Genomic DNA, 471,864 nt, shown 5'->3' with positions numbered 1-471,864 from the left:
AGCTGATCGATCTGCTGATCTCATTACATGAGCTGCTGCTCAGTGCAACATTGGTAAAAACGTCAGTAAAGGGTTAATAGAGGAGCCGTGTTGTGATAATTTCCTGAAGGCGGAGTTTCAGAAAGAGCAGGAGCTTCTTAAAGAGACAGAGGCCCCATTTCAAGGCGTTAAATTACAAAGCCAAATTTGTTTTAAGTCATATTTGATTTAGCATTTTTATAACAATTGAAGTTAACAGTTACTTTATTGTTAAAATAAAATAATGTGGGTCCTTGAGGGCCGGCATCCTGCATGTTTTAGTTCTCTCCCTGGTTTAACGCACCTGGATCCAATGATGGCTCGTCAGAAGGCCTAAGAAGAACACTGACCTGCTGAGAAGGTTGTTGGTGCTAACTAAAAGAACTAAAAGGTGCAGGATGCCGGTCCTCCAGGACCCACAATGGGGACCCCTGCTTTTTTTTTGTTATAAAATGGCAATATATGAATGGAAAACACAAAATGCTGCCCCTTTAAAATCCTTTTCTTAGTCGATCTTTTGTGATGTCATTTTCTGGGAATCTTAGATTTGACCTACAATAAGTATTTTACAGATGCGAGTTTTACTTTTGAAACAAATTCCTGAACCAAATTCACTTTTCAACGATTTTCCGATTTATTGCAATGCACCTGCAAAATAACTTATGGTTGTGACCTCTGCAATATAAAGTAACTGTGTGTGTGTGCCTACGTCATTGTTTTGATCCGTTTGTCTTTTGTAGAAGACGCTGATTTTATTACCTAGATGGTAGAGTAGACGTGTCAACGATGCACTTATGGTTCGTTTGTTTTTTTATTATTATTTTTTTACTAGCCTAAAGTTGTCAAACTTATGGGACACGTCCGCAAAATGTTGCAAATTCGTGGAAAAGACGCGCGCTAGTCGCGTAGCTAGTCTGAAACCTGGCCTGCCTCTCAGACCAACCGATGTCTCACAGAAGAACCTAATGACGGACTAAACTTTATAGCATCTTTTAGAAACGCCACATGCTCACCTTTTACTGCAGCTGACAAGCCTGATGACGATTGTGAATTATGCACATTTGTTTTCAAAAAACATTCAGTGTTGAAAAGAAGAAGAAGAAAAAAACCCTGTTGAGTGATAAAATGTCACAGATGTTTATTGTGTAAGTGCGTGTCAAGTATTCATCACCTCAAAGTGTCTTTTTATTTCGACGAAGAGATTCTTCTATCTGTACTTGGTACGCGACATAAAGGCATGACTGATTGTCTGTATAGTATTACTTCCCTTTCTTCCTCCCCTCTTGTTGTTAAACCATTAACCTGATATTCTGTGTCTACATGTGAACCTAACCCTTATTTTCAACATTAGAAGCTTAACGAGCGGAAATTAAGAAGAAGAAGAAATAAAGTTCGCCGGTGTACATCAAAGTGTCGCGTAACTCCGGTTACGCGGAGCTTCGCCTCTACGGTACGATGCGCCTCTGTACTCTGCGCATCGTACCGTGTGTGTTTGATGGGAATCTGATTACAAAGACTCTGCGAGCAGGACTGGGCCGAAACGTTTCCTCCCCGCTTGTTTTTTTTTTATTTTTCCGAGCTTTGTTGCTGAAAGGTACTTTCCTACCAGACCGCTCGTTCGCCGCAAACAGAACCCAACAATTTTCTCCTCGTGTTTATATTCCGGCTTGTAAATGTTGTTAGGAGTGTCCGATGCAAAACGGTTGTGTAATGTCTTGTAATACTAATATATTGTGTTTATCATAAATGAATATATTTAATGACACATGAGATAATGTGACTTTTCGTCTGTTTATTTATTACCTAAGCATTTGTTTGTTTTTTTTGATCATTTCTGCGCTGGATTTTATGGAGTAAAAACGAAAGGTTTTAAGTGTTTGGCGAAGTGACTCAATTTAAGCTGTTTTGATTCCCGCCACAAATGCAAAGTCCTTAAATCTTCATTTAATGCAGTTCATTTATTTAGAAGCAAACCAGAGCAACAGTTGTCCCCCCCCAAAACAAAACAAACACAATTGATTTATGTACATAAATACTTAGTTAACTGAATCTAATCACATTTCAAGTCAATTACGTAAATTCCAATTTGATCCAAGTTATAAAACAGTTCAGTCACTTTCAGTTTATTAATCAGATTGGAAAACTAAACCTTAACAGAAAGACACCTTCAACAAAACCATCTGCCTCGACGCAGAAAGGCTACATGGGAGAGTAGCAGGAGAAAGTGGCAGAGGAAGAGCCGTCAGTATGTTAGCTAAATCTAACCTGCAGCTGGTGGTAACCTGAGATACACTAGAAGTTAAAGTTTATAAACCTGGAAAGTTTCATAAAGTTTTAGTCTTAAAGGTAGACCTGGTGTCAGCCCCACGGACTAAAACGAGCTAAAAGATCTTCCTCACACTTTTAGAAACCAGCAGTAAACCTACAATCTGAAAGCAAACAGTCCAGCCCTGAAGTATCAAATACATGGACTAGAGTTTCTCCATCAGTCTTGGACAGGATACTTCACATTTTGGCAATCATCCAGAGGTGAAAGACGGAAATCCCACAAACCCGTTTAATACGGGATTTACTTTTTTATATGTCCCCCGTCGGTGCTAAACGTCTGCAGGTCACCGCGTAAATCAATAACCGCTCTCGGCAAACATTTCCTCTGGAAGTCACGTCCTGTGATCGTCCACAGCGGCTGCGTCTTTTTATTCAGTCCGAGTCGAATCGAAATAACATCCGTCTGCTGCTGCTGTCTGATTGTAAACGAGTGTTTTAACTTCACTGCTAACGTGGTTTAGTCAAATCACGCGTCGAGTCATTGGGTGAGGCCATAACAATTCAAACACGGACCGTACTGAAAAAACGACAGGAGCTTTAAATATACTGCTAATTGGTCACATTAACGGTAAGTAAAGTTTGACAAACCATTGACTGTGGGTTGAGTATCTTTTTGACCAATTCACACCTCTTTTTTTTTTTTAAAAGTTGGAGCTACATTCTCTTTTTTTTCAGTGTTCAGAAGCCAAAATGAGACTTTCAGCTGTTTCCATTCACAGGAGTTGTATTTCTCACATTAGAGCACAAATTACAACCTATATGTTCTCAGTTTCATTTACTTTAGTTTTTTTTTTAATTTGCATTTTGAGCTAAGAGGTCGTTTGCCACCGTGGGAACCGACAGGTAAACCAGGTCTGACACTTCATTACTTTTACATCCCGACGTTGTGCGCCAGCATGTCAGGTGTCCAAAACGCTGCTCTCAACATTTCCTTGTAATTTCTCTAAATCGTTCTTGGGTGGCCATTGTGTTGTACTTCGCTCCCCAAGATTGATGTTCGACACATAGCCAGAGGTTGGAAGAGTGTCCAATAATTGTGCTCATGTTAGAGCAGCAGGAGTTCAACATATTTTTACTCAAAAGTAAGAAGTAGGAAATTACTCCAGTATGAATTAAAAAAAAGTATTTGGTACTCAAGTACCGAGTAACTGATCAAAACCATCATTTAATGTTTATATATTACACCAGATGGATCGGAATATAAAGCAATGTGAAAATGTTAGCACTTTAAGCACCATAATGAGAACAATTCATATAACGTCACCTTAAAAATAATGGCCTAAGACATTCTTTTCTTTTCCTTTTGCATTAAGCTGTCATAAATTGTGAGTTTGTAAGTGGACCAAAATGCAGACTGGAGCTTGGAGCTTGGGTCATGTTGACGGATTTAATAATAATAATAAAAAAACTACAACTAAAAACCCTGGCGACAGGGAATGAGGAAGGAACAAGGAAATAAAGAAACTACAGGGAGATACAGGAGGAACCAGCAAGGAGGAACTGAGAATGAGTTCCATGTTTACTGGGGAGGTTGATTAGTGAACAAGAAAGTGTGAGGGGAGAGAGAGAGAGAGAAAGTGGCACCGGGGGCGAGCTAGAATAGGAAATAAATCTAGCGAATAACCAGGCCTAAGAGACATAATTAAAATAGAGTAACAAATAATTGGACACAACAACAACAAGAAAACATGATTAACTAGGATCATTGAGAAGGACGGAAATAAAATAAAACAGAAATAAGACTAATCAAAGAAAGAGACAAAGGAACACAAAATAATCAAATCTCAAAAACAATTCAGGGTCCGAACTAAAACATCTTTTTGTTTTTTGGCTGCCAAGTACAGAGTAACTCGGCAGCCAAAGTTGCTTCTAATCAAACATCTATCCATTTCTTTTGGATAAAAATGACTTGGGCCGATATTGGAGGAAGGTGATGATAAATAACATAATTACAAAATAACAAAATCAGGCAAAAAATAAAAAGAAAACATACTGTATATATACTGTATATATGTATATATTGTATATACAATTTTTTTTTCAAATCAGTTTCTTTCAATATAAAACCTTTAACAAAAACTGCAGATGTGCCCGGGGAGTTTTTGGTAAACAATTACGAGAGAAAAGTGTTCTTCATTCGGTGAAATTACTCAGTGGTTGGAGTATCTAAAGATTTAACTCAAACAAGAGCAGTCATAAAAAATTACTCAAGTAAAATAAAGATAAAAATACCGCATTGTAAAAAAATACTCAAAGGTAATTTTTTTTTTTTTTTTTCAAAAAAGTTACTCGGGTAAATGTAACTAGTTTCTTTGCACACAATTTTATGACTCTTCAGCAACTTTTGTTGTCTTGAAATTCCTTTTGCGTTGACTCTTATCTTTTAAACGTCACTCTTCTGAGCTTCAAACCTATAAGCACAGCTAAAAAACATAAGATCAGATTTATGCCTTCTGACAAGATTGTGGAACAACTAAACTCTCCAGCATGACAGCAAAACAAACAAAAAAAAAAACTCTTCTTCTTCTAATCAAACATTATTTATCTAGAACGTCGACATTTACGTAAGTGGAGGATTTTGAGGGACTTTTCAGAATCGCTGAACCGAAGTTGCCAGAAAATACGAAGCAAATAAAAACATCAGGAGCAAATGAATTAGAGCATACAGCTGCTGCCAGAGAACTGGTCCTGCAGCGCTGATCGTCATTTGTGTTGGATCGTGCGCCTGCATAAGCTTCACAGACAATAAGGACTGGCTGTAAAACTGCTACAACACAGGCATATTGGTGAAGAGATGATATCACCGACGTGTCTAATCCAAACCACAGATGTTTTTGTTGAAGCCGGGAGGCTTTGGAATCCGTGGAAACCCCTTAGCTTATTCCTATCGGGACGGGGGGCAGAAGGGGTTGACACACAAACATGCGGTTCTGAACCCGCCACAAACGAGAGTCCGTCCTTTTTCGGATTGCGCGTCGGGTTACGGATACGCTCTCGGAAACGCCTGGCCGAGCAATTGTGCATTCAGCGCTGAAAGCTTACGCGGTTTTATAACACAAATCTATTAGGATCACCCACAAGTCTGCTGGTGAAAAGGAATCAGAAGGGTTTTTAGCTGTTAAGCGTTTGAATTTCCTGTTTAAGGCTCCCTAGTCGTCTTTGACAGTAAAGTTGGGAGGTTATTGTCAAACGGAACAAAGTCTGAGCATTGCACAACGTTTCGGTTGGACTTCGGTCGCTCCAACGATGTGGAGGCGGGAGGGAATGGGAGCGTTGAAAAGGGGGTCTGGGTGTGCTCGAACTTTTTCCTCTCGACGTGCGCAAGGATGGAGCTGGAACAAGAACTACAACATGATACAATCGCAGCTTTGGCCCTTCGTTTCCCGTAAGGCGACCTTCGTTTGGGCGTTCGGTTTCCAGCTGCACCACCCCGTTGGAACTTTCCACAGAGATTGGCGCTCCCAGATGTAGTAGGACAATTGTCCTTGTTGGGGGGGGGATAGCGCTGTAGGCAGTGTGACATGCTGAGGGTGTCGTTGTTTGATGACAGGGTTGCCCTCTGACCTTGGCCTTCAGCGGTGCACCTCGCTTGGAAATGGAAACCGGCTGGACAAACGGCCCCAAACTCCTGTGACCTCCCCTCCATGGTGGCGTCAGGATGGAAAACCTCCTGATTTCTTTATCAGATTCGGCCTGTGAAAACATTCAGGGGGATTTAGATTTACTGCCTTTTCCTTATTGTTCTTTACCCTCTTGTTTTGCCCTTGAAGGTAACCGGTGAGTGTTACGAGGCCTCTGCGGCTCTCTGCAGTCCTCAACAGCATTACATTGTGAGTTATGAGACTTCCACGCATGTGGCTGAGTTTTATATTTCTGTGGAGGCCCTACGCAGCCTCCAAGGTACTACAGTACCGTGCAAAAGTATTCGTACCGCTAGAGCTTTTACAAATTTCGACACTTTACAACCAAAACCTTAACAAGAAACGCATTTCGCACACTCATTTTTCACCTGCTTTACACGAACACACCAATGCAAGATTTGGTGCGGCCAACTGCTTTAGGCAGGTGCGCTTATTACCTGTGTGTAATTTAATGTCAGTATAAATTCAGTGTTAGACATTTGCTAGAGAACAAACAGCATCATGAAAGCCAAGGAACACAGCAGACCTGACAGGCTGAAGTGTAAAGAAGTTTAAAGCAGGGTTGGGTTACAAAATAATATCCTAGTCTATGAGTATCTCAAGGAGCACTGTTCAAGTCATCATCTGGAAATGGAAAGAGTTTTCTACTCAACCATCTAAACAGGCAGGGCGGGTAAGGAAGGTATTATGCAGAGAAGCAACAAAAAAGATCCATAGTAAATCTTGAGGAGCTGGAAGACGGTCACAGTTCAGGTGGTAGACATGAGTCTTGAAAAAGTGGAGAAGGTAAAGCTAATGTCCAGAGACCCAAAACGTTCTGTTTGAACTTATGGTGGAAAACTGTCAGGTAATGCGGGAGACAATGAGGAGGCATCACAGTGAAGACCCAGTGAAGTGAAAAAGAAGTAATTTAATGTTGTCAAAGAGCCTCTAGTAACATACAGGTAAGATAACTCATTACTGCATAAAGTGGTCTGACATCAGTAACACGTTACTGATGTCACTGTTTATAATAAAGTAGTTTGGTGGTGGTAGTTTGGTGGTGGTAGTTTTGTCGATAGTTAACTTGCAGCATGAGCGCTAACGTTTATATAATTCCACCTATAACACTGGAATAATTAATGACTTTGACTTAGACAGACTTCATTTTCATTCAGTTGTACATTTGAAATGTATATATTGATAAAAATTCTACTGCAGGGCTCCAATAATAACAAAAATAAATATGTAATAATAAAACGTATCCTTGTAAATATATAGAGTAATAAAATCTAAGCTCAGAGCTGGAGTTAAAATGTTAAAAATTGTGTTTTTACATCAATTAGGAATTTTGTTCCTTTAATGACGAAAAGAAAGAAAAAATATGTGTGTTTACGATAAACCAAATGTGTGTCTAAACACACACACGTTGTCCTACACATGCAAAACTGCATGAAAATGACTTGACAGGGTCTTTATGTCGACACCTTCATTGCCGCCCACTTTCTTTAACTTTCCATCTCACCAAAGCGGGCTCTGCTTCTTCCAGGTCCACCGGTTCAAAAGCTGTATTTCTGGCTTACTACACCAGAGCACAAAGGTCTTTCTTATACGTCAGGAGAAAGTCTCATTGGAGAGAGGCCTCCATCCCATCCCAGTGTTGGGCCCGGGACAGAAGCACACACACAGACGGACTTGATCCTTTTGATTCTCTTTACCATTCCCACACAGGGTTAAGCCACTTGGCTTTTGGACGGTATGTGCTGTATATTTCCCAACGCCTCGCCCCTCCCTCTCGTCCTCGGGGTTCCAAGTTAAATGATCAGAAAGACAATCGGGTCATAAACCGGCTCTTTTTAACGCCTCTTCACTCATACTGCCTGGGACCTAAAGATGCCAGAGTGGAGAGAGTGTGTGTGGGGGTGGGTGGGTGTGTGTGTGTGCGAGCGCTGAGAGGAGAGTCCTTCAGTTTGCCTCACAGCAGACTATACACTATAAACCAAACGTAAGAAATTCTCCCAACGTAGAACCATCTTAGGTTACTTCCACCTTATTGTGTTTTTGTTTTGTTTTTTTAATTCACAATTTATGTTTGGCTTTGTTGACGCAATTTTTTAACTTCATTTTCTTGATTTGATTTTTCTTCATGTTTTTTTGTACGCCAAAGTAGAAACCCCTATGTTCTTTAAGTGCTCTCTTGCCATTTACTCCAAATCGAAATGCATTTCTCTGGACAAACCACCACTTTTATCTAATTGTTTTTTCTGTTAAATCCCCTTCAGTTGAATTCAGTTTAATTCAAAAAATACTTTACTGATCCCAAAGAGAAATTAAATGACGCTGTCGTAACTCGCATGGAAAATTCTTCAGCGCTATTGTAGATGGTGGTGGCTGCGGGCAGGAAAGATCTCCCGTAGGAGTCTGTATTACAGCGAGTTTGAAGAAGCCTCCGACTGAAGACGCTCAGCTTTATGAAGATTTGTTTTGGGGGGGGGGGAATTTAATGTCAAATTCTTCTTTGCATCATTATCTGTGATATTTATGTGACATAAACTGCAAACAACCTAAAAGTGTCCTGCATGCGCAGTGCAGGGCGCAATAACGTCACACGTAGCGAGCCTCTGTGTTTCGGGAAGTAAACATGGATGGTAACGGTGGAGCGTCTCTTGCTCCTCCACCACCAACAACTTAATCCTCATTACCGTCCGCTGTGGTTGGAGATTTTCTTACTGCGTCTGCGTACCAGGACGCAGAACAGTGACGCCTGTCGAGACTCAATGACGCTCAGACTCGGGTCACATTTGAAAAGATCAGACATGTGTCGGATTTAGGGCCACACATCCAAGTGGCCAGGATCACATTTGTTAAAAATCTGTTCCGACAGGTTAAGAAAAAAAAAAAAACTGATTTGGGTCAGTTTTTTGACCCAAATCACTGTAACTGTAACAATGTTACAGTGTCCTGTAACGTTGCATAAACGTTACAGGACACTGGCCCCAGTGGACTGGAGTTTAAGAGCACTGCTGTATGGCGTGCCTTAAATGCCACAACAGAAACCCCACCCCCCCCCAAAAAAGCAGTACCTGCCGACGCCTCGGGTAAAGGTTCAAGTACACAATGGTATAAGTATGCATGTTTGGACTTGTTCAAGCATCGAAACAAACAAATCAAAATATTCTGCTAAACTGCTAAGCACTTTAAAAAAAAACCTCACTGCATATCAAAACTAACTTCTTTGCTGCAGCTGAGAGAAATTGCTGAGATAATCAATATTTCAGCAGCACTAGTAGCAATAAGTTGAACATGTGATGGTGAAATATTACAATTTTTGATTTCTGTTAAGTCCTTACCGAGGGAGAATGCTAGAGCTAAGAAGTAATTGTTTAAATTGTGAAAATACATTAATATTTGCTATTTTTTAAGAGAACTGACTTGAACAACCCTCAAAAATCTGCACTGATAAATTTGCCACAGATTGTGGGCTTTTGTATTCCCCCCCCCAAAAAAAGAAGAGATACTTTTACCAATGAAGTGGTCAATTAAGAAGCTAACTTTCTGAATATTTATTACTTATGGTTTGGAATGCTGTTAGTAATGATCTAAAAATATCATAATGCATAATATATTTTTACAGCATCTTTTAAGCGACATGAGCGGAGCACAAGACAAAGGGCTGATTTATTTGCAATTTTAAAAAAAAGTTTTACTTGTATTTTCCTTTTTAAAATTGACCTCTAGTGTGAAGGCATAAACAGATCGGCAGTATTTTGTGTATAAAAACAACAAAATTGCTTTGGATGGATTTTTTTAAAATTATTTTTAACTCCGTCATCTTCCTTTCCTGCTTCCCTACATTCATACGTGAAAGTGTTGTCTCGCAACAACAACAACAACAAAAAAAAGAAAAGAAAAAACTCTTGGAAAGTGCAGAGCGACTTCGGGGTCTGGGATCTTCAAATAAACCCAGCCTGGGTGTCATGGGGACCAGGAAGTGGAATTAACCGCTATATTAGCTGACCTTCATCTCGTTGTTTGTCCCAACCTGGCTGGCTGGGCCCACGGCCGGCCGGTAACCACGGCCTCCGGCTCCAACAATGCCGGCATTTCCATCGGTAAGAAAGAAAAACAGTGGCTTTAGGGGGTTTACTGAGCAAACACGACGAGCGGTGCCAAACACTCCTCGCTCCCACATTTCACAATCGCTTTCTATATTGCCTTTTTTTTTTTTTTTTTTCTTCTCGCCCCTCTCTTGTCGCCCGCTGGAGCTCTGGGAAGCCACCAGACGGTTCTGGGTCGAGTGTGGGACAGAAACGTAGGAAAGCAGCACTGACCTGTGTGTAGAAGCGCTCTTGTTGACGAGTTGCGCAAAAATAACACGACAAAATATGGACATGGCGGTTTTGATTCCGAGTGCGGCTAAAAGGTAAAACATGTCTACGTGTCCGCGGAGAGCTTCGTTTTTTTTTTTTTTTAGATTGGGTTGTGTTATACCGCTCCACGCCATTAGGTGGAGCCGCTGACAAGAGGAACATGAGAAACGGTAGGAAGAGGAAGAGTCACGTTTCATGTTGAAGGGTTTGAGTGCGTAGTGTGTCCCACCATAGACATAATATAAGGGTAGACGCCGCATTGGCCGCTCCGGCGCAGGAAATACGGCGGCCATCTTAGAGCGGTATACCCTCGTACTTTGCTGAACCAAAACAACAGAAGATGCCTCAGTTCTGCTCGGCTTATTCGTGTTTAAATCTACGAACTGTTGATGTCAGGGACCGGGGGATAACTTTTCACAAGTAAGAATGACATATTATTGTTAGTATGTTGTGAATGTAATATTACTGTACTGTATTTATGCCCACCAGCGAAATGACAGCAAATGTTAGCTATCGGTCTTCAGCCGGAGATTTGATGACAGGAATATGTTTCAAACAGGCCTACTCACAATTTCAGTAGCTTTGTTTAATTATCATTATCAACAAATTTTAATCAAATTTGGAGTTTTATGTTCTTTAAAATATGAAGATCAAAAATAGTGAGTGTAACGTTTTTCTGAATGCTCAGCTTAAGCAGGCAACAAGGCTCCTTAGTTTCAACCGTTGCAAATAACATGGACCTCATTCGGACAATGTTTTTGTGTACACACTCCCAGATATCACGTTTTTGTTTTAAAGGTTTCCAAAAGATAAAGAGAGGAGGAAGAGGTGGGAAATAGCTTTGAGGAGGGATGGATTCACTGCAAGTGATTCATCTGTACTATGCAGTGAGCATTTCAAAACGGAGGATTTTGACAAAACAGGTCAGATTGTCAGACTGAGAGCTGATGTGATACCATCAATTTTCAGCTTCCCAGTTCACCTTCAAAGAGTAGGTGCATTATTAAAAGTTCATTAGCATTCATAAATGTGCATAATGTTAGCCTTAAGGGATATATGTGTGTTTATGTACAGGTAGTATATACTGTGAAGTCCATATTCATAAGGTTTTTACATTTAAGGTTGAAAACTACAGAACTACAATAACCTCCACAAAAGCCCAAAGTAGTGAGTATGTGGCCTCTCAAGATGACCCAGAAACTTGTAGTTCAGACCTGCAACCTCAGTCTAATGATGTGAGTATTTTTTCTATTGTAAATATCATATCATAATGGTCAAGATCATATTAAAATCTAAATTATTTTCTAACCCTCATGTTGAATGTTCTCACAAATAAAACAAATAAAACCAACATAGTTGAAGACACACACAGTGCTGCTGTCGTCTGAAAGAAAGTGTGCCATAGTGATGTCTAAGTGATGGGTGATGTCCATCTCTCTGTCTTTAGGATCATTGCTATGCTTTGCCAGCTTCTCTTACCGCTGTCACTGCAAAACATAAGAGAGCGTTGGCAAGAGTGGAATATCTGGAGCGGGACAAGAAAAACACCATGGCCAGAGAGAAGAGGGCAAAGACCACAGCAAAGTCACTTTTTATATATATATATATATATATATATATGTGTGTGTATGTATAAGGCTATTAGATTGTGTAAAAATGTAATGAATATGTAAATACTGTCACAACAGATAAGTATGCATGTGTGTATGTGTGTATATATGAGATTATCGGAATATATACATAATGTGTGTGAATAAATTGCATCTTTGGTTGTATCTTGCAAAACATGTCATACTTTAAAACATTGTATTCCACCAAAATTATTTAAATATGCTAAACTATACGTTCCTATACATGCAATTTTAATAGCTGTATGCCTAAAATTTAATTATGTGACAATGTGATTACTATTCAGCGTGTTATGATCTATTAAATGCGCTGATCCTTTATTGTGCCTGCCAAATATATAAGGCTGAGTGGAGTGGTATACCGCTCCAAGATGGCCGCCCTAAATCTCGTCAGCTCCAATAGGCGAGAGCGGCCCATGAGGCGTCTATCCATATATTATGTCTATGTGTCCCACATTCTCCACATCCGCCTCGGCGAAGTGTATTACCCACAATTCATTGCTGCATGCGGTATTTTGAGTTAACAGGCAGATTTCTAGCAATGTTTTGTTGTTTTTTCCCAGCCTTTGCAGAAAAGTCAAACAAAATAGCATGACAAGGCACACGTTAGTAATAAAAAAAGTTGATATGATAGAAAAAAAGAAGCAAAAAGAATAGTCACAAACTAAACTGTGTGGAAAGTAAAACATGTCACAAATGCAAGACAAATTCCAAATCTTAAATTAAGATATGAACATATTGGGATAGAGAGTGGGCTTTTGTGATGTTGCAACGTTTAAGCTCTCTCTTAAATAAAATTATTTCACTTTAAAAATGGAGAAGATTTTTAGAAAGCAGTATTTGTGAATAAAGCCAGTGGATTAAATACATGATGGTATATATATATAAATATATAATAATTTAACTCTTCGTCCCCTTCATCAGGAGGGTCGCTGCTGCATTTGGGACATGTTGGGCGAGAGGCGGGGTTCACCCTGGACAGGTCGCCAGTCCATCGCAGACATTTTAGGTCCATTAGTCTTCTTATTTTTCAAATGTAGCATCAGGCTTTTTTTATTATTATTTTTTTTTATATATGTCGTATGTTTGTCCTTAACTTGATCTTTATTAGCACATTAGCTCCACTTTATACCGAACTAACTTTTAGCTGCATAAATATGAATAAAAAAATAAATAAATCACGTCTCTAATTAGTCAAATCACAGACTGTTTAATTGATTATTAGTACATTTTAATGTGTATTTTTTTTGCCACCTTGGAAATATGCAACGCTCATTGAGCAAAGCTGTCGCGAAAAAAAGAGAAAAAAATCAGTTTTCAAAAGTATTGAAATAATTTTTGTTTCACTCTACTGAACATGTGTAATTACATAGAAAAACAAGTCAAATATCTCCAACAATAGCTTAGGAAAGCAAAAAACATCTTTACTGTACATTTAAAATAATTTGTTTTCTTGTAGTTGTACTTTTAGCAGCACAAAATGCCTAAACGGTGGCCAGTCAGTGACATTTTGGATGTCGAAGTTACGAACAGGGGCGTACTGTCCCAATTCTCACATTTTTGCACGCTTGTACACCTGCGCACTCGAACCCTCATGTGCCCTTGACTGAATCCACACTTCACACAGGGGCGTAGGTTGCACACCGAGCTTCGGGACTGGGCCTATGACGGCGCTGTCCTCGTTCGGTTAGTTCGTACTTGCTGTGGCACATTAAATAAATGCACCGATTTATCCAAGAATGTGTCTTGTTTTCCACACCGTCATGGACCACCTGTAGATTTCATCAAACCCATCAAATATGTTATTAAAAAGCAAATACACAAAGCAGCGACAGTCAAAAACACAATCCAGGGATTTGTTGCGGTGCGTCAACAAAGTTTCCGTGTTCTATTGCTCCCGTTACAACTGCTAAGTAGAAGCAAAATCATGGATATTGTCACCATCCTAAAATAATGGACCTAGTCATCTTTTTTTGCCAAAAGTGATTTTTGAGTCCTCAAATAAATCACCGTCTTTTCGTTACCAAAAGATGATTTAAGCAAAAAACCAGGGATCATTTGTGGCAAAAAAAAAGACTTAAGGTATTATTTTAGGGAGGTGGTGATATGAAATCAGGCTTCTTCGGTCTGAATAAAATTCATTCATTCATTTTGGGTTACATCCATCTGGCCTCCAAGTACCTTTGGTTTAGTAATTCTACTAACAATATCACATTTATCCTTATAGTGCAAAGACACAAAAACAACAACAAAAAAATAGCAATAAAATCATTAAAAATAATGTTAAAGACATAAAGATAAGAACAAAAATCAAAACTGATCAGGGCAAAAATCAAAAGTAATAAAATTAATGATAAATTAAGCACGAATAAGACACAAGTGTTGATAATTGAAAGCATATATACTAAACTAGTGAAGGATTTTAATATTTTAGCCAATGTGGCAGAAGGTTAGGACACAAATACATGCCAGCATTATTAAGAAGTGATTGGCTGCACACGCAGAAAAACACAGTAAAAAATAGATCACGAGTTTTGTATTCATGTCCATTTCTTTCCACGTTTCTTCAGAAAACCGAACCGTATTTGAGAGGATGTCTTTGCGAAATCCCAGAATGATCAAATCTCGCCACAGTCCCTTCTGTTTTAAAGCTCTGCGGTCTGTTTTTACCATCATTTCGAATGTTGCTCCTTCCAGCCGCAGCCGAGCACAGAAGCAGAGTAAAAGTAAAGGCGCTCTCTTTTGCTGCTTGTAAATCAGCTTCCCTGCTTGCTCCGATTAACGTGGGGAGACATCAAACGGTCAGGAAGCAGAACCGTTGCATAAAGAAACTTTTTACTGCGCGGTTCTGTCTCTTCTGTGTTTCTGTTAGAAAAATGTATAAATCTGTGCGGTTGAAAATGGTAAAAAATAAAAAGAGTAGTAAAATATCCCAGAGTTTTGGGCTTTCTGGCCCAAAATCTTTATCGCTGGGGGTTAAATGTCAGCTGCAAAATGTCGACAATATGACCAATGGGATCAAAGAAAAGAAGGAAATTTAAGCTCCTGTTCTGATTTAAGGGATGACGGTGCTCCTAAGGTCGAACTTGAGCGTGTGTGTGTGTGTGTTTGTGAACGGCAGCCAGCGTGTGTGTCTCAGTATGTGGTGGGATTCAGTCGAATTGAAGTGGGCGTTCGAAGCCAGGGATCAGACACGTTTCAGCCTCAGTAATCATCCGCAGGGTCAAAGGAGGACGGCCGGGGTCACGCTGGCAGCCAGGAGGGAATCTATTATCTCACGTTTAACAACCAAACACACACACACACACATTCACCTTCAGCATTGTAACCTTGGGTTTGCTACTGTGGTGATATCATACAGACGGTTATTATTCCGAGCGAATGAAGGAAGAAGGATAAGTATTCCCTTACACGATAAAAAGTGATGGAACAGTGTGTTTTTATCCGCTCCGTTGGATAAATATGATTTCTCCTTTTGATTCGGGCGGGAAGTTCGAACCGACTGCGGCTCAGACTCAACGTATCGCTGAGATGAAAACGAAGTGGCTTTCTAGCAGTCTGGGAACAATTATCCAGACGTTTCAGCATCCAGATTGTATTTTGTTTTATTTTTTCTCCTCAGAGTCCAGCTACCACCCTTAGGTTCTGGTCTCACTTTAATTAAAGGGGCGCAAAAGTTACATAACATCGAGGGGGGGAGGCAGTAAATTATTTTTTTTTATTCGGCATGCAACATGGCCGTATACCACAGGGCAACAAAATGGAGTTTTGACAGACACCACCACTCTTGAATGGGGTTTTATGGTTACCGTGGAAACAACAATAATGCTACGTACTTCGATTTCTGTCGTTTTAAAAACAGAAATGCCCTCCAAACAGAAGTTGGAGAGAGACGAGGTAAAGGTAACCAACGAACAGAACGATTTAAATACATTTATGATTCTGATAGTTACAGACTAGAAAGGAACACCAATGAATTAATTACATAATAAATATGATCCATTGACCAATATCTTTTCCGAAAGTGTTACTCTTGTGACCACAGTCTAATAGTAGAGAAAAGATTGAGAAAAAACAGTATTATTGCACTGAACAACAAAAGAATAAAATAAAACAGTACCATTAAACACAATGATCCCCAACCATCCAGTCGTCTGATTTACTCCCCTTACGCAGTAAAGGAAGGAAGCGTGTTTATATTTAGCTAAGTTCCCTTTCACTTTAGATTTATTCTGATTTGTTCTTCAGGATCTCTTGCACTGCTTGAACACCAAACAGCACTCTGGGAGGACTGATGGCGATCAGAAGGAATCGTGCACAAAAGATCTAAAAACACAAATCGCTGTAGTTTAAGGCTTTGAACACTCAGGCTGGTTTTCAAGAATTATTTTTTTTTAAATTGTAAAACTTTCTGGTGGACAACTCGGTTTGTCCATCTAAATTCTGTAGTCCCAGTGGAAATGAAGGGCGTTACAGTTTATTACCACCAGAGTGCGCTGTTCTCCCCTAGCGACCCCAGAAGTCTGTAGGAAGTTAAACGAAACCGGAACAACGCTACTTAAACACGCACGGCCTGTTCTAGGTAGGAGGGATATTTCTCCAAATTTACCGACTCTTAAAGCTTAGAGACGGTAAATATCTAATTGTCACTATCTTTTACCAAAAACAAGCAACTGAAATAATGACTTTAATCACACAGAGACAGGAAACGAGCTGTTTGCGGACTTTGAGAGCCTACAGTGTTTCAGAGTTGAATTTTTTTTCAAGTTAACAGGAATTTTGAAAGTATCACTAGGTAATTATGTGTTATTGCAAGACATTATTAGCAATACCTAAAGATTATCTATAAAGTCTTAAAGAAGGCAAACATAAGAAAATGTACAATTTGTGACATTCTAGATTAAATGTGAGTGCATGGTGTAAGAGGGTTTAAAAAATAATAATTTTACAGAAGTTTGTGTGTTTTGAACGTGGTACAAATGTTTCTTACTGTAACATTTTACTACATCAGTGGGCAGTTGGTTTTACCGGTCATTTCTGCGCTAACTGAGGCTGTGTTTGTATTTTCCACCATGTTGAAACAAATAATTTGTATCAAGAAGTGAATGTCTCATGTAGGTTTAACCATGCAGGTAAGGGTTAGGGATAGGGTTAGGGTTAATGTATGTATTTGCAGACAGAGACCACTGCAGTTGTTTATGCTCATGTTCTTTTGGTTCCATACTTTATCCCAGAGGTGGGGATGCGAGTCACATGACTTGGACTCGAGTCATTAAAATCAAGACTTGAGACTTGACTTGACAAAATGCTCCAAGACTCGGACTTGACTTTGACTTTCATACCATTGACTTGGGACTTGACTTGAAGCTGTTTACTTGAAAAGACTTGATATTTTCAAAGTCTTAAAATTCAAAACACATTATTTATAAAGTGGCCCCATTAATTCATTTCACTCATTCCGTATTTACAGGCGCAGACCGTCCATCTGTTTTTTCACACTCCGTATCTCTGCGTGCGTAAGCTGCAGCACAACCAATCAAATTAACAGGATTTAAAAATAACAATGGGGGAGAAAAAACGCTCAAAGCAGATCTGCTCCTGTGATTAATTTCTTTGGGGTACATCAATCATGAAATATCCAACTAAAAACGGAGTGAAACATGAAAAACCTGCAAGACCAGGATCTCAGATGGAGATACAACAACTTCCAACTCTTTGGCATTTGAAGTTGCACAAAGAACGGTAAGTGGTACTTTTCTTTTACTATGAGACAACTGACCAGCTAACGTCGTGTTAGCTGGTCAGTTACCTAGGTGATACCGCTCATCTTTCACTTGTCTGCTGTATAAATCCGGTGATTCAAACGTATCCACATTAATGTGCACCATGTTAGCTCAGGAAGCCGGTGGATAGTGAGCGAGGCTCCGGATCAGAAAGCAGGTTCTAGACCTGAACTCAGGGAAGAGAGTTTCTCTCTGTTCCATCATAATGATGAACCGGGTCCAGTTCCATCACAGGATGGATGGTGTATTCATAAGGAAAACTATGGTTTCTTACATCCCTTTCCCTCCCTGCTCCCTATTAGTATTTTCCCATAAATGTCCCCTCTTCCCCCCACTGTTAGTTTTACTCCCCCCTCCTCTGACAGTAGCACCAGACAGAGACATTTCCCATATTCTCAAATCCAAAATTTGACAGGTATGGATGTATTTGAAGACATCTATGTTGGGAAATTATATTGACAATAAATAGATCGTTTACTGCATTTCGTGCATTAAGTCTACTGTTTTTTCAGTTATAACTCTTCAAATGGCAGCGTGATGGTCGTTGAAATACCATCTCCAAGTGGTATAATTTTGCTAGAAAACAAATCAAAATCCAGTAATTTTGCTATCCTTCAGAAATTGTTCTGAGTGTTTCTGGATGGTAATGCTGCACGTTATTTTGTGTCTTGGTTCGTGATTCTGGCAAGTTTGATTCAGGCAACATGTTTTTATCACTGAGATGTGAAATTAGCTGTAGATTTAACCCCACTTGGACTGACAGATATTTATTTTACCATCACATCCAAAGTCAAAACCACTGGGCTTTATTTGCAATGAGTGCATTGTGTGTTTGATTTTTAAAAGAACACATGGTCTATTATTTACATTTATCATAACTGGAACATTGTTTAAAAAAACCAAAAAACGACTCGAATGGAATTGAAATTCCAAGCTCCCGACTTGAGACTTGACTCTGACTTGAGGACAAAGACTTGAGACGTACTTGAGACTTGCAAAACAGTGACTTGGTCCCACCTCTGCTTCATCCTATGCACTACATTTTTTTTATTTAATGTTGTTTCAGAATGTCAAGTAGTCTGGGAATAAAGACACCAAAACACATTTTGTGTCTGGTTTCAGCCTAATTCCACCTGCTCACATTTGCATTTAAGATTCAGCCCAAAAAGTTAACAATTTTCCACATGCACATTTTGGAGGAGTGTGCGCTTCCCTCTCCTAGGGAGCCAAACAGATAAGCTCACTATGTGGGCATGAATGTGGGCCGGCCACGCGAAGGCAGGAGCTAGGGTTGACTCGGTGATGATATCATTTTGCGAGTGTACCGTTGGTTGTTTCTCCAAAATCTCTTTGTATATTTTTTCGTTGTGGATTGCCCTGTCCAGTTGAAGCTTTATGTGCTCCTTCGTCACCTTTGAACCTTAAGGTTTGTCTGTGGAATTATCAATTTGCAGCTCTCCATCTCACCAACCACCGTGGTCTCATCATGGATTGGTTGAGATGTAGTTGTTTGAGGAGGAATCTACGAGTTGATTGACGAATGCAATTTGCGTGCGTTATACCTGGCTAGGTCAGGCTTGTACCAACCCTCACGTGGTTCCAAAAAACGCAGAGGAACTGTGACGAATCTGGTCGGGGCTAACTGGGGAAGAACCGGGTAAAGCTAGGCCCTTAGAGAAGGACTTTACTGATCTCAGTCTCCATTGAGCATGGTAGATTTATTTTACGTTGTTGTGTTTGCGTTGAGGGCGTGAAGCATTTATTGGTTGATTTAACCTGTATTTTCTAGAGAAGAGCTGTCATTCCACGGAGTTAAGTTGGTTGTACCTTTGGTTTGTGACCAGGATCACCAGTCAAATCCTTCAAATGACCACGCCTTGTGGCAGACCACATGTTATGGATCAGTTACCATGGACCTTTGAGGCCCAGTTTCCACCGATCACATCATGTCAGAATTTCAGCCATCGTAAAATGCCATTTATTTTATGATCACGCAGTGCAAGTAGTTAATCCATACGGGAAGCTCAGATCTCCCAACAAATTTACGGAGATTACAAGTTACAAGAGCTCTGGGCAACCACGGCTAATGAGAGACTCATATGTATGACCACAAAGTAACAAACCGTGGCTGCAGCCCAACAGGTCCTAAAATTGTTGTGCGAGAGAACACAAACACTCCTCTGTGAAACTAATTTAACGGCTGAGCTTTGTTCATGTTGCTGGGAGAGACGTTGATAGAACGAGCACTTCTAATGACACGGACCCGTTACCAGAGTGTGCCAGCGCATCTCAATGCTTGGCCATCACTCAGGAGGAGATGGGAATCAGTCAGCACTCTGACAACAAGTGTCCAGATGCCTTTCCTGCAAAATACGTGCACTTAATAAATTCTCACTAAATGGAATTAGAGAGAATGTTATTCTATTTTGATGAATAGAAGAATATAGTTTGCACAGGGTGAAGTTTATTTATTCAAGTCTCACCGACGCGTTTATTTAGCTTTCATTGGAGGTTTTGATTTTTAAAGGAATCTAAGCTCCAGTCAAGATCTTATTTTTACATTTGTACTCTTTCTTTTAAAATTGAGAGCAGTTATTGGGAACCTGTAATTAGTAATCTATCCGTTTCTTCACGGCATAAATATGGTGTGACACAGAGGATCATTTCTCTTAGGGCCTATCCCAATACATCCTACGCCCCTCTATAGCACATAAGCACATAAGGCAACTTTGCAAGTTGCAAGTGTAGAAAAATTGTAGAATTGGGAGAGTACGGGTTATGCCATCGACTTGGACCTCTGCGACATCCTAAATGGCTTCACCGGTTACTGTTTTGGCATCTGTACTGCTGAAAAGTACAACTACAACAAGCAATTGATTTTAAATGAACAGAAAAGGTACTTTTGCATTCTGAAGTCATTCCAGGAGATATTTGGCTGCTTAAATGTGTTTTTTAATGTCTTATTGAACGCAGAGCAAAATTAAATAGTATTCACACATGCACAGTAGAGTGAATAAAAAAATAATTTCAATATTTTACATTTGAAAGTTAATGACTGTAGCTGTGTTTCCATTGACTTTGTAATTGCACCAGTTGGAATTATGAAAATACATTTACTTCATGGAAACATGCCAACTTACAAAAAAAGGTTTTGATTAAAAAGTTTTGAAGCTAAGATGAGAGGTTTTTTTTCGATATATCGAAATTAGTGTCTTTTTCAAAACTACAATAGAAACACTGTTTCACGTTTCTACTGGCGGAAACAACAAAGACGACAACGGGAAGTGGTAGGAGGATGATGTCGCGGCATGTTTTTTAATGACTTTATCGCATAAACACACTCATTCAATTGGGATTTTTAATTGCCTTATTTATTTAATGGAATAAATAAGGCAATTGCAAAATTTTGTTTTTTCGACACTACCGAAATATTGACAGAGTTTAGCGCATATTTGTTGTGGAATCTCAGCAAGCGTGTAAAAGTCCCTCATATGAATTATCATTCCAAACGTCTCACTTCAAACAGCAAATGAAATGCAGCCAAAGAAGTCATAAACACTTGTTCTCTGTTGTCCACTTCTGTTCTTGGGAACTTGATATTTTCTCCCTGGTTTCCTCTGTTTTCAAGTTCAGCTCGATATGCTCATTTATATTGGCAGTTTGGGCTTATTTGCTCTAAATTAAAACCACTGAAGTGAGCCCAAGGACCACAGTTATAGAAGACTAAGTACTGCCACTATTGGCAAAAGTTAGTTTGCGCATAGTATTAGCAGCAGGGGCACTGATAATTATGGGAGCAATGATTTAAGTGAAATTTTTCTAAATTTCTCAGTGAGATCAGGTTGCTGCAATCATAAAAAACAACAAAAACATTTCCTTCCAGGATTTTCTTGGATGAGACTATCCTCCCTGACGACGAGGCGGCCATCAACGCTCCCTCTCTGGGGTTTACTGAGGATGTGTGAGATCCGTCTCTGCTCGATGTTGCGGCGGAGAAAGGAAGAGGGCGTTGCCGACTCGTCCGCGCTCTCTGGACTGCGGCCGTCTTCCGGCTTGGAGGGGACGAGTGACGAACTCGTTCCCGTTTCTCACAGCTTCGCAATGCGTCTAGTGTGTCAGACTGCGGTTCAAACCTCCCACTCCAGAGCCCGGCACGACATCTTACTGTCGCCGAGTTTGATACAGAGCTTTTCCCACGTCTGTCTACGTGAAAAGTGAAATAGTGGTTGACACTGAAATATCAATACCTCCAATTCTCGATCTTTATTCTCTAAGATAAAGAGAATGAAGATTCTCTTTATCTTAGACAATCTTTAAGCTCCATTCTCAAATCAAATAGTAACACTTTTGATGCTTCAGTTATTTGAAGGAATGCATACCATTAAAGAAAATGCAGAAAAGATGAACAAAACTATTGAGATGTTGTCTAAATTCTTTTAATTGGTAGGGAACTACTTTTCCTTCCACCTAGAGTGGAGTGCTATTAGAAATGCCCCTTTATTATCCACTTTTTAAAACTCATCTTACGGCACAGTTTTATTCTTTGTCTTTTACCATGTTGAGACATTTCTCTTTTATTATGTTCTGTTGTTCCCATTGTTCTTCTGGACAACACTTTCTCGCAGCTACTGTTGTTCTAAAGGGCTTTATAAGTAAATTTATTTATTTCGGTAAAGGAAATGTTCTCTCAGTTTCAGTTCTCGTTATTTCTTCCATATTAGTTAACTGTACCAGCCCTGCATTTAAGGGCTGTATTCATAAACCCTTTGAATGAGGCATCAGATCAGAGGTCAGAACTGCATCAGGTATTATGGTGAACTGGGAGGCCGCGTTCTGTACGTGACTTTTACTGGAGAAGGCAGATCATATGGAATAGATAGACGTGAGCCCTGAATCCTTTTTACTGCGCCGCTTCACCTTGCGTGAGGCATCAGCAGGAGGAAGAGTGGAAACAGCCTCGGCGTAGACTCAACAGCTAGAGATGTCTCTCTGTGTGTGTGTGTGTGTGTGTGTCAGCATGAGAATGAGATGTGTATCTGATCGCAGTGATTTCTACGGTCCAACATGCGTGTGAAACCTTGACCGCCCCCCCCACCACCTTCCTCTCTCCAGGGGAGGTGCCGTGAAACGCTCAATGGACGTCTCTCTTCCCAGCATCTGGCTCTTAGAAGTGTCTGCGAACACATGGGCTCATTAGTTCCACCTCCGGGTGGACTCCTGCCCGATCGGCGCTGATGTGATCTCACAGGGGCCCGGGCCAGGCCTCCTGAGGGACCCATAACCACCCAGGCACCAGAGCAAATAGCTCAGAGCTTACGCACACTTCTTTATGGCAGGTGATTCTTTGCCCTCTTTCCAAAGCACGCAAGAAACTTCAAAGTCCCACGCTTGGAGCGCTGCTCTCATCCTTGGCTTCCTTGCGTCTTCGGAGCCGAAATCTTGGCCATGACCAGAGTTAGGCAACGGCAGGTGAGGTCACCGAGGGTGTTTTGATAAGCAAAACAGGGGATTTGGAGTCGTCCCAACTGTGTCTGTATCTGAAGGAAAGTACAAAAGCATGTTGATTTTCCAATCGATTTGACCATATTTGGACCAGAAATAGTTGCTGGAAGCCTAGTTAATCATTTTGTTTCCATTACAGCTGCAAGTTTTGAGGGCGTGTCGCCAACTTTACACTGATTTCTCTTTATAAAACAGCTTTAGCAATTGAAATTAGGTCTAGGTAAAATATAGTTTGATCTCAAATAGGGGTGGGCATTAATCGTATCATTTATTGTGATTTTTCCTTATCATGATCAAATTTTGATTTATTGTTGTCAGGCAAAACTCCAATTGATGATGATTCAATGAGAGCTGGGCATTTATTTGATAATTTATCGTGATACATTTCTTACCATAAAATTTTGATTTACCATTGTCATGATAAATTCCAAATAGTGATGCTCAAATCCCTCTAAAACTCTTCGTATAGCTGGGGTTGTTTTACTATTTCCTCCACTTTTTGTCCAATGAAAGCATCAACAAATACCAATGCATTCAAAAATCTGATTAAATGTGGCTACTTTGAACAGCAGCTTAATGACACAAATCACACTGAAGTGCATTTCAAATGGGAATGTTTTTCAAGAGCGGTGTTTTTAGTGGTACGATTGTTGTGACATGAAGCCATAGGAAAAGAAAAAAGAGCATAATATTCTCCGATTTCAGATCCAAAATAAATAAATTATAGTTTTTCAATGGGAGAACTAAAATGTGTCATTCTGGTAAATAATCAGTGAAAGCCCCAACAGACAATGCTGACAAATCTGAGGGAATCAAAAAATTCCCCTGCTGACCTATAAACGAGGAATCGAGTTAAAAACATAACATTTTAAACACTGTATTGTACATACATGGGTTTCTTTGAGACTGTTTTACTTGGATTGAAGCCCAGTCAGTAACTTTGTGTCATACTGAAAGATGGCCTGATAGACGGGACAGGCGAGGAAATGACTGGCAGCAGGAAAGATGCGGGAGGCGAGGAGGTTATCCACCAGCTGAGGAAAAACAATGGCTGGCAGCTCGGAGTGCTTGGTGATGAAAATCAGCTCTTGAGCCAATATAAACACTTGTATTGAAACATTCACACAGGAAAAAAAGAGAAATAGTCCTCCATGACGGGAAATGAGCATCCTCTTTAGTCGCTAAGACACGGCAAAGCAGACATTCTTCACAACACACAGGTAGATGAACGTACTTCTGTCACTATGGAGATTGAGAACGTTTTGAAACATTAAACCTCGTTTGCTTTGGTCCAAATCAGTTGATGGGTTTAAGTTGTAACTTTTTACGGTGCTTAATTTGTTTTCCAAACCTGACACTAGAAACCCGGTATGATTGTTCGAGACGGGACAACAAAATGTAGACACAGACACAGTGTTCTGCGTTTGTAGAAAACATGGAAAATTTAAAAAATGTAAACCTCTTACTAGTTGTCTTCTGGGTGTTATGTACACAGAATATGTGGAAGTTGCACATAAAGCTAATTGTTCACTCTACCGCATCCCACAATGCAACACAAACCTTGCGAGCAGGAGCCGATCACGAAGTTGGATCACGTTCCCAAGCTTCTCTAGAGTTGGTTGGAATCTGTATCGAGACAGGTTTCTTCAAGCGGTTTTGGTAAAGTTACTTAGATCAGCAGCCGAGATCGCTTGCTGTGTTCACATCTACACAAATGACTCGCATCGAATGGGGGAAACGAACCAGAGTTTGTTTTTGGACTGACTAAACACCTCAAATGTGAAAACACCCAAAATTTCAATTTTAGCTTGTATTATGATACAATGCTTACTGAAATGTTCCTTCTGTACTTTTTACTGTACTTGTTTAACTCTTCATTAAGTCTGAGGACTCAAAAGCACTAGATACTTCAGTCTTTCACCACTTCACTTCCTGATGGTATTAAGCTACATTGTAGCCGCAGCTGCCCTGAGGCAGACTTACGAGGCTGTCACTGAATGGGCACCAATGTCCGACCACCATATAGCAGCTTTATCTCTAAAAACTAATTTTAAAAAAGCTATTTTTACTGTTGTTTTCTTAATATATCAGCGGCTGCGTTTCCATTGACCATAAAATTGTGCAAGTTGAAATTAAGAAAATACATTTTCTTAACGGAAACACGGCAATTAAAAAAAAAACTGCATCTGCTGAGCGCATTTTACGAGCTACTTCTCAGTGCATTGCTGGTAAAAAAAAATATTGTTAAAGGGTTAATAGAGGAGCCATGTTGTGATGACTTCCTGAAGGCAGAGCTTCAGTAAGAGCAGGAGCTTCTTAAAGAGCCAGAGGCCCAATTTTAAGGCCTTAAACATTGAAGTAAAACTTCTTGTAAGTCATATTTGATACATACATCATGTTTATAACAACTGAAGTTCACATAGTTAACTTGAATATGCTATAAAATAGCACTACGTGCCTGGAAAATACATAATACTGCCCCTTCAAGTCTTGAGTGTATGCCGACTCTCCTCGAATCAGTCTTAAAAATGTCAGTTTGGGGCGTGCTGTGGTGGCGCAGTGGGTTAGCACGCCCTACGTTTGGAGGCCTTAGTCCTCGACGCGGACGTCGCGGGTTCGACTCCCGGTCCCGACGACCTTTACCGCATGTCTTCCCCCCTCTCCTCACCCTCCTTCCTGTCTGCCTACTGTAGAAAAAAAATACGAGTCACTAGCGCCGCAAAAACTCTTCGGAGAAAAAAAAAAAAGCCAGTTTATGGAAGATGGTAAATCCTTTTTTTCATGTTCTTTATCTCTTCGTCAAACTTTGGCGTGAGCATATGGTTTTATAAAATAAACACTGGGGTTTCATCTCTACGTACGCTCCGTTTGGTCCTCAAACCAGAGCTTTCAATGCTCCTTCTCCACTTTTTGCACACTGACAAAAAGAGAATGGAACACCAACTTAAAAAATATTTGTCAATTTTATTACAAGTAATTGAATGAAGTTTGTCAAAATTACTTTATCTACTTTTAGCATGTGAACTTAATAAAATGAATATATTTGCTTAGATAAAGTTGGTTTACTTGTAACCAGTTTTCGTTTTTTCAGTGTGTAGCTATGTGTTTGGCCGTCTCATTCCACAGCTACAGAAGTGTTGCCACTTTAAAGCTACGAGCTTTAGCAGTTTGACCCACGGCTAAGCTCAACAGCTCCTCTTAGCTAACTCCACACCTTTTCCAAATATGTACACAAGAGCCCGGAGGAGATCGCAGCGGCGCTCCACGCTGCATGCACAGATCGTAAATTAAAATATTCCGACGCGGTGTCGATTCGGCCCACGGATGCAATCTGCTCGCAAAGGAACACAAGCTCTGCGTAACTCAGAGTAGGGCTGGAAATGTTGCCGGAACAAGCCCGTTAACGGCCTCGGTCGCTGCTCAGGCCAAACCATTTCCTCATGGCGGCTTCTTTGTGCGTGCTGTTTAGATAGAAAACCGCTGGCTCCCAGCGGGGGAGCCGCAGCCGCGGCGGTTCCCACCAGCACCTGCGGGTCTGAGGAAAGAGCCAGCGAGCTTCACGCTGAGGCGGGCTCCTCCCTGGCTGAAGGCCTTGCTGCACATCAAGGGTTCTCCCTGGTCTTAGAGCAGTCCATTTCCTCCCCGGGCCTCAGGTTTAATATTGTGCAAAGTTTCATAAAATATTAATACAGGCGTCAGGCTGCAAGGTGGAAAAATCGTTACAACGATTTTCCACAAAAAGCTGATTTGCAGCTCTTTATAAAAGTATTCGCACACTTTTTGTCAACTTGCAACCACAAACTTCAAGCTGCAGTACTTAACGTTTATTAAAAATGTTTAAAACCGTCACCATCAATACCCACCATATTCTTGTTGTGTTGCTGTTGCCATGTGAAGAACTGCACCGCTAGCAATGAAAAGCAACCAATCGGAGCCAGGAGGAGGGTCCTAGCGCCGCCTATCAACCTCATGAACACGCTGCGACATGTGCTATTTGCAGAGAAACGATGCACCGTCACAGGAAAACCGTTACGGCTGCCATGGTAACTAGCCTTCGCCTTCACGACAGGCTCTGCTGATGTGGAGAAGCTATAGCACATGATTGACAGCACTAAGACTCACCTCCTGGCTCTGATTGGTTGTTTCTAGTTAGTGCTGGGAGAGCTCAATCTTCTTTCACATTTTATCTGTCTCATATTATACTGTCACAACAAAGTGAAATGTTTATAAAGGTTCTCAAACTTTTATAACCTCTAGTAAATACTAAGTTTTCCTAGTAGCGCCATAGACATTAGGGCAACACAACCAAGAATGTTTGTGATTATAGTAGTGTGTAATGAACGATATGTTACCCACTGATAGTGTGATTAGATGAAAGATGCAGTTTAGTATGCCTTTCAGTCAAAGTTCCAGGTTGAACATTTTGAAGGATTCTTATAATCCTTGGCATCAAAATACACTATTTCTACATTTAATGTCTAATAAAAACATTAATTGCACTTTAACCTTTATTAGCTTATCTTATAATTCTCTCACTCCGTTAGCAAGCAGTTAGGTTGGGTTTGATGTAATTAACAGATACAAGTTTCAACTATGCAGTACTTTGTGTTGTGCATAACATCCCAGTGAAATACATTCAAGTTCATGTTTTCAACATAGTATATTACAATGAGGCCTGAATACTACACCATATAGAACGTATATTTGAAAATGGCCAAGAGCAAATCACAGCGCAGTGTCTCTTTGAGCAAATATTAGCGATACGTCATTATCGCTCTGCGCTTTCTGACACAAAGTGCTAAACTGTCTAGCAATGAGCGTCTGTGAACAGACCGCTGTTTGTTCGCAAACTCTTACGACCGCAGCTCAGATCGAGACGCTTTCGCTGCGGTAGGTGTTGTTGTGTTTAAAGGCGCTGAGGAACAATCCAGCCTCCCCTCCTTCTCTCCCCGCAAGCGGCTGCATCTGTCATCACAGCGCCATTCACGAGGCCAAGGCGAACCGGAGAAACACTAATCATGTCATCGCTGCTCTGGACTGGAGCAAGACCCCTCTGGTTTAGCAAGATAGCAGCTTGTTGTTGCTCTGTCCTCTGGGGGAGCTGTGGCGCTGTGGTGGGCCCGGATATCGCCAAGAAACATTGTAGGTCGACCGATTACCTGGAACTTGCGTCTTGAATTCTTTTGTGATGATTTCTACGTTGAACTGCTGACAGTGTCTATTAAAGGGGCCGTATTGTGTGTTTTCCAGGCACATACTGTCAATTTACAGCGCAATTAAGTAAATATGTCACCTTCAGTTGCTGAATATATCAAATATGACTTCAAAGAAATTTGACTTTGATATTTAGCACCTTGAAATTTTGCCTCTGTCGCTTTAAAGACTCCTGCTGTTTCTGAATCTCTGCCTTCAGGAAGTCGTCACAACATGGCTCTTTTATTAACCCTTTAACAACGTTTTTATCAAAGTTTCACTGAGAAGCAGCTCCTATAATGAGCTCAGTTCCATCAGGTGTTTGCTAATTGCTGCTGGCTAGTCTGAAGGAGCTGAGTGGGGAATATGGAGCTCAGAAGCTTGGAAATTGCAGCTCTGAGGAGGAGCTTCATCCCTGAAGGCGGAGCTACGTCCACCCAGGCGTTTTGCACAGCTGAATGGTTGCCGGGGGAGATTAAATGATTTCTTAAGCATGCATGAAAGAATCAAGACAACACTCCAGGTGTGTTTTTGAGGAGAATAACATAACATGATGTAAAGCTCAAAAAGGTTTCTTTTCGAGCCCCTTTAATCTGTTCAGAAAAAGCTCTTCATACAGTGTTCTAATGGACGAATCCAAACATTTATTCTTTGCATTACATCACAAAAGCTCTGGACCAGAACCAAGTCTTTACCATCATGCCTTTGTGAATTTGGGGCCTTATTCAGTTATCATTTTGCATGGACGGTGACCAGAGAAGCTAAAGTAAAGAATAAAGTAGAGCACCAACACATTTTAGCTCTAGTGCAGCTCTTAGAAAGATATTGTCATTGTCAATCCCCATTATACAATAGTTTTTATGTTTTTACTATTGGGGTAAAATCAGATCTAGTTGACATAATTTTAAGACAGTTTATAATATAACCATATTGGTGAAAGTCCAGTAGGACAACAACGAAAAAATTAACATTGTAAAGTACGCATTTGAAATGGTAATTGATAAGAAATAAATGACATTGGTCTAGAAATGTCAAAATATATTTCGTACGTAATTTCTTAATTATGTAAAAACAATCAAAACAATTTAATGTACTAGTTTAAAATCATACATAATTGTTTTGGTATTTATCAGGCCCTTATCCAACCAGCCACTCAACTGCAGACGAATAATGACGTTTTTGTACTAATTGAAGAGTTCAGATAAATTAATGATTTGGTGTAACTCAAGACTCTAAAACAATAAGTAACTACTCAAAGAAATCTAGATAATTTTTTGAGTACAAATGTAATCCTTTTTAGAAATTACTTTTCTATTCGTATTTAAACATCACACTTTTTAAAATAAATGAGCTGCATATACCTCCAAGCATATGTAAATTATGACATACACAAAAATGTAGTAAGTAACTTTTTTGTTTATTGAATTGCGACACTGTTGAGCTTCCATATTAAGTAATCAATGAACAATTAACAAGAATCAGGTGGTTTTACAGCTGATGACTGACATTCTCCTCTGGCTTTGTTCTGTATGATAGGATTGAAATGCATGGATTCAACACATCCACATGATGCTTAATATTTATTATTAAGTATTAAGCATTTCTAAATTCCTCTTAATGAGTGACAGCTTATAAGATGTGCAATATCCAACATAAAAATAAACAGATCTGAAGTCGGTATGAATATTCAGAGCAGGAGAAGGAGCATGTAATGATAGCTAAACGGGTCATAAGCCCAATTCTGGTTGTGGATCACATGTATGGGGTTTTTACTGCATAAATGAAGCTGTGTCTTCTCTGGAAATGTTGGTAATTGTTTATGTGACTATAAACCCAACCCAACAAAGAGACCTTAAGGAAATGTTCTTTGGTGGTTTTGGAAAAGCATGCATTTGAGGTGCCATAAACCCAAGGTTCCCAACGTTCAGCTCCTTCTGTGTTCCAAAACGCAAAAAAAACGTCTTTGTTCTCCAATTACACCACGAAGACGAGCAGCCCAAAAAACATCCCGGCTGAACCTGAGTAGACGGTAACGCCGGAAAATGTGAACGTTTTAATGAAGGAATTGCACTGAGAAGTCAGATGGAACAGATCAGTTTTCAGCTTGATTAGCTGTGATTGGAGACCAGGTGGTAGAAGACACAGAAACCCAACAGTTTCTTCTGGTCTGTGAACGCATCAAACGTAATCTCTACCACGTCAAGCTGACGACAGCAACCCTTGGTGTGGAGGTTGTCCCTGCTAATACTGAAGAGTCAGTGTTTGTTCAGCAATAGTGAGATAATTAAAACAAATAAAATATTTAATATATCAAGTGGTTTGTTCAGACTGCTGGAGAGTGAAATTGCTCTGTGTTCAAACTATGTCATAAACCAGGCCGGTTTGAAATGTTGGCAGTCAGGCTGAATCAAATGATTGGATTATCTCGTCAGCCATTGAGTTTGGCAAAGGCCTGGTAAAGAGTCAATTGATTCAGGTGTGTTGGAACAGGATTTCAACACACCTGAAGGACAGTAGATCTCAGGACTACGTTTGGAAACCCCTAGTCTAGATTATAAACTTGGAGATTGCTTTACTCGTACTGCCAACCAACCAAATTGGTAACGTAAAAGCATCAACTCCACAAGTGTTATGTTTGTTTCAAGTTATTGTCAAAACTGGTTGACAGAAGCTGTGTTTCTAGTTCCATGTAATTGTGCAATTTGATATATATATATACGTATATCCATCCATCCATTTTCTGTTCACCCTTTGTCCCTAGAGGGGTCGGGAGGGTTGCTGGTGTCTATCTCCAGCTAATGTTCTGGCTTCACCCTGGACAGGTCGCCAGTCTGTCGCAGGGCAACACAGAAACATACAGGACACACAACCATGCACACACACACACACACACACACACACACCTAGGGGGAATTTTAGAGAGACCAATTTACCTAACAGTCATGTTTTTGGACTGTGGGAGGAAGCCGGAGAACCCGGAGAGAACCCACCATGCACAGGGAGAACATGCAAACTTCGTTCAGAAAGACCCCGGGCCAGGAATCGAACCCAGGGCCTTCTTGCTGCAAGGCAACAGTGCTGCCAACTGCTCCACTGTGCAGCACTAATGGAATCATTATAATTGAAAATATTTTCAGTTCAAACTTAAATGCCCTTATAGTTCTTAAAAAATAAATATAAAACTTCTAAAAATCGGAAAATTGAAGGTCGGAAAACAACTGCAAGCTTTCCATTTGTTCATTGCTAATTATACAGATTAAGGCAAACAATGATTTTACCTACATACCGCTCCCAGGATCCTGATCGTTTATCCAATTTCACTTTGCACTAAGACCCAGCTAAGCCAGTCAGACACATCTAGGGGCTCCGATCGCACAGAGGTCCGGCCAGGATGCGACAAAAATCAGCACGAACACAGAAAAGAGTAAATGCTGAACATCAAAAATATGCCAACTAACTCCAACACATTCCTCTCCGTTCAATGACTCTTACAGCAAAAAGCTTTTCTTTTTTTTTTTTTTAGAAAGACCACAAACTGATCTATTATCTTTAGATCCAAACAAAAAAAAAAAAGAATGCTTACACGTAAAAAGCTTAGACCTAAATGCTTCGACCAAACTAAGTTGCTCTCGTCTCAGTCTGATTTGGAATTAGGGCTGCCATTAAAAACCATAATGCCAAGAAATCATATAAAACATCCAACTTTAAAGGCAACATATAGCAATAACTAATTTAAAGTCAGGCAGATTTAATCACTCGCTCCTTCCAGCTGAGAAGATGTCCAGCTAAACACTGCCCTCTTCTGGAAAAAATGAGTCACAAGTGAACGGGAACAAACACACTTTTGACTTTCGGTGAATAAAGGCCGACAGTGTTTTTCAGTTCATGCTGTCTACTTAAAGACTAAAGTCACATACATGACGCCTGTGTGCCTTTCATGTTTTGTATAACTCAAACTTGTCACCCATAAGGTCAGATGAAGAGAGAGGACTGAAGGCTCTTTTTTTTAATTGAAGTCGTAGAAGGACATTATGTCTAAAAGAGAATTATGGCTATTTCTTCTTCTTCTTCTTTTTCTTGTTCTTCTTCTTCTTCTTTTTGCCTCCCATGGTACCTCGCCCTGAAACCGTCTCCACCCACACAGCTGGGTGGTCCGCTATTCTGAACGTGACCCCAATAAAGACCTTTGTGCTGAACGACACCCACTCTACCATGAACCTCACTTTTTGTTGGACTGTCAAGGGACAATGATTTACAATGCATTTGCAAAGCATAAAGGAACAAGAAAAGGCTGTTTGCTATTGAAATCACTCTACAATGGCACTCACTACTTAGAGTGATATCATATAAATTGGCAACGTTTTTTTTTGTCAAAGAAATAAAGCAGACGGCTTATTATTTTTGCTGAGTTTATGAGTTCATTTTAAATCGACGTGTGTCTAAATCAGACTCCAGTCCAAATAATTACAAACTGTGGAGCCATAAAATGTGGACCCAACTTTTATTTGCAATATGTTGAGTTGCAATTCTGTTCCTTCTTGGCAACGAAGCGCAACATGCGGTTCGAGTTCTTTATTTCAGTGAAACTGTGCCTAAATTGGCGCTACGCCAGCAGCTGCGTGTCCATTGACCAAATCATTGCGCAAATTGGAATTACAAAAATTTATTTGGCTTGTTGGAAACACGGCAATTTTGAAAAAGCTGAAGTTGTTTTGATTAGTTTTGGTGCTAGGATGAGGCGGTTTGTATATTTCGCAAAACTGCAATGGAAAACCTTTTTCCCATCACAGGAGTCACATGATCAACAACCAGATGTTACTACTGACGAAAACGCAAAGAAGGCGACAGGAAGTGATGGGAGGATCATGGCGCAGCATGTTTTTTTAATGACTTTGTCACGTGAACAAACCTATTCATGTGTGGTTTTAATCGCATTTCTGATTTAATGAGAACACCGCAACTGCGAAATTGACATTAGCGTAATATCGACAAAGCTTTGCGCACATTTGTAATGGAAACGCACCTACTGTCCCCTCCGAAAGGCTTAGATTTAAAATAAAGTGTCTTCATCTTTAACCTGTGGTTTTCCTCCACTCCCTCAGTTCACGCCTCCCCTTAACTCCAGATCACTCACTTTATAAACCGTCCTGCATGTAGATCTGAGATTTCTAACGTTCCTTTACGTGTCAGTCCAAGTGTGATGGTAGGGTTATGTGTTTTAACCTAGGGTTTTTTTGGAGGAGTTAAACGTTCAGATTTCTTCAGGAAACCCAATTTTCCTACGTTGTGTTTTATGTTTCAGACTCCTGAATCTCTTCTTGACAACCTCAGAATGAAAAGACCTTGTTGGGCAGAAGCAAAACAATCAAATGTTTAAGCTGGTTCTTCATTGATAGACATTCTGCAATCTATTTGGGCTGTTTTCACCATCTACTTGTGGGGCAATACCAAGGTGCTTGTGGTTTTTGCTGTTGCTGAATATGTGACGTCTCCTCAGGATGATGTGGATGATGCTGCACTACAAATGGATTATTCTTTATGTGAAACACTCTACAGCATAACGACCAGGCGACCTTGCTCAATGGACCTTCTCCTTCTACTGTAACGTCCCAAACCAATCCCTCTTTGGCAAATATTTCAGACTTTCAGTCAGTAAGATCAGATTGTGCAGAGGACAGGGTGGAGAACAGCACCTTACGGCTTTATGTTGTTAGTGAGAAAATGTCATGAGAGTTTCGAAGTGAATCTTGTGGCAATGTAGCTTTTACTGCTGTTTTCAAATTGAAGACCTGTATTGCCTAATGGTGTTGTAACCCCTGGTAACCGCACTCCACCTCATCCACCTGCAAATTTCCCCCTCGAGCTAAATTCAAAAGGTGTTTTTGTTATGTCAGCAGAACACGCTAATAATGTTGACAATGGTTCAGAACGTCAGCTCCAGTTATAATTTTAAGAAAAATTGGAGAAATTGACAAAACCTGCCAAGGTTTGATGAAGTGGCATAAAAATTTTATTTTTGTAAGCCCACCAACAATAAAAAAACAAACAAAATAAAAGTGTTGATGCTCTTATAAGTTAATTTATATCCCATAATCTGCAATGTCTGGCGACCGACGTTTTTGCCCCAGATTGATTTATGTTGTTTTACTCATAAGAAGCAACAAGAGATGAAGGTTCTGTTTATTGAAATTGTGTTTTGGTCAGTAATTTATCTAAAATCACGATTATGTACGCAAATAAATTCTACTTTTGCCGAATCATGCAAAGACTGTCGAATTATTTATAACATGTACAATTAATGTAAATTAAGGTGTGGCGAAAATTGTTGGCAGTCGTTGTAAATGAATATATAACAATAATTTAACCAAATCTGCTGCCTTAATACTGCTGAGTTTGACCTGGTCCAGTAGGTGGCGGGCAAAAGGCCCGTTACCTGACATTGGGGTTTGGCGACGTAATTGATGTAATACGGGAAATTTACGGGAAAATACTAATACGGCGGGAGACGGGTGAGGTACGGTGATTTCCCGGCCAAAACGGGAGACTTGACTGGTGTGGTGTAGGGTTAGACATGTCAGTTTAACATATTTCTGTCAGGATTTGAGTTTTCTGTGTATTTATTTTGAGTTTCTGTGTCGCTGAGTCTCCGTGTTGTCGGGTCTTCCCCAGGATTGATCCCAGGTGTGTCTCCTCGTTTCCGTGATTACACTTTGTGTATTTAACCCCACCTGTGTTCTTTGTTCCTGGTCGGGTCCTAGTCGTATGTAGCGTCTATTCTGTCTAGTAGTTCGTACCTTGTCCATTGTTTGCTCCAGTTGCTACCGACGTTGAGCCCTGGCTTCCGCTCAGCCGTGCTGCCTGGCTGTGGACTAGTTTTGATTGTTTGGACTGTTTATTTGGACCATTTTCATCATTAAAATCATCATTTTTTTTCTCACACTTACCTGGGTCTACAGCGTCTGCCTCACCACCTACTCCACACCTCATGACAATTTCATAATGCACTTTTCCACAGGACTCAATAAAAAGTAAGATTTTTATATATTCATTTCTATTTTAATTTGAATCCCAAATTATAAGAGTAAATTTCCACCAAAAAACTCTGAAATTTTTAGATTAATCCAGTTTTCTGAGGAAAAAAATTTGAGTGGAAAATTGAGTTTCAGAAGTGGAAAAAATGTTCAACTTTTAGGGAGTTTTTTGGTGGAAATGTACTCCTCCTTTTTTCCTATCTACTCCGGTAGGATTCAGTTCCCTGTACTGGTACCCCCTGAATACCGTGGCCCATTCTTCTTTGAAAACTGTTGTGTGCAACCTTTAGCTAACCAGCAGAGGGCGCTACATCCCAATTGATGGAGAGTTGTATTTCCATAGCGAAGTATTTTATCCACCCAGAGCACAAGACAGCGCTTTCTCCATTCTCTTTAATTATTGAAGGAAAAGAGTTAAAACCTGTTATTGTCCTCCTGTGTCTTTGGGCGGAGATTTACTTTAGCCTGGTGCTGCTGGCTCTTCTGTTCTGTAACGTTCTGCAAACAGAAGCCTGGTTATCAGCAGAATGAGGATGAGTCTTCCGTATTTGACTCAACCTACATCTACCCTGCTCTCTCAAGCTGACGGTCAAAAATCCTCCACCAAAACAGATTTCCATCCAAACTAATATCTGGACATCCAGCGTCTTTTTGTTCTCAGCCAAGAATAATTGGGAACTTTCCATGTTTACAGCCACGAAGGGTCAAAGGTGACTTAATCGGCAATGAGTTTGTCTTCCAAAGAACATTTGCAATACTCAGGAGTGCAGACTTGTGTAAAATCAGATGGGCTAACTTCCTGCGGAGGTGTTAAAACGAGCAGCTTTGGGTCTTTGCTGCCTTTGCGTGTCCCGGCTGTAACTGATCGCGGATCAGATAGAGTGAAAATAGGACTGGTGGAGGATGAAATAGGGCATGAATAGAAATAGCTCGGTAGCCTAGCTCCACAGTCTCTGGAGGGATTGCTGTGTCAGTTGCCTGGTGTGTGCTGTAAAGCTGTCTATTCCTTGTCCAGGTGCGTGTGTGTATGCGTGTGTGTTGGTGTGTGTGTTCCTGCCTGGAACTCACAAGCTCCTGGAAACCTTGAGGAAGCAGAAGGCCCCTGTCGAAGGCATTAGTATTATAGGCACTGACAAGGAAGGTGTTATTGCCAAGTCAGATGGGGCCCACATAATCTGGGACCTGGTGGAAGCCAGCAGTCGCCCACTCAACACCCATATTTCTCTTTTTTCGACGTGTCTTTTTTTAATTATTATTTTTGCTGGACTGAATTCCTTCTACTAAATTGTTTCCTACTGATGGAGGTAATTGCCTTGTTAAACCTTGAAGAACTTTTGTGGAACGTTGTATTTAGTCAGCACTGTAAAAATACATTAAGAAGTATTGATTTCCTCCCGGGGCGTGCTGTTTCATCGCTCTGGCTGTGTCTGCATTTTGTGAGGACTCAGGTGGTTCTGAATAACAGTCATCAGCACCGACCGCTTTACCCCCGAGATGAAATGTCGCAAATTATAGCAAAGTAACAAAGGGCGTCAAGTTTTTGGCCTTTGTATAGACTTTTTTTTTTTTATGTTGTCGTTTTGTCACACTTAAATGATTCAGGTCACCAAACTAATCGTAGTATAAGACAATAACAAACAAAAAAAAAAGGTTAAAAAAAAAGTGCACATTTTTCTTTTGGTGATGTAATTTTCTTACAGGACAGAGCTAAATAAATTACATTTCTTTAAATTGAATTTATTACATTTAAATGTAACAATTCTATCTGTTTGTGAGCTTCTTAACTTCCAAGCTAACTGTTGTTAGTATCAATTTCTATCCATTTGTTAGCTCCAAGTTAACTACTGTTCCAAGCTAACCTGAAATGACATTTTTGATAAAATGTATATAGTTATCTGGAACCAAGCTAACTATGGCGGTGTGCTGACTCTAGCTTGTTTCTCTCTTGGTCCAAACATAATAACTTCAGCGTTGTTTCTTTTTAGAAGGTGTGAACCCAAATTAAATTTGCCATGAACATCAAACCACGATGCAGGTGGGTGTGTGATTATTGGCGGCTGCTTTGTTGCTTCAGGACTGGGACGACTTGCCATAATTATAAATGTTGCTATGTGATCATCTTAAAAAGCTCGTTCACGCTCCAAAACCCTCCATTGTGCCTAAATTATAATAATTCTGAAAAGAGGACGAGTGGGATGTAAAAAAAGCGTCACCAGTCATTGCAGTCACAAGATGATCGTCCTGGTGACCAGTTGTGACAAACCACTTTAAGTTTAATGGACATTTTTCACAACGTTACCCCTTTTTTTTTACCTTAATAAATTAAGTTTGTAGCATTTTATCAGGCTAATTTTTTTATTTCAAAATTTGTCGAGTGATCTGAAACATTCAAGTGTGCCAAAAACAGAAGGAATCTCTTGCTTTGACAGAAACATTTCAGTGTTCGCTAAATAAACAATGATCAGTCGTTCCCTGTACGCTCAACAGTTCTGTATAATCTATATGCTCCTGTAGACATGCAATGTATTCTGGGAAATTTCAAAGTGTCTGTGATTAAAGTTGCAGTAATATTAACCATCTGGAATAAACTGCCCGGTTCTCCATCTTAAATTAAATAGGCTGCCGCTGTTGATTAATTTTGGGGGCTTTTCCTTTTCGCTGTGGCTTTTCTGTTCTGTTTTTTTTATGTAGCGCTTTGCACTGAGCTCCACAGCGCGGAACAAGAACAAGAAGAGACTTGAGAGAGTCATCTCTCTCCTTCAAGCTTCACTTTAAATATCTGTCCAGGGGAGGAACTTTGGGCGTTTTTACGCATCCAATAGTTAACATTTCCAGGAATTAAAACCTTGCAGGAAGTTAGCAAGTTAGCTAGCATTAGCGTTGGTAAATTAGTGTTGGAATGTGGTTCCAAGTACAGATTACTTGCAGATTTTAATTTTTCCGTACCTCATTTCGGTAGCCATTTGAAGTTGATGTCCTTCAAAGATTGATTTTAGGTTTTTTATTTCTCTTTTGCAAAACTACCACCAACATATCCGCCATCATTTTCTAACTTGTAATGTTCTCGTTTGTAAATGTGTGTGTTATGCTGATCTTTTAAATATTTTAAGGATTATTCCAAAGGGTTTACTCTATAAATGACTCTTAAATCTGTGCTCACTGTTTTCACATTTTATGAAACTGCTATGAAATATAATCAGCAAAACACATGTGGCTAATGTCGTCATAGCCAACTTTTCTGCGGCGTTATTTGGCGTCCTTGTAGTTAGTGTACATAAAACACACAAAAGCAACAGACTGATGTTTTATTTAACTATAAAATATGTTGTCATGCTAATTGATCTGTCCTCATTTTCTGTAGTCACTCGTGATTTCTCTTCATGGAGGGTGTTCTTTCAGAAAAGCCTCGCTGAACTTTTGATTAGCCACTTAGCACTTTCAAATGATCCCTTTATGAAGACTATCTTAACTTTTTACACTAGGTAATCCTTATTTTTCCAGTAATTATATCATCTCTATTTGTGCCATGAGTGCCAGTGATTCATTTGTAGCAGTTTACACAATTTTATTAAACAGCAGACTTACTTTTTCTTCTTTTTTAAAAAAAGTCATAGTAAAACTGCTTTTCTGCTGTTGATTTGACAGCGCCGACGCTCTACTGTACATCAGTTAAAACAGAAAACTACTCGGTGAGTTACGGATATTTAAGGATAAACAACTTATTGTGCATGTCTCCAGTCTGATCTCCAAATTTTCTTTGCGCACTGTATAAAACACGGCCGCGGCCGTCCAGCGTTAGCGGCGTTGGGGCCATTGTTCTGTTGATGAACAGGGTGTTTGTTCACCGAGCAGGCGGGGTATGACTCAGGCTACCAGATGGTCTCTGATGCCTACTTTATCTTTTCGGATGACGCCTTATTTGCAGAGAGGAGCAAAATGCCATTAGGGTTTCCATTTATAGATAAAACACTTCTAAACTTTTAGGCCACGGAGGAGAAATCGAGCTGTAATCATGCAGATTGTGTGTGCAGCAGAAATCGCCCCTCTTTGCTGTGCTTTGCTAATGTAGTCGCGGCCTTTTAACTCGTCCACCTTTTGACTCGTTGAAGCCACAAAAGAAGCTCGTGGGTTTTGATGCGATGGAACCAGCAAGCGGAAAAATCTAATTCTGCAGAAGACAAATTGTGTGTTTGGGGTTCAGCCACTTTTCACTCTGTTCCCACTAAATAAAATCCAGTTCAATCAGACGGATTTTTTTCAGTTGGCAGATCTAAGATGAATAACAGAAAACATCCTGGCTCTACCTCTAAATTAAAAATGTGCAAAAATGGGATTGATGTAGAATAACCATTGGAAATGTAATCTTATTTTTGGTTTCATAAAGCCTAATTTGTGTTTTTTTTTAATCACTTTATTCTGTTATAAACTACTTTTTCAATGAAATGGCCCTGCTGTGGGCTCTACAAAGTCTCATCTTCAAATATGTCGCCATCCTTTGAATCTTTTGCTTTTATAACTTTTAGTTCTCGATCGCCTTCCCAACATGCAGACCCGCTCCTTTTCCAAAATCGTTTGTCAGATCCTGTTGCAATAGGCTCCATGTTTTCAGACTTTTCATCTTGATATATTATATCTGCTTTTGTCACGTCCTTGCTTTTCTCCTGCCTGCATTTTGTGTCCCATGTTTGTTATTGTTATTTTTAATGTAACTTTTATTTTACCAGTTAAGTTGATTGAAAACAAATGCTCACGTTTAACTACAACCTGTTCAGGAAACATGAGAACATGCAGCAGAATATTGTTTATCAGTTATGGTGAAAAACTTCTTATCGTGATAAGAATGTCGTCGTCGTCGCAACAAATTTCAAATAACGACGTTACAGGAAAAAACAAAACTGACAGTATTATGTAAAATGTTATCCTTACCATTTTCTCCACTGCATTAATAAAGTGCAAAGTATTATTGTGTGCAGTTTGGTGATATAAATTACAATTTAAAAAAAAAAAAAAAGTTGGTGTCCTGAAGATGCCTGGTTGAAACGTCTTTCAAGCATAGTATTTGTGGTGCTATGCGAGCAGCCATACAGTTACCTAAAAAAATAAACAGTAGTAAAAAGTTGGGATTTTTAATAATAATTTTGTATTGTCACTACAGTACAACAAATTATAGCGGTAAAATTTGCATCGCTCGCCCCTAATCACAACTCAAATGGGTTGAATAAACAGAAGTGGTGCTACAAACTCAAAATCAACCTTCTTCAGCCTACGTTCTACAGAAAATGTATGATTTTATTTTTATTTAAGGTGGCCCAACAAGAGGAGAGCATTGTGCAAAGAGGGACGCTCCAAGCTTCAGTAAAGGTCGTCCTGTTGGGACACCAATGTTTGAGCAGTGATTTTATTTTATTTTTTAAAAGATTATATATATATATATATATATATATATATATATATATATATATATATATATATATATATATATGGATATATTTTAACCTTTTTACACATCTTTACTGAACAAAAGCAGATGTTTTAATAACTGTTATGGAAATCTCCATGACTTGATGTCGGCTACACTTGTTCATCCCCTACTGGAGCATTTAATAGATATTGTCTTTTCCCTGATTACAGTTTGGCTGCATGAACAGGTGGCGTGGCGGCTCGGTAAATCATACGTAAGAGAGATGATAGTTGTTTTTCCTTTTGGGAGGTAAACGCCGGCTCTGCTTGCTACACAAACCATCAACTTTTCCTCAGGCATTACTCCGAGTGCCTTTCGTCGGCTCTCTCCTCTATCGCCATCAGACGAGTTTCTTTCTCTTTGAAACCCAGCCTCCTGGTTAGGATTGGTTTCCCACTCCGCAAACAACCGTGTGCATTATCATCAGCTCTAAACGAGGCTTTATCTAAAAACAAAAGAAAACGGGCCCTGTCTCGCTGCAGCAGGAAGCGAGAGAATCAGCTTTATTGCTTTTGCTCACCGCTGCCATAAATCCAGAGTTTTTAATATTATAATATGTGACAACCCGTGTGTTATTAGACGTATCTATACGCCGAGCGCAGAGATAAGCTCTCTTTAAAAGCATGGCCCCGGTAATGAGAGTAATAATCCAGAACATTGTAACCTGTGATAAATCTCTTCCGAGGCTTAGCTAATGAAATTTCTCTGAAGCTGCAGCTGCTGTCACTCACACACACACACACACCCACACGCACACAAACACACACACACACCCACACACACCCACACACACACCCCTTCACACGAGATGGTTTATCTTCTAGACATTTTGTTCCTTCTTTCACAATTGGAAGAAATCCTAACCTAAGGCTACAAAATTCAGTGGCTGCTGATTGTCTGTCTATAAAGACTGAGAAAACGAGAGATGATTGTTTTTTCTTTCTTTTTGTCGTTTAGTCGGGACGAAGAGTGTCAGCAAGGAGCTACTTATAACCATTTTAGACAATATTAGTGCAGTGATATAAGGAACATCTAAAAAAAATTAGACTGTCGTAAAAAAAAAAAAAAAGTTCAATATTTTTTATCTTTCACTCCAGGAGGAGAAACTCGTATTATATTGATTCATTGCACATGGAGAGAAATATTTCAGGTCTTTATTTCTTACAAATATTTTGAAACTGAATCTCTCAGAAAATGTAAATATTACATAAGATCAATAAGAACAAGCATGTTTTAAACAGAATTGTTTCTGGATTTCAGTTATGACTTTCCTAACAATGGTCATGTTTTGCGTTTTTCTGCGGTGATGGCGAACAAACTGGGATGCTCAGAAATCCCAGTTACTGAGCATGACTTCAGTAAAACGCTACTGAGGTCATGCTCAAAAGGTCCTATCTCGGCAATGTTCCCTATCAAAGCAGAGAACATGATGCAATAATGTTTGTCCAAAAAATAAGCCATTGATTCCAGCCGCTAAAATGTGGCACTTTTTTTTGTTTCATCGAAAGGCTAAAACTACTCTTTGAAACACATCTTGGTAAAAAAGATTTGTACTTTTTTCATGTTTGACTGATAAGTACGTGACCGGCCAGCAGGTGGCATCAGTGTTCAAATGCCTGTTCATGCCAGTAGAAGAAGTAGCTTACATAGACCAGGTTAACTCGTAGTCGTGTTTACGGTTGACAGAGGAGATGAGGAGATGTAAAGGTTGGACCTCAAGGTCTGACCATGAAATTATCTATTTGCTCTTTCCGCTCTGGTCAACTACTATGGTCTCGTCGCGGACTCCACGGCTCAATCAGTGTTTGCAGTTTGCTGCCAATTAAATCGCTCGTGCTCAATACCACGCACGTGGAGACGGGGCTTAAAAGTTGGAGGACCTTTGACGCGTCTGCTACACTTTCAGTACGAAGATAAATGGCGCCGCACAGCCTCCTAGAGGTTGTCTTTAGGTACTGCCACTCCCTCTCACATTCCAAAAACACAGTAGGTGTGTGTGCGTGTGTGTGCTGTTGTTTGTCCTGTGTGTTACCTCTGATGACAGCTGTTAAATTCGTCTTTTAAATATTTTTTCTTCCTGTTCAACATTATAAAAACAAAGAAAAGACTATTTGTCTTAAAGATTCCTAAACAGGCGAACACTATATCTTGTGACTGTAGGAGGCGCTGTTTGACACCTCAAAGATGTTGTCCCGTGTATTTCGTTTTCTCCAGGAGACGCGTGAAGAGGAACAACGATGCATAAAATAACCCGTGTTAACATTTTTATGAGTTTGGACAGACTTTTTTTTTTCTTTTCTTTTTTTTATTTTTAGCTAAATCATTGAGTCAAACACTCACCTTAACCATATATTAGTAATGAAGGATGACGAACTTGTATTGGAAACTTTTCATCTGCGTCTGATTTTGATTTTAAATATCAAAAAATCTACTTGAATTTAAATGGAACCCTTTGTATTTTAAAGTTTTATTACTATTATTATTTATTTATTTCTCATTTATTACAAGAAATCCCAGTTGCCAAAACATGCACGGATCCTGGATCCGTGCAGAGAAATAAAACAGGAATTGACTAGGGTTTCTGGATCTTTTATCTCCGCTGTTGTTTTAAAGTGGGAGGAGACAGCCGCCCCACGCAATCACAGCCCCAGCGTGTGTGTGTGTGTGTGGGGGGGGTATTTTCCTGCAGAAGTTGGCGCTGCAGCTGCACTGCCTGTGACAGCGCCGCCAGAGTCGGAATGAACGCGCCGAGTAAGTGTCAGGATGGATGAGGGAGGTTTTGGGTCAGTGGGCTGTGGAATAACGCCGCGCCGCGCTGCCGCGTCCGGATTCCGAGATGGTGGCGCGTCCGCGCACCGGGACACCGGCAGAAAAATGACACCCCGGCGTCTGCATTCGCACGACCATCATCGGCGTCAGGACGGACCGACGGCGGAGTAGAGAGAGAGAGAGAGGGGAGGTCGCTGTCATGGAGAAACAAAGCAGAGTCAAGGAGGACACGAAGGAGGAGAAGCGCAAAGAGAGGAAAACCAAATCCGGGAAGCTTTTCCGAAAGAAATCGCTCAAGTCCGTGGGAAGCTTCGTGAACAGAATCATGAAAACTTTGGGCACTTTCACCCACTTCGGGGACGGGGACGCGGAGGACGACGACGGCGGGTTCGGAGACGGCGCACCTTGCACCCTCACCGCCAGCTCGGGGATGATCAGGGAGGACACACCGCCGGCGGCGGCGGTTTGGGACCGGGCGGCGAAGCACCCGCAGAGCACGTCTTCGTCTCTGTGCGCCGGCAGAGAGAAGCTGCTGTACCAGTATGGAGACAAAGTCCCGGGCGTGCTGGGGCTGAAGAACCACGGGAACACCTGCTTCCTGAACGCGGTGGTCCAGTGTCTGAGCAACACCGACCTGCTGGCGGAGTATCTGGGACTGGAGCGCTACAAGATGGACCTGAGGAAGGGCAGAGGCACCGGGCCGGGGGCTGAGGAGAGGCGGCCGGTGAAGGGAGAAGTTACGGAGCAGCTGGCGGGTCTGGTGAGGGCTCTGTGGACTCTGGAGTACACCCCGCTGCTCTCGGTGAACTTCAAGGTATCCAAACCTAAACACCACTGAAACACAGAGTTATACATGGCTCCTCCTAAACCTTAAAGTAAACCTTAAAGTTTACTTTAAACTTTGTTAAACTTTAAAGTAATGTCCAAAAAAAAAAAATTACCTTTATTACCTTTTACCGCTGTTCAGTCTGCATGTCTATGGGTCTCCACCAGGTTTTCATGTACAGACTGTCTTTTCTTGCCTATTGTTCTTAAATAGCCTAAGCTATTTAAGAACAACGAATAGCTAAATCTAGCTCAGTTAGATTTAAACCAGGGGTCTACAACCTGAGGCTCCGGAGCCGCAAGTGGCTCTTTAGATCTTCCACAATGGGTCTGACAAAAACTGATAAAGATTCAAGTGATGTTTTTAAATCTAGTTATAATAACAAATGCAGGTTCCAGCAGTTTCGCTGTGTTTTCATGGAGTAACTGAATGAAATTCCCACAGCAAAATGACACCAAAAAATACCTGTCGTGTTGCTTTAGATTCATTTTATTTCTTGTATTTGAGTTGCAAAGCTGTCCACCATTTTCCACATATGAAAATGTATGTGTAATCTTTTGGACTAAAGTTTTGTTTTCTTTTTTTTTGTTTTGGTTTAAAACTCAAAAATGGAAATAAAATGCTGTTTCATTTTAAGAAAGGCATCAGATATCCTACAGCAGACGCTCATCAGGGGCCATGTAACATTAATTGCTCTAAATGAGTTTTATTTAGCTGGACGGAGGGGGAGATGGCTGTTTGGATTGGAAACGTTCTAGACAGCTGATCTAAACCCTTACATCATAGCTCTATCTGTGGGGTTGTTTTCCTGCTGGAATTCAAATCTTTAGATTAAACCTACCTTGTCCGCAACCTGCAACTCTACAAAATCTGGAGCGCTTAATAACAATGGCCAAAAACGATAGAAAACTGAGCAGTAGGTGATTTTTAGTTTAAACCTGTCACGGTCTTAGCGTGTCGCTCAGGAGGAGAGCAGCAGATGTCACGGTCATACATCAGGGAGGCAGTGGCAGCGATGTCCCATCTAGGCACGTGCAGAGGGGGGGATGAGGGGGGCTTGAGCCCCTGCCCTTTTTATCCTTGATGCCCCTAGTGCCCTTTTAAGATTTTTATTTATTTATTTTTTTCAAAAAAAATTATTTTTATTTTTTAATCTGTATGTCAGACGGCCTGTTTGTGCCCCTCAACAATAATATTTAGCTAAATATAATAATTTAGTAAAAATAAACTAGTCTGGCTGCCCTCAGTCTAACAATGACTCTCAGAGCCTCCATGTTGTCCAGACATCGGGTCCATGATGAGGAGGAGGAGGAGGATCTGTGCCCTCTAACTCAAATTATGGGCAAGAATATTTTTTCATACACTGGTTTGTAGGTTTGATGTTGACGTTAGAAAAACTGTTTCTATTTATATTTTTATAATCGTCCTTGCAATAGCAGGACAAAACCCGCCTTTTGTTTATTTCATAACTTCATAACCTTTGACCTTCTCTCCTCTGGTCTGTTTAACAGCTACAGTCTCAGATCAGCTCAGATCTCCAGGACTGTCAGCAGCAGAAACAGAAACTTTATACCTGTTGGGGAAAATATAGATTATATTTGCTTTGCATTGTTCCCACATGATGGCAATGATATAATAGGATCCAATTAGATTCTGGATTAATATGGGTTGTTGCTATGTTGTTGTACGAAGTTTTTGTTCAATGTGCCCCTTTTTTAAATTTGAGCCCCTGCCCCTCCATAGGTCTCTGCACGGCCCTGGTCCCATCAGACAATCAGTTCCCGAAATCACACACAAAAAAAAACTCATAAAAGTCAGTCCAACCCCGCCTGGGCTGCGCACAGGATGAAAAACATGCGGGGTTGAATGGACCCCGTCTCTTAAAACCGCAGGATGATTGAAAAGCTTTTTGAAAAGGCAGATTTCAGCAGTTTTCATGTTTATTTGATACTCTATCTCAGTAAAATGTCCATAGCAGAACAGGGCAGAAACAATTAATCATGATGAATAGATTATTAAAAATAGTCGTAAACTAATTTAATAATTGACCAATTGTGAGCTACAGTGAACAGACTTGAAGGAAGTCATTTTTTGAAAGAAAAACTTATTATGAGCAATAATTAAGCCAAAAACTACAAAAAAGTTTTACATTTTGTAATTAAGATGAAAAATAAAAAACCCAATTTGTTTGTAAGAAAGTTCTACCAGGAATGGCATAGTTTCAAATTCTTTATAATCAGTTATCAAGTAATTGTGAACTACGGTACACACTCTGAAAAAAAATTGCCTGGAAGAACAGCTTTTCCCCCACGTATAATAAGTTGCCGTACAATTCCTGTGAGTGCAACTTTTTAAACTTGATGTCATGAAGATTTTGAATTCAGTTAGCAGGAGAAAGGGAGCCAAAACGGACCTGTTGAAAGACTGCTCTTGAGAGTTTCACAAAACATCTGTTTTTATAACTTCAATTAAATTAAACACCGGATCTTATTTCGAGATGCCAAAACAAAGGGGCAGCTCCGGGAAAAGTGTTCATGGCGGGCAGAGACTGGTCGTGGAAGGTTCTGGGGAGGTGATAATTATCTGGTAATGAAACACTGAGGAGAGTCTCAATGGCCGTCATTAACCAAACACCTGCTATAGGATGAATGGCTCCACTCTACCTCTAAGTACAGCTGCTCTCTGCTCAGTCAGACATAATCACACCTTATTAAGGCAGGATGCTGCCCGGCGGGGGGCCGCTGACTTATTCCATTGTCATGAGGCGTTCCGGATAATAGCATAGCACCTATTAGCCTGCCACAGTGCGCTGGACTTGAGAGTCCCCCGTCCCCCCGCCAGGTGATAATGAGGCTGCTGCTCAGCGTCGCAGTAGTCTGGGGCCACCAGTTCAGCGGGTCGCAGATTCGCACGTCAGAACCCGACCTTAAACTTTAGCCACATGCGGAAAGTTCCACTCCACGAGCGAATCGAGTATTTTGATAACTTTGTGTCCCAACGTAGATCATTCTTTGCCTCCTCAAGCCGGGGAGCTGGATGCATCCGCCTGCAGTCACTTAGTTTTTTTGTTTTTTTTTGCTCTGGATTTACTCGGAGCTCCAGTTCAAGGCAAGAAGTAGATAATGTGGGGCGAACAAAGAAATGAACAATGGATTTATTCTTGGAAATGCTAATTACCCCGTAAGAATAGGCGCCGGGAGTGATTTGACCGTTTGTGCCGAGCTTTCTCTCTCGTACTTTCCCCGGTTACGCAAGAATTATTACATCACATTTCACCTAATGGGGCAACCGAAAGTGTGTGAGGGCATCAAAGGCAGAATCAATTTTAATTGATACGGTTTTCCCTCTAAAAGTTGCTCTTTTGCTGTCTCCAGTTTACCAATCTGACCTCCTGCTGCCAGATGAATCTTCTCCTTCTTCTTTTCTTGCACAATCCACTTCAGCGCTGCAATCAAAAGGGAACTGTACCAAGATGAACAAATAGGTTCAAATAAAAACACTGAGCTTTTCTCTTCATAAGATTTGTCCTGCAGTAATGCACACACACACACACCCCCACACACACACCCACACACAACACACACACTGTTGTTCTCCTTGGCAGTGTTGAGAGGCCCCAGTTAGTGCAGCCTGAGTCCTCAGAAATTGCCTGTTGAGTAATACCACAGCTGCCTGCAGGAAGGATTATAAAATGATCAGATAGCTCCGAGGCTTGAGTTTGAGAGGCTAAATTAGCTCCCAGTTGCAGAAACTTAAACCGGCACGGAGCTTTTAAATTGCTCTGCAAATAGGAGATCGGCGTGTGTTTCAATTAGTCTATTAATTTGTTGACTCCGTTAGGACGACTGTGAGTCGCGCCGACCTCCGGGAGTCATGCGTTTCGTCCTTCAGAGGTTGGGAAAGGCTCAGCTAATGCAGCCGGATTAACTCACTAAGGATCTAGTTCGACCTGGAAGCGTGGGAAAAAGAAAAAAAAGAAAAAGGCGCTGGATGTTTTTCCGTTTCTCTTAATTCAAGTTTTTTTCCCTCGCTCTCTCTCTTTGTTTAGGATTTCACTGACTTGACTGTATGTATGTAAAGTGTAGAATCGCCTCGCTTTCGTCTGTAGTTCCTCAAACGGGCCTCCTCCAAAGTTGTGCCTCCTGCTGAGGAAAAATAAAAATCTTTATTATCCTCACCGCATTCCAGAACCTCGAGGCATTAAGGAAAACACAGGTGGAAGGCGGGAGGCGGCTTCAATAAGTGTCCAGTCCCGCAGCGTTACTAAAGACTCACACGCCTCAAAGCTTTTCACATGTTCTCACAAGAATGGCAAACTTTTACGTCTTTTGCGGGAAAGACGAACACAAGAAGTTGCTTCAAGAAGAAAGCCCAACATAAATAATTTTTTTTATTTCAGGCGTTCAGATGAAGTTGGTCAGCGTGGGGCGAAGCACTGCTCACCCAGAGCAACTGAAAAGTATTCGTCCTGTCAAATTCAAAAATATGTTGTCTATCCCAAAGCAAAATCAAATACAAGTCGTCTTGGCGTTATTTTCTTTCCACCCGTATCTTCAGCTTCTCTTTTGAGTGAGCCGGTTTTAAACCAGTTATCTATTATTATTTTAAAACACAATCCTTCGGTGAGCTAACCGTACACTCTGAGCTCACAAGACGGCAAATAAAAGTTGTTCACACGCAGGATGAGCGACTGATCTAGTGGCATAACAAAGTATTGCAACAGCAAACACTTTGCTTTCAGGACAGAAAAAAGGTCAAATAACAGGAAAAATGATCCCTGTAGAAACTTTGGAAATGTGTCCGAATGAATGTTTTTTCACGTTCCTTTCGGTTCTGTGGTATTTGTGCCTTGCCGTGGATACGTTGAACAGAAGGAGCTTCAGTCAAATGAAACCGAAACCAAACACTTGAACCTGCAGGAAAAACACAACACAAGTGGGGGGGGGGGGGGGGGGGGGGGGGGGGAAACAGCTTGCTAATTTCATTTCAGGTCAAATTTTAATTAAAAACATATTTATCCCAAAGGGGGAAATTGAACATCGAAGATACTTGGATGATAAGAGTACCGACAGAGTTGTTGTGGATGGTACTGCTGTGAAGGGAAAGATTTCTGTTCGTAGTCAGTCTTCCAACAAACATGAAGAGGCTTCGGTATGAAGACACGTTTGCCGTGTGGCGGCTTCATCACATGCTAACAGCTCATCATCCAGGCAGCGGAGACAGTAACATGTCATGAATGAAACCATCAGTTGTTAGCAAGCACTGCTAATCCACCTCCTTTGCTTTTTCGGCTCCTCTTTCAATCTGTCTGTCTCTTCATTCAATCTGAATGAGCTTGAGCTATTTTGCAAAAAGGAATGGGTAAATGTTTCTAGACGTCATGCTTGACTCGCAGCTGTGACGAAAGGGTCGGCCATCTTCTCGCTGATGTTAAGAAATCTTAAAGGGGTGGTGTCATGTGTTTTTAAAGACACGCAGTACCATTTCATAGCACCGTCAAGTAACTGTTGCCTTCAAATATGACTAATAGTCATAATTTAACGCCTTGAAATTGGGCCGCTTTGCCTTTAAAAACTGCTGCTCTTTCTGAAACTCCGCCTTCAGAGAGTCGTCGCAACATGGCTCCTCTATTAATTAACCCTTTAACAACGTTTTTACCAACGTCTCACTGAGAAGTGACTCGTTTGATGAGCTCTGCTGATTCTCAGCTCCACCAGGTGTTTGCTAATTGCTGCTGGCTAGTCTGCAGGAGCAGACGGCGGAGATAAACGGATTTCTCAAACATTGCACGAAAGAATCAAAGCAACGCTCCTTGTGTGTTTTTCATTATAAGCTAAATTTTTTTTTTGATTTTTACATGATGCTGCCTCTTTAAAATAAAAATGAATTGAATTTCTTTAATTTTTGTTTTGCACATGCTAAATTTCATGACTTTGAGTACTTGGCATCTAGTTAGCAAGTGAATTGAAAATAAATGACTACTGATGACTAAACAAAATGTTACTATACTATTTAAGCAGGTGGCTGAGCATAAAAGCAAAGCTGACAGCTTTTGCACTCATCCAGTTGCTGGTAGCTGATTTAAATACTTAATGCTTATATATATGTATATATATATATAAAAAAGCCTCTTTTCTTCCCTGACTTGTGCTAAATGGTTGCAGGCATTACAGAGTGACCGTTCTGCCTCAGACGGTAATAAAATACTCATTGGCTTTTCCACCGCCGTAATTATATCGCTCAGACAATCGCCACCTTCCAGGAGCTGATGGTAATCACTGTTATTGCTCTGCTGTAATGACTGGCTGCAGAGCTGCTGCAGGTGAGCTCAGATCCCGGCCTGCAGGCGCCATCACAACAAGGCTGAGTGTGTCACGGCTTTAACCAGAGGCTGGCTCAGAGTGTTTGTCAGGGTAAAGCATTTGTGCTTACACCCAAAATGTAAAAGTTAGATGAGATTATAAGATGTCTTTGTTCAATTATAGTATCAAAACAGCAATTTAAGTCTGTTTAAAAAAAAAGAGAAAAACTATCAGCTAAAAGTAATTTGTAAATTTGAATCACAATAAGATTTTGAAACAGTGACCATGTCCTCAAACTGTTGGATTCCTGCCTTTCCACAGACTTTTCTGTGCAACAGATTATTTGCGGAAAATTCACCTATTGACAGATTTTTTTTATTTCATAGAGCATATCTAAAATACTGGAAGAAAATTCAACTTGAGTAGCAGAAATGCCCAGACTCGATTACTGCGCGATGCGCCAGTGGCCCCGCGGTTGCTAAGCAACCAATTCAGAAACGGAATTTGGGTTTTGTTTGACGCTAGTCGGCCGTACCTCCAAGAAGTCTGCAGATTTTATTGTAAGTCAAGTTTATTTGTAAGCACATTTCAGCAACAAGGAAGTTCAAAGTACAGTAACCAAATATGAAACGATCAATAAACATCATCAAACAACTGTACATTAAATATATTGATCAATGGCCCACTTATGAATTTTTTCTTATAATTTTTTTATAAATGTTACATACTCTAACTTTACGACATCATACACAGGTGATTCACGTTCCAAGTAGGAGGTGGGGGAACCAAAAGCCTCTCTGTGAAACACATGATTGGAGAAATGCTTCCCTTTCCTCTGCATCGAATTAAAAATAAATGTAAACCACAGGAATCCTAAAGGGGTGGGAGGATTTTCTAATATTGTAAAACGATGACTTTAAAAACGGCGGTACGCCTCTAAAGCAGAAAACAGCCCAGGTCTGTCAGAGTTGTGATAACAGAAGTGGTTTTATCTCCGCAGAGCCATGACTAACAGCTCTGTATATCACCTTTTCATATTTTCCGACTGACGTATCTCGGAAACATTGTCCAGATTGACGGTACGACGACGGCGTTTTCACCTCCACGAGTCGTGTCAAGCGAGGGAAGCTCGCCTTTTAAGTCGGGATCAGACGATGCGTGTGAGTGATAAGAACACCTTATCGCTCCTGCTGGAGTTTATCTGCATCTTCCTCTTGTCCGCGTCTTGGCAAACGCTTCAAAGATGGCGTTCAGGCTTCGCTTTCAATTAGATATGAACGCGACTGAATTTTTTATCTCTCTTTTGAGTCGGTCAGCGCGGCTGAAGCCTCCTCTGTTTTCAGCGCCGTGCTTCCGCTGTTTGCTTAAGTCGGCATCTTGAACCAAACGTTCAATTGACAATCTATCAGACGCCGTCCACCGTACGTGATGTCGCACATTAGTGAATTCTGTCCGCTGTTCTGTCAAACATAATCTCTCTGCTTCACTAAGCTGTCATCTGAGGTTGGCTAATTCCTTTGCCTAATTAAGTTGGGTGCTGTTTACATTTAAAGTCACGTTACACTGCGAGAGCTTAAGTAGTCCTCAATCTGCTGTTTGGTGTATTATTATTATTAAATGTTCTAGTTATATAAATGGAAATCATTCCATTTAGTTATATGAATACGTTCATTCCATTTTAGCTCTACTTACTGTATATGTTCAGGGTCATCGCTCTGAACCTTTTCTCCCGTCTTTGTCACGATCATGTTTCTCTCTAGGGAAGGTGTACTTAGGATGATGCGCAGCAGTCGTTTCCCGCCATGCATTGCAGCGCGCTGTGTCTAGGTCAGGTTTACTCAATTACGTTAGAAATTTCTCGTTGTCTGTACAAGATGAAAGGCGAGCTAAAGCTAATCACCGCCACCTGGTCATCGGACATTGAGCACAGCGGTTTAAAATTTGGATGTAATGTTAAAATAAATAAGTACTTGTCACTCCGAGAAGGAGTTAAACCGAAAGTTCTCGTCGACCATTTTTTACATACTAATGTCGGTAAAGACAGGTCAACATGTCGGTAAAAAAAAAAAAAGAAAAGGTCATTTGTTCCAGTAACTCGATTCAGAAAGTGACGCTTGTGTAAAGTATGGAGTACGGTGCGTCGCATTTGAGTTCTGGGAAGTCAGAACTTCCCATTTAAGAAAATCAACCGAAACACAAGTCTGATTTCCTCCTGGGAAAGTGGGAGCAACTTCTACTGTCTACTTGAAAGGCCAACTTTGCGTTTCAATATGGCCGCTCCCTACATGAACAGAAACCTGTTTGTTTTAGAAGACACACATGTAAGAGTGCGTCTAAAATTAACGTTACATGATGTAACACCTTACAACCAAACCAAACCAAATTAAAAATGGTGTTTGCTTATGAAAGTAAAGCTTAAAGCAACGTTCGTAAGAGGTGCTGCGAACATCGACTACGGGCGCCGCCGTGTTGAAATCCCAACTTTTCCGACAGCGATAACTGAAACGCTCTTAACTCACTTGTGGTGGCAAACCCAACTCCGAGTTCTGACTTCGTCACCAAACACACGATCCTTCCTACAATACGAGGGATCATGTGTTCACGATCCTTCCTACTGTAGGAATTTATATTTTTGTAGGAATTTCTGAAGGTCAGCAAAAAAATCTGTTTGTTTTGTTGTTTTTCTAGTAAAACTTTGGTCTGGGCCTCTTGGAAATGAGTTCAAGCTGCCATTTGAGGAGCCAGGGCATGAGCCATCATGATGCATTTTGGTATCATCAGATCAAAGTGTCTTTTCCCGGGGCGTGCTGTGGTGGCGCAGTGGGTTAGCACGCCCCACGTTTGGAGGCCTTAGTCCTCGACGCGGACGTCGCGGGTTCGACTCCCGGTCCCGACAACCATTGCCGCATGTCTTCCCCCCTCTCCTCACCCTCCTTCCTGTCTGCCTATGGTGGAAAAAATACGAGCCACTAGTGCCGCAAAAACTCTTCGGAGAAAAAAAAAAAAAATAGTGTCTTTTCCCGTCGGTTTGTTGTTTCCTCTGGCTTGTTGTTGTAATGGGACATATAGCAGTGTTTAAACAATGGCTTTCTTCTTGCCACTCTTCAAAGACAAGATTTATTGGGCGTCTGGTTAATTGAGCTGTTCATCTCTGCAGCTCCTCCAGAGTTAAACTTGAGGTTTATATTTACTTTAAAAAGGTAATTTATTTGAGCATTTTTGCCTTGTGTAGGTATAACCCTAAAGCTGAGGAAAAATAAATTCAGCAAGGAGCTGCCACACCGTCACAGTCGTACTGCAGCTCATGAGATTTACACAAAGTTTTCGGCATCCTCACGCCTCACTTTCTCCCCTCAGACGGTCGTGTCCAAGTACGGATCCCAGTTTCGTGGCAACTCCCAGCACGACGCCCTGGAATTCCTCCTGTGGCTGTTGGACCGCGTCCACGAAGACGTCATACTGGCGTCACACAACAACAACAACAAGACCAAAACTCCTGAGAAGGTAAGACTCCAGCAGACTGTGCGGGGGCCACACAGTGCCGGTAGCCATGGGAACGCGTCACATTGGGGAAACGCACATGCAAACAAGCTCTCATGCCTTAGCCAACCATTAAACTAATTAGGAACATTGAGGACAACTAATGACTGATTGTTCATGAGATATTGTTTCATTACATAATAGATGACAAACTCCGGTTTGTTTCAGACATTGCATCAATCAGTCTCGTGTTGAGTGTCGGTTCATGTTTAAAAAGGGAAGGCCTTCAAAGACGTCATTGCTTTTAACGTTCAGTGAATGTTTTTTTTAGGTGAATAAAAAAATTCCCTCGTCTTTGACCTTCTAGACAGCGATATGCATCAGCATTCATCGGCATTGAGCTGGTTCGCATTCTGTCACGTTATAGCGGGCTACGCGCCGATCCGATATCGATATCTGTTTCGGTCCCGATATTGGAAAACAAAATCTCGATCAGGTATTGGTGACTGTGCCTGAGCCAGAAGAGCAGATCTACTCAGTCTAATTCTATGCTTTGTTCTCATCATTCTTCATGATTTATTTTACATCATAATTAGAATTCTTGATTTGACTTTGTTGCAGTTTGTTTTCACATGTTTGACCAAGACGGCCAGCCTATTGTTTTTGTCAGTTTATTTATTTATTTTACATGAACTGTTTTTACATGTTTGGTTGTTGAAGTAACACCAGGGAAGCTTGTAAAGCTGTTGGTGTATTTAAATGTGCTGTACTGGTTCAGAGTTATCAAATACATTTGTAATTCAGTACATTTCCGTCTGCATTTAAAAAAAACACACAAAAAAGAAAACATTTTTGTCAATTCAGCACCTATTGGATCGGTTATCGGCCAATACTAAAACATCGGCGTGGGAAGTGAAAAAACGTGGATCGGTGTGTCCCAAGTCAGAACCAATTTCAATATGTTTTATGTGACAGACCAACACAAAGTAATGCATAAGTGAGAAGCGAAAGGACAAATGGTACTTGCTTGTTCAATTTTCCAAAAACAAACATTTGAAAAGTCGTTGATCAACGCTCTAGATCCACCTTCTGTTGCCGTTGCAGCTGCACGTTTTTCGCGGTATCACTCTACCAGCTTAGTAGAAAATGAGCTTTTTGTGTTGGAATATCATATAAAATTCCAATAAATTACATTGAAGGTGACAAGAAAGAAGTAATTGGGGGGTATAAATGGTTTTGCTACGGACTGCTTTGTTTGATGCGCGTTCAGAAATGTTTGAAAGACTCACCAGACGTCATTTCCTCGGTTATCTTTGCAAGATTAGCTCCGCGGGCCAGTTTTCATGCCGTCGAATAAACCGTGGCAACGTTTGTGCAGCGCAAACAGACTCCGTGTCTAATGCGCCGCCCACAAACAGGGAGAAGGCTGACAGACGCAGGAGATTTGGTGTTTAGATTTCCTCTCAGCGTGGCTCCTTCTGGCGGTACGCCTGCAGGCACACTGCAGACCGACTCTTCTCCACTGGAACTTTCAGACGGCTCCGGTGCGAGTCGTTTGGGCAGAATATTCATGTTTTATTGAAAGCAAATGTTCAGAAAGAGAAATCCCTCTTCTTACGCCGTCGGGCTGGAGCGAAGGTCGATTTATTGGACTCGCCGCACTTGCTGCGGGTGACTTCCGGGCCAATAAAATGTACGAGTATAACTCAATGAGTCGAAATATCATCTGAAAAGAAAAGAAAAAGGTCATTTGTTCCAGTAACTCGATTCAGAAAGTGACGCTTGTGTAAAGTATGGAGTCATTACACACATGTTAATCATTTATTCCTCCTGGTTTAGATGGATGTAGCTTGCAGAGAACACGAACGCAAAATTCTGTTTCTGAAGCAACGCTGAGTATCCCAGAAGACGGGGGGGGGGAAACCACATATTTAACAGAGAAATGCAGCCGTCTGATTGGGAAGATTTCAATTAAAGTTTGTATCAAACAATGCTACATACTAAAAACAAAACGTACATAGGTTTTCTAGCTTATGTGCAAACCCAAGCAACGGTCTTCATAGTTATGTACAGTAATCCATAATATAACATTTCATTTAAAAAAAAAAAATCATTTTGTTTTTGGTTTTATATGACATTCCTATTGAATTTTCCATTAGCTACAAACCAATTGTTATCAAAGTTATCAGGATCTAATATTTTTGAAAAGAATTACTGTAGAACTACTGCGGCTCTTTGGTAGCGTAGTCGTCTTGGAAGGTTGTAGGTTTGATTCCAGCTTCCTCCTGCCACATGTTGATGTGCCTCTGGGCAAGGCACTTAACCCCAAATTGCCTTTCGATCTGTGTGTGTGTTTGTGAGTGCGACTGGCTGAATGTGACTCTAGTGTAAAGCGCTTTGAGTGGTCAAAATGACTGGAAAAGCACCATATAAGTTCAGTCCATTTACCATTTATTTACCATAAAACATGAATATTTAGAGAATACTCTTATTTATTGAGAGATAATTGTAGATAAAACTCTGTCGTTGTTCTGAATGAATTGAATTATTTTGCTGCGTCATTTTCTCTAAAGGTCTTTTCCTTAAAATCGGTGTGAACGCTGCCGGGTTCAGAACAAAAGCCGCAGTGTGCTCAGCAACATTATTTTTGGAAACTTCTCGTATCATCAGAGGAAGGTCGTGTTGCTGTTTTTAGGCTACGGTGAAAATAAAACCCTGCGAGTCTCAGGCAACTCTGTTTGGTTTCTTATAAATCCTCTGCTCAAACAGCCGTGTGACGTAACAAAGCTGACCTTGTACCTCCTTTTTTTTTTAAATGTGGGAACGCTGCCCGTCAAAGGAACCAAGGACAGGATTTGGACGTCTATAGCCTCCATGTACGGCTCGCCCGCTCTAACCGCTGTGTTTTTTAACGTGAAATTTACCGCTGAGCTCACCAGTCTGACTCCACCGACTCATATTTTCACTCAAGTTTGCAGCTCTGCGTTCCTGACCGCAGTAGAAGACCGTGTAACGCACTGCTTCGAGCCGGACAGAGCATCAGACTACGTCAATGACATTTATGATTAAATTAAATCCAAAATACTTTTGATTAAGTATAGTTCACCAAAGTCATAGCAGATCTAATGTTATATTGTTGTTGTGTCTTTTCTTGTTTGGTTTTGTTCTTTCCTGTACAGGATTTGGTAATCCAGCCTAGATAAGCATCAACTCGGTTTCTTAATCGGTGAAAATCAAAACATCTCAGAAACAAAAAAAAGTAATGACTCACTCTGTCTGCGCTGCGCTTCATTTGCTTGCAAGGCCCTCATTCGTAATGAGATTTAACCAGAGGTAAGCTTACAGAGACATGTAGTTTTTGTTAACAAGCCAACAGACACCAGGAAGACAACAGAGGCAGCTGCATTAGCATCTCTGCAAAGTCTCTAATTAATCTGTCCTCTTGACATTTGTGTTTCCTTTTCTCTCTCCCTTTGCCTTACGAGACTAAAACAACTCTTAATTATTTGGGGAACATTTTGAAGGAGAGCCGCAGTAAGACTTCTCTCCCGATCAGAACATCTCTGGTCTGGTGATCTTTCTGCCTCTCTGCTGGTGTTTGTTCTCTTTGCAACACATCTTTTGTTTGTTGTGGATTCCACTCGCTGGGTAGATGGATCCTCTCCTTACTCCGGTAAATCTCCCTCCCGTGAATCATGGTTCACTCCTCGCTTTTATCATCTCCTTTGTCCTTCATGACTTTGACGGGCCGTACCTCCGGAATGCTTTTTTGGTATGCAGGGTTGATGGCTCTCAACCCTGCCCCGATATGAACTCAGAGGGGGTAGGGACTCGCTACCAGGGAGGAATAAGAATCCCTCTCGCTGGATGACTTCAAAAGTTATTTTATTTCCACTTTCCCTTTCGGCCAGTCGGCGTATCTGGGCGGTAATCTCTTCCTTAGTCGGCCTGCGGGAGCGTTTGCATCCCGGGCTCCAGCCGGTTTGCCAGTCTCTTCACGTTCTCAGTCAAGGAGTCGGAAAAACTCCAGTGTCTCTTTGCCGCTGACCCAGAAGCAAGCGGGGGCCCCGCGCTGCCGCTTTGTTCACTAAAGCTCGTGTTCCTCGTGACGTAAAGGCGCAAACACAAACCCCGACCTCACCTCTCAGACCAATGGCAACGTCAGACCAGTTTGTACTTTTTGCATTTGTAACGGGTGACGACACACACCACACGGCGTTCACCGTTAAACCCCCCCCCGGGGCTTTGACTCACACAGAGCCCATTCTGCTCTCGGTTTGTTGATTCGTCTCTGCTTAGAAAAAACAGAGCAAGTGTGATCATCTCGTCTTCTGAGTGTTTGTCTCTTTCTGTGTGTGTGTTTTTCTTTCTCTCTCTGCCTCGCTCTGCTCTGTCTGTCTTGGCTTAATGAATGCACCTCTTTGTAAGCGGCTGGAAGAAAGGGACACTTGTTGCCCACTCTGAGACCAGACGCAAGTTTGTAGCCGACTGAGAAGCCTGGGTGAAAATCAGACGTATTAAATAATGTTTTTTAGACCTCTTTCAGATAGTTATTGTGTGTGGTACTGAAAAACTAAAACTCTTCTTAAGACATTTGGGTATTATCAACCAAACACCAGAGGTAGAACAATTCATACAGTTCATGAGACGATAATAAGGATCACACGAATTAGCCAGGAAGGGTTTTTGGCAGTATTTCGGGGGAAACCAAGGACCCTTGATTTTTCACAAATGGAGTCAAATTAGAACTGATGTGTCAGGATCTTGTATTGTTTGAGTTTCTTCTTTTTCTAAACTATTTCTATGTTTTAGTTTCATATTTTTTTTATTAGCTCAGTCTTGTTTCTGATTTTACTTTAGTTCAGTCCTTTCTTAGCGATTCTAGTTTATGTTCTTGTGTCTAGTTGTTCTAAGTTACTCTAGTTTTTTATATCTACACATTCTTTAGTGTTAGATCATTTCCTAATCCCCAACATTCACTCTCCTCGTACTTACAAACTTCTGCTTCTCTTAGTTCTCCTGTGAAATCCCGTACGATCCAGTTCTCCCGGTCTTGCTCTTTGTGTTTTTATTTGTTTCTGATGTTTTTTGTCCTCCTCTGGCTCCCATGTGTTTTTTTTTTGGAGGGGGGGTTTGTTCTTATTTTTCCATTAAATCTTCAAATCTACTTACCGCCGCAGCCTCTCTGAATTTGGGTCCTCTTCACTAACACATGACAATTCATTTGAATATTTTTTGTATTATTTGATGGTACAGGTTTGATTTGATTAGACTGGTACAAATTAAGTGGGATTTTCAAAATGATTTCTGTTTGCTTAAAACCTGAGTAATAGGAGAGTTTGTTGCGAAAAAGTTTCATGACCTTCTTCAAATTCAGAAGTTGGGTAAAGTAGTTTGGCACCAAACAGGATTTCATGACTTTTAACTTTCTGGTAGGTTGACTGTCAACATTTAAGAGTAACTTGGGCAATCCCGTGGGTGTATTTTAAGATAACACCTCAAACAAACTATCAAAAGAACATATTGTCTGAATTATTCAGAACAACAAAAATAAGATGCAACATTGTCTTAAGTGCTGGAGCTCAGCTGTGGTCCAGTTTAACCACTAACACTGGTGGGTGTGTGGTGGTGGTGCTCCTAGCCTGGGTGGCGCCCTGGGCGAACCACCGTACCAGGAAGTCTGGTCAGTCGTTGAGTTCAACTCCTTGATTCCTGAAGATGCCATGCCCCTCTCTTCATATAATCATTTGCAAGTGAAATGTTGCAAGTGTGGCGAGTTTTTCGACGAATTATCTCACGAACAAACTAATTCACGTGTGATTTTTTTCTAGTCGTGTTTTTTATTTAATGGAAACGCCACACTTGCAACATTGGGTTTTTTAACATTAGCGGTATATAGTCAAAGTTTTGCGCACGTTTGTAATGGAAACAGCTCGTCATCGGCTTGCGGGAGGAAACCCAAAACATCCGACCCGAGTCGTACACGTACCGCCCTGCCAGAGGCCGAGCAAATATATGAAAACCTCTGCCTGCGTCTTTAAAACTCCCAGTCAGAGTCACAATCGCTCATTTTAACCTCCTGACGTGGGTCGGTCGGCGGTGCCAGCCGGTGGTGAGTTATGGCGGCGGCACCTGGCCCAGGCCTGTGATAAAGATAACGACCTGCTCGTAAGGTGGGTGAGGAGATGCCGGCAAAGCGGGACATGCGGCGCCTACAGCCACGGCTGAATTTTCAGCAAAGCTGAAATAAAGCGTGCCCAGTAGTTGTAAAAGGAAAATTTTTCACCGTGCAGAATTTGTCTCCCGGAGGGTGATATAAAACCAAGTCACAATGACGAGTTACTTTTTAAGTCCGGGGAGATTCAGGAGCCTGACCTTTTAGCGCTTTTCTCCCCGTAATGAGTGTGCAACAGTGAACAGTACGGGGGAAGCGTTTCTTTTTCTTTTTCCCTCACTGCTAAATTACTTTTTATGGTTTTAATCCACAGTGACCACCTACTTCTATTAAAGTACTTATAACTACAATAAATTATTGTGTCAGGCTAAGATCTGTGTAAAACAGCTACTTTTTGTGGTGACAAACCACAAAAAGTAGCTGTCGAAATGCATTTTTGCGCCTTAGAAACGGAAAATATTTCATTGTTTAAGTCTTAGACGGTGATTTAAATATAATTTGTGAGGAACAAAAAAATTTATTCTTAATTTTCTCAAAAATATGGTGGAGTTGTGGGTTACAGTTTCAGAACAGGGGACACTAAAGGAGGAGATCACCCAGGAAACCAGTTGTAGTTCTAACAAAATGTCCCTATTTTGCATTATTGCAGTGAGGAAAGTAATGTCCTCTTAAAACAAAAAACATATTCATCAACATTTGGAATAGTAAAGAAAATCCAACAGTTGTGATTAGAAAAAAGCCTTTTCTGCTTACAAACGTACCATCTTTGCCTCAGTGCTGGACCTCATCCACGCTGTCTGGTCCAAACAGTGAAACAGATGGAAATAAATGGAAAGTGGCGGCTCTGCAGCTTTGATCTCTGAGCTCAGACGTAAAAAAATTAAGACGTAAAATCCACGTCGGTTTGTTCAAATAATCCCTCCTGACATCATTAATGAAAGCTTGTGTTTTCTACAGCATGTATTTAATCCTGAAAGGAAGAAAGAAAAATGATAAGTTTTTCTGCTGAAGAACTCCCGATTTGTCTTTCGTATTAAGATTAGCATCTATTTGGTTTTCCCTCTCTAAGGCTTCGTTAACGCAGCAGACAAAAATCCGACCCAAATCCCCGTTGTTTTTTTTTTTCCATCTATTTGCGACCCATATCCGACTTTTTCATGGCATTCTGAACGGCCCAACTCCGATCTTTTTAACCCAGATTTAACTTTTTCATACTGTTCTTGTTTCACAAACGTTGCATCTCACTCATCAACAAAGGTTATTATTATTATTCAAAGTGCTTCACGTCATATAAACATCATAGTTACTCATTTTGCTTGTGGTCCACGTCGGTTTGTTCAAATAATCCCTCCTGACGTCATTAATGAAAGCTTGTGTCATTAATGCAATTTTTTTTTTATATATATATTCCAGGATTTTTGTAAATTTAAAGTTTTTTTTTAAAAAAAAGTTAAATACAAAGCTTTATTGAGAATGTTATTCCTAATCAACAACAAGTTAAGCATGAAATATCTTAATTAAACAAATGAAATGGTCAGAATCATTCCTAGTTCACATTTTCTGTATTGAAAGAAAGGCAACCACTTTACTCATTTAATTTGGACTCAACTGAAGAAAACTGAAAAAAGATTCATTCTATTCTCAGCAACAACAACAAAAAGACATGATTTAGGTCATTCTTTATTTGAAAAAGTTGTAATAGTTTTGCCGTAATTGAACGGCAAAACTATTTAAATTATTTTAAAGATAATTTTAAAATAATTTAAAATAATTTAAATGTCAAATAATTTAAAATTTAAATTATTTAAAATAATTTACATTTTATTTAAATTTTAAATAACATTTAAAAAAAACAAAAAAGTTCATCTATAGTCCTACCCATCAGTGTTCTGTAATTTGCATGAGTAAAAGATATTTATTTATTTTCCGGGGGGGCGGATAGGGCACCAAAACTGGCTACAGCCCAGGACCCTTTATTCTTCAAATACAGCCCTGGTCACATCCTAGATTTTGTATTTTGTAAACACAAAGTGATGCATTAAAGTGAACTAGAGTACACTTTTACATACGTTTGTAGTAACTTCTACTACTCTTATTTCAATCAAATTTCACAAAACTTAAAAGCTCATTTAATCTTGAGCGAGTAATTTAGGAGTTAGCGGTTGCTAACGTGACAAGATACAGAACTATTTTTTTGTTTTGTTTTGTTTTTTGGGGGGGGGCTGGGGTTGCTAATTACTGTAAGTAGGAGATTTAAAAACCAGCGAAATAAGGAGAAGAAGCCTGTGCCAGCCGGTGATTCTCGCAAAGAGAAATAGATAAATGTTTTTCTGCGGGCGCTTCTGACGGCAGAAACGATGATTTTAGCTGTGCAGCTACCGTGTGTGAGCCGCGCCAGCCAGCCGCTGTGCCGCAGTGTCTCTTCTTCTCCTCTGCCTACGCAGAGGTAGGCAGGAGCGGCTGTTTGGTTTGTAAAGTAACGGTGACCGAATCTGTGCACATATCCGGATCCGAGTCACTCAGAAAGCTCAGGTTTAAATTTCCATGCTTTAATTTCTCACGTTAGAAGCGACGCAGAGTAGCACTGATTACTTTTTATTACTCGAAGCGAGCAGCGTCAGGTAGCCTTTCGCTTACCTGGCGCCGCCGCCTGGCACGCGCTTATTTCGTGCGTGACGACAGGAAGAGAAAACAAAAGAAAGCGAGAGGGGAAAAAAAAAAAGATAGGCTGCTTCCCATTTACTGCAGCACCAGAGCAAAGCACAGCCTCAAAGTGCGTTACAACTCGGTTGTGTTTTTACGAGGCAAATTGAGGGCGAGGAGCAGGAAGGAGGAAGAGGAAGAGGAGGAGGAGGATTTAAGGAGTTCAGCCGACAGATGGGACGCCATACGTCCCGGACAGGTGAAGCAGAGGAGGCTGTGGCGTAGATACGACACCAGGTTAACACGGTTTGTCACGTCTGAAAAGTAGCAGGAGTTACAGATGAAACCAGAAAGCCACATACAAAAACTAAAAAGCCACATTTTTTCCCCTCTCGCTCTCTGAAGTGAACTTGTTTTAGCTGGAATTGCCAAAATTATTCCTGTTTGCTAAATGCCACAATAGAGAAAATGTCATATTTGTTTAGTCTACAAAATGATTACTGTCTCTTTAAACGATGAGGAAAAGATTCTTTCTGCCATTATTGTGGAATTAAAAAAATAGAAATAACTTTGGTATTTCTAATTAACGTAAAGCGGTAGAAGTTTGGTCTGATTTAACTTGAGACAATGATGAAAAAAAATCTCCATGTTCTTTTTTTATTTTTGTATATATTTAACCTTAAGATTTCAACTGTAGGTTCAAACCCTGAGATATGAGCTGTTAAGTTTGAGAAACACCACAGATTTTAGTGGCCATGATGGGTGAAAGCTGCTTTGACACAAATTGGTGCATTTCATTCTAAGAGGTAAAAATCTAAATTCAGATACGTAAAACATTATGTTCCTTATAGACACTTTGCATGGACTTTGCAATTTCGTGCATGCGCACAACAGAGGAGGGCAAAAATGCGATTCTTTTACATGTCATCGATAGTTGCGCTGCTGTAGAACAATTCTGTTAGCAAAATGAAACCTGGAGATTTAGGTATTATTAATTTAGTGCAGAGCTCCACAGCAAATGTAAAATAACACAGAAAAAACTTTAAAAACAACTCAACACAGACCTGTTGCCACAGCAACTGGCTGACTACAGCTCTACTAGTGTTTAAGGATTCGACACCAAAAAACATGAAAACATTTCCCACACAAAGAACAAAACATTACAGTATTATGTTTTCACGCTTGATGTATATTTTGCAAATATTAATAAATGATTGTCTGAAAACGGCACTGGTTGATTAGCTAATTTAAACACTTGCTACTGATGATCTGTCAGAGTTGGTGTGAGGATCGCCTTTTTTGTTTTTAACTGAACCGAAGCACACCAAATTCCACAGCACATCTACATGTTAATCAAGTCATAGTCAAGCTAGCATAACTGACCTACTTCCTACTCCCTCACCATTTTTCTATTACTTAAAACTCATTTCTGACCTTATCTATTTATCGTAGTGTGGACAGCTAGTAGCAAAGCACTGCGTCCCTTTTTCTTTTATATGTCACGTGTACATTTTAGATTAGACCGCATTATCTTGAAAGCTAAAACCGATGGTAGTCTCTGCAGTCACCACATCCTATGGGTTAGCTGGGTTAGCTCTGTCTTTCTTTCTTGCAGCTTTTTCATGTCAAGCTGTCTATTGACTTCCATTCATGAATAAAACTTCCCAAATACGACTTTGTTATATATTAAAATAGAATATTTGTGAAAATGTTTGAAGCCACTTATGTTTTTTTTCTTTTTTTGCTTTATGTAACTGTAGTGTACAATAAAGTTTTCTGAAGGTTCAGAGGACCTATAAAGCAATCAAGATCTCACCCCAGATCAACAGAGCTCCTCTTCCTGCGTTCTCTGCGATCCAGATTGTGTTGTGTGTGGATAGTTAGTTTCACAACGAAATAAGAAACAAGTCCAGACAGTGACCCAGACGTTGCACCAAAGATTCTAACTTGGATTCTCATCAGTTATTCTAGCAGTGCGTATCGGCAGAGCAGCTCCTCCTCGCTGCTCCCTGTTCCCGTCGAGGATGTGAACGACGGTTCAGTTCTGTTGAGCTTTTTTTTTTTTACCGTGCTTGTTTTTTTCTTCTCTCTGCTTCTTTTTTGACACCTCTTTCCTCCCACGTCGAAGCAGCTTCCCGCGGCTCAGACCCACCTTGTTGGAAAAGGATTTTTTTTGTTTGTTTTTTTTTTTAGACTCGGTTTTGAACGTGACCGCTCTGCGTTTGAGGTGCTCGCCGACCTTTAACCCAGATTAGCATCGACTTGCTTAAACCTAAAGCCCTCACCGGAGGGGTGGCGGAATGATGTGAGCTGTGATAACACAGTTCACATCTAGTAATTGCTTCTAAAATCCCTTTATAGTGTTAAAAAAAAAAAACTTTCACACAAATAATCCCTCAATGGGTTTAAAAGCCTGCTGTGCTACTTCACTGACGACAGCAAAAATAATGAGGGAAATGCTCTTGATTTATTGTAGAATTGATATATCTCTTTTGGGAAAGGAAGTTCATGGTTTTCCCTTGTGATGATTCAGCTTCTACGCTCCGCTAATCTGGAACTGACATCCAGAAAACTGCAAAATTGCCGAAACACTGACAGACTTCGAATCAAGGCTGAAAACTCACCTGTTTAGAGTCGCCTTTGATGAGTAGAAAATGGGACATTGATCGACATATTTGACGTGTGTTGGTGATTTTGATGATTGTATTTGACGAGATGTGACGTTTGTTGCTTGTTTTACAGTCGGTGACTTTACGATGTGAAGCGCTTTGAACTGCCTCGCTTCTGAAATGTGCTGAACAAATAAACTCAACTCGACCCATATGTGATTTTTCACATTGTGTGTGTAAAGTCAATTCCAGAGGCCGATCTGTAAACCTGGGACTTTCAGACTGCGACACGGACACAACGAGGCTTTAAACCGAGCAAACCCGTTCACACACACACACACAACGCTTCTGTGGTGGTTTATGGATTAAATTAAAGTTCAAGGACAATCAGCCACAGCAACAATTGTGGACAGCCCTTAAATAAGAATAAAAGGAAGCGTGCTTCTTGTTTGCTTTTTTTGAAACGGGGTCTGCTTCTCTCCAATTACCCTGCTGATTTAAATCAGCAGCTCAAATTAGCTTCAAAGGTCACCGTCTAAAAAAAAAAAAAGCTCATAGATTTTTCTTCAAACTTGCTTCGCTCTTGAAGAACAACATACGTCACCTTATTTGGTGCAGCCATTACGGTAAATGAGCAAACTAATTTCTTTTGTTTTCTTTTTGATTCCACAGAAAATCTCCTCCATCCTCACTCAGGAATAACCCACAACCCCGCCGGGTTTGATTGGCAGAAAGCGCCGATGCCGAGTGTTTAAATGATTCGGATTTGCTGAGTGGAGGCTTTTCCAGAGAGCGTGTCAATTAAATCGGCTGAAACCGGGGCGGACTGGAGTGATTTAAGCAGCTGTTGATTGAAATGATTTGAGCGGCGAGTCCAGTTTTTAATGTGCCGTCTTGAATTAAATTCAATCGCACTCCGAAGTTGTAATTATCAATCCTGCCGCTCGATCCAAAGCCAATTTAGAAAAGCAGCCTTTCATCAAAAGACAAAAAAAAAAAAAAATTATATAGCTGGCATTTAATAACTTACTGGCGTGGCGATAAATCCCATCAGATCAGGAGCTTTGGAGATGCAGATTGGCTCTTTCCGAGCAGATTAATGGCTGCATGAGGAGACGAGAAGTCCTACCTCAGCGCAGGGAGCCGTAGTTAAAAAAGAAAAAAACGTGTTCATGGCCAAAATATGTCACTCAAAGGCGCAATAATACTCAAAGTTATTTAGAGCATCCTGTCCATTTCCTGGTGAGAACCAGAGAAAACCCAGCGGCGCTTTAAAAGTCGGGCGGAGAAAAGCTGCAGCAGGTAATAAACACCGGGTCATTCTTGCCTTGACCGACTGGCAGCCGAGACAAACGACCTCAGAGCTCAGTAAAAAAAAAAAACTTTACGAGGAAAATGTGGAAAATCCCACAGTCACCATTTGTCATTTTAATTGAATTTATTTCTTGCTGCTTTGGTTAGCATCCTTTATCTGTGAGACCTTCTCTGCTCTCTTGCTCAGCATGTGGGCTGTTCAGTTTACTTGTCTGATCAGAGTTTGGGAAAGTAAAGCTTCCTGTGTTTTCTACATATTTTTTGTCTCTAATCTGGTAGAGACATTCACCAACAAAAACTGTTACGCTGTCAGGATAAATACAGATGCATGGCACGAGTTTTACATTTTTACTTTTGCACCAAACAGTTGAAAACCTGCCATTTTCCTTTCACCTCACAGTTATGCTGCAACTTTGTGTTGGTCTGTCATAAAAACGTCCCGATGAATATATTGAAGATTTTTCTGCTCTGCTCATGATGGTCAGAATTAAGAGTTAGTCTCTAGGCCTGTCTTCATAAGCAATAAGTCAATCAATTGAACATTTTTCCAACTTTCTTGTGTCGCTGATCATCCGATGGGATGCTAGCTTTCCTAGCTTGGGGTAAAAACAAATACTACCACCAATGGGCGGTTTCCATCTTAGTGATGGTTCACAACAACTGAGGCGTTTAATCGGCGAACAAAATACAAAAAGGCCAGAGCAAAACTAAGATAGATAGATGCTGCCCTTTAATACCATTGAAAAGCCAGCATTTAAAAACTATAACACAGTAGGAGGTATATATATATATATATATGTGTGTGTGTGTTTTTATATATATATATATATATATATATATATATATATATAAGTCCTAACTGGCAGTATTTCCTGTCTTCCCTGCCTGAGCCTAATGATGAATATATTTTGAAGGGCAGCTTCATTTACAGAGTCTTTATAATCCATTTGATTTGTTTTTGATCTATTTGGGATATTCAACATGTCCTCCAATCAACCAGGTTTACTTGTATAGCACATTTCAGCGATACAAAGTGCTTCACATTGTGAAAACATAAAAACCATCATAAACACATCCTATAGTCCTATAGTCAACAGTTGTGAAAACCAGTAACAGGATGTGACGTTTTGTTCCAGTTCCAGAGTTAAAAATGTTCTCTAATAATTAGTTTACTGACCTTTGAGAGGACATACTTGAATGTTTCTGCCATTTTTATGCTATCGGTTAACAACGGCCCACTGTGCGCTGAGGTCAGTTTGAGTTTTTTGCGCCGACCTGTGTTCTTTCTGCATGTTGCCCCTCAACAATGTGGCCAATAATGGGCCGAAAGAAAAGCTTCGAGCTTCACTATTATTTATGGACTATTTATAGAGAGGAAACCCGCATGAAAGCATGCTGCGCTGAGGGAGACCGTCCATTATTTATCAACACTCTGTATGTCAGCTGAATACACCACTTACTCAATAGCTCTCTTGGCTCCATCTGTCAATAAACACACACACACACACACACGTGTGCTGATGCTGTGTCTAACCGGATGCTGCCCATCGTTCTCGGACCCTCTTATAACAGTCGCCACGGGGACCGAGGTGCTGTTGTTTGCATGTTCTCAATCACTCCTCCATAGTGATTTTTTTTTGTCCTGCATCTGTGCATTTCTACAGCTCGCCTGAATTATTCACATCTTCTATTTTTCTTTTTTTTTAAAGGTTTGCTTCCTGTTATGTCCCCCAAAAACCCATCAGGATGAGGAGGGTGGTCTCTTACGATGGGAGGTCTGCGTTTTCTCTGAGAGGTTGTGGAATCACTCCACTCAAAAATGTTTGGGGGTGAATTATTGAAAGCCTTCACAAAGCGAACAAACAGTCTGGTAATCTTACCGTCGCTGGCTTAAAACTCGTAATTCATCTCCTGGTGATTAACAGCCATTGATTGAGTTAATATAAAGTGGATTGATCTTATCGATCGTCTAATGACTAATTGAAAAGCAGCCACTTTCTGAAAAATTGGAATTTTCTCGTGTCAAGAGCTTCGAGCGTCTTTCCATTAGGTGAAGGGCTAAAGTTTTGACAACACTGGATTTAAAAAAGCATAATTACATTTTAACATTATTTTGTGTCAGCTCTACTGACTCAATAAACAGAAAATTGTTGGTTTTCTCACATTATTAAACTTGGACATATTCATAAAACACACATAACAAAACAAGAACCACATAGGTTGCTGAATAGAAAAATGAAAAGATATGTGAAACACTTTATTACCCGTGGCGCAATATTTTAATTCAATTATCTTGCCGGTTTTTTTGCGTTATACTAACCACCGCTTTTCTGTCATGTTGCTTTTACCTTCGTAGCAAATCAGTCATTTTTGCATGGATCGCTGTAGAGGGACAAAAAATGAGGAGTAAATTTCTGCAAAAAATTTCGGAAATTTTCTAGACAAAAAAAAGGAAATTTGAAAGGAGTTTGAAAGGTTGACTCCAATTTTGAGATGAATTTTCTGAAAAGAAATCATTTGGAAATTTGCAAGGCTCAAAAGTCAAGATTATCCTTTTGCAGGAAATTCACTCCTTTTTTAAAAATCTACAATGACTCTAATACGCATTCGTAAAACCCGTCATGGAGCTTGACAGAATGACATTAAGGTAAAATTTAAGGAGCTTGCATTTTGCAAAAAAAAAAAAAGTTCATTTTGCATTCCACACCAGACTCTGTTTGCCCCCCTTTTTTTCCTTCCCGTTCTGGTATGGCCCCACCATCTTTATTTCTGTATCAACTGGCTCCAATACAAGGTGACCAACAGCACCGTGTGCTGGATGGCGCCAAACTACAGAACTAAAAGAAGAACTAAAGCGGACGGTATTAGCTACTCAATTGGAACTAACTTTAATCGAACAAACTATTAAGTGTGTTGGGCTGGGTTTTTCTTTACAGGCAGAATCTGTTCCTCCACCAGGCAGCTTTGAGCTGCAAAACAGTCGGCCCCACCACCATTCATCACAGCCTTCTGTCTCTTCCTCTTTGTTTTGACTCCTAATGTCAGTCCTCGTGAACTCTGGCCTCCTGCTGACAGTGCTGAGCCAGCACCCAGGTTCTAAGCTGCTGCTCAGCTGCTCTCTGTATCGTTGTCATTTATCTAAATCCTAGAAATCAATTACCTCGCTCCAAGGTGCCAGGGTGACTTTTTTTAATTTTCTCCCAGGCTCCTCCTGGCCTGGCGCAGGCAACTGTCCTGGCACTAAGCCTTACAGATTAGGCACCGGTAGACAGTTCTCAGGCTTTGCTTGTGTTAAAGATTAGCTGCTGTGCAGGTTTGTGCCCCGGTAGAATAGCCTCTGTTAAATATGCTAAATATGTCACTATGTTTTTATTGTTTTGCTTTCTTATTTCACACCACTTAAAGTTTTTCACAATTTCTGATGTTACAGCCCAAAACGTCAATGTACAACACCGAGATCTTAAGTGACAGACCTACACAAAGTACTGCATAATTGTGAATGCTGCTGCGTCTGATGCCCCTAAATGAAATCCAGTGTAACTAAACTATTTAAAGGCCCATAATATTCCCCCTCAAAAATAAATAAAATAAAATAGATGAAATATAGACGCATGTTCCCTCAGTGGAGACAGCAACTAGCAGTCGTCTTGCATCTTTCAGGTGATTAGAAGTTCAGAAAGGGCATGAAAATGAGGAAGTAAAGAGATTTAAGTGGATGTTGGTGTTTTATTCTGTTTTGTCTGGTATTTGGCTTTTACCGAGGACACTGAATCTGGAAACGTTGGCAGTCCTTCGATAATGATCTACGACCTTAAAAAATAAATGCAGTCAGTTGTTTTAGTAATGTCATCCATGCAAGCTGCATAAATTCTACTAATCCTTAAAGTAAGACGCCAGAGGCGGTTAAAATGTGAACTCTGTGATTATTTTCTTTATTTTAAAATGAGCGTTATCTTCAATATATTAATTACTAATATTTATTTAACCCTCAAAGAATTTTAAGGCAATTAAACACTTTTTTTTAAATGCTAAGCCGGAACCTTTGTGTTGTGTTTCTGGTACTCCTGTAAATCTGACGCACGAGTGACATCCGCTAACAACAGCAACGGGCGACAAAGCGGCTTCTTTTGGGCCAGTAGGTGTTAAATTTTGTTTAAAAATAAACAATCTACTCTCGTGTGTCTACTCTCGCTACAGGCCATTTTAAACGGCGCCTCTCTGCTAGAAACTCTTCTAGGTTTTTACCAGTTTTGTTGACCCACAACAACTGTGATGTTTCAGTGAAGGAAGTTTCTTTTAAAAACTTTTTTTTACCATTTTTACTCAAAAACACATCAGTTTTCAATTATCCCAGAACATAAATGGAAGAACAACAAACAAGTACAAAGCTCTTTCAAGGCCGATTTAGTCTGAAGTCACTTTGTCTGCCAGTGTGGGAAGCAACCATGTAATGATCAAACTTCCAATTTAGCCAAACTGCTTTTTTTTTTTTTTTTCCCCCCCCAACATGCTCCCACTTGTCACAAATCACCACCAACTTAGCAGTGAGGCAAGCTGTGACATGTGCTGCTGAAAGGAGAATTAAGATGATGCCTTTTTTTTAATATATTAATAAAATAAAGACACGGCAGAGGTGTGGGAAAGGTGTCAGGATCCACACATCGTTGCTAAAGAATGTACATCCGACTGTGAAAGTGTGAGAGCTCCGTTTTCAGAATAAATACTGGGAGGCCCAGCATGTGTAAAATAAGAAAACAGAAAGAGATTTCAGACCCTGTGCGTCTCCTTTTCTCCTCCTTTCCTTCAAGCATTTCATCCTTTCTCTAAAAATAACTCCTTTTGATATTTTTTTCCCTTTTCTCTCTCCTCCTCTGTTGCCTGCCAGTTTGGTTGCATTTTTATCAGGCATATTTTTTTTGACAGGCAATTTTAAAGATTGCATCTCCATTTTGGAGCGACCCGTGCCGTCTCCCGAGACGGACGCCCGGCCCGGCCCAACCCCGCCTCGCTCCGCCCGATCCTGCCCTGCTCTGCCAGGGTCATTTTTACAACCTATGAAGCAATTTCTGGGACCAGCAGCGCTAACTAGCTTTGCTAGGCGAGCTGGTATCTGAACATGATCTTTTAGATGGCTGAAGTCTAATCTGCACCACATGACAGTGAACCTTTGAGCTGTCCCTCTTTCTCTCTCTCTCTGTCTCTCTCTCATTCATTGGGTCTCACTGTTCCTGTACTCCTAACACACAGCTGACACCTTGCAATCTATTGACATGGCCAGACTGGGCTTGAATATCTGAGAGGTGATAAGTCCAACTGGGTCTTCACTCTGCGGCCTCCGTTTTGTTATCTCTGTGGAAAGATAGCCGTGGAATCCACTAGCAGGTTAGTGGAAGAAAAACATGCAAGTGGAAAGCTTCGCTGCTCTGTATTAAATATCCAGATGTATTTAGTGTTGCGATTTTGTCTCACTGATTTAATTTTTTTACATTATCTTGAAGGGATAGTTGATATTTTTCAGGTTTGGTTGTATGGCGTTTTCATCGCCTGCATAATTTTTTAATCAAACGTTTTTGTGTTAGTTTGAGGAAACACTTTTTCCGTGTGACAATAGTCACGTGATCAACAACCGAATGTTGCTACTGTTAGAAACCACGAAGAAGAAGATGACAGGAAGTGGTAGGATGATGTCTTTTGATGACTTACCGCATCAACAGACTAATTTACGTGTGAGTTTTAATTACTTTTCTTTTTTAACGGAAATGAAGCAATTGCGAAATTTTCTATTTCCGACATTAGTGAAATATCGACAAAGCTTCACACACTGGAAATGGAAACGCGGCTAGCATCTGAACTTTAGCATGCAGCAGTCTGAGACAAAATAAGATTAGCTCTGACCGGAGAGTTTGTCACGACGAAGACAGTTCCAATATTATAAGAAGCTAGATCTAAAAAATCTTTTTTTTTAATGTTAAAGTCATAGTTGTTTGTCAACCCTTAAAATTCTAATGTTACACTGAGCAGCTCCAATGTTAGTTGTTGTTTATAGAAAAGAAAATCAACTTCTTCTTCCCAAGTCTGGGCTTGACATTTGCTGCCAATATAAAAGTAAGTTGCAGATTATCTTCTAGTAGAATATACATGGAACAGGAGATAAGGAAGGAACACGACCAAAATTAGCTCAGCTCTTCAGTAGCAACCAACCTCTGCTCTCGGTTGCAGCTAATATACGGAGCTACCAATTACTCCATCAAAGCCCATGTAAAAAAAACAAAACAAAAAAAACACAAACTGTCTCTTTAAGAAGATCAGCTGTGCTGAGCTGTTCCAGTTTGGTCCCCCTACAAAGGAGGAGGAAAATATAACGAAACAAGTAAAAAAAAACCCTGACCCTCATAGGAAGAAGAAAGGAGAATTGTATATGCCTGATGAAGCAGATGCAGAAGGGAGGTCAGGTTTCAGTCTCAAGCATAATCTTAAACAGGCTTAGTTTATATGTGAAACGCAAGGCATCTTGTTTTGTATGCGCTTCACGCACATCATGGACAAACACAGACCGTCCACTCCACCTCCCGCCCCCTTCTTTCAGCTTGGTTTGAGAGTGGAGGTAATGGTGGAGGAGCCAGGCGGGCAACGGTGGCAGCCAGTGTGGTACCAGGAGTTCAGAGGAATTGTTAACAGAGCAAAACAGAGAGAAGCTCGCAGAGGACAAATCTTTCAGCCAGGTCAGGTCGGCTCTTTGTCCGTTGTGAAGCAGCCGATGTTTATTCCGACCCAATCAGGGGTGAATTTTAAGCTACTTTTAAGGGGGCAGCATTATTTCTTCGAGGCATTTTGTAGCACAATCAAGTAACTATGTTAACCTAATAAAGTTATAAAAATGCTACATATATCAAATATGACTGGAAATAAACTTGATTTCATAATTTTGCGCCTTGAAATTGGGCCTCTGTCTCTAAAAACTCCCGATTTTTCTGAAGCTCTGCCTTCAGGAAGTCATTACAACATGGCTCCTCATTTAACCCTTTGGCAACAGTTTTGACCCGCGTTGCTCTGAGGAGTAGGTTGTATGATACTAAGTGTTGCTGGCTAGTCTGAAGGAGCCGAGTGGGGGAAGGCTGGTTTGTAAGGCGGGAGCTCAGAAGCTTGAAGCTGCAGCTCCGAGGAGGAGCTTCACCTCAAGGGCGGAGCTAGGTCCAACCAGGCGGTTTGGAGAGCTGAATGGTTGCCATGGAGATTTAAGATTGCTCAAACATGCATGAAAGAGTCAAGACGACACTCCAGGTGTGTTTTGATGAGGGAATAACATTATAGCATGATGTAAAGCTCAAAAAAGGCAATTTTACATAATACTGCCCCTTTGAAGAGACAGTAATTATTCTGTATGATCCTGAAGACATGAGTAAATCAGTGATTGACATTCTTTCTCTCATTATTGTGGCATTTAGTAAATAGCAATAATTTTTATAATTGTAACTGACCTGAAACAAGACAAGTTTGGTCCAGTTAACTTCAAATAGTGAGGGAAGAAAATGTGTCTTTTTATCCGGGGTATGTAAACTTCTGGTTTGAGATGTGCTGTTTCTGTTTCGTGTTGCCTCGCTCCAGCCTTGATTGCACTTGTGCAACTCAAGCCTACAATTATCCAAATCCCTGTCAAAAGAAAACTGAATTCAACTCCCACCATATTCTCAAGCTAATTAAAGTTCATTACTTTGTTTTCTTCTTTCTGGAACTGGTCCCAGCATTGTGCTTTTCTGTAGAAGAGCAGAAAATAGCAAATCCATCCAGGAAGTGTTCAGTGTTTTAACCTTTGTCAGGTCTAAATACCTATTAGAGACAATTTAAACAAATACAGGAAAGACAAGAGAGTTAGATTCTGTTATACTCGCGAGGAGAGCAGACAGAGAGATGTTTCCAGTTACAAATCTCCAAGTACTCTGGAAACACATCTGTCTGTTCCTCTCTTTTATTGATCTTTAGGAAACCCTGCCACACGGGGCGCTGCAACTCTAAAAGGGTGGAGTCAAAGCATTCATCACATGGTTGCAGCGCTAAATAACATTCACTTCTAGACACATGTTATCTATACTCTAAATCTTTCTTTCTCCAGGCACAGCGTTGAATAAGACCCGTTGCTTTGAGGCTTTGTATCACAAAGAAGCACAGAGCAGAGTTTATTGTCAGGCATGTAAAACTCTGCTGGGAGCAATTAACACCTCTGTCTTGTAGGAAGTCCTGCAGGGCAACATCTGCTGAGAGTAGCTGTCACCCCTATTTCCCAAGGAAGTCTCAGGATAGAATCAAAGTTATTTAACACACAGAAACATTATCTAAATGTAACTACAAGGCTACATGATACAACAAATATTTGATAATTACTAATACAATTTACCTAACAACCTTATATATATATCAGCTTGAGAAAAGTATTTTTTTTAACTACAAATCCTTGCAAAAACTGTTCATAGTTAAATTTTTGTTGTTTGTTGAGGTTACAACCAGAAAGTTTCAGGTATTTTATTGAAATGTGGTGTGGCAGAACAACACACAGTACCATTTTTTATATGTAAAAATGGTTATAAATATTTTCACAATTGGTCACAAATAATCCCAAGGACATTGGGTCTGCTTCTCTTCGGAGCAGACCCAAATCATGCGCAGGGTACCCCAAGGTTTGATTCTGGACCCCTTCCCATTTAACATCCACAGGCACACGCCCCCTCTAGCTCAAGTTATAATAAGTAATAAGGTTATCCAGATGATATACAGCTCTACATTACAGGTGACTCTGAACCCATCAAAGCCCTGAATAAATGCTAAGAGAGATAAATGTGTGGATGTGGCATAACTTAATCTAGCTGAACAGAAACAAAACTGAAGTTATTATCTTTGGACGTAAAGAGGAACAATCTAGAGTCGATGCACAGCTTCAGTTATTACAGAGGAAAAACCAGCGATCAGGCCCAAAACCTGGATGTAGTGATGGACTCAGACTAGAACCTTCAGAGACACATAAAGACAGTCACAAAGTCGGCCTTCTGTCACCTGAAGAACATTTCTGGGATTAGAGGACTAAAGTATCAACAAGATCTAGAGAAACTCATCCATGCATTTATCTTTAGAACCATCGATTACTGCAACGGCGTCTTCACAGGTCTGTCCAACAAATCAATCCTCCAGCTGCAGCTGATCCAGAATGCTGCTGCTGGAGTTCTGACTAAAACCAGGAGGATAGAGCACATAACACCAGTTTTAAAGTCCCTACACTGGCTCCCTGGAGTTCAAACAATAGACTCTAAATCACTGCATGGCTTAGCACCAAAAAATAAATAAAAAAATACATTAAAGATCTGCTGATGTTGTATCAACCTTCCAGAACCTCTCAGGTCTTCTGGTTCTGCTCTGCATCCCCAGAACCAGAACCAAACATGGAGAAGCAGCATTCAGCTTCTATGCACCACGAATCTGGAACAAGCTGTCGAGGATAAACCCCGACTTTAGGAGCTGCCCTTGACTCGTAATCACTGGAACATTGATCAATATATTTTATTTTCTTGACCATTTTGATGATGATATTTGACAAAATGTGATGTTTTTTTACTGTGTTGAGTGTTTATGGTGCAAAGCACTTTGAAATGCCTCGCTGCTTTACAAATAAACTTGATATGAATGAGATTTTGTTGTTGTAAAGTGGCAAATACTTTTGCGAGATTCTATAGAAACTTTACTCTTAGTATGGTTATGAGGAAAACCTTGTAATCACTGGACTATTGTCTGTCCCTCTCTGTGTACAGTACCCTTTCCCACACTCGTTTGGTGACCTTGCAAGTCTTTCAGTAATCAGTCTGCTTTTTTCTACTCTTCTTTTATCTCCATCTAAGGCCAGCCTCTCTGTTGTAGTTGTACAGATAAAAGACAACAGACAGGAGGAGGGTTTGTGGGGGTTAAGGTTGTGTGAGGTCAGTCCTCTCTGTCTCCTCTGAACGTGAATTTATTGCTAAAATAAAAGCTTCCCGACCTCAAACTGCTTCTCACACATCAGGATAACGCTTCTCTAACTTATCGGGTGACATTATTTTAAGAGCTACGTCGCAATACTTTGAGAGGACACGCACACGCCGCTGTGTTCACGGTGACCTCCCCTTGTGCCGCAGGGTCCCGGTGGAGCTGACGAGGTGCCGTGTACCGACCCGATCCCGTCCCAGCAGCCCAGGGCCCAGCACAGCTTCGTCCAGGAGCACTTCCAGGCTCAGTACAAGTGAGTTTTGTCCTCCACTCCACAATCACATCTGCTTCGAATAAATCCTGCGACACAGCAACAAAGAAACAGCGGGGCTCTTATGGCTACCCGGTGATTTCCCCCATGATGAGTGTGGTGGTGTGAGGCACTTGTTGATGATTTTTTTTTTTTAATTGCCCAAGAGTGGCTCGGTTGTTTTGTACATCATGTGTTTGATTTTCTCGTAGAAGATTTGTGTGCTCTGCATTTAACCAGCTCAGAGAGAGGCATCTTTTATTGTGCCCGAACCAAAATGTCAGCGAAGTCCCCGACTCCCCCAACATACTAACCTATTATTTGCATTGAGAGTTATGTTTTTAATATTTGGTGCTGTTGTGTTTTTCAGATTGTCTAAATGTCAACTCAAAAGTCATATCTTATAAAGCTACTGTACACAGGCAAGGTTCACACTGAGGTTTAAAATACTAAGTGTGGTTAGTATTTTATACTTTTTGTTTAAGTCATTAGCTTAGATAAAGACAATTTCTGGTGATTCATTATGTTTCTAAACATAGTGAGATTTTGTTCGGTGATGCTCGAACACACATCAGAATCTATGTAGCAGTAATAATATTACTCAAGTAAAATAAAAAGGTAGAGTGCAGTAAAACTACTCATATACAGTAAGTACCTTTTATCCAAAAAAGTTACTAAAGTGAATTTAACAAGTACTACCCACTTTTGAACATAAACAACATCAGTAGCCTATAGGCTACTTGTTAACAAGCTTAAGGTGCTGTATTGGTATTAGCTTGTCATCATTTAGCTAACATTACCTGCATCCAACATCATTACTCAACTCAGTTAGTTTGGAGGAAAAATTGTGCAAAGTTCTTTGCATTTTGCTGGTTTGCTGCCATGATTCTAACACAAACCTGAGCAGCTCTGCGCAGCAGCAGCAGGTCTCCTTTGCTGCCGTACAGGTGTAAACCCGGCGCCAGCGTCGTAGCGCTCATGTTGCGTTTAAAGGCGGCTCGGAAAAACAGGTTATTACGTGTTAACAACGGATTAAACAGTTTTAACTGCTGAAAAAAGTGACAGAAGCCCCTACTGTATCAAATTGATATAGGAATAACAGAGAGTTGGCCATTCTAAGGTAAGAAACAACAAACAGCTTCCAGTCCAGGGGGGGCACGGCTGACTCTGTGGGCGGGCAATGCCCCTCAATGCCGCCAGGCCTGGATTGCAGCAAACAGGAGCCACAGACACATTCATGGCGTCCGCCATCTTGCTCCTAGGCTTTTCTTCCGGGTTGTGTAACGCCCCCTGTTGATGGCACATGGTTGGTTACCAAAATGGATGGAAACACGCATCATCTCTCTACGAAATAAGAATCAATGGTTGTCAAAGAGGATAAGAAACGCCCCCCGGGTCAGTACCTGACACACAGTAGATTCTAGCATCCAACTCCACTCCAAACAGCTACGTCCGATTTATCTGCGTATTAAAATGACCCAAACTACAAAACTACAAGGTGACAAAGTGGAGTAATGTGAGTCATGTGACTCCTAGGCGAGAAGAATTGTATTCATGCCAGAAACTCTCTAGAGTGCCTTTACTTGTGCTGAAATAATTAGCATACTTAACAGTGCCAGTGGCCAAGTTTTCTTTTTTTTTAAGTTTTTATAATAGTCTGTTAATGCCACTGTAATTCATTTCATAGGGAGATTTTCTGTAATCAGCTCTCGTAATCACAAATGCATTTAGCTGTAAACCAGTAAGGTTATCAGCACACAGCTGGAGGTCCTGATGGCTTCCATTAGTCAGAGACCTGGGAGATAAAAATAAAGCAGTTATTATTAGACACTGTGTGCATCTGTTGGATGGGGATTTTTGAGCTTTTGTCTGAATGTTTGTTCTGGAACATTCACTTTCTTTTCAGTTTTATTATTGGGTCACATGCAAACGTCTACACACCCCATGCATAGAAAAACATCAAGGTCCAAGTTTCATATGGCATATATTCTGTACAATTTCACTGGTAAACAAATAAAAATAAGAAAAATCCAAGTTGCACAGCATTAAACTCGTACTTAGATGAAACACCTTCTATTTAATTTCAGCGTTTATTCTTCACTAGGAGTTTATTGGCTTTCCACATCTTTACTTGGCCAGATTTTACCCACTCTGCCTGGTAAAAGATTCGTTGTTAAGAGATTTTTGTGCAGAGAAGGGTTCAGACATTTCACACGTTTGGTTGAGCTGCGTACCCTTCAAGTTCATCATGTAAAAAACATTTATTATCGCCACATCACTGACCACACAATATGCATAGTGGTGGGTGCTGCTAGATAAACAGTTAGCTGTGCTAACCTTAACGCACTAAACACAAACATTAGTTCTGCTAACAAGCTACACCAACACGGTATTTAATGGAAGCTAATACTAAACTGCTACTGACCATGTGTCAATGTCTCAACACTTCCTGCAATGCAATACAATTTTCAGTTTTTCAACTTTTCAAGGATTTATTCACTCTTTACAAATAAAACATTTTGTGTACCAAAAAAAATTTTTTTTTTTCAATATTACAAATAACACAAAGGCAAATATATACATATATATTTTCCCTTTACATCAACACATTTATCATTTGCAAATGTATGAAAGATGGCTGTTTTTTCCATATTAATATTTTGTCTTTGTCTTTTTTGCCCAAAACGTGTGAAAATATAATCTTTAACTAAAGCAACAACACTTTTTCTTACTATTATTTCATCAACTTTTAAATACCCTATTTTTCGGACGGCACACATAAAATCCCTATATTTGCAAAAAAAAATCGGCAACACGCCTTATGTATGAACAATGTACCGTATGTTTTATTACGACTTTGGTAAGCGACGAAGCCACTCCCCTTGATTGTCGAAGCATAATTGCTGCTGGTCAGAAACCTCGTGGAGTCAGCTTTCTATTCTGTCTAGACAGTCTTGTTTTGGGGTGGTGAACCACTTCTCAGCTCTCGTCCAAGCTTTCACGAAGGCCGGAATCATCAATGAACAGCCAAGCAACAGCAATGAGACTGAATCGGATGGTGAAGAGAGGGAACCGGGCTTGCTTGATGCAGCTATCGCCCAACTGTTAAATTCCGACACCGAAGACGAGGAATTTGATGGATTCGTAGAAGATGAATGATTGAAAAAGTGAGTGTACTTTTTTGTGTAATATTGACAGTTATTGTTAATGATTTGAATAAAGTCTGACCTATCCGACTACCGTATTTTGTTTCGCTTTATGCGCCTTATAATCCGGTGCGTCTCATATATGAAAATAGATCCGTTCACTGATACTGCGTCTTATAAACCGGTGCGCCTTGTAGTCCGAAAAATACGGTACTAAAATGTTTCTTGCTCTCCAAATAACATCTTTTATGCAATTAATGACTTATCCACCAGAGGAAGTCATTTTTCTCCCAGTCATCTTTCATTAGTCCATAAGCAATCAATCCATAGGATAAATACTCCTTTCGCAAATCCTGTAGCCAAGGCAACATTAAAGTCCATACCTTTTGTGCAAATGAGAATCCCCAGAACAAATGTCTGGTTGTTTCCTCGTCCTCACATTGGGGCCTCGGGCATTGGGGCCTCGGGCATTGGGGGCTCCTTGTACAATTCCTCCTGTATAGGAAGGTTCTTATAGGAAGACACTGATTAACCATTTGGCAAGCCAAGTCCTTATGTACATTCAACTAGTGTATGTTATTAACATTTTTCCATGTTATCTTTACCAAATCTTTGCACAGCTTATCTACCAGTGTCAATCTGTTACAGAGGGACAATTTTTCTTCTATTTTAGTTCATTTAATATTTTCTGGTATAATCTATTTTAAGTCGTAGTTCAGTGACTGAATTACTGTCTTGAAAATAGAGGGATATTTGTCTGAAAAAGGTATCGGCAAAGGCACACCTTAAGCACACGCCCTCCCAGCCAGAATCTTACAAAGGGAACCCAAATGGGTTCAGGCCCAAGCAAGCTCTGAGAGAACAGACCCTTCACTCATGGTTTTAGTTTTATAGTTGTTGAGCTAATTTAACTAAACGACGATGGTAAACTAGCGCTTTAGAATTTATGCGGAAACATTACTTTAGGGAAAGCTAAGCTACATGTTTTCCAAGTTAGCTGAAGCGCTAAATGAAAAATCAGCTACGCTATTAGCAGATTAACCCATGTGTGTATACCACCTTATGTGGACAATGCTTTTTTTTACACTCATCTCCTGACTGACACTTTTGTACAGTGATATTATTGTACAACAACTTGTTGTCATTTCCATAATTCTTTGTCTATTTTTGTTATTTCTGTTTTCTTGTTATCATGACGTGTGCTGACGCCTTTCTTGGTCACACTTGTGAAAGAGATCTTGATCTCAACTGGGTTTTTATCATTAGGGTTTTAATAAAATCAAAAATGTTGAACAGTCCAATGAAGACAGCTGAACTTCACTTCAACTTCATTAGATTCTCCATAAACTACAACTGTTATGTACCCAGAAACACGTTATGCTGAAGTCGAATCAAAATTTGCTTCAGAAAATTATGTGTTTCAGGGTGATGTGCACACTTACGCAACCAGGTTATTTCAGATGCGTTTTTGTTTTTCAGTTGCATGCTAGATATGCCAAATAAAAAAGTAGAAAATGTTCTAAGCAGTCACTTTTTTTTTTACACCTCAAAAACCTCACACAGCCCTTTGAGAGGTGCTGTAGGTGACATCTTTCTTAGATTCACCTTCTATTGCTGACAACTCATCCCGCTGAACAGTTTATCCAATAAACCGTTCAAGAAGCTGACCAATTGCGACAATGTTGGATCTGATCTGACAAAGGTTTGCAGCCCTTCTACGCAGAGCAGCTAATATCCCTGCTTGTCTGTGCCGCCTTCCATCTGCTAATTCCTCGGGAAATTGACAGCTCCGTGTGACTACCAGTAATACATCTGTTGGAGCGCGGCTCTTAATTGCCAACCCCGCTGTCAAATGTTTCAGCGCTGACACGTCGGGGTGTGTCTTACACAGCAACGAGCACAATTAGCAGGCTTGCAGGCACAATCTGCGCCTCCCTGCTCCCACTCAAACGCTGTCCCAGCCAAGGAGAGTGGGTGAGGTGGAGCAGAGAGAGTCAGAGTCTGTTTTAAGAGTACAACAGCAAAACAAAAAAAACCTGTAGACAACATGTATCGAGCTGGGTGAAAATAAATACCAGTCATCGCCAGGAATCGACTTGGATCAAACACTTCTTGACTTGTGTCCCCCTTCCCTCCGCTTGTGTAACGCTTCTCCATGCAGTGTCCAGCGTGAGGCAATGTCTGGAGTTGACGGACTGGAGATTTATTCCTGTAATAGCCCAGTTTGTCCAGTGTAGAGTCATCGCAGCCATTAAACATGCCCAAGCATGTCAAATCACAGCCAAAGCTAGAGGAGCCAAGCGGTATTTCATCTTAATTTGTTTTATGCCGTCATAATATGGACCAGGTCGTATGGGATTTTTACATTTTTCTTTAGATTTACGATTCATTTAGTGAAATGTGTTGATTTTTCTGTTATAAAATGTAAATACTTTCTGTCAACACTTATGTATTTATACCCCTTGATCTAGTATGGGGCACAGTGAACATGTGGAGTGCTCTGGGCAAATTAGACCAAATTAACCTATTAGGCCAACATGAAATAGACTTATGCTACAATGGACGATTCAGACCTAAGCATATCCATGTGTTTGAATGACATAGTCAAAGTACTGGCCTAAACTCGGGTTGTTTTCACGCCTGGTAGTCCAGTAGACTCGGTTTGATTGAGAACCAAAATTGCGACATTTGCAACATTTTTAGCTGGTGAAATTCGCTTTCACTGGACTGTGTGAAACGATCCAAACCTTTGAAACCTGTTCCCCTCCTCACCTGTGGTGTCGCTGCACCAAGAACCACTGAAAGAAACAACACGGAAACCTCTGAAGAAGACATGAAATCACCTTAGTTTTTTGTAAAATGTAAACAAAAGTGGAGTAGCGTCAGATTCTAGCGGCTGTAGGATTTCTCTGTCGTCGTTGGCAAGAGAAGACAAGGCATTTCTCCCACGTTTTCTGCTTGTATTTACCCAGAATGCCCTGCTCTATTGTCTGTTTCTGGTCTCCGGTCCGCTTGACATTCACATAAGCCTTTCGAGCCACTGCAACCGAACTGAGAATAGGTTTGTAGATGGACCGGAGTGCTAACGAAACAAGTCAGCATCAGGCCGGGGGGCGTGGCTAATGACCGGGCCCTTTATACCCAAATAATACCCAAATACCCAAATAATATCATAAAGCTCATGATAATTTAACTTTACAACATAGACATGCCCACAACAGCGGAGCTTACAAGTTTCACCACCACAGAGATGTGGTGTCATTCTGAAATCCATCTGACATGAAGTACAACAAACCAAGAGAACAACAGAAACATCAGGCTGCTGGTCACTAATGATGAAACAACACAAATTCAAATCAGTTCAGAACCACGGATGGGTTCGGATCATTTTGCATTTTGACACTTAATCAATTTCAACTTAGAGCCTGAAGCCTGGTTGACTCGTTGAACCAGCGTACCGCAGCAGGGCTTCAACGCGCCCTGCTGCGGTACGCCGCAGAGGTACGCGCCGCATGCGCAGCGTGTCGCAGCACCTCGTGCACCTCTGGATCTTTGTAACTCGGCGCGCGCCGCCGTTCACACAAACTGGACGATCTGGAAGATGCTTTTCCGGGTGGATCCAATGTAAACCTTAACTATAAACGCCATACTGCTCTCTTGGCTCAAAAACGCGCTCAACCCGAACTGTTGAGCGTGACTACAACTCAGCGTTCAGTCCCTGACATCACCGCTGTACAACCGACAAAGAGAAAAGAGGATGTAAGCTCGGCGGCTGGACTGATACAGTTTACAATCAGTCTACAGTTAACTCACACTTTGTGAATAATGTCAGAGTTGCTACCTGTAACTAGTCCGGCTCCTTCGCTGGGCTGGCAGTTTTGGCGGGTCTGAATCGCTGCCAACAAAAATGTCCGGTTCATCTCCAAGACAAGGAACAAAACATGCGTCCAGTTTTTGGCTTTTTTCCATCCTTTTCACTTTGCCGCTCCATGGCGCTCCACTCATGTTAACTTAATCCATAAAAATGCTCAAGCTAGTTTGCCATCTGTTGCCAAGTGACTGATGATGGTGGACGGCTGGTGACAAGCTTTACCCAGAATACACTTGGAGACAATATGGACGATCCACTTGCAATTTTACGTGTCATAAAGTTGAATGTAAGAGTGAAAATAAAGCCGGTCATGTAGCACAACATTTTATTCAATATTGTACACCCACTATGTCACTAAAATCAGTCGGTCTTGTAAAGTTTTTAGCAACCATGAGTCAACAATGACTGGGGCACCGTACTATATAACCTACTGGGGCACCGTTCTGTATAATCCTACATACTCCGTACTCAACAGGAGAGGGCCCGACTTCTCTCATCAGCCCGGGCCAGGGGCCCGCCGCCCCCCCTGACGCTCCGCCCCTGGACCAGAATACGCTTTTTTGGTCTGCATCAGAGTTCGATTGCGCATTCACACCTCCCCAAGCCAACCAGACTTTCTCGGCAAACAAACTACATTTCAATTAAAGTGGACTAAACAGTGCTGGTGTGAATGCATCCTAACACTCCACATCACCCTGAATGCAGCAACCCCATGGTGAAACATGGTGGTGAAACATTTCAGGGGCTATGTGATTACTTTCACAAGGCACTCTACATGTAATCTTCTTTACCCTTTTAATGGTGAATCTTAAGACATGTTTAAAGATGGAAATCTTTCATTTAGCTGGTCGACTCAACATATTTGAGCTTTGTAAAATGTACACAGTCATATGAAAGTGTCAGTCAAGCGGTGCTCACTGCGCTGAAGCCAGGCGATGGGCAGCCAAGTGTTTCAGATTACAGACACGCCGCGGCTTTAGTGCATCTCGTCTTACTCTGGTGGCACATTTCCCTGAAACGCCCTCCGCCGTTTTCTTCAAATCAGTCAAATATTGTTGTGCTTCTCACAAATAGGTTGTATTTATTCACCTCGTTTGTAGGCCGTGAGTATTTTTCTTCAGTTTACGTCTTGAGCACAAATTACCGAAGCAAATAAAGACCTTTTTTTTTCACTCCCGTTGATGAAATAAGTGAATGAATATGTGTAAACGGAGCGTTGTGCCGCCGAGTTCAAATCTGTGCCACTGCAAAGCGTCGAGCCCGCAGTTTCTTCAGCATGGCTGCGTCTCAGACGGGGGGCCGCGAACCTCTCAACCTTGGCACGCTTACTCCATTAAAGCATCGCTGGAATATCACCTCATCCGTCGGCGCTTTTCTTTTTTCGTTTTTTTGTCTTCTCCTCTCTCTTTTGGTGTTTTAGAGCTGGACAGGGCACATCTATGTTTCAGTGGAGTCTGAGTGAGATTTGTATGCATGGAGGGCCGTTACCCTAACTGTTTCCTGGCGAAAATAAGACATCCGTGGGGCAGCCGTACTACTCTGCCAAGAGGGTTAGATCCACTCAGAGCCCTTGTCAGCTGGGTTTGCTTGAATAGAGCTTTATTTACCTCCTCCCAATCTGCTCCCACAGTACATCTGTCAGAAGGAGAAAAACATTTGATCAAGTTATTTACGTTGTGTAAAGATCCACAAAGGCATGAAGCTCTCTTTGCTATTGCAAAATAAGACGAGGGATAGACTGTTGAATTATTTAATAAACTATCTGATTCTGTAGATTTTTACTATAAATGTACACTCAACAAAAAACACATCTGAGAAAGATGCCAAGATTTTCGAAAGCTCTCTAAAAACCACAAATCTGTTAATTCTTCTTTATGAGTATTTTGGTTGATGACACCACAAGAGGCAAAGGATTTGCTGGAGCAGCTGCCATTTTGTAAACACCACGGCAGGCTAGCAAATTTTCCAAAGTCAAACCTTACTTGTTCTAAGTAGTTTGTGTCCGGCGACACCGAGGTAACAACAAACGGAGCTGTGGACGACGAACTGGATGTAAACGTGACGATGATCGTCCTTACGTTAACTGGTACGTATGGCTTTAAAGTCGTGTATAGTGAAGATATTATACATTAAACTGCATTTTGGATTGTAAACCAATCAGTCTTACAATGACAAATCAGTCTCATGACCTCTAAATCAGTATAAAAGATGAATTTTTGACATTAACAATGGCATATTAGCGCCACATGTTTAAAACAGAATTTTTACACATTTTTGAGGATAAGGACTTATTTTGGAGGTAATTATGCTTCAGTTTGAAGGAAAACCAGGATCCTTTTAATCACTCATGGTAGAAGATGTTCACCTGACTCAACCTGTGGGTGCAACAAGCAGCAAAATGGAGCTAAAATATGCTAAACAAAAAGCGAAATAGGGCTGCTTACTCAAATGATAGTCTTTAAAAACAATAACAGTAAATTACACAATGTCTATGGCCTCGATCCAAGTCAGATTTTTTTTACGTCTGATCTAAACTAAGTGGAGCCGTTTAACTACATTGTTCATATGTAACTGTGGGAGATACAGTCAGTTTTTATTTTTTACTCATTTTTTCTGTCACTGCGGAGAAAAAGTTTGATTCTCTGCTCATCCTGTTGAATATTAATTAAACCACATAAAAAGTAAATGCGACCGAATAGCCCGTGTCAACATCGTTTACAAATCGCCGGGTAAAACTATTACATGACTTTTTCTTTTTTCTTTTTTGACACCGTCAGTCACAATGACGGACAAAAAAAAAGTCCAGTGCGACCTGTTGCTGAAGAAACAAGCAAATCTGAAGAACGATGCTAATGCTAATGCTATGCTACAATGTTCCAATATAGGCTGGAAACATAAGTTTGGGTGAACAGATGACTGAGCAATGAAAATATTATGACATTGATTGAAAATCTAACATTTTCTAAGTGTTTATGGGTCTTTCAGAAGTTTTAATACTTTTTTAACACCTTTAGTCCCAGAACTGCGATAGAAAAAGAGCGCCTAAATTGGATTAGACAGTTTCACAGAGTTAACTTTACGTTCATTTTTTTTGATACCAGTAATTAAATGCGACCACAATCAGACGTCAGTGTGAGCGGTTGATGACCCCAAAGCGACCCGCATGCGCAGAAGAAAGACGTGAAGACGCTGTCGAAGCACTGTTTATGGAAGCAATAGCGGAGGACGCCGTCTAAGAAGAAAGTTTCTTTAAATAGTTAAAAACAAAATTCGAATGATGAGCTGGAACATTGAAAGTACTGAAAAAATCCGTTCCGGAAGCCGGCGCCAGTTTTCTGAAGGATGCTTTTGTCTGGACGTACAGGAGGAAGTCCTCACAGGCAATCGAGTATTTCACTGCTTGTCCAGCAATTAAAAACCTCACAGATGACTGGAAATAGAGCCGACTCTTTTCCTCACTTGAAAGAAATTCTTTTGAGAGCTGCAAGGCTCTCTTCAGAGCTAAAAGTTGGAGCATAAAAGGACAATGGCTCTCTTTGAGCAGCTTTTTAGAAGTTAGAAGAAGTTGCTCGACTGGATAGAGAGCATGTTTCTATATATATATATATATATAACAGTTGCATGAAAATGTTGCAAACCTACTGTATTTTTTTTTATAACAAATGTCCTGCAAAGAAACTTCTACCAGTTGTGCTCTCTAAACAAAATGATTTCCTGTCTTTCACTGTGATGTCACAAACATTTTTATCGTAGTCTCAATTCTCCCAACGTACATTAATTGCACTCTGTGTTTTATTGCTGCCGGGTCATTCCACACCTGTCCTCACTTTATGTACAGCATGGTGGGTCGTGCATCACATCACCCCACAGCTCCAGATTTATACCACCCATGATCCTAGTCTAGGAAGTGAAATGCAGGAGCAGAGGAAATGCATCACTCCCTTGTTGATTCCATTGATATATCACTTCCCAAACGGGTGACTGGGGCTCCTGCTTTCAGTCCGACCATAGAGGCGAAATATATGGAGTCGGACCGTGTGAGCGGACGTCCCAGTCCCACAGTCGTTCCACTTTCAGTCATATTGTAGCCCTGAGGAGTCACAAACTTCTTTTTACAATTAAACAAACAAGTAGAAGAACAAATACGGAGAAAGTAATAGAAATATCCCTTATTGTCCCACTTTGGGGAAATTCAAGTGTAACAGCAACAAAGAAACAAGAAAATCTAAAGAATTATGCTAATGCTATGCTATAATGAAAGGAATATATACTGTATATATATATATTCCTCATGGTTATTACACCAAATATTGATTTCTGAACTCTTCTCAAATGAAAACATTAGTGTTGTTGTTTCTAAATGAATATGAACTTGTTTTCTTTGCATTATTTGAGGTCTGAACGCTCTGCATCTTTTCCATTATTTTGTCCATTTCTCATTTTCTGCAAATAAATACTAAATCTTTGCTTGGAATTTCGGAGACATGTTGTCAGAAGTTCATAGAATAAAGAACAATGTTCATTTTACTCAAACATGTGCCTATGAAAGGTCAAAGGAGAGAAATTGATCAGTTTAAGTGGTCTCTTCATTTTTCCAGAGCCGTATTATATATCAAAATATCTAAAAAAAAAAAAAAGTTAGGAATAATAATATGCTGTGGAGTAAAGGCAAAATTATAGCATAATCTAAAATATTATACTTCAGTCCAAGGAATGTGCAACTGAGTAGGATATTTTTTTAAATGGACATGTATTGGTGTATTACAACAAAAGACTATTTACAATATGTGAAAAATAAGAAACGGAGAAATGCAAATAGCACCAGGAGTGTTTTTAAAAATGAGTAAACACTATGCAAATACCAGCAGGATTCTAAACACTTATTGATTTTGTTGGGATCAGTGATGGTGATAGAGTCGAACAGCTGGGAGGAAGGATCTCCTATCACGCTCCTTTGTGCACCTAGGACGCAGCAGCTGTACGGCTCAGCAACAGCTTCATATATGGGGGTTCTGATTAAATATGGTGCCTCGTAAAAGTGGTCAAAACCCTTAAATATTTTCACGTTGTGTTTTGTTACAAAGTTCAAAGTATTTATTGGGGTTTGGAGGTACATTTTCCAACGACTCAAACATGAAGACAACCCTTAATTTCACCTTAAATATGTGTAAAGCTGGTGGTGACAGACTGTAAAAGTTGCTTCTACAATGTGCTGACCCAGGACTCTAACACTGCATGACTTTGCGTTAGGCCAACAATTCATGACAATGATTGTCGCCCATGTTGATATTTTCTGTTATAAAAATGAAAAGTCAATTTTGTCTTTTTTTTTGTTTGCATAAAGGTAGACTGTGTTCACGTCCCTTTAAGACGCTGCGCTAGGTCTCCATTCGTTTTAGGCCACTTAGTTTGTGTTAATCTGTTACATAAAATCCAGATTAAAAAAAAACAAAAGAACATTGAATGTTTGTGGTTGTAACATAACAAAATGTGGAAACAATGTGCTTTCTTTATTTCATGTCCAAAAAGTCTTAACACTTTTTCGTACGGCTTGAAATTACTACCCGACTGTCATAAATCATTTAACAGGTTATTTCTGGCGCTTTCATTCATTTCTGTGCGTTCAGATGTAAAGAGGGAAAGTTGCCTTCACTTCTCACAGAAAGTGATGCAACAAGATGGAAACCTTTTCTGGTACCCCCCCCTACCCCTCTTCTTCACCCCCCAGGGGGGCAGCTTGTACTAATTCCTACCCCCTCCACCCACCACCACCCCCTCCGTTCACATCCATTGCCTCTGTGATTCATCACCAGTTGCATCACTCATCGTTTTCCTTTCTCACAATCAGATCAAGGCGTCGCGGCGGAACAACGGCTTCATTTTCACCGCGTTCACGGTTCAACTCCTAAACCAGTAGAAGTTTCTTTGTGTGTGTCGGTTCAGAAATCGAATAAAGTTGTGTTTTTGTTTTTGTTTTTGTCATTGCTGTTCTTTCTTTTCCTCAGATCTTCCCTGACGTGTCCCCACTGCCTGAAACAGAGCAACACCTTTGACCCTTTCCTCTGCATCTCGTTACCCATCCCTCTCCGCCAGACGAGGTGAGCCGACTCTCTTTAGGCTGGCATCTACGTGCCTGCTCGAAAATGCAACCAGCGTTAGGTGAAGGTCTCTAACGGGTTGAAAGGAACTGAAACTATCAGTTGTTTAAGGAATTACCCGAGTGTTTTCATAGTGGTGGATATTTTGCGAGGAGGGAAAAGTTTGACTAAAGGTGGGAATAGAAAATTCTATAAGGTTTAGGAAAACATAAACACAAGCTGAAGAGTGACTGGGCAACTTGGTGCTTTGGTTGTGCGGTCCTCACTGATGCCGGGGCTGGCACAGGAAAGGAAAAGCCTCACAATAAGATGGAACAATGTTTCATTCAACCTCACTTCGCTACACCCACGTTATCCTCCGTGGCAGGTTGGGAGCGCTCGCCCTGCTCAGGAAATCCTGGCTTTTTTAAACGCTCCATTCAAACTCTCCTTTTGTATTTATGCGTCCGTTTAAGCATTTACACACACATGCGCACGGGAAAAAATAATCTAGGTGTAAAAGTGTAATGGCATACAGTGAGTTCTTTGCACATTTATTCAGTCCTTTCTCTCTTTTTTTTTTTTCTCCAGATTTCTACATGTTAGAACTTCAAATTTCAATTTATTTCAGTGGGTTTTTGTGTGGAAGGTCAACATAAATCAGCATAATCTGGAAGTAGAACATAAAAATCTAAATCTGAAAATAATATTTTACTCCGATACCCCTAAATTAAATCCAGTGCAGCCACTGAGGAAAATGTCCACACATCCACCACCTCTGTCAGTGAAATGGCAGCATCATGCTTCCTTTCATCAACAACAGCAAAGCCGGTTAGAGTTGATGGGAAAATGGAGCTAAATACAGCCTGTAAAAAATCAATAAAATAATCAACATTTCCACCATAGGAATGTTAGCAACTCTGGCTTCAAATGATGAAGAATTAACTAATGTTTTAAATATGAATTTAATAACAAATTCTGTTTGTTTGCGGGGGCTTTTTATGTGTATTAAATTGATTTTTCACCACAGTATAACATTAAAAATACTAGTGATATTATTAGATCTTTTTTGTGATTAAGTTGGAAATTATGTGCTTTTTTTTCTTGTTAATTTTCCATAAAGTTCAACACCAATCATAACATGTCTTATTTAGCTAAACCTAGGATTGCAAAGGCTGCAGACCCCTGGCTCAGATCAAACCAGATCCAGATCAGATCGCTGATCTGGGTCTTGATTTAAGACCCAAGACTTTGGGTCTTAAATCAAGACCCAAAGTCTTGATCGCTGGCTTAAATCAAGACTTAAATCAAGACCCAAAGTCTTGATTTAAAATTAAACTTGAAATCTGTGGCAAGACTTAAAAGTTTCATACTTTCCATCAACTCTAACTGAGCGTAAACTATTTTTGCTAAGGCAGATGGACAAATATTTCAGTCTAAATGTGCAGCACCGGTTGACTTGCAGCTGCAAATGCAGCGGCAGCTGTTTGTACAGGACATTGATAACAACACGTACTCATCTTCTTCTTCTACTGCACAATGCCGAACAGCTGTGTGTTGATCTGACATGTGAAATAATTGAGCACATTGAAGTTCGAGGCCTTAAAATGACATGACTAGTTTTGTAAGGTACTGGATGAAGTCCAGTTTTTTTTTTTTACCTTAACCCACCCAATGTATCAACACTAATAAACAAATATTTTCCTGCGTTTTGCTCTGTTCCTCATCTCGTCCTGTGGGGCTGAGCTGCTGAGGCGTACAGAAGCACCTGCTGGGGCAGCTGTTATGAATCATAATGAGCCGCCCTCACTGGCCTTCATCGACACACGTAGCATCCTTTTCACTAGAGCCAAAAGGGAAATTATTAGTTAAAGTGTTCAAAAACGTTAATGGATTCTTTACTTTTTAGAATATTTTAACCCTTCTACTCCTGCTTCACACATGGTGATTTATTTTTTCTGCCAATTTGCCATTCCCCTCTGGGATTCTACTCTTTTTATTCAGGTGTAAGACTTAAACTAACATCCCTGTTTATTCTGAGACACTTTTGAGAGTTTCATCTTTTTTCTTCAATGTATGGCAGCCAAGGTGAGACCAAGGGTTTAAACAGATTGTCTTCTAAAGCGTATTTTGAAGCAGAACAGTTCAGCTCACGTACATCGAGGCCAAAAACACACACTCTTTGTTCCTCGCCCAACATTCACCGCGGTTAGGAGTTCAAACTGTTGGCTCTGTCCTCTGAGAGCTTCATGCTATTTTTAATTCAGATCATTTGGCTTGCATCGCACGCCAGGATTCTTTCTGTTTCTGTTTAAGTTTGTGTTCACACCTGATAGCGAACTGTGACACCTTTTGTAAAACCTGTTCCGCTCCTCGCCTGTGGTGGCGCTGCACCAAGACCCGCTGAAACAAAAACCTGTAAAGAAGACTCTGAACTCTTTCTTCACGAAATGTAAACAAAAACAGAGTGGCGGGAGATTTTAGCGGTTGCTGGATTCCTCTTTCCATAAAGAGGAATCTTTTGTCGTTGGCAAAAGACGACAAGCCATTTCTCCTGCTGGCGCTGTTTTGGTTGTATTTACCCAGAATGCCATGTGCTGTAGTACCGGAAGCTATGAGAGCAGTTTCCAGTACTCTTTGCAATCAAATTGCATCAGAGTTCACTTTAACTGAACCAAAATGAAGGTTTCTAGGCTGACCAGAGTTCACTTTCTTGGTCTGCATCAGAGTTCAATCTTTAAACAAACTCGAATTAGATTAAAGCAGAATAAACAGGAAGCTAACGGCTAAAAGGGGCTGGGCTCATCGAACTTTGCTTCCTCACGAAGTTGAGGTAAAGTTAAGGTAGGAGACTTTAGACCGCCAATGATTCCGCTAACTAAAAAGTAGGTTGAGCTAACCCTGAAGTGCTAATCCTAATCATTAGGTCCGCTAACGCTAACGGTTCCATCTTTCTACACTGCAGCCTGGGCCTCTCTGGCTTTACAGCCATTCACACCTTTAGACATATGACCAAAATAATTCACTAGGTTGGCATCATTAGGAGTCTGTTTATTTAGCACAACCCATACATGAAATAGAATGGGGTTCACTGCCTTTAGTTTATGAGACCCAGACTTATTATTGAGATTATTTTGGTTATTCACAAATCTGATGCTTCTAACATGTTTAGAACTGAATGAACCTGTTAAATTGTACGTGAATCCTCTTCAATAATCAAAAGAGCAAATCCAATATGGCATTTTTGAGATTGGAGCTCATTTGAAGATGCAGAAGTCCAAGTTCCTCTTGGACTAGCCATTAGTCTCAGTCTCCAGGAACAACTAATCTGGGTTTTTACTAAATGAAGAGAGTTACCTGCTGCAAGACACTAGCTCCTTATAACCTTTAGACATAACCCCAAAATTAAGGACTCTTTAATGTTTTGCTTGACTATCTTATATCAAAGTTTTGTCATGCCTTTGATGGACTCTCCCTTTTGTAAATACTCGCACTCTCACCCGGTGAAACTCGAACAAATACAGAAAATGGAAGAAAACGAGTGACAAAAATGAGCCCGACAGCACACGGCTCCAGGCAAAGCGACGCCAGCATCTCATCAAGGGATCTACAAGTAACTCCCACAGCCGCACACGTCGAAGCGTAGACGTCTCCGATCAGAAAGAGGGTTCATCTGTTGGACCTTCCTTACACGCGAGCGCGGGAGAAAAAGAACGTCGCTGTCAGAGAGTAGGAGTAAGAGTAAAAACCTACAGCTCTCGGGCAATTCCACCAAGTATTGACTCAAAGAGGAAAACTTCACAGGGTTATTGAACGACACCGTCAGATCGGATCCCGTTGAGTTTTTGTGGGAGGATTTTTAAACCGGCAGTTCGCGGCAAGTCGTAACTTCCTCAAAGATACGGAGCTGAAAAATGTTTCAGTACAGAAATGAATCCAAACTGATTATCAATCCACCAAACGTTCATTTTTGAGGAGTTTGACCTTGTGACTCAAATGTATGAACTCACAGTGACCCAATAGGTGATAGACAATATTTATTACAAACTAACTAAGCTAAGTTCTGATGTTTTAGAGTAGGCTTGGTAGGTAGTCAACCTATTGTTTTTTTCGGTTTCTTTTTTTTATTTCTACATTGGCTGTTATGTTGCGCTGAGTTTTACATGTTTGACCAAGCTCGTGAAGCTATTGGTGTATTTAAGTGCTGTACTGGTGCTGAGTTCTAAAATAAATTTACAATTCAGTACATTTATGTTTGCGTTTGGAAAAAAAATAAAGTTTTTAGTCAATTGAGCTCTGTTTTTCTGTATCGGATCGTTATCGGCCGATACTAAACCTCAGATATCGTTATTGTTATCGGAAGTGAAAAAGGGGATCGGTACATCCCTAGTAATGAACCGAGTATTAATAAGTGATCGGACCAATAAGGAATTTCTAAACCAGGAAGTGATAACTATAGAAGTTATAGAAGCGAGAGCTGAAATCGAGGTACTGAATCTGGAAGACGAAACGGAGGAGGACTGGATTACTGCAACCAAATCTGGCAACTCAGGAGAGGCTTGCTGTCCTCCTGTTGTGCAGCTTGTTGAGCCGAGGTTTTACAGCTGGTAAGGCGTCAGACCGTCAACCGCAGAGTCCTCGAGGAAATGAGCAACACAGGAAGGAGGAAACGGAGGGAAAATAATGACCAGGAGAACAAATAACAGCACGGGAAAATATAAACGTATGTGTCTGTTTTAAATCTAGAAAAATAAATCAGTCTATATTCTTTTTGGGAAATCTGGATGCATAATGTAGCATTTTCGCCAATAGTTTTCAACTGAGAAAGACGTGCAGAATGTAATTATTAAGCCTCTTTTGTAGTGGAAGTGAGATGGGGGTTTTTTCTCTCTCTCTCTCGTTGGACCGGGTAAAAGTTAAAGTGACCTTGGCGCAAAAAATTACTTTTATAATCGAAATTCATGTCGTTCACGTCCTCATTGAATTTTTAACAACTCTATAGACTTTGTACTTCTTAACCTTTATTAACCTCCCGCCGCTGGAATACAAGCAGATTCTACACTAGGACACAGCCTGCCTTACATTCAGCTCTAAGAGCATTTTTTTATGAAACATAGCGGCCTTACTTTCCCCACACGTTGCACATGTGCAATGAATGCTTCGTGAATTTTTTTATTTATTTTTTTACCTAAACATGCTTTGTTCCCAGTGCTTCCAAATATCAACAACATAGATCAGCTAAGCCGCTTTTCCGGGGAAGTAGCAATTCTGCAGGAATGGTTTGTGGTGCTGATATTATTTATAAGCCCTTCTGTCTTTATTTGAATTTGTGTGGTTTATAAATAAAGTTTTTATGAACAGAGACCCTTTTCTTATACAAAAACTCAGCTCATAATCCATGTTTTTTTTTTTTTATCTAAGTGTAAATAATTTTGTAATTGATTTCTCATGGTGATTAAACAAAATCAAATTTACATTGATGCATATAATCATACTCATACTTTAAAAGGGCCAAAAAAAAGGATAATACTCTCTGCTTATCTCATTCTGTACAATTGCTGTGTTTTTATTTTTTGGCTGGTTGGTTTTGTCTAAGGAATAATCTGTTCCTGACACTGCAGACTTTTCGTCCACCGGAGAGGTCAGATCCAAGCGCTGCCTACTTTAAAAATATGCAACAGAGATCTCCCATTATTTCACACTCATAAGGCTGAGTCCTAATTATTTATTATTTATGCTAAAAAGCATTGCTTTATTTATGGATGCCTTCTTCTGTCCCTTCATGGCAAGGGAGGATCCAAACAAAGAAAGAAAGGGGGGGGGGAAAAGAACAGAAATCAAAATGGAAGACGCTTTACGTCTCGTTTTCTCTCGACTTCTGTCTTCGTCAGGCTGCTGTGCGTCACTCTGGTGTTCAGCACCAAAGGCCAGCGGTACCTGCGGGTCGGCATGGCCGTGCCTCTGTTCGGCTCCGTGGCCTGCCTCAGGAGGATGGTGGCGGACGAGGGCAAGCTCTCCCCAGACCAGGTAACTCTTGAAAACAACAGAACGAGGAAGAGCGTGGTTAGAGGAACCTGAAAGCAAACCGTCTTCCGCCGGCGTGTTCGCCGGTGTCATCCTCCAGGTGATCCTCACAGAGGTGTACTCCACCGGGTTCCACCGCTCCTTCTTTGACGAGGACGACCTGACGTGCATCGCCGAGAACGACGTCATCTACGCCTTTCAGGCGCCCCCGCTCTACATCAGAGGGGGCTCTGCGCGCATCTCAGGTAGCTGTGGGAACTGAGCTCGACTGTTTTTTACCTTAAAAGTTGTTTGTCACAAAAAAAAAGCGGCGGCAACGCACGCAGACAGCTGTCAGTCTGAGCTCTGCCTCACAAAGAGTATTTATTACAATCCTGGGAGTTTGTCATGTTTTGTCAGGTGACAAGTCACAAACTTTAGGGAGAGAGTTTAAATAATAGACCAACACAAAGCGGTGCATGGTCGCGAAGCAGAAGGAAAAACTTAGTTTTCAAAAGTTGTGCAAATGGAAATCTGAAAAGTGTGACCTCATGTGATCTCCTTATAATGGATTATATTGTTCAGAGAGAAACAGACACATTATGTTTAGAGTAACTAATTGCATTTTCTGAAATAATTGAAAGAAGGTTGGCTACATTTTATTTGTTTATGTTTTACATCAAGGTAGTCTATCTGTTATTTTTGTCAGTTTCTGGATTATTTCTTTGTTATTGTGGCTTTAAGGATCCCCATAAGATTTTACGCTCACTTATAGTTCCAGAAAGTAAAGTAATTCACCATAAAAACACCCCATAAACTTTAACACATTTTTGGGGATTTTAATACCCTACAAAGTTAATTTTTACAGTGCTTTACATAAGGCTTGTAAAACAAATCTGTAGTTGAAGATTATTCTGAATAAGATCAAGATTGCTTCTGTGTACAAACTTTGCAACTCAGCTTTTTACATTCAGTTGCAGAAATTGTAATAGACGAAAACAATGCATATGTGCAAAGCCTGATTGAAACGTGTGAAGCATTTCGAATGCTTTTCCTTCTATCTAAGTAGATGGTCTTGCTGGGTTTTAGAAGAGAAAAACTGATGACAATGCCTCCCTAACGCTGGCATTTCTAACATAACATCAGGAAGTGTCCATTATTCATGAAAAGCGGGCCAAGCAGATTTCTCCATCCAAAGCAGAGTGTGGACTTATGCAAAAGAAATCCCTCACAGTCATAAATAATGTCTCATTAGAACTGTGTGGTGGTTTCCCAGCATAGCCTCTGGCCACTCTGCCGTTATTGTGTTCGTTTATTATTATTATCTTTGCCACAAAAGGAGGGTCCAAGTTTTTTGTTGTTTTTCTTTTTGGGAATTTGTTGTGAAAAATGTACAGCTTATGTCTTATGGGGTTGAAAAATCATTGCTCTTTATACAATTTAATTACTTTTGCCAATTAATAGATGAAATAATCAGAAAATAGGTTGAACTGCCCTCCTGTTGGAGCCACTTTAAGCATTCAGCATGCTGAAGTGAGTAAATGTTCATCAATGCACAAAATAAATCATCTGAATGCAGATGCAGGATTGATTTGTGCATAAATCATTGCCTTTTTATTAATTAACTTATTCATTTCATACTTATTGAATTCAATGTTATTGACTGGACTGCCTACAGCACTGTAAATGTGGTTTAAATTTTAACAATATGATCCATAAAAAGCCATGAATTGGTTTTTGATTAAATCCTATTGATGATCCTATTAAACAATAAATGTAGACATTTTTATATGCAGTTAGCATTTTGTGAAAATATTATAAGCATGGACCCTATTGTAGAACCATGCAAATGTATCATCCGTTTTATCTTGTGTGCAAGTGAAGGAGTAGAAAGTGTCATGATCCTTGGACTGAGTCGAGGAGAAACGAGTAACTAAGATCTTTCCACTTGTATTCACTCTCTTGCATCATCCTCTTCCCTCTACATATATTGTATAATGTGGTCTAATTCAGAATGTCTCCTGTTGTTTCATAGTCAGTGATGGCAGGGCAGAACCCAAAAACAGTTTGAGAACAGAATTCAAAAAGTTTGTGAAAGACAAGAATCGCAGGAATGACAAGGTTCCTATCCCGTGCATTTCTAACTTACAAAACTTACAAGGGAAATATTGCTGCTACAACAGATTTCCCTTTCCATTCATCTACTCCCGTTTGTAGGAAGGCCCCGACATGCTTCACGCAAAGTGCCGAAATCGGCTCTCATTGACGTAGACGGGTGACGAAAATTGCGACATTTTGTTTGCCTTCAGAACTCAACACCAGGCCCTTACCGAGCTATTTCCACTATTTGATTGTGTTATAAAAAGGCACTGTGCCTGGAAAATACTTAATACTGCCCCTTCAAAATGTGTTCTTACCGTACCATATCACTGAGAAAATTATAAAACCCTTGCTAACATCAATCCGACTAAGCCACAGGGGCTGTGCTGTTATGTAGATTTAATTAAAAATATCAAAAGTGGCTGTGAAGCAATTCAGGAGACATAATTACACACGAATATTTGTTCTGCTATACATGTGGCAAAAGCAACAGACACAAATTTTACCCAACCTCTGTTTCTGTTCCCTACATGGCAAAGTGAACGCCGTTGCTGCGATGTGAAGGTGTTTAATTACGAGCTTAATGACTGTACTTAGAGTAGCTCAACCGGCATCTGTCTGACATTAAAATAAGTTTGGGGGAACACAGAGGTCACGACGAGTTCACAAGCTTCCTGTAGGTACCAAGAGTCAGTCCTCTGCCTTTTTAGAAAACAGGATTAGCATCAACGAGTTTGATGGCCAAACACAACCTAGTGAATTATGTCATACACACTTTATTTATCAGGAAAAATGCCAGAGTAATGAAGTCAGCATCTCCTTAGAGCTTGTCAGCAAAAGAACATTTACTGGTGGATTGTCGCGTTGATTGACAAAACACAGTGGACTAATACCGGCAGATAACATGCTACCCCAAATAGCTATGGAAACCTTAACATTAACCTGAAGCTGCTTGGACTCTGTGTCTCTCCAGTCTTTGTCCAGATTTAGGGATGATTTTTCAAATGGAATGCATCATGTGCGTTAATCTGAAAAGAGACATTAGAGCAACAATTCTCTATCGCCCACTTAAGACACTTCTGTTGTTGTCTCTGGTTCAGGCTTAACACAAAGAATGTGATGGTCATAGCCCATATTCTGGACACGTCTGTGTTTGGTGACTGACTTCAGCCAAAGTCCACACAGCTTGTGAGTCTCCCTCAAACTATTGAATAGGTGATGATTCACAAACCTCTCCAGGTTTTGGTATCCCCGCTGGTGGTGCATCTCTTTCAACAACACTTTGTCTTTCCAGTCATACGGCACTCTGTGAACACTCTGTCATCGTCTTTAGGCGTGTCATTTTATGACTTACCGTCTTTATGGATGGATTCAGTGAGTCAGGTGAGCAGTCTTCCAATTGACAAGGACTTTCTGTGGTTCACAGGGTAGGGTTTGTGAAGCAAGTGACTGAAATCTCCTTAGAGCTTGTCAGCAAAAGAACATTTACTGGTGGATTGTCGCGTTGATTGACAAAACGCAGTGGACTAACACCGGCAGATAACATGCTACCCCAAATGAAGCAAGTGACTGAAATAATCTAAGTTTTTAAGGATATTCTACGATAATGAGATGCACTTTAATAGTCTCTCCAAATTCCTTCCCAGTGGACCGAAAATCTCCAAATGGTAAAGCCTAGGAGACATCCTACTCCACCCTTTCCTCTACGAGGGTGAAGTTCCACATCCCTAGAGTAGGACCATCACGAAGTGGTCACCCACCCACCTCCCTATTGTTTGCCATTACTTTTGAGCAACTTTTTCTTCACAGATTCCCTGGAGTTGAGGTGTAACCTTCAGGTATCACCCAGGAACAATCTCTTCACCCAGAGATTCACCCAGAGATTGTTCCTGCGGAGTCTTCTCAAACCTGAATTAGGTTTCCACGTTTGTGGTTTTCTGCAATTAAGTTCCTTGAAGTTGTCTCAAAGTAATCGCCTGTTTGTGATGACAAGAGAGGCCAAAACCTCGGACAACAGAGCATTCAGCCTCACAGCAGTTCTCACACCGCTCTGCCACTTTCACTGTCATAGATTTAACAGAATGTCCTCATGCTTTCCTGGCTATTCTTAATGAGGCAGGACTAAAGGTCATTGTTGTGTCTTTACGTTTCACTGAACGGAACTGGTGATTTGTTCTTGTTGCAGAGTTTGCTGCTAAAGTAAATGGACGCACCTGATTAGGCAAATTTTCTCGCTCACTTCATTAGAGAGACATTAAAAAGTGAAAGACTGCATAATAATCATTACACTCTATCTCGTGGGCAAAACGCTGCATGCTCGAACAGAAGCTTGGTTGTTTGTGAGATCCTCTGCCATGGCATTTGCTTTGTCAGTGATGAATCGGGAATCATTGGCGTTTGTAATAAAAATGTTGTGGTTTTAGGAAGGGACAGCTGTTGTGGTCGATCGATACCTCGCTTCAGTGTCTACAAGTTTAATTTATCTCCTCGAACTTCTCTCGAGCTGACACTCAAATTCACCTGCTTTTTGTGATGACAAAGAAAGGTTGTCCTCTTTGACGTCACATCTCCAAGGGATCTTATCATTTCAGCTTTCCTTCTCAGTCAGACACACTCCTTTGCGCTGGAAGAGACACGAGGGGAGCAGCGTTGCTGCCTGGCACCCCACCAGGACAGGATGTGCAGCAGAAGCAGCATCAGATACGGCCTCCTGCTGATAGAGCAAGCCGCCATTGGTCCATCTGCTCCCCCCAACTGAATCACCGTTCTTCAAATAGAAACTGCTGTCTTGCCAATTTGTGTATCTTCGTAATCTGTCTCAATCTCTCGTTTGAGGTGTTAACTGAGGTTCAACGGTCATTGCTTCTGAGCTTACAAAAGCACTTGAGCTGTGAGCTTATCTATGCAAGCAATGTGAACAGGAGAAAAATGAAGGGTTCTCCAAACACTGTTTCCTGTTTCTCCTATCTCTTTACTCAGGGTATCATCACAGCCTGCCATCATCTCCTTACTCCTCCGGGCCTGAGGGTCAAAGGTTACCTTCATCTGGAGCCTTATCGTCAGAGTTCCTCAACCACGGTGTCCCAGTCAAGATCCTGCTGCTGGTGTGCAATGGTGCTGGAACAGGCCAGCAGACTGTAAGGTAAATATACTAAACCATTTATTCAGTAAGAGGTCAGAAACCACATCAAGGCAATGAAGACATGTCAAGTTTGGGTTTAAAGTCAGATGTAAAACCTCCTAAAAAAGTGCATCTGTTCAAGTTGCTAGCATTAGATTTTCAGACCATACTTGTCGGTAATCTTCAGGTTTCAAAATTCACTTTATCAACTTACCGATTAAGAAAAAGTTAAAGAAAACACCTAAAAATAAAAGCATGTTAAAGTCCAAAGACAGACTCTAAAAGTCGTAGATTCCTGTAGAAAGAAGACGACAAAGTAGAGAGAGACAGAGGGTCATTAGTGCAACCCATTTACTCAATTACACTGTTTAACTCATGAATGGATTTTTCTTACAAATGTGATAACCATTTAATGGGAAATAAGCACATTATCTAACACTAGACAATAGATTTTTTTGGGGGGGGATGATCACCAAAGTACAAATTCTCTTTTCTTCAAGTTTGCTTTTGTTTTCTGCACAATTTGATTTCAAAGGTTTTAGCGCTGTCAATCACTCTCGTGCTCACCCCCTTCCGTTTGCTCCTTTCTGAGCTACAGCTGGTTCACCACAACATAGCCTGCCTCAAATGCCACGAATGATGGCGGATAACTGTTTTTCCTGTAACGGTGAGATGTTTTTCCACCATTAGCACATTGAGCAGCGTACACGAGATTGATGGACAGCACTAAGACACTCCTCCTGGCTCTAGTTGGCTGTTTTTGGTCGGGAGCGGTGCGTTTTTGGCAGACCATTGGAGTAGCTCAGGAAGGAGGCGAAGGACATTGTTTGTTTTTTTTCCACAGACTTGCTGTCTCATTTCAAACTGTCACTGCATGGTGACAAAACATATATTTGTAAAGGTTTCATACTGCACCTTTAATTACCCGATCAGCTTAAATCCAGTGCCCATCATATGTTCCTCCTCTCAGAAGATCGGAAAGCATTTCTTCTTCTCCATTATAAAATAAGCTCAAATGAATTTGGATCTCAGTGAGGTTAGCTCCAAATCAAACGACAGCTCTAACATCCGGCACCACAAGGAGCGCCGTCATGTCGTCCCACTGTCACGGTCCAAAGAGGTCAGTACAGGTGAGATGACCAACACCGCAGTGGAAAAGTTAGCTCCCATCTACGAGGGCTGTTGTCTCTTTTTCTCCTTCAGATGCCTTTCTGTCATTGCTCAATCCACCCACACGTCTCCCCTCACCAGATGACAGCTGGAGAGCCCAGCCGAGCCAAGAACATGACATTGGAGTCGCACACACTCGGTTTTTTTTCTCAGGTCTTTCTAGAATAACATCACAGGTACATTACCAAAAAAAAAAAGAAAAAAAAAAAACGGCGCAAAACTCTCCACTTGCTTCATATCTCTAAACTGTGAAATCGTGTTTTTAACGTGGAAAAATTCCAAACGTTCTTATCGCCGCTTTTCCAAAGTTGGGGTGGAATCTGTGATGTTTCACTTCGGTCACACTTTTGTGCTCGTTCTCTGCGTGGAGGCAGGTGAAGACATAAAACACACACACACACACACATTCCTGAATTCCTGGGCTGTAAGGAGAGACTTTATTGCCTTATCTGCACTATTTCTCTGATGGGTGGGTGAAATGCACAAAGCATGTCCTGCGGCTGCTATCGGAGCTTCAAGAGCCGCCAGACACGGCACGTTTTTGGGACGACTAAATGCAGCCTTGCATTAAGGCGCTAGGACATTGTGCATGTCTTGTCTGGGCGAAGCAGACAAAAGTCTGGACTGTTTCTGTTAAAGCACACAAAGCTTCCCAAGCACCTCAACAGATTCAGGATTGAACGTGTGTGCTGTAAACAGAAACATGCCTTTTCAGTAGGCTGACATTTCTGGATAACAAAATCCTTTTTTGACCTCATCAGCCATCACCTATATCAGCTCTTTGTTATCAAAATGAACAGAAATAAAGACTAAAATTTAATTCTGTGTGCAGTTAATCCACATATTATACCATATTTACCTTTTTTTTTTAATATAATTATCATTTTTAGCTTAAAGTAGAGTTTAATTCTACTTTAAGCTAAAAGCAGAATAACTTTTAGCTCAAAGTAAAGCTGAAAGCTTTTCATTATAAAAAAAATTTCAACCCTCCCCACCCCAAGAGGGCTCCCAAGAGCATCATTTGATTTTATTTTGTAGTGCACATTTTTAGTGACAGATTTTAAAAGTAATAGACATTAAACTTGCTAACTTGTTTACTGTAAAATTCAGTGTTTCTCTGCAGATGTTATTAAATTACCATCCCACACTCTCCATTTAAAGATGCAAATTAATTAGAGCATATTTTCTTGTCTGCTGTTCCTGTAAGGTTAAAACAGTTACACCAGTAAGATCTGAGTTAATTACAAATTACGCTAATATTAGAAGGTATGTTACACACATAGTGTAGCCGAGGAACAATTAAGTGTCTGGTGTTGACATGTTAATGTAGGGCAGCCCGAATTAAAATCTGCTTTAAAAAGGCTGAATAAAAAATCTGAATTAAAAAGACTTTCACCGGCCCTGCTGGATGGCATAAATAAAACAAAAGAGAAACCCAAATTAACTTAAAAACAAAGTAAAAATCAATTCATTAATCAAGAAAGAAAACAACCAAAAGACTCAAATTCCTTCCGTATGTCAGGATTCTCATATTCTGATCTGTACATAAGGAGACTGGGGGGGAAAATACCTAAACAAAACACAGTCAAACCTTTAAAATAACTAACAAACTGTGAAAAACGTTTTACTGAATTTGTCCTGCTAATCACACGTTGTACCTTATGTTTTCCAGCTCTAACCCCAGCGTCACGTTATTAAACTGTTGATCATATTCACTCCAGTTTCCCATTTTTTGGTTACATTAAAGAAATAAATGAACTTTTCATTGGTATTTGTCTGTTTTTTTGTCTGTCATGTTACATGCCGCCCTTGCCATCTTTTCGTTCAATCACATCTTCACCCCAGCTTCTGTTGTAGCATCTCAATGAGAAAACAAAACAACAGCGATACGTTATTAGCGTAATGCAAAAATATTGCCGTAAAACAAATTAACTTTGCGTCGTTATGCACATCTCTCCCTTTCTGCCCGGCTACTGAACGGTTCTGGATGCTCATATTGTTTCATCATAATAAATCTCCCCGAACGCCGGGGACGGGTGCCCTCAATTAGACGTGTGTTATAATAGGAATGTCATGTGATCCGTCATCTCGGAGAAATGTTTTTCCTCCTTATCGACCTTCTTTGCCCTTCCGTGGACGTTTTGCGATGAGAACTGTGTGCCAGTGCGGCGCATGACTAATAAAAAATAAATAAATAAATAACTTGAGCATCATTATGACTGAGCACAGCTAATGTGGGTTTGGTTGTTCCATTTTGTTTTCATCAATTACCTTTTATGTTTGTTTGAAGGTTTGGGCCGCCATTCCTAATGAGGGAGGACCGGTCTATTTCCTGGGACCAGCTCCAGCAGAGCATCCTCAGCAAGCTGTACTACCTGATGATCAACGGCGCTCACGCCCAGGTAGTCGGTTTACACCAGTATTCATGTGACGGTGAACGTGAAGACGTTTTGTTTTGCTTCCGCTACTGTATTTTTCTGCCCAAAATGGGTGGTAGGCATCTATTTAAAGGGGAAAATGTCACATCTTTCACATTTTGATGCTTCCGTTTGGGTCTCGGCTTCTTCTAGAAGTGCTTACCCACTCGATGTTTGGCAAAAACCTTACAATTTCTGAGTCCAATTAACATCAGCGTAATTTGTACAGTGTGTAGAGTTATGCTAATCTGTTCAAGGAAGCATAATAGGTCACCATTAAGGAGCAAAAATCTTACAATATTGTCACTTAAAGCAAAGTAGGCAGCAAATGAGGTAAAAAAATAAAATAAAATCACAAAGTAGCAATAAAATTATGTGACAGTAATTTAATCAGGATATTAAAAAAGGGAGTAAAATGATGATCCGTCTATGAAATTTATAGAACCTATATCGAGAGTCCATGTGTGAGTGTGGGTGTGCTGTGAGCGCCGGCTGAACCGGGACACGGTTTCCGTCTGGCACATCGGCTGGCGCACCTGTTCCTGAGCGGGTTTATTGGCTCAAGAGAGAGAGAGAGGACAGCGCGGCCGCTCGACGGCGCCGGGTAAACCCGGTGGGAAGGGAAGCGCCAGCCGGAGACGGAGAGAGCCGCTGCCGAACGTCTCGCGGCTCCCAACGGCGCGGCTGAGTAGCCTCAGGTGATCTGTTCCCTGGCCAAGTCAATGTCCACCGCAGAAACACAGAGACTGGAGCAGAGAATCATGTATTGAGAGCTTTTTTCAATTAATATAATGGTAATTGATAGGTATTTTTCCTTTCGAACCTATATAAAATAAAGAACCACAGACAACGTATTATGAATTTTATAGCCAAGCTTTTGCAAAAGGAGAAAACACAGCGAACTGCTCCTCTGACCAGTTCACCATGTGTTCTGAAACTCTGCAGTAGAGCTTGTCTTTTTATTAACACAAAACAAAAGCAAAGGGGGCTGGTGCTGATAAGATTAGGAGCCCCCTAAACGAACACAATCAAACACAGTTTTACGACTAAGGAATTTCTACCTAGGGGACAGTCAGGAAAAACAACAAAGGTCGTAAAACTTCTGATACAATCAACTAGCAACCCAGTTCCTAGGTGTGATAACTAATCAAAGGTCTGAGAAACACATTGTTAACTGTTTCACATGAAGATAAACAGACAGTAGTGACTTCCAGGTCAGTTCATACACACATAAGGAAGAGAATCACTTTAAAAGAAAATCACAATGTTCTTTAGACTGAATGTAATCTAAAGGAATAATAAAATGATAATACCAAAAAATCTCTAACAGTAATGGCATAATATTGCAAGATAGTATTCTCACAGATAAAAAAAAAAAACACAGCAACTTTAAATTCTGATGGACATTTAACACTGGAACTGGAAGACATTTTAACTATCCAATTAAACAAAACAACAGAAACAACAAAATAAAATGAATTATAAAGTCTCTGTAGACAAAATTGTCCTTCAAAAGTAGGGCTAGTTGAGACGAAAGCTCCAGACTGAAGACTTTTATCATCCCGTTTTTGGTAGAAAAAGAAACAAAAAACAACAAATCGTGCAAATAGAAATTATTGACCTTGTTTTATTTATCATGTGATTAATTGATTTATTGCTTATTGTGACACGCCTGGAGTTTCCTGCTCAACCGGGACCGCTTTTATGTAGAGGTATTATTGCAACTCTACATTTCAGCTCCCTTTTTCATCAAAGGGAGCTGATAATAAATGCACGCCACTCTTTCCATGCTTTCATTCATAAAACGTTTTTCAAACCATACATACATTTTTTCGTTGGTCTTACAGGTATTGCATCCAAAACAAATGTGTGTAATTTTTTGTCTATATTCCACTAATGATGAAAAAAACAACAGCACAATTTCGCAATTGTGTTGTTTACATGAGAGGAAATGAAATTAAAATCACACAAAAAGACAGTAAAAATCATGGCAGCGATGGATGTAAACAGTTACTTGACATATATTCATAATTCAGCCGTCAGAGGAGACGTCTGCGTCTTATTCAGATGTTGAGATGAAAAGATCTTTATACTTGGGAGCGGCGATGTACGTGGGGAAATTGTAGTCAGTGATTTCACAGAAGAGCTTTGGATTCAACACGTTGGAATGATGCGCAACTTTTTATGCAACGCTGTGAGAGCTCTGGTGGAGCCAGCTGGACATGAACAAAAACAAACCATCATCCTCCTACCACTTCCTGTTGTCTTCTTTGTTGTTCCTGCCAGTAGTAACATCCGGCAGTTAATCACGTGATTCCTGTGATGCAAACAAAAGTGTTTCCATTGCAGTTTTGCGTAATACATCGAATTCGATAAAGGTGAAAAAACACCTCATCCAGCACAAAAAATATTTATCGAAAAAAAAAGTTTTTTGTTTTTTCAAAATTGCCGTGTTTTCATTAAGCAAATTGATTTCCATAATTTCAATTTGTGCGATGCTATGGTTAATGGAAATGCAGTTTTTGAAATGCTGTCATGATCTGACAAAAAAAAAAGTGAAACACTTTAGGTGTGAATACTTTTTTTTTTCTTATTTTTAAATGTAAATTTTCATTACTTTTCTGAAGAAATCTAAATTTTTTGTTGTTGGCTGACATATTAAAGAAAAATTTGGTCGTTATTACTTCCAAAGGTGGATCAACAAATTATTAATACTTAAAATAATTAAAAAGCTATGAATACTTGTGTGCATCCCTTTTTAAAAAAATTAAATTTCAAAACATTCCACCTTATCATAATAGGGTAGAACTTTGAGGAAAGACATTAATTTAACCCATCCATCCTCTAACACCCTTGTCCCTAGTGGGGACACTGGCCACTAGGGACAAGCTAACGGGCAAGAGGCGGGGTCACCCTGGACAGGTCGCCAGTCTGTCGCAGGGCAACACAGAGACAGACAGGACACACAACCAGGCACACACACACTCACAATTCACTAGGGAGAATTTAGAGAAACCAATTAACCTGACAGTCATGTTTTTGGACTGTGGCAGGAAGCCGGAGAACCCGAACCGAACCCAGGACCTTCTTGCTGCAAGGCAACAGCTCTACCCACTGCGCCACTGTGAGGATTTGTTGTTTTTAAAATTTAACCCAATTTAGAATAATAATGAAACATAACAGAATGTTGAAGAAGTGGAGCACCGTGAGTGCAGGTGGCATCCTCCACGTTGGATTTCTCCCGTATTTATTTCACAATATTTATAAAATCACTCTGCATGCATTGTTTTTGGATGTCACACACCGGTGGCCAATTATTTGAGCCAGTCACCAAATATTTCTGATCACACCATTGATCTCTCTTGCATATTTCTCGACGTTGTTAGCTACAGAGTAGAATGTTGCTTTTGTTCCCAACGGAGTGAAATTTAATTAAGCTTTCTGTCAATCCAAACAACAGGTTGTATTGTTTCCACTTCTGCTGTCAAGATTGTAAAACCAGAGAGATAATAATGCAAATTCAAACCGAGGCGGCCATGCTGTTCATGTGGTCAAATCAATTATTTACTTCCTGGGAAATGAGTGGTCCTTGCTTGACGGTTGTGTGTTTTACCGCAAGTGTCTTGGTTTTTGGTGGTGTAGCCAAACGGAATTGTAATCGCGCGTGAGGCCAGGTGACGATATGTGCTGTGCTCTCCAAGTCGGAGGAAGAAAAGTAGACACAGATGCAGTGTGTTCGTGAACGCCTTCAGAGATCGTCTTTGTGCCCCTCGCCGTCAGCCGTTTAATTAAAGCCGAGCTCATAAAGCATAATCAGTTCGCTGGCGCACACCTTTGCCAGCGAGGGAGCGATGCTCAGAGCAGATGTTTGCTCCAAACCTTTCACATCTACAGGATCTGTGGCTTTTTATAAATGTTTTTCTTTGTAACACCAAATTATTCTCCCAAGTGGATTTTTAACTTATTTTAGTTTCAGCAATGGTGCAGTTCCCAAAGCATAAATGTGACAGTTTGGTCTGAATTTACAAGTTTTTTATTTATTTATTTTTTCCCCAAATTTAACCCCATACATTTTTTTTTTTATCTTAATGTCTCTCCCTGAAGTCGGCATTTCATTCACTGGAGAAAAGTTGCAAATACTCCACAGACGCTAGAAGCTGAGAGTACGCTAATCCAACCGGGGGAAATGTTGAAGAAAAGTGCCTGAACTGTCCAGCTCTATTAAGCAAACTGCCTTCTTGGAAACAAAGGGGGGGAAATATGGACAAATCTGTAGCTTTTTAATCAAAAGCAGCTTATTGAAAGTGTTTTATTGGAGAGAGGGCAGCTCAAACTCGTAAACCACCGAAACAACCAGAATGGGCCGCTTCCCACCATGTTCCTCTAGCTTCCAGGCCGTCACACGCATTGGAAAAAAAAGAAACCAGCTCTTCTTAGCTTGACATCTTTCATCTGGAACCACAAGGTAAAGTCTCAAATTCACCAGAATACATGAACTCATTGGAAATAGAATCTTCCTTGGATTCCCGCGTATTCCCTGCAAGTTTACACCCTCCAAACGTCCTTCACCGAAACTTCAAAATCAATTTTTCCAGGTTCAGAAGTCAAAAACCGAGGATTTTCTCACGCTCTGTCATTCCTCTTGACTGGAGGCATGAGAGGAATTTCACCCGGACACTGTCTATTCTGCAACGCCCCAATAGGGGTTTTTGCATTGCAAAACACAGAAAATCTTGGACGCAACTTAACAACATACTTAACATATTGACAAGATAAACCGATACAATAGAAATCTAAATAGATGTATGCATTTGCCCCTAAATAATCAATATCGTTTGAAAGCAAATCAAAATTGTTTTTAAGTAGAGTTAGAAACTGCAGCACAAAAATAAAATGACCTTCTAAGAGAGAATCTGAAACTAAATTTTTGATCTCAACATGCAAGTACAAATCGAATGCTGATACCAACTTGATCCAGAACAGAGAGAGATGTGTGTATCAAAGCCAAGAGACATTGTGAAGAGTCTGTATGAAGCTGGTAAACGACTAACAAGGCTCACAAACCCATAGGGCTCCATTCCACCCAGAGTGGAGAAAGGCATTTCTCCAAAAGCTGCATGAAAAGCCAGATTACAGTTTGCAAATACACTTATGTAGAAAGATCTTAAAGGGAGGTATTATTTGTTTTCCAGGCACATGGTGCCATTTTATTGCACAATCAACAAACTATGTTAACTGGAGTTGTTATAAAAGATGGTATAGAAATCAAATAATTTAAAAATATTTTCCTTACTAGTTTAACACCTTAAAATTGGGCCTCTGTCTCTTTAAAAACTCCTCCTCTTTCTGAAACTGCGCCTCCAGGAAGTCATGGCAACATCATTCCTCTGTTAATCCTTGAACAATGTCTTTGCACTGAGAAGTAGCTCATATAACGAGCTCAGCAGATCCACAGTCTGCAGCTCCCAGTTGTTTGCTAATTGCTGCTGGCTAGTCTGAAGGAGCTGAGTGGGGCCGTCGCGGGGGGAGGGCTGCTCTTTCAGGTGGACGCTAGGAAACTGTGGCTCCAAGGAGGAGCTAGATGCACCCAAGCATTTTGCTCAGCTGAAAAACGCTTGGATGGTTGCCATGGGAGGTGAGAGGATTTCTCAAACACGCACGAAAGAATCGAGGCAACACTCCAGATATGTTGTTGAGGGAATAACATTATAACATGATGTGAAGCTACAAAATAAAGTTGATTTTACATAACACTGCCCCTTCAATATTTTGCCGTTTGAGATCGACCAGCAAACTATTGTCACAACTGAGTTTTCCGTTCAATGAAATTTAGAATATACGTATTTATATGCCTGACGTGCTTCGGTACAACCCAAGTGATGTTCAAGCAGTTTATGTTTGATGATGTTTAACAATTATCATTTAATTTTCCCTTAAGGGTTGCATAGTCCATTGGGTATCAATATTTTCCAGGAATGGAGGAACGATCCCAGCTGGCAGATACACAGCAGAACTGAGAAGAACAAGAGGAAATCAATTTCATTTTTTTCCAAAGCATGCCTTTATCCCTACATCGCACGCAGATCCCAGCGTAATATCTCTGTGCCTCAGAGGGGGAGGAGAGACATTATCACCTTATTTGTGTTTTCATTTTCTATCCAGCTCGCGTTTTTCAATCAAACTGAAGAGATTTCGAGAGAGCAGGCTGATTGTCTGGAGGTATATTAATATTTTTGTTGGCAAAACTCTGCCCGCCGGAGGACAAAAATAAAACTCCACGACGAAACTTTTTCTCTAACTTCTAAGATCTCAAAATGTCGGCGGCAGGAAGCTGTCGCTGCTTTTAACACTCCTAACCCCGTTTTGATGCGTTTCATTAGTTTCAACCTTCGCACACGGCAAACGTGTCCACCTTAAGTACATCCCAGAGTTTAAAAATGTTAGATTTGATGAAAAAAATAAATACATTTCTGCATTAAGTGGCTGCTAAGTCTGCCTGCGTATGTTTGTTGTGTTCTTTCAGAATATCAGAGTGCTCTTCAACATCCGCGTGGTGGGAGGATCCACGTTTCACAACTACCTGTCGCCTCAGGATGGCAGACCGCTGCACCACCCCGCCGTCGACAGGTGAGAGTTTGAAACCGCACGACGCGCCGCGATTGTCGAGCTGGAGAGAGCAGACGTCCGGACATGCTCCTGCGTTTTTGTCCAGCGTGTTGACTTGAGTTTTCCGTTGTCTGCCAGAGCGGATCTGAGCGACATGGAAATTATCGGCTGTGAGTCGCTGGGTGTTGATGAGGCTTCCTGCTGAATCCGTGCTGCGGCGTGTTCTCAATCCCCTCATGGGATTTTTTTTTTTTTTTTTTAACAATTTTCCATAAAACATAAATGATTGTGGTGTAGTCTTGTAATATTCTCTTTCCTTAAAGTTTTTATTCACTGCGTAACATGCAAAAGATGCTTAATATTAAAACGATATATGTGATTTGTTTGCTTATAAGAAATCAAACATTTTATTTGCATATGAAATGCTAGGCATTGTTCAACTGTTCACCGGAATACTCAGTAAATTTTCTCACATTTACTGAGTTTTCGCTCCAATCTGAAAGAAGTATAGTGTTTTAAACGACTGCTACTCTTCCTGTGCTTGTTCAGTCAAAACCAAGACTAAGGTGAAAGGTCAGAGGGAAAAAATCCGATCAGAATTCAGCACTGCAATGACTTGGCCAAACATTTTTTTAATCCAACTGATTATATTACATGTAATACATTCAGTCTAAGGTGAAATTAGAATATCTTATCTAATTTGACAAAGTCACTCTTTACATTTACCAACCCCCCACTCTGACTTTTCGCATCTCTGCTGCGATTGTGAAATCAGCTGCAGCGTCGCGTCGTTTCCTCACAAGTGCAAATTCAACAGCTCACGGTGGCAGAAAGGGAGCTGCTGATTTTTGCCATCATCTTGAAAGAACTCCCATTTGTGCGGCTTAAGAAGAGTTCATTCACCCGCTGAATGGCGCTGATGGGACCAGAAGCTCTCAGGGTCTTTTGAAATGCAAATGCGTCGCACGTGGTATCCTAGAAACTCGTGGGATGACGGCGCCGGAGCCCGAGACGCTGTCCCCGTGTAAACCCAAATAATGAGAACGGAGAAAATCTCTGGTGATGTTTTAGTCTACTTTGGTCTTTTTCTGCAGCGTTACCTGCTGTAAAATGTGAATGTTGGAGATGTAGTTTATCCTATGTTACTCATGCCAGGGAGTCACTATTGCTACAACTCACCACTAGAGGTGTAAAAGTTTGATCCTGAAACTAGAAAGAGTATGGCTGAAATGCAATCTCCCCCAGTTCAAAATTCAAAAATAATATTATTGTGAATTCTTTCTCTTTTGCACGTTAAACATAATATTCTACTGTTCAGTTATTTGTACTTTTTAGGCTAATTACTTTCTATTTTGTTGGTTTATGACATGTTTTTTGGTGTATTTCAATCAATAAGAATGAGAATTAACTTTTCATTTGCTGCATTTAGCAAAGTGTATTGGATGTGTGTGACCAAATCTGTTTTGTTTTTTTTTAGTAAAACGTGGCTGGAATGTTTGTCACAATACAAGCGGAAAAGAAAAAAGAAAAAAAGGCTAATATAACAAAAGTGCTTTTTATGTTTATGAAAATTAAAATTTTCCAGGGAAAATCTCACCTTAAAAATAATTACTATTCAAAGGGCCACAAATGAAACTGGCAAAAACAATAGGTTGGCCAACTTGGTCAAAAATAAACTGCAACAAAACTTCTTTGAAATGGTTCAGAAAGTGAGATTCAGAATTGTAAAAATAACGGAAAATAAATAATAAATTATGACGTCGCTCAGAGCTCAGAGCATAGAATTAGACTGAATAGATCTGCCCTTATGGATCAGGCACATTGCCACTGATACCCAATCTGGAATTGTTTTCCCATACTGGGACCGATACAGCTATTGATGTCGTATCGGAGCATCTCTAGTTTCCGCTGGTGTCAGATGAACATCCAAGTTCCATCACTTCCTAGTTCTATCTGGAGTCCCAAGAGGTTTGCTAAGTTTACTGAAACATTAATGAAGAGAAAAACAACAACTGCTATGAGTTTCCCAAGTCTTACGCAGAGCTTAGTTGGTGACGTGTGCTGCTTATCTCAGTGTCACGTTTTCTTTAAAGGATGATTTGAGGTTTTCCATCCGGAGATGGACCGATGTTTGTCCACTCTATTCAGATTGTCGCCTCCACTGACCAGCCGTGGCAGCTGCATATTTCAGTGCTTCCAGACTCTTGTCTCGCGCCATTATTAAACATCCGTTGCATCACATAACACCATGGTGTCTTCGCTCTGAATGTAGAGTGCCTTCATGGATTATTTACGATTTCCTGCTATGGCATTCCGGTTTTCTTAATCTGAATGATGTTTTCTGAAAAACAAGCAGTGAGTTTGTAACCACAAAAAAAAAAAAAAAAAAAAATGGTCCTAACTATTTGAGTTTTTAGAATATTTTCAAACTGAATTGCAACACAGAGTTTCTGGTTTCAAAAATAACATAAACTGTTCAAAGAAGCAATGATGTACGCAGGTGGAATATTGTATTTAAGATGCTGGTTGTGTCACTGGAAAAGATATATGTGTGAGCGTTATGTATAGAAGGGAATTTAAATCCAATCAAGGTTTATTTCTGAAGCACTTTAAAGGACCAACACATTGTATATTAACAATAGACATTAAAAAATGAAAGAAAGGGCGTGCCATGGTGGCGTAGCGGTTAGCGCGACCCGTATTTGGAGGCCTTGAGTCCTCGACGCGGCCGTCGCGGGTTCGACTCCCGGACCCGACGACATTTGCCGCATGTCTTCCCCCCTCTCCTTCCCCGTTTCCTGTCAGCCTACTATCATATAAGGGACACTAGAGCCCACAAAAGACTCCTGGAGGGGTAAAAAAAATGAAAGGAAATAAAACCCTAAAATTATCCTGGGGTTATAAACTACAGAGTCATTGCATTAACTTCTCGTCTGTCTGTTTGTTTCTATGTTTTTCAGTGCATGTTAATTGTTTTTAGTAACTCATTGTGCCTTTAAATTGGCCCTCGAGGACAAAAAGTTTGTGTTGAATACAAATGTGAACATCAGACGGATAAAACAGGTGTAGAAGGAGCCATGCAACAAAAACATTAACGTGGAAGGAAAGGTCAGAGCGGATAGATGAGTTTCAAAGCTGCAGTATATATAAAAAAAAGAGTTTTATTTGTTCAAATTCTCATTATGTTATGGCAGCATTGTATAAGACAGATAAATAATCTGTGGGAAAAAAGTCAAGCTCCTCTGCCTTGTCCCTGTACTAAATGCAGAAATTCACCACTCAGTCAGAAACAACCAGTCAGAGCCAGGAGGCGGGTCTCCGTGCTGTATTTCTGTCAAATTATTTGTTATTATTATTGTTATTCTTGGCTAAATATGTATTATTTACATTGAGGTGACGGATCTCTCTTGGTTCTAACTGAATACATTTTTCAAATTCTCTCCTTGTTTTTATATCAACGTATTCTGGTCCAGAATACAGAGCTGTAACATTACTGACACCTAGTGGTTAGAAAGCTTTAGTACGTTACAGAGCCTGTCACCAATTTACAATAAGATCTCGGAAGTTTCAGGCTCCTAATAATTTATTCAAACGGGGGTTTTTACCCCTCCAGGATGGAATAATGATTAAATAAACAATTCAGTACATTTTGGAAACATGAACTGAGTGGACAGGTGTGAATTTATTGTGTCTTTTTTTTTTCTAATACACAAATATAAACATACATTTCCACTAATAATAAGTTAAACGTCATAAGCAAGTTAGACTTCAACCTAATACCTTTTATAGTATGAAAGAGTAATTTTTATTTATTTATTTTCAATTTGAGAATAAAGTATAGCATTGCAAGAATAAAGTTGGTCTGGGATACTGAATCTCGGACCAACCTGTGTTTTCCTGGAACAAAAGCCAAAATTTGTTAATCACGATTGATTAGTAGAAGCAACAAAAAGGGAAAAAAAAAACTCTTCATCTGTTTCCTTTGTCCATTAGGGCCCTGAAGCTGTGCGGCTCTGGAGGGCCTCCTCACGTGAAGCTCATCATCGAGTGGGAGCACAGAGTCAAAGACTGGTCAGTGTGTTCCTCTGTCCCTCCGTGACGCCTCGTTGCATCGGTTTGCACGTTTTCTCTGACGTTTTTGTTGGTTTTTTTTCTTGTTGTTGTTGTTGTGGTTGTTGCCGGGGGGGGGCCAGCCTGTTCGGTAACATCCACGAAGAAGTGGTGAAGGACGGCGACAGCGTACGAAACCTGCAGCAGCAGCACGTCCAGCAGTTCAGCTGCACCTTGGACGAGTGCTTCCAGCTCTACACCAAAGAGGAACAGGTGGAAGTGGACTTAAAAGACACTCCGCTGCAAAAACACTACATCTTACCTAAGTTTTTTTTTGTTCCGTCCAGTTCCTAGCGTAAATATTGTAGTTCACTGTAAATAAGACACAACTGGCATCAAAGTAACTTTTCAGCAAGGTGTAGGAGCTTGTTTTAAGTCAACAATTCCTTAATGTTGATGAAAAAGTGTAAAAATTAATAATGTGTACATTGCATATACATATAAAGCCTAATGTGACCTATATTTTACTCTCTTGAAAAAAATCTTTTTTCCAGCGCAATGTTAGTACACTTGAAATAATAATACTATTAATACTAACGTACAAGGAACTTTTCAGATTGTTTTAGGTCAGTAATTCCTTAATATTGATTTTAAATATTTACTAGTTCCACTGGCAATTTCTTTACTTATAAATGGGGGAAAAATGTCTGTCATAATTGAAAAACATTGCTTGTGGAGCTAGTTCTTTACTTTTTTTAATCAATATTTAGGAATTATTGAACAAAAACAAGTCTATATTTTACTGAGAAGTTATGTGTAAGTTAGTTTTGTTTCATTTAAGATGTAGTAAGATATTTCCTCTAGACTTGGTAAGATTTCGTGTTTTGTGTTTTCCTTCCGCTTTACAATTACACACTGCACTGTCTTTCTTGGTCTGTCTCCTGAAATAAACATTACATTTTGTGACTGTGACTTGACGAAATGTGAACGCGTTCAATTGGAATGAGCAGTTCTGCCAAGCACTGGCCTCTTGTGGATTTACTCCGTCCAACTTTGTGATTTTGTCCTCTCCCTTCGTCTTTCCGTGCCTTTCCTTCGATCAGCTCGCCCCAGATGACGCCTGGAAGTGCCCGTACTGCAAGCAGCTCCAGCAGGGCATGGTGAAGATGAGTCTGTGGACCCTGCCGGACATCCTCATCCTCCACCTGAAGCGGTTCAGGCAGGTGGGCGAGCAGCGGAACAAGCTCACCACCTTCGTGCATTTCCCCCTAGCGGGACTGGACATGACCCCCCACATGGTGAGCCGCAACAACGGCCCCCACCACGGCCCCCTTCAGCCGGGCTGGAAGCACTGCAGGCGGCCTGACCTGGCTCCTCCAGACTTCCTGTACAATCTCTACGCCGTCTGTAACCACCATGGAGGGATGCACGGCGGTCACTACACAGGTCTGGATTCCTTCTAGGGCTGAAACGATTAATCATGATTAATCACATGAATCAGGATTACTTGCCTTTTTTGAGTTTGTATACTGCAGTTGACAATTGATTACTAAATTAGTTTACAATTATTTCAACAGTTAATCATGATTAATCTAATTAACCCTGATAAATCTGATTAATCATGATCATTGGTATTAATCGTGATTAATTGGATTATGATTTTCTGCCATTTTTGAGTTTGTTACTCCAGTTGATGATTAATTGATTACTAAATTAGTTTACGATTATTTCAACAGTTAATCGTATTAATAATGATTAATGGCATTAATTCTGATAAATCTGGGTGATCAAGATGCTGGTATTAATCACAATTAATGGTATTAATCGTGACTAATTGGATTATCATGATTTTCTGCCTTTTTTGAGTGTGTTACTCCAGTTGCTGATTAATCGATTACTAAATTGGTTTACAATTATTTCAAGAATTAGTCGTATTAATCATGATTAATGGCATTAATCGTATTACTCATGATTAATCATATTAATCATGATAAATCCAGTTAATTATTATTAATCATTGAAATAATCGTCAACTAATTTAGTAATCCATCAATTGTCAAACTCAAAAACGGAGAATATATGCATTTATTATATGCATTTAAGATGAAAAACCTTTGTCTGTAAATATGTTTTACCCAGATCTCGTCAAGTGTCATAGTTTTAGCTTCATGCTTTTCAAGTTGCATTTGAGGCAATGAAATGTTTTTATATTATTTCTTTAAAAGAGGGATTCACTTATTTGTTTATTTTCATCTTCAAATTTAAATCTAGTCTATAAAAGAAGCTTAAGTGGTAAAGTGAAAATTCTGCTGAATTTTAGCCATGTTCTTCAAATTAATCGATTCATCGTCCGAATAATTGACTACCTAAAATAATCGTCATCTACATCCTACTTTCTTTTTTTTTCTCACCGACATAAACCCTGATTTTTCATTTGACCTGTAAGTTGCATATCTCTCTTTCCCGTTGCTTTAATTGCAGCCTTTTGTCGAAACTCGGTCGACGGTCAGTGGTACAGTTACGACGACAGCACCGTTGAGCCTGTCCCGGAGGCCGAGGTCTGCACACGAGGAGCTTACATCCTCTTCTACCAGAAAAGAAGCACCATCCCTCCCTGGTCTGCCAGTTCCTCCCTCACTGGTTTGTCCCTCTTCTCAGTGGTTTTGTTGTTTGTTTGTTTTTTTCATGTGAAATATATGCAAACCTCCCCCCACCCCACCCCCAACAATTTGGTGTTTCTGGTCAGGTTCCACCAGCTCATCCACCTCTGACCACTGGCTGGTCCGGCTGAACGGGGAAAGCGGTGGCAGCGTGGTCTCGGGGGTTCCCAGTCCGGCTCTTTTGGAACCGGGATTTGCTCCGGAGTCTCCTGAGTTGCCGGTGTTTGGAGACGAACCCAACAGAGGAGTAGAAGGAAGTGAGTATTTGTATTAAAAAGATTGAAAACTGCCTACCGTAATTTATGTTGACGCGGTTTCATCGTTTAGGTGTTTGATGTGAACTCATCCAAAACCTCAAACCACATTTGAAAAATGTGGTAGCTTTGGCAGTCCAGCTAAACTCAAAACACTCAGAATAAAATTACCTCATCTGCACCAGATTGTGACAATGCTTATCGAGGTACAGTGCAGAAATAGTTTTAGTCCCTAAACTTTCGTTTGGGTTTTTTAGTGGGTTTTTATGTGACTCGCCAGCACAAAATAGTGAATTTATTGAACTGTTCCCTCAAGATCTCCTGATTGGGTTTTTTTTTGCATTAAAATCACTGATGGTCTTTTGCTACTTTAGAATTTCACAATATTTTTCCCCAGTAAATCCACTCAAAAATCTACATATGGAAGAAACAAGATGAAAGAAAAAATGACAAGAAGACAGATTGGACACACGCATTTTCATTCTCTAAATAACTTAAATATCTCGATTTTTGTTACTTGCCATGTCGGTGGCCGACTGTAATAAAGTATAGAAACAGTAAGAAACACTGCCACCTGCAGGTCGGAGTTAGCAGTCACGTAAACGCAATGTTTTTGACCATTCTCGTGGAAAATTATCAATCTCTGTCATACATGGGATCTGTTGATTGAGTTGTGCATTTTTATTCGGCCCCGCCGTTATTTGAAGGACCAGATTTTAGTTTAAGTATTTTAGAGTGTGTCTTAAGCATCTTGAACCTCTGGAGACTGAATGTATGCCCATAAATAACTCAAGCTAAGCTAAGTCACATAAGCTTAATATTTTCATTAAATTCTGGACTTTGACTGCGCCATTCTAAAACATTTTGTAGTTGTCTAATAGTATGCTTTAGACAACTATCTAGCCTCTAACAACTTTCTTTTTAAGGATTAGCCTATATTTAGCTCATCGTCAACTCCGACCAGCATCCACAGAATGTGTATGTAATGTTTCATGGTGGTGTGTTCAAGGTGAAGAACAGTGTTGGCGTTCTGCCACACTTAACATTTCGCATATATACTCATTTTTATTCCAGTTTTGCACTACTTTGTAGAAGTGTATTTCATAAAATCATGGGAATCCCTCTGCAAAGGACTGTAAGTGGTTAAATAATTTGAATATATCAGATTTTGGTGAGTGCATACCTGACATTTAATGTGTTTTTCTAGATGGCTCCAATCAGATGATGCGAGGTACCAAGGTTAGGAGCTTAAGCATGAGGTCACCTGCCAAGCCCAAGGACGCCCTGAACAAAGTTCTTCCACTGCGTTGGTCTTTTGGGTCCAAAGACCGCATCAAGCACCCGGCACAAGTCCAGTCTGGAGAGCTGGTGGAGTACCTGGAGTCTGGACGCCGGCCCAGATGCACCAAAGACCCTATCATCACACTGGTGGCCACTCCGCCACAGAGGAGAGTCCTTGACGTGGGACAGAACTGCAGCTCACCCAGCGGCAGCAGTCTCAGCTGTACGGACAGGCTCAGTTGTGACGCTTGTTACTCTCCCAAACTCCCAGAGGGGCAAAGGCGAGCCTGTCTGGAAAGAAACGCAGGCCAAGCATCTGATAACGACGGAAACCTCAGTTCAAGAGATGATGATGGTTTGAGGCAAGGATCTTTATCTAAGAGACTGAGAACTGACCAGGTCAGGGCTCTGGACTTCTACCTGCACAGAGGGGGCATTCTGGGTGGCCATATAAGCCACAGTGCTCCTCCAAGCAGAGAGTCTACGCTTAGAAGAACCACCGTTCAGGTGACTGGCCTCACCAGGGCCCAAAAAGACTTATCACAGACGATGGAAGGCAGGAGGAACCCAACAGGAGATGAGGGTCAGAGCCAAGAAAATCTCTTGTCGTTTTTCAAGCCGGTTTTGATGAACAAAGACATTCCTAGGTCCCCAGGCAAAGAACAAGTGAGACAAATGAATATCTGCCACGAACATCTAGGGAAACTGGCGAGCAGTAATTTAGCCAAGCTGTCGCTTTCCAATGGGACTCTTCCAGCACCAGGTAGCAGCGTTCCCACCTGCGATGGCCACAGCTGCAAAGCCCACCCAGTCAATGGAAAAGCTGTTAATCAGGAGCCTGTGGACATCCAGCGGGCTCACAGCTCCAGCAACATCCAGACCAAGCTGGATTTCACGTTTCGCAGATGTGCCTCCCTCCAGAGGAACGGGGAGGTGGGGATCCCTCAGGCGCACCGTGTCCTGCTGTCAGACAAGCCTGGCTACTCCACGCTGCAGCGGACGCGGTACAGCACCACCTCCCTGGGTAGGCAAAGAGGTCTCCACGAACGCTGGCAAAGATGTGTGGAAAGCCTTAAAGTAGATTCCTATTTAGTAGGTTAATAGGTAGTAGTAGTGGCTAAGTTGGTAAGGAGTTTGTCGTGTTGCAGATGGGTTGCAGGTTTGAATCCCTGCTGCATCCGTCTCTTTTTACCGTTGTGACACCGTCTTCGCCCCGGGATAGCAGTGGCTACAATGTGGCTTACCACCATCTACGTGTCAATTATAAAACTTTGTCGATATTTAGCTAATGTCTAAGAAACACAATTTCACAATTGCCGTGTTTCCGTTAAATAGGAAACGCAACTTAAGTCTCACTTGAATAAGTCTGTTAACGCGATAAGTCATTTAAAAACATGCTGCGCCATCCTCTTCCTATGACTTCCTGTTGCCTCCTTCATCTTTTCCGCCAGTAGTAACAAATGGTTGTCGATCGCATGACCTGGTTGATGCGAAAAAAGTTTTTCCATTGCAGTTTTTGTGAAATACTCAAATTTTGGCCCCAAAAAATCCACTTCATCATAGTCCAAAAAACTTTTCATTGAAAAACGTTTGGTTTTTTTCATAATTGGTACGTTTCCACTAAGTGTATTTATTTTTGAAATTCCAGTTTGTGCAATTTTAAGGTCAATGGAAAAGCAGCTAATGTGGGTATAATTTGGTGAATGATTGATTGTAGTGTAAAGAAGCTTTGGAGTCTTCGGACTTGAGAAACCACCGTGGCAGCAGTATTATTTTCGATTGCATTTGGGTTATAGAAACATATGAGCGACATGTTTGGGTATACGACTGACACGTTCCAAATATGTATGTAGATGAAATGTTTTTCACCTCTCTTACCATCCTGCCCACTGTGTGTGTTAGCAGGACAGATATGGGTCTTCTATCATCGTATTAGCCATTAGCTTAAAGAGTAAGATCTCTGAGTAATATCATATTTATTGTAAGGCCTTTTACACATCTTTACTAACAGATTTGCCTGCATCTGTTTAATTTTCATTGTGACACTTATGAAACTTATGATTATGTGTTTGTTTTTTCCCTACACAAGTGCCCATGTGACAGCCAAGAATGACGGCCAAACAAAAGGACCTCTCACCTGGTTTCCCAGCAGGGCCCCCAGAGACGCGCCCTCTGCTGGAGGCATTGCTTACAGCAAACGACATCTCTATTTTATTTTTTTTTTCATTGTTACTGTTTTAGGTTCTTACCTGTGTGTGTCTTAAACTAAATCTATGCAGAGTTATTAAAAGAATCTGAGGGAAATTACTAGTTTTCCCCTCCCTCCTCTCACTCTTTTCTCACACTGTTTACCGATTTTTGATTCTTTTTTTATTTTATTTTACTTTTTACCGTCTGTTTGAGTTCATCGTCAGCATTTGGGAAAACGAGGGCAATTTGTGAATGCTCTACGCTTGAGCTTCCATGCGAACTCTCAGGAACGCAGGAAGTTGTTTTTTGATGAGTGCAGTTTGTTTTGACGTATAAGAAAGAAATACTTGCTCTACTGATGGGCCGGCTTATTAAAAGACTACAAAAAAGTACTAACACTGGCCTAAAAATTAAAGCACTGGACAGTTTGCTGTTATAGAGTCCATTTTTAAAATGATTTATTTATCAAATTAATGTGTATATATATATATATATATATTATTAATGCACTTCTTTAAATGATTTTATTCTTTTTTTTAACAGGCAACTAACCTGTCGGATGGCATATGGAGGCAGTGACACATGCTATTTTTTAAGCGTTTGATACATGGAGATGTGGAAAATTATCCCATAAGCTGATCTGACTTTTGATGTTTTGTGGACGGATGCAGCGGGAATTTGTACGTTAGAAATTATTCTATCAGAAACCAGCAAATGTAAAAGGACAAACAGAGAAAGAAATCGTCTCGCATACATCTGCCGCCTTTATTGATATGATGCAACTTTTTCACATTTTGTCACCTTTCATGGGAATTTTGTGTGCCGGACCAACATAAAGTGGTGTCTTAGGTTTAAATCTTACCACAGTATCTCAGTTGTATTTACGTCTGGACTTTAACTGGGCCATTCTAACGCAGGAATGTCAATCTAAATAATTCCAAAGAACATCGTAGCCCAAAACTATTCATACACCTGGTAGATTTAGGTTTAAAGTGATCTTTTTTTTTCTTTTTTTTTCTGACCGGAAAAGAAGGCAGAATCCTGACTTGAATCTGATAGCGACATGTGGAGGGAGTTAAGATTAGGGTGATGGCAGGGAGGACTTCCTGCTTTGAAGACTTGGAGGTCGTCACCAAATCCTGGGGAAAAGATGCAAAACAGCTGCTCCGCAATCATTTGAAGGGCTTAAATCCTATAATGCTAATAAAAAAACATTTTTTATTGTTTATTTAGAAAGCAAAAAAAATTTATTAATTAAGAAGCCCCTTTTTTAATGAAATGTAAATAAAAGCGCCCATTTTACATTGTTTTCTTATCTTTTAAGGAACATCTTTGTTGAATGAGAATCATTTTAAATACGAGTCTGCCAGAAATGCGAATAATTTTGGACTTGCTGTGACTCTAGCTGAATATTTAGGGTCATTAATCCGCTGGAAGACGAACCTCCACACCTTTGTCCACCTTTCACCTTTTACAGTGCTGCTCTTCCAGATTTATCCCACACTTGACACCAAATAAATGACCCCATTCCTTCTGAAAATAAAGTCTCCCCGATGCCTGATGCTACCATCACCTGTGTTTCACAGATCTGCACTGACCAGAGCAACTTCTTCCACCTGTTTGCAACTGAAAGCAGCACTTTTCATGGCTCCCCCCCCCCCCCCCCCCCCCTTTTACCATCAAATCCAGAGCTCAACTACCTTTCCAAAAGCAGTCAGCTGTAATAGATTTTATGTAGGAGTATTAGAGTAAAGATGTGGCTTTAACATTTTTGAAAAACAAGTGTAAACCATGTTCTGTTCCACTTCACTTTATGTTGCTCTCTCATATAAAATCCTTCAAAAATGTCTACAATGCGACACAATGTGGAAAAGTTCCGAGGTGGGAATACTTTTGAGATTTTTTTTTTGTTTTGCATAATGTCCCATAAGTTGGTGCGACTATAGGAAAAATAAACACACACTCACACCAAACTCATCATTACAAAGGCTTCCAGCGTAATCTCCATAAATATGCAAGTGGATACGAGTTAGCTGATGGCTAAGAGACTCCCAGACAACCTGCAGAGCAATAAGTGAGAGATTTAATATTCAAACCCGGTTGTAAGGATGTACACGTGTGAAGTGCAGTGAAATTGTGATTGTTTCTTACAAAATATAGCTGTCACAAAGGACTGGATCCAGGAGCGGCTTTTGGAGGAGCTTTTTTTTTTCTGTTTGTGATTGAAAGAGGGAATTATTCCGTGAGCACAAAGTCATTCGTGGTGATCACGGTTCGTCGGATTCTCACAACTTGTCGGGTGGGGGCAGTTGTCAGTTAAGCAGCTGCATCTGTAATGCACGTCGTTCACAGTCTTCAGTCATAAATATTCTGTCTCTGTCAGCTTTTTTTTTTTTTTTGCTTTTTTTTTTGCTGTCAGGAGTGAAACTCAAAGGGAATATAACCACGGTTCTGATTCATTTTCAACCTCAGTATTTTTCCAGTTTTTGCTACTTCACGTGCTTCCTGAGCTTTCATTTGCCTCCGATTAATATTAATGAGCGTCTCCGGCTGTTTGCATTGTCGCACCGACGCTTTAGCAACGGCGCGAAAAAGGAAAGATGCGATGAGACATTATTTCGGAAATTTGGTTAGATTATATTTTAGTAACTTTTTTTTTTTTAGGGGGGGGAATAAAGTCTACATTTTGTACCTGATTTGTAACTGTGCAATTAAAGTACCAGACTAAAACTGTATGTTTCACATGACTTCATGTGGTCAGAATGTTACATGGGGGAAAGTGGGTTTAAATTTGGACACCTGCACACACACACACGTGTTTGTGTTGGACTGTCCATTATGTGTGCCGTAATGCAAGTTTTAACGATTGCAAATTAAACACAGCGTTTCTCACAAATGTCTTCCGTGTAAGGTGTGATTTATGACGCATGCTAATGTTTTGAGTGTGAGCGTAGAGTTTTATGCAGCAAATATCTCTGTCTACCGAATGCCTGATAATAATAACATTTTTCTAATTCTACCCAAAACGATCACAGCTGACATGAAAAAAAAATAACCCGATATAATCTGCATATTGCCCAATTTCAGCAATAGACACTGCCTTTTTTTTTTTTTTTTTTTTCTTCATTTTGCTGACCTTATACAACACCCGTGGTTTTTCAAACTGGTGGTAGGTTGTCTTTAGTGGTAGTCAGTAATAGACATTTTTGGACAATTATTTGTGGGTTAAGTTCAAATAAACTGTGATGTAGAGCAACGAAGTACCAACAGCCCAAAGGATTCACAAGAAACCTTGCAAAAGAGACTTCATTGGAGAAACTGAAAGCAAAGCAGGAATATGTTGGTATACTGAAGCAACTTATCCTCCGCTTCAGTCAGAACTTGAATATGGAAATGACATCAAACCCACCGTAACCATTTTCCAGATCCAAGTTCAAAAGTCAGTAGCATTGGTATGTTGTTTTGCTAAGAGGCTAAGCTAAGTTCTATTAGCAACAAGCTGCTAATCATGCATTTCTCTGCATTTTGTACATTCAAACATGAGCAAGTACTCACTAAAGGAGTTTCTATTGGTGTGTGTGTGCGGGTGTGTGTGTAAAACATCTATTGAGATAAAATCCAACAGGATTTTTTTTTAAGTTGAGATTTTATGGGGGGGGGTTTATTGTTTGTTTGTTTTGTAAGTAACATCTTTCCAGTTTATAACTCCATGTTTGGGTTCCCTTCTGTTGTTTTCCAGCTTGAAGCTTGGAAATTTCAACATCAGAATAAAAAATTATGGATTTAATCCCCCAATCCGTCATGCAGTTCTAAAAGCCACAATAATAAATATATATATATCAGCTCCTAAACAAATAAACATTGATCTTCTTCAAAATATGTGACCACTGCCATTTGGCACTTAGTAAAGCAAAAAGATCTTGTAGTGAAGTTCTACTTTTATTGTTTCATAGGCAGGAAGACAGACATAAAAAAAAAAATGCAGTAAGTTTTTTTTTGTAAGTTTTGCCTTGTACCTGACTTCTTTTAATAAGTGAATAGAAGCCTGTTTTAAATGGATGTTTTTCAAGAACAGCATTTGTGTTTGCGTCACTATAAACACAGTGTCACAAAGACACAGTTACCTGAAAACAGAAGAAACAAATAGTTTTTCATTGTCATTTTTATCGTTATCACAGTAGTGCCATAAAATATCGCAAGAAAGTTCTTAAATCCGTATTGTCCACCTGTATCGCCTATGACGACACGTTTTAAATCAGTCAGTCACCGCAGCGTCACTGCATCTTGCATGTAATCTGGATGTAATCTGTTAGCACACCAGTAGCTCCAGCTCAGCTCGAGACACAGCCAGGAGCAAAAATACAGAATTTTGTTGCGTTGTGAGTTCCCACGGCGGTAAACGCTCCGTTCTGTTATCCAAGCAGCGAGCATTGGGCAGAAACAAACCGAGTCATGCAGCTGTTTCTTTAACTCCTTTTCTGTTCCGCCTCTTCAAGCGCACCGCATCACATGTGTTCCCAGTCGGGCTGCTGATTCAGCCTTCAGTCAGCTCTTTTTTCACAATCAGCCCTCATCCGCCCTCCACACATCATCAACAGACCATGACGCATCTTACTTCACGGATCGTTTCCAATAAAGCAGATCTGTTGCCACCGTTAAGATAAGACCATTCTAATAAAACTTAAAGTTAGTTTGGAGCACTGCAGGTTTAATATGTTGCGTTCAGTTGTTAAATCTTATTATGGTGGACCTTAAGTTTAATAGTCATCTCTGAAGAGTTGTTGGTTAACCTTTTTACTTGTGATGACAACATCTGCTTTGGAGGAAGTTTTTCTTTATCTCTTTATCTTTATCTCCTGTGGCTGGATAGTTAGGTTACACAACAGAGCAATATCACACGTCAACCAACCACGTAGGGTGAGGTTGCCGAAATTCTGGCAAGGTCGTGACCTCGTCATGTACAGAACGACATGTACACTATTATCTACTGTCCAAAATGCACCATTAAAATGCAAGATATTTTCTTTGAGACTCTCGTTGATTCTGGTTTGTAGAGGAGAACACATCACCGGCAGAGCTTTCACAGGCTGCCAAATTACTAGATGTACAGTCCACCGCTGAGCGTAGTTACTTTAATGGTCCTCCACTGTTAGATAAAACCATTTTTACTGTTGGGTGTATGAAATATTCATGCAAAGAGTTGCAAAAGGCTTCCTAATTCTCACTGCCTATCGCAACAAACCCACATGCTGTACGAGGAAATGCGGGATCACAAAGATGGTGCGGTTTATTCTTTCCCAGTAGCCGCATTGCAGGAGCAAAATATCTGGACATGTATACAACCAGAACTCTCACTCAAGATTGTTTGAAGTGTCAAAGATGATCTTGACACTTAAAACATACGGTTTGAAAGGCAAATGTCTCTGTCATTGTGTCTAGACTCTGACAGACGGTGTTTCCTGACGACACACGGCAGTTCAGCGGTGACAGATGGCTGTTTAGTGGTGAGCGTGGTTGCCCAAAGAAGTTCTTGCACAGCTAAAGTGACCGGGGCGGCATGTGCTACAGCATCTCTTTAGACCAATGTGAATGAGATGGAAGAAAGTTGTGTGGTGCTGCTTCCCCTTAAACCTACCCTACTGCAGCAAGAGCAAGAGACGGTCTGCAGCACAACCTCTTTATCCAACTGCTGGTCTGACAAACATGTATGTCAATTGAAATGTTGTCTGCATACATAGAACTGGACAGCCTGAGAGACAATGAAACTTCCAAAATATTGACATAGATTTGGTCACTTAACAAACACATATTCTAATATGTGTTTTTCTGACAGGCCAAAACATCCCTCTCCAACTAATTGTGAAGTAGTAGGAAGGGTTATATGGTTTTCATTTTTAAAACGGATGAAAATCTGAAAAGTATGTTGGAGATATAAAGGGAGGCATCATGCAAAATGTAGTTTTTTGTTGGCTTTATATTGTGCATTATATTGTCATTGTGCATGACATTCCCTCATCAAACACACACCCGGAGTGTTGTCTCGATTCATTCATGCATGTTTGAGAAATCCTTGAATCTCCCATGTCAATCATTCAGGAGCCCCTAAACGCCCTCTTGGATCATCAGTATGACTGAGTTTCTGCCCTCCCCTGGCATCCTCCCCACACCGCTCCTTCAGACTAGAGGCGGCAGCAATTATCAGACACCTGGAGGAACTGCGTGTCTGCTTACCTTACAAACTACGTCTTAGTCCAACACTCTGAAAAACGACTGGAAACGCCATCATGGAGAAGCAGTGTTGTGATGATGTCCTGAAAGTGGAGTGTTGTAAAGAGTAGGAGCTTGTTACAAAGACACAAACCAACTTGTATGTCATAAACCGCTGCAATGCAAAGTCAAATTTCTTTTAAGTTTCCTTTTGATAAATACAGCATCTTCATAACAACTGAAGATAACACAATGAGTTGATCGTGATATAAAAGTGGCCTTATTTTGCTGGAAAAAGAAAAACAATATGTATGATATTGTTGCTCTGCCTAAATGTTTTCAGTTCCATCCATCAGTTTTATGCTGGTTCCCAAACACCATCAACGAAGGATGGTGTATTCATTACTGGTTAGGGTCAGAGTTAGGATGACCTATATCAAATTTAAGAAAAACCGGTTCCAGTTTTCCTTAAATTCTGAATTTATCATTGTTACTAGTCTATAAGGGCCAGATTTGAGGAGTACATGACAAAAAAAATTATTTTAAGAAGTAGTTTCACAGCATTGTATTTTTTACTCTTACTTGAGTAAAAATATGTTAAAATAGTGCTACTCTTACTTGAGGAGAATTTTTGGGTACTCTACCCACTTCTGGATTTATATGAAGTCCATTTGTATCGCACGCAATCAAGCAAAACGAAGACCCTCGTCAACATGAAGGAACCCCAACATTCCACTTGGGGGCAGCATTGTAAAGGTATTCCCACATTTCCTCTGTTCCAGACCGAAATTAAAAGCAGATGTGCAAAGAAAAAAATGAAAGCAATATAAGACGACCAAACATCCCAACAGCGATCAGATAACATATCATTAGACCCACTCAGTTCGCTTATTTTCTGACCGAGGCTATTAAAACATATTTGAAGCGCACATAGAAAATTTCAGTGGCTCTCTTTGGAATTAACTGGCAGAGAAAGTTGAGCCAAAGTGTAACCCACTGTAATTCCTTGTAATTTGACACAAACACATGTAATGTCTGCTGTCTTCAACTACTTCAAACTTAAACAAATAACACAAATTACAATCAGTTTAAATCAGTTTTATATATATATATAATTATTTATTTATTTATTTATTTTTTAAGCAGGTACGATTATTATCTTTTTTTCACTCGCAGTGCATCATAAATTTCTACATGACCAAAGTCAGTGGGCGGGGCTAATACTTCTTCAGTCACGGTAATTGGTCAACAGTTTAGGTGCTGTACATGTTAGCCAATCAGAAGAAACATAGTGACAGCTATTGTTTAATCATGGACAGTATTACAGGAAATATTAAGCAATTAAGAATTGGAATAAATATATTATTACATAGTAAGCTTAAAATTTAAAGATTTGAATAATGGTTTCAAAAAAAATAATTTAATTAGGTATTTTAGGAATGTTTGATACAAATTTTAATGATACTCGTTTATTATTTATTCAATGTAGATATCGCATAAAAAAAACACATTTTAAAAATGTCTTTGCTATTTGACTTTTTAAAAATTATTATTATTAAATTGTGACACTTTTACCCAACGAAACAATCACACAGATCGACAGGGAGGAGCTGAAAAGCAGTTTACTGCTCGGCGGAAGGAAGCGGAAATAAGCGTCGAAAACCTTCTGCTACCAGCTAGCTTCGGGCTCACAGGACAGGGCTGTGCTGTGAGCGACGTTGTACATACTGTGGGGGTATCTCTTTAGAGGAAGCTGGGAGAGCGTCAGACACAGCGGGGTTTTTTTGTGTTGCTTTTTACTTGGACAGCTTCGAAACGGAATAGTACAAGTGGTAAGACACTCTTCTGTTTTTCCCGTTTACACAGACAAAACGTGTAGTCCGGTAATTCCTCGACGGTTAGTCAAGTTCGGCAGCGTTCTGAGCTAGCTGCGCCTCTGCGCTAGCAACAACAGCTTGCGCTGTGAGGAAAAAAAAGGTGTTTTCTTCCCTTTTCACGTTTGCCAGCATTTCCCCGGTAGGGGCCCAAGTTATTTGTTAATGTTTCGGTTTCTCGTCGTTTTTCCCTTTCACCACACCTTCTATAAAAACGTCGTCGTGAGTTAGCCGCCGCCGGTTGAATTAGATGGGAGTAAGTTTGAGAATCGCATCGCAGTTATTGTTGCCAGACCGTTAGCCGGCATGCTAACTCTAACGTTCTAGAACAGTGGGCGCAGTCTATTCCCTGGAACGGAATCGATCTTTTCTTCTTCTTCTTCTTCTTTCTTATTTAAAGCCCAAAAAAGTCAAGAGGACACAGTTCGAACGTGCCCTGTCGTCTAAAACGGGACAGACACGATACTGCCCGAATTTATCCTCATGGCCTGGGAGTCGAATACTGATGGCGTTTGAAATTTTTGAGGGTATTTTAATGACCCGTTTCTCTGTCGAACCTCGGCTGCCAAACGTTTGTAACATCACGACTAATTTTGCTGTGTCCGTTCCTTCCTGCTAAAATAGTTTGGCGTACCGTCCATACATCATGAATTGGGTTTTCTTTATTTATCCCACGTTAAGGTTTATGGTTTGAACTCGGTTGCTTTTAACTGCTGGGTGACAGTTTGTGTCTGATATCTGCGTCCGTTTTAATGGACTTACTTGCATCAGAGCAGCGTGTTAGTGGAATCTCATCAAAACGCTACCCGAGGCGCACCGGGAAGACAACATAATAGGATAACGCACCTTTTATCCTCTAACTCGGGACAACTTTTAGGTTTAGTCACCGTATCGTTCTCGGCTCGGCTTCACCATCAGCTGACTTTTTTTTTTTTTTTTTTTACGTATCTGTTGGTTTCCTGCTCAGGAAATAGTGTTGGAATTATCTCTGATTGTAGTAAAAATGTACCTTTTTTTTTTTACTGTTGACAACGGAAGTGGATGTCTTAAGCAAGTCGTAATTGGATGCAGCGATTGGAGGGACTTGTTGAAGAGTTCCCAATCACAAACAAGCTCTGACCTGCTGATTCGGTTTTCAGGAGACTCCAATTTTGTCTTCCAGAGCTACAAATTACAACATACTTCTTTTTGGTCGAGCCAGACCTTTTCCTAACTTGGTTTTGCATTAATCTGTCACAAAACATGCATTTTACTATAATTAATATTTCTTTTCTTTTTTTTTTTTTATGAAGCCGGCATATCTAAAAGGAACATAAGTGTGCTCTGCTTTGTGTCTGTAATCAAATATCACACATTAAACATTAAATTTTGTTTTTGCAACAGATGTCAGTATTTAAATCACATTTTACAAAAATATTACTGCGGTATTCATCAGATTTATCCTCATTTTTACTTCCTTGCAAGCTGATTTAGTCAACGTTTTAATTGTTTTCCACACGTAAAAAAGTAATATGACTCAAATAACACGACTGTCTTCAAACAAAACTGTCCGACTGGATGTTTAATAGAAAAAAAGAAGCGTTTTTAACAATTATTTTTAATATTATTTTTGCTGTCGTTTGGGTTAACTGTTCCTTCATTTCCTGCAATCACGCAGGAATGTAAAGTGGCCTTTATGTCGAGCTTGATTATTAATAATTGATGTCTGGACTGCAGCCACACAGTGTGACAGAGAGAGAGAGAGAGAGATATGAATCTGTTGCGTTGCTGCTTTTCCAGAATCGGCATGATTTGCAAGATCAGACCTATAATTTCTGATTTTAAAAACACCACTGTTCAAAAGCGAAATCATCCGGTTCTGTTCATCGTTAGATTTCATCTTTATTCTGAGTATTTTTGTAGTTTTACTTAGAAATGTCTTGTCAACTACGTTTTTGAGGACTGCCAAATTTTAGGGACGAAAACGACACTTAAAAACTCAAAAAGCGATGACGTGGGCATGAGGTCCTAATGGAACAAAAGCAGCATCAATTATTGATAATGTTATCCTCTCAGTTATAACAGCGATTATGGATACAACTTGTATTAGAATTTTGGACACAGACTGAAGCAGAAATCTGCTAAACTAACTTAATTTACTAATCATTTTCAGGTAAATGTGTCTTTATCTCTGAATATTTCCCTATAGATTCATTTGTTTTCTCTCTGTCGAGTAAAACTGGGTGTGTAGCAAGCTAATATTAGCCGGGTAAGTTGCTTAACAGAGATGCTGCTCAGTTTGCTAACTGTAGTCTTTTTAAAACAGCGTAACTTTAAAAACTGTTACGTTTGATGCTTTTGTTCCTTTTAGTTTTTTGGGTTTTTTTACGCTTCAGCCAGCTGACGGTGTGCAGCAATGTGTGGGATGCTTCGCACTCCTGTAGAAAACTCTTAACTCCCACCACTTCTGCTGGCATCTCATTTAAAAGAACAGTACATAATATAACAGACACATTCCCACAAAATGTCACTGAACCCGTTTTAATCTGGAGCTTCATTTCCTGAAACGAAAGTTAAATGTAAAATTTGTAACTAACAAGTTACGTCTAGTGAAAGCTTGGGAGACACATCTCTTAGCAACCGTAACCACGCACACGGCTGCAGCTGGATTTTTTTTTTTTTGGACTGTAAAGTGCTGCAGCTTCAACATTTAAAACCTTTCAAAAATGGCTCCGAGTCTGAGGAGACCGAGGTTTTCTTTGTCTCCATGGAAATACTGAAAGCTGATGTCCAAGCTACCTTCTAATAGTTATGAAGATTTTATCTATTTTAATGAAAAATGTGTAAAATGCTGTGATATTAAGCATGGTTGCTTTCATTGTTGTCTGCGAGCAAAAATATAAAGCTCCCCGTAATTAAGATGACAGCAAATATGAACCGCAAAGGAGATGACTGACTGAAAATGTTTGATAGCCAGCCGCTCTGAAATGTTTACCTTTTATAAAGGACCTTTATGACCTCCAATCATAAAGGTCCTCTTTTAATCTTATAATTAAAAGTGGACCTTTATGATTGGAGGTCCACTTTTAATTATCTCAGATTTGGCTCCAATTTTTCACCATCAATGTTTCCTTATAACCATAATCTCTCGTGCAGTCACTCCGCAAAACAGAAATCTGAGCATAACCGTGCTGTCCTGTGTTCGCAGGTGCTGTCCTGTGACCTTTATGTAAGGTCAAAGCCCTACAGGAACGGGTCATCGACGGGAGGAGAGACTCGGAGAAAAGCTGACGACCACGGAGGCCGGGATAGCGTGTCGGTTTCGAAACAGAAGAGTAACCACAGCCGAGTTGTTTTGCTGCGAGTCACCAAGACCATGGAGGCCATCGCCAAATACGACTTTAAAGCTACTGCCGACGACGAGCTTAGTTTCAAACGCGGAGAGGTCCTCAAGGTAAGCGTCGGCTTGTTAGTTGGCTGATGAACGGACTTATGTATGGTAGGAAAACTTGAAATGTTGGCGATCATTCACCTGGTTTTGGTTTGGATTTAAATGGAGGCTTGATAGCAGCGGTGTTCTGAGAAAAGTTGCACTGAAAAAAAGAGTATGTTCTCCCTTGTGCTGCTAATTCTAGCAACTTTCATGCAGGATACATTTAAAAAATGGCTGGATTTTCTATTAGATGAAAACAATCATTAAAATAGAAGATAATTATTGTACAAAGGAAGACATATTGAAATTTAGAGACTATTAACAATTTAAGGAGTTTTTCTGGATCTACTTAACGATCAATGCTTTCTGATGTATTTGTTCACAAAATAAGATTGAAATAGAATCCGTTTTCACTTAAATTCAGTATTGAATCTCCTTGCCATCTTTAAGAATCCTAATTTCTGTTCTTGGCTGTAAGTTTGATCAATTTTCTCTGGAGAATCAACCGTAGTCCGTAGTAAAGACAGAAATAAAAGGACTACTGTTAAGCTTCCAATTGATTAAATTGGGTTAGCTTAAGAAGAACACATGTAAAAAGCCACTCAGCTCTGAGGGCGTTTAATGGAATCTGTTTGTTTGAACGACGAAATGCTTCTACAGGCAGCGCTGGATTTACATTGATGCAGGAGGAGTTGGCTCATTGATTTGGCTTTTACAGAAAATTATACACTTCAAACAATGTTAGATTTAAAATATTTTTATGCAACAATGGGCGTCGAGGATTACTTTACTGTTCTTACAGGGGGATCAGTGCTGTTTCAGCAGAGTATTGGAAAGACTTCTTATCTCAGCAGGAGGCCTAAAAGCACAGAGAAAGTCAGCTTAGGAAACGCTGAGCCAAACAGGACTTCTACCATATTTGTCTAAATGAAGCGAAAGCATTCTGTTCCTCTTAATTTTAACCGTTTAATGTAAAATTGCTGATTCTTCTTTTGTTTTTGTTTTTTTGTGTGTTTTTAACCGTCCAAAAAGTTGACGGAATATCACCTTTGTATTTTTTTTGTTTTTTGTTACTGAATTGGACATCAAGTATTAGTTGGTTTCTGTGGAAATGTGATCAGTGATTACCAAGGTTGGGGTCACTAATCAACATATGTTTGGTCTTGCTATGTCTTGTTGGGAAATAAATCTAAGTAACAAAAAAAATTACAGTAAAAGGATATTTAAAGAGTGCACCGGTAAATCGGCCTCAGTTTTCTTAATTGTGGGTAATCTTATATTGGCTGTCTTAAAAAGGTCTTAAAATGTCTTAAATGTATTGAGGGGGAAAAAGTTGGCCGCAAATACGTTAATCAGAAGTCTTAAATTTTGTTGTCAGAACCATCATCTTATCTAATCCTATGTAGTTTCCTCTTTTTTTGCAGGACTGTTGCGCAAAACCTTGAGTTACACTCAGACATCTTCACTAGGCGGTTGAGGCTACTGCTTAGCAGCTGCTAATATACTATGTAAGGGTAAAGCTAGGTAGCTTACTTCCGTCCATCATGGGTAAGGGAAAATGTGTCACCAGATAGCGGACAACCTTCGTCTTAGCCATTGGCTAGCACCTTATGCTAACCCATTGATTTATTTGCAGTTTTGTGCATTCCAGTCACAACATGGATCTTACATTTTCTCCAGAAAGGTCTTAAATATGAGACGTGAAACCTGCAGAAACACTGTACAGGAGAAACCTGTCTCATCCTTCAGACTTCATATTACATGTGTGTGGCTAACACAACCCAGCTTAGCAACCCTATTATATTTTGTGTGTTTTTTTTTTGCAAGACAAAAAATCGGTATTGGCCAAAATTGGAACTGGCAGGTCAGGTTTTTAAAAAATCAGGGGTGTATATATGTTTTTTTGTGTGTGTGTTGGAAACTCAAATACTTAGACTTCTTTGTTTTTACTTTTTGTCTGCAGAAGTCAGCCAGACATTAGCAGAAAAATCCTTGACACTGACACACACTTAAAAAAAAATCACATTCAGAGCTATGGAGTTGTAGTCTATAGAGGTTTTTTCTTTCTATTTTTTTGAGAGCCTGTTTAGTGGGATGAGTGAGGAAGTTTTAGAACTCCTTACTGTAGTTTATATTCAGAAGAATTGTTTTTTTTGTTGTTGTTTTTTTAAGGCTGCCTCAGCTCATCTCTTCTGCCTTCAGTTTGGTCACGACTTGAGCTCACATAAAACATAGTCGGCCAAAAACGCATCCTTGTTTTTTTGTCTGAAGTTTTTCTGGCTTTGCTTTTATTCCAGTTAAGTAGCTTGATAACATGATAATCATATTAATAAAAATATAACCATTTCCAACTTTGACTACTCCAAATAAAACCGTAATTTTGATTGAGACAAATCGAATCCCTTGTGGAGGACTGACCGCAGATGGGAACAGCACCAAGAAGTTCAGGTTCAGCTGAGTGTAAGGCCGTTTTTTCCTTCGAGACCGTCCACCCTGCATCCTGTGGGTCTGTCACCAGCGCTATCTGCTGATGCTAATACTAAACAGCTCTGCTCCCAATACAAAGAGTGCCTCTCATAAGAGAACGTGTTAAGGCTTTGCATGTGTACAGCATCCCTTAATCTCACTCTATTTTCAGTTTCACTCAGAGATAGTGGCTACGTTACTAACATGGGCTCTTATCTTGATGGTGCATAAAACAACCTTTTTCCACCCACGATGTAGAGCCTTAGCAAATATTCACTTTTACCAAAGACATGGTGTCATTTGATCTTTACGTAGTTGCTGTTTTTTTCTTTTTTCTTTCTCTGCATTAGATGATATGTAATTTCTGGTTTTTGAAGATTTAAGTTTTAGAAAAATCAGTATTTTGTTTTTTTGGGGTTTTTTTTGTCCCCATCAAAGCTCTCCTTGTGTTTTCATAGTTCGCTGTGATGTCAGCAAGCCCATGGCTGCCATCTTGTTTTATTTATTTGGGCTTTGAATTTAGGTTAACACTATGATCAAATGTAAGGGTCAGGCTAATTATTTTTTTATTACCAAAATAGTCGTAATGTTACGAAAATAGAGTTGAAATAATACAAGAATAAAGTCGCAATATTAGCAATTTTTTGAAAACTCCAACACGAAAAATAACAAATTAATCATTCAGGCTTTTTTTTTTTCCTCTCACTAAAACAACTTTTTTTTTTGTAATTTTAATACGTTCTTCTGTTAAAATCACCTCGTCATTTTTGCTGATATCATAACTACATTCTTGTAATTAAACAAAAACCCTCATTGTTAGGCCATGTTGATTATTGATGCAACATGGCGCTTCTGAGGTCTAAACTACACCTTCAAGTCTGTCGATTCTATCTGTTCGTGTATTTGTGTGCTATACTGTTTTTTTTTCTTTAAAGCACTGTTGCCTCGCAGCAAGAAAACCTCCATCTCAACTCCCTTCAGAGTTCCCAGGTTCTTCCGTCCATGCATACACTGTTTGTTTTCCGTTTCTCTGCAGCCAACCTAAAAGCTTGCGATTGCTTTTAAAGTGAAAGAAGATACTATTTTCAAGCAGGAAATTAAAATCGACATGAATTTTCTTTTAGTCTGTCTGATCTGATACTTTTCTCATCGCCTAATTTTGTCAAACGTTTTGCGTCGTTCAGAGATTTTTAGGTGTTGGCAAGGCTACCAACCACATAGGTTAAAAGTTTATATTCACATCTGTGTTAAGGAAGTCCAGGTTCCCCACTGAATAGCAATCCTATTGCATGTTTTTCTTTTTCCGTTTTACAGTCATGACGTGTTGTTAGTATATATGCATACTGTATACAAAGCACATTTCCATCGTTATCTGTACATGGCAGGCAGATCTGTTGAAAAAACCCTTCCTTTTTTTTTTTTTTATCTCTTCAATCAGTTTTAGTCGATCGGTTGTTAAAACCAGCAAGTTTTCAATCATGTTTCATTACGACGTTGTGCTAAACAACTTTGAAGACTTGTGTTAAATATTCTTACAGTGCAAATGTAAAAGTTTAAGGCATTCCTTAAACTTGAGGCAGAGTAGCTCAGTTTCACAAAATGATATCTCATCATGCATGGACAAAAAGGGGAAGTTTCTTGCCTTTTGAGATCCCCTTTTTTTTTTTTTTTGTCTTTTTGTGTAAGTGTCTGGTCTCGCTTGCAGATGTTTCCACAACTCATTTGCGTGTTTGTGTATTTAACCATTTTGTACCTCTTTCTCTGGTTTTCATGCCGAGTGGTTTAAGTCGCCCGCTGCAATATCTTTAGTACTGAACTCTGAAGATGCGGCGTGTACACATTCAGTTGTAAATTACATAATATACCAACCAGCCATTATGAACATTTGAGGTCAATTTGAGCCAGATGCCTTTCCATATTATTGTCAGTTGTATCCAAGGAGAACAAACTTAATCAAAATTTAGCTTTCTTTTTGTTCATTTGCTGTGTGAGCAAACGGTTTTAGAGTCGCACAGCAACAAGCAAGTGTAGGCCACAATGATGTCTTGTCGTTGCCTTGAGCATTGGACACTTGTTCTCATTTCCTCTTTAAATAAATAAAGATTAACAGGCTTTATAGCTGACCGAATTTGCTGCTATTAGCAGATCACTGAACCATGCCCCTGCAGCATGTCTTACAATCCCTCTATCTGTACAGAACCTGCTGTTAGTTCATATCGTTATATAGGATCCGATGATGAAATGGGACATAAAATAGTTTGTTTGGTTTTGTTTTTTGGGGGTTTTTTCTCGTGAAGCAGGGCTGAGGTGCGACATGCCCGTGGACTGAAGGGTTTGTTCCTTCACTCCCTGTTTGTTCTATTTTGCACTGTAGCTGAAAATAACACATTTATTGTGTGTTCATCCAAAGAAAAAACAAGAAAGGCAAAAAACCCAGTGACCTTCTTAGTTCTTTAACCTCCTACCTCCCAAACACGCAAATGACCTTGGACTTAACTGTACAGGGATTGCCTGAGGAAGAGACAAAACATTTCAAAACACACTTCGAAAATATCCGTGTAGGCATCGATGTAATCTTTAAACTTTAGAAATTGAACAAAATACGACTAGATTAGTGATTTTCTTTTTCAGCTCTTATGCAGCAGAAATGGCAGTAGATTCATTTATTTATTTTTTTGTACAGCTTTTAGGTCAGTGACCCGATCAGTACTTTAGATGTTTAAAAAAAAGAAATCCTATGTTAACAGCTTTCCAGTTCCCAAGAATCATCAGGGACTACCTAGAAGTGCTGAGCCTAAAAAAAACAAAAAAAACTTTCAACTTAATTATCTAGAGATTCTGAAACCAGGCTAATACAGCTATGCTAGAATAACTTATCTGACTATAATCATTGCTGAAACTTAAAGTGCATTGATGGGTTGTTGGAATATATATATTATGTCCCATTGAAACCTTCATGAAGGACATTGACCTGTTTGAGAAACCTGAGCCAGCGTCGGAAAATCTGAATTGCGTATACGGCGTACCACAGCAAACCGTTGTCTGGTCCATGTAAGCTCTTTGGCTTTGCTCCATTTTCAAGTATTACCACTAAACCGGCGTCGATTTCTCCCATCTTTGTCTCGTTGCATCTCAACACGCTCTGGTTAATGCTACAATTTAGCTGCTTTCACATCCTCCTCGATCTCTTTCTCTCTCTCTCTTCCAACCCCCAGCAGCTTCCTGTGTCTAAAAGAAAACTCCCACCAACTTTACGTGCACACTGCAAACGTTGGTGGAGTTTCACATTTCAACTTTGTGTCTCTTGAAGCGCTTTCATAATCACTTCTTGGAGCCATAATTTACAAATTGGCAGTTATAAAATTACGTTATTGGTAGTGATGGGGTTTAAGTCCATTGCACTCCTAAGATCCCTGTTTTTTAATGATGCATCATTGCATGTTAACGCTTTGCATATTGATTTGACTTCTGTTGTACTTTATGAGGAGTAACAGGTCAGAGCTGCCTTGCACGTTTGGAATTTCTTTTCAAATCTTAGTCTAATTTAAGAAAGGTTTCTACTTTTTTCTAAACTCTACAGTTTCCCACTCTTTTGCTGAATACTCTTTTTAAATAAGTCGCATATTACGCCGTTTAAAATAAATCCTCAGTTTCTGAACAAACTGAGGATTTACCAGCTGTTTCAACACTCAAAGCAACTGCTGTGACTTTTTCCCTTCACACTTTTGCACTAGAAGGTTGCTTACTATTCTCTCAACCAATCAACTTCCACGTTGCTGCACATCAGAAAAAAGACGGTTCGACGCATCAGCTGAGTTTTTCAGGGCTTGCTTTCTCTCCCACTGTAAATCTCTTCTACAGAAATCCTGTTATCTTACATAAATATTGTTGGGTTTGAGCTGCAAGTAGCCAAGTAAAAGATCTGTTAATCACTGAAAGATAACCAGCATAGAGTACATATCCCCTACAAATATAGGCTCTACACAATGCCTTCCGATAGTTTTCACACCCTTTGTACTTTCTCACTATTTCTCATGCCACAGCCTCAGATTTGATGTCGTCAAGAAGTACAGCATAATTGGGAAGTAGAAGAAAAGTTAGATTTTTGCCCATTTTGTTCCCTATTTAATAAATTTTGTCTGTTTCTGTAGAATGTCACTTGTTCCCCAACGTAAAAACCAATGAACACACCAGAGATATCAGAGATAAAGTTGTGGAGAAGTTTAATGGACTGGTTAGTGGGGTGGGGGGAGGAGGGAATATTAAGTGTCTGATGGTAACAATAGAGGTGCTGCAAATATTCACACCACAGCAGGAACAGTCTGACACCAATAGGGGTGCACCAATAAATAGACTCCGGTTTCCTTTAAAAATTTTTTGTAATCGGCAATTAGTTGATACTTGCATGTGAAGCCAATCTCATCTACTTCTGTAAAGGTCTGAAAGTAAGTCACTGTTCCCTTACACTTTGCAAAGAGAAAGAGCTGCTTTACACACCCACCCTCCAGGTAACACATGCACGGTTAGACAACCGGACAAGCTTTAGCTGTGCATTCTATGAAACTGATTGCACTAGAAAAAAGCCATAAGACGTTTCCTTAGAAGTCCACCCAGTAGACACCAAACATGTGGAAGAACGTGCCCTGCTTTTCAACCTACTTGTAAAACATTATTGCCTTGTTTCCACTGTGCAGTACAGTATGGGTCGGTGCGGTTTGGTATGCTATTTTACTGTCCGGCTTATTCAGAAGAGTGTTTCCACCAACAGCTGGACTCTTAAGTGGACAAACCTCCAACGTGGCATCATACTAGTGTGACGGGAAAAGTGATGCAATAGTATGTCTCTTCTTGACGCAAGCAGTGATGGTTTTTCTGTTACTCAATCAACAGACTCACACCAGTAGTGTCACTCTAACTCTATCATTTAGAGTTGGGGTGCTGTCTCCATACTGTATGAAGTAAAAAATACTGTATGAAGACAGCTCGTTGTTAGTTATTGCCTTGGGCAATCTTTTAATTTTTTAGACCTAAATACAATAGCGAAACACTAGCAAAACAGAGAAATTGACATTTTCCATCCAGTCAGGCAGAACATGAGGGAGTTGCATAGAAGAATTGGAGTGTGAGAAACATGATGCCTCACCAGACTGGGAGCTTTAACTGCAGCAAAAGGTGCTTCTACAAAGCATTGACTCTTGTTGTCAGAATATATTTATCACTATCTGCTTGGGTCTATCATAAAATCCCACTAAGATGCAATGAAAGCTTCCACAAAGCACAGGAAAACAGACTGAAATGCACAGCCTGGCTGTTCCTGACTAAAGTATAAAAAAATAAATAAATAAAAACACAGTAAAACAGCTCATTGTTGGTCATTGCCTTGGGCTGTCTTTTCATTTTTTTGTGTTGCAATTCAGGTTTTCTGTGCAATTTACTTTTTTTAAAAAAATGTATAACCTGGGTTCACAGAAAGTTCCCTCCACATCCTGTCATTGAGTTCTGCAGAAGCCTGTTGCGGACACATCACTTGAAATAAGGCGTGTTGAGGCAGGAACACTCTTAACACATGTAGTGAAGTTGTTGTAATCAATTGAACATTTAAAGAACAAGACTGTTTCAGTGGGGAAAAATAATGAACTGCTGGTTGCTGCTGTGTAGAATGTTCATCAAAAAACTTAAGTGTGTGAATGTTAAAACAATAGAGGGTTATAGCAAAATGTTCTATCACTTTCTAGTCACATGTTTCACTATGCAGAATAAACACTTATGGTGCTTCAACACAAGCCCTGTTTAGTTCGCTTTAGTCAAACTCTTAATTTGTTTAGAAAGTTGCTTGGTTTGGGGAAGTTTGAATGTTTGATCAAACCGTGGCGTACCTGAAAACCTTGACGTAAACTCTGGCGAGGTTCGAATGCAAAAAAAGTAGGAAGCAAACTGTAGCGCAGGGCATTCTGGGTAAATGCAACCAAAACGGACACGCGAGTCTTGTCCTAGCAGGAGAAATTGGCCGTCCTACAACTGCTAAAATCTGACGCTACTCCATTTTTGTTTTCATTTTGTAAAGATGGAAGTTGTTTTGTTTTTTTTTTTATATCACCCCGCAAGGGGTCTTTTTATGGGCTCTAGTGTCCCTTTTTAAAAGTAGGCAGACAGGAAAGGGGGAAGAAGAGGGAGAAAGTCGTGCGGTAAACGTCGTCGGGTCTGGGAGTCGAACCCGTGACAGCCACGTTGAGGCCACGTTGCCTCTGAATGTGGGTCGCGCTAACCCCTCCGCCACCACGTGAAGATGGAAGTCGTCTTCAGAGGTTATTTATCGTTTCCTTGTCTGGTTCTTGATGCAGCGCCACCACAGGCGAGAAGGAGGACAGGTTTTTCAGAGTGTTTGGTTTGTTAGACACAGTACTGTTAAAAGAGAACAGCACCAACTGAAAATGTAACAAATGTTGCAATTTTGGTCCCCAATTAAACAGAGTTTAAAACCCCCACAGCTTCCCAGCTCTCAAAAAGGAATGCCCTCTCTTCTTTTCTTAACCTTTAGGTCCCTGAACTGATCACAAAGTGGTTCTGTTTGCTTTGTGTTGCTCTTGCTTGCATTTTATTTGCATGTTGCTTTTTTTCCCGTCTTTCCTCAACAGTCTTTTTTTTTTTTTTTTTTCTTTTCCCTGTACTTATCCCCTGAGTGTCAAACCAGAGAACTGTAATTAGGTCTCACTCCTCATCTCCATATCACTCCCTGCAGATGTGCCATAAAGACGTCAGCTGCTGTATTTAAAGATTAAATTATTCTCTCTGCGTGTTCTTTACACACATTTTCTCCCTTTTCCGTCTAACGAGAACAGTCCAAACAGAAACTAGTTTGATGGGATTTTTTCCCCCCCCCCTTCACAGTTCGATTTGCTAATCTGGCTAAAGTGGCCTATATTTTACCACACAAATGAAAGTAGAATGGTCCGGATTATGCAGATTTCAGATGCTAGCATTAAAGGCTCTTGGCGTTAAAACAACAGCTGTTTAGTAAAGCTGCACTTTGCAGCGAACGGCTACAAGATTGGTGTTAATACCTTCTAAACCCAGCGGTGGCTCCAATACTAACACACCTCACATCGATTTAAGGTTGTATTTTTATTTTTTTTTCTCACTTCTCAATTTAGTGTAAAGTTCATTCGTTCCCTTGCTTCTAAAAGTGACCATGTGTATAACTCGTCTCAAGCTGAACAAAGAACAGAACGATGGCTGTATTTAAGTTGCCCAGGAGAAAAGGTTGCATTCAGTTTGTTTTGGCCGTTTAGTTTAAAGGTGGAACGTTCGCTTTGTGAAGCTCTGACTTTGTGGTCTAACGTGGCAGCGGTCCATTATCGTCTTGTTTTTTTAAATGCGTCTTAACATTCATCCTAACACCTCCAGGATATTTTAAATCAGCACACTAATGCTTCATCACCCATTTTGAAGACTTAATCCCGCAGTCATCGTCTCTTGCTGTGGGCGTGAATCATTCAAAGATCTAAAACTGTCACTGGGATCCTCACTGCTGTCTGTACATAAGAAATAATCACTTTGTTGTTGTTTTATTACAATTGTTTGACGATGAAATCTTACTTCCTGCTAACCCACAGATCCTCGACTGAAGATAAAATTCTACTTTATTTCCCTAAAGTTGGTGTAATTTTTACTGAGCAAAAAAAAATGTTTTAATAGGGTGTTCCTCTTTTTATTCATCTTGATTTCAATGTTAAGCTTGGGAAAATTAAGGTATATAAAAACGTTTTAGGTCAATTCGTTTGTGTTTGCATGAGTTGGGCCGAGGTGGCGTTCCAGCATGGCAGCAGATTCGTTCTTTAATCCAAAATTCAAGCTCCTAAGTAGTTGGCTGCCGAGTGCAAAGGCTGGGGCAAACAGGAGCTTAGCTTGTCTTCTGATGGTGCGCACTTTTTTATTGAGTTGTGGTCAGTTAGTGTGTCAAAATGCCAAGCCGCAATTTCCTGCAGGACTTCAGTTATACTTTGTCAACTGTGGTTGTGTGGCGATGTGGTGCGAGTTGAGTTTAGGTTATGTTTAGGGTAAATTTCAGATGAAAAGTTAAAGGAAGCCAAAAGAAAGTTCTTGTGAAGATAGAAAAGTGTGTGTGTGGTGGCTTTGTTTTCTGACACTTCTGATTATAAAGCGTGAATCATAAACACTTGATGTTTGTATAAATAGTGATGGGTGAGATATTACTTCATTCTCTCATTCAGTTCCAGTTGAAAAGGATGATGCTAGCTTGCCTGTCCTGTTTTGGATGTGATTTTTTTCTTATTTTTTTCCTTCTTGCTTCTCCTTTCTAAGAAATACTTTAATAGACGAATGGTTCCAGTCAGCCACAAAGATTTACTTTAAAAAGTCACAATCAAGTAACTGTGTTCTCCAGTTGTTATGCCAATGCTGCTAGATCAAAAAATAACGATGGAAATAAATTTGACCTTGCATCATAGCTATATCTGACACCTTGAAATTGGCCTTTGTCTCTTTAAGAAACTCCCACCCCTCCATCATTTCCTCACAACAAAGCTTTGCTGCCTTGCTGCTTCTTGGCAGTGTTGGACTGAGTAGTAGTTTGTATGATAGCTTAAGCAGACGCATAGTTTCACCAGGTGTTTGCTAAATGCTGCAGAAAGTTAGCTTTCTGGGGGCGGAGCTTGTCTTTGGACTGAAGTTGTAAATGTTGCCACTTCTACTAGTGAGTATATACCAGTATGGAACCTTATAGGGTTGTTTTAAATAGATGGGGGGGGTTTTCTTCTTTTTTTACGCTTCTTTTTTTATGCCTATTGTTAACTGCATTACATTCATAAAAAATCCGAATTGAGTCACTAAGCAATGAGAGATTCGCCTCTCTAGTTAGCCATGATAGCTAACCTTGAAGAAGTTGCTGAGATCCATGAACATGAAGTTCAGTTTCTAAGGATTTTTAAAAGGCATTCGTTAGCATCATTACGCTAACAACTTTGGATCTTTCCTAACAAAAACAACAAAACAAATTTGACAGCTCAACACCAACATTACTTTCTAACATTGACACTGACAGCTGTATCTAGTAGCACCGTATTGATTTTGCCCCAGCAAAATTACACAAGACATCAGTGTAAATATTTGAACTCCCATCGGTAATGACACAGGAAATATGACAAACTAGCATACGTATACCTGAATGATTGTTTATCCATTTTCTTTTTGCTTACAGTGAAGACGGAAGCATCTTCAAAAGCCTTTTCATTGGGAATTTTAAGATCCAAAACGAAAGCGCTCTTAAGGCACTGTGTTGTTTGGAGTCCAAATAATCTTTGAAAACTTGAGTTAAAAATTTGAAGCGAAAATGAAGTGAATGAATGTTTTTTGCCTGTAGGGTCTGTTTTAAGCTGAAGCTGCTCAACATATAAGCCGCTATTAGGAGAAACGGCTCTGACTGGAACAAACGGCTCGCTGCTCCTGCTGCTAATGTGTTCAGTTATCTTTGTCTGGTCCTTCCATTATTACATATCGCACTGTTTTGTGACTCCAATTACCCGGATACGACTGTAAAACTCCGTAACAGCCGCAGTTCCACTCCGCATATGGTAGTTGTAACTTCTGCACCGCCTGAGTAAATGAGCAAGCACTTCTTTATGGACATCAAGATTGCTTTATTGTGTGCAAACAGGCGACATAAGGAGCTTTGACAGGTCCATTAAACCCAGCGTTTTGGGCGCAGTAGGCTTTGGACTCGAAGGTCCCGGTGAAGCTTTAGCTCATCTGTCTTGATGCTTGGGTCTGACCCGCTGCAAAAGTCCCGATTAATTCATACTCAAGGTAATCCCTGCTCCTGGTTTATTTCAGGTTGATCAGATTTTTCTTCATCTCTGCAACTGCAACTTTTACATTGAATGCATCGCTGAGCAACATGTAGTTCTCCAACGCCTCATGACAGTTGCATGAGGTTGCCAGGAAGGACAAATATAGGTCTAGTTTAATAGTCTTATACTCGGCGCTCATATCCTGCCGAAATCTAAACAAACGCAAAGGTCCCCAAGTCTTGCCAGGCACAGAATAAACACTGGTCTATTGTAGGATAAACTACAACAGCCACACACGTGTCACTGACCTTGCACTAGAAGGAAGCAAAAGAAAGGAATCATTTTGTGCTGCAACTCTCTCTCCTTTCTTTCCCCATATCACTCGAAATTTGCTAAAGCCGAAAAACATCAAGCTGGTGTCTCTGCATGTGATTCATCAGATTATTCGAGTGAATATTTTCGCAGGACTTCCTGACTAATAAGTTTCACGCTTGAGAATGATGTGGCACATACTCATGTTTGACACACACATGGGTTTGTGGCTAGAAATGCTATATTATTTTTAGATTGCATGGTTTTGAAGGGGGGAGGGGGAGGGGGGGGACAGTGGCAGCTGTGGAGGAGATAATCCCTGGCCTCGACCTTAGCCTGTCAAAGTGAAACTCCTACAACTATTGTGCTTCAACCAGATTAAAAAGGCCCCCCCCAAAAAAAAAAAAAAATCAGATGAGTGAATGGAAGTGGTTTGGTTTGGAGCTCCCAAGTTCACACAAGACAAAAATGCAGTTCCTGTCTTTTTTTTTTTTAAGAAGAAAAGAAAAAAGCCATCCTAGCAAATATTATTTCCTTTTTTTTTTTTCTCCACATGAGCCTGCATCACTTTTTTTTTTGACGCATAAAGAAGTGGTCAGAAGTTTGTGCACTTTACAAAATGCTCTGGATATGATCCAATCATGTACGGTGTAGGACGAGCTGCTTGGTGCAACCCGAACACGAGTTGTTATATTTTTACAACCTCCAAAGCAAGACCGCTGAAGCAGAAGAACAAGTTTTTATGCAAATTTCCGGACACGCACGTCGACGGGAACTGCGCCAAATTATGTAATGAGGTGAATTATTAACAAGTCCGATCAAAACATGGAGGAAGCATGCCAGAATTAGCCTAGCGTTTCAGGAACCGCTCGACAAAACTTCCTCCGCTGGTGGAAGATTACATCAAAAAAAAATTTTTACCATATATGTTGAGGTCTGCAGTGTGTTGCTGTAGTAACTTCAGAATTATACTCCATGAATATTATTTAAAACTCCTCTAGTGCAGAATTTAGTTTTTTTTGTTTTTTGTTTTTTTTTTTTAACAGACATTCCCCTTGACTCCTTGTCTGCACTCAAAATGCAGTAAAAGCAACTTTTGGTTTTCCGTCCTCAAGGTTGTAACTCCAACACATTTTAAGCCTAAAATATATAAAAATTATTCAGATATTCCACAGATTTTCCTCTCAAGGCTCCCAAACCCCCGCTTCCCACCTCACAGAAGGCAGACTTCATGATGAACCTGAATCTTTGGATTAGTTTCACTTCAGCATTCAGAGCTAAAGCCAGGCGGTCACTCAGAGCGTCACATGATGCTCATGACTGTGCGCTCCAGGCACTGGACTATCCCTCAAGTTTAGCTTTACTGTACACATGCAGGACTTTTTTTTTTTTTTTTTTTTTTAAGAAAAGCTGGTAAATGTGCACCTTGGAAAATAATTTTGTTGCCAAAGCAGAAAACAAATGTTTTGACAAAGTGTTGTAGTTCCCAAATTGGGACAAGACCTCACTTGGGGTCACAGAAATGCATGTGTGGGGTCTTTGAGAACCTCTTGAGAAAATAAGCTAAATACTAAAAATGGCAATGTGCGAACGTGTGCATTTTCTAAATGGTGTGAAAGATAACATAATCGGCCCTTGATGCTGACTCAGTTAAAATTTTGGTTAGCTCAACCAAAAGTCAGGGTCACGAGCCTCATGCTTTTTTTTTCTATCAATTAAATTTTTTTAAGAAAAGCTCTTAAAAAAGCTTTTCATATCATTCTATGATATGCAGAGGACAAGTTGCGAGGGAAAAAGAGAAAACTATTTGGATTTGACATTATACATTGTTTAGTATCAGGACGGTGATTAGCATTCATAATAACTGTAGTAAGTTATTACTGCTATAAGTATATTAGCATGGTTGGGATTGCAAGCCTTAACAAAATGCTTTACCTGTTGATGTAACGACTAACAGTGTTTAAATACAAAATGGCAAAGAAGCCAAACTACCAGCACCTGTCAAGGTTTAGCTATTTGTAGCAGCCAGAATGAGGATCCAACAGGCTTCGGTTAGATGGGGTTCTTGTTTTGTAAAATGGTTTCTTACACTTCAGTTTCATCTTCATGCTTAAACACGTTACTGGAGCTAACTTTGAGTCTTCAGGCATTAATAACTTCCACACTGAAGAGTAGTGTTAGTGCGACCTAGTAACTCTTACATGTGTTTGTGATTTATTTCTCTGCGACTTTTTGTTTTATAAGCTTTCTTTTACTTGCATGTGAAAATGTCTGTTTGGCTCAGACTTGACCAAAGTACCTGCCTCAGTGTCTCACGTGTAAATACGGACACATGTACTTTGACCCACTTCTGCTTATGGCTCATTTTTGGTTCTGGTCCAGGGCCACTCCCTCATCCTGTAATGCTGGTCTTATGCAGAATTAGCAGCTGGGGGAAGACCAGGGACAGCTGGCATTCTGAGGGGTCAAAGGAGCAAGTAGACCGCAGTCACTCGACGGGCACATTAACCAAACCAACAGCTGGGATTGGCAAACCGTGGATTATGCATTTAAGAGGCAATAGAATGAGAAAATGGCAGACTTTTCCTTTAATATTATGTTTCTTTTTATTTTATGTTTCTCGTTCACCCTGGTACACTTCTGCTGTCTTGGTTTTATTTAGGAAAGTTCAGCCTAGACCTCACACTTGCAGCCTCTGTCTCTTAACACGATAAGCAGTGAGTCTAATTAGGACACACAAAAAAACCACACATTCCTCAGGGTTCATAGTCAGTTTTGGGAGAGAAAAAAAGGGAATTTAAGGTCTGGATAAGAATTGGGAAAAAAAAAACTGAATACAGGTTTTCTTTACTTTATTTTAGGGATGCACCGATATGAAAATTTAAGCTGATGTTGGTATCCGATATAAATATTGCTTTTATGGCCAGTAATTACCTATACTATATAAATTTCACTACCCTTTGACACCTTTGGGCAAAAAACCCCACGGTGCTGACTTCACCACAGCTTCTATGCTTCAGTTAAACTCCCCACAATCCTTTGCTGCATCACCAGCTGTGTTTCCATTGACCTTAAAATTGCTCAAAATACAAAAATAAATTTGCTTAATGGAAATGCACCAATTCAAAAAAAAAATAAAAAATTCAGTAAGCTTTTGCAGTTTTGGTTTTTCGGCTGTATCGAAAGTGTGTTTCGGAAAACTGCCATACCGTCTCCGCATCACACGAGTGACGTGATCAACAACCGGATGTTACTGCTGGCGGAAAAGACGGTAGACGACAGGAAGTGGTCTGAAGACGATTGCACAGCAATTGTTTGTTTTTTTTCACGTCTTATCGCATGAAGAAACTTACTTTGCATACGATTTTAATTGCATTTAGCATATTTATTTAGCAGAAATGCAGCAATTACAAAGTCGTGTTTTTTTGTTTTTTTTGCTTTGTTTTTTGTTTTGTTTTTTCAACATTGGCAGAATATTGACAACCTTTTGCAATGGAAACGCAGCTACTCTTTACAATCACATGACCAACCTCTCTCCAACAAGATAGAAATGAACATCGATTGTTAAAATCAGCCCAGTTTTTTTTTTTTTTTCATTTTTTAGACCGATACTGATGTTATCGGCCGATACCAATGTTATTGATAGACCATGCATCCCTACTTTATTGCCTAAAAATTGTATCCCATTTTTCAATACATTTATCTGTTTATGCCTACTTTTATTGAACCTTTTCTACTTGTAAGTGGGAAAGTACAGAATTAAGACATGGAAATGTGTAAAAAGCCGTTTTTTTTCTTTCGGATTTTTATTTGTGTATTCAGTGGAAAATGCGGGAAAGCTAAGCTAATCCATCAAACTCTCTCAATGAGGTAAACAGGAGCAGACAGACAACGGTTGAGCACGTCGTGTAAACTTGCATGTGATAAATTTTAGGGCCGTCTATCATCCCTGAAGATATTTGGATTCCTAGAGGTCTGCCACCTCGGTTCCTTCTGCTGTTCTTTGTGTGTTTAGTAAACGAGATGGAAAATGGAGCAAAGGGAAGGAGAAAATGTTAAATACAAACTTAGCTCTGTAAACTGAGGCGACATAACATGGTTGGTGGAGGTTGCATCCAATGAATAAAACATTTCTTTTTCTGTTTTGCATTGTAAAAGGATAGCTTCCAGTGTTTCTCCCTGGACAATTTATGACAGACTCTGCTTTTTAAAAGAAAAAGAAAAAAAGCTTGAGTAGCTTTTCCACAAAAGTCTCTCTTTTGAAACAAATTTCTCCACTTCATTCTTTCACCAATTAAATTCAGTTGCCATATTGTCATGTTTTAGCCTCCTGTTTATCAAGGTAAAGACACAAATTTCTGTACCTTCAGCATTTTGTTTGGACAGAATTTGACTGACTTTTATTTTATTTTTTTCTTTCTGTGCTTTCAGGTGTTAAATGAAGAGTGCGATCAGAACTGGTATAAAGCAGAACTAAATGGGAAAGATGGATTCATTCCCAAGAATTACATAGAGATGAAAGCCCATCCGTAAGTATTAAATGTAGCTGTAGTGTTTGTTTAAGAAGTGTGTCATTAATTTTCCTTTTTAACGCGCTTATCAGAAAGAACCCTGCTGCATTTGGTTTATTGTAGATCTGGACGTCATAAAATAAAAGTAATGCATCAATATTTTCACCGTGATTTATGATTTGTGGTGTTCATATTTTAAAATGCATTTTTAATCGCTGTTTTCAGCCGTATAATACGGTGGCTAACAATGAGTCAGACTTTGAAACTCCTTCCAACCACAGATAAATGTGAAAAGTCCAGCAGTAAAAGTGTCTTCTAATCACTCTGACAAAGCTTATGGTACGGTCAGGCTGCTCACGTTTTAAAATGGTATGTTAGCCTAGCAAAAGTATTGACAAACAATGAGCTCTGTTTTGGAAAAATGCAAATCCGACTACTCGGTGTGTGTCCTCTGATGCTGAGCAGAGCCTTTTAAAAACTGGTTTTATTGGACACAGTATTCATGTAGATTTAAAGTTCAGAAATCAACATTTATCAATCTGAGTTGAAGTGGAACAGGTAAAAATAACAGAGATTTGAATAAAATGTTTGACATAGCCCCTTCAACCAATCTGTTTTTCCGTTAATAATTTTTTAATAGTAATATTTATCAAAATATTAAAAGAAGAGCCAAATCGGAGCTTTGCAATTTTAATGACAAACAGCAGGCCTAGTTTTTTTTTCCCTCTTAAATGACTCTCTTCAAAAAATTTAGAGTTACTTTTACTTCTGCGTCTACAAATGTAACATCTCTGATTGTGATTGTTGTACTTTTTTCAAATAGTTAGATTTTTCTTCTTCTTTTTTTAACTTTGTCACCATGATGCTGCATCTTGCTTTTCTTTTTTTTTTATATGGAGAGTTTTCAAAATGCTTGATTGGTGACAGCGGTTGATTGTTGCTTTGAGAATAATAATAGATGAAGATGGGTTGACTTGTGAATTTCCATTAAATTTTAGCATCCAAAGCTGAAAATTCTACAAGACTTGCTTTAAGGAGCCAACCAGAGGTTCTTAATAGCTTTTGAGCATTTTACACAGCAACCTCCGAATGCAAGAAATTGGTAGCTTTTGCTGTCGCATCAGATCATCGAAAACACACATCTGTTGATAAAAGCTTTACATTTTGGACTAAGAACCAGTTGCATGCGGTAGAGTTTGCCTGCAGCCTCTCCAGATAAATCTTGGCAGGATCCTTGGACACGTTTCCCTCTGGACCCACATTGAGTGCCAGATTACCTCTCTGTTTAATAATGTGCTCAGAGCCTCTTACACTTGATTGAATATTGACCTCACTGCATCGTTGCTGCGGTGCCGTCAGAAGTAACTTTGTGGAAGGATGGCTCTCACTCTGCTGGGCGTGTCCTTTTTTACTCTTATTTCTCTCTGTTCGTCGGTGCTGCTGGCCAGTTGTTGTCTTAGCAGTGAAATATTTGGACCGCCACCCCTTGTACTTTATAGTAAGAAGAGCCGTGGTTCATTTGTTTATATGTAGCCTGGGATTTGTTGCAACAAAATTAGATAGGGTTGCTCTCTGTAGATGTATTGTTTGGTTTTTGATAAACATCTCCGGTTGAAATGTGCATTAATGGTTGAAAATAGACTCGAACGTTACAACCAGTCAAGAGCCGATAAGAGAGATTCATTGTTTTATTACTTTTTGGTCAAAATATCATTATCAAAATATTTTAACAAAAATAAATAAATTTTATATAATAAATCATATCACAGATTTAATATCAATATTTGTTTTGTTTTATGGGGGATCGGGGGGCCGGTTATTGAACACAGCCAATAATGGTGTTGGCAGTTGAAAAGCTTTTTTTTTTAAAGACATTTAAGAAAATATTTAAAAGCCACTTCAGGCTAAAGTTGACAGATCAAGTTTAAGTATTTTTTTTTTAGATTAAACAGTAGGTTATTTTAAGAGTTTACATCAAAACACTGGATAAGTTGATTTTGCTTTTTCCACAAGATATCACATCTTGCTTTGCTAATATTAACCAGCTAAGTAGCAGAGCTTGGTTATTTAGCACTCTAATATTAACCTATTGTGTTGTCCCAGACTTTTAGCCAATTTTACTTTAAAAAAAAAAACACCTTTATGTTAATGACAGTAATAGCCGATATCTTGTAGATTCCAGCCTACAGACGCGTTACAAGGTTGGTTATGCTAGCTTGACTTTGACAACCTTAACATGTAGATGTGCTGCAGGATTTCGTGTGGTTTGGTTCAGTTAGAAGAAAATAAAGGCGACTCTCACACTAACTCTCTGAAAGACCATCAGCAGCGCAAGTGTTATTAGCTATAAAGTCGATTAGCTATAAATTAGCTAATCGACCTCCTCTGTATTGTCCTCTGTCACTTATTAATCGCAAAATAAACATCAAGCCTGAAACCATAAGACTGTAGCAGACTGAATGACTTTCTTTGTCCAACTGGATGGTGAGCAATGGCTGCCATTTTGAAAAATCAGGAAAATATTCAGGGTTTTTATGGTTCAAAATGTAAATATGCATGGCTTGACAGCAAACTCATTAATCACAGGAAATGCCCATCTTGAAAACTTGTTCAACAAAAATAGTTTCAAGATCAAAAAAAATGATCAATAAGTGATTTTTTTTTCTTTTTCTATTATTTCTTAAAGGACGAAGGGGTCCCAATTATGTATTTTTTTTAACACTAAAACTAATTTTCCTTTGTAATCATGTTTTGGGTTTTTTTTTTTTTTGTTCTAATAGCAAACCCCTTGGAACATCTGTGCCAACTTATGCTCTTGTATCCACTTGTGAAATATTAAATCATCTGCTCCACTACCTGTAAACATCAGCTGTTCAACACGTGGACTTTCACTAGACCATTTTGTTAGATAATTATTCTTTGAAGCAATACTTTTTGAACCTCTGGCTGTATTTTTTTTTTGGGGGGGGGGGGATAGTTGTGGTCATGACCTGGCCTGATGTCTTTTGTTTTGTTTGTTTTTTTTAACCCTTTGTTTGTGTTGTGGAGTTTTCCAGTCATATTAACAATCTGCTCCAAATGTACCAGGCTTCCACACGACCCTATAGACATGCTTACACTGCTTTGCTGTGTAACAGAGCACAATGGTGTGATTCAGCACCCAATCAGTCATGCCTGTCTGTAGACAGATCTTTGACCCTGTTGAACAATGATTGCGTTTTGTCACTCATGAAAACGTGTGTGTGTGTGTGTGTGTGTTTGTGTGTAGCCATAACAGCAGCATGTATGTTGCCGATTGTAGTTCTGGTTTTAAACTTCTTTATTTTCTTCTTCTTTTTCTGTCTTTAATTTTGGGTGCATTAATTGCTCTGCTATCAGGCTGATCTAACAGGGAAAGGGAGTATGTGCAGACTTTCTGTCCTGCCAAGCTGAGATGCAAAGTGGATTAAGAGTTGGCCAGTTCATCACTGATTCCCAGCGACGTTTGAGGTAGCCAGGATCCCAGCTTTTGGATGACGTCTGGCTATTTACACAAGTCTAAAGACTTAACATAATTTGTCTTGGTTGTAAATCTCAGAGCAGATCAATTGAGTTCACACCACTTTTAATGGCTTAAACCTGATTTAAGCAGAAATAATTATGTTGCTCGGTTCATTGCAGACCATGAAGCATACAGGTTGTTCTGTTTTCAAATCTGTGAAGCCATAAAACTCGCTTTGCCATTATCGTTACATAACTAGTCTGGCTGTGGGTGAGTTGAAGGACAGCTTCATTAGAACAGTCGGTGCTGGGATGGTTAAAGCTGCAGCTTTTCCAGCTATGCCTCAAACAGACCTGTGCATGTTTCCAATGGGAGGAAAGCACTGATTCTTATCATTTGATTTAAGGCTGCAGCTAACGATTGTTTAGTCATGGATTATTCTGACGATTAATCGAATAACAAGATTTTTTTTTTTTTTTTTTTTAATTGAACATTTTGCAGGTTTTTTATTTAACCACATAAGTGTTTTTTGTGCAAGATTAGAAATGCATTAAAAGATGCAAGTAAGGATTTTTTTCAAAAATGAGAAAATGAACATTTTATTGCCTGAAATACAACAACATGGTATTCCTTTTGGTGTATGTGTGATCATTTGTAGCAACAGTTCGCCTGCAGCTAAAAAAAAAAAAAAACTCTACTAAAATACTCTTTTTATTATTATTATTATTATTTATTTTTATTATTTTATTATTAATTAGTGGATAGCAAAATGTGCTTAATAGACTTAAAATTTTAACCAGGGGAAGCTGAAGAATGTCAGTTAAGTTCTGAGAGGAACATATTTCCAGACAAAGACGGTTTTTTGTCTTAAGTGCAAAATGTATCTATTTGACTTAATTAAATATGACTGTTCTTTCAGCAAATTGTCATTTTTGAGTCTCTTTTTTTCCTCCATGTAATGTTTAATTGATTACTACATTGACAATTATTTCTATAATCGATTAATCATGATTCATTCGATTAAAAGGTTGTTTTTTTCTCTCTCTCTCTCGCTTGATTTCATGCATGTTACAACATGGTGACGACATCAGTTCAGTTAAATTCTGTTTCGATTTGTCACAAATGTCTCCTCAAGGTGCTTCCTTAAAATGTTTTAACCCAGATTCATAGTCATACATACGTAGATTCCAAACTAATACTGGTTAAAAAAACAAACAGTGCAATTAAGTTCAGTTTATTATGCCTGCATCAAGTCACTAATGTGTGAAAGGGCAGGTAGAAACAATAAACATTTGATGGCATCAACTTATTAATCCTGATTGATCAGGATTAATTGGATTAATTAGATTAATCTTGATTATCAATTATAGCAATAATAGTCAACTAATTGTGAAATTGATCTTATCCACTGATCTTATTTGCTTTTGCAAAGATGCAAAAAATCAGCCACAGGCTTGTTTGTCTCTGCTGTGAGAAATGACTGACAGACAGACCCGCCCATGATTAACAATAGTCACCTCACTGTTGACAACTTAGCAACTATGTTGCTATATTTAGCAGCTTTTCAGACAAAAACAAATCAGTATCGTCCAGAATCGGAATCAGCAGCTCAGGCTGTTTGAAGATTGGCGATTCGTCAGAAAACTGCAATCAGTGCAGGCTGAATTTCCAGCCATCCCTCCTACTCAGCATGACTTGGAGTTTAAGGAGGACATAGGAGGACATTCACTGAGGGGGAAAAAAGAAAATGCAGAAGCTCGTTCTACGCAGGAGAATTAAATTGTTATTGGCTGCTGTGGCTCCGTCCAGGAGCGAAACACGGCTAAATATACGAGCTTTGACACGAAACCGAACCAATGTAAAGCAAATGGACTCGTTTCCTGCTTGAATGTCAGCTCCTCCATTTTAAATCTTGGGTTTATAGCTTCCTACCTGTTGACCAGCAGGATTTCCTTCAAGTTTTTTTTTCTCCCAAAAAGGTCAACCTGAAGCTAAATCCATTTGTTTGTATGCAGTCAAATTTCTACAGTACGGTGACAGAGGTGGCTTTTGATGACGGCAGTAAAATTATATTTGTGCCCTTTTTTTTTCTCCCCCTTTTTTTGTGTGTGTGGCGTTTTCCTCTGCAGGTGGTTCTTCGGGAAGATTCCCCGCGCCAAAGCAGAGGAGATGCTAAACAAACAGAGGCACGACGGGGCTTTTCTCATCCGAGAGAGCGAGAGTGCGCCAGGAGACTTCTCCCTGTCGGTGAAGTGAGTAGAGCAAAGTCTAATGTCAGATGTCACACACATGGCATATATGAGTCAGGGTTCAGTTTCCTCGGAACTCAGCTTTTATTTCCTGCTTCTAGCGCTTTATATGCTGGGTCTAAGAACTTTTATATTTGCCGTGGTTGAGTCATTTCCTTAATCTGGCGATGCCGCCATGATGTCACCGATGTTTCTTCGATTTGTTTTGAGTGCTAGACTTAAGAACTATAATTACTTTCCAGACGCTTTTCAAATCATTCAGGCAGATGATTAAAAACAAAAATTACTCTGTAGCATGCAGTGCATCTTATCACCACTGTGGGATAATTGGTTTTTGCTTTTTTTCTTCTTTTGTTTGTTTTTTTTTTTGTTTATAATTTTGCACCGTTATCTTTTTCCAGGTTTGGTAATGATGTCCAGCATTTCAAGGTCCTTCGTGACGGGGCTGGGAAGTATTTCCTCTGGGTGGTGAAGTTCAACTCGCTCAACGAGCTGGTGGATTACCACCGCACGACTTCAGTCTCCCGCAATCAGCAAATCTTCCTGCGAGACATAGAGCAGATCACCCAGGTAGGAAATGACACCCTGTGACGCATCCTTAACTGTTAACTGTTTGAAACAGTTCTTGTACAGTGACAGAAACTAAATATTAGTTTTTTAGGGTTTTTTTTTTTTTTTTGAAAAAAGGTTAAAAGGTTTGCAGAGGATTGCTCATTTAACCACCAAGTCAGATTACATTGACTTTTAATGAACTTGGTATAATTTATCTTCTTTGCAGAAGTATTTGTAACCTTAAATTTATAACTTTTTTTTCCTGGTGTGTTTTTATTTTATCTAATTTTTTGTATTGGATGGACCAAATGCATAGGGCTGAATTGTGACATGGCAGGAAGTAGAGACGCACGACTCCACTTTTTCTCCCTTCCGATACCGATATTTGATGTTTGTCAGCCGATACCGATCCGATACAGAAAAACATTGCTGAATTGACTGAGAATGTTTTTTTTGTTGTTTTTTTTTACCCCTCCAGGGGGGTCTTTTTGTGGGCTCTAGAGTCCCTTTTTACAAAGTAGGCTGACAGGAAAGGGGGAAGGAGAGGAGGGAAGACATGCGGTAAACGTCGCCGGGTCCGGGAGTCGAGGACTTGAGGCCTCCAAATGTGGGTCGCGCTAACCCCTACGCCACCACGGCACGCCCAATGTTTTATTTTTTTAAACTCGGACATAAATGTACTGAATTACAAATAACACAACTTTACTTTGTTTAGTCAGTGCAATCAGGAGTAGAACAGCCAATGTAAAATGAATAATAAAGTGATACTGGCAAAAAAAAAAACAATAAGTTGACTGCCTTTGGTCAAACATGCAAAAATAAACTACAGCAAACCTTCTTTGAAATTATTCAGAAAGGAATTCTGAATAAAATGGAAAATAAATAATGAAGCATGATGTCGCTCAGAGCATAAAGCATAGAATTACACTGACTAGATCTGCCCTCTCCGATCAGGCACAAATATCACAATACACCACCTGGAATATTTTTCAATATCTGGACTGATAAAGATGTTAATATCGGAACGGTGCAGCTCTAGAAGGAAGACGATGCAGGGGCCTTGAATATTCTGTACATATTGGAAATCTGAAAAATGTGGAGCTTAAAACTGGACTTTAACTGCATCATTTCAACACCTACATGCGAAACCGTTTGTGGCTATTCTGGCTCGTTGTTTAGTGTTGAACTTTGCCCCAGACTCAAGTTTTGTGCAGCCTGTTACTTTTGTTTTTCTTCCCATGCTGCTCCTGTATTTAGCTCCATTAAGTCTCCCCCACAGCACCAACGTACAGGTGGGAACGGTTTCCTCATGCCAAACGCTTCTCGGCTAAAAGTTCCGTTTCGGTCTCGTCTAACGACATCCATTTTTCATTTGTCCCCCTCATTTTTGTTACAGTCCTCGCATCACACAAAACCAGACTTTTTATAGCGTTCTTTCAGCAACTATTTTCTTTTTGTTCATCCTCCCATTCATACTAGCTCAGTAAATACAGTTGCTTCCCACACTCCTCAGGTTGTTATTTAAAACATTTTCAAACCACATATTTTTCCCTCCATTTCACAATTAGACTTTCTGTGGGTCGGTAACACAAACGGCCAATAAAAACACATTGAATTTGTGGTTGGAACAGTGAAAAAAAGTGCAAATACTTTTCCTGGTTTAATGTCTTTTTTTAGTGGTGTGTGTGTGTGTGTGTGTGTTTTAAGAAAAAAAAGAATTTGAAGTGTACTTTTTGATTAAAAAGCCTGTGCCTCGTATATAAATATAAAAATGGATCTTCTGTGTATTATATTGCGTATAGATTCATCCTTGAGAAAGAAACATGAGTCACGTTCTGCACACACCACAAGCCACAAAATGCTAGCAGCAAACAACTTGCATGCACATGCTCTATATAAATCTTCATACACTAAGAAGATCTTTACATGCTGGGTAAAGTGAGCTGAGGGGGGAAAAAATCATTTATCATATTCAAGCTACTATTTATCAGTACTATTTATTCGGTGACGATCTTAGAGTGTCTTTTTTTTTTCTTCCAAAACAGTTGCATTGGAAAAAATGACTAATTGTTTCGCGTCAGATTTCAAAGACGGTGCAGATTCTCCGAACCAATCAGACTCTGAAGCAGCGAGGGATTTTTTTTTTTTTTTTGCGTTCCATCTAAATCGCTTTCACGGTTTGAACTCTGTAGTTTGAGGGTGACCTGCTTTAAAAAGGGGTAGTGACGGGGGCGGGCAGAAAACACCCCTGGAAATTTAGTGGCGGTTAGGTTAGGTTAGGTTGCAGGCTGCAAGTTTGAGGGCCAGCGGCAGGGGAAGGCAGAGAGGAAGCAACCCAAACCACTCAGAAATGAAATGATGCTGCAGGTGAGACAAAGGCACAGACTGAGTTTGTGTGTGTGTGTTAGTTGGGAGGTGTTAATGTAGTATTGTGACTATGATGACAAAATCTCACCTTTTTTTTTTTTTTTTGTTTAAACAAAAGTATACCGAGTTTTTTTTTGTTGTTTTTTTACTCAGGATGAGCGCAGCCTATTTTATGTTCTCTGTTTCAGATTGTTTTTTTTGGGGGGGGGGGTTCAGTTTAATTGTACACTGCCTGGCCAAAAAAAAAGTCGCCACCTGGATTTAACTAAGCAAATAGGTACAAGCCTCCTATTGGATAAGTTCTGCATAGGCGATTATCTTTCAGCGGGCAACAAGTTATTTAACCCCAGCTGATGCAATGAGTAACTCCTCATTTCTTAAACAACCCTGGCAAAAGACACATCCTGTGGTCGTGGAAAAGACGTTAGTCTGTTTAAGAAGGGTCAAATCATTGGCATGCATCAAGCAGAGAAAACATCTAAGGAGATTGCAGAAACTACTAGAACTGGGTTAAGAACTGTCCAACGCATCATTAAAAACTGGAAGGATGGTGGGGAACCATCGTCTTCCAGGAAGAAATGTGGTCGGACAAAAATCCTGAATGATCGTGATCGGCGATTACTTAAACGTTTGGTCAAATCAAATCGAAGAAAAACAACAGCAGAACTCAGGAGTATGTTTAATTGTGAACGCAAAAGCATTTCCACACGCACAATGCGAAGGGAACTCAAGGGGTTGGGATTGAACAGCTGTGTAGCCGTAAGAAAACCTCTAATCAGTAAGGCTAACCAGAAAAAAGGCTTCAGTTTGCTAGGGAGCATAAAGATTGGACTCTGGAGGAATGGACGAGGGTCATGTGGTCTGATGAGTCCAGATTTACCCTGTTCCAGAGTGATGGGCGCATCAGGGTAAGAAGAGAGGCAGGTGAAGTGATGCACCCATCATGCCTAGTGCCTACTGTACAAGCCTGTGGGGGCAGTGCTGTGATCTGGGGTTGCTGCAGTTGGTCAGGTCTAGGTTCAGCAACATTGTGTGCCCAAAGAATGAGGTCAGCTGACTACCTGAATATACTGAATGACCAGGTTATTCCATCAATGGATTTTGTCTTCCCAAATGGAACGGGCATATTCCAAGATGACAATGCCAGGATTCATCGGGCTCACATTGTGAAAGAGTGGTTCAGGGAGCATGAGACATCTTTTTCACACATGGATTGGCCACCACAGAGTCCAGACCTTAACCCCATTGAGAATCTTTGGGATGTGCTGGAGAAGGCTTTGCGCAGTGGTCAGACTCTCCCATCATCAATACAAGATCTTGGTGAAAGATTAATGCAACACTGGATGGAAATAAATCTTGTGACACTGCAGAAGCTTATTGAAACAATGCCACAGCGAATGCGGGCTGTAATCAAAGCTAAAGGCGGTCCAACAAAATATTAGAGAGTGTGACCATTTTTTGGTGGCGACTTTTTTTTTGGCCAGGCAGTGTATGTAATACATTTCACATTAAATGAAATGAAATTATCTTGTTTGGTTTTTTTTTATTCTCCCACCCCCTTTTTTGACAAAAAGATTAGAGATGCACTGATCCAATATTAATGTCTGTTTCTTTGCCAATATTGGACAAAAATTGTAGATTGGTTGACAATGTGTCCGATCCATAAAGACAGATCTGTTCAGACCAATTCTATGCTTTACGCTCTGAACAATTTCACACTTTATTATATTTAGAATTCCTAATTACTCTTTCTGAACCATTTGAAAAAGAGATTTGTTTTTATGTATTTCACCAAACTTATAGTTTTTTTGTCAGTTTCACTTTATTATTAATTTTACCTTGGCTGTTAATTGCACTAAACAAAGTAAACGTTATTTTTACATGTTTGACCAAGCTTGTGAAGCTACAGGTGTATTTAAATGTGCTGTACTGGTGCAGAGTTATTAAATAAATTTGTAATTCAGTACTTTTATGTCTGTTTAAAAAAAACGTCTTTTTTTTTTTTGTCAATTCAGAGTTTTTTTATTTATCCTCATATCGGTATCGGAAGTGGGGGGGGAAAAGTGGATCGGTGCATCCCTAGTAAATGATTTGTCTAAGTGTCCTCTCCGGTTTTGACTTGCTTCACATTGAAACTGTCGCCACAGAATCGCCATCATGTTTCTCACGCGCCGTGTTTTTTCCACTTTCCTTTCATTTCTCTCTCCTTGCCCTTCAGCACCCGACGTACGTGCAAGCGCTCTTCGACTTCGACCCGCAGGAGGAAGGCGAGCTGGGTTTCAGACGCGGCGACTTCATCCAAGTCCTGGACAACTCCGACCCCAACTGGTGGAAAGGAGGCTGCCACGGCCAGACGGGCATGTTCCCCCGCAACTACGTCACGCCTGTTAATCGGAACATGTAAAAAAGGAAAAAATTCTAAAAGAAATTTCAGACCAACACAACAGCAACCATCACCACCATCATTATCATCATTGCTCTTGACCTCATCCTCCCTGCCATCCAACCTGCAACCAACCCCCCCCTTGCCTTTTCCCCCTCCCCTGCCCCGGCCATCCCATGGTGACCATAAAAAAAAAAAAGAACACAAAGAAGGCAAAAAAACTGAAAAAAGAGAGAGAGAGAGAAAACAGGAGTAGAGCTGCCGTAGGCGTAGCTTCGTGGGCGGCAGCAGAGCGGAATCGACCTCTCTCCGCGCCGAGAAAGGTTCGCCTCCCTGCTGAACGCCTCGGCGAGGACCGAACTGTCTGAGGGAAATCAAAACGCAGGAGGGAGGGGGAAGAGAGAAAACAAACAAAACAAAAACTAAACTAAAGCCTAGTGCGCCAACCGTGAGGATAACCAAATGATTGAACCGCTCCCACAGCTGCTTCTGTCTTCTCAACTTCTTAACATTCTGCCTGTTTCTGTTCCTTTTCTTTTCTCCTTACTTCTTTGCCGCATGTTGTTTTTTTGTTTTGTTTTGTTTTTTTAAAGATCACGTCAAGGAATCGTCTACCAATTAAACATCGTAAGTCGTTTTAAAGAAAAATGGAGAAAAGGCTAAAAAAAAACAACAACGTTTTAAATAATGTACAAAAAAAAAAGCAGAGAAGCGAAGCCATCTACGACATCGCAGCTAGTTTCCACGTTCTAGACCGTCGGCATGTGAGCGTTGTGCGTCTGTTGTTGACTTTATAAATGAATCACGTATAGAGAGAGAATCCATTTTTTTAAGAATATATATTATATATTTGTATGTTTGTCTGTTTTACCTCTTCACAATTTTTTTTTTTTTTCCCCCCATTTGTAAATTATGTTCAACCTTCTTGTTAGCTTAGATAAGACCTAGTAGCTCTAGAATGTGATAACTGTCGACATTGATTTTCTTTTTCTTTAACTTATCCGAGGTTACGCGACGTTTTTTTTTTTTTTTTCTTCTTAGGCTTCGTAACTTCCGATTTCAGAAGATTTCTTGGCTTTGTCATGCAAGTACGGTAAAGTTTAGTCCTCTGAAGGAGTTCGGTCTGGTCAGGAAGCCAACGGCGACCAGCAGAGAGCGCTGGAAAAAGGCCGGCCGCAGCTAACGCACCGATCGCGAGCCACGCTGGGGTTTTTTGTTTTTTTTTCTGTTTTTTGGGCAGTGAATGTAGCTGACCGCACCGACAGGCAAATATGAGGGAAGCACGGTCGGAGAAACTGAACCATACAACCACCACAAGGGATTTTAAAAAAGAAACAAGACATGCTGAAGTAGTAGTGTTGTCAATATTCATTTCTAGAGAGATTGAGAGAGTGGTCTATATGTACAGGTAGTTAACGGTCACATTCAGACACATTAAATGCATGCGTTAGCAGACACTCTCCTGCAAAGCAACAAAAGGGGCTGAGTTTGGATAATCGCGTCGTGAGACCTGCAGGTGGCAGATTCACACTTTGGAAAACTGAGATTGTTTTTGTTTTCTTTTTAATGCTAAAAGTTGAGAGATCAGCTGAAATAATGTAAAAAAACAATTTGTTTTGTTTTTGTGTTTTTTAATGTGGTGTGTGGTCAAGCACTTTCTTTTCTTTTTTTCCCCCCGAACATTCTAATTTTTATTATTTTTTTTCCGTCCGTTCCAGTGTGCGTTTTTGATTTACTGTTTTGTGTTCACCTTATTTTGGTTTCAGTTTCTCGTTCTCTCTGGATAGTGCCTTTCTCTCTGGTGTTTGTGTCTCTGATCTGCTACCATGAGCCCCCCCCCCCCACCGTTGCCACCCCAAACCCCACCACCACTGCTCTGGATCTGTATTGATAATAAATGTAAATAATCCAAGATGTCCCATCTGATTTTAAAAAAGGAAAAAAAAAAAAAGAAAAAAAAACCTCAGCCTCCTGCCCTCCTACATCAGCCCACCTTCACCTTTTTTGCCCTCACCATCAAGGAACTGTTGTGTCTCTTTCTCCTTGTCTTGCATAATGACACTGTTTTTGCTTTTATTTTATTTTAATTTTTTTTTTGCGTTTTTTTTTTTGTTTTCAATTAATAAAATGCAATTATTAAAAAAGGTTGTCTTTTATTTATTTATTTTTTTTTTTAAACCAATAAAATTTCTTGTTACTAAAAGTAAAAATTCATTCTATACAGCAACTCATTTAGCAAAAACCTTTGTTTTCTCCTGACACTTTGTTAGTCTTAAAGAAAGCCTAAATTAATTTTAAGATTGTAAATAGTATGTCACCTTAGCTATATAGCATGAAGTATTCTGGTTTTGGAAGCAGCGACTTCACCGAAGCAAAAGAATAAACAATTTCTGAAATAGTTAAGATTTTTGAATTGTATTGCTTCTCATTTTTCTGCTCTTTTTTTTTAAATAGACAATGCATAATTTTCATATGTCATTTAAAATCACATGCAGTATGCATTGACATTAAGCTAACCATCTGCTTTAGCCAGCCTGCAGTCCGCTCCTTTACAGTATAAGTCTGGAGTGGTTGAAGTCGCTCCTGTAAAGGGAGTTATGCATTTTCCACGCATGCATACATACTGCCATTTCAGAGCACAAACAAGTAACTGCTAACTTCAATTGTTATTGTATGTACCAAAAACCAACTTAAAAGAAATTTGACTTTGCAATATAGACTTATCTGACTCTTTGAAATTAGCCTCTGTCTCTTTAAGGACCTCCCATCCAGTCCAACACTGATGCCGTTTACAACCGTATAGAAAGAAGCTCGTTAACTTGCACAACTCTACCCGAAGGTATTAGATATTTCCCCTACTTTAGTGAAATTGTGGTAGAAAAACGCATCTTTGAGTACATTGCATTTCCATTGGCTGTTTCAGGGTTTACTCTTAAGATCAGGTTCTTGTTTTTAACCTGAACCCTGAAGGATCAATACCACAGCAGGGGTTGAAGCACTTAACAAAACTTAGTCGTACTTCGGGTATTACAGTATGCATCCCTGAAGAATTTCATACGTCCCGGTAGAACTTGTACTTTTTTTATTATTATTTTTATTCCTAAAAATTAGTGTCAGAATCAGGCTACAATTAATAAGGGTTTTTCTTGTGCCTCCTGATCCTGAGACAAAGATGATGCAACAGCTGATCTAAAAGAGGAAGCTGAATTCTTTTTTTCTTTTCTCTTTTTTTTTTTTTTTTTTTTTATGAAGTAGAAGGTTGCATTGCTCTACATGCCGCATGTCGCTGCAACCCTGCAAGATGCACCAACCACCCGTCTGACGCGCCGTATGCGTCACAAATTTTCTTTTCTTCAGAATCGGCACTCGAGAGATCAGGCTCTGTTTGCGTCAGTGCCGCTGTGCTCTTTCTTTGTAGGCCTCTCGACTGAAATTGTGGGTCTGAAATAACGCCGCGCCGCCAGAGTGCATCTGTTCATGTCTTTGACAATCAAATGGACGAAGTCATTCACACCGCGGCCTGATGCCTTTACCAAAGTAGCATTTCTGCCCCGGGGGGAAAGGGGGTGGAGGGGGTTTTGCCTCTGAAGTCTGACGAAGCTGCCATATGGTGCCTGCTGTAGAAGTGGAGAGCAAGGCTTTAAAACTCCCTGCCCTCCATTCAGTCGTGACACGTTAAGATGATTTGAGGATTTGCAAGTTCCAGAGTTTAGAAGATTATTATCACTACGTGAACCAGTGCACGTTTGTGCCACGGTTATCTGAGTTTTGTTTGTTTGTTTGTCTGTTTTTTCAAAACCACACAGTGGTTTCCATATGGGATTTTATATATATATATATATATATATATATATATACCTTGAACTAGAAATGAAGCCTTATTATTATTGTGAAATCTATGCCTTTAAATGTTTCACAAAAACACCCACGCTTCAACACACTTCAGTGTCATCTACTGGGATTTTGTGTAGGAATCAACACAAAGCAACGTCCAAATGTGAAGAAGGGAAAAAAAAACAAAAAGACATGATTTTCTAAACAGTGCTTCACAAATAAACCGTTGAAAATGCAGCATGGGTTTGTTTTCAGCCCCCTTTCGGTCTGAGGCACCTAAAGTAATTTCCGTTCCGTTCAATTGCAAAATTAGTATAAGCAGTCTTTGCGTTTTAATCCAATAACAGTACAAGCTACGGTATTCTTTGAAGGATTCCGAGGGTAAATTTATACAGCAGGTCTTAATGCTCAATTCCTTTTTTTGTTTGTTTCTTTGTTTTTGTTTTTCAACTACTGAATGATGCGACCACAATCAGACGCAGTGTTCGAATGGCTTGCAGCCCGCATTGCCCACAGGAGGAATGTAAGACGTCACACAGCAGCGCACCGTTTACGAAAGTTGAGATGGATTCAACCATACGAGGATTGATTTTATAGTTATTCAGAGCTGACAGTGTTGTCACAAGATCATAACGAGAAGGAAGCTAATAAAAAGAATGACTACTGGCAACGGCCTTTTGTGGAGCATTGACTGCAACTTCTGTGGGCAAGTCTGTCTAGTCGTGCAGTCGGAACCAAGAGTGCGCTTCAGTGATGCAGACTTTTTTCATAATTGTAATTTTCAGACATTGTTTACGTCCTGATTTACTTGATCTGACTTATTCTAGTCCAGAATTACGATGGGTGTCATAAAAGTCGGATTAAATGCGACATAGCCGTTCAGACTACACGCTCTTTGACAACTGATACATATCCGATTTAGTTCCACGTGTGGAAGTGGAACAGGTCAGATTTTTCGGAGGTGAAAAGGTCAAAGTTGGGCCGTTCAGACTGACGTCAGAAAGTCGAACTCAAGTCTTGTGTGCCTTCTGTGTGAACGGAGCCTTTGAGAACAAATACCATCATCAATACCAAGGAGCCCTTGTGGTTAGGTGATGGCCAAGGCCACTTGAAAAAGAGATGGAGCTTCCTGGATTAAGAACTATTTCCCAAACTTGAAACATCTCCAAGAGGACTGCTCAATTCATTATCTGCAATCGTGGCAGTCCAACGATGGAGAAATTCCAGGCATTAATCCGAGCAGCAGAGGGACCCACGGTAAGTCTGCAAGAGAGCTGCAGAGATACTCAGCTCAGGTGGAAGAATTTGTCAACCACACAACTGTTAATCCCCACAAATCTAACTTTTATGCAACAGAGGTGGAAAGAAAGTCACAAGAAGTCCTGGTCATATGACACCATGACGGAACTGTTTGACCCACATGCAAAACACCTCGACCACACTGTGTTCCCACTGGGAAACATGGTGACAACATCATACCGTGGAGGTGCTTTTTCAGGATAGGGGAGGTGGTTCAAGCTAAAAATAGGCCAATAGAAGGGAAACGCTCTGGACTGCAAAGGATTTGACATCGGAGGTTCAGAAACATAACCCAAAGGACTTGTCGCGAAAGTTAGCTTGACACAGCATTGACTCTAAGGATCTAAACTCAAAAGTACGCCACACTTGTCAGATTTTCATTTGTAAGTAATGTCGAAAGAGATAAACTTTGTTGATTTATGATTAAAATGACTTTTTTTTTTAAATCACCTTTAAGGGTCATCATAATGCCACCAAAGAACAAATTTGCTGCAGAACAACGACTGCTCTCATGTTGAACCAGAAGCACAACTGTAGCTGTCAGCACACCCTGATCCTCTTGGAGGAGGATGGTTCTCCCATTCCCAGCGTCAGATTAGCGCCAACCATCAGGAAAAAGAAGGGAGGCTATGAGTCATGACCCAACGCAAATGATGGAACACTGAAAAAAATAAATAAATTAGCATGGAAGAAACACAAAAATTCCCACAAGAGGATGTTAAAATTTGCTTGGTTAAACACTCCCCAGTCTGTTTCTTGCCACACTGCTGTCAATTATAACACAGGGGTAGACTGCAAGTGTGCCAGCCACAGGGGGATGAACTTAAACCCCGCAATCACAAATCCATGCAAACAACAGACATCTCTGTAGAGGTGGAGGTGTTTGAAGTTATCAGATCACTTGCTTGAGCTGCATGAGTGCATGCATTTATCTGGCACGCAAAGGTTGAGACTTTCCACGCCACTCCCCATCAGTCCCACAGGTCCAGGTGATGAACTTCGCCTCTTACATCACGACACGTCTGACTGTGTTTGGACTGACATGGGGCCTGCTGTACTCAGTACAAAAGCTCCATTTAGGACACGCATTTTCCGGCTTAACCAGTCAAAACACTGCAGCATATGGTTCTTGATCTTATTAAATCAATCTTTATGCAAATTACGTGTGTACTGCAAACATTGGATTCATTGTAGCCATGTCGGGGGTGTTTTTGCGCGTGCTAAATATCCCAAATAAGCTTTACAGTCAGGGGGTGAAAGCCATTTAAAGTACTTAGTCAAATAAAATTGAAGACTCAATACAAGTCACTTCCTGTTTTTTTTTTGTTTGTTTTTTTGTTTTAAAGCCACATACAAATTTGAGAACTTCTATAATAATTTCTGAAATTAGAGTTTCCTCATCCAAGATACACTGAATATCTCTTCATCTCTGTTCAGTGATTTTTTTTTTTTTAGTATACTACTGCCACCTTCTGGCTTTTCTGCATAACTGCATTTTTTATTTTTATTATTACGCATGTAAGCGTTGATTGCTTTCTGTTTGGTTAAATTTAAGATATAACGGATATAATTCTTTAATTTAAAATTTCATGATTATTTATTTATTTTTACAATAGTGTTGCTATTTTATTGCTTTCCACCAAGTGAATATATTTCTTCATTTACTGTAGAACTGCCAGTGTTGATGTAAGGTGAGTCTGTATTGACTTTGCACAAAGATTAGATATGGAGGATAATCGGTGCTGGTGCCAGCCGATTGTTGCCGATTTCCGAAGTGGCACATAATAGCATATATTAGCACATAATACCATTTTTGTTCCTGTTTCCTGTTGAGTCACATGACCGTCTTACGTATCCTGACGTAAACTGTTAGGACTTGTTAGGAATTTTCGGAACATGAGTTAGAAATTCCTTAGATTCTGTTAGGACTTTGTAGGATTTGTTAGGGTTTTGTTTTACGCTCTGGCCTTAAAACTTTCCTGCTTTGCATTTTGAAGGCGCTTCATAGTGGAGGCGCTATTTCCTCGTGTATTTTGTTACAAAGGGACGGCATATTCCGCAACCGAAGAGGTTCATTCTCTCGAACACGGAAATTAATCCGCAAAAAATAGCGCGTGAAGTAAAATATGCTTATTATGTCAAATCGTAATATAACAGTAGCATGAAGTTTTCTTTCAAAAACCAAACAGAAAAAGAATCGTTGTCGGCAGGATTCGAACCTGCGCGGGGAGACCCCAATGGATTTCTAGTCCATCGCCTTAACCACTCGGCCACGACAACACATGTACAAACAGCGTACACGTTGCTGTTGAACTGATAGGTAGAAGCGAGCAGCGGCTTATTTGTGTCATGCTCTGTAAAGAGTATTTCATCCCACAAAGCAGTTGCGTTGGATAAGTGAAAATTATAAATAGGCAGTTCGTATCTCAACTTTTATTAAACAAAGTTCCACTTCTGATAGAAGATTCATTCAACTTGACAGTTCTGAATTATTGTGTTAAATACCAGATTTAAAAACATGTACATAAGTTGAAGGTTATTCTATTGATAATCGGATTTTATTTTCAGAGCCTCCCCGTAATATTTTTCAGTCATCTATGCTCTCATACACATTCTTGTTAGTCACACCCAACACCGGGGAAGAGAGGGTAGATATATAAATTATGGTTGTTGGTGCCAGATTCTCTGTTAGCTCGCTGGTCACTTCTTACCACGATGCTTATAGTAGGTCAGACATTATTGACACACTGGGATTTTCATGGACAAAAATCCTCTTTTCTTTGTTCTGAAAAAGAGAAACTATCCAGTGACTGTCATGTTTGCAGAAAAACTGAGATGCTGGATCAAAGACAATTATGGACACCAGAGTGAAGTTAGAATCTGGTTTATTTAATGGTTTGAAGATGGATGCAGGCAGCGGTCCAATGTGTGCACTATAGAGGCGAAGTGCTGGGTTAATATGCTTTCATTTGCAGAACATTAGTAGGGATCACAGAGGTAAGTTTCACTGTGGCGGATGAGATTGGGAGGTGCGGCTGGAACTACGCACACCTGCAGAGAGAGAGAGAAAACAAAACCCCAGGCACACATGCTTCTGCACACAGCAGTGTGGATGTGACAGTGAGCTGGAGGACCAAAATGTCTCGTTGATGGAGGAGCACAGAGCAGAATTTGCCAAGTAAGGCAACAGCAGTGTTTTTTTTTAGTTTTTACAAAAGGCGCTCTGTGGTGCCGACCTGAAGGCAAAAGTCTAAACCGTTTGTTTCCAGGATGTGTGGGGTCTGCAGAGATGTAAAATGGCCCTTTTTCTGACCCTAGACCTACGGCCCTCTCTATGGAGAGGAGAATATCTGTTTTCTGGATTGTCAGGTCAGTGTTTACCTCAAATAGGGAAGTTTAAATTGCTTTATGTCTCACTCAAATGGAGCAGGAGATAAATGGACGGATTGGAACCTCAACTTTTCTTTTTCTTTTTTTGCAGACGTTAACATTGATCAGTAATTTAAAAGAAAAAAGAGCTGAGCCAAAAAGCTAAATTCTGGATTTCCCTGTCTACTTTCATTCAATATGAATCATGACTGAAAGAAATCAACTTGCTTTGTGTTGTGGTTGCAAAATTAACTTTTAAGCCATAGTATTAATGATGGCTAAAAAATATTGTTGCAAAATATTTGAAATTAAAATGAATTTATAAACTATTTATATGTTTCTGATGTAAATAAATCAACTTGAAAGGAAATCATGACATACAGTGTGTTTTGCGTCTACACTGAATTCTTTATGTTTATTTTGTATTATGAAATTACACAATAATGCACAATAGTGGTGTTCTGCCGCCACCTACATGAAAATACTTTATAACTGGCGTCAGTAAACCGGCTTCCAAGATCCATTTTTTTTTTATTTTCATTTATTTTTTCATGCCGTTAAACAAAACCGACGACGACGACGATGTGAATAGCAACGTGAGAATATTTCTGTTGCTGCTACATTGTTGCCACCGAGCAAGAAGCTGTATCCCCACGTGACTCCTGTAGTGAGGCCCTGCTGTTTGTTCAGCCAGAGAGGCAGAGAAGAAAAATGGCGGCCCTAGGCGAACCTGAACGGGACGCCGGGCTAACGTTTTGAGCTTTCGCGTTCGAAGGGACGCGGGGGGCTTCGAGGTGTTGTGCCGCTTCTGGGGTCCGCGCTCGTTCGGCTCCGTAGGGGCACCGTTTTCGCTCGCGCTCGCGTATGCCATTTGCACGCAAACCTTGGCATTCTAAAATAATAGATTTTCGCCTATCATGAGAGGGAAAAGAGGCAGGCCGCCCAAACCGCTACAAACCGCTGAGGCATCCCCAGCTACGACCCGGGGTCTGCGACCCAGGAGGAACCCGAAGCCCAGGTTTAGAGACAGCGGGGATGAGAACGCCGAAAGCCCGACGAGGGAGCCCCCCAAAACGGCCAGAAAGAGGAAGGCGACGTCAACACGGGGCAGGGGACGAGGCAGAGGTGGCGGTGGAGGAAGAGGAGGCAGAGGTGGTCGCGGGGGAAGACGGACTGCTGTGTCCAAAACGGTGGTGTACGACGACCACGAGAGTGACGAGGAGGACGATGCTGTGAGTTTACGGTCGGAGGAGGACGAGTTTGTTGAGGAAGCACCTCAGTCCGAGGAAGACGAGGCCCTCAATGAGGAGTCTGACTGCCTGGAAGATGATGTGCTGGACGAGGAACAGGATGATGCCAGCTTCTGCACAGAGAGCAGCTTTCGGAGCCAGAGCACGCACGCCAGCACTCCGGGTAATCACTGCTCACTGAACGGACCCTCGGCTCTGGAGGTCCCGTCTGGGTCAGAGCATGCAATAATAGGGGCTTGTGTACAGTGCAGGAAGCAGTAAGGTTATTGTTCAAAATGGAGAATGCACACTGTATGCAAACAGGCCGCATTGAAGCCACTGCAGGTGGATTGAAGCATCAACCGTGTCAGTAGCCCGACCCGTTTCCGTCGCCTTACGTTATCGTGTAGTTCACACTCATTTCCAAAAAGAATTTGAGGGGCTGTGTAGCTTTAGCTGTCATAGCCGGAGCTAATAACTTAGCTTATAACAAGCTAATGTTAGCACTGAAGGTAGCTGTTGCCTGCTGTGTGACAGCTATTAAAAAAATAAAAATAAAACGCACTTCATATTTGCAGCCCACACTTTTCAAATCTTTGCTTGAAACAAGAACTTTGATTGTTTTTTGTTTAATTAGCCGTAAAGGAAACAAACACACACACACACAGCTAACTAACACTAGCCTAGCTAGCATGCCTGTCATTTTCTTATACTTTGGCAGCTTTCCTTAGGCAGAACAAGTTACTTTATGCGTTCGAGACTCTGGATAGTAATTACACCTGATGTCTTCCTAGTAAACCCGTCATTATAAAGAGAGGTTTAATTAGCGTTAACGTTGTTGGCTAATTTGACAGCCACTGCTGTATGAGGATGAGGCAGCCTCATTAAGCTAATGATGAGCAACTTCAGCCATAGTAGCTCTTGTAGAAGTTTCCAGCTTTGTAGAGTTTGCAATGTCTTCAAAAGCATTGAAGTGATGAAATGTACTTTGTTTCAAGCAGTTATTGAATCAGTTCTTATGTTATTCTGCATTGATGTGTCAGTGTAATCGAATTTATTTTTCTTTTAATCCTACAGCAAAGAACAAGATACGGGCTCCCCGTCCTCGCACTCCCGTTCTGGAAGACAAGGAAATCCCTCCTCTTGAGCTTCCGGAGACCTCCGAGGATCTCTTGGTGCCCAGTGTGGAGCTGCTCAACATCACCTCCATCTATGAGGTGCTGCGGAACTTCAGCTCGGTCCTGCGTCTCTCCCCGTTCCGCTTCGAGGACTTCTGCGCCGCCTTGGTCGGCCAGGAGCAATGCACGTTGATTGCAGAGACGCACATCTCCCTGCTGAAGGCCATCCTGCGCGAGGAAGACTCTTCCAACACTACTTTTGGCCCCGCTGACCTGAAGGACAGCGTCAACTCTACTCTGTACTTTATCGACGGCATGACCTGGCCCGAGGTTTTGCGGGCGTACTGTGAAAGCGACAGAGAGTTCCACCGTGTTCTGCCGTACCTGGAGACAGACGAATATCCGTGCGGTTCTCTCGAAAGCAAGGTTAAGGTGCTACAGTTCTTAGTGGACCAGTTCCTCACCACTAACATTGCCCGCGAGGAGCTAATGTCCGACGGCAGCATGCAGTACGACGACCACTGCCGCGTGTGCCACCGTCTGGGAGACTTGCTGTGTTGCGAGACTTGTTCTGCCGTCTACCACCTGGAGTGTGTTAAACCGCCGCTGGAAGAGGTTCCAGAGGATGAATGGCAGTGTGAGGTTTGCGTGGCGCACAAGGTGCCTGGAGTCACGGACTGTGTGACCGAGGCACAGAAAAACAGGCCTTACATCCGCCAGGAGCCCATCGGATATGATCGCCACCAGAGGAAATACTGGTTCCTAAATCGAAGGATTGTTATGTGAGTTGGGGCCATCATCACCGCCTGTTCAACTTATGATTACCATTTACGTTTTTGGTGACATTCTCTGGTAATCATATTTAGGTTCTTCAGATATACAGAGGCATTACAAGAGCTCACAAGTTTCTGCAAAGCATTCAAATACAAGAGAATGTGTTGGAAGCTCTTGAAGTTATTAGATTGTTGCTGCTTTTTTTTTTTTTTTTACTAGATTATGATCAAAAATTGATGGTAAAAAGGACAGGAAAAACAGTTCACCAGACATGGTTCTCCCATGGCAATCTTAGGACCCTAACCTAAATCCCAAACAAAAAACCTTTGGACGTGAAAGCAATTCCAGGTCTCGTCCAGACCTGGAATTGTTTACTCAATTGTTTTGAATAAATGTTCTCAAAGTAAGGGTTAGATTGTTCAAAACCTTTCACCTTCTATGCATGGTTTTCAGGGTTGCACACCAATTCGGGTGTGTTTGTTCTTTATCAGCTGTTTTATCAAATGAAGTTTGGAATCAAACAGATTTAGTTGAACACATCCCTGCGAAGAACGAGATGAAATCTATGGTGATGAGTTTAGACGCAACTATGTCTAAACTCATCATAATGTAGCTAATGTACAGCTACATTAGCAGAAAGCTAAAAAGTTAATTAGCAAGTTGACTAGCTACAATTAGCAAGTAGGTAATTGTAGCTAATTATTATACATAATGTATACAGCGCTACATTAGCTTGTTATTGGTCTGCCCCGTTTCAAAATTAACTTGTACAAAGTTACTTAATCCATATAATTTGAAGGGCAAGTAAAGCCTGGTGGCCCAGCAGACTTATAATACACCGGGGGAAACCCCATTGACATTTGATATTTTGGTAGGGATCTAATATTTTTACAGATTCGACCCGTCTTAACATCCTCCGTTGTCTCTTCCCAGTGAAGAAGACGGGGAGTGCGAGAAGAAAAAGATCTGGTACTACAGCAGCAAAGCACAGTTGGAGGAGCTCGTCGAGGGTCTGGACAAGGAGTACTGGGAGGCGGACCTCCACGCCACCCTGGAAGAGATGAAGGAGGAAATGCACGCTCACATGGACATCACAGAGGATCTTACCAACCGAGCTCGTGGAACCAACAAGGCCTACCTCACCGCCGTCAACGGTACGCCGTACACCTGCTGCCCTCAGAACTCGGGGAAAACATGTGGCACCATTAAGCAAACATTTGATTTGCTTGGGATTATGTATGGCTCAAAACGTTTAGGGCAGGGGTGCCCAAAGTTGGTCCTGGAGGACCGACATCCTGCACCTTTTAGTTCTCTCCCTGGTGGCACCAACAACCTTTTCAGCATGTCAGTGTTCTTCTTAGGCCTTCTAACGAGCCATCATTGGATCCAGGTGCGTTAAACCAGGGACAGAATTAAAACATGCAGGATGCCAACCCTCCGGGACCGACTTTGGGCACCTCTGGTTTAGGGAAAGCGCATATCTATGTGCTCCGCAGGAGGTCCGAGGAATTTTATCAAGCTACGTGTTTCGACGCTGGAGACAGTTGGGTGTTGCCCTTTTCGCTCCCTGACATAACGAGCAACTGTTTTACACTCGGCTTTCCTCCAAGACGCTACAGTGGTTTGAAGACCTTTCAGTTCTTAGCCAGCAGTTTCCGTTTCTGTTTGGCTGCCCTATCATCTCTTTCTCTCAGCCAGACTTCCTTTGTGTTTTGCTGCACTTAAATCTTGTTAGCAGCGAGATTTCTTGGCGCCTTTGCCTTAAAGGAACACTTACGGGGGTAGCTTCCATTGTTTGGAGCGTGCTCCTGCTGCAGGCTGCTTCCTGGCATCAGTCTCATTGAAAACTGTTGATGCACATGATCATCCACTAAAGTTTTCGGAAGGATAGGAGTAACAGAGTGACTTAACTCACTTTTAGTTTACTCATACCTACTCAGAGCCCCACCAATCGGAGATCACACGGCCGATTTCTAATCCAAGATCTTTGTCAAATACACGTTTTAGCTCATTGCGATTTATCTTGAACAATAAATAAGTTTTAAAATATAGATTAGCTTCTAAATAATGAGATTGGATTACAGAGCTGCCAGTTTGCGTTGATCCAGTAAAAATTAAAGCCCAACTAAAAAAAGTTAGTGTTCACTACTCTCTACCACTGTAGCTATAAAGGAGTCTCTTGAGACTACTATTTCTATTCCTACTAATAGTAATACTATTATTCTTACATTACATTACTACATTATTAATGCCTCAAACAATACCTCTACAACAGAATATGCTGAAACTACAGGGTGTAGTTTCTTTCAAAATAATTTTCACAAAACGGGAAAACTGCATCAATTGAAATTGGATTCCGCACGTTGTCAGCAATTTTCTTTTTTCAGTGTTTATGGAAAGCGAGCAAATGACAACGTGCCGTTTTTAAATATTTCATTCTACTGTGAACAAAGCGCAGTGTTCGGATAAGATGGACGTTTTCAGGAGCCGCATTGCAACAACTTCACCGTGTAACAACGTAGGGATTAAAAGGAGGGAAGTAGATTAGTTGTTGTACATGACAGATTATTGAAATCCAAAAAGTGGATCAACAAAACGTAAGTTTGCTTCTAACGACGGTGAACTAGTTGCAATGGTGCCTTCAAATGACATGGCCTGAAACGGCAATGGCGCCTAGGTTTCAGTCTAATTGCTTCTTCTTATCTGTAGAGGTGTCCGCGGAGCGTTTGAAGGTCAGGCGAGAGGAGCAGGAAGCAAAGAAACGAACGGCGGAGGGGAAGAAGGAAGCAGAAGGGGGCTCTGTAAACACGACTGAGCTCCCAACGCAGAAAATCAAAGCAGAGGACGGCAAGACCACAGTAGACACTAGTTCACAAGGTAAAAAGAAGATAGAATACGCTCAACTAGTTTATGTTTTTCAAACACGTTTTGAGTGTATTTGTGTTGATATGACTTGTACCACAGCAGCTACCGCTCAGCCTCCTGCAGAGGAGAGATGCGTGTCCGCTTCTGCCGCCTCCCAGGACGCAGCAGCACCCAACACTGAATCTCTAGAGCCAAACAATGAAACGGCTCAATCTGAGAACCACGAGAAGGGGGACTCCACTCAACTGGCAACGCAGGGACGGACAGGTACCCCTTCTCACCGCCCCTGAGTCATTCTTGGTCCTAAACTCAAGCTTTCATGCCCTGTTCAAGGTTTCCCCCAGAAAACTTGCTAAGCCCAGTTATAGGGGCGCACCGTGTATTATCAGAAGACACTATTAACGAGACCTAAAGTCCTACAAAATCCAAATGTTAGAATAAAACTAGCAATGCTTACCCTGGTGGGGACGAAAGTAAAACCTGGTGACCCGCCAGGCTTATAGTACACTGCTTCCTGGCTGTTTGCACTTAAACATGTCATGATTTGTTTGATAAACATAAATTTGCATGCTTCTGAAGGACACTGGATGCTACGTGTGTTTAGAGGAGACCAAAATAGGGGGTCTATAAGTTTTATCACAATGTTTTGTGGTTCTATTTTGATAACAATAAACCGGACAATAACAATAACTATTATTATTACTGCTTTTTGTGTTCGTGAGGCTGTAACAATAGAACCAAGTAATAGTATCAAAGAAGTTTGATTTGATTTGCATCACTAAAGCACACAAAGTAACTGCGTTTAATCATATTTTCAAATGTATTAAACAGTGGAGAAGGCTGTAAAAATAACAATCCCAACAATATCTACAGTTTTCTTAAACATTATTAACTGGAATTTATCGTAATAACAATAAATAATGTTTTTTTTTTTATTGTGACAAGAAATTTATCTTGACAAATGATGAGCAATACAATAATGACGACTCTTCTGTTGCCAGTTTTTCTCTTTATTTTGGTCTTTTGCTGGACCATATTTACACCAGTGATATGTACAGCAAGTAAACCTGTCGCAATAAGCAATTAATCACTTAATTGCGAGATTAATTAAGACGAGCACATTTATTTCCATTCTGATTAATATTTTTTTGGAGGCAATTTTGTTTACAGAGACCTCATAATCCATTTTATTTGTGGTTTTAGTTGTATGTAGGTTTTTATTTCAGTTTTATTTGTGGTTTTTCCATGTTTTATTTTGGATATTTAAAATATCTTCTACTTTCAGTGTTGAGAGTTTGTTACAAAATTAAAGATTATTAGTCTTTGAGAGGGCGAACTTGACAATATATTACTTGAAAATGGTCTGAAAACAACATGATTATCGTTTATCGCAATAATTACTTGGACGATTTATCGTCCAGCAAAATTTGTTAGCAAGTGTGTATTTCTGATCCTCGGCATGTTTGAATTGTAAAGATCGCTGGTAATCCTGACTATTTTTCTTGTTTACCATAGCCTATCGCCTGCAGCTGGCTTTTTAGAAAACCTGCTTTCACCGTTTCCTGTACTCGGTTGTCTTTAATATAAATAATGTAGATGAGCAGCAGAAGTCGGAGTCCACATGCGAAGACGCAGAAGGCGACGAGCCGTCGTCGCCGAGCCGAGCCGAATCACACGAGCGGCCGTGTCTGGCAGACGCGCCCAGCGACGGGGACCAACTCTCTGCACCCGGGGGCCTTAAGAAGGTGGAGCCCCCCGACCAGGCCGACAGGTCCTCCCGGTCCTCCTTTACCAGCCAGGATGGGACTGGTAAGCACAAACATGGAAAAACGAAACATCGAGTCTGATTTGAGTTCGGCCGTGTCGAATTGTTCTTGTTTTGATGATGTGAGGGTGGCTCAACTTCTTTCTACCAGAGGACTATAATGAAAGGATGAAGACGGAGAGCGGAGCAGGACACGAATCGAAAAATCTAATACGGAAAGGCAATGAAGAGGTGAGGCGTCCTGGTGGATTTTTTTTGTTTGTTTGTTTTAAATTGAATGTAGAAGTGAAAATGTGACATTATTCTTGTATTTTTTTTTTAAATATTTATTTGTAATGATTGCAATATGTCTGTGGTACCTAGTCTCCTGTATTAAATTGAGCAAAGTTGTAGTAATAGCATCTGAATGATGCTGCCAGCCTTACAGTGGAATAAGTCACGTGTATAGAAACGAGGGGTGAACCGATTGCAGTGTTCTTGCTGATCACTGATTTTTAAAAACCTGCTGTTTTTGGTCAATATATATATATATACATATATATATATATTTTTTTTTTGACTAAGAAGTCACTCAATATAGCGACTAAGTTATATTGCACCGATTACAGTTTTCTGGCCGAGCAATGATCTTTTAAAACTTGCCAATTCCAGTTTCGGCCAATGCTGTTTTGTTTGTTGTTGTTGTTTGAGAAGCTGCTAATAATGGTGACAAAGTTGGCAACAGTAGAGAGACTTCTGCTAAATATACACCTGCAGATGTCGGCCGATCTCCCAAAACGAAGGAAATCGGTGCAGATTTATCGCCCTAACAGAAACTGAATCCTCCTGCTGATAAACTCCTAATGCCCTTCCCGTCTCCATTCCAGTCGTCTCCTGCTGCCAACACCTCGCGCCTCACCTTCCTGAAAAGGGACCTGGCGGTGAATTTGAACAACTTGTTCAAACTGGGTCAGGAGGGCAAATACAGGGTATACCAGAACCAGTACAGCACCAACACCTTGGCGCTCAACAAGCATCAGCACCGCGAGGACTACGACAAGAAGCGCCACCTCTCGCACAAGTTCAGCCTGACCACGGCGTCCGAGTTCAAGTGGAACGGCTCCATCCACGGGGCGCGGAGTCTGACGGTCGCCACGCTGCGCCTCACCATCGTCCAGCTGGAAACGAACGTCCCCGGACCGTTCATGCACCCCAACTGGGCGTCGCACAGGTACGTCTGGGTGGCTCTTTTTTAAAAAATTATCATTAAATACAGAGAAACATGAACGTTATTTTTTCTTTTTTCTTTGTAGGACCAACTGGAACAAAGCAGTACAGATGTGCAGCAAGGCCAGGGAATTTGCTTTGGCCTTGGCCATCCTGGAGTGTGCAATCAAACCAGTCGTTATGCTGCCTGTTTGGAAAGACTCTCTCGGCCACACAAGGTAAAAGAGGAGCAAGGCTCAGCTTGGCGTTTCACTGATGCGTGTCTTTGTCAACGCTGTTCGTATGTCTCGCGTTGCATCCTTCAGAATGCACCGGATGACCTCCATGGAGCGGGATGAGAAGGAAAAAGTGAAGAAACGAGAGAAAAAACTTGAGGATGAAGAGACTTTGCAGCAGGCAACCTGGGTGAAGTACACCATCCCCATCAAACACCAGGTAGAGTACGGAGATATTTGGCTTGGAAAGGAATTTTACAAAAACATGTTATCCTATTAATCATCACAATAATTCATTACCTAAATAACAGTTAGTTGCAGCCCTAATTCCATGCATACAGATTCGTGTTGCACATATAAATGTTTTCTAATAAAGTGTTTTTTTTTTTTTTTCTTCTGAGGTGTGGAAGCAAAAAGGGGAAGAGTACAGAGTAACAGGATATGGTGGTTGGAGCTGGGTCAGTAAGACGCACGTGCCGCGTTTCGTTCCAAAGCTGCCGGGGAACACAAACGTAAACTACCGCAAAGAAATGGAAGGTAACGCAACTCCCTCCACGTACGTCCTGGGTCGTATGTTTTTACATTTGAGGCTTAAGCTGGTTTTTGGTTTATTTTTTCAGCTAAATTGAGAAAAGAAAGTACAACACCTTCCATGAAGACGGAGGATTTAAAAGAAACCGAGAAGCAGGTTCCTGAGAGCGCACCGGTAAAGGAGCAGGAACCCAACTCATTGTCCCAGGACACATCTGTGGTTAATGGCAGCCAACCTCTCAGCAACAAAGTGGAAGACATTTCTGTAAAAGATGAGCAAGCAAAACCTGCTGGTGAAGAGAAAGAGGAGGAAAAAATGGATGTCGACAAGAAAGGTAAAAATCTGCAGTTGTGAATGTGGTTTTAATTCTTTATTCAGCTGACCTCTGAATCTCTTTGTCCAAGGTGAAGTCGAAAGCAGCTGTTCTTCCCCTGCTACCGCAGGAAGGGAAACGACACAGGCACCGGAAGAACCCAAAACCGAGGAGATCCCCGCTAAAATCTTCTACGACGTCGTGAACGTCAGCGAGGGTTTCCAGCTGCGGACGGCCTACAAGAAGAAAGTAAAGCCGTCCAAACTGGACGGGCTGCTGGAGCGGCGGGTCAAGCAGTTCACCCTGGAGGAGAAGCAGAGACTCGAGCGGATGAGGCAGGCGGCCACAAAACCCGCCACTGGCGTCAAGACGGAAGGAACGGCAAATGCCAAACAGCAGCCTGCTCTGTCCTTGAGCGTTAAAACAGAGGAGAAGGAGGGAAACCTACGAGGACAAGATCCTGTCGTCAAAAAGCTCGACTTCGATGAGGAGAGCACGAACTCGAAGGCGGACATTAAATTCGATTTCGTCGTGTCCAGCCAGAGTAACGTGGCTGAGGTGAAGGCCGTTGACTCTCATAAGGAAGTGAACGGAGAACCGGAACTCAACAGCATCAACAATTGTCTGCCGGAGACGACAGGGAACAACAAAATAACAAAGAGAATCGGAGAGAACGTCAAAAAGCGGGGGTACGACGAAGTGGATCAAAGCAGCGGACAGTTGGACTCGGAAGGCAAAAGCAGCATTTCACAGATAAACGGCAAAACCGTCTCCGCAGACTCCACCTCTCCGGTCCAGGGCGATGCGTTGGATCCCGAGAAAGAGCCTGTCAAGTCTTTGATGAATGGGAACCTCTCACGAAACGATTTGTCCAGCGTAGCACACCCGCCACCGCTGAAAGTCCCCAAATTGGAGAACCATATTGAAGACAAAGCAGAGTCTCTGAACAGTGGTGATTATTCAGCTGTAAAGAGTGAGGGGTCGCTGCCTGTCAAGCTGAAATTGTCCAGTACGTCTTTCCACAACAGTAGTATTACAGACAATTGCACATCTAGAGAGGATGTAAAGACCTCAATCGCTAACGACTCTTTAAAGGAGCCTCAGAAATCTTCTATGCACGACACAGCCAACAGTTCCAGTAAAACTCCCTCAGCAGAAAGTAGCTCGGTTTCCTCTGATATCATTCCTGCTGCCCCCCAACTGGGCCCAGTGGCACCCGTCTCCCTGAGGAGAAAACCCAGCGACGCCAAAACCGTCGCGCCCGCCTCCACGACGGCCGGCTCCATGACGATCAGTAAAGAATATTCCACGAGAGACAGGGTCAGCCTGCTGCGGTTCTCCAAGTCCAAGAAGGCGCGCTCAGGCACAGCGCTGCCGTCCTACCGCAAGTTTGTCACCAAGAGTAGCAAGAAGAGCATTTTTGTCCTGCCTAATGATGACCTGAAGAGGCTGGGGAGGAAGGCGGGCATCAAAGAAGTGCCCATCTTCAGCTACAATGCCAAGCCGGCTCCCGATATATGGCCCTACCCTTCGCCTCGGCCCACCTTTGGGATCTCATGGAGGTCGGTAACATGCAGAGATTGTACAAATCTTATCTTTCTTGGTTCGTAAAGCATCTATTTATATAACACGCACACTTTTTTCTTTTTCTTCTTTTAAAGATACCGTCTTCAGACTGTGAGGTCACTAGCAGGCGTTAGCTTGATGCTAAGGCTGCTGTGGGCCTGCCTCAGGTGGGACGACATGGCTGTGAAGCCTTCTGCTGCGGTGGGAACGACTCGGAAAGGTGAGAAAAATTCAGCATTTGCTTAGGGCTGAAACGATTAATCGGATTAATCATGATTAATCATGATTAATCGATTATTGAAATAATTGTCAACTGATTTAGTAATTGATTAATCGTTAACTGGAGTTCACGGACTCCAAAAACGAAAGGACATCACAAACAAGGCAAAACATATTCATTTGCATTTCAGATATTTTCATTTTCTAACTTTTGCAATAAACATTTCTGACATGAAAAAATATCAGTTATCATTACAGCTGCTTCTCATTTTAATAACAGTGATGGACTTCCTGTCATATGAGGTTAGCGTACTGTTTCCTTTCACTGTAAATCTCTCATTTCAGAGCTGTCCACAAGTTCTCAATTTCATTTTTCTTAATTTTTTTTCTCTCTTTCTTTATTGCATTTTCATTCATTGTCACGTAACTCGTCTAAACTAATGAGGTTTCTTGTCCAAATGAAGACTTTCTCCTCATGCGTGACTTAAAACTAGGAACCGTTTTGTCTTTAGAAACTACAGACACAGACATAATCACCACAGAGATTATTAGACGGAGGGACTTCGGGCCCCATGGCATTCGCTCAGAGTACTGCATCAGGAAGATCATCTGCCCCATCGGAAACAGGGACACTCCCAAAGGTAGGAGGTTTTGGGGGGAATTAAGTACCACCAAATGTAGATTTTGAGAGTAATCTGGACAAAACACGTTATAATAGAAATAATATAAGAGAAACAAGAAACATTTAACCCTTTCTGTGATTAGAAACTCCAACTCCTCAAAGGAAAGGTCTGCGCTCCAGTGCCTTGAGGCCTAAAAAGCAGGAGCCAGCCAAACAGACGGGGCCTATCGCCGTGGAGACTTGGGTCCCTGAGGAGGAGCTGGAGCTTTGGGAAATAAAAGCCTTCGCAGAGAGGTTAGGAACGCACAATCCAAATTGTCAAAACTATAAATATGTTTTTGGGTGAATGAGTCATTTTCAGGACTGTCTCTGCTCTGCATTTTTCATCTTTTTTTTTTCTTGGTTTTCCAGAGTGGAAAGAGAGAAGTCGCAAGGCTTAGATCCATCCAAAACCAGCGGGACTCTGAAGACAGCAGAGGAAGTCAAGGCCCATTTGGAGAATCAGCTGAAGCAGGCCAGACTGGCTGCCCAGCAGGTGACAACACGATACAGCTACGGCTGCAGATTCAGTTTGAATACTACGCAGTAATGGACTCAGTCATTTTGTCCCAAAAGGGAGTTTATTTATTTATTTATATTTTTACTTTTTTTTTTGTGCCTAAATCATCATTTGGCAAAAAAAGAAAAGAGGTGTCATTTTTTTTACTTAGGTAACTGTATAATAAATGTAGTTTGATTTTTGATTTTTTTCTTGTGATACTTCAATGTTACTCAAAACTTTCAGTCGTTTGCAGACTTCTTCAATGCGTTCTGTGACTCTTGTGACTACCACTAACTAGCTGCTAATATAGCCTTCAAAGGTAATGCTAGCTAGCTTATTTATTCTCATCATGGCGAAGTGCAAACTTATTGCTGGTTGGCTGGACAATGTTTGTCCTGGCAACAGAAGTTAGCCAATGGTTAACACACACAAGTTATCTATTTGCAATTTCCTTTTTTACGTTCCTGTCACGATCCAAGTCTTAAGCTCCATTCGTACTGGTCTTTAAAAGTTTTACATTTGAGATGGCGACACCTGCAGAAACCCTCATCACCTATTTCTCCACGTCTTAACTTGAAACATTTTTTCAGAAACGTCTCGAGCAGCAAAAACTCAGCACAGCCGCCACTACTGCCACGACCACCACCACCAGCACAACCGCAGTCAGCGCTCCCAGTACACCGACCTCCACCGGCCAGAGGATGAGTCCGATGACAACTGGAGCCAAGATGGTCCTGGCCTCCAAACTGGGCTCCCCGGCTCCATTCCAGCAGGACAAGAACTTCCACCAGTCCTTCGCTTCCTGGGTGAAGCAGGGTCAGAACAACAGCAGCAGCTCAGGTAAGGCGTTACCTAGCATCATCGTCACAAACATTCATGTATCGGCGACGGAATCACCAAAAAGTGTTGCTTTTCAAGGCCAACCATTCATTACAACATCTCGTCTTTTTTTTTCTTTTTTATAATCGTTCACCACATTCCATGTCACCAATCGAAACTGCCTTGGCAAAAAATAGTTTCATAACTCTCGGTGTCCACTTTCAGTCCTACGAAAATTAGCAATTTTGTGAATCTGACGTAGGAACTAAAAAAAAAAAAGAACAAAAAATAAATAAAAATCCAACTTTTAAGCGTTCTGCTCGTTCTTGCGGACTTGGACCTCACAGTGGACACCTCGGCTGTAGATCGGCCGTTGCCGCGGCCCCTTTCCGGGTTACACGTGACTCCAGGTGGCGTGGTGTGTCTTGCAGCCTCGGCGGCCGGCAGCGTTGTCGCCGCTTCAGAGCAAACCTTCCAGATCGCTGGCAGCCCAGTGACTGTGGCCGGTCACGTCCTCGCCACCAAACTGCCGCTGCCCGCTAACAGCAAGATTGTCACACTCAATGTGCCTTCTACTCAAGGAGGTAGGGAGCATGAGTGCCATCCGCTTTGGCAAGGCCCAGTGGGCTGCGATTGCCAAAATGGATGGGAAAACTGTACTGTGGAAGGCCTAAATTAGTTTTAAGTGTTGACCCTCAGCATGATAAGTAAATTGTCCCCTCGTGAGTCTGTACCGATGGAAATATGCATGCCAGTTCAAGAATCTTAAAACCACTTAGGTGTTTATTAAACACACACACACCGAGCATGCCTTTACACATTTGTATATTAATCTGCGACGCTCCTCTGCTGACATGATGGATCTTTTCAGGAGGTGTGGTTCAACAGAAGGTTTTGGGCATCTTCCCCTCCGGACCTCCTGCAAATCTCCGGACGTACAGCACGTTACATCCAACAACTGGGAACATCAACCTCAGAGCCGCGACCTCTAGCACCCAGCAAAAGGTCTTCTGGTTTTAAATCCATCCGTTTTATTGTTATCCAATACGCAGAGTGTTTTTCTTGATGATCTTAAAGGTTTTTTTTGTTGTTTTTTTTAAACGTTTCTATTAGGCCACAACAACAGTAAGCCAGACACCCGGTGCAACAGGGAACCAAATGACTTCAACAACGGTTCAAAATCCAGCAGCGGCTCAGCAAGGTGATTTGTCAAAAATCTGCTTTTTGTTTTCTTTTCTTCTTTTTTTTAACTTCTAAGCCGTACAGAAGCAGTAAAGGTGTCAAATTTGATTCCAGGTCAGCCGACTGCAGTCCAGATGGGTCACACTCAGCCTGCAGTCACAGCCGCCCCTGGTACGCCTCCTCCTCTCAGAGCTGCAGGCCCGCCAGCCTCTTCGGGTCCAGTCGCCACGACTCCCGGACAGCCCTCTGTTGCATCCTCTCAGGCCCCGAGGCCGCAGCAGGGCCAAGTAAAACTCACCATGGCTCAACTCATGCAGCTGACGCAGAGCGCACAGGTGAATTTTTACTTTCTTTCCTGTCTGCTGTCACTCACACTGTGAGGGGAAAATATCCATGCATTTGCTTAAAGCAATAAAACTTAAATTATTTAGATGTGATGTTAAAGATGTTGAGTTTTTGCAAGATCTTAAGTTACAGGTGTTTTCTGTAAGCTTCGAGTTGATGGATGGCAACTTTTTGCGAGGACAACATGATGGGAAAAGTTTATGTACCTCTCGTTATTTAGTATTGGTTTAAACAATTTCTGTTATTTCAGATAAATTAAATTCTCCTAATGTCCAAATAACTGGAACATGTGCAAACAATAAAAAAAAAGTGCTTTATGAAATGTTTCGAATAGGCCTGTCACGATAGCAAATTTTGCTGAACGATTAATTGTCTCAAAAAATTATTGCGATAAACGATAATATTGTCTGAAGACCTTTTTACACTGATTTAATGGAAATGACGTAATAATGCATGTGATTTCCTGCCAAAGGTAGATACACTTTATTTTCAAAAGAATATTTAACACAGGAACTGATAAACAAAATAAACAAAACAACCAAAAACAAAAACAAAATGGATTCTCAGTCTCCATTAACAAAAAATGTACTTGATAAAAACTAAACATCATAAAGCCAAAGTGGAAATAAATACTGCATTCAACCAAAAGAGGGCAGCTTATGAAGTCTGTATATTATGTAGCCCTTCAGTAATAATTAGATTTAAATAGAGAAAATGGGCACATCGACTACCTGATGCAATAGTTCACACTACATGATTTTTTGCTCCTATTTTTCCCCTTACAACAATCTTAAAACGTTGATCTTTCTAAGATTGTGTGGTGTGTTACGGTAGATCGTCGTTGCCGCTCTGATCTAAATCAGGGATTTTTCTCCGATTGGCATCTTTAACGCAGCCTGTTGAATGTGACAGGCAGCCAATCAGAAAGCGCGGATTCTCCTCCGTGTTTTCTGATGGGAAATTACGTCGGGGAATCCCAAACAGCTGAAACGGCGAAACCGAAGTCCAGCGGACATTGGAGATGATATGTGGAAACAATATTAATGTTTATTCAACATGCAAAGAATATAGAAATGACAAGAGGAGGAGTTGGAGTGAAATTGCTACTGCAGTTGATAAACCCGGTAACTTTTCAGCTGTTCTTCGTTAACGTGACGTAAATAGGTTCTAATGATTTTCATTCAGTCAGGACTTTATGCTGACACTAGCCACATGCATTGCAGGTAGATTGTAGTAAAGCATTGATTAATGCCTGGTTTTAAAATTAGTTCACTGGACTTGCAGCCATTATTTTGTGCCCATCGTTGGACACCACACGGCAGGAACGAACCCGATCGAACAGTTTTATCTAGGATTTCTGTCGGCTAATGTGTGGTCTGTCAGGTTTTGAAAATGGGCCGACAATCGGCGACAGCTCTAAGATCGTGTAGTGGCGCTGGGCTTTACACTAAGGAAATGAGGAAGGAGGGTCAGTGGAGAGCACCGGAGTTGAGCCTTTTTTCATTCGGTGTCATCAACAGAAAGAGAAAAAGTCCGGAAGAGACGATAATGCCGATAATTGAAATGACGTCGATAGTTTTAATTTATCATACGATTAATCGATTTATCGTTTATCGCGACAGGCCTAGTTTCGAATGTATATAATGTATATGAATTCCTATTTTACACATGTGGAGATTGTAAAAGTGGATCTGGAGGTCATATGTTTCGATCCTGCAAGATTTGAGATGGGTGTGGGGACTTGGAACAAGTAACTCTAATAGGTACTGGCCTGTTACTAGGAACAGTGATTGGCCTTGTAATTGTAATAGTGACTCCAGGGTCCCCAGAAAATTATCTCGGGGATCTTGGAGGGCGGTTTCAGAAAAAGCAACTCGGTGTGGGGTTGGAGTCTCAAAACCTTTTTCCGGGCTAAGAAATTTTGACTGAAACTATGTCTTAATTTTTATTTGATGTTGAGAATATTGCTTCTGACATTTTTCAGGGGGGGAACCCGGGTCTGACTGTGGTGATCCAGGGTCAAGGCCAGACCCAGGGACAGCTTCAGATCATCCCACAGGGTGTTACGGTCATCCCCGGACCCGGTCAGCAACTAATGCAGGCAGCCATGCCCAACGGACAGATCCAGCGCTTCCTCTTCACTCCCATGCCCCCATCGTCAACCGTTTCCACTTCATCCCCCATGAACGCTACCCCTACAAAACCCGCCACAACTCCAAGCCCTCAAACCCTAACATCTTCTCCTCCTCAAGTGCGAGCCGCAGCCCAAGTCCAGACTACTCCATCAGCCTTAACCCAAACGCAAATGGCCACACCTCTTCCTGCCCCAACACACATCGGAAGCCCCTCACCAAAGCCGAGTTGTGCCCCCAGCCCAGCTTCTGTTCCTGTCCAGAACCAAGTCACATCCCCTGTGACTCCTGCACCTCAGGCCTCTCCACAAGGACACATTTCTGCTGCTTCATCCGTCCCTCCACAGGCACAGATGTCTTCTCTTGTACCTTCTCTAGCACAGCCTTCCACACAGGTGTCAACCCCCCCACCATCAGTTGTTGCACACCCCCAAGTGGTGAGATCTGTCGGTGACTCTCCACAAAATCTCAACCCAGGTGTAAGTTATAAACCAGGCTTCTCCTCCACCACCACACAAATCCAAGCCATCCCTCAAACCCCTATCTCCACTCTTATAGCAGGTTCGCCTCCAGCACAAACCCAAACTACAAGTTCCCCTCCCATACCGGGACACACTGCCCTCCAAACCCAAGTCCAGTTCCAGCCCCAGTCTGTCTGCTCACCTCCAGGCTTAACCTCAACCCACCTCCAGATGCAGACCTCGACTCCCTTGTCTGCTCCAGTGTCGGTCAGACCAGCTATCCAGGTCTCACCCCAGGTTCCCGTTTCCGCCTCGCTACCTTCGCCTGTCCAAATACCAACGCCAGCCGTCGCGCCCGTTTCTGCTCCCGTTATAGCTGTTGTGTCCACCCAAGTTTCCATCCCTTTCCCAGCCAATGCTCCAACCCAAATACAGGCCGCGCCTTCTGCGCCCCTTCATGCAGCCATGGCAAGCGCTGTTGTCACACCGGTCACAGCCACCTGTACCATACCTTCAGTGCCAGGTAAAGAACCAAAATCCAACACGTCGTTGTACTGTTTCCTTTTTTTTAAATATTCACTTCCCTTTGTTTTGTTTTTTTTCCTTTCGTAGCTCTGATAGAACAGAGGGCAGCTCAGCCCAAAAACTGGACTCCATCATCGTCTTCTCAGGCTCCAGCTCAGGCCGCAACTCCGGTCACACCACCCACCATGGCCTCCGTTCCTTCATCTGCTCCTGGACCAGTCTCCATCCACTCGCCCATCGCTCCTTCGCCTCAGACGTCTCAGACTCCGCACTCCCACGTGCTGGTCCAGCACCCGGCCATTGTATCTGTGCAGCAGGTGTCCCACGTGGCGGCGTCAACTGTGCAGGTCAACATGAAGGGGTTACCAGTTTCCTCCGTTGTATCCGCCGTAAGGCCTGCGCAGATCCAGACCTGCGGACAAGTCCAGCAGATTCCACACCTCCAGCCTCAAGTTCAAGGTCCAATTCAGTCCCAGATCAGAGTTCAGTTCCAACCGCAGGCACAAATACAGCCACAAACACAACAATCGCCTCAACCCCAAGTGCAACCCCTTTCTCAGGTTCAGTCCCCCATGCAGCTCCAGGCCAGGACACAGCCTCAGTACCACCCCCAGGTTCAAGCTGCGTTTCAAACGCAACCTCAGCCGACGCAACAGCCTCTGATTCAGTCGCAGCCTCTGGCGCAACCTCAGGCCCAGCCTCCGCTTCAGCCACAGCAGATCCAAACCCAACTCCACACCCAGGTCCAGATCCAGCAGCAACAGCAGCAGCAAAACCAGATTCTCTCCCAAAGTCCGCAGAAACCCCACGTCCAAACGCAGCCTCAGTTTCAGGTCCAGTCGCCGCAACCGACCCAAGTCCCCCAAACGCTGCACGTCCAACCCCACGGCCAGGTCCAAGCTAAGCTCCAGGTCCAGTTCCAGCCTCAGAGCCAGTCTCAAGTTCAAGCGCAGCCTCAGCTGCAGGTCCAGTCTCCCATCAGGCATCAGCTCATCACCGTGTCGGGCCTCCAGCAGCCGGTGCAGCTGCTCTCCGCCCTGCCGCATCATGTCGCTGCCCAGATCCAAGCCCAGATCCAGGCGCAGGCCCAGCAGCAGGGGGGCACGGTCCCCCAGCAAATCAAGCTGCAGCTGCCCATCCAGATCCAACAGGCAGGGGGCCAGATCCAAGCCCACCAGATCCAGAACATGGTGACCATACAGGCACCAGCGAGCATTCAGGAGCAGCTTCAGAGACTACAGCAGCAGCAGCAACAGCAGCAGCAGCAGCAACCACCAAAGAAGAAGAAACATAACGAGGCTAAAAGGGAACCCAAAGACCAGAACCTGCATGTCATTAGTCCTAAAGATGGCATTCAGAAACCGGTGAGACTCTATGGCATAACAGTTATTCATGTTTTTGTTTTTTTTCTATATAAATGAACTCTCTCTAGATAAGTTGAAGGTTAATGGGAATTTTGTTTTGCTTGTCAGACGGCAGTAAAGCAAAATGCTTCAGCAGAACAACTAAAACAAAGGAAGACGCTGGCTGCAGCAGAGCGGGAGGAGAACCAGAGGTTGGAGCTCAATTTATAAGCTAAAGATCACTATTATTATTATTATTATTATTATTATACATCAATTTAAAAATACTTCATTCATCCCAAAGAAAAATGAAATGTTGCAACTCGTATCCAACCCGATTACATTTACTCTAGTAACTTCTTGGGAAAAAAAAAAATTACATTTAGTAGTAATTTTACTTTGCTGTACTTTGTACTTCTACTTGAGTAAATTTACTACAACGTGTCACTACTCGAGTGACATTTCTGGATTCTTTACCCACTGTGAGTAACTTCACTGAATGAAGAACAATCTTCCTTTTTTTTTTTTTTTGCAGTTTTTTAATAGCTATGGCTGAAATGGATAATCGGAGTAGTCCGATTAATCGGGATTAATTGGTTATTGAAATAATCATCAACTAATTTGGTAATCGATTAAACGTTAACTGGAGTATACAGACTTTTAAAAAAGGCAATTTACTGGAAGAACAACATATTCAGAGCAATAATTAAGTAAAACTGTTCAGAAAATATATACATTTTCCATTGAAGATAAAAAAAAACAACTTCTTTCTTTGTTTGTAAATGTGTTCTACCCGGAAGTGGCAGTTTTAGCTTCAAGTTCAAGTTCAAATGTTTTTGCATTTTAGGTAATAAGATGTTTCTTTTTATATTTTTTTAAAAAAGAAGGAATTATTTATTTGTATTTTTTCATGTATTTTTAAATTCGAAAAATCTGCAGAATGTAGAATGTTTTTCTAATGCGATTAATTGTCATAACATTCGATTTCAAAAATAATCGTTAGCTGTAGTTCCACACAATTAAACCAGGCAAGCAACAGCTGAAGCTCTGTCTCTCTCTCGCCTCCCTCAGAGTGATCGTGTGCAACCAGGTGATGAAGTTCATCCTGGACAAGATCGAGAAGGACGAGAAGCAGGCGGCGAAGAAAAGGAAGAAGGAGGAAGTGGTTGAGCAGAAGCGCTCCAAACAGAACGCCACCAAGCTGACCGCTCTGCTGTACAAGCACAAAGAACAACTGAAGGCCGAGATCCTGAAAAAGAGGGCACTGCTGGACAAAGAGCTGCAGCTGCAAGTTCAGGTTAGTTTCCGGAACAAAAACGGCCAGGATTTTGGTGACGCGGGTCTAGAAATTGCGATTCCAGACTCTGGAGTGATTTGTCTTCCCAGGAGGAGCTGAGGCGGGATCTAGCCAGGCTGCACAGGGAAAAGGAGAAGGCGCGCGCCGCCATCACTCAGGCCGCCGCGGCGACCGTCAAGGCGGCCTCTTCCCACCTGTCGCACCTCGCCCACCCGTCGCACTCCTCTCACGGCACCCACTCCTCCGCGTCCACTTCCCACAAGCGGAAGCGGGAGGACGACCGGGACAAGGACAAAGGCAGGGACAGGGACAGGCACCACGAGAAGAACAAGAAGCGGGACAGGGAGAAGGACAGAGAGCGACACCGAGACCGAGACAAAGAGTGCGAGCGCGACAGGCACCGGGACAGAGATCGGGACAAGGACAAGGAACGGGACGGCGATCCGGAGCGGGATTCCGGCTTGCTGAAACACAAGAAGAAGAAGAAGAAGCTGTCTTCTACCTCAAAGGACCACAAGAAGGACACCAAGCTGTACTGCATCTGCAAGACGCCGTACGACGAGTCCAAGTAAGCTCAGAGGGCTTCCCTGCCATGTTTTGGTTCGAATTCGGTTTGAATTCTGCAAAGAAAGAACGTTCTCTCTCTCTCTCTCTCTCTCTCTCTCTCTCTCTCTCTCAGGTTCTACATCGGGTGCGATCTTTGCTCCAACTGGTTCCACGGCGCCTGCGTGGGAATCACGGAAAAGGAGGCCAAGAAGCTGGAGGACTTTGTGTGCAACGACTGCAAACGCGGCCAGGAGGGGCAAAGCAACGAGGAGCTGTACTGCATTTGTCGGACGCCTTACGACGACACACAGTAAGGCTCTGCCGCACGTCTCACTTCTGTCCATTTTAGCGATTGAGCAATCTGTCAATTGTTCTGACAAGTAATCGTTTAAAAAAAATTGCCCATTTTCGTAGTAGCTGCTTAAGCTAGCAAAAGAAATGTATGAAGGACTAAAAAACAAGAACGAGTAAAAAACAATTCAGTTTTTTTATTTTTATTTGACCAAACATCACTTTTTAGTCATAAGTGTGAAGTAAGAGAAACATTTTTTAAAAAGTGTAAAACAGACGAGGAAAAAAACAATTAACTTTTAAAAATGAAATGGCAACCTTAAATCAGGCCATTAGCATATGGTGCTTTTTTATAAAATACCTTACTTTCAGTCAAGTTTGAAGTATGAAAAAAAAGCTTCTTTTCTGTTTTTTGTTATTTTTTCACGTCATTACTAGCGATGCACCGATCCACTATTTCCACTTCCGATACCGATATGAGGTTTAGAATCAGCCGATACGGATCAGGAAAAGCAACGCTAAAATGATTTCTTTTTATTAAAACAGACAAATGTATTGAATTATACATTTATTTGTTGACAGAACTTCACTTTGTTCAGTCAGTGAGTGCAGTTAGTACTAGAACAACCAATGTAAAATATAAACAACAAAGAAACTGACAAAAACAACAGGTTGACTAACTTGGTCAACTGACCTTCTTTAAAAAGTAAAATACATAAATATTAAAGCACGAGATCTGAAGGAGAGCGCAAATAATCACGGCACGCCATGTAGTAAAACCTCAGGTAGTTTGCGTCTTCCATGTCTGTGTCTCGTCCATCTTTTGGATTTCCATAAACCCGGTGTCGTCCCCCTTTCCTCCTCGTCCAATCCTCACCCACAGGTTCTATATCGGCTGCGACCGCTGCCAGAACTGGTACCACGGGCGCTGTGTGGGCATCCTGCAGAGCGAAGCCAATCACATCGACGTGTACGTGTGTCCGCAGTGCCAGTCCACGGAGGACGCGATGACGGTACTCTCGCCGCTCACCGACAGAGACTACGAAGGGTTGAAAAGAATATTACGGTCATTACAGGTAGGAGCTGTCTCTCTCTCTCTTTTTTGTTCTTTTTATCTTCATAATCTGAACTCTGCATTTTTACCAACTGCTTAACATTTGTCATGTCATCACCACAAACTAGAATAAGTTTTCTAGAGATTGTGAAGTCTGGCGTTAATCAAAATAGATGGACTTTGTATTAAATATTTTTTCAGAATTTTACTAAGTTTGTGTAAGTTATGTGATGTACCCTTTTCTGACAAATGTGTCCCTTGCTAAAAAGGAAAAAAAAGATACATTTTACGTGTTTGTTTTCGTCAGTCTCACAAAATGGCGTGGCCTTTTCTCGAACCGGTGGATCCCCACGATGCGCCGGATTATTACCGCGTGATCAAGGAGCCGATGGGTACGACCGCCGCCCTGCGCGCGCACGACGGCTTTTGGTGAACGCGACGTTCGTTTCACACTCGTTTGTCTCTCTTTCAAGACTTTTCCACAATGGAAACCCGTTTGCAAAAGCGACATTACCAGAAGCTCACAGAGTTCGTGGCGGACGTGACCAAAATCTTCGACAACTGCCGCTACTACAACCCCAACGACACGCCCTTCTTCCAGTGCGCCGAGGTGCTCGAAGCCTTCTTCGTACAGAAGCTGAAAGGCTTCAAGGCCAGCAGGTAGGAAGTGCTGCTGCTCCTGCGGAACCGAGGTTCTGAAAATTGGCTTGTTTGTGCTCATAAAGATTTCATTTCTTTATGTAGAAACTCTGCCATGTTTATTTGCTTCTAACTTCATCCGTGTTTTTATGTCCGCCTGTCTTTTTATTATTATTTTTTTTTTACTACGAGCATGAGTGGCGTAGCTTTAAGTCACAGAATGTGATTTAGTTTCTACATGTGTATATTGTCACAGTCATTGCCTGGAAATGTGTTCATACTATCAAAAGTGTTTTGGTTTTTTTTTTGACATTTTGTTGCGTTAAAACCACAAACATCAGTGTATTTTATTGGGATTCAGTGGTGGGCAGCGCTAACTAAAAAGCTAGTTACGCTAAAGCGCTAATCATAAACGTTGGTTCCACTAACCGCCACACCTACGTGGTATTTATTTAGCAGCAGCTAACGCTTAAGCGCAAACGTCAATACAAGCAGCAATTTAATTTTGACATTGCAGTTTGCATGTTCTATAAAGCCTACACGTTGTATTTATTGAGAGAGCGCGAGGAGACGAAACAGACCTGAACGCTTTTCACCCACGGTCAAAATAAGAGTGCGAATATAAACGCTGAGTGTGAAAAATACTTAATAGTCGATAATCAAAACTTCATCACCAATGTCAAACTTCATTGAGCTGAAAGTTTACAAAACAGCCAATTAGATTAGAGCTTTAGAATTTATCCAGAAGAAATTAATTTATGGAAAGCTAAGTGCGTTAATCGCTTTCAAAGTTAGAAAAATGCTAAATGAGACATTAGCTTTGGTATCAGCATGTTGGTGGAAGAGAGCCGATAATTGAGAACTGGAAAGAAATTGTAAATATCTTTTTATTTTTATTAGGGCTGCAATTAACAATCAGTTAATATATTGATTAGTCTAACGATTGATCGATTAACGGGTGAAATTCTAAAAAATGTTTATTGAAGCACTTCAGCCTTTCATGTACAATATTAGAAATACATTAAAAGATGGCCTTGTTTTTGAGTGTGTACTCCAGTTAACGATTACTCGATCACTAAATTAGTTGACAGTCATTTAAATAATCGATTACCCCAATCAATCGTTTGAGCTTTAGTTTGTATTAGACATGATTATGCATATTCAGCCCCCTGATAAATGTTCTTATCATCTTTGCACATCTTTAGATTAAATCTATTGTTCTTCCATAACTGAAGGAAATCTGGAGCTCGGCCAGATTAGTGTGTTTGTGAATAGATATTTTCAAGTCTTACAGCAGAGACGGTTGGCTGTGGTTGTATGTTTAGCATCGTAGACCTGCGAACTAGTCTTTAACTCTTTTGCAGTCTCTTAACATTTTTTTTTCCAAGTATTTCCCCGTTTTAAACTCAGCTCTTCAACTCTTAGCATCTTCCCTGTTCCTGCGGAAGAAAAGCAGAGTTAGCCGCTGTGCTAACTGAGGCTCATTTGCTGCAATGGTGATCTGTCAAATGAACCTTTCTAGTCCTGTGTGGGACTTTTATTTGTAGAAAGAGTTGAGTATAATTTTATCTTCCACGTCATAATTATGCAATATGTTGGTCTGTCCAAAATAAAATCCCTGCAAAACACTGAGGTGTGTGGTTAACGCGTGACAAAATATGAAACGCTTTCATGAACGCTTTCCGCAAGGCGCCGTCTCAGGACTCTGGTTGCGTCGCTGACATTTTTTGCATTTGCGTCTGTGTGTGTGTGTGTGTTTGTCCACCTGTGCTGCATGCCTGTGATTTAAGCCATTCCATCTTCTTTTTGTTTCTTGCAGATTGTCTGATTCTTAAGTGTGCCAGTCTAGCTGGAGTCTGGACTGGATGCTGGGGGGTCTCTCTGTTGACAGTGAAATAAACAAACAAAAAGAAATGAATTATGTGTGCACCCCCCCCCACACATGTGTGCACCCCCCCCCCCCCCCACACACACACACACAGACTCACAACCACCAAATGTGCTCTTTGTTTTTTGGGTTTTTTTCTGAGGAATGAGTTGTAATCATAGCGGAACAGGAAACATGGCAGACCGGCAGCCATTTTGTTCTCTTTCAGAAGAAATTAGGATACTGGCGTTTGTGCTCAGTCAAGCATTTTAAATGCTTTTTACTCCCAAGCGTCTATTTATTTCTGTTCAAACATCTCAGTTGAATTGGACATGTTGAAGGTGTGGACTAAAGTATATAAAAAATAGCTGCATATTTTTTTATAAAGGTATATTTATGAAACATTTTTGTATGTTACTTCACCTTTGGTTCTGGATGTTATCTACATTTTATGATGTACAGTGGCTGTGAGATTATATGTCTGACTGTGTTTGACCCTTTTTAATAATAATAATAATAACAAAAAATCTCATTTTAGATTATTAATATTTTATTAGTCTAAAATGGTCTGAAGAGAGAGAAATGCCTCTTCCTGTTCCTCGACTCGCAAGGTTTTACGGTCATGAAAGGTCTGGTCTCGAACACGCGCCAACATGGCCGCACAGCCCCGACGCTTTTTGCATCCTCTGTCTGTGACTAACTGCAGCAATAAAAGAACCTGAAGAGCTCTCAACTCTTCCCCTTCTTCTCCACATCCTGTAGGTCTCATAACAACAAGCTTCAGCCTTCTGCCGCCTCTTAGAAAGCACCGCACGTTGCGCAAACAAAATGCACTTGCCAGGAATCTGGCTTCTTTCTTTTTCCTCACCCCCCGCCCCCGTTCCCGTCGAACTGTGACTCTGATGGACGCGCAGGGTTGGGGGCGGAGGGGACCTGTCCTCACGAAGCGGGCCAGCGCAGAGAGGCGAGAACAACTGAGGCGTTTCGGATGGAAGTTTACCTCGGAGAAAACTCTTATGGAGCTCTCATATTTCCATTTATGTTTCTTTATTTTTTTTAAAGTCATTTTTCACCCTCAAAGCGTTTTAAAAAAAGAAGTCTGTATTTTTTTTTTTTATTTGGTCGTCTCAAACAGGGACCTGCGATGGAAACGCAATGACTGAGTTTGTCTGAGCATCATGTTTTAAGAGTTTTGTGTCTGAATTCAGATGTCACAGTGGAGCAATGTTTTATTCCTCACTCATTTCCACTCATCGTTCATTCTGAAGCGGCATGAAAGACGGTTTTAAGTACTAAAGTACTAACTATGTGGACATCAGTAGTCTTCTTGGTTAAACATATATAAATATTCTACTGAGAGTATGATAATAAGCTATTGTAAATGCCTTGCTTTGCAGTAGTGACTGAGAAAGAATGAGAAGATGTACTGCAAGGTTTCCTGCCCTGTTTGTAAAAAAAATCATCTGATTTTGACTTGGATTTTTTTTGTTTTTGTTTTTTTTGTATTACAGCTGAATAAATATTGATGTATATGAAACTTAATAAAACTTAAAAGACTAATTTGCTCTATTTCCCCTCCCCTCCACCCCATTAACGTTAACATGAGCTTGTTTACTTCCCTTTTGTCTCCCTATATATCCACATAAATATAAACTCAGAGAAATGTATACCAAATTCAGTAAGTTAAATTAGAGCCAGAAATAATTACAAAAAATGTTTTTGTTTTAAATCTAAATTAATTCCAGAAAGTGAAAAACACATCTGCTTCAACTTGGTTTTAATTTTGAGAAAAGAATTTAAAAATTATTTTTGCAATACATTTTTGTTTGGTGATTTAAATGTGGAAGAATATAAACTGTTGCTGAGAATTGCAATGCTTTCATATACTACTTTTTCCCATGTACTATAAAATTTCCTTTTGCGACATAAAATGACTGAAAACTTGAGATCAAGTTTCAAAAACCTATGAAACCACTTTCATTTAATCGTTTCAACAGAACTGCTTATACATATGTTTCACCGTTTGAATTTAATTAATGGAGTAATTTTATTTTGTGATATTTATGGTATACATAAAATACTTTTTTTTTTACCGAAAATGTAATCAATAGCTTTACAGATGTTATAAAGCTATAAAGTTTTAGAATAACTTTACAGTTTTGTATAAAGAGGGGGCTTATTGTAGGTTTTAAAACAAAAATAAATAAGCCAAAACTGAATTTTGAGAACAGAAAAGTGTATCTTAAATAACTTCCTGGTCGAGAATTTTAAATATCAGTGTCGAACTCTCTCGATCCTGGAACAGTTTGTTGGCATGGTGACCGTAAGTCCGTATCCAGCCTGAACTGATCCTGGATCAGGGCGAACCGGAGTCCACGTCTCGCGATGTTCTCGTGAAGTGACGGTGTTTCCGGTGACGCATGTGGTTTTTTTTCAAAACGACCAATGAACGCTGGCGAATAAATGCTTTGACTCGAATGGCCCAATCAGAGGTCTTTTTTCTGGAATTTAAAGGTCTGTGCGGCATTTTCTGACTACATCGCTCCTGCTCCTGCATTGGGTAAGTGTGACTGCTACTTCTGATTTTTTTTTTTTTTTTAAATATTTTATATGCTTTGTGTTTCTTTCACGTGGTACTGACTATTTTCTTACTTAGTTAACCAATGTGGTTGAATTTAAAATTTGAACGTAGTGTATTCTTATCTTGATATTTCCTGATATCACGAGGCAATTCAAGCGACGTAAAACCGTTTGTGTGCACAGGAATTACACCACTACAAGAGCTTTTCTCTGCTGCCGGCACTCCTAATCTCACCACAAAAAAAAAACAAAATGTCCGAGAACGTCGCACGCCTGAACAAATTCAAGAACAAAGGCAGAGATGCTAACGTGAGTTTTATACGAAAAAGCTAGAGTTGACCAAAATGCAGAATCCATAATTACACGCTTTATCTGAACTTAACGCAGGAGCTCCGACGCAGGAGAGTGGAGGTGAACGTCGAGCTTCGTAAAGCCAAGAAGGATGACCAGATGTTCAAGAGGAGAAATGTGGCCGCTGCCCCGGATGAGGCGACGTCTCCCCTCCAAGAAAGAAACCAGAACTGCCAGGTGAGCCTTTTAGCGTCCTCTTGAATTCAATTTAATAGTGTTCAAAATGCCTCGGCGCATAGGTTGCCAAAGACCTAAGCAACAGTTTTCATATGACGTTTATGTTTTTTGGGTCCTATTTTTGTCCTATATTACTGCCAGACTAAAATGTGTATATTAAGGGGGTAACTTTTCACCCAAAGAGAAGGGGTCAGGTATGTGAAATTAACAGTTACAATATAAAAGGTCATTCTGATTATTTTTTTTATTGCAAGAAAGATATGTAGCAGTTTAATTATAAAATATTGTTGGTCTCCTAGCATAATTGCCTAAGTCAAGATTGAATGTGTTTTGATGAACATTGACTGAAATGTGGTGAAAATAACTAAGAATGTTTTGGGCTGTAACAAATATTCAGGCAGGGTGATGTGGCAATGTAAGGAGATCAGTATTATGCAGAAACTGTATCTCAATTTGGCCCAAGTATGACCTGGGCAACTATGCTATGAGGCTAACAACATGCAACTCCAAGCAGAATTTTTTGGTATTTGTTCTGATCTCTGCTTATAAAATGTTGTGTATGGCTGAATACTTCCTGTCTGTTAATCCTCTGTTTTTCCTTACCTGTGCAGGCAATCAGACCGTGGACCGTTGAGGAGATTGTTGCTGGAGTGAACAGTGACAGTCGTGAGCCCCAGCTGCAGGCAACCCAGGCTGCACGGTAATTTATTAAAATAAAGCTGCAAGCAAAAGCTTTTCTTTCTTTTTTTTTTTCTTTCTTTTTAACTGCAATGTTTCTGGTGCAGGAAGCTGCTGTCCCGTGACAAACACCCTCCCATCGACCAGATGATCGCCGCCGGCCTCATCCCCAAGTTTGTCTCCTTCCTCGCCCTCACCGACTGCCCTCCGATTCAGTTCGAGGCGTCCTGGGCGCTGACCAACATCGCCTCGGGGACTTCTGATCAGACGGCCGCCGTGGTGGACGGTGGGGCCATCCCTGCCTTCATCAGCCTGGTCACCTCGCCCCAGCATCACATCAGCGAGCAGGCAGTCTGGGCTCTTGGAAATATCGCTGGTAAGTAGCAAAAATATATGTGTGGCTTTTTTTTTGGGGGGGGGGGTCAGCAGGGGGGTTGTGCATAATTATTCACATTTACTTCTCTCTTCAGGTGATGGGTCACATCTTAGAGACGTGGTGCTCAAGCACGGCGCAGTGGCCCCTCTGCTCACTTTGCTGGCAGTCCCTAACCTCACTGTATTCACTGTGAGTAGCATTTTCTTTGAAATGTGTTCAGATTATGGTTTGAAGTGACATCTCCCAACCCAACATTTTCAAATCTATTTTCAAATTTATGCAGCAAAAATTATTTAATTTTTTTTTTTCTCCAGCTTTTGCTTTGAATATATTAATGAAAGTTTAAAGGTCAACCAGAACATCCCCTCCACATTACCCAAATTTAACAAAATTGGTGTCAAACATTTGTGCAATAAACACTTTTGTTAATATTAATATTACCTATGGTAAATCTTTCCAGAGGTCATGAAAGGTCAACCAGCCCCTCTCCGACTTCAAATCAGACAAAGTTGGTGTCGGCGTTTTCTGTTTGTGCTTTTGTATTGAAGATATCAATGAAGGTCAAACCAAATTTCACTTGTGCTGCTATCATGTTAGATTTTTTTTTTTTTTAAGTCTCCATAGGTCAACCCTGTTTCACCCCCTCCCCGTTCACATTTACAAAACAATCTGCTCTGCTACATTTGTGTAGCAAAAAAGGCTTCTGTTGCTTTGATTATAGTGATGACTTCTGCAAACTTTTTTAAAATCTTTAAAATGATAGCAGCACAAACACATTTTACTGCACAAATGTTTTGACACCAGTTTTGTAAGATTTGAAATTCCTTGGTAATTCACCTCATCCGCCTCTAGGTGGTGTCCTAATCTAATTAAATCTTCATTTCTCCATGCCAAACTGACATCTACCTTCTGCTTTTTTTTTTTTTTTCCTCTTGATCTCTTCACAGCCCAGCTATCTTAGAAATGTGACCTGGACCCTGTCCAACCTCTGCCGCAACAAAAACCCATCTCCGCCCATGGAAGCCATCGAGCAGATTCTACCCGCCCTCATCCGCCTGCTGCATTATAACGACCTGGAGGTGTTGGCCGACGCGTGCTGGGCCATTTCCTACCTTACGGACGGACCCAACGACCGCATTGACGTGGTGGTCAAAACCGGCGTGATTCCTCGCCTGGTGAAGCTGCTCGACTTCCAAGAGCTGTCCGTAGTTGTACGTGCCAAACTTTACAAAACTCGCCCTATTCTCTACAGCTGCCACGTTTCTCCCGGCTGTTGAATAACCCTCTTTTTGTCTTTTCTCTTAGACTCCAGCACTCCGTGCTCTGGGTAACATCGTGACCGGCACAGATGAGCAGACTCAGGCTGTACTTGACGCCAGCGCGCTGTCCATGTTCCCCAAACTACTGCACCACAAAAAGGCCAACATCCAGAAGGAGGCAGCCTGGACTCTGTCCAACATCACGGCGGGGAAGGACACCCAGATCCAGGAAGTCATCAACGCAGGCCTCGTTCCCGACATGGTCGACATGCTCGTGCGGGTGCGTTCTGGGCAAAGATATTGTAGTAAAACTGAAATTGAAAACATTTTGGATAAAAACGATAATTACTAGGGGGGAATAACTATAACTAGGAAATATATTATGCATCTATCTAAAACATGCTGAAATTCTAGATGCATCTTTAATGAATCTTTTATGAATCCATTTACAAGTCTTCTGAAATGAACTAAATTAAATTAATGCAAACCCACTCTAAAAACTAATTGGAACAATCTGAAGAAGACAGTCACAAAGAAATTAAACTAAACTGTTACGAAAAACCTAAAAATATTATAGGTTCCGACTGGTGCTCGGTAGGGGTTAGAGTTATATGCAACTAGATTCATCAGTTAAAATCGGTTTATAAATTGAATAAAATCTGAAAACTCTTCAATGCACAAAGTGGAAATTTCTTATCTTTCAGATCAAATGATTTAGTTTGGTGCTTTTGAAACGTTCATTGAGAACCAGAGTTTGGTACAAAAATGTTTAATTTCCTTCCTTCTGTTTAGTTTTGGTGTTTCTCCTCTGTCTCTGCAGGGTGACTACAAAACCCAAAAAGAGGCGGTGTGGGCAGTAACAAACTTCACCAGCGGGGGCACTGTTCAGCAGGTGGTCCTCCTCGTCCAATCCAACGTTCTTGAGCCTCTGCTGAATCTGCTTTCCTCCAAGGACAGCAAAACCGTCCTCGTCATTCTGGACGCCATCACCAACATCTTCATGGTGAGTGCGCTGTCAGACCAAGCCGAAGCCGCATGAACCCCCGCGGCTTTATGTGCAGCGTCTCACGTTTCAAATGTCTCCATGTTAGGCCGGAGACAAAATCGGAGAGTCGTACAAACTGAGTCTGATGATCGAGGAGTGCGGTGGCCTGGACAAGATCGAGGCGTTGCAGTCTCACGAGAATGAGTTGATCTACAAAGCCGCGCTCAACTTGATTGAGAAGTACTTCTCTGAAGAGGTGGGTAGAGATGTTTGACCGTTAGCTTAGCCTGACGTGTTAAACCGTGTGTGACCTGTTCCCGTCTGCTTTCATTGAAGGAAGAGGAGGTGCAGTGTGTGATCCCTGAAGCTACTGATGACGGCTACGCATTCCAGATCAGTGAAAACCAGAGCACTTTTAATTTCTAAACAACTTGATGCTTTCACTCTGTACTGTAACCTCCCACTGCTACGGTCTGTCCTGTGTTCATGTGACGTTTGCTGATATTTGTATGTGTTGTACATACTCCTTTTATAACAAGAACAAATGTGTAAATAAAGTTGTTGGATCATGTTTGCCAGTGTTCACTCTTTCTGATTTTACTTTTATAAACTGCATTTAAAAAAAAAAAACCTTTAAATACTGACCAGGTTTAGTCAAAGACTGTTTATCTTGCAACAAATTAGAGAAATGTGTGAAAACATTTTATTACACATTTGAAATCCCATTAAGTTACATGTGGATGTTTTGGGATTAATTTACACTACAAAAACAGCCTTACCACGTATTTCTGCTCTAGTTTCTAGTGTAAACATATTAGTGCACTTGAAATAAGACAAACGTAACTTTTCAGAAAGGCGTTTAAATAATTTAATTAAAGTATTTAAATTGGCAGATTATCGCACTAATAACATGAGAAAAATGTCTTTGAAATCTCAGAGGAACTAGTACTTCATCTTTCTGAAAAGTTACCTGTAAGCAACATCTACATTCAGAACTTTCTAATAGAAAATGAGATGGGCATCTCAAAGGAAAACGATGTAAAAGTATATGGTTTTATTGGCTCTAGTGGCCTTTATTAGTGAATTGACAGGAAAGTGGGTAATGAGAGAAGGGGGAAGACATGCGTCAAATGTCGTCAGGCCAGGAATCAAACCTGCGACAGCCGCGTCGAGGACTAAGGGGTTGGGTTGTGCTTAACCTCTGCGCCACCACAGCACATCCCAGTATATGTTTTTTATATACAGTATATAGAAACGTACAGAATATCCAGAGTAAATGTTGCCAATAAATCCATGCAAAGCAGTTTTTTGGCATGTTCTACTAGCGTTTCAAGAACAACAAATGCTCATTACTTTCAGTTAAAAGAAACATGCAAGATGAATGGATGGAGAAAATCTATGAATATGAATTTTCTTGACGCAACAGTCTCTTTGTTGGATTTATATCTGGACTTTGAGTGAGCCATCCTAACATGCTGCAAGATGTTTTAATCTTATGTCAAATGTACGGCTCCTGGGTCCTTGGTCCATCAGCACATGCTGACTCACAATAAGATTATTTTCTTCATTTTCATTTTGTGTGGCAGATGAGATGCTGTCAGTTTTGGGCCCCGGTGACAAAAAGTTTTGGTGCTCTGGGCTGCGTCATCTGGAAGTTGGACCTCTATGCCCGTCTCAACTCTTTTGCAAATTACTAACAAGATTTGGAGAGAAAAAAAAAGAGTTATCCAATTATTAGATCAACCAATTTTCATATTAATTTAGAAGGTTTTCCCTACCCCTGTGAAGAAACGCATCCGCACAGCATGATACTGCCATCTCCGTGCTTCACTGAAATATGTAGTTAACTTCCTCCAAAGTGGACTCTGTTTAGTAATTAGGTGACTTCTGAATGAAAGGTGGTTGCTCTGGACTTTTTTTTTTTTTTTGGTTGATGTGTCTGAAATACAATTGCGCATTTTCATTGGTAAAACCGAAAATGATTGATTTGATATTTACGTATTTTCAAGATGACAGATTTGTTTGAAGGTAAATTAGGTGTCTCTCATCGCCGCCGCACAAAGCGCACAGTGATGCCCGTGTGTGAGTCACGGTTCAGCGCCACATGTTGGAGAAATGCCTGCCTCTCCCCCAGAGAGTGCTGTCGTCACCGGTCAGCTCGGGAAGCGGGACCTACCCCGGAGGCTCCGCACTTCAGCCGTGGAGGAGCTGAGAGGAGCCCGGGCCACTGACACAGGCTCTCTCCGAAGATGTGAAGATAAACACCGCGCTCCAGCACCGCGTACCCCTCGCTTTCCAGCGCCGGAGGAGACATTTTTAATTTTATTTGACTTTTTTAGTCTGCTGCAGCGCTTTTTTATATTTACGTTCTTCCCTCTTTTCTTTTTTTCAATTTTTGGCATTTATGAGCGGTCGCTATGGCAGTTCTGTCCACATCCGGGCTACAATGCTTTGACTCCATTATTGTCTAAAACTGGCGGAGAGGTTCATTAAACCTTATTATAATTTTTTTTTTCTACATCCAACGACACGTTTGTAGTAAGCGCAGTGAAGGCTCGGACCGAGAGGAGATGTCTAACCAAGGAGTCCGGCGGAATGGCCCCGTCAAACTGAGATTAACAGGTAGCCAACAACGCTCTTTAAATCCCCAAATATATTCCCACACACTTAGCTAGGAGAGGGTGGGTGTATTTGCTGGAGGTGAACAGTTCCCATGGGCCATGGAGTTGGCTCTCCCCTCTTGTTGTTGCTACTCTTTCTACAAAGAGCTCCACGTTAATTTAATTATGGATTTATTTCACGTTGCTGGCTTAAATGCGGGAACATTTGAGACGGAGCAAGAGCGAGCGCTGCATTTTGATATTATTGTTCTTGGAAGTAGTCTGAGCCCTGCGACTGTCGCCAGTTACCGCCTCCACCAGACAGAACGGGGTTCCCGGGGCTGCGCTGCTCGGTGCGATGCAATGGTTTTTCTTCTGCCTATTTTATCACCAATTTAGGCTTAATGAGGAGTTGGGGGGGGGGGGGGGGGGGGGGGGGAAAGATGGGCACGCTAAGAAAAAGAGCATGTGATGTATTGCATTTCCAGATATTTAAACACGTGTGTGCCTTCCAACTGTGGCACCGCTCTGCCTGACAGACGGCATTTAAAGTTGGCTAGCTTGGGTTAGCCTAGCCAGCTAGCTCTAACCAAGCCTTTCTGCCAGAACAAGGCTCGGTTTAGATAACAAACAACTCCACAGGTCACAAGAGTTTATAACTGGCTCTAAACAGTGTGCAGTGTCCCTTAACTGTCTGCAGACGGGCAGCTGGCTCCTTTGTTTGTTTTCCCAGTTAAAGCAGGTTATTATTAACCCTTTTCCTGTGTAACAGTAAATGTTTTAGGAACATTTTCTAGAGAAATGTTTGTCAAAGCAAGCGATTTGGTGTGGAAGAGCATTAAAATACATTTTAATGTCGAAATTCATGTCTGTGTGGGTTTCAACAGCTGTATATTTTTTAAGAAAAACTGAATATACATTGAAAAGTTGTGATCCGGAATCAAAGACAATTGGTCAATTTAAAAAAAAAAGTATTATTATTATGAAAGAGCTACAATTTTCGGTGCTTAAAATAAAGATATCAGTTATGAAGCGTGTAGGCTTACACGAAAATGTAAAATATAAAAACAGAAGAATAATAATACCATATTTGTGTACAGTGAGGGCAAATTTACAGCACAGAGTAGTTATTCAAAATACAGGCCAATATTTCGATTTTCAAAAGTTGAAATGATTGAGAAAATTTAAAAATGGACAAAATGTGCCTGCATATTTGTGCACACAAAAGCAACAGGGTTAATGAGTTTGACGTTAGCCTTGTTGGTTATAGTCTAGCAGCTGCTAGGAGGAAGGACCTTCAATAAGGCTCTTTTATGCATCCAGGACGCACTAGAAAAACATCTCTAAATTGTATAACTTTTTTTTTTTTTTTAAATGCCATAATTGCTGACGGACAATATCCTGCTTTGAAACAAAAATGCATTGCATCATAAAAAGCCCCCCCCAAAAAACAACTTCAATCCTGCAATTGAGATGTAATTTTGTCCATTTTTTATTGGAATCCAATCCCAATTCAGTAACAAATAAAAGTACTCACTACAGTAGGCAGCAATTTGAAAGCCGCTTCCTTGTGCATATGATTTGATTTAGATCTACTTGTATAAAACCCACTTCATTTGATAATGTTGTGTCACTATGTACTCTGCCCCCTACAGGCCCATGAGTGTAAGTCAGTAAAACATTTCCTCAAACCTGCAGGGCAGTTGTCAGTCAAAAATGCTGAATACATCTGACATGAGAATCATTTGTTATTGTCATCATACAGAAGCACATTGAAATTTGTTTCAGTAACAAAAATAAAGACAAACAAACAGCATAAGCCATGGATTGACAGGTGCATGATCTTTTATCTTAGCACTGCCTCTATAATTTGACACAACTGCAGTCTAAAGTATATTTTACACCAAATAACTCCAGAATCGTAAAATTTTCACAGTTTTGAAAATTATACGAGACTTGATTTTAGAGAGTCACGATATAGCAGCCTTTTCATCTGTATTGGTTAACTTTTGATAAATCAGGATGGATTCCATGAGTAAAACTTGGGCCGGTATCAATAACCGATGTTTGCTTCCATCTTGTTTCCCTTTATGTATGCATTTCTGGAGAGGGAATGTAGGGCGGCCATGTGATGTTTGTTTATTCAGAGTGTCGAAAGGATTGGGAGATCTATATAAATATGCCGTACGACTAAATATCGGTTACCGCTGATTGTAGCCCAGATTTTCAAATCGGTGCATTCCTTGTTAATTTTACGTTGGGGAAGAAATTGCAAATCTTCTGTCCATGATTGTGGACGTCGTGCATCCATGGCGACATTTGACCTGAAATTTATACTGTTACTCCTTTACAAATGTTTCTGTATGCATAGGATATGACAGAGTTTTTGAAACCAAAACAATGTGCTTTGCAGATTACTGTGGCTGCATAAATGTAAGTTTTTTGTTTTCTTTTATTCTATAAAACTGAAGTAGAATAAACAGCAAGTGCAAGTACATCCATGGAAGTGGAGCTGGTGACCGTGTTTGTTATTGTAGAGGAAGCAGGTCAGTGTTAAACTGTGTTATTATTGTTATTATTATTAGATCAGCAGTCCCGCCTGAACCAGTGACCCACTCTCACCTCTGCGTTATGATTCATTGTGGAACATTAACATGTGATCCCTCTGCAGCCGCATTATGCTGTGCCGCTCTCCCGCTCTCTCTAAACCACTTGGTTTGTGCCTTTTTCAAACAAACAGGGAAAAGAAGAAGAAGAGGAGGAAAAAAAAGGCTTTACATGAAAGCAGTTTGGTGTTTTGACTGGGATAGGGGTCACACAGCTGCCCTTTATTTGATCTACAGCCAGGTCGTGACCTAAATGCCTTTTAAAGGGGCTGGATGCTTCCACCAGGAGGAGGGGGCAAAATAAATGTTCAACCCCGCTGCGGTTTCTGTCTGACAAAAAGCAGAAACTTTAGGTAGTTTTAGTTAACATGGTCAAGGACGGCGAGCTTTCGACCGCGTTTGTGGTTGTTCCGTGTTCGTTACTGGGAATTTTCACGCATGACTTGGGCGCACTGCAAAACACTGCCAGGGTTTACTTTAGAGAAAAAACTCCCAACATGTTCCATAACAGAGAGAGGTTGAGAGTCAGCTTTGCTGTACTTCTTTCAGCCTTCCTGTTATCTACCAAAAATATTGCTCTCTAATGTTCTCAGAAAAGCAGTTTACTTTTTAAATGGCTTCTTAAACACTTGATGAATACTAAAAACATCAAACTTTGATCTGAAATTGGACTCTCTTGTAAAGATGTTGGAATGTTGCTTTTTCTAGGCACGGATATTATACAAAATGTAATTATCAACAGTATATTGAATTCTCACAACCATATAAAACCATTAGGGATGCACCAATATGGAAAATTTGGGCCGATATCGGTAGGCAATATTAGTATTTCTGTTATGGCCAATAAGTAGGGTGCACCGATTGCAGTTTTCTGGCCGATTATGATCCGTAAAAAGCCTGACCTGCCGATTCCAATTTTGGCCGATGCCATTTTTTTTTTTGGTCTGAAATGTCGCTAAATTCTGCAAGAAAGTTGCTAACTTTGCAACAGTAGGGTGACGATTGTTAGTCGCAAACATGCTGACATGACCTGGTGGGCCGGTCTGTCGGTCAAACCGGAGCAGAAGAGGACAGTGGCTGATTTTAAGACCATTGCCGATACGATCGGCTTCACATGTAAGTATTGGCTGATCTCCCAAAATCAAGAGAATCAGGCAATATTATTGTATTTTGGGATAACTTTTGGGACAATTTATCATCTCGCAAAATTTGTTATCCTGACAGGCTTACTAATAGTAGCTTCATAGTTTTCCATTATAGCGCAGTCCTAATTCTCAGGCCTTAATATTTACCCTCTCAGTGATTGGTGATCTGGACACATCACCTTGATATCTTTCTTACTTACAAAAATATTCAGAACTAGAGCATTTTGTCATGAATTAATTTCAGTGCTGCCCTGGACGACCTGCAGTTCTCTCCTGATGGAATGCTGGGATTGTGACTGCTGTGAAAAATGGCGGGACCCTGCAGACCAGCTCTCCTTTTGATGCTGAGTAACCCGGCACAGCACCTCAAACACCTTCAGGAAAAGCTGGACGTCTGGATCATTGTCAGCGCATTCGCTCACATGTATTGTCCTTTTGTGGCCTGTCGCCATGACAAATATCGCTGGGTGTTAAATTGTCCCAGAAATGATTGCGATAAATCATAATATTGTCATTTTGAGATCATTTTCAACAGTAATGATGATAATAATGGCATGTTAATGCAAATATACACTTTCAAAATTAAACAAAATTTAATTTCTAAAGAAGATTTAATACTGAAACTGGAAAGCAAGTTAAATAATCCAAAGTAGACCGTGCCGTGGTGGCGTAGTGGTTAGCGTGACCCATATTTGGAGGCCTTGAGTCCTTGACGCGGCCGTCGCGGGTTCGACTCCCGGACCCGACGATATTTGCCGCATGTATTCCCCCCTCTCCTTCCCCGTTTCCTGTCAGCCTACTGTCATATAAGGGACACTAGAGCCCACAAAAGACCCCCTGGAGGGGTAAAAAAAAAAAAAAATCCAAAGTAAACAACAATAATTAAAATGGATTATGACGTTTCTGTGGTCAAAATTACGTTTAAAAAGATGATGATAATCGGTCAGCTTACACCAGGAAAACAGGTAAAAACTACTTTGAAAAGGGTGTCAAATATTTGCAGCGTCTCTCAAGATGCAGACTTTTCAATAATATTAAACCGGAGCATCTCTTTAACAACTGTTGTCCAGATGTAAATTATCTCACTTGTTTTAGTTTGTTATGCGATTTATTGATTTATCGGTTATTGGAACGGGCTTACTCACTCTTGCGTTTTCTCTTGGTCCTCAGTAAGGTTCCTTACCCCAGGAACCCCAGGGTCGGTGTGACAGAACCTCGACACCGCAGTTGTCCACGCAGAGGCGAGGCTCGTCTGTCGAATGCGCCTCTGCAACATGACTTCTGGATTTTCTCATTTCATTTCGGGGCTCATTTTTTGGATCCTGTCACGTAGCTGCTTATTAGCAGCGAACGACTCGTCGCTACGTCTGAAGCATCTCCTATAACCGTTTGTCTCGTCGGCGTCCATTTGAACCAGATGTTCCACATGTTTGCCGGCTTCTAAACTTTAAAAAGAAAAACAAAAGAAATTGCTAAAACCAACACTTTAGAGGGCGACTCGTCCGCCGCCTCCTCCTCCTCCGCTGCCGTACACCTGATCACTTCTATGTTATGTCACATGTAAACAGAGCTAATAGCATTACATGCTCCGCCGTCTGGGGCATAAATTACACCATGATAGCATGACTCATTACTTTGTGTGATCATTCATAAATTCTCCCCTGGCTCTTGGAGTGTAGTAATTGAGTAGGGGGCGTGGAGGTGTTTTGGGGGAACCTTCTGTGCATCTTTAAATGGGATGATGTCACTGTCATCCACTCAGAGCGTCTTCCTTCGGATGGGATTAGGATTTTGCAATGGGGGGGGGGGAAAAAGAGAATCTGAAGTGTAAAGACATTTTTGTTGCTGTTTTTTTTGCTGTTCAGCTCCACATTCTCAACGTCTATTGTTGCGCCGTCCGGGGGTTTCACGTGTGACTCGTCGAGCATATGGTTTGCTCGTCTGAATTCTTTGGCCCGATGCAGATCGGCGGAGAGAGCTATCTCAGTGGGATTCCCTAAAAGTCTCTACTCGCATTCCCTCCTCTTCCCTCCTGTTCTTTCCGACTGTAAGCGTCTTCCCCCCTCAGGCCGAAGCATATTTCAATATTTCACCTCCCGCCCGTACCGACTGAGCTTCTACGCGCTCCTAAAGAGGGGGCGTCCGTGGATCCTTAAAAAGTCTTACATCTATGTATCTAAAATTAAGGTATTAAGAAATGTCTTAAATTCATTTTAAAATGTAAGTTTGGTCTATAATTTGGTTGTGGCAGGGCTATTTACTCGTCTATTCTATGTAGTTTATTCTCAATAAACTTTTCTGTCACGCAAAAGTGACTGAAGTGACATAATGATCTTCCAGTCATTGTGTTCTGTGACTTGAACATATTTGAGACTACCGCTAACTTTGGTTACCTAGCAACAACCTGTTGAGTAGCAGCTTCGGGGATCGCCACCAGGCCTTACGCTGCTTAAAAATAACAAACGGCGTGGAGTGAAAACTGTGGATAAAACAGGAAAGGTCACGCTACTATTGTGGCTGTGTTTCAGATATTTAAAACAAGAAACCAATAAATAATTATCATTATTGACTGATAAGAAAAGCTTATTTTGTTATACGTTTTTCAGCCATGTTGTCCAGACTCAGCAGCTAATAAACCCTTGCTAGCTGGCTAGCAAGTAGCAGTAGTTAACCAACTAGCTAGTTATCTACTGCGCCTGAGCTAGCTGCTCTACTAATTGCAATGATAAGTGCAATTATTATCTATCATTTGTCTTAATTGATCTAATTAGCCAGCTAGCAAAAAACAGAAGAAGCTTTTTTTGCCAGCTGGGACATTTCTGCTGCAAACCTGTTGATGTTACGTACATTCTGGGCAACGAAACCTGGCACTACTATATAAAATCTGCAATTTTCTTTCCTTTCATCCATAATGGTCTTACAAAAGGCTCTTAACATGTCTTAAATTGAGTTGATGAAACCCTGTCTCCCCTCTCCACTCTGTGTCATGCATTCTGCTTCTTTTTTTTTTTTTCCACGTTTAATTGCCGACGATTAGCAGTCGATGATGCTGCAGCCGTTTTCTGCAAAACTGGAGGTCGCCACTGCCGTTATTTTTGGAGGAAAACCTTGTTGTTGTTTTTTTAAAAAAAGAGGGGGTCCTGTCTGTTAGATGACTGACAGCTGAATGGGCACAGATGCCGCCTGAGAAGAGAACAGACTTGTTTTAACGATGCAACAAAGGCTCTTGGGGTTTCACACTGGCCCCACTGTGTGGTGTGGCCTGAAAAGGCTCGATGTCTCTCCTTTTTTGTATGCTTTTTAGTCTGACTGTAGTCCACAGATGCGGGGGGGTTGTCTTTGGATCTTTGTTGGTTAATTGAAGAAGATTTCCCTGCAGCTGGGCATGGAAGGTTGGGAGGCAACGGGGGGGCTTTCTGTAGAGGCACAGGACCTGACGATCAAGGAAGTTTTAATGTGGTCTGCGCTGGCTCTGGGTGCATTCATGTGGTCTCAGTCAGAGCTGTGTGTTTTTTCTTTTTTTTAAGAGTGGCTGCATGGAAGTGATTTGAGTTCATCTGGGTGTTCAGACAGGATACGTAGTAAATACGCCGTGATTAGCTACATGTGGTGAGAGGGGCCTCAGTGTGGAGATGCATTTTAAGGGCAACGTTTCCCCCATTTTCTTTCTTCTTTTTTTTTTTTTTTTTGCTTTGAGAAGAAAGATGCGAAAGTAAACAAAATGATCTCGAGCGGTGATGGAGGGGGTGAAAAAAATGACATTGGGAAGCTGAAGCTGTTATGGAGCATAACTTGTAAACATTTGGTTTCCCTCCCGCCGAGAGCCTCCCGACAATTTAAATAGTTTTGCCAATTAATTGACTTGCTGGAGTTTGGGTTTGGTGTTGGTTCAGCTGCGCCATGGCGATGACGAAGCTTTCCGCGCTCGGTCCTCCTTCAGAGGGATCGCTCCTTGGGCCAAACATTTGTCCAGACGTCACTTCTGGCAGAACGTTCCACCGTTTGAAGCTCACTTTTAATCATAAAGGAGAGGTGTAGTGCTTGTGTTACTCAGCGACATGCCAGAAATGTCATAACTGCGGGTGGCTTACGGCTTCAGCCTGTCCCTTTGTGTAAACAGTAGCCGATGAGCTAGTTGAGTGGATGGCATGTGTGGTTTAGGGAGGCCAGCTCTTTTTGCCAAGCAGATCATCAACGCGCCATTATGGCTGCTTTGTTGTAACAATTTGATTAGAAGGAGAGCGTAAATGTAGCAATACAGATCTAATTATTTAGTTTTGTCCTTATCATCTACGCACTAACTTTGTCATGGTGTCTTTGAGGAAATCCCAGTAAAATATTTGTGGTTGTACCCAGACAGAAAAAGTGTGAGAATGTTTTCAAAGTGATGTATATCGAGTTATAGTTTCAGAACAGATTACTTTCTGGTCATCTAGTAATTCAACAAGCTGTAAAAATTACGGATGCCTGGGATGGCGGTTTTCGATTTGGGCGGTTGTCCAGGGGAGTTCCAGGAAGTGGTGGGGTAACCAAAAACTAGAAAATACAATATCTGTCTGTCGTCCCCTGATAGTTGTATGCATGTGTGTTGGAGTAAGTTTCCCTTAGTTCCCTTAGTCCATCGTCCTTCTGGGGGGTTTGAGTGAGACCTTCTTCAGAGGCCGGTTCTGTTAACCTGGCTGTGGTTTTTAATGGGTCAGAATTGGATTAGTGGTGAATGTGAGGGAAGCGAATTTATACTGACGACTAGATGGATATTCGCCTCCTGGCTTTACTTCTATCCTCCCTGCCTCACTGTCTGCATAATCCCTGTTTCGTTCCCATCTCTTAAACTAGAAATCCCTTTGAAGTTGGGCCAGTAGCAATTAGCAATAAATCAATTAACTGCATAACAAATGAAAGCATGGTTTATTGTTTTTCTCTTTTCTCTCTTTCTACCAAAAACTCGATGACTAAAGTCTTCAATCTATTGCTTTGGTATCAACTAGCACCCCCTCCCTCCTCCCCCCCTTTTTCTAAATTAATTTTGTTTACAGAGACTTCTTATTTAATTTTATTTGTTATTTCTGTTGTTTTCTTTATTCATTTACGGTATGTCCAGTGTTAAATGTTCATTAGAATTTAAAGTCACTCGATCTGTGAAATTGTGTTCTTGCATTATCATACCATAACCATTTTACTGCGTCTCAAAGCAACAATATTATAATTTATCGCAATAATTTCCGGGACAATTTATCGTCCAGCAAAATTTGTTATTGTGACTGGCCTATTTGAAGTTGCACTCTGTTTAGTCTGTTTAGAACTTTTTATACAGGCTTGTTTGTAAAAAGGCGAATACTTTGTGTTGTGGTTAACAACATAAAATGATGTCGATAATAATTATTAATCTGGTTAAAAATAAAAAGTTTAATTCTTGAACTAAAAAATCAGACCAAGGGCAACAAATGGTTATTTCCACTCACCCATTTTCTTTCTTTCTTTGCAAAATACTAATACATTTTGACATATTTTCCTTTTTTGTGACATCACCACCACAAACTATCACTTATTAGTGCAGAGCTATGAAGTGGAAAAGGAAATGACATAAAGATTTCTAAAAATGTCTTTAAATTTTTCTAATTCTGCTCTGACGCCGCCAAATAAAATCCAACCAGATGCCTTTAAGTCACCTTTTGAAACATGGTGGTGGCAGCAGCATGTCGTGAGGATGGAATTAAATCTAGAGCACATCAGACTGAGCGCAGGCTTATCTTTCATAAGAACAAACAAAGTACAAACATGCATCCGGCACTACAATGAAACGGTTCGATTAAATTATATCCTTTTATTAGACTGAACCGATGGCTTCTTCCTAAAACCTGATAGACATGAAGCCATTTTGCAAGTAACAATGGGGAAAAATTGTCTGTCTTTAGATCTCCTTTCAAAAAACCTGCAGCTTTTTCAAAGTATCAATTTAGGTGGCTGGTTACAAGAGCATGCCACGCTTTTTAGATTAAGGAGAAGAACAACATTGTGCGAGTGTGGATCAGCAAACAGGGCTTTGTTCTTGGGCGTGCAGGCTCTGCGTCTGATCATATGCTCTCAGGGTTAACTCTGTATAACTTGGTGCATATGGAAGGTTCTCCAGTCCGCCGTGTTACTGACTGAGGGGTCGTTGATGCAAACACAAGACGCCAACAGCTGTATGTATGGATTTGCACAAGATCGCATTTCAAATGGAAGCTCTGCTCAAATGGAGCAAATCCACAACAGGATTGTTAAAAAAAAAAAGAAAAGAAAAACTGAGATTAAACGCACTGTAACCCCTCTGCCCCCACCGCCACCACACATGGCGGTTGTTACTCATCCACTTGAATATCGGTTTCTCTATGAGAGCGAGTTTCATTATGTGTAACCGTCTGGTTGATAAAAGCTGTGGCTTGCTTCACAGGAAGACGGTAATGAAGCTAACCTGCAGATCAAAGCTAAAACAGGAGTGCCTGATGATTCACCTCTCGGGCAGCTTCTTCTACAGACACTGTTATCAGTCTTATTGGGAAACGCTGGTTCCGGTGTGTCTAGCAGTTGCTGCAATAGATGTGGGAATGAACTGTCTGATGGTCGTTTTGTTTTTTCTTTCTTTTTTTTTCTTTTTTTTTAAATCTAACCAGATGTTAGAATTTTTCCATTTTATTTTTGACTGAAATTAATTTATGTCAGTTTATCACCCATCCAAAAGTCAAAGGTTTGACAGCAAGAATTTAAACTTTGGACAGATGTTAAAATGCTGGTTATCAAGTGCCTCTTTGAAGTGTTTCATGTCAGCCAAACACCGCTAATAGACCTGTGGTGGGCATGCGCCCGCTAATCTGCTAATGCGCTAATAGTAGAACCAATTTTTCTTTTAGCTCTTTTACCAACTTTTGACAGCTTTTATCACACGGAGTTTAATTTCTCAAAGGAAGCTAACTAATTTACTTGGCTGTTTTGTAAGCTTTCTGTTGAACATAGCTTGACATCTGTGTTGAAGTTTTGCTCATTGCTGCATTATGTTATGAGTAGATGTTTGTAGTTAGATTTGTCAGCATCAATACAAACGTATTGATTCTCTCATTTTGAAGTGGATGAAGACTGTTCATATGGCAATCCCATTTCTTCTCCTCTTTCCTCTTTTTTGTTTGAAATAACTTTATTTCAAACAAAAAACAAAAAGGAACAAAATAAAACATGGATAATAGTGGACAAGATTTAAATACAATATCTAAGGACATTATAGAATATGTAAAGTAAAGTATATCAAAATTAAATTGTGCTCAAATATTGTCTTTAAAGGGGACATGTAATTCAATTGAAATTCCATGTTGGTGTAGCAGAACTAATGTGTAGGACTTTTTAGTTTGCAGTGCCCATCATTGTAATAAACCAGTGCAAATTAAATCCGAAATTTGGAATGAATGGGAAAGTATACATTGTGTTCAACAACCTTTACAAATAAACTAAACAGTGGGGGTTCAAGAAGCACATTTTTCTTCAAGTGTACCTGTAAACTCTTAAGGTATTTGTACATCTAGGAACTGGGATTCTTACCCATTCCTCCAAAACAATTCTAGTTCAATCAAATTGAATGAAGAACATCTCATCAATTTTTAAGTATTGCCACAGATGCTCAACTAGATTAAGTGGTGGAAGTTACCATGCTTTGATTTCAAGCAATGGATTATATGAGTAGGGTATTTGTCCTACTGAAAGGTGAACTTCTGCTCCAGTCTCAAGTCTTTCACTGCCTTTCTTCCAGGATTGCTCTCAACATCTCTACTTACACCAAGGTAGGGTAGAGTGGCCTCTTCGGGTCGGGAATGAGGTCTTGAGACTGGGGCAAATGGAGGAGTTTGAGTACCTGGGGGTCTTGTTCATGATTGATAAAAAATGGTGTGAGAGATTGGTGTAGGGTCTGCAGAGATTCAAAGGCTGTACTGGTCTGTCATGGTGAAGAGAGCTGAACCAAAAGGCGATGCTCTCGATTTACTGATTGATCTATGTTCCCATCCTCATCTACGTCCTCCCTCTTTGGGTAGTGACTGAAAGATTAAGATTGTGGATACACGCGACCAAAATGAGTTCTCCGCAGGATGACATGGTGGAGGGACTATGTTTCTTGACTGGCCTGGGAACGCTTTGGGATTCCCCTGGAGAATGGGAAAAGGGAAGTCTGAGGAAGTCGTGAGTCTTTCTACTTGGGCTTCTTCCTCTGCAACCCAATGCTGGATTAAGCAGAAGACAATGGATGGATGGATCTTTATGTTTTTCAAGACTTGTCAGAAATCTTGGGAACAAATCAATTTCCCTCCCCTTGACTATTGTTGCTTTTGTTTACTACATCAAATCCCAATAAAACACATTGAAAGTTGTGGTGGCAGCATAACAAAATGTTCAGACACTAAGAATACTTTCAAGGTATTTCATTTGGGTCGGTCATGCTGCTTGCTAATGGTTGCTGTATGGATGACTGAGCTCATTGTGAAGGCTGATTATTGCCTGCAACTACATGCAGCGTCATTCAGCTGTGCCTTTTGATCAAGAGACCACCCCTGTGGGTTAATCATGACAATTTAAGAAAACGCTTCACATCCCAAAGTACGATGACGAAGCGCTTTAGCAAATTGCAGTGTTGGGGTTTCGTGTCTGATTAAGGCAAGTTGTTGGGAGTATTAGACGGTTGTCTAAGGTCCTTTATTGGCACGTCAGACAGCAGAAAACGGGGAAACGTGGCTCTGATGTAACAATGGCTCTATGACCGAAACTTCCAAGGAAAGTTGGAGGGCAGGGAAGCAAAGTAGCAGTTTTCTGGCAACAAAGGCAAGTGTGGCCATCCACCTCTACTAAACAGGATGGTGCTACTACTCCTGCAGCTTGACCCTCTATCTTCCTCAATTACATCAGAGGAGACGAGGAGGCCAAGAAGCGAGGAAAGCCACGCAGCCGCCCACAACAGCCCAGGTCCCAGCCAGCGGTGCTCCGCTCGTTGTTTTCACTTCAGCCCCAGCCGTGATGGCACTGTGGAACACTTTACTCGCCTGGATGACTTTCTGTTGGACACGTTGAGGCGTACACAGTGGAAAGAGAGAGTGATGTAGTCTGCAGGGGTAACAGGAATGCCACTGCAGATTGCCATTGTGGCATAGTTTCCCACTTTTCGCAGCTGAAAACGGGGAGAGGAGTTATGCAATTACAGTGGACTGTATCTTGGAAGGAAAAGGTGACGTTAGATGGATGAAATGTTCTCACACTAAGAATGTAGCCAGCCTCTTTCCCCCCCTCACATGTGTGGATATGTGTGTTGTGCTTCTCTTATGTTGCTGAACAGGTTTGTTAAAAGAATTTCGAGTTAACTATATGTGTCTTATTGGAGTTGCGTTGGTATTGTGGTTCTTTGTACCTCGTCTTTGTTTAGGGTCAGGTTTGGTTGCAGGGCAGTCTCAGTTTAACGTCACTGTTTTCTTCAGGTTCTTAGGTTACTGTGACCAGATTTCTTTGGGCTTAAATCATTTTTAAAGTTAGTTTCCTGGCTGTTTTTCTATAATAATCACTGTGATGTTATAGATGTATCCATCTTGTTGTGATTGACATGAAAGCATTTTTTTTTGTGTGTGTCTTCAATTTTCTGTGATTGTTAGAAAACTCAGTGTTATGCATCAAGAAAACTGATGTAATTATTAGAAATACACCAATTTAACCAAAAGCTAAGAGTCGGACAATTTTCCCATGATTGCCTGTAATCGGTGATCAGCAGGTCAAGTACTAAAAATATTAATATTTTCTCCCCATTGATTAATTGCAACATAACTCTTAATTTCTCACCTTTTTTATTCCATAGATCATTAACAGAGAGCATACTTAGATTTTTTTTTATTCTGACAAAAGATTAAAAGTCAGATGCAAGTATTCATGGAAAATTAAGCTCATCATTCATTAGGGTATCGGTAGGCCTGTCGCGATAAACGGTAAATCAATTAATCGTACGATAAATTAAAACTATCGACGTCATTTTAATTATCGGCATTATCGTCTCTTCCGGCCTTTTTCTCTTTCTGTTGATGACACCGAATGAAAAAAGGCTCAACTCCGGTGCTCTCCACTGACCCTCCCTTCCTCATTTCCTTAGTGTAAAGCCCAGCGCACACGACACATCTTAGAGCTGTCGGCCGATTGTCGGCCCATTTTCAAAACCTGACAGACCACACATTAGCCGACAGAAATCCTAGGTATAACGGTTCGATCGGGTTCGTTCCTGCCATGTGGTGTCCAACAATGGGCACAAAATAATGGCTACAAGTTCAGTTAACTAATTTTAAAACCAGGAATTAATCAATGCTTTACTACAAGCTACCTGCAGTGCATGTGGCTAGTTTCAGCGTAAAATCCTGACTGAATGAAAATCATTAGAACCTATTTACGTCACGTTAACGAAGAACAGCTGAAAAGTTACCGGGTTTATCAACTGCGGTAGCAATTTCGCTCCAACTCCTCCTCTTGTCATTTCTATATTCTTTGCATGTTGAATAAACATTAATGTTGTTTCCACATATCATCTCCAATGTCCGCTGGACTTCGGGTTGCGCCGTGTCAGCTGTTTGGGACGTAATTTTCCCTCAGAAAACACGGAGGAGAATCCGCGCTTTCTGATTGGCTACCTGTCACATTCAACAGGCTGCGTTAAGATCCCAGTCTGGGAAAACCCTGATTTAGATCGGAGCGGCAACGATGATCTACCGTAACACACCACACAATCTTAGAAAGACCAACGTTTTAAGATTGTCGTAAGGGGAAAAATAGGCGCAAAAAATCATGTAGTGTGAATTATTGCATCAGGTAGTCGATGTGCCCATCTTCTCTATTTAAATCTAATTATTACTGAAGGGCAACATAATATACAGACTTCATAATCTTTTGGTTGCATGCAGTATTTATTTCCACTTTGGCTTTATGTTGTTTAGTTTTTTTTTTAAGTGAGTTTTTTGTTAATGGAGACTGAGAATCCATTTTATTTTTGTTTTTGGTTGTTTTGTTTATTTTGTTTATCAGCTCAAGTGTTAAGTGTTCTTTTGAAAATAAAGTGTATCTATCTTTGGCAGGAAATCGCATGCATTATTACGTCATTTCCATTAAATCAGTGTAAAAAGGTCTTCAAACAATATTATCGTTTATCGCAATAATTTTTGAGACAATTAATCGTTGAGCAAAATTTGCTATCGTGACAGGCCTAGGTATCGGCTTATAATATGCTGCTGAATTTGAAACTACCACTTTCAATTAAAGAATTTGCAAACCTTTGTATTGCTTTAATCTGTCATAGTCCTTAGAAAACGGATTGGATTAACTCAAACTCAGACTTGATGGATCAAATCTCAAAGTGAGATCTGTTCCATGACAGACAGTGGATTAAAGTTGGAAGCATAAAACACTGCAACTTTACTATACTTTGTTAATCCTTCCTGTTATCAGTTTTGAGTTTCGCTCTCTCGTGCAACAAAGGAATCATCGACATGTCATAGAAGTTGAGGCTAGTTTCTCTTACGTCTCTGTGCTTATTTTGATTTCCTCAGATTTCACTGATACTGAAAATTGTTAACTTTTCAAAGTTACTGTTTCCAAGCAGAATAGTGCTAGTAGGGAAGCATTTTAGAGGATGGATTAGATTTTTACGTTTCCGACACTTCAAGCTAAAATGTCAGATTTATTAGTCCCTCTATAGATTGTACATTTTCTGTACATTTTTTGTTAATCACCGAACATCAAATTACCCCAGGTGTATTTATAATCCTCTCTTTCCTTCTCAAATTCTCGATTCTTGATGAGATTGCTCTTTTGCTTCCTCACACCAGGCGCTTGCAAAGATAATGGATCATATCTGAATGAGACTGTTATTTTTAACTTGGAAAGTACAGTATTTTTTTTTCCTTGGTAACCCTATTTTCTTCTTTTTTTCCCCCTCAGTAAAGATGATGTACTGGTATATTTTGTTACTGCTGTTCCTTTTCTATTTGTCTAAGTCCTGGAAATTACAGCTCTGTAGAAAGGTATTAAAGGATATTCCTGGCAGTTCAGGGTTCCATGATCACTTCGCTTCCAATGACTTAATAATATTTGTGTTATGTGACCAAAAGAAGTCTCGTCAGATTTGAATATTACATAAGTGGATTTGTTAAGGTTTAAGGAGCAGGCCAAGGAGATGTATTCCTGTGGTTGTAAGTCGATGTGCAGCTTTTGCAGACCTGGGTTTGGTTTCTGAAACTCCCCTCTTCTGCCTGGTTGCATTTTTCAGTGATGAAGTTTGTCCCTGTAAGAATATTTTTAAAAAGGTCACCTACTTTTGAAGGAAATTGGTTGTTAATGATTTACTTAGTATATTTTGACAATCAAGTTGTTTCTGTGACACGTCCAAACTAATTTCCAAGGGGGAAAAGTCTTTTATTGGCTGGGAAATATACTAATTAGCTCTGTCTGTATTTGATAGTTTCTGGATCTTTGACCTTATACATTAGGATTACATCAGCTGAACAAATAGAAAATAATTATTTAAACAAATCTGGGCATATTATTGGTATTCCCCTGATAACATTAAAGTAATCGGGGTGGATCAATAAGTTGATCATCCAAATTTTCTCAATTTTGGGAGGCAGGTGATCGGCCGATATTTACATGTGAAACCGATCTTATCATACAATCTTATCTACCTCCTCAAGTCTGAAAATGAACCACTGTCCTCTTTAGCTCTGCCGGTTAACAATAGTTACCCCACTGTTGCCCAACGTAGAAACTTTATCGCTATATTTAGTGACTTTTCAAACAAAAAAATCAATCACAATCTTCAGGTCAGGCTTTTCAAAGATCAGTGATTGGCTAGAATACTGCAATCGAAGCACCTCTCAAAGAGGTGGAAGAGCTAGGCCTAGCCATGTTCCCTGTGTGTATTAGGATGAATAGCTTCATGTCTGCGAGCTTGTCATGCATGGAAGCTCCAGCGCTCTGCTAATATTAGCCCCCATCTGCTGCGGGCCCGGTGATAATGATCTACAGAGACCATGTGCAAGACTAAACACTGGAAACAGATCAGGAGACGCTTCAGACACCAGATGACACAAGATGAAGAGCAGCTCGACTGGTACGCTTGTCGGCAACAACTTGGAAGTCCGCACTGTCACCTACACTCTCCTTTGAGGCGTCGCGTCCAAGAAAACGTCGGGAAGAAGTGGAGAGGGGAAAAGGAAGCCCCTTTTGTTTATGGAGTAACAATGTTGCGCATGAGACGGGAGTCGAGACAGGGCAGACTAACAGGCAGACGAAAGGTTGGGGAGCGAGGGGGAGTAGCCGGTGGGAGTATGTTCTCTAAAGATGCCTCAGACTGTCTGGTGGTGCTGGGTCAGTGCGTACGACTGGAGGAACCAGGTGGACAGGAAAGGGAGGTTCAGCACACGGTCAACCTGAGCTAGAGGCCTGAATAGATTTGTTTAGGTTCACACGAAGTTACAGTTTCATGCGAGCAGACGAGTGGCTGGTTCTCTGAAGCGGCTCCTTCCTCTCGTTAAGCCGCGCTTCCATATAGTTTAGACTCAGACATAGACGGGAATGGAGGGTCATTAGCAGCCCCACTTCCTCCTCCTTGTAGGCTCCGACGTAATGGTTAACCACAGCGCAGCAAAATAAAAGGAGTCCTTACTTCCCCATAGTGCTCAGTTCCTTTCCCATGATTTCTTCTTTTTTGCTTGTCTTAGCGAGTGTCAAAGTGACTGCAAAAGTAGCAGTATTTGTTCAAATCACAGGAAATGAAAGTACTTTCTTACTTTCATCTTGACTCGATCGCTGATTGCTGCCATGGCGACGCTCCCTCGTCTCTCTCTATGCCCGTCTCCCTTAGATGTCACGTGACGGTTCTCTCCCCAGGTGTTTGGCCTGCGCCTGGCAGCCTTCATTGATTCGTCCGCACAGTGAGACTCTTTGTGCGTCGGCCTGGGAGAAACTCTCTGCCCATCCTCTCCCCACAGGTGGGGACATTAACTCCGGTCGCACTGTTGCTGCTGTCGCCAATCAGAAATAGTTTTTGATTAAAGACGGGGAGGGAAGGAACTGCGTCAAGGCGGGGCCGATCGTCTGCTGTTGATCCGCTCGGTTCTGCTTTCCCAGCTGTCCTCTGGGAAGCGGTTCTGTTTGGACTCCAGTGTGAAAAGCCATTATGTGATTTCATAAGGGAGAGAGTACATCCAATACTCAATTTGCGATTGGTACCAAAACCATTGTTTTGTTTTTGCTAACTTTTTTTCATTCCTGCCATTGTGGTGAATGACTTTAAGCCAAAAAAAACCCCCAACATTTTTTCACTTTTGGTTTCATTGTGACTTCAAATATCTTTGCCACTCAGTGGTCTTCCTGTTGTCTGCGCCCCGCCATGATTCCCTCCCCATCTGCCCTCATCCCCATCCGTCCACGCTGCGAGCGGAATGAGAAACGCGGGCAGCACAGAGATACCCTTCTCTCAGATTTGCCTCAATACTTGCCGTCACTATGACAACAGAGGATTTTAGAGGGAAGGATGCGGGGGTCTGGGGTGCACAGGGCAATGTGTTGCTTCTTTTGAATTAGCGTCTGCCTTTTTTTTTAGGTGGTAGCAGGGAAGAAATTTATCAGTCTTGAGTATAAAGACATAAAATGACCTTATTGTTTTGTACAGTAGTCATATTTTTCTTGTTTTGTAATCCAGGGATGCAATTTCTGAATGGAGAGCTTATGCGATAGAGCTGCACAGCATATCGAATCACATTTGTCATTGCCAAGGACTGTTGAGATACAATACTTGGCAGGCTATATTATTTCAGGTGCTATGCGTTCATACAGTACTTGCCAATAATATAACATAACACCTTAGTATCAATTTTGGGGCCTAAGATAAGAAAACTCCTGCAGAAAAATGTTGTCACTGCGATGAGGGCACACAAGAATAGCGAGGAAATATTGCTTAACGATCAGTCAATATTATGATCACAACTAGCAGTGGTGCGCACACATCTGCTAATGCGCTAATAGCAGGAGCTAGTTTGTCATTTGGTGCATTAGCCAACTTTGAAAACATTTAGCGCACTTCCCCCTAAATTAATTTTTCTGGATAAATTCTAAAGTACTAATTTACTTGCATGTTCTTTAGGTTTTCAGCTGAATAAAGTTTGACATCTGTGTTGAAGGTATGGTTAGCCACTGTTAAAAATGTGTTGCTGTATTTAGAGACTTTTCAGATTAAAAAAAAAAAACAGTATCGGCCTATACCGCAGTCGGCAAGTTGGGCTTTTTAAAGATCTGTGATTAGTTCGAAAACTACAATCGGTGCACACCTAATTATGCAGTGATTTTGTAAGCCAAGCTATCACCTTACTCTTTTATTAAAGTTTGTTTAATTAATATTGTACTGTAACAATTATATTCCCCTCTGTGATAATAATCCAGTGTGCTAATGATTGTAATTGTCGGTGCTATTTAGCTTGTTAGATTAATGGGACTCATTTTTCAACTAAAACCTGGCCACTGCAGGTATTATCTATCTGTTAACTTGAAGCTAATTGTGTAAAAAAATCTTACTTCGGAAAGTAATTTTTTCTAGTTACTCAAATGCTAAATATTCATAATTGTTTTAACAGCTCTTTAAGGGCTTCCTTTCTGCTGAAGTCAACACTCTTGAGTGTTTTACTGGTTTTTAGCTCTGTAACTCTGCCCCTTGTATGTTTTCATAAGGAGTTTATTTAGGTATAATTGTAGTGTTGCCTTCCTGCTGTGCGTCTAGCTTAGGGCTGCTAATGCACTCACAGGAGGGTCTGCATTTTTTCCCTCCACTTTAGTTTGATTTAGACTGAGGTGGCCGCTCTTTGGGTCTTCTTATGTGTTTAATTGTCTTTTTTTTTTTTTAAAGTGCCTTATGATCTTGCCATTAGGGGTCCATTTTTGCACATGAGTTAGGATTTGTCAAGCTAATTTTTTGCTAAAATTCAGCCAAAATCAACACCTAAATTATCTAAAACTTTTTGTAATCTTTACCATGTCAGTGATTTGTGACTAAATCTACAACTTTCCACTGATTTCTACACCACAAATCACCTCCAAGTGTCCACAGACAGACAAACGCAAGGCTTTAGCTCATTCCCTTATCTGTGTCAACAATGAATAAAATCAGTGGAGTCGGAGAGGAGAGCAAGGTGTCTCTGCACCTTCGAATGCACGCCCGCACGTTGCGGGCAAGTGCTCGCCTGCGTATGCAACAGAAAGTGATGCATACCAGATGTTTGAGAAATGAGGTGGGTTTCACTGGAACGTAACACATTCCCAGGGATGTTTGTGGAAAGATTCTTCCTCATCTGACGAGCATGTTCTGCAACGCCGCCGCCTCCCCGCCACCCCAACACCCTTACCCCCCAACATGGCCATGCAGCCCGCTTAGTCGACTATTTATCCGTCTACCTCCGTTTCTTTAATCTCGCTTAGGAGTTGCGCTTTAGTGCGATTTTTGCACCACTTGTGTGTAAATATTGACACGAGGGAAGTTGGTGATTTTTGTGGACACGGTCCTTTACAAAGTATGAGAGCCAGCACTGTTTCAGTTCCAAGTTAAAGTGATTCAGAGTGACATTTGACATGGTGTTAGTGTCTGGGTATGTGTGGCATGAAGCGCAGGGCCAGAGGAAAAGGCAGGGACTCATGACTGAATATCTTCAGCTTAAACTTGCTACTATGAGAGTGTCTTTTCAGCATTTATGTCGGTAAAACAGGGGAGTCTTGCTTGAAACATCTCCCTGACCTGTCTGTTGTGTCTCTTGATCTTTATGATGCTGTTTGTTGACTAAACTCCTCTAACAAGGTTTTGAGGCCTTCACAGAACAGCTGGATTGTTGCTGAGATAAAAAGTTCACACAGGTAGACTCAATTTACCAGCTAAAAGCCTGTCTCCGTTATCAAGTCTCACTCTGGGCAAACCCAGTCCTCAAAGACCATTGTTCTGTAACTCTTAGATGTCTCCCTGGTCCAAAATATTTCAATCCAGTAGATGAACTACCTCCTCAGTGCAGTACAGTTCTCCAGAGTCCTGCTATTGACCTCAATATTCGACTCAGGTGTCGAATAAGCCGAGACACATCTAAAAGTTGCAGGAATCCGGCTGTGGAGAATTGCAGTTGCCCATTCCTGGTCTAATCGGTTAATGTCTAGTCCGGTGCTGGCCAGGTTTGGTTTGTCTCCAATGGGAGTGTGTTCCTCACTATGTGGGCATGCATATGGACAGGAAAGTGGGCGGATCTGTGAGAACATGGATGGGTGACACTCTGGTGATGTCACTTTGCGCAAGTACCCTTTTCTGAAATCTCTTGGTATATTTGTTCATTGTCGGTTGGCTCGTTCAGTTGACGATGCATTCTACTGCCACAATTCATAGAAAGTTTCTTACCTCAAGGTTTGACCATAGTATAGATGATTTGCAGCTCGCTATATACTACCGTCTCCGTCGTGGATTGTAAATGGTGATAGAGATGTTGTCATTAACGTCAATCCACAGGTCAATCAATTATTGCAGCACGCTGCCAATCAAGTCGCTTGCGCACAATACCTGTTATGGCTTGTACCCCCACACCCCTCAAGAGTGGACTTGATGTAAATGCTGATACTTGTAAACTGCAGGTCTCTCTTGAAAAATATATATTTTTTAATCTGGTTAAATAAAGATTATCATTGGTTTCAAAAAACTGGAAAGGACCATACAGGATCTGTAAATGGATCTGAATCTGGTTGGGGGAAGAACAGGTTAAAGCTGCTACCTTGGAGAAGGGGCTTTTATGATTTCTGTAGGCAGTTGGTCATGGGGTGAGCACTTATCATATTGTTTATCATTTATCGTGATATATTTATTATCATTTTGATTAATCATTGTCTCGATAAATTCCAATTAATAATGTTTAAAAGCCCCCAAAAACTGTCTGTAAAACTGTATTGTCGGGTTGATTCGTTTTGCTATTTTCTCCATTTTGTTCAATGAGTATAAATAAACGTCAATAAATTTGAAAATACGATTAAATGCAATTATTGTGTGTGGTTCAGTGATACAAATCATATAACAAATGAGTTTGTTTTTGAAGAGCGGCATTGTTCATGTGTTTGTGGTTCAATAATTGCTGCGTCATGCAGTTTGAGCCATACAGTTACCTAAAAATAATAATAAATTGCTCTTATCGTCACTTTTATCATAATCACAATAGTACCCCAAAACGTCGTTATAAAACTTTCAGTTCACATTGCTCACCCCTAGTTGGTTGCACAATTTTTTTTTGTTGGCGTAAAGGTGCATTTTTCAAGTTTTTTTTTTTTAGTAAAAAAAAAAGCAGTTTTGCTACATTAAGATGTTTTAAAGGAGGTGTACATGATTCATCGCTGTTAACACCTGATATTTATTCATTTTCTTCACCAAAAGATAAGCAGGAGTGATGGCCTTCGAATCTGTTATCGAGTGATGGTGAGCAAAGTTTCAGAGAGGTACAGACGATAAATAATCCAACGTTATTTCTGCCAACAACAGCTGGGGCGTGAGAACTGGTTTACACAGCCTAAAAGTCGGCAGAGCAGCAGCATGTGTCAGGTATCATGTAAATCTTACTGGTGAAAAAAGTGAAACTTCAGCGATTCGTGCCTCTGAATCATCCCAGCTGCAGGTTCAAGTATTGCCACACAGATGCTACAATCGGGGAAAATCCTTTTCAGGGTTTCCCTCAGTGTTTTGTAAGCCTGGCGGGCCACCAGGCTTTACTTGTGCCCCCACCAGGCTAAGCATTGCTTGTTTGTTTTGAATCTTTCCAAAATGTTTGCATTGTTTAAGACTTTATAGTTGGTGTTGAGGTATTAATTTTCCAATCTTTCAATAACACATAATAATTGATTAACATTTTCAAATTTCCTGTCAGCTTTAAACACTTTTTAACTCAAAAACGCGACAGGAAGAATGACTGCTCTAGCGAAAAACCACTGGGCTTAGCAAGTTCTCTGAGGGAAACCTTGCTTTTGTAGCGGCTCATCTTGTTTTTTCTTAGTTTAAAAATTTTTTTTTTTACCATAGATTCTTTCAGTCTTTGGCACTTTGGAGCCTTCCCAGTTTCAAAAGAATATGATGAAAGAAAACCACTTACTCTTGTCATAAGTCTGTGGTGACGCTTTCAGAATGCATCATCTCTTTAAAACCTGGAAATTCAGACGTGTTGATAAGCCAAACCACTTAGGTTTCTCAGTAGGACTTGAGGGGGGGAAAAAACAGTTTCCAGTGTTTCTGACTCACTGGCTGTAACTCTTAGCCCCAGACACCCAGGTGGCCGGTGAGCTTCCTCATCAATCCATATTTTACACCGGTGGGGGATGTTAGCAGCTCTGCTCCGTCACCTCGGCAACCGCTTCTACATTACTTACAGTAGAGCGGCAGGATCAAACTCTTTGCAGCAGGCTAGCTGGTTGTGATGGAGAACTGGAGAATGTAGGGCCTTTTTTTTGTTGTTGTTTATTTTGATTAAAAAAAAATAACTTAGTTGGAGCAAAAATAATCTCCTTTATTTACACAGTTTCATATCAATACAAATGAAAGCAATACCAATGCTTTCATACTGGAACCTAATGATTTTGATTTTTGTCTTTCTCTTCTAGTCCTGTGTGCCAAAAACCTGGCAAAGAAAGACTTCTTCCGTAAGTAGCCAACTTTTGCAACTGCTTTGTTTAAATTTCCATGTTTAGATTTCTGTTTCATTCATCTCTTCGAGGTGTTGCCGTTTAGACTGGTGGAGATTCGACATGAACACTGTAAAGTCGACTCCATTCTAGGAATGAGACGCTGATAAACTGTCTGGTGTAGACAATGATGACTCTCGAGGGTCTAAATATTTGGCCTTTGTGTGGATCGCCTCTGTCCTACAGGGTTTTGTCTCTTTAAATTACGTCATCTTAATTCTGATGTTGCACAAACAGGTGTTCCTCCTGGAAAATCTTGAAAATAAACTCATCTATTTATGACGGTAACATTATTTCACTCTCAAGACTCGACTTCCTCAATATGCAGATGCTTTGAAAACCCTCGCAGTTTTGAAAAAATAAAAAATAAACTGATTAAAGAAAACCGCAGGCTTTAAATCTGTCCTGTTGCTCTCTAAATGCATCATCTCTGAGATTCAGATACACTGATACCCAAAGGTTGTCTGTTCCAGTTTGCTTTAGAATGGGTAAACCTTTAATTTCAGTAAAGTTACTGGGTTAAAGGTTGAAAAAAATAAATGTATTGTTCTTAACAGTCACCAGTAGCATAATTACCGGTGCCTCTAACATTTCATTGGAAAGAAATGTAGAGGAACTTTGTGTTTCCTTTGACTAAATAATTGTGCTAATTGAAAATACAAAAATAAATTTGCTTAATGGAAATACAGCAATTTAAAAAAACCTTGTTTTTCTCTAAAATGTTTTTACGCTACGATGAGTTGGTTTTTTGGCTCCATTTAAATTAGTGTATTTCGCAAAACTGCAACGGAAACACTTTTTCTGCATCAGACGAGTCATGTGATCAACAACCAGATGTTACTGCAGGCGGAAAAGGCAAAGAAGACGGCGGGAAGTGGTTGGAGGTTACGTGTTTTTTAATGACTTATTGTTTAAACAAACTTATTCACGTGTTAATGCGATCACCGCAATTGCGAAATTGTGTTTTTTCAACATAACCAGAAAAACACTTAAATTTTGCGCATTTGTAATGGAAACACAGCTATTGTGGGTTGTGAGTTTTAAATCAAAATCCAGTAGATTTGTATTAGGACACTGAAAATGCATTGTCACTGAATTTTCAATCCATGTCCGCGCGTCCTTAAAAAGTCTTAAATATTGCTACTATTGCTGCCAATATACCCCAGCTAGCTAGTTATCTAGTTGTTAAATTTATATGGTTGGACTAGTGTAGTTTTTTTCTGACAGGCATAACTTGGAAGTCCAATGTAAACATCTTCATTGCATTTTATGACTAATATTGAGGCTACTGCTAACTAGCTGCTAATAAACCCTTGCTAGCTAGTGTGAGAAATGTAAAGCTGGGCCCACAGTTTTTGCTATGCTTGATTCTAATGCAACAAATTCTCCCAACTATCTCTTATGTTATTTGTCTTTTTTTATCTTAAATCTCCTTCAAGGTAGCATTAAATAGGTCTTAAGAAGTCTTATATTTGACTGGACTAAACCTGCAGATACCCTATGTTGGCTCAAACTCGAGCTTTTTTTTATCCTGTCTTTTTTACAAAGTATTATCAGTGGGGACGCCAATAACCATGACACCTAAACAGTTTTTACCCTCAAAGTGGAATTAAGTAAAGTTTTATGAGCCTTCTGCTCCAGAAAACATTTTTTTTCTGCGGTTGGCACAAGAAAGGGGACGAATGCTGTGCCGAGTAGCCATGAACAGCTTTCACTCTTGCAGACCAAACTTCCTGATACCTTCTTGTTGGGTGTTGGCAGAGTTTTTGTGTGTTTGGAGCAGGCTGTCATGGTGAAAGAGCATATAAAGTTCCTCCGCTCTGTTGGGTGGTTTTTGCGCCTCCCATTCCTGCCCCTCCAGTGTTCAGGAGCAGAGAATACATTCACCCTGAAAGCTGTCGGGGGAGTTGCACCCACAACCTAGAGTTGAGTTGAATTCAGCTATACACGAGTCGCTTAAGTCTCCTGCTCTGCTTTTGCACTTTGCAGAGTGTTACACGCATATATAAGTGGATTTTTATGTTATCTGTATTGCTCATGTGCTGCAAAGCTGGCTATAGCTCTCTGCTTGGATGAAAATGCGGCAGAATGTCTAGTTTATTGTCGTGTTTACGACGATAAACTAAGATACTCAATCCTGATGTTTACATTAATCTGTGACCTTAAAGCCTCCCATAGCACTGGATGACTCAGATTTTCACTATGTACATCTTTTAAAAACTGAAAATTCTCAGTATCTGTTTCTTCTTTCTTTTGTTACAGCTGTAGACAATGACATGCACATCAATTTCTTTTAAGACTGATGCATTATGTTCGTCTTAAAATGTTTCAACTAATGATGGGACTCAGTTAATTGCAAGGTCTGCAATTGATTTGTCATATTTTAATTGAAGACTGTTTATTGACAAAATAAGCAGAAAAATCTATTTAAAAAAGCTTTTTGCTGCTAAATTATTGAATAAATACACATATGAGCTCAAGAACGAAGATATCTATTATTCCTAATATGCTGTTCATCCATCAGATTGGTGCAAAGGGCTTTTATACCCGTTCAGCTCTCAAGTGTCTCAGGAACCCCTGATCATTCATGGAACTCAAGAAAATCCTTCTTTAGAAATGTGGGCTGTGACGCTGACATTAACGTTGAGGGCGTCTGCGCTGCTGCAACACGATTAGCATTGCGATGCTCTTTTAGTTTCGCTGATACGATAACTCCTTTTAGCCCAACTTGTACACGACAATAGTCTTTCCCAGCATCCCATCACTTCATTTTTTGAAGCAAAAATGAAACCTTAGTGGGCCAAGAGAAGCATCTTCGGCGTTCATAGCTGCTGTTGGCGGAAGTTGCTTGTGCGTCAAATTTACAGCTGTACCAGAAACATAATACAAAGGTTCCGACTTTTTGATTGTAAGAAAAAAAAAAAATTATTAATTGCGTTAACATTTTTGACACATTAAAATCTCTGTAATTATAATGGATCAGTTGTTGTTGTTAGTGGATGTCATTTGGATGCTAGATTTACGGCCGTACCAGAAACGCAACACAAAGGTTCCAACTCTGTGCTTTTGCATTTTAAAAAATAAAAATGTGATTAATTGAGTTAGACATTTTTAAAATGAAAAACTATGTAATTTATAATTTATATTGTATTTAGTCTATCAAAATTACGCATTAAAGTCCCAGCCTTAGTTTCAACTCTTAGTTCTTTAGACTAACTCCAAACCAGTGCTTTTAAAATGCATCAAACTTCATCTGTCAAAGAACTTTCTGACATTTTCTCAGACTGTAGCCAAAGTTGAGTGTCTTTTATTACCATTTTGAGTGAAATACCAACACAAAGACGTCCGTAACTGTAAAGTAGACGGAAAAGAGCACAGACCACAGGTTCAAGAGATTATCTTGCGAATGGTTAACCACAAAAGAATGGCAATGAGTCTAGATATGCAGAGCTGCTGGAGCAAAACACTTGCAGCTGTAATTGTAGTGAGAGCCAAAAGCAGGGAAGCAGAATATAAACGTAAACTACAGATTAAGTGCATAAAACAAAAAGCATCATTTATTTTTGCACAACGTTTTTGATGGCCTGTCACATAAAATCACTTGACATAAAACATGTTGACGTTTGTAGTTGCAACAAGAGAAAATCTGAAATGTTCGGAGCATATAAATTTGGAGCGCTCCGATAAATCGGAAAGCTAATTGATTGGCCCAGATTTTCTTAATTGTGGGTGATCGGTGATCGGCAGATACTTGCATGATAAACCGATCTTATTCACCGATGCGAACCGCCTCTGTAAAGGTCTGAAAATCAACCACTGTTGTCTTTTGCTGTGACATGAGAGCGAGCCGACCGATAGACCTGCCCATCAGGTCAAGAGTGCACATGCAGGGTTAGCAATAGTCAGCCAACTGTTGACAAATTAGCAACTTTTCAAACCCAGAAAACTGCAATTGTTTCACCCTTAATATAAATACTTTTTTTTCTTCTTAATACTTTTATTTGTCTATATGCGTTTATAGTCACACTGATATTTTTTCCCCCTGTGTACTCCTGTAGCCTTGCAAAGACATTTTGTGTCTTTGTGCAATGACAATAAAATGTCTATTTTTCATGCCAATGTAAGTAAAATCAGCTGTACTATTTAGACAATTTCTACACCTTAAGAAAAGCTTTTTTGTGTTTTCAGATATTGAAACTTTTGTCGACGTAGACGTGTTGACGTTCTCTGGTGTTTCCCCCCTTAGGCCTCCCCGATCCGTTTGCCAAGGTTGTCGTGGACGGTTCAGGCCAGTGCCACTCCACAGACACTGTGAGGAATACGCTTGACCCCAAGTGGAACCAACACTACGATCTGTGAGTCCCAGTGGATTTCTGTTCTCTTTTTTTTTTTAATGACACATCTGACATCTGTTTTCAGAGATAAAATCCCCTCTGACTCCGGCTTTCTATCGGTTCATGCCTCACACTTCGCACGTCTGTCTTTATTTAACCTTAATGTGTCTCGGGCTAAGACGCTAAAGGGACCTAATCGACAACAGACGAACAGAGTTCTAACATCTGGCTCCTTCGGTGTGTGCGGATCCTTTACGATGACATCACGACTGAGTATGAAAACAACCCCCCGCCCCCGGAGCAGCACTTAACGAAGCGGAGACGGGCGGGATGTCTACAAACACCGCTTTCCTCCATTGACTGAAACACGTGCATCTCCTGTTGTACGGCGCTCGGATTTTCTCCCCTCCCAAAACGACGGTCTGCCCGGTCAAAAAAAAAAAAAAAAAGCAACCTGGGAAAAAAAAAATGAAAAAAGGAAAAAAGCGTGTGAGAGTGAAAGTTTCCAGCATTCGCCCCGGTTTATCCAAACCGTCAATCGTGGCCAACAACGGGAGGCGGCACACGCGTCTCAGTTTGTTTGGTTGCCGTGGATACGAGACTCTCTCTCTCTCTCGCTTTTTTTGCGAAGCCGTTAAAAGAGCAGCTCGTGTCGCGTCCGACAGGAGAGGGAGGAGGGGATGTCACGTGCGCGCCGTGGGGACGTTCAGACTGGAGAGGAGGGATCGGCTCGCCGCGTTTTAACTCGCCCCACGGGTCTGCAGATACAGCCGGCTGGAGTTCACGTGAAGGCGCGATGCATCTCCCATCAATGTTTCACCGGCTGCCGGTGTTTCCTCCTGTGGCTGGCTGAGGGATCCCCAGGTGGTGCAGCGAAGGAAAGAGCTTTCAGTTATCAAGGAGCTGCTTCGTGTTTTTTTTTTTCTTTCTTTCTTTTTTAGGACCCACAAATATGAAATTTTATTTCCAGAAAATGTTAAACTTGTTGAGACATTTTTTTTTTTCTTTTCTTTTTTCTCTTCGGATAGCACCATTTAAACTCTAAAGTAATGGCTGAAGTCCTTTTTTGCCAAAAGTGAATTTGAAAAAGGAAAAAAAAATTAAAAGACCACCACCCTTTTCTTTCCAAAAGATGTTTTAGGCACATAAATTCCTTTTGGCAAAAAAGAAAAAATAAATAAATGAAATTAGGAAGGTGGCTTTACGGCAGATTACACAAAAGCAGAATTGGTCCTATGACTTAAGTGGAAAAAAAAGAAAAGAAAATGAAAAACATGTCACACTCCACAGCCTGTGTGGATTTGCTCATATCACTCTTTTTTTCCTCTCTCTATCTGGATTCTTTTTGTAAAAACAAAGATATAAAGGTGAGCGAGAAGGTGGAGCATTATGTGGAACCATAGATCAACATTACAATAGACTGAGTCAATAAATCCTGGTAATAAAGTGCAAACTAGAATCAAGTGGCATTCTGCCTTAATGTTTTATTCTTGTTCATTTCTCATAAACATTCGAAATTATTTCCAGCATATATATTTTCCCTATTTATTCAAATTTTTGAAAAATAAATGTATCTTTAAATGGACTGTGAAGGTTACCGTCACCATTTTGTAAATGTCTGCCATTATCTGACCCATTCTTGGGTGGTTTATTTTTTCTGCACCACCTTTTTTTCTTCTTGTAATTGTCTTTTGTCCGGCTGCTCCAACAATATCTCTATAGCCTCACATATTTAAAATAAGTTTTCCCGACACTGAGATTTTAAAAATCAGAACGTGACATTGCAGATTTACGCTAGTTTAAAAAAATTTTTTTTTATCCCCCTCCCTGTGTGTTATGCGAGGGTCCAGAGATTCTGAGTGTGTTTTTGTGTGTTTCCAGGCCTGTGGTGAGCCGCAGCCAGCAAACTGGCCCGTGAACTCTGACCCTTCAGCAATGTTGCAGGATGTGGCCGGCGTGCCAAAGATAGTAGAGACAGTCTGGCTTCTTTTCTCTTGCACTCAATCTTCCTGCACTGGATTTGTGTAAAAACAGATCTGTACAAAAATGGGAAAAAAGGAAAAACTCAGGACGTTAAGTAAGTTTAAACAAAATAGCAACCGTTTGTCAGCAGGCGACGGTTGCCTCTCCAGATAATTTCTTCGGAGGGCCGGCGTTCATTAGCTTTAACCGTTTCTGCCACGCTCCTGGGGGTGTCCGCTCTATCACATTGGGTTAATAAAGAGTCCTCCAGATACTGTGTTAACACTTTTGCGGCGTTATGTGCCCGATGTAATGGAAAATTACGCACGCCCCCTCATCCAGCCAGCTTCCTGTGACCATCTGAGCCGTTTGCTGAAGAGCTAAACTGCGAGCTGTTAATTCGCAGTGGTGTTTTTTTTTTTACCCCTCCAGGGGGTCTTTTTGTGGGCTCTAGTGTCCCTTATATGATAGTAGGCTGACAGGAAACGGGGAAGGAGAGGGGGGAAGACATGCGGCAAATATCGTCGGGTCCGGGAGTCGAACCCGCGACGGCCGCGTCGAGGACTCAAGGCCTCCAAATGTGGGTCGCGCTAACCGCTACGCCACCACGGCACGCCCCACAGTGGTGTTTTTAAGCCAAATCAATACGTCTTGTCAAGTAAAGTATTTATTTCTTCTTTTATTAGTTTTTTTTTTTTTTTTTATTATTTTTTTCTATTTAGTCAACTATCCACAACAGTACATTGAACACAGGGACAAAGTAAACATGACATTTTTTTTTTTTTTTTCCCCTTCTCCCCTCCTTCCCACTCCCCATCCTGTGGTCTCTTCCTTTACCTTCTGTTTATTCTGTCCCCTACCCCTCCCCATCCATCCATACCCGGCTGCAAACAAAAGAAACAGCAAAAAAAAACAAAAAAAAAAAAAAAAACAATTAATAATTATACAGCTATGGAATCACAATCATGAAAAACCCAGGGGACTAAGACAGAGTACAGAAACATGGACAGCATGTAAAACAGGCGTCCGCACAAGCGTAGGTACACAGATCAAGACAGAACATGGATATTTAAAACTGCACAGGTTGACAATCACTATCGATAGCCAGATTCACAAGGAGCCGCCGGGCTGGGGGGACAGGCAACTACAGCAGAGCTGGCTCCTATGTGATTTTCAGGCTCGAGGGAGGGTATCCAGTCTTTCAAAATAAGATAATAGAGGGGCCCAAGTTTTATAAAATTTTTGGATCGAACCTCTAAGACAAAATTTGATCTTCTCTAACTTAAGGAACATGGACAGATCTTTCAACCAAAGAGAAGCCTTGGGCGGGTGTTCTGATTTCCACGCTAATAATATTCTTCTTCGGGCGAGGAGAGTTGAAAAAGCTAGTACATTTTTAAAATCATGTGTTAATGATATCCCCTCCTCTGGAGTTCCAAATATTGCCAATTCAGCACTGGGTTGGATACTTATTTCGAAAGCTTCAGAAAGGATCTGAAAAATTGTGGACCAGAAGTTACACAGTTTGTTACAGGTCCAGAACATGTGAGTTAGGTTTGCCTTAGCTATGTGGCACCGAGCACAGGTTTCACTCACTGTAGAATAAATCCTTGAGAGTCTGGCTCTACTGTAATGGATCCTATGAAGGACCTTGAACTGAATTAGTCCAAGTCGAGCGCATGATGTTGACCCATTTACTCTACGTAGTGCTTGGTTCCAAGTTTCATCAGAGATGTGTATTCCAATTTCCTCTGACCATTCTGCTCTGATCTCATTGAGCTTCACAGTATTGAATGATGAGATGCTATTATAAATTTTGGAGATTAAGCCCCTATCTTGTGTTGGAGTTTGCAAGATTATGTCCATACCTCCCTTTGGGGGTAAATTAGGAAAGCAGGGACTATTGTTACGAACACAGTCACGGATCTGGAGGTATCGAAATAGGGAGGAACGCTGTAGGCTAAATTTAGAGGAAATAGCATCAAAGGTAGCGAAAATTCCATCTATATATAGGTCACTAAATTTATTTAAGCCTGCTCTCTGCCAATGGGCAAAGACAGGATCTAATAAGGATGGCGGGAAAACATGGTTATCACATATGGGACTGTAGATAGAGAAGTTTATCATATTGAAGTGTTGTCTAAATTGTGACCATATTTTTAGAGTTGAGATTACAACTGGGCATGACGAATGCTGCCTCGGAGAGAGAGGAAGCTTTGAGGTAACTAATGCAGGGAATGATGATGGCTTACATGCATTCAGTTCTAATTGACACCAGTCAACATCTGGTTGATGGAGTAAACAGACTATTTTTTGTAGGTTTGCTGCCCAGTAATAATACAACAGGTTAGGTAGAGCCATACCCCCCTCATCCTTATGTCTCTGAAGGAAGCGCCTGCTGATTCTAGGATGTTTATTACCCCACATAAATGAGGATAGCTGTTTATCAATAAGTCTGAAGAATGATTTTGGGAGAAAAACTGGGATACTCTGAAAGAAATACATAAATCTTGGCAAGACGTTCATTTTAATGCATGCTACTTTACCCGCTAAAGATAAATTTAGGACACTCCACTTCTGCAGGTCACGTTTGAGATTATTAAGCAGAGGGGGGAGATTTTTTTCAAACAGATCAGAAAAAGAACGTGTCACGTTAATTCCCAAATATTTGAATCCTGCTCTAGCAAGAGGGAAGGGCAGGTCAGTTTCTGTAATTTGGAGCGCAGAATTATTAATTGGAAAACATTCACTCTTTGAGAAGTTCAACTTGTATCCTGAGAATTTACCAAAACGGTTTAGCAAACTCACAATGTTGGAGATAGATGATACTGGGTCCGAGATGTAAAGTAATAAGTCGTCCGCATACAGGGACAGCCGATGTTCCAGCTGTTTTCTACAAATTCCCTTAAAACTCTGTGAAGTCTTGAGCATAATTGAGAGTGGCTCAATAGCTAAAACGAAGAGGAGTGGGCTGAGGGGACAACCCTGCCGGGTACCCCTGGATAAAGAAAAGAGCCCAGACCTTGTTTTGTTAGTGATTATACTCGCTTTGGGTGAGGTATACAACAGTTGTACCCATGATGTAAATTCGGGCCCAAACCCAAACCTAGCTAGTACTGCAAATAGGTAAGGCCACTCAACCCGGTCGAATGCCTTCTCCGCATCGAGGGAGACCACAACCTCAGGAGACTCCCCCGATTCAGGAGAATGGACAACACCAATAAGCCTACGTATATTAGAGAAAGAGTGGCGACCCCTCATAAACCCAGTTTGATCTGAGGAGATTATGTCAGCCATGGCTGCGTCCAGTCTCATAGCCAAAAGTTTAGCTAAGATTTTAACGTCACCGTTTAGAAGTGATATGGGCCTGTATGAAGCGCAGTCTGTTGGATTTTTACCATGTTTTAGTAAGAGTATGATGTTAGCTTCTGTAAGAGTCTGTGGCAAGGTTCCCCGCTCCAGTGAGTAGTTAAACATTTCAAGTAAAAGAGGTGCTAACTTGGATGAGAATTTTTTATAGAATTCGATTGGATAGCCATCTGGTCCAGGGGCCTTGCCACTCTGCATTGCTGAAATAGAATTGATAACCTCACTAAGTGTAAGGGGCTTATCCAAATCCCTCTTCCTATCAGGACCAATAACAGGGATATCCAAGCTGATTAAGAAATTATTCATATCCGAGTTGTCCTCTGGGAATTGTGACGTATATAGGTCAGAATAAAATTTCTCAAAGACTTGGTTTATTTCAGCTGGATCAATAGTTTGCTCGTCAGGGGTCTTTTGGATCTGTGATATGAGCTGCGCCGCTGACCGGCTCTTGAGTTGGTGGGCCAGAAGGCGGCCCGCCCTCTCACCATGTTCATATATAAATCCACGGGATCTAAGCAAGGATTGTTCCACATCCTGCGTTGATATAAGATTATATTGCATTTGCAAACAGAGTCTCTCTTTGTACAGCTCGGGGGAGGGTGACATTGAATGTCTACGGTCCAACTCCAGCATAGAACTGATAAGCTGTTCCTGCCTTAATCTTCTAATTTTGTTACGTGTTGCCGTGTAAGATATTATCTCACCTCTAATTACCACTTTTAATGTTTCCCACAGGATGGATGGCGACACAGAATCTGATTTGTTTTCAAACAAAAAATTATCTATGGCAGTAGACATCGATTCACAAAAATTGTCATCTGCTAACAAAGTTGAGTCAAATCTCCAGATGGGCCGCTGAGCCTGATTAAGTGGAAAGGCTAAGTCCAGTATTACTGGTGAATGATCAGACACTACAATAGCAGAATATTCACTTTTCTTGACAAAGGGTAGCAGAGTTTTGTCTACAAAAAAACAATCAATCCTTGAATACGACTGGTGGACATGTGAAAAAAAAGAGAATTCCCTACGATTTTGAAACAAAAAGCGCCAAGGATCTATACAACCCGCTTCCTTCATGAATGCTGCTAAGGCCTGAGCCATCTTTGATGGAGATGACAATCTAGAGCTGGAACGGTCTAGGGTCGGATCCATAACACAGTTCATGTCACCACCCAGTATCAAACGGTGAGAATTCATGTTAGGTAGAGCAGAGATTAACCTGGATATGAAAGAGGGGTCATCCCAGTTGGGAGCATATATGCAAGCAAGTGTAACTTGAGTATTATATAGGGAACCAGAAACTATAACATATCGGCCCTGTGGATCAGATATGGACGAGCTTAAAGTAAACTGTATATTTTTATGAATCAATATTGCTGTTCCCCTCGCTTTAGTATTAAATTGTGAATGGTAAACTTGTCCCACCCAAGGCTTCTTAAGTTTTATATGGTCTGCAGAGACCAAATGAGTTTCCTGTAGAAATGCTATTTCTGTTTTAAGTTTTTTAAGGTGGGAAAAAATTTTGGCCCGTTTCACTGGTCCTCTCATGCCCTTTACATTCCAACTAGTAAAGCGAACTGCTGAGGCGTCCACTCTTACACTGTTGCTACATATGTTAGCCATGATAATCCAATTTTATACCTGTCCCGGCCCAGCAGCTCCACCTGGCACCCCCACGGGTGCATGTCTTCCTATGCATGTTCAAATTTTTAAGAAAAATAAAGTAGAAAAAACAACACAAATCAGCTGTATGAATGAAAAAGGCAGCCCTGAACCCAGCCCTTATTAGAACCCACCCCGGTTGTATCCTTGCTTCTCTTGTCGAAGCCAACTGCTGTCCCATAAACACCTCATAGGTCTTCCGATAGGCCATACACATCCCCAAACTAACTTTGGAAGGTTCCCAATAAACTTGGTATTAAGGAGTTACACTCTTTAAACAATAAGTTAAAACAGCACCAGCAACTATAAACGGTGGATAGTGTAAACTCCACAGGGCAATTGTGCAATAACCAGCTAGATTATGAACGTGGATTTTTGTGCTAAAATGCACTAAATTTACGTAAGAACAGAGAACAACAAAAACAGTGATAGTGGCAGCATAGATTTGTAATAATAGGGGGCATATTCGTGTACGTGCATACATGGTACAAACATACTCACAAATGTATGGAATTATGTCCCTTATGAGAAAAACGATGCGTCCACTTGAAGCAGCATTAATTTTTTTATCCAGTCATTCAATGCAGAACACGCAGGTGTAACACATAACACAGTAATTTGTTACCAGACCCTGCTGTATCGTGGGTATCCCGTCTCACTCCGACAGATGTTTGTTTATTTTGCAACGCAGCGGTCATAAAACGCCTGGGCCTCCTCCGGCGTTTCAAATAAGTGGCTTTCTCCCTTAAACGTAACTTTAAGACGGGCAGGGAAAAGAAGACGAAATGACACACCCTTCTGGTAAAGAGCACCTTTGACACCGTTGAATGTCGATCTTTTCTTTGCAAGAGCGATGCTGAGATCTGGATATATCCTCAGGGTGGTTCCCTGGTGCTTTACTTCATGCTGCCTGGACCATCTCAAAGCGGCTTCCTTCTCCCGGTATCGGTGAAATGCAAGGATGAAGGGCCGTGGTGGTCGTCCTGCTACGGGCTTAGGTCCAGCTGTGCGGTGTGCTCGCTCCAATTCCGGGGGAGAAGGGAATATGTCGTCCCCCATAGCATCCTTTAGCAACTTGGAGATGAACTTTGTTGGATCCTGTCCGTCTTCACTGCCTTCAGGTATGTTAAGTATGCGTAGATTGGACCTGCGAGATCGATTTTCCAGGTTTTCCAGGCGTTCCAACAAGGCAGCGTTTTGGGACTGAAGAGACTTAACAGCAGCTTCAGCTTCAAATATGCGTTGAAAGTTGTCGCCTGCCAGGCTTTCCGCAGCTACAAGGCGGCTCTGAAAAGAATTCACTTCGTCCCGCAGCCCGTCCACCGATGTTTGCAGAGGCCGAATTGACTCTTGAATTAATGTGGCCACATCCTCTTTAAAGTTGTTCCGCTGCTTGGATAGTTCCGTGACCAATTGGGACATGGAAACGGGATCTCCGCATTTACTATCGCCAGGTGGTTCGCCGTCGGAGGAGGCCGCGGCCATTGAGGCTACCTTGCTAGCAAGGCTAGTCGTTCGCCTGGTTGAAGTAGAAAGCTTTTGTTTAGTATTATCACTGGCCATTATAACGTCGCCAGGTTCAGAGACGGTGCTTCTATCGGTCCGGTGCTTAATAGAAGTGTATAACTCCTGTTCTAAAGTAATTTAAAGAAAATTGGCCGGGAGCTCCTTCACCCTGCTTCCCTCTCCTACATCGCCAAACCGGAAGTCCCCCTTCTTTTATTAGTTTAACTTACATTCTCCATTTGGTGTGCCAACCATAAAAATGATAATTCAGCAATCTAAATGTGCAGTTGTTTGTGTCGTCGTTCAGAAGCGAAACAAAATCCATTTTTAGTGCCTTGCAGAAGCGTTCATATCCTTCTGATGTTTTCCCACATTACAACTACAAGCTTTAATGTATTCTATGATTTTATGTGATGGAGCAACACAGTTATCAATGCTGCTTTATGGTGGCCAGCATTTTTATAAGTAAAAGTTTGAAAGCTGTGTTGTAAACTTGTATTCAGCCCCCTTCACTCTAATGCCACAACCCCCCCCCCCCCCCCCCCCCCCCCCAAAAAAAAACAGGGGAACCAGCTATGCAGTCTGGAATTTAATTTCACAATGTTGTGGAAAAAGCTAAAAATAAAAATATCTTTAATATCTATATTTAATCAAATTTAATATTTAAATTTGAATTGTATTTTTCTTATTTTCTCCCCCAGTGTTGAAAATGTGCTGTCTCTCATTTTCTTTTTTGTCTATCGCTGTGCCTGTCTTTCTGCTTCTCTCTTTCTGTCTCTTTGTTTCTGTCTGTTTTTCTTTCTTGCCATTTCTTTCTGTTCATCTTTCTTCCTTTCTGACTTTGTCTTTTTATCTTTCTGTCTGTCTTTCTATCTTTCTGCCTGTCTTTCTTTCTGTTTCTTTCTGTCTTCCTGTCTTTCTTTCTGTTTCTTTGTCTTGTTCCCTGTCTTTCTTTCTGTTTCCTTGTCTTCTTCCCTGTCTTTCTTTCTGTTTCTTTCTTGCAGAAACTTTCTTTCTGTCTTTGTCTATCCTTCTTTCTGTTTCTATCTTTCTGCCTTTCTTCGAGGAGTTCAGTCGACTGACATCCACGTTTCTGCAAAACTACAGAGACATGGCCGTCCACCTAAACCAACAGGCTAGAGAAAGAGGGCAGGAATCAGAGATATTTGGAGGAGCTGCAGAGATCCAGAGCTAACATTAGGGAATCTGTTATACAGAAACGCTATTGGATCTTCGCTGTACAAATCTAGTCTTTTTAGAAAAGTGCCAAGGAGAAAACTCCTGTTGAAGCAAAACCTTTCAGAATCTTGTTTGCTGTTTTCCAAAAGCCATGTAAGGGACACAGGAAAAAAAGTGTTGAATAATGCTCCATATGACTATTTATAGCAGAAAAGTAACACTGTGAATCCACTATATGTTCTATCTTTTTGTTGATCTCTCTTAAAGGGGCAGTATCATGTAAAAATCAACTTTTTTATGTTGTAATGTTATTCCTTCATCAAAACCAGACCTGGAGTGTTGCTTTCATTCTTCCAAGCATGTTTGAGAAATCATTCAATCTCCGTGGCAACCGTTCAGCTGTGGGAAACACCTGGGTGGACTTAGGGCCGCCTTCAAATTGCAGTTCCTCCTCGGAGCTACAGTTTCCAAACTTCCAATTTTCAGCCATATAGAGCCCCAAACAGCTCCTTCAGACTAGCCAGCGGCAATTAGCAAACACCTGGTGGAACTACACATCAGCTGAACTCATTATAGGAACTACTTTTCGGTGAAACGCAGATAAAAACTGTTAAAGGATTAACAGAGGAGCCATGTTGTTATGACTTCCTGAAGGCGGAGTTTCAGAAAGAGCAGGCGCTTCTTAAAGAGACAGAAGCCCAATTTCAAGGTGTTAAATCAGGAAGTAAAATTTCTTTTAAATCATATTTCGTATATAGAACATTTTGTAACAATTGCAGGTAACATTGTTACGTGATTATGCTACAAAATGGCACTTTGTTGCTGTAAAGCACATAATACTGCCCCTTTAAAGTCTTGATAAATACAGTTAGTGGTTGTGAAGGGGTGTGAAAACTTCTGCAACGCACTGTACTGTTGATTTTTTCCAGCCTGTTTTCATGCTGCAGGCCTACAGAGAGACTGTCATAATTAACCATACAGTAGAGAATTATGGATCTAAGAGTGCCACTGCGAGCGAAACGTCAGGTTGTGGTGCCAACTTCTGAATGCTAATCGCATAGGATTTATACTCCTTGCATTTTTAAATCATATTCATAGCCTGATTTTCCCTTTACTGTGACCAAAAACCCCCCCCAAAAAACTAACTTTGAATGTAATGGAAACGGTGCATCTAGTTCTAAAAATCTGCTGCCTGTTTTATGGTCAAGCTCACTTTTATCATCGGGACTCTGCTTGGTTTTATTGTCTACGGCTGCGTTAAAATTCTTCGCCAGTCTAATGAGTTTTACAACACGAAGGGTGATCCAAACGACTGCGTTTTTTTTTTTCTTTTCTTTTTTTGTTGTTTTCTCTCGCTTATATCCACGACCCTCCCATCGTGTCTGACTTGACGGAGCGGCTCTCTTCCCATCGCACCCCAGACAGGCATTTGGCACGCGCTCAAAACGTCCAGACGTCTTACTCACAGCCCCATTGTTTCGGATCCCTCTTGGTGAAAAGCAGCGGCGTAATTACACGGGGGACGCGGCTCTGCAAATCGCTCAGACGATCCGCTTTAAGCCGAGGAAGGGAGCCCACCCGAGCAGATGTGCCACGACAAGTTCAGATGGTGACTTCTTTTTTTTTTTTTTTCCTCGCAGCACGGCCTCACACACACTCATACACACACACACACACACATGAGGGAGAACCTCATTAGAGCTCGTTAGAGCTAAAGTCCAGCAGCAGACAGACATAAACAATATATAAACCCACTTTTTTTGCTAAATGTGTCTTTCATTTCCAATTTGTATCTTGGCTGCTGTGACGTGTTTGAGCTGTTGGCTCGAGTTTATTTATTTTTACTGACCCCAGAAGGCATTCCAGTTGATTCGTTGTTGTTTCTGCCAACAGCAGTAGCCCGAGTAAGATGGCGGCCAATACGGTGGTCTGTTTGTTTTTTCTTTGGTGTTGCGTCAATTAGTTGCGGTGTTACCATAATTTTAGCTTTCATTGCTCTAATTGATTAATTGAAGTAATTTTTGTTTGCAATTTGAAACAATTCTTCCGGAATTCCTCGAAAAAGTTTTCATTCCCTTGAAACGCCAAGTAGCCTGTGATTTAAAAAAGTGATAGGAAAATTATATGACTTTTTTTTGTTTTTCATTCTTTGCCAACAGAAATCTGAAAAGTGTGGTGTGCATTTGAAGTTACTGCTTTAGCTGCAGCTCTACCTTCGTTCCACATTTAGGGAGTGACAATTCTTTCCTCTAAAAAAGGTCAGACTCAGACGGATTGGATGGAGAGAATTAGTGAATATTTTAAAATCTTGACATTGATTCAAAGTAGCATTTATTTCTTTACTTTGACTTTGACTGGGACCTTTTATCTAAAGCTTTTATTGAAGTTGATTCTGATTTATCGTGTAATCTACATTAACTCGTTGAAGAACATTTAAGTTCCTTTGGGTTCAATAAAGTATTTTTGGATTTGAATTTTATAAATTCCAATTAATAATGTTTAAAAAAACAACAACAAACCTGACAGTATTATCAGAAAATAATGATGAATTACATTGGACTCCATTAATTTGGCAAGTGTTTGAATTTTCCCTTCGGGGTTCCTGGGTAAAGGCGGTCTGAGTACGAATGCACGCCACTCTTTCCATTTATCCACTACTTTGCATTGGTCCATCACATAAAATCCCAGTTAAGTATAAATTTGTGATTGTGACTTAATTAAATTGACTCAAATGCTTATTACCATATTGTTCCCATGGCAACCATTCACCTGTGCAAAATGCCTAGGTGAACCTAGCTCCGCCTTTGATGACGAAGCTCCTCCTCAGAGACGCCATTTCAAAGCTCCCGCCTCCAATGACACTCTCACTCTGCTCCTTCAGACTAGCCAGCAGCAATTAGCAAACACCCTGTAGTGTCCACACTGCCAAGGTGTTAGACTATGGTTAATGTTGGACCATTAACCTTCAATGCAACGTTGGTAAAAACATGGTTGAAGTGTTAATAGAGGAGCACTGCCGTGACGACTTCCTGAAGGCGGAGTTTCAGAAAGAACAGGAGCTTCTTAAAGAGACAGAGACCCCCCAATTTTAATGCTTTAAATTACAAAGTCAAAGTTCTGTGAAGCCATATTTGATATTTACAGAATTTTCATAAGAACTGAAGGTAACAAAGTTACATGATTGTGCTGTAAAAATTATACTATGTGGCTGGAAAACACATTACTGCCCCTTTAACAATTTCTAAATGAATACAACTTATACTCCAGTGCTTTTATGTTTTTTCGTTTTCATGACACATTTTTTTTTACTAATTTAACCGACGTACAGTCTAGAAAATACGGTAATGTCTTTCTTGTAGGGGAAATGACTTCATCTTGCCTCATCACGAGCTTGAACCTTTAGTTAGCCTAAAACCCTCCTGAATAAACCTTTAGTTTACCATTCGCCTCTCAGTGCTGGTGCTGCAAGGCGGGTTCACAAATCAGTCACTGGTTCTTCTGTTGGCATGTCCTTGATGAGGTACAGCTGGTGTGTCACTGTAGAGCATTACGCTGCTGCTCTTTATCTCCCTTCCTACAGTCCCGTCCTGCTCTTCCTGCTGGGAACGTTATAAAAGACTCAAAGGGTTCACACGTTGCCTGTCATGCTCCGTCACACGCCAAGATGCTCAGGGCCAGATTTACACATTCACACCCGCCGGCTGGAAAATCCCCCTGAGCCGCCACACCTTCCTCTTTCTCGTCTGTCTCCGCATCCCGAGTGTCGTCCTTGATGCAGAGCTTTGTTTGTGGCCCCTATTGTTGGGAGTCGGTCTGGTGGGAGTTGTGGGAGGGGGGGCACGGCATCCTCAGTGAACTTCATGATAGGTCTCACGAATGCATCGTTGTCAGCCTTCATCCTAACATTGTTTATGATTTGTAAGCAAACATCCATTCTGCTCCCGTTTCACCTCAGGTACATCGGGAAATCGGATTCAATCACCATCAGTGTGTGGAATCACAAGAAGATACATAAGAAGCAAGGGGCTGGGTTCCTGGGCTGTGTCCGCCTTCTGTCTAACGCCATCAACCGCCTTAAAGACACAGGCTGTAAGTATCAGTGACACTTCAAAGTAGCAATTTGCCTCAAGACAACTGCAGTTTCACCTTTTTTGTTGCTTTTAAAAGTAGGTTTCTTTGGTTTCAAGTAGAATATTTAGCTTTATATGTTTAATATGTTTCCTGTATTATATATATATATATATATATATATATATATATATATATATATATATATATATATATATATATATATATATATATATGTAGCAATACCAAGCGACTGCAACATCAGGAAAAAGGAGCACGAGAAACTAGAAAAATACCAGGGCCTCAGGGAGGAACTGGAGAGGGCCTGGAAGGTGAAGACCACAGTGGTGCCTGTGGTCATCGGGGCCCTCGGGGCAGTCACCCCCAAACTGGACCAATGGCTACAACAGATCCCAGGAACAACATCAGACATCTCAGTCCAGAAATGTGCAGTCCTTGGCACAGCCAAGATACTGCGCAGAACCCTCAAGCTCCCAGGCCTCTGGTAGAGGACCCGAGCTCAGAGGATAAGAACCACCCGCGGTGGGTGAGAAGGGAATTTTTTTTTTTTTATATATATATGGTATAAAAATACCAAATAAATGAAATGCTGACTTTTAGAATTTGTAACAAAATCTAACATGATGCAACTGAAAGATAATTATTGTAAGTGTCTGTGGTGGCACTGCTAGCTAAAAAGTTATTTTTGCTAACCCAAAAGCACTAAATACCAACTTTAGCTCTGCTAATCCTAAAGCGCTATACCAACTTGGCAGAAGCTAATGCTAAAGTGCTAATTTTAATTCAGATCATATATCCCCTTGAAAAACTATAACCCTCAAGCAAGATATTAATTTTCACGTTATAATTTACATGTTCTGTGATGCTCTTGGCTGTTGTATTTATGTTTATGTCTCGTTCCCTACAGCTAGTTTTATTTTGTTCTTAAATGTTCCTAGTTTGAAGTAAAGTCACTGGAAAAAACGAAGAATGTGAGGAGAGGAAACGCAACTGCTGCGTCTTCAACCACTTCAAAATAAGAGCATAAATATAATTCTAAATTAGCGCTTTAGAATATATCCAGAAAAAATGTATTTAGGGGAAGCTAAATGTTTTCAACGTTAGCAAAAGCGCTAAACAAAAATTTTACTCTGCTCTTAGAAGAAATGTCCCCACCACTGCTAAGATTCACAGACGACCTGAACTCAATATTTTAATTATGAGGCACCAGTTACCATTATAAAAACTTACCAAAGAGGCATAAGCTGCTATGAAATGAAACATGACCTGCCATCTCTTTTCTTCACTCCAAAATGGCCGTGGTTTTCTCCATGGCCATTTTGGCCAAACACTTTAATTTTAGTTTCATCAGACCACAACATATATCCCAGAAACACAGTTCTTTGTCTCTGTGTGCAAACTGTAATCTGGGTTTTTGTGTTCCTGAACACTATAATGGCAATAATGGTTATTGCTTTCATATAACTATTTAAACAAATGATATATACTGGCTGGTTTCTTTTTTATTATTATTATTTTATTTTATGCACACAGTTCAGTCAAATCAGAAGCTTACAAAGCCTTGACATCCTGATCTTGACTTTCCCATGTTGTAAAAAATTATGGTAATCTACACTTTTTACTCTTAGCAGTAAAAATGTCTCATAAAATGTCTCAGATTATTCAGGTATTTGGCACATATAGATATTTATTGTACATAAAATGTGGAGTAGCTCCATCTGTTTCACTTTTTGCCCTTAAACTGTTTCTTTGGTACTCTCTGCCATAGCAAACCTTTTCTGTGTTCACACACACACACATTATCGTGTTTTATGAAACAGTTTAAACTTTTTAAACAATTTTAAACATTTTCACTCACGAACAGACAGGAAGAAGCTGAAATCGGACCTACAACCTTTTGATCCCAAGACAAGTACTTTACTCACAGAGCCACAGTCACTCCCCTTATCATATCATTTATTGTGATGCATTTGTTGTAATAATTTTGATTTATCGGAATAGATTTCATTTAATAACTGTCCGTATTGTCACGATTGATAGTTTTACTATGTTCTTCACTGCCTGTTCAATGAAAATGTCAATAAATACCAATAAATTTGCAAATGCCTTCGCAGTTTAGCGATGCCAATCACACTTCTTTACGTGACTGGTGTCCTAAAGAAGCGAGTTACAAATGGGAATGATTTTCAAAAGCAGCTTTTGTGTTTTGGGGGCCATAATTGCTGTGACGCAAAGAGAAAAATAGTTCTTATCGTCACTTTTATCGCTATCACGATAATACTGCTAAATGTCACCCACACCTACAACCAAAACATCAATACAACGTTGAGGAGTAGTTGCCGATCACGTCCCAATCTACTCGGTGCATCTGACAGCGGCCTAACTGGACTGTGAAAAGGGTCTGCCAGAACAGGAAGAGCCGCTCAGCATCACCCTGCAATTACAGTAAAAAAAAATTTTTTTAAAAGCGCCTCATGTCAGACGCTGGCCGGGTGAACGAGACGGAGGCTTCTGCAAAACATCTTCCTCTAAAAGCCGAGGCCGGACAGATTTAGCTGACAACGCCGCAGCAGTCTGGAGGTTGTGTTTTGAGCTGGTACCTGCTCTGTGGGTCTGCGGTCTTGTTGGCTGAACTCGGAAAGAATCCCGTAACTTTTCCTAGAAACTCCTGACTCGGTTTTTCTGAAGCGACACAGGAAACCTGAAGTTTATGCAGCAGCTGCGAGTGGTTTGCTTTTGCATTTCCCTTTTTTTTCCTCCTTTTTTTTTCCTCTCCTGGCCTGGTCCTCGCCCCTCGGTTTCCCCTCCAGTCTCGTCCATGAGGTGGCAGAATGTGTGTGAGTGCGCACACACACACGCCCACCCCCACCCACACACACACACAAACGAAATGCCATTGTGACTAACCTCCATCTCTCTCCGTCTGCCGATCTAGACAACCGGTCATTTTGCACAGACATACATAATTGTACAGCTATTTATGTTTAAGCGCAGATTTGTAGTTTTCTCTCTGTTGTGGTCTTCGTCATTCTTGTTTTTCCTGCATTTACCGTCACTTGCCCCTCCACAAGCCCTGGAAATGGCATTGACTGTAACATTGGTGTATAATTGCAGAGTGTCTTTGCTTCTCTGGTACAGTTATGTATGACTACACAAACTTAATTGTTCTTGTGAAATTATTCACACATGTACAACATTTTCACATTTTGTTCACTGGGGGGCACACTGGTTGCAGTTTTCTGTTCGATCACCGATCTTTAAAAAGCCTGACCTGCCGATTCCGATGTTGGCCGATACCGTTGTTTTAAAACATTTTTTAATAGTTGACGCTGTGACATGGCATCTTAGTTGGCAACAGCGGCTGATTTTTCACGCCTTTTCAGAGGTTGACAGGGTCACCTGATAAGATCGGTTTCACATCCAAGTTCACTCAAAATGAAGGAAATCAGAGCCTGTCAATAGCTACATCCACAAATTTAATAATACATCATTTTGAGGAAAAATCCATGTACGGTAATTCCAATTTTTTGGGGATCAGCCTCCTGTGGTTTTTTTTTTATCAGGTAAAGCTTTAAAGGTCACAGGATATTTAAAAATATCACTAGGTAATTATGTGTTATTGGAGGACATTATTAAAAATACCTCAACACCAACTATAAAGTCTTAAAAATGACAGTACCCCCTCACCCCCCTAAAATAAATAAACAAACAATGCTAAGCCTGGTGGGGGGGCGCAACTAAAGCCTGGTGGCCCGCCAGGCTTATAATACACTAGGGGAAACCCTGTATACCAGTGGTGTGCAAAGTGCTGCTCAGGGGTCTATTGTGGCCCTTTAAATTAATTCAATGTGGCCCCTGATCTCAATTCAAGAATGGCACAAATGTGGCCCTCTGAGACTTTGTAACCTTTTTTTTTCATTTGATAAGATTTTGCATGGGGAGTTTATAACTTCTTAAACAGTAAGTGTTAAGTACAACACCAATTTTCTTTCTTTGCATTAGCTTTTTTATTTCATCATTCGTGCCACAAGCATCCAGCTAGTTTCTTTTTTTGTTTGTTTTTTTTATCTCATAAACACACTTGGGCACACCCCTGCATTATGTTTGGCTAAATGCAACAAAGATTGCTGAATAAAATGATCATTTTGGGAATAAACCAAAAACATTTTGTAGACTTGACTGGAAAATAATAAGCCCAAAAAGTTAAATGATTGCATACATTTTGCAGGTAAAAGAGAAAAAAACCCCATATTTTTGTGTTTTTAATTGGGGGTGGGAGGACTTTGGCCCCTGAATACTTTAAATGTAAGAATTTTGGCCTTTGGTGCAAAAAGTTTGGACATTTTTCCAGGAAGAAAATCTGTTGGAGACCTGTGTGTTTTTTTTTGTTTGTTTGTTTTGTTTTGGGGGTTTTGTGTAAAAAGTGAAAGTTTTTCATTGAAATTTTGAAAAATGACAACGGAGGGCCAAATTTGTACCAAGTGGCCACACATGTTGGACACCCCCCCCGTCGTAAACCGTGCAGCATTTACCCATCCACTTAGCAATGATGCCCTACTTTTGTGTTGAGCTCTCATTCAAAAAAAAATCCCAGTAGAATATAAGTTTGTGATTGTCCAAAGAGTATTAATAGTTTCCCAAAGAATATTCTTTTTAAAAAGTTTTTTTTTCTTGTTTGTTTTTTTCCGGTGTAAATGTTTTCTGTTTTCTGTTTTCTGTTTCCTCTGTGGCTGCTGACCTTCCACCAGCCTTGTAACAATTTGACCATTTTGGTCCCTGTTTAGTCTAGGCAGACATCCTGAGCTGATCTGCATGACACCCAGACAGGAGAGAACAGATAGTGGCATTTTTTCATGTCTGGAGGCAACTTGGACTTTTTTTTTTTCTTTTTTTCTTTGCTGTGTGTGTATTCTTTTTATTTCTCTTCCTCGCTCTCTTTCTCCCTCGCTCTGAAATTCCACAGACTTTAAGCAAAAGTTCAGACAAAAGAGCTTCCAGACTCTGGCAGGGGGTTCGCGTGCGCGCCGCGGCCGAACGGAATGGCGCACGGCTCGTGCTGAAATCCGTCAAACATTTGACCCCGCCGCGTTTGAACCGAGGCCCGCGCCGTACCGCAAGCCTCGGTGACGCTTTTACGGCCCGTGGCTGTTCCATCTGTTCTCTGGCACGGCCCCGAGCCGCGGCCTTTCAGACGGGAGCAATGAGAGACGGATAATGAGGGAGGGGGGAGGCCGACTATTGAGTGATGTAAACGATACGCCGCCGTGGGACTCGTCCAAGCAGCGTGGAACGCGTCCAAACACATGCTGGTTTACATGTATCTCTCTCACACATGAATCCTTTCTTCTCCTCCGGTCCCATTCCAGGTTGTTCTCCCCTCTCTCTCCCCCCTTTTTTTTTATCTCTGTTTTCATTCCTGTCTGTCTGATTGTGCCGTTTTTCACTCATTGCTCTTCTTCTGTTTTTGATCTTCAACAGACCAGAGACTAGACTTGAACAAGCTGAGCCCCAACGACAGTGACACAGTCCGGGGGCAGATTGTAGGTAAGTGCGCCGAAGGAATCGACAGGAAAAAAATCCACGTTTTCTCAAATCACAAGATTTGGTGGTAGTCGGATTACAGTTTCAGGCTAAAAAAGTGGGAAAAATCCAGCCTTTAATTTGAGTACGATGAAAAAAATGAGGGATTTAAGGCTTAGAGCTGGAAAGTGTGATAGGCCTGCGTCACGATAAATTGTCCCAGAAGTGATTGCGATAAATGATAATATTGTTGCTTTGAGACCATTTTAAAGTAATATATTGGTATATTCCACATCTGAGCTACTCTTGCCATCTGAAGAAATGCACCACTTCCAACCAAAAACAACCAATCAGAGCCAGGAGGAGGGTCTCAGTGCTGTGGATCAACCTCATGTACTCGCTGTTAAATGTGCCAATTATAGCCAAATGACTCATTGTCACAGGAAAATTGTTTATCTCCCGTCAACGGTGGCTGTGCTAACTAGCCTTAACATTCACAACAGGCTAGTCTAGCCACAGCATAGACTGCTGAGGGGGGAACATGACAATTATCTGTAATTCATGTCACTCCATTACTGAGAGACATGAATTGCAGAGAGCATGGGGGGAATTGGAAGGGAGGATGAACAGCACCACACAAGATTGTGATTAACAACGCTAAGACCCGCCTCCTGGCTCTGATAGGTTGTTTCTAGATAGCACCAAGAGAGCTTAGAGGGGCTCAATATTTTTTAGATTATCTGTCTTATACCAAACTGTCACGACTTGATGACAATTTCAACAGATATGTAAAAAAATTATTTTTTTATAAAAGTTACATTACATACTGCAGCTTTAATATTGATAAAAGAAAGCACTAGTTCTATTGGCAGATTATTTCACATATAGCAAGACATTTTTCCAAGTGAAATAACCTACCAGTGGAACTCGTGCTTTTTAAAAATTGATTAAGTTACAAGTAAGTTAGCTTTGTCCTATTCCAAGTGTATTAATATATTTGTTCTGGAAACAAGATCAAAAATACTTGGTAAGACTGTGTTTTTGCAGTTTGGAAAAAGAAATCTACTGCATAAAATCCACCTCATTGCTTTTTTCCAAGCTTTGGATTTTGATTTTAGCCATTTTCCTATTTTTTTTTTTATAAACCTACACAGTTTGTTTTTTTTCATCCTTTTGTTTTTCATTTTTATCAAATCTGGTATCTGCTGCCTAGTAACCCTAGCATCTGCATCTGCCTGCCATGTGTTCCTGCAGTGAGCCTGCAGTCGAGGGACCGCATCGGCACCGGAGGCCCCGTGGTGGACTGCAGTCGGCTGTTCGACAACGATCTTCCAGATGGGTGAGTGAGGGCGAAGCCTCTTCGGTTTCTCTCTCGGCCGCTGCGAGTCGCACACAACCACGCGCTCGCTCGCACGGCGCATCAAGGCAGAACCGATGTAAGAATGCGAGGTTGCCGTGTCGGCTCACCGCTGCGCCTGTATGAGTGTGTGTGTGTTTCTGCCGCCAGCTGGGAGGAGAGGAGGACGGCGTCTGGACGGATCCAGTACTTGAACCACATCACACGCACCACGCAGTGGGAGAGGCCGACCAGGTGAGTTGGAATCCCAAACCTGGACTTCTTTAGCGTCAAACGGCGGGAGGTCCGCGGAGAACCTCGCCGTCTGACCTCGGTTGATCCCAAATAGAAAATAAAAACCCTGGGGAGAACCGAAGTGGGTTTCAGGAAAACGTAAAACATCTCCTTTTGCATCCTGAGGGAGAACATTTCCATGGCACATATTTTATGTATGCTTTGCATTCTTTGTTTAATGGAGGCGTCACGTTCACTACCATCCCTCCCCTCCGCTCTAACCTCCTCCTTCCCGATGTCTCTCAGGCCCGCGTCGGAGTACTCCAGCCCTGGACGGCCGCTCAGCTGCATCGTAGACGAGAACACGCCTGTTAGCACGAACGGCGCCACGCCCACCACCGCGTCGCCTCCGAGCGACGGCAACCAGCGAGCCCAGGAGAGGCGGGTGCGGTCGCAGCGGCACCGCAACTATATGAGCAGAACCCACCTGCACATGCACCCGGACCTTCCTGAGGGATACGGTGAGCGGAACGGCAACGCCACATAAAACACACACACGCTTTAACTTACAGCACTTTAAAAAAGGTCTTTGACGAGGTTGTTTTAACACGTGAACAAGTTTGATCTAAATCCCTGGTTCTCAAACGGTGCTGCTTCTGCTACCAGAGTCTGATTTACAAAGAGGTGATTCCCTGGGCTTGAGCCATTTTTGGTCCCCTATTCAGTGAGGGAGAAATCTTTTATTAATGCAAATTACAATACATTATTAATAGGTAGTCCTATTCATAAGCAAGTATGAATTGATGCCTGGTAGGTTTAATGCATCCTCTGAGCAGTGGCTCCATGTTGTCTCCAAACAAAACGTACTATAATTTCATAATTTTCAAATACTTGAGTTTTGTTTATAGTCATAAAAATCACTAAATATTAATACAGTTCACCTGACATAGCTGTGTGAGTTTTATATAAAGTACAATAAAATTGTTCCAGAACAGAAACATTTAGGTTTTATTTCTACTTAGAAACGGTGGCGTACTCATTCCGTTTACAAATTTAGAACACACTCAGAAATTCCAGAGAATACTTACTTATTATCTAGCAGCCCAGAAAAAGAATTGGAACAAACTTAGAATCCATAAAAACTACTTGAGAAACTAGGTTTTAGACTCCTATTCTTCCAAACCAGAAAAGGAATTATGCCAGAGGATACATACTTACTTATACTTATCTAGCAACCCTGAACAGGAGTATCTAGTTTACAAACTTTGGATCAACATTATTAGATTCTTTTCTTCTTTTGCTCTTTTCTTTGGTTTGTATTTCCTTTCAATTGCCTTGTTGCTGAAAATGTGCTATACAAATAAAATGACCTTACAATGCAAAATATGTATTCATTAAAAATCCGCCAAAGATTGGCGCCCTGGACTTCTGCCCATTTATTCCCTCTAAAGTCTGCCTCGGTGTGGTACTTTTGCTGGCTTTTGTGAAAGTTTAGTATTAGCTATTTACAATTTGAAAATAAAGCAAATTAGCTGTAATGTAGAGATAATAAATAGTTAAAAAATGGGCACTTTTTTTCACACAGGTGAATCAAAAATTATACAGCACTAATGTTTCCACCGCAATCACGTGGTGGAAACATTAGAGGGGAAAGTGTAACTGGACCCCGAGGGTACTTCCTGCGCCCTGCGGTCTCTCAGTTCGGTGTTGGGATATCATCGGCACGGCGTAACAGTCCTGGCATGTCTGAGAAAGCATTTCGCCGGCTTAACGGGCGAGCCATGATACGCGTCACCCCCTTACGCCCCTGATTCCTGGCGCCTCATGTGAAGCATTTCGCCATGCAGCTCTTGACATGAACAGGAAGGTGGATGCGGCGGAGACGGTGGCAGAGGACGGGAAATCTCCGACGGGCAGTGATGAATGAGTTCACCAACTGAAAACTCAGACATCCCTCCTGCCCCTCCCCCCCCCCACGTCTTGTCTCTCACCTCCTCCCTGCCGGCCGCCGTTTGGGATCTCGGCCGACTCGAGCCGTTCTTTTATCTCCCATCTGTCAGATCGCTCTTGTACGCTGACAGATTGGATACAAGCTGTCTGCATGTGGAGTATGAATTCAACTTTGGAGAAGTGCTTTTAATTGACGGTTGAGGCGACGCGATTAACCCCTTTACATTTTTGTCAATGTCTTTGCACAGAGCAAAGGACGACACAGCAAGGTCAAGTTTACTTCCTCCACACTCAGACGGGTGTCAGCACATGGCATGACCCCAGAGTACCCAGGTATGAGTTACGCAATCACCACTACTGTTTTCTGCTTCACATCTAATATTTTCAGTTAGCTCTTAACTAGAACTGAAACGATTAATCAAAAGAATCGCAGTGAATCGATTATTGAAGTAATCGTCAACTAGTTTAGCAATCAATTAATCTAATTAATCAGAACGTGCCAAATATCACAAACAGGGTCGCTAAGAACCCTGTTTCATGAAGTAATCTCTCTAGCACAGACCTTAAATCTGTACGCTCTGATTGGTCATAAGTTTACTCTGAGCGAGTCATATCACATAGAGCTTTCATACGTGGTCTTAAATCAAATGGCCATTTTTAAATCATTGTTGTTGTTTTGTTTTTTTTATCAAAGCATCCGACCTTTACATCGCTGCGTGCGACAGAATCCTAATCTTTCAGCCGGGACGTGGCTGAGAATAAATCTAAAATAAAAGGTGAAACCAGCGCAGCAGATGTTTCGATGGGCGATCTGTTTAACAACGGCGTGCTTGCGAAGATTTCCGCCGCATCTCTTTCGCCGCACTCCGCCGAAACCAACGGCGTTTACAGCCGCATCATCAATTCACAAACAGCCCAAGGGCCGGCGTCGACGGATACATTATGTCGTCGGCTTCTTTTTCACAGCGAGTTCCGATGCAAACACACACGTTGACATGTGCAGCGTCCATTTTCCCCCCCTCCCACATAAACACAGCTCGCTTTGATTGTTCTCAATGGAGTCTGATGGCGAGTCATATGGAAAATTATAATATGAACAACCACGCTAAAAAGCAATCCAAAAATAGGGGGTGAAATCTCGGCAAAGAACTGAAACTGAGTGTGAAGAGCAGCACCAAGATTACCAAATACTTTTTGTCTTAGTTTCTTGTGCAAATATCTTCTTATACTTGAAATAAGACAAAAATAATATACAGATAACTATACATTAATATTGAAAAAAATGTACTAGTTCCATTGGTGGGTTATTTCGCAAGACATTTTTCTTATGTTTTCGGTGAAGCAATCTACAAGTGGAACTAGTACTTTTTAAAATTAATATTAAGAAATTATTGACTTAATACAAGCTTCTATGTCTTGCTGAAATGTTAGTTGTGAGTTAGTTTTGTCTCATCTCAAGTGTACCACCATGTTTGCACTACAAACTAGACTAAAAATACTTGGTAAGATTTTGTGTGTTAGCAATGAAGTGTAAATGTTGTCATAGATCATTGGGAAAAACCTTTTCTTTTTTTTTAAAATCAAAACATCAGTGTTGCTAAGTTTGTAATATTCTTTTTTTTCTGTCAAATTCCAGGATTATATTTGCAACGGAGTTCTCTTAAAAAGCAGTGGACTTGGCTTGGATTGACTCTCGTTTCGGTCCAGACAGCACTTTGAGGATTGCTCGTCTACCTTTTCGATGCCTGTAACCAGATTCTTTTCTCTTTTTTTTTCGTAGCAGCGTTACCAGACCCGCGTCGCGCTTTACGCCCGTCAAAGCCCGCGGGAAGCGCACTCAGGGGCGGTCCCAGCTGACCCTGTCGGATGCTTCCAGGCATGCGGGTCGTGTCGATTACGGCATCCCAGAAGAATGCGCATGCAAAATAATCTGCACATGCTTTTCAAGAACACGCCCCATTGCGCTTCCTTTGATGAAACTTGATCGATCACGTCTCCCGTCTGCTGAATATGGATGACTTTTTCATAACTCTTCTGGCCAAGCAACAGCTTACAATGAGCTGCACTCGTTCTGAATCTAGTTTGTTACCAACTGCTTAAAGTTTAAGGGGATCTTCTTTTTTTGTTGTTGCTCCCTTTGTTTCGCCTGTAAACAGAAATAACTAAAAATTCCAAAACCTTACAGAGATTTTTAGTCTAGTTTCTAGGGAAAACATCTTAGTACGTTTGAAATAAGAAAAGTAACATTTTCATCAAGAAATAGAAGCTTTTTTTTTTGGTCAATAATTTTTTAATATTGACAAAAAAGTACCAGTTTCACTATTTCACTTATAGCTAGGGATGCACCGATCCAATGATTTCACTTCCGATACCGATATCTGAGGTTTAGTATCGGTCCATGCTGTTCCGTTCCAGAGAAACAGTGCTGAATACTCTAAAAAATGTTCTTTTTAAAAAAAAAAAGGATTTACGGAATTACAAATCTATTTGATAACTCTGCGGAACTTGATAAGGAACTTAAATACACTAACAGCTTCATTAGCCTGGTCAAACATGTGAAACAACAACTTTAATTTGTTCAGTAAGTTCAATTATGGCTACGAACAGCCAACGTAAAATAAATGATACTAAAACTACCTTGGTGACACTTGTGCAGAAAACAAACTGCAACAAATCTTCTTTCAAGGGATTCAGAAAGTGCAATTAGGAATTTCAAATATAATGTAAAATAAATTAAAAAGCATGATTGCTCTAGAAATTCTTTCAGTATCAAGACCGATAAAGACATTCATATCGGATCGGTGGAGCCATACTTATACCGACATTTTTTTCCATGTTATATGTGAAATAATCTATCAGTGGAACTAGTACTTTTTTGATCAATATTACAAATTATTGACTTAAAACAAGCTCTTATTTCTTTCTGAAAAGTTAATTGTAAGTTAGACCAAAAACACCTGGTGACATTTTGTGTTTTTGCAGTGAACATTTGGCTCTCTGTTTCAAGTTTGACTGAAAGAGGTAGTAAATAATCAGCTTTTTTGTTCTGAAACCTGGTTTTGCTCCTCCGTTGCGCCTCAGAGACCTGAGCAATGTGAACTGTGAGGAACTCGGTCCGCTGCCGCCGGGATGGGAGATCCGCAACACCGCCACAGGGAGGGTCTACTTTGTCGACCACAACAACCGAACCACGCAGTTCACCGACCCGCGCCTCTCCGCTAACCTGCATCTGGTCCTAAAGTAAGAGCTGGGCTTTATTCCTCTCAATAACACACAAGCAAGTAAAAAAAAAAAAACACAGAAAACGAGATGAAAAATTATGTTTTTATTTTTGTTTTATTTAGTCCAAGTTCCAACGGTTCTCGAGGAGGCGGCGAGAGTCAAAATGTCAGGTAAGGACCGGGGCCCTACGTCTGTCTGACGGTTTTAACTCGGAATACCGTTCCAAAGTGTGTTGACTACCGGAGCCAATCGGCCATTAGAATACAGACAGACAGACACACACACACACACACACACAGAAATGTATACATGTTACAGACTTCCCACTTCCTGTTCTTTCCTCCTGACGTTTCAGGAATTCTTCAGAGGTTTTAATCATGAAAGCGTTTTTTAGCACGCGATCCGTCACAAAGCTGTCTTTGGCTGGACATCAAATAGCCGAGTGAAAACCGAGGCTGATGTGTGGGCGTGTGTGGATGTGTGTGTCAGGAGCGTCTCAAGTCCAGGAAACGGAGGCCCAAGTCGATGAACGAGCTGAATTTGAGCGTCTATACATGTAGTTATGATGGTTTCAACCCGTGTGCAGCTGTAGCAACACGTCCCAGTGTCCTTTTTTTAATATTCTTCTTTTGAAGTTTTTATTTGAAAAAAGAAATATAAACTTTTAAAAAAATCTTTTTAGCTTTTTTTCTGGCTGAAAAAGAGTTGAGGTTGTGCTCATTTTTGTGTCTGAAAAGTCGCTAAGTTGACAACAATGTGGCGATTATTATTAACCGACGGCGCTAAAGGGGACAATCGCTGATTTTAGACGTTTGTGGAAGTAGATAAGATCGGTTTCACGTCCAAGTATCGGCCGATTTCCCACCACCCGAAGTTAAGAGCAGATTTAGTGATGCACACAGAAACCTTCCACCTCTGTCTTTTCTTTAAAAGTCTCAGGCTTTTATCCATGCAGGAGACGTCTTGCCTCAACATTATCACCGTATCTTGCAATGAGTATTGAGCCTAAAGTTTGGAAATCGTGATAGGATATAACCGGAGCCTGCTTCAACCTGTTGTGTTTATATTAACAGCGCCTCGTATGATCTACTCCCTCTTCTGTTTAGTTTCAGAGCGAACTCTGAAGGGACTCTCAAGCTTGTGACAAACGTCTGGAAAATCCATCAGTCCTCCTGGTTCCCTGTCAAGACATCTGCCTTTTATCAGGCCGGAGATTGTAGACATTTTCACCTCTCATGTGCCGTCATCCCACAAAAATGTCAGATATATATGATGTCCATCAAAGTTGCAGTTTATAGCGCTGCGTGGTTTTGGTTAAGACGTTCCCCCGCACTGTTGCCGTCTTGCTCCCTTTTCTGCTCGAGGTCAGTGTCCAATAGGTAACCGAATCCACGTCTGCTTTCTCTTTTCTCTCCCCTCCCTTCTTGCAAGACCTGGCTGCGAGATTCACGTGAGAAAAGGACGTCTACTCTTCTCTTGGAGATGTTTGTGGTTGATTAAAAGTGTGTCAGGGTTGCGTTAAGGTAACATGTTCCAGTCACTCGTCAATAAGCGGCTGGAAAGAGAACAGAGAGAGAGAGAGATGGAACAGCAATGTTTGTTTTATGGGTGAGAGAGGGATGCTCTGTTCCTCTCCTCCCCTCCCTGCTGTGTTTGGGTGCTGTCAGCAGAGTAACCTTCGCGACCCCCCCCCCGTCTGCTCCTTGGTCTAGTCGGCAGGAAATAAAGGGATTCATGAGGAGGGCTCGAGCGTCCTATGGGGGCCATGTGGCGTTCTGGGATGGCAGGAAGTGATTCCATTATGCTGCACCAGACCCCAGAAACCAAACTCTGGGACTTTTCTATAGAAAAATGGCCGCTGTGGTGAGGCGGAATGCAGTCTGTTGGGTGGGTGGATACATTAATGGCTAAACCGACTCTTTACAACTGGGATCTGTCTGGAGGTCATTTGTTATCACTTCCAGTTAAGTTTTTTTTTCTTCCTATTTAATAGGAGCTGCATAGTGGCAACTATCCGTAAATCAATAAGATGGTAAATACTGTAACCTTGGCAGTAGAGATGCAAGTTATCAATTACGTAATAAGCGGACATTTTTTCTCTCTTGTATCAAGGTCCACCGTCTCAGTTTTTCATAATATGCTGATTTTTAATTTTTTTTAAATCATTACATTTTGATATTATTTTGTATCTGCTGTATTAAATAGTGATTGAACAAACAAAAAATTGTGGATTTATCACATTAAACTTAAGTATTCAAAAATATAACAAAACAGGAACTTATTAGGTTGCTTAATAGAAAAACAGAAGATGAAAAGAATGTGAACGCCTTCATTTCCCATGAACAGAGAGATGTTCATAGAGAGGTATGTCTGTGGTCCTTCTTAAAGGAATGTTAAAACTTCGCTCCATGTAGTGGACAGCCCTCAAAACCAACTTATTGCTTATTGGACATGCTTTTTTCCCCATTGTGTTATAATTTTTCTGCGTTACGCCCTTCGCATCTTTCTCTTTGCATCCTAAATCATACATGATATTTCAAAGAGAAGTTGACGTTGCTCCGCTAAATTACCTCTATTAAAGTGAGACTTAAGGAGCTTGTCGAGTGTTTATATTTCCAAACAGAACTGCATAAAGTGCATTTTGCGTCCCACGCCGGACCCAATGCATCCGGGGTCCGGACGGAATCTCTCCACCATCTTTATTCCTGGCTCCGTTTAAGGATGACCAGCGGCGCCCTCTGCTGGATGGCGACTAAACTACAACACTAAAAGAAGATCTCAGCCGACATTATTAATGGATTGGAACTAATTTTAATCTAATAAATCATTAATCGATTACTAATCATAATTCGATTAATTGTTTGCATCCCTACTTAGCAACAGTTTAATCTTTACTTTATATGAATAACAGAATAACGTGTTTAGCTTTCTACTTCAGGGTCAACATGTATGCTAACATCGACTATGGAAGTGATCTCTAAGCGACGGCCCAATAACAACTCTGGATTTTATATCTCTATTAGTATTAGCAAGACCTTTAAAAGCAAACTAAATACAGCTAGTTGATTTCAGAACTGCTTTCAATTAGAGATGCTCCAAGAAATCAGCTGCTGTCCAGAATCGTGGTTTTATTCTCAGCAGGCCACTATTGGTGATCAGCAAGTCAGAACCTGATACCTGTATATCATATCTAACCATATAGTGCAAAAAAGGGAGGGGAAATATAGCATTCTGTCGGCGTGCCATAATCTGTTTCTTGAAGGAGTAATCAAGATGTACCTTCATTTTTTAAAAATCTATTTATAGACACCTCTGTCCCAACACTTGGGCAGTGTTTATTTTTAGATTTCCTGTGATGCAGAGAGAGAGAAAACTGAAACTGATTGTTTTACACAATTCAATTCTCAAATTATACAGAGATTTAGAAAACATATTTTGTCATTTACATCTTGACCTGAAGTTCCCTCAGAATCCCTGATATAGTTTCAACAGTAACCAGGTTATGATATAATGTAAACATCATAACTAGTGTTTTTTCAGAGTAGTTGACCCCCCCTCTCAAAAAACATTCTGAGCATCACTACGTTGTTTATTTTAAAGTTGCTTTTACAGGCTCCTCATAAATCATGAAAAATCATTTTTTTGTGTGTCTATCCATAAGCTCAAATATTTTCACAAAGCAAAATTGGACCCATCTCTGGGAGTTAAGAGTACGAGTTGCCCCCTGCTGGTCGTTTTAAACAATGCATGCTTTGGAGTTCCTTTCTTTTAGTACCTCCAGGCTCTACAGTGTGCGAGTGTAATCTGTTTTATTATAACACTGTTTCCAATTACATTAATTAAAATAGCTTAAGGTTGGCAAAGCACTTTAACCACACCACAGTCAAAATTTAAAGTAGAAGCCATTGTTTTTTTTTCCTTTAGTGAATTACAATAATATGGGATCACATGTGGCTGAAGAGCAATTTGTTGCCAATTTTAAACAAAAAAACAACAACGCACAAATAACTTTAGATTGATGAATCTTCTAATGGTTGATGTGTGATTTTTATTTGTTTTCACCAACTTATTGGGTTTGTAACCTCATCCATCTCGCCCCTTCCTGCCCCTGTTTGTGTTTTTCTTTCTCTCTCCCATGTTTTCCACCTGTGGGTCTGTCTCACGGTTTCCAGCCGTCAGAACCAGACGAAGGAGCAGGTCCAGCAGGCCCTGGTGTCCCCGGGCCAGCTCCCAGAAGAGGCCGAGTGTCTCACCGTGCCCAAGTACAAGCGAGACCTGGTCCAGAAGCTGAAGATCCTGCGCCAGGAGCTGTCCCAGCAGCAGCCTCAGGCCGGCCACTGTCGCATCGAGGTGTCCCGCGAGGAGATCTTTGAGGTCAGGGCGCCACCTTAAACCTTTGCAAAAACACGACCGTCATGGACTGTAATCGCAAAGTAGGACGTACAGTGCCTTGTAAAAAAAGGTATTTATTCCCCTAGAGACGTTTCACATTTTGTCACATGACGACCCGCGAGCTGAATTTTATTGGGCACATACTGTCGTGGAGGGAAAATCATGGACGGTTTTTGAAATTTTTAGAATAAAAATGTAGAACGCGTTGCTCTTATTTACATCTGCACCCCCTCGAGTCATAACAGCTTAAAGACTTCATATTTTGGCACCAAAATACTGTCAAAAAACTAGCAAAATAGTTTGGTCTCAGTCCGCCGAGTGTTTGTAAACGTCAAATTTCAAGTCTTGCCACGTATTCTCGATTGAATTTACGTCTGGGCTTTGACTGGGTCATTCTGCCGCTTTGTTTCAAACCAGTTCATCGTAGCTCTGAATGCTATAAAGTATAAACCGGTAAATTTTGTTCTAATCTTACCTGAGAACCGTCATTTTGTATTGCCTGTCGACCACAGAGGTCAGCTTTGTGTGGTCCAGGATTTTGAGTTATTAAACTTAAATTAAAGGAACTCAGAGTTTAAGCAGTCTTGCCGTTTTCTGGAAGTTTGTTCCAGATTAGTGGAGTATAGAAAATGAATGCTGCTTCTCCATGTTTGGTTCTGGTTTTGGGGATGCAAATTAGACTGAAGCAAAAAGATACTTTTGCTTCGGATTTTGTTTTGCAACACAACCCATCTCGATAGCGTTACCTTGACATGTCTGCTGCTTTCCTTGGTCTTCTTGATGCCTTATCGTTCACCAGCAAACAAAAAAAAAAAACCCAATGAATTCTTCACAGAAGATCTAGACTTGTACTGAGAATAAATGGCACACAGCTGGACTCTATTTACTAATAAGTGGTTTCCGAAGCCGATTGTTTGCTCTGGATTTTGCTTAGGAGTATCCGGGTAAATGGAGTTAAATATAAATGCATGCATGATAGCTCGGCTTGGTAAGAACATCCAACATGAAGAACATCCGGTGTGGATGTTCTTCAACTTCACGGTTGTGTGCTGATTCGTGTTGGTAAATCATTAAAAAAAATCCTAACAAAAGTTTGTGGTTTATGACATGACAAAATTTGAAAACAGATCTCACCGTAACTCGTGGAGGCCGAGGCTACCGCTAACTAGCTGCCAATATACACTTGCTACATTAGCAAGTGTCTATGCTTGCTAATATAGCAGCAAGCAGATACTCTTGCTGCACATGCTGGTTTGATTCCTTGTTTTTAATTCCTCAAGTATATATTTGTATTTTTGAAGTATCATTAACAGCTAGTTAATTCTAGTGTTAGCTAGCTATTTACTACGTTCAAATTTCTCGCCAGTTGTTTTGGACAACGTTTGCTTTTACCACTGGCTGAATTCTGTTGGCAACTCAGACGAGGTTAGGTTCATTGTGTGCAAAACAAAAACATGCTAGGCTGCTAACAGAACCCAGAAATTTCACAGTTTTATTTCTATGCTTGTGTAACCTTTCTTTGTTCCTGTCAGGTCCAGCAGGTCGTCTCCACAACAGATACTCAGATTCACTGTATTTATTTCAACAAGAGATAAAAATCTTTACACAAGCTGTAAAGAGCAGCACAGCTTAACTTGTAAACCAATAAAATGTCAGGAGAAATAACTTTGACAAACTTCACACCTAAAATATTATCGTTATTTACTGTTACAGTTGATTGTAACACAGCAGGATCCCCCAACTACCTTAAGTTTTATTCAAAGTGGATTATATAGGTCTTTAAAAGTCTTAAATTTTACCTCCTGAAACCAGCAGACACTGAAAAAAACTCTCTGAAATGCAAATACTTTTGAAAACGTTAGTGTTACAGCTTGAACACACAATAAACCCAATCTATGTTTTTCTGAGGTTTTGTTTTTTTTTTTTTGCTCGGAAAATAAAGATATTTTTACTTCAAATCGCTAATGTCTCACTCATCGCTAAAAACATTTCTGTCTGTCGTCTACATAACTCAAAGAATTGCTCATTGCGTGAGTTATTTTAAGCTATTGTCCTCTCGGCCTCCTCTTTACGTTCTCGCCTAAAGGTCGAGAACGCTCGAGTGGGAGCGTGTTTCTCTCGCTCGTCGTTATCTACGATGTGCGAAGGCAGCGCCGGTCCGAATCCAAACCAGACCGCTCGTTTGAGAAGAGCATTCTCTCAGCGGGGGGAGTGTTTTAGGGTTTTTTTTCTCTCTCTCTCTCTCTTTCTCTGCATCTATGAGGTGCAGGGCCTTCACCAGAGCAACAACACCTGCAACAGACTGCGTGACCCTCATAAAGCACGCGCTGGAATGTGCTGGAACAGCCGCGTCTGTTAATCTCAGCGAAGACATTTTTGTTGGCTGATCTCAACGTTTGACAGGGTTGAGGGTTGCGGGGGGACGAGGGGGAGGGAAGGGGCGGAGCAAATCTTTAAGGTTCAGAGAGACATGGCTTGCATAACTTCTCCAGACCAAGAGGAGCAGTAAATTCTGCCTCCGTAGGAAACTCTACGTCGGCAAACGGTCACAGCTGTCCCCCGGTTTATTTTTACTGAGCAGATAAGACGTTCCCGTTTCTCCCACAACACTCTTGAGTTTGTCCGCTCCGTCCCGAGGGCACGGCGGAGCCTGGCAGAGGAAGAGGCGGTGTTATTGGAGTCTTACGCTTGTGTTTATTGTAACGGCCTCTAATCCACTCAAGGCGAACCCTCCCGCTAACGCTGTAAGCTGCCTGCACGCGTGGCCAACACTGGCGGCGGCGGAGGAGCGCTCAGCCTCAGAATAGAGTTTAAAAGATAAAACCGACTCATTGTCGACGATGAAATGTAAGTTTCTTGTTTCTGAGGAGGCTTTGGGCCTCCTCCTGCTACTGCAGCTGTTTCAAAAACATGTGGGGTCTCAGTTGTCATGACGCCACCTGTCAATCAATCCAGTGGGCTCATCGGCAACAGACCAATCCGCGGTCGTAAGGAGCCTTTGCTTTCTCAAAGTATAACTACAACATGTTCGTCCGTATGATTGATTGATTGATTTTATGTAAATGGGACAGCGCGTATTAATGAATGTACAATGTACGCAATTATGCCGGATTTAGCAAAATGCTCATTTCTATCTGTAGTCCCACAAAACAAACACATTCACTGAATTTGATACAGAAAAATATGAATTACAGTAAAAACAAAAAAATTATGTGTAGTCAGGAAGCTCTTTTTTATTATGTGTTTTCCTGGCATGTAGTGTCATTTTTATACCATAATCAAATAACTATGTTACCTTCAGTTGCTATAAAAATTCAGAGTATATCAAATATGACTGAAAAGAAATGTAACTTTGTAATTTAACGCCTTGAAATTGGGCCTCTGTTTCTTTAATAATTCCTGCTCTTTCTGGAGCCACGCCTTCAGGACGTCATCACCACAGGGTTCCTCTGTTAGCCCTTTAACAACGTTTTTACCAGCGCTGCAGTGAGAAGTAGCTCGTATGATGAGCTCAGCAAGTTCCAGCAGATGTTTGCTAATTGCACCTGGCTAGTCTGAAGGAGCTGACTGGGGATGTCGAGGGGCTGAAGAAGCTCAGGGGCTTTAAAGCTGCAGATCCAAGGAGGAGCTTTGTCCTTGAAGGCTGACCACCCATTCGTTTTGCACAGTTGAATGGTTGTCATGGAGAATGAAGGATTTCTAAAGCTGATTCTGATTCTGAACTTGTGCTGATCTGTGAATTACAAACGGAGAGACATCAATGTTGTAGATCTGGTCAGTCAGAAAAGTCGAACTATTAGCTCAGTGTGACCGTCGCTTAGAAAGACTAAAAGATATTTTTGTTGATATTTGACTGACCTTGAGGCGTGTCTGTGTGCAGGAGTCGTATCGGCAGGTGATGAAGATGAGGCCGAAGGACCTGTGGAAGAGGCTGATGGTGAAGTTCAGGGGTGAAGAAGGCCTCGACTACGGAGGAGTGGCCAGGTGAGCACATCCAGTGGTTGCTGTGTTGTTTTTTTTCCTGTTTCAGCCGAATCATTTTATTGGTCATGTTTCATCACATATACTGGCATGCAAAAGTATTAAAACCCCTTGAAATTTTTCACATTTTGTCTCAGAACAACCACAAGTACTCTATTGGCGTGTTTTATTTGTTTTTTTAAATTGTTTTCAGAAATAATATAAAAAATTAAGTGTATAGTGAAGACCATGGGGGCACTGATAATCACTGTTGTTGTTGCTTTTTATTTTTTTTATTACATTTTTTTAAAGCCTGGCCTGTTTCTGATTTTGGCTGATAACAATTTTTGTGTGACCAAAGTTGCTAAAACGGAAAAATGGTTCCAATTTCAGTTTCTAGATGTGAAAATTAGCAGTAAAAGGTTGTTCAACAAAGTTACAAATCCATGTTCCGTTTAAAAAACATGTTTTACATTTCTTCTACTTCACAAATGTGTACTATGTTTGTAAACGGAATACTTCATTGTGGAATAAATGCATTGAACTATTATGTCCAATGTATCGATCTCCATTCATGGCACTGTGATTACAGATCCATTCAAGAAATTAGAATATAATTACTGTAAAAAAGTTTATTTCAGGAACTTTATCACTTCCATCAAATCCATCTTAAAAGCCCGTTTGTTCATTCTGATCATTTTCCACTTACAGCTAATAAAAACTTTACATTTATAATTAGAATAGACCAACAAAAAGAAAAGATTAATACAAAAATGTGGCTTTGAAATGAAATCGTTTTTTGAACGAGTAAAATGTCAAAAATAAAATAATTAAGAAACGATAAAATAAAAATCGTAAAAATAAAAATGATAAAATATACATATATATATATATATATATATTACAATAATAATCAAACGTAAAAAAAACAAAACTTCCATATCCAGTTTGAAAAGAAGAAGAAAAAAGATGATTGAATCCCTCCCCACAATTGTCGCATCTAAATTTGCCCCTCATTACATACAGTATATTTCTGCATCAAATTTTTACTCGTGTCACAATTTCTACTCTATCCAAGTTATGTATAAACGAATATTCAATATTTAATAACAGCTTTTTCGATGTTATTTTGAATAGGTACATTTATCCTGACAAACGCGCCTCATCAGAAGGCGTTTTTATATTTTTTGAACACATTTCATCTCTTCCACCTCCTGATCTGAGCCCTGTGTGCTTCGCCCTGCAGGGAGTGGCTCTACCTGCTGTCGCATGAGATGCTGAACCCGTACTACGGCCTGTTCCAGTACTCCCGCGACGACATCTACACTCTGCAGATCAACCCGGACTCCGCCGTGAATCCTGTAAGTGACAGGCTGATAAAAGCAGCAGAAATGGAGGAACCGGGACACTTTTCCCCTCAATTTGTATCAATCAATCAAATGTTATTTGTATAGCTCATTTCAGCAGCAAGGCATTCCAAAGTGCTTTAAATCATAACAAACACAAAAACACAGAGTCATGCAACATGAAATCAACAATCAAAATGTTACATTAAGTCGAGTTCCATCATTGAATTTGTAATTGATTATGTTTCAAATACAATTCTAAACAGGTGGGTTTTTAGTTGAGATTTAAAGGAAGTCAGTGTTTCAGCTGTTTTACAGTTTTCTGGAAGTTTGTTCCAGATTTGTGGTGCATAGAAGCTGAAAGCTGCTTCTCCTCGTTTGGTTCTGGTTCTGGGGATGCAGAGCAGAACCAGAACCAGAAGACCCGAACCATTTTACCATTTTTCATCCATAGTCTTCCGCTTAGACCCGGCCCACTTGGGCAAAACTCTTCTGGGGGTATCCCATTTCGTATTAAACACAATTTTCACCAGTTTATTGTAAAGATAAGAGTAGGGACTGTTGTGTTAAAGCGAAGACTGGAAACACATGTTTCTGAGAAAGGAACCGTCTTTGCAGACAAAACAAAGAACATCATGCTGGAAGTGTGAAACTTCAATCAACTGCTTTCGATTCAAAGCAGATCAGAGACTGTCAGAGTTAACGCGTTATTTTATCTCTCACGTCTTTATCACGAGTTTGCATCAGTCCGTTGAACTGTAGCTTTTTCGTTTAGCTAGGATGAACTTGTAAAACTGCGTCTGCGTTACTCAGGGTTGGCACGGGCGCTGGAAATCCTTGAATTTCAAAAAGATGTTTTTCAAGGTTTGGAAAGCGCCTGATTTCTGTATAAAGTCCTTGAAAGTCGTTGATATTCTATCTGCACTGTTTTGTAATGAACTTTATGCAGAAAGTCAAGGCAAAATTTGTTTTCTTGACAGGCTATTTGCATCTTAATGTTCTCTGGGGTTTTTTTTCTGATTATTCTTCACAAAAAATGATGATGGAGAACGTAAGAGACTAAATGAAACATTTGTTGATATTTTGCCCTTCCAAATGTTCTTTTTGTGGATGGATTTTGAATATAGATTTCAAGTTTTTCAATATTTCGCGGCACTTTTATGATGACGATAAACGTGACGGTAAGAACTATTGATTGTTTCTTTTTTAGGTAACTCTAGGCACGGCTGTGGTCGTGTCACAGCTATAACAAGCCCCACAAACACAAACTCTGCTCTTGAAAAACATTTTCTTTCTAATGCGCTTCTTTAGAACGCTAGTCACGTAAATATACTTGTTGATACTCTCATTGAACAAACAGTGGAAAAGATTCTAAAAATAACAATCCAGACAATATTTGCTGCTTTGTTCTTTTTAAAACGTTATTTATTGGAATTTGTCGTGACAATGATGTATCTGTATTCTTATTATGACGAGAAATGTATCACGATAAATGATAAACGATACCATAAATTCCCAGCCCTCGTTTCAGGCTGATTGTGTTGCGGCTAAAATGTTTGGAAATTATTGAATTTTTCTGCAGGAAAGGAGTAAGAAACCCTTATCAGCTTGTCTAACACACAGCCTGACTGTTTTTTTTGTGTTTTTTTACCTCCTCGCAGGAGCATTTGTCGTACTTCCACTTCGTAGGGCGCATCATGGGGATGGCTGTGTTCCACGGCCATTACATCGACGGCGGCTTCACCCTCCCGTTCTACAAGCAGCTGCTGGGTAAACCCATCACCCTGGACGACATGGAGTCCGTCGACCCAGACCTGCACAACAGCCTGGTTTGGATCCTGTACGTCCAGGCTTTTGGTCACCGTTTGCTGTTTGCTTGTTTGCCGAGCAACGATTTGAAATGCGATTTTGCCGTCAGGGACAACGACATCACGGGTGTGCTGGACCACACCTTCTGCGTGGAGCACAACGCGTACGGCGAGATCATCCAGCACGAGCTCAAACCCAACGGCAAGAGCATCCCCGTCTCCCAGGACAACAAGAAGGAGTACGTCCGCCTCTACGTCAACTGGCGCTTCCTGCGGGGCATCGAGGCGCAGTTCCTGGCGCTGCAGAAGGGCTTCAACGAGGTCATCCCCCAACACCTGCTCAAGGCCTTCGACGAGAAGGAGCTGGAGGTACGTCGCCCGAGTCCGCCGCCCGCTTTTTTTTAACCCGACGCGCTAACCCCGCCGTCTCCACCCCTCCCCCGCAGCTGATCGTGTGTGGCCTGGGGAAGATCGACATCAACGACTGGAAGTCCAACACGCGGCTGAAGCACTGCACGCCGGACACCAGCATCGTTAAGTGGTTCTGGAAGGCCGTGGAGTCTTTCGACGAGGAGCGCCGGGCCCGACTGCTGCAGTTCGTCACCGGATCCTCCAGGGTTCCCCTGCAGGGGTTCAAGGCCCTTCAAGGTAGATAGATGGTTGCTATGGGGTCTGGAAAGGTAACAATCGTGGGTTTTCCAGGTCCAGATAGAGATGGAAAAGGAAAATATAACTATGGGGTCATACTTGGAAATTTTCTATTTATTCTCCAGTCCTTTGTCTGTCTGTCTTTTAATTTCTTCCTCTTGTCTTTCTCTCTCTCTTTCTTCATTTCTTTTGTTCCTTCTTCCTTTTTTCTGTCTGTATTTATTTATTTTTTCTTCTGTTCTTCCTTTCTTTTTTTCTTTCTTGTATGCTTTTTTCTTTCTATGTTTCTTCCTTTTCCTCCTTTCTTTAATTCTTTCCTTCCTCATTTTTCTTCCCCTCTCTCTCTCTCACTTTTTCTTTTGATTTCTTTTCTTCCCTCACTCTTTCCTTCTCTCTTCATCTTCCTCTTTCTCTCTTTTATGTCTCTTCTTTTCTTCATATTTAGAGTCTTGCTACTGTTTTCCATAAATTCATAGTGCATTTTTCTACTCACTTTATTAAAATTGCTATAAAAAAGAAGAAACAAGTCTGGAATTTTGATATGGGAAAAAAATGACATTTGCACAAAAAAATGTTTGCGATGTTTCAACCCCTTCACCGTCATGGCGACACCGTTGTCCTCATGGCCCCATTGGCTAACATGTCAGCATTTTGAAGGTGACAGTCAAAGGGTTAATTAGTTCAAATGGAGGAGCTGAAGAGGTTCGGCTCTTGCTGCTGATCTCTGTCTCTCTGACACTGAGGTGCACTGAGGAGTGTTTGGCTCCGTGTGTGTGTGTGTGTCTCTGGGTTGTTCTGATCTGGCATGAACCCTCTGTGGTTCAGTGGGTCCATCCTGGCAGACGGCTCTGCCCAGTCACTGAGCCACCCAGGCATGATGAGTAAAAGATGATCCGCTGGCAGACCTCTGGTAACGTGGCCATCTTATCTTGGACCAAACGTCAGCAAAACGTCAGAAGCTAAACAGATTTTATAAACAAAGTGGGACTTCAGTCATGACGTCAAAGTAAAGGGAAGCATCTTCAGTTTTTTACATTTTTTGTTAAATAAAACCTGTTTGCTTTAGGCATCATAGATGATATGATATGATAAAATATGATGTTAATGCTTCATTTACCAAATCCTGTTGTTGGTCGTATTAATTGGTATGTAAATATTTCTGTTTCTTAAAAGATATTCGCAGTTTGCATCTAATCTGCCTCATGTAAATGGTGGAATAAATATTTCCGTTTCTGTCAGATAAACATGCTTGTTTGTGGGCAAACTCAACTGTTCTTAGTTGAAACTGTATGTTGAAGGTTTAATGGTTGGATCCATATCCACATAACTCAAAGTACCTTGAGACTGATGAACTAGCATGTGAAGGGGGCGCTATTATGTCACTTCCAGGCACGTAGAGCCATTTTATAGCAAAATCAAGTTACAATTTTACCTTCAGTTGCTGTAAGAAAGCTATGTATGTCAAATATGGCTCAAATGAAATTTGACTTTGTAATTTAACCCCTTGAAATTGAGCCTCCGTCTCTTTAAGAAGCTCCTGAAGCTTTCAGGAAGTCATCACAACAGGGCTTCTCTGTTAACCCTTTAACAACGATTTTACCAAAGTTGCACTGAGAAGCAGCTTCTATAACGAGTTCAGCAGATGTGCAGATCCACCAGGTGTTTGCTAATTTCTGTAGGCTAGTCTGAAGGAGCACCTCGAAGGCGGGGCTAGGGCCACCCAGGCGTTTTGCACAGTTGAATGGTTGCAGGAGACAAAAGGATTTCTCTAACATGAATCAATTCAACACTCCGGGTATGTTTTCCATGAGGGAATAACATTATAACAGCATGTAAAGCTAAAAAGAAGTTCATCTTACATAATACTGCCCCTTTAACTTTACTAATGAGGTTAGAAATGACACAGAACAATATTTTCTTACACATATTTGACCTTTTTCCTTGACTTTTTTTCTATGCTGAGCTTTTCACACTGATGGCTGATCTGAACTCTGGTCTGAATGTCGTAAATTATATAAATAAACCCAAACCTTTTGAGTTGGTAGTAGGACAACAAACTGAAGAAGTGATTATTAAAATATTTCTCTAAAATGCTTTCCTCTGCAGGCGCTGCAGGGCCACGACTCTTCACTATACACCAGATCGATGCCAGCACCAACAACCTGCCCAAAGCCCACACCTGGTGAGGGATCAGCGTCCGGTCAGCTGGCAGACTCTTACTTTTAGGATTGATTAAAGGAGTTTGCCGTGTTTTAAGAGGGAAACACAGCAAACTCCACATTGTTGGCACCCTACGTGAAGATGCTAAAGATCTTTTTATAAATCTCCTTAAATGCAGCAACATAATTTGCTGAAAGATTAGAAGATTCATACTTTTGGCACATTTATGTAATGGTCTTAAAGTGTTTTGCTTGTTACAAAATCATTTGTGCCATACTGTACTGACAAGCAAAACTCTTAGGAAATGAATGTATCTGGAACAATTTTTTTATTATTTAAACTTTACATTTTTGATCAGAATTTCCAGTAATTGCAGTAACTCTTATCAATAGTTGATTATGAAAAAAAGCACACTTTGTCATGTACGGCAGAGGATCTGTGAAGCTGTGGGTCGTTGCTTTTCTAAAATTCATGGCAACCTGGAGGACATGGCGTCATTACGTCTCTGAAATACCAAGAGATTTTGAACAAAAATTAGGGCTGTCAACATTAATCGATTAATCTAAAAGGGTTTAATGCGTTAATATGACATAAGGCAGATTGATTGCATTAGTTATTTTGACTTAAAAGCAGTCTTGTACTGCGGTCGACAATGCAGAGTTGCACACATGAGTGAAGTCAAAAAGGTGGCGAGCTCAGCAGCACACTTCAGTCTGAATAACAAGCAACAGACGTTTGGATAAAACCCAGGAGGTTTGTACATATTGTAACTAAATTATCCTTCCACCCAAGTACAACCAGATTAAAATGTCTAACGTTTGAGACAGAATGACTTCTTTTAAGCCTTTTTGAATAGTAAAACTTGGAAAACAGAGAATCTTCAGACATGTTTGGTTTGAGGCAATAAATTCAATGTGATTTTATTGCCACTGTGAATTTATAATGTGAATAAACATATTCACATTATAGGCTTAGAAAGTTAACCATAATGAGCTGTCAGAGAGTTGGCGTGTGGGTCGCCTTATTGGTTTAACTCAACCGAAACGCACCAAATTCAGCAGCATGTCTACGTGTTAAGATGGTCAAAGTCAAGCTAGCATGACCGACCTACTTCTCTCACCCTCACTATTTTTCTAAATTAAACCTTTTTCTTTACCTGTGTAATCTGAACCCACTGGACTTTATCTGCTTGTAAGAAAGTTGACAATTATATATCAGATGTACATTTAAGATTTAGTTATGTTGACATCTTGACAGCTAAAACCAATGGCAGTCGGTGAACCTTTTTTTTATCGTAGGTAGGAAAAGGGCAGTAAAAAAGCGTGAAGAGTTTGGATGCAGCTGGTAGTTTGTCGTCAAAATTATTTATCAACAAAACGTGTTTTTGGAAAAGCTTCACCTAAATTTAAAGGTAGACTTTCCAATATCCAAAAGCAAAACCTGACTTTATTTTGAATTTTACACGTCTTTAATAACGGGACTGCCAATGAGTGCGGAAGATGCCGTCACCTTCAAACTACTTTTCGCTGACTCTTTTGTCTTTCCTCCAGTTTCAACCGAATCGACATTCCTCCCTACGAAACCTACGACAAATTGTACGACAAGTTGCTCACTGCCATCGAGGAGACGTGCGGCTTCGCCGTGGAGTGAACGGTCGACGCCTGCAGGACTCGGCAACAACCAGAAGCTCCGGGGGGTTTGACCTCAGCAAACCACCGACTCCACAGCGAGGCGTTCGGTCCGGGGCGGGGAGGGAAGGAGTCATACTCTGACATGTAGCCAAACTACGACGGGAAGAACACCAGAGAAAAGCCTTTTTCCCTTAATATCATATTTTTTTTAATCATTGAAAAGGATATTTCCAGCTGCTAATAACTCTATTTACTAACTTGTGGAACTTCAGATTTTGCTGGCTCTTTTTTTTTTTATTTCAGCATTTAGAAACAGATTTTATTCCATGTAGCAATTCGTCATTTTACCCAGCAGAACGCGACAAAAATCACATTTACAAACGACTGATTTTGTTTGCCACAGGCAAGGATTTATTTATTTTATTTTATTTTTTTTTACAAGCAATTCGACGGTCGCAGGTCACACTAAATCCGGATGCAGATAACCGGAGCCTCCGAGTGACTGCGCCGGGGCCCTTGTCAGCGTTGCCACGGAGGCGACCTGTGAGCAACAGAGGAAGGGAAGGTCACATACTGAGCTGCAACCAACTGTTTACAACCTCCTCCAAAGACACAGGCGGGGGCCTGGGCACCCTGAAATCCTGATCCGCACATTTCAAGAGCTAGTTGTGTTTGAAAACGAGTAAATGAATGAATTGCCTGAAATGTGATTTTTTTTTTTTTTGTATAACATTGGGGCTTTTGGGGGGGATAAAAGAGAAACAATAAAATTCTATGTAATATATATAATTTATTGCTATTCTTCCAGAAACCCTTTTTTTTTTTTTTTTCACCGTTTCTGGGGAGGAAAAAAAGATTTGAGATGTTGCCCTGTTTTTTTTTTGTTTTTTTCCTTTCTTTTGTTTGTTTGCTTAAATTATGGGAGACCGTTTGTGGAAGCTTGACTGAATTTCATGGAAGTGTATGCTGTGGTTAATTTGGACCGAATCTCCGCTACTTACATTGGGAGAAACTCCTCCTAAAGGCAAAAAAAAAAAAAAAAAGTGCCATAATCATTTTTGAAAATCAACAAACTTTTTTGCAAACTATTTTTGCTGACCCTTTAAAATCTACCCATTATTTTATTGTTGTTCTAATCATTTCCATCGACCAACGATCGGAGTTTCGTATCGTTTGTAGCTGGACTATATTCATGCAACTGACGGTGATCTGAAACGTACTGAGCGATTTGACTGATGGTCTCAGAAGAGCACAGAGTTCATCGTTATCCGCTTTGTGCTGCCTCTATGTTACACGAAAAGAAGAAACCTCTACTACCTTTCAGCCATGTGGTGCTAAATAGCATTTACTTTTGATATATATATATATATATAAATATATATTAGCAGACCTGCTCACTGACATACTACTGCTTAAAATGCACATCGCTCTACTCATGCGTATGCCTGTTTTGTGGCCCACAAGAGCTCTTATTGGCCACATTCTCAGGAGCTGCCATATGTAGTTGGTAATATTTATAACTAATGATGGCCATTTGTCTTGACTTTCTCAATGTTCGAAGATTTAAAAAATGTCTTTTGCATTCGTACTTTCACAGCAGACGAGTAACATTTTTCACAAGCAGTTTATTTTATTTTATTTTTTTCATTTTTTGCATGTGTCCGTTTGTGCTTTGGCTTGGAAGTCGACTGAATGAGATGAACTCAAATGAATTATTCAGCCCCATCTAAAGATGGGGATTTGTTCGGTTTATCGTTTTCACGGTTGAAATGTAAAATTCTTGAATGTCTTTTTTTTTTCTTCTTTCTTTTCTCAACGATGCTGCCTGTTGAGCAATCTCTAAGACCGTGGACTGTTCTTATCATTTGCATACACTTAAAAAAAAGAAAAAAAAGAAACAAACTTTCACAAACGTTTGCAAAGTGAAAAAAGTGTCCTCTGATGGTGCTTTGTACAGTAATACGATGTTGTTCATATATGTGGATCAAACAAAGTGTAATTTATCTGTAACTTAAGTAGAATTTCTTTGGTTTTGTTTCGTTTAATTACAATCTGCAAAGAGGAATTGCACACAAACGAGATGACGTTGCTGTGACGTTGCTTATGCAGCGTTTATGAATTCACCTTTTTTTTTAAAAAAAAAAAAAACAAGTCCAGTGCACAAGCTGATCCAGGCTGCTTTCATGGCGAGGCAGCGCCCCTTTTAATTAAAAAAAAAAAGGTCAAAATTATGAGAGATTTTTTCTTTTCTTCCCCAAACAGCATGATCCACTAGCAGGACTATATTTCTCATAGCCGACTGATGCAATTTTATGTATGTTAACACTATCATTTAAGAGCATCTTATTTTTGTGTGTAATTAGTTTGAATTAAACTTGCCTTTGTCTAACAACGTAAGGCCTTGTACAACAACACGTCCTGAGTTTTCTTGGGCGACTTCCGTCAGAAGAATGCATAAACACTTGATTTCCTTAACAAAGGTTTTAAGCAAACCACCTTAACAAAGGCTGTTAAGCCTAAGCATTTAAAACTCTTTACAGTTTCAAATGTAAAGAGGCGGAGTGGTTTGCTTTTGCATCTGTGTTGCTCATGATCCAATCTACCACTGGCAGTCACCGGTAGATACCAGACGGCTGAAAAGGAGCGGGATTGTTTTCGGAGGGGAGGAGGAGGTGTTGAATACGGCCGTTTTATTTCGTCGATGTGAATCTTCCATTCAAGAAATTGACCAAAGTATCTATTTCATACTGATTGTGGTTTATGACCGAATACTTTTTTTCGATGTGAAATTTGTTGCACAAAGCGAAACACTGACTTTATGGAGTCAAAAGAGAATGCAGGGGAATTTTTAAGCGTTATTTAAGCTGGTTGGGTGTTTGTTTTTGAAATTTTAGTGAGTTTTATTTATTCTTTTTAAGGTATTTCAACTTTTTTTCCACCAGCCTCAAACTTTTAATCCATTTTATTTGACTTTTGTTATTGGAAAGAGTAGTGTATAATTGTGAAGCAGAAGTTTAGGACATTTTTACCCCATCTATTGTTTGGTGACAAACTTCAATCAACTGATATTTTTCTTTAATTTTGACTTTATTGGTTAATTAGGTGACTTCTGAAAAAAAAAAAGTAGCGTACTTTTATTTTACTTAGGGATATCTGAGTAAAAAGGAGCCGGAAACAAATACGCACCACACTTTTCAGGTTTGCATAAAAAGTACAATGTATTATTTTGTTTTTACACCACATGCATACTTTCTGGTGGTCTAGTAAAATAATAATTAAAAACGTAATAAGAACAAGCTAGAATTAGCAATAAAAAGCACTGAGGGACGCGTGTCAGAGGTTCCACTAAAAGTACAAAATTTCTGAAGTTATTATGAAACGTTATTATTTTTCTTCTAATCAAAATACTGTAAAGTATATTTAAATATATAAAAACTGGGTTGGTCCTGATTGCGTCATTTACTGTAATATGTGTAGGCATCGGAAGTAGGTCGCATTACCCCTTTTTCTGTCTGGTACATATTCATCCGCCAACATTCGTTGCAGGGAAGCCATAAAGTTCACTTCTTAACCATATATAATATCCAACAAACGAATATTTTTTTAAATTGCTTTGTTGTTTTTACTAAGGTTTTCAATTACAACAGATTTGAATTATATTCGCTGACATTTTGCGCATACACCGTTTTTCTCTTTGTGTGTGTGGCTGTGAGACACTTACGCTCCTGTCTTCCCTTGTATGGATGTTAAAAGTGCAACGACATTAATTAATAAAGACTGTAAGTCGATTTTTACGGTGAAAGTCCTATAAAAGTCCGTTTTCTTTGTTCTTTTCGCGTTTTAGGAAACGCTGGGATCGAAACTGGTGCGGCGGATGAATCCGTCGGAAGTGAGACTTTCTGGCCCTTATATAAGCCGGGCCTCATTTCGCTGTAACCGGCATTTCAGCACCACTGCCGGCCCTGTTTTCTATCTGACGCCGAGGCCGCTTTGTATTTATATACTTTTTTGAATTCGTACGTTTTGTTCACAATATGCCTGGATATTCAGACAGAGACCGCGGCAGAGATAGAGACAGAGGGTAAGTCCGTTGTTTTGTACTTATTGTTTGAAGATTTTTACTGTCGCGTGACATGGCTGACGACACTTAAGATGATTTTTAAAAGTGTTTCTCGGGTCTTCTAGACTTCCTGAAGTCACCACAATTACCACACAAAGGTAGTTTAGGTGTTTTTATCGGTAGAACGTCAATGTTTTGAGTCTATCTTCGCTTCATTTAGCCTGAGGCCTTGTTTGGCCTCGTGCCCCGGCGCAGCTGCGTTTCGTTAGCTAGAGGCTAACTTTTGCTCAACCGGCACCAAGGCTAGCCACTAATGTGAGCTCTTAAAAAGTAAACCCAACATCGTGGAAAATGTTTTAATGGCTTCTGACGTTTGTTTAGTATTCGGGTTGGCGTTATGCCCGGTATTTATTTGTGGCGAAGATACGGTTTTTTTAACACTGCTAATATGACGCTAACTTGGCTAGTCGGCTTCTCGCCATGTGGCGGCGTTGGAAAGCGGACACAAAATGCCGGCACGGCTCTTTTTTTTTCTCTCGCTCCTTTCTTTCCAATTGTTCTCATCTGGTTGGAAGGACTCGGACGCAATAGTTTCCTAGACCCAATCCTATTAACTTTTTTTATTATGCCAGTAAAAAAAGTCTAATGACTTCTGTCTCTACAAATGGCTTTAACTTTTCCAATGAGATGAAGATTAGGTATTTGGTTTGAAACTATTGAACGCATTAAAACTACGTGTTGCCACCATTTTAGTTCTACAATAATAATAATAAAACAAGGCGTACCTCGCTTATTATTCTTTAACCATATTCAAGTGTTTCCCTCATACTGTCATGATCTTTTTTTTTATCTCTTCCCCATTTGGTAACGCAACAAAGGGCAATATAAAAAATACTTTTACAGTCAAATTTTTATTAAAGCTTAATTTTGAGGACTTTTCATTATTCTAATGGTGTCATGAAAATTGGTTCTCAGTCAGAACATCTTGTTCAACCTGATATTGTTTTTAGCACTTACAATATGGGATCTGGTTTAAAAAGCTCATGCATTAAAGCAAGACAATTGTGGTATAAAGCCGCTTAAAAACACTTCTAAGGTTAATTTGTAATACTGGACTCATCACAACACAGTTTAGTTGGATCAAGAGTACTTTTAATTGCATTTATTTGAACTAAAAGAATAATACGTTATGTTTTTTAATCCACAGCTATGGCGGTGGACCACCCCGATTTGGTGGTAGCCGGAGTGGAGGTGGAGGAAAGTTCGGCAATCCAGGTGAGCGGTTGAGGAAGAAACACTGGAACCTGGATGAGCTCCCAAAGTTTGAGAAAAACTTCTATCAGCAGCATCCTGATGTCGCCCGTAGATCACTGGTATGTAGCAGCAATAGACATGGGGTTTCTGTGCATATGTTGGTGCTGTGTGATCATTTCTGACCACTGAACCCTTTGTTTTAATTTGCAGCAAGAAGCTGAGCAATACAGAAGGTCCAAAGTTATTACAGTGAAGGGGAGGGACTGCCCAAATCCCATAACTCAGTTTCATGAAGCAAGCTTTCCCTGTAAGTTTTTAAGAAAAAGGTACCAAAATTAATATTTAGTAGAAAATGGATGTCATTTAACGGTTTTCCATATTTTACTTGTTTAGCTTATGTGATGGAGGTCATCAACAAACAGAACTGGACTGAACCAACACCTATCCAGGCCCAGGGTTGGCCTTTGGCTCTCAGTGGCATGGACATGGTTGGCATTGCACAGACTGGCTCTGGCAAGACACTTTCTGTAGGTTGCATGTTTTCTTTGGCCCATGGCATAATTTTTATATTTTTAACTGCAGTATATAGTGTTGCTAATCAAACTGTTGCTTTCCTTTGCAGTATCTTCTGCCTGCAATCGTGCACATTAATCACCAGCCTTTCTTGGAACGTGGGGACGGTCCAATTGTAAGTTTAAAGTGGTGTCGTTTTGACAAGACCTGCATGTATTAACCAGAGTTAAATGTTAAATTAATTTTGTTGCTTTTTCTTTGTGGCAGTGTCTGGTGTTGGCCCCCACTCGTGAGCTGGCTCAGCAGGTGCAACAGGTGGCTGCTGAATATGGCAAAGCTTCTCGTCTGAAGTCCACCTGCATCTACGGAGGCGCACCAAAAGGGCCTCAGCTCCGTGATTTGGAAAGAGGTACAGTTTTGGTGTCTGTGTTCAGAACTATGCATGGAACGTGAAAGAGTTTGCCTCTGATGGTGTATCTAATTTGTTTTAGGTGTGGAGATTTGCATCGCCACTCCAGGCAGGCTCATTGACTTCCTTGAAGCAGGAAAAACGAACCTTCGCAGATGCACTTACCTGGTGCTGGATGAGGCAGACAGAATGCTGGACATGGGGTTTGAGCCACAGATCAGGAAGATTGTTGACCAAATTAGGGTATGAATTGTTTATTCAAGCCTTTATTAACTCTACTGCAGAAGCTGTTGATTGGCTGATGTGTTTGGCTGACTGTTGAATTGTTGTTGCAGCCTGACAGGCAGACTCTGATGTGGAGTGCTACTTGGCCTAAAGAGGTTCGCCAACTGGCAGAAGACTTTCTGAAGGAGTATGTTCAGATCAACATTGGTGCACTGCAGCTTAGTGCTAACCATAACATCCTGCAGATCGTGGATGTCTGCAATGATGGAGAAAAAGAGAATAAGTATGTAATTGTGACTCAAACTGCAAATTGTGCACACGGTGTGTTTCAGGAATTTTGAACTTGATGTGAATGTTTTTTTCAGGCTAATCCGTCTGCTTGAGGAAATCATGAGTGAGAAGGAGAACAAGACCATCATTTTTGTTGAGACAAAAAGGCGGTGTGATGACCTCACTCGACGAATGAGAAGAGATGGGTGGCCAGCTATGGGAATCCATGGTGACAAAAGCCAGCAGGAGAGGGACTGGGTCCTTAACGGTAATTATCTGTTCTTTATTAAGTTGTAATTTATATTTCTCATTTTAAGAAATATGCCAGTCTAATTCTGTCTTTCTTTGATGTTCTTTAGAGTTCAAATTTGGCAAAGCCCCCATACTGATCGCCACTGATGTTGCGTCCAGAGGCCTAGGTCTGTATCCTCTAAACTTCACCCTTTCATACGTTTAAAGCATTTCTAAAAGAAAGTGTTTGCTTTCTTTAACACTTCTGCTTCTTTCTGAGTTTCTCCCCTGACCTGAAGGAGCAGTCTGTGTGGCAGGGCCTTGGCATGACAAGCCCAGGTATCCAGAGGGGGAAGGAGGATTCTTGGAGGTGTCCAAACTGGCGAGGCACGGGTCTCCCAGTCATGCAGATGTACAGAGGTGACCAGGCCCAAACGAAGCATAATGTGCTGGCCTGCCTAAAAATGGGGGAGAGTTGAGGGCTGGCCAAAGTTCCTCCCCCATGTTTGTTTTTTCTGGCCATGGTTTGGACTGCTTCACACACCCAGGTCTAACTGTCCCAGCTAAAAGCCAAGCTACACTGCCTCCTTTTTGTCTTGCATGTACTTTTGGATTCTGCATTGCAAGTCATTTGAGCCAATTAAACTGTTCTAGCGAGACATTCGAAGCATGGCTAATGATGCAGTTTCATAAACCTCAGTCTGAAGAGCAGTCCGATCTTACCTTCACCTCTGTAATGACATAGCTACTGGCGCTTTTGGTGACAGTGGGACATGGTAGTTGGACACGGTTGGACAAAATCCAAGCTCACATTCCTCCCTCGCCTGCGTTTCAAAGTCATGTCGAGACCTGCCAACGAGAGACATTATGGTCAAGTGAACGCTGGGTATGGAAAAAGATGGCATGCTGAGAAGGGGTTGACCTGTAGGCTTCCTTCCAAGGGGTCTGGTCTACAGGTTAACGGAAAAGTTTCAGTTCAGTAGCCAGCAAGGAGCTACGGGGATGGGAGGGGTTTTTTTCTAAGAGGAAGTAATGTTTTATAGAAACCTTTTTTAGAGACTGTGGGGGTTGTTCTGCAATGGGAATGGATTATTGAATGCATACTCCTGGAAGGTAAGGGTTTTGCTCAATATATGAGAAGCAAATGGAGTGTGCATCATTTTCTTTTCCCACCGTAGTCTCCCTATCTACAGTTAACACTAGTCTTTTCCAACTTTAAGGTTTATCCAACGACAAGACTAACTTTTTTTTTTTTTATCTGGTTGTTGTGTTGGCTCTGGCACACACAATGTGTTGCCCTTCTTTCTGCCACACTGCAACGTCTTACAGATGTGGAAGACGTGAAATTTGTCATCAACTATGACTACCCTAACAACTCTGAGGACTATATCCACCGCATTGGCAGAACGGCTCGTAGCCAAAAGACGGGCACAGCCTATACCTTCTTCACTCCCAACAACATGAGGCAGGCCGGGGACCTCGTCTCTGTTCTGCGTGAGGCCAACCAGGCAATTAACCCAAAGCTCCTCCAGATGGCAGAAGAAAGAGGAGGTAAATCTAATTGGTGAGACGCAAAAACGGTGCCGTAAAAGGCAGTTACTTTTCTTCCGCCGTTTGTTTCTGGGCTGGATTAAATATCAAGCTGGTTTAAAAGGTAGTCGAGATGAATTAAAAATCGTTTTCTTTACCTTCCAGGTCGTTCAAGGGGCGGCAGAGGTGGTGACTATGACCGTCGGGATAGGTATTCCTCTGGAAGGCGTGATTATGGCGGCGGTAGGGATAGAGACAACAATAGAGGATATAACAACGGACCAAACCAGAGTTATGGCGTAGGTTCTCAGAACGGAGGCTATGGAGGCAGCAACGGTGCCAGCAATGGATATGGTGGAGGGAACTACAACACCAATGGACAGTCAAACTTCGCCACCAATCAAGTGGGAGCTTTTGCTGCCCAAAACAACTTCCAGGCCCAACAGTTTGTTCCCAATAAGCCAGTTGTACAAAATGGCACAAGCCATCCTCAGTACCAGTTCCCTCAGGCCCAGGTGCCTCCTCAGCATCCACCCCAACAACTTGCCCCTCAACAGCATCCTCCACCGCCTCTGGTGCCGTACCCCATGCCTCCACAGTTCTCTCAGTAAATGCCCCACATACTTGAAAGAGGTAATTTATTGCATTTTGTCTTTTAAGTTCTATACCTAATTTGAAATTTTTGTATTTACACAACAGGGTTCTGTCAACCTATGAAGCCTTTTAAGATCTGCAGTGCAGCAATAGTTTTGGTTGCACATTTGTTTTTCCTGTATTTAATTTGTTACATTCCTCAGAAATATTTAGTTTGTTTTGTACCAGAAAATTACAAGTGTATTGGTTTTCATGTGTAGCATTCAGTGATCAGCTCCTACATTGAAAGTGCACTGCATGATCTTTGAAATAAAACCATACAAAGATTGTTTTATTGTAATGGGTTTTTTTTCTCCCGTTTCTGCTCAACTTGTGTACTACCTTTACTGTCCAGCAGGTGTCATGCTTTCCAAGATTAATAGGGACTGGGCAGTTGCATTCTTTAGATGGTTTTAGTGGTAGATGACAAGTTTATATAGAGTTGGGGAGGTTAAAGCACCCCAAGGTCCAGAGTGGAAAACTTGATGCCAGAGGTATTAAATTCAAAAACACTTCATTAATCCCAAAGGTAAATTACTGTTAAATGTGGTTCACTAATTCAGATTCTTCAGTTATTGAAGCTGGTGATGGCTGTTGGCAGGAAAAATCTCTTGTATTACAGTGAATCTGAAGAAGCCTCTGACTAAAGATACTGTTTTCTCAAGACAGCCATGAAGTGGGTGGTCAGGGCTATCCATAACTTTCTTGATTTTCATGAAGAATCCTTTGCATAATCATCTCCAGAGGTTCCACAGTCGTCTCAGAACAGAACCAGCCTTTCTCATCAGGCTGTTGTGCCTTTTTAGGTCCCTAAAGTAAAATGAGATTGAAGTGGCAAGAAAAAATACTATATCCCACATTGGTGTACTTGGACAAAATAGAGATCACTCTCCATCAGATTGGGACTAAAGGAGGCCCTGAAAACTCTGAGACCACAGTGTCTAAGGTTACTATAGTAACATTAAAACAGATTTAAAGTCAAGGTCCCCCTGCTGAAGCCAGCACAAGCACAGGTCTGTCTGAAGTTTCCCAGTGAACATCTGAACGATCAAGAGGAAGACGGACCAAAATGAAACATTTTAGTATAAACTCCACTCACTGAAAACAATCCCGAGGACACCACTAGACTCGTGAAGCATGAAACTTGCTTTGAGAATGCTGTTCTGCAAAGGAGACAGGATGACTGCACCATCTTGAGTTGATTTAGGGGGGATGTAGAGATTTGGGCAACAACCTCCTGTCACAGCATTGAAGATGAGTTGATTCTGGGCCTTCCAGCACAATGGTGACCTGAAACACTCATCCAGGGAAACTAAGGAGTGGCTAAGAAGCATGTCGAGGGTTTAGAGTGGCCTAGCCGGTCTCCAGACCCAAACTAGAAAATCTTGAGATGTTGAAATTTTGTGTTGCCCTGAAACCTGAAAGATCATAAGGAATGGGCCAAAATTTCTATTATTTCTTTTTCCCACTGTAATTAGAATGAAAAAGAAACTTGACAATAGTTTTTTTATCCTCAACATGTATTTGTATTAAATCCTCCAAAGTCATTGCAATTACATAAGCCCATAAACTGTATTCAGAAAAAAACTACTTGAAAAACCCACCCAAAGCTTTTTTTTATTTATTTATGGGAAATCGTTTTTTTTGTCTGTTTTTAGAAATTGCCGTGTTTTTACTTAGCAAATTTAGGTTCGTATTTCCTATTTGCGCAATTACGTGTTCAATGTAAATGCAGCCGATAACGTTAAAAAAAAGAACTTCACAGCAGACGTGTTTATTAAAATCATCCATAATCAAAAGTTAATTGCAGTTTAGTAAAAGTCCTGCCAATAAAATTTGCAAAACGTTTATAAAAAACCTGATTTCTCAGGCGGAGGGCAGATGAGCAGAGGAGTAAAAACAGAACGCTAACACTCCAACCTTTAGTATTCTTAATTTGCAGAAGGAAATTCAGAACAATCCGTCCATCCGTTTCATTCAAATTTACAGTCTACTTTGTGTTAGTTGATCAATCTGAATGACACCCATTGAAGTTTCAGGTCATGACCTAATTAAATATGAGTAAGCTCCAGGGGCATGAATACCTTTTACAATACCTGTACACGTCAGCTGCGTGGCAGGTTGAGCTTGTTTTCTTCAGCGGCTCTGCCAATAACAAAGTGAAGCCGAAAGAAAACAAGACACATTTCTAGGCCTCATCCTACCAACACCACACAGTGCTGTTTTTAATTGCAACTGGGGTCAAAGGTCCAGGCCAAGTATGACTCCCCTCGCCCTCCCCACTTCATGTCACCTCTCCTGTCCCACCACTTTATCCTTTCTGTTTGATCTCACACCTTTGTTCCTTCTCCCTAACCCCTCCCTCTCCCCCGCAGGTATGTGAAGGTGTTGGCTTTAAGGAGTCGCTGCTGTGGGTGTGTGCGCCTCACACACACACCCACCCGAAGCATGAGACGGGGCGGCATGCTGGACTCATTTCTTCCCAATGACGCGGAAAGAAGTCGCATTCAGGCGCTGTCAGCTCAGTTTAGCATGCTGGGGTTTAATGCAAACAAACACAAAGCTGGCTTAGTCGCTGCGGAGCGGCGTGTCCGCGTTATCAGCAGCAGTTAGTTTACTGTCAGTCTTTTTTTTTTTTTTTTTTTTTTTGACAGCAGGTGAACTTTGCATTCCTCACCTCAGACCTTGACTCTTGGAAAGCTACACAGGGTGTGTGTGCGTGATAAGCACAAATACATGGAAGTTCAGCTAGAGGAAAATGGCTGCTGGTCGCACACACCCTGTTATATGCTCGAAACTCGATGTGGACTGCAAATATTCAGCTACTTTAGATGCTTGTTTTGGAACAAATCATGGATTTATTTATTTATTTACTTTTTTATCTAACTTTCTATTTTTGCTCAAAATTCATTTGGCACAATCTCTCTGAGACCAGTTATTCCACATTCCTTCACTATCACTGTTGTGAAAGCCAAGTTATTGAAAAAAGTCTTGTAAAAAAAAAAATACAGTATATATATATTCTTAACAATTAAAGTTGCTAACACTTTGTCACATTACAACCTCAGATTCATGTATATTTTAGTAAGTTTTTATGTAATAGATCAACGCAGAGTCAAGTCAGGTTTATTTGTATGGCACATTTCAGAAACAAGGCGGCTTATAGTGCTGTACACGATAAAAACATGACACAGTAAACAACTTTGTTGGGAACATAAAACAAGCAATAAACATCACGTTTTCTCAAACGCCATCATCAAATTTTCAAGAATCATTATTGTCAAATATTGGAATAAAGACTTTCACTCCAGTTGCTAGGAATCAAAGGAAACTCTAAACAGTTGGGGTTTAAGCCTTGATTAAAGGAAATCAGTTTTGCAGCTGTTTTGCAGTTTTCTGGAAGTTTGTTCCAGATTTGTAAATAAAGATAAATGCGTGGATGAGTTTCTCTAGATCTTGCTGAGACATCGGTCCTTTAGTCCTGGAAATGTTTTTCAGGTGACAGAAGGCCGACTTTGTAACTGTCTTTATGTGTCTCTGGAGGTCCAGGTCAGAGTCCATCACTACACCTGGATTCCAGGCCTGATCTCTAGTTTCTAGCTATAATTGAAGTTGTGTGTTGACTCTAGATCGCTCCTCTTGAGGTCCAAAGATAATAACTTCGGATTGTTTCTAATCAGCTGGAGAAAGTTGTGGCACATCCACACATTTATCTCTTCTAACGATCTGTTCAGTAATTGGATGGGTTTTGAGTCCCCTGGTGACATCACAATGTAGAGCTGTGCATCAACTGCGTACTCATGGTAACTAATCTTATTTCTTGCTATAATCTGAGCTAACGAGACGTGTAACTTCTGTTCGCTCCGACGAGAAAGTCATTGACACAATGAAGTCCCTGTTCTTTAGGTAAGGTTTGAACCGACCACCAGCTCTCCTGTCAGTTTTATAATAAGTGTCAAATGGTCCAACGGTACCAACAAAGTAGTGAATATCTTTTAAAAGAGGGAAATATCCCTTTACTTTGACACCTATAGCAGCCATTAGCCTGGTCAAAATGTAACGTTTTGGTCTTCACGCAACACAAATCGGAATGGCGGAAAACTAACTCTCCACATCACCCTGAACACACCACTGCCACTGTGAAACACGGTGGTGGCAGCATTATGCTTTGGGAGTGTGCTTCGTTGTGAGTAAGGAGAGGAATGCTGATGGACGGAAGTAAATGCAGTGGGAAAACTGTGAGGAAAACCCGAGGCTGCAAAAGATTTCCAACAGTTTAGCTCCAAATTATTCACAATTATAGAAGTTTGTTTTTTTTTCATAAAAATGAGGCATGCATCTGTCAATAATAATAATAGAAAACTAAAAACAGTCTGGTAAAAACGACATTTCTTCATTTTTATTCACATTTTTATATTACAAATAATAATAATAATTTTTAAAAAAAAGCCATATAAAAAAAAAATAAATCTTATAATTGCTGAGCAGGTTTGTGGGTTTCTACAGGTCTTTTGATGATTTTTATCTTTGGCGATCTAAAAGTCTTGGAGGTTGGAAAGCCTCTTTGCCATCACCCTAATCTTAAATCCCCTTTTTGATTTTTAAAACGCTTGATTGGACCCCAAAGTCTCATTATGTCTCGCTAGAAGAAACGAATCCAGATAAGCTGGATAGTAAAGGTTTTGAAACAGGAACAGTGTGCTAAGCATTTGCAAGGAACTATAGTAGCCACATTCTCTTATGTGAAATTAAAGTAGCAGAATTATTATTTTTATCATATTTTCTATTATTTATTGGTTTAGCATCGCATGATAAAAATAATTTTAAACTGTTTAAAGCAAAAAATAGCAAAATGTGACTACGTTTTCTCAGTTTTCTGCACCTGTTCCCCGAAATTTGATTGAAAACAAAACAAAAAAACGCCTATCAGAGCTTGATCCGTGTGCAATTAGAATAAACGCATGACAGGTAAATGTCAGGCAGCAGAGCGGAACAGGTCGACCCGGTCTGCATGGCTCCGTGTTGATGACACACCTACACCTGCTGCTCCTGGGAGGAGCCGGGGACAGGTGGGACGCTCTTTAACTGAGACACACAACACACAACACACACACACACACACCGCGCAGGTGGATCGAGAGGAGGAAGAGGAGACAGTGAGAGTGGGCCTCTGGAAAAACTATAGCAGGACTCCGATTACAGCGACAGGTCTCCCGAGATGTCGAAGAAAACCGAAAACGTCTCTAGGATTAGCAAGTGAGTTCTGGTTCAGGTTTCCTGTGTGTGTGTGTGTGGGGTGTGTGGGTGCGCGTGTGTGTGTGTGTGTGTGTGTGTCCCTTCTGTGTTCCTCTATTTTACCAGCTGCTCAGGTATCGTTTTTACTCATGCAGAGGAACGCTCTCTCTCACCCTGCATGTATTATGGGTCCATTTCATTCAAAGAGGCCTGGTATATAAGAAAAATAATAGACGATAAAAGAGCAACAGGAAACACTTTAATGTCTCTATCACCCTGCAATTGAAAAGAAACAGAAAACTTTCTCCTGTTTGCCACTTTTCCACGTTCTCTCCTCTCTCACTGATTCCTTCGGAGGAGTTTTTCCAGTATCTTTGCCCCGGAGATAAACAATCAGCCACCACTTATCAGAACCACTTCTGGTGCCGTTCAGCTTCTCTGACTCACGGATCCGGTTCATCACCAGCCTGGCCTCGAAACTGCAACCCAGCCAACATGAGGAGACGTGGGCCCCATCAGGGGTTTGGACCTCAAATCAAATTCCTTCTGTAAAACTTAACTCGTATGAATAAAAGGCAGGTGTGAACAGGGTGTAGGTTTCAGCTGGGCCATGAATAGTTTGAGTTGTCCAACATATTTTCCATCTTCCATTTTGAAAGTCCATCGTTTTGGTCTAATTGTAGGATTTCTCTGGCTGTTTTCCCCAAACATTATAGATGTTTGGTGGAACATATTTTAATCAATGTTTTGCAAATCAAATAAGCATCTGATGGGAATATAATGTGTTTTCCATCATTTTCTGGCATGTTGACTAAAGTAAATCATTTAGAATTGACATTTAAAGTCCTAAATGATGAGTCAAAGTAGGACACAAGCACAGTTTGTGGTATTTAGAGCTTTATTTTATTTCTGACAATCAAAAAAAGAAAAGAAAACAATTTTAGTGATTTGTTTGTTAGCAGCTAACCTGGACCTCATTTTGAACCAGCTCTCAGCCAGTAATTCAGAAACAACATATTGATGTTTAAAAACGTCAAAGCCAACTTTGTAAATTTAAGATTAAAACTGCTGAATTGAAAAAAGCTCAATAATCCAAGAAATTCAGATTTCCACATTTTTGGAAATATTGTAAAGCTTTCGACGATTCAACGTTTTGTTTTCTGCACTTATCCAGAAAAGGAAAATGATAAAAAAGTAACATCCTGCATTTAATACCCATATGGGTCCCCATTTTGTCCCGCTTCAAACCTGCACAGCCAGTTAACATGCGACCGATAAATAACATGTGACCAATCCCACCGGGCACCCACTGGGGCCCACACATAGACCCATTCAATAAATTAGAATATTATTGCAAAATTATTATTATTATTTTTTTTTTTTTTTACAAACTTTATTACAACATGAAACACATTATATAGATTAAGTACACAGAGACGGACGTTTTCAAGCCTTTATTTCTGCTAATCGTCACGATTTTCTGCCTACAGCTAATGAAAACACAACATTTAAAATCAGACCAATAAACTATTTGTAAAAATCGAAATGTTGCCTCAAAAGCATGTTCAGGACTTAAAGCTTGTGATTGTCAAAAGGTACTTTTTAAACCCAGCTGCTGTCTGGGTGGGAGGTGAGTTCTTGCCCCGTCCAGCTCTGCAGGTTGGAGAGGCGGCGGAGGGGCCACATTCCTCTGAACATGATTAGAGTTTCATCACGGGGTGTGGCGCCTGAATCCACAAGGGAGTGGCGCTGCAAAGTCTCCTGTTCGCCTTTAACGACGCACCGACGCCGAGTGAATGAATGATTCAGGCTGTCACCGTTAACGCCATTTTTTCCTGCGTCTTTGTAGATGAGCTTTTAGGAAGGAAGTGGGTGACTGGTGAAGAGTCCGATTGAATAAAAAAAATGTTTTATTTTCCTTACAAAGGGAGAGTGGGGGGGGCTTTTGGTCACAAAATTTGACCCTGTAAAAATCAACATCGCAACCAAATTGTAGCGACTAAATCTACTGATTTTATCAGTAGGAAAGACCCGGAGTTTGTTTTTTAATAAAACGGTTAAATCAGAGTAAAAGTGACCAAGTCACTTCCTGACAGACGCAGCTGCGTTCCTGCAAAGGGAGTGACTGGGAAAGGAGAGAAAAACAACAACTTCCTTACAGAAACTGTTTGTCACTCATTAGTCTCCCTACTACGAGCCGTAAACCTTCGCTCCAGTAATAAATACTGCTCGTTTTGTGTGGCGTGTGATGGAATGTCTTCCTCACACACTCATGCAAAAAAAAAAAAAAAACAAACAAAAAAACACATTCTTGGCTGTCAAACAGGAGGGGAGCGGGGCCAACTCCCCTCCAACCCAGCGGTGTGTCCTCTGGCGTCTAATCCTATGGGCGGGTCGCCATAAATACTTCGCTGTCGCGTCTCGGCGAGAGGAGGATTCACAAAACCAAACAGACCGAGCGGGTTTCCAGGTCCTCAGCGGGTTTCCAGGTCCTCAGCGGGTTTCCAGGTCCGCAGCGGGTTTCCAGGTCCGCAGCGGGTTTCCAGGAGCAGGTGCCTGTCTCCTTTCGGAGGATGCCGGTTCTTAGTCACATCAGCCCAGCGAAAGGAGTCACACATTCAACAAATGAAAGCTTTCACAAACAAAAGGGAGGGCATTATTGCTAAGTAGTGCGAATCGTCACCTTCCTAAAAATAATGGCCCATGTCATTCTTTTTATTTTTATTACTTCTTTTTACTTTTTTTTTTTTTTTTTTGCCAGAAGTTATTTTTGCAACAACAACAAGAACAAAAAAAACAAAGCAGCACCTCTTTATTAAAAAGAGATGATTTAGGCACAAAAGATATAAAAACTTGCTATTTAAGGAAGATGACGATATGATTCTTCTACCATCTGAAAAAAATAAAAAAATAATCTGAAAAGTGTGGTGTACATGTATATCAAGTCTTTTGTAGAGCAACCTTTCATTGCAATGCCAGCTGCAAGTCTTTTGCGGGTTTTTTCCTCCATCAGTTTTGAACAAGTGTAAGACATTTTGACCTTTCTTCTTTGCAAAAATACAAACCCTGTTCAATGAAACAGAACAGTATTATCACCAAAGGAAACACATTATCAATCAATCAATCAATCAATCAATCAATCAATCAATCAATCAATCAATCAATCAATCAATCAATCAATCAATCAATCAAGTCAGTCACGTTTAGTTTTATAACACATTTCAGCAACAAGGCTGTTCAAAGTACTCCACATCATAAATCACAAAAATAAAAAGTCATAAAACCGACATACAGCCACCAGTCGAAAAACCAGAAACAAACATTACGATTTATTGAGCAACTTCATCAAAATCATCAACACACATCAAATATGTCAGTCAGTTTTCTAGATTGATTAGACAAAGATTGACGTTTTAACAACGTCTATTTCTTACTCTGGGTTTAGCACATGCCCAGGGCTGCAAGTCTTGGGGGGCGTCCCAAAGATTTAGAATGTTTTTATAATGAATCCATGTTTCACATTGTACCTTATATACAACTTGTAGGTCCATATAAAAGTGTTTTAATATAGTTGCATTTTTATTAACGCATAAAAAAAAAACCTCAAATATTTCACAATTCTGAACTTCTACATCTTGTTGGAAGCAACATGGAGCCATCCCACTTCACAAAAGAGTTTTTTTGTTTTTTTTTAATAGGGCAGCAAAACTGACTCTAGCCCCAGGGGCCCCCATCCCTCTAAATCCGGCCCTGCTCACAGCTAAAAACACATTTAATATAAGAATATTGTCAGACCAAGAAAAAAAACTATTTTTAAAATCAGAAAAGTATGTTTAATACCTGCTGAATGTCACATTTTTCAATAGTTTGTTTTTTCCTCCTCTTAAATCACAGCGGCGCTCTCCTTTGGGTCATGTTTCACATAAAATATCACCATAGACACAGGTGTAGTTTGCGTTTATGATGCCTTTTCATTTAAAGTGCAATAATGATTAAATGTTTTTATTAATTTTTTTTTTTGATAAAGACGAAGAAAAGCAAACATCTGCAGTTAGGTGGATATTACAATCACGTCCTGTGTCTGTTTCCAGGAAGGACGCGACTGATCTCTCAGTGGTGATAAAGCGCATGCAGACCAATGCAGACCAAGTGGAGAAGAACATCCTGCGGGCCGAGGAGCTGCTGGCGGCGGTGAGACTCCCGGACTTCACCGGAGCAGGCCGGGCGCAAAAATCCCTTCTCCGCTAAGCTCGTTTTGAACCGGGGAGGAAAATGTCTGCTGCTTTCTCTCTCTCTTGTTCAGGACCAAGAGGGGCAGAGGAAGAGCAAGAAGCTCCTTCACCAGCGGGAGAACTCGGCGAACCTGGGGCAGGTCGAGAAGCTCCTCAAGGACTTGTTCCTGGACGTGGGCAAAGCCAAGAAGCTGAAGCACCCGCAGATCTCCGAGATAGACAGCGAGTATGTCTCTGACCTGTTCAAGCGCAAACGGGCCTCAGTGGAGAGGCGCTATCCCAACACTGTCCAACCCAAGTTCTCTGCAGAAATAATAATAACAAAAACAAAATATTATTTGTGTTTCTTGTTTAGTGTGAGAAACCTGCATGACCGCTGGGTCAAGGGCTGCGCCACCTACCGGGACCTGTACGACCAGGGGCAAGAGCTGAAGCAGAAGATTGACTGGGGCCCCGTTCTTCAAGAAAAACTGGTCAGTTGAACCCGAGCGTGTCTGCGGCCTCCCAAGTAGCAGCAGCCCGACCTCACCGAGCAGACCAGTTGCTGCTCTTAGCAGAAATAATTGGTGTTATTTTGGTAGCTGGTCAAAGAAAACCAACAGGCGAATCAGTCGTCACATGTGTGCTGCTTGTGCTTTGCAACTGAGCCATTAATAGAAAAGGCCGTGCTTAGAAATTAAAGTATTGTATGGCTCAAACAGTGCGTGAATTTTTGTGAGTCATGAGGTGGATGTTAGTTGTGAGTAGCGCTAACTAAAAGGTAAGTAAGCACTAAAGCTAAAGCGCTACATTCAAATTATATCTGCCCTTTAAACACTACCATTTTTTAGCACCAATTTAATTTTTACGTCATAATTCACATGTTCTATAATACCCTTAGATGTTGTATTTACGTTTATATCTTGTTCTATATTGTCTGCTTTTTGTTTTGTTGTTGTTCCTGTAGGGTTTTTGTTGTTTTAAATAAAGTTATTGAAGCGAGAGAACCTAAGGAGAGGAAATAGAACTGAGCAGACTTCACCCACTTCAAAATAAGAGCATGAATATATACTGTATGTCTAACTACGTCAAGAATTCCTAACAGTCAATAGCAAAAACATAAAAGTTTATTTTGAGCCAAGAGACGTTGTCAAAGTTAGCAAGTGCGCTAAAGCGCTAAGTGAAAAATTAGCTCCGCTATGAGCAAATTAGCGGAAGAGTGCCCACCACTGCTAGCTTTAAAACACCTGAGTCACGCCAGGCAGAAGAACAGGGTAAGTTGATTAATAGTCGATAGAGGGGGATACACATAAAGGAGAGCTGAGAAAGCTACGCTGCTCAGCTAAAACAAACTGAATTTAAGCCAGTTTAAATTAAGCTATATTAAGCTAGTGGTTCTGTTGTTATGTTATGAGGCTATTTCTTATGCCTGGTGTCGGCTTATTTATCACATAACAGGGATCGGTTGGAGTGTTTAAACCTTAAAGAGGTCATGTTGGCTTATGCTGTTATACAAACACAACAGTAAGGAAGACTCATTGCGTTTTGAGACAAACAAAGTGAAGCTATGGCTAGGCTAGCCCAGTCCATGTACCTTATTTTGAGGTCCAATTATTACCTAAATTGACAATGGGAAAATTGCTTTTCTGAGACAAAACTAAGGAATGGAGAAGAAATGTTGTCCAACCATCTTTGGCTGGAATACCTGTTCACTCTATGCAACACAGGTGTATGAAGATATTCTCAAAACCTGCTAAATATTTGTTCAGTGATTCACATTAAAGCACATTTAAGTAGTTTTTTCTTCCTCATTAATCTAGCAAATATTACAGTTTGTGAAGAAAAATCCTGACACTGCTTGTTTGCGAACATTCTTCTAAGATTCTTACTTCCTGTCAAAAAAAGAAAATATATTCCACATGCTGGAAGACCTGGATATAAAAAAAAAAAAACAACTTGGAAAAACAAAATTATTTTGTAGGAGTACTTTGGCGATGAATATATGTTTTCAAGTTTTTCTTTTGTCTTTTGTAAGATTTTATGCAAATGTAACATTAAATATAATGTAGAACAGGGCTCCATTTTGCATTTTGTGTAAGTGTCGCACAAAAATTACACATACTTGAGACAATATAATAGATGTGTTGCCTAGCCGTGGTTTTTTAAGTTGATGCAGTGACTTTTGAAACGTATGCAAGTAGGCAAATATACACAAATTTTTATATGCAAATTTTCTGTCCAATAACATATCATTAAATTTAGGTAAACAAGACAAAAACACAAGAAATAGAGTTGTTGTAATATTGCAACACTGCAGTTTTTCTACAGATTTCATTGCGGAATAAATCATGTAGCGTTGGATTTGTGTCTATAATGAAATGAAAGCTACAGTACAGATTAGCTTTAGTTTGAACTGTCAGCGCTCTGTGCCTGGTAGGACCAGATATTGGGAGAGGAGTACGGCCCCAACCTGTACGACGTAGAGAAGCAGATCGCGGAGCACAACATCCTGCACCAAGAGATTGAAGCCTACGGCAGCCAGCTGCAGCCCAGCTCCACTGTTTCCCCGGTAACCGCATCTACCTACGTCACTTTCTGTTCGGCTGTTCCCAAACCAGAACGCTTACCGGTCTTTCTTGTGCGTTTCCAGGAGGATTACAATGCCTTCAAAGAGAAATACGCCCAGGTTTTGGTGAGTCACTTTAATTTCACAAGTCGTCGTTCGCCTGGAGCTTTCGCCGGAACTGCTCTCGGAACGCTCCCGCGTTTTCGCTTTGCGTTTGCAGGAGAGCTCCAAGCTCAGGCGCAAACACCTGGCCTCTCTGTATGAGTACATGCAGAGCTGCACCAAGGAGCTGGTCTACCTCTCCGGTCAGCAGGAGAGGATCATCAACAGAGACTGGAGCGATCGCATGGTCGACCCGTCAGGAGTCCGCACGGAGTACGAGGTGAAACTCCTCAACCGCACCACTTTGATCGCTGCAGATCACTCCTCTGAGAGACGTCAGTTTTAGAAATGCATCAATGGGTTGTATATTTTGTATATATGTTTATGTGCAGAAATTCAAACTGAACGGACTGATGGCGCACGAGGAGGAGGTCAACAAGCTCCAGGTGGAAGGAACCGAACTCGTTCAGGCGAACCACCCCGGCAGCCAGACAATAAATGTGAATGCTACACACCAAGAGGCACATTTCTGTTAGGGGTGCACGGAAAAATTGGCCCGGATTTCCTACATTTTGGGAGTTCAGCGAATAAGCCGATACTTGCGTTAAAAAAACGATCTTATATTCCTCCTCAAACGTCTGGAAATCAGCCACTGTTCCCTTTTGTTCTGCTCTGAGAGACGGTCGACCGACAGGCCACGTCTGCATGTGCGCAATTGAACTATAGTCAACTGATGCCAACTTAGCAAATTTTTAAGACAAAAAAATTGTTAAAGGCCAAATCAGAATTCGCAGGTCAGACGCTTTAAAGATCGGTAATCGGCAATCGTCCTCAAAACTCCAATCGGTGCACTCCTCCTTCCTCCACTTGGTTTCCCAAGAGCTGCAACACAATGAAAATGAATTTTAAATTTGGGTTTGAACGTCTTTTATTTTCTCTCCGTTTTTCTCCCAGACCATGACAGACAGAGTACAGCTGGAGTGGCAGTCCTTCCTCAACCTGTGCATAGCGCAGGAAAGTCACCTGGAGAACGTCGACAACTACAAGAAGGTAAACTGAGCGCCTGCGCTCGTCATCAGCGATGCACAAAATCCTCCCCTGCACTGGCGACCGGTCCCAGCTGATGTGTTTGCTGTAGTTCCAGCTGGACTCAGACACGCTGGCCGAGTCTCTGCAGAAGCTCAGTTCCACCTTGGATCCAAAGTCCCTGACCAACAAGAGCAACCCGGAGATCCTGCTGGCGCTGGAGGTACAGCAGGCTTCTCTCAAAACGTCGATTTAACGTTAGATCACAGACTGCTGCAGGCTCACGTTTTCACACCTAAGGCGGCAACTAACGATTATATTAGTAATCGATTATGCTGACAATTAATCGGAAAAAATTTGGCAAATTCTTCTAGTTTTTCATTTTGTCACTTAAGTTTACACTATTAGAAAAACATGAAAAGATTCAATTTAATTTCTTTTAAAATGAAAAAAAGCAACATTTTATTGTTTAAAATACAAAAAGCGGGCGAAGCTAAAACTATGCCACTTAAAGAGTAGAAGATATTTACAGACAAACAAGGTTCTTCATCTTAAATGCAAAATAAAAATATTCTCTGTACAGTTTGTACTTCATAACTGGTCTGTTGTTCTTTCATTAAATAGCCTATTTTTCAGCTTTGAGCTTTTAGCGATTACTCAGTTTCTACATTAGGTGACGATTATTTCAACGATTAATCCTGATGAATCTGATTAATCGTTTCAGCCCCAATTTTCTCACATTACAACCCCAGACTTCACTATAGCTTGATGGGATTTTATGAGATAGACCAACCCAATCTGACACAGCTGTGAAATGGAAGGTAGATGATTCCTGTTTAAATTTTGTTTTGTCGTTTTAGAAATAAAAATCTACATTACGTAGTCCACCCATATTTTATCCTGCTACCCCGACACCTCTAAATGAAATCCAGTGTTCTTATAACTTACCGAGTTAGTAAACATATGCAGAAGGGAGCAAAACTTTTGTTTTAAATTAATTTTCTTTGTATATAACTTTGTTTATTCTTCTATTAAGCTACATTCAATAAAGTGAAGCTCAAACTGAAGGCAAGGTGTCGAGGCGGACATTTTTACTTTCACTGCTTTGCAGATTTAGTAAGATTTCAACGGAATACAGAAGGCCTGGCTTTCTTCTCTGAATTCCTGTTACGTCTCTCTTAAGGGAGAAGAACCGTCGGTGAAACGGAACGAGCAGCGGGTGGAGGCCCTCAGGGAGCTCAGCGGCAGCGTTGCCCCTCTGAAGCTGCGCCGGACCCAGCCCACCAAGCCCACCACCGCGGTGTCGCTGTGCGACTGGGCGGACGAAAACGTAAGACGGCGGCAGCGCTCATTTCACCGCATCAGAACGAAACGAGAGCCGGTCACGTGTCATTTATCGTATCATTTATCGTGATGAGTTTCTTTGCATGGAAAGAAAGCACAAACTCCACATGTATGCTAGTTTGAAGAAAAACTCAATCGCTTTATCGAGTTTAGTGGAGTTTTCTCGTCTCTGGTTTTAAACCGCCATGTTGGAGACCGCCGTATGATATGAATTCTGACTTGTTGTTATCACGCTAAATTTCAATTAATGATGGGGATTTGTTTTATCATTTATCGTGATACATTTGTTTTTTGGTATAAGAATTCTGATTCATCATCACAATAAATTTCAGCTAATGTTTAAACTAGGGGTATCGTTTATCATTTATCGTGATGAATTTCTCAGCAGCATGATAAGAATTTTGATTTATTGTTGTGACAATAAATTCCAATTGATGGTGTTGGAAAATCCTCAAAACTGTCCGTACTGCTGGGATTGTGAGTTTTGACTATTTTTCTCCACTGTCTCTTCATTGAAGTATCAATAAATATGAATGAATTTAAAAATACGATTAAATGCAGTTTAAACCCTGATTAGTGTCACCAGATTTGGTGACACTAATCTGGTGTAACTGTGTGCCCTGAAGAAGCATGTTTTTTATTGCAGTTGTGAATGTTTTCCAAAAGCTGTATTTGTTTCGTATAATTGCCCTGACATGTGGTGGAAGCCATACAGTTACCTAAAAAAAAAAAAGAAGCAATAAATAGTTTTTATTGTGCCACAAAATATCGTGATAAAAGTTGAGGTCCGTATCGCCCCTCTCTAATCACGTGTTTCTTTTGCCGTGTTTGTTTGAGCGCAGGGGGCGGTGGAGCGCGGGCAGGCGATGATCCTGAGGTCCAACTCGGACAATAAGTACTGGGAGCTTCAGGACAGCCAGGGCAAGACCACCAGCCTCCCTGGGGCCTGTTTTGAAATCCCACCACCTGATCCAGAGGCTCTGGAGACTTTGAAAAGGTGCAGAATCCATCATCCTCTTCACTTTACTTCACTCCCCAACCCCCTTTTCCTTCCCCAGTCTGAGCCTTGAATTGCGATGTGTCTGTTCAGCCTCGACGGTAAGCTGGCAGACCTGAAGAGACGCAGGTCCGCGCTGATGGACTCCCTGAAAACCCCCACGGTGGAGGTGATCCGTCCCAAGCAGGCCGGTGAGAGGAAAACGTCTTTTAAAAACTGGATGACGACAGATCTGCACAGCCGGAGTTGTCAGAGTCAACATTTGTTTCATTTTTGCTCCCCCCTTTTATCAGCTGTTGTCAACAGTGCGCCTGAGGATCCGAGAGTCGCAGAGCTCAACAGCGACATAGATAAGATCAACAAGGCTCTGGCGAGGAACGAAAAAGAAATCCTGAACAGACTGAGGACCCCACTGGATTCCCGCGCCCCCATGCAGGACTTGGACAAAAGGCAGCAGGAGAACGAGGTGCAGATATGCTGCAATGTGGGGCTGTGAAAAAAGTTATTTTCCCCCCAACAGATGCCTTTTCTTTTTTCTCTTTTTTTGTCACAAGTTAATGTTTTAGATCATCAAGCTAATTTTCCAAAATGCAATAAAAAGAGAGTTTTCCAGTTATTGGAAAATGCAAATAAACTTTTTTTTATATAGACCCAGGTTGGTCCGGAAAGTTTTTTCCTCTAAATAAATGAAATCATCATTTTTGCATTTTACTGAGATGACCTTTTGTCTGATATTAAATCTAGTTAGATGATCTGAAGCATTTAACACTACAATTAACACCGTTTCTTTGAATGTGATGATCATCAATGCTTCACATTAAAAATATTGTTAATTTCCCGTAGAAATCTGCTCTGGCAGTCCGAAAGCTGGAGTCCGAGAAGTCTGCCATCCAAAGGGAGGTGGACCCGATTCTGGCAAAGAAACCTCTGGGACCGACGGCCGCCATGCTGCCGCTCAACCTCAGCGCCGCCGACAACAAGATCCACAACATCAACACGCTTATTGATCTCTATAACAAAAAGTACGACTGTTTTTTGTTTTTTTAAAACCAAAGATACAAAAGTCCACAGATTTTGCGAAATGTCTCAGTTGCTAAACGTCCCTCTTTATCTCTGTTGCCCAGAGCAACCGCCTCCATGTTCCTGGAGAAGCAGCTGGAAAAGACCGATGTCACCGTTTCCTGGTTTGAGCAGCAACTAGCTAAAGACGGAGTCATCCTCGATCAGCCGGATGTCCTTCAGAACCGCACCAAGAAGCTGGAGGTGTCGTATTTTACAAACCAGAACCGCACCTGTTTTATTCTTGTTTTTTTCTTCTTTTTTGTTTCTCATTTGCGTTTCTTTCGAGCAGAGCACGCTCAAGGACGTCGTCTCGAAAAAAGAAGAGCTGAAGAAGCTGGGCAAAGATCTGGACCTGACCAAGCAGGCGTGCAGCCCCCTGCAGCAAAGGTTGAGCGAGTACTGCCCCGATATCCGCCGCCAGGAGAGTCAGGTGCAGCTCCTGAAGAACCGCTACGCAAACGTCAGGAGTCAGCTCCAGGAGAGGTGAGGAGGGCGGCGGGAGAGAGAAGCAAACAGACAGGGGAGCTCACCAACGTCACAACGGTTTTCTTACATAAACCATTTCTTGTCTTTATTCTCTTAGGGTGGCTCTTCTTAAACAAGCATCCAACAAAAATCAAGAGTTTAATAGTGTTGCTAAGTCGCTGGACTTTTTCTTGCTCAATTTGCCCGACAACGCGGTGAAACCTACTGATGGTGTGGGAGAGATACTGGCTAAGGAGAATTCCCAAAAGGTAAAGAGTGATTTTAATTCTTTTTCAAATAAAAAAAAAGTATTTTTTTATTGTTATTTATTTTTATTTTTTTTACATAAAATCTCTAATTTACCACTCCCTAAATTGCCAAACTTTCAATGTTTGATCATGTTTCTGTTTTTAGAAAGTTGTGGAGGACATTGAGAAGAAGTCCGGGGATTTACACCGACTCAAGGATCTGTCCAAAGATCTGCAGGGCATTTTAAATGTTAGTATGGTGAACATGACTCTGTGTGCATTCTGTGAATGCTGGTTTATCAGAAAACACACATTACATGAAGAAACAAGGCACATTTTGTGGACCATTAAGTCCTATTATGCTTATGAAGTGCGTGTTGCACTTTTGATGTGCCTCCATTTTGTATAATGTGTGTCTATTGGGATGAAAAGTGAAGAATTCACAGCTTTCTGTTTAATTAGGACAGGGTACATTACTTTGTCGGTGACGTCAGTATTTAAATTTTCCCATATTTCATGATGGTGTTGAAAGGGGGGAACATTTCTGGCAGACCATAGATATTGTCATCTTCCTAAAATAATTGCCTAAATCGTTTTTTTTTGTTGTTGTTTTTTTTGACAAAAGTGACTTTGGCAAAACAAAATCACCACCTTTTTTTCCCAATAGATGTCCTAGGCAACAATAAAAAAGGAAAACTTTTGGCAAAAAAAAATTTCCATTATTTTAGGAACATGACGGTTTTTAACAAATGGTACCTTTACATGATAAGCAATAGAATTATGGGGATTTTCTAGGAAATTAGTGCTAATACAACAAATACATTGTGCTCACAATACGATCAAAACCCACTTTAATTAACTAATTAATATGTATGACTTCAGATGTTGAATTTCAATAATATGACCAAAAATGGAGGAGTGTAAAGTGGATGTATGAGGTGTGATCTCAACACCCCAGCAGTAAGCAGTGTGCCTATTTCATGTGATTGTATGCAGATTCGATATACAATCACAGTGTACTTGAATAATTCTTTTATTCAAGATTATGCTAAACTATATTTAAAATCCCCTTTCAAGGAACAATATTTTAAATTTTAGCTTTATCCATTTTTATTCCTTTTAATTCCCAAGTAAATATTCCAACTCTGAAATTTTGAGTGGTTTTGCTACTCAGTTTAAGGAAGAACCAACCAATTGGGGATGAAAGTTAAATGCTCTGTGAGTTTCTGTAAGTGGTCAAATAAATATCGGCTGATACAACGAGAAGGTAGGTTGAGCCGCTGTCAGTTGGAGCCACTCAAAGCATTTGACATTCTGAGACTTTATCGGTGCAGACTGAGTAATGTTATCGACGGGTCGTTGCTCCGACATCTGATTAGCACTTGCATAAATTCCCTACTGATGAAAGTTTGCAGCATACATTGCGTCTCAGAATTGCAACACTTCACGCTGTCACGGTTGCTAGGCAACATGAGTTAGGCTGATGTGGAGACTAGACAGCTAGCTGAAGGCTAGACCTGTCCAAATTCACAGCTTTTCTCTTCTGGCCATTTTTTATTCTCGGCCTTCGAAGAACCAGTCCTACGTAGACCTGGTCCTTCGAAGGATACGGACCCTGAATTCGAACACAACCATACTGTCATATATTTAAAAAAATCTATGGCAGGCAGCAGGTGATGAAATTCTGTAAGCATGCCTCGTCTTTACACACATTGGAAGCCAATTCTGGAGTCATGCTTAACCCACTTTAACTCAAGTATGATAGGGGACATTAGCATCCTGACACACGGTCTTATAGTGAAGGTTAGACATGTAGTTCCATCTACTAAATCCTTCCTCATACTTCCCTTTTTAGGAATATGAAATAAAGTCAAAAACGTATTGTGGAACTCTGAATGACAGTGATGACGTCAACAATGAGCTATACGAGAACGGTGAAGAGAACACTTACAAGGCAACGGCTCCAAAGAAACGTCTAACATCAACTCTGGCTCAAGACGTGCAAAGAACGGTGGGGTTTCAAGGAAGACCAAGATGACTAAGATATTCCTGCATCATCTTCCGTTTTGAAACTAATGCTTCTCTTATTGCTTTCTGGTGCAGGAGAAAGACCTGCTGAACCGCTTCGCTGAGATCTCAGCTGAAAACAACCAGCAGCTCAGTCAGTTGGGGACAGCAAAGAACCTCACTGCAATGGTAGGAGATTGGAGCAAGTTTAGTAATCGCCCTTAGGGTTTTTCTATGCATAGGTGTGTTTTTCAGTTAACCTCTCTTGTCCCCCGTTCTCCATTCACTCCTCTGCAGAACGAAGAAAAAGTGAGTCAAGTGGCAGTCAGTCAGCAGCTGCAGCTTCAGAGCCAGCAGAAGAACGTGGAGGTAGCTGATGGTCTGAAGAAGGAATTGGAGGAAGAAGTCAACAGGCGTTCACATGCTGAGAATAACCTTGAAACCTACCGGAAGAGGTTTTTGTCTCTGAAGCAAAGGAGAGGAGTGGAGAGGTTGGAGGAGAAAGAGGTGGTGCAGTATTACCGTGACCCAAAACTGGAAGCGGATCTCAAGTCACTGAAGAATCGCATTCAGGATGAAGAATTCAGTAGATCAAGAATCCAGTCCGAGATAGAACTGCTCAATGAGAAGATTGTCACAATGGAACTGCAACTGACCAAAGTGGAACCTAAACTTGTGACTAAGGTGCTCACCGAATATGAGAGAGACCCCAAACTTGACAAAGAGGCAGCTGAGATCAGAGATGAGATGGAGAGGATCCGGACAGAGCTTCAGACGAGAGATACTGAAACCGTCCATGTGAAATCTGAGCTCACACTCCTCTCCCAGCTGAAACAAAAAATCAGGGAGAAGATTGTGAAAAAGGAAGTGGTGAGATTAGAGAAAGACCCAGAGATGCTGAAAGCTGTTCTAACGTTCCAGGGTGACATTGCAGAGGAGGAACTGCGCTGCAAGTCTCTCAATGATATCATTTTCAGCACCAGGTCCCAGATTAACACGCTGGAGAGGGTCATTCCATCCATTGAACCCAAGATTGTCACCAAAGTCGTGAAACAAGTGCAGCAAGCTCCCGAACTGATAGACGAGTCACATAAAATTAGAATGGCTTTGGAAGAAGAGAAGGACGAGAATGTCATCCTGAAAAAGGACCTCACCACCCTTCAGTTTCGCTTTGGCGAACTGGAGTTGCTCAAGCCCAAAGTGGAAGTCAAAGAGATTGTCAATGAGATCTACAGAGTAGATCCTGACACCGAGGTTGAGCTGGTGCGTCTCAAGAAGGCGCTGCAGGATTTGAGACAGAACCGTTCAGACCTTGAGGACAAGATTGATTCAGTGACAGCAACCCTGACTACCCTACGCAGCCAGAAACCCAAAGTGGAGTACAAGGAGGTGACCCAGGAGGTGATCAAGGAAGAGAAGAGCCCAGAGGTCGTGAGGGAATTGCAAAGACTGAATAACCAAGTCTCCCGACTGCAAGTAAACTATGACACCACCTTGGAACTGCTAACACGCCTACGAAAGGAAAGAGATGAACTGAAATCTGAAAAATCCAAAGTGGAGACAAAGCTTCTGACAAAAGAGGTCATCAAGTATGAGAATGACCCTCTTCTGGAGAAGGAGGCTGATAGACTTCGACGAGATGTACGAGAGGAGATCCACAGTCGCCGAAGTGTGGAGGAATGTCTCTTTGAGCTACAGAACCAATACATTACCCTTGAAAGACAGAAGCCAGAGGAAAAGATTGTCACCACGGAGGTTATTCGCCTTCAGAAAGATCCCAAGCAGATTGTGGAGCATGACAAGTTGAACCGGAGCTTGGACGATGAAATGAAGGCACGCAGAAAACTCGAACTAGAGGTCAGACAGCTGAGAGCGCTGATTGAAGAAAAAGAGAGAGACTTGGCCAAGATGGACAACCGCCAGAAGAAGATCCAAACTGAGTCTGAACTCAGGCAGATCAAGACTCGCATTCTTGAACTGGAGAATTCTCCACCACCCGTCGAAGAGAAGATCATCATTGAGGAAGTCCTAAAGGTGGAGAGGGACCCCAAGTTGGACAAACTCACTGACGGTATTCGTTCTGACATGGAGAAGGAAAGCAACAACATCAACCGTCTTGAGAGAGAAATTCGGAACCTCAGACTGAAGTTGGAGATTCTGCAGAAGGAGAAGTCCATTGAGAAGGTTGTTTACAGAGAAGTCGTTCGAGTAGAGAAAGACCCAGCAGTTGAAGCGGAGAGGGACCACCTCAGAGAGATTGTAGCCCATGAGAGGAATCTAAGACGAAATCAAGAAGACAGCCTCCAGAGCATAAACAGTCAAATAAACCATATAAAGACATCAAGGTCTGTGACTTCTCAGGAGGAGACAGCTCTCATTACTGGTAGGGATGCTCTGCAAAGAGAGAAGGAAGATCTCCTCAGACAGCTTAAGGCACTGGAGTCTGAAAGACAAACCACCAGCATTACCTTCCAACAACAGTCCAGGTTGATAAGCGAGAGGAACCAGATGGCACGCCAGAGAAGTCTTAAATCTTCCTCCGAGGTCCAGCGGCTGGAGAAAGAGATCCTGAATGAGAAAGATAAAATACACCAGAGGGAGACCCTCATCGCTGAGCTCCAGAACGGCATAACATCAGAGGACCATTCAGAAAGTCACACCAGAGAGACAAACCTCTCAACAAGGATCACCATCTTGGATCCAGACACCGGCAACGACCTGTCTCCCTATGACGCCTACGTAAAAGGAGTAATTGATAGAAACCACTACCTCCAACTGTGTCAACTGGAGTGCGATTGGGAGGAAATCACATCAACCACCCCTGATGGAGATATAACGATTCTGCAAGATCGAAAAAGTGGGAAGCAATACTCTGTCAAGGATGCGCAGAAGGACGGCCGTCTGACTGAGTACGACGTGAGCCGCTACAAGGAGGGTAAGATGTCTATCTCTGAGTTTGCCTTCCTTGTTACAGGAGAGAAGTCAAAACCTTACATTCCTCCAGTAACACCAAAATCCCCAAGCAGGCCTATCTCATCTTCCCCACTGAACTCCATGTCTTCGCCCTTGAAGTCTTCTTACAGCAGCCTGAACACTCTGCAAAGCAGCAGGAACAGCTTAAACAACCTCACTGCTGCCACGGGGGATGATTATTTCCCAATCTCTGGCATATTTGACACCACTACCGAAAGCCGCATGTCTGTGAGAAGCGCGCTCACCCGCAGACTCATCGATCCAGACACCGCCTTGAGGCTGCTGGAGGCACAGTCAGCCTCCGGCGGGATTGTCGATCTGGGTAAAAAGGACAAATTATCTGTCCACAAGGCAGTCGAGAACAACCTAATCGACTCAGGCCACAAGTACAAGCTACTGAACGCCCAGAAGGCCTTCACTGGAGTCCAGGACCCTGTGACCAAAGAGCGTCTGGCAGTGGGTCAGGCAGAACAGAAAGGTTACATGCCCAAAGAGGACGCCAAGAGGTACATGGAGGCCCAGTACCTCACCGGTGGGTTGGTGGACCCCAATAAGGCAGGACGCCTAACCATTGAAGAGGCACTTGCAGAAAATCTGATTGACACCACGATGGCTAATGAGCTGAAAGACGAGGCTTTGCACTCCAAAGAGCTGGTAGACCCCATCACCAAGGAGAAGATCTCGTACAAGCAGGCTATGGATCGCTGCAAGAGAGACGTAACCACTGGGCTCCTGCTGCTTCCTGCGGCCTCAACAAATGCTACAAATGCTCCATCCTACTCCAAGTACCGCTTTTAGCAACAAAATTCACAGGGATGACTATTAGCTACAGCTCGTGGTGCTATAGGCAAACTGACAGGGGCAGAGAGAGAAATGCTTCATCGGAGGAAAAAATAAACATGTATTTTGGTGGGAATATACTCGTGGATTGTTTCTCTGTAATAGTTCCGGTTTTCTGTGAAAATAAAGGTATTTTTATCATGCCGTTTGTCACGTTGTAAACTGGGTTTTTTTTTGTCAAACCTTGTGAAGTAAACCTTGACTTGCATGTTATTATTAAACTCAACTGACTTTCATTCCACTTTTGTCCCTCATTTATGTAACCGTTGCCTTCAGTTGATATAAAAATGCTATAAATATCAAATCTAATTTAAATGAAATTTGACTTAGTAATTTAACGTCTTGAATTTGGACATCTATCTCTTTAAAAATTCCTGCTCTTTCTGAAACTCTGCCTTCAGGAAGTCCTCACAACATTGCTCCCCTATTAGCCCTTTAGCAACCTTTTTGCCAGCGTTGCAATGAGTAGTAAGTAGATCGTAAATGCACAGTTTCACCAGCTGTTTGCTAATTGCTGCTGGCTAGTCTGAAGGGGCTGAGTGGGGTCATTGTGAGAGAGGACTGCTCAGTTTGGCTTGGAAGCTGCAGCTCTGAGGAGGAGCTTTGTCCTGGAAGGCGGGGCTAGGCCCAACCAGGCGTTGTGCACAGCTGAATGGTTGCCATGGGAGATTAAAGGATTTCTCAAACATGCATGAAAAAATCAAGGCTACACTCCATGTATGTTTTTGACTAGGGAATAACTATAATGTAAAGCTCAAAAGACTCCCTTTCACATAATAGTGTCCCTTTAATATATAAACTGGTATTTGTTATTACATCGGCCGTACCACTGCCCCTGGTTGCCATTATAAACAGGCTAAGCTCCAGGAAGCTGCGTGCTTCCCATCTCGGTCTTGTTTTTGATATCAATATGAGGGCCGTTCCTTCTGCGGAGCATTTCCAGGAACGACTCGCTCCGTACGACACTGACTCATCCTCTTCCTCTGGAACTGTTGGTGCCGACCTGAAGGTAAAATTCCTGTACTTGATGTACGCGGCTTGTAAACTGATGCGACTCACAGGCTTGGAATCACAGGATTAAGGGTACCGATTAAATGTGTGTCACGCATGTTAAGGGTGACAAGGACAAACTAACAAGTGACGCTTTGGCAGTTGTAGCGAAATTCGGACCACTGATCCTTGTGTTTCACCTCAACATATCTACATGTATCAGCAAATGAGCACTGCAAAAAGTACTTAACCTTAGTTAGGTCTGAAACACTTCACTTTATCTTGATTATATTTGTTTTTACTGGAGGAAGTGTGAAAAAGACCCCCATCTGACCCCTCAGAGAGGGTTCAGAGTAATAGTGGCTGGGATGTCCGTCTACCAGATTACCTGATGACTTCAAGGACTTTGTGGGATTATTACCCTTGAGCCTGTCTGGAGGCTGAAGTGACCCCACACTGTGTACACAGAGGGGGGGGGGGGGGGGGGGGGGGGGGGGGGGGGGTTAAAGGATGACACTTGGGTCATCTCAAGTAAAGCCAACACAGCTTGGCAGGTATTTTGTCGTATTTTCATCTTTTTGTTTGTTGCCATTTATGAAAACAAAGTAGCGACAGTAAAAGTTTGCACGTCTCGTTCTGATTGTACTGACAGATGCACAACAGTCACGGCAAAAAGCTTGCTGAAAGGCCTGGAGTGCGACGGCATCACAGATGTACAAATCATTTCCTTTGACAAAATTATTTCCTTTGACTGTATAAATTATTTCTAGCCTGACTGACGTACATAATAAGTGACAGCTGCTTTTTGTGTTTTGCTTGATTATTGTTGTTTTGATTGAAACGCAGCGCTAATGATACAAAAAGTGAGCGTCTGCATTTTGGTGGCCCTCAATTACAGCACAAAGGACGAAGCTGATGACTCCAGTAACGATAATTGTGCCAACACCATATCTGCTATTAACAGAGGCATAATTCACTAAAACCTTCTCTAGATTTCCCTTGTGAAAATGCACATCACTGTGTATTATTTTCTATCTGTAAAGAGTTTGATATCTAATGCGAATTAGCATCTTTGAACTAAAACTTTGTTAAAACTGGAGAAAAAGGGCATGGAGTCTACGTATAACAACCAAAAATCAATACCAAAAAAAGCTAAATTCAATTTGTTGATGGTTAACAAAACAAACACTCTTCAAACCAACGAGAAAAGCAATCACACTCTGTGTTAAATCATGAACAGGGATGAAACTGGTGGTTATGGTTTTTTGTAGGACTTTGTGGAAAGCAGTTTACTATCACTGGCCACACTCTTATGCCTGTATATTACCAGACCTGTAGCCTGTTTACCTCCAGTGAACCACAGCGAGGCCGTTATCCGCAAGTTAAAGAAAAATACGGCGTGGCAAACCTTCCCAGGAAAGGTCAGTCTACCAAAAAAAAACAAAAACCTGTTTGTCCTTCAGTAGAAACGGAGCTGCTCACCCGTCCGTGTTAGTAGATTAAGACCTGAGTGTGGGACTGTGTCACAGATTAAAGCATGAAGTTCCACACAGAGACAGCTGAGGGCAACGCTGAACAGAAATCACTAGTAGCTTTTGACTTTATATTTATCAGTGAGGACACTTGTGAGATTTTATTTTGACCAAAAGAAAGTGGAATGTCTTTGACTATATACAGTACAGACCAAAAGTTTGGACACACCTTTTAATTCAATGAGTTTCCTTTATTTTCATGACTATTGACATTGTAGATTCACACTGAAGGCATCAAAACTATGAATAACACATGTGGAAATATGCACTAAACAAAAAAGTGTAAACTGAAAATACCCCTTATATTCTAGTTTCTTCAAAGTAGCAACCTTTTGCTGTGATTACTGCTTTGCACACACTCTGCATTTTCTTGATGAGCTTCAAGAGGTAGTCACCTGAAATGGTTTTCACTTCATAGGTGACCCCTGTCAGGTTAATAAGTGGGATTTCTTGCCTTATAAATAGTCATGAAAATAAAGAAAACCCATTTTAATTAGAAAGGTGTGTCCAAACTTTTGGTCTGTACTGTATATATATATAAAAAAGAAAAGAAAAGTCAACTCAGGAGCAGTTTTCATCTTTAGTATAACATAAACCATTTTCTTCACGTTTGTGTCGCTGCAGTGGAAACAAAAGTCGGGGTGATCAAAATCTGCAGTGTACATGCAGGTTTATGTCAGGTCACCGCAGGCTAACGGATGAGTAGATCTAAATCCTCAGACGTTTGCAACAGCTAAAGCCTCCATAATAGAGCAGCAGGAGCTGGAGGAGCTGCTGTTGCGAGGTTAAGATCCTGATGACTGACGTCAGCTCGTAGTGTGGGAAGCTCTGGAAGGCGTTAATCAGGAAACGGCTTAGAGCCGCTACATGTTACACCAGGTATAGACACAGTTCGAGTTCAAGTCAACACTTGGTTTATTGTGTACATAGTGAAATAATCCACACAATTCTGGTGAATGGGAGTCAGTTAAAAGCTTGAGAATAAATCAGAATATCACATGTGAATTGAACTGGTGACGACGCTACAGAGAATACTGATGTAGTTCCCGACTTTTCTTTATTGTAGATTCAAAACATTGAGTTCAAACAGTGTTAGCCTAAAGTATAGCTGAGTTTTGCAAGTAGGAACAACAGACAGGTTTTTGGTTTACTAAAGGAGGGCAGATTGACACGAAAATATCAATGATATCAAAACAGTTGGTATCAGTTTTGGATGGTGATTAGCATGGTAAAATGGATACTTTAGTTCCAGAATCCCTCTTGAAATTTTATTATATATGTTTGTATTACAGTTTCCCAAATTCCCAAAGCTACCCTAAAAAAGGATTTTGTATTGATTTGCTCTCAAATGATCATTTTTCACACTTCATTTCACTTAGTCGTTCTATTGTTTCCGTTTATCATATATACGTTGTAGTACAAAATACTACAAAGTATTTTGTAGCTACAAAATACTACAAAGTATTTTGTAGATGCCTTTAAAGTTTCTCCATATTCTGTTCAAGGTTTTACAAAAGTAATTCAAAGGAAAAACCACAGAAACACCTAAAGGTCAGACGTTTGAATTTAAATAATAAAAAGTATCAGAATCGGTATCAGAATTGATATCTGTGATACTGGCCCAGTGTTTATCTGGTATCGGATACCAAAACTGCACACCTATGTGATATTCTATGAATAACAAAAATATAAATAAATAGATAAATAGCGCTACACAGGTAAGCTTATGTTCTTTCTTAAATGCATTCCTTATTATTTCCCTGTTTGACCAGAGGAGGCAGCCAAGAGCCCAGAAAGTTTTAAGGGCGCCCAACTTTAGAAAAGTTTTACTGGGGCTTCCTCCTCAAGTTAAACCATTTAAGTTTACTTAAGCTGCGTAACCCTTCGCGTTCGCCATCCCATTCCACTGTGACCCAGATTTGGTGCCATCCAGACATTCAAGGACATCCTACCAGTCTTTGAGCGACCTTGTTCTGACTGAAAAGCTGTTTGTTTTGAGACTCGTCAGTCTTTCAGCTTGGATGGAGTTCAAGTCTCTGCGCAACATGTTGATCGAACACAGGTTGGGTTTTGGAATCGTATGTCCGTAGAGACTCAGGCAGCTTTAGTGAGAGCTGAAACAGCAACAGGGCAGACATCAAGTAAAGACATCAAGTAAAGCGCTCTGCTGTTTATTCTGTGTGAGGTCTGGTGCTGGCAAAGTCCAAGAACTGATTTTTCTGTCCATCTTTTCCCTCTTAGGTTAAAGTTCAGTGTTAAACTTTAGAATTAGGTGATCAAATTATTTCCTTCCTGGTTCTAAGAGTTTGATTTCTAAATAAACTCTGAGTCCTGAGGAATACGCAGAATCCTCAGTGACTTCCCTCAGTGCAATGTACAGAGCTCTGTGCAAAAGAAAAGTACAGGTGCTTACTGATATAATCTAATGTAACTCAACTTTCTTACATATTGTTACAAGACAAGGAGTTGGCCCCCAAATAAAACTCTGCTCATGGCCTCACACAACCTTGGAACGGCTCTGTCCAAGTGTTTGGTATCAGTAAGAAAAAAACCACAACAGCAACCAAAAGCAGAGTCATAAATCGACTTGCTCATCAGTCTTTGTCAGAGGAAGAGTCAGCGGATGCTGGGGGAACCGGATGGCCTCGCTGTTGCGGCGCATGTACGCATGGCCGCTGATCGGGTACCACATCTCGGTGAAGGTGAGGTTGGCCACGGTGATGGCGCAGCGGCCCAGGACCTTGAAGCCCGACTTGCGATAGAAGGGGATGAGGAAGTCCTCGCACATCAGCACGGCTCGGCGCACGTTGGGCAGGCAGCGCAGGTACTGCAGGTAGCGCCACATCAGAATGGGGCCTTTGCCCTGCTGCCTGAAGGTGCGATGAACCGCCAAGATGTGGATGTGGACGGTGGAGCCGCAGGGCTTGTGGAGGGTCAGCGCATCCTGGAGGAGGAGGGAGGAAAAGGGCAAAATTTTAGGGTGTTTTCACACCTGATTGGAATTTTCAGCTGGTGCGGTTCGCTTTCACACTGCCCTGTGCCAAACAATCCAAACTAATTGAAAAACCTGTTCCCCTCCTCGCCTGCGGGGGCACTGCACCAAGAATTCCTAAAGGAGATGACACAAAAACCTCAGAAGAAGACAAGAGCACAACTTCCTTCTTCATAAAATGTAAGCAAAAGTGGAACAGGGTCAGATTTTAGCGGTTGTAGGATTTCTTGTTTGTCTTTAGTAAAAGACTACAAACCATTTTTCCCGCTTGCGCTAGACTCTTGCATTTGTTTTGGTTGTATTTACCCAGAATGCCCTGAGCTATGGTCCGCTTCCTGCTTTTGTCTGCTTGCGTTCACATATCCATTCGAACCGCGCCTTAGAGTTCACTTTAATCTAAACTAGACCTGGGTATTTAGGCAGACCAGAGTTTGCTTTTTTGGTCCACATCAGACCAAAAAAGCAAACAACAAACAAATCAGACTTTGAAGACAAACGGACTTGAGTTCAGTTAAAGCAGACTAAACGTGACTGGTGTGAACGCACCATTAGAATCAGTTTTAGCTTTAGATTAAGCTGGAGAAAGTTGACATTCTAGAATGAACCCTTTAACAAACCCCTCCTGCTAAAACTGCGACCAACACTCCGGTCGCCTCCTGTAATTTAACCGCTCTGGGTGGTGAGCCATGCAATCGTAAACCGCAACGGGCTGGAGACCCAGAACGTCTTACTGAGGTGAGCCTGTCCTGGTCCCAGAGAGATCCGATGATGAACGCCACCAGGCGGCCCTCTTCGAACCAGCCCATCGACAGCTCCGGACACAACGTGAGGAAATGACGCACTTCATCCAGGTGCAGCGGGCACTCCCCAGACACCGAGATGAACGCTGGAAAAGTCACGATCACGATTTAGCATGGATTTTAAAAAATAGACAGTTCATTATACACAATATTTTAAAGGTAAGAATTTTATACAATTCTATAAAATAAAGTTATGATGCCAAAATTTTATTTTGTGCAACTGTAAAGGACACAACCATTGCAATTCCTATTCTATGGAAGACCAAAAGTGTCAGAAATTAATTCATGAATACAATGTTAAATGAATAATTGATATTTTTATGTGTTGTGACCATCTAAATACAGCCATCATACAACCAATAGCTTCCAATTAGATTTTTACTTGATAAACAAAAAAAAAATACAAACATTAAAAATGTGTACATTTCAATGTTTAAGCAATTTAACATAACTTAACTGCATACGTAATTAATTGAATGTAAAAAAAAATACATAAAACAATGTTATTCACTGCCAAAAGCACATGCAAGTATATATTTTCTTAAATTGCTTATTGAATTTGCAAATTTATTTACTCTATTAATTGAAGTCGGTGGGCGGGGATAACTCTGGTATGGAGAATGTAATTGGTCGACGGTTAACCAGTAAGATGTGAGGGTTTATTTAAAGCCAAAAAGGCAGTTAGAATTATGTTTTAAAATAATTTAACACATATATATATATATATATATATATATATATATATATATATATATATATATATATATATATATATATATATATATATATATATATATAAGGCTTAAATAGTTTTTGATATTTCAAAGATTTACTATTGTTTCATAAAATATCCACAATTCTTTAAAAAATTAATTAATTACTTTAGTTATTCATTTATGTAATGTGTTGTTTTTCCTCCCATATTTTATAACAAATAATTGCATATAGATTCATTTAATTCCTAGAGTGTGTGAGTTTGTGGCCCTCCGTGGGGAGCGAGCCGGCCCACTTACCCTCCCTCTCGATTTCAAACACGCTGATCGCGTCCTGCGTGTTGAGCGGCCGCACCTCGCTGGCTGGCAGCGTGTGTCTCCGCTGGATACCGGGCGAAACTGAAGGTGAAGTCTGCATTGGCTTGATGAAAGGCTGGGCGCCCACAACAGACATCATACGAGTCAGAGCTCCTGTCCTCCAGAGGAATCAGAACTTTTCTATCTGTTTCTTCTCTTTCTGTGCGTGTGTGCGTGTGTGTGTGTGTGTGTGTGTGTGTTCCCGGTCTCCCCCACTCCCCGCTGCAGCAGAATCGCCTCTGCGGGGGCCCTGTAAGGACAAGTGGACGGTATTTATGGAGAAGCTCAGCCTGGATGATTCACGGGCTGATTTGCATTTGAATATTTGCGGAATGAATGAAAGTCATGAAAAAACTCGGAGCCCTGCAATTAATAGCGATTTGTTTTGGTAAGTTAAAGTGAGGGGACGATAATTACTTAATAACTGACTCCCAGTAAAACGCCGAACCTCCGGCCTGTTTATAACAGCTGTGGGACTGAAGTTTTAACAGTTCTGCACTGCAATTAAAATATCTCGCTGGCAATAAACGCTTTTTAAAAATTATTTTTTACTGTATGTCAGATTTATTGCCTCAAACAGAACTTCCCCCAAAGCAACACAGAGGCCCTGCAGACACTTACCAGAGAGGAGAACGGTGCGGAGGAATATCAGAGGAGGTTGTGAAGAGGTCTGCTTGTGTCTCTCCTGTTTCCACAGACGTCTCTCTTCATTATGGGCTGATTATTACTATGAGTCACATGATGGAGGATTACAGAAGTTGTTTCCATAACTCGGCAGCATTAGACCCTTTATCTCCTCCCTGACAGAGCGCATAATGATCTACAGGTGTCAGAGAAAAACAATCGGCTTTTTAAAAAATATGTAAGTGGTGACCTTCCTAACATAATGACCAATAAATCATATTTTTGCCATAAATAATTTTGGCAATTAAAAAAAATTAAAAAATGAATTAATTAAAATATAATGATACTACTACTACTACTAATAATAATAATAATAATAATAATACTAATAATAATAATAATAATAATAATAATAATAATAATAATAATAATAATAATAATAATAATAATAATAAATGAATAAAAATCACCACCTTTTTTCCCCCCAAAAGATGTTTCAGGCCAACAAAGCACTTTTTTCAAAAACAATAACAAAACATATAGGCCATTATTTTAGGAAGGTGACAAATACACTGAAAAACAAAATGTTGTTCATTTTTAATCAATTTAAGTTTGTCAAACTTCTGTTCATGTTTGTTTAGCATGGCAGTTTAATAAACGTAATATATTTACTTGGGTAAACTTAATTTGATTACTAGTAATAAATGAACTCATTATTTTTTTAAGTTGGATCCTCTGCTTTCTTTTTTCAGTGTTTTACTCTTCTGCTCCTCCAGCCTCTTCCAGGACAAGAGATGAGTTTTGTTAAATAGTGCCAACAAACTTTAATGTATTTTATTGGGATTGTATGAGATAGACCAACATGAATTAGTGGATAACGGATGAAATCTGAAAATTATTAAAAGTTAAAAGTTATTAAAACTTGATAGACATGCCTTTATTTTAAAAAAAAGCAATAAAGATCCTTACATCTTCAATACTATGTAATATTGGTTATTAAAGTTATAGCAATATTATCAAAACATTTATTAGTTACTTTGATTCGACTACATAGATTCAAGAAAAAAATGTGGAATAAACACATTTTAAACGTATTTGCTGTTCAAAGGGCTTCTGTCGTGTTCGTGCTTTCTCTGACATTTTATTAAACGAACTTTGAACCATAGCAATAGCATGACCGAAGATGAGTGGCTTAGAAATTAGTTGCAGAAATATCAAACTGTATTTTGAGGAATCTCTCCAGCTCGTGGTGTGCTTAAACTGTAATCAATTTCCCATTTCCCATTGACAAATTATATAAATAAACAAGGAATATTTTTGTTGGCTGTGTGCCACCCTGGCAGATGAGCCATATTGTCCCTATCAAATACCCACACAGGATGCATTAATTGGAACAATAACCCATAATTCCAGTTCATAGTTAGGTTATTTGAAAAATATACACATATTACTGGCAGGTTGATTAAACTTGGTTAATTTTATCAATTAATTCTACTTTAATTATCCTAATATGAGACTGACTTGATGGTATTGTAGTTACCCCTTCCGGCAACTAGAGGGCAGAACCTAGAATTTGCAAAGGATAATATGACTATCGAGAAAGATATATAAATATATTTAGAGACTAGATTCTATCTGTAATATATAATGAGTATACAATAATTTATTATCACTAGAATAATAACATGTTTTTGAACACTAAATACAAACATAATCCTAAAGAATCCAAAATAACAGCAATGTTTTTAGTTTTTCTTCGTTTTGGTGACGTCAGAGTCGCCTTTCCGCTCCTGCACGCAGCAGCAAACATGGCGGACGGCTAACACATTTGTTGTTTTAAAATAAATCCTGGGTGGGGATTTTATCTTTAGGACCACAAACAGTGACTCGTCCCGTGCTGAGTGTACCCGGAGGGCTGTCTGACCCTCGCCGCGGCCCGTATTTCTTTACTAAACAAAGGTAAAACCAGCGATGCTTCCCGTGTTACTGCTGTTGATGCTAACGCGGGTTTAGCTTCAGGTGCATGCTAATATGATCACCTGCGAGTTCCGAGTTACTATAGAGTTTAAGTCCGTGGAGCTAATTGATTTCAAAGTATATGTGTTGTTTTATCTCACCCGCACTGAGTCATAGAGTCATGTTATTTTAACGTAAGCTGTAGTCATGGCTAACCTGTTAGCTGACAGTGGCTAACTGCCACAAGACGTACAGCGATATTTTTCACTTTGCTTGGCGAAAATGTAGTTTTTTAAAATTCTTTATTGCATTTACACGATGTTAAAGGCTATTAGCCACGACAAGAAGAGATGTTTTAATTTGATAAATATGTATATGTCCTTGAAACGCTCAGCAATCTTACATAAATGTTACATTTTTCTCGCTGGCTAGAATTTCACTGTAATAGTTGATTTATGGAAATAACTAGAAGAGTGTTTTACATATACTAGTCAACAACAAGTCGCAAAAAGTTATGCCAGAAATAACTAAAAGGATCTAATTTCTTTCATCTAAAGTGTAAAATTACTTATAATTCTTACTGCTGCTACAATACTATAAAATATTGATTGCTACATTTGTAATATGCCATTTATTGATTTCATTTTTCACTTTGCTATGCTGACACAAGTTGTCTATATATCAATATCATATGTGAAAAGCATTTGTTATATGTATTAAACACATTAATTACACATGGAAGTCCATGCTGTTAGTTGATGCATTTATGGACCAGAAATGGTGGGAATTCTTTGTTTGGAAACATTTAGTGATTAGAAAAAAAGTTCTAGACTTTTTTTTGGCATTTGACTTGCAGTTCGCAGCCGGTTGAGGAACAATTGGGTAATTCCCATCTGGCCTCTAAATCGGTTCACCTCAAGTCAAAAGGTCAAGCTTGTTACAGCAGGAAATATTTTTATCATTAAAAATAGCCTTCTACCTCTGGTTGTTTGACCTTTTAAAGCAAATATTCTGGTTAAATCCTTAAACGTAGTTATCCAACTTTGTTCAGGGTTGAATAGAGAAGTACTTGAAAACATTAACAGATTGTTTGTCTATGAACAGATTGGCCTAGGGTAAATTAAATCCTAACAAAACAAAACAAAAACAAAGTTTTTTAGGCTTATTTGATTTGCGGTATCAGAAATTCTCTATTTCCTTCAACCCAAAATGCTCACAAATCCAGCAAATGAAGCAAAAACAGCAGCTGCCAAGTCACTGATAGTTACATACACCTTAAAAGCGCTCAAAATTTTTAAAAGGTTTGCAATGTGAACTTTATGTAAAATTGTTTGCAACTAGGGTGAAGGGGACACACCGCAAAAATGGGGCGACGTTCCACCTCCTCCACCAAGAGTGGGAAGTTTATGAATCCCACCGACCAGGCCAGTAAGTATGAGCCCGTAAACAAAGCCGCTGACCTGTTAAGCAACAACGGAACAACATTTTTCCATACCAGTAGGTTGATGTGGGTGTGTTAACTGTATTTTTGTCCCCTGCTTTCCAGGAAAGGAGGCCAGGAAAAGGGAGTTAAAAAAGGTAAACGCACAACATGCGCTTAAATCTAGCAGGTGTTTTATTGAGTCACTGACATGGTGGATTCGTTTGGCAGAACAAGAAGCAGAGGATGATGGTGAGAGCAGCTGTGCTGAAGATGAAAGATCCCAGACAAATCATCAGAGACATGGAAAAGCTGGATGAGATGGGTGAGAGGAGGAACTTGTTGCATATAGTTGTTAATATAGTTGAATAAAATTTTTTAATGCCTCTTTTAACGTTTTTATCTTATTTTTTTAAGAGTTCAACCCCGTTCAGCAGCCCTTGCTGAACGAGAAGGTGTTGAGGGACAAGCGGAAGAAGTTACGGGAGACGTTTGAACGCATCATCCATCTGTACGAGAGGGAGAACCCTGAAACCTACAAGGAGCTGCGCAAACTGGAGCTGGAGTACGAGACCAAGCGAGGGCAGCTGGCTCTTTACTTTGACTCGGTCAAGGTGTGACCCAACCCCTGTTCACATTTCTATCTGAAACGTTTCAACTTTATGGCTATGTTTTCCCAAAACGGCTCTTTGTGGTGTGACGAAAATGTTTTGTTTGCTTTTCTGTTCAATCCATTCCAGCTGATTTAAAGTTGAGAATTATCCAGTCCCTGTGTCCTGTGAGCTTCCTAACTTTAGACGCACGTTGTTTTCCAGAACGCAGAGTCAGTGGAAGTGGACAGCATCCCTCTACCCGACATGCCTCACGCCCCGTCCAACATCCACATCCAGGACATCCCGTTACCGAGGGCTCAGCCTCCGTCCATCCTCAAGAAGACCTCGGCTTTTGGGTGGGCTCCGTTTGCTAACGCTTTCTGGAGAGCGTCGTTTTGCTTTGTCAACGGGCAAAACAGAGATTCTCAGAGTTGATGGAAATTCAATGTGCAAAGATGCGCTCCATTCAGTCCATTTGTTACACCAATTAGTTGATAAGATAAGTTCACTTTGAAACCGACAACATACCTGGAAATAAGGAAGGCCAGTGAGCAAAAATCAGACTTGCGTTGTAACTAGTTATATTTACTCGAGTAACTTATTGGGAAAGAAAATTGACTCTAGGGGTATTTTTACTTTTACATGAGTCATCTTATTATGAAGTATCGCTACTCTTGTTTCAGTAAAACGTCTGAGTAACTTCAGCGAATGAAGAACAAGCTTGCTTATACCAAAAATTCACCAAACAACTTGTTAAAGTTTCATACATTTTATATAGGAAGAAACTGATTTGGAAAAATGCTACTTCCCCAAACTAGTGCTACGCTACAACATTAATTGTTTTCATTTGAGTCCATAAAAATACCCAGATTTCCATATAACGTTGCATTTTGGTCCCTCTGATGATGTAATTTTCAAATTTTAAATTATTGTTTTTATCAGTCACTCAGTGCTTGAGTAGCAGTTTTACCAAATGCTTTTTTACTCTAACTTGAGTAAAAGGTTTGGATACTCTGTCTGACATCAGTACTCTAAACAAATCCAGTAACGGTTTCTCTTTAAAATATATAGAATTTTGAAAAGAAAAGCTATCACTGAGCCAAAATATATCGTCAGAGACCATATCGCAAATGAACATCTATTTAAATAAAATGAGAGAAAAAAGAAAAATGTTTCTAGAAATGATCAGGGATTAAAAATAAAAGCAAAGTGAAAAAACAGACATGCATTCCACAAGTACAAAATAGAAAATGTACATTGATTTATTTTACTAATGTTTAATTATTGATATTTATAGCCCTCATTTCCATGATGAAGCCTATCCAAATAGGACCACTAGGGGGCAGCGTTATGCTAAAGCCATCCTACAGCCTGAACCTCTGTCAAAGAGATGGTTGTGTTTAAGGTGACTGATAAAATTTGACGTGTTAAACGCTTTGCTGTTCTCCTCGCAGAACGTTCTTTCAAGATTTGTTAAACAAAGGAAGTCCTGTGAAGGAGTGGGAGCTTTTGGTTAAAAAGAAAAAACCAAAACAATTACCGTAATTGCACTTAAAGTTGATTCTCCAAAGCATCGACTCGGTGGTGCTGAATATAAATGCTCATGTCACGTTTTAGGTTTTTATTTACAGGAAGGCGCCTTCATGTTGCCACAAACTTTGCAGCAGCAGTAATTCTGTCTTTCCCTGAATGTCTCAGCAAACCGGCGACCGGACTGGCGTCAGTCCCCAGTCTCCCTCGATTACCCCCTGGGAAGAAACCACCCGGGCCCCCACCGGGGCCCCCGCCGCCGCAGGTTCTGGCGCTGTACGGCATCCCGTCTCGACAGATCTACGGCGCCGACGCAGGTGACATTCAAACCGTTTTCTTGACTCACTACCCAAACCTAGCTTTTTCTCGCCGGGTTTCACATCTCTCCATTTGTTTTGTTTTTTTTTGTTTTTTTTCCATCTGTCGGCGCAGACCCGTCCATCCCGGGGCTGGAGCGGGACTCCGCCGGGGACCTGGGGCGGGACCGGGACAGCGGGAGTGACAGCGACAGGGACGACGCGGACGACGACAGCGACTCGGAGGAGGACAGCGAGGAAGACGGAGACGAAGGGGCGGACGGCGACCGTGACGAGGACAGGAGCGAGAGACACGCCGGTGAGTGGCGCCGGAAACGGCCGGCACCTTAGAGGTTCTCCTTCTCTCACTAATAAACTTACTGCGCGGACGTTCGCCCCCTGCAGGTCGCAGCGTGCGTTTTGCAGACCTCGCAGCCGACGAGTCCCGGGATGGAAAGAGGAAGAAGAAGCGAGTGGTGAAGAAGACAAAGGCCATCACTCCCCTGCAGGCCATGATGTTAAGGATGGCAGGTACCCTCCATCACTGCATCGTTACTAATAGAGGAGCAGAAAAATATCCGTTCTACAGAGAATCGCAGTTCCTAGTCCTGGGAATTCTGAATCTATTCAGAACGCTTAAAAATTGATTTTTTTTGTAAAATTATATTTTGAATAATTGTTTATTTTTTTATTTAAGAAAAAGCCAGGCAGCTAAGCTAACTTAAGCTAACCCAGCTTAAGTTACAGACTTTTATTCACAAACATATTTTTGTTTAAATATAAGCTGATGAAATTTGATGCAGTTTGTAACATTAAAGAATTGGTTTAAATAAATGTTCTTTGTTTGTAAAATAAATAATAAATCATGAAGTCGCTCAGAGCACAAAGCATAGAATTATGCTGAATAGATCTGCCCTTATGGATTGGGCATTCTCACTGATACTCAAATTTTTTTCAGTATCGGGACCGATACCGATATGGCCCAGATATTAATATCGAATCGGAGCGTCTCTAATCGTTACTACATGTACTTATTTACTTTCTAAAGTGAAAAAGTGCTGCTTTCTGTTTCTTTCCTTATCTTCAGGTCAGTCCATTCCTGAGGAAGAGGAGGAAGAGGAAGTAGAGGAGGAATACACGGACGAGTCGGACGGCTCCGACACTGAAGACCGGGGCCCGCCGGGGGACCCCCAGCCCCACGTCATGCCCAACCAGCGCCTGCTCCCTCCTCCTGGGGCACTGGGGCAGCAGGGACCTCCCCCCTTGCAGGGCCCACCAATGACCGGGCCCCCTCCTCTAGGACCTCCGCCGGCTCCTCCAATGAGACCCCCCGGTCCGCCCTCTGGCCCGCCCCCTGCGCCACCTCCAGGTTGGTTTGGTTCACCAGAAGAAGCTGGTTGTTGTTTAGTGTTTAGCGTGTAACCCAGAGGAAATGCTCTACCGTTTCCAGGCGCCCCTCCGTTCTTGAGGCCTCCTGGGATGCCTGGAGGGATCCGGGGCCCAATGCCTCGTCTCCTGCCCCCTGGCCCCCCACCCGGCCGACCGCCCGGCCCTCCTCCGGGCCCCCCACCCAGTCTCCCTCCAGGCCCTCCTCCGCGTGGACCACCTCCCAGACTACCACCCCCAGGACCACCAGGTACGGGTTATGTGGAAGTATTCACACCTCTTGAACTGTTTCACATGTTTCCATGTTACAGCAGAGAACTTCAGTGAGTTTTAGTTTGATTTTATGTGGTTGATCAAATACTTGAATGGTGGAAGGAAGAGAAACCCATTTTTCAATATTTCAACTAACAGAAAATTTTTTTACTCTGAAGATTGTGAATAAAAATTGTGTTCTATTAGTTGTTTTTGACAGTGAACCATGGTAACTCTGGAGGAGCTGCAGAGATTCACAGATTAGCTGTGTTAATCTGTAAACGAGTCTTAAAGCTGCAGTATTCAACTTTAGTAAAAAAAAATTTTTTTTTTAACATATATGTTAAAATTGTCACATTTTCCCTTCTTAGAGTATAATATGAGACAGATAATTTGTGAAAACATCAAGCTCCTTCACAAAAACAGCCAATCAGAGCCAGGAGGCGGGTCTTAGTGCTGTCAATCAATTCTTAAGCATCATTAATAGGAATTTATTGTGACAAGAATAAATCAAAATTCTAACCATTTTTTTTTTTACGATAAATGCCCACACCAACTAGCAAATGTAAAAAATGATGGGAAGAAGCAATAAATGCTTCTTATTGTCACTTTTATCGTTATCACAAAATATCACAGTAAAACATTTAAAGCTCGCCCACCCCTAGCGAATACTTTTACACGGCACCTTGACTTGCACACCTTTTCTGAACTTTTCTGTTTGTTTTCATTAAACTCCCATATTTTGTGCGTCTCCGCTCAGGTATTCCCCCTCCTCCGCCGAGAGCCGGAGGCCCCCCTCGCCCCATGGTGCCCCCCCTCTCCATGTTTCCTCCGCCTCTCAACTCCAACGTGCTCAGCGCCCCTCCCAGCATCGTGCCGAGGCAGAAGGGCTCCGGCCAGGATGGCCCACAGAGCAGCATGCCGCCGCCGCCGGCCATGCCCATGCGGCCCGGCGTCATGCAGATGCCGCCTCCGCCCGGCACGGCCGGCAGCCACCACCACACGGCCACCATCGAGAAAAGAGCCAACATCACCTCGGCGGCGGCCGGAGGGGCGGCGGGCGCAGGGGGCGCCACCATCTCGGCCAAGCCTCAAATCATCAACCCCAAGGCGGAGGTCACCCGCTTCGTGCCGACGGCGCTGCGGGTGCGTAGGGACACAAGTGGGCCGATGCGGGGGCCATCGATGGGGTCCCTGGAGAAAGCGGGCGGGGTTGCGGCAGGACGGAGGGGAGACGACGGGATGGGAGGACAGTGGCAGAAACAGCAGGTGGCTGCTTCTATGGGGTTGGCCAACCCGTCACAAGTGGGGTCTGTTCCTCAGCCCAGCATGAAGACTAAAGACCAGGTTTATGAAGCGTTCATGAGAGAAATGGAGGGACTGCTGTAAGAGTCTACGAACTACAGGAAGGTGTTTTTTTTTTTCTTGCTGTGCAGAGTTGTAGAAGTTGCTGTATTTAGAACATTCAGTAATATCATTTCTCTCATCGAAAGAACACAACTATTTGGGCTACAACTTTAGTAATAAATTTGATCCTAAGTATGTATTAAAACATTTCGATTGGTGGTTAACTGAACACTATGCTCTGCACGGCATTGTTTTGTCTGTTTTTACTTGTTAAGTCTGAAAATGTGCTTCTTTTTCAACAAGTTATTTGACCTCAGTGATGCAACTATGTGTAATTGATTAGTTTTTTTGTTTTTACCATCTAAATATGAGGTGTGAAGCGGTTTGTCCTGCAGCCAAATAAAAATCGGTTCAAACATGTTTTCTCGTCATGTTGCTGCTGAAGAAGAAAGAAGCAACGACTGGATGAAACTTCCTAAACTAATTCATTTTGTCGTTATTTTAAGTGTAAAAAAAACAACAAAAAAACAAAGCTTCGTGATGTTGGCAATGAAGTTGTCAGAAAAACTCCACTTCCCATCATGCTTTGGGTCCGCGTTTCCGCAGCTGCGCAGTTCAGACGGGAAGACAGACACGTTGAGACGGGGAAGCATGGCGGACCGGAGTCCGGAGCAAAATACCGGCGTAAGAGCGGAGGAGTCTGGCAGCGACGATGATGAAGAACAGATTAATACTGGAGAAAGTGAGGAGGCAGTGAAGACCTTCAAGGACCTGGTAGGTTTGTTTCCCCAGAGCCGATGAAAGAAGGCACGTTAGCAACAAAGCGCTGTCGGTTTTCGCATTAGCTAAGCGAAGCTAACGCGTTTTGTAAACACTATGTCCTCAAATGAAACGTCGTCACCTTGTGTCGGTGTCTGCAATATGTCTCAACACTGTTAAAAACACCATATTTTAAAACTGCTTTTCCCTCCGCAGGGTGTCACCGAGGTGCTATGTGAAGCTTGTGATCAGCTGGGATGGAAGAGTCCAACCAAGATCCAGGTGGAGGCTATTCCAGTAGCACTTCAAGGTTTGGTACAAGTTACTTTTCTCACTCTCGGTGCCAAATGGTTTGCAATGCTTTACAAGAGAAAACAAGTCAGGTGCACAGAACGTAATGGAGAAATTACTAACTTCTGCCCTGCTAGTAGTATGTTGTTTTTGAATGCTCAATGACAAATAGTTGGAAAATAAAGCAATTACAGCGATAAATAATATTGTAGTATAATGGTAGTGACATAATATTGCAAGGACACATTCTTAAAGATCAATAAACTTTAAATTCTAGTGAATATTTAACACTGGACCAGGAAGACACTTATAAAAAAATATCAAAAATAAATAACAAATTAAATTAATTAAGAAGCCTCTGAAAGCTGGCCTTCAAAAAAAAAAAAGGCTAGTTGAGACCAAAGCACCAGACTGAAAACGTTTGAAATCCATTTTTTTGATGGAGAAAAGAGAAAAACGCTAAATTATGCAAATGGAAATTATTGAGCTCGTTTTAATCTTATCATGCGATTAATTATTGCGACATGCCTGATCACGACCGTTGAACTTGTTCCTATTTTGTCACTTAATTGGATTATTATTGATACACTGCATGACCGCCCAACACAAAATAGTGCTTATTTGCAACTTTTTCATTCTTCCAGAAATACAGATCTGCAAAGTGTGGTGTGCGTTTAATTCGGCACGCCCTGTGTAAATATTTTGTAGAACCACCTTTAATTTATAGTTTTTTTGTAGAACCACCTTTAATTTATAGTTTTTTTGTAGAATCACCTTTAATTTATAGTTTTTTGGGGGGGCCACACTTTTTTCTAGTTTAGCCAATTCCTTTAGGTTCAAAGTGGATGGAGAGCGTCTGCGAACTGTTTTTTAATCTTTTGCCACAGGCTCAAATGGATTTTGACCTGGACTTTGACTGGGCCATGAGCAGTTTAAAGCAAAGCATGTTTCTGTGTTAGCACAGAAACATGCTTTGCTTTAAACTGCTCATTCCACCGTTGATGCTTTCAAGCCGAAATGTAAACTCCAACAGCCAATACGTTGTGTTGATCCTCCTGAAACCGCAGGCAGAGACGTCATCGGCTTGGCAGAGACGGGTTCAGGTAAGACCGGTGCGTTCGCCCTGCCGATCCTCCAGTCGCTGCTGGCTTCACCTCAGCGGCTCCACACCTTGGTCCTCACCCCCACCAGAGAGCTGGCCTTCCAGATCTCCGAGCAGTTCGAGGCTCTGGGGTCCAGCATCGGCGTCAAATGTGGTACGTGTCCATGAAACCTGGTTTGTTGTTGGGGATGGAAACACCTTTTAGAATACTATTAACTCGTCTCACATCTGTTGCAGCTGTGACTGTTGGAGGAATCGACATGATGTCCCAGTCGTTGGTGTTGGCAAAAAAGCCACATATTGTTATTGGTAAGAGAATAGTTATTAGGGATGCAAGTTACCAATTTAATGAGTTAATCTAAAGTTGATGGATCTTATCAATTGACTAATGATTAACTGATAAGCGACCATTTTCTTAAAAGCCCAAGTTTTCTTTTGTATCAAGAGGGCATATCGTCATTTTATAACAAATTTTTCTTATGCTGAGTTTAAAAAAGCAACATAAAAACGGAAACGCATCATTATCTTTAAGCATTTTTTTGTCAGCTGTGTTATAACTTGACTGAATAAACAGAAAATTGTGAGTTTCTCACATTAAAAACACATAAAAAAAGCCCTCAGAATCAACCGTGTTTATTAACAATACGCATTTTTATTAAGGTGATAATTTAAGAAGATTGAAGAACGTTGATAATTCAGAACAGAACCGCTTGAAGTGCATTTTTAATCTCACTACCGACTCCGTTTGGACCGTTTGTCTTGCCTGTTCTGAGATGCTTCCGCCATCTTCAATTCTGTATCATCACCTAGCGGCGCCCTCTGCTGGATGGCGGTGAAACTACAACACTAAAAGAAGTACTAAGCGGGCCGTATGAGTTAATTGAATGGAACAAATTTTAATCTATTAAACCATTAATGCACAATTAATGGTTGGTCGATTAATTGTTTTGCGTCCCTACTGCTGATGTGTTTTTTTTTTCTGTTTTTTTTTTTGCAGAGATGTTATCAAAAAGTATGTTAACCATTAAGAAAGGAATAAACTTTGTACATGTAATAATTAACAATTAAATATATATCCATATTTCTTTTTTAGCCACTCCTGGTCGGTTGATCGATCACCTGGAGAACACAAAGGGCTTCTCCCTGCGAGCTCTAAAGTTCCTGGTCATGGACGAAGCGGACCGGATTCTCAATATGGACTTTGAGACTGAGGTGGGTCCTGACAGGACGGGCTGGTATTCACTCTCCTTTAACGTATTCACATTTTAAGTGCCACTTCAACAAACTTAAATGAAATAAAAGGAAAAAAAATCCTTGATAACTAAGGACTATGACTATGCTATGCTTCCGTTGGCTTTTTTTTTTTTTTTTTTGCGTGGACAAGCGATTTTAATTGCATTTCTTATTTAGTGGAAAATTACAACATTGTCGGAATATCGACAAAGTGCTGCGCACATTTGTAATGGAAGCTTATTCTGTCTTGCAACCCTGTTTGATGGTTTTGTGCTCCTCAAAGTCTCAGGGTTTTCAAGAGACTTTGTCATTTTTGACTTCAGTCAGTTCAACAGTCAGTTCAATTGAAATTTCTTGGCCCATTTTTGCCTAAAGAAAAGAAGCTGCCTGATAATTATGCACACCTTGATGTAGGGTGTTGACCTCCTCAGCCCATATTCTCTCTCATTACACAAGCCTCTTTTCTGTTCCAATGGTACTTGGAAAAACCATCAGTATTCCACTAATGTGGGGAAAAAAAATAAAAAATTTTTTGCTAGAGCGCTGTTTCCATCAAATAAGAACCACAACTAAAATCACATATGGATAACTTTGTACACACGATAAAAAACACGCTGCGCTGTGATCCTCCAACTACTTCCTGTCACCTTTGTCTTTGTGGTTTTTGACCATGTGACTCGTGTGATTCTTTTTTTTTGTTAAAATTGCCGCGTTCCCATTAAGCGCATTTATTTCCAAAATCTGAAATTGCACAATCGTACGGCGAGTGGAAACGCAGCACCAACCGACACACAACACGAGAGCGGCGTGCGTAGACGTCGCTTCGGCTCATTTTCACACAGAATCTGTTCGCCTGTGTTTGAGTTTTGCTTTTATTTTTCCAGGTGGACAAGATCCTGAAAGTCATTCCCAGAGACAGACGCACCTTCTTGTTCTCAGCCACCATGACCAAAAAGGTAGTCGCACACGCCAATGTATTTTTCTATAAACTCCCCGTGTTGTGATGCTTGTCTGTCCAGCTCAGATGTTGCGTTGCGTTGACTTACAGGTCCAGAAGCTCCAAAGAGCAGCTCTGAAGGATCCCGTAAAGTGCGCCGTATCCACAAAGTACTCCACAGTAGACAAGCTGCAGCAGTACTACGTCTTTATTCCATCCAAGTATAAGGTAGGAAGTCGTTTGATCTGGTCTTGAGCGGGTTTCCTTTGTTTTATTTTTCTGTCGGCGTGTTTTAAATTGCCCGTTGCGTTGCAGGACTGTTACCTCGTGTCCATCCTGAACGAGCTGGCCGGGAACTCCTTCATGATTTTCTGTAGCACGTGTAACAACGCCCAGCGGGTGGCGCTCATGTTGAGGAACCTGGGCATCACCGCCATCCCTCTTCATGGACAGATGAGTCAGGTAGCTCTCGCTTTTTCCTTTAAATTAAGCTGAAAAATGATCAAATACCAGACCCTGAAACGAAACAACCGCTCCGTTTTGGTCAGAATAAACGTCTCGGCGCGCTCAACAAGTTCAAGTCCAAGTCGCGCTCCGTTCTCCTGGCAACGGATGTGGCGTCCAGAGGCCTGGACATCCCGCACGTCGACTGCGTCATCAACTACGACATCCCTACGCATTCAAAGGTAGGACGGGGCTTTATGTCGTCGTGAATATTTGATTCATTTCTCCGATGAAATGGTGACGGTGAACCTGTCTGTTCTCCCAGGACTACATCCACAGAGTGGGGCGAACAGCCAGAGCGGGGCGGTCTGGAAAATCCATCACTTTTGTCACACAGTAATAAAAAGATTTTATTTTATAATTTTAACTGTGCATTCTAATTGTTGTTTTTTTTTAATCATTATTATTATTTTGCAAAATATTTATCTTGCCATCTCTGATCCTGAAGGTACGATGTGGAGCTTTTCCAGCGGATCGAAAGTTTGATCGGGAAGAAACTGCCGGCGTTTCCCACACAAGAGGAGGAAGTGATGATGCTGGTGGAGCGAGTGAGCGAGGCTCAGAGATTTGCCCGGCTGGTGAGTCGCCTTTGGACGATGCTCGACGTTCTCTGTTGTGGTTTGGCTATCAATAACTACAAATGCTTGTAAAATTTGTAAATTAGCTCAAAACTTCCAAGATGGGACACCACCTGGTTATCAGGAAAATAAAACCCAAATGGTTCAGCCTCAGTTATGTCCAAAAAAATACCTACCTGCTCAAATACTAAGCAAAAGATGAAAGAACAATGCAAACTAATAAAACTAGCAAAAAGTGAAAAATATGCAAATAAAAATAGACAAAATGATGTGACAGTTCAGTACAAACTGTGAATGTTGAGAAATCAGGTTTATTTATGAAGAATTTGGTCCAAATTGGCTTTCAACTGAGTAAGATTAGTTTGCAGCAGAATATTCTGTGGATTCCTCACTCAAATATGTAACATGAAATAACCCACAGAATGATAAATGGTAATATCACACTCCAGTGTGAATGTGTATGATTAAAGACCAAAGTTTTCTTTCAAGAGTTTTAGAAATAAGGTCAGAATATCTTAATCTAATTAAGGTAAACAATGAGCTGGCCGTTTCAAACTAATACTAACAATTAAAACGGAAGGGAAAATAAAACATTAATTTTAGAAAGTAATTTTTCATTAAATAGTTAGCTGAATTGGAAGACAATACATTATTGTGTAATTAATTAATAATCTATTAGTCGCGGTAATTTTGGATCTGACTTAGTATTATTTGATACCAGGATTAAAACAGACATAAATTAGCATTTTATTGTTTTAAACAATCAGTTTTACGTCCAACGTGAACTTAAAGCACCAGAAATAAAAATACTAATTGCTAATAAGCGCCAGCGGTTTGCTAATCCTGGCCACTCAAGTAGAGACAAGCTGTGTCTTGGAATACTGGGGCTAGCTTTAGCCTCAGTAGCTTTTATCTTTAGCTTAGCATTACGCTAGGATAACAGACTATTTTATCTAGCTTAGAGGGAAGAGAGGAAAGGTGAATGGACTAAGGTCGCATTACTTGATTAAAATGTCTTCATATCAGTCAATAATTGTATTAAATTGTTTTAGAACGTTTTAAAACCAATCACAGAGACATGGACAGTTAAACATAATCTTTTATTGTGTAAGCTAACGTTTCATTTCAAGGCTTACTTGAACAATTCCAGAAAACATAAAAATTTTTTTTTTTTTTTATGGTATACCTTTTTAATTGGTGACTAAAGAAAAGGATATATTTTGACCAATATTTTATCAAGCAGCAAAAAAAAAAAAGGTTCTTTCCTCGCAGCTCTTTAATAACTGCTTTTAAGCAAATAGGTGGAGGCAACATCCTGTGGTGCTTGTGGTTGTTGGCTGGTTTTAAAGATGATGATTCTAACCAGAAATAAACTTCTAATGGTGAAAAAAAATCCAAACTGGTGAACCACAGGAAGAAGAAAAAAAGAGAGAGAACTCATCATCAGGAATCACTTTCATCTCTGGCTCTATCTGGGAACCAGGTTTTATATATTTGGAGATTTTTGTCAGTCAGATAAGTTATCTGCGCGGAAAACATGAACAGAAACGGCTGCTGAATTACATCACAAACTCAAGAACCAAGGCGTACCAATAAAAATAAAAAAGACCCAGACTTCTGTTTTGTTTTCTTTTCTTAAGTTTCCTCTTGCTTTAAGACGGCACTCTTGCGTGATTGGTGACGGGTGAAAATAACGTGCCGATTTTTTTTGGACCGAGTTTGGAGTGATTGGTGACGAAAACGATGGCTGCTCTCGTTCAGGAAATGAAGGAACAGGGAGAGAAACGGAAGAGGCCCAGAGGTGGAGACGGGGACGAGGACGACACGGAACAGGCGAGCGGAGTGAGGAAGAAAGTCAAAGGGGGGCCGGGTGGAGGGAAGAAGAGGGGCGGAGCAGCCTGGAGAGGAGGACGCTGAAGCAGAAAACCAAACAGTAAAATGTACATAACCACAACACAAAATGCCTCTCCGGCCTCTGATGTAAACTTTACTACCATGACGGCTTGTTTTCCACACTTCGCTTTGCGAGCCGACGACTATTTAATGACACAATAAGTGCTCTCTTTTGTCCATGTAGGACTTTTTCTTTTTTCATTTGTAATAAAACTTGGCTGTAAAATCTCAAGCATTCTCATTGGTGTTGTGTTGGGCTTCAGATGTAGCTGCCTTTCAGAGAGGAGGAGGAATGACTGGGATTTAAAGCTCTTAAGGAGAATAGCCTCATGGTTAACATTTTAACTTTTGTTTTCTTTTTCTGAAAAAAGTATTATGATGCGTATTAATTATCAAAATATGTCCCCACAACAGCAGAGTAGAGCTTGTGTGATGTGGATTTTTCTAGGGACGCACTGATCCACTTTTCTTTACTTCCGATACGATACGATATCTGAGGTTAGGTATCGGCCAGTACTGATCCGATAAAGATAACCAACATCTGTTAATTATTGTAGGTCTTCTAAATATAAAGATGAGAAAACTGGCTTCTGTTCCTCCTGAGCTGCATCAACAAAAATAACTCTTGAGTGAAGAAATTGGCATTTTGAAAATATATTTGCTTAATGGAAACATGCCAATATTAATCTAGGATGGGGTGTTTGTTTTTGGCTTTTTTTGATTTATTTTTTAAAAATCTGTATCAAAATTGGTTTATTTCGCAAAACTGCAATAAAAAGTTTTTTTTCCTCACGCCACATAAGTCACATGATCAACAAATGGATGTTGCCATCAGCACAAACCACGAAGAAGACGACAGGAAGTAGTTGGAGGAGCATGGCCAGGTAAGCTTTTAAATTACTTATTTTGTGAACAAACTTATGTTTGATTTTAATATTGTTTATTTAAAGGAAACTACAATTGTAAAATTGTTTTTTTTTCTTCTTTTTACATAATTTAAATATTTTCCAGGCATGGGTGAAAATGGAGTATGGAAGGAAGAGCATGTTTAGATTTTATTCAGTCGTCCACCCATCAACCATCGTTTTGTTCATTCATCTGCTGATCCATCCATCCTTTTTTTTTTGTCCTTTTATCTGTTTGTCCATCATCACGCCTTCATTCTTTCACCCACTTGTCCATCCATCAACACCGATCTGAAAGAGTATTGTTTTAACACGGCAAATATGTAAAAATCCTGATAACTGCAACTCCTGCTGCCGATTAAAAATATAAATATTTAGAGTTTATTCTGAAATATAGATAATATGGTTTCTCACGTGGGGGAAACGATGTGCTCAGAGTCGAGACTTGCTTAGGGCGCCAGCCACACTTGAACCGCCTCTGGAGCAAAAAAAAAAAAACAAACAAAAAAAACAGTTGTAAGAGTTTTTATACATTTATTGCATTTATTCCCACAAAATTAAGGAATTATGGTTTAACAGCCAATAGTAGATAAAGAGAAAGAAACACCGCAAGTTGAAACCCAATTGTTTCTTGGCTACCTCCAGTGGGCGTGCGCGGTACCTAGATATTTTTGGGATAGATTTTAAAGGGACACACAGCAGTGTCCCGACAAAAAAAACCCCATAAATTTTGCCCATATTTAAGAATGCTTTGAAAACTACTTTATCTTGCAATTTTACGATTATTCCTCATTCCGGACAGAGCTTCCCCCTGTGTAGGCGCATTGATCTGGGTGATGTGGATCTAGGTGCGCTCGGGTCCATCGTAGGCGGGAGCAGCAGCAGTGGTCAAGTCTGCTCGGGTTCGGAGGGGGGCTCCCACTTCAGAGGCAGCGCTCTGAGCCTGTGGTGCGCACTCAAGCCGAAAATACATGCCTGCATCTCGGCGGTGTGGAGCTGTTTGCTGCTGCCGCCGCATACGAGGGGACGTCGAGCCGACCGCTGATTCGCTGACAAACGCCAGGTAAGTTGCCCGTGTGGCGCGCGGGGCAGGTTAAGGGGATGATGGAGCGCGTGGGGAGCAGACCGTCACGACCAGCCGGGTCTCCAGCAGAGAGAGGAGCCGCTTCGAGAAACTTCATTGTGTTGCTGTTAATTGTGTGAGTGAGTTCAAAGCCGCATTTTGAGCGGCTCCAGTTAAAACAGACCCGCTGTGACTATTTAATTGTTAACGAGGTAACATTGATAACAATGTAACGGTGCTGCTTCACCTTTCGCTCGGTAATTGACATAACAGTTTATCTATGGCTGAACATGACAAAAATGTCCGAACTGCGTATGTGCTGTTTAATTATCCGAATAGTTCACTTTTAAAAATACATTTTATCCGCCGTGTAATGGCACATTTCTGTGCCCCGTTCTGCTTCAGCTAGTTATAGCTGTGGCGCAGTTTTTTTTTTGTCTTTCTTTCTCTTTACTACAGATAGATATTAATGCAATGCATGCGAGCAGCAACTTTTATTAGCCGAATGACGGCATTACGGGCCGAAGGGGGTAATTTACAACGCAGTGAAGCAGTGAAGTCCTCACACAGGAGGAGGAGAGGAGAGGGGTTGGATATGTGCGCCATTCACGACGCCACTGCTTCCCGTATGATCTAATGCGTAAGCGTGGAGCCTACGCAGTATGCGCATTACTGCTGGGCAGGACAATCCACTAACAAGCCTCAGCCTCAGACCAAAACTTGGCATAAAAGAAAGTTGGTGCTCGTTCAGCTGGGTTTTTTTTTTTTTTGACCGGACCAATCTGCATTCCTTGCTTCGTTCTCTGAATCTGGTGGCATTGCATCAGGGAGAAGGACAGGGCTGCTCACAAGGAGGATGTTTGATGCCTAATTTGCCAATTTAGATTAGGATCTCAAGTAGTTAGAGGGCGGCTGTTTATTCCAAAAGAGGCATAAGTCAACCAACATGCAAAGCCAAACAGTTCTCTATCTATGAGAGAGAAATAGGTCTGCTAAGAAACCAACATGAAGAAATGGAAACACATTAGAGATGCACCGATCAGAGATTTTGTGCTGCGCTGCCGGTACCGATTTTTGTTGGTTGGTTCTTCTTTTGCTTTAGGAAATATAAATAATAATAAAAATAATTAAGCGTCTGGCTAATATGTTGTTATTAAACAGCGTTGACAATTACATTAGATAAAAAATAAAATTACTTTCTCAGACAATAATCCAAAGTTGCTCCAGAGTTGACTCTTTCTGCAAAATCTATAAATGAAGTAAAATTCTGCAGCATATAGAGGAGAGTTATCAATGAATAAAATTAAAGAACTACCAAATATCTCATTTACCATTTTACCAGTACGATTATAGTGTTTCTTTTTTGCATACAATATGCACCATATTACAATATATTTTGTATGTTGTTTTCATTTCAATCATTTCAAAAATAAATACTCATCAATGTCTGAGTTAATATTTCAGATGATAAACGTTCAGATTTGCTCTTATGTGTCAGATTGTCATTTGTTTATCTTAGAACGAGGGGAGATTACACTCTGTGTGTATGTGTGTGTGTGTGTGAGAGAGAGAGAGCAGTCAGTGTTGCACAGCTCCGCAGTTAAACTGGGATTTTCTTTGTTTTAATACTTTAAAACAAAGAAAAAAGGATTCAAGAGTTAACATTTTAAACCGATTTTAACATCTTATGTTGTTGTTTTGAACAATTAATTCAATGCTAACTTGGTCGCAAGATAAATAGCAATGCTAACCCTGATCGGCAGGGTTAGCATAACTTCAGTCTCTGTGTGTGTTTCCTGTAGACCACGATAAAACAAAACATCATAGAAATTCAAACGAGATGAAAAAGAAGGGATTAGTCCCACAGCATCACCATGGTTTGCAAGGCGAATGAAGTGCTTTTCCTCATATCCATCTCATCACAAGCCAGATCCTCTCAAAATGTCAGTAGAGTTCATCAGAAATATTTACATTTACATGTGTGATGGCAGGAAAGAAAGGTCTTTTATCTGCTATGCTTTTTAGACACCAGTTAGCATGAAGAAAGGACTTTATAGTTGTTATATAGTCTTTGTGACCTCAAGATACTGTCTGCAAATAGGGCTTAGAAAATAAGATTCATAAGTTTATTTTAAGACTTTTTACACCAATAATTGTGAATGGTAAAAGTTAATAGTATGAAGTTAATAATAACTTCCTACCTCCCACCCCTCTGTCCTGTACAGGTGTCTACATCGCACTGGTAAATCCCAGGGAAGATGTCTCATCGAAGTGGGCAAGAGGACCCGGAGCGGTACCTGTTTGTCGACCGGGCCGTCGTGTACAACCCGGCCACGCAGGCCGACTGGACGGCCAAGAAGCTGGTGTGGATCCCCTCGGAGCGCAACGGCTTTGAGGCGGCCAGTATCCGGGAGGAGCGGGGAGAGGAGGTGCTGGTGGAGCTGGCGGAGAACGGTAAGAAGGTGGTGATCAACAAGGACGACATCCAGAAGATGAACCCGCCCAAGTTCAGCAAGGTGGAGGACATGGCGGAGCTCACCTGCCTGAATGAGGCGTCAGTGCTGCACAACCTGAAGGACCGCTACTACTCTGGACTGATATATGTGAGTGTTCAGGCCTGAAGCTTTTTGCAAATTGTGATTTTCAGAAGGCTCTCTATAGATTATCTATGTTAATAGGTAACAATCCAGTTATTGTTGTGTGGAATTTTATCATTTTGACCATTTTGTTTTGGATTCTTGTTAATTTGGAAAACGGTGTTTGTAAAAGTAGTTTTTAGTTTCTTCCGGTCACCTTCCTCCTATAAATACGTTGCAAAACATGGAAGATCCTTCCCTAAGCAGAAAAACTGCTTGCCAACGATGACTACCAGTGGTTTTGCTTTCAAATTGTCAACATAACGCGCTAAATCTTAAATGTAGGTGGAATAAATAAAATATGTTTGGCTACTAATTGTGTACCACAGCAACTAGATAACAAGATCCAGTGGTATCACATTTCACGTCTTCGCAAAACGTTTTAGTCAGATTAAAAAAAGGCGAGCGAGAGGGAAGGGGGGGTCAGTTATGCTAGCTTGACTTTGACTAACTTAATATGTAGAGGTGCTGTGGAATTCTGTGTTTCTGTTCAGTAAAAGACAAAATGATGTGTACTCTCTTACGCATTAGCTCATTTAGTTTTCTGCAAATGACCTAATCTACCACTACTGTATTCTGATGACCGCTTACTAATAATTTCAAAACAAACATCAAGCCTGAAAACATAAAACTGTAACAGACTGAATGTTCTGCTCTTTGTGTGGGAAATATTTGTGTTTTGAATTCTTATGCGCTTGGACAGAATAATAGTGTGAAACTAGAAAATTCCTGAAGAAATTTAACCGGGGCCTGCCAAAGTGTGCCGGTCGCTTGGGACCCAGCGTTCTGATGCTAAAAATTAGCATCACTGCTAAGCTTAGCTAAAAAATTACAAAGTAGCATGTGGAGAACCACAAGAATGTTGACTAACATGGACCTGCAACATTCAGTATGTTAAAATTAATGCATAAGCTAAAATGAGTCCAAATGCTAATGTTAGCATGAATGCTGAGTAGCATGTGGGTATCACTAGCATGTTGTCTTACATTCACTTCCTCCATTGAGTGTACTGAACATAGCTAATGTATAAGAAATAGCTAAAATGCTTATGTTAGGGAAAAGGATCATAGTGGAAGGAAGTGAAATGCTAATATTTGTGCTAATGCTAATGCATTGCCTTGCTGCGCTAGGCAGCGCACTAACCTGAGAGGAATATTAAGGCTTTTATTTTGAAATTTTCAGTAAGCTTCATTTCAAAGGGCCAAACTAATCCCATGTGTAACAGTGGTTGGGTTAAATCAGTTCTATAATGCCCAAACATTCTGCCGTGTCTGTAGTAACTCAGAGTTGGAAAATCACAAATCTTTTTCAGTGTAATTCTAGATGCATGGCCTTGGAAAAGTATTCATAAGCTTTAAACTTGTGACCGCAACTCACATTTATATTCAACCTCCTTTTCTCTAACCTAAATAAAAACAATGTGTTTTTATGTGTTTAGCATAATTTCTATCATTCTAAGACAGGTCTGAATCTGAGCTAGACAGGATTGAAATGTTCACGGTTCAAATTTCTTCTGTTTTTAACACGGGTTTGTCCCCATGATCTAATTCCAGTGGAGCTGCGTCTCCTCTGTGATGTCGACCCATTTAAAATGTGTTTTCCGTGAATAGAATGTCACCTCCGAGACTCCGACTCGGCCAAAGCAAGGCAGATTTATCAGTTCTTCTGTGAGACAAAACATCACCACTGATTCCCTATAGAAGCCAGCAGCTACTTGGATGCTTTTATGCCGAATTGCAAGAAGAAAAGAAAAACATATACAAAAAGAAATAGTCAGGAATTTCCAGTAGTTTGTGAATTATCCCATATGGTTTACATTTGATCTCATTCCAGTAGCTCACTGTACTCCTCCTCAGCTCCCCCGTAAACCACAGTGTCATGGTTTCTGGGTTTTCCTGGTTTAAATTGGTTTTGGAGCTTGCTAATTGTCCCCTTGCCTAAGAAAAATTGAAAACATGTGTTTGGCTGTGTTGGTTTTTTAACAGGAAGAGCATTTTTTCCCCCCTTCGGCTCAATCGTAGAACACAATCTCCCTACATTCTTAACCTTCTCCACACCCTTCTAACACCTCTGTAGACATAATATTACGCCCCCCGCAGGCTGTGCTGTTTCTCAGGGTTATTGGAGAGACTTATTTTGGAGGGATGGATGGATAGAGGGAGGGAGGTAGGAACGGCTAGGGGACATCCCCCAAACCGTGACTATCTGTGTTTTTTAATGAAATATTTATAAAATAGAAATAAGACTCTCACAGGTTGATAACTTTGAGTAAAAACACCGTAGCTTTTATGCTATTAGCAAAAGAGAAATAACAAAAATAATGTATATAGAAATGACCATATTGCTTTTATTTGAAAACAAAAAACAACAATTACTTTCACTGCTGCTAAAGATCACATGTTATCACAGTTATTGATAAGACTATCCATATGTTATTTTTTTTTTATTTTAATACATAGACTTAAGCAAAAACTATAGAAAATTGGAATAAATACTATTTTCTACGGTGGCCCTGAGGTGCAAACCACTTCAGCAAATTGAAAGCACAATTACAAATTACAAAAGCACTACAACATTAACGAAATGGAAGAGGCATGTCCCAGTGGGAGTAGACCTAAGAAATCGCTGATTGGACTACAGCTTGTTTTAATTTTGAACCGGAAGTTATTCTGCCTTTAACGTGTTTTTAAAAAAAAAACACGTTAAAGTAGTAACCTTACTACTACTATTTGAGTGCATTTTGAGTCAGGACATACTGTACATATGAGGTGATACTGGACATTCTCCGGACCAACCACGAAGTGTCAGTTAGTGTGCGTTCACTAAAGACTCATTTACGAAGCACACCAGAATAACTTCCAGTACAAAAGTAAAACGAGCTGTAGTCCAATCATCGATTTCTTAGGTCCCCCACTGGGACATACCTCTTCCATTTCGTTAATGTTGTAGCGCTTTTGTAATTTGTAATTGTGCTTTCAATTTGCTGAAGTGGTTTGCACCTCAGGGTCACCGTAATTTTGCTACTCTGCTGCTTCGAACTGCTTATTAACTTGGGAGTGCAACAAGCTGATAATTAGTCAGGCTATCTGCTCATGTTGCTAGCCTGCATTCTGCTGCTTGACAAAATCAACTTCAATACAGCCTTACCTTAACGAGAGTGATGGCTGACATACTGTATGTAATGTGCCAGTTCGACACGATGTAGCTTACTGGAAATTGGTTGTGCTGTAAAAAAAACCATCCTCTACTGCAAAGAGAGAGGAGCCGAGCTGAACGTGGCGGCTGTTACTGTTAATCCAGGATTTGGATTGGCCAACACGGACTGAACGACTTCCTTCACTTCCTCCGCTGCCATTGCTAAAACTACAATTCTAAAAAAGCGCAGAAAATCAACGTCGTTGTTCACAACGTCTCCTTCTGTTTGCTGATTGGCCCGGTTGAAATTCTACCATAGGGAATCCAAGTGAATGGGAGAAACCCCAGACGGAGCTGTGAAGTGAGATTAGAATTGAGCAGAATTGCTTAGTTAGCTGATAGCCAGGTTGTGTTACTGGTAAGCAGGCCATATCTGCTTCTAAACATTCGCATTTATCTTTCTTGTAAAAGAGGGACAATTGTAGTAGCTATCAGAGTCTCAGCCGCTTCATTCAAGTCCATCCGACACTTTTTCTTGTTTTACATGAAAATGACTTTAAACTTTTGGAACATTGAGACACAGTATTTTCAAATTATATGTATATCTTGATCGCCACCCTATGGGTACCACAAACACCTTTTTTTTTTTTGCTCATAGCTGCTAGCCTTATCACTTTTCTACCCTCTGCTGCATGCTAATATGCCTCTGTGGCTTCTTTGTAGATGTGAAGTCAGTCAGCTTGTTGGGCCAGGTTCTTCATTGTTACAGCTTTCTAACTATGAGGTAGTGAGTCACAGGTCTCTGGAGGGCTACATGCTGGCTAGCTGCACTCGAGCCGCGCTACACGAAGGCCTTTGTGTAGTTAGATAAGCCTCAGCTGTCAGAAAGCCTCAGCATTTCTCCATGGCAATAAGGCTGTCTGTCTATCTGCTTCCTGACGCCCACTGCAACCCGAATGTGGCTCGGTCTCTCGGCTATCTCCATCAGCTCTATTGCCAGTCCCACGCCTTCTGCTTATCCAGAGTTTCTGACTCACTGATCTGACAAAAACATTGTTAATGCACACGACTGCGTGTACCTCCACCTTTGCTTGCCAAGGCTTTTTATTGATTTCTCAATGTGTGGCAAACAAACGTCCCTCACTGGACAGATGGAAGGACAGAAACCTTTTATCACCGAGCATGAAACTTTTTAAGCAATTAATTAAACATTCAGCTTCTAAATGTAAATAAGGGATGTGAAGGTGGATCAATAGTTTATTTTCGGAGTACTGGAATAAAATTGCAGTTTATGTCATGTTATATTTACTTGTAAAAATGTGGATTCCTCTTAAACTTTTCCACAGTTTGTCATGTTGCAACCGGTTGTTAACGGTAGAGAACAAATGATCTATCTTCGTTTGAATAAAATGTTGAAAACCATCGTTTTGGCCTATCACATGAAAATCACTCAAACATTTTAAAAATTAATAAAATGCTTTAAAGATGGCTCTTTTTTTTTTAAAAAAAGGAAACATTTAAGGAGTATGAATACTTCTGCAGGGCCGTCACTCCCACATCTAAACTAAAACCTCTAGTGTGAAGTACGTTTGAAAAACTTAGTGAAACCGTCTTGTTTCCTCTAAAATCATCTGACATCCTGCATCTCAGTTGTCGTGGTTGTGTTTTGAGCTGTGAGTGTCTGAACACTTTGTTAGCTTTGTTATGAAATCGCTGAAGCGGTCAAAGTCAAAGTCTTGTGTGCTCCCAGCAGACCATCGGCTCCTGCCCCCCGCACCCTGTCCTCTTTGTGGGGAGTGTCCCTTTAACGCTGGCATGCCGACCGTGTGATCACAGGCGGCAGATGGGCTCGGCTGTTGTGTCTGCTGTTGCTTGTGTGTTGCTCAGCTGTTACCAGGTCACAGCATCCCCTTCGCTGGATCTGGTTTCACTGTGGAAATTTCACCTTCTCTTTCCTGGACTGAGCTGGGAGTGTTGAGTTCGTTGGTCGGTTGCGACTCGGCGTAAAAGCTGCAGCCGTTCCAGCTGTTCCAGCTCTCTGTGGCGGCGCAGCTGAACGGAGAAAGCAGAACAGAGTCTCTATTTATAGGAGCCACAGTTTTCAGATAGAGGGGGAATTAAATTTTCATTAAAAAGGAGAGTGCTGAGCTAGAATTTCAGCCGGGTCTCTGTCTCTCCACTGCTTAGCAATTTACAGAACAGCTGAGAACGCCACACAGTGTTCGTTACACCTCTACCTTTCGTCCGAATCCGACCTCTGGGAGTTCTGTCAGCTTTATCGCTTCCCTACTCCTCCTTTCTGTCTGCCTACCTCTCTCACCTTCTTTTTCTCATCTACCTTTTTTCTGCATCAGCACTTTAGCATTGGTTGCTCAGTGCTGACTGAAGGCCCAGACAGAGCTGTTACACAACGGCTGCATCATGCCGTCTGCTTCCTGAAAGTGGATTTAATTATTAAGGAAATGTTTCATCACATGATGCTCTGATCTAAATAGATTATTGTGGGTCATACCTTTTAAAATGTTATGAAGTTGTTTTACTACTGTAACGTACAGCTTCATAAAACTCGGCTTAGTTGGACTCAGTCCAAGGAAAGCATGTATTTTAGTGCCAGGCTGCAAAAATAAAAGGTTATGATGCCTTGCAGCAGTGTACCTACATTTGAAACCGGATGTTTACATACACTACTTAAAAAAACATAACTTTTTTATTCTCACTGTGACACTTTAACCCAAAATCAGACTCAATTTTTCCTTTTTTATTTCCGTTAGAATCAGGCCTGTCACGATAACAAATTTTTCAGAACTAGAAGTTATTGCGATAAACAATAATATTGTTGTTTTCAGATGTTTTCAAGTAATATAATGGCAACCGCATAATGATGCAAGAACACACTGTGAAAGATCAATAAATTAACAATTCTAATGGACATTTAACCCTGGAACTGGAAGACATTTTAAATATATAAAATAAATAAACAAAACAACAAATAAAATGAATTATGAAGTCTGTGCAAACAAAATTGTCCAGTTGAGACCAAAGCACCAGACTGAAGACTTTTGATGTCGAGTTTTTGGTATAAAGAGAGAAAAGAGAAAAATGATAAATCATGCAAATGGAAAATAGTTTGTTTTCATTAATTATGTGATTTCTTACTGTGACAGGCATAGTTATAATTACTCAATTCAAACAGTAAGAAATGTACTTGTAATACATAAAAGAAATATACATAATCTAAGAAAAAAGTATGACTGAAAACTATTGGTTTAAATAAAAAATACACAACAAAAAACAAAGATGAATTGCTACACTAAAACATTAAAATAAAAATATACATTTGTACCCCGCCTCTCACCCGGGGCTGATGCTTATAGGCCTATAGGCATCAGCACCTCCCGACCCCACTAGGGTCAAGGGTGTTAGAAAATGGATGGATATGTACCTAATTAATAGATCAATTATTAAATAAATCTATTCTTTTTGCTACTTTGTTAGCCTTTAAGGAGACACTAATTTATTTGTTAAGCTGCCTTTTGACCCTGCAATCATTTGCAATCATTCATTGATTTATTGTTTATTTTCAATTATGGCAGGATTGGTCCTCCGTACTTTTCTGGTTTTTGTTTGATAATTGTGTGAAAACCAGCATATAATATTTCTTCCACTTCACAAACATTGCTTTATGTTGATCAATGACATCATATTCTGGCAACATGAAAAAGTTAAAAAGTTTTTTTTGTCTCCAGTCTTTGAAATTTTTTGGGGGGGATAATTTTAGGGTTTTGTTGGCAGTTAGAAAAGTAAACCATTTAAAAAAAAAAGGTGCTTTCATTCGTTTATACACTGTTGATTTTCTTCATCACTGTTCCTTTTTTAAACGTTCTAATATTTTGTTGAGTTTCACATCCTGCAGGTATGTGCTGTGTGCTCACCCATGTGCTGGGTACACAGAGGAAGGACAACCAGAAACCAGGTCGTCTGTAGGGATAATTCAAAGCGTCCACCATGGCCTCTCACTCAGCGCTGGCCGCCTTTCTTACTGCCTGCTTGTTTTATCCCACCGCCCAGTGAAGAAAGATTCTTACCACACTCACCCTCTAGGGAGACGTTTGTTGGGTTAATTGCGTTTCCAAAAGCAACACCACAAGTCAGAAACGAGGCTAAACATTTTCAGAGCATTCTAGACGAAGCATCGTGAAACCTGAGTTAATGTGAAATGTCTCATCGCAGCGCTGTGGGAGTTTTCCTTTCTAATGTCAAAAAGAAGAGTTCTTACTCTTGAGTTTAATCACCGTTTTCTCAAGTCTGTGTTTCGGTCTGTTCTCTGTCTGTCAAGTGTGTTGTAATGACGTAAGCTCCTAAAAGTGTGTGATGATAAGCCTTGTTGGATTGATGGAGTGCAGGTTAGATGACTTATAAAGATAGGAATGTGCAGCTCCTTCTAAATCGAAAAAGCACTGATGATTTATTAATTCCTTTCTTTTTGTATCTCCTCTTAAAAGTGTTTTTCTCCCTCTTTACTCATGTTTCTTGTTAATTTATTTTTATTTTTTCATGATTGCAGACTTACTCTGGTCTTTTCTGTGTGGTCATCAACCCCTACAAGAACCTGCCCATCTATTCAGAGAACATCATAGAGATGTACAGAGGAAAGAAGAGACATGAAATGCCTCCACACATTTATGCCATCTCTGAGTCAGCGTACCGCTGCATGCTCCAAGGTAAAAAAAACCCCTCATGCATCATCATATGCTGTGTTATAAGTGTAACTAGTGTCATCTTTAAGTGTTTGAAGCTTTTAATTTGCTCATTGAGAAACAGAGATCAGAGAATAGGTTTTACATTGCATTAATGTATGGGCACTAGGGCAGTCATCGGGCAATTTTCCACATTATCAAGTTAAAACAGTGTTTAAAGTTGACAGGAAATGTGAAACTATCGCTAGGTAATTATGTCCTATTGGAGGACATTGTCAACAATACCTAAACACCAACTATAAAGTCTTAAAAGCCCCTAAAATAAATAAAATAAACAAAGCCTAGCCTGATAGGGGTTCAAGTAAAGCCTGGTGGCCCGCCAGGCTTATAGTACACTGATTTTGAGTAAAAACGAGAGGTTAAGTATAGGTCAAACCAGTAAATTGATGCCCTTTTTGTTTATTATAAGCTACATTTGTGTTTTATCTCTCCTGGTCTGAACTTTAGGTTGCTCTCAGCAAACATGAGGTTCAGTTTCACGGCACAAATGACTGTAAAGTGGGTGAAAGTCTCGGGGTCAGAGAGGATGTCAGGCAGAATGGAGGGTTGTGACTGAAACGAATGCTTGTGTTATGCAGATTTACACAGTGTATGCAGAGTCTTACACCATAAGACCAGTGCAGATGGTGATTTATTCATGCTCAGCTATGTGCAAAATCTCTTCCCAATTCTTTGCCTCAGTCCTCCCTGACAGTTCATGTTCCCATTTCCCTCATAAATTTAACTCAGTATGGTTAGGGAAAATCCCACACAGTGCACTGTAAAGTAAATCAGCTTTGCTGTTTGTTAAAATATGATTTTCTCAAAAATTGCAGTATCATGATGCATTCATAAGAATACATTTGTTATTATTTGGAAAAAAAGAGAAAAACTGCTTTGCAACCTGCTACTTTCATAATAATAGACTTTTTTGACTGTTGTAATTAACTTGTTGCATTTATAGTGTGGATTTGTGTTTATTCCACATTTACACAAATGTTCATGGCTAAAGCTACAGCTGCCTCACACTTTTACAGCTGTTTATGAAACACATGGACTCCTTACCCGACAAAACAGTAAAGACACACTTCAAAGTTTTGGCAAATCAGGACATATCATAAAAATTCTTGAAATAAATAAAATGCGACCTCATTTGAGCAAAGACACATGAAAAATTGCGCTCATTGTTTTCCTACGGGAAAATTAGCTTGAATTATATACAGAGTGCATCAAGACCTTCAACACACTCCTCGATTTAATGGCTCACTTCAGCTTAGCAACAGACTAGAGATGCAGATATTTAGTTAAATTTCAGATCTCAGGTTTTTCTAACACCATCCATTGTGTAACTCATTCCAAAGCATTGACGTTTTTTTCCAGGTGTTTTCACAAATTCATATTTTAAGATGAGAAAAAAGGGAAAAGGTGATGTGAAAGAAAAGATATGTTCCCAGTCATGACTCAGTAGCACATTGTGGATTTCACACCATTGATTTCAGTATACATGCTCTATTCAGGACAGGAGTGCATCATAAGCCACACACTTACACTAAAGATGCGACAGGATGCCATTGTTCACAAAATCCCTTTTTTCCCCTCACGTTTAGATGCATGTAATGTATTTTTCAGAGCTTGCACTTCACTGCATATTTTTGTGGATACCAAATTCATTAAAAATCTGGCATTGACAATGCTGTAATTGCCAGCATGACAGTATGATTTTCTAAGGGTCAATAATTACTTATTTTAGGAGCATTGGAGACATCATGTGTGACTGTGAGAGAGCAGTCACCATAAAAAGTGGTTTTACTAACTTCAAGTTGTCATTTTAAACTGTCGTCATGCTACTGAGAAGAATGTATTGTGTTTAACTTTTCAAATTATCGTCCATCTCTGTATGGAGATTGTAGACTGCCGCTTTAACTCATAAATGTCCAAAAGACAGAAAAACATTTACAAATCTAACATATTCCATGACAGACACAGGCTGAACGCTAAAAGGATGATACAGCGCAACTTTCCTGTAATTCGTTTAGCCTTCCTGGACGCTGCTGAAATCTTTGCACCTTTACAAATTTGACACGATGTCTCCAGGATTTGCATGAATTAATGTCCTGTGCTGACGGCTTCCTCTCCGAAATGGAAACGTAACAAAATGATTTGAACCCATCGAAGCGTAGCTCTCTGTAGTAGCAACCTTAGTTAATCTTCTTGACTCAGTACACGCATCCACACCGAAGAGTGTGTATGTCACGTTGCCTGGTATTGCATTGGTGTGGTGTGTTCATTGACCTATCATCAAAGAGGAACTGTAAAATCATAAACGGTTCATTTCAGCAACCAGGGGAAGTTCTTGTTGCATCTCCCACAGATCATGCAAATATCTGCTTGTTTGTCAGAGACATTGTTGTGAAGGAATCTGGAAATAATTCCACCATAAGGGCCGAACAGATGCAGGACAGTGAGTCACGTTTGTTCTGAGAATTTGGGACGTGTCTGCGGTGCCACCATTCATTTCCCCTGACCTCTAATTCCCAGCTCATTCTTTCGGAGCGCTTGTAACGGGCAAAGCCGCCTGTGGAATGAGGTCACCGCCGTTCCTGCTTCCCCTACCGTGCTGCGCTAAATTCTGCAAGCTGAGTCATTGTCAAAGTTGACATAGCTGTCTAAACTGCCCATCAGCCTCAGCTGGACCCCTGTTGGAGGGGATGCCGTAGTTACCATGGATACATCAAAGCGTATCTGTGGGTTAGACCAGAAAAACGGTGCGTCTCTGTGGGAAACTGGACTTTAAATGGTTGCAACAAGGTGCTTTGGATGTGAATATGAACTCCTATTATTATACTATTCTATATTTGCTTTCCCCTTTTTTTAACAATTTTTTTTAATCTATGTTTTAAATTTCAGTCATTTTTCTTCTTTTTTTTCACCTTTCTCTGAGCCAGAATGTTCTGGCTTGGAAGAAATAAGGAGGAAAAGAAAACTCCCCACATCCTGCCAGACATTTTAGTTGCCTTTCACTAAACATGAAAAATACAAACCACAGCTCTGCTGCAGCTCAGTCTCCTTTGTCCCACTCTTCTTTGGTATTTAATTAGGAAACATAAGGGAACAAGTGTGAGGAATGTCCACCTTCTTATCAATGCTCAGTGTGAGGTTATAGCCAGGGTTGCCATGGTTAGCCTTTTCTTTTTGACTGCTTAACCCAGTTTGAGATTTTCCCTTTTTTTCACCTTCCAGCTTGTCAGGTAGAATAAATGATATGCATGTATGTTTCACTATTAACTGTTCAGTTTTTGCTTCTTGCTGTTCTTGCAGCCTGTTTGTTGCTGCTGCAATATGAGGCCTTTACAGAACTGCTGTAATCTTTATTTTATGGGAAAGGATCAAGAGTAAGCTAGCAACACAGATCGGCAGAACATGTTTGGAGACGACTACATAAAAAGAGACAGAGAGCTGAACTTATTTTTATTTTAAGAGTTTTAGTTTACAGCTACATTTTTGTGAAAGTTGTTAAAGTTCTGTCTGGGAATTCGTCATGCTAAAAATATTGGCCATCATTGTGGCGCCACTAGGTTTGGATTAGAATATAAATATACTATTCAAATTTGTTTTTGCAGACATGCATAGCTTAGTACTTATATCATTAAAAAACAATGTGTTATCTGTAAAAAGATTAAGCAAATTTGATGTTAATCTTTAGTTTGAACACACACACACACACACACACACACGGTGTATAGCAATATAAATACAAATAAAAAAACTATATATTAGCCATTTGTGGATTCAGAACAGGAAAGGGGGTTTGTGCAACTACCTCACAACAAGATGGTGTTAAAGTTTTGTTTCTCTGTGCTGAGTGGACAAAAACTGTTCTACCAAGTTCAGTGCTTGTAAATTAAACTCTGGTTCTTAAATAGTAATAAAGGGGTGATATGTAGTTTTTTTTAAAGTCTTGAATTATGTCTCACAGCTAGTCCAGTACTTGTAATAGCTTTTCAAAAGTGGATAGATAAGACAGCAAGGAGGTAGAAAATGGTCAAGAAATGCAATAGAGGATTGACACAGCAAAACTCAAGACATTCACAGATGAATTTGCTGTAGAAAATCTAGACTGATAAGTTACAGATTGAAATAATCTGAGGCCAAAAGCAAAAAACTGTCATTTAGGGAGTTGGGTAAGAACAGGAGGATGCAGAAAGTGAAATAGTTTACGGGGAAGAGAGAAGAGGGTACAGGGGAAAGGCAGAGGGGGAGGCCGGTATTGTGCCTTACAATGAGGCCTTTGTGCGGTCCGAAGGGGGCTGGGATCACGGTGCTGTGTGCAGGGGTGCAAACCCAGAGGCCTGGAGCTCCAGAGTTCTTCCCTGGGAAATGGGGCCTTTTGTTGGGACAGCATGAGCTGCAGAGCAGGGCTGGTGAAAGACACACCCAGGATCTGAGTGACGAGACAGGTGTCTGTTTGGGACTTTTCCCCTGTCCCATTGGTAAATCTTCCAGAGGAATGAAGAAGTGTCCAAACAATACGTCTTCACTGAAGTACTTCCAAGTTTGCATCTCTTAAAGAATCATGGAAGAAAAAGGTGAAATAAAACACATTGGCAGTTGGATTTTATTGTTTCTTTGAAAAGAGGTGAGAAAAAATAAAATAGACAAAGCCATTCTTTAGAGAAGGTTGTAAGAAGTTTACAGTTTGTCACAAGCCATGTAGGGGACACAGGAAAAGGTTTTTCAAATAGTTTGTTTTGTTTGACAGATTGCAATGTGAACGCGTACTGCACCAGCTGAAAATGTAGCAAATGTTACAATTTTGGTCCCCAATCGAAGTGAGTCTGTCGGACTATCAAGTGTGAATGCAGCCTTAGTTTCCTTAGGCAAGGTTTTGAATCATGTAGAAATATTTTTTTTATTTCCACATTAGCTTATCTAACCCAGTTTCACATGGAGAAGTCATAAAAGGTAGTTGTCTAACCTTTTATCACTCTATCATAATAATTTGCGACAGTGAACTCCCTGCAGCTCTTCCCTGATGCTCCTGTGTTTCTGTAATTCCTGCTAGGCATCAGAGATTATCATCCTGATATTGGACTTGCCACAAAAGCACCCAAGAACCCTCCCTAACCCAGGAAAATGTCCTTGTCCTCTCGGACACAGTGGCCATCACAAAGAGAAACTGTGGACCAAGCAAGCCACCGCAATCGATTAGATCGCCAAATAGTTTTTGTCATATCTCCCAGAGCAGCTTTTTCCTCCCCTTTCATTGGCCTAAAGGCAACACCCCGCAGCATGAGGCTAATTTTTGCTCCTTCTGTTGACGCGCTTCTTTGCATCATAATTAAAGCTGTGCACATAGAAAGGTCCGTCTTTAAGCTGCTGCTCAAGACATCCGCTGTCTCTATTGTATTCAGGAGAAAAACATTGGTTAGAGAAGGAGTTTTAATGCGGCAGTGAAATATACTGTCTTGTTTTTATTATAATGCTAGGGGCAGTTAATCCTTTCTGACCGAGACAAGCAAGAGAAGTACATGGATGTAATGAGGAATGTCAACATGAGACATTTAGAGAGGTTATATTTGATGTGGTAGGACTTACTGGAAAGGTTTAGTGACTTTTAGAAAACCTTAGTTTTCTAAAAGAAAGTTTAAATCTTTCATATGATTTAAGACAAAGTAGCATCCAGTTACTGATGATGTGACATCAATGTGAGGGTCATCAGAGAACTTGCCACAAAAACCTAACTATTTCTCAGAGTGTACAGGCCTCTGCCAGGATGCTAAATATTAAAAATTTATGGAAGACAATTCATTGAAGACTGGAAATCTATCATTTGTTGATCTGAGTGATAGACAACAGTTTATGTCAATGACCGACGTCACTTTGCCACTGTCAGTGTTTGTGATGTTTTAAAAGAAATGGTTGGGGTGGCGCAGGGGTTAACCAAAACCCACATATGGAGGCCTTAGTCCTCGACACGACTGTTGCAGGTTCGATTCCCGGCCTGGTGACCTTTGCCGCACGTCTTCCCCCTTCTCTCGTTATCCACTTTCCTGTTAATTCACTATCACTATTCACTAAAGGACAATAAAATCTTTTTAAAGAAAAGGCTGTGTAAAAGCAAGCTACTATCATGTCCCTTTAATATTGCGCTGTGTGTACTGTCTGTAAACACGTGACAGTCTGTAACAAGAACTGACTGAGACGGAGGTTGAGAAAAGGGAGACAATTTCAAATGTTGAAGCGGCGCCGTGTTATGCTGTCGACCATTTATTGCTATCGAGGTTAGCTGCTCAATATATCACCATCTCGACTTTCTTGTTTGGAAGAGTTACAAGCAGAAAAAATCGAATCAGGCAGCAAGACTTACTGTATGTTGGACCTAAATGAACCACCGGACATCTGGAACAATGTCATGTGGGGAAATGAGAGTGAAGGAGAAATACTTGCCCATGTTTGAAGAAAACCAAACAAAGTCATTTCAGCACAAGCACCTTCTCTCCTCTTTTTTGGTTTTACGTTGTCCATCCCAAAGTTATATTTGAAGCCATCTGTCCGACAGCTGCAGACTCGCTACTATTGGATCATGCAACACGACAGGGACTTTGATCGCAGCAGCACATCCACGACAGAATGACTAAAAACAGAAAAGAGTCTGATGGTTCTCAAATGCCTACAAAAAAGCATAAATAAACTGAAGAGGTTTTAAGAAGTAGACCAAAATTCCTACAGAAATCAGAGACACAAAGTCTATGAAAAATGGTTCCTGTAACAGGAGCGTCAAACTCTGTTTCATTTTTTGCCTTATCAAAAATCTGAACGTTCTTAAAGGGCCGGTTGTGCCAGAATGTATTGATAAAACCCATTAAATTGTTAAAATATTAATAATTAGATGTCCCTCTAGGATTTTGCGATTGTTTTTGTGTTTATTTGTAATCAAAATCACAGATTTTGTGGTGCAAATTTAGAAATATTTGTAAGGATTTTTTAATGATATTTGCACTAATGTATGACCTTAAATGTGACTTTTTATTTATTGCTTTATAACTCGACATCGAGTAAGGCTGAGGAAGCAGTCAATAAAACCCAAAGTTTTTGACGAATTTAGAGAAAAGTTTTCAATAAAATCAGAAAAAATTGTGGGGAATTGTTGATTTGGAGTGAATTTTGCAGATTTGTGAAAAACTGGAGGGACTTATTAACGTAATTTGGAGCCACATAAAAAGCTACGGCGGGCCTCAAGTTTGACGCATGTGCTCTATAATCTATTGCCAAGAAGATTATAACTGGTTCGTTTTCCTTCTACAAGTTTATTCTAGTGGTTTTGCTTTATGTTAGAAACATGCAGAGACTCTGGAACCCTAATTCAGGAACTTTATGTAAAAGTGAGGCATCATATTTGATAAAGCTTCTCTTGCCAAATGTTTGAGTATTCAGCTCAGAGCGGTGCGTTTGGACAGAATGATAGATGATGCTGTGATGAACGACAGAGTGGAACAACATGCAGCCGCCTCCGCCCTCCTTCACTGTTGTGGGAAACGAGAACACGGCCGAATGTTTTCCCGCCGATAGTTTTTGTCGGAACCAGTTTTTGCTTTCTGAACCAAAAAGCGTCAGATTACGTCTGTGTGCTGCCGAGCCTCTCCGGTCTGCATGCGGCGCTTTGTGAGTTTGTGTGAACGATCTTTTTAGACGATCTCTGCCTTTCTCTTTATTGCCTATTGACCTTCAAAATCTGAAGAACTATTCAGTCCAATTTGAAGGTTAAATGCATTTACATTTCAGTGTTTCCACAAATACTTCAGTGTCATTACATCATTGTAGGATGGCTGGAACAGATTCTCAGACGTAATCTAATTTTGACTTAAAGAAAGACTCGTCTTTAAAGCCCAGTGATGTTTATCTCATCTTCCCAGTACCCCAGCTTGTGAAACATGTGGTTCTCTGCTACACCAGTCTCTCTTCCCCAGTCTGTTATGTCCCCCCACCTTTTTTTCCCAGACCAGACTTTTCTCATTTCACCCCTGCATGAGAAGCATTTGAAAAATGTGCTTTGCGGGGCTTGAAAAGGGAAAGACTGCAGAATCCCATCTGATTTTTTTTTCTTCTGTAGAGCAAAGCTCAGCATAGCACAAGTCTTAGAAATTAAATCCAGGCTGACAGGACACAGACTAAAGTACATCGATGTAATATGGGAAATATTTTACCTGCCACATGTGCAGTAATCCTTTCTTCACTGTTTTTGCTTAACTTTCTAAATTGTATTTTCCTTCGGGGAAATTTCAAAGCCATTATCAAATTTTCATCTGTGTTCACTTCCTAGATCTTCCATGAACTAAAGGTTTTGTACCATATGTGAAGTTTATTGTACATTTTGTGCTGAACAGTAAGAAACTGGCTGGCCTTCAGGCTCACTTTACCACTTGGAGCTGGCAACTACAAATATCAACGCATAGATGTACAAAGTCTGTTATTTACCAAACATTTATTGTCCCTATCTTGATTTCATTTATCAGTGAGTAAATACTTGAATTGGTAATTCAGATTCTTTGAAGTTGGGTTGTTTATTATGGGCAATAGTTCAGAGGCTAAAACTGCATTAAATCATCTAAGGTCTACACCATTACGCACTAAATAAAAGTGCGTAATTTAACTTTTATTAAATTACGCAGTATTTAATAAAGTTATTATAGTTTTTGTTTCCATTCAAAAAACACATTGGAAGCAATAAAACACTCTAATCCAAAGCAAAAGATAAAGAAAACTTTGTAAAAGTAATTAGCTATTAAAAAAAGAAAAAAACATAATTTAAAAAAAATATAGCAGTGCCTTTTTTCTCTTTACAAACTCCTATTTTCTCTATGAACTGAAAAAGGATTAAAGAATGAGCTTTAAGGGGAATCAATAAGCTAGTACTGAGCTCCTTTTTGGATTTGCTTCACATCCGTGTTTCATGGAGTCGACCAACTTCTTGCACCTGGAAACATGTATTCTAGCCACAGATGACTGGAAACATTTGCCTCAAAAACAGCTGGTTTGATGTCATCCCAGAAGTTTCCTGTTGGAGTAAGGATGCATTCACACCAACCCCGCTTTAATTGAACTCTAGTTCATTTGTCTAGAAAGTCTAGTTTGTTTTGGGAGAATTGAACTCTGTTACAGGCCAACAAAGCAAACTCTGGTCCGACGAGCTTTTCACCTGTCGATTTTTTACTCTTTTTTTAGCTGCAAATGGTCAAGCGTTCACTGAAGGAATGCTGTTACTGGACTTTAGGCAATATAATGTTTATTTTCTTATTTAAAAAGGAAATTAATTTATCTCAATCGATTAGTCGTAAAAACATTTGATAGAGTACTCGATTACTAAAATATTCTTTAACAACACCCCTACTTTGCATCTTTTAATGCTTTTCTTAAAAAAAAGGCTTAAAACTCTTCAGGATGTGTCAATTAATCATCAGAATAGTCAATCGATTAATCAACAACTAAAATAAACTTTTGTTGCAGCCCTAGTTGTGTCTCTTAGTTTGGTCAACTGAGACTGCATTAAAGTTGGGCTTATTAAAGCTATTAAAACTTAAGTTTTAAATTATGATTAAAATCATAGAAGATTTGCATGTTGTTATCTGTGTATGTCTCTGGCTGTGTGTGTGTTGGATCTGTCTGCACCCCTCAAATACTCCCCCAGGTGGTTCCCCGTACTCTGCTGTCATTTCCTCGAGGGCGGAGACATTCCACCACCCATTATGAGCGTCTATTTCTGTCCCTGATCCCAGCTGCCAACTGGCATCACAATATGCTACTAAGTCACAAGTCCTGGAACGTCTCTAAAGATTTATTTGCCAACACGTCAGCTGCTGGGTTGACCACATCCGCTGATGCGTATTTTCCCATTTTGTTCCTTTTTTTCCCCTCTCTATTTTCATCCTTTGTGGTGGCGTTCCTCTCTGATATCTCCGTTTTCCCCTCTGCGTTCTGTTATCGGATACCTTCCCGCCATGCCCGCTCTGTCTCTGCCTCTTTGCTCTCCTGAGAAGTATTTTCTTCCACAAGGGAGCATCCTGTGAATGGCAGAGGAATTTACTGCCGCCTCTCCATTTGGTGATTTGCTGACGTGTGAGAAGGTTGCACCACTCCAACCCTCCGCCATATATCACAACGCCACTCCAGACGTTTTGTCACTGATTGGCAAGAGCCAGAACTGCTGAATAAATAGAAACAAAAGAACCTCAACCCATCCCTGTATTTTCTTCTACTGTGACATCTTTGTTGTTGTTGCTGAATACAACGCTTGTTTCTTACCAAAAAGCTCCTTGTGCAAAAGAAAGAGTTAAACTAGGTCAGTCCAAATTCCAGCTCACATCCAGTCACCTCTGTGGGGCGTCCTGGCCTTCGCTTCTACTGCCCTGCGAATGCCTAATTGGCAGCTGGTTCAACAGTGTTGCCCAGTGGCTGTAAATGATCGTACCTTAGGGCAAAAGATGCCTGTCAAACTCAAGGCCCAGGAGCCAAATCTGGCCCTCTAGACTGGGCATTGATAAATTATTGATTAAAACGAGCTCAATCATTTCCATTTGGATAATTTATTATTTTTCTCTTTCCTCTCTCTCCTGAAAGACAAAGGTCATGAGGTTTGGTAGAAAACTCACCATTGTGACCAATGGTGGCTCATTGGTCTCAACTAACCATTTTGTGATGGATCATTTTGTTTACAGAGATTTCATAATTCATTTTCTTTGCTGTTTCTGTTGTTCTGTTTGTTTATTTTGGATATTTCAAATGTCTCCCTGTACCAGTGTTAAATGTTCCTCAGAACTTGAAGTTTATTTATCTTTGAGAATGTGTTCTTGTATTATTATGCCTTTACCATTGCATTACTTGAAAATGGTGTCAAACTATAATATTATCGTTTATCGCAATAACTTCTCAGACAATTTATCATCCAGCAACATTTGTGACGGTGACTGGCCTACTCTACACTCTGTAGGGGCCACATAAAAATAAACTTTTAAAATCAGTTGTGCGGTTAAATAATATTTTATCAATCAAATTAATCTAAATACTGCCAGATTACATTAATGTGAAAAGAGGTTTAATATTATTTCATTTAAAAAAATACTCACCGAATTTACAGACAGCTATTTATTAATAAACGAGTTTTACATTCTTTCACAACTGGACTTTTGTTTTCTTTTTTCAAAAAGCTTAAGTTGGATATCTACATTTTTGTAAATCATCATTTGCATTGCATTAAAGCTGTATTTAGTTCCAAATGTGGGCTAAACTTCTCATTGTTTAAGATCGCATACCATATCAGCATGAAGTTTGGATTTGCTCCAAATTTGAAATTTTACACCGATTTGATTCTGCCTCATGAACACAAGGAGCTGTGTGAAAATAAACTTCCTTAGATTTTAAAGAATGCATATCTGTCTTTTCTTCCTCACTGCCGATATCTCTATATATTATTTATAATTGTCTGGAAAAGTAGCTCACCACGCCCTCCTTCACACCAGACGACGACCACGACATTAAAAACCAGTTTCAGCGTGGGTAGTCTGTGCATAGTGTTTAGAAAAGTATGTCGGGGTGCAAAAAGAAAGCAGTTTGAGCCCCATTATGTTTGATGGAGTGTGATACCTCCATGACTGTTTTGAACATGCAAAAACAACAACAACAAAAAACCCGCTGTGGTGGGATTGTGCTTGTTAATTATCAAGATGGCAGCGTATCGGCTACAACCAGGACCCTGGTAGCAGCAGTGTCAGTTCATGTTTCACATGTGGTATTTGCACACCATTCATCAGAGGATTTGATGAAGGCGAGGGCATGCTGCCCAAAGGCCAAGGCTACAACCTCATTACGCCCATACCAGGCTGACAGGGCTACAAGTGTTTTAATATACTGTAACTCTTAGTGCCCAGCAGCTACACCCACAAAAATCTCATTGAGTCGCAGAAATGAACAGCAGATAAGTACAGTTCCATGGTTGAACTTCTTGCTATTCGCTACGTTTCCTGTGTAAGGGAGCTGTTAGCTATAGTGAATTGTGCACATCTCCAAATTGCGCATAGAGATAGACTGATGGAAGAAAGATTTTCAGACTTCAATTTAAAGCAAAATGTCTTTTTTTTCATGTTCTCTTGCTTTTATTGCATATATAGGAAAAATAAGCACATTTTTAAGAAACACCTTATTGTTGATACCAATGGCATTGGAAAATCTACCCATAATAGAGCACCAAAAGTCACATTTTCCACATTTGCAGCAATTCATCAGGATTCAAGCGAGGGATACACAACGTATCGGTCGATGGAAGTCATTTTAAAACGGTCCATTTGGCCGATATTAACAACCGATATGTGAATCTCGTCACAAACTTTAAATTCTATTTAACATTTAATCCTGGAGCCTGAAGACATTTTAAATTTCCTAAATAAATAAACAAAACAACCAAAACAACAAATTAAATTAATTATGAATTCTCTGTAAATAAAATTGTCCTTTAAAAAAAGGTGAGTTTAGACCGAAGCAGCAGACTAAATAATTTTGTTATTCAGTTTTGGTAGAAAGAGAAAAGAGAAAAACAATAAATCATGTAAATGGAAATTATTGAGCTCGTTTTAATTTATCATGCAACCAACCGATTTGTTTCTTATTGTGACAGACCCACTTGAAAGTTACTTTCACTTTAAATATTAACTGCTTTTTGTGGAAGGTTATGTGTAAAAACAACTTTACAACTTTGACAGCTACTTTTTGAAAAAGGTGTTTCAAAATCAGCAATTTTAGCCCACAACTATCACAGAAAAATATCACAACATCCCAGAGGGAACGATATTGTATATAATATTGGTAAATATTGGTTATCTGCTGCCATAACAACAATATTAATATCGGAAATTGACATCGGCATAATTTTTTATATTGGTGCATTTCTCGTTCAAACTGTATTGGCAGTCCGGGAGAATAAAGTGAATCAAAGAACTTATTTTATCGTAATAAATGAGGCTGTCTGGATTGTAGATGTCATTGTTTTTTCCCTGTTTCAGCTCTGAAATCTACTTCTTTCTTAATAGAAATTTGCATTTTATGCCATTATTGAACAACATACAAAATGGTGTGTTCACGTAATCCCTACAAACAGGCTGGATGTTATAACAGTTGTTATCGCTTAATGGGACATTTATACTCTGCAGGTCTCCTCAGACCAGGCTACTCTCCAGATCTCTGCTTCTGCTGTCTGGGAATGTGAATGAGCTCTGTCTCACTCTCACTTGCTGTGGTCATCTGGTTTTAAAGCAGCCCTGGACTCCATCCTGCCTCTGCGCCAACTGTTTACGAGCAATCAGGGAGACGTTTTTATTTCACCTTTGTGCTAAAACAGTCGTCATATTCCACCGCGATCGGGGAGTTAGGTTTGCGTGAACGTGTGTGTCCGTGTGCAAGGCTTAGCCGATTCGGACAACACATAATAGTTTATGTAAGAGCGGCAACTGGCTGGCGTTCAGGATTTCTCATGCGTGTCAGGAGGGGTTTGAATGACACTTGGATTTCACTGTGCGCTGCTGCATTTTATGATTTCTTTTATGAAGCAAACTGCGCAAAGACTTTGTGGAAAAACTGTGGTACATCCAACTGACAGGATCCCGGAAGATTAAACGTCATGTTGTGAAGTCAAGCTTCTTTATCATTTTGTTTTATAGCTTTTGCCGCTTAGCATAAACAAGCTTTTTTGGGGGGCTAGCAAAAGCGAATTTGAATTTTATTTTTCCTTATAGAAACAACTGACTGTGTCGTTTCAGGTTACGCAGCGTCTCTCAAAGAACTTCTTCGCATTTTGTCACAGAATGTGAAACTAGAATGTTCTTTAAAACTATATGAGGAAATAAATATTCTGAATGTTTGCTGTGCATTGTATCCTCTCTGAGTCAATACTTTGTAGAATTACTTTTTTTCTGCAAGTCTTTGGGTAGGTGTCCAATTTTTGCCCATTGTTCTGCGCAAAATAGATTAATCTCCATCATGGATTTCATTTTAGTGTGTGCAGATTGTCTGCCGGTTTGGAGATGTTAACAACCAAAAGCTAGCTTTTCCAAGATTTCAGAGTCAAATGATGGATTAAACAGGATGCGTGTTTGTAAAGGGCCAAAGATCCGAATTTTAGATTGGCAATGAGGTGTTAAACAAACGGACCATTAAAGCAAAGTCATCCTGTATGACTCAAAGCTTTCTCAGCTTGTGAAAGCTACGGTTTGGCTACATAATTGGCGAAAGAACAATGGATTTTATTATTGCTGCCCTAATTTGGTTGTAAATGTGTTAGTAAGACGTGGCTGCAAAACAGCTGTTTATGTTGATTTCTGCCAACATTTTGAGTTCAACTGTAAGTTAATGTCTTCTTTTCTCTTAAATGCATTCTTTTAACATTTGCTGTTCACGTTGTTCATTATGTATTCTTAGTCAAAAAGGTAACAAAAATACTAACAGACTGCTGTGCTAATCCCTCCTCTATAAATACCAATACCAAATATACTTATTACCGTCAGCCATTGTCATTGTCCATTTGTTATTGTTATCTTTGTTGTCTTCTTGACTCTGTCAGGATTCATTTAGAGCAGTCGTTATCTGACTCATGACTATAAATACTGATTGTTTAGCAGAGCTCCCCGTCGTTGTTCTGTATTTATTATAAATATAAAAAAGAAATGTGCCATGTGTTTAAAATACCACTCGTCCAGTCACTAGTCCTTGAATCGTGGCCTAACGTTTCAATATTCAACACCTATCAACTATTTTTATTTAGTGTTGTGTGTGTGGTCTGCAGATAATTTTGAAGTTCAGTCACTATTTAGCATCTGTGTGATCTAGTACTTTATCTGAGGGATTTGTTTTTCTCATATCAGGGTTTAGCATCATCCGAACTATATTGTGATAATAATTGTAATTCATCCCTAATTTGGGAAGGAACTTTTTCGCCAATAGTGCTTAACAGTACAACTGTTGACAACAAATGAGTGCAGTGAGGGTCCGTGCTGTAAAATGTAAAAAAAATAAATTTTCTCCCCGGTTAAGGTCTTGCTTCGGCTGAATATGTGGGGACCGTTTTTTTTGTTTTTTTTTGTGGCTGTGGTTAAAAATCTTCAGGGCTTTCTTTGTCGAGAATTTGAATTAGTCGTTTTCTCTCCAGTTCTGGATCCACGATCTGTGGCTCCCGAAGGCAATTTCAAGATCAGCCCATCTGAAGTCACAGTGTTTAACAACAAATTAAAGGACATTAGCACATTTACAACAAATCATGTATAATTAACACTACTTACAACCAAATATTTTAGTTTGTTTTTCTTCCTTAGAATTTCCTTCCAGTTTAGTGGTGAGTGGCTGTAAGAAGGAAATTCATGACTTGATGAACCATCAGGTGGGATAGATTACTTAGCAGAAAAGGGAATTCTAATTTTATTATATTTTGCAAAAATATAATAAAAAAACAGATTTATGCATTTGTTCCATGATTGTTTACATGTCAATGAGTCACAAAGCTTGACATGGCGTCCAGTGAAATTTAAGAAGTACCTACTTTATTGTATTAGCCTGCGCTTTGACATTTACAACCACCTGCGTTCTCTACATCTGGAAATGTTTTATAATCTTAAAAACAACAAAAAAGAAAAAACATTGTTTTTGTAACTTCCTGCTAACATTGGGCCCTGCAGCAGTTTTGTGTCAGGAACTTTGTTTTCAAAGTTCATCAGTCTGCCTGAATAATTGGCTGTGAGTTGTAGAAGAAATTATAAAAGGAGCTAAAAGCAATAATAGCGCTCAAATGAAAACCATCTGTTGCAGAGAAACGGGATGTTTCTAATCTCTTCAGTCAGGGCGGTAGTTTTAGGAGTAGTCTGCCTTTCCACCATTCATGGGGCAAAAAAAAAGGAAATGAGAGCAACTGAGGGAAAGGTGAAACACAAAAGGAGAGAAGATTTACTGAGGCGGTAATAAGCTACTGGAAGGGAGGAACGTGTTCTGTTTTATTGGTTCACTCCAGCCTAGCTAGCAAGGCATTCTGGGTAAACTGGATCCAGGGGCTTCTCCACAGCAGCTTGCAACATTATCTGAGCTTTTTCTCTTTGTTTACTATGTTATATGGCAGACCAACACAAAGTGGAGAGTAGTTGTGAACTAGATGGTAAATAGTACATTATTTTGAGATTCAGACCTATATGGAAGATTGGCAAGAAAGAAAAGTACAACATGTTTGCAGTTTGTTAGAGAGACAGCAAACATGTGGAAGAAGGTTGAACAGATGAAATCAAAGCTGAATCTTTAGACCCCAAAAAAGCGTATATCTTCCTGTTTTAATAGTTCAAACACCTGATATACATTGACATGCATTAATATGCGCACAGTGGAAAGCATCTTTGGATGGTCTTCCTTATCTCTGCTTTTGCGGTCCAGCCAATCAGCACCAAGGAACATGAATGCTGCTTCTGGATTGGCTGGTTTGCAAATGCCAGTCAATATATTGTTAAATAGGATTGCTCCCAGGTATTTCAGCTTCAAAAGCTGCATTTCTTTAGAATATTTTAGGCATGAACTATGAAAAAAAAATCTACAAAAAGACAAATTTTTACACAAATAATTTGGAATTATGCTGTAGTGCCTCTGTAAAATTTTCATAGGGGTAACCAGAGTAGGCCAGTAAGAATTTTATTATTTATCATTGAAGAAGAAGATTTGCATGTTCTCCCTGTGCATGCGTGGGTTCTCTCCGGGTACTCCGGCTTTCTCCCACAGTCCAAAAACATGACTGTCAGGTCAATTGGTTTCTCTAAATTCTCCCTAGGTGTGAGTGTGTGTGTGCATGGTTGTTTGTCCTGTCTGTCTCTGTGTTGCCCTGCGACAGACTGGCGACCTGTCCAGGGTGTACCCCGCCTCTCGCCCGGAACGTAGCTGGAGATAGGCACCAGCAACCCTCCCGACCCCATTCGGGACAAGGGTGAACAGAAAATGGATGGATGGATGGATGGATGGATTGAAGAAGATGACTCTGTGACCTGATCTAAAGGCGGAGGTGTCGGGATTGGGTTTTTTCCGTGTTTTGAGTTCTCTGTGTTTTAGGTTTCTGTGTTGTCTGAGTCTCCGTGTTGTCCTGTCTGCCCCTTGATTGTTCCCAGGTGTGTCTCGTTCCCTGATTACCTCCTCCTTTAATGTCACCTGCGTCTCTGTCGGGTCCTTGTCGATCGTTTGTTCCAGTGGTTTTTCTGTCCATTCGTGTATCAGTGCTACCAGCGTTGAGCCTTAGTCTTCCACTCAGCTGTGCTGCCTGATCTTGGACTTTGGATTAGTTTTCATTATTTAAAGCATCATTTTCGCACACCATCCTGGGTCCTAAGCATCTGCCTCACCACCACTACACCACACTTCATGACAGGAGGTGGTGGTGGTGGTCCATCTGACTGAACTTCAGCTATTTCATAAATCAAAATAGGCAAAATGTCCACCCTCTAGATGTGGAAAGCTGGTAGAAATGTACCTAAGTAGATTTGTAGTTATTTTACGCTTTCATTATAAATACACCACCATTTTTCCAAAACAACGCACACTTTCTACACTATTTTGTGTTAATCTCTCATGATTAGTCGTATAGCGACTGCTGCATCAATTAAGTACCTTAAGCTTTGTAATATGGCAAAACAAATACTTTGCAATGTTACTAAACATGATCCACGTACAAAGAACCAGCACATATTAGATACACACATCAAACAGAACCAGTTGTTTCCATGGATCATTTCCACCTGAAGTTTATGGCCGATCGAGCAACAAACATTCAAATAATATTTTTATTTCACTTTAAGTTAGCTACCTAAAAGTATAAATGAGAATAATTTAGTAGAACTATTATTACTCTTGCAGCCACTTACGGTTCAGTTCTGTTTTCTACAAAATCCGAAGGATTGTTTTCATAAAACTATATTTTATCAAACCTCACAAGAGTATGTGAGGATTTTCTTCCATTAACAGAACATCGTAATTTTTTTTAACACCGAAGGTCAAATCTGTTAAATTAGTCACGGAGGAATTTGTTTTTTAAAGATTAGAAACGTGTGAGAGTGTCAGAGGATGAGGTAATGATTAAATTCCTCTTCTGTTCAATCATGTAATTCTTAGCTGATGATGAGTGTTTGATTACAATATTGTGGGTTTCACAGTCTCCTGTACATATGATAACCATCAGGCCTGTGGAGAGCTGGCTATAAAATAAGAACAGGAAAAGTAATCAAGCTTTGCTATCAAGGGACGCAGCACATTTTAAAATAAGCAGCTCATTCATCATTCAGAACACAAGCTTGCATGTTTTATTCTTAGTATTTTTGCAGATGTGTCAACCTGACTGGTTTACGTTCACTGTATAAACAAACTTTCATTGAAAATGGAAACGTTTTTATTGGATAATAATTTGCAGATGTACACAAGCAGATTTAATTAAGAGGAAGTCTGGACATATCATCATCGCAATATCAGTGTGTGTGATAATCATATCACAACAGTTTGTTTTGGGTGCAGAAATTGTTGACTTAATATTTCCCAAATGTTAAAAACTTTAATTTTATATGCTAACGTAATATTTAGCTAGTTGGACAGAGTCTGAAACATACATTATATCACAACTGATCTTGTCATCGCAGTATTTACCAAAGTTATAACAGTCACAAGATTTTCGAAAGTTGCGCCACCTTAGTTACAAACCTTAACTGGGGGTTTACACTTCAGTGTTTGAATAAAAGGTCATATTTCTGGTGAGAGATAACACCTTAAAGCTGTCTGAGCCAACAGGAAGGTGTGAGGAAATGTCTGTGGAGCTGTCAGTTCTGGTAACCCACTCTCTTCTACAGATCATGAGGCTTTCAGGCAGACGTTCATTCGATGGGACGTTTACAGCTCAACCCAGAGCCTGTCTGCAATGTCGCTAATGTTTTACCTTGAACATATACAGTATGTTTTAGCATCTGCCTTCAGTTGCTAACATATTTGTTGAGATGTTGTTACTAAAAAAAATTTCTGTCAGAATTTGTCACACAGTACATAGACTAGAGACAAGAAGCCAAATATTTATTACTTTATGTATCACCTCAGATCTCAGTCATGAAAGGCAGTTTATACAAAATTTTTAGATTTATTTCAGGGTTTTTCTTTAACCTTAAACTTAATGAATGGGGATATGATTACAGTTATTAGTTTTGTGAATTTAACAGTTTTTCCTGATGATGTTTTCAGCAGGAAAGTCCAAAACAGAACATTTTTATCCCCGACAATGATCCAAGTCATATGAGAATTTACCAATTCCTACTTCGCTCACCATTGATAGAGGCTGCAGTTTCTTTTATCCATTTTTTTTGACAGTGACCAATATTTTGTCCTAACTGTTGCCTCAGTATACTGCACTAGTGTGTCTTGTGTGTTGCTGTTTGATAAATGCTAGGCTAATGTTAGCATGTTTCTTCTCCGTTTTGATATGACTTGTTGATTTAGTACACAACACATTTCTCTTTGGGTGCATTTAATCTTTTGTGGACTGAACTTGGGAAAAACACAGTTTTCTTGCTTCATTACATTTTTTTTCTTTGCTTTAAATGTCATAAAATTCACTGATAGTATTTCAGCTGCTTTCTGTGACAGCTGGGCCGTCTGAGCTCTGCGCACAGGAAAGGTCAAATGACACAGAGCTGCAGCCAGTACACTCTTCCATTCAATACGTTTGTCATTGTAAAAAGGTGAAGAACACATATTGGTGTAGAAAACTGAGCTTTGCTAGATTACCAGGATATTGTCCAAAGCCTCTATTGCTGTATTTCAAGCAATGCAGTTTGAGATATTTAGAATTCAGTCACTTTAGGAGCTCAGATTATAATTATTTGAAAATGCATGGATTGGAAATCTCAAGATAGTACCTGAAATTAATTGAGACGTTATCTAGTGTTTAGATAAGTAGTTCAAGGTTTATTTAATGTTTGTCGGTACGTTGTATGTATCAAACACGTTGTGTTTTTGTTGAATGTTGTCTTAAAAGTTTACTGTGGTGCACAGGAGGCCTTTTAGAGTTGAGAGTTTACCCATTTCAGGGGGCAACATTAAACCTGTCCTCTGGACCTGGACTGAAGTCTGCAGAGATGAAAGCTGTTTGAGCTTTGGTTACTTCTCTGGCAGTCGGCGTCGGGTCATCACACAGCATGGCTTTGACCTATTAGTGTTTCTGTGCCAGGCTGAGCGGCTGCTGTAAAACACACTGTCAACACTCAGTAAGCCCAACCTTGAAGCATCAAGTTAGGATGCCATCTATTCATAATTTATTAATCGTGAACTGGAGTAAAGAGACTCAAAAAAGAGGTTATTTGCTGAAGGAAAATATAATATATAGTATAATTGAGCCAAAATTGTACGAAAAAATAAAACCATTTTGCATTTAAGAGAATAAAAACAAGCCTTCTTTGTCTGTATATGTTTTACCCAAAAAACTACTCAAGTGGCAATTTTAGTTTCACTTGATCAAATTCTGTTAAAAAATAAATAAATCTGCCATCAAGAACCCTTTTTCTATCTAATATAAAGTTAATTTAAAATATAACCAACAAATCAGCCCTATGACTTTGCAACAAATGATCAAGCATTCACTAAAGTGCTAAAGCTATTATACTGGATTTTAGGCAATAAAATGTTTATTTACGTATTTAAAAAGATGAATATTAATTTATTTGCATATTTTAATTCATTTCCCGTATTCTATAAAATAAGCTTAAGTGGTTACATAAAAACCTGCAGAATGTGCCAATTTTTTTTATCAGATTAATCAATTAATTGTCAGAATAATCACCAGAGTAATCAATAACTAAAAGAATTGCTAGGTGTAGCTCTAGAAAAAATAAACCCAGGTATTGTAATAGTTGCAGTATTATGTCATGATGTTGAGAATTATGGATCTAGAGCTGGATCAGTAGAGAACGTGTTTGTTATTGTTGTGATTGAACCAGAAATACTGACAGTTTTCCTTTTCCTTCACAGATCGAGAGGACCAATCGATTCTTTGCACGTGAGTACTGCCCTCATCTTTTCTTCGCTTTATTCCCAAGGTTGTGTCTAATGACAGCTAGTTAATGTTTCCTACTTGGTTTGTTCTGGAGCTGCTCAGTGGGCTGGTAAATGAACCTTCAACACATAAAGATTATTTATCACCTAATAGTCTTCCTTCTGGCCTCAGTTCATGTCCTTACACTGCCTGTATTTGTAACTTAAAATGTCATAAAAAGAGTGTTTTTTTTAAAATCTGAACTTCAGGATTTCTTTCTTCTTTTTAATGTGGTTCTGGCGTTCAGTAAAGCCCTTTTCCATCTCCCTTTATGCCCATCGTCCTGCTGGGTTTTATTTAAAGACGAGTTACATATAGCTGGTTTTGCGGATGCGGGGCTGTGCAGCGGTTCTGCCAAATACTGAGGGAGTTATGAGTGTGGTTTGGTGGGCCGCCCTCAACCTCTACGTCAGAGTGTCATTAAGTGGCACTTTCTTTCAGCTTGGCATGAGTTGCCAGTGACATCAAAACCCAAGCTGAAAATAGCATCCCTTGTTGGTGGTAATAAATCAGTTTCTCTACAATCGTTCAGGGATTTCTGACTGAATTGTGGATGAGTCTGAAGAAATCTACTAATCTCCTATAGGAACTACAGCATCTAGAGTAACTGAATGAAGTGATTCATAGAGCCCAAAACTGCCTGATCAAATGTCTGTGGATCCTGTAAAAATGTGAAAATGATCAGTATGAAGCCACTCATGCTGTTGCAGCTTTTTGTAATTTACCAAAAGAGGTTTTGCTGCCAAAATGCCACAGTTATCTGCACCAAGATTCTTCCTAACAATCTGTCCAGTTAGGAGGTTTCTGTGCCATCAACCATCAAGTTCACTGTAAAAGAATGTTGTGGGAGTGTACTATAATCTGATGGTTTTTCTGTAATTTTAGTATTTTAACCTTGTTTATAAATGTTTTGGTGTTAACTTGTAGTTTATTAGGATTTAAGTATCATGTTAAATTGACTTTGTTGATCTTTACGTCATGTTATAATGCTATAAGATGATGTAAAGTTATAATGTTATGTTATATCAGCATTTCGTTGCCAATTTCACTGTTGTGTCTTTGTGCAATGACAATAAGATTAGTCTAAGTCTATTCCCTCATCAAATACATACCTGGAGTTTTGCTGTGGGTCTTTTATACATGTTTGAATCTCCATGGCAACCATTCAGCTGTGCAAAACGCCTCACATAGCAGCCCTCCTATAGCGACTTCCCCATTCAGCTCCTTCAGACTAGCCAGCAGGAATTAGCAAACACCTGGTGGAGCATCTGATGAGCTCATTATAGGAGCTACTTCTCAACGCAACGCAAGTAAAGACATTGTTAAAGGTTTAATGGTAACACTTTATTTGCCGGGTTGTGAATAAGACTGTCATGACATCGTCATAAACATGACATAACACCTGTCTTGAACATGAGTAAATCTTCATGAATATTTATGACTGTTGTCATAAAGTGTCATTCGGTAAATTGTGACACTTTTAATACAAAAGGTTTAATAGAGGAGCCATGTTGTCATGACTTCCTGAAGGCGGAGTTTCAGAAATATTTACAATCATCAGTGAATTGTTTCCTGGAGTCATACTGTGAAACTAGGCTGCTTTAAAACCTAAAACCAAATACAGAATGATGCTTAATTTGACCTACATTCTGATGTTCTGCCTTCGAGGACTCGCCCCTTGGATTCCAGTGAAGCATCAAAAAACCTCAGTCTACTATGTGCAGTAGAACTAATAAGCAGCTACACTAAAACCACTGGCATGTAGCTAGATGTAGTGTTGCTGGCCGGGCTTTTGCTCTTGGCTCCGAGACCTGACTGTGGGAAACTGTGGAAGGCCCTGCCTGTACACAGCTATCATTAGAGACGACCCAAAAGCAGAGTCTGGAAAGTTGGAGACGGACTCAGCAGACCACAGCATTCTCCACTCAAACACTGACAAACAAGGCATATATATAAATATATAAAAATCTTGATGACCTTGGTGTTCGTCCAGTCACTCATCGCCACAACAATAGTGATTTTGGGGGATTTTTTTTCCATGGTTTTCCAATGTTTCTGTTTGTAGCTTGCAAGTCTTTGGACAATTTACACACATGCTTTTGTCTTTCATTCATACTTCACTGGCCGTCGTTTTATCTATGTGTTTCTGTTTCTAAACTGTTCTTTTTAGAGGCGAGTCGGGAGCGGGCAAGACGGAAAACACAAAGAAGGTCATCCAGTACCTGGCCCATGTTGCCTCCTCACACAAAGGACGCAAAGACCACAACATTCCTGTGAGCCTCACTGCCTACATTTCCCTACTCTCTTCCTTTCCCTTTTCTTTTTGCTCCTGCAAATCATCCCATAGGAGCTACCTGCGGGTAAATTAGTTGCTTCATAAAGCCTCATAGTAAAGTAATCTGCTATGGCAGTACCATAATCTGAGACTGTAAAATTGTAAAAATCCCAATTTAAACATGTCACTGGTGGCACAGCCCCAATCTGTGTAGGATATAACTAACTAAAACTTTTAGTTTTAGTTAATCAAAATTTCTAATGATTTCTAATTAGTAACTCAGAACTTCCTGTTTCTCTGGTGTATAAATATTAGATCACCCAAACATTTTTATTTTTGACAAAGATCTAATTTATTTAGCCAACAATCATATTGAGCAGGATAGAGAGGTAGCTAACTAAATCTCCAAAGTTCACTTGATAAGAGAAATGTTGCAAATGGTGACATTTTTGGACCACCAAGGTCCAAAAATGTCACCATAGCAACAATTAGATGGCGTCTGAATAGCAACAATGTTTAGGACAATTGTAACTTTGACATTTACCTCAAACAGTCTTATTTAGTGAGATGATAATAAGATTGGGCTTTTCAGCCAAAACAGCCCAAAAAAATCATTTCAGGTTTAGCATTTAAAATAAGAATGAATTTACTGACAAAGTTAGGTATAGTGGAGGATCTGTGATGATGTGGGCTTTTTTCCTTCCAATCACCCTGGGAACTTGGAGTTTATTATATTAGTAAATCTGTGAAATACCAGTGATTTTTAGTGAAAATTTGATGGATTTTAACAGTGAACTGAAAATCGGCCGTCATGTGATCTTTCAGGATAACAATGGCACACATATGGCCAAATCAAAACAGAATGGTTCATCAGACACAAAATCTGATTAATCATCTAAAGAAAACCTGTGGGTTGAGTTGAAGAGAAGAAAATACAGGACAGGATCCAGGAATCTGGACTAAATAGAGGTTGTGCAAAAATATCTGCCTTTGTATTCTTTAAGCTTATAAAATTTAAAAGAGTGTTGTACAAATCATTGATTTACAAAAACTGTGCTATCAGTGAATACAAAAAAATGTAAAAAACATTATGTTTCCCACAGAATTATGAGGGTTTGTGTTGGATTATATTAAAGAATAAAAATTAATTTTGGACTTTTTACTGTTTTTACTGAGTTGTCTACATTTCTGGCGTAGTGGCAGAAATACAGACTGAAAACACTGTCATGCTTGTGGTCTAAATAATATGTTGGAGATAAGATTTTAGATGATCACCTTAAGCTAAGCTAGCTGGCTTAGCGTCTATAATTTTTTAAGCTAGCATGTTCTCGCTTCTGTTACTGAAAGTATTGTGGGTGTTTTTCTTAAAATGTGAAATTAATCATTCATGCTAGGATTTTTTAAAAGAAAGTAAGAAATGATGTAACAATCAGCAGCTTTTCTAAGAAGTAGTGTGATCTGCGCTCATGCTTCCTGCTCTGTGTGAGCCAGAGCCAGACCAATGTGTTCTCTTTTCTGTTGCTTGTGTGCGATATGAGTACTTCACCTTTTAACACATGCATTTGTTTATCCATAACGCACAGCCCGATTCTCCCAAAGCATTCAAGCTACAGGCAAGTGGATCCCCCGGCGAGGGTGTCGTCTATCTTCATGTTTGTACTGATCTGCATGCCCCCCTCTCTAAATCTCTTGCTTTTCCGTAATGATGCGGACAGACTAATGTTAGCTTATGATGTCGTGAGGTATTTGTTTGTGCTGGCTCAGTCTTCTCACATGGAAAGAAGAGATTCTTCCATTAACCCAGCAGGCTCGTGACAACAAAACGATGTTTTATCAGTTGGTTCTGGTTTATTAAAGCAGTTTGGAATGAAGGCTTCATCAGAAACACATGCCTGACAATAAAGAATGACTATTTATGAAGTTCTAATGGGGCCCGAGTCTGTGGAGCCATGATGTTGAGCAGTGTGCAGATCAGATGGCAGCCACACCAAACAACTCTCCTCCATCTTCTTTATTTTCTATTTGTTGATTCAAGCTGATGAAATAAAATACATTGTATGGCATATTTCTGCATGTTTTCATTTTGTTATATTTTTAAGTGCATGCCTGTAGTTTGAGGTCCATTTAATCTGATCTTATTTTGTGTTATAGTTAGGATATTGTATCTCAATGTTTTTCTTAATTTTAGGCAAACTCTGTATTTTCCTGCTCACCTTTTTTTTTTTTTGCATAGTCTGTGCTCTTGCCGTTTTTCTTTTTTCCCCTCTCCCCTAAATCAGAACCGAATGTTGGCAAATCTAATAACTGCAGAGTCTTTATGACTCTTTTAACCTGAAACATTTGGCTCTGACACGACTGAGTTCATGGTTATTATGCTCAGATCCAGTAGCCGAAAGTCAGCAGCTGGACCTCTGTGCCTCTGCGGCTCCTTGGCCTAGCTGCACCATCCACACTGACCTCCTTAATGCAGCTTTCCTCCTGCTTTGCATTACAGCTGCCTCTGTGCACAAGCCAGAGGAATGTAGGGATTGAGGGAGAGCAAAGAAAATAGTGCCGTAGCAGTGACTGAAATGTGGTCAGGAAGAAGTGGAGAAGACTTGGGTTAGACCTCGCCAGTGTTAGGTTGGAGTCAAAAATTACTCCAAATGCAATTAATGTTGAGTACATTTCAGTTGAGGCTATAATCTTTGTTTTCTTTTCATCTGACTGAAATGTAATCGGAAGCAAGTCAGTCCTTTATATCGTTCAGGCTGTCAAGGTGGATATTGATATGGTTTAAAAGAAACATGCAACTAAACATTATCTACATAACAATGGTTGGAGATTCTCTTAAGATACCTTGCAGCACCTGTTAAAGTAAGCATATAAACCAAAAAAACTCAAGAGACCAAGTATAGTAACTTGAGGAGCACCACAGATCAAGTAAACGTTCACAGAAGAGGAGCTGTTGGTTTTTAATAGAAAAACCAGTTGTTTAAATGGAAGGAAAACCAGCATAGGCTGGATGCCGAAGCCTATTGAGTAACATTCTCACCAGGCTGTATCAAAACTGAGGTCAAGTAGATCTTTATATAACTTTAATAAGACAGAGTTTGGCAGTTTGTACACTGCAATGCTTTGAAAACCCAGACTGAAAAAGATAATTTGCTTTCTGATTAGTAAAGATTTATCTACTAGGCACCCATTATTATAGCATTTGAAATTGTGTTTAGCAATGCTTTTAAAGCTTTTAAGAAATAGAATTACTTTTATCTACTATAATTGCCTTATAGTGGATAAATAAGAGCAGTAACCAACTCTGGAGCAAGTCAGGGCCTTGTTGTAACAAACTGTTCATTCTGGGCGATACAAAGTCCATATATGATTCAGTTTACAGCAGAAGTTGTTTCTGTTCTGCCGTCATCATGGAAAATAGAAATGGTGATAAGTTTTGGAGAATTAAATGTTTTAGGATCCAAGTTTTAAGATTTTATTGAGCTTTGTCTTCAAATGGGACATTGCACAGGAATCTACATGTTTGAGTCCATAAAAATGGGTCAGACTTGACTACAAAGGCTAATGTCCTTCTGTAGTCTCCGACATAAAATGAAATTAGGACAAGTTTGCGAAAGAAGCCATCGTGTGATTGGCTGGTTGTTACTCCTTTCCCACGTTCTATACAGTTTATATGATCACGACCAGAGGAATGTAGGGGGCAGACGAAAGTCCTCACAAAGTAACTTTTCTCCATTGAGCGTTCAGACCGCCACACTTCCTTCGTGCCTCCGTGGTTTAACACGGCTTCGCAATCTGCTTGTTTGTCTTGGCCCCTGAAACTTGTTGAATTCTCTCGACAAAAATACGTCTGTTCAGCAGATCGTTTAAGCCACTGCATCGCAGCCTTGATGGAGTATAGCCTAGCACCGCAACTTGGCTTGGTTTTTTTCTCTTTCTGCTTTCATGAAATATTTATTTTTGCCTTCATGTACTTGTGTGTGTCTTGGAATAAGAAGACAAACATGTGAAAACAAAGATTAAAAAAAAAAATTACATGCATTCGAGAGCCTGTTAACCTCTTTGTATTTGTTTACAGGGGGAGTTGGAACGTCAGCTCCTGCAAGCCAATCCAATCCTTGAGTCGTTTGGCAATGCCAAGACGGTGAAAAACGACAATTCGTCTCGCTTTGTGAGTTTAAATTATCTGTTTAAATGAACATTTGCTTTGTTTAAACACATTCAGCGAGGAAATTGAGCTCTCACCAGCTCAAGATGAATTTTTATTGAACTTCTTTTTCTTGGAATATGTTTATTAGGAGTGGAAAAGATCCTGCGGGTTGAGACTCAGTAGTAAACAATGAGTGAACAGTGACCTCTTTTCATTTGTCAATGTAGATTGTTGCTGTTGAAGTAAGTCTAAGCCTTTTATATGCACTCTGGATATAAAACCTCATACTCTTTATACTCTGAACCCATTTTTTCACTTTTATTTTGTAGGAAAAAGGAAGTCGTTTTTGGGTTTATCTGTTGTGTCTACAGACGTGACTGATAACGGATTTTTCTGTTATCTGTGATTCAGGTTATTCTGGTTAATCTGTGGACAAAAATAAACCACAACAGACAAGATACAAATTTGTTGTTAGCACGAAATGCTAGCAAGAATATAGCTTCTAGCTAGCCTTTAAGAGTTAGCATCTGCTTATATTTGTTTGCATTTCCGCTAGTATTCTGCTGATTAATATTTGGGGATGAGCTCTAACTCTTTGAGGAAAGAAGGTGTCTTGACATTACACTAGATTTTAGCTCCCTTTTATTTTTAAATGGTAATTGTTGTGAAAAAAAGTAATTTTAATGTAAGAGATTCTGTAAAAACACAAAGAAAATTTTTTTGTGGCGAAAAATCTCTACCAAAATCTGGTTTCTAAAATCAAATTCCCAGCTCTTCCAAGGAACATCATGAAATCATGTCCGACTGGCAGAGATCTGTTGGAAAACCATGATGTACAGTACAGACCAAAAGTTTGGACACACCTTTCTAATTCAATGGGTTTTCTTTATTTTCATGACTATTTATAAGGCGAGAAATCCCACTTATTAACCTGACAGGGCTCACCTATGAAGTGAAAACCATTTCAGGTGACTACCTCTTGAAGCTCATCAAGAAAATGCAGAGTGTGTGCAAAGCAGTAATCACAGCAAAAGGTTGCTACTTTGAAGAAACTAGAATATAAGGGGTATTTTCAGTTGTTTTACACTTTTTTTGTTTAGTGCATATTTCCACATGTGTTATTCATAGTTTTGATGCCTTCAGTGTGAATCTACAATGTCAATAGTCATGAAAATAAAGGAAACTCATTGAATTAAAAGGTGTGTCCAAACTTTTGGTCTGTACTGTACATAGATATTTAAGGTTTTGCTAGGTCGGTTGTGTAGCATTTAGAGCCACTCGTCAAACTTGGTTTGGCGCACGGTAATCAAATCAATGTTCGCCCCCGAGCGTTTAACATTTCTCTGTGGCTGAGTAAACCATGTGGTCAAAATTAAGCGCCGCGGTGGTCAGGTCCACATTAATCACAGGTGTGTCTGCTGAACAGCAGTGGATGCACACGTTCCCACAGACCGGGACACATTTACTGTCAGGAAACCTCACACATGCCTCGGATTCCTGCTTGACATGTTAACCTGGCGCTTCCTAATATGGGCATTTTGGTTCCTCACTGCATTTTTGTCGTGAGCAAGAAACCACCCGGGTGTGGGGGGTGGTATGTGAAATAAAGCAGATCCCAGAAGGAGGAAAGAAATGTAGCTGAATGCAAGATTGATGGCAAACACATGAAACCGTGTAGCCGTGTTGGTGTGGATGTGTGATGGTGTTTTTGATTAATAATGATTCGTTCATCTGTCTTGTTCTACAGGGGAAGTTCATCAGAATCAACTTTGACGTTACCGGCTACATTGTTGGGGCCAACATTGAAACCTGTATCCTTAATGCCAGGTTCTGCTCTAAGGAACAATGGATCACTTCTTAAAGAAAAATAAAAAAGAGCCCATTGAGATGCAAAACAACAAAACATGCATTCAACTCATAATGTGATTCTCTCTGCATGCTATCCAACCTGTTTTGTTTTCCTTTATTTGTCTCTTTCTTTGGTAAGGGAACTAATAGAAAAATGTTACTATATTTTTTTAAATACTGTAACACAGTTGAAATGACAGAAATAAATGGCATTAGACAGATATTACCTCTTTTTTTATTATTATTTCTGATGTGCAGTGTTTCTCCAGAGTATCTAGTCCCTTGAACTTAAACCTTGGTGTGTTTTGTTTACATTGTGATGGACCAAAACAAAGTAGAGTAGGGCTGAATAGTGTGGCATGCATTTGTTTTTATCCTCTGTGAGAATATGTAGTTGAGACACAAGATAGCTAAAACAAATATACAGCGTCTGTAAACATCTATATTTGAATCTTGCCTCATATTCAGTTGGTTATAGAGATGGACTTTGACTGGACCGCTCTGTCTCGTGAACATGCTTTGGCGCAAACGGACAATTGACGGGAATTAACTGGTTGTACTGGATTTTCTTTGAGGGTATTCGAGTGGTTTGAACGTAAATTCATGACACACTTTTTAAGATTTTAAATTGCAAAAAGTTATTGAACATCATGTTTTCCTCTCCTGCCAATTTACATTTAACTCCCACTACATTGTGTTGGTGTAATGTGTACTCATTGTTTGGGGCTGTATTGTGGCAAAACGTGAGAGTTCATTGGGGATGAATACCGCATGCGTTTATTTATTTTTCTGAAGGGAGTTTTATTGTTGGGATAATGATTTTCTTGCCAGTCCTTAACTTTGGCCCCACAGATCTTCTAGAAAAGTCAAGAGCCATCAGACAGGCAAAAGAGGAGAGGACTTTCCACATTTTCTATCGCCTGTTGGCAGGAGCTGGAGAGCATCTTCGAAGTGAGTTTCAGTCCTCTTAACATCAAAGCTCGAACAGCAACCTTTCATTTGTTTGCTGCAGAGCTCAAGAGCCCTGGTTTGGATTTGCTTATCTGATTGGCTCACATCGTTGCAGGATGATGCAAAAGATATGTAGATAAAAATACAGCAAAAACTAAAAAGACAACAAACTGTTACTGTGACTTAGCATTGACTGTACACTTCTGTTTTGTAAAGTGCCTTGAGATTAAATTTGTTGCGAGTCAACGCTATAAACAAACCTAATCTAATCAAATATTCATTAATCTATGGGAAATGTATGTTTAATAATAGTTTTACTTGTTTTTCTTACACAGCGGATCTGCTTCTTGAGGGATTCAACAGCTACAGGTTCTTGTCAAACGGCAACATTCCCATCCCGGGTCAGCAAGACAAGGAGAATTTCCAGGAGACAATGGAGGCGATGCACATCATGGGTTTCTCCCATGATGAAATAGTCTGTAAGCTCTGCTTCCAGATGTGCCGTCTGCATCCCATTAGCGAAATCTGTTTTTTTCCTCCCTTCTCTTGTTGGTGGCGTTACTTTATCTTCCATGGGGCGAACAAATAAAGTTTTATTTTCCTCCGAATTTACCAGGCATGTTAAAGGTGGTTTCTGCCGTGCTGCAGTTTGGCAACGTCGTGTTCAAGAAGGAGAGGAATACCGATCAAGCCTCAATGCCTGAGAACACAGGTGAGTCGGATGACACTTCCCTCTGCAGGTTACATTAATCCCATTTTATATCCTCGCTGTTTTCTATACAGAATAATCAGGTTTCCTGCTGTTTTAATTACACAGGAAGTTACTCACCTCTGGTGTTTGTTTTTTTTTTTTGCTTCTCTTAGCGGCGCAGAAGCTCTGCCACCTGCTTGGCATGAATGTTATGGAGTTTACCCGAGCCATCCTGACCCCGAGAATCAAAGTGGGACGAGACTACGTGCAAAAAGCTCAGACCAAAGAACAGGTGAAGCTCCGTGCTACTGTTACCAGTCAGAGTCAAGTAATCTGAAGAATAGAGTAAAAAAAGATGGGTAAATGTAATGTAGAAATGTGAAGGAACTTTCTTTTAAGACTTTTAACAGGTGATTTCCTGTATTTTCTACTACATGTCAATGTTTGGGAGATTTATTGTAACAAATACAGAAAACTTCAGTTTTTAGACAATGGAAATGTTTGTGAATGTACCACAAGGTATACTGTAAGAATATGGGAAATTTGGATATATAGAAATGTGAAAAAAATGTAACACGACAAATTGTTAAATCTGTCTAAAGTCTGTTTTTGAGTTGATGGAGATGTTCGTAAAATTAGCGGAAAATGTCCTGGTAATGCCAGGATATATTTTTTTGTTGTTGTGGAAATTTTTCTTACAGTGCTCCTCTTACAATTTTTCACATTACCTATATTTTATTGAGATCAATCAATAAAGAGCAACATAAAGTTGTCAATCTTCATATTTCAGTGGAGAAAAATGACACATGCTGAGGCCTGTCACAATAACAAATATTGCTAGACTATAAATTGTCCCAGTAATTAATGCGTAAACAATAATATTGTTGTTTTGAGAACATTTTCAAGTAATACTGATAATGGAATAATAATGCAAGTTAATTTCCATCTCACATACCAATAAACTTTAATTTTGTGAAGAAAGCTTTACACTTGAACTGAAAAATACCTTAAATATCCAAAATGAAACACAACAACCAAAAACAATAAACAACAATAATTCAAAGCCACACACAACAAAAGCCAATAACAAAATGAATCATGATGTCTCTCTAAACAAAATTGCCCTTCAAAAAATATGAATCATCAGAATGGAAATGATCACGCTCATTTTCCTTTATTATGTGATTAAATCACTGATAGCTTTTCCTGCTGCCATGTAGCTGATTGATTGATCGTCCCATTTGAATCCCGCTGTCTGACCTCACTCTGAAACAGACTCTGATCACTCCTGCGTTACTGACAGTGTGGTTTTTGCTCTCTTAACGAAGGCTGACTTTGCTGTGGAGGCCCTGGCCAAGGCGACATATGAGCGGCTGTTCCGCTGGCTGGTCCACCGCATCAACAAGGCCCTGGACAGGGCCAAACGACAGGGAGCCTCCTTCATCGGCATCCTGGATATTGCTGGCTTTGAGATCTTCGAGGTGGCGATTTCCATTTTCTGCGGTCACAGTCAATGAGAAACGTTTCGCTAACTCGACCTTTTTGTTTTCCAGCTGAACTCCTTCGAGCAGCTGTGCATCAATTACACCAACGAGAAGCTGCAGCAGCTCTTCAACCACACCATGTTCATCCTGGAGCAGGAGGAGTACCAGAGGGAGGGCATCGAGTGGAGCTTCATCGACTTCGGCCTGGACCTGCAGCCATGCATCGACCTTATCGAGCGGCCGGTCGGTCTACTACCACGTGCCCGACATGTCTGGGTCTCGTCTCCAGGGATTTCCCGCTTTTGACCGTGCATGTCTTCTTAGAATAATCCTCCAGGAATCCTGGCTTTGCTTGACGAGGAGTGCTGGTTTCCCAAAGCCACAGACAAGACATTTGTGGACAAAGTGCTGCAGGAACTGGGCACGCACGCCAAGTTCCAGAAACCCCGGCAGCTGAAAGACAAGGCAGACTTCTGCATCATCCACTACGCCGGGAGGGTACGTATATGTCGCTTTCTGATCGCTCTCTTTAGAAGTTTGGACTTTGAAACTTTTTCCGCAGGTTTACTAGTCAATAGTTTGTCTTTTAAAGGGACGTGTTTCCAGTAAGGGTGGGCATTTATCGTATTACTAATTATTGTGATAAATTCTTATCATGATGATAATTTTGATTTATCTCAATCACAATAAATTTCCCTTATATTGTTTAAAAAAATCTAAACTCTCCATATTATCAGGATTGATAGTTGATAGTTTGATAGTTTTACTATTTTCTCCACTGTTTGTTCAATAAAAGCATCATTAAATACCAATAAATCTGAAAATTCATCAGTTTAGTGATACACTAAACATTAATTTACATGACTGATATCATAACACATTGCAAATGGGAATGCTTTTCCATGTTCAAGAACATTATTTTTGGGTTTGTAGGTCTCTAATTGCTGCAACACCCAGTCACATTCATACAGTTACCTTAAAAAGATATAATAAATAGTTCTTATCATCACTTTTATCATTATCGCAACACTATTGCAAAATTTTGTGATAAAACTTCAAGTCCATATCACCCATACATCCTAGTTTAAAGCCAGTTTTTCTCTGAGGTAGAGACTTTACTCCTCTAATAGCATAGCTGCCCAGGTCACAGCAGGAAAACAAAGGCACAGTTGTTGAACTGCTGCTGCAGGAAACCCACATCTGGTTCAGATCAGTATTAGATGGGCTTTTTGATGCCTGCTGGTTACATAACAGAAGTTTTTTTTTTCTTTTTCTTTCATAGCTTTCACCTTTCTCTGGAGGTCTGGCAACTGTTAAAGTTGAACCGATCCTCCTCAGCCTTCCTGAGAAGGCTCCTGTCATAAAATACGACATTACGTCTGGAGTCCCTGCTCGATTTGGGTCAACATGTGTTTTCGTTTCCGACGTTGCGCCTATTTGCAAACACTAAGAGTCTTGAACCTGATCTGTAATCAGGAATATGTGAAGTGCCAGGTTCACTTAGACAGCCGGATCCAGGAATAGCGAGGAATTTCATGAAACAATTCCGGCATGACTGCAATACTGAAGGGGAAAATAGCTGTGAACATTATGTGGTTGTTGTTTTTTAAGAGTCCTGATTAAAGCCACGTGCAGAGTTTCCTCTCAGGTTGCTGAGCATGTCACTGGTTTTTCATTATCCAGCTTGGTTTGCGTGGACTGTGCCCTGCTAAAGCATTTATGCTCTTGGACGTTTCCACATTTTGTAACAAACTGAATATTTCATTAGGATATTTGTTGAGCAAAACACAAAGTAGGAGGAAAACAATACATGGTTTCCTAGATGTTTTACAGATAGAAGATGGAGAAGTGTGACTAACTACATCCAATACTTCTAATAAAATCCAATTACCTTCAAAAATCACCTAACTAGTAAATAATTATCTTATTAGTAGATGATTAGTCAGATGTTTTGTGAAAGCATCAGGGGTTTGGTAGAGAAAATTACTTTACAAACACCATCATGAAGACCACGAAGGAATTGTAAAAGAAATCTATAGCATGAAGAGACTTATGTTTTCCTTAAGAATGGAGTTGGAGAAATTTACCAAATGCTGGAAAAAAATAACATAGTCAATAACTTTAAAATAGGCACTCAAGATGCAGTATTTCCATAGTGAACATGGGTGAAATCAGTGTAATTAAAATCTGATATAATAATAAATTGTTCTACATTTCTGTTTTCAGTATAAATTACTGAAAAAACAGATTTTTTTGTAGAACTGCCTGATTGTATTTTTTCCATTGGGATTTTATTCTGGTTAATTAACGTGGAAGATATCATTTCTGGAAAATTTTGCTTTTGTATCTGCTTAGATAAAAACTGAATGACCTGTTGTGTTTCTGTAGGTGGACTATAAAGCTGATGAATGGCTCATGAAGAACATGGATCCTCTGAATGATAACGTGGCCACGCTGCTCCATCAGTCAACTGACAAATTTGTGGCTGAGCTCTGGAAAGACGGTACGTCTCTCAACGCTTAAAGCTCACTAAGATTTCAGCTGCTCAACCGTTTACCTCAAATCCGCATCTTCTGTTTTATCTAATCTTGAAGAAGTTCATGCTAGACCAGGGGTATCCAAACTTTTTGCCACATGGGTCAAAATCATCTAGTCAAAAAGACTTGCGGGCCCAAAACATTTTACGAAAAAAGGAAAAACAACGCACTTTGATTATTATTTTAACATACGTCTTTTATACTTTGTGTTGTAGCCAACATTTTCTGTTTTAAGGTTTTAAAGTGACAGTATTATGCAAAATCAACTTATTTGAGATTTGTATCATGTTATAATGTTATTCCCTCATTACAAACATACCTGGAGTGTTGCCTTGATTCTTTCATGCATGTTTGAGAAATCCTTGAATCTCCCTTGGCAACCATTCAGCTGTGCAAAACGCCTGGTTGGACCTAGCCCCGCCTTCGAGGACGAAGCTCCTCCTCAAAGCTGTAGCTTCCGCCTCACAGATCACCATTACTCTGTGACTCCCACCAACCAGCTCCTTCAGACTAGCCAGCAGCAATTAGCAACCACCTGGTGGAACTGAACATCAGCTGAGCTCATTAAACGAGCTAATTCTCAGTGAAACGCTGGTAAAAAGGCAACTAAAGAGTTAATAGAGGAGCCATGTTGCGATAACTTCCCGAAGTTGTAGTTTCAGAAAGAGCAGGAGTTTTTAAAGAGACAGAGGCCCAATTTCAATGGCTTAAATTACAAAGTCAATATAATATAACTTCACAATTTGTCCTACTTTGTATTGATGATTAAAATGATTATTTTACTGTAGTTATTTGTAAGAAAGCGTTCTATTTGTTAAAAAAAAAAAATTCTTAGGCCTGAAAACAGGTTTTGTTCTTTGGTTTCAATGCAGAGTATTTAGTTATGCTGTATAATAATTGTAAAAAATAAAGGTAACTACTTCACTGATTTCGCCTATCACGGGTTCTTTTCGGAACGCAACCCCCCCGTGAAAAATGAGGGTTCACTGTACTTAAATAAACAGTAGCTAGCCTAAACAGTAGCTAGCATTCGGACTAACCTTTACTCTTTCAGGCCTCTTTCTAACGTCTCCTCAATGCAGTAATAATTTGTGCCTGAGGGAGTATGAACAATGGGTGTTTGTGTATGCATGCCTACTTTCCTTCACTCTCTCACGCCTGTCTTCTCTCTCTGTTGCTGTAGACATTCAGACGTTTCAGAGAGCCTCTTTCTATGACAATGTGTCTGGGCTCCATGAAGCTCCAGGTGAATGTTAGTAACCAGCTTTGTGTACTTCTCACTGTCTCTCATTGCTACCGCTGTCAGGCCCCCATCGATCCCCTTTTCGTGTCATCAGTGCATTCGCACATACTGTACGTCAGAACGTATTCCTCTAGCTTTGCATGGCTCCGCTTTTGTTTTGGGTTTGACCTCAGGCACGGAGGAAAACGTTCCTCCTGCTCTTGACGGTTGCAGCTTTCTCCAACTGTGATTGTTTTAGTGAATGTTTCAGGAGTTGTTATAATGTTTTACAGTTCCTGGAGTGTTTCGTTTGGTAAAAGAGGGAACATGGTGGACAGCATTATCTGCTGCACAAACTTGTGTGCCTTCATCAGAATCTGGCCTCATATCAAAGCCTCAGCCTCATTATGCACACACCAGTTGGCAGTGCTGCAAATTAGAGAATCTTGGTGAATGTTGCTGCAATTTATCTCACCCTGCAGCGACTGTAGGAACCAAAATCAGGTTTTATCAGGTTCTGATTTTCACTTTGAGATCTCCACCGGTGCTGGGATGAGTCTAATAATAAAGCATCGTTTGGCTGCCAGCGGCCTCATCTGAACCTTCAGCAGATGGAACATTTTTCTTTTCCCAAACTCACTGGATCCAAGGATGGTTTCAGTTTGCAAAATATTGTTGCTGTCATTTATTGGCCCAAAAACCATGGAAACTTCTGCTGGCCAGATATCTGATCCAACTTTAAAATATTATTTATTTGTTATGTGAAAAATATGTGTTGCATAATATCTTCCATTTAATTCAAGACATTATTTTATGAACTTGCTGAAACGATTCAATATTTTCGTGATGAAATTGTACCAAGTGGATTTTTTTCTTATTTCTGGAGTGTATTAAAGCAAATCAGTAATTCTTCAGCCGTTTGGACCAAATTTCTCATACTTGATCATATAATTGAAATAATATAATTTATACTACTTTATTGTTATTCTAAAGTTCAATGTTTGTTTCCTTATAAGAAGGGGGATACACTAATACACACAATGACAAAGAATCAGATCACAGTTTCCTGTATAGAGCAGTCAACAATAAAAAACAAAAAAGGAGGACAGAAAACAAGGACTAAACATCGCTACCTGATTAGATACTCTTGTTGAACAGTTTTCAGTTGTTCTGCTCTTCTTTATTATTTAATGTTTCTTTATACAACACAGTTACTTTTTGCAGTTGTTGCTTCTGTTTTTTTTTTTACATACTGATACAGTTGCAGCCGTACCGCTGATGTCCTCTGGGTTTTTCCATCTTACCTGTCGCAAAGCACAAAGAGGAAGGCTGAATCGTCGGGTCCCGACACATTTACACCCCTTCAATTATTTTCACATTTTGTCTTCTCACACCACAGACCTTCAGTCATTTAAGTCAAATTTCTTGTGGTGGGAACAGCATCCGTACTGGGAAGAATAATAGCCTTTTTGGGATTTGGTGGTATGTAATATATTGAAAAAGTTTTAAGTTTAAGTTTTTTTTATCTATTTATTTTTTTTTACAAATGTTAACTTCTGTTTCTGCTACCTTTCATAAACTCCAGCCAACACGCTGGTTTTCAGTCTGAGCTCATGTTCGAATGTTGTCTTCATGCTTTCATTGCAAAAACCAAAAGAGAAAAGAAAATATTTCACAGCTGTACATCTCCGTCTTTATTTGCAGCATTCCTTTATAAACATCAAGACTTAATTTAAACTCCACAAGAGCTTCACGTTGCTGGCTTTCCTTTTTTTTTTGTTTTTGTTAAACACCACAGCATTTAGTAGTAAACAACGTCAGAAAAAATAAAAAAACCTCATCTATATCTTAAGAATCTCTTATTATTATCTTTTGTTTTTCCTGTTGTTGTTGTTTTACCACCAGTTGACCGGATCGTGGGTCTGGACCAGGTGGCAGGCATGAACGAGACGGCCTTCGGCGCTGCCTACAAGACCAAGAAAGGCATGTTTCGCACGGTTGGACAGCTGTACAAAGAGCAGCTGTCCAAACTGATGGCCACACTCAGGAACACAAATCCCAACTTTGTGCGCTGCATCATCCCCAACCACGAAAAAAGAGTGAGTCAACATGTAAAGTGACTGAGAGATGATTCACAGCTTCCTCTTTCACACACTCATGTCTGACAGTTGTGTGGGATCGCAGCTGGATACCTACAGTCATATATTTAATGTCAAACTGCATGAAGTAATTAAACTAAACGCATCTCAACTTGGACTTAAATCTGAGAGCTGACTATTCAAGCTTTAGGTTGTATTTTATAGGTTTACGCTTGATTTTACTCCATTTCAAACCAGAGCTGAAACGATTAATCAGATTCATCGTGATGAATCAGTTATAATCGTCAACAAATTTAGTAATTTCGTAATCGATTCATTGTTAATTGGTGCATACAGACTCAAAAAAAGCCCAATTGGTTTAAGAACAACATATTCAAAGCTGTAATTAATTAAAATTATGCAGAACATTTATGCATTTTGCATTTAAGAGAAAAAAAAATTGTCTTGTTATTACACAAAACTCAGTGTCATAGTTTTAGTTTCAAATTATAAAAAAGCCCTTCACTGTATTGATAAGTCGAGCAGAAAGGACTGAGCTTTTCACATATCGATGTTTGCAGCATTTTAAAATTCCTGCAGATCCTTTGATACAAATGATCAAGCATGCACTGATGTAATGCTACGTTCCAGCATTTTAAGCAATAGCATGTTTATATTCTTACTTAATAAAAGACATTGAGTTATTTGTTTACTTGCATCTTTTATTGTATTTCTAATAAGGCATGAAAAAGCTTAAATGAAAAATCAGCACAATGTGGCAGTTTTTTTTTATCCGATTAATCGATTATTGTGAGAATAATTGACAGATTAATCGATTAATTTTATTTATATACCACATTTTCAGCACCAAGACATTTCAAAGTGATTTACGTGAATTTAAAGGAAATACAAACAAAATAACCAAAGAAAAGAGCAAAAGAAGAAGAAAAGAATCTAATAATGTTAATCGGTATCTAAAATAATCGTTAGTTGCAGTCCTGTTTCAAGCACATTAAACTCGTGTTCTGTAAACAGTGTGAAATCATTGTTTATATGTATTACTTTTATTTACCAATGTTATATTTTGGGGGATTATTCTACCCTTTTATTTTACAATCCTGTCTGAAATACACTAAACAAACTAAGTTAAATATACAACCCGTCTCCTCCAGGCTGGGAAGCTGGACCCCCACCTGGTTCTGGACCAGTTGAGATGTAACGGCGTGTTGGAGGGGATCCGTATTTGCAGACAGGGATTCCCAAATCGGATCGTTTTCCAGGAGTTCAGACAGAGGTAATGTTTCATCTCTCCTTTTTTTTTTACTATTAATCATCACTTCAGAGACTTTTTTTCATATAAGCTCGTGGTTCTAGTTCTTGCATTTTTTTTTTACCCCTCCAGGGGGTATTTTTGTGGCTCAAGTGTCTCTTATATGACAGTAGGCTGCCAGGAAACGGGGAAGGAAAGGGGGGAAGACATGCGGCAAATGTCGTCGGGTCCGGGAGTCGAACCCGCGACGGCCGCCTCGAGGACTGAAGGCCTCCAAATATGGGTCGCGCTAACCACTACGCCACCACGGCACGCCCAGTTCTTGCATTTTTAAAGGAACAGCACCGTGGTCCATTACCGAACTCAATAGTGATGCCTATTGTTGGTTTAGTGTCTTTGATTTTACGTCAAAAGGCTCTAGCTTGGTAATTTCTTGATTAACCCTGGCTGTTGCAGGCATGATTAACCAACAAAGTGTGGTTTATCACATCACATATCTGACCTAACAAAGGAAACGTTGATATTTCACAGGACCAATTTGTTTTAAAGAGCACTTTCTCCCATAAATAAATGTAATAATCATCTGAAAATAAAATTTTGTGTTCACTCAGGTTATTCTTGCCTGATAAATTTGTCACAAAAAAAGCAAAAACCAAAGAGATCAGTAAGCAGGGACTGTGTGTGTTGTAGTTTAGAAACATCAGGATGTGTTGGAAAGAAACAAAATGGAAGGAAAACAAATATGGCTGCATTAAGAGTTGGTTCAACATTGACCATGTAGTTTCTTATTTTACTACATTTTAAATGAGCTTTTAATACATGATGCTGCTTTTAATAAAGTTATTGGAGTTGGACACAATATTCTTATTTTGTATCCATTGTTTAATTTGCATGCGTGATACAGATAAACCTTTTGGAATAATATAAAATAATGAAGAGATCCCCATTGTGTGCTTTCATTCTCTTGTAGAAATGTTGCATCAGAGTTTGCTTTAATGTTTAAATGCTCAAAAATAATTTAAAAAATCAGACAAATGCACTATGGTTGTCTTTCATTTACAGTCTCTTACTCTCCTGTTGTGACATTGCTCCATGTCCAGGTATGAGATCCTCACTCCCAACGCCATTCCCAAAGGTTTCATGGACGGGAAGCAGGCGTGCGAGCGAATGGTAGTGGCTTTAAACATCTAAACATAATGTTTATAAAAAAAAACAAGAAAACGTCAAACGTCACTCACAAAACCTTCAACTTGTTCTTCTTTTTGTAGATTCAAGCACTAGAGCTTGATGGCAACCTCTTCCGTATCGGCCAGAGCAAAATATTTTTCAGAGCTGGAGTCCTGGCTCACTTAGAGGAAGAGAGAGACCTGAAGATCACCGACATCATTATTTACTTCCAGGCCGTCTGCAGAGGATACCTGGCACGCAAGTAAGGCCGGATTGTTGAAATGTGAACCATATAACCTAAACCGGTGTTTTATTTTTTGTTTCACTCACTGTTTCTCATCTTCAGATCCTTTGCTAAGAAGCAGCAGCAGCTCAGCGCCCTGAAGGTCCTGCAGAGAAACTGCGCTGCTTACTTGAAGCTTCGTCACTGGCAGTGGTGGAGGCTGTTCACCAAGGTATACGATTTTTTATTTAATTTTTTCAGCTGCGATGTTTTTAACGTATTGTAATAAGTCTTTGACGTTGTAACTGCAGGTGAAGCCACTGCTGCAGGTGACCAGGCAGGAGGAGGAGATGCAGGCTAAAGATGAAGAGTTGGTCAAAGTGAAGGAGAAGCAGATGAAGGTGGAAGGAGAGCTGGTGGAGATGGAGAGGAAACACCAGCAGGTTATTTACAACCACATACGCAATCTTCAGTTTGCAAAAAAAAAAACTTACTCCCCCTGCATTTACTCACATTTTGGCTCATTACTATAACTACAAACTTCAATGTATTTTTAAAAGTCTGTAGTAAGACCACTGCATGCTTCTGCAGTAAAAAAAGAGATTTAAACTAATAAAAAGTCTGAAAAGTGTGGCCTGCATTTGAATTTAAAATTTCCACGCATTCCTGTTAGAGAAATAGCTGAAGACAAGTCAGATTCTATGTCTATAAACATCAAATTCAAGTCTTCAAAACAAAATTTTTAGATCTGTTTTTCACCAATGAAAATGTTGCGTAATAAGTTCATCAATAAGCTGACATCACTCCATAGTTCAGAGTGATGTCAGCACGCCCATGGCCGCCATCTTTACTGTGGGTTTTACAGCTTCTTTTTATTTGGACCTTAATATTAGGACAGAATATTACGGCCTGGCAACATTTTTTTTTGTTCAAATTACAAGAATAAGGTCATCAGATTACATGAACACAATTGTAACGTTACCAAAATAAAGTCGTAATTTTATTTAAACTCCAACACACACAAAAAACAAAGCAAAAAGCTAAAATGAAGAATTTTGAGCGTCTTGTGAAGTTCTACTTTGGTGCAAGTTTTATTTATAGCAAAGTACTAAGTTTTTGCTCAACGCTTATTAGAAATATTGAATATTTTAACCTATTAGCATCAAGTTATTATCAGTAGCAGGACTTTTGAAACAATCATAAAACTACTATGTCTGTTTCCGGAAAAGGTTCTATAAGCATTTTATTTTTTCCATAAAACATTTTTTTTGCAATTTGAAGGTGTTTTTTTTTTTTGTCTGGTGAAACTGCGTCTTTTTTCTGCTGATATTATGATCACATTCTGGTAATTGAACAAAAAATGACAGAAAAATGCATCATTTATTTTTTTAGAAAGAAAGCAAGCAAAAAATAAATAAATGAAATCAATTAAAATCAGATCTGGTATGACAAAAAAAATCTGAGATTTTATTTTTAAGTCACATTCTGAAGGTTTTCCCTAAATATTTCTTCCTATGTTCTCCCTATGCATGGCTCCAGATTTTTTCAACTCATGTCTATTTCTGCTCTCCCGTGCGGATCAGAGGGTCTAACGTTGTTTTTCTGCGCAGCTAATGGAAGAGAAGAACATCCTCGCGGAGCAGCTGCAGGCGGAAACGGAGCTGTTTGCCGAGGCGGAGGAGATGAGAGCGCGGCTGGCGTCCAAAAAGCAAGAGCTGGAGGAGATCCTGCATGACCTGGAGTCCAGGCTGGAGGAGGAGGAGGAGAGGAGCCAGGGGGTCCAGAACGAGAAGAAGAAGATGCAGTCCCACATCCAGGTGTGTGTCCAGGAGGCCTGGATTAGAAAATATGAAGTTCTGGGTTATGAATAGAAATACAGCGATCTGATATAAATATCTGTATCGGCCCCGATATCGAAAAAAAGTCGACGTATCTGTGACAACATGCCCATGAGGGCAGATCTATTCAGTCTAATTCTATGCTTTGTGCTCTGAGCGACATAATGCTTTATTATTTATTTTTACATTATATTTAAAATTCCTAATTTCACTTTCTGAAACCTTTGAAAGAATTTTTGATGCATTTTATTTTCACATGTTGGACCAAATTCATCAACCTGTTGTTTTTGCTAGTTTCAGTTTATTAAGCTTACATTTGCTGTTCTGCTCTTAATTGAACTCACTGAATAAATTAAAGTTGTTTTTACATGTTTGACCAAGCTCGTCAAACTATTACTGTATTTAAATGTGCTGTACTGGTGCAGAGTTGTCAAATACATTAGTAATTCATTACATTTATGTCTGAATTTTTTAAAAATAAAATGTTTTAGGTCAATTCAGTTCTGTTTTTCTGTATCGTATAAGTATCGACCAGCGCTGAACCTCAGATATCGGTATCGGAAGTGAAAAAGTTGATCAGATTTTGTTCTAAATAACAAAATGCTTGCTAACAAAACTGTATTTGCTGTAATTTATGTTTGCAGGACCTGGAAGAGCAGCTGGATGAGGAGGAGGCTGCGAGGCAGAAGCTTCAGCTTGAGAAAGTTACGGCTGAAGCCAAGATGAAGAAGTATGAAGAGGATATTCTGGTGCTGGAGGACCAGAACTCCAAGTTCCTGAAGGTCACAGAGACCGAGAGGCCACAGCTTAAAATAGATAAAAAGCTTTGTTTTTTTTTTTTTTTAGAAATCAAAATATATTTAGACTCATTCCAAAGCTTTCTGTCTGCTTCATCAGGAGAAGAAGCTGGTTGAAGACAGAATCAATGAAATGACGTTGATGCTAGCTGAGGAGGAGGAGAAAGCCAAAAATCTGGGGAAGATGAGAAACAAGCAGGAGATGATGATGGTGGACCTGGAGGGTAAGTAGCTAAGCTGAATAATAAAGCAGAGATTAAAGAAGTAAGACTTGTAATTTCTTATTTCCTGAGCCGCTGTGCTGTTCTAATCACCATTTAGAGAGACTGAAGAAAGAGGAGAAAACCCGCCAGGAGCTGGAGAAGGCCAAGAGGAAGCTGGACGGAGAGACGTCCGACTTCAAGGACCAGATAGGCGAGCTGCAGTCCCAGATAGAGGAGCTCAAAGTTCAGCTGAGCAAGAAGGAGGAGGAACAGCAGATGATGCAAACCAGGTGGGAGACGCAGAATAAATCGCAATCTAAAGATTTGTTCAGCTGAATATATAAAACAAATTAATATAAATGTTTGTAGTCATCTTAACCTTGTTAAGGTTTATGTGTGGGCAATTAGGGCTGCAATTAATGATTTTACTTATCGATTAATCTGTCGATTATTTTTGATGATAATCGATTAATCAGATAAAAAAACTCTGCAGGTTTTTTTATTTAAGCCTTTTTTATGCATTACTAGAAATACATTAAAAGATGCAAATAAATAACTGAATTTCTTTTATTAAATATATTTTTTTTATTTTTTTTAATAAGAACTCCAAAAGCATGACATGCAATAACATGTCATTCCTTTAGTGTACTCTTGATCATTTGTAGGACGGGATATACCTGCACCTAAAAATTTCTTCCAACATCAACAAGTGAAAAGCTAAGAGCTAAAATAAATAATCTTTTCTGTCACTCGTCCGCAGGGGAGAAGAGGAGATCAACCAGAAGAACAACGCGCTGAAGCAGATCCGGGAGCTGCAGGCCCAGCTGTCTGAGCTGCAGGAGGACCTGGAGTCGGAGAAGCAGGCCAGGAACAAGGCGGAGAAACTCAAGAGGGATCTGAGTGAGGAGCTGGAGGCGCTGAAGACGGAGCTGGAGGACACGCTGGATACGACCGCGGCGCAGCAGGAGCTCAGGTAACATCCTCCTCTGTTTTAATTTCCATTCTCCCTAATCGTGGCGAGGCACTCTTAAACCCGGTCTCTGCTCTGTGCAGAACCAAGCGTGAGCAGGAGGTGGCAGAGCTGAAGAAAGCCATCGAAGAGGAGACGAAAAACCACGAGGCTCAGATTCAGGAGATGAGACAGAGGCACTCGACCGCCTTGGAGGAGCTGTCCGAGCAGCTGGAGCAGGCCAAGAGGGTACTACACTAACGCCACGCTTTTATAAACGTACGCAGTTTAGCTTAGCATTTAACATCTCTATTTTTATTTTTTTATTTTTTAATCCAGTTCAAAGCTAACCTGGAAAAGACCAAGCAGAGCCAAGAGAGTGCCAACAAGGAGCTGGCCAACGAGGTGAAAACCTTACAGCAAGCAAAGACCGAGTCCGAGCACAAGAGGAAGAAGCTGGAGGGTCAGCTGCAGGAGTTCATGGCCCGGGTCACCGAGGGCGAGCGGGCCAAGGGCGAGCTGGCTGAACGCACACACAAGCTGCAGGTGACTGACTCATCCAGTCCCTCAGGATGTTACCATGGTTTATTTTTGATTGTTGCAGCTTAAAATGACTGATTTGCAGGAAATTTGTCAAAAAGGTTTTATTATTGTTATTGTTATTATTGTTTTTCCCTTAACAGGGTCTTACAAGAAAGTTGAAATTGTCGTACTTTCTTGAAATAGCACCCGAGAAAAGTCATTGTGCCTGATAAATTGTGTATATAAAAAAGCTACTTTTATCTAATGAAGGAAAAGGTAAGTGAGGGGTGGAGTCGGGTTTAACCCATACATGGGGTAAGTAAGGGAGACAACTTTTTTTTTGGGAAATGCTAAGTTATTAAACAATTATATTTACACTCATTGTGATTGTTTGATATTCTGAAATATCTTCAGGATATCCAAACCATGCTTGCCCTGATCTAGTGATCCTAAATATGAAGAAAATGTCTCATCTTTCCCTTTGGTGCTCAATTTAGCAAACCGTGCAAATAAAAAAAGGTTGTCATTTTAACAAACTGGCTACAAAACGCAGCCACAGGCTCAACGACTAACAGCAGAAGTGCAGCTGATGTAGAATCTAATGAACAAAATCAACAACAGGCGTCAGGATTTGAGTTCATTCATGGACTTTTATACCAATCACTTAAAAATGCTATGAACGGGAACCGGATCGGATACCTGGAATCAGATCAGGACATTCCAAGGAACAACAAAAGACGAAATATCTAGGAATATTTAGGAATATTTACATTCATAATAGACTTGGATTTGAATCAAAAGGCTCATTCAACCTTTAACGCAGTCAAGTTCATTTACATTGATCTGTTTTTGCTGCCAATGTTCAGATCAAGTGGCGATGATGGACTTATTTCGAACCATTTTCAAATATTGTCTTGATTTTTACACAAACTGAAATAGATCTTTGTTATTTCTTCTTTTTTTTTTCTTATTTACTTATATGTGAGTCAGAATGCTTAAAAAAGATCACCTGGTTCTCCACACAGACCGAACTGGACAACGTGTCGGCCTTGCTGGAAGACGCAGAGAGGAAGGGCATCAAGATGGCCAAAGATGTTTCCGGATTGGAGAGTCAGCTACAAGACACACAGGTAAGACTCAGGATTTCAACATTACGTGTTATTTTTTTCTTGAGTCCTTCTTGTTTTAACTGACTAAAGTCTCATGTACGTTCAACGCAGGAGCTTCTCCAGGAGGAAACCCGCCAGAAGCTGAACCTGAGCAGCCGCATCCGGCAGCTGGAGGAGGAGAAAGCCGCTCTGCAGGAGCAGCAGGAGGAGGACGAGGAGGCCCGCAAGAACCTGGAGAAGCAGCTGCTGAGCGTCCAGGCTCAGGTAGGGTGCGAGATTTCTGCGACATGTTGATGGGTTTTCTTCCGACTCTGATTCTGTGTATGTGTGTGTGTGTGTGTGTGTGTTTGCAGCTGTCGGAGAGCAAAAAGAAGCTGGATGACGACGTTGGAACAATAGAAAACCTGGAGGAGGCGAAGAAGAAGCTCCAGAAGGACCTGGAGCTTTCCAGCCAGCGTCTGGAGGAGAAGACCATTGCTTTTGAGAAGTTGGAGAAGACGAAGACTCGGCTTCAGCAGGAACTGGATGACCTCACCGTGGACTTGGATCACCAGAGGCAGATCGTCTCCAACCTGGAGAAGAAGCAGAAGAAGTTTGACCAGGTTGGAAGATGTTGTGTTATGAACTTCTGTGGGGTTTCATACAGTGCCTTAAAAAAGTATTCATACCCCTTGAACTTTCTTACTTTTTCCTAAACCGTAAACTATTTACCATAAACCGTAAAATATTTACACACAGCAAATGATGTTCAGGGTTAAAACTGACATGTTAGGCGCTGAACACATCTTTGCACAAACTTTCTTCTGGAAAATGAGCTTGAGAATCATATTTAAAATTCCACAAATCGTAAACTCAGAGTACAGTTTGCCCCGGCAATTACAATCCCCGATCTGATCCGCAGATGCTGGCCGAGGAGAAGAGCATCTCGGCCCGCTACGCCGAGGAGCGGGACCGCGCCGAAGCCGAGGCCAGAGAAAAGGAGACCAAAGCTCTGTCCATGACCAGAGCTCTGGACGAGGCGCTGGAGGCCAAAGAGGAGCTGGAGCGGATCAACAAGCAGCTCCGAGCCGAAATGGAGGACCTGATGAGCTCAAAGGACGACGTCGGCAAGAACGTGAGCAAAGATTTTGGAGCAAATTATGTTGCTGTTTCACTTTTTTTTTTTTTTTAATTCACATGGTTTTTTGGGGTGGGTTTTCTTTGCAGGTCCACGAGCTGGAGAAGTCCAAGCGCACGCTGGAGCAGCAGCTGGAGGAGATGAAGACTCAGCTGGAGGAGCTGGAGGACGAGCTGCAGGCCACGGAGGACGCCAAGCTGCGTCTGGAGGTCAACATGCAGGCCATGAAGGCCCAGTACGAGAGAGACCTGCAGGGCCGCGACGACCAGAACGACGAGAAGAAGAGAGCTCTGGTCAAGCAGGTGACGAACAAAACACACATTCATTCTGATCAAGGGGGGAAAAAAATCCTCTTATTAACCAGGAATCCAGCTCATATCTTTACTTTGTCTCTTTCTTTTTTTATTATTTTATTTTTACTACCTTTTAAGTAACACTCATGCATTGACGGAAGTACAGCAACTACTTTAAGCCGGTGTCTGTGTAGTTTTCTATAAATTAAAATCCATTTTTATGGGGATCTTTTTGTCTTCCAGTGTCAAAATACTCAATAGTGTTTTACAAAATGTTGAGTTCACCTTTCAGCTCAGACATCTGTGACATTGTAGATAAAGAAAAAGAAGAGGAGTAGAAAAGTCTGCCAACAAATCTGAAATTTTGAGATTAATCTCAATAGAAATAAGAAATAATAAAAGTCCAAAAAACGTTATTTTTGAAAAAAAAAAAAACCCTAAAAACTTTTGAACATTTCCCATTTTTTTTCTAGAAATTTTTTTCTTTTCAAATTTAAAAATTCATGTTTTTTTTTTCCAGGAACATTTCTGAGATTAATCTCAAAATTTCTGACTTTTTTCTGGCAAAGTTTCAACTTTTCAAACTCAGAAATTTGCTTGTTTTTTCTGGAAAACTTCTGAGTTTTTTGGCAGATTTTTTTCTATCTCTATTAGTCCTCATACGCTGCTGTAGACGTCAGAGAAACAAGAAATTAAAAACAAAACATGACTGCTTCGCTTCTCAGTTTCCTGTCTCAGAAAACAATAGAACTGATGGTTAAAAAAACAACAAAAAAAAGAATAAATAAAAGAATAATTTCTTCACTACTTTACCACATGTAGCCAATATTTAAACAAAACCATATCCACTTGAAGTAAAAATTGACAAACTCCTTAATCTCTTCCTGATGACTTTAATGGCGTCGGCTGCAGGTGCGAGAAATGGAAGCCGAGTTGGAGGATGAGAGGAAGCAGAGAGCTCTGGCTGCAGCAGCGAAGAAGAAGCTGGAGATGGACCTGAAGGACATCGAGGGACACATAGAGGGCGCCAACAAGGCCCGGGACGAAGCCATTAAGCAGCTGCGCAAGTTACAGGTGACAATTTCACCCGCATTCGATCAAACGGCGAGGGACACGTCTTCTTCATGACATTTTGTCTCCTTCAGACTCAAATGAAGGACTACCAGAGGGAGCTGGAGGACACCCGGGCTTCCAGAGACGACATCTTCGCCCTGTCCAAGGAGACGGAGAAGAAACTGAAGAGCCTAGAGGCCGAGATCGTTCAGCTGCATGAGGTCAGGAGTTCTCTATGTCGTCTGCTTGTTGAAATGTTGTTCAGTTTGTCCTTCTTTTGTGTTACGGCGACAGAAGCAAAGTGCTGCAGAATCTCTGGTCTCGTTTTCAGGACCTGGCTGCCTCTGAGAGGGGGCGGCGTCACGCCGAGCAAGAACGAGACGAGCTGCAGGACGAAATCTCCAACAGCACCTCTGGAAAGTAAGAGAACGCCTGGCAAAATAAAATTCAACAAAATGATTGTGATTATTAACGTTTTCAGTAACGATAATTATCCAAACGAATGTCACTGTTGGGAGGTGAAATCAACACTCGCCACTGCAACTAGTTTCTAGTTGAAACCAGACCAAAATAAGAGACAACTAAATCAAAAGTAACTTTTCAGCAAGATAAATATGCTTGCTCTAAGTCAATAATTGTTGAATTCATCAGTACTACTTGTTTTAAGTGAAAAAAATTTGCCAGAGAAAGTTATATTTTTAAAAATCTCAATTTTTATTTGTCTTTTTAAAATATTTGTTTAGTTGCCTCTTTTATTTTTAATATATACATGTACTGTATTTGGAGTTACATAAAATAAAATCAGAAGACAGAAAGTTGCTCCTTTATTTTATTTTGTATTATTTTCATTTAGTTTTTATTTCCTATATATGCATGTCTGGTCTTTCTTGATAAAGCTGATAAGATAACAGACAAATAAATACTTAAAAATAGAAACATTTTATTAAAAAAAGGAATAAACTCATTTATTTCGATCTAATTTCTAATATTGTACAAAAATCGCCTAAACGAAACATTTGTAGAATATGCCATTTTTAAAACCCGATTAAGCGATTCATCAGCCAGATCAGCTGTTAGCTGCTATCGCTAACTACTGTAATCGTTAGTTGCAGCCCTACATTTTTTTTATGGTCAATCATAGAAATGTTGCAGTTCAAATCGACTGACTTCCTAGGAAGGACATGGTGATTTTTGGTTAGAAATGCACTGAAAATCAGAGGCTTCGTAAAGTGACTTTATGTGTAACTCTCCGTGCGTCAGAGCCGCCCTGATGGATGAGAAGAGGAGGCTGGAGGCCCGGATCGCCCAGCTGGAGGAGGAGCTGGAGGAGGAGCAGGGCAACATGGAGCTGCTCAACGACCGCTTCAGGAAAACAAACATGCAGGTACTCCTTACATTACATTAAACATGTAAGAACGTTTCATTTTCCCAGCATGCCCTGCTTCTTACCTCCTTTTAAAAAAAAAATGTTCTCGCTCTGTGTCCTCGTCCTCTTTTCCGTTCAGGTGGACACTCTGACCACGGAGCTGAGCGCGGAGCGCAGCGCGGCGCAGAAGAGCGAAAACGCCCGGCAGCAGTTGGAGCGTCAGAACAAGGACCTGCGTGCCAAACTGAGCGAGCTGGAGGGTTCGGTGAAAAACAGGTTCAAGGCCTCCATCACCGCTCTGGAGGCCAAGATAGCACAGCTGGAGGAGCAGCTGGAGCAGGAAGCCAGGTGGGCGACCGTTGTAGCTCCTCCTTTCCTTTCACTGACAACTGATCTGTCCGGCTAAGATAAGGCTGTGCTTCACTGAAGGGAGCGGGGGGCGGCCAACAAGATCGTCAGAAGGACGGAGAAGAAGCTGAAAGAAGTCTGCATGCAGGTGGAGGACGAACGTCGCCACGGTGATCAATTTAAAGAGCAAGTATGTCTGCCTCTGATGACGCCGCCGATGCGATTCATCGCTGTTTCTGGCCGTCGCTGTCTCACTCGTTTGTTCTTCCACTTCCCTGAGTGAAGCTGGAGAAGGCCAACTCCCGCATGAAGCAGCTGAAGCGGCAGCTGGAGGAGGCGGAGGAGGAGGCCACCCGGGCCAACGCCTCGCGCAGGAAGCTGCAGAGGGAGCTGGACGACGCCACAGAGGCCAGCGAGGGCCTCAGCCGCGAGGTTCACACCCTCAAGAACCGGCTCAGGTGCAGAATCTGTTTGTATCTGCAGAGCTTTATGTTTAGAGCTGCTTCTGGTGCAAAATGTGCAGGCAGGGAAACTTTTTTTTACAGAGAAACCTTAGATTTTATCCTGGCAGATCCACGGTTTGGAGTCTAAAATGGAGTTATGGAATTGAAAAACAGTCACTTGATACTCCCAGGGGCCCTACGCAGTATAAAAAGGTCTGGACAAGTACAGGGATCAAAATTGGTTCATTTTTATCAGCTTTCATTGGTATTTAGCAGGTTAAATACTGAAAAATCTGAATCATCAATTACAATTTTTTTTTCCTATTCATCGAATGCATCTAAAATAACAGCTCCCTCTGTTATCTGCTTACTAATTCATTAACCAACAGCCTGTTTGATGCTACTTGAGTTTAATGAAAATCAGAGTTAAGCCTTGATGCATTAATGCAGAAAAAGTCCTGTAATCCCTCAAAACCTCTAACTCTGTCAGACTGTCTGGAACCATTTTTCTCTTTATATTTTGTAGCTATTAGATTACAAATAAAGCTCCTTATAATGGAGCTAAATGTGGGACAGAGGTTCCCATTGCTAAAATAAAAGCTGTGATTTTCAAGAGTAAAACTACAACTGACGATTCTGTCACAGAGATTTAGATTTAGAGCTCTAAAAAAGTCTGTGGACTGTGGTGTTCCTGAGGTAGACTTCCTGTTTCCTCACGTTTGATGTCAGAGAAGAAGAAAGCAAAGAGGGATCATAAGGCGGAGTTCCACAGACGTTACTTGTGAGGGTTTTTGGGGGGGTTTTCTATGTGAAACAGAATTACGTTCCTGTTGGTGTTAGAGGAAGTTTGAAACAGATATTTAACATTTACAGAGACAAGTCCCAAAGGTGCACCAACCACAAACACAGAAAACAGAAGCAGCAGCAATACGTCAATGATTCAGCTAAAGTAATATGTCACCTGAAAAAGTTGCTCCTTCTTTCTCTGTACACCAACTGATTGATCTAAAATCTAATACAGTTTAGATTCATAGAAAATATGACATACAGACAAATTTAAACTCAAATGAGAGAGTTGGGATGCTGAAAAACACAGTTTGGAGCTCTTAGTTGACTCTGACCCTCCACAAAGTAGTTCAGGGTAAATCATCCGTACCACGGCCGGTTTCTGGCGTAATTTTCTCCCATAATAAAACAGCGAAAAAGAAGAAGTAGGGTAATATATTAACCTTTTTTTTTATCCTTCTGACTCCCTGTGTTCACCTCCAAATCCTCCTCCTCCTCCCACAGACGCGGCGGCCCCATCACCTTCTCCACCAGCCGCTCTGGCCGACGCGCGCTGCAGGTGGAGGGAACCTCCCTGGACCTCCTGTCAGACGACGAGCTGGAAAACAAGATCACCGACAACAACGCCAACGAGACCCCGACCCCCCAGCAGGAGTAGATGCATACACATCACTAAACCTGCAACAATCACTCAGACTTTAACTGCTCCAACAGGGAACCCTCCGATTCCTTCATCTCTTCTGTTTTACTGACTTTTTTTCTTTTAAAAAAAATATTTGCCTAATTATTTCCCATGTAATTTTAGTCAGAAGCCCTTATCAGATTAACCTTTAGAAGACACCAGCAGTTGGACCTCCAACAGTCCTCCTTTAGCAAGGCATTGCCTGTGTTTAGTTACAGAGCTGTAGGCAGAAGTTTAGAAATAGGAAAACCCAACTTTTGTTCAAAGAGTTGGTGATAAATATTATCTGCTGGTCCAGCGGTTAGCTGTTCAATAATTGTGCCAACAGCACTGGAAAATGATCAAATCAGAAAGGAGCCGTTTGTGTTCCAGCGTCTGTGCAAAGGTATTCGGGAAACAATTTTTCCACATTCTGTCAAATTAAAATGGCAAACTTCTGTGTATTTTGTTGGGATTTTATGTGATAGCAACACAAAGAGATAAACTGATTTATCGCTCCTGGCTCAGAGGTTTGTAGATTTACAGCTTCGGGTCTTTTAGGTTTGTCTCTACCAGCTCTGAGTTTTTGCCGGTTCTTTAAGCTTTGAGAAGGTCTGGATTTACTCAATCTAAAATTTGGACTGGAACAGTTTAACATGCTTTGATCTGAAACCTGCGGCTCCAGAGAAACATGTGGATCTCGCAAAACCAAAACGGAAATGTTTTTGATCCGGGACACAAGGGACACTTTTTCTTCCAGCTCACCGATATTTTTTAATCCATCATATAAAATCCCAATAAAATGAATTTTGTGGTTTGAAGGTGAGAAAATGTGATGCAAACCTTTGTGAGGCGTAAACAAACACCATCATGAGTTTTTTTCTTTGTCACTGCTTGACGTCTTGTGGATTAGTTTAATTCTCAGCTGAGTTGTGATTGAGTCGTGCTTCGTCTGCCCTCGGTTAGGATCGCTCGCTTCCACATGGATATTGAACTGTGACTGTGTGCTGCCTCAGTGCTTCAGCTCTTTGCTCCTGTTCAGCGTCAGCGCTAAAAACAGCAACTACGCCCATGTTATCTTTCTTCTTCTTCTGTGCCTTTTTCATACTCCTGAAGCTGCACATCCATTTGTATCACATATATAGTTCATGTATTGAACCATGTATAATGTCATGAAGGTATTTTCTTAAAAAATATCATAAATTTGCATATTTAATGAAATATTAGTTGCAACCCAGTGAATGTCTTCCTTCGGTGTTGCATGTTATTGATGATTCGTCAGCAGTGTGGGAATCTCTGTAGGTGGACTTTTCTTATTGACAGCTTTTGTACTTTTTGAGTTCTTGAGAAATGAAGACAATCCAATAGATATCAGCTCTATTTATATCTCTGCTATTGTTGACAATACAGACGACATTCATATTCCGAGCTGCTCAGTGTAACGCATTGATCCGCTGGTGGGAGGAGTACCTGGAGAGAACCAACGCATCCACAGAGAGAATATGCGAACTCAGGCCGGGACTTGATATTTATCTATGTATATGATTTTTTTTTTTTTTTTTTTTTTTGGTCCTTTAGTTGTGCCATCCTAAAATTTTCTCTGGCCATCCCAATGAGAATGTTCTTGGGATGCCACTGAATTCGAACGCGGTATCTTCTTGCTGCAAGGCAACATGGCTACCAACTGTCCCACCGTTCAATACAGAAAAAAATATGTGAACATATCCCATCTGAACTAGAGTTTAAATCACCATATTTAATGAGTAAATATTAGTTGTCTGAGCTCAAGTGGACCCTCTCTGTGTTTGGCTGGTAGCAGGACGAACCAGGAAGTAAAAATAAGTAAAAGAGAGCACACTTGACAAACACAAAGCCTTATTTAAAATTTAAAGCCAGATCATGTTGGTGGTTAAATGAGACATCCTGACAAAGTCTAGAAAAACTAAACAGCTGAATTTGTGACAGTGTTGCTATGCCAACATGCTTTTGATCCAAAAAGTTCATCTGTTTTTTTAAAAACTTTGTTTGCATTATTTAGACTGAGAGTTGAGATGTTAAGAAAGAGAGGATTTAAAAATCGCATTTCCATTGAAGAGGTTGATCACTTCTGGATCACTCAGAATGGAGAAATGCTTATTCACAAATATTGGTATTGTGGAAAAATGTGCTCAATCATGGTTATTTAAAAACCTCTTATTAGTTTACGTTCACTTATTAATCATGTTGCACCTCTAATTTTTCTTAGATTTAGGGGTGCAATAAGTTTGCTGTCATTGCAAGCTTATCTTAGCCATCTAAGGTAATGTTTGACATCTTATTTTAAAAAAGTAATTTTGACATTTTTAACTCAAAATGCTTTCTGGTCTCTGGTTATTATCTTCATCACTGAATTAAATTCACAATCAGTTTTCTAAAACACTCTTCAAGGGATTGCATTTAAGCAACTGGTGGCATTATTGTTTTTAAAGTGTTTTCAAAAGTCATAAATAGATACATGGACTTATTTTTATATTTTTAGCACAGAGTGCAGCTCACACGCTGCACTAGAACCATTCAAAAAGTGAAGGTTTAACGTAAACGTTGCAGGGCACAGTGGTGGTTGCAGAGTTCCTGATTTCTGGACAAACAGCTTGAAATGACGGGACACAGAGGGACACATCTCCTCTCATCTCATCCTTCCTGTGGCAGACGGCTACAATCTTCATCCAAAGAACAACAACTCCATGGACTTAGTGGATTAGAAGGATGCAGACATTCTTCAACATGTAGTTCACTCTTAGAGGTAGAGGAGCAACTCTTCATGAGATACATGCATGTCACAGTGAACTTCATCCTCTAAACATATGTCAGCTTTTCATCACCAGACATTACGGATACTCCTCAAAAATATCAGTAAGTAATTCAGATGTATATGCAAATGTCATGTCACAATTATGGGGAAACATTATGTTTGTGTCACCTTGGTACCAACAGCTTCCATAAGTCGTTTATAAAAACTGATAATTTCACATTACTGGAATCCACATTGCAGAACAGTTTTAATTCAACCTGTTGAAGGTGGTTCCTCACTGTTTTGAATGGAGTCTATTGTATGGCTAGGCCCTGTTAAATGTTGCTGTGTTTACCCATTTGCCCTTGACTTTCAGTGCACAAACTGATGGCCGGACATTTTCCCTCAGCATTTTCTGCAAGACAGAAAAATTCTTGGTTGGTTACATCAATTTTGGCAAATCTTCCATCCCCTAATGCCAAAAAACAGTTCATGACATGAAAACTGGCCTTAATTGAGCCGAGTGAGCCCTGCCGTGCTGTAGCTCTCGTCCTGGGAGCTCCTGGATGGCTCGCCAATATTGTAAATTTAATAAACAACCCACTCCTGAGAAGTCAGTGTTCCATGTTTTCTCCACTGAGATGCGTTGTGTTGCTTTTTGACACATTTCTGCCTACTTCATGTTATCAGACTGGTTCTGTTTAATCAATTTCTTAGGGCTGACAGTAATCAGCCCTGGGTGTGGTTAGTGAAACAGAAATTAACTTTCCAAGAAACTTTGATTAATCACAATTACAAATGTATAGCTGTTTTTTCTTTTATAAGTCATTATTTGAAATAATGTGAAAAAGTGTGACTGTAATACCCAATCTTGTCCAAAAGATGGCGCCATTTTTTTTTTATTAGGAGCAGCCGAAATCTTCTGAGTCATTATAAAAAGACCTCAAACTATCAACAATCGAACAACAGAACTTCCTGTTTAAAGCAGGCCTGTAAATGCATCATCATAGATCAGAGTCTGATTGCATTTATTTTCTGCATACAACACTCGCTCTATGAACTTGATTAAAATGTTAATTTTCTGAAAAACAATTTCAACAATCGTTTTTGTTTCAGTCTGCTGCAGTCAGAGTTTGAAGAAAAAATCTGAAACTGAACTTTTTTAAATCTCCAAGGTGGGTTTTATTTGAAGTTCACATTATGGAACTTTTTATGGACAAATATTATTGAGACTGCGTTCCCATCGTCCTCCTCAGCTGCTTTCATCATTTAAGTTGAATTTGTGTTTATTTAGTTGTCTTTATAATTGGTATTAGTAGTGTTTAGATTATGTTTGTTGTTTACATTTTCTCTACACTTTCAGCTCCTTATTCCCTTTCCCTCAAAAGGAACTGACTTAAGCCAGGCTACAAGTTTTAAATAAAATCACAAATCTTTCCTGCCTGGTTTAGTAAAGCTTAAAATAATAAAATTCATAAAAATATATGTCAAGCAAAACCTTACTCAGGGGAAATTGACCTTCTGCTCATTTCCATCAAGTTAGAGGGTCAAGTTCTCAATACTAAACTACATGCTTGGTCCAGACAGATCGGCACTGCACCAAATGAGTTGAATTTGTTTTTGTTACATCCCTATTAAAGTCTATTTTGTGTGTTATATATTTTTTCATATTGCAGAAATCAAAAGAAATTCATGCTTGAAAAAGACAATATTGCATCCAACTTCAATAAAGTTAGAAACATTCAGGATAGTAGAGATGTTATGACAAGTAAAGAGTTCAAATACAGAACAGTGGGAACACTTTTAATTTTAAATCTTTTTAGAACTATAATTTATATAATTATTGTTTTTTGAAAACTGAAGACAATAAAGCTAGTATAAATAACGTGTGAATTATTTTTGGTTCATGAAATGGAGCTGTTGCTTAACACAAAACAGACTGGTTTGACGGCAGAGCCTTTTCTGATCAGGCTTTGTTGTTTTCTGCACTTCGGTGCCAAAGCCCCGCAGGTTTATGGAGGATGATGTTTCGGCGGCGTTTTCAGATTGTTGCGATGAGTATTTTTATGATAAACCAGTTTCGCCCTTTCAGTGTTTCTGGTGTGAACCCAGGAAAGCCCCAGTAAATCCAACATGCTGTTTGAGGTTAGAGAGAGTTTTTCCACAAAGCAAAAAAACCCCCCTACAAGTAGGCCTGTCGCGATAAACAAATCAATTAATCGTACGATAAATTAAAACTATCGACCTCATTTTAATTATCGGCATTATCGTCTCTTCCAGCCTTTTTCTCTTTCTGTTGATGACACTGAATGAAAAAAGGCTCAACTCCGGTGCTCTCCACTGACCCTCCCTTCCTCATTTCCTTAGTGTAAAGTAAAGCCCAGGCACACTACACGATCTTAGAGCTGCCCATTTTCGAAACCTGAGAGATCACACATTAGCCGACAGAAATCCTATGTATAAGGGTTCGTTCCTGCCGTGTGATGTCCAACAATGGGCACAAAATAATGGCTACAAGTCCAGTTAACTAATTTTAAAACCAGACATTAATCAATGCTTTACTACAATCTACCTGCAATGTCAGTCCTGACTGAATGAAAATCATTAGAACCTATTTACGTCACGTTAAGGAAGAACAGCTGAAAAGTTACCGGGTTTATCATCTGCGGTAGCAATTTCACTCCAACTCCTCCCCTTGTCATTTCTATATTATTTGCACGAAATGTTGAATAAACATTAATGTTGTTTCCACATATGTCCGCTGGACTTCCGGTTGCTGTATCAGCTGTTTGGGATTCCCCTCTAATTTCCCATCACAAAACACGGAGGAGAATCCACGCTTTCTGATTGGCTGCCTGTCACATTCAACAGGACGCGTTAACTCTCCCAGTCGGGGAAAACCCCTGATTTAGATCGGAGCGCAATGATGATCTACCATAACACACCACACACTACAGGATGAAGCGACCATCTTAGAAAGACCACCGTTCTAAGATTGTGATAAGGGGAAAATCGGGGCAACCCCCCCAAAAAACCGTGTAGTGTGAAGGATGAGATGAGACGAGATGTGTCCCTCTGTGTTCCGTCATTTCAAGCTGTTTGTCGAATGTGCCCATTTTCTCTATTTAAATCTATTTATTACTATAGGGCAACAAGATATACAGACTTCATAATCTGCACTCTTTTGGTTGAATGCAGTATTTATTTCCACTTTGGCTTTCCCTTACAAAAAAAATCACATGAAATTCACATGTGATCACATGTGGCTCCCATGTTCCACGTGTGGTTCCCATTTTCCAGATGTGATAAAGTAGTTGATCCATGGTTTCTTCAACATGTGGTCACATATTTCTCACACGTGCCTTTGTTTATGTGCCTCTGGCTTAACTTAAATAAATGTTAAGTTATGCCAGAGGCATAAACTTCAACTTTAAGACAAAGCAACACTTATATTTATGTGTTAATAGAAATATTTGATAATAATGTAAAGTATATAGTTAACTAAAAAATGGTGTTGCTTTAGAAAATAAAATAATACAAAATAAAGGGTTTAAGTCTGAGCTATCTATATATATATATCTATATCTATATAGATCCATATATATATATATGGATCTATATTTCGTGTTATTTCGAAGATCTCGCGAGATGTTTTCAAGCCCAACCCCCCACTCTAGAAGATTCTTCATTTCGCGCCGTTGGACAGTTAAGGACGGTTAAAAAAAAAGAAAAAAAAAGAAGGCGGGTAGTTGAGCGCTTTCTTTCTCTTTTTTTAAATGGATAAAGTGGACTTGAAGAGTTGGCTTTTTTTTCCCCGAACAAAAGGTAAGAAATGTTTTACTTGATCTGAATTTACACAGAAATAAAAATCTTGAAAGTAATGCGTACTGATAGTAATGTACTTTTCCTTAGTACTAAAGTCATGCTAAGCTAGCTAAACGTTAACTGAATGCGGGCCGATTTTACAGTTTGAAGGCATTATCTTGAGTCCTACAGCTCCCAAAACAAATTAGTGCGGATTTGATGGTTCGATGCTTCACTACTTAAACTTTACCTCGGCTATTTTTTTAATGGAGGGCACAACAGATGGCAGCTGTTTTTTCAGTCAAAATTAAAGTTGAAGACCGTTATAATAAAACGGGCATTCCTCCACTGGACCTCCATGTCTGGAGCGCGTGCAGATGTGTGAACTCGCTATGAATGATGACATTCAGTTGTTTGTGGTTCTCAACAGTTTCAAACAGAAGTAAATAAATTGTTGTTTTGTGTACATACGTATATATATATATATATATATATATATATATATATATATATATATATATATATATATATATATATATACGAACATATGTCAGTCAAAAAACATAGAAATTGTTATTCCATATAAATATTACATATATAAACCATCTACGTAGTAGTGAGAATCAGAAAAATAAGTCTTTCCAATAACCCTGAGAAACAGCACAGCCTGCGGGGGGCGTAATATTATGTCTACAGAGGTGTTAGAAGGGTGTGGAGAAGGTTAAGAATGTAGGGAGATTGTGTTCTACGACTGAGCCGAAGGGGGGGAAAATGCTCTTCCTGTTAAAAAACCAACGCAGCCAAACACATGTTTTCAATTTTTCTTAGGCAAGGGGACAATTAGCAAGCTCCAAAACCAATTTAAACCAGGAAAACCCAGAAACCATGACACTGTGGTTTACGGGGGAGCTGAGGAGGAGTACAGTGAGCTACTGGAATGAGATCAAATGTAAACCATATGGGATAATTCACAAACTACTGAAAATTTCTGACTATTTTTTTTGTATATGTTTTTCTTTTTCTTGCAATTCGCCATAAAAGTATCCAAGTAGCTGCTGGCTTCTATAGGGAATCAGTGGTGATGTTTTGTCTCGCAGAAGGACAACTGATAAATCTGCCTTGCTTTGGCCGAGTCGGAGTCTCGGAGGTGACATTCTATTCACGGAAAACACATTTTAAATGGGTCGACATCACAGAGGAGCTGCAGCTCCACTGGAATTAGATCATGGGGACAAACCCATGTTAAAAACAGAAGAAATTTTAACCGTGAACATTTCAATCCTGTCTTGCTCAGATTCAGACCTGTCTTAGAATGATAGAAATTATGCTAAACACATAAAACACATTGTTTTTATTGAATATAAATGTGATTTGCGGTGACAAGTTTAAAGCTTATGAATACTTTTCCAAGGCCATGCATCCAGAATTACACTGAAAAAGATTTGTGATTTTCCAGAGTCATGTACAACAATTTTAAAAATCCTGTCTGCTGTCAGAAAATTGCCCTATTTTGTTAACTGGAAATATTTGGATGATAATAAGGAGAAGGAACAATCCACAGTTTTCTCTTTCATTTTGTGACAAAGTCATGTAATTTTTGTTTGTGCTCTATACTAAACAAGCCAGCAGAAGTGAGTAAAAGACAAACAGACTCAGTGGTTATAGAAGAGGTCACTCTGTAGCGACGGTTACACATCAGCTAAAGGAAAGTAGCAATATATATAGACACGTTACATGTTATTGTTTATATCCGCTGGAGGGCAAAATTCTTCTTCTACCGACAATTCTGTTACAAAATGAAACCTGGAGATAAAAGGTATTTTTAATTCAGTGCCGTGCGAAACGGCAAACGGAAAATAACACAGAAAAACTGTGTAAAAACAACTCAGTCACTCGTATTCTTCTTTTTGGGGCATATCCATCTATTATCTAATGTGCACAAAATCTTTTTGTACTGTGGGAGGAAGCCGGAGTACCCGGAGAGAACCCAGTCATGCACATGGAGAAGATGCAAACCTGCCATACTAAAGATCAGGAGGAGCGTGACAGATGGGACAGGCCGCGAATCAAAATATGGGGCAACAAAGCTTTTTAAGGTAACGTCTCCGTTGACTTTTGCTCATTGCAGCGAGGCGTCTTCTTTCTTCGTTGCAAACGTCGCAACCTGGTAAAATCGGTTGTCTTGGGACCTTTGGATATTGGTGGCGTTTGCTTGCGTCCCCTCGAACCGATGTCTTTTCCTTTGACCGGTCTTTTAATGTCGATTCAGGAGAAGTTTCTGTTTTCTGCTCAACCGTCTCCTTTCCAGAGCAAACGTTCGCAGGCGGAGACTTTTGCTCTGAAGAGCAAACAGCTGAGTTTTTGGACTCAACTGTTTGCTCTTCAGAGAGACTGGAAGAATCTCTGTCTTCTACTGAGGTCTCCTCTGAAACCTCACTGCAAACGTCTGATGCGTTTTCTCTGGCCAGAGAACGCAGGGAATCCTTCTCCGGTTTCCCAGATGGAGGACTGAAAAGATATTCGTCAAACATGTCGTACTCGGAGACGGTGCGCTCATCCTGATGGTTCAGGTTTTTTTCACAGCAACCTTCTCCAGCTGGAGAAGGTTTGTAAAGATAAGCATCAAACTCATCATACTCCGTGCTCTCGTCCTGGTAGTCACAGGTTTCAAATTTGACACCTGGAAGCAGTTGGTTAACAACTTTTCTAACTCCAGTGGTAATAAAATATCCAGCGGCAAACGTCAGTGGGAAAAACTTTTCTAAACTTAAGACTGGCTTCTTCTACTTCAATTGCTTCTTTCTTTTTCATCGCTGCTGCTCTTGCTGAAAGCGCTTCACGTTCTGCTTTAATTTTCAGCTGCATTGTACTTGTACTTTATCCTTGCGATGTACAGCTTGCAATCGAGGTATCGTGTTACATCTTTCCTCTTCTTTAATCTAGTGATTTTGTCATTCGAGCTCGTTCTGTGGGCTTTGGCTCCCTCTTCTGTCCAACATGCGCAACTTCAATGTCGTCTGCCATATAGTCCCGTTTTATTTTACTTTTAATTCTTACACATAAACTGTGAGCCTCCAAACAGCTTCTTACTTTTCTAAAAAGTTCACAAACATGAGTGACAGAGTTCCCTTATGTGCAGGATTTCTTATCCGTAGATCACGGGATTTATCCGTTGACATGTGCTGGCAACTTACTGTAGCTTAGCAACCAAGCTTCTGTCGCCCTTGATAACAACGTTGTACTTGCGGATTTTATTACTTCAACTCCGTTGTTTCCTTCAGCTGAATTGAATCTCCGTTCGTCTGTAAGTCCTCTTTTCGTTTTTACTTAGTCTTGAAAAAGTCCTCCCATGAGAAAGTCTTTTGACTTGATATAAGTGCGGCATCTCTCACTAGTCTAGCCCCTTGAAGCTCTTTCGTACGTGACACATTTCTAAAAATAAAAAAAAGAGGTCTTGAATCCGACGGTCATCATTAAGTCTTTACTGAACTTAAAAGAAAATAAAAATAACAAACAGATTCAAAACAAATAGAAAGTGACGGTCAAAAAAAAGACTGTTACTCTCAAGGTGCCAGACTTCTACAATGTTCAAGTACTTTCATCTTTCATAAACTAATTAGTCACTAACCAATCAAAAGGCACCACGTAATAAGCTTAAGCACAATACAATTACAGATGCTTATCCTTTTCAAATAGCAGAGTAAAAAATTAAACTCACGTAAACACAAAATAACGCTTTGTATTAAGTTCCAAAAATGTATATATGGCTCCTACACCTGGTTTATCAACTGCGGTAGCAATTTCGCTCAAACTCCTCCCTTTGTCATTTCTGTATTCTTTGCATGTTGAATAAACATTAATGTTGTTTCCACATATCATCTCCAATGTCCGCTGGACTTCCGGTTGCTCCGTGTCAGCTGTTTGGGATTCCCCTCTAATTTCCCCTCAGAAAGCACGGAGGAGAATCCACGCGTTCTGATTGGCTACCTGTCACATTCAACAGGCTGCGTTAAGCTCCCAGTGGGGAAAATGCCTGATTTAGATCAGAGCGGCAAGACGATCTACCCTAACACACCACAGGATGAACGGTTACGAAATTGCAAGTGACAATCTTAGAAAGATCAACGTTCTAAGATTGGGATATGGCGAAAATCGGGGCAAAAAATCGTGTAGTGTGAGCTATTGCATCAGGTCGTCGGATATGCCCATCTTCTCCATTTAAATCTAATTATTACAATTACACACAATACTAGGGCAACATAATATACGGACTTCATAATCTGCCCTCTTTTGGTTGAATGCAGTATTTATTTCCACTTTGGCTTTATGTTTAGTTTTTATTCTAGTACATTTTTTTGTTAATGGAGACTGAGAATCCATTTTATTTCTGTTTTTGGTTGTTTTGTTTATTTTGTTTATCAGTTCCAGTGTTAAGTGTTCTTTTGAAAACAAAGTGTATCTATCTTTGGCAAGAAATTGCATGCATTATCATCGTCATTTCCATTAAATCAGTGTAAAAAGGTCTTCAAACAATATTATTATTTATTGCAATAATTTTTGAGACAATTAATCGCTCAGCAAAATTTGTTATCGTGACAGGCCTACCTACAAGAGAAGATTTTAAATTTTAATACTATTACTGTTAAATGGATCTTAAATGTCATATTTTCCTGCACTTTCTTTTGCATTATTCTTACTTTTTTCTTACATTATATTATTGACCAGTTCTCAAAACTATTGCATAAAACCAGTTTTGGTTATATGATTTATTGTTTTGGATATCATGTAACTGAAAAGTTTTTTCACTTTGATTTTTTTTTTTTTTAGGTGACTGCGGGCTGGTTAGTTTTGTACCTCAACTCTTTGCTTTGCTAAAGTATTTATTTACCTTTGAAATGTTATACATTTTTATGATATATAACCACAGATATGTACTGTAGCATATCTCAGTGGATCAAAGTAGTGCATAATTGTGGCACGGCGATGCATCATTTTATTAGAAGTCATCAGTGAACACAGGAAGCAAGCTGTAGAGAAGTTAAATAGAATAAGATTATAAAATGGTGTCATGAGCTTTGAACATCACAGAGAGCTGCATTTCAGTGAACGTCTTAAAACAAAAGCAGCACGGCACAACTACTGAGACATGGTCACACACTCAAACCGGGCCGGGAGAGCGTCAGTCAGAGAAACTCGAAGAAACTTGCTGACAGGAGTTTTTCAGAAGCGTTCCTAATCTGATGCAGCAAGTTTCTCCGAAGGGGTTTTATTCAGGTGTTTTACTGGCAGGAACCAAAAACCCTGCAGGCTGGAAAGTAGCCAGGAAAACCCAGAGCAGGATCTGGGTCAGTGCTTTCACCTGACAACAACAGATCAGAAAACCTCCCTAAACCTCTTTACATGTGAGCATTGAAATTGTTATCCAAACAACAGCAGGTATGTAAAGGGCTTTTGCGTCTCTGATCCAGATAAGCGGTATAGGCCTTGTAACAACAATGAACCTATTTCTGTAATCTCTCTCATCTTCACAGCTTCGTGAAGGCTAAAAATAAATCTGTGTTACAGGAATCAAACCCCACCCCGCTGGTGGCAGTCTTGTTTACCTCTTTCAACCATCCCGACCTATTCAGCAGGCATTCTCTTTGCTCACAAGTTTGTTATTGCAGTTTACAGTAACCGCAAAAGCAAACACCTACTGGCATCCGTGGCAGTCTGCCCACTCTTCAAAATGGGAAGGCTATCAAGCTATTCAAGGAAGGCAGATGTCGAAAGAAAATATCGACTTCCCTAATGGGTGGATATCAAAGTCTGGAGCAGTAATTAAAACATTTGAAACATCTGGAGCGGTAACCGTAGCTGACTTCGGTTTTCTTTGGGCCGCCATGTTTCCGTACCACCACCAGATGAAGGAAAAGGCTTTTTTCGGTCTGGTTATCTCAAGCACAGAATGATAAACACTGAAACCTTTGGGCTTTGTGAGATGATGAGTCAGCTTTCTAGCGACAAACAGAGGTCAGATACACTGAAAAACGTCTCACGGTGAGTGTGGTGGATCTACTAGGGCCTGGAAACATTGCTTTTAGCGCACGGCATCATGAAGTCTTTCAAACGCTGCGGCGTCACATTTTAAACAATTGTACAATTTTGTACTTTTACAGCAATTTCTGAAGGATAGCAAAATTACAGGATTTTGATTTGTTTTCTAGCAAAATTATGCCACATTATATAAGTCAAGTCTCAAGTCTTGATTTTAATGACTCGAGTCCAAGTCATGTGACGCGCGTCCCCACCTTTGGTTTACACTCATTTCAGGTACATTTCCATGTTTTCCCCCTTCTCAATAAGCAGCTCAGACATTTTACCCTCACACCTGATGCATGCTTTCCTGATCAGTTTGTTATTGTTCCGGTTTCTGTCTGAAAGCCACAGCAGCAACACAGCAGGTAAGTTTGTTGTAAACTTTTACCTGCGGGTAAAAGTTTGTTGTAAACTTTTACCCGCAGGTAAAAGTTTGTTGTTTTCGGGAATGACCCTCAGATATCCTTCTAAGGAAAATGCAGTGTGTCTTAATGTTTTCCAGTTTCCTCTTCCCGCAGCCACAAAATATGCATCAGTCACTGTATTATTAAATAAGATCCCGGTGCTTTTGGAAAGCGATCATCTTGGCTGATTAACCCAATTACATGCCAGGAAAGTACCAGTTGTTCCAGTTTACCTTCCAAGGTTGATCGCTCTGATAGTTCTAGGTCGAAACGAACTGAGAAAAAAACTTTGACTGTTCCCGTCTCCATCATCGTTGGCTAAAGTTCTGCACTAACCAACTTCCTGGTGCCAAAGGGTCATATCTCTCTTTTGTCTTTATATTTTTTGTTTCCAAACTTCTTGGGGACTGAAATTTTACGCCGGGTAGAGAATACAAAGTTAAGCTTTTGTTTTTCTCAGAATACTTTCAACGAAAGTTAGAACTCACCAAAACACAACAGGAGCAATAAAATACACAAATTACACACTTAAACACGTATATAACATTGTTAAATGTTATCTCATTTTAACCAAAAATGTTAGTTTATTTTTATGATTTTGGGCTTTCTGTGCCCGAAGTAGTGAAAAAATTGTAACAGTTGGAGGCAATTAAATTAAGTTTTTCAATCCCTGTGTAATTACTTAGACAATTAAACTACTCAAGAGGAGTTTTGGTGCTGGGAATCTTTAAATGCATCCGGAAAGTTCGGCCAAGAAAGTGGATCACACATGAAAACATCCAAGAGCATAAAGTGCTCCAGTAAACATTTGATTCGCAATTATAGTGTATGTTCATCATGTGCATCATTTTCTCTTAAATTTGCAATATGTACTCAAGTTTTTATTCTGAGCACAGTGCACTGCAAAAACACAAAATCTTACCGAGTATGTTTCTCTAGTTTCTAGTACAGATATCTTGGTGCACTTGAAAAAATGAAAAAACTAACCTGCAAACAACTTTTCAGCAAGCTACAAGAGTTTGTTTTTTAAGTCAACAATTCATTAATATGGCAGAAATTAATCACAAGACTCATCACAAGACAAAATTAAGGATTTATTTACATTAAACAAGCTCCTGTATCTTGCTGAAAAGTTACTTGTAAGTTAGTCTTATTTGAAGTGTACTAAGATATTCGGACCAGAAACTAGACCAAAAATCCCTGGTTTGCGTGTTTTTTGCAGTGTTTTCGTTTAATGGCCTGCTCAAGGTCATGTATACTTTTAAGATTGAAAGATCTACTATGTCTATCTGATTCTGGTAAAAGGCCTCACTGTGTTTTTCTTGACTCTCCTCTGAGCTTCTCCTCTTTTCAGTCCTGCTATCTTTAGTCTCTCTTATCAGATTAAAACAGGTGAACCACAGGTGACAGGAATCAAGCCACGCCCCGCTGCTGCTAGTGTTTGATCCTTTAGTCAGCTCATCATTATGTTGCCTCACCGGAACGGTTCTCAAATGTCATGGCATTAAAGAAAACACAGAGGATATGACAGACGGACAAAGAGCTTTGTTTTAGATCAGCGTCATTTCCGACCCATCCTTCTTACATCCTTATTAATTTAAACAAATTAATTTACTTAATTAAGTTAGTTAATTTACTTTAAGTACTAACAGTACACACTATTATTGTTGTCTCAGTTGCATAATTTAAATCTATGGAAAACACTACAGCTGTGGCGCCACCAAGGGGGGGAAAGAACGGGGAACGTCCCACCAATTCCTTCAAGAAATGTAAAACCATTTTTAATGCGAAAGTAAGTATTAAACAAATCAACACTTTCTCAGAAAATCTATTTCTAAAGGTCCAATCCACACATGCCAAACATCATAACCCAAAAGTTACATTAATAAGTAGCTGCCACCATGGTTTCTAGACACATTCACTGCATAAGACTCCACTGATGAAGAAGAGACACATTGTGCAGAATGAGAATGGACAAAAAGTAGAAAACAAAGCACGTAGAAATATCCCAGGAAGCTCTCAAATGGTTACAGAGAAAGACAATAAAGGTACTTAAGTGGCCGAGCCAATCAGCTCACTGGGATCTAATCTGAAATCTGTTGAAGCCACTGAAGTTTAGAGTGCATGAAAGACAGACGGTTTCTACAAGCAGCAGACGTCTTGAAAATAGAAAATGGGCTTTTTATACAAATTATTTAATACATTTTATATAAAGCTGCTTAATGCTTATTTCATTTTAATCCCAATCCCACTTTATTGCATCACAGGCTGTAAAAGTTTCTCTCATAAAGACCATATAGTGTCCATTCCTGGAGTTTTATAACTTGTTCAGCCTGAATCAAATAAATGTTTTGTTATCAGTTGATCCAGGTGTGTTGGAGCAGAAACTTTTCCCCAAAACTTTTCTATGACTTGGAAAAGTCATGTTAGCTAAACTGCGTTAGCTTCTGGCCGGTGAACCCGTTTCCAAACAGACAACGATACAAAACATGCAAACAAATATCAACTTTTAGAATTTTTTTTCCCTAGCTTTGATTCACAATTCAATAATTATAATATTCATTTAGCATAAATGCTGCCTCACACCTTTTAGTTGTAGATGAGTTCTTTAGGGGGTTTTGTTGTTGTTTTCCTTTCCTCTTTGGTTCTGTTGGTCGTTTAATTGTCAAAAACCTTTTTTACATTTTGCGCTTGATGTGCTGGAAGGAAAATCTCTGGACCACTGAGACATTCAAAGACTCTGTAAGTAAAACGCCGTGCAAGCGGGACTGGCCTTTTGAAAGCTTTCAGTCGTTTTTATTCCTCCTTTTGACGACGTGAAAGCTGGATGAAATGTTTGAGCTCCAGCAGACATTTTTAAATCATCACAGTCTGATGAATCTGAACATTTTAGTTAAAATCATAAACTTGTTTTGTTCCTCATTGTCAAACTCAGCTATGCTAGCTTGAGGACTGATGTAGCTTGATGAATTTGACTGGCAGCCAAAAAGGAAAGATGAGCATGACAAAATATAATGACTGGAAAAATAGATTTGATTTCGTACTAAAAGATTTATAATGAATTTTTTATTTTATTTTGCTTTTTTCCTCTCATTTCTCCTCCAACTCTATACTGGCCCCCCAGTCACGGTTAGCGGTTTATCACAACATGGAAGCAAATTCACATTCATTTAAATTGGGTGTAAATCACAAAGCCACCAGTCAGGTGTTTATTTGAGTTGCACATTTCAGCAACAAGGCAGTTCAAAGTGGTTTACACCATAAAAACATAAAACAGTCACCAATTATGAAAAACTTTACAGTTTGTCAAACTTTGGAGCAGTGACAAATAATTTGTCCTTTTCTGGTTATCCATTTTCAGATCTCACATTTCCAGTATGGCGGGGGAAGGATTTACAGGTTTTAGTTGTTAAGTTGAGAAGTTTAGTTACCGGTAAGGTAACTCGGCACATAAACCCTTCCTAGTTCTTGTAGAATGTGATTCCAGGAATATTTCATCTCATTTTCACAGCTTTTTCTTTTTCCTTCCACTTATCAGGTTTCCTCATTTCAGTAACAGCAGACTGCGTAGTCGGTGCTCGGAAGCAAAATGTGTGTAAAAGAAGCCATAGTGCAAAGAAAGATCTTCAGAAAGCCTGGAGAACAGTTGATTAAGATCGCCTTAAAATCCTAGGAATGTCTGGCCGTTTCTCAGTAGAGCATTCTTGCACTGGCTCCAAATCTTCAAGGCGTCAAGGCAAGTGTGAATCTGCAGTTTTGAGTTTGATAATTGAATAATGAAATAGAAAATCAGTCAGTTTTCCTTGACCTTTCACATGGAAATTCATCTTAATTTGTCCAGGAAGTTTGTCTCCAAAAACAACGTGCATTTGAAAGAAATGCGTCATCAAAAACATGCATGTTATAAATAATAATCAAAGGGAAAATGATTGACTTTACATGAATTAAACCCTTATTGTGGCCGAGACGCTTGTTGCGTATTTCCATTGCGACAGAGATATATTATCTCTGTTGATTAGCTCCAAAATTTTGAGGAAGGCCCCCTCCACAGATTAGATTAAAATTTGGACTTTGGCTGGGCCACCAAAGTATGCTAGTATGTTTCCAGTCAGTAGAAACATGTTAGTAAGCCAATAACAATTTGTCTGTATAACATGCCACCTTAATAAAATATTAATGAAATAGCATTTTCTTCAAATGTTTTCTACTTTTGCATTGTGGTGTGATCTTTTCATTGTCTATTTCTACCCGTTAGATACACAGTTCCTGACTGAATTAAGATCATTTTCCATCTAAATCTGAATGATTCTGGATTTAACCATAAGGACGGTCAGTGTGTGAATTGACTGTGATGATTTTCTTTTTTTTAACAGCTGTTCTCTACTTTTTCATCTCTCAAACTCAACTCAAAACCAAAGTTTGCTTTTATGTTTTACTTCCAGGTAGTCACTGAAGCACACTTTCCTTGATGCGTGTTAAGAATTGGAACCAGTACAAAGTGAAGCTCGGAGACTAACAAACAGCTAGAAACTCTTGGGATTTAAGATGATTATATTTTGAATTATTATTTCAGTTTTACGTAGACGGTAACAAGGAGGTTGGAACATTTTAAAGAAAATAGCTAATAGCATTCAAAGTTTTCATAAATATACATTTGAAAAGTTGCATTTGGATTCAGCCCTTTATTAAGGAAGCAATTTTCATCTTTTGAAATTTTGTAAACACATATTCACATCTTTAGCAAACAACACGATACTGCGTTTTTTTTTTGTTTTATGGGACTACAGATGGAAATTTGCATTTTGCTAAATCTGGTATATTGTACCATCAGATAAAACCCAATTAAATTAAATAATAAGTCACATTACGATTTTTACTGAGGTTTTATGAAATATAAAAGAGATTAAAGATATTGAAGCCATCCTCCACCTTTCTGTTGTTAAATTCCTTACTCGTCAGCTCCGCCTAGGAAATTCCCCTGACATCACCAGGCTAGGCCTTTTATAAGACTCCTCTCTGACTTCTTACCACTCAACAACCAAACTGTTCATAGTGCTGCTGCAACAGACAAAACATCAACATCATGGATTTGCTGGTTTCTGAATATCAAAACCGCCAAAGGATCAAGGAAGTTGAGAACTCCTTCGGTCCCTCAGCTCCGCAGCTTTTCACACCAGGTCGATTTCTGAAAGGAGAGGGCCCCCTGATGAAGCAGGGCCGCAGGAAGTGGGAGCAGAAAATGTTCTTCCTCTTCAACGATATCCTGGTGTACAGCAGCATCATCATGAACAACCGCTGGTACAAGAACCCCAAGATCATCCCGTTAAGTAAGTCACACACACCTCAGTTCAGGAGTAAATTCAGACAGCAGCCAAACTGTTTATGGGTGCAGTGTGTTAAGATTGTACAATCATTGTGTCATTTCAGAGGACATCATGCTGGACGACATGGAGGACTTTGATGACGTGAAGCACCAGTGGCTGATCTGCACACCTCGCAAGTCCTTCCACGTGTCGGCCTCCTCTGACGAGGAGAAGAAAGCCTGGATGCAGCACATCGAGGCCTGCCAGCAGACCCTGCTGCAGGAGCCGGTCCTCCAAACAAACACAACCTACGCCAAGTCCTGGATCCCCGACCGAGCCGCTCAGAAGTGCATGCGCTGCCTCGCCACGTTCACCGGCATCAACCGGCGACATCACTGCAGAAAGTGCGGCTTCGTGGTGTGCAACGCGTGCTCCAAGGGCCGGGCCCTCATCGAACACATCGACCCCAACAAACCGCTGAGGATCTGCAAAGCCTGCAACAAAACGGAGGATGACCAGACCTTCCGCCTGAGAGGAGACAGCTCCGGCTTGTGGGATGAAGCATCCAGTGATGAAGAGTGAACACTGAGCAATCCTCCTGTAGTAACCAAACTGTAGGCTGAAATTGAGGTGGTGTGACAGAAACCTAGTCATGTGTCCCCTTCCTGTGGAGAAAATGTAGCCATTAAACGGTTGATATTCAGAGAGAATCTGAAATCCTGGATGTGTGGAAGAGTTGAGCAGAACAGAGCAGGTGAGGGAGAGAAAGGACACCTATCAGCCGATACCTGAGTTTAACATGAATGTGTTGATAAGACCTGCTGGACTGGAGGAGAGCAACGCAACCGCTACAGAGTGTTGGACTCTTGATGAAAATAAAGAAGCTGCTGTAGAAGACAGAAAGTCATAAAGTATTTGAAAAGTAAATAATGAAAATATTGTAATATATATGTATGTATATATAATTTTATAATTGTGCTCAAACTGCAGTGTTTTGTTATGTGAACATATGTTGTTTTTGTTCATGCTATCTGGTAAGCAGCTTGTTGTCAAACCACTGCTGCAACTTTCTCAATACAAATAAATGTTCAGTAAATGTAAAGAGTTTCCGTTCAGACCATTTTTTATTTATTTTTGTCTAAAGTTCTTTAAATTATTAATCCTACTGCATCTGATTCAATTGTGCACATTGTTGCAGTTGCTGTGGCATGCGTTCATTTTTAAATCTAAAAAAATAAAAAATGCAAACAGTGCTGGGAATGTTGCAACATACAGTGCCTTCAAACCATAATATAATCATACCCAATATATATATGTATATCTATATATATATGTATATCTATATATATATATATATATATATATATATATACACACACACACGCGCGTTTGCAGGGCTATCGTTGCGGGGACTTTCCATTGACTTCCATTCATTTCTACAGCCTAAACCTTACCCTTACACCCTAACCCCACCCATTACATACCTAACCAAAACTCAATTCACACCTTAGTCCTAAATCTGACCCCTGACCCAAAAACAGCGTTTCCCCTTGTGGGGACCAGGCTTTGGGCCCCACAAAGAGCAGTGTCCCCCCCACAACGTAGTATATGTCAGGAAAATGGTCCCCACAAGGTATTAGAAACAAACGCACACACCCACACACACACAAGGGGTATGTATTAATCCTTTAAACACATATATGACAAAAAAATGAAGTATTTACACCCTCGGCAGATTTAGGTTTAAATTTATTTTGCTAACATTTGGCTAAACTGTTAATGTTAGAAGAAAACACGAGACTCCGACTTGAATCTGATAGAGAATCTGATGGGTGGAGCTAAAGATCAGCTTTGCGATCATAAACAGTCTATAAATACCGGTGAAAATATGCAAAAAGCTGCTCAGCAACAAAAATATTTTAGAAAATAGCATTATCTTCACCGCATGTTTATGTTATGCTACTCTTGCATTGTTTTGTTATCTTTTGATAATAAAAGACAACGAAAAATTATCTTTTGGTATCAAACTTCCTGGAAGATTTTCCATCTAGATCTGCCAGAGGAAAGAATGACTCTGGGTTTAGTCAGTGTGTGAACTGACTGTGATTTTTTTCCCCCCTTTTCCACAGTTGTTCTTCTGTTTCCTCTTTCATTCAAGAAAATCAAATCACAAAGTTCTATTCAAAACACTCAGACATATTTAAGAATTTGCCTTGTATTCAGCCTTTCTGACATCATCACCTGTGCAGCAATGGCCCGTTGCGGTCCACCATGACAGTTTTGCTAACTTTAGTATTTCCCATGTTTCAGCAACACTAAAAAAAACATTTATTGTTTCAGCAACAATAAATAACGATTCCGTATTTTATAAGACTGTGTCAGTCCTTACAGAGCCCTCTAGGGGACATGGGGACATTTTTTTCTTTTGCGTTCCCTCGCAAAACTTTTAAGTTTCTGTTTATATCTTAGGTTTGTGGTGCCTTTCTATACTAAAGAAAAAGATATAAAATTTCAGATATTTCACAAGGAGATATTAACATACATGGAAAAACCTTACATAACCTTGTATTAAGGCAGAAAGTACGAAGGGCTTACAGTATTCAATTATGCCACATAGCTGATCAGTAGATTATTGCAAGGGAACGCAAAAGAAAAAAAAAAGTCCCATGTCCCCTGGAGGGCTCCGTATGAAATGACCCAATTCCATTTTTTTTTTTTTTTTTGACGTAATGCGACCTGTATCTGATCTTTTTATGACAGGTCGGATTTTCTTCGAATGCGACCCTGGCCACTTGGGTATCCGATAAGTATCCGTTTCAAATGCGACCAAACGTCCAGGAAGTTCATCCGAACTGAACGTCACTGATACTCGACAAACGTCACTATTCTGCGCCCTAATTCACGTGAGCGCGAAGACAAACAACAACCATGGCGGACTATGATGAGGACTAAATTATTACTTGCTCCGGTCGGACAACAACTTACAAATCGCAGGCTATGCTCGCATCCATGTTTACTTCCGCAAACTGAGCACTACTTCTTCTTTATGAGTGGTTCTATATGTGTGACGTTATTGCGCCCTCTACTGCGCATGTGGGACACTTTCATCGTGTGCAGTTCACACTGGAGAACAGAAACTTTCCGTAAATAGGAAAGAAAGAAAAAATACAGCCAAACTATTTGGACTATTTCTGAGTTGTAAGTCATCTGACAGTTTTGATTGTGTCTCTTTTGTGTTGGTAGACCACATACTAAAAATTATATCTAGTTTAATCTCATTAGCAAAAACTCACATCTCGTCGTGTCATCAAAGAAAAATAATACCACACCATAAACCCACTTGGCATCAGACGTTTTGCATTGCTCTCTGTGATGTATGGCTTGGATGCAGCTGCTCATCCATGGAAATCTGTTTCATGGCCTTTTCGCACTATACGCTTCAGCATCCGCTGACCCCGCTCTATCAGTTTGCATGGTCTACCGCTTCGTCGCCGAGTTGCTGTCGTTCACAAACACTTCCATTTTCTTATAATACATCTGACAGTTGACTGGAATAATTCGGAATGAGAAACTTTCTTGACAGGTGGCATCCTATCACAGTTCTATGCTGGAATTCACTGAGAGCCATTCATTCTTTCACAAATGTTTATAACATTTGCATAACAACATCTGCAGGCCTCGGTTCTTAGTTTAATACACCTGTGACCATGGAAGTGATTCTGATCATTTGGATGGGTGAGCAAATATGGTGTATGGTGTGGGTCTCAAGGGGTCTCAAACTCCAGTCCTCGAGGGCCGCAGTCCTGCAGTTTTTAGATGTGCCACAGGTACAAAACACTGGAATGAAATGGCTTAATCGCCTCCTCCTTGTGTAGATCAGTTCTCCCAGCCTTGCTAATGACCTAATTATTCTATTCAGGTGTGGCGCAGCAGAGGCACATCTAAAAGTTGCAGGACTGTGGCCCTCGAGGACTGGAGTTTGAGACCCCTGGCTACACGTTTGGCTTTGGTCTCAGAAGACTCCTCCCTAATGCAGCCCTAAAAATGGAAGGTGCCATTTTTAGGCACCTTCCATGGGCTGCGTCCAAATACAAACTTGTCTGATTTATATTTGTAAAAACAATACATTTCTACCTTGTTTTATTCTCCATAAATATGAAATGACAGCGCCTTCAGTTTTGAAGACACTGTTGCAACTTTCCCTTCATTGAGCTGAAGTCATGCAGACTTCCTAGGAATGTAGTAAGGCACTATTTGAGTTGGGAGGTTTGATGCCAGGAATCAGAATACATCCAGCAGAAGCATTTGCACCTGGGTGAATTAAAATTCAAAAGGAAAGCATGATGTAAACAAGTTGCAAGTTGACTCTGATGAAATAGGATTACCGATTGAAAAATTGATAAAAAATAACAATGAAACAGAAACCCTTTACATTTACTGCACATGTATTTTTATTGATAGCAGCAGCGGTTTTACAACAAGCATATTGACAAAAACAATATCATAATATTGTCACAGAGACATTTGGCATAGAAAACGTGACAGGTTGAGCACAGTGACAAACATAGATAAATATATATACAATACTTTCATAATGTCGTTTACTTTTTAAATACTTCATGTGTTCTTTATTTTCATTGAGTCCAGCGTTGTGTAGCGGTTGTGTTGCTGATCTCCAGTCTTGTCTTATTGATGTTGATCTCTCCCTCCATGTTCCACTCTTCCAATCCACACACGCTTCTCCTAACACAGATTTTAGATGCTCTCTATTATTTCTCACATTTTCTCTAAAGAAGGGGGGACACGCGACTAGACTTCAGGTTTCTGTCACACCAAGTCAATTTCAACCTACAGGGGGATTAAAGCTGGAGGACTGGACAATGTTCACTCATCACCACTGGATGTTTTGTCTGAATCAGTGCTGCCTCTCGGCGAGTGTGTGTTCTGGTCATCCTCCGTTTTGTTGCAGACTTTGCAGATCCTCAGCGGTTTGTTGGGGTTGATGTGCTGGATGAGGGCCCGGCCCTTGGAGCACGCGTTGCACACCACGAAGCCGCACTTTCTGCAGTGATGTCGCCGGTTGGTCGTGGTGAACGTGGTGAGGCAGCGCATGCACTTCTCAGCAGCACAATCGGGGATCCAGTTAATGGCGTAAAGGCGGTCTGGTTGGTCCTGCAGCAGGGCATTGAAATGCTCCATCCAGGCTTTCTTCTCCTCGTCGGAGGAGGCCGACACGAGGAAGGACTTGCGAGGTGTGCAGATCAGCCACTGGTGCTTCATGTCGTCAGAGTCCTCCATGTCGTCCAGCTTGATGTCCTCTGAAATGACACAATGATTGTACAATCTTAACACACTGCACCCATAAACAGTTTGGCTGCTGTCTAAATTTACTCCTGAACTGAGGTGTGTGTGACTTACTTAACGGGATGATCTTGGGGTTCTTGTACCAGCGGTTGTTCATGATGATGCTGCTGTACACCAGGATATCGTTGAAGAGGAAGAACATTTTCTGCTCCCACTTCTTGCGGCCCTGCTTCATCAGGGGGCCCTCTCCTTTCAGAAATCGACCATTTGTTGAAAGCTGCAGCCGTGATGGATGGAAGGACTTCTCTAGTTCCCCGATCCTTCGGCGGTTATGGTCATCAGAAACCAGAGTCTCCATGATGTTGATGTTTTGTCTGTTGCAGTAGCAGTAAGAGCAGTTTGGTTGTGTGCTGCCAGCTTTGAGAGAGGAGTCGTATAAAAGGCCTGGCTTTGCTTCCTGGTGATGTCAGGGGGAATTTTGGAGGCGGAGCCAATGGGCAAGGAAGTTATGCAGCAACAAAAACAGCAAACTTGACGGTAAAAGCCTGATTCCGGCTAATTGTTGAATTGAATCGGTTTATCCAAATTTTAGCAGTGCAATAGTGTCATAAATATACGGATTTAACACAATATTAATTTCCACCTGCAGTCCCATAAAACAACCACACAATCGAGTGTTGCTTGCTACGTGGCTTATCTCTGCACGTGTTTGCAAAATTTCAAAAGATGAAAATTGCTTTTTTATCTGCTTTATGTTAAAAGAAAAAGAAGCTTTGCATGATGTCAAGCATTTTTCAAAACTTTCCAACCTCCTTGTTTCAATCTACATAGAAAACTAAAACAATCATAAAATAAATAAAATAAAAACATCCGAGAGTGATTAGCCATTTCTTATCTGTGCATCACGGATTCTTGTTCTGGTTCCAGTTCTTTTTACGCACCAAGGCAACTATGCTTCAAGCCTCTTCTTGGAAGTGTAATATATGAAAAGAATCTTTACTTTTCTGTTTGATGAATGACAAAAGGAAAGAAAAACAACAAATTTCTGATCTTTCTTACAGATAAACCCAGAATCATTCTCTGGCAGATTTAGATGGCAAACTGTTTTAATTCATCCAGGAAGTTTGTTTCCAACACATATTGAAACAGGCATTGCTTAAAAGATAATGAAACAATGCAAAAGTAGCAAAACAAGTGCATTTTTTATTCTCGTTAGAGGCTGTTTTTCTGTACTGATGCCAAGCCATCACCCTAATTTTAGCTATGTGTTTAGAGAATTGATACAAACCCCAAGAGACACAAGGTGGTTATTTAAAGCATCATCTCAATGCTAACTTTTGTGATGCAAATCTGTAAATGATTTTAACAACCTAAGTAATTGTCAGTAAAATGTAGCAGATTATCTACATAAATGTGAGATTAAAAACAAACAGAGGTTTAGGCCTGTCACGATAATCCATGTATCAATTAATCGCATGATAAATTAAAATAAACTCAATAATTTTCATTTGCTTGATTTATCGTTTTTCTCTCTTCTTTCTCTTTTTACCAAAAGCTGAATGATAAAAGTCTTCTGTCTGGTGTTTTGGCCTTAACTTTTCCTTTTTACAAAAGATAATTTTGCTTACAAAACAACGGAAACAGCTTATAAAATAAATAATAAAGTCATCATTTATTTTATGTGCTGTTTCCATTGTTTTGTTTATTTATCTTGGATATTTAAATTATCTTCCGGTTCCAGTGTTTAAATATTCATTGGAATTTAAATTTTAATGGTCTTGGAGAATGTGTTCTTGCATTTTTACGCCTTTGTTACATATATAACTGAAAACGGTCTCAAAACAACAATGCTATCGTTTATCGCAATAAGTTCTGGGGCAATTTATCGTCCAGCAAAACTTATCGCGTCAGGCCTACAGATGCTCATGATTGTTTATTATATGTTTTAAAGGCATGTGTGTTGCAACATTCGCTTCGTTGCGCTAAAGTCCTGCAGGCTTCCTAGGAATGTAAGGAACTATTTGAATCTGGAGATTTGATGCCTGGAATCAGAAAACATGCAGCGAAGTGAGTCACTGTTTGCACCTGGAAAAACTCAAACTGTAGAGTTAAAACAGGAAGCATGTCGCTGCTTGAGCGACAGAATCTGATTGAACGCGGTTAATAGTTGAAAGAGGAACTTTTGGTAGAAAAGAATACTCTGAACACAAACTCTTTACATTTATTGGACATTTATTTTTATTGATAAAGTTGCAGCATTAAGTTGCACAACTGTAAACATCAACAAAAACAACATATGATTGGAAACACAAGGACATTTAGCTTCATATAAGATTCTACAGTTTGAGCACAGAGATAAACATCGATACAGCACTAAGTACATCAAACTAAATCATAATAGCAGAACACTTTATATTATAAATATCTTACAATATTTTTTACTTTTCAAATACTTTATGACTTTCTGTCTTCTACAGCAGCTTCTTTATTTTCATCAAGAGTCCAACACTCTGTAGCGGTTGCGTTGCTCTCCTCCAGTCCAGCAGATCTTATCAACACATTCATGTTAAACTCAGGTATCGGCTGATAGGTGTCCTTTCTCTCCCTCACCTGCTCTGTTCTGCTCAACTCTTCCACACATCCAGGATTTCAGATTCTGTCTGAATATCAACCGTTTAATGGCTACATTTTCTCCACAGGAAGGGGACACATGACTAGGTCTCTGTCACACCACCTCAATTTCAGCCTACAGTTTGGTTACTACAGGAGGATTGCTCAGTGTTCACTCTTCATCACTGGATGCTTCATCCCACAAGCCGGAGCTGTCTCCTCTCAGGCGGAAGGTCTGGTCATCCTCCGTTTTGTTGCAGGCTTTGCAGATCCTCAGCGGTTTGTTGGGGTCGATGTGTTTGATGAGGGCCCGGCCCTTGGAGCACGCGTTGCACACCACGAAGCCGCACTTTCTGCAGTGATGTCGCCGGTTGATGGCGGTGAACGTGGCGAGGCAGCGCATGCACTTCTGAGCGGCTCGGTCGGGGATCCAGGATTTGGCGTAGGTTGTGTTTGTTTGGAGGACCGGCTCCTGCAGCAGGGTCTGCTGGCAGGCCTCGATGTTCTGCATCCAGGCTTTCTTCTCCTCGTCAGAGGAGGCCGACACGTGGAATGACTTGCGAGGTGTGCAGATCAGCCACTGGTGCTTCACGTCGTCAAAGTCCTCCATGTCGTCCAGCATGATGTCCTCTGAAATGACACAATGATTGTACAATCTTAACACACTTCACCCATAAACAGTTTCTCTGCTGTCTGAATTTACTCCTGAACTGAGGTGTGTGTGACTTACTTAACGGGATGATCTTGGGGTTCTTGTACCAGCGGTTGTTCATGATGATGCTGCTGTACACCAGGATATCGTTGAAGAGGAAGAACATTTTCTGCTCCCACTTCTTGCGGCCCTGCTTCATCAGGGGGCCCTCTCCTTTCAGAAATCGACCTGGTGTGAAAAGCTGTGGCGCTAAGGGACCGAAGGAGTTCTCAACTTCCTTGATCCTTTGGCGGTTTTGATATTCAGAAACTAGTGCATCCATGATGTTGATGTTTTGTCTGTTGCAGCAGCAGTAAGAGCAGTTTGGTTGTTGAGTGGTAAGAAGTCAGAGAGGAGTCTTATAAAAGGCCTAGCCTGGTGATGTCAGGGGAATTTTGCAGGTGGAGCCAATGGGCAAGGAAGTTATTCAGCAAAAAAAACAACAGAAAGGTGGAGGACTGCGTCACTAACCTTCAGTTCTTTAGTATTCCATAAAGCTCTGACGTATTAACTCAGTGTTGATTGAAGCTTACAGTCAGTAAAAATCTTAATGCGATCCTCAAACTGCATGTCTGGATGAAGAAAATAATTGTAGAATTGACGTTTGAATTTTAACGGCAAAAAAGCTAAACTAAAGCTTTGCTAAGTCAGATCGTTAATGCAGGAGTCGCACTTGCTTTTTGCATATTCCAACTCGCTGATGGGTAAAGAAGAAGAAAAAACCAAACAAACAAAAAAATCAATCTTTGCCTCTTTCATAGTTTGCCAGTTTCATAGAAACTCAGTTTGCGCTGGTTGGGCACTTCCTGGTTGACTCAACTTTCAAGACGATGGATTAAACTGATTAAACTTAGGGTTTGGGTTATAAAGGGTTATGTTTTAACCCTAATAGGTTATAAATAAATGACTGATTAAGTGACTTCTGAAGGTTAGGATTTTATTCAAGGGCAGCAGAATGGTGAATATGTAGCCAATATGGCCAAAAAAAAAAAACCTTAACAACAAGAGAGCAAACAACAAAACTCAAAGAATAAATGTGACACAAGAGTAACAAGTGTAATAAAATTACATGCGTGTTGCATTAAAGAAATGCAACACGCCTTCCTTTGGCGTGACGCTCCACCAGCGTTCCAAACAATCTGCGTTTCACGGCTTCCAGAGTGAAGCTAAACTAAAGAAATGAAAAACACACAACCTCAACAAATCGGAATATAATAGAAAAGAAATAGCTTTAATTCTGCAACAGCAGCAAAGTGACAATCAGTCAAAGGCCGTCGATTGACAAAGATGTCAGCATAATTACTGTGCAGTTACTGAAATTAATAAGGAACGTGCAACTTGAGTTGCTTTAATTGACCAAAACAACAGACTATTTACAATATGTGACAGTAAAAACGAATGTAAAAAAAATGCAGCAAAGATGTGCAGCACAAATGTCATTAAAAACAAGTAAGAACTGAGTTTGTAGGGAACAGTGATACAGGCAGGAAGGATCTACGTCTGTGCACTTGGCATGTAGCAGTCTGTCTCTGAAGTCATGCAAAATAAGAATAAAAACAAAAATAAGAAAAACAAATCATGCAAAAAAAAACAAACTAAAAACGAAAAGAAAATCAAATCCAAATATTTCCCACTTGCATTTGTCCAACAAATGCACGTTATTTGAATTTGAAGTAACTGTACGATTTTACTTTCCCTGCACCACTATGCACGAATTTATCTCATAAAGTTACAGTAAAATGGATCGAAGTCTGTATCTGTAACCAAATGTGAACTACCTGAGCTTTTACTGGGTTGCAAAGTTACGTCACGTTGCTTCAAGTTGCTTCGTTTCACCCTCAAATGCATGTGTGTGGATACAATCACCTTCTACAGAATGCATCGAATCCGGATCGATTTATTTAAATCTACCAATCAGTCAGACACATGAAACAGGAATCACTTTAGGAGCATCCCAAAGAATGTTTTCCAGGTGTTTTTGTCCCTCTTTGATAAAAGTATTTTTTATTAATCACTGATAATTCTGAGCAAAACACAGAGGACGAATGCGTTCCTACTATAAGCATTCACTTAAAGCATCCATTGTTATTTACTAAAATACTTAGTCGAATTAAGAAATCAAGTTTGCTGTGAAAACAACTACTAAAAGTTGTTTTTTTTATTATTATTATTATGGCAGCATAGCAAACTGAATTTAGGAATGAGTAAAAAAAAAAAAGAGAAGAAGGAAACTGGATGAAGCTGACACCTGCACTGAGTCTATTTGTGTTTGGCTCTGACTCATTAGCTATAAATACAATCCTGGAAACTTCCATCGCGCTATTGTTGCTGCTATCTTTGCAGAAAGAGGAGAAGTAAACAAAACATTAAGGAAAGAAAGGTCTTCTCTGTGCAACGCGGCCGTCGGGCCTTTCCGTGCATGTCTTTCCTGTCAAAAGAGGGAGGGTGGAATAAATAACTGTTGATTACAGGCCGAAACAATCTACAAAAAAAAACTAAAAAAAACAGTTTGTTGTGCAACTAAAACTGGTTTGACTTGACAGTCGACCAACATCTGTCAGTAAATAAATGAGTAATAGTCTGCTGTTTGAAGAGAGCTTCTCACTGTCTGAACAAGCTGACAAAACTGCTGAATGTTTCACTGACTATTCTGTTTCGAGACGCAGAACCTCGGTTCCACAAGTAATCGGCACTCGATCCTAGAAGCGAGGTTTTAGCAAAGCGTTTCTCGGCTCTCCTCTCCAACTTTGTGCAAAAACAAGCGAGACGCTGAGGGCGGCACGATGATTTCACAGCACAGCCTGCGAAAAGTAGATGTGAAGGTCGAAGGTCATGCACCTGACCTTTCAAATGCCTGCTGAAGATTGAATGTTGTTTTACCCGTGGATGTATGATGCATGGACAAATAAAGATGAGTCATGGTGCCTGATGGGAAAAACAATAAACATAAATTCCTAATATAAAAAAAAAGGTAAGCTATATAGGCACTTTACACACAAACAGGCTACATCCAGTCAATTGCTGTCTAATTCAGTTGAAATCTGTTCAATTCTACATAATTGAGTCATTCAAGGTCATGTCCATTGATCTAAAGGAGATTTCCCGCCTTGCACAAATACAAGAAAACAGCAACAAAAACTCACCAAACACTCCTCAAATTCTAAGCAGTTTGGATGAAAATGAGTATTTATTGTTGCAGAGACACAGCCGTGCACACACACACCCCCACACACACACCCACACACAAACACACACACACACACAAACCAGCACCACCAACCTGTGCCTTTGTTCATTACACTCAAAAAGGTTATTTTTGTGCAGTTTGAGCGAGACGTTGAAAATCTTCACTGTTACAAAGTTACACTGTAACTACTTCATAAAAATAATTTTTCTTTTAATGTAGAGACGATGAGCTCCGACTGAACCTGCCCCAAATTCAATGTAAAAAAGGTTTTCAAGCATTTTCTTGAACCATCTGGAGACAATGTTTATTTAAGTATTTCATGTTAACTGTGTTGAGCCACGAGTGTTACAATGTTAAATTAACTTATTTTGAAACCCCTCGAAAGGTTGAACTTGTTTGACGTCTGTTATTGGCAAACCGAAGGAAACCGGTTATTGAGCTAATTTTATATGTTATATAAAATACCCTGCTTGCCAACCAGGAAGTAGTTAATCTGTCAAACTTTCTGGTATCTGTGTCGATCATCCAGCTGCCGCAGCAACCAGGTCAATAAAGTTATATCATCCTGTTTGTTGTCAGTGCTTGTCTACAAAAACATATTTTAGTTTCTTTGCATGCTCAGTAAGTTACTGTAGCTCGGTAACAACAATCACTGCATGAATTGCACCAATTTATAAAGTGGAACCGGTTAAGTGAAAAAGTACAGCGGACAAACTAAGACTGACTGAGAAACCCCTTTTAGCATATTTCTGACTTTGAGTTGCTTAAATATGTAGAAGCAACACAGAGTGTTTAACTCCCTGTGTGGGAATGAGCTAAAAGAGATGAGAACTTCTCACTCTCAATTTTCATGACGTCTCTAAAACTGAATCTGTTTGCTTCCCTTCTGCCACTCCCAAAGAAAAACAAGACATCGGCAGCCGCATCTCAAAGGATCCCGAAGCAGTCCGCTGAGTTCATGACAGACCTGTCTGGCGGCATCTTTCAACAACTGCTCCGCGTGCCAAACTTTTGGATTTGCAGTCAACAAGGTTGGAAGCTGTTTAATAATCTCTTGCTCTGTGGAAGCCGTAAAAGCCGCTGTGGTTCCATTGCTGTCAAACGGATTTGCATTGAACAAATGCAAATCCGGCAATTCTAACGAGCAACAAAGCTGCTGGACGTCTATCATTTTGTTACCGTTTCTTATCTACAGCGTCGAGCTGTAGAGCTGTGTGTTGAGAGTGTGTTGACCAAATTTGGAGAATCAAGGCACCAAACCAGTTTTTGGTGGCCTACTCAAACAGATTTGCTCATGCACATTAAGAAAGATTGATAGATAGTTGGGCCTTTTACACCACCTGAGATTAACTAAGCAAATGGGTTGAGGTGCCTTTTAGATAATTGCTGTGAGTTATCCATCGCCTTTGAGGAAGATGTGGGGTCAGATCAGTGATCACTAAAATGTTTGGTGAAAGCAAGAGCATTTCCACGTGTACATTGTGAAGGGAAGTCAAAAGACTGGGACTGAAACCACTATAATCAGTGAGGCTAACTGGAGAAAAGGACTACAGTTTGGGCTATAATGTCTGCCAGACCTGAAGGAGTCAATGAAACACAGTCACTGAAACACACCTAAATACATCTGGGGCCCATTATACTGTCCCAATATGTCCTGACTGATGTACTGGACCTCAGTGTGGTATTGTGGATTGCATTTGCATTTGCAGACCTTTTTTCTTCTTCTTTAGTTTTAGTAAAATGGTTTAAAATAAATGTCTAGATTTAAAGAACACACTCAGACTTTTATAGAAAACATTCCTAAAAGGGCTGTCAACTTTAACCCATTAATGCATGCGATTAATTTAAAACCTTTGCATCATCTGCATTAATCTGCACCTAATGCAGACTAATCATGTTACCTATTTGGACCGAAAAGCCTCTCTCCTGCAGAGGCCTACCTGTTTCAGCGCGTTGCACGGTCTTGTACTGTGTTCAACAACTCAGAGTGGCTTTAAAAAGCACCGCGATGGACGCTTGGATGAAATAAAACTAGTACGCAGTCTACTAATTACGACGATGAATTATCCTTCCACTGAAGCACAAGCAGTTTATGGTTTTTAAATTACGTCTGAAACAAAACGACTTCTTTTAAGCCATCTTGAATATGAACCCCTGGAAAACTCAAATGTTTGGTTTGAGACAATAAAACATTTTCTCGAGCATTTTTTTGAGTACGCGCATTTTTACATTTCAATATTACAAAATCACTATGATTGCCTCTATTGTGATTAATCAAAGCTCTAGCGAGTGATTAATATTATTGTGATTAAATGTTCTAATCGATTGTTGGCACTAATCCCCGCCTCTCGGTTGGCGACTGGCATAAGGATGGATGGATAGATCTCTTGAACAATGGGGACACCTAGTGGCCAAAATGTGTAAAATGAGTGTGATGGACTTCCATAAACCAACTCAAACCGGTTCAGTTTAAAGAATCTTTTTTTTATTTTATCACACTAATCTACAGGCAGAAAGCAATTCAATCTTTGCAAGCTTATTCCATTATCACACATTTAGCACCATTGAGTCCAACCACAAAAAAAAAAAAAAGAAAGAAAGAAAACAGCTTAAACATGAGGTGTGGACCGTTTTGCTGAGCAGTCAGATCGTTGCTTCTAATAGGGGATTGGTCCGTAGTAGGCAGTGTAGGCGGCGATGATCCCGTTGGTGTCCATCATGTGTTCACAAGCCATGTTGGCCTCACACACTTCCTTCAGACTGCAGAGAGAAGCCAGAGAGTCAGCCTCTGAAACCAGTCTGACTGAAATCTAATAAAGTTGGATAAACATGAAAAATACAGAGCGGAGATGAGACAGCAGAGCAGAAGTACCTCTCCAGCTGAGCCAGGGACAGCTCTGCAGCAGCTCTCTTCTGCCTCACCACGGCGGAGGCCTCGTCCTTCTCCACAAACAGTCCTGCAGGACACGCGTTTAACGTTTTGCTGCGTTAATGCAGTGTGACGGACTGCGACGTGGGCTCCAAAGAAGTATTCACATCCCTTACAAAGAAATCCCATGAAATTCACATGTGGTTCCCATTTTCCACATGTGATCAAGTATTTTGTTCATGTGATCCATGGTTTATTCAACATGTGATCACGTATTTCTCACATGTGCACCACATATGATCAGATTTTTTTTCCCATGTAAAGATTGGGTGATTATATGTAATGTGTAATAAAAATCTCATTAATTTTACATGTAAAAATCACATCTGAAAATCATGAGCCACATAAAAAATGCACACGTGGTTCACACAAATTTTCACGTTTACGTGTGATTTTGGAATACTTTGTGGAAAAAACCCAAGTGATTCCCATGTGTATCACATGTGATACACATGTGTATCACATATTTCCACATGTGTAAATCACATATGTGAAAGCACATATCACATGTGAAAGTGATATGTGCTTTCACATGTGATTCACATCATTCACATGTGGAAAGTTGTGTGAACCACATGTGTGGTTTTCATGGGATTTTTTTGTAAGGGATTCCTTGAGGTTTTCCAGATTATGTCACATTACAACCACAACCTTCAATGTACTTTACTGGGATTTCACATGAAGGATCAACTCAAAACGGTACAAGATTATGAACAGAAAAGTAAACATGCATTTTTTCCCCCCACAAATTTCCAAATAAAAATATGTAAGTGTGCAAAAGTGAGAAAAGTGTGCAATCTATTGACCCAAACTAATAGTCATGTTTCTGACAAATCCACAAAGCTCTATTAAAGAAGACAGACACTATATATAAAATATATAGAAGACTCAACAAATACAACATATTTTTGGCCTAGTCAAAGTCCAGACATAAATCTAGCTGATAATCTTTGAAGAAAATCTCGAAAACTGACATTTACAGATTTGACTGAGTTTGGGCAACTTTAGAAACAAGAACTCCCATTAAAATAAACAGAAAACAACTAAAACAGGTTGAGGTTGTAGCCTGAATGTAGATGGGAAAAAATCAAGGGGTGTGAATACTTTTGTAAAATGAGAAAAGCCAGTTGATAAAAACAGAAACATGTTTACTAGAATAAAAAGCATCGAGTTTAGATCTGTTGTACCTCTTATGTTCAGGCTGACCAATCAAATCACAACCTGCCCAAACCGACGAGGCACTTCTAATTACTCTCATTTCAGGTTTTTATATTCAAGTAAAATCTGTTTTATCTTAACGAAATAAAATGTCAACATGCAGACAGCGACAGAATAAACACACAATGAATGAAGTCATTGTTTTTGTGTCGATTGAGACGCTGCATGTAAAAAGAAAGAAAAGAAATATTCTAACATGTCTGAATTTGATGTAGTTTCCATGGCAACTATCTCAGTAAACTTGACATAAAACAAAAACTAACTTACAAGAAACTTTTCAGCAAGATATATGCTAGTAGTTTAATATTTAGTTCCTTAATATTGATGAAAAACTACTACTTCCACTGGCAGATTACTTCACTTATAGAAAGACATTTTTTCCATGTAGAAACTAGACAAAACTACTTGGTAAGACTTTTTTGTTTGTTTGTTTGTGTTTTGCAGTGCAGGCTTTTAGGCTCAACTATAAACTTTATACCTTAGATAGCTTGGTTTTACTGCTCTCTAAATATATCCCCCTATTAATAAATCAATCAAATGACAAATAGTGGTACATATTGAATGATATTGAATATCAGATTTCATACCTTCCTCCAGAGCCGGGGCATCTGCAGCAGGCTGGGGGTCAGGGTCAGCAGCTGTAAACAAAAAAAAGAAGAAGAAGAAATAACAATTAGAGATATGCTTTAGTGATGTGTCACGTTTCTTATTATATAAACTTACCTGAAGTCATATAGACTGCCAGGGAGCAGAGAACCAGAACGATGAACGTTTTCATCTTCAGCTTCTTTCCTTCTATCTGCAGTTTCAGGTCTCAGTCAGCTCCCGTTCCCTGTCCGTCCGTCCGTCTGCTCTTTTTCTTCCAAACAATCCTTTTACTTAAAGTCGGTTTATAGATGTGTCCCTCATCGTGATTGGTTGGGGAAACGTGTATCACACGCCCCAGCACCAATGGAAAAGATGTGCAGCTTTTCCAGAAGAAGAGACAAAAAGGACAGATTTTTATGTCGCCATTATGTGGCAAACGGCAAATACCAGTGCAGCACAGGCCAGCAGATAAACGGGGCTCAGGCTGTGCCTTTCAGGCTCACCTCGAATGAAAACACGTTCAAAGGACCCTAAAAAAACAAAGCTGTTGCAAACAATGTACTTCACACCAAGAGCAGGTGAAGGGTTTCCAACAGTCTTTGGGAATCCTGGGGTAAATATGTGAGCGATTTGAAATGTTCCCATTCCAGCAGCATCGCATTTCCTCCACCATAATTTTTTAAAGCTTTTTTTTTTTTTACAGTTAGCTATTAGAGTCTAGATTTTTATTTAAAGTGTCCTGCTATTTCAAATAGTCATAATGGCACTGACTCTCAGGTTTCTTGTGCCTTTGGAAGAGACTAAGACCCACAGCATCACTGCTCCTCCACTGTACGTTACAATAGATGCAACCTGCTTTTTCCACGTTTGCTGTGGTAGAATGGAAAAGAGTGTATGACTTCACATGCCTTTCAAACAACACATTGATTTCTAAGTGGCAAAGGCCTAATTGTAGAGATCTGATTCAATGTCATTTTTTCACATAAGCTCCTATAGAGTAGTATAAGGATTAATGTGCGTGTATTTATTCAAGGGGTTTACATATGTATGTGATTTTTTAAATTATTTTCGTACATTATTTTTTCTTAAAACCATAAGGACTTGCATCATTAAGTGTTATCTGGCGGTCATGAAGATTAGGGCAGGGAATACTGGAGTTGTGGTGGCAGGTGTGATGGTAAAACAAAACATGTTTCACAAGGTAATGTTTCACTTTTGTGCTTAAACAATAAAAACGGTCTTACAGAAAAATTTATTTCACCATGGTACTCTGGAACGCATTGGGCAAGTTGTGTCAAATTAACACACACCTGCCTCAATACAATGGCATGTTTTCTTGTTTTTCCCATTTTGAAGAGTGCGTAAGAAACGTCAGAAAGACTTTATTTGAAGGGGTGACATGACACTGTCATAAACATTAAGGAGTCTTTATCAATGTTTATGACCGTTTAAATGAGGTGTCATTTGGTAAATAATGACACTTTTAATGCAAAGTTGTACTAAAAGTTGCATTAAAAGTCCAATAAAATGGTCAACTTTGCATTATTCTGTAAATAACTTTTTCACTTTTAATAGAGTCTTAATGCCAGTTTCAATGAAACTTTGCATTAAAAGTGTCATTATTTATAGAATGACACTTCATAACAGGTGTTATGTTTATAATAGTGTCATGTCAGTCTTATGTACGAGAAGCCGTTTAGGACCAAAACTATGTTTTCTTAAAATATGGTGTGATATTTTAATAGTTTATATGTGCAATTGTAATATTTTGTGTGTGTGTATGAGTCTTTAGTAGTGTGTGAGAGACAAAACATAGTTTTTGTCCTGGACAGCCTCTCATACTTATGCACACCCTGTCAAATCAAATGTTACCTGTCATGTCACCTGCAGCTGGAGAAATCAGACCAGTTCATATTATTGTTTTTCTCAATTTCAAAGCGACAGCTTTACTGTGTGTGAACGAGACAGAAGTTGAAACCAGACTGCAGACACTTCAGGACTGCAGTTAGGAGTCCGGACTGAGCGACGAGGATTTGTCAGATTTTACTGAACCTTTTTAAAACATGTGTGGCTGCTGGCACCCTGAGCAGGTCGGAGCCTTCCAGCGGCCGCAGGCTTTTTAGGCTCAGGCCACTCAGGCCAGATGGCAGCAAGAACCAGGCATTACAATCTGAAGAAGGCAAACCTGCCGTCTCCACTGATGTGACATGGTTTTAGTCTGAGGGCTCTCGGCTTTATTGCAAACCGCGGAGACTCGCCACAAAGAGAAGACAACCTTTATAAGCCGGAGCCTTTTCGTTTGAGGAGTTATAGGAGGGATAAATTTGGAAAAGATATTTCTACCAAACTGAAACTGGAGCATGTTTTGAAAACTCTAAAACTGGCTGCGTTATGAATGTTATTATTAAAATGGCCCGTTCATACGAGAACAATATTTCTTTGAAAGCTTTAAATATGAAAATGTCTTAGATTAGCCTTCTTAATTTGTTTTCTGTCCTTCATCTTTGTTTAGTAAACTTTTAGGTTATTGAGTCCTGACAGACAGCGAGGGGTGTAATTTCTCTGTCTGTGTTTGCTTTGGGGATCTGACCTCCAAACAACTTCCATTGTGCCTATTTGTGGCCACATGACCACAAAACATCCAGTGAAACTGCCTTTCTGGGTTTGTGGGCGGCACAAACCCAAATGTCTTCCCAGCATGCAGCAGGGAAGACAGACGCACCGATCCGTCCTCAGTTATAGAGATTCCACTAGAAACTACAACAAATGTTAATAATGGAATCAACAATGCTTGGATTGTTTTGTGTTTCTGTTTATTAACCCTGGAACGAGTCTGTAGTTTTCCTAAATGGTGACCTAAAACTTTAATTGTCCTGACTTCTTAAATATATTGAGGTTTTTCAATTTGTTATTCTTGTTTTTGCTTCTCTGCTGGGTGTTTATTCGCAATATTTACTCCTACACACCTCAGTAATTTAAAGCCTAAGATTATAACCAGCTTGGATTACTGTCGTGTAATAAAGGAGGATTAGAGTTTTTTTTTATGTGTACTTTACTTGTTCCACCAGAGCTCTAATTTTTACCTTTAAAATGCCATTTTAAAGGTGAAGCTACTGTGAATAATTGAAGGTTCCCCACATTGTTTTTACTTCTCTGCTCCGTGAAACAATAAGATCCGCAAACATGGGGAGGTGTAGATGTAACAGAACAAGGTAGAATAGAATGAACCCTCATTTATCCGTAGTCTAGATTGTGTGAATTTTTCGGTGACTCCAAATTATTTGTGGAAAATTTACCAATTTGCAGAGTTTTTTTGTAGATCGTAGAACACATTTTCAAGAATACTGTTCTCAGAAACTGGAAATACCTACAGAGGGCTACATGTGGGGTGCCTGAAGGCTCTATTCTCGAGCCACTTTTATTTAATGTCTACTTGCTTCACCCTCTGTTGAAAAAATGTTACAACCTGCGCGTGCCGAGGGCACACAGACATTTCCACGTCCCCAAATGACCACAGACCCTTTCAGTCCCTGAGTCTCTGTTAATAAGTTAATGGACTAGAATTTCCTCCAGCTCAATGCAGAAAAGAGAGAAATCCTGTCTATAGTCCAAAGAATATAATGCAATGATGTTAAAAACTACAGAGCATACCAGATCTGATTATGGACTCAGAACCACAAACAGCCAGGCTGTTATTGTCTTGAAAACGAAGCCAGAATTTAGGATTTCCTGGAAAAACTGGATATAAAAAACTGATTCTTGCTTTAATTTTCAGGAGGTCAGGCTTTACTTTGAAAAAAATGTGCCTGCAATAAATATCAAGTGATGTTTGTTTCACATCAAATATTAATGTTTCAAAACAATCTGTTTAAAATAATAATTGCATGGACTCGTCTCTGACTGAACGCTGCATTAGAAGCTCTTTGGGGCCCCCTGCTGGCCTTAAGCAGTAGCTTACTTTGTTCATTCCATCAGCCCTGCTCTCTTCCTAATAATGGCTTCCAACACAGGGTTCAAGAAATATGTTTTATTTTTATTTCTTTCAACAAAAAAAAAGATAGATGGATAATATAACAGACATTTCCTTCTGGGATGTCCAGCTTAAAAATAAGACACTAAAATAAGATTACATGTGGAATCAGATGTTAATATCTGTAAGCATAAGAATAGGATTCAGGCCACACTGGACTCCTGTATTATCCAGGTTTCTCTCTCTTGGCAAAACTGAGAAAAATATATAAATTATACAAAACTTTAACAGGTGTGGAGTGAAGGAACATGTGGCAACGAGGGTGCCGCCCTAACACTCAAGTTTTAGTACCGACGAGTCCCCGTCGGTCTGTAGCGCTGCTGCTGCTGCTGTGGTGGATTTCGGCCTCCGAAGTATCTCTGGTAGGCGTGTTGGACGCCAAAGCGGTAGGCGTAGAAGCGGCAGGGCGAGTAGTCCTCACAGGTCTCTGCACGGATCTCTGCTGGAGACTTCCTGTTCCGGGAGGATTTGGAAGAGAAGCATAATGTGTTTGCATTTTAACCTATCCAAGATGAAGTTGATGTTACAAGGTGTGTTTGCATGGCTGTGCTTTACCTCGAGAAGTACTGGTTGTAGCGGTTTGCTCTGGGTGTGGTACGTCTGCTCCCCTGGATGAAGGAGTTGGCTCGATTTGGTGGCACAAATAAATCTGGAAAAACAAAACTTTCCTAAACAGCAGTCCTGCTACAAACACACAAGTCCTGGAAGCTGAAAAGATTTTCTATGGGCAGTGGCGGTCTTTGAAATGGGCCATTTGGGTAGCTGCCAAGAAAGGAAAGAGCACAAGCAATTTGGGGTGGACGAAATGAACTTGGTTTCATTGGTATGTGTTTTGGTACTATAATGAAAACAATAAAAGTTACTTTCTTTTAGGGAAGTAACTTTATGCGGTTTATGCTGTAATAACAGCCCCATAAACGATTTTTTTATTTTTTTGTTTTACATGATTTGTGTGGGACTGCACAAGGATGTAGATCCAGTCTTGCATTTTATTTGATTGGGAGCGGCAGAAGGTGGAGCACCATTCATGCAAGAACCACCACTGTGATTAGTGAAAGGAAATAAGCTTTAATATAGTCTGGGTTAGAAACGCATGCATGTTTTTCCAGGCACTGAGATTTTTTTTAACACTTAATCACCTTCATGGGATTCATTGCTTTCATTAGAATCTAAGGGAAAAACATGAAGTTGGTTAATCATGAGTGCTGAACATAAATTGAGGAAGTTTATGCATTGAGTTTATGCACTGTTTGGACGTTGGGGGCATTTTATACCATAGCAGACACAGAGGGAGACCACAGCGCAGAGGGCCAAGAACTGAAGGAGGCTCCTCATCTTGTCCTTACTGCTGACACAGGAGAGAGGTCATGTCAGAAAGCAAGAGAGACCAAGGAAAAAATGGGTTTTGTCTTACTAAGACATGATGAAAGACTTAAGGCACAGAAAGGAAAAAATATGACAGTTTCTATCTAGCCTACTTGTAATAGTAGTAGTGAAATACTTTTAAAAGTAAAATTCATTGTCTTTACTAAATGGTCCTTGTAGGGTCACAAGCGAACAGATGAGAGTTGGGGTACACCATGAACAGGTCGCTGGTCCATCACAGGTTGTGACAGTAATGGGCTCAACACACTGGAAGCAACGAACGACAGTGAAAAGCGATAGTCTTCTGCCATTCGGGGTGAACCCAACACAGAAACAATGGCAACAACACTGTTGTGTCGCGTCGCTGGCCTGCGTGTGCACGTCTCCGAGCTCGAAATGTCACACGCACGAACTTCGCCGGTCGCTCAGCTGGAGGAGGGCAAGCGATTCATAGAAAATTAAAAATTATTTGTCCTTCTCCTCACTAACCTTATTTTGATGCATCTTGTTTTTGACTTAGCTGCCTACCTGCAGGTGAGCTAGTTCCCCGCCCATGTCATCACTGTGAAGTTTCGTCCTTCTTGAGTCTGGTTTAGCTTGGTAGCAAGCAGTGAATGACAAATTTTACTCAGAGGTGTAAAGGGTTGAACTGTTTACAGTATAGCCCCTTGAGGTTTCCGTCCAGCAATGACCTAAAGTTTCAACTTGTACATATAAAATGTAAAAACAGATCATTTACACTCCTGATGACTTATAACAAATTAAATATTTCACAAATAGGTATGTTGTGGACCCCTGTACACGCAGTGGATAGGGACCACAACCACCCACAAATGGCTGAAATTCCCAAATATATTTTAATATTTTAATAGTTAAAACACAAAATTTACCTTAATATGCATTAATACACAGTGGAAACGCTCTTGGCACTGAATCCAATACCTACAGTCTTCCTTATCTCCGCTCCAATCAGTGGCAAAGAAAGTCAGTGCCACTCCTGGATTGGCTGCTTTCCAAGAGTCAGCCAATAATGTGGCAAGTAGCATTTCACTGAAGTATTTTAGCTTTCGAACCTCCATATTTGTTTGAATATCTTTCTACCACAAATGGGTGAATTATTTGGAAATAATTTAGTCACATTCTACAGAAAAATCTCCAAAATGGGTGATACTGTGAATACTGAACCGCCAATAAGCGGCCCCTGCTTATATGGCCTCCTTTAGAACATGTTACAAAGATTCAAAGGACAAAATATGCATGACAATTAGCTTGAATTAGTAACTGCAGTTAGAATGGTCACTGAGGATATCAATGACTAGATCCATCTGCTGCTTGAACTTGATACCGGAACATTGGTAGGTTGGGTCTGATCTCATTCCTAGATCCAAATTCCAACTTTTAAGGTCGACTGACAGCAACATCAGTAGCCAGCAGCACTTCACCTTGGTTCCTCATGGTTCGCATCATCATAGTTAAATTGTTCTACTAGCGTTCTGTCCCAGGTGTACACCACGTCTCACCCAATGACCACTGGAGATAAGCACCAAAACCCCCAGCGACCCCGCAAAGGTAAGCAGGTGTAGACAGTGGATGGATTGATATTCTACCAACAGACAACCCTTATGCCACCAGTTATACTTATTTATTTTTAGGACCACAAGTTTATGGCATAATTTATGAGACATGTTGGTGTGGAATGATTGAATAAAGGCAACAAAAGACTGTGTATATGTATTTGGCCTGAAGAGAAAGTCTGAACTAAACACAAGACCGAGCCCAGAAATGTGTTTTAGCTCCAGTTTGAAGGAAAGAGCCTTCAGAGAATAGTTGTGGCTCAGGAGCGCTGGGCGGCAGCCAGCTCCTTGAGTTCAAACTCATTTTGCTCAGCAGAGTGTAACCATAAACTCTTCTTTATAGCTCACTACACACACGAACACCCACAGAGAAGATTTTTACATGCAAATAGACAGTCCCAGGAATGAGTGATTCAACATAAAACATTTAACACCTGTATAAATACTTACACCAGGTGGGGAATGCATGAATTTGCAGAAAGGCACACAGGAACTGTGTTTGCATGACCAGACTGCTGACAAGGTTCTTCTACTTGTGTGATTTGGAAGGAATTCTGTCTCTGCAGCCAGGTTTCTCTTGCCATCAATAGCTGCTTTCATGATACATAAACTCACACATCAAAGTCATCGGTCTGCACACAGACAAGCAGACCGTACACAACTGTACACACAGCATCCGCGCCCAAGGCATTTTCGGTTCAAAACTCACACGCGGTAGGTACAGAGAGCAGGCCCAGAGCTAAAGAGAAGTCTTCAACAACTGGAGATACAGAGTCATGTCTGTGTGTGGGTGTGTGTTCACAAAGTTTTATGCTGTTCTGATTCTCAGGGAAGGTTTCCAGCGTTCTTGCCTGTTGTCAGAATGTGCTCATCTCAGTGGAAAAAGGCAATGATGTGGTGCTAGTTCATACAAACAGTCAGCGTGAAGCAACTTCTAATGATCCTATTAACATTAACAAGAAGAATAAGCTGCAAAGATTACTTAGCGTTATTTTAAGAAGATTTGAAAAAAATCCTTTACAAAGAGGATATTACATTCCCCTTTGATTGCTTTAAGTCAAGCAAAGGAGAAATAAAGTCTTAGCACTAAACACGATGCAATAAAGTACTTACTGTGTGATCTGGATGAAGGGAGAAGTTTTGGAAATATCGCCCAGTATTTACTCCTGTGAAATATTTCCTAATTCCCTACAGCAAAGCCTTTATACTCATCACATCCCACCCACCCTTTCATTTTCTACCTACGGGCTCCCTCCTCTCTACCGCCTTCTCGCCCTCCTTTCCTCTCATACTATCAGCCCTCTTTTCCAACATTCAATCAGACCGGAGTATTAGCTCACGTCTCTCTAACTCCCACGCCCAGCAACCAGCAGGACAGCACATTGCTTTAGCTGATGGAGCGGCCAGGAGAAATTGAGAAAAGCAAGTTGGGGATAAACAGAGATGAGGGGGAATAAAGGGGACGGTGAGTGAAGGATGGCAGAAGGCCATCTAACCTGCTTCGTAGCAGGCACATGATAATATTCACTCCTGTTTGCCACCATGAAGAAAAAAACATCCACCATGTGGACACAATGTGTGACTGAAATGTGCCTGAGACTACTGCTAGCTAAAAGTCTACTGATGGACATTTAATAATAGTTGATGCTGATATTTATTTAGCCATTATTGAATCCTAATTGTATCACCTTCCCCTCTGAAGAAAGTTCTGTGATCGTAGATGCAATTCAAGAACCTTTCTGCTTTTCCCTTCAGGGGTTGTCTGAATGTAACCCTACGCTTGAATTCTGTAATTCAAGAATCTTGATGAAGGAAAACCATAGAAACAGTCAAAACTCCTCCAAGATTAGGGAGAACTGAAGCACTTTCCTGGAGCAAGGCCTGCAGGGTGAGCTCATGGAGTGAAGTTTTGGCTCTTGAGGCATCACAATGTGCAGCCCCCAAAAAGAATCTTCAAAAGTCCAAGTCAAAGGCGAGCCCGGGCATGCCAATACCTGACTTTAAATGGTCCAGTGACATGGAACAAAATCAAGTTTCAAGAACTGCAGTGTTTTGACATGAATGTCGAAGAATGGAGCCAGAAATAGATTGTTGGATCATGACCCAGAAGTCCTCTGTACCATCATCTGTGCACCTAATGTGTCAATTATATGTGGGCTAAGCTATCAGAGTCATTTATCACTTAGCAAGAATACCACAAGGGCACTTGTGAGTAGACCCAGGGAAATTTCCTACTTCTGCCTTTCTCATACCTCATTCGAAGGATTTATGTAATCTTGAGATATATCTGTAGTTATGCTGGAATAGATCTAGGCTGTTCGAGGACAATCTGACCAATTTCCCTCACTTTATTTTTCTACTACTCTAACTTTTACATTATCTTAACTGTTAATTTTATGCTTTTTGTTTTCTCCATTGAAGCTACCTCTGGTAGCATTCTGTTGACTGGTTGGAGGAGGGAACTGGCTGAGATAATACTGCCAACAATTAAATTTTGTCCCTGTCTTGCTATTAACCTTTTCTTTTAATTAACATAGAAAGACCTCCATCAGTTCTTCGGTTTCTTTTTCGTTTGTCTTCTCAAATCCCCAGTAGGTTGTGGTGGACGGTCGTTCGTACTGAACCAGGTTCTGGTTCTGCTGGAGATTTCTTCCTGTTAAAATGGAGTGTTTCCTCTCAACTGTCGCTACATGCATGCTCGGTTTGAGGGATTGCTGTGAATTCAAAGACACAATGCAAGTGATTGTCCAGTGTTGCTTCATGCTCATCAAGGAGGAGTGAATACTGCAAGTCAATGACCTGTAGCAATCTGAAAAGTTTCTAAGGAAACCCAGCAAACTAATTTGAACAATGAACTGAGCTTAATGTACTGTTTGATAACTAGGATCAATTGTAGATGAAGAGTCTTCTCCTCCTGCTTTATCACACTAGATGGACCGATCAAACCATTGAAGATGAATAGTTCAGGATTTTCTGGGCATATCTCATTAAGAAGAGACCCAAATTACTATAGATGATAGACTGTCCTCTAGTCTGTGGATAATTTAGGGTGCAAGATTGGGCTGAACATCCTTCTGGAACCATTGCCCCCATGAGTCAATTTCAGATGAACAAAAGACAAGGGGTGGATGGAGGGATGTGATAACCATTCTCAGCTTTATGCTGAGCATCACAACACAAATACAAGCTACAATTTTATGAAGCGACCCTGGGGAAGGGGAGAGTGGTATGTAACTACTGCATCATACTGAGAAGCTATACATAAGGTTAGCCCACTGGATTTTACGGCTAATTTTGAGAAGGTATAGAAACTGCCTTTTAGACTAATGATCTCCAACTCCAGTCCTCAAGGGCCGGTGTTCCTGCAACGTTTAGATGTCTCTCTGCTCCACAACACCTGGCTCCAATATAAGCTCATTAGCAGAGCTGCGTGGGGCTTGACTGCATGCCAGTAAAGCAGTTTAACCATTTCATTCAAGTGTGCAAGACAAGAAACACATCTAAAAGTTGCAGGACTCAGAAACTTTCCTAAAATGTGGGCACCGCCATAAATACCTAGAAATAACAAGTGGGACGAAAGTAAAAAATGTTACAAATGAATTTCAATGCATTTTTTATTTTTGTATTATGCCTAAAAGTTGAGCAAGTTCTAGTATTGTAGGAACGTGTCACATCTCATTTAAAGTTGTCCTTTCACAAACCTATAATCAATTGAACTCTGTGAGTTTTTTTTTACCTTGTTCGTGATGCAGCCGTGCGCTTATACAAGGATTTGTTTTGTGTGATTTTGCTTCTCCGGAATGGACAGATGTTACATCTGCCACGCTCCTCCTAGGCGTCATGCTAAGACCGCGGGAGGGTAATCTCTTCCAGGTCCATTTGTTAAAACGGCAGATTTGTTCATTCTTCGCAGCGGCGGAGCCACGTCCGCATTGGTTGTGCAGTATACTGCGCATGTTACGGTCTAATTAACTTCTGCACCGTTATTTATTTCCTCAAGATAAACTGCTGGCTCCTCTGTTGAGAATGTAAATGGATTAACACAACATTGCATTCTCTTTAGTTTTCTCTGGTCTATATGTAATGGAGGCTTGAATTAAAGGCGCCATTTCTACCAAAGGTTTGGAATGCGCTTCTGAACCAGAAGCTCCAAAGCGTCCGGTCCATAACTCTTCAACACGCTGCCAGCTCCCGGTCAGAAAGACGCATTTAGTTCAGTGACCATGAGATGATATTCAAAAATGATTTTTTTTGTTGATTGATTTTAGTTGCCTCTGCGATGTAGTCTGTGCGTAAGGTCTATAATGTCTGCCCATGTGCACCAATCAAGGGTGTGAATTATAATCTGTCAAAATTAAGGGGCTTAAAAAAACGGTCAAATACGGAAAATATTCTGTTAACCCGACTCCTGCTATAGCCACACTTACCCAATCACAAACATTTATACTCAACTTGGGGTTAAGTTCAGTATAAGCCCAAGTTGCAACCCGAAAAGCGGAAGCTGGAATCAAACCAACAACCTTCCGATTGCAAGATTTAACCCACTGAGTCTGATCTTTATCTGCAAACCTTCAGCACGCTAACTGTAATAAGATGGTAGACAAGACAACATCTCTGTGGAGCATATCTGAGTTATGTAATACCACATCACGGCTGCCTCAGTTGCAGAGCTCTATGAATAGTTATGCGAGACCCGACCCTCGCCAAGAGCAAACAAACTGAATAGGTGATCCCTGTGCCAGGAAACCAAAAAATCCAGACAGAAAGATAAACACCGAGACAGTCTGCAAGAAGAAGATAAACTCTCACTATCTACTAAAATCGGGACAAGAGAGGTAAAAACAAAATGATGAAAATAAAGAGGAGGGGCAGATAGTACACACAGAAAGTTTTTCCACCCATGTTTATTAGATGGATCATTGTGGGGTGTAACTGTGCAACGTCTGAGTTAAAATTTCATTATTTCACAAAATTGTCCCAAAACAGAACAAGGAAATAAAATGAGTGAGAGGTGTAATTGTGCAAATTTCAGGCTATTTGCAGAGTTAATGAAGAGTTTAGTTCTAAGATTTGGGGTTAGATGAAGGCAAACTAAGCGAAGCACAGGTGATTGCATGAAAAACAGGAGCACAATAGTGCATTTGTACTCATATACCTTCAAGATCCTCCAAACACATTCCTCCACAGCTATGAGACGGAGTTCTTTTCATTTTCCGTCAAATTACTCCGGTATTTCTGCTTTCTCCCACTCCTTGAAACACCTGGAGTCGTGTTTTGACCAGTCACCTCCTCAGTCAACCGCGTCAGGGGCAGAGATGGAAGATAAACGAGGAACAGGGAGGATGTGGTAAACAGGATGAGAGTCAGCCGGGCGGGACAGCACACGACGGCTGCCTTTAATAACGCTCCTGTACGGCACATCCTCAAAGTAGGAGCGACCAGAAGCTATCGGAACCAGATCGGTACGCAGCGAGACGTAAACACATGCTGAGGCCACGTGGAGGAAATTTACAAACTCTGTGACATGTGATGGTGACAGAGAAGTTACTTTCACAGTACTTCATCAACTGTACTTCGTCTGTTGATGAAGTACTGTAAAAGAGATGGAAGAAGACGTGTAAAAGGAAAGAATGAGCCTTTGGAAGCAGGAAAAACTGCCTGGGAAAAAAAATAGGAAGGAGTGACTTTTGACTTCATTATGAGGCTATTACCACAAATGTGTAAACTATCCATGTAATGTCTGCAAAAACACCTTTTCAGAACTGTTTGGGCAGGCTTGCGTTCCCCGCAATGGGCGACCGTGTGTAACTCAGGTTGCTTTGTGCCTGTGTCGGTTTGAGCGGACACAACACAGACTGACAAACACCAATGTGAAAACAACTGTCCAAAAAAAAAAAACCCCAACATGTTCTCCATTAATAACTTTTTTTTGGCTATTTTTAAGCCTCATGTTTTAGCCATCTTTGCTGTGATTGACACAACACAAGGAAAACATAGTGGTGTGTGTGACTCAGGCCGTGAAAACACTACGTGATGTAACCGTGCTGCTCTGCCCTGTCTGAGGGATGCTGTGGGATTGGGCCGGAGGAGATGAACAGACATTACTCAGTCAACCCTCCTAGATGCAGCTGTCATCTGGTTGTGAGTTTTGTCATGTGAATGTCGACAAAACTTGATACAGATTTATGGATGTAGCAAAGCACTGCTGGGCTCACGGACCTCTCGTGATGTTTTTCTAATGTAGTGCCATGCAAAACTTTTCCCACTCTTTTAATTTCTTTCTTGGACTTTGTCACATGACAACCACAAACTTCGGCATTTTATGAGACAGATGTAAACAAAGTATTGCGTAGCTTTGAAGAGGAAGGAAAATGCTTTCATCTCAGTCAAGGTTTGGCTGCTGTGGGTACTGGGTACCAAGAGGGTAACAAAGACACGCCTCCACCCAGTCATGATCCATATCTTATGGCCATAGGTGAGTCTCAGAAGGGAGGTGGACTGTTGCATAAAGAGCTTTGCTTTTGACCCATGTCTTTCTTCAACATGACAAAGTGGAAGATAATCACAAGTGCAGACAAGACAAATACAACCATCCACCCCTCCTTTGTTCTGCCATCACTTGTCAACAACATGCCAAGACACTGAAATCCTCCGCTTGAGGCAAACAATGATCATTGATCTGCAGAACAGAAGATTCTCATCCCTTCTAGAGATCAGCTTAATCCTCTATGTGGACCAGTCCGAGGTCATCTACTGCAGACGCCAACATGACCACATCATTTTTAAAATTCAAAGGTAAAACCTTGATGGTCCCAAACCAGACTCCCTTGTCTCCATTACTGCACCTTGAGCTCCTGTTCATGAAGACAACAAACAGGCCTAGAGACAAAGGCTGCCCTGTGGGATTCCAAGATACAATGCGAACAACTCTTGCCTTGGGTTTGGTCTGTAACCACTGGCCCTTAGAAGACATCTAATTAATAGGAAACAAATAGAGAGGAAACAACAAACATGTGGAACTCTTTGTAAGATAAAACCAGGATAGATTTCTGATGTTAAAACCAGCCCTGGACATCCCGATATCTGGGTAGAAAAGCAGTGGTGGCATGGAAGCTGTGATGATGATTAGAGTTAAATACCAGGTAATTTTGAAAGAAAACCAATGAGAGCCTACAGCAGTGGTGGCCAAAGTCGGTCCTCAAGGGCCTGCATCCTGCATGTTTTAGTTCTCTCCCTAGTTGTAGTAACAACTTCCTCAGTGAGTCAATGTTCTTCTTAGGCCTCTAATGAGCCATCATTTGATCCAGGTGCGTTAAACCAGGGAGAAAACTAAAACATGCCGGCCCTCGAGGACCGACTTTGGGCACCACTGTTCTACAGAAAACTTAACGGTAGGTTTGAGAATTAAGAACAACGCCTCTACTAGTGCTAAACTGCTAGAGATGCACCAAAAGACTTGAAGCTGACGTTGCAGCAAAAGGGGGTTCCACAAAGTACTGACTCACTGAGCACACTTTTGTGATTGTCATTTGTAAAATGTTTTGAAATTTCAGTAACTTAGTGTTTAGTTGAATACAAACAAGGGCTCAGGGGGTATGAAAACATTTGCAAGGCCCTGTAGTTTACCGAATCAGGCGTAAAATTCCCTATTTACAAGGAGTATTTTTCCCAAACCCATTTGGGCGTCAAGCCTCCACTATGTGCCCATACTGAAAGCAAATGGTCATTAATAAAACTTTCCAGGTGGGGCTAACTAAATTTGTCTCTTGCAGTGACGCTGCAAAGATTTGGTATCATTCGCTGCTCCAAAAATAACTCTTGTTTACTTATAATCTCACTGATTAATCTTTAAACTGTCAAGCTAAGTGGTAATTAGGATAGAAGCGAGAACTCCATGAATACTTTTAAATGGCTTGTGTCGTTTTACTTCTTTCGCTCCATCTCTGGTGATCTCCCAAACGAGGCGCTACGGTAGGTTTTTCATGTCTCGGAAATATAAATTTAACAGCAGAGGCCTTGACATCATCTAAAAATGTCCAAGATTTGATTGAAGAGGTGCTTAGCGTTGCTATTTCAGTTGTTATTTTAAACAGGCTCAAATGTTTATCTTGACAAAAACTGAGGTTTTTGTCAGGATTCTAATGTGGATCCCACTGCATCTGTACTCACGAAGTTTATGTTTTTGTTGCTGAAAAGCTATCAGCTTTAATTTCTCATGGGAACATCAACCATTTTTTTAAAATTTCATGTGCTGTTTGCTTAAGTCATCCCCACCCTCCGGCTCCTCTCATGCCAGATACAACAAACATGCCTCCAAAGAGTTTTAATTGCACTCTTACAAAAATCCAATGAATCAGATAACCATCAAAAGCTGGCAACACAAGTAATCCCAGACACTGCATGTGTTTATGAAAAGCCGAATAAAAGGAAAAGTACGTGGTGAAAATGTTACCATGGATGGCAACAAAAACATCTAAGTGCAACAATATGCTCCACATCTGGACGTCAGAATTGTTTATACAACTTCCCACTTTTTTTCCTTCTACTGTTAAAAAGCTTGATTGGTAGTTTTTCCCCCATCTTCCACTTTATCCCTCAATTTTCTCTATTTTTTTAAATTACACCCTAATGCAGTCTAGAAAAGTCTATTTCTAGACTTTATTTTGGCATGTCTGTTGTGTGCTCCCATCATTTCTTCTATGTTCTTCATTGTGTCTTTCCTTTTTTTTTTTTTTTTTTTTAACCCCTCCAGGGGGTCTTTTTGTGGGCTCTAGAGTCCCTTTTCATGAAGTAGGCTGACAGGAAAGGGGGAAGGAGAGGGGGGAAGACATGCGGTAAACGTCGCCGGGTCCGGGAATCGAACCCGCGACAGCCGCGTCGAGGACTTGAGGCCTCCAAATGTGGGCCGTGCTAACCCCTACGCCACCACGGCACGCCCCATTGTGTCTTTCCTACTATACTTCCATGTATTTTCCTTTGTTTTTCCTGATTATCATCTTCATAAGTTCCTACCTTATTTCATTCTGTCAGCCCTACCTTTTCTCTTGCTTGTCTTTCTTCCATCTTATTTTTCCCTTTTTCGTGACCTTCCATTTTACTTTTTGTATTGCCTTTCATCCTTTCCTTGTCTCTCTCCTTATTACCTTTTTTTGCATCCCTCCATCTTAGTGTCCTACCTTATGTACTTATACTCCATCTTCCCTTCTTCCTTGTGTTTTCTTGTTAGTTTCTACTGCCTTCCTTTTTTCATAATGTCCTGCCACCTTATCTTCTCCTTAAGGTGTCACCTTAAGGTGTCTCCTGTCCTTCAGGAGACACTTTCTCCTGAGGGGACAAGGGACACATGAGTGGTGTCCCTTCTCTCCACCCTTGTGGCCTTCAATCCTTCACTTCCTTGAGTTCTTGCTTCTTTCCTTTCATTTATTATGCCGTTGGTCCTTCATTCATACCTGCTTCCTTTTCATCCTTCCTTTATCCTCACCCTCTTCTTTGCTTGTGTCCTAATTCTTTTTTCCATTTGTTCCTTCCTTCCTTGTGTCCTACCTCCCTGCATCTTACCTCCTTTTCTCACTGTAGAAATAGCTACCATAATTTCGTAGTGAACCATTTGGTATTTTAGAAGCTGAAATGAATGCAACGCTGTAAGACCAGACTTACATCCACCGTCTTTGATTTCCTGCAATGTTTTTGGAACCCAAATTCCAAAGTCTTGAAATACATGTCACTTTTTAACAGGCCAAACTTAAACTTTACAATTGCACAACAAGTTGTCCAAAACAAATAAAAAATGTGTACCATCATGCAATAAACTTGCTGTGTGCTTCTAAATGGGCCCTATAAACTGGGTCGGACTGCTTTGGTCGACTCACTTCATCTGTCTGCTTTGCCAGCCGTCACTCCGGCTCTCTGTCTTTTCCTCTCGCTGTCTGAGGCCGTCAGAATCGCTTGGCATAATGACATGTTTACACAAACACAACGCAGTAACAGCAAACTGGCCTGTGACATGCAGGCATCCACTGGGCACTGAGTGATGAAGATCCTGCTGACAACCCTACAGACTCTTCCTGACCCACATTCCTTCACTTGTCAGTCAGGAACATATAAGATAAAACATTGCTATCAATGGTGCATTAATGTCGCACAAGCTGCCGGGTTGCAACTACAACCTTCATTGCATGTATTATTAGGATTCTATGTGACAAAGTGGATAAGTGTGAAGTGGAAAGAAAATAAGTTTTCCTCATTAAACTACTCGTCGGGTAAGATTTTTTATTTTTTTTTGTAAAGTAGGTGATAAATAACCAGACAACATGATGGGTTAAATGTAGAAAAGCAATGCTACTACAGAGCAGATTTCTGTGAAATGATTGACATTTGGGTAAATAGATTATGAGCCCAAATCATGACAGGAAAGCCTCTGTCGTCTGCATATCACGTCTGTAGTTTATGCAAGGAAAACCACTGACCTTATTCATAGCAGACTCGTGAATGAAGCGTGTATAATGTAAAGCTGTGGTTAGACACACCAGGCCTGTCCTCTTTAACCCTTTTAGCAGGGGTTACAAAAAAATGAAAATAAAAACAGAAGCAGAAAATGTTGCGTCTGAGAGGACAGGATCTACTTCGTGAGCCTGACATGCCCCCTGCTGGACTGAAGCCGTAATTGCGACTGGAAACGTCAGGAATCCGAATGACTCTCTTAACTGTAGAAACAGAAGAAAACCGTTTATTATAAACGGGCTGACCTTCTGGTTTGAGGGTAGTACAGTAAGAGATGATTTAAGACTCACTGGATCTTTATTAGGGCTTCCTCTGCTCTTGCTACATCTTGGTTCCTGATAGGTTCGTTCTCACACGTTGCTATGTGCGTGTTTATCTCAGCAAAACCCTCCGCCGAGGCCATACTTCAAAGTCTTTCCCCGTCTCTGGACTTTCACGCTGTCGGGCTAAATGAGAGTCTCGCTGCTAGCTCGTCTCCCCAGAGCTTTCCTGACCTCTGCCTGACTGCCTGAGAGCTGCCGGCTGAGACTTGTAATGAGATATTAGCCCTGATGGAGGCACCTGGGGAAGGGCGGAAAGAAACACTCCATCTGTTCTTTCCTCCTCCTTCTCTCTTCTCTTTAAGTATCACCTCAAGATTTCTCCCTTGTCTCTTTTTAAGTGTGGCAATCTCTCTTTTTTTATTCTCTTTGTTCTGTCTCACCACCCTGGGCCCATCACTTCTCTGTCTTTCTGATTTTTCATGGTGCTGCAGTCAATCTGTCCTGTGACGTGCCTCCTTTTTGCTGCAGTGTGAGTGGGTGACGGACTGAAGAGAATCTCCCACCTCTCCTTCACTTGCCTACAGAGGGGATTTGGGCTCAGAGGAGCTTTTAAAGTTCATTGTGGCTTACAGGGAGAACAGTACGCTGCAGCAGGGAGGTGGCTGAGCCATCTCAGGCACACAGATCCAAAAATATCTCCTCATGGACAGAACAATCTGAAATTGCTTTGCTGCTCCAGTAAAAATGTATAAATCCAGTTAGCATTTATTGTATTATTCACTCTGACTCTGTTTTACAGTATTTCCCCATCTGATAGGCAGCTTTAGAACAGTTTGTCTTCAAGGTCGTTGAGGAGGAAGCAGGAAACACGGGCACTTTTATGAATCTAAGAGTGGTATACTGTCGAAGCATCTCTAAAACTTTAGCGCATCGTTTCCAGTCTGTAGTGGTCATTGGCTCCATTTCCATTGACCATAATATTGCGCAAATTGGAATTACAAAAATGTTTTTGCTTCAAACAAGGTCATTTAAAAAAAAACATTTTTTTGATTAAAAGTTTTTGTGCTAGCATGAGGTGGTTTTTCAGCCTATTGAAATTGGTATTTTTTTTGAAAATCTGCAATGGAAACACTTTTTTTTATCACACCGATTTGCATGAAGCATTAACACGCTTATTTGCTGGCACTGACCTCGTTGGACAATGTGTAGCTGACTCCACCAGAGCTCTCACAGCATCACAGGACATCAAACGTTGAGTTTGTCGTTTGAACATTTGCATCCATAACTCTTCTGTAAAATCGCCGACTACAATTTCCCCCTCACGCTCCCATGTATGAGGGACTTGTTGCTCCAACACCTGGAAAGCACCCCAAACATCTCCTCTAATGGCTATGATGAGTGCCGTGGATTTAATATGAATAGATCTCATAGAAGTGTTTACATCCGTCAGTGCCATGATTTTTAATGACTTGCCATGCAAACAAACTTATTCGTGTGATTTTAATTGCATTTCTTATCAATGGAAACACCATCATTGTGAAATTAATAGAATATCAAAAAAAAGGTTTGTGTACATTTGTAATGGAAACTCAGCTGTGTATAATAGAGGATCTGACATGAATGAATGATCTGAACAAGCCCCTGCCTTCTGTCGGCCTCCACACAGTCAAATTGCATCTAATAAAGCATGTAAAATATTCTCCTATTCTCAGTAGCAAGCAGGCGGCGTCAGCTCCCCATGGGCCGAACATGTATGAAAGCGTAGAAAACGTATTCGAGGCACACCTTCCAACTAAGTCTAAGTCTAAGAAAGGCGCAAAGGCTGAATCAGTAGTGCATGTGGATAGTAAAGGAGTGTAGGTGGTCTGATCCAACAAATAATCGTCTGAAGCTAAAATTGTTGAAGAACTTAATGCTGGTTCCAACGCTGTCAATACACAGCATTACAGCTTGCTGTGTCGCCACGGACCAGTAAGGAGGTCTATCTGTCAGAGGGATGCCACAAAGCAAGAATAGTTCAGCAATACTTTTAGAAGCAAAACATCCAGTTTGAGGGCTTGACTTGGTCTCCAAGTTCCTGCAAGTCAGACCTTCTTGTCCAACATCAGTGTCTGACCTTGAGAATGTGTTTATTAACCAATTCTTAAACATTGTGGAAAGCCTTCCAAGAAGCGCTGAAGCTGTTATCTCTATTAGCATAATCAACAATCAAATATGTTAAGGACAACATGGTGAATTGGGATGTATAACAACTGAAGAATACTTTAGATAATAGATTATTACTATTATTTACATAAACTGAGCAGCTTAATAGAGCATCCATACTTCAGTTGCTTTCTTTAACTTTCCCAAGAGAAATGCTGACACTTCTAGAGTCTGTATTGAGTTTTGGAGACATTATTAAGATGTGCTTGCTGGATTTGTCTCTTGCTGTTTAAAAATGCCCAGTGTGTCCTCAGTTTATTATCTCATAGCTGCTGAAAACCTACAGGATCCATAATGTGGCTTCTCCAACCCCCTCTGCTCAGGTTTTAATAACAGCCAGAAAGCCTCCTTCCCTGCATCACAATGTTAGAGACTCTGTTAAAGTATTTATGAGCACATTACTGCACTGCGAGCTGGAAATGGAGTATTTAGGTAGCCGGGGGCGAATCGAGTAGTGGGGGGTGAATAATGGAACAAAACAGATTGGAAATTTATGGGCTACAACCGAAGACACCACCATAGCAAAACAAAACACACTCTTTAATCTCTTTCATTAGCAGTAAGGGAACGTGAGCATGTGGTTTGCGGTAGAGGGGGAAAGTGGAGGGAGACACACACGCTCAAGCATGCTGAACTGATTGCTGCCATTAAGGATTTTAACATTAAGGAAACGGGAAAGTTGAATTTATTAAAACGTGGCTTTCATTAACGCGTTTCCCTTGATGGATCCTTCCATTTTATTCCCGATCCGGCAACAACGGCATTATTTACAATGTCTGCAGGCGGGAGGAAATGTGTATGATGTATATTTAAAGGAAGGTGCAGAAAATCTGTAGAAAAACTCCATATGTTGGGTTCCATAAACACACATCTGGCTCCATCTATCAGCACCATTGAGTTAGCTTTCAGGATGATAGGTCTCTAATGCTCTGGGAGTAACTGTCTGATCAAAGCACATGCTGTCCCTCTCCAGAGATGTTGAACGTCTTTATGCAAAAGTTTTACCTCTTGACAAGTTATAAAGTGTTTGTTGTGAAAGCCTCAGAGGTTTGTTAGAGAACATCAGAGAACAAATGAAGGACCAAGGAGCACAGCAGAAAGGTCAGGGAGAACGTTGGAGATGTTTAACGCAGGATCAGGTTATCAAAGCCGCATCGTAAAGTTTGGACATCTGCCAGAGCGTTGTCAAGTGAAAATGGAAAGCTAGAAAAACTGCAAACATACAATGACAGAAGAGGAGAGAATTGATCAACCTATAGGTCCATGGAAGAGTTTTAAAGATTCAAAGCTCAGGCACAAGATTCTGTCTACAATAAATCTATTAGCTGTGCTCTCCACAAATCTGGACTTAATGCAAGACTGCCAAGAAGAAATGTATTGTTGAGAGAAAGCAAGGAGAAACAGTAACTGCAAACATTTAGCTGTCTTCACCAAGCCTATGCCAGAGACAAAATGGAGAGATTTTTAGCACCTAGAGCTATGGTGAGTGACAAGACAAAGTCTGAGCCAAGCAAAGATAAATTATGAATGTAGGAAGTATGACCATATTATTTAAAGTTGGGATTTTCATGGACTTTCTGGTCTACGTTGGGCATGTTTTTTTCCCCCTGGAGGCTAAGTGAACAGGAGAAAGTAGTTCCGGCTGTTGGCACAGTGTTTGACAAGGCAACTGAAGGTAAACCCAACACCACCAGTGAAACATGTATGAATGGAACATCAACAACAAGAAAGTTTACAGAATGGATAAAAGCATCTAATGTGTCCCAATCAAAGTCTAGACGAAAACCCAAATGAGAATTCGCTGCGACCCTAGAAGATGGATGTTCACGGACGCTTCCCGGTCCATCTGTTTTTGTGCTTGTGCTGCTTCAGCATCATTAGTCTCAAATAATTAACTCTGACTGCTGTTTTCAGGACTGTGAGGCCAACTGCACCGTCTTCAACCCACACAGTTAGATCTTGTGCCATGAAAACATCAATCTCTTTGAATTAGAGACATCCAATTAGTCTCACCCCCTGAGAGGCAAACATCACAATCCGCCCAGTGTCCTCTCTCAATAAGACTTACAGCTCGGATTACATCTCCAGGTCCGCGCTTTATCCCCAATCCGTTTCATATCTACTGTAACCTACTTTCTTCTCTGCTTCTTCACCTTTTTGCAGCTCCAAATGTTGCTTGCCACATCATATGTCCAACCCATCCTCCAGCTTGTTTGCAAAATCATGTTATCTCAAGATTCATGCTCGTAGAGTTAGTCATTTGATTTTATTTATTGCTAGAAAATAAAGCAAAAAATTCCATTTTAAATGTCAGTACATGGAATTTCACCTTTGGTCTTATGTGAAATAAAAAAAACTTAACAACAAATGTGACATATTATATTGTGTCACTAAAAAAACTAAGCCGGCTGGAAGAAAGGAAGGCAGGGCAACAAGAGCAGAAAAGGGAGTGTCCACAAGAGGGCAGTGTGGAGCACAGAATCCTGCTCAGATTTGATGGAAAAGCTAAAAATATCTTAAAATACTTGTAATTTTTATATGGAATAACAATTTCTATGTTTTTTGACTGACATATGTTCTTGTCTATATATATATATATATATATATATATATATATATATATATATATATATATAACCTGTGTATACAATATCTACTCAATCATTCTGCAATTTAATTCAATCACTTTTGTTTTTCTGCTTTTCCTCTTATTATTCAGTAAATTTGATCTCATATCTTCATCTGTTTTTTTTTTCCTTCCATTTCCTTCTATGACACCAAAATCAGGGTCCAAACTTTACAACAGCCCTAAACTCCTAATAAATGGTGCAACATTTTTCTGTTCATTCTTTTGTTTTTGATGATGGCTGCAGAGCTGCTCAATTCTTCCCTGCTTGCTGTTTCTTTTATGTTTTGTTTTTTTCTTCCTTCTTTCCCTTGGCACGGTGTTTTCACTGGGTCCCCTAAATGAAATATGGAAAACAAATGACTGCACACCCACACGCCTGCCGCAGAGCAAGCCGTTCAGCCCGAGAGGAAAAATAATAACAGGATTTTATGGCAGAGCAGACCTTGCTGTGACTCTGATCTGAAAAATTATTAATTTATTCTACATAAATCTCACTCTCTCTCTTTTTCTTTAGAGACTCAGATGTTTTGGAGGAAAGCAGGAGATTAGTAGAAAGTCTGCCAAAATATGAATCCTGTTAAAAGCAAAGAGTAGCACAGCTTGCTGAAGTATTCCTTTGAATGTTTTTTATTTTTTTAATTTTCTTATGTTACCAACACAAAAATTAGACTATATCATTGGGGTTTTACATGGTAGAGCAAAACGAGTAGTTAGTTGTAGAGGAGAACAATGCTTTTTTTTCAAAACACTTTATAAAAACACTGAAAAGTGTGGCAGGAATCTATATCTGGAATCGCCTCAGTTAACTCGCAATAAAACCAAAATTTTGCTGTAATTACAGCTGCAGATTTTTAGCATATTTCTCGTGTAGATTTGAACATTTTCAGTCTGTTCTTGTTTGAAAATATCGCAAACTCAGTTAGATTGGATGGGGTCTTCAACCATTAACCCAAAGAGCCATTTTTACCCTCAGCGCAGCTAAATAGGATCTATTTAGAAGCGCAAATGTTCCACTATCATTTATAAAAAAAGACAACTTTAGATCTTTGATCAATCTCTTACAGGAACTTTTAAAGAACCCTAATTTTATGGATACAATTTGGTCTGGGTTGATTTATTTTTCAGAAAGAAACATGTAAAAAAGAAAAAAGAAAAGCACAACCTAATAAAAAATATTGATCAAAATTATTGATATATCAGTAATCTAACTCTTTCGGTGTGAATCAGTTGAGGAATTCAGTAAATGTGTTCCATGAAAAAATAAAAACCTGCATCTGTTGTTAAAACAAATTAAATAAACAAAATAAAACAAATTTCTTAAAACTTAAAATCATTAGTTCGTTCTGTATCAGTTCTAGTCAAAATCAGTAGGAGAATGTTGATGCAGCCACTACCGTGCTTCGCTGTTGGATTGGCCTTTTCCCCGCTTATGTGGAGGTAAAACTTTAAAAACTTACCTTTGCAAGGCACCAGATAAACTTTGAAAAATAAAAGTCTATTCATTTTAGTTTGTTTATCCATTTAGAAAGATAAATGGTTTATGGAAGAGGAACAAAAGACTTAAAGAGTTCCAGAAACTGAGCTCAGAATGATCCAATGACGCCACACAGCATAAGCCCGTACAATAAGATTCAGGTCAATCTGAGCGTTAGAGGATTCTTTTCCAGAGAGCAATTGGTTCAGCACACCGACTCCTTAAGCTCTTATACAACACTGACACAAGAAGGAAAACTGGCAGCAACACTGGAGAGACGCCAAAACTTAGAAAGACTTTTCCTGCCAACCGTCGAAGGAACAAATGATTCATTTAGTGACAGAGCGAATATGAGAATATGTTTTCTCAAAAAGGAAAGAAGAACACATCCCTGCCCCACCTGGAGAAGGTGGGGAAGGATAAACACAAGAGCTGGAGACATGCTACTCAAGATTTAAACAGGTCATCAGAAGCAAGATCAGATTTGCATTCCTTAAACTCAAACAGAAGCAAACAAATAATATCAGTGCATTCTGTTTAAGGACACAAATTGCGTTTGCCATGAGAGTCAGAGATTAAGGCTAAAACTGATGGGATTTTACACTCCAGAGATTAAATGTGCATTGGAGACAGAAAATGGAAATGCATAATGCATTTGCATATTTTAAGTACATTTCTGAAAGCTGAGCTCTTGGTATTTTATTTTAAAAGGAGAAGATCCTTCTCCTGAACTGAAGAGGCTGAACTGAAAGTAAACAGCCTTATGCAAAAAAAAAACAAAACTGGAAGTTTTAATATCTAAAACTGGTGCAGCAGCAACACTAAACAACCTGTCAAACCACTTAAAACTGCCAAGTAGAACTTAAAAGGTGAATGACGTCTTGATTGTGTTTTTTAAAATCAGATGAGTCATTTTAAAACAAACTTTTCTGACGCAAAAAGAGCCTTTAGTGCCACACCTCTCTAAAATAGAAAGCCACCGCCTTACGTATACTGTATGTATGGATGACGTCACGCTGTCTGAAGTAACGTACCTATTTTTGTAAACAGGACATGATTTATTTGGTAGACAATGCAAACCGTTCTAGAAGGAATGTACAAAACGGACGTGTGGCTTCTGAGCGATGAAAGGACAGCAACACATTGAAGTCACTGAAATTCTCCAAAGTGAAAAAAATTACAGATATTTTATTCTGAAATCATGTAAATATGTTAAGAGTATTCTGTAGATACACAAAGTTTAGATTTGAACAAAATGATCAACCCCCCCCCACAAAAACACCTAAAGGTGAGAAGTTTGATGGAAAAAGTATCGGTATAAGCGATACAAGCTGCATATTAACTTTGTATCAGTAAAAAAAGATGCTGTAATGCACACCTCTGTTACTCATACTAGGACGCCATTGAAACAACTGAAATCTCAATTCAGCAATAAGAAATCAGCAGCCAGACCATCAAGGTAAAAATGTGGCCTGTTTCTGTTGTTTTTACTTTGCATGTGCCAGAGCCAAATGAAGGAGTGAATAGTTTCTGTGCTCTGCAATTGTGACAAACACTTGTTAAAATCAAGCATCTGTCATGTTGTTACTTCATCAAACACATCATTACAAAGTCTGAGAAGGTTTAATAGAAAAGGCAGCACAAATGGGAATCATTTGATTCCAGTTTGAGAATAGAAATATTTGAATAAAAGACTTGCGAAGCGGCAGCGGGCACGTTATATTTACATGTCTATTCCCTCATTTTCCAAAGAGCTCCATGCAAATAACCCTGAAAACAAGGATTAGCCTGGAACTGCGCTGCAGCAAAACGGCATGCCGTGAGCGCTAATTACCGGAGCTATTTAAAGGAGGAGAAGCAGAGCTGCTGAAAGACTCTGAGAGTGTTGTTGGAAGACGAGAAAGACCGCTGAAGGTTGAAGAAGGATTTCTGATTACATTATGGGGGAAAAAAGAACGAGTGTTTAACAACCGCTCCTGTTTCTGGCTGAAGCCTTTACTCTAGATTGAGTGAATGATTGACATGCCTTTTAATTTGTGGCATTACTGAACTATTGTTTAAATTGATTGAACACTCATAAGAAACCACATTATAAATTATGCTCTGCGATCTAATCAAGTCAGAAAATGTTTGAAAAAATATTCAAAAACGGAATAAAAGTAACATTTGAACACCACAGTAAGTAAAACAAACACACAAAAAAAACAAATCAAAGATTTACGTTAGGGGATAATGAAATAAAAATGTCTCTAAGCCAAGATGGATAGCTTTTATGACAAATAAGGAAAAACAGAGGTAGCTGCATGAATTTAAAAGAGATTTAAAGTGGAAGAGGTGAACACAGCCACCATTACTTAGATCTTTTTTTGGCAGGGAATGTGAAACGCTGGACACCTTGAGCTGAAGAAGAATTTACAGCTACTTTAGCCGACATCAGACGGACTCTAGGGACGATCTGTCAGAAAATAGTAGTTTTAAAGGATTTTAAATCGCCAGCTGGATTTCCACTTACCGTATAATTGCACAGAAAATTTGCTTAATGGAAACACGACAATTTCGAGAGAAAAAAAAACAACTCATGTTTTTCGACAAAGTTTTGGCCGTTGGAGGATTTTCATCTGTATTTAAATAAGATTATTTAGCAAAACTGCAATGGACATACTTTTTACTGGCTGAAAAGGCACGGCAATGGTGCGTTCACACCAAATGCGTTACGCGTGTCAAACACGCATCCGACGCTTCAAGTTCGATGCGTGTGCCTTTTGGTGCGTTTCACACCCAACGTGTTTTGAGCATCAGGCGTGTCTGGTTTACATTCAAAGTCTATGTGGAACATTGGACCCGGACACGCTCAACGCGTCCTACGCTCCAAACGGTTCAAATAGATGCTTGAAACGCGCCACAACGACCCTCGACACGCCTCCACATAGTGTAAATCAGATGCGGCTGACGCTCAAAACGCGTTTGGTGTGAACGCACCATAAGAATAAATGCGTTATCGAGTGAACATTTTTATTCACATGTGATTTTAATTGCTTTTCTTATTTAATGGAAAGGCCACAATTGAGAAATTGTTTGATATTAGCGGAATATCAAGAAAGTTAGAAAGTTACATTTGTAACTGATATTACTGCTAATGACTGCAACATATCTGTAGCTAATGACAGCTAAGGATATATTGCAGTCATTAGCATTTAAAAGCCAGTCAGTTTCTGGTCTGGTCTTTAAATATGCTAAATTATGGAAATTCAGTACATATATTAAATGTTTTTTAGCCATTTTATTGGCGACGTACAGACAGGAGGAACATGCTCTCATAGAATGTCAGCCAGTGCAGTTAGAGAGGTTGATCAATCCCAGGTGAGGCTCAGCTCACTGCTGCCTCACCTGCTGCGCTTCCGAGCGTTTGAATGGGAAAATGCAAAAATGCGGCGATTTTGAAGAAAAAATAAGCAAAATTGGTTAAGCTAAATGAAAAATAGGTACTTTACACAGGGTGAAAATAGCAATATAAATTATTATCATATTTTTCCATTATGACTCCCCTGACCGCACGTCACTGATATGACTGAAGAGAAACGTGTGATAAGTTCTGCTGCTGTATGTCATGGTCAGAGGTGAGTGCTGCTGTCTTTAGAAACGTCTCTGCTGACTTTGGAAAGTATTGCATTTTGAAAGTGGGCTGCGGTTTTGCTCCTTGAGTACGATATACAACTTTGCTCTGGTTCACCAACATCTGACTCCGTACTGAGCAAACCAGACAGTCTGAGCTCTCTGCCTCCATTCATTAAGAGCAGACACGTTCCCAAAAACACGTGTGGCTGACCACATGACTAATATTAGAGGCGGCTTTGGGTTACACAAACAGAAGCATACATATACAAGGCTGCAATAGTTGCAAGTTCATTGTGATATTAAGGGAATAAACAACTTTCTTTTTAAACTTTGACAGTTTAATTTCTCAGCAGGACTATCCATAATCATCATTTTTGATGATGCGAAAATTAGATAATTGTTTTATCACAAATATTGCCTTTTTAACTGCAGACAACAATTATATTCCTCCTAGGTTTAGAGATCTTCAGAAGCAAAAAGTTTTATTTTAAATATCAAATGTTTTTTTTCAAAATAATCTCTTATCATTTTGGACCTTGAAAAGTACATTTTAACTAATAAAATGTTATTTATGATATCAACTAATCATATTCTGATGTTACATTTAAGAAGTGCTTTAAGACCTACGTAATTATGTTAACGACCAGCAGCAATATCCACTGTCATTTTTGGTGTTTGGTTGAGATTTTATTGGGACGGCATGCAAATAGAAAATTTAACAAAATCTCTTGTCAAAATTTCTATTTCTAGGAAAATGTAAGTATAAATTCTTTAATACAGCTATCTGGAGGACTGACTTTCTTTAGGCAGAATAGAGTTTTTTTTGTCTTTTGAATGGCAAAATGACCAAATAACCTTTCTAGGGTGTTTGAGATACGTACTTCTATGGTGGCCCTGAAGTGCAAACCATGTCAACAACTCACTAAACACAGCGACAAATTTAAAAACACTACTACAAATGAAAAACACAGCAACATATTAGAACCCAACAGATTAAAAACAAAATTAAAACACAAAACATATCTAAAACCAATACAACATCTGAAAAAATACAACATTAACTAACCACAATTTAGAAAAAAAAAAAAAAAAAAGACAACTACATTAACATTCGGGAAGAGGTACAGTATATTTTTCACTGGTACAACTGTAGTTCCTGATATTGGGCCACCAGGGGGCTCCACTCACATTTAGACGGAGGGATGTTTTGATTAAAAAAATTATATAGAATAATAACGTTTTTTGTGCTTGCCTTTACTCTGTTGTTCTCAGCCGATGTTCAGTAAACAAGCTGGTCAAATCTAGCTCCTGTGTTGTCGCTAACACTCCACCACAATATATTTGTATTTGATTTGTAATAAAAATAATAATGTAATCATGGGAATCTGCCATTTTAAATGTTGACAAGTAGGAACATCAATTAAACTTGGCAGAATTTTGTTATTTCTATCTGAAACTGTCAGGTAGGTGATTTTTTTTTACTAAATGCTATAATAACTTTGGTCATATTTTCAGGACTAAACCTTCTAATGTGTTAAAACCCTGAATGTAGTTGAGCCTGCAGCAACATACACTGGTTTATTGAAATCGTGACATTTTTCTTTCAAAGGGTATCTATCAGCACGCAGATATGTAGTCTCATGACATCCCACACATGCGTCACCTTTAAAGTCCCCCCTGCAGTGCATGGCAGGCGTTTTAGTCGAGGCAAAAATCCATGAAAATTATAAGATGCCATACTTAGCTCATATTTATGTAAATCTGACAGGTTGGATCATACGACACGCAAAGCCAAATATGTGACAAAAACTCACACCAGGTGCAGAGTGCCGGACTTGCATAATATTGTTGCTCCTCTTCAATGTTTTAATACCGTCTCCTTTCCTTAAATCGAATTAGTAGAAGACGTATTAACATGTTTGCAGCAGGAGTCGCTAAAGTTGACACACTGACCGGTTAGAAGAAGACGGGCCACTTGACGTCATGTGTCTTTACAGCAACTTTTAAACATGCTTGTATTACTCAGTAGGTACGAGACAGAAGTAATTGAACTACTATATGGATTCAAGTTTAAAAGTCGGTCATGTGCTTTACGAAGTTCCATAAGTTTCATGGTAAATGTGCAAAAACTAGGGCTAGAATACCATCAATTACAAAGACATGTAGGGGTTTATCAAGAAACGTCAATGGTTTATAAGAACAAGTAAATCAAAACAGTCTTTATAAAAGTGGCCAACACCTCTATGTTCAGCCTAGATGGTGATAAAGTGGCTTAGCCCTGGTCATGTCCTCCTTCAGAGTTCAGCACCAATGCTGCCTGTTAGTCAGACCTCACCAGACCAGCGCAAGATATGATTAACCCCAATTCTGCTCCAGTTTACAGAATGCAGATCAGCCCTGACACGTCATTACAGAATCCATGTAAAACAACAGTCGGAGCAAATAGATTTTTATACTTGTCACAATGGATAATTGTGAAGTAAAAGGAAATTTATACAACATTTCCTCGTTTTTCACAAGTAGAAATCTGAAAGTGTGTTGTGAGTTTGAATTTAGCAGTCAAATCTTCTGCATATATCTCTACCTGCTTTGCATATTTAGTGACTGAGATGTTTGCCCATTTTTTCTTTGCAAAGCTGCTAAAGCTTAAGGAGGCCATCTTTGAACATCAGAGTAAAAGTCTACATTGATTCTTAATTGGATTATGACAGAGCCATTTTTGCATATGAAAATATGCTTTGATCCAAGCTATCCTGTTGGGTGAATATTTGACTAAAAATCTGAATAATAAAATAAAAATCTGAACATTGAGATCATGAGTAAATAAAGCCAAGACATAATCTTCTGACACCAAACTGTTAAGTTTTAACAGCACAAAATCAGAAATTACCTCTAAATTTTAATATTTTTTTTACCTGTTTAAAAAATGCATTTTAAAAAGTGTAGTATTCAGACATATAATTTAATTAGATTAAACTGAACTAAATGAAAACTCACTGTGTGTATTGTATTGATGTATCTAAATACTTATGGCATCATTTTAGTGGTTTTACCATTTATTAAAAAGATTTATGATTATCAAATAATTGTAAAAACGTTGAAAAATCAGACGGCTTCTTTTCCACTGAACATTAAGATCAGTTTTAAACTCTTCTGCAGTCGATGTTATAAGCTGAACAAATACATAATCGTGTCATCTGCATAATGGTTGACTTTTGTTTCTGTTACCCAGTGATGTATGCATACAAATAGACAACAAAGGAGCTAACACACCAAAATTCAAAGATGGTTCAGTTTCTAGGCATAAATGCAAGAAGTTTGACATCTTAAAATATTAAACCTCAACTCCAGTCAGGTTTTAAGCTACATGATGCAACAAGTTGTGCTTTCATGTGTTCAGGGCAGGCTTTCATAAACATGGGAAAATAAAGCAGTCTAAATATACCGTGTTTTCCAGACTATAGAACGCACCTTACTATAAGCCGCATCTACAAAGTAGATTTTTTCTTTTAAAAAATTGGAAACGTACATATATAAGCCGCACCGGGCTATAAGCCGGTGGTATCTCCACCGCTCTTGGTTTTCCACAAGGACGCAGCAGAGGGAGCGTCCTTAATAAATCTGCTGGATATATTACGGACGCCGAGTTTAAGTGCAGCGGCTATCGATCTGTACTGCCAGATTGATAGCCTTCAACTTAAAAGCTGCATCACATTAACTTCTTCTTGTGGATTCTATGATGAGGGGTTATGAGTTTGAAAACATTTCTCCATCGTGCCTGCTGCTAGCATGTGCTTGTTCTAAATGAAAATCACCACTTTCTTCTTTGATTTCCAAGTTTGGCTCACTTCCTGCTAAAGAGCCCCCTGCTGGTTGAAGAAAAATCCACAGAAAAGCCGCACCGGGCTATAAGCCGCATGGTTCAAAGCGTGGGAAAAAAAGTAGAAAAAAGTAGTGGCTTTTAGTCTGAAAAATACAGCAGTTTTTTTTTTTTTTATTGAAAGTTTTTATCTTTACTGGTGTTGATTGTTTATTTTATGCTTTCATATTGAACATAAAATTGATTTGCACATACGCTGTCCATGCAATCATCCAAGGTTGGGTTATTTTACAAAGAACAGTCCCCATCTCTAAAGCTTTAAGTGATGCACCCGAAAAGACTTGCAGCAAATTAATTGCAACGACAATTAATTTTCTACAAATGCCCACCCCACTTTTCAGATGTACATTTCTAAACCCCATATTATTTTTCTTGCACCTGTAGTTGGTCTGTCACTTAAAATTCCAATAATGCAGGTAAAATACTGAAATCTTTGATTGTAATTTGAAAAATATCCCACTGTCAAAGTGAGATTATGTATGTAGCTCATAAAAAACAACAGAATTTGACCAAAGCAGAATAATTAAACAAAATGAGGAATAAAATGAAAGAGGCAATTAACAAATAAAGTAGATAAAATACCAGATCTATTTGGGTCTCATATTCTCCTTTGGTCAAACGCCAAACATGTGGCAAAGTACAATGGTTCTGAAAACCGTTAATGTTAATGTGGGGTGCACTTATCAGTTTTGGTAAAAACATCTAGAAATGTCTAACAAGTTCTAAATCTCAGAATCAGATCACGTCAGTCAATAATTGTTTCAAATCAAAACATTTAAATGTTTATCCAAAGACGAGACTTACGGAGCTACTTTTTTTGTTCTTTAGATTCCTATTGAATTTTGTTTAAATTCCCAAGTTTTAATCCTACTTTTCTCTGCCTGGGGTTCCACAATAAAACCCACAGCCCAGCGCCTCACATGTTTGAGCAGCGGCTCACATGGACGAGGAACGCGAGCGGTTGATTGTCTCCTCTCAGCAGCGCTAAAAGCAGGCGTGCCGGGGTTTAGAGGAGTAAGCCGGATAAAAATCTTTCCAGGTTGATCTCTGACATTGTTTTCCAAGCGGCCAGCACTTCTTCTCCATGCAGGAAGTCAGGGAGGGGCCGGGCAAAGCCATGGAAACAAGGGCAAGGGAGGGGGGGTAGAAGAAGATGCTGGTTTGCTCGAGAAATTTGGCTGACCTCTACCAGCGACCATGTGACTGGTAAGCAGAGGATGTGGGGATTAGGGCTGGAGGTATAAAAGCACAAAGCAGGCAATGTGTCTCAAAGTCAAGGAGAAAAACGAAGAAGCGGTGACCAGAGGCTCAGTGGGACACCTGCAACAACAGGTAGGAGCACACTGGACTGATGCTAGCTTTGTTTCCCAGACTGATGAAAATTTGGAAATAAAAACGCCACAAAATTTGCAAAATAGTCGAGAGGAAAAGGCGACGGCAAAACTTTAAACCAAGGAGATAGAACTAGGTTTACGTTTTTTGCTTTTTTTAAACATTTGCTGCTTGAAAAATCTTTCAGAACTTTCTTTAAAAGTTTTAAACTATACTACCAGAGAACTGAAAAAGGAAGCTGCGTTTGGACTTTTAAAGGCTCAAAGTGAAGCAGATTGACTTGAGAAGCAGCAGATGGCTGATGGTTTGTCCCCACATCACTGAGCCTCCTTAACGAGATCTCTGCAGTATTCTGACGGAGATTCTCCACCGCTATTTACTGATGCAGGTGGTGCTTCTGTTTGAGTTAAATAACAAAAATGAAACAGGGGGTGTTTTCACTCCCTAAAGTCTCAGCAGGCAGATAAAGGAGGTAAGAAAGTATCTGAGGTTCTTTGTAGGTTCTAAGCATCAAACTTGATAAATAATCAAACGTCATACCAATGCCAAAGTTAGAAAACCAAAACCGATTTAGGATTCTGCAGGTTGGAGGTCGAGCTTAAAGAGCTAATAAGAAGGTTTGAGGTCAAGAATGTATGTTGCTTTCTGTTTTCACACTGAGAAGAACAATTAGTGGTTTGAGGATTGCAGTTGGATTAGAGCTAATCCTTCAGGTTAGCCTAATCTGTAAAATCTGCCCTGATTGGCATTAAGAGTTTGATGGAAACAGGATTACAGCCGGGACAGCAGAAGCCAAAGGCTTAAAATATCTCCCCTTTGTCTTCCTCAGAAATGAACGCCAGTCCACCAGCAGGAAGCGCCCTGTCCCCCGGCAGTACCGCGGGCCCCACTACTCCCAAAAAGGGCCCACCCAAGTTCAAGCAGAGGCAGACTCGCACATTCAAGAGCAAGGCTCCCAAACCAGGCCAGAAGGGGTAAAAAAAAAATTTGTCTGTATTTATTTATTTTTTTATCGGAAATGACACGAGAAAGCAAATCTGACGGTTTACCTTTCTCGCCTTCGGCAGCTTCGGCGACGACATCCCCGGCATGGAGGGTCTCGGCACCGACATCACAGTGGTGTGCCCATGGGAAGCCTTCGGCGACATGGAGCTCAGCGACTTGGCCAAATACGGCATCATCTAAGCCTCCTGCCTTCCTCCACCTCTCCTCCGTCCGCCCCTCTCCACCCGGCCGCCTCTCCGTCTCGGCTCGGCGGGCCGCCATAAGGCTGCCGGCCAACCCCCTAACGCCCTCTCGTCTGACTACCTCATACTTTATTCCACTAAGTGGATATTATTATTTTTATATCATTATTAATATATGATACTGTTTACAGTATATGTACTTGAAATGAGAAGACGAGAAACAAAACCCAGGAACCTTTTCCCGTCCCAACAGCCACGTAGAGCAGTTTTCCTCTTCCGCCTCTCTTGTCTCCTCCTTCGGCCTTCCCGCGCGCTCCCTGCCCCTCCGTAACCACGGCAACGGATGCAAGCCAAAAGCTAGCTCGACACTAGCCCCGTATTTAACGCTTCTAGCTGTCTGTTAAACTGTAAATAACGTCTGCTCGGCGTGAACCTTTTTACCTTCCTTTTGTACTTTCCTCCTCTTTTGCGTCGTATGGTGTGTGAATGCGTGTGTAGGTGTGTGTGTGTGTTTATTTTTGCTCCATGTGACCGAGGTTTTACCTTCAGCACCAAGGAGAGCGTGCAACATGCTAAAGCTACAACGCACTTTCACACGACCATGGAGGATGAACTCCACCTCCCTTTCTTCCTGTCGCTGTCTGAACCCAGTTCCCTCTCAGATAAAATAAAGACAGAAGCTATATGTTTTCCTTCTGTGTTCAGAAAATGTACTGTGAACTGGTGTGTACTGATAGCTGCCAGTAAAGTGTATATTTTCAGCATTTGTGTCGGTCTCTGCTGTTGCTAAAGCTAATATACTGAAAACATGGGTATTAAGTTTTGTCAGACGTTCAATTGGTTTGGTGGTGTTAAACTAAATGTTGGCTTTTTCTTGGAATATAGTAACGATTGAGTCATTTCCCCTGCAAAAGGGTAAGACAGGCTTTTAAGAGAGCAGATTTTAAATAACTATTTTGTTTATTAAGGGGGAAAAAAGCCATCTGAACTGACCAACCCTTGTGTGAAAACTGTGTCTACTTCTGAAATCATCACTTAACTGTGGTTAGCCACATTTTCGTTGGGTTAAATTTTACTGGAAATACTCAGACATGATTTCTATCAGACCTCAAGAAACAAATAAGAATGAAAAATGATAACAGAACCTATCTAATTACACGAAAAAGATTCAAACGTCTTAAAAAGAATCAAATATTCCCTTGATCTAAAGAAATTCAAGAAGAGATGAAAAAAAAAACAGTCATTGAAATCTGTCAGTCTGGAAACTGTACAGCAGATGCATGGAGAAACCATGGAACATTGGTGGACGTTGATTTCAAGAGTGATCAAAATACAGAAATTACTCCAAGACTGCATCAACCACTCATCCAGGAAGTCACAGAAGAACCCCAACCATCTAAACTAATGTTTACTAAAAACCAACAAAGGTTCTTCTCATATGTAACAAAAACATCTTAATCATCCTTTGGACTTTTGTGAAACTATTCTGTTCACTGAAGAGACAAAAATGTATCTATATGTCTTTTGGCAAAAAAAACTAAAAGCTTTTCAGACAAAAGAAAATCATGCCAACAGCCAAACACGGCAGTGGCAGTGTGATGGAAGACTTGCAGTATTTGATGGAGCTATGATTTCTGCTCTTCAGGGGGTTATCCAACGGGAGAATGTCAGGACATCAATTTGTCACCTTAAGCCAATGAAAACTTGGGTTTTTGAGAACAGCCAGTGATCAAAACCACACCAACCTCAAAAACAAACAAAAAAAACTTTGAAGTGATCTAATGAGTCTGGGGTTAAAGATGCAGTGTTCAACAGAGGCTGTCTGAAGAAATATACCACTCCCAACCAAAACCAACCAATCAAAGCCAGGAGAAGGGTCTTGGCATCACAGAAAAATGGTTATCCGCCGTCTTTGGTGAAGGTGGCCATGCTAACGAGCCTTAGCATTCTCAACAGGCTCTGCTAGCTGTAACGTAGCAGAGAGCACAAGGCGTGTGACTGATGGCACTAAGATGCGCTCAGACTCTGATTGGTTGTCTCATACAATAATGTCATGACAGTGACCGCATCAACAAATATGTAAAAAAAAAAAAAATTCTCTAAAGGTTACATACTGCAGCTTTAGTTCGGTCAGAACTCTGCACAGTAAAGTGAGACAACATTTGTCCACAAAGACCGACTGATACTTGTACATCCATCCATTTTCTTACACCTTTGTCCCTAGTGGGGTTGGGAGGTGCTGGTGCCTATCTCCAGCTATCGTTCCGGGCGAGAGGTCGCCAGTCTGTCGCAGGCAACACAGAGACAGACAAGACAAACAACCATACACACACACACCTAGGGAGAATTTAGAGAGACCAATTAACCTAACAGTCATGGACTGTGGGAGGAAGCCAGAAGACCCGGAGAGAACCCATGCAGAAAGACCTCAGGCCGGGAATCGAACCCAGGACCTTCTTGCTGCAAGGCAACAGTGCTACCCACTGCGCCACTGATACTTGCACAGTAATGCTTAATTTCTGCTGTTGCTTCCAAAAGGGACTCAACCAGAGGTTCATTTTAAAACTTTAAACATAGACCCAATTAGTTTTGATTCCTCAAGTTATCTTTTTCTGATGTTGAAATGTGTTTTCAACATCAGAAAATGTTGAAAACAATTTCAGCATTTAAGTACTGAAACTTAAGTACATTTAAGTTTCAGTACTTGCATGACATAAACATCTGTGAAGGCATAAATAACACTCAATGATACTGAGGGAATTGGAGCAACCTGCAGTGTTATCTGTAAACAGCTCATTTACAGAACATAAGCTGCATCTCACCACATCCTCCTGCTGCTAGCAAGTGAAATCACCTGAACAGGCTGTTTTTGTAATGCACAAAATGACAGTCTTTGATCATAACAACCTGGTAGAGCGCACGTTGCCCTGCAGAAACTAGTAATTACAGCAGCCATGAGCAGGTGGATATGGCCAGCGGCACCATTCGGTTATTCTGTGGCATTTAAAGGCAGCAGAGTTTGTAAAGGATCCATGGGTTCGCGGCTAACCGCCCGAACGTCCCGATACTGACATTTCCATCAAGCAGTAGATGCTTCCCAGGTTGCCTAACTGCTTTTCTGGCATTAGAGCTAAAGGGTGACTTCAAAAACCGGGTTTAACACGCCCTGAACGAACGAGCGCTGTGCTTGTGCAGGCATGAACTGCAGTGTTTTGCAAGGACTTATGAGAGACAAAAGTCTAAAGGTATTCTCTAGGCTTACTGCAACTCTCCCCAAGGCTAGCAAACTGATTTCCAATGTTGTTGTGATTCACCAGTAGCTCAGGCAACGGCTGTGTCCCGGTGACACTGGGGGTGAGTCAGTCGGACTCGCCTTAAAGCCGTTCCTCACCACTCTGTGATTTTCACCCCTCCTGAGCCCGTGTTTCAACACTCAACCCCAGACTCTCTGGTTAATCCGGATCGAGCGCCAGCGCCATCAGCAAATGGGATGCAAATTCTGATGGGAAACGGGGTTTGGATGTACGGAGGTGTGACTCCTGCAGCCATTGCCGCTTCCAGGCGTACGAGCCCCACCTGGACTCTGAGGGTGGGACCCGAGCGGGGCAGGTTAGAGAGGAAGGACTGAGTCTGGGTGCAGGTTTCTGTTTTCTGTTGCTGCGAAGGCAAAACAATCCAGCCTTCGAACGCATGACCTCACCACCTTCGTTTTACTTGGCGTTGGCAGAGATAGGAGCACATAGGATCTGCATGGCTACACACTGAGGAAACTCTACACCAAAGATTTCAAGAGCTCAAAAGGGTAAGTATATTTTATTATAAATTTGTCCAGACTTAAACAGGAATCTTTTCCTACAATTTTAATAAAAACGCTTCAGGAGAGTTTTAGAATTGGACCTGAACAGGATGAAAGCATGGATCCAGTGCAGCGTGCTCCGTGAACATGTTGGATTTTTATTTTCATGCACACTAACACATGCTTAAATTCTTAGTTGCTTAACTATAACACCCAACTAATCACTTTAATAAAACTCAGAATTCAATCAGAAGACCGAAACAGGACAGTGTCAAGCTAAAATTTAAGATTTGGGCTGGATTAAATCTGCATAAAGGTCATTTCTCTGACAGGCAAACAAAGGCTTCATTTTACAGGCTGAAGGAAGTGGTACTCACCTATCAGGACTGCTCATCTCTGAGCGCCATTCTGACATGCACAGAATATAAATCGCTTGCGTGACAGACCAAATCAAATCAAATTTGATAGGTCAGCAATAAGATTTTCACAAGGGATCTTAAGAAGACAAAAAGAGCATGAAGGGCAGGATCTGCAGATAAAACCTTCAGTTTATAATAACCAATTCCTACCACGGAATGTGCTCAGTTATAAAATTCAAGATCAGTGTTGAATATCACAGCCAAATTTTTGATTTTATGAAAGGTACCAGTTCCAAAGTTGACCTTCTGCAAGTACCACTATGACCAAAGATGATTAGGTCAGGTTTTATTTGTCTGACACTGTGGATGATCAATCCTTCCAGCGTTTGATTAAATCAAAATAAGAAAGCAAGAAAAAGGGATTTTACAATTTAATTGAATCAGATTTTTTCTGTGTGGCTATGACAGAAGATAATGGTGAATGGCATGGGCCCAAGAATTAAGCCTTGAGGCACTCCGGCCAAAAATTGCACCGAGGATGAGACACTCACAGAGGTTCACTGTTATGTAAAATCTGACATAATTCAGACGTAGTTCTTCAGATTAGAGAACCAAATATTGTGGTCCACAGTGTGAACAGAACCTTTGTGGAAGAAAGACATAAGAGCAGCTAAAGCAACAGAATCTTTTGGGAGGCTTTATTTTTTACTTCTGTCTCAATCTTGGCTGCGTACTGCATTTGTGATCTTGCAGCTCTAGTCTGGGCTCACTCACTGCTCTGCTTTGTCCTGGCATGTTCGCACACTCCCCGTTCCTGCACTTTGGCTGAGAATCCTCTTTCACCTCTGCTGTGCTGCAGACTCTGTTAAGTCCTGTTTTGGACTCCATGGTCTGATGTGCTTTTCTGTTGCAGGAACAAACTGCCACATCGAGAGAGCTGATCAAGAAAGGCCGAGCCCTCCTGTGGATTACTAAAGCCATCATGGCTGTTTCATATACATCTCTCTTCCCCCTTGTCTTCCTTGTCTATGCCCCTCTCGCATGCCAGTCCCAAAACACCACAATAAGCTCCGCAACCACTCCCTCAAACATTACCTACCTGACAGGTGTGAAAGGCTGTGGAACTGGACTGAATCCAGAGTACAGGTACCTGTGTGACCGCCGGGCGGCATGGGGCATAGTGCTGGAGACCCTTGCCTCTGCAGGTTTCCTGTTGAGTATAGGTCTCCTTCTGGGCCTGCTGCTCTGGACCTTGTGCGCCTGCGTGTCTTCTCGGCACAGCCGCAGCGGCACAGTCGGGGGCTCCATACTCTCCTTGTGCATGTTCCTCCTGGCCACAGCTGGCATCTTCGCCATCACCTTCTCCTTCATCATCGGCCTCACCCCCCAGACCTGCCCCACCAGGGTCTTCCTCTTCGGGGTGCTCTTCGCGCTGGCCTTCTCCTGCCTGCTGGCTCGCTGCCTCGCAATGCTGGGCTTCGCTGCCGCTCGAGGCTGGGGGGAACCGGGCGTGGCCTTGGGGCTCTTTGCCGTGCAGGTCATCATCTCCACAGAGTGGCTCATCATCGTCCTGGTGCGGGACCAGAAACCCTGCGAATACAGCCAGACGGAGTTTGCCATGCTGCAGATCTACGTGCTGTGCCTCTTGCTGATCAGTCTGATTCTGTCCATGCACATCCTGTGCCGCTCCTGCTTCACGCACAGCTACAGCTACACGGGACCCATCAACCAGCAGTGGAGGGCTCAGGCCACGACGCTCTGCTTCACCCTGCTGCTCTCCGCCTGCATCTGGGTGGTGTGGATCGCCATGCTCACTAGGGGGAACCCCGAGGTGGACCGCCGGCCGGTCTGGGACGACCCGGTTCTGAGCATCGCCTTGGTCGCAAACGGCTGGGCGTTGGTGATCGGGCACGGCCTGTCCCAGGTCGCCTTCTTCTGCAGGGGGGAGGCCACAGCGCAGGAAGTTCCTCTAAACTTTGTAGGCTGGACCAGCCCCAGCGCCGACATTCCCGGACTGGGAAGCCAGAAGGAAGGAAAGGAAAACGGAAGCTTCGAGACAGATGGCGAGAACAGGAGAGGTGAGATGGAGACATGGTTAGAGTTATTCTCAACTGTGATTCTGTTCTCACTCTGTTCAGCAAGTATTTATGTTATTGATGTAGCAGAAATAAAACCCATTACATTTAATAGATTAGGAAATCTATTAAATCTACTTGGATCCATACTGCACGTGTTATCCTGCAGCTTTAGTCTGGGCTCACTCACCTCAGCTGCACAAAGTCCAAAGCAGCAGGCCTAGAACTTGTTTATAATCCTGCAAATCAAGTGAGATGACAAGATTTGAACTTAAAATTGCAGCATGTTTATGTTTTTTTTTAATGACCAATTACATATGAATTAAATACTAGTAATAAGGTAAATCACCATTTCAAAAAAATCCCCTTAAGACTCACATATTTCTCTATCGTTAGTAATGTGTCTTAACTCAATTAAACAATAACATCAAACAGTTTAAAGGCTCAAACTAAAATCACAATAATATATATATATATATTTTGCTGTAGTGCAGAGGAGATTGAAGTATAATATCCATTTACTAATTTATTGGCATATTAATGATTTTAAAAAAAGCTTATTTCAAAACATGCAGAGGTATTAACACCCTTCAAACTTTGTCTCATTATAATGACCAAACTCAGTATATTTCACTGAGATGCAACACAAATTATCACGTGAATATGAAACGGAACATCATTTTGAAATTGTTTGAAAATCTGAGCAGTGTGGATGTGTGTTTGGCCCACTTTACTTTGATGCCCAAAATAAAATCCAGTGCAAA

At 40.5% G+C, this 471,864-nt stretch overlaps 19 protein-coding genes, 1 long non-coding RNA gene and 1 other non-coding gene across 38 annotated transcripts in view; 14 read left to right on the top strand and 7 right to left on the bottom strand.

Annotated features, from left to right (window-relative positions):
- The first annotated feature begins 10,567 nt into the window (after positions 1 to 10,567).
- On the top strand, positions 10,568 to 26,874 carry LOC116735474 (THAP domain-containing protein 6-like). The gene is made up of 5 exons (XM_032587397.1): positions 10,568 to 10,756; positions 11,135 to 11,327; positions 11,458 to 11,571; positions 11,784 to 11,927; positions 26,719 to 26,874. The coding sequence occupies exons 1-5, from the start codon at positions 10,677 to 10,679 to the stop codon at positions 26,872 to 26,874; spliced, it is 687 nt and encodes a 228-aa protein (XP_032443288.1). The 5' UTR covers positions 10,568 to 10,676.
- Positions 26,875 to 43,619: 16,745 nt separating this feature from the next.
- On the top strand, positions 43,620 to 125,153 carry usp43b (ubiquitin specific peptidase 43b). Its single transcript, XM_032587707.1, has 16 exons — positions 43,620 to 44,517; positions 54,189 to 54,335; positions 77,207 to 77,310; positions 90,330 to 90,422; positions 96,293 to 96,428; positions 96,526 to 96,670; positions 101,484 to 101,646; positions 105,086 to 105,197; positions 111,736 to 111,839; positions 115,812 to 115,889; positions 116,012 to 116,141; positions 116,972 to 117,314; positions 118,350 to 118,508; positions 118,615 to 118,785; positions 119,990 to 121,087; positions 122,153 to 125,153. Exons 1-16 carry the CDS (start codon positions 43,903 to 43,905, stop codon positions 122,161 to 122,163), a joined length of 3,609 nt encoding a protein of 1,202 aa, XP_032443598.1. The 5' UTR covers positions 43,620 to 43,902; the 3' UTR covers positions 122,164 to 125,153.
- A 4,944-nt stretch (positions 125,154 to 130,097) lies between these two features.
- grb2b (growth factor receptor-bound protein 2b) lies at positions 130,098 to 163,813 on the top strand. The gene is made up of 6 exons (XM_032587668.1): positions 130,098 to 130,292; positions 133,522 to 133,767; positions 150,762 to 150,859; positions 156,452 to 156,574; positions 156,973 to 157,141; positions 161,709 to 163,813. The coding sequence occupies exons 2-6, from the start codon at positions 133,690 to 133,692 to the stop codon at positions 161,892 to 161,894; spliced, it is 654 nt and encodes a 217-aa protein (XP_032443559.1). The 5' UTR covers positions 130,098 to 130,292; positions 133,522 to 133,689; the 3' UTR covers positions 161,895 to 163,813.
- Positions 163,814 to 169,204: 5,391 nt separating this feature from the next.
- Positions 169,205 to 169,286, bottom strand: trnas-aga (transfer RNA serine (anticodon AGA)). The gene has a single exon. It is a non-coding gene; the product is annotated as a tRNA-Ser (tRNA).
- Positions 169,287 to 171,053: 1,767 nt separating this feature from the next.
- On the top strand, positions 171,054 to 197,401 carry bptf (bromodomain PHD finger transcription factor). 4 transcript variants are annotated; one of them, XM_032587155.1, is made up of 32 exons: positions 171,054 to 171,788; positions 172,682 to 173,504; positions 174,430 to 174,650; positions 176,206 to 176,373; positions 176,464 to 176,628; positions 177,958 to 178,170; positions 178,278 to 178,357; positions 178,993 to 179,336; positions 179,419 to 179,550; positions 179,638 to 179,767; positions 179,949 to 180,084; positions 180,168 to 180,413; positions 180,484 to 181,954; positions 182,054 to 182,178; positions 182,690 to 182,818; positions 182,943 to 183,093; positions 183,211 to 183,334; positions 183,931 to 184,180; positions 184,591 to 184,743; positions 185,031 to 185,164; positions 185,273 to 185,360; positions 185,456 to 185,676; positions 187,671 to 188,802; positions 188,892 to 190,168; positions 190,277 to 190,359; positions 191,219 to 191,444; positions 191,534 to 192,012; positions 192,124 to 192,300; positions 193,165 to 193,357; positions 193,643 to 193,727; positions 193,809 to 193,995; positions 196,604 to 197,401. In XM_032587155.1, exons 1-32 carry the CDS (start codon positions 171,293 to 171,295, stop codon positions 196,641 to 196,643), a joined length of 9,879 nt encoding a protein of 3,292 aa, XP_032443046.1. In that variant the 5' UTR covers positions 171,054 to 171,292; the 3' UTR covers positions 196,644 to 197,401. The 4 variants fall into 4 exon arrangements, with proteins under 4 accessions (XP_032443046.1, XP_032443045.1, XP_032443047.1 ...); XM_032587154.1 differs by having other exon boundaries at positions 176,461 to 176,628; XM_032587156.1 differs by having other exon boundaries at positions 176,461 to 176,628; positions 195,794 to 197,401.
- Positions 197,402 to 198,276: 875 nt separating this feature from the next.
- On the top strand, positions 198,277 to 202,820 carry kpna2 (karyopherin alpha 2 (RAG cohort 1, importin alpha 1)). Its single transcript, XM_032587163.1, has 11 exons — positions 198,277 to 198,401; positions 198,605 to 198,730; positions 198,809 to 198,949; positions 199,561 to 199,649; positions 199,735 to 200,003; positions 200,098 to 200,192; positions 200,951 to 201,214; positions 201,309 to 201,542; positions 202,083 to 202,265; positions 202,354 to 202,503; positions 202,584 to 202,820. Exons 2-11 carry the CDS (start codon positions 198,674 to 198,676, stop codon positions 202,671 to 202,673), a joined length of 1,572 nt encoding a protein of 523 aa, XP_032443054.1. The 5' UTR covers positions 198,277 to 198,401; positions 198,605 to 198,673; the 3' UTR covers positions 202,674 to 202,820.
- Positions 202,821 to 204,340: 1,520 nt separating this feature from the next.
- smurf2 (SMAD specific E3 ubiquitin protein ligase 2) lies at positions 204,341 to 277,088 on the top strand. The gene is made up of 19 exons (XM_032587160.1): positions 204,341 to 204,869; positions 228,288 to 228,326; positions 232,615 to 232,723; positions 246,336 to 246,469; positions 251,948 to 252,013; positions 253,244 to 253,328; positions 253,497 to 253,580; positions 253,866 to 254,080; positions 255,758 to 255,842; positions 258,591 to 258,749; positions 258,854 to 258,901; positions 262,904 to 263,105; positions 267,004 to 267,107; positions 268,330 to 268,444; positions 270,091 to 270,269; positions 270,348 to 270,606; positions 270,684 to 270,885; positions 272,992 to 273,067; positions 274,596 to 277,088. Exons 1-19 carry the CDS (start codon positions 204,818 to 204,820, stop codon positions 274,693 to 274,695), a joined length of 2,313 nt encoding a protein of 770 aa, XP_032443051.1. The 5' UTR covers positions 204,341 to 204,817; the 3' UTR covers positions 274,696 to 277,088.
- A 1,506-nt stretch (positions 277,089 to 278,594) lies between these two features.
- Positions 278,595 to 284,091, top strand: ddx5 (DEAD (Asp-Glu-Ala-Asp) box helicase 5). Of its 2 annotated transcripts, none has more exons than XM_032587162.1 (12): positions 278,595 to 278,757; positions 279,944 to 280,109; positions 280,201 to 280,297; positions 280,384 to 280,517; positions 280,613 to 280,678; positions 280,771 to 280,912; positions 280,995 to 281,155; positions 281,248 to 281,420; positions 281,503 to 281,675; positions 281,767 to 281,826; positions 282,968 to 283,202; positions 283,334 to 283,442. In XM_032587162.1, the coding sequence occupies exons 1-12, from the start codon at positions 278,711 to 278,713 to the stop codon at positions 283,359 to 283,361; spliced, it is 1,482 nt and encodes a 493-aa protein (XP_032443053.1). In that variant the 5' UTR covers positions 278,595 to 278,710; the 3' UTR covers positions 283,362 to 283,442. The 2 variants fall into 2 exon arrangements, with proteins under 2 accessions (XP_032443053.1, XP_032443052.1); XM_032587161.1 differs by having other exon boundaries at positions 278,597 to 278,757; positions 282,968 to 283,189; positions 283,334 to 284,091.
- A 4,802-nt stretch (positions 284,092 to 288,893) lies between these two features.
- On the top strand, positions 288,894 to 307,118 carry LOC116735313 (envoplakin-like). The gene is made up of 22 exons (XM_032587102.1): positions 288,894 to 289,057; positions 293,128 to 293,227; positions 293,340 to 293,494; positions 293,624 to 293,741; positions 295,685 to 295,816; positions 295,898 to 295,939; positions 296,034 to 296,195; positions 296,308 to 296,415; positions 296,870 to 296,965; positions 297,054 to 297,164; positions 298,125 to 298,271; positions 299,128 to 299,282; positions 299,376 to 299,473; positions 299,576 to 299,748; positions 300,126 to 300,304; positions 300,407 to 300,545; positions 300,634 to 300,827; positions 300,928 to 301,078; positions 301,224 to 301,307; positions 302,913 to 303,068; positions 303,161 to 303,253; positions 303,362 to 307,118. Exons 1-22 carry the CDS (start codon positions 289,020 to 289,022, stop codon positions 306,833 to 306,835), a joined length of 6,105 nt encoding a protein of 2,034 aa, XP_032442993.1. The 5' UTR covers positions 288,894 to 289,019; the 3' UTR covers positions 306,836 to 307,118.
- A 3,172-nt stretch (positions 307,119 to 310,290) lies between these two features.
- Positions 310,291 to 314,601, bottom strand: LOC116735883 (serotonin N-acetyltransferase-like). Its single transcript, XM_032588042.1, has 3 exons — positions 314,205 to 314,601; positions 313,123 to 313,277; positions 310,291 to 312,343 (listed from the first exon to the last, which is right to left on the bottom strand). The coding sequence occupies exons 1-3, from the start codon at positions 314,359 to 314,361 to the stop codon at positions 311,975 to 311,977; spliced, it is 681 nt and encodes a 226-aa protein (XP_032443933.1). The 5' UTR covers positions 314,362 to 314,601; the 3' UTR covers positions 310,291 to 311,974.
- A 2,051-nt stretch (positions 314,602 to 316,652) lies between these two features.
- On the top strand, positions 316,653 to 324,085 carry wbp11 (WW domain binding protein 11). Its single transcript, XM_032588039.1, has 12 exons — positions 316,653 to 316,844; positions 318,183 to 318,269; positions 318,388 to 318,419; positions 318,493 to 318,586; positions 318,679 to 318,875; positions 319,077 to 319,210; positions 320,553 to 320,701; positions 320,817 to 320,999; positions 321,086 to 321,211; positions 321,768 to 322,049; positions 322,131 to 322,316; positions 323,079 to 324,085. The coding sequence occupies exons 2-12, from the start codon at positions 318,206 to 318,208 to the stop codon at positions 323,705 to 323,707; spliced, it is 2,076 nt and encodes a 691-aa protein (XP_032443930.1). The 5' UTR covers positions 316,653 to 316,844; positions 318,183 to 318,205; the 3' UTR covers positions 323,708 to 324,085.
- Positions 324,086 to 324,265: 180 nt separating this feature from the next.
- ddx47 (DEAD (Asp-Glu-Ala-Asp) box polypeptide 47) lies at positions 324,266 to 331,194 on the top strand. Its single transcript, XM_032588040.1, has 12 exons — positions 324,266 to 324,439; positions 324,641 to 324,734; positions 325,783 to 325,971; positions 326,055 to 326,126; positions 326,911 to 327,029; positions 327,935 to 328,006; positions 328,099 to 328,215; positions 328,303 to 328,449; positions 328,536 to 328,673; positions 328,757 to 328,827; positions 328,940 to 329,069; positions 330,831 to 331,194. The coding sequence occupies exons 1-12, from the start codon at positions 324,317 to 324,319 to the stop codon at positions 330,984 to 330,986; spliced, it is 1,428 nt and encodes a 475-aa protein (XP_032443931.1). The 5' UTR covers positions 324,266 to 324,316; the 3' UTR covers positions 330,987 to 331,194.
- Positions 331,195 to 332,004: 810 nt separating this feature from the next.
- LOC116735884 (uncharacterized) lies at positions 332,005 to 332,556 on the bottom strand. Its single transcript, XR_004342452.1, has 2 exons — positions 332,282 to 332,556; positions 332,005 to 332,158 (listed from the first exon to the last, which is right to left on the bottom strand). It is a non-coding gene; the product is annotated as an uncharacterized LOC116735884 (long non-coding RNA).
- A 214-nt stretch (positions 332,557 to 332,770) lies between these two features.
- Positions 332,771 to 398,650, top strand: LOC116735879 (myosin-10). 12 transcript variants are annotated; one of them, XM_032588030.1, is made up of 43 exons: positions 332,771 to 332,930; positions 335,156 to 335,533; positions 343,266 to 343,422; positions 364,492 to 364,519; positions 366,726 to 366,828; positions 368,414 to 368,482; positions 370,903 to 370,995; positions 372,722 to 372,785; positions 373,675 to 373,773; positions 374,109 to 374,252; positions 374,390 to 374,485; positions 374,638 to 374,756; positions 375,793 to 375,945; positions 376,018 to 376,191; positions 376,273 to 376,446; positions 378,337 to 378,451; positions 379,669 to 379,731; positions 381,613 to 381,806; positions 382,958 to 383,079; positions 384,156 to 384,225; positions 384,324 to 384,484; positions 384,569 to 384,677; positions 384,757 to 384,888; positions 386,056 to 386,262; positions 386,928 to 387,065; positions 387,181 to 387,304; positions 387,402 to 387,573; positions 388,044 to 388,256; positions 388,337 to 388,481; positions 388,572 to 388,778; positions 389,780 to 389,884; positions 389,975 to 390,127; positions 390,217 to 390,465; positions 390,765 to 390,977; positions 391,070 to 391,282; positions 392,186 to 392,347; positions 392,419 to 392,547; positions 392,658 to 392,746; positions 393,587 to 393,710; positions 393,832 to 394,040; positions 394,122 to 394,230; positions 394,326 to 394,498; positions 395,774 to 397,355. In XM_032588030.1, the coding sequence occupies exons 2-43, from the start codon at positions 335,189 to 335,191 to the stop codon at positions 395,925 to 395,927; spliced, it is 6,072 nt and encodes a 2,023-aa protein (XP_032443921.1). In that variant the 5' UTR covers positions 332,771 to 332,930; positions 335,156 to 335,188; the 3' UTR covers positions 395,928 to 397,355. The 12 variants fall into 12 exon arrangements, with proteins under 12 accessions (XP_032443921.1, XP_032443916.1, XP_032443922.1 ...); XM_032588025.1 differs by having other exon boundaries at positions 379,669 to 379,737; positions 395,774 to 395,927; XM_032588031.1 differs by having other exon boundaries at positions 332,772 to 332,930; positions 368,414 to 368,443; positions 379,669 to 379,737.
- Positions 398,651 to 414,023: 15,373 nt separating this feature from the next.
- Positions 414,024 to 415,228, top strand: LOC116734842 (pleckstrin homology domain-containing family F member 1-like). The gene is made up of 2 exons (XM_032586360.1): positions 414,024 to 414,313; positions 414,414 to 415,228. Exons 1-2 carry the CDS (start codon positions 414,070 to 414,072, stop codon positions 414,869 to 414,871), a joined length of 702 nt encoding a protein of 233 aa, XP_032442251.1. The 5' UTR covers positions 414,024 to 414,069; the 3' UTR covers positions 414,872 to 415,228.
- Positions 415,229 to 418,720: 3,492 nt separating this feature from the next.
- Positions 418,721 to 420,029, bottom strand: LOC116736168 (pleckstrin homology domain-containing family F member 2-like). The gene is made up of 2 exons (XM_032588479.1): positions 419,708 to 420,029; positions 418,721 to 419,607 (listed from the first exon to the last, which is right to left on the bottom strand). The coding sequence occupies exons 1-2, from the start codon at positions 419,949 to 419,951 to the stop codon at positions 419,174 to 419,176; spliced, it is 678 nt and encodes a 225-aa protein (XP_032444370.1). The 5' UTR covers positions 419,952 to 420,029; the 3' UTR covers positions 418,721 to 419,173.
- Positions 420,030 to 421,807: 1,778 nt separating this feature from the next.
- LOC116736167 (pleckstrin homology domain-containing family F member 1-like) lies at positions 421,808 to 423,261 on the bottom strand. The gene is made up of 2 exons (XM_032588478.1): positions 422,934 to 423,261; positions 421,808 to 422,833 (listed from the first exon to the last, which is right to left on the bottom strand). The coding sequence occupies exons 1-2, from the start codon at positions 423,175 to 423,177 to the stop codon at positions 422,376 to 422,378; spliced, it is 702 nt and encodes a 233-aa protein (XP_032444369.1). The 5' UTR covers positions 423,178 to 423,261; the 3' UTR covers positions 421,808 to 422,375.
- Positions 423,262 to 428,544: 5,283 nt separating this feature from the next.
- bglap (bone gamma-carboxyglutamate (gla) protein) lies at positions 428,545 to 431,100 on the bottom strand. Its single transcript, XM_032588481.1, has 4 exons — positions 430,952 to 431,100; positions 430,816 to 430,866; positions 428,954 to 429,038; positions 428,545 to 428,841 (listed from the first exon to the last, which is right to left on the bottom strand). Exons 1-4 carry the CDS (start codon positions 431,004 to 431,006, stop codon positions 428,739 to 428,741), a joined length of 294 nt encoding a protein of 97 aa, XP_032444372.1. The 5' UTR covers positions 431,007 to 431,100; the 3' UTR covers positions 428,545 to 428,738.
- A 3,723-nt stretch (positions 431,101 to 434,823) lies between these two features.
- mgp (matrix Gla protein) lies at positions 434,824 to 439,026 on the bottom strand. Of its 3 annotated transcripts, none has more exons than XM_032588671.1 (5): positions 438,899 to 439,026; positions 436,121 to 436,191; positions 435,986 to 436,015; positions 435,402 to 435,495; positions 434,824 to 435,299 (listed from the first exon to the last, which is right to left on the bottom strand). In XM_032588671.1, exons 2-5 carry the CDS (start codon positions 436,179 to 436,181, stop codon positions 435,131 to 435,133), a joined length of 354 nt encoding a protein of 117 aa, XP_032444562.1. In that variant the 5' UTR covers positions 436,182 to 436,191; positions 438,899 to 439,026; the 3' UTR covers positions 434,824 to 435,130. The 3 variants fall into 3 exon arrangements, with proteins under 3 accessions (XP_032444562.1, XP_032444563.1, XP_032444561.1); XM_032588672.1 differs by having other exon boundaries at positions 436,121 to 436,194; positions 438,899 to 439,025; XM_032588670.1 differs by lacking the exon at positions 438,899 to 439,026 and adding an exon at positions 438,236 to 438,858.
- A 24,569-nt stretch (positions 439,027 to 463,595) lies between these two features.
- Positions 463,596 to 465,634, top strand: pde6hb (phosphodiesterase 6H, cGMP-specific, cone, gamma, paralog b). The gene is made up of 3 exons (XM_032586574.1): positions 463,596 to 463,683; positions 464,513 to 464,657; positions 464,751 to 465,634. Exons 2-3 carry the CDS (start codon positions 464,515 to 464,517, stop codon positions 464,866 to 464,868), a joined length of 261 nt encoding a protein of 86 aa, XP_032442465.1. The 5' UTR covers positions 463,596 to 463,683; positions 464,513 to 464,514; the 3' UTR covers positions 464,869 to 465,634.
- Positions 465,635 to 469,904: 4,270 nt separating this feature from the next.
- The window catches only part of LOC116735763 (retinoic acid-induced protein 3), a 5,443-nt gene continuing 3,483 nt past the window's right edge, over positions 469,905 to 471,864 (top strand). The window contains 2 exon segments of the mRNA XM_032587839.1: positions 469,905 to 469,954; positions 469,956 to 471,103. Of these exon segments, the coding sequence (XP_032443730.1) occupies positions 469,920 to 469,954; positions 469,956 to 471,103 (1,183 nt within the window). The 5' untranslated portion in view covers positions 469,905 to 469,919.

The sequence above is a fragment of the Xiphophorus hellerii genome, chromosome 16 (assembly GCF_003331165.1).
Source record: "Xiphophorus hellerii strain 12219 chromosome 16, Xiphophorus_hellerii-4.1, whole genome shotgun sequence".
In the NCBI taxonomy this organism is placed as follows: domain Eukaryota; kingdom Metazoa; phylum Chordata; class Actinopteri; order Cyprinodontiformes; family Poeciliidae; genus Xiphophorus; species Xiphophorus hellerii.
Note: the sequence above shows the minus strand (reverse complement) of the source record. Positions and strands in the feature narration are given on the sequence as shown.

Bases quoted from the DNA above. Each gene is read 5' to 3' on its own strand.
- smurf2 (XM_032587160.1), top strand. From the start codon at position 204,818: ATGTCTAACCAAGGAGTCCGGCGGAATGGCCCCGTCAAACTGAGATTA. The intron at 258,750-258,853 runs GTAAGAGCTGGG...TGTTTTATTTAG, and splicing joins AACCTGCATCTGGTCCTAAA to TCCAAGTTCCAACGGTTCTC. The intron at 268,445-270,090 runs GTAAGTGACAGG...ACCTCCTCGCAG, and splicing joins CGGACTCCGCCGTGAATCCT to GAGCATTTGTCGTACTTCCA.
- wbp11 (XM_032588039.1), top strand. From the start codon at position 318,206: ATGGGGCGACGTTCCACCTCCTCCACCAAGAGTGGGAAGTTTATGAAT. The intron at 319,211-320,552 runs GTGGGCTCCGTT...TGAATGTCTCAG, and splicing joins AAGAAGACCTCGGCTTTTGG to CAAACCGGCGACCGGACTGG. The intron at 321,212-321,767 runs GTACCCTCCATC...CCTTATCTTCAG, and splicing joins CATGATGTTAAGGATGGCAG to GTCAGTCCATTCCTGAGGAA.
- bptf (XM_032587154.1), top strand. From the start codon at position 171,293: ATGAGAGGGAAAAGAGGCAGGCCGCCCAAACCGCTACAAACCGCTGAG. The intron at 178,358-178,992 runs GTGAGGCGTCCT...TCTCCATTCCAG, and splicing joins TACGGAAAGGCAATGAAGAG to TCGTCTCCTGCTGCCAACAC. The intron at 192,013-192,123 runs GTAAGCTCAGAG...TCTCTCTCTCAG, and splicing joins ACGCCGTACGACGAGTCCAA to GTTCTACATCGGGTGCGATC.
- LOC116736168 (XM_032588479.1), bottom strand. From the start codon at position 419,951: ATGGAGACTCTGGTTTCTGATGACCATAACCGCCGAAGGATCGGGGAA. The intron at 419,608-419,707 runs GTAAGTCACACA...GTGTCATTTCAG, and splicing joins CCCCAAGATCATCCCGTTAA to AGGACATCAAGCTGGACGAC.
- LOC116736167 (XM_032588478.1), bottom strand. From the start codon at position 423,177: ATGGATGCACTAGTTTCTGAATATCAAAACCGCCAAAGGATCAAGGAA. The intron at 422,834-422,933 runs GTAAGTCACACA...GTGTCATTTCAG, and splicing joins CCCCAAGATCATCCCGTTAA to AGGACATCATGCTGGACGAC.
- bglap (XM_032588481.1), bottom strand. From the start codon at position 431,006: ATGAAAACGTTCATCGTTCTGGTTCTCTGCTCCCTGGCAGTCTATATG. The intron at 430,867-430,951 runs GTAAGTTTATAT...TTTTGTTTACAG, and splicing joins GGCAGTCTATATGACTTCAG to CTGCTGACCCTGACCCCCAG. The intron at 428,842-428,953 runs GTACTTCTGCTC...TTCTCTCTGCAG, and splicing joins TCCCTGGCTCAGCTGGAGAG to TCTGAAGGAAGTGTGTGAGG.
- grb2b (XM_032587668.1), top strand. From the start codon at position 133,690: ATGGAGGCCATCGCCAAATACGACTTTAAAGCTACTGCCGACGACGAG. The intron at 133,768-150,761 runs GTAAGCGTCGGC...CTGTGCTTTCAG, and splicing joins AACGCGGAGAGGTCCTCAAG to GTGTTAAATGAAGAGTGCGA. The intron at 157,142-161,708 runs GTAGGAAATGAC...CTTGCCCTTCAG, and splicing joins ACATAGAGCAGATCACCCAG to CACCCGACGTACGTGCAAGC.
- LOC116734842 (XM_032586360.1), top strand. From the start codon at position 414,070: ATGGATTTGCTGGTTTCTGAATATCAAAACCGCCAAAGGATCAAGGAA. The intron at 414,314-414,413 runs GTAAGTCACACA...GTGTCATTTCAG, and splicing joins CCCCAAGATCATCCCGTTAA to AGGACATCATGCTGGACGAC.
- LOC116735879 (XM_032588027.1), top strand. From the start codon at position 335,189: ATGTCTCATCGAAGTGGGCAAGAGGACCCGGAGCGGTACCTGTTTGTC. The intron at 368,483-370,902 runs GTTTGTACTGAT...ATTTGTTTACAG, and splicing joins AGGGTGTCGTCTATCTTCAT to GGGGAGTTGGAACGTCAGCT. The intron at 374,253-374,389 runs GTAAGCTCTGCT...CGAATTTACCAG, and splicing joins CTCCCATGATGAAATAGTCT to GCATGTTAAAGGTGGTTTCT.
- ddx47 (XM_032588040.1), top strand. From the start codon at position 324,317: ATGGCGGACCGGAGTCCGGAGCAAAATACCGGCGTAAGAGCGGAGGAG. The intron at 326,127-326,910 runs GTAAGAGAATAG...TTTCTTTTTTAG, and splicing joins AAAGCCACATATTGTTATTG to CCACTCCTGGTCGGTTGATC. The intron at 327,030-327,934 runs GTGGGTCCTGAC...TTATTTTTCCAG, and splicing joins ATATGGACTTTGAGACTGAG to GTGGACAAGATCCTGAAAGT.
- ddx5 (XM_032587161.1), top strand. From the start codon at position 278,711: ATGCCTGGATATTCAGACAGAGACCGCGGCAGAGATAGAGACAGAGG. The intron at 278,758-279,943 runs GTAAGTCCGTTG...TTTAATCCACAG, and splicing joins GGCAGAGATAGAGACAGAGG to CTATGGCGGTGGACCACCCC. The intron at 280,518-280,612 runs GTAGGTTGCATG...TTTCCTTTGCAG, and splicing joins GCTCTGGCAAGACACTTTCT to TATCTTCTGCCTGCAATCGT.
- pde6hb (XM_032586574.1), top strand. From the start codon at position 464,515: ATGAACGCCAGTCCACCAGCAGGAAGCGCCCTGTCCCCCGGCAGTACC. The intron at 464,658-464,750 runs GTAAAAAAAAAA...CGCCTTCGGCAG, and splicing joins CCCAAACCAGGCCAGAAGGG to CTTCGGCGACGACATCCCCG.
- usp43b (XM_032587707.1), top strand. From the start codon at position 43,903: ATGGAGAAACAAAGCAGAGTCAAGGAGGACACGAAGGAGGAGAAGCGC. The intron at 54,336-77,206 runs GTAAGACTCCAG...CTTGTGCCGCAG, and splicing joins AGACCAAAACTCCTGAGAAG to GGTCCCGGTGGAGCTGACGA. The intron at 96,671-101,483 runs GTAGCTGTGGGA...CTCTTTACTCAG, and splicing joins GGGCTCTGCGCGCATCTCAG to GGTATCATCACAGCCTGCCA.
- mgp (XM_032588670.1), bottom strand. From the start codon at position 438,369: ATGGCAAGAGAAACCTGGCTGCAGAGACAGAATTCCTTCCAAATCACA. The intron at 436,192-438,235 runs GTAAGTATTTAT...CTGTGTCAGCAG, and splicing joins TCATGCATTCCCCACCTGGT to TAAGGACAAGATGAGGAGCC. The intron at 435,496-435,985 runs GTGATTAAGTGT...TTGTTTTTCCAG, and splicing joins AAGCAATGAATCCCATGAAG to ATTTATTTGTGCCACCAAAT.
- LOC116735474 (XM_032587397.1), top strand. From the start codon at position 10,677: ATGCCTCAGTTCTGCTCGGCTTATTCGTGTTTAAATCTACGAACTGTT. The intron at 11,572-11,783 runs GTGAGTATTTTT...CTCTGTCTTTAG, and splicing joins TGCAACCTCAGTCTAATGAT to GATCATTGCTATGCTTTGCC. The intron at 11,928-26,718 runs TTTATATATATA...CGTGCTGTTTAG, and splicing joins AGACCACAGCAAAGTCACTT to ATAGAAAACCGCTGGCTCCC.
- LOC116735313 (XM_032587102.1), top strand. From the start codon at position 289,020: ATGTCGAAGAAAACCGAAAACGTCTCTAGGATTAGCAA. The intron at 296,416-296,869 runs GTGAATGCTACA...TTTTTCTCCCAG, and splicing joins CCGGCAGCCAGACAATAAAT to ACCATGACAGACAGAGTACA. The intron at 299,749-300,125 runs GTGCAGATATGC...AATTTCCCGTAG, and splicing joins AAAGGCAGCAGGAGAACGAG to AAATCTGCTCTGGCAGTCCG.
- LOC116735883 (XM_032588042.1), bottom strand. From the start codon at position 314,361: ATGATGTCTGTTGTGGGCGCCCAGCCTTTCATCAAGCCAATGCAGACT. The intron at 313,278-314,204 runs GTAAGTGGGCCG...TGACTTTTCCAG, and splicing joins GTTTGAAATCGAGAGGGAGG to CGTTCATCTCGGTGTCTGGG. The intron at 312,344-313,122 runs GTAAGACGTTCT...CTCCTCCTCCAG, and splicing joins ACCAGGACAGGCTCACCTCA to GATGCGCTGACCCTCCACAA.
- kpna2 (XM_032587163.1), top strand. From the start codon at position 198,674: ATGTCCGAGAACGTCGCACGCCTGAACAAATTCAAGAACAAAGGCAGA. The intron at 198,731-198,808 runs GTGAGTTTTATA...AACTTAACGCAG, and splicing joins ACAAAGGCAGAGATGCTAAC to GAGCTCCGACGCAGGAGAGT. The intron at 201,543-202,082 runs GTGCGTTCTGGG...CTGTCTCTGCAG, and splicing joins TGGTCGACATGCTCGTGCGG to GGTGACTACAAAACCCAAAA.